Source organism: Hemicordylus capensis, chromosome 3 (genome assembly GCF_027244095.1).
Source record: "Hemicordylus capensis ecotype Gifberg chromosome 3, rHemCap1.1.pri, whole genome shotgun sequence".
Taxonomy (NCBI): Eukaryota; Metazoa; Chordata; class Lepidosauria; order Squamata; family Cordylidae; genus Hemicordylus; species Hemicordylus capensis.
The window spans coordinates 120,581,109-121,053,305 of NC_069659.1; the positions used below are offsets into that span (position 1 = coordinate 120,581,109).

General features: G+C 42.3%; 3 protein-coding genes and 1 long non-coding RNA gene across 16 annotated transcripts; 2 read left to right on the forward strand and 2 right to left on the reverse strand.

Moving 5' to 3' along the window:
- Nucleotides 1-9,848: 9,848 nt before the first annotated feature.
- Nucleotides 9,849-186,617, reverse strand: SHROOM2 (shroom family member 2). 4 transcript variants are annotated; one of them, XM_053311756.1, is made up of 12 exons: nucleotides 148,133-148,298; nucleotides 99,477-99,628; nucleotides 90,245-90,354; nucleotides 65,533-65,664; nucleotides 60,896-63,527; nucleotides 57,926-58,026; nucleotides 32,882-32,959; nucleotides 29,050-29,814; nucleotides 22,672-23,223; nucleotides 17,307-17,481; nucleotides 14,233-14,505; nucleotides 9,849-12,969 (listed from the first exon to the last, which is right to left on the reverse strand). In XM_053311756.1, exons 3-12 carry the CDS (start codon nucleotides 90,283-90,285, stop codon nucleotides 12,703-12,705), a joined length of 5,016 nt encoding a protein of 1,671 aa, XP_053167731.1. In that variant the 5' UTR covers nucleotides 90,286-90,354; nucleotides 99,477-99,628; nucleotides 148,133-148,298; the 3' UTR covers nucleotides 9,849-12,702. The 4 variants fall into 4 exon arrangements, with proteins under 4 accessions (XP_053167731.1, XP_053167728.1, XP_053167730.1 ...); XM_053311753.1 differs by lacking the exons at nucleotides 90,245-90,354; nucleotides 148,133-148,298 and adding an exon at nucleotides 185,349-186,617; XM_053311755.1 differs by lacking the exons at nucleotides 90,245-90,354; nucleotides 99,477-99,628; nucleotides 148,133-148,298 and adding exons at nucleotides 68,550-68,654; nucleotides 77,752-77,793.
- Nucleotides 149,006-159,972, forward strand: LOC128351823 (uncharacterized). The gene is made up of 3 exons (XR_008320059.1): nucleotides 149,006-149,131; nucleotides 159,532-159,663; nucleotides 159,761-159,972. It is a non-coding gene; the product is annotated as an uncharacterized LOC128351823 (long non-coding RNA).
- An 18,818-nt stretch (nucleotides 186,618-205,435) lies between the features above and the next one.
- GPR143 (G protein-coupled receptor 143) lies at nucleotides 205,436-251,768 on the forward strand. 2 transcript variants are annotated; one of them, XM_053311766.1, is made up of 9 exons: nucleotides 205,440-206,063; nucleotides 211,893-212,002; nucleotides 231,607-231,701; nucleotides 232,653-232,745; nucleotides 234,450-234,559; nucleotides 236,217-236,325; nucleotides 236,885-237,002; nucleotides 240,974-241,214; nucleotides 245,987-251,768. In XM_053311766.1, exons 1-9 carry the CDS (start codon nucleotides 205,820-205,822, stop codon nucleotides 246,061-246,063), a joined length of 1,197 nt encoding a protein of 398 aa, XP_053167741.1. In that variant the 5' UTR covers nucleotides 205,440-205,819; the 3' UTR covers nucleotides 246,064-251,768. The 2 variants fall into 2 exon arrangements, with proteins under 2 accessions (XP_053167742.1, XP_053167741.1); XM_053311767.1 differs by lacking the exon at nucleotides 232,653-232,745 and having other exon boundaries at nucleotides 205,436-206,063.
- TBL1X (transducin beta like 1 X-linked) lies at nucleotides 247,301-461,632 on the reverse strand. Of its 9 annotated transcripts, XM_053311758.1 has the most exons (19): nucleotides 460,509-460,626; nucleotides 459,888-460,016; nucleotides 395,814-395,891; nucleotides 394,381-394,444; nucleotides 328,476-328,583; nucleotides 294,181-294,288; nucleotides 271,358-271,503; nucleotides 265,749-266,007; nucleotides 264,630-264,762; nucleotides 263,863-264,004; nucleotides 259,802-259,865; nucleotides 259,607-259,704; nucleotides 258,094-258,154; nucleotides 256,500-256,621; nucleotides 255,672-255,746; nucleotides 255,299-255,426; nucleotides 254,569-254,734; nucleotides 250,402-250,503; nucleotides 247,778-249,744 (listed from the first exon to the last, which is right to left on the reverse strand). In XM_053311758.1, the coding sequence occupies exons 6-19, from the start codon at nucleotides 294,236-294,238 to the stop codon at nucleotides 249,718-249,720; spliced, it is 1,581 nt and encodes a 526-aa protein (XP_053167733.1). In that variant the 5' UTR covers nucleotides 294,239-294,288; nucleotides 328,476-328,583; nucleotides 394,381-394,444; nucleotides 395,814-395,891; nucleotides 459,888-460,016; nucleotides 460,509-460,626; the 3' UTR covers nucleotides 247,778-249,717. The 9 variants fall into 9 exon arrangements, with proteins under 9 accessions (XP_053167735.1, XP_053167733.1, XP_053167734.1 ...); XM_053311759.1 differs by lacking the exons at nucleotides 459,888-460,016; nucleotides 460,509-460,626 and adding an exon at nucleotides 461,553-461,622; XM_053311757.1 differs by lacking the exon at nucleotides 460,509-460,626 and having other exon boundaries at nucleotides 459,888-460,273.
- Between the last annotated feature and the right edge of the window lie 10,565 nt (nucleotides 461,633-472,197).

The window sequence follows — 472,197 nt, forward strand, 5'->3', positions numbered from 1 at the left end:
GATTACCAACGCAATTGAGACAAGCCCATACCTTCCAGCTAGGGATATGCATGAATTGATTTGGTGCATCCAGAAGACTAAAGGGAATGGGAATAATATTTCTGACTCTAATTTTTTGCTAATGCCATGTGATAAGCAATTTACCAAAAAAAAAAAAATAAAATAAAATAAAATAAAATAAAAAGACCCTACAAAATGACTGTTACAGAACCGCACTGTAAAGATGTGATGCTGGCAACTCTTAAAGGTTCATGGCAAACCTCATGATTTTTGTTTGGCTACGGGACTTGTGTGCATTTGTTTATAAAACAATGATTTTCTGGTTATAAAATGTAAAATGTATGACAACTGGTTTTAACAGCATATGGAGAAATTAAAAAAACATTTATGCTTTTGAAAGCTTATTTTTTGGAGCCCATCAAGACCATGGCGATGGTCTCACTTTTACAACAAACAAACAAACAGAAAACCTGCCATGTTGACAGGAGAAGTGTTATATAATATGGAACTTGATAATGCCCTAAAGCTTCAGAAATCACACAAAACAAACTCTTCCTTAATTTTTAAAAGCTTGAGTTTTTTTAATAAGTCATAATGTAGAGAATAGGGATGTGCACGGAACCACGGAGGCGTGGTCCGGCACTGGGGTGGGTCTGGCTTTAAGGCCGGAGGAGTAGTACTTACCCCTCCCGCCGCTTTCCACCCTCTAGCGCTCCACTTTGTTGCAAAGTTTTGGGGGCGGCACAGTTCCTCCCTGCCTCCCCTGCCCCCATCATTGTTGGGAAAAAGGTGAAGTTGCTTCCATGCATGTGCCCGTCGTGGTGTGTGTATGCACTGCACACATCATACATTGCGTGTGTGATGTCACACACACAACGTGTGACGTGTGCGACGGGCACGCACGTGCGCCGTGACAGATGCATGCATGGCAGCAACTTCCTCTTTTCCCCAACAATGATGAGGGCCAGGGAGGCAGGGAGGAACTCTGCCGCCCCCCAAACTTTGCAACAAAGTGGAGCACCAGAGGGGGAAAAGTGGTGGGAGGGGTAAGTACTACCCCCCCCTGCCCTTAAAGCCAGACATACACACCCCGCCGGCCCGGCCCAATTCCAAACCAGTTCGGAAGCCTCTTACATGGCCCCAGACTGGTTCCGTGCACACTCCTAGTAGAGAAAATACATGGAAGCAAGGAATGGCCAATGGAAGAAAAAGATTTATTTATTTATATATTCAATTTCTATACCACCCTTCCAAAATGGCTCAGGGCGGTTTACACAGAGAAATAATAAATAAATAAGATGGTTCTCTATCCCCAAAGGGCTCACAGTCTAAAAAGAAATGTAAGATAGACACCAGCAACAGTCACTGGAGGTACTGTGCTGGGGGTGGATAGGGCCAGTTACTCTCCCCCTGCTAAATAAAGAGAATCACCACCTTAAAAGTTGCCTCTTTGCCACGTTAGCAGAGGTAACATCCTATTTTCATGGCTTCAACAATTAACAGGACAACAACCAGGCTAAGTCAGTCATGAGTAAGTCCCATTGAAATTAATGGGTCTTAAGTTAGTCATGAATATTTTGTTTCCTTGATTTCAATTATGCTTACTCATGATTATCTAGCTTGGATGTTGCCCACTCTAAGTTGGCTGCAAATATGTTTTCTGATTTGCTGGATATTCGTGATGAAATTGGAATAGGGACATGTTTTACTTCTTCATAGAAAGGAAGTATATAGAAAAGAAAAGAAGTATATACAAAATTTAAGTGATGCTAGCCACTCATGAAACATGTAATATAGATCTGTTTTCAAGCACTAAATAGGTTTTGAGAATTAAAAAAATAATAATTTCAGAGGGTTAGGGTGGATACCTTTGACTTTGTAAGCAATAGACTGTTCAGGGATTATAATGGCAGAATGTTGAAAACACTCACCTGAACTTTGCTGGCATGATTGTGCCACTATAATCTTCAGCATTCCCCTCATGAAAATAAAGAGAGGGCCGTGATTGTATGCACAATATTTAGGGGGCATGGTTAAGGACCCGGGAGGTATGGCACACAGTTCTAACTGCAAGCATGCCACAAATGGAAAGCAGTTATCAGGTGAATGAGCTGTGAGCAACAATCCCTAGGGGGCACAAGTCCAAAGGCAGGACTGGGAAAATTAGGGGCTCGCCAGGGGTGAAACCAGGCAGGCCAGGGAAGCCAGGAGGATTAAACACTGAAGCGAGAGGTCACCAAGGATCAGAACCAAGTAATCACCAGGAGCCAGAGGGTCAGACAGGAGCCAGGAAGAAGACAAGAGCCACTTTTCCACCAGCAAATTAGATATGAAAATAGCTTCATTTCCTCTCTAACACAGAGCACATTCAAAGAGTCAGTAGATGTTCAATTGTAATAAGATAGGCAAATAAAAATGGTTGGATAAACAAATAAAGGCAAATAAAAATGGTTGGATAAGAGGTAAAGGTGGCCCTTGACTTAAGACGCTCCAAGTTAAGAAAATTGGCACTTAAGATGTGGTTAAGTTGCCACCTCATTTACACACTTGCTGAGGGAGGGGAGGCTCCCGCTAGATGACTACTGGTGCATGGGCTAGAAGAGAAGGAAGCGACCATGGCAGCTCAGGCTCTCAGATGACTACTGGTGCATCCAGACTAACAGTCCTGGTGGCAGCCACGACTCCACCTGCAGCTTTGGAGGAATTGCCTGAATCGCCCATCCATCCAGAAATGCCCTCCACCACACTGCTGCTGTTTTTGTGCCTCCTCCTTCAAGTTCAGCTGCAGCACTGTGATAATGAGAGGGAGACAGCATGGCCCATCCCTAGCTCCTACATCACTTCCTATCCCAGGAGAAGGAAGAAGAGGAGATGGAGACGAGCTAACTCTTCCTTCCATGGAAAAGTGAAAAAGAGCCAGGAAGGGAGTGGGAAGGGAACAGATGGCAAGCATAAGCAACGTCTGATTCACCGCCATCAATTCCTCTGCTGCATGGCTGCTCAGCTGTGACTGACACATCACCAGGTTTAACAACAACAGAAAAAAGAAGATATCTGGCCTTGGTTTAGTAGCCACACCCCCATTTATGACATTGTTTCCTATAGAAAAATAGGTTCTGAGTTACGACCTCTTGGCTTAAAACACATTTTTCAGGATCTAATTGTGTCATGAGGACTTCCGGTAAGCAGAAAGGATTGTACATACACTTTCAAAATTACAAGAGAAATGTAGTTTCTAATTCAACTTCAGGTTTAATACACTGCCTAGAGATACAAACAATATGATAGACAGACAAATAATTCCTTCCATTCTGTCTTCAGATTCATATCTTACCACTTTGAAATTCACTGCATGTTGCGTGTGCTTAAATAGGAATGACACCGAGTTGTCATTCCTATTTATGTCAAGCAGGAATGACACTGAGTTGACTGTATTGAAGATTGCATACGTTGTGAAGAACCTCACTAGCTGTTCCATGCACATAGAATGGGAGTCAGTGGCTTGGATGTTGACTCTGTTGAAATGCACAGTGTAGGCAATGCTAAAAAATGATGAAATTACAGCTTCTTCATACATGGGTAAATAAGTGGTAGGTTCAGGGTAGCCAAAGCATGTCCCCAGCTTGCCAAACAAGCACTGAAAAGAAGCAGAAGAGTTAATCTACTAAGTAGACTGCAAGCCTTTGAACAGTACAAAAAGGCAAAATCCCAACATTTTCAACTTCCAAATATATTTCACAAGTGACAGAAAGAATGTAGCTATCCTGTTGTTGTTGTTGCTGCTGCTGCTGCTGTTATTGCTGCTGCTGCTAAAAATATTTATATCTGGTACCTCCAGTATAATACTGCTCGGGGCAGCTCATAACAATACAACATCATCATAAAATTTAACACAATAAAACAAATCTATAACACAATGTAGAATAAAAACAATTAAAATAAACAATTAAAATTAAAAACCCTGGGCTGTAATACAACACACTAAAAAGCCTTTCTGAACAAGTGCCTTTTAAGATCTTTTTTTAAAACTGCAAGGGAAGGAGAGCATTCAAGAGCCAAGGGGTCACAGCCCAAACCCTGTCTCTTGTCCCCACCAAGTGAATCTCAGACAATGGTGGGGTCACAAGCAGGGTTCATGATGATGAGTGAAGGGCCCTGACAGATTTGTATGGATTAATGTGGTTGACAGATACCCCAGTCTCAATCCATGTAGGGCTTTAAAGGTCAAAACCATCACTTTGACTCTAGCCCGAAAATAAATGGCAGCCAGTGAAGTTGCCACAGGATGGGTGTAATACTTGAGAAGCAACTAGCACCCTCGGGCATCCTTGTAGCAGCACCTTGGAACAGCTGAAGCTGCCAAACTGTCTTCAAGGGCAGCCCCATGTAGAGCACATTGCAGTAATCCAATCTGCATGAATGCCTGAGGTCCGACTTCTTCAAGTAGGGTCGTAGCTAGCGTAGCAGCTGTAGTTGGTAAAAGGCACTCCTGCACACCACCACCAACTGAGACTCCAAGGATAGCATCAGGTCCAGAAACACCCCCAAGCTGTGAACTTGGTCTTTCATGGGGAGTGTAACCCACATCCAAGACCAGATTTATCTCACCACTCAGATAATAGGCTTTACCAACCCAGACCACTTCCATCTCAACTGCATTAAGTTTCAGACTGTTTGCTCACATCTGATCCAGGACAGCCTGCAGACACCAGTTCAAGACATCCACTGCCTCCCAGGTATTAAATGATAGGTAAAGCTGGGTATCATCAGCCTATTGATCGATGACACAGTAGCCCATACCCACAGATGACCTCTCCCAATGGTTTCATTTAGATGTTAAAGAGCATTGGGGACGGAATAGAACCCTGCAGCATCAGAGCAGGTGTCCACCATCACCACCTTCTGGGTATGGTCCTCAAGATAGGACTGGAGCCACTGTATCATGGTGCCCCCAAGTCCCAACCAAGAAAGGTGGCCCAGAAGGATACCATGGTCAGTGGTAGGGATGTGCGTATCGATACGGGTACAAATCAATTTGTACCCAAATCTAGCTGATTTGGGGGCTTTGGAAGCAGAACAATCACCCCTGTGGTCCACTGGCTAGATTCGGGTCCAAATCAAATTGTGCCTGATTTGATTTGAATAGGTTAGCAATTTGGTTTCTAACTATCATTTCCCCCAGATTTCCAGCTTTCATTTAAAAAACAAAGCTAAGCTCTAGCCCTTGTAGAAGTGGAGTTATGGAGCAAAATGTATGGTCACTATTTTTCAAGTATTTGGATCCTTTGGTGTATAATAACTTTTCCTCATAATGAATCTCTATGAGGATTCATTACATACCAAAGAGTCTAAACACCTCAAAAATTCCTAAAATATAAACTGAGTCCCTAGTGGCTTGAAGGTTGGGGGGGGGGATAGTTGGCACATGGGATGCCACTAATTCCCCACCCCCACCCACAAAACAGTGGGGTAAGAAATGAAGGTGTGTAATAAAGACACCAAAGAATCTAAACATTACAATAATTCCTAAACAATAAGCTGAGTATACCAGTGTGTGTGTGTGTGTATGTTTGACATATGGCAGTTGGCACATCCAACGACAGTCAAAATGAACAGAAGAAATGAAGGTGTATAATGAATCCTCATAGGGATTCATTATGAGGAAAAGTTATTACACACCAAAGAATCTAAACAATATTTCTACTGTAATATTCTAAACAGTATTACAACTGTCTTTCAGGTGGAGCGGGGGTGTAGTTTGCACATGGCAGTTGACAGCTGGCACTGTCCAATGATAGTCAAACTGAACAGAAGAAATGAAGATGTGCAATGAATCTTCATAGGGATTTCTTATGAGGAAAAGTTATCAGACACCAAAGAATTAACCACTTGAAAAATAGTGACTGCACATTTTGCTCCATAACGCCACTTCTACAAGGGCTAGAGCTTAGCTTAAAAAGAAAGAAAGAAAGAAAGAAAGAAAGAAAGAAAGAAAGAAAGAAAGAAAGAAAGAAAATTAAAGCTGGGGATCCATGTCAGGGTTAGGATAGAGTGACTTTGAATCCCCATTATTTCCTATGGTGGAAATATACAAAATCAGTAAAAACTAAATAAAATAATTAAAAATCAACCCAGTGCCCCACTGCCTTGAACTCTGGGTGGTAGGCGGCACCCATGGAGACCTACCTACCACCCAAATTTGGTGCCCCTAGGGCCTTTATAAGTGGCCTGAATTGATCCAAATTCAAATCCAATCAAATCCAAATTGAATCTGGGGTGATTCGGGGGGGGGAGAGATTTGGACATAAAACAAATCAGGTATAATTTGATTTGGGTACAAATCAAATCAAGAAAATTGATTCATGCACATCCCTAGTCAATGGTATTGAAAGCTGCTGAGAGGTCTAGGAGAATCAATAGTCACACTCGCCCGTCTATCTTCTGACATAGGTCATCTACCTGGGCAACCAAGGCAGTTACTGTCCCATATCCATGCCAGAAGCCAGACTGAAAATTCTAATCATAAGAGTGGCCAAAGTAATAGGGATCAACTCTCAAAAGCTTTTTGAAATGAATATTGGTATCTATGAAAATAATGGCGGCAATGACAATCTGACTATAAACTAAGCTGCCAATTAAAACAAACTGCATGACATGGTTTACTAACAGCTTTTCTCAGTAAACATTCTTACAAGATATTTATTTTGACATTTTCAAATACTTGGGAAGGTACTGGAGACTAGTGTATAGATTTACTTACAAAACTCTTGCACATCACCTGGCTTCCCACCACCCACTGCCATGGTAACAGCACTTGACAAAGAGCCACTCCAAGGTAGTCCTCCGTCACCTCTGCTTCCACTCTGTGAAAAGGCAGAGATCTGCATAGGGAGGAGGAGGAAGTGTATGGGGCCAGTAGAATGCTGGCCTAGAACACCTCTCTAGAGATTCTTTAGATCAGCACTCTACTTGGTGACCACTTCTTCCCTGGCTTTCCAAAAACCCAGGGCAGGAGCCAGAGAAGAGGGGTAGAAAAAGCCAAGGATGGCTCTGGCTTGCACATCACTAGGTAACATAAGTGGTTATGGAGGAACATAACAGAGTGGTGGGTGTGCATATATATAAGATGGGCAGGAAGTAGAAAGAGACATGATAGGTGGGTGGGTGGGTGGAAGGAGAGGTGGGGGGAGGTGGAGGGGAAACTTTGGCTCTGCTTCACATGCCATGGGACAAGGAGGAAACATATTGTTCCCCTGTTTCAGGCACCTTAGAGGCTTGGGCGGCTGTTTGTGTTTATTTGCTTTCATATTGAAATGAATGTTCAAATTATTCTGACATCAAGTTTTTTTAATGTTGGTTCTACATTTATTTATTCTATTCACACAACACAGATCAAGTCATTCATCCATATAGGATTCAACAATTTTGCTGAGACACATTTTTTAAAAAAATGTACTAATTAGACAGCATTTTAGTATTAAGTCTAGGATTTTTAATGACTAGAAACCTAGTACAGGTTGTGTATCCCTTATCCGAACTGCTTGGGACCAGAAGTGTTCCAGATTTCAGAATATTTGCATACTGTAATGAGATATCTTGGGCATGAGATCCAAGTCTAAACCCGAAAGGTTACTGTACACTGTATTTTTATTTTTATTTTGTTTTACTTAAAGTTTAAAAACAAATAAGCATTGAATTTACGATAACTACAGGTAGCTGTAGATGTAATGAAAACTAATTGTGAGAAAATTTTCAACGCAATAATGTTGCTGGTCATGTTAGACTCAAACATGGCATTTTAGGCGGAGATGAAATTCAGATTTCATGTGAAAATAATGTTTTGTCAGTGCTGCGGGAGCATGCCATGGTGGTTTCCAGATTTTGGAGCATTCTGGATTTTGGATGTCCGGATTAGGGATACTCAACCTGTACTTCAGATTTTGAACTGGGAAAGTGTTTCTGCTTTGTGGAAATGAAAGAATAGATATAATCACTGTAGTAGATGTATTAGCTACACAAAGTTTTGAAGCACAGCCAGCAGGATGAAAGTGCTGCGACTCTGGAGAAGCATTGTGCGTAGAACGGTTTCTGTTTCAACAGGCAGACTTATGCATCAGATCAGGTACCTACCACTTCCTTGTTACACTCCCACTAAGTCAACAGTGACATAGTAAGCCAGCTAATGATTAATGTGTGGCACAAAATGATATAAAGTTTAACAATATGATTCTGTATAGCTTGTACTATTTATCTGTTTATTTAAAGGATGTATATGCAGCCTTTAGGAAACCTATTAGGGTGGTGTAATAACCCACATCAAAGTGCAAACCATTATAATGTGCAAACATCAGTTTTCAATTATGCAGAATGTCAAAATCTATGGGCCTCATATTATGTGGTAAAAGTTCATCTGCTTCATGAGTTGCTAAGTGTTACATATTTTACAATTCTAATATAGTATCATTTATAATCCACTATAAAGCCAGCATACGGTGTATAATCAAGCATTTGAGACAGCGACACGTGATGTGTAATACAAGTTGTTCCAGGAGCTGTCAGTGATAGCTACAGAAGCATAAAGAGTATATACACACACACACACACAATTTTTTTTAGTAGTATTGCTTTTTTTTTTAGCACGTGCCACAGCCAATTATAGTTCCTTGCCACATGTACTAGCTTTCGTAGAATAAATTGTGGGTTATAATCCAAATCCAGATAACCAGCACACAATTCTAGACATCATGGTTCCAGACCTCACCATCACAGCTTTTTAATGAAATTTTATGAACTTTAAAAATGAAATTTCATATTCCACTGCTGGCAGAGATCATGTTCAGGATTAATTTAGGTGCCTCCGCGTAATCCCACTCATTGAGAAACTAGCAGAGGAACTATGCTAACAGGCATGACCATCCAGCTCAACATTCTGATTTTTTTCTTATATTTTGATTTTGAGGATACTAAGTATCCTGGACAGCCACCTAATGGCACAGCAGGGAAGTAACTTGCCTAGGGAGCAAGAGGTTGCTTGTTCGAATCCCTGCTGGTATGTTTCCCAGACTATGGGAAACACCTATATCAGGAAGCAGCAATATAGGAAAATGCTGAAAGACATCATCTCATACTGCGTGGGAAGAGGAAAACTTTAACATTAAAATGCTCAGGTTCAGTACTGGTACAGTTGTGCTGTTGAGTCGATGTCGATTCCTGGCAACCACAGAGCTCTGTAGTTTTTCTTTGGTAGAATACAGGCGGGGTTTACTATTGCCATCTCCCACGCAGTATGAGAAACACCAGTGGGGATTTGAACGAGCAACCCCTTGCTCCCTAGGCAAGTTACTTCCCCACTGTGCTATTAGCTGGCTTTCAACACTGGTAGCCAGCCCCAAACCTAACCATCTAGCACTAATAGCACAAGAAGACCTCAAAGGGGTGGGAAAGAAAAAAGGTATGCTTCTTTCCTTATCACCTTTTGAGAGACCTCAAAAGCACTACAAGGGCCTGTTCCAAGCTGGCTAGAGTTCTGAGCAGCAACACTCCTCTTACCGGCTTTTTGAGACATTTTGTTGCAGATCTCACTTGTAATGTGTCTTTCTCCTATTTCACTCTTTTAAAAATACATCCCTAGGTTTGGTGCAAAGATCTGGATGGCATGAGTGTGAGACTTTTGCCACTCAACTGGTCATTCCTCATTATTCTATTTGCTTGTTCTTGCATCTCCACCAAATCATTTCCAAATACAGTGTACCGATATCATGCAAAGGGAGTTTTCAGGAGCGGTTCTGAATTGATTGCTTACATTTTTTTAAAAACTATACATGCACAAACTGAACTTCCAAGCTAAATAATGCTATCATAGTCTTTTAATGCTAATTTGTATATAAAGACAGAGCACTGTGGCAACAGTACAGAGGCCAAGTCATCCTTAAAAAAAGACCAGAAAAGCTTACTCTTTGGAACCCATAGATTGGCATTGGAAACCATAGATTAGCAAGCGTAACACATAATTTGACACTCATATCGCAAGAAGAGTCTCACCCAAATGGCTTTATAGGACCTCTCTTTCTCATCTGGAAGCCAAATTTGGTAAGAAATCTAAACTCGAATGATATGAAGTGGGGAAAGTCTTAAAGAAAATCATAGTCCAACATTAGTATGTACATTCTCCTGTTTAGATTAGACTATGCATGGATGAATATTATGTAGCTACTGATGTACATAAGAGAGAAAATTAACAACAATAACAATACATTGAAACACAATATTCAGTTTATTTCCCTTGGTCAAGAAAGATGGTTTATCAGTAGGTATGTATTTAAGTGATAAGCAAGCAATCTATATGCACTTTTACTCAGGGTTGCAATTCAAAAGGACAAGTGGAAAAATCTGAAAGATGTTTTTCACTATACAAAAAAGGTTTAGAGAGTGCAATGACACATAAGGCGAAGAAGAAGGCCATCACCTACGGGTGCCAAAGGCAAGATGTTAGCACCAGATCCTCTCTCTTACAAAGCAACAAAAGAGCTATTTATAGAACTATATACAGCAACAGGGCCAATCCTTCTTCTGGTCCCTTCAGAGAGCTTGCCAACAAAACAAGTTAAGAGAGAGAGAGCACAAGAGATGGGTGTGTGGGGCGGGGTTAGGAGAGTGCAAGGTGGTAATTAAATACCACATTGTGAAGAAGATAGTACACAATTATATATGAATCTTCATGTGCTAGCTGGATAAAAAATATGATTTAAATTAAAGTACTGTGTAAAACATAATGAAATTATATTCAGAGTTCACATACACAATCAGAAATGCTACACCAGTCCAACATGTATTTGTTTAAAAGAATCACAGGTAACTGAAGTCAAAGTAATGATTTAATTTTGCATGGCCATATTTAATAATCAGGAAGAAGAAGAAAATGAGACAAAATGAATCCATTTCCCTAATATCAGTCAGATGTAGCGCCATCTGCTGATGGCGACAAAAATACCACTTTTAAAAGAATGACACAAAAGTTGTAAAGTACTTAATTCTCATATGACGTGATTATGCCAAGACCTTATGCAGCCAATAATGACATTTATCCTTATTACTGTACCTAACTGAGGCAAAGGAGAGATGGACAAGCATTTTCCCAAACTCAAATCATGTGGCAGGTACTGAGAGTGGAGTTCTGTCTTTTTCTGTAAAGTTTACATTAGTTTCATTTCCCAAAGAGGGCACTATGACACTCTAGTTCAAGATGTAAGATGCAGACTAATTTCATCTCTTTGTATAATTTCAAATAGCCTATATAGGAAAATGTACATTTCCCTTTATCCATCACAAATGCCCATTAGTACAAGGGAACAGCACTTATTTGGAGATTAGTTTACTAGCATCTGTTATCATGTCCTTTTGTTATCTAAAAGGCAGTTTAATGGGACTTTTAAGATATGATATAGTTTTATTGGACTGCAGTTTTAACATATCACTCCATGTGACCCTAAGTGAGGAAACGATGTCCAACTATTATAGAGGTATTTGTAGATGGAAATATACCCAGACAGATATGTCGGAGACTTGTGAATACTCCAAAGTAAAATAGGGGATGGTACTTATTGTGAAGGTGAGAGAAAGTTGGGCAAGGAGCAGCACTAGGAAGCAAGGCCATGAGGCATGTAAAAACAATTAGCTTTGCAAATTGTTTGCAAATGATGGGTAAAAAACTGGAGTACATAGCATTTCCTACTAACTGAAACAGTGATCCACTGTTTCCTGCCAAGTGGCACCTACTGTGGTGTAATAATTCAGCCTTGCATGACAGACCTGCATATACCAGAGTTAGGCCCTTAATTACCCCATTTATATTACAGATGAACTGAATAAAACGTTTGCTCTTGTGCTACCCTCATCCCACATTACTGAAATGACAAATGGACTGAAAAGACCAGGTTAAAAATCTCCAAGATAATTTTCAAATGAAAAATAATTTCTTAATATCCCCCACTAAGACATTTAAAATTCACTTTGCCACACAAACACACCAAGTCTCGTGTGTTTGGAGGTAGTTTTATTAGAAGCTGCTACAAGTTCTGCTTTTCCAAATGATTTTGATATAATTTTTGGAAAGGCAGATCTTAGGCAACAGTGTGTTTGTTTGTTTTTTAAAAGCATCTATTGTGCAAATATGAAAATGTCACTATGTCTCACCAACCTTAATATAATACTAGATAGAAAACATGAATAAAGGTGTTTTCTTGGTTTGTTATGGCTGCATTTAAAAAAACAAAACCATAAAAACAAAGGTCCTGAACGTTGCTTGCATTTGGGGTCCACAGTGGTCCATATGGATCTGAAGAGAACAGAAACCATCATGTATTTTAATTCTTTTTAAAAAGGTTACTGCTGTCATGCAGAACTGCAGCAGATTCCTGAAGCACAGAATCTAGCGCAGATTCCTGAAACACTGAACCTGAAGCACAGAATCTAGAGTATGCAAGGTTTCTAAAGGCTGTGGGGATAAAGAAAAGCCAAAGAGCTTTAAAAATGCTCCGAGAAATGCAAATACACTTACACAGAAAGAAACCCTCAGCATTATTGCTATCATGACTTATTGTTGTCTCTTCTGAATAGCTGCTTCTTCTCCTAGTGGTCAGAGAAGTTGCATACTGTACTTGAAAAGGCCGTTTAAGTTCTAATTTTCAAGGCCTTGGCTGAGTGTCATTTGGACCTTTCTGGTTGGAGGCTATCAGTCAGACACTTGAGTTGCTCCTCCCCAAGTTTGATTTTGTCTTCTAGCTCTCGCTGCTCGATTATGAGGGCTGACTTCATTTTGACAAAGTGCTCGTAATCAGCAAGGCTTTCATCAGTTAAGTAACTGGCCAAAATGTCAAAGACGATACGTTCCCTTCGGTCCAGGTTTTCCTTTAGCTCCTTTGCATCTTCATGCTGCTGGGTGAGCAGTTTCTGTTTCTCCACCAAGATCCGCTGGGGAGGAAGAAAACATAATCATTCATTTTTACAGAGAGGCCCATCACTTTAAGAGGCCATTTAAATGCTTGAAGTTTTAAGCCAGCAATGTCTTAGATCGGCATTGGCAAGCATCTGAATACAGACTATTAAAAAAGAAGATTTTTTAAAAAAGATTTAAAACTGAGCATTATCTCACTGCTACCCACTGTTGCCAATGTCAAAGTGCAACTACTTATTGAGAGTCAAGCCATTCATAGACGTCGAAAGAAGTGGAATTTTAGTCATGAAGATTTGCAAAATTAGGAATACAGGAAGCTGCCTTTCACTGAGTCGGACAATCAGTCCATACGTCTACACTGACTGGCAGTAATTCTCCAGAGTTTTAGGCCGGGGTCTCAACCAGCATAGCTGGGAGATGCAAGAGACAGAAACTGGGACGTTTGGCATACAATACGTGTGCTCTACCCCTCGGCTACAGTTCCTCTCTTTACAAATACATGTTCTTATGAAGATCGTATCAGACTGTTAAGTCACATTGATTTAAACTGGCAGGTGCTTAACTCTCCCGATGAAATAAAGAGGACTCAAAAATGCTTGGCTTTTTGGCTGTATCTGACTTAGTGCAAATTAAAACTCCTATACGCAGTCTAGAAAAGTATGGCAATTGCTACTGATGTCCACTCAGCTGCTCCAAAGACACAAGGTAAGCAGCTTTCTCAAGTTTCCATTGCACATACACATTTGGTTGTGCATTTATCAAGGAATCAAAGTCACAACCAGAGGAAAAGTGCAGTATTTATGAATGTTTAGAGGACAGTTAATTACATTATACTCAACTGAAGTTATTTGACTGTGGAAAATAAATGATGGGAGAAGGGCGGTGCGGGGGGACAGAATAGGGCAGGAACAGAAATAAATAGCAAAACGTTAGACAAGGAAAAGGGGTTGGAAGCAGAAGCTCTAAGTCCATCTCAGGCAAACAGACAAAATTTCAGAGTAGCATTCACAACACTGATGAGACCATTTAGAACATAGTACACTTAGTGGAAGCATGGTCCTGTTTCAAATTATGTGTGTAATTCAAAATCTAGGAATCTCGACCCCACCACAGCCATATATATAGCAATTCATCTTAGGCTAATTTTCTGATTTTCAAGGCTTTCCTTGTAATTTCTGAAAGCTAATGGTCAACATATTATGAAGAAAATCCACTTGAGAAAAGGGCAAAATCAGATAGCAGCTCCTTAAATAAAGCAGTAACACAGCATGTTGTCTTACCCGTTCTTCAGGAGCAGCACTTTCATCCAAGTTGTTCAATGCGTTTTCAACCCGGGCTAGCCGACCAGAGAGTGACAACAGGAGGTTAACCACTTTGTCGAGGTCTCCAATGAACATCCGGAACTTGTCAAACTCATTAGGTTTGCAGACCTCTTTGACAATGGCCTCGACTTCATCTCCAAGCAGGTTGTTGGCTTGAATGTCTTCCAGGAGTGTTTCTCGAGCTTCTCGCAGCACCTGCAACTTCCGACTTATGCTGTCTATAAGCTCTTGCTAAGTAGGGAGTGGGGGGGGGAGTACAGTTCAGTTTCTTGGGTACAAGTGATGGAACCACATGCTACTACTCAAGCCTCTCTAGCTCCACATTTTGTATATTCTGAAAAAATATCCCACTTAAATATGGAAAGGGACACAAGTACAAAAGCAGATCTATTTTACAAGACCCTTCATAAGGACGGACTAGGGGTATGCACGAACAGTTTGCAGCGAAGCTGTTCGCCATGAACCGGGCCGGCTCTATCACAAACCGGACAAGCCTTCGAGTAAGGGGGCTTGTCTGTGACTGAGCCAAATCAAACCTGGTTCAAAGCAAACCAGTTCAGAGGTTTGTGCGTCTGTGTAAAGGGGAATCCGGTGAGGCTCTGAGAAGTGGCACTCCCCCCAGGAGCCCGCACGGCTACGTGGTTCAAGCACTCTGGCCTCCGTGCACGAGACCAGAGTGCTGGAGCCACGCTGTTGCTCAGGCTGATGCGTGGGGAGGGCCACTGCTCAGGGAAGCGGTACCACTGTCAGTAAGTAAGGACCTTATTATTTACTTTGACAGGTGCCCTCTCGCCACCCACACTGGCAACCTGGCAAGCCCTTTGTAAAGGATAGGAAACCTTTTTACATAGATGAACTAACTGCCTAACCGGTCCGCCCTGGTTCGGTCAAGCTAACCTGGTGGGCTGGTTGGTTCGACTGAACCATGGAAAATGATCCAGAAGGATCATTTAGTTCACACCCCTAGGAAGGACCTATTTCATTAGAAACAAGCATTAAGGATACTTGCTGGCACAGAAGGCAGCAATAGCTCAAGTTTATATCTGGCTGCTTTGGCCATTAAACAATTTCCAGATTATGGCTGACACTCAGAGCAAGAAAATACCAGTACAGTGAGAGCAGCAGACTAACAGTACTGCCAGAGTAACTGCACTGGTGCACTGGGCAAGGAGCAATTTTGGACAACCTCCCCTTCCCCAGGAAGCCCCCTGTGCCATCCCAAAACATGTCCCAGACGATTGTGTACCGCTCAGGGACACTAGCACAGATAGATACACTGACATATTTTCAGGAGGCACAGAGGGCTTCCTGGGGAAGAGGTGTGTGTCAAAAAATGCCCCTGCTTATGCAGTTACTCTGAAGTGCTGTTAGCCTGCTCTTTTCAATGCACCAATGCTTCCTTGCTCTGAATGTCAGCCGCTGTTTTTAATTCTATTCTTAACCATCTTTAACCAGTGAACTAAGGTTTCTTTTGTGATTTATTGTGCTCAAGTTAATCTGGAATGGGGGCTATTTGATGTCCAAAAGATTAAGGTAGTAAGCAGTTTTACTGATTTATGAGTTACTGACTGATTAATCTGAAGGATATGATTTTTTTTTTTAAAAAAAGCTAAATGCAAATGGAATTTGATTTGGATTAACAGCATCAAAATGCAGACTTATTTCTCTAGGATCCGATGTAATGTAATGGTCTTGCTCTGTTAATATCTGACAATGTGAATATGGATAAGCTCTATACTATTGTTTATTATGTATTTGAAATGTAATGTTTGTATGTGTATATTATGCAGAACTTGAATCTTAAGCTAAAATACAAGAGGGGTATAATGCAAACATTCAGAGGTGCACTTCAGTAGAAATTGAAAATTCCAATTCGGTGACAAAGAGGAGGGTAAGGTACTGAGCCGATGTCAATTTTCAGTCAGATTGCCAAAACATGATATTCAGTAGCACTGGAAGATGTCAATGAGGCAAGTAGGAGAAGGGTGGAAAGGACACAACACAAACAGTAATGGTTTTGTAATGACTTGTATAGTTTTCTCATGTGACAGGTTTGCAGAAGTGGAGTAACCAGATGTTGCAACTCTGTTATCTCTGACTTCTATTAGTGAGAATACTACTTAGGTTCTACATCCAGAGCCTTACACACACACACACAGACACAGACACACACCGAAATAGAAACTATAGGGCAGAAACATCTGACACTGTCCTAAACCTAATACAAAACTACATAATTCTCTTGCCAGTAACGTTTGTGATCCATGTTTCAGCTATTCTAGGATAAAACTGTGTTTAGGTTTTCTGCCTTTTTAAAAAAGGTTTTAAAAAGTAGATCACATGCCTTTAAGTAATATTCAGATGTCCTACAAAGATGTAGACAGACTCAGATGCTGTGTTTCTAAGGTGGCCCTGCTGGGGATGTAACCCTTCTGAAATAGGGCTGTGACTATGTGGAAAGGCACCTCAGTTTACTTTGGAACAAAATTATGCAAAAAAACCCATTGGGGCACATTTCCAAATTCATCCCATACTGGGTGCGGTGGGGCAGATCCACAATTCTGCTGCAGCTTGGCTTTTTGACAGAAGAATCTGAATAAAGGTTAGTTTACATATATCAGTTCCTCCAGGACAACAATCCCTGAACTCATTTAAATCTCAGAGTTGCTTATATGTTCAAATGGGCAAGTTGACAGGGTATGTTTCTGCTGAGCTCATTTTACTGAGCCCGCAGTTGGCAGTCCTGCTCCTTCTCTGGTTCAGTCCTGCAGTGTGACAAGCAGAAGCATCCTGCCCCCCACCCCCGCCAATCTTGTGTGGATTGGAATATCCGCGTGTTGTGTCCACTGGTGCCATGTCACTAAGAGCCTGACCATGTCTACTTCTGGTTGGGCTGGCTGTGGCAGAGCCCCAAGAAAGCTGAAGCAGGATGACTCCTGGCAGAAAGAGGGTATTATACCCATTGGGAATTTTTTTAAATACACACAGACACCCGTGTGTGTATAAAAGTATATATATAAATCTATGCTTACCTTCTTCTCTGACAGATCATGATCCAGCTCATCCTCAGAATCCTCCTCGGCTTGCTGCTGCTGTTGCTGAATATCCTTCATCTTAATCAGCAGCTCTGCCTTGGGTGCGGATGTGCTATAGTAAGTAGAATTGGTTGTCAGAGGGATGGCCAAGGGCGGTGTCGGCTCCTCTTTCCTTAAAAGAGAAAACACCAATTTGTAATGAAGTTCCTACCATGCTGTCCATTGAAAGGAAGGCAGCAATTTGTATTTATTTATTTTTGGAAATACTGTTTGCAGCAAGTAAATTGCAGGGTTAGGAAAGAGCTCCTCAACTATGGAGATAGCAGCGCCCAACATCTTGCATCTTGGCACTCTCAGAACCTGGTTAGAGAAGCAGGCAATTAAAAGAATCTACCAGAGTGGTTGCCTGAAAGTGCTGATTTCCATTTTGCCCCTTAACTGATATTATCTGTTAGCGTTTGATGTCCATGCACTATCCTTTAATCCATATAATCCTTGATTATATGGGTGTTGGTAGGAAGGTAAGGTTTAAAACCTGTTGAGGCTTTCATTAGCCTTGACTATATAATCCCATAAGCGCACCTTCCAGTGAAAAAGACAAATGTTTGTGTTTAATTATCCACACTTTCAATGTTTAAGAGGTCCTTTGGTGGTGGAATATACTGTAACTCTCTCTTAGGTTCTGGAAAAGCCACTTGACTGAAACAAACAAACAAACAAACATTTAACAGGAAATACATGAAAGGACAAATACTAGCAATTATTTGATGCTAAGCAGAACTGCAGCAGCAGCAAATTTATATTCTGATCTTATGCCTGTTTAGTTGGAAGTAAGTCTCACTGAATTCAATGGGCCTTACCCCGCAATAAGTAAGCATAGGATTACAGTGTATGTGATTGTTCGCTATTTAGTCAAGGTTTTTGCTCTTGCCCCTCCATAAAGAAAGTGTTTAGAACAGCACTAGAAAGCATACCAAGAGTCACCACAGTCCCAGAAAAGACCAGAAGGTATTAGAGCAGAATCTACAGCTCTATGAATCAATGCCCTATACAGTCAGGGGCATATTTAGGAGTAGGGCAGGCAGGGCACGTGCCCCGGGTGCCACTTGAAGGGGGGTGCCATTTTGTAAAATTAATTTTTTTAAGAAAAAATGGCTGCCAAAAACAAAATGGCCACCGTGCATGCTCAAATGGCCTCTGTGAGGCTCTAGGTCATGCCAGGCTTTGCAGAGGCCATTTGAGCATGCGCGGTGGCCATTTTGTTTTCAGTGGCCTTAAAAAAAAGATTATTTTAAAAAACGGCCACTGCACATGCTCAAATGGTCCCTGCGAGGCCCTAGAGGCCAGTGGGGTGAGGGGGAATCTTTGCAAACCCACCCAGCCTTTAGGAAGCCCCCCAAAGGGGCTACGGGTAAAAATAATAATAATAAATATATAATATAAGACACTGTACACATATTCTGATTGGCACTATGTACAGAGAATCAGGGCTTGTGAATACTGAGCTGACACTTAAGAGCTAGGATTGTATTCATTTACTCTTACTTTGCTTCTTGTGATAAGTGAGTTAAATGTGATGTCTTGCTAATATGGCTATTAATGGTGCGTTTGTCTTTGAATCAGTGTGAAACCCTTAATATTAAGGCCCACTGGGAGTTTCTTGCTCTCTTTCTTTCATTTTAACTGTCTTTCTGAAAGACTAGAATATATTCCAAGCAGTGACACAGTTTACTCTGCATATCCTTTAATTATTTACAGAGTATCTGGGAAAAGTCAAATTCTCCATTGATTTTTAAAACTTATGTAATGGTGATGCTACAATGCATAGTAGAGAATTAGACAGGCACTTCTGTTTAGTTTTCCAAGTACATCTCCACATAGTATTTGGGTATTTCATGAGCCCCCACATACTGAAATTTGTAGTTTTCCAGCATTTTTTGGTCTGGATAAGTCCACTGCTAAATAGTTTTTGAAATATTAAAAGATTAACGAGATTGACTTGTGTTTTTGAGCTGATATTATGGTAAAGTTATCTGAAAGATGGGTGTCAGATGCTTGGACAGGGGCGCAATTTCAGTGTTTGCCCTAGGCGCTATTTTCCCTAGACACGCCTCTGTATACAGTCACAATGTTGTCTGGTCCTACCCTTTTGAACATGCTGACAGTGGAAGCATGAGATGGGCAAGGAGGAAAATTAAGACACCTTTTTAATTTTGCAATGAGGAAAAAAATTTAACATCCATTTGCCTGAAAATTAGCTCTCAGCATTACTTTCCTCTGGTTGGGATATATTAGGGACAAACACCTGTGTCACATTGTTGAAGCAGAAAATGTCCAGAGAGCACCATTTTGATGTCCCATCCTGATTAATTGTAAAAGGTTGCTTTCACTTTCAAGCAGAATTATTTTATAGCTCCTGCAAACGGAAATGGTTTCAAAGTAAATTCAATGAGACCTGTACTGTGAGAAGTTGTAGAAGTGGTCAGAATGCTCAGAAACTAATAAACAGTGACATTCTGTGAAGAATTCCACTGTTTAATTTTGGTTGATATAGTAGTGTTGGTAGATGATTACATTTCATTTCTGTTCTCTGGGAGAACTGGAACAGATAGATCGTAAATTAGTGAAGAGTTTGACTGCTTGGTTAGCTGGTTTTAGTTCTGTTTATATACAAAGAGTAGCTCTAAAAAAACTAAAGGTCTCTGCTGGCATTCTGAAAGGACCAACAGCAACGGTTCCACAAGGGAAAGCACTGGATAATCAGTTTAGAGATGCCCTAACTCTGTATATCTCCTTGTGATTGCCTCACTCTTATCCTGCACTTTTTACTATTGTAGAGGCTGTTTTATTCTGGTTTTTAAGAATTGTTTATGAAGAGTGGTGGCATAGAAATCTTTTAAATAAAGTGCACAACAGGCTGGGCTTACTGAAAAGTATGGAGGGGGGCAGGTTAAACAGCTAAAGGAGAGAGAGTCCAAGGGGTCTCTGAGGTAAAAGAAGAGCAAGGGGGAAAATGAGACAAAAACCTGCAAGTACTGAAACAAAAGGGGCTAAAGGAGGGGAGTGGAATGGCAGACACTGTGGAGCTGATTCCTGAAGAAGGCTGACGGGGAGCAAGAAGTGTGGCTCCATTCAAGAGGCCTTCAGGGAGCAGAGTGTCTGCCCAGATCCAAATTGTCTTTGGTGCCTATCTCTAACTGCTAGAGTAGTAATTCTCTGCTAGAGTAGGAGGAGGAGTCACAGTCACTTTAAGGAGAAGGGAATCGGGTCTCTAGGTTGGATAGGAAATTGAACTAAGACGTGCCACTTCTCAATCCCGTTCATGCTTGTTGCTGTTTAATTTCTTCCTCATTTCTTTATTTAATTTCTTCATCATGTCTTTTATTCCTCATTTTTTAAAATACACGACTGAAAAGTTGTGAATGTACTGAGTAAACGTTTTCATACAACTACGGCCTTATGTATCTCCAGTGTTTAAAACCATATCCATGCCTTACTACTACCTACTACAGGATGAACGATTTCACTTTTAGGATAATTACAATTCACTAGCAGCAGAGTTACTAAGCGGATAGTGTTGACAGGAGGCTTTTAGGACAAATAAACCCTCTCACATTAGGCAAGAATGGGAAATGATGCTTTCTGACAAACTTCTGCAACTTGCTTGGGTACCTCTTATGGGCAGGAAGTCTGGATTTTCACAGAAAGATGAAGAAACAGACAAGCTATATTTTTTCAGTTCACTGCATTCCAATCCATGCCAGGTTCCCACAAAAATTGTGTACAAAATGGAAAAACACACAAAAGCTTCAATAGTGGAGACATGAATACAGTTTTCTAAACATATCAGCTCTTCTGGACATCAGCTAGCAACGAGTAAAGAGCGATTGCATGGTCATTTTGTGGTACAGGAGGAATGCATGCAAACTCCAAGCCCGTTTTACATATATAATTTCCGTGTGTGTGCCTGGCTTGCTTGCTCATGTTGCTCCTTACCCATATTGCTCCTTACCTACTGGGAGACTGAAGAGTTTAGAAAATTCAGAACTGTTGAGCACTCCATCCTCGTACACAAAAGGAACATTTCAGATGTTTAATTATTTTAAATTACTAAGCATAATTATTTTAAATGGAGAAATGAGTCTAGGCGCCACCCCCTTTTCTGAACATTTGCATGCTAGGTTTGATGGTGTCGTCACTCTCAGCTCCATCCACCTACAGACTGGAGGAGCAAGTGCCACTTCAGGAGCACATCAGTCTGTGAGTTGGTGGGGAGCTGTTTTGTGACAATATGTTGCAGATTCCAATATGTTGGCAATCCAGCTGTACGAGGTACAGGGTGATGACTACCACTCGGGTTCCATGATGTCAGATGGGTTGTCAGGCCTGGCCACCAGCATCTACTGCCACTCTGAGTGCCTGATCCACTGCTATGACCTCACCAAGTCTAATAATAGATGCCCAGGTAGCCTCTAATGCCACCATCTCCAAGGTGGAGCTCAAGCTGCTGTAGCAGGGCTATTCAAGCAGACAAAGAGGTGAGAGAAGTGCAGCTGCCTTAGGACAGTAGACCACCACAGCCCATGCACTTCCATCAACTGAAGCACTGCAGAAGGAGGGGGCCAAGAACCCCGGCACACAAGTCAGAAGAGTGAGGTCAGGAATGAAGGAGGGCCCAGTCAAGGTCCTTTTCTGCAAAGTGGACCCATAGAGAAGGCAACCTATTTGAAAAGTATTTCTTGCCTGTCATTTCTGATTGGCACTTTGGCTAGTTTTAAAAAATTAAATAAACTAGGTAAATATATTTGTATTGAATAAGCTTAGATGAAAAAATGTTTAGATGAGAAAACTTGAGAGTTTCCAGTGGGATTAGAAAACTATTAATATTTAATAGAGCTTTGATAGTAAAATAATTCAAGAATTTTTAATTTGGCAATTATGCTCATTTTATGGTATTTTTCTGCTGCCTGGCCTTCCTGAGTCTTTTTCTTGAGCAAAACAAAACCTTGCTTTTTTCTTCTTATAACTGAGTGTCTTGTTTTACTATAAAGCACTTTGTATAAATGTATTTTTATAAATATTTATGAAAATTAAGCTTATCAACAGCCAGGATAGCTAAATGAACCTTCATGTTCAAAAGCAGTATAACTCAACACCAGATGAAGTGTTGAACCTCCTGCACAGTTTGAGGAATTATGAGAAGTATCTGGATGTCCACTGTTGAAAAGAAAAGGTTGGACTAGAAAGCAGATTGGTATTTACTTTTGTTGTAAGACCACCTCCCTCTTAACAGAAATAGTTGAAACTGAACAGATTTATGAATGCAATACCACTGTTTTGTAGAAAAGAGAATTCTACTCACTTGTCTTCTGCAGCTTTTGGTGAAGGGACCTTTAAGAGAAACTTTCTGCGCTGCTGAGCTTCTTCTAAGAGATGTTCATCTTTAGGGAAGATTCCCACCATCAAATCCATTGTCGTTTTTATTTTCACATTAGGGTCCAAGATATCTGCTAGTGATTTATCCTTGCCCACAATCTCTCTGGCTAACTCCTCTGACTTCCAGTCTTCCATTGTCTTTTCTTTGGCCCTCACATAGCTAACTGCATGAGTGGGAGCATCACTGTCCTTTGGGTTGGTCCCAAGTCCTTCAGCAGCTTGCAGAGAAGATAATCTGGCCTTGTTTTCAGGCTCCAGTTCCATACCTTGCCTTGTATAAGCACAGAACCGTGAGTAGGACTGTTCAGAAGTACTGAGTGTCTTAATCTGGTCTTTCTCCAAGCCACTAGGTAAAGCAAGAGGCTCTATTGTGCTCACAAGGTTCTGCCTACTTTCCTTCTCTGCATGGCTCTCAGAATGTACAATCTTGATAGGAACCATTTTTACTGTTGTGTTGTTATCCATCACTCTTTCAATCCTTGTGAAGAGAGACAAAAACATTAATTACTAAAAATGGTACACCACACTTATTATTTACAAGTTGTATACACCAAAGAAAATGTGAACAAAGACTTGTTTCAAATATAAGAACTAAGTAACATAGTTGTAGCTTTCTATCTCATGGATTAACCTCATTTTCTTATGAATCAAATATTAATATTTAAACTATAAAGGACAGAGAAAGCACTATACTTATGAGGGCTATGGCACCTGAAGAATAAAAGTTATTTCTTCAGTTTTAGAAACACAGGAAGCTGCCTTCTACCAAGTGTACAATTTATCTACCAAGATACTTTGGTCCATGTAGCTCAGTATTGTTTATAGAGACTGGTAGCGGCTTCTCCAAGGTTGTAGGCAGGAGTCTTTCTCAGCTCTATCTTGGAGATGCCAGGGAGGGAACTTTGAACCTTCTGGTCTTCCAGATGGCTCCATCCCCTAAGGAAAATATCTTACAGTGCTCACACATGTCTTCCATTCAAATGCAAACCAGGGCGGACCCTGCTTAGCAAAGGGGACAATTCATGCCTGCTGTCACAAGACCAGCTCGCCTCCCATTTTATGTTTAATGATCATGCACATAAGATAAAATCCTTAGTGAGATTTCCATCTCTGCTTACAGGCATTCAGTGCTTTGAATATACCAACCAACTAATGAGATGTGCCGCCTCAGATGGTGGACTGGTGGAGGTGGCAATGGAGGATGCTGTCTGTCTCATCAGTTGTTGAACCACTGCACCACCTTTTTGAGTGTCAGCCAATATTACCTCATTACTATCATATGTGGGTGGCTCTGCTGCCCCTGCCCCTGCTTGCTTTGTGAGACCCTTCAGCAGACAAGGTGCAGTGGCAGGCTGGTATGTACCATGCTTTACACATCATGGGTGAGATCAGAATAGAAGGGAGATTGGTATATGATGCACTGTGAAGGTGCCAGGTCATGATACCACCTCAGGAGATCTGGGGGCAGACTTGGGTTGGGCTTGTATGGACAGCTTATGCCAGTTACGAGAGCACAGATCACGACACAACTGATAAAAACATTGCAACATTTTATAATGGGACTGGCTTTCAGTTTGCAATGGAATTGCAAGCTGAAGCATTACAAGACATTCCATTTGCCATGTGCAGCATTATACCTGCATTGCTGCATACCAGTTATTCTGCCATATTATTAATGAAGTCTGTTTGGCACATTGGCCTTTGGGGTCTCACAGGCTTCTATTCTGTCTTCTATGCTATTTAACATCTACATAGAACCACTGGAAAGCTTGACTGGGAATTTGTGGTGTGTTGTCAGTAGAATGCTGTCGACACCAACTCTCTCTCTCTCTGTCTTTTCCATCATTTCCCAGTGAGGCTGTAGAAGTTCTAGACTGGTACTTGAAGCTGGACTGGGTGAGGACAAAAACTGAACTTTAATCCAGACAAGACAGATCTTGTGTCTCCAAGACAGTCCTGGTTAAGAGATCTGCTGATCTACAGGGCTCAGGAAATCCACTAGTCTACTTGTCTGTGATGAGTGAAAAATGATGCCGGACAAGCGGGGGGAAAAATCCTGGCGAGTGATGTACCAATATAGCTCAACAAGTAAAACATTTTTGTCTGGCTGGTGAACAGAGCAAACACTTATTGATTCCTACTGATCTAGCAAAAGAAATTTCATATCCAACTCTGACCTGGACTCCTTTTGAAAACTCAGGTTTACTTATGGACCCAATCTTCATCCCAAAGGCACAGTTGAGAATAGTGGAGTGCTTTCGCCCAATTGAAATTGGTGTACAAACTATGGCCATTTCTGGTGAAACCATGTCTACAGCCTGGTCATGGTAGCACATGATTTTGTTATATTTAGTTCACTACTATGTGCTCTACATGGGGTTGCTCTTGAAAAATAGCTGGAAAACTGAGCTGATCCAAAATGCTATGGCTGGGATATTGACTGGAGCAGATTATTAGGGTCATATGACTCCCTAATTACAAATTATGCTGCCTTATTATCTATTTTTGTGCCCAATTCAAAGTGCTGGTTTTCCAATTCAAAGTGCAAGTACAGGATACGTTCAGGACCACTTCTTCCCATATAAACTTTATTGAGATTCTGTATAGAAGCTCTCCTCCTGGCTATGGAACCCATATCAGGCAAAGCTTGCCTCATCCATTTGTTGTCGAGTCTTCTGCAATCAGGTAAACTTTTTAAAAAAATCTGTTTTACTATTTTTTTCAAAACATGTATCAGTGTTTCCCCAAACCATTGCTCATTTTGAAGCCACATTAGTTAGTATACCTAACACATTTATTTAAAATATTTACAATATATATATAGCCTGACATCCAGATTTACACTGATCACACTACACCACACAATTTCCACCAATCTCCCTCTCCCTCTGAAGCCCACTGTGCCTCTCAAATGGGTCCCTGAGGGTCACACAACCCTCAGGGACATATTTTCAGGAGGCACAGTGGGCTTCAGCAGAAAGTGGAGATAAGTGGAAAATGCAGTTCTGTGGTGCATGAGCAAGCTTTATTCGAGATGTCAGCCACTGTTTTGTAGGGTTTTTTTGGCTTATCCCAGTTCACAGGCTTAGGTTCCAAACTTAAGCAGACATTTAGCCTGCAGAGTTTTATCTCCCACTAGTTACATTGTAGCAGTTTTTCTGGTTGGTCTTATCTACTGCCTCTGTGTCCTGTTAATTATAGTTTTCTGTTCTGTTTCAGTGGTTGTTGGGTTTAAATGTTTGTTTGTTTGTTTGTTTGTTTGTTTATATATATACTGCCTGATATGTGCATCTCTAGGTGGTGTATACAATTTAAAACACGACAAATATAAAACAGAGAAAAAACAGTTGAAACAATTTCACAGAATAAAAAGTTAACGCAATCTCATAAGACAAAAACAATTAAACAGTTTAAAATTAATTTCAGTTAAAAGCCTGAGAAAACAGGTGTCTCTTGAGGGTCTTTATAAAAGCAAGAAAGAGATGTTGGGAGGTGTCTTGATCATTTTAATGGAAAGGGATATACATTATCTACCTCTTTAAACACATTCCTTAGTATCATAATGTTCCAGATCTGTTTTAGACATTGAAAAGTCCTGCCAGCACTGGCACAGTATGACAGTGTTCATGGGACAAATTTGTAATGTATGTAAGAGTACCCCATCAGCTTTCTCCCCATTATAGTAGATACTCAGCATGTACAGCATGTGCTGTACATAAATTTAATTTTTATATGTTCAGATTTGGAATATTTTATCTAAATAAAGCACAGCTGCTGGCTTGTTAACATATATGTTACAGTGATGCCTGGTATTTGGTGATGGTCAAGATTCACACAAGATGATAATCCCAGGCGACATTTATGAGTGTCTTAAAACTGGGAGATATACTATTGCATGTTAACAGTCTCCTAAATATGAGCTTCAGCATTTATTGATGCAGATCTGAATAAGTAGAGAAATGCATATCTAGTCTGGGGCACTGACAAAATTCATCTGTTCATGCACAATTCATGCACACATTTTGGAAATTTAACATATACATGTGGTTTGCATTATTTTTTTCCTTTTAGGCACATATAATGCCTTCTTTACTGCGGTTACACAGAATGCATAGCCAAGGATGGAACTAGTTTCTGGCGCTTCTGTGCACAACTGAATAAAACTGTTTCCATGCCCACACAGTAGTATTCCACCCTTTGACATGTTTTTACTTGTACAGAAGACATGTGCTGGTAAAAGAATTCTACAGATCTTCCTGTGTGGCTGTGTGTTCTTAAGCACACAGGTGTAATTCCACTAATTTTAATGGCATTCTGCTGATGAAAGCATGCCTCGCTGGTATTGTAGGCTTGGATCCAAGGTATGGATCCAAGTTATGGATCCAAGGTATGCAGCATGCTTTTTTGCAATCTGGGAATACTGTGCTCAGGAAGCACAGGAAGCACCAGGAAGCACCAGAAATATATGCACCAGGAAGCACCAGGAAGCACCAGGAAGCACCAGAAATATATGCCTGCGAAGGTCGTGCAGCCCTCAGGGATGTATTTCCATGTGACACAGAGGACTTCTGGAGGAAGGGGAAAGCACTGAAATACACACACACACACACACACACACACACACACACACACACACACGTACAGTGTTCGTTTGGAACTCTTCAGAAGTATTTATGCTACCCCAGTACTTCTCCCATTGCACCAGTGCTTCATTAGTCAAGATGTCACTCACTAGTAGTCATCCCTGGTAACTATAGGTAAAGAGAGTTGGTCTCTGCTGTAATGAGACCATTATTTTAAAGAAGCACTTTTAAAATGGTGGCCTTCTTATAACAGAGACCAACTATCTCTAGCACTTTTTGATACTATCCCAGCTTGATACCACTGGTATCCTTATGGCGTGCTTTGCAAGAACAAGATGGGGGCACGACTTTACAGTGGTCCACTCCTGCCTGGAAGGGTGGTTTTGGAAGGTGGCACTGGGGAATGAATGCCTTCTCAATGTCTTGATATTGGCCTATGGCATCCTGCAGTTCTATCTTGTCCCTCATGCTTTTTTCATGTCTGTGTGAAATTGCTGGAGGAAGTCCTCCAGGGGTTTGGCATTGGGTGTTGCATTGCCAGGATGCATGCTATCGCATGCTATGTATATCTGCTATGTATATCTGCGTCGGCTCTAGCTAGAGAAGTGGTTCATGCTCTTAACTTGTGTTTGGAGCCAGCAGTGGCTAACAGGCTGAAAATGCTATCCTGATCAGAAAAAACTGTGGATATGATGATGGTTTGTCATCCTGTTCCTGATGGAGTTGCACTCCCACTGAAGGATCAGGTTTGCACCTCGGGAGTGTTTCTGGACCTGGCTTTGCACATAGATGTTCGGGTGTCTGCTGTTAATCACTGGTGTGCCAGCTTCGCTCATTTCTTTCTAAGATATGGCAACAGTGATCCATGCCCTTGTGATATCTAGATTGGATTACTGTAATCCAGTGTGTACATGGGGCTGCTTTTAAAGACTCTTCTATTCCAGAATGCAGTCCCTAGAGTTTCTAGTTCCAGACTTGCAGACCACACTATACCAATCCTTTTCAAGCTGTATTTGCTACCATTTAGTGACCAGGCACAATTTAAGGTGCTGGTGTTGACCTTTAAATCCTTGACTGGCTTGGGGCTAAGGTACCTGAAGAGACACACTATCCCTTTTTAAATGGGACCAGAACCATTCACAGTATTCACATTATGGTCATTTCATTTTCAATCCATTTCCTATCCCTAGGATGGAACTAGACTTTTTCACCTCTCACAAACATTAAAGTGAAGTTTTAATTGAATTATCCAGCATGACCCTATGACTAGTAGGGATGTGCACAAGCCAGCTCAGCAGCTGCAGGCGGGGATCGGTTTCTTTAAGAAGGAGGAACGCAGGTGCTTTACCTGTTCCTCCACCATCCCGCTGCTCATCTTAGACTGGTGTGGGTGTGCAAAAGACTGTGTGTGGCTGCTTCCTTGATCCCAGCAGCCTGCATGTGGCGTCAGCTGTTGGTGAGGGCCTGTTTGTTGGTTGAGTGCCCTGGGCCTCCCCACTCCCCACCCTGCAAGGGACATTTGTTTCCCTCGCTCAAAAGTTGCGATACCCCTGAGTGTTCTTTTTTAGTAAAGAAGGCTGGAAGTACTACTCTACCAGTTCTGCTTCATCATTTGTAAAACCCAATAGAAAGCTTAATGTTATGCAGACTTGAGGGACAACTATAATTAATTTTACTTCACAAAGCTAGCAAAGTCAACAGCTTATATAATACCAAATTACCTTGTGGGATTCTCATCCTGGAGAGCAAGGGGAGGCTTGTCAGTTAACTTCTGGGGAGCAAATTGTGGTGAAGGGGACCTTGAGGTCTCCATTCCAGGTTTCAGAAGGTAGCGATACGTCAACGAAGGAGCAGGTTCAGATTTGAGATGCGATTTTTCTTCTAAGTGCTGACAAACATTTTCTATGGACTCTGATTGCTGTGGTTCTGGCAGCTCAGTGTTTGTTAATTTTCCAGAAACCTTTACAGAAGACTGAGAAGGAGACAAATGACCTACAACCACATTAGCAGAGGTAGGAGAGACAGATTGAACTGGTCTGTTGGGCAGTGTCAGTAACGACTCTGGTGGAGTAGCAAGTGATGCTGAAGAATTGTCCTGTCGTCTATATTTATTAACTCTTTTGGATGGGGAAGGCCGCTGGGGCACAAGGCCATGTTTCTTATTCAACAGTGCTGGATCTGTCTGCAGACTTTCCTCTCCTTTGCCTTGTGATGTACAGAAGTGATCTTTACTGGATATTTGTAGTTCAGAAATATCAAGAGGTGGCACATTGTAATCTTTGCTTTTCTCACTCACATTTTCCTGTGAATATCTATAATCGCTGGGCAATGTCCCAGATCTACCTCGGCTCCTCTGAAATGCAACTGTGGGCTGCTCTGTGTGTGTGGGCCTAGCAGATGATACCTTCCGTTTGTTTCCTAAACTGTAATCTGGCTGAGCTGCTGGCTCTCCAGGACAGCCTTCTGGGTACCCTGTATCAGGAGGCCTAGAAAAAGAAAAGAAAGATTGTTTGGTGTTTCAACTGAGATCGCTGCAGGGTATTAGAAGGCCAAAGAAGATGGTTTTTATTCAATTACCTATAAACAGCACCATCAACTTACACAATAATGCACAAGGAATTTGTGTCATATTTCTAATAAAATGGGATGAAGAAAACCATAGTGCCAGGGTAGATTAAGGCTAAGTACTGCCACACAATGCAACATATCCTTGAATTAACCTTCAGCATTATAAATCTAACAAAAACAGAATTATTAGCTCTTTTGCACATGAATTAAAAACAGCTTACTTGAATTGAATTTAGGAACATTAAATAAGGACAGTACATAGACTTATATACAAATAATTAAAGCATGTATAGACAATTTTTCTCTTCTTAAGCCTTATCAAGTAAGTATAGAACATCAAGTTAGTATAGGTAGAAATGTTAGGAATGCAAAACAGCTATACAGAATAGCAACTTCAAATTTGGATTTCCTGGTGCCAAGAGACATAGTAGAGGAAAAGAAAATATTTTGCAAATGATGAGGGATGGCAACATTTTGTGGTGACGCCTTTTAGCTGAATGCAACTTGTTACTGTGGCTAACAAAATACCTTACCCTGATCCAAAACTTCTGAGATTCATTCTGGTGCTCCATGGAAACGAAGGCTCTGAGTGTGCCATCCTCCATAGATCTTTGTACTTGTGTTGATAATGGTGCTGCTTGTGCTAATGACGTACTTGTCCTCATTTTGCTTTATGTCAAAAGTGCCCATGAGTACTATATAGCTTTTTCTTGAAAACTACTAGAAAGAAGAGTATACTACTTTCCTATTCAACTTCCTCTACTGCTAACTGTAAACAGGAATGTGCTATAATTTCGTTAGAGCAGGAAAAAATGAATGAATTTCTACACTCTACTGCACACATGCACACGGGCAAGTTCTATACTAAGAAATCAGAATTACTGTGATCTATATAAAATTGATGCTCAGTTTTATGCTCAGGATCATCTGACACAGATTAGAGCCCTACATGGAAAGGGAAATGTCAGATGTTCAAACTGGTTTCAGAAAAGGCCGAGGAACAAGCGACATTATTGCTGATGCATGCTGGATAATTGAGAAAGCCAAAGAATGCCAAAAAGAAGTCAATATATGCTTTGCTGACTACAGAAAAGCCTTAGATTGTGTCAGCCATGCCAAGTTGTGGAATATCCTTAGGAAAATGGGTGTCCCAGAACATCTCATTGTTCTCATGAGAAACCTATACAGAGAACAGGAAGCCACAGTCCAGACGGAACATGGTGAGAAACAGACTGGTTCCAGATCGGCAAAGGAGTAAGACAAGGCTGTATACTTTCTCCTTCTTTATTCAACTTATATGTTGAACATATACTGAAAGAAGCTGGATTGGAAGAAGATTAGTGTGGTTTTAAAGTTGGAGGCAGAAATATCAGTAACCTTTGCTACGCTGATGACACCACTCTGATAGCTGAGAATGTGGATTGACTAATAATGGAAGTCATGGAAAACAATGAAAAAATGAAACTACGACTAAGTGTAAAGAAGATTAAACTAATGACAATGGGTACAGCAACCAGCCTCAGAATTTATAATGAAGATATTGAAGTGGTGAATAGCTTCTGCCTTTTAGGGTTGACCGTCAATAGTAAAGGATCCAGCAGTCAAGAAATACGCCGAGACTAGCACTTAGTAGGCTTGTAATGAAGGCCTTGGAAAGGATATTTGGAGGCCGTGACGTGTCTATACCTACAAAGATTAGAATTGTTCAGACAATGGTTTTTCCTATGACACTCTATGGATGCAAAAGTTGGACTTTGAAGAAGCAAGATACTTCTGTTGAACTTTGGTGCTGGAGAAGACTTTTGAGGATACCATAGACAGCCAGGAAAACAAATGGATCATAGAACAAATCAAACCAGAATTTTCACTCGAGGCACAAATGACCAGGCTCAAACTATGATACTCTGGACACATTATGAGAAGCTCAAGCTCCCTTGAGAAGTCCGTAATGCTGGGAAAAGTTGAAGGAAAAAGAAGAAGATGACCAGCAGCAAGGTGGATGGACTCGATTACGACAGCAATGAATGCACCACTGAGAGACCTAAAAGGCCAAGTTGAAGACAGATGATCCTGGAGAGAATCTGTCTAGGTGGTTGCTAAGAATTGACACTGACTTGACAGCACTTAAGCAATCAAAACATAAAACTGAACAAATTTGGATAACTGTTCTGGCTCTTGCTAGTAATAAGGAGAGACAAGTTATAATACAGGTACTGAAGCTTTGCCCCCTGACTGTTGGAATTGTATTCAGTCCCTGTTCCAGCAGACATTACAAACACACTTCCAAGCAAATCTGTTCCTGTAAGGGCTAGGAACTTGAACAGAGGAGAAGAGAAAAAGCTGAGATTTTCAGGAAGCTGAGTTGTGTGACCAATATAATATTGTGTGGTCCTACAAGTGCATTATATAGACCTATCAGATCAGTCCACTAATTTAAGAATCTGCTTCCAGGAAGGCATTCAAGAACAAGATGGACTGGAATCTCTCAATCATTCTTCTATATAAGGAAATCTGCTTTAGATTAAAGAAGAATGAGATGTACAAAAGTATAAGAAAATTCAAAATTTAAAGGAACAACAATAGTATTTGAATTGGTTGATATCTCAAAATGTACTGAAAATAGTGTTTAAAAATAGAGGAGACATAACATGATAGTGAGGATGAAACAGGAATACAAGAAAAACCAAAGTACATCATATGATTAATAAAACTTAAGGAATTTAGTAAGCTAAGCTTTCAGGGAGCTTCATGAGTTTTATATATCGTAAATGCACTCAAAAAATGTTTTAATTAAAGTATGCCAGATTTCCCCGCCCCCCTAATCCTCTTTTAAAATTTAGTAGTTAGATGTTTAAATAATGTCAAAAATAAATGCAAGGATTGTTAACATTAAGGAACTGAAAGGAAATATTAGAAGAATACGCACAACAAATAATGTGGTCAATAGTGTTGTTGCTAGAGCGAAAGAATAAAAGCAAGAAGTACCTCTGAAACCCAGAAAGAAGGCAAGTTTGCTCTCTGATTAGAGGAGGCTGAAGAGACACTGTGAGCTTAGAAAAGAAGCTGAAAGAAAAAAAGTAAGAGCCTTAGGAATTCTACTTATTCCTTCATTACTGACAGGGTAAATGCAATAAGTTAGACATTTTCAAAAGTTAGTTCATTTGATAAATTCAAGCAAAAAATTAGAACTAGGATTTTTGAATCAGAACTACTATTATTCATTGCTCTAAATCAAATGCAACCAGAGATTCAATAAGGCTATGATTTTGTTTAAATTTGCCATCAATAGTTACATATAGATTTTGTAGATCTATACAGGAAAATGTCAGAATTAATGTTACTACAATGGAAGAGAGATTAGTTCATGGCACCAGAAACATGAAACAACTATAAATTAATAAGGTCAGTATAAAATATTGTGAACTCATTCAGGATGCTTCCACTATCACAATTTTCAGGCATCTCCCCCAGAATCATCTATATTTTTAAAGCATTCAGGCAAGAATTTTTTGGACACGGGACAACTCAAATGTACTAACTATGACAGTGGAAATGGTGTTATAAGGTTACGAACAAGTTGTAACAGGATAGCACAGGCAACTGCAATGATAACTAGCATAAATGCTTTTGAAAGATATGTGAACATCCTATCTTGATGTGAACATCAGAACTATCAATGGATATTGGCTAAGACAGCCCAAAGTTCAGCTACCATTTTCAGGAAAAGCACACCCCAAAATGTGAGATGCGCTTTAAACAGGCAGTGCATTTTACATTGTGCTCTTCTTGATGGTTCCTAATGTATCTGCCTGTTGTATATAATCATAAATACCAAATCATATGTAACTGATGCCAAACCAAGCCAAATTATATTAACTATATCAATATTTTAAATTTGATGGCAAATTTAAACAAAATCATAATTTTATTGAATCTCAGAAGACTGCATTTGGTTTCCTCAGAACTATGATTCTTTTTTAGCCTACCTGACCAGTAATATGTCCAACATTTTAAGTTATGTGAAACACAGTCTTTCCCAGCTATGTCCACCTGGATATTTAGTGCAGAATCAGCATTGTCTGGAAGGCCGGGGGTGGGGGGTTCTGCTGTAATTTATCAAGTTAGCTGGTGTTGGGCTCTCAGGACAGAGTGGGGATTCTGCTGGCGTACTGCCCACCCCACTGCCCAGCTATCTCCCTGCCTGAGCTCATGGAGGTGGTCATGGATTTGGTGTTGAGGACTCCCAGAATGATTGTTCCTGGTAACTTCAACATCCATGCTAAGGCTGCCTTCTCTGGGGCAGCTCAGGACTTTGTCATGGCTGTCATGACAAACATGGGGCTGCCCCGACAAACATGTGGCTGCCCCAACATGTTGTTGAACCAACACGTGAATTGGGACACACTATGAATCTGTTTGTTTGTTTTTTAACTGGACAAGCGGATGGTGATTTGGAAGCAGGGGATATGTCATCTATGCCCTTGTCATGGCCAGATCACTTCCTTCTGAGGTTTAGAGTCTTAGAGACTTGGGCAGTCGACACAATCACTCCCAAGTGCCCTCTCCCACAAGCAGAACCTGTGCAGCTCTTTGATATACACCTGTGCTGAGGGAGATGAAGCAAGCTGGGAGAAGGCTGGACTCTAAGTGGAAAACGTGGGTGAGTCTGAGTGAACACAGGTTAGAGCTCATTATTGCACTTACTCTGTGGCAGGGATGGAACAGAAGAAACTTTTTTTTTCATCCACCATTGCTTCCTCTCAATGTCGCCCAGCAGGGCTCTTTCGGGTGGTGCGGGGCCTTTTGAAATCTGGTCCTGGGCAGGATGCATTAGAACCCTTGCTAGCATGCTGTGGCATATTTGCACACTGCACTTTAAGGGTAAATTTGCTCACATGCACCATGAGTTGGACACTATGGCTGATGCAGGATCATTGGGACAAGCACCCACAGTAAAACCTGGTCTAGTTTTCTGTAGGAGTTTCAGTTATTGGTCCCGGAGGATGTAGACAAGGTGTTCAGTCAAGTTTGGTCAACCATGTGCGTGCTTGAACCTTGCCCTTCACAGCTTATTAAATCTAACAAAGAGGGAATTTTTAGCTGGGTCCAGCAGGTTCTAAACACCTCATTAAAAGAGGGAGTGGTCCCAGCTTCATTGAAGCAAGCTATTATTTGACCACTCCTAAAGAAACCCAGTCTGGACCCAGAGGATATAAGCAACTATAGACCTGTGGCCAATATTCCCTTCCTGGGCAAGGGGCTTCAGCATGTAGTGGTTGACCAGCTCTGACACTCTTGGAGAAAATAGACTATCTAGATCCATTTCAATCAGGCTTCAGGCCCGGCTTTGGAACAGAAACTGCTTTGGTTGCCCTGTGGAAATACCTATGCATAGAGAGAAAGAGTCAGGAGGAGTACAACCCTGTTAATTCTCTTGGATCTCTCAGAGGCTTTCTATACCATTGACCATGGTATCCTTTTGGATATACTGGCCAAGTTGGGGGTGGGAAGCACTGTTTGGAGGTGGTTCCACTCCTACTTTGAGGCCCGTTCCAAAAAGGTGGTGCTGGGGAACTACTGCTCAACCCCGTTGCAGTTATGCTATGGGGTTCCGCAAGGTTCCATTCTTTCCCCTATGTTGTTTAACATCTACATGAAACTGCTGGGAATGGTCACCAGGAGATTTAGCTTGAGGTATTATCAATATGCCGATGACACTCAGTTGTATCTTTCTTTTTCATCAGACGCAGGTGAAGCGGTGACTGTCCTTAATTAGTGCTTCGATGAAGTAATAGACTGGATGAGGGTGAATAAGCTCAGACTCAATCTAGACAAGACTGAAGTACTGTTGTTCAGCAGTTACTCTGCCTGGGTGAATGATGTTCAGCCTGTTCTAGATGGGTTGCACTGTCCCTGAAGGACCGGGTTTGCAGTCTGGGGGTGATCACTGATCCAGTATTGTCACTAGAGACTCAAGTGGCCTCTGCAGCTTGGAGCGCCTTTTATCAGCTTTGGCTGATACACCAACTGTGACCTTACCTGGACAGAGATAACTTAGTCAGAATTATTCATGCTCTGGTAACCTGTCGCTTAGATTACTGCAATGTGTTGAACGTGGGGCTGCCTTTGAAAATGGTCCAGAAACTGAAGCTGGTACAAAATAGGGCTGCAAGATTATTAACTGGGACTGGACGTTTTGATCACATCATGCCAGTGCTTCATCAGCTGCACTGGCCGCAAGGCCATTTCCGAGCCCAATTCAAAATGCTGGTTTTAACCTTTAAAGCCCTAAATCACTTGGGACCGGGTTACCTAAGAGAGTGCCTTTCCCCATATGTCCCTACCCAATCTTCTTAAGATCTTCTTCAGAGGCCCTCCTCAGGGTGCCTTGCCAAACGAGGTGAGGCGGATGGCTACCAAGGAGAGGGCCTTTCCGGTGGTTGCACCCTGTTTATGGAATAGTCTCCCCAGTGAGGTTCGCCTGGCTTCATCACTTTGTTCTTTTAGGCGCCAGGTAAAGACTTTTTTGTTCACCCAGGCCTTTTACATTCTGATTTTCAGATTTGATCTGATTTTTAACTAATTTTTTGTCTGTTATGATTTAATGTGTTACGTGTTTTTATTGTATGTTCTAATCTTCTATTGTGAGCTGCCCAGAGAACATTTTGTTATGGGGTGGCTAACAAATAAAGTTGTTTATTATTATTTTAATTATTTATTAATTATTATTAATAATAACAACAACTCTATGTACGATTTATAGATTTTCTACCTTTGTTTCTGCAAGGGTGGTTTTCATTGACTGTATAATAAAATTATCTATCTACATTTTAAAAAATCAGGTGAAGGAGTGTATAATATATTGTACTAAGGATAATTATAGAACATCAGACTGTTTATCCATAGTTAAGTGCCTTACTTTTGAAACAGAATTCTTTCTCCACACAGTCCTGGCTCAGAAAATACCACCAAATACCATCAACTCACATCATGCGATTAAAAGCAAGGGTACATGCATCCTGTACACACACACACACACACACACACACACACACACACACACACACACACCACTGCCCTACTGGTGTGCCATTCCGCTTCACATGCTGAGGTAAGGAAAGGTAGTTCAGATGCTACAAATATGGAACCATGCATTTAGGAACGGTTTGACATTCTGCTCCTCATCTGAGGATGTGCATGCTGTGTGGCAAGGGGATGTGTGTGGACCATATCATTTGAACCTGCCCACAGTCTCTCTCAGATGGGTGGTATTATAATTATTCTTGAGCATTCACGAGCAGGATAATCTAATTTGTTTCTCATCCAGAACTGTGTTACTTGCCTCAAAACTGCATCCTGTAATGAATTACATACATTGTAATCAGTGTTCTCACATTTCCATTATATCAGTTTTCCAGAGTGCTGCTAATGTTAAACAGAAGAAAAATCCAAGCAGGAAAAAGGCTTCCCTCATTTTGATCAATAGCTGCAGATTCTGTTTTTACACAAACACATCATTTAATTCTTGAAACACATATATTCAAATCCTATGTTTATGGGAGCCAAAGACTTATCTGCCCATTAATTTCAAGAAAGCCAGGATTTCACTGAAATCTGCCATCAAGTCTGTAGATTTACTTTATATAGAACTACTGAAATAGCTGAACTGAAACATCAGCCAGAAATTAAGTAGTTGATATGCAGTTGTGATATATAAGTAAAATATCCTTTATTGTGATAGGTTGGTAAGTGACTGAGTGAGTAATGGCTGTAGATGTATAGAGGAAGGACTTGTACATGACAAAGACAAGCCCCCTCCCCCACCGGCCAGGATGTGCACAAATCTATTTGGTGCATCCAGCAGGGACACATTGAATGGATTTGGTGGAATCGTTTCAGTGGGGCGGGGAGTGGTATCTATAAGCATGAGTAAAGCAGGTCCTTACCAGCAGCTCCTCCACTGCCCAGCTGTTTTTCCAGGCACAGTGTAGCTCAGAAGTCCGCGCACGGCTGTGAGGCTTCACCCAGCAGGCTGCATGAGGTGGGACGACATGGCCACTACGCATGCACCACAATCGTGTGTCCCCCCCACCACATGCAGGCTGCTGGGTGAAGCCCCATGGCCGTACGTGGACTTCCGAGCAGTGCCATGCCATGCCTGGAAAAGCGGTGGGGTGGCAGAGGAGCAGGTAAGGATTTGCTTGATTCATGCTTAAAGGTATCACTCCTACCCATGCCTGCAGTGAGCCTGTGTGTCCTGTGCAGTGACAAACTGGATCTCCCAGAGTAGTTTTCCCCCTTACTACAGCAGTATTCAACACCACCTTGCTTTTTTTCCTTAACAGTGAATGGCAACCAATTACTTACATGGGAGAAAAGTAAATCTGTGCACTCAGAGACAGCATTGGGGTGAGTGACAAACTGGCATCCCGTCCCTGTGACTGAAAACGTATTCATGTACTGAACAAATGTATATCCTGCTTGTCAGTGTAAAAAAAACATTACCAGTTGGCTAATCAACACCTGCGCCTATATACATAACCCTACCTTCATCTGCATAGCTCCAGCTTGGGTTCTTAGTCAGTGGTGGAATGATTAGAAAAGACTTTGTTTCACTATACCTACTGAATCTACTAAACCTATTTTGATTTAATAAGAAATAACTATATGTTAGTTCATAGGAGGGAAAACAGTGACTCATACTTCGTAGAATATAATAATCCACCTTATAAGTTATTTCAGAGGTATCACTCTGTTTAATACAGCAGCTTGCAGCAGCAAGGAATCTTGGAACTATATGCATACCATCTTGGGTTATTTTTAGGTCCATGTGCAATAAACTGTGAATTTCACCCACTTTGGCAAACTCAAGGGCATCATCATATTACATAGTATACCAAGGAGGAAGAAAGGTACCGCCAAGTTCAAGATGACAAAGTTCAAGATGACACTAGCGTGGCTAACAAGTAGAGTCAGGGAAGCTATAAAGGGGAAGAAGACTTCCTTCAGAAAATGGAAGTCCTGTCCAAAAGAAGAGAACAAAAAGGAACATACTCTGGCAAAGGCAATGCAAGGAACAATAAGGAATGCAAAAAGAGAGTTTAAGCTAGAAGTGTCAAGGGCAATAACAAAATTTTCTTTAAATATATCAGAAGCAGAAAACCTGTCAGGGCGGTAGTTGGACCCTTAGATGATAAGGGCATGAAAGGGATTATTAAGGAGGCTAAGGAGACTGCAGAAAAACTGAATGAGTTCTTTGCATCTGTCTTCATCGCAGAGGATACTGACCATAAACCCACTCCGGAACTGAGCTTCTCAAGCTTGGAGGCTGAAGAACTGGGCCAATTTGAGATGATGAGAGAGGATGCTCTAAACTATCTTAAAAAACTAAGATTTAACAGATTGCCAGGGCTAGATGGCATCCACCCAAGAGATCTGAAGGAACCTAAATGTGAAATTGCTCATCTCCAAACAAAAATATGTAACTTGTCCCTAAAATCAGGCTCTGTACTAGAGGACTGTAGAGTAGCTAATGTAACTCCAATTTTCAAGAAAGACTCTAGGGGGGGATCCAGGAAACTAAAGATTGGTTAGCTTAATTTCTGTGCTGGGGCAAGTAGCAGAGGCAAGCAGAAGTAGGAGAGCGAGCACATGCCCTCAGCTTTTGCTCTGGTGGGCTACTGTGTGAAGCAGGATACTGGACTAGATGGGCCTTGGGCCTGATCCAGCAGGGCTTTTCTTATGTTTGTATGTGTAAATTGATGGAAAACATATTTAAGAACAAAATTGTTAAACATATAGAAGAAACATTTGGAGTTCTTTAAGAGTGTCATTAGGAAGGGATTGAGAATATACAGTGAGGGAAATAAGTATTTCATCCCCTGCTGGTTTTGTCTGTTCGCCCTCTGACACAGAAATGACCAGGCTATAATTGGAATGGTAGGTTTATTGTAGCTGTGAGAGACAGAATAACAACAAACAAACCCTCAAAAGCCCAGTGCCCAAAAGTCAGCAATGGATTTGCATTGTAGTGAGGGAAATAAGTATTCGATCCCCTATCAACCAGCAAGATTTCAGGCTCCCAGGTGTCTTTTCACTATATGCAGGTAACGAGCTGAGATGAGGAACACCCTCTGTAAGGGAGTGCTCCTAATCCCAGCTTGTTACAGTACCTGTATAAAAGCCACCTGTCCATAGAAGCAAGCAATCACTCAGCTTCCAAACTCACCACCATGCCCAAGACCAAAGAGCTGTCGAAGGATGTCAGGGACAAGGTTGTAGACCTGCACAAGGCTGGACTGGGCTACAAGACTATCGCCAAGCAGCTTGGTGAGAAGGTGACTAAAGTTGGCACGATAACTCGCAAATGGAAGAAACACAAAATAACTGTCAGTCTCCCTCGGTCTGGGGCTCCATGCAAGATCTCACCTCGTGGAGTTGCAATGATCATGAGAATGGTGACAAAGCAGCCCAGAACTACACGGGGGGAACTTGTCAATGATCTCAGGGCAGCTGGAACCATAGTCACCAAGAAAACAATTGGTAACACACTACGCCGTGAAGGACTGAAATCTTGCAGTGCCCGCAAGGTCCCTCTGTTCAAGGCAGCACATGTACAGGCCCGTCTGCAGTTTGCCAATGCACATCTGAATGATCCAGAGGAGAACTGGGTGAAAGTGTTGTGGTCAGATGAGACAAAAATTGAGCTCTTTGGCATCAACTCAACTCGCCGTGTGTGGAGGAGGAGAAATGCTGCCTATAAGCCCAAGAACACCATCCCCACCGTCAAACATGGAGGTGGACACATTATGCTTTGGGGGTGTTTTTCTGCTAAGGGGACAGGACACCTTCACCACATCGAAGGGACGATGGACGGGACCATGTACCGTCAGATCTTGGGTGAGCACCTCCTTCCCTCAGCCAGGGCATTGAGAATGGGTCGTGGATGGGTATTCCAGCATGACAATGACCCAAAACACACAGCCAAGGCAACAAAGCAGTGCCTCAAGAAGAAGCACATGAAGGTCCTGGAGTGGCCCAGCCAGTCTCCAGACCTTAATCCCATAGAAAATCTGTGGAGGGAGCTGAAGGTTCGGGTTGCCAAACATCAGCCTCGAAACCTTTCTGACTTGGAGAGGATCTGCAAAGAGGAGTGGGACAACATCCCTCCTGGGTTGTGTGCAAACCTGGTGGCCAACTACAAGAAACATCTGACCTCTGTGACTGCCAACAAGGGTTTTGCCACCAAGTACTAAGACATCTTTTGTGAAGGGATCAAATACTTATTTCCCTCACTACAATGCAAATCCATCGCTGACTTTTGGGCACTGGGCTTTTGAGGGTTTGTTTGTTGTTATTCTGCCTCTCACAGCTACAATAAACCTACCATTCCAATTATAGCCTGGTCATTTCTGTGTCAGAGGGCAAACGGACAAAATCAGCAGGGGATCAAATACTTATTTCCCTCACTGTAAATGCTAATATGATAATACCTTTATACAAATCTATGGTGCTACCAGATTTGAAGTACTGCATACAGTTCTGGTCACCATATCTTAAAAAGGAAATTGTAAAACTGGAAAAGGTGCAGAAGAGGACAAGTAATTTGGATCAGGGGCCTGGAGCAGCTTCCTTATGAGGCAAGGTTACAACACCTGGGGCTTTTTAGTTTAGAAAAAAAACAACTGCGGGGAGACATTATAGAGGTGTATAAAATAATGCATGGACCACAACCATAACCACAACCTTTTGGGTTGTGGTTACATGCTCCAGGAGATTTAGTGAGTTAAGGATGTTGAGATTTGATTCACCACGAACAGAGAGAAAGATTTTCTCCCTTTCTCTTTCACACCGTGTGTAATTAATCTATGGAATTCTCTGCCATGGGATGTGGTAAAGGCTACCAGCTTGGATGGCTTTAAAAGGGGCTTAGACAAATTCATGGAGGACAGGTCTATCAGTGGCTACTAGTCTGGTGGCTGTGGGCCATCTCCAGCCTCAGAGGCATGATGCCTCTCAATACCAGCTGCAGGGGAGCAACAGCAGGAGAAAGGGAATATCCTCACCTCTTGCCTGTGGGCTTCTAGGGGCATCTTGTGGGCCACTGTGTGAAACAGTATGCTGGCCTGGATGGGCCTTGGGCCTAATCCAGCAGGGCTGTTCTTATGTACTTGTTTACACATTCACTTATCCCTACTTCCCAGCAGTCTCATATGCACCGTTTTGTCACAGTTATGTTAATATTTTAAGCAAAGCATGAATGTGTGTGGGGTGGGAGTGGAGAACAACACAAAGAGGATTTCCAAGTGGAGTTAAAATGTATTATTTCTATTGTAACTGCTTACAAAAAACAAAGCTTAAAAAGGTAATAGTGTACATTTCTTTTTGTTATTGCATTTCTTTAAATTCTCAGGAATTCTTGACACATGTTTAGATATGTGCTCATGCAAGGAAGATGAAAACAAAGAATTTAAGAGCATGCTCAATACTGAAGAGAGACATGTTTTGGAACTAAACTTGGCATGCAAATTTGTGAAGGGTCTGTAAGGAAGCCAAAAGGACAATGCAGACTACCAACATAGCATGCTTGAACAAGCATTTCAGTCTAACCATCTTCAGTACAATTTCTTTAACCATCTTTTGACTTCTTCCACAGTTATATTCATTTTGATGCTTTGATTACATTGTTATAATTCAGATTATTTTAGGGATCCTCTGCTTAGTATCAAAAGTTCAAGAGAAATCACAGCACCAAATATCTTTTGAAAAAGTGACTAAAAATATTATACTGACAAATAAGATGGTTATAAGGAAAAGGTATCCGCATTCAACATGTTTACATATAATGTGGTGATTTCTCATGCAACACATGCCAATCATATTAATCCTGAAGAGACTAGATCTTACTGTTCAGAAAGAAGAAAAGAAAGCAAGCGTCAAGCACCAGAAGAACCCAGAGGCAAAACCTGTAAAGTGTTACAGCAGTCGTAAGTACCAAGAAGTACACTCTGGAGGCCTGCAATTATAACTTTAATTACACTGCAGAACAAAGAAACCTGAGAAACAGAAGTCAGAATGAAGTTTGAGGTTACATCTACAAAGGAAACAATTTCAGCTTGAAAATTCACCTTCTACAAACATCAGACACTCAATACCACAATGGTCAAGCAAAACCGAGAGTCAGATATACATGGCATTTTCTTCTTTAATACTATGACAACTAAATTTATCATCACATTACATTTTTACGCTCATTGGACATTTTAGTGGCACTGATATTTCAGCTACATGCCTATTCCAAAAGAAAAAAATCTGGCATTCTTTATTTTCATCACCATATACCCTGAATATCACATTATTGCCACTTGCAACATTTATTCTTCCTGCAGTGAGCTTCCTTTGCTAGCTTGAATAATCTGGGATTCTTACAGGAATCCAGGGTCCCTCTTTAAATAAAGAAGGTTTCTTCTGTTCCTACAGGCAAGGCCTGAACTGCCTGTCACGACTGATGCCAAAATCAGCTTCCCCATCCCTCTCTTTTCTCCCCAGTAACAGTCATGCCAAATGTGTGCTGTGTCATTGTGAAGTTCCCTGCCCCACTTTATTGGCTACCATTTATGGGTGGTAGAAGACAGTAGTGGTGAAGGTAAAGTGTGCTGCCGAGTCGGTGTCAACTCCTGGCAATCACAGAGCCCTGTGGTTGTCTTTTTGGTAGAATACAGGAGGGGTTTATCATTGCCTCCTCCCACGCAGTATGAGATGATGCCTTTCACCATCTTCCTATATCACTGCTGCCCGATTTAGGTGTTTCCCATAGTTTGGGAAACATAGCAGCAGGGATTCAAACCAGCAACCTCTTACTCCCTAGGCAAGTTACTTCCCCGCTGATGACAACCACCATGATGATTACTTGAGAAGTCATCTGGCAACCTATGGCTTGCTAGTCAAGTCATTTCCCCACTGTGCCATTAGGTGGCTTGTCAACAGTAGTGGATCTCCCTCCAAAAACATTTTCTGCTGTTTAGCTTTGCACATCTGCTCCAAAAAAGTTGCATAGCTTTATGAACCACACCAAATTAGTTGCTTGACAATTATAGTATATTAATGTATAAGTCTGAATACGAATGCTTGGTACAAAATTCCCCAACCAGTAAAGCAGAACCATTGAAGCTGGTTACCTTTTGAGACAGTAGCAAAAAGAGAAGAAGAATCCTGGCTTCCCATAATAATGTTTCCAGTCTTTTCATCTCTAGATGACTTATTCTAGAGTTAACCCTATGTTTCATATTATTAAAAAATAATGGCGAGATGAGTTAGAAGAGGAGATGAGTGACTGTGCTTCTGGCAACGACCATGTGTTGGGCATTAATGTAGCCAAAGCAGAAAAGAGACTGAATACGGGGTAGTGAACCACAGGCTCCCAAAACGGTTACATATTATAGTGTTCTTCTTGAGTTTATTTTATGCAGCAGAAATGGGGAAGCTCCGCAAATTGTGGAGTTCAGCACAGTAAATGCTGGTGTCATTAGATTTTTCCTTTGAAGGAGTAAAACACTGCAGAGAACTTTGAAATAAAACAAAACTTAATAGCGCACAGAAGAAGAAGGGAGATTAAAAGAAAATAGAGAGATGAGTGAGAGAAAAGACTTAGGAAGAATGATTGTGTGGGAGATAAGGGAAAACATAAAGATGGGAATCATGGTTGATATGGAGGAAGAGGAGGCTAATGCAGAAGAATGCATAATAGTCGAGAAAAGCCAAAGAGGATTTTTGTACATTATTTAAAATACCAGAGGTTTTTCTGGTATCATTTCAGCCTCTTCCAATATACCACATTCCTTTTAACTGGAAACTGATGTTTACATGGAACACTATGTTCCATTATTTGTGGTGGTGTAAAAATCTAACTTCAGAGATGCTCCTAAAGAAACCAAGTGCTGTACAATTCTGTTCCATGCAGTAACAGTCAGCCTTTATACTGATGCATCTGTGTTGTGCATTGTTATGCTCCCTAACCCCTCTTCCCATTTCATTGCTGCAGGAAATCTCTTAAGAACAGACAGCTTGATATGAGCATGATCTGAAAGCACATGATGCAGTAACTTTGCAAAGCTAAGCTGGCCTAGATCTGGTCAGTGCCTGCATGGGAGACTCTGCGGGAATCCTACATATGATACACCACTTTCAAGTGCATTATGAAAGAAAAGCAAGATATAAAAATACTAACATTAAATATTAATTGTTTGGCCATGCCAGTTACACTAGACTCCTGTTTCATGTATCTGTCTTTACTCTCTCCATTGTTTGTCCAAAATGTATGAAACATACAGTATTCGTTTTTGTTATAGGCAATCCAACTCAGCCATTTCAGTTCACTCGTTTGCATAACAGCATGGGGGCGCGCAGGTAAATGTGCAAACCAACTCCTTTGAAAGGTACCATGTTTGAACGAACTCTGAGTGGTATTGGCTTAATTCACACATGCAAGCATCACCTGATGTGAACCAGCTCTTAAGTCCTAAAGAATTTTGTGTGTGTGTGTACCAATTTCCTTTCGTGCAAGAGCTTTCTTGTGCGCAATGGTGCTCCACACTCTCATATACATGATGAGAACTCTCATATACAGCATTCCTTGGTAGAACCCACGACAGCCCCCCCCCCCCCCACTTCCAAATGTAATACCCATGTACGGGCACACACACAGAGAACCAAACAAGGGAGAGATACGAGTACAGCTTGAACCAGTGCTTGACTGGCTGACGTGCTCATCTACAGCTCAGTCGTGAAGCAAGGAAGCACTGTGACTGCTCTTTTTATTTTACATCTGTTTTTATCCCAACACTCAGCACAGAACATTAAATTGACCCCGCTGCTAACTGAGCAAAGAAGCACTTTTTAAAAAGTGATAATTCTCTTTATATAGCAGAGGAAGAGCAACTGGCCCTATCCAACCCTAGCGCAGCATTCCTCCAGTGGCTGTTGCTGGTGTCTATCATATGCTTCTTTTTTAGATTGTGAGCCTTTGAGGGGGACAGGGAGCTATTTTACTGGTTGGTTTGTTGTGTTTGTTTATATCTCTGTAAACTGCTTTGGGAACTTTTGTTGAAAAGCGGTATATAAATTTTAGTTGTCATAGTAGTAGTATTAAGGAACCCAGATCTGTATTCCCAGTTCTTGCTCCAAAAGTGACTGTCCTACAGTGCAATAGAACTATCTTTCCTAGTCTTTCTAGATATAATCCCAGTTGAAACAAAGTGAACAACACTCTAATATTGACTCCAAAAGGTGCTGATGCAGTAGTGCTCACTAGCTGCAGACCCTGGATTGTCGTTCAAAGCCTCCCCCGTCCATTAGCGCTCATATTCAAATGGCTGGGCAAGAGCCCTTTGGGGAAAGGAAACCATCATTTTTGTTTCCTATGCTAACTGCACTGAGAACTATTTTGTTGAAATGTAGTATCATCATCATCATCATCATCATCATCATCATCAAGATTCCGGGCTGAATCTCCAGAAATTCCAGCTAAGGATTCCAGGTGGCCAGGCTGAGAACAACCCTTAGAGAGCTGTTGCCAATTAGAGTCAACACAATGCTAGGCTAGACAGACCAGTGGTCTGACTCACAATAAAGCAGGTGTGAGCAAATGTTTTGGTCTGGGAACAATATCAGAAAGCCAGACATGCCTTTCTTGCAGACAACAGTGGAACGGAGCAAATGAGATCCTTTTGTTCATCTCTGCAAAACAAACAAGCTTGTCCTCCTACAAAAGCCATTGAACCAGACCCTGCCCACGTCCTTTGGAAACCCCACCACAGAATCAATGGTGCTGTATTCCTGTTGCAAATGTCGGAATGTTAATAGAAAGCATTCAATGGCCTAGGTCAGAGGTTTCCCACTTCTGGTAAATTATGCAAACCTAAATTGCCTTGTGTGAACTCTGCAATAAAGGCACACCTTTACTTGCACTACACTGTAATTAGCGGCAGTCATAAGGAAGAGTAGATCGCTACAAGACAATTCAGCAAATGTTGTTACACCCAAGTAATCCTTATTAGACTGCAGAAAAAGCCTTCCTGGCACAAGACTGGGGTTGTTCTCAAACCCAGTGAACGATCTCATGGAGGGCCCTGCTGCAAACAAAACGTGTGGGGGGGGGTAGGGGGGAGGGCTACTATGTAATAATCAGTCCAGTTCATGCTCAGCTTTGAGGACAGTCCAGCATGCTGTTCATGCTCAAAGCTAAGCACTGGAAAAGGACATGGCTTAACTATACAGGATGCACTTGCTGCAGATCTCCATAGGCACGAGCCAGCCCCAAAGAGGTGTGGGTGGCAGGGTTGTTGCTTGTTTAAAAAGCATCCCCATGTTATTCATCTCCCCTTTGTATGCTAAGCAGTAAGTAATTATATGCTGAACCCTTCGAACTGGGCAAAGAGATACTTCGTCAAAGTGGTGGTCCACTCATATTTGGCGGCAGAGGGGGAGCAAATGTCCCAATTCAGCCCAGCGCTGCTCCAGTGGCTGTGGCTGGTGTCTCCCTTGTGTTCGTTTTTAGGACAGGGAACCATCTTATTTCTTTTGCTACATAAACCACTTTGTTGTTGAAATCAGCATATACATATTCCAAATAAACGTTAGCATTCCACAAACAAGGACATGAGGTGTTTAAAACCAGCAAGGGTTTTATTTGAGTTCAGCTGCCCACACAAGTATTAAGGGGTCACAAATGTTGGTGATGCTTTCAAAACCAACTGTAAAGTGAAGCAACAAACCAACAAACTAATGCAAATCCAAATGTACACTGAATGTACCTTTGAATGCTATCTTGCCATGTGGCAACAAAACACACAAGGTTTTTTTGCTTCCATTTAACCTAAAACATTACAATCAAAATAAAGCTTTCCCCATCTTCAGTGCCTAGCCTGTCTCCTTATCAATAGCCTGCACACATTCTGGGCAGAGAAGTACAAAAGATGAGTTTTTACACGATCTTGTAGAAATTGGAAGCACAGAGCTTAGCCCAGCACAGCCAAGTAATATCCAAATAGTTTCTCTCTCCCCTGCTGCAGGCAGACCCAACCCGTTGTATTGCCATCTCCTATGGGACTTTCAAGTCCAAGTCCAGTACAGATGGTGTACTGGTGGTGTACAGTTTTGATCCTTGTCCAATGAAGCAGCTCTGTTCCTTGCAGGGCTGAGATGTAGTTTGGCTGCAAAATCAAGGCACAGGGTACCTTTCAGTGAGACAGCCTGAGACGAGATCACACCTACATGATCTATCTTGGGTCAATGCTTGTGACAAGTTTGAATGAAGAATATCCTCATGTAAGTAGTTAATGTTGGCCTCTAATCCTATATGAGCGATATACATCATGATGGACAAAACAGATGTGATTCCGAAAGACAACACAAAATAAAGCAGTTATAATTCTGAGAGAGACCACAAAATTAAGATGTGCTTAAGACAACACAAAGTGGAACGTGTAACTATAAATAATGGATGGATGTTGAATAGCACAAAATGCAGTGGCTCCTGGGCAAGTGATCTTCCCACTTCCCACTGTAGCTCCCTGGTTCCTGTAAAACGTCACCCATGTGTGTCAGGGCACTCTCGGGGACAGCAGTGGATGCAACAACTGGAAGGAATCCCCCAAATGGGAAACAATCACTTTAAGTGAGCAGAGCTCTGCCTGTACTATTTCCAGGTATGCTCCTACTACAATCCCCTGTGCCACATCTCATGCTGTTCAAGGTCCCTCAATCATGAGGAGTAGTTTTTCTGGGGGGCTCATGGAGCTGCAGTACAGAGGAGGGGGAGCATAAAATTGCTTGCATTGAAGCCACTGTGCTTGCAATACACAGTATCCCACCCAATTTTAGACTAATGCACATATAGCAGCAGCAGTAGCAGCAACATACAAATGCATTCCTGAGCACTGCTGATGACAATCACCATGATGATTACTTGAGGAGACAGGCCTTACTAAATGGCATGTTCATTTCAGCAGAAGTAATAGAAATGTCCCCTTCCTTTAGCAGCAGTGCCCTGAAGTCATTGGCTGCAAACAGAACTCTATATGGACAGATTGGAACATATACTTACAAAACAAGCAAACAGAAGTATTTTAGTGCATTCTGGGATGGATAAGGACATATGTAGCAGAAGATTCCTCTGTCTTAAGGATGACTGCTATGTAAATCAGTATTTTACTGGTGCATATTAAAATCAATCTAAAATACACTTCCACAACCATAGAAAGTACTTTTTAGATGGCACACAAATGACTAAGAGGCAGACATCAGTCATGCTATAAAAAGTGGTTTACTTCTACCAAATATTTAATATGCTGAAATGTCATGCAAATTCAGCAAGGCTTTCATGAGGAAATAGCTTATCTTCACAATTAGTACCTGCATTTTTATCCTGCCTTTGCTTCCTGAAGAGGAGCATTTTTATCCTGCCTTTGCGCCCTATCCACCCCCAGCACAGTACTTCCAGTGACTGTTGCTGGTTCTAACTTCTATTTCTTTTTAGACTGTGAGCCCTTCGGGGACAGGGATCCATCTTTCTTATTCATTCATTTCTCTATGTAACCACTTGGGAAACTTTTTTGTTTAAAATAAATTGTTGTTGTTGAAGAGCTCAGGGAGGCCTTTATAGTCCTTCCCATTTTTATCCGAAAGTGACAAGGGCCCCTTAATTCTGCATGCCACGGCATGTATTCTGTTCATTCCTGGCAAATATGACTATTCCGGGCCCATTTTTAAAGGACTGGGGTGGCAGCGGCAGTGGTAGGGCTGTCCTTGAAAAGTTGCACAGAAGTTAAGAGACACTTTGAGTGCTTTGGAAGGACAACATGACTCAAGAAACCATCTTGGACAGCTCCAAAGTTGGAATAAGGCATTAGGCCTGTGGTGCTTTCAAGGTCCCTGGACTGCCTTGGAAGCATAGTGTCTGAATAATGAACAAGCCACAGTGCTTCTCTCCAGCTTGGACCAAAAATAGGGAATTGTCTACAGCGCAGTGCTGCACTTCATAGAACAATGGAAGATCAGTGCAATTGCAGGGTCATCCCAGTCCTCGCCCCCATCTCCAGCTTTGTGCTGGGGTCTGTTTCTGTGCTGCGTTCAAACATACCCTTGTTTTGGGATCTTGGATGTTCTCAAAAGCAACGTACGACTGCAAAAACAAGTCTGCACCCTTTCTCGCTCTCCAAGACCTGGGGTGGTGTGGGTTTTTCCTGATTTCGTGCTATTTCCGAGGTGCAATATGATTGGAGGCAAGATCTACTTCCTTGGCGAAGGTTTAGGGCTTGGCAAGTGTACATTTCAGGTTAGCTATTAAAGCCAGTCAAAGTCTGTGCCCTATGATGTAAATCTAACTGAAAGAATGACTTGCCCAATGAGCTTCACAGCTAAGTAGAGATTTGAACCAAAGTTTAGCCAGCTGTAGTTCAACTCTCTCCTGGCTATACCACACTGGGTCTCACAATGTATGTGTTGGCTTGCATTGTCAAAGTCACAGTCAAATCCTACGCAAAGGAAATGCACAGAAATGAATTTTGGGAAATAAGTCCCACCAACTTCAATGAGGTTGCAGTCCTTTAAACACTTACTTTGGAGCAAATCTCTGTGAATTCAGAGTAAATTTCATTCATATGGCTGTCTATCAAATTTGTTTCATTAGACTCTCCCATCAGTGCATCCCTTGCATACCAGCATGCATGGCTATCGCGTCGACAACCCCAAACACGGATTACTAAAAGGCCATTTCTTGCTAGATGGTTGTTTTTCCCCCAATGCTTTAATGAAATCTCAGCCACAATCAAGCATCTCCAAACCACAAAATCCTTTTAGGATTAGCTGTGTGTCACTCAGTGATAAAGTCAACATTTGCAATAATCCATATTTACTTTTCAATATCATGCTTGTGCTTAAGGGTAACATCACAGTACAATGTCACATTTGTGCTTAAAGTATCCCAAAGGATTCCATCGAACCGAGAAAGCCATGGCAATACATGTCATACGCTCATTGCAGATTCCAAACTGAAAAAGCAGTCCACTTTAAAAAGAGCACAAGCACTTTCTAAAAATGGCAACCACTACAGGGACAAAGGGAAGACCATTTAGCAGTGCAGGCAATGGAATGTCATTCATAGGACAAGGCTTGTGAGAAAAGTCATTTGCATTTCTCTCAACCCTGTTCATTTAAAAGATTATGTGACTGCATGTGTGTTTCTGATTAATCCCCCTCCTTTTAATCAAACCAGGTTATTCTAGCATGTTCTCATTTAAAAACAGACAGTAAGCACGAGAATAACACAGCAGAAAAGACAAAAAAATGTGTTTTTAATAGACAAGTAGTTTCCTCCTGAGACTATTAAACAAGAAACAGCAATAAATCATTTCAGTTTCTTTCCCCACCCCTGACCTATTTTCATCAACTAACAGAATGGCCGTACCTTTCAATATCAATTTTTCATTCATTTGGCTTTTTACTCACCATTTGCTTTCAGAAACCTCAGTCAATGCTTTTGTACACTAAACCTCACATCTTCCGATGCTTCCAAAAACAAACAAAAGAACACCGCTTGAACCTGCATGACAGTGACATTTCTAGCCTGAAAAGCTGTAGGCAGGAAAATCTCAGCTCATCCCTCAGCTAATGACATAAATGACAGGCTTCAAACAGAAAAAACAATGTTGTTGCAGAATGCCGATTTCTGCTTCCAGCATGCACTATGTGAACTGTGAAAACAAAAGCACCTAAAAACAGCACACCTTTCTATGCATCTGGCTGGAATGAAAGAGTTCATCTGCCACTGGACTCCTTTAAATACACACACAAACACACACACACACCAGAAACCTTTTTAAAAGTACTACATCATGCTGTGCCTCACTGACTGTAATATTTTATAGCAGCTTCTGCAATCAGGGCTGAGTACACACATCTTGCATGTAAGGACAAGGGCTGCAATTCTACCCACAGTTATATGGTGATAAGTTCCATTGATTTCAGGGATCTACTCGCACAAAATCATGGGCAGGACTGCAGCCTAGGAGAACAAAAGAAATACCGTACAAATGAGCACCGCAAAGCGAACACAAGAAATGCCAGCTTTGAATGTAATGACAATAACACCAGCTATAGCACTATTTTATACATCTCAGTGCTGCTACAAAACTAAATCAAATGTTAACTTACCAGCATTTATAAGCATTTGCCACTCTTCATCTGGATTAAGCAAGGCTGCATCCTGGCAAATGCATCACAGGGAGTCAGAGAGAATGGAATCTGCTCCAGCCTCTGTCTCATTTACTGTCACACAGATGGTTTTCAAAGCCATGCCTTACAACAGCTGGCTTGTTTTTGCCTTCTCATGTGACTGACAAGTTCATACACGCACTGTCAACTTTAACCTCAGTGACATAAGGCTGAGCTTGTATTATAATGTTACATCATCAGAAATTCTTGACCTTGGGGAGAAAAGGTTGTAGACTTCAAAGCTCTGCCTCCTTTTATAAACCCTCAAAAAAGAATTTAGTAAATGCACTGTTCTGTGCTTCAAAAGAAGCATCTTGTGTTCCAGTGTCAACAACAATTATATTCCATAGGTTTACAAAAATGCAGATAATATGACCTTATCTGTATTGCATCAAACCTTAAGACATGCAGGAAGTATCTTTGATATTCACTTTCAAGATCTAAAGCTCTGCCCTGCAAACCCCATACTTGTCCACACACTTCAAACAAGGTTCTAGCAAAAAGAACAACAAAAATGATTTTGCAAAGCCCAAGTTCTCCAATGCATTTTTACAGAAAAACCAAATACATGTGGCATGTAAAACACAATTCTACCACATTGTCTTCCCATCTCTGCGGGGTGGGGGTGGGGATGTAGACAGCCATAACAGTGTTACATGCTCCTGCTCCAGCCCAGAATTTATTAGTATCAGCATGTTTATAGGAATTGCAAGATTTGCTCATGTTTGTGGCATAGTTAAACCTAATTGTATTTGTCAGAATTTGAACTCGATGGGGAGAACTCAACTTCATGTGGGACAGCATTTGTCATGTCCTAGAACCACACAGAGAGCACTCTGGGGTTCCACTTCATTAATGTTGTATGCGAGAGGCTACAGTAGCACCTGACTATCATTCCTTTTTGGGATGTGCTTCTTCACAGCTGACTCCTCTACTCCCTGTTTGGTTAATTTCTCACAGGAATGCCTTGCATCTGGCATCCAAAGTTTTAAAATTGTTTTTAAGCATTTTTAATTTTCTTTTAAATGGTTCTGGACTGTTTTAAAATTGTTTTTATATTGTTTTAAGCAGTGTGTTTTAAATTGTGTTTGATTTTTATGTTTTTTCAACTTCCTGTGCACCGCCCAGAGCCATTGGATGGGGCGGTCTAGAAATGTGATAAACAAACAAATGAACAACTCTGGCATTTTTTCCTACAGTTCCTTTGAGGTATAGCTCTTTGGGGTACCCTCTTGAGCAGATGGGCAATCTCTTGTCGCAACTACTCTATCGGTCCCACTAGCCCTGCAACCTCCAGTGGTTGATCTCTATATAGGTAGGCTGGCACCTCTGTCCAGCTGCGGCCCCATCCCTCTCCCATTCACCCCAGTGCAGAAATGTGTTGTCAGGATGCTGGCCGCAAGTTGCTCCTGGGTCCTATATCCAGCCACGTCCTGTGCTGCTCTCAGTGCTTGGCCATGACTTCTGGGATTGTCATATACTGACACAGCACTCACATTATTATTTTTAAAAATTACTTCCATATTGCTTTCATAATGGTTTGTGGTTAGGGACTTCAGACTGCTACTAGCCATCCAATGGAGGAAAAGCAATAATTTCTGCAATGTGTGCAAGTGGTTCCGCATCTCCAGATACATACCAAATGTTGCCTTATAGAAGTTCAACATAAGTTGCCTTCTAGAAGTTGCCTTATAGAAGGGTAGAGATTATACAAACTGGTTCTTCCAGAAAGATTCTGGAGTAGCCAAGTAACAGCTTTGCTGAGGCCTGGTTTGTATATTTCACCCTTAATCATAAATGGACTACGGTATTTTTTTTTAAATTAGATAGTAAAATATGTCTCACACAAAACAAATTAACCTTTATTAAAGTGTTTACTTGTAATATGCTTAGACAACATTCTGGTATTACTGGGATATTCAGACATAACCAAGAATATGACAAAGGAAAAAATAATAATGGTCAAGAGACACACTATCAGCAGTGTTCCCTCTAACACTTAATTTCTCCCAACAGTTAACACATTAGAAATTAAGGTGAAGCACTCCCTGAAAAAATAAGGTGAAGCACCTTGCATATCTGTCACCTTAAGTGGCACAGCATGGAAATGCTTGACTAACAAGCAGAAGGATGCTGGTTCGAATCTCTGCTGGTACTATGTCAGGCAGCAGTGATATAGGAAGATGCTGAAGGCATCATCTCACATTGCGCAGGAGGAGGCAATGGAAAACTCCTCCTATATTCTACCAAAGAAAACCACAGGGCTCTGTGGGTGCCAGACACACTTTACCTTTACCTTGTATATCTATGTTGCAATTATTTAAAACAAAACAGTGGGGGGGGGAACCCTTTTACAAACTCAGCAATTGCATATTTCTCATTCTGAAGCAATAGGATTTTGATATCAGACTATGGCCTTAGGACTATCCTATTAACCAACAGAAGCTGAGCATTACAATCTCAGTTATGTTGGAAGTTAAAGGACTTTGCGCTGTCTCATCTCAGACAGTGGAGGACAGATTAGTGAGTCAGAGGGCTAGAGGGTCAAGACATTGGTCATCCCTTCTCTACTGCTCTGACACTATCCCTTTGAAATGTAGATTGCTAATCTCAGGGACTAACTTCCTTTCTCTCTCTCTTCCCTACCTGCCCTTCTACCTTGCAACATGGCAAGCCTCTCTCCCTGCACCATATGTGCAGAGAAGATGCAGAATCCACCTGCATCCAGCTAGATAGATAGATTAGAGATCCTAACTCCTCACTTTCCTATCTAGAATGGAGTTCCTTAATAAATGCCTTATATATTGATTTGAAACTATGAATTGGCTCCAAGTTACTTTACTCTCAGCATACACGCATGCCTAACTAAATTCCACTGTGTTGTGCCTCTGTGCACTCTGCTATAATGAGAAAGGGATTCTCTCACCACAGAGAATTTCCAAAAAGTTATAATGATGTTGTACATTTTATTTTTATTTAATTTATAAATGTGTTATAATAGAACGGACTGTGGGTCAATCCAGTCTAGTCTGTTCCTATTGTAAGTAGTTAGCAACAGATTATTCAGAAAAGATGGTAAAAATCCCTAAATTATTGTAAGAAAGACTGTCTCACAGTCAACAATACTGTGGAAGATTGCTGCAGTGTATCCATGGCTGGACTGGGTCACACATCTTCCATATGACCACAGGAATGCCCACAACTAACAACATGGAGTATATTTTTATAGTTCGCACCAGGCTCACGTTAAACCAAAATCAGAACTAGGCGAATATCCTTACAGTACTTGTCTCTCAGAGCAACTGTTTCCGCCCCCCTGAAGGAAATACACTTTTAAAAAAAACTTAACACACTGATATTACTTAAATTGTGAGGAACAAAAATTGAACATATTAAATCATCATTGTTTGAAGTTCCAGTTATATTGATAGAAAAAACCAGGAAAACTCTGAAGCCGTTTAAAAAAATCCAGCTGCTCCAGATTACATAGTTAAAGGAAGACCCTTTTCTGCATACATCTTTCACAAATCATAGATAACATTTCTTATATTATATGCTATGCAATTTATATTTCATGAACAGTCAATATGCATTAGTCATTTCTGACTGGAAAAGCTACTATTCCTAGAAAAATTGTTTTTTCACAGTGATTGTTTGGTGATAAGCTGGGTGCAGCCATTGCTACACCGAACTACTGCTCAGCAGTAGTTCCAAGCAACCTTTGGGAGCAGCAACAAAAGCTTTTCACAACCTAAAACAACCATTTTTCTATCTTCATGTCAAAAATAATTAGACCAAGTGAGAATTCTCCCCAAAGCAATAAAAATATTTCCTTTGGTAGCTCCACCTAAAAGCATTTTCATACACAAACATTAAATGGGCTTGCTGCATTTCCCAAGCCTATAATTAGAATGTAGAACCTACATTGGATAAAATGTACATTCTGCTCTAAGAGAACCATTTTCGTCTTTCTACCCCTTGCTAGGAAAACTCACACGAACCCAGGAACACAGCTTAAGAAGTTCGAAGATACCTCGCGCCATGTATGAAAATGCAGCAATACAAGTACGCCATGAGGTTTGACAACATCTAGCAAACAACACACATTCTTGCTTGCTGCCAGGGAGAACAGTAACTGCAGCATTAAGGAATATAAAAACACCAACAAATGCTGAATAATTACAGTGGGAGTATCTAAAGTACACAAACCAGTTCAGCTGGGAGCAGTATGGAGCAGAGGGAAGAATGCAGTCACACAGCAGTCATTTACAAACAATATCAGAGTTATTAGACACACAGTTTATTACAAAGTAAACCTGTCTCTGGACTTCAGTCTGTAGGTGGGGCATTGCAAAGAAAATCTGCACATAGAAAGCTAGCATGTCAGAGAGAAGACTGCCCAGAACACTTCACCTTGGTCTACTTCACCTTAGGGCTACTGACACACTACACTGTACAAGTCTCTATGTTTTTGTATGAATTACTGTACCTGTGTTCATTTTCAAAGTGAACCTGGGGTCTGGACCTGTAAAATGTAATGTATAGATTCTCTGTACTGCTGTCCATGTGTTGAACATAGTACATGAATAGTACAGAGTACATAGTACAGAGCCAGCGTGGTGTAGTGGTTAGAGTGCTGGACTAGGACCGGGGAGACCCGAGTTCAAATCCCCATTCAGCTATGAAACTAGCTGGGTGACTCTGGGCCAGTCACTTCTCTCTCAGCCTAACCTACTTCACAGGGTTGTTGTGAAAGAGAAACTCAAGTATGTAGTACACCGCTCTGGGGATATAAATGTAAAAATAATAATAATAATAAAATAATAATAATAATAATGAATAACTGAATGTACATACTGATGAACAATCCGTTAACACAGGTTATAAATATATACAACATAAAGTGTTTATGTGCAGATATTAATTTTTTTATATACAGGGCACTATTCAATCATGACATTTTTCATTTGTAGTCGAAGCAGTACAGCCCAGAAACAGGTCAGCATTTTGCCCCAGGAACCTCTCAGATTCTATAAATGTACTTTAATACACCCTTCACTAATACACCTCTACATGAATTTGCTGGTTCATTTAAAGCTGCTTGTACATTAGGTTAGTACTAAGTGGACAGTTCAAATGTATTGCTCAAAAAGGACAGCAGATTTCCATATTAATTTCAAGCATGAACTTAAATGCCCCACTGAAATGAAAACAAGAATGTGTTCCACCTTATTTTGATTTTATCAGAGATTTGATTTTACCAGAGATTATCGACACTAATAATAATTTAAAAAAAACTGTCCGTAAATATTACTTGCTTATTTGTATTATGCCATCTATTGCTTTTAAATGGAGTTAACAGATTTGGAAGAAATAATTGAGAATTATTTTTCTGCATTATAAAAAGTTACTTCTGTATTTCTACGTTCTAGAAACATAGGTTTCCATGGTTAATACTGAAATTTACTTCATGAATCAATGATGAAGGATATTAAAAGCAAATCTATGGTCATCTTTCATGAAAAGAATTTGTGATCGGGGAACAAAGGGCTATTTTTTAAAAAAACCTCTTTCCCCACAAAATTTATCCCAACAAGTGCTCAGCTGAACAGCTGGAGCTACTGAAACTGAAGGATTTTAAAAAGGCTTACCACCATCCCTCTATTGTAAACTGATGTAATATCTTCCCTAGTTGGACAAAATATCAGTCTGCTACTGTACATGCCAGAAAGCCCTGCACCCAGAAACAATATTGTTTACCTCAAACTGCAGTTCCTTTCATCTGGTATTGCTGTAGAGGAAAAACGCTCTTCATCTCTCCTTGGATTTTCTGTTTGCCTCCTTACTTCAGCTGATATTTCCTGCAAAAGGTTTTATAACATGGCAAAGCACCAAATCATCAAGTTTCAGTCCACAGAAAAATATATTATTACACACCCCCTCATTTGTGGGTTTGCTTAAAGTCCATAATGTATCCGGTCTTATGCTGATTTAGCTTAACACACAGTAGTATTCCACGCAGTTTCTTAGATGGCTTTGCAATTCTTCTGCTCAAGTTACTAATTAATCTGACTGGTCTAGAAGGAAACAACTGTAAGCATTTGCTATTTTGTTTTGGCAAAAACTGAAGTTACTTGTGAATATTTTAGGACACTCAAAAACTGGGTGTGTGTGCATCCAAGAACAAAGATTTCATATTTTACTTTTTTTTTAAAAAGTGAAGGCATGAATCTTATTTTATTTATTCATGCATTTATTTAAACATATTTGTATACTGCCCAAAATGCAAGTCTCTGGATGGTTTACAACAAAACAATCCAAACAACAAGTAAAAAGGTTAAAAACATTACAATAATTTAAAATGTAACACAATGTTAAAACTAATAAAAACCATAAAACTATTAAAACAGTATCTAATTAAAAGCCTGGCTGAACAAATGTGTTTACTGCCTTTTTATAGCATTTTAAAAATGCTAAACAACTATTCTCAAACTCATGGGGAATCTGAAATGTATTAACTAACATCTAGGTATAATGTACAGCTGCCCCCCCCCACAAAGAGGAATGACTCTTCAACTCATGTTGCAATCACAGCACAAACAATTAGATACAGGCATGCCCAACATGGAAAACTGAAATAAGATCCAAAAGGTGGGGTTCAGTTGTACCGTCTAATTCACAGGCAAACTTGTTTAACTGGTTATAGCTTGTTTGACTTTTGAGATAAAAACGTCAAGTACCAAAATGTCCATCCAGTTCAGCATCCTGGTTGTATCACTGCTCAGCCAAATGTTTCTGGGAAACCCCAAGGTTTCCCAAAAGACAGTGTGGTGTAGTGGTTAAGAGTGCTGGACTAGGACCGGGGAGACCCGGGTTCAAATCCCCATTCAGCCATGATACTTACTGGGTGAATCTGGGCCAGTCACTTCTCTCTCAGCCTAATCTACCTCATAAGGTTGTTGTGAGGAGCAACTTAAGTATGTAGTACACTGCTCTGGGCTCCTTGGAGGAAGAGTGGGATATAAAAAATGTTAAAAGGGGGGGGCAGGGCATGAAGGCGCAGCCCTGCCCCGCTGTTTGTGCTCCGAGTAACTGGCATTCAGAGGAATACTACCTTGGAATATCAATACTCCATTTAGTTACCATGGCTAACCTCATCATTCATAAACTTTTCCAATTCCCTTTCAAAGTCATTTAAGCCAGTGGCTTTCACCATATTTTGGGTCAGAGCATCACATAATTATGCATGGCACAAGCAGCAATTTATTTTGCGGCTTCTGTATCTAATGCTGTCAGTTTCATTAGGTGCGTCCAAGTTCTTCTTGTGTTATGAGAGAGGGACAAATTTTTCTGTATATCCACTTTCCCCCCACAATATATAACACTATGTATATCTATCATTTAGAGTTAGCCTATTTTCCAAACTGAAGGTGGCTTATAAGATCACCATGCTAGAGACAAATTGACAGCCCATGGAAGGGGGTGCTAGGGAAGAGCCACTGTGTTTAAAGAAGTATCTGATGAGGATAAAACTGTTATACGTAGTGTCGCTGAGTTTTGTGCTTCGGCAATCACAGTGCAGAAGGGAATAACTCAAATCCAAATTTAATTTAATCTTTGAACGCCGATTGTTGTTAGATGTTAGTTAACATCGTGGTTGGATCTTTAGTTGAGTAATTGGAGTAATAATTTTAGTTATTAATTTTTATAGTTTGTATTTAGAATATATAATTAAATTGTTAAATCTTTGTTGACTGGTCAGTGACAGTAATAAAGAGTCTGACTGATCTATGTCAAAAGAAGTGAAAAACAGGCTTCATTTGTTCTAATTAGTTTTACCCTACTCTCTGAAGAGAAGGCTTATGAGATCACCATCTCTGTATCATCCTCCACTAATAAAGAAGCATTAAGAATGTTAAAAGGTATGCTGAAAATTAAACTTCCTCTTTATAGGACTTAATATTTAAGCAGTTGTAAGCCATTTTTCAGCAGATCTGCACCAAATTTGGAGGGGTGGTATCTCTTGTCACCTAGCTGATGTCTGCAAATGGTCAGGCAGATTTGACATATGGTTTTGGATTTTATAACCAACAGAATGTTCAGGGCTTATAATGATAGAATGTTGGAACAACTCCTGATTTTAAATATACTGGCACTACCATGCCAATATAATAGATACCTATCATATCTCCCCTTTAGTCTTTTTAGGCTACTTTTCAAATGGCTAATTTAGTCAGGATGTCAGCCAGTTTTGTAAACATGGCCATACTGCAGATATATATAAAGCAAAAGTTACAAGGGCCATATTTCCCCTCTAAACCCTTTCCTAAAGACTTGTTCTCTGCTTCTTCTGAGAGCAGAACGAGATCTAATGGTTTTAAGTTATGGGACAGTAGATTTTGGCTAATCATTAGATTAGGACAAACTTCTTAACAGCAAGACCAGTTTGATATTGGAACCAACTACCCAAATGATGGTGGGCTTTTCCTTACTGGAGGTCTTCCAGCAGAAGCTAGACAGTCATCTGTTGAGGATGTTCTGTCCCTAGATTTTCTGCATCAAGCAGGGCGTGGCCTAGATGGGCCCTCCAACTCTATGATTCTATCATTCTGGGGGGAAAGGGGAAGCCCTCAAGAGCTTAGGCTTAAGAATCTTGTTCTAACCCAACCTATACTATTCATTTTAGATATTTTAGAAGGTTATTAGAGGAAGGAATAAAGTGGCTCTTACCTGTTTGTAGAAATCAGTAGAAGGAGATGACCTGGAGCGCTCATGTGTATACTGAGATTTCTCAAGTTGTTCATGGCCAGCATCAAGGATGTTGTCAGCTGAATGGTATCTTCCTGAACTCCGAGTCTCTAAAGGTTTCCGCTGTTCTTTCCAAGATGCTTGGTATTCTGCAAAAGTTTCTAACCTCTGAGGTTGTCCTGATTTTGCTTTGTGGCCACTGTAATGAACACTTTCTTTGGATCTTCCATAAGCACCAAGTGTACTCTCAACTCCAAAAGAAGCTGCCCTCATCCTCCTTTCATACAATGACCCTTCGGCCTCATTCTGATGAGGATTTCTATAAGGGTTAGGCTGAGCTTCTGGCCGGCCATAGGGTGTGTGTCTCTGTGAAGATTTTTGACAAGTAGGCTTGCTTGTTTCTTCAAAGAACTTCCACCTATCTGCAAAGGAACCCAAGGCTTCATCAGAAGTGGTTGGACGATGATGTGGGTGGTAGTCATTTTCTGACACTCCCACTTCATTTATCTTTTCCGGCTCAGAATAAGATTTTAATTTTTGTTCTGTTGTGAATCTCTTTCTAGCTCCAATGCGAGAAATATGGTGAGCACTGGTACCAGATGGACTCAGTTTAGAAGGCTGCATAGCTTCAAGGAAATTAGAGTCACCTTCAGAAACAAGAGCCAACAATGAAGAGTTGTAATTTGCCTTCCTATCTGGAAGACATTCTGTAGCACTGGGTTCCAAGTCTCGGCGTTGGAAAGAGGTAGCCTTCAAGACTCTGGCCTGGGCCTCTTTCAGATTATCTTTGTACACATTAGTATAAGAACTTTCTGATGAGGGAATAACCTTTTCTGCAGAGTCAGGTTTCCAGTTCTCAGTATACTCTTCCATCTCAGTTGACCTTGCTAACGCAGCCGTACTTCTGCTTTTCTGCATCTTTGCTTTCCTCATTTGGATCTCATTTCTCAGTGTAGTGGCAAAGCGATCACTCCTTCGTGCAGTTTTGCTCAGGTGAATGTCAAATGCAGGCTGCCTATCAATTCCAGTTTCTGCGGCCACACTAGCCTGACTTTTTCCTTCCTGAGCTAAGGAGTGCAACATTGGGGTTTTCTGAGGAGAAATTTTGGGGTTCTCTTCTTGACCACACTTGAAATCTCTTTGGGCAGCTTTACTCTCAGATATTAGGAGACATTCCCTTGAAGGTTCCTGCTCATTTAAACTATTGTTATTGTCCTCAAAGTTCTTGGTCTGCCCTGATTTTTCAGGATAACTTGTCTTTCTGGAATCTTCCATCACAGTAGCCCTAGCATCTTCTCCTTTATTCACTATATAATTACTGTTCTTTTCAAAGGCGTCCACAGGAGACTCAATGGGTTGCTGAGGTAGATAGTATTTTGGGCTTTGGACCATTGAGGCTATGCCAGAATCCTCATGTGGTCCAGAGGAAGCATGAACCCCTATTCCAGGATTCCAGCATTCATCTTTGAGATGTAGTGGTCTTGAGTTTCCCTGAGCAGGATGTTTTGTCACACAGTAGTAGCGACTCAGGCCAGTGTGGTCCATTTTCTCCTCAGGACTCATGTCAGAAGCAGCAGCAGCAGTAGTACTATTGAGTATCCTGGCTTGGTTTGGATGGAAACCATGTTTGTCAGCAGGTTTTTCCTGAATGCCAGTATAAGAAGAGAGATGCCGCTGTTCTTTAGGTGATGCAGAGACCTTTGCATTGTGAAAGAAAGTGCTTTCATCGCTATACTGGCGATGATGGCCATAAGTGGACTGTGCAAATCTAACATCAGTACTGGACAGAGATGAATGCAGCCTGTTGGCATTTCCCACATTATTGTTGAGGCTGTCACCTGCAGGAGACAAACCATAATCCAGACTGAGATCAGACCTGTAGGTTGGGTTGCTGCCCTGCCTCCCATCAGGAGCCCTCTCAATTGCCCTAATAGTTCGCTTTTGCAGTTCTGCAGATTCGGCGCTCCGGTCGCTCCTGGCTTGCGGTCTGTGCAGGACTTCAAAGTGCTGAGTGCTCTGAATACCCTCGGAACACAATGGGGCATGGGCTCTCTCGTGACCTTTGGTGGCAGCAAAGCTATCACTACGGAGAGGAGGGGGTGGTGGGGGAGGAGAGGGTGATTTTTTCTTCTCTGGGACATACCACACAGGTCCAAAGTTTGATTTTCCAGCCCCAGAATACTTTGTGTCTGAGTGATCTTCCAGTCGGGGACTCCTATTCTCATACTGCAGTGGAGGTGGAAAGCAGCTAGATTTCTCCTCTAATCCTCCTCCTCCATTATTATTTAGTGCAGCCTTGCCATTCCCCTGTTTTGGAGCTTCCCAGTGGGCCGCTTTGTATAGAACATTCTCTGTTGAGGCAGCATCTACACTGGAGAGAGTGTGGTCTGGTGTGCTGGAGCTGGTAGAAAAAGAGCCATAGGCAGAATCTCTTTTGCTGGGATTCCCCAGGTGGTCAACACTGTTGCTGGACTTTGCAGAGGAAATCTGTCCATACTGGTATATCTGGGGTGTGTGATCCCAGCTGTCCATGCTTCCAGCAGAGCTGAATTGATCTGAAGTACGATGTAGATTTGACTGATCCCATGAACTTGATAGGTCATGAGAAGAGGAGCTGTTACCAAAAAAAAAGAAGGGGGAGGGGTTGGACATGAGTTAATCAGCGCACCACAGGTTCAACCACCATAATAAACTGAAACCTATATAATACTATAACACTGCCAATAAGAAGAGCTGTAGCCCAAAAAAAAAAAAAAAAAAAGATGTAGGAGGAGGGAGAGTGGCTGTATGGCTTAATCAACATACTATGAGGTTCAACAACCTTACATAGAAACAGGAAGCTGCCATATACAGAGTAAGACCACTGGTCCATCTAGCTCAGTATTGTCTACACAGACTGGCAGCAGCTTTTCCAAAGTTGCAGGCAGGAGTCTCTTTCCACTCTATCTATAGATGCCAGGGAGGGAACTTGGAAACTTCTTGCTTTTCCCAGAGTGACCCCATCATCCCCTCAGGGGAACATCTTGCAGTGCTCACATGTAGTCTCTCGTTCAAATGCAAGCTAAGCGGACCTTGCTTAACAAAGAGGGCAATTTAAAACTGCCAATATTACAAATTCAAAATACGCTCAAAAATTGCTTGTACTACTTTTAGTCATTAAGAAACATGAAAGGCAAATATGTTCACTGAGAAAAAGCAACAGCTCAAAACCAGACCCACAGCTAAGCACAATGTTAAGTCCACAGCCCTCTTGTCTGTTTGCATGGTATCGACAGTCCTAGTGCCAAACAGGAAAGGCATGATGTGGGTATAGTATTTTCCAGTGCCATGTGGTCTCTCCTTTTTCAGAGAAACTCCTCTCATGCTGTCAGCATGCCACTAGAAAGCCAAACAGGAATAAATTCTCCTAAAGATCAGATTTCAGAAGGCACATGTGACAGAGTTTCATTCTGCTTCTTAATACATTTCCAAGAGACCATTCGAAGCAGCTGTATGAAATTGCAAAAAATATTCAATGATCTGTAATATAAGCAGAAAGAAAATGGTTTCTGGAAGAATATTATTGAACTCCATTTTATTGTTTGGAGCCCCATTTCTTTTTATTGTTTGTTGAACCTTTAAATAAAGCCGCTTTTATTTTGCATAGTGTATTATGAGGAAATGGGGTTCGAAACTACAAAGAAAGCAGCTTGATTTAAAAGTTCATAAATGAGTACCCAGAATGTTGGGGGCAATATGCTAAATCATTGTAAACCGCTTAGAGAGCTCCGGCTATAAAGCGGTATATAAATGTAAGTGCTATTGCTATTGCTATTTACGCTAAAGTAAATGGTAAATGGTAATACAGGCCTAAAAAGCACTGTGAATTTTTATAAGTATAGCATGAAGCAACTCAGATTATATTACCAAATAAACATCATTAAGCCAAATTAAACCAAGCAGCAAAGGGAAACTGAGAAGAGCTGTTTCTAAAGGAATACTTTGTGAGAGCTCATAACCAGAATACAGTATATCTCAATGAATTAAGACACAACTTTTACAACTGAATAAAGATACCACATTATTATTATTTTAGCCCCAAGGACTATTACACACACAAATAATAATTACCGAGAAAGTTTTAGTGACCAAAAAGGCAACTATGTGCCCCACCCGGTACTTGTTCATTGGTACAGTATAAAGCAGACAAAGCTCAAATTAGAGAAAGCAGTTGTATAATAATTCTTTAGGCATACAGTACACAAGAAAGAACAAGTACATATTTCTATTAAGAACCTGCTTTGAAACAGCAGCTCCAGTTTCCCCCATTTTTTCCTTCCTGATACTGAAGGGGGAAGTATATTTGCAAGGAACACCCACTGATTTAATGATGTTTCTGCACCCAATGCCGGACGAGAGACATAGAGAAAGGGAAAACAGCTGCCAGCACAACCTGCAGATGTGATTCCTCAGCCTATTTGCATATCTGCATAATGGAAAACATTGCACATGAATGCGTGTCGATATTTTCTATGTGTTCACAGACCAATAATGTAACATTGCTGGCAGTTTAAAATGGGCAAGGGGTTACTTTCTTATGACTGGAACTTGGCACATGTTAATGCTAAACAGGAACTCACCTTGCATGATACCGAGAGTGCCATGAAGCACAGACACTGGTGGAGGACAGCCGTGATATGGCTGTCTCAGGCTGACTCTCGGTGAATTTGGTCGCATGCCAGGAGTGGGGCCTGCAGGCTAGATCGTTTTTTCTGAAATAAAAAAAGGTAAAGCAAATGTATTTAATACTTTTAACCAAGTGACACAGAATGAATATACTCAACTTCAGATCTAATTAACAGATCAATAAGAAAAGCTGAATGACAGAACAACATTGTGATCTTTTTTAAAAGATCAGTAAGAAAAGCTGAATGACAGAACAACATTGTGTACGTTGCTCTAATGTCACCTTTGAAAATAACTGAGCTGTTTCAAAAAGGCAGTTTAAATGTAAATAATGAATATATGACACACACACAAAAATGGTCTGGGAATGCCTTTTTCTTTTTTAAAGACAGTGGCTGACATCCAGCACAGTGTTAGGAGGGTGGGGCAGGAGCTGTGTCCTCACAGAGAAGCTGCTTACAACTCAGCCAGCAAGTTGTTGAGCAACAGAGCATGTATGCAGGAGGGGGGAGCGATTTTTCTGCTTTCCCCTTCCTCCACAAGTACTTTATGATTTCCAGAAATATGTCCCTGAGGGCTGTGTAACACTCAGGGACATGATCATGGATGCCAAAGATCATGCTGGCTGAGCTCTGAGGCAGAGCTCTGAGCTCTGTGAAGACACAGCTCTTGCTCTGCTCTCCATACACTGTGCTGGAAGTCAGTCAGTTGTTGTTTTGAAGTTCCTATAATGTACTTAAAATATCTAAGGCTCTTAAAACAATTGAGACTTGTTCACATACATGGAGTAAAGAATCTTTAGGTTTGCGTAGCTGTTAGAACCTTCTCATGCTAAAATCTAAACAGTGTAGGTTTGGTTTATGGACTCTAGTAAGGAATGCACCACTGAGAGCCCTTAAAGGCCAAGCTGAAGACAGATCATCCTGGAGAGAATCTATCTGTGTGGTCGCTAAGAGTCGACACCAACTTGACAACACTTAATCAATCAATCAATCAAAGGAACTTTGACCCAGATTCAAGGTCATCAGCCACCAGCTGATTAAGAGAGAAGCTGAGATTTTTTTTTTTAAAGAGAACTTGTATTACAAGCCCAGTGTTATTTATTTATTTATTTATTTGATTTATATACCGCCCTTCCAAAATGGCTCAGGGCAGTTTACAATTAAAACAACTTATAAAACAATGAAAAGCTAAAACAAATTAAAAACAATAAAACAACAACTAACAATTTAAAAACATTTTAAAACAAAAATTAAACATTGTCCCCCGACCCTTGAGTGTTGTCCCCCGACCCTTGAGTGTCACTTGAGTGTTGTCACTCAAGTGACAGACAACTTTACTATCCAATTAAACAACTGTTCAAGAAGTCATTGTTGCTCTTCTCTGTTTATTTGTTCAACTGCTACCATCTCCTCCTATTCCACTGGCCAAAAAAATTCCTTTGCAACCAGGAAACTGAGGTGACACAGCTCCACACCTGGCTCAGGCACCTAGATGTCCTCCCAGACATAATGGGTAGCAGCAGCAGCAAGTCCAAAAGAGAGTGGACAAAAAGGCAACCCTGACAGGCTGCTATGGTAATCCGATAATTCTGTTGTGAAAGCAGACTCGAAGTACTCTTTTTATATACTATACCGTATCTGCATTTTAATTCACACTGCGGTTCCTGTCTCTTAGTCCATTTCTACAAACTAGACAATATCATAATTGGGTGTACTGAAGCAATAGTCTATTCCCACACCTCCCTTAGATAAATAGCCACCTTTAACTGTAACCCTGCAAGATGAGGCCCACTTTTAATTTTCCATGTATGACAATTGCTCTCCCTGCTTCATTTTTACCCTCTCTTTTTTCTTTTAAAAAACCAAAAAGCAAAATACAACTCTTTAACCCAAACACAAAGTGGTAGCAATTCCACTGGTATGATGAACCTTCCATTGAAATGTGACCCAACTGAGTGGTCATAGCCCATAACTGAAGATCAATTACTAAAAAGTCTATTTTTCTTCACTGATATTTCCAAATTACTAAAATGTTATCTGCAAGATTTAAGCATAAAAGCTCTTCCACATATTAACATAAGATTTGAAACCGTGTCCTACAATTAAGAGCAGAGCTTGTAAAGAGAAGAAAGTAAATTATGTCCTCCAGTTGTCCATCATTATCTCCCAGAGCAGCTGGCAGTACACAGCTGGAAAAAGAATGAACTATATCTGCTAATTCCACTTGCCATTTGAGGAATTGAACATTACAAGCAGCTGGTAGTGAAGCGACCTTTCAAAGTTTTGCACTATTCAAAGCATATGGGGACAATTATAACCAGAGCTGCTTAACTGCCCTCCTGAAGATGTTGGCTTACAACTCCCATAATCCCTGCCTATTAGCCACTGTGACTGGGGATTATGGGAGTTGTAGTCCAAAAACAGCTGGGAGGCCTAAGTTGAGCAGGCCTAGTTATAACATAGTGGACAATGGCAGAAGCTGCATGAAGTTGAAAGACTGTCATGCTCCTTCATAATAGTATTCCCATCTCCAAACCCCCAAACCTTGCACAGATCAAGCCTGATTTTGCATGCTAATTGTTACAATGGACCTCTGTACATGTAGATCTAATTTCACAGATTCAATGACTTTTTTGGAACAGTCTCCACTTCATTTATCATGTAATGTGTCTATCATTAAATGTGCATGGCACAAACAGTAATTTTGGTGTAGTTTCATCACAAATGATTTTGCCTGGAATAGCCAACCAACTTCAGTAAGCATGGATGGTAAGAGCAGAATGGACCATACATAAAGTTAGTGAAACATGAGGTTATAGAACTACTACATGAAAGACATTCATCATGAACAACTGAAGGTGGGAAGGGAGGGTATTCAGAAGGAATTCTGGGTTATTGACAAGAGAGACGGCACTTTCCATCAAGGAGAAGGAACAAGAAATGTCATCTTTGTGAGAACCACACTGTACCTCATGGAACTGCTCAAGATCTTCGTAAGATAGCTTCTGGCCTCATGAACATCATTTTCAGACGGCATTTTCTGTGTTACAATATCCATCATCACATTCATCTTCCTGAACAGCCAAGCAAGCAGAGGAACAGAGTAGACCAGGGTCCTAAGAGTTTGCCCCACCCCAAATTAGGAAAAAGACTGACAGAGGAGTTGATTGACAGCCATTACTTCCATTCTATGGCTATGGACTGGTATGGCAAAGGCTGAGAATATGGTTATGCCAGCCTATTGAAAGACACTAGGGGAATTTGCATGGAAATACTGAGAAAGAACAGCTATATTTCCCAGCCCAATTAAGCACATGATAATTCTGCTTAGAGATACTGTATGATATGGGAGATAATATCTCCATTAAGAGTATCCCCATCCTCCACAGAAAGATACTGAAAATCATAGGATTAGACATAAAGCAAAACAGATCAGAGATATTTAGCCTATTCCTTGAATCAATTCTGGGAAGGATACTTTCAAAAGCTTATCTGAAATAATAGGTAAGTACCACAATATATTGCATACATGGGTTGTTGTGTGGGAGACGATTTGCTTAGATTCATTGTATTGTATTATGCCAACAAACATAGTTGCTGGTCACTATGAACAGCCACTATGGTGTGTGCGTGTTTAAATCAATGTGTTTCCTTGGCCATTATTACCTGTTTCTCACAGTTAAGGCTACTATAAATAACCTATCCAACTCAGAAATTAATCCCAAATATCTTGGTGTAAACAGAAAAAGGTCTGAAAAGAGAAAGAGCAAGATGTTAGAAATATTTTGCAGGCAGCCAGAGTTGTTAGTATCTTGTACTACTCTGATATATTAACTGTGACAGAATGAGATCACCTGAATATATATCCCAGAAAGCATCTCTATCTTAAATAGTAATAATAACAACACATTCCCAACACAGCAGAGTTGCTGGCTCCTATTAAGCTGGTCGGAAGAGGAAAAAGAAAAGTTAAGCTTGAGAAGGAAGGGAGTGTAAGGAAATATCACTGCATACTTTTTTTACACGGTGTAGATCATACCTCATGCTGAACCATCAAAATTTCACTGAAATTTTTATCTTTACTAACTTTTCCAGAGTAAAATCCATGTTATCAATTCAAAAGAAGCTGAAATATGGCAGCACATTCTTAAGCAGAAAGCTCAGGGACATGTTTCTCGCAATGAAAATGACGTTTGCAGCAGGGGTTGGCTTTCACAGTGCTGCAAGTCAACCCGCACGTGCAGCTAGTTTACTGGCTCCTTGTGAGGACATAGGAACATAGGAAACTGCCATATATTAAGTCAGACCATTGGTCCATCTAGCTCAGTATTGTCTTCACAGACTGGCAGCGGCTTCTCCAAGGTTGCAGGTAGGAATCTCTCTCAGCCTTATCTTGGAGATGCCAGGGAGGGAACTTGGAGCCTAGATGCTCTTCCCAGAGCAGCTCTATCCTCGAAGGGGAATATCTTACAGTGCTCACACTTCTAGTCTCCCATTCATATGCAACCAGGACAGACCCTGCTTAGCTATGAGGACAAGTCATGCTTGCTACCACAAGACCAGCTCTCCTCTCCAAAGTAGAGGACAGAGCTCTTGCTCCACCTTTGTAAGGGTGCACTCTACTTCAGCTGCTATATACGTATGTGAAATCTTTTTTAAAATATACACTTTTCAGACAAATGTCCCAAAGTTATTTATATGAACGCAACAAGACCATAAGCTTCAATTAAAAAAGCAATACAGAAAAACAACAGAAGAACAATATTTTTTATGCTGTACTCTTAAACGAGATCATCTGATACTTGTATCTAGGCTGGTCCAGATGAACAGTGGCTGCTACATGTGAGTAACACAGGGTCACATCAAGAGTTTAAACAACTTTTTGGGGCACGTGTTTGGGGTGATTCTTATGAACACTCCTCTCGTGCAATTAAAAGACGTCCCACTGACATCAGGACAGGCACAGTCTCTGTGCGACCTAGTCTTCCTTAGATGAAGTGGCCACTGTTCATTTGAACTGACCCTGTCTCTTCATTTTCTCCTTCAGAGCAAAATGGCACTTAGTTAGCTTTGCAGTGACTGGTTTAAGTAAAACAACTGATGTTCATGATGCTTGGAACAACACGTTTCAGGGCAGGGGGTTAGATCCTAAGATTCCTTCCTTCAGAACAAGGAGTATTTCTTCCAGAGGAAGCTGGCTTCCACCAGTGGAAACTCCTTTCTCTGAAGAAAAGAAATCTTGGGATCTTACCCATTGTTCTGAAACTTATTTTATTTAACAGCATGAACAATCATTTTAAGTGCTTAGATTATGATTTTTTGAAGCAGATGTCACTTAACATTTTGCTGGACTATTTACAAGATTCAGTACATTTTGGTAACATTGCAGGTCAAATTTTTGACCTTTGGTAACACTGCAGGTCAACCCCTGCTAACTGGGCAAAAAGGCACCTTTTAATGTGGTGATTCTCTTTATTTAGCAGGGGGAGAGTAACTGGCCCTGTCCACCCCCAGCACAGTACTTCCAGTGACTGTTGCTGGTGTCTATCTTGTGTTTCTTTTAGTTTGTGAGCCCTTTGGGGATAGGGTTCATCTTATTTATTTGTTGTTTCTCTGTGTAAACCATCCGGAGCCATTTTTGGAAGGGTGGTATAGAAATCAAATAAATAATAATAATAATTTATTTTAATTTGATACCTTAGAGAGTGTCAGGGCCAATTCCAGATGTGAAATGGTCCTTACCAAACTGCCCTCCATCAGCCCCCTCCTAGCTGGGTGGGTTTTGAGAAAATGATTCCACTACCATCTTGTGAAGGTTATAGATACAGAGATAGTCTCAGGGATCCATAGAAAGGGTTATTCTAATGTATAGTGAGGGGGGAAAGGTAGCTGAAATCACGTTCTTGTACAGTTGAGCCTATGGAGTTTAATAAGGAGGTTTGTCTTTCTTCCCCCCCTGTTTTTTTTTAAGAAACAAAACAAAGATGAATACTGATTCTTTCCCATCTTCATAACCTTATACAAAAAACTGAGCCTTTCCTTACTCTCCCCCATTTTTGAAGGGACCTCTTTTTTTTTATCTTCCTCTCTGACTCTCTAATTTCTCTTCTCTTCCTTCCTTCCTTTGTTTCCACCCCCCCATCTCTCCTCATCTTTTACTATTAATTCTTTCTTACTTCCTTTCCCTCTTTTAGAAAATTCTGGAGCAAGGGGATGCACCTGCCGCCTGTGAAGTAGGAAACAGAGCTTAGAACAAACCTTGATGAATAGTGAACCCTTCTAAGAGCCCTGGGCCCTTTGAAGCCGTTTGAAACAATGCTTACCACCCAGGTTCTGGGGGGTATACTTTATGCAATTACCAATGAAAAATAATAAGCTAAATTTAGAAAAGATAAGTAATTGCTGACCAATGTATGGACAGAGGAATTTAATATCATTCTCATTATACTCCAGAAAAGCTTTCTCATCCTAGAAAGCCAAGAGAGGATGCTTGCTGCTAATATTTAGAGAAAAATGCCTCCCTCTAGTGTTCATTTTAAGATTATCCCCTTCTCACTGAAGCAAGAAAGAACTTTTTAAAATGTCAACTGGAAGATAAACTAAAAATCAATAGAGTGTCCTCTGAAAAGTTCAAGAAATAATTTTACCAGACATGACCAGAGTACAGCTCACATGTATTGTTATTCTAATGCGAATATGAGCCTATTCCTTTTCCATGTCAATACTATGCAGAGATATACACATGCAGCATGTGTGTTTTTGTGTGTGTGTGCACACACTATATTTTTTATTCATATACAACATGATAAATGCTTCCATTATCTTTATTATTATGTATAGATAAATTATGTTTATGCCAGATACAATTTCAAAGGAGTGAAACTTTTAATGTCAGTTTTCATTTCATTGTATTGTTCTTCTTCATGAATCCCGCCGCCTATTAAGATAACCAGGGGATGTCTGGTAGCAGTCACTACTGACTTGGTTTGCTAGCAACTAAAACCTGGCCTTGTCTAAGGTTGCCCTGGAACTTTGGAATGCGCCTCCTAATGAAATTAGAGCCTCCCCTTTTTTGGATGTTTTAAAGAAGGATCTGAAATCATACCTGTTTAGTCAGGTTTATATGCTCCAATTTTTAAGTTGGAGTTTTAATCTGTATTTTAAATTGTTTTAATTGTGTTAAATAAATAAAATGGCTCCCTATCCCCAAAGAGCTTACAATCTAAAAAAGGAAACATAAGATAGACACCAGCAACAGCCACTGGAGGGGTGCTGTGCTGGGGTTGGATAGGACCAGTTGCTCTCCCTCTGCTAAATTAAGAGAACCACTGCCTTGAATTCTGAGTTCTGAATCACCGAACAGCAGAACTGATGTTCTCCTGCATATAAATATTTGTCATATTTGTATTATAGTGGTGGCTCTTCTGTTCAGCAGGGTGTTGAACAACTGTCCCTCCTCAACCACAGCACAGCAATCCTCTAGTGGGCTGTGGCTTTTGTTCTTTTTTAAGATTGTGAACACTTTGGGGGACAGTGCTCTGAGAAATAGTTCTAGTCTGAAATGTTTTTTAAAGTCCTCAATGCAAATCTCGTGCCATTTTCATCTATGCTATGAAGCAGTTATAGCACTTCACCAATGTTACATAGCAGATGGGGCTACATTATGACATCTCTGGTAATTCTACACTGACAGATCTCTTCTTGCTTGCTATCCCACCGTATATTCTTCTCATTATAAAAAGGCACTTGCTTGTCAAAGACATATCATGTTGACATACTAACAAAAATGTTCTTTGACACGTTTTATAAGCCTCCCTGCACCAAGACAATTTGCCATCTGATATTTCCAAACCTACCAAATGCAGTACTGATTTCTCCTTAAAAAAAAAAAAAGTAAACCCTGCTTCTTTTTTGCATTGTATTGCAAAACAGCAGTTTACATCAAAACATTATATATAGGAAAATACAACTTTAGCTTCACAAAGTACAAATACATAAACCAAGTGTTGCCCATAAAATACATTCTACCTCTTTGCAGTAGATGTCCCTCGTGACGTGAAAGATGACCTAGGAGTGCCTTTATTATTGTATAACTGAGGAAAAACTGTATGTACCTTGGGGTTTTTTAATCAAAGGTGGTATATACATTTAACAATAAATAAGTTTTAAGTTGGTTGCATTGGCAAATCTGAAAACATTAACAAAAGCTCATAAGGAACACAAGCTTACTTGTACACCCTTTCAAAATATTGGAGAAGCTGAAACAAGCTAGTGTGGTAATAGGACAGCAGCCCAAGTTGCATTTTTTCCTTAATTGATACAACCTGGGAAATTCATGCATTTAATTCAGTGAAACTGAGCTGCAAGCAACTGTTAGTTTTAACTAATTTATCATCAGATACTTGATCTGGAATGGCTCAGAGTTTCTCTCCTTCTTTATTTAATTGCGTGCAAAGGCAAAATGCAGTCAAGCTCTTAGTGGTCTCCAAGGTGTGTGGGTTTTCTTTTCTTTCTTAGCAGCAATGAAGCTATAGACTTACTGCACAATGGCTCTATATGATAATTAAAAAAACACCTTGACAGATGGCTAGCCTACTGATGCCTTATGTTTGTCTTCATATGATACAGAAAGGAGATTCATAGCTGTGCTCACAGGTCAGGTTTTCCTGTTGACTGACCACCACCAATGATGAAAGATTATTCCACAGCTTCTATAGTTGGAACACATTTGCATTTATCTTCCTGTGTTTAGATCCATACCTTTCCTGAGTGCTTTCCTTGGAATATGAAGCTGTATGGATATGGATATGGATATGGATATGGATATGGATATAAGCTTCACTCTTGGCTTATACTCTGCTTCTGTCTAAACACAGAAGCTGAAGACGCCAGAAGGTTACTGCTCCAAGGAAACTAGTTGTGTGAGCCTCCCATGAAGCTTGCACCCCTTGAACGAGGAACTAATTTGTGCACCTTTAAAAAAAGCCTTTGCTATGAAGTGCTGAAACAAATCACAGAAAAGCATATTTGCAATTTGTTTAACTAAAAATAAAATGTCCTACTACCCATACATAAGTTCAAGTGTTATGTTTTAGCTGAATACTAAAGTGATATTACTTTATTACTGTGAATGAAATAATCAGATTGTCGTCTCTTCAGCAATTTGCAGCTTAAAAAGACAGAATAGTCCCTCTCTTGCTGTTAGGGTTTGGCACCCTATATATTAAGCTGGAGACAGCGGGAAATTGAAGACTGATTGCAACGTCCAAAAATGAATCAGTGATGCAACCAAGAACTAACTTCCAGAGGAGTATGAATTTCTCATTTTTGCAGTCCAGAAGAAAACGGCGGTTTTACCTCAGTTAACAAAAATAAAAGACTATTTTTTTTCATTATTAGAAATAAGATATTTAATAACCTGTTTTGCAGTTCAAAGTTAATGGGTATGCAACTCCATGGCATCTCTTGTACCAGCAAATAACTAGAACAAAAGCTGTGCCTTTTCTGGGTGCAGTGCCTTCACTGAGCTAATGATCGGCTGGACGTGGTGGAGCACCTGGTGTTTATGGTGCTGACACACAAGGGACATAGCAGCTGCTTCTCCTTGTGTACGTTTGAATGTGCACCTCCACATCTGCAGTTCAGCCACAGTATGGTTCACCCTTATGACTTCGATCATGCACCAAGAAAGAGTGGCCAACAGAAAATGTCCTTTTGCTCCAGCTGCTATCACACTGCTGAATGCTGCACTCGCTTCCTGGTTTTCTTTGGATCCCTCCTCTAAAACAGCCCTGAGCCATTTTGGAAGGGTGGTATAAAAATGAATGAATAAATAAATAAATAAATATTTTATTATTTATTTATTTGGGGTTTTTTTAATACCGCCCTTCCAAAATGGCTCAGAGCAGTTTACAATTAAAACAAAACAATTAAAATCAGTTAACAATTAAAACAAAAATTATAAAACAGTATAAAACAACAGTTAACAATTAGCACATCACAAAACAGCAATTAAAAATCACAACAATTAAAATAACCCTGAAAACCAGGCTACAACATTAAAACCAATTAAAACTATTAAAAAACCCTGGAAGGCCAGGCCAAATTTCTCTCTCATATAAGCATAGGCACCATGCATTACACTGGAAGCAACAGAGGGATGAGATCACGGATGTGTTGCAGGATTGTACATCTGGCTGTGGGCTTGGGAGCCTTCTTATACTATTTGGAGCTGCTTGTCCCAACTATCTGGTGGACAGGTTGAACTGCCATGTCCATGAGGAACTGAAACTTTTGAAAAGTTCCTCACTGCAGGGCCCCTGTCAATGTCATTTTTGTATGAGGCCATTTTGAGGCTTGTAAAAATAAATCAGATATATTGATAATCCACCCCCCACCAATACTTTTCTAGAAATGCATTGCACCCATAATATGAAAAAAACAAATTTCAAACTGAGAACTTTTCTGTAGTTCTTACTGAAAGAAAAGACCGTTTTAGCTATAAAGATTGCTGTTGACAGATGCATGAGTGCAAAATAAAACCAAGCAATAGAAAGAACGATGTTTTTATTCACTGCATTCTCAGGACCACTTCAAACATGAAATCACATAAACATATGAAATCTCATGTTATTCTGTAATGTGTATGTAAGTCACTGCATATTGTCACATTCTGAAGCCACATGCTGCTCCAACTTTCCAGATGTGTCCACTGTTGAATACAGTGAAACAGATACGTATGTTATTATATTTGATGATCTTCACATACTTTTTAATGCTCTTCCTACACTGAACTGTGCAACGTTTGAAGTGGCTGTCTTATGTTTCTACCTTGGCTAAAAACATTTCAAGATCAATAAAGTGGTAGTGACCATGATTAGAAAGGAAAATAGTCAAATATATAATTATTATTTACATTTATATCTCGCTCTTCCTCCAAGGAGCCCAGAGAAGTGTGCTACATACTTAAGTTTCTTCTCACAACAACCCTGTGAAGTAGGTTAGGCTAAGAGAGAAGTGACTGGCCCAGAGTCACCCAGCAAGTATCAAGGCTGAATGGGGATTTGAACTCAGGTCTCCCCAGTTAAATATATAACCTTTGTCTCCAAAAACAAGTAGAATCCCAATTATGTCAACATTTATGGAATAATTAGAATAATAATTTGCTGTTTGCTACTCTATACCAATGTCTCAAAGTGATTTCTTCCTCAGTTGTAGACATGTACATTTAAATTAAGCAAAACAGGACTTTTTGTCAAACAGTTTAATTCCTGGTTTAAATCACTCTGGCAATAGATCAATTAGCAGCAACCTCCTGCTAGCTCTCTGGCTTATTGTTTTGCTTTAATCCCCCTGAGTCACTGTATAACGCTTTGAATCTACGGGATTCAGAACACCAATGAACAGTTCACCATACAAACAGCTCCCTTCCCAAGAGACCTTATAGCAAGATAGCAGGGGATATGACCTGCGTCAGGGACTTTAGTATTCTATTTCATAACATAATCAGTATTCTCTTTTGTCACAGCAAGGGCTGAAAAATTACGACTAACATGCCACATTCAGAGAATAGCAGGGAGCCTCGAAAAATAGTAGGGAGCCAGGGAAGTTTCTTTTGACTTCAACAGGCTTCAAACAAGCTAACACACCCTTGCATCAGTTCATTTATCCGTTAGAGAAAAACATTTATCTAAATGCACTGGCACTGGCGGAGGGAATTGAGTGTCTAATCTGACATTTCCAATCATTAAACAAAAGCCATAAAGAGTTATAAACAGTTCTGAAAAAGACCTTTTTAAGAATATCTTTTTAAGACCTTTTTAAGAATTAAAGACCTTTTTAAGAATATCAAAAGATGCAACACACCGTTTGGAAACAGCTGTATACTTAATTTATAATATATATCACAGAAAGCAAATGTAGTTCTTTCTTTGGGACCAAGCTACATGTTCACCTAAATGTATGTTTAAGAGACCTAAAACCACAAGTGTCTTTTTCATAAAAAGCAGGTACCAGAAGCCCAATCCTGATCAGGACTGTAGTATGGAGTGTGGAGCTTAACTTTCCCTTTATGCTGTTTGCCTATCAAACTATCTCCTAAAAGCAGCTATTTGCTGCAATTTCTGTTTTCTACAACAAAACTCCATTAAATATTACAATGCAAATACATACCGTCTATCAGAACCTAGGTGTCCTAGGTGAAAATTCATGCCACTTCCCTCAGTGTGTTTCCAGATATCAAATCCTTCAAATGGTGATATAAACAGGGATCCCACAAACATCTGTGCTGTGCTGTTAATCAGTGTTGTTAGCTTTGGGACTACCTAGTCAATGGAATAGTCCAAAAGAGCTAGCTATGGAGGGGAGCAGAACAGATATTTACTAGCCTAATGCTTAAATTATGCAACAACAGGTTTAGATACTAAAAAAGACTGGAAAAATGCTAAATACAACTTACATTCTTTAATAACAATTGCCAATATTATGCAGTGGTGTGAAACCTCATTTTGCATATCAGCCAAAGAGGCTGCTCTCCAGCATAGGAAAACAAAATCCCGGCAACCTTCTGAACAGAGCTGGTTCCCCTCCTGCTTAATCTGTGTGCCGCCTGCGAGTGAGCTTAGTGGATATAATTAGAGTCACAAAGAAGTCTTATTACTGCATTAACGTAAGGGGGCAGCAAAGGTTTTGATTAGTCACACATATGATTTTGCTGGGCAATTGTTTAATAAATAATGCCTGAAGCACCCAGTCAAGGAGAAATAGTCAAGGGGTGCTTGAAAATCGATTCTAGGTTGTTCTGTAAAAATGTACTTCTTCACAAATGGATCTCTGTACTGCATAAGGCTTCTCCAACTTTATAAAATGAGCATGTGTGTTCCAAAAGACAGAGATAACTATTGTTAGAAATGGGATACTTGCCTTCCTTATTTCTTTCTCTGGACCACTGACCTAGATAAAATACTCCAGAATGCCAGAGGGGAAATCTGGATTCTCTAGGCTGATTGTTCGGTAATGGATGCAAGCTTGTTTGCTTCACAACTGCAACATGACAGCTTGGTATGATCACAACTCCGCTGTATTCTAAAAGGCACTTTGTTTCATCAGGGCAATGGACTGAAGTAAGGTTGTTCTGTTCTGCAATATATGCTTTGATGAGGTTTTGTTTTGAATATATTGTTTTTTAATGTTGCTGTATACCACCTTGGGCACCAGTGTTCCCTGTAAGAGGGATTTCCAGATGTGGTTGACTACAACTCCCAGAATCCCCAAAGGCCATTGCAGCTGGAGATTCTGAGAGTTGCAGTCAACAACATCTGGGAATCCCTCTTACAGGGAACACTGTTGGGCACATCCTGTAGAAAGACAGTTTGAGAATTTTAAAATAAAAGGCCCTATTAAGGTTAGGCAATTCAAGGCTTAAAAATCATAACCCCATGTGATCTTGGCTTCTTTAGATTGTGTATGTATGTACGTACGAATGTACACACATGTGTATAGTATTTGCTTCTGTAGATAAACTCTGTGTATCAAGAACATAGGAGGTTAAGGAATATATTGGTGCAGGGCTCGCTTATGTGCTCCTGTGGACTCTGTACCTTAGTACAAAAGTAAGGTTCCATAACAAGTGGACATGAAACACCTCACAAAGGGACTTTCAGTCAATTCTATATGAGTGTCTGATCATAACACACACACACACACACACACACACACACACCCAACCCAAGTCTTTTTCCTTACTATTACAAACTAGTTCATGAATTTTCTTTCTTCTTCTAGATTGAACACATCAGTCCTTTTTTTGTCCAAGAAATGTCTGTTGACAGAAGCTACTCACAAACAAATGATGTGAAACACATTTGTGTTCAGACAATCCCATACCCATGGCACTTGTTTTATAGCTGCTTCCTTCACAAACACAAAGTAATCTTATGTAGATTTAACTAAGAGTTTATTGAGAAACAACTCCATGTTCTCCTTCTCTTTTCCTTCCCTTTCCCTTTCTGACTCCACCACATACACTCTCTATAGGATCCCCACTGGGACTACCTTCTAAACAAAACATAAAAGATATTGATAAAATACAACACACTCCTCCCATTATAACAACCAGAATTCAACTAATTTAAAATTGACAAAGTCTTTTAGGTGGTCTCCTGTCACACCACCTATTTCTTGGGATCCCTGGCACAGGAACTGTTAGTGATGCTTTTTCCGGTACCAAGAATTGTCCATCACTTTTATCAGCCTCATCTGTGAGGTCATAACTGGAGGCAAGATCAAAGCCCTCCCCACTTCCTCTCTTGAGACCAGACTCCCTTCCCTTTTTTCTCATAATATGTATGCTGGGAAGTCACAAACTGTTCCATTTATTCCCATCACCCAATATGACAGAATCTCCACAAATTTCGATTATTTTGTTCCTGAACGAAGTTCCCCACCTGAAGTGTTTGCTGTTTTGCACCCCATTTCTGATCTACATCCTCGTACAATTTGTATTTCTGTTGCTTCTCCCTTACCTGGTCACAAATCCCTGCATCCTCAGGGTGAGATGGCATGGAAAGCCCTATCAGGTGTTGCTGTTGGGTAAGTTTGGTGGTAGCTTTGCAGGCTCTCAGCAGTTCAAAAAGGTGATTTTTCTGTAATGGAATGAGGAGTAGTTCACTAAGCAAATAGAGTTCCATGGGTTGCCTCTTTCCAGGGTTGTTGTTGCGTAGTAGCCAGTTGTAAACTTTCTTTTGCTACTCTTTTGTTAATTCTTTCCACTAAGCCATTCCCTCGAAGATGGTACAAGGAAATAGTCTTATCCCGTGGTTATACAAATATTGCTCCATTTCAAATGAAAGCCTTGTCCCATTGTCAGCCATGAATTCTTTAGGAAGATCTTCTCTTGCAAAAACTGAAACCATGAACTGGATCATCTTGTTTGTAGTAATGTTGCTAACAAATAAAACTTCTGGTCACCTGGAATAGTAATCCACCATCACTATAACAAATCTTTGTTTTGTGGGTTGGTTATCAAAAGGCAAAATTATATCCAGAGCATATTTTCCCCAGGGATCATTGAGATACCCTCCTGGAGTCAAGGGGATGGTAAAAGTCTTCTTGTCAGATACAGCACAAGCCATACAGTGCCTGATCACATCTTCAATGTGTTTGCCCATACCAAAAACTTTATCTGATTCACTTTTTAGTCAAGCTCATGATCAGGTGATCTTTGTGGGCAATTTTGATAACTTTTGCTTGTAAGGACATTGGTGTCACCAAATGATCAACCCTCAGCACCAGCTCACTGAGAAGAGACACTCACTATGTGCATGTATGGTTCAGGTAACGTGTTTTGGGATGTATGCCACTTTGGGATGTATGCCACAAGTATGGAATATTGTGTGTTCCAAGTATGTCACCAAGTGTGTGCAAACCCGACATTTCTCTGCAGAGATAAGCCCATGTTGTTGGCTTTTTATTAAGACTGTCAGTTTGGCATCATACTCCTCAATGGTTTTGTCATACACTAAAGTGTCATCCTGTAAGTAAGTGATGCCATCCGCAGTCCTAAAAATTACATGCATCATTTTTGAACGCTAATCCAAAAGACCCTCTGGGATAATGAGGCTGTGCATTTGCGAGAACTTTTGAGCAGAGGAACTTGATGATAGGCTGAAGACAAGTCCAAAGTTGTGAACACTGAGACCTCTCTTCCAGAGTAAGCAGCATTTCATTGATATTGGGTAATGGATGGAAATCCACTACTATGTTAGATTTCACCTCTCTTAAATCTAGGCAAATTTGAAATGTACCATTTTATTTCCATATAACAATGGGAGAGACCCATTCTGATGAATCAACAGGTTCTATAATGTCAGCATGCTGTAGTCTTAAGAGCTCCACTAAGTGGTTGGTGCGATGCTATGGGTATGTTCCTCACTTTGTGTTGTACAGGTTGTCTTCGTCTGAATGTTATGTTTGAAAAGTATTGCAGTTCCAAAGTGTACCAGCAAAAATGTCCAAGAAATCAGCAATCATATCAGCATATGGATCCTCCATTATCTGTAATTTGGGTTCCACACTATTTGTGTCTAATACTATCTGTAGATCTATCTGATGTTTCCAGCTCAATATTGAAACTCCCTTTTGTGACACATACACATTCACTTCTGCAGTACGTCCTTTGTACCTTTCTGCAGTGGAGTATCCATTTATGGCAATAGGGATACTCAAAATCCTCATTTGTGGATGTCTGAAGACTGCAGGTACAAATCTGATGTAGTAAGGAGTTTCTTGCAAAGCAGATGAGAAATGCTAATGTACAGAAAACCAGTATCAGCCATCATCAGCACTTCATGGCCATTAAGTTTAACTTGACAATGTGGAGAAGCAGCTCTGATTCTGTCACACTTAATACGCTGTCAGGAAGTGGTTCATCTGCCTCATCCTTATCATATAGTGAATCAGTAATGGAGTGGACAGCAGACTTGGAAACCTTAGCAAAGTGTGCCCCCACCCCTTTCTTTTCCCCCTACACCAGTTGCAAGTGACCTACTTACTGTTCAGGACAGTGAGCAAAACTGGCTTTATGGGCAGATTGTGGGCTTTGTGGCCAGATTGGAAGACTCACTGGTTCCTCCTTTATTGTGCTGCCACTTTCTAGGGCAGTGCCGTACAAGAAGATTGAGTTTCGAAGGATTTAGACTGAACAGCCTGGATTTCAGGAAATGGGTTTAGGAGTACCAAATAAAGCAATTTGGCACAGTGAAGAGCAGTTTCCACCCTCCTAGCCATCTCTATAACTTTACCCAAGGTAAGTTTCCTATCCAATAACAGTTTTTTCATGCAGTTAAGAGCAGTTTGTTTTCATAACAATTTGATCCCTGATCATTTCATCAGTAAAGCTGGCAAACTCACAGGTCACACTTAAGGCACACAATGCTGTGACATACTGATTGATAGATTCACCAGGCAGTTGGGATCTAGAATAGAGCTTGTAAGGTTCAGCAATCGTATTCAAAGTAGGGTTGAAATGATCACCTAAGACTTGAAGAGCAGCTTCATAAGAATTGGCATCCCCTTCCAAGTTGGCAAGAAAGGGCAAATAATTATATATTTGTTGGCCTTCAGGGTCCATGCAGTGAAGCAATATAGCCTTCTGCTTTGCTGGAGTAAAATTAGGAGTCTGCATAGTGAAGAGGTAATTGCAGAAACAGGATCTCCATTGTTTCCAGGGAAGAACAGATCCTCCTGGAGTGGACAAGAAAAAAGGTGGCGGTGGGATCAGAGACATGTGGCAGTGGGCATCCAGTGAAAAACAGAGTCCAGGACTGATAAGGAAAAAAGTACCTTCAGGGTTGTGCAGGTCAGGAAGCTGGAGAAACCATCAGCAGCTAAGAGTTTATTGAGAAAAAACATTTTCTTCTTCTCCTTTCCAACTCAACCCCCACCCCGTCTATTTTCAGAATCTCCATTGGGACAAACTTCTAAACAACGAAACATAAAAGATTACTGGATAGAATACAACAGCGTGCTCTGGCTCTCTTTCCCCCTCCACCAAGATATTTTCGAATCCCCGCTGGTATGTTTCCCAGACTATGGGAAACACCTATATTGGGCAACAGCGATATGGGAAGATGCTGAAAGGCATCATCTCACACTGCACGGGAGGAGGCAATGGTAAACCCCTCCTGTATTCTACCAAAGACAACCACAGGGCTCTGTGGTCGCCAGGAGTCAACACCGACTCGATGTCGCAATTTTACTTACATTACTATAGTAATGTTTTCGCTTGCTGTAGTTAATCAGTTGGGTCAGAAAAACAATATCTACCAGAGGGTGCTTACAGCAAAGGGCAGAGCTTAGAGAGGGTGGGCTTGAAAGCCTTGTGAATATAACATATTACATACTTTTAATCTGTAGCATCACTTGCCAAATCTGTTAATATGGTATACAGAGCGGAACAGTTTAACAACAAATTATAAAACGAGGAACATGGAAAGGAAACCAAAATAAATAATCATAGTTTAAAAAACCTTAAACACCATTTGTGAAAATGACCAAACTGCTCAGACTTTTTACTTGTATACAAGTCACAAGGCTAATTATCTTAAGTCTTTTGCACTTTATAATCCTAATGTATATAATTTTATAATGTGTGAAATTACTTGAAAAACAGCACAGGTGAACAACAATTGTAATATAAAAACAAAACTTGCAGCACAGTCTATGCCTGTATAGTAAGAAGTAAGCCCCACTAGTTTCTGTGAAGCCATCAGGGGCTGGCATCACTGATCAGTTATGCAGGTCCAAAGGCCTTAGAAGTCCCACCACTAATCCCTTAGAAGCAACCACTGTGAGCAAAACCTTTTTGTCATGGTAGTGGAGTGACTATCACAGAACCATCCAGGTAGGAGGGCAATTTATCAAGCAGAGTTCATGAATTCTCTCTTATCTGAGAGGTTCAGAGATAGCACCTCCATTACTATTACACAAAGGTTATGGTCACAGAGGTTACATCTGGGATCAGTACGGCGCTGCAGGATTGACCTGGAGTGTCTTGGAAAGCAATTCTGAGATTTTAATGATATTTTGAAAAGTACTGAAGGGGAAAAAACCTCCAGGAAAAACTCCACTAAGAGCTGGAATCCCTTCTGTCAAGGTCACCTGAAACCACTTCTGATTAGTTCAATGGACTTACTCCCAGGTAGGTCTATAAGGGACTGCAGCCTTAGACAGCAGATTTCTTAGAAAAAACTGATGATTTGGGAATCTTCAGTTCTGGTTGCCAAATATTATGCACTTTTTTCCAAAAAGAATCTTTATAATGTATTAATCTCCATCTCCCAGCCTTCCAATCAATTTTTTTACCATAAATTATGAGTCAAAATTTAACATTTTTGCCCTGTATTAAAATATATTTTTTAAAAAACCAATTAGCACAAGTGCTGCTAAATTCCAGGGAGGTTGGGACTTGTTAAAGGGATTGGCTGAGATTCTCCCAGTTCTTGTCTAGCAAAAGATTTGGGATTGAGAAATCCAATGTTTTCTCTTTCTATCTCCTTCCCTGTAAAACAGCTTTCCAACAATCTGTCCATGGCTTGTTAACTGTTAGCTTTGAATGTCTATTAAAACGTTTTTGGAGTTGTTAAACAAGTTCAAATTCTATGAATGGGAGGTGGCCATCTACTCCTGGGTTACAAGGCCTGCCACATCTCATCATCACAGATTTGATTCCATTTCAATCAGCTAACACACAATCAGTTTAGTCAAGGCAAAATGCTGATATGCTCAGGGCTGGCCCTACGGTTTTTGGTGCCCTAGGCCATGTTTGACTTTGGTGTCCCGCCTGCCCCCCCAGACAAGAAGTGTGGATCCTTGACTTTAAATTTAACCATGTATTGTAGACTGCTCATTCATTGTTGAATGATCAGCCTACGCAGATGAACAGTGAATGACTAGCCTATACGCTGGCTTGGGGATACAATGGGAGAGGGCAAAGCTGAGGAGATGAGAGATCACCCGAAACCTACCCTTCTTCTATTGCTGTCACCTCTCTCCCCTCGGCAGAGCAGGCTTTGCAATCCTCAGGACCAACCAAAATCTTGGTCTCCCTGAAAGGTAGCTTTTAACGGTGCTGTGAGGAGTTTCCAGGCTCAACTACAACCAAGCCAACTGTCACACATATCACTTATTTCCTGTTTGGGGTACAGGCAGGATGGAAATCAGGATGGAGGCTCCCTCCTGAGCAGCCACACCAGTAACAAAGGGGACTGAGGCAGGGAGAGGGTGGGGACAGAGGGCACTGAGGATAGAGGAGGAAGAAAGCAAGCCAGAATCAGTTAGCAGGTGAGCCCTGCCCACTTAACTTCTGCCCATGGAGCTGGGTGCATCCACCAAGAATTGGTGTCCTAGGTGACTTCCTAGGTCTGCCTAGCAGATGTGCCAGCCCTGGATAAGCCCAGGGTTTGGATCAGATCAAGGTAATATCAGCAAGGTGACATGAATATGCTATGGCCTCCTCATACCTTACCTATTGGCTTAATTTACCCACTGAACAAGAGCAGGGGAGAAAACAGAAACCCTCAGGACTCCATGGAAAGGGTTTCAGGAAAATTCATGCACAGTTATCCATAGGCATGATCTTCGTCGCCCTGTTAGAGTCTTGAGAAATCCTCCCCAGTGTCAGACCTGTAAGTATACACCAGATCCATGTCACCAACCCCGCACAAGCAATAGTACTGAAAAGTGCAGATAATCTATTTATCTCTAGGGAGGAACTTGACCAGAATCTCCAGCCCAGTCGACCACTGCTGCTGCTTGGGGCTACCAAGGCCATTGGCAAAGGGAGGCAGGCAGGCAAGGGAGGGGCCTGGGCCTGTCAGCGGCCTGAGAGGAATGAGTGGCTATGGCAGCAGTGGCAATGAAAAAGGGCCCAGTCAACCACTGCTGCTGCTGCTCCTGTGGGGAGGAGCAGGGTGAGGGTGCGGAGGTCTCTGGGGATAGGGGTCTGCAGCTTGACCAATAGGTGCCAGCAATGCTGCAGCCACGACCAAGAGGAGTGAGGGGGATGGAGTAAAGGGATGGACAAGAAACCAAAAGGGGTGAGGGGGATAGAAGCAACTGGATAGAGGAGGAGGAGGAGGAACAGGAGTGTGGCTCAGATGATGGTGGAAAGATATCTGAGGTGAGAAGGGCTGTGGCACAGGGTGAGGGGAGCAAGCAAGTACTAGCGCACAGATGCTCTGTGAGGGTTAAGCTAGTTCCTGAATATTGTATAATTATTAGTTTGCAGCAAATCGTACACAGCTTTCAGAAGTGGGGTGTGTGACCCAATCACACCACTTTTACAGTTCCTTAATCTTGCATCATCCTGACTGCAGTTATGATATATGATTTACAGATGCAATAATGGGGCATAAACAAAAAATGTGCCCCCATTTCACAGTTGGAACATTGTGCTTCAAAATGGGCCATTCTGAGTGTTCCGAGTTCAGAACAGAATGCCCTTCAAATGAAGGGCCTGTTCTGAGCGTGGAACATAATGACCCCAACTGGAACGTTCTGATTGTTTGGAGTGCGATTTTGATATCCAAATTTAAATTGGGGTTGAATTAATTAATTAATTAATCCCTTTAATGAATTAAAATGGGGTTGGTAGGCAGACTCCAAACAGTAGGATTTTCTGCACTCCTGTCATGTCATGACACATATTCACAATCTCAAAATCTGTAGAGTTGAAGAGGAAATAAGGAGAACTAGAATTAAGATGATCTCATGTTTACTAAACCTGACCCTCTCATTCACTTCCTTTGGATAAACTAGTCAAACATGCCTTAACCATACTTAATATAAGGTTAAAATGTGCTTTTCAATATGATGCGCTTTCCAATGTAATAAAATGACAGTTACTCATGTTACAATTCAGAACAGTATGTGACAATTCACACGATTCATCACTTGGTCTTTGAATCATGTGTGCCTTTTCCTCTCTCCAAGCGGGAGCAGTCCCAGTGTTTCTTAAAGCACACAGATTATTCTGAACTGCAACGATCAGCCCTCACCCTGTCTATCATACCATGATTGGATCATCCAAAGTTGCAAAGCTTCAATAGAAGGCAACTTCACAGCATCAACCCTGGGAACAACATGTTTGAATTTGGAAATGAAAAAGGTTTATAAAATTTGAACCAATTATTTTCTAAGAAAATGAGGAAGTAGAAAATAGTTTTTATACACAAGTTTTGTTAGAGAAGTAATATCTTTTGATTGTTAAAAATATAATCCTTACTAATATCTTTTGAAACTGACAACGCCACTTTAATAAAAGAGGGGAAAAGGAAACAAGCTATAAAAGCTACTGAAAAACTTGAAACGGATTTTGATATTGATAGGCATGATTTGACTTTTTAAAATGAAAAGAAAACAGCTACTAAATTTGAGTAGGAAAACTGTTATTTACTCTCCAAATTAATGCAACTAAACTGCTATTTACTCTCCAAATTAATGCAACTAAACAGATTAATGCCACATGCTTATGAAATATCACCAATTATTCAAATGTCAATCACTGACAACATTTTAAGTATAAAAACCTATAACAGAACTGATAAGTTCAAGCTATAGGGCTCAACAAGAGATTCCTATCTAGGAAATTTGGCTTTCAGAACTGAACACCTTACAGTTTTCGCTGGCCACTGTCTATACACAGACATAGGTTTTGGGCAGTATAAAATTATGTTAATAAATAAGTAAATCTGTAAGTGTATCTGTACTTAATTCTCTTAGCCGGCATGCGTGGGGATGTTGGGATGCGTGGCAAGCCACTGCAGCCACAACCAATGAAAAGGCAGGAGTGGAGCTGCTGCTCAGTGATGGGGCAGGCAATGGCTGAAAAAGAAAATGGCGGCAGGCGGGGGCAAGCAGGGTCACAAAACAAAGGCTGGCCGGGGCCAAAAGCCGTGGCGAGAAGGGAGAGAGGAATTAGTTTGGGTGAAGCACAGGAAAAGCGAATGGGTGAGTGAAAGAGGTGCTGGGGGAAAGTGCCGAGGAGACGCTGGAGGAGGAGCTGGCAGGCCTGCTGGAGGCAGGGAAAAAGCAAGGGTGAGAAAAAGAGGCACCGGGGGAAAGCACCGAGGAGACGCTGGAGGAGGTGCTGGCAGGCCAGCCAGAGACAGGAGAAAAGTGAGGGCGAGAGAAAGAGGCACTGGGAGAAAGCACTGAGGAAATACTGTAGAAGGTGGTGGCAGGCCAAGGAGAAAAGAAAGCAGTGATGGGGGGAGAGAAAGCAGTAATCAGGCTAAGAATGGGGGGAAGTCCAAATCAAAGGTGCATATGGGGATGGGAAAGAACTAGGGCAGGGGGGAGAATGAAATGGGGCCGAAGGGAGGGAAGAGTCAGGAGAGGGTGAGTGAGCGAGCCGCGCCGGGGGGGAAGAGGGTGAGTGAGCGAGCCGCGCCGGGGGGGAAGAGGGCGAGCGAGCGAGCCGCGCCGGGGGGGGGGAGAGGGCGAGCGGGTGAGCGAGCGAGCCGCGCCGGGGGGGAAGGGCGAGCGAGCGAGCCGCGCCGGGGGGGAAGGGCGAGCGAGCGAGCCGCGCCGGGGGGGAAGGGCGAGCGAGCGAGCCGCGCCGGGGGGGAGAGGGCGAGCGAGCGAGCCGCGCCGGGGGGGAGAGGGCGAGCGAGCGAGCCGCGCCGGGGGGGAGAGGGCGAGCGAGCGAGCCGCGCCGGGGGGGAGAGGGCGAGCGAGCGAGCCGCGCCGGGGGGGAGAGGGCGAGCGAGCGAGCCGCGCCGGGGGGGAGAGGGCGAGCGAGCGAGCCGCGCCGGGGGGGAGAGGGCGAGCGAGCGAGCCGCGCCGGGGGGGGAGAGGGCGAGCGAGCGAGCCGCGCCGGGGGGGGAGAGGGCGAGCGAGCGAGTCGTGGGGGGGGGGAAGAGCGCGACAAACTAGTGGCGCAGGTGTTATGCACCGTGTCTGCTAGTATACACTAAAGCCTACTACCTGCCACAATCACAGTTCATTTCCCCTGTACTGTATTTTATTTGATGTGCTTTGCATGTATATGCATAAAAATAGATGTTGGTAGGGGGGAGCCAGTGGTCAGATGCAGTGGTATGGAAGGAATTACAAGGGCAACTTCCTTCCATATCACTGAAAAGAATTATCAGATGGAATGAGTATGATACCACTCCTGAACCTCCAAGGAAAACATTGTGTGTGCGTGTGCGCCCCTCTGCCGTACACACGTGCATGACGGGCGCATGCGCACTCGCAACTTCTGGCCACTCCCGGCCGATGGCAGAAACAGGGCAGCAGGGAGGACTGCTGCCGCCCCGAGGGGCTTAAAACTGACAGCGCGCCGGCAGGGGAAATGCAGCGGGAGGAGTGAGTACACTCTCCCCCTCCCCTAAAGCGCTACCCCCGCCGGCGCCGAAACGGCCCCAAACCTGAAACGTTTCGGAGGCCTTTACAATGGCCTCCGAAACATTTCGGGCACATGCCTAGAAAACATACATGTGCAACCATATTCTTGGTTACAATAATCCTAGTAAGGACCAAGATGACCCCCCATCTATCAAAGTTGGAATATCACCTCTCAGGGCTGCTTTTTGCTGAATTCAGAATATTTGTATATTCAATCTGTAGATTCCTATGCGATACAAATAATTTGACAATTTAAAAAAAAAACAATCCCACAATTCAGAAGGTTACTTACCGAGTTCAAGCAGCACTGAATCAGTATCCAAGATACCCCAACATACATATTACATTAAAATACTGGCTTGACTTTGATCTTCCTTTATCATAACTACAAATACAAAAGATACCCGGAGCACTTGCTCTAATACTACTGAAAAACTCAACACCAAAAGGAAAAAAGACATCTTAAATTAATAGTCATCCCTACAAACTTATCCAGAAAGCAAACAACATGTTTACTCTTCCATACAGAGATCAGTCTCCATATACTTTATTTACTACACTTTATTTATGTACAAACATTGGCACGAATAATGGAGTAAATACAATCCTCTATTTACAATGTATATATGTTTCTCAAATGCACTGTTATTCTATCAGCAACCAAATATAAGAGGAAGTTCAGCACCACATTAAACTTGCATTTTAAAAGATATACGCACATATTTAACCCAGAGTCATCATGCCCACCAACACATACCTGAATTTAAGCATATCAGTAGACTCGGGGAAAAGACACATCTGGGTAGACAGATAGAATTTCAGCCTGCAGGCAGGAAACCTTAAATTCTAAGCTTCAGATATCCATCTCTGTGTGTTTTAAAAAATTTATAACACTGAAATATAGCACAAGTATTGCTTATGCTGCAAAGTACCAAATTACTAACAATAGGCAGCAGAACCGTGGAACATAGGAAAGCATTCTCGTAACCAGAGGTGCTTACATGGAGTAGCTCAGGCTCGGACTGGCCCACAGGGCAACAGGGCATCTTCCCGGTGCACCCCACGCACAGGGCACCCCTGTGCCCTTTCACACCCTTAAGTACCCATTTGGCTGAAAACCCGATGCCCTCCCCACATACATTCCACCGCCCTCTCAGTGCCCCCAGTCCGGCCCTGGAGTAGCTTGATGCAGCATCATCATATTTACACCCAATCACCACACGTATTATGAGGTGACTAGTAATAATGCCTGCAAGAGAGAATATACACAACCTGTGCATATAGTTCGCTCTCAAACTGAATGAAGAGCTAGTGTACTGTAGGAATGCCAGGGCAAAAGCATCTTCAGATCTTAGCTCATCAAGGAAATACGAATTGCTAGCTGACCAGCTGTTGACCCACACAGCGTACTGGTTTCTAATTTGGGGGTGGCTTGCCACACCAAGTTCTGTTTTGTTTTGGTTTTTTGTTGAATGGCTACGACAGCAGACTTTTGGCTGCTCCTCCACACGTTCAATTAAAGCAGGCAGGAATGGGATGCTGGCAAGTTCCACTCCACTATATGTGTACTAGTCGACAAACACTTAGGAACCTCTCTATACAAACAGGATCCTGCAGAGTTCCTGACTGTACAGGGGTGTTTGTGCGCATGCTTAGGCATTTTGCTGATGCACCAACAGATGTGCATGTGGCAGAGCCTACTGCCCTACAAATATTTACTAAATGTGCAGAGGAGTAGCCAAATGCATTTTTTTAAAAAAAAATCCAGCTTGTATGTCTTTGCTCGAGTTCCCCCTCATTCAATTAGAAGGAAGCTCCTGCAAATGCAATCCTAAATGCCACCACATGATCAAAATTTAAGTGACCTGAGAGAAGAGGAGGACTCCGAGACTTTCTATAGTAGAATGGGCAGGAGAAGAAACTACTGGTCACTTAGAGTGTGTGCTTGATTCATCCAGGCCTGGTCCAAGCCCATCACACCTGAGGCAGTATGGTAAGGCACCCACCTCAGCAATGAATGCAGAGTACTACTCTGCCTCGCACCAACGGAGAAGGGACTCTTTCCTCCCCATCTCTGCTGGTGCAGCTCCTCCCTTCCACCTCCCCCGACTGGTAGAGAAGGAGCTCTTTCCACCCTCCTTGCTGATGGAGAGCTCCTTCTTCCTGGCTTCCCTTCTTTGACTGCTGCTGCCATCAAAACTCTGCCTCCTCTTTACCTCTTCCTTCTGCTCTATGGATTTTTTTTAAAAAGCAGAGAATGGAGAATAGGAAGCAAGTTGAGCCTTCATCGTGCTCTCTTTTCCTTACCTTTGCATTTTCAAAAGTCAGGGAACAGAAAGAAGAGGTGGCCAAGGTGGCAGAGCTGTGACTGCACTGCTGCCACTACCAGGTAAAGGAACTGCAATGGGGCCTGTCAGTCAATTACCAGAGGAAGCTACCTCACCACCCTTCACGAACGACCCACCCCTGCTTCACTACACCCATTCTTCTCTCGCTGCACTGAGAACACCCCACCTGTCTGGCACTTTAATAGGTCACCTCTTGCTGCTGTCCTTTTCATTGTAAGGGAAAGGGCTCGCTAATGGAGAGGGCATTTTATTTTATTTTTTGCCTAAAACCCAGGCTTGTCATGGTTATATACTGCATGTTACTTGATGTGCAGGCAGAGGTCAGCCTGCTTCAGTTATGCATCTTCAATTCGTGGGTTGTGCTTGTGTGACTCAAGAGGAGTCTGGATTATGTTAGGAAGATCTGTGTAGAAATAAATGATTGAGCACAGTCCTAGATCTGCTTTCCATTACTAGTTTTGAGGAGAGGGAGAGAGACTCTTTGCAATGCATGATTTTTAAAGTAAGACCAAAAAACCAAAAACAAAAAAATTGCACAACAGGGCTGACAATGTTCCTGGCCCAGAATAGAAGAGAAGCAAAGAGAAGAGAAGAGAACTGCACTGCAAACATATCAATCTGCAGGAAATACAGACAATATGATCAACAATTGGTTCACAGTGCTGTAGCTAAGACAGCAGCTGTGGGAGCTTGTTTCCTCCAGCAATATTGCCAGCCCCTTACATATATTCTGCCCCAACCCCAAAAGTGGACATCTAAGTGCCCAGTCCTTCCAGTTTTCAAGATAAAGAGAAATGTCCTAGAAGTATTCTAGCCAATTAGTTAAAAATTAATGTAATTCAGATTATATTGTTTTGATCATTTAGAGCAAAGGCACCAGCATTACTGGACAAGTACTTCAATAGCTGGTACATAGTTTTGATTTTGGTACATAGTTTGATTTTTTGTTTATATTATATGTTATTAAATAAAGTGAGGACAGGAAAAAGGAAAGTGAGGGCACCACCAAAGCAAGTAGAGGGTCCCTTAGATGCCACATAGATTTTGTTATTGAACCTACTGCGTTTCAGAGATTTTTTTAAAAAAAACTTACAAGAAGGCGGCTGAAACCAAACACATCAAACTTCTGCTGCTGCTGCTTTAAATAAAGAAACAGCAAACTACTTGAACTTACTGTAGGTTTGGCACTTGTATGCAGTTGCCTCTCTCCAGTGTTAAGCTCTATGAAATGTCTGCGGGGTGGCTCCTGCATGATGCCAGGTGAGGCAACATCCTCAGGTGGTAGATGTTGGCAGTAGTCCCTCTAATGTTTTCCATCTCTGTGAGGAATGAGTTTTGTTCTGGGCGGCAGAATCAAGGCAGTGTGTGCGCATGTACATTCAGAATGGGGCCTTCCTGATTCAACCTGAGCAGGATCTAAAATGAACTCAGTGGACATCCAAAAACTTTTAAAATGATGATTAATTTATGACTTTGTAAATATTAAATTATTATTTTTTCTTCATTAAATGTATTCTCAGCACTGGACTATCTGCCTAAATATGTACCTTTTTTGTGTTGTCCAAAATATTGTGAATGAAAGAGGATGTAAATCCTAGTTATTGAAAAGCTACCAATCAAGAAATGTTGAGATTCGAGAAGTTGTGTGAAAATGATGAAAGATTAGTCTCTAAGATGTATAAGTTGTTGCTTTTGGAGGAGACAAGAGATGAAGTGGTTAAAACAACTATGATAAAATGGGCTCAAGATGTGGGTCATAATATAGATATGGCTGCTTGGGGGGAAATATGGAAAACTGATTTAAAGTTTACTGCATGTTATACTTTAAAAGAAAATTATTATAAGGTGATGTATAGGTGGTATCTGACACCGAAAAAATTCGCATTAATGTATAAAAATGTTTCAAACAAACGTTGGAAATGTGGACAATGTGAAGGAACTTTTTTTCATATGTGGTGGTCATGTGGGAAGGCAAAGGCTTTTTGGGATATGATATATAAATGACCTGAAGAAATTTTTTAAAATGACATTTCCTAAGAGGCCAGAATCCTTCCTGCTGGGAATAACTCAAGGAGAGCTCTCCAGAAGAAATTTAACATTTTTTATGTATGCAACCACAGCGGCTAGAATAGTATATGCGCAGAAATGGAAAGACAATAAAATTCCCCTCAAAGAAGACTAGTTGATAAAAATTTTGGAACATGCTGAGATGGCAAAACCTACAGCACTTATAAGGGATGAAAATTTGGAATGTTTCAAAGAAGATTGGGAACCACTTTTACTTTACTCAGAACTATTTTTCTAAAATGGACTTTTCAGCAGGATTTGAAATATAGTAATAACAGCAGGTTGGGTTGGGTAAAATTGAGTAGTAATGTGGAGTATGTATATTTTGAATTATTATAGCAATGGTTTATATGTATAGTTAACGTGAACCGCGCAGACAGGTAAGCGGGAAGTCAATATTTACTTAATTGTAAAGCTATTGTAAAAGCCAATAAAATTTTAAAATGCAAAAAAAAGAAAAGAAGAAAAGCTACCAATCAACAGAATAAAATGATTATCTGTAATAGAACTATAGAGCTGATTAATGTTTTCCTTGTAAAAAGGCTGTCACATTCTTAAAACCACAGACACTACAGGAAAACCTTGGTATTCGCGGGGATTCAATTCCTGGCTAATGCTGTGGATACTAAAACCACAAATAGCATTGGGGCTATGGAACAGCGGGGGTTAGGTTCTTCGGGGAGGGGTGTGGGCCAAAAATTGAGGGGTTTTTCTTGGTTGTTTTTAAAGAAATTGCCCCCCCCAAAAGGCCAAAGAACAGGTGAAAATCTAAAAATCACCACTGATGGGAGCAAATTTGTGGCAGAGTTGGTTCACTTCACCTTTGAAAATTGCTGCAGAAGCAGCAACAACAGCAAGGTTCAGATAGATCCATTGGGCACAATGTGTCCTTTCAAACAGCCACAGAGCCAGCTGAGCAGCAGGGATCCTGCCGGGATGACAGAGGCAGCAACAGGGACTCCTTATCCCTCCAAGCCTACCTTCGATCTGACTGCGGGTGCCTGTCTGGAGTCTATTTCAAGCCTCTTTGAGTATGCACACGCTCTGATCACGAGGCTTGAAATGGGCTCCAGACCCATGGTCAGTTTGGCGGGCGGCTTGGAGGAGGAATGAGTCCCCGTTGATGCCTCCTTCATCCCGGTGGGATCCCTGCTGCTCAGACACCTCCATGATGATTTTAAAAAGACAAAATGAGCTTCATGGATCTATCCAATCCCTGCTGTTGCCACCGCTCTTTGGTGATTTTCAAAGGTAAAATCCACCACAATCCAACTGCCTCCGCTGCCGTCTGCGGCTATTTTTTAAATGTAAAATGCTGCCTCCTTTCACCTCGCCCCCACCCTCCAACCCAAACCCTTTACTTGTAAAGATGAATTCAGCAAGGATTCCCCTTTCCAAGTATATTGGTTGCCAACCCCCAACCCATGGATACGCGAATGTGTCCTTTTTTCCCTTTGTCTATGCCAAAGTTGGCTGTCTATTACCCAACCGCAGATACATGAAACCGTGGATTACAAGTTCGCAATTAGTCAAGTTCTCCTGTACCTAAATTTTCTCGTGCAAGATAGAGCCTAAAGTTTATTCTAATTGCTACATGCATCTTTTGATTCATGTTATCTCTGCTTTTTGATTTATAGAAAGAAAATGAGCCAATATTTGTGGGCATTATTACAATAAGAGAAATAATGAACATTAAGTATTTTGTCAAGAAAAAAGCATTCCATATATTTATATCCACACTGAAAGCACACGGTGCACTTTAAAGTTAGTTAAACTCTAACTAACCTTAGTTAAAGAGGCTCTAGCTCTTGTCAAAGCTCAGAATGTCTAGGCACAGTTCCGCCCCTTGCCACCAGGGAACACTTTCTGACACTAGTTTCTGCGGATTGAGGTTCCTCTTCAATCTGGCTAAACTTAGTCCCATTACAAATATAACATTTCGGATTCCTAACCATAATTAAAAGATTGCGACAATGTCACAGGATTTTGTGTTTGCTCTTAGTCCTTTCCCCCTTATGCATAGTTCCTTCTTCCTTTCATGTTTTGCTTTAAACATGATGCAGTTCCATGTTAATGTTAACCAGAAGGTAGTCCTGGGGTAGGCTAAGGAAGAGAAGAAGGATGAGAGTGCATGTCTGAAAATGTTCTGTTTTGACTGCAATAGGCTCCAACAGCATTTTGTACCAACCAGTTCCTCATGCAGTATAACTGTATTGCCACAGGTGGGTATTTGTGGCCACAGCACCAGAGTCATTCAATGCTGGGCCAAAATAGCCAAATATAGGCTTGTCCAGTTCTATTTTAAAAAGTGTCAATGGCTCTGTATGCAATGATGACAAGCAGTTAGTTTAAGGAATTCTTAATGTGAAGTATTTCCTGTTCTCTTTTTTTGCGAGAAGAAGAAAAAGAGCTAAAGTGCAAAGGAAAAATGGGTATGCAGCTATTTTTTAAAAAGATAACAAGCCCTATCTCCTGAATAGTTTCTTTATTAGATCATTAATTTCTCTTAATCTCTACTTTCCTCTTTGGATGCTTCTGCCCATCATATAGGGAATTTTTTAAATCTAGGAAATATAATACAACATAGGAGACTTCTAGGATAATCACCAAATCACCTTTCTTGTGCCTAATTCATAGTGTTAGGTGAAGTGGGGAACATACTTCTCCATACAAAGAGGGCATGATACAAAAGCAATCCACTTACAGCCTGAGTAACACCTGTAGAAGAGAATACCAAATACGATTTCCTTTTGGTTCAAGTGAATAGAGCCTACTTGGAAAATCAGAAAATATCTATGGTAATACATTCCTTCCCCGTCCCAGACAGCACCATGTCAGAGTGAAGGTGGAAAATCACATATGAAAACCTTCCTATGTCAAACACGCCATGCATATAAATGACTAGCACATAAGGCAGGAAAAATGTCTAGTCGTTTTCCCCATGCAGGGATTTTTTTTTTTTAAACCTAGGAAAGCATTTCTCAAGCTGCTTTTTCTGCATATTTTCTGCATATTTCATTCAGACTCAAGTTTTAGTTTTTCTTCCATCTCTTCCCCGCTTATCCACATAGTAGCCAAAAAGGAAGCAGCGAAAGGAAGGACAGATCGGTGTCAAGTGAACTTTCATATACGAAATGTCACTTAACAAAGGGGAAAATTAATGTTAAACTCAAAGTGGGAGTTGGAAGAAAGACAGAACTTCCAATTTAAATTCTGACTTCCTTCTCAGAATATTCAAATAAACTTTTCAGTTAAATTCAAAGTTGTGGACTACGGTTACTGAACGCAGAGTGAGTTGAGAGAAGAAGAAAAAATCCAGCTGTGATTTGGCACCTGGGTAAGAATGTAAGAAGAGCCCTGTGGGATCAGGCCAAAAGCCTATTTAGTCCAGCATCCTGTTTCCCACAGTGGCCAACCAGATGCCTTTAAGAAGCCCACAGGTAAGAGGTGAGAGCATGCCCTCTGTCTTGCTGTTGCTTCCTTGCAACTGGTATTTAGAGGCATCTTCTTGCCTCAGAAGCTGGAGGTGGCCTACAGCCACCAGACTAGTAGCCATTGACCTGTCCTGCGTGAAATTGTCCAAGCCTCTTTTAAAGCCATCCAAACTGGTAGACATCACCACATCCCAGGACAGAGAATTCCCTAGATTAATTACGCGCTATGTGAAAAAGTACTTCCTTTTGTTGCTCCTAAAATTCTCAGCCTCCAGTTTCAGGGGATGACCCCTGGGTCCAGTGTTGTGAGAGAGGGAGAAAATTTTCTCCTCCCTCTATTCCATGCATAATTTATGCAAAAACCCAGCTCCCTTGAGAAGTCCATAATGCTGTGAAAAACTGTAGGAAAGAGAAGCAAGGTGGATGGACTCGATTACGACAGCAATGAATGTACCACTGAGAGACCTTAAAAGTCAAGCTGAAGACAGATCATCCTGGAGAAAATCTATCTATGTGGTTGTTAAGAGTAGGAATATGCACAGAGCTGGCAGGGGCCGGTTCAACGGAAGGATGGTGGTGGCTTAAACAGCCGGGGAGGATGCACTTACCCCTACTCCGCTGCGTTTCCCCTGCCGGCGCACATCCCGCTAGAAGCCCATCAGGGCGGGAGCATACCTCCCTGCCACCCCAATGTTATCCATAAGTACCCAGCCGTAGCAGCTGAGACTGCGTGCATGCACGCACATCGCGTATGTCACATGCATGCAGCCAATGTGCAAGTGAGCAATGTGTGCAGTCGCAGCTGCTACTTCCAGATAATGTCAGAATGGGGGCAGCAGGGAGGTACACGGCTGCCCCAACAAGCTTCTAGCAAGACGTGCGTCAGTGGGGGAAACGTGGCAGGGGAGGTAAGTGCATCCTCCCCTGCCCTTCAAGCCACCACCTCCCACAGTCAAACCCTTGAGCCAGGCAACGTTTGAATTGGTTTGGAGGCCCGTAAAAGGCCTCCGAGTCCTTTCAACTATGGACTTTCTCCCTGAGCCACTGAAGAAGGGAAAGCAACAGAGGAAGGGGTTGGGCCGGGAAAAGGCCAGCATTCATCCTGGGGATACAAGGATGGTTGGTGCTGCCAGTTAAGTACACCTTCTCTGCCCCCAGCACAAGCACTCCCGAGAAGGTATTCCAACCAGAAAAGGAATCCACCTCCAAACACACACACACACACACACACACACACACACACACACACACACACACCATTGCATGCATGCAAAGACACATTTCAGTAAGGATCCACATGAATTCACTTAATCCCAGGCTTCTGGATAGACGCCATTTAGTCCCAGTATCTACCTGTTTAATAATATTAGCCTGCAGGCTCACACCCTTTCACCTGCTCGTCGTCATCATCATCATGATGAGCCTGAATCGCTCCCCTGCCTGCTAGTGCCTGCACCATGAGAGAGAAAGGCAATGCGCAAAGGAGCAGCAGAGAAGGTGGGAAGGCACGGAGGCGCTTGCGGGAATGTTTATTTTACTTCGTGGGGAGCCCACTGGGGCCCAAACCAGCTCTCGGTGGCCCTGCATATCACCATGTGGTAAAGTGGTTATAGGAAGCTGCAAAAGCTTCAGGTATGGATGGCTTTTTAATACCACTGCTTGAAAACCATATTGGGGAGATAGGGGAGGGCTATGCCCAGATCTCAATGTTGTGCATGTTGATTGTTAATCATGATTTCTTATGAAATGCTGTGACGGCAAGTGAGTACAGGCAAGCTTTTCACTCCATAGACTTCCTGAACTGAGAAATGCTACCAGAACTTGAAAACCCTTCATCCTTCTAAATTTCTGGAAAAGGTAGCTCATAGCTAGATTTATGGGAATTAACTACTTGGTGACATACAGAAATATAGCATATAATGTCATTTTTGAAAGTTGTAATATGCACCAAATGAACTTAAGTGAAGTACTTTGGAAATATTTGTCAAGAACGCAAAAACAAAAATGGATGGCACCACAAATCAAACATGCAAAATAAGGAAAAATAGATGTGTGCCTAATGATCATAATGTTCAGTAACTTGGTTTTAGTTAAACTGAACTGACTATTTTTTTCTTGTCACTGTGAATCAAAACCTTACCTTTTCACCACAAGCTTTAGCATCTTGTGTGAGCCTTTCACCAGGCAAATAGCCTCCTGCCTGAATCCAGAGAGGTTCACGTCATTGATGCTGACAATTTCATCCCCAGCCAACAACCTGTCGACAGCTGCAGCTTTGCTGCCTTCTTCAGTCTGAAAAACAAATAAAAGCAGTTCAACAAACCTATTCTATCTTTTATTTTATTTAAAATATATCTATGCCTTCCATCTGCACAGATGGCAAGTTAACATCAGCAAAAAATAGCAATTAAAATAGAACAAAACATTTGTATAAAGTGATAAGAAATTAGCAATATAAATCCAGAAGAGCATAGTGCAGAAGCAGACAAAGCAGCAATTAATAATTCAGTTTGACTTAAAAGCTCTCTTAAAGGTTTTTAAAATTCTGTCTGAATTTCTATAACAAGGGAACCAAGAGAATTTCCCTAGTGCCACATTGAAAATGACTCATCCTATGTAGACACCCATTGCATATCTGATACACAGTGCAGGGTGTTGGACAATGACCTTAGTGAGTAGATAAAGTACTACCTTTCTTGTATAAACTTAAGAGAGCCTCAATCTAGGCTTGGGATGAAGCAAGCACATTGAATGGGGCCCAGAAACCATATAGGAGCCAGGGACGTTCCTATTATAAAATGCAGTATTTTGTACAATACAAAACTGGAGCTATAAATTTTGCATGGCATGCTCCAGATAGCAACCAAGAAGCTGCATTCTGAACCAACTGTGATTTCTGAACACTCATAAAAAGCAGCCCTATATAGAGAACATTCAAGTAGGCCAAACTGGATGTGACCAAGGCATGTGTAATGGTGGCTAGATCCTTCTTATCCAGACAATTGCCCAGGTTGTGCATCTGTCTAAAAACCAGAACTGGCCAATGCTTCTACCTGGAAATTCCAGATCATCTCCAAACGTAAGTCTTAAGATAGGGAATACAAACCTACTTGGAAAAGGTAATACTTCTAAGAAGATGTAGCGGCTATTAATTCTTGTCTGAGAGATTTAAAAAACCTAGGTAGGTGTCGTGATTATATCTAAACAAGAGCTGAGTCTAAGTAATTCAAACTAGAAAGGGGACCAATCACTTGAAGAAGCCTAAATCTTGGACATCCCAACACACACACAAAATACTTAAATGCTTTTTAGATGATCTCTATAGCGTCCTGAAACAAAAACCCTGTAATGTGGAATAAAATGCATAAAAAATTAATGAAACACAGCCTTGAACCAAAATATTATTTAAAAATGTGGTTAGGAATATCTTCTAGAGGTAAGAAAAACTGAGAAGTATATTCCTGATAAGAAATACCTATTCCTTACAAGGTCTTAGAGAGAATCATAGTCTTGACATTCAACACACACACACACACACACACACACACACACACACACACACACACACCCATAAGGTCTCAACTGAAGAGAAGGTGAAGTACAAATGTAACTGAACCAAACTCTCTTGATTTCAAATTCTTCAGAAATGTTGCTTTAAATTAGGGCTGCACAACTTCAGCCCTCCTGCAGATGTTGGAGTACAGCTTCCAACATACCTAACGGTCAAAATGGCTGGGGTTACACACAGCTGGAGGGCCAAAGTTGTTCAGCCCTGCTTTAAAGAGAATCTATCTCCTAGGTCTGCAAGGAATGTTCATTGTTCCCTGTGCAGCTGTTTCTTTGTGTTTTTGTACTGTCCACAGAGCAGAGAGCATTCAGTTACCCCCTCTGTGTGGTATCTGGTGTGTGTGTTGAGAGTACATATTCCACATACTGCATGCTTCCCAGAGAGATGGAATGAATGCATCCAACACAGTACCTTGATAAAGAAGTTTCGAAGGGCTAAAGAGTTTTGTTTTGTTGTCTTGTTTTTGGTTTTTAAGGAATGTGGGCAAGTGGTTCTAAAAGAATATTGGAAGAGGATTTCCATAGGCATTGGTTGCTTAAACTATGCTTGTGTAATGAAAGGGAAGAGTCTTCCAATATTCTTTTAGAACCACCAGCACACATTCCTGGGAAAGATATTGGAAATTCCAATTGTAACTATACTCACTGAAGAAAAATGCAAGCCCCTTTCATTACACAAGCATAGTTTAAGCAACAAATGCCTATGGAAATCCTCACTGCAGAAAAGAAGTGAAGATATTCCCTCCAATCCTTGAGATTTTGAAGAACAACAGTGCCCGAGGAACAGCATCTGGAATCTGCCCGAGAGGTAAGAGTGGAACCACTGCAAAGCAGTGCCTCCCACCCCCAATCCCCTCAGACATTCCAGAAAGATACTATGGTTAATAGTATCAAAAGCTGCTGAGAGGCCCCAAAGGACCAACAGAGTCACACTTCCTCTGTCAATTCCCAATTGGAGATCATTCATCAGGCCGACCAAGGCAGTCTCCATCCCCATAACGCACCCGAAACCCAGTCTGAAACGCATCTAGATAATCAGTTATATCCAAGACTGCCTGGAGTTGGGAGGCAACCACCCTCTCAATTACCTTGCCTAACGACAGAAGGTTGGAGATAGGCCAACCTGTCTTGCTTAACTCTAAGGGATCCTCTTCTTCAAAAGAGGTGTAATAATGCCTCCTTAAGTCAAGGAGGGAGGCATCCTGCCCTACCTCATTTAGGGTCTCTACTAGGCCTTCTATAACAACGTCTCTGCCAGATAATATTAGCCATGTCAGGCAATAGTCAAGAGAATAGGTGGTAGGCCGCACCGCTCCAAGCGGCTCCTCCACATCCTCACAACTCACAAACTGGAACTGATCCAGCCTGACCACATAAGAGGAGTCACTGGACACCTCCGATTCAGATACTGAAGTAATTGCGGGGTCGAAATCCAAGACGATCTGAATACAAGAGATTTTATCCACAAAAAACTCATTAAACACATCACAGCAGGTAATAGATGGTTCCAAGTTCTGATTCAAGGGAGGAGGGGCACTTACTAGCCCTCTCACAACCCTAAACAACTCCACTAGATGTGAACTTGCAGACACAATATGGGCTGAAAAGAACAGCTTCTTTGCCGCCCGTATTGCCAGAGCATAGGTTTTCAAACGTACTCTATGTTGTAATCTGTCGGATTCAAGTCAAAACAGTTACAATATAAAATCAGACTAATAAAATTAACCAAATTAAATAAGTTAAAAATCCAAGCTAAAACCACTAGCATAATTAGCTTTTAAAATTCCAAATTAAATTCTTAAAGCGAAAAACTAAGAATTATAAAAACTAAAAACTAAAGAACCTACCAGATATATGCAACAGGTTAAACATTTAAAAGCTTCTTTAAAAAGATGTCTTTTCAGTTGTTGTTTTTAAAACACAGAGAGGGAACATGGCAAAGATCTTCAGGGAGGGTGTTCCAAAGCCAAGGGGCCGCAACTGAAAAGGCCCTGTCTCTAGTCCCTGCCAATTGGATCTCTGTTAGTGGCAGGGCGATGAGCAGGGCCTGAAATGACGACCAGAGAGCCCTGGCAGGTTCATATGGGCAAATGCAGTCTGACAGATACCCCGGCCCCAAGCCGTGTAGGGCTTTAAAGGTCAACACCAGCACCTTGAATCTAGCCCAGTAGCAGACTAGTAGCCAATGAAGCTGACGCAGGATGGGTGTAATACTCATGAAGCGACTTGCACCCAGGAGCATCCTTGTGGCAGCATTCTGAATCAGCTGAAGCTTCCGAACAGTCTTCAAGGGCAGCCCCACATAGAGTGCAATGCAGTAGTCTAATCTGGACTTTACCAAAGCATGAGTGACTGAAATCAGGTCCAACTTCTCAAGGAGAGTTGCAGCTGGCACATCAGCCATAGCTGGTAATAGGCACTTCTGCACACCGCTGCCACCTGTGCCTCCAAGGACAGTGTTGGGTCCAGAAGCACCCTCAAGCTGCAGACTTTGTCTTTCAGAGGGAGTATGACCCCATCCAAAACCAGGTTTACCTCACTACTTGGATAATCAGTTTTACCAACTCAGAGCACTTCCGTCTTATCTGGATTAAGTTTCAGCTTGTTTGCCCTCATCCAGTTGAGAACAGCCTCCACACCATGGTTCAGAGCATCCACTGCCTCCCTGGTGTCTGCTGACTTAAAAGATAGGTAGAGCGGGGTGTCATCAGCATACTGATGGCACCGCAGCCCACAGCTACAGATGCCCTCTCCCAGAGGTTTCATGTAGATGTTAAACAGCATGGGGGACAGAATAGATCCCTGTGGCACCCCATAGGCCAAAGGCCAGGGGGTGGAAGAGGCATCCCCCAGCACCACCTTCTGACTACGACCCTCAAGGTAGGAATGGAGCCCCTGGATAACTGTGCCTCCAAGTCCCAACTCAGAGATACCATGGTCGATAGTATCCAAAGCGACTGAGAGATCCAGGAGAATCAAGAGTCACACTCCCTCTGTCTATCTCCCCACGTAAGTCATCCACCAGGGCAACCAAGGCAGTTTCTATCCCATATCCAGGTTGGAAGGCAGACTGGAAAAGATCTAAGTAATCAGATTCATCCAGGGCAGCCTGGAGATGAGATATGACCATGCTCTCCAACACCTTGACCAAGAAGGAGAGGTTAGAAACTGGTTGGAATTTATTTAGGTCATCTGGATCTAATGAGGGCTTTTTTTAAGGAGGGGCCTGATGACTGCATCCTTCAGCTGATAGGGCACCACCCCCTGCCTTAGAGAGGCATTCACCACCCCCACCAACCATGGACCCAGTCTCTTCCTAGAAGCCTTCACCAACCATGAAGGGCAAAGCACACACATTGTAGGCCTCAGTCTTCCAAGCAGCCTGTCCACCTCCTCAGGCAACACAGTCTGAAAACCATCCAATATAACAGAACCAGATGGTATATTGGCAACATCCAGTTCTGGCACCGCAAAAATCTTAGCATCCAAGTCAGAACAGATGTGAGCAATTTTAGCCACAAATGTAATGCAAATTGGTCACAAGAGGCTGCCAAAAAATCTGTTTGATGGTCTTTGGAGTCCTCACCTAGGAGGCCCCAAACCACTCAAAAAAGCTCTGCTGGATGACATTAAGCAGATGCAATGGTGGCGGAAAAGTAGGATTCCTTCCCAATAGAGTAGGCCCTAAAATGGGCTCTAGCTTGTGTTCAGCCACATTCATTGTGAGTTTTCCACCAATGACGCTCAAGCCATCAACCAGCCTGCTTCATTGTCTGCAACTCACCTATATACCAGGGAGTCGCTTGGGCTCGGCGGGTCAGGAGAGGATGCCTAGGCACAACTATGTCAATTGCCCAACCAAACTCCTCATACCAGAGAGAGACCAGGCCATCAACAGCATCGTCCACTCTCTCAGCAGGAAACTCCCCCAGAGCCATCAGGAATCCATTAGGATCCATAAGCCTCCAAGGGCGGACCATCCTAACTGGTCCCCCACCCTGCAGAGGTGTTTTGGGTCCACCCTCAGTCCAATCTTCAACAGATAGTGATCCATTCATGATAATGGTATTGAAGCCTCCTGGACTATCCATGGAGCACCACTGTACATCATTGACCCAAAGAATAAGTCAAGTGCATGGTTTGCCACATATGTGGAACCAGAAATTAGTTCAGACAGGCCCATAGTCATCATGGAAGACATGAAGTCCTGAGCTGCACCAGAAGAACAGAGTCTTCCTGCACTTGTGCTCCAGTTATCTACCTTGCTGCTTTAGCTCCCGTAGTTTTTCCATATACCAAGGGGCCAATTTTGAAGTGGGTCGGAGAGGACACTTGGGAGTGATCATGACTACTGCCCTGGTGAGTTTGCTGTTCCAGTTCTTCACCAGGGCATCAACAGGATCACCTGAAGAATCAACACTAAATTCCTCCAAGACTTCTTGAAACCCTACTGGATCCAGTAACCTGATTGGGTGGACCATTCTAATGGGGAACTCACCCCTGTGAAGGTGGGGTGTGACTGTGAATCCAACCTTAACCAGATGGTGGTCCGTCCATGACAATGGGGAAATCATAGGAGTCCCCACCCACAGAACACCACCCTGATCAGAGTGAAAGACAGATTAAGTGTGTGACCAGCAACGTGTGTCGGTCCAGAGAACCCCTGGGATAGGCCCATAGTTGTCCTGGCCCGCTATGAACTCCTGAGCTGCCCCATACAAATTCATCCCAAAATGGACATTGAAGTCCCCTAGCACCACAACGCCAAACCCAAAACCAAGTCCGTCAGCTCAGTTAGGGACTCAGGCAGCGGGGTGACCAGTACACCAACCGAAGTTCCAGTCTATCCCTGGTCCCCAAACTTAGGAAAAGCAGTAAAGTGTGCCGTCGAGTTGATGTCAGCTCCTGGCGACCACAGAACCCTGTGGTTGTCTTTGGTAGAATACAGGAGGGGTTTGCCATTGCCATCTCCCAGCAATGAAGAAAGGTTAGGGTTAGCAGTTCCGTGACTGCTCCTGTTTTTTGTCTTGATTGCCATCTCCCAAGCAGTATGAGATGATGCCTTTCAGCATCTTCCTATATCACTGCTGCCCAATATAGGTACCAGAGGGGATTCGAACTGGCAACCTCTGGCTTGCTAATCAAATCTCCCCACTGTGCATTCAATATGGTCAGAAACTTCAAAAGGGATCCTGGTCAGGGAGAGGTTATTCTTATAGACCACAGCCCCTCCACCTCCCCGCCCACATCCCCAAAACTGCTCTTCAACAGAGTACCCTGGAGAAAGAAGCTGGGACCAGACTGGGTCACCAGCCTTCCCCAACTAAGTCTCTATAATACATACCAGGTCTGCCCCTTCATCCAGAATCAAATCATGGATGGTTTCAGACTTATTGGCATTACAGAGGAGCAAGATGAGGGTCTGTGGGTTAGGGTTTCTGACTTCCCTTCTCCTGTAATGACTTGCTGACCTGCCAACTTTACTCCTCCTATTCCCACCACCACCGGAATAGCCACCCCACAGTCAGTGGACACGCCCCCTGTCTCCTCATCCCTAGACAAACCAAGACACATCTAAAACACCCAGGACCTAAAAACAACAGAAGCCAAAAAACCAGCACCTGACCCTCACCCTCGTTTCCCCCCAAAGTGGTTCCCCCAAAGGGGTGACCCACTTTGGTGCCACCCCTTCAGTGGTGGGCCCACCGCCATAGGGCAGCAGCCGTTTTATAAGCCCAGAAAGATGGCTAGTCTGGGCAGATAGTCCTCAGGAACTGCTGGCTCACTCTCCCTGGCCCCAATCCTGCACAGACTCACCCAAAGGAGAGCAGCCACAGCCCCACATGTTAGGGGGCACACAGGCTGAAAACAGCAGACAACAGCTATACAGGCTCTCATCACTGGGCAGCAACCATCTTTGAGAGGCAGATGTTAAGGTGTCTTCCTCCCGGCAAGCCTTTGCCATATCAGGTTACTGTTTATAAGTATACTTTGCCAGAAAAGAGGGGAAAATATTTCTGTTGCCAAACACCTTCATGAAAGCTATTTCACAATTGCTTTCTGGGCATTAAAAAGGAAGAAAATATTTTCCTACATCTTGATATTTACCAAACACCCACTGAGAACATCTGCAGGCCTCCCCAACCTGGCACCCCCCCTCCCGCAAAGAACAGAACAGAAAACAAAAAGGGGGTAAAAGAAGCAGAATAGAGATGCCTTTTAAAAAAATTTACACAGAACGTGGAATTTATCTGTATTTTAAATTCACTGTCAACCCAAGTCCATCATACAAAAAATAATTCCCTTTTATTCATACCTGCCAACATGTCCCTATTTTCCCAGAATAGGAAAATAGAGACATGTTGGCAGGTATGTTTTATTTGTTTTAGAAATACTTTCAGAATTTTCTCTGAAATCCATCAGATTGCGGCCCAGTTCCTACATTATGAAAGTGCTCCAGTTTGTGTGACTGTGAACAATTCAGACAAACTATTTACATTTGCATGAGCAGCATAATATAAAATAAGAGATCTGAAGGGGATCAGAAAATGTTTGCACATAATACAGCCCCCATCTCCTTGCTGAAGGCAAGCTTGCAGCCTCCCACCCGTGCACTCATCAGTGTACAGCAAGGAAACAGCCATAGGGACCAGCTAAAATTCTCAGTGCAGGTGAGAGACTGCCACAGAAACTAGGTAAGCCCATCTAAGCTTCCCAAAGGAACACAGATGTAAATATAGGATATGAATTGCCCATCATATACAAAGCACGACAATCTCTATGAGCAGGGCATGTTGAAATAGGAAAACCACAATGGCTTCTGCTATCAGAAAAAGACATTAGTGAAGTATTCTGGTCTCACTCAATCTCCCCTCTCACATCCATGGTCCTGCACCTGGGTCGATGTTATGCCGGTCTGGGTGGGTGTATGGTTCAGCCTGTCATATTTGAGGACTAGGGTAAAACCTGCAGGAGTGGATGTTCATCCCCTACCGCGCACCCAGAAATGTCGTGGAGAGGCACTTTAATCACCGGCACAACAGCATCTGCATGGTGGTGGAGCGGGTGTTCAGAAGGCTGAAGGTCTGCGAGCGTGCACTCTATGTGGATGTCGAGGAGGATCTGGTGCCCAACGCACTTGTGACCTGCTGCATCCCCTACAATATCTGTGAGATGAAGGGAGACATCCTGCTGGAGGAGCCTTTGGACCCAGCCGCACATCCAGAGGGAGTCTGCCAGCCCAGTGACGCAGCCCCTGAGGATCGCTGGTGGTATGAGGGCATCGTGGGCTGTGAAAGCGGCCTTCGCAAGACACGCCTAGGAGCACTCCCACCACCCCGTATCATATCTGAGACATGCAGCTGTGTGGAGCCAGAAGGGTTCGCCACCCTTTAAACCATTGAAGAGCACACTGGGCTATTGCCCACACCTGTGGCAGCAGTCAGGATAGGAGACTGCAAGCACCTGACTCCTGCCCAGCTCCTGAAAGGGCTGCCAGTTTGCCATTTTAAAATAAAGTCACACCTTTCTTTCTGAAACCTCTGTGTTCCTTTACTGTTAAAGTGTGAATGCTCCCCACGCACAACTGGCCAGTGGCGTGGAGGGTGGCGAGCACCTTCGGGGTGTTGGATGGGGAAGGAAAGGATATGGGATTCCCCTTGCATGTGGCGTCAAGAGTCTGGAAAGATCGAGAAAGGGAACACACCAAAGTGTACCCTTTAGTATTTGAGGGAGGGCAGCGGCCGTCAGGAGTGCTATATCTTGGATGGAAGGAGCATGGGATCCCCTAGCATGTGGCATGCGGGACAATGAGTGCTGGGGATGTGTGTGTGTGTTTGTGTAGCAAAGAATGCTGCAATTTTTTGCTTGGAGGGATTAGGGAGCGCAGCTTCCAAGTCGGATGGGACCCCCACCCCAAACCACGACATGACCTGGATGGTGCTTTCCATGCTGGGGCTTTGAAGGTGTGTGGTGAGCTTGCTTCTTCAAAGTGTGGATGTGTGTAGACCCGTGGTGTGGACACATCCCATATGCTCTGTGTGGTGGCTGCGAAGGGAGGGGAGAGATTATTTTTCAGGGCAGATGTCCAGGGGAGGAAGGCAAGCGTCACCACTTTGGGTTACCAAGCCTGATGGTGCTCCCATGCCATAACATGCAGTGCAGCAGAGGGAGCTTTAAATGCAATGGCACCCGTGACCAGAAACTCCCACCCACCCATGAGGATATGTCCCTCCATTGCCAAGTATTAGCCCCTAATCAACTTCTCCGCTGCAATTTTGTTAAGACAACATAGATGGGAGTTGAGTGAGGAAGGGGTTGAGTTGTCATCAGCATGAGGAGGCTGCGTAGCAAAGCCGGAGCTAGCTGAGCACGGAGGACATGTCCTCTTCAAGATTGCAGCCAATCATGTTCAAGAGGTAGACATGGTGACACTTTGCTCACAGCTGGGCTGTAAAGCTTTCTGGGAGCTGACTCAGCGGCCGAGCAAAATGGAGGGATTTTCTTCACCAGCAACTGGAGTTTGGCGGGCCACAGCTTGGCGAATGTCTGTGGCGTGATCTGGATTTACAAACTGAAACCTCAGCCATGTTTAACTCCATTTTGGCATTATATGTGAATGTGGCCATAGTCTGCTGTGAGGATAAATGGATGTCATCTTTCTTGCACAAAATGGTTGCAAGAGCGATCTAGCAGGCACCTCAATCAAGTCACTGCTGTGTTTTACCAGAGGTAGTCTTATGCAATGTTATACTGCTCACATGATTAGCATTCCCTCTAAGGCGTGCGGATGTGCACACATGAACAAGGTTTTTTTATGTCTGCCTCTACTCAGTTAATTTCAGATCCCACTCAGGTTAAATCAGGAAGGCCCCCACATTGAATACATGTGCACACACACAGCCTTGATACTGCTGACCAGAACGAAACTCATTCCACACACAGATGGTGGGGTGGAAAAATAGAGGGAACACTGCACACCACCAAGATGATGGATACTGCATCTGAACAAGCTCTGAAACATCAGTTTCCGAACTCATACAAGATTGTAAAAACTTCTATTTCTCCTGTTAAGAGACTTTAGTTCTAAACATTTTTGGCTTATTTTTCAACTTGTGCTGAACACACTTCATTAATATTGTGGCTATGGTACATAGATATTAAACACAGAAATAAGGTTCAAAATTGCCTAATTAAAATTAATTGCACTAAGGTAAAACTTTGTAATTATTGCAATATTCTTATATTTTTAAATAAACCAGTTATAAGCAACACTTGGTACATTTTTAAATTAAATTTGCATCCAAGGATTGGATGCAGTGTATTTGGAAAACTTCCCTTATAGGAATAATTTTTAAAAAAGCATTGGAAAACAGCTACACAGTGTTGATTGTTTTGGTGGGGTGGGGTCAAGGGAAAAAATGCTTCCCCTAAAATGGAGAAGAGTTTCATACAAAAGCAGTAGCACAGCACATTCCAAGAATAGTTACAAACCTATTTCCAGAACTGGTAACACACAAGGAAGAGGGGGGAGGGGATCATGATTGCAGATTTAAACAGATGAAGGCTGATAGAGATGCAGAAGTCTCAAAAAAGAAAAAAGATCCATTAGCTTATCAGCTTTCATTGGCTAAGCTAAAATGTCCACATTCCTTTATAGACACCTGTATAAACAAGCAGCAGGCGGGTGTGGAAAAGCAGTGTCACACACTATCTGGTTTCATGGGGAATGACGATTTTGTATCAGGTTCCTGTCCTTGGAGATTTTCCTTTTTTGTTGTTTCTTTTTAATAATCTCTAAACACGGGAAATATAGTTTCAGTTATCAGCAGTTCTTTTTTAATCAGCCATGACCTCATAAAAACAAAATAGAATATCTCAGCAGCCAAAAATAGATTTAGGACATCTGGCCTGCACTTTGTTTGTTTGTTTCCATTTTTTAAAAAGATGATCACAACTTAGGACTGTATTATCATTCAGGCTACCTTCATGGGTAGCTTACTCTGCTTTAACGTGTATTTAACTTTCATTTAACGCACATCTTAATCAAGGCATACAACCGTCTTCTTATCATTATAAAAAACTGATGCCAACACCACGTAAGGGAACCAAGTGGCAGGAAGCAGGCTGGGGAAAGGCAGAGCTTAAGATGAAGGGAAGGAATCAGTAAGCGTGGGAGAATCAGCAGGGCATGGTAGTATGGAAAGCATAGGTGGGGAAAGAATCACATGTACAAAGCAGCAGGAAAGGGAAGGTCGGTCAACAGTGGCTCACCATGTCAATTCAAGCAATGGGGGGGGGGTGGATTGAGTTGGTTCTGGCCAAATAATACATTAAATTTAAGTTTTGACAACTAGTCAAAAAGATTGCCTTTAAGGAAAAACAGTACAACTGAACAGACCTTTATTAATTCTCAAGAAAATGCAAAGAACTTGTATCCAAATTAGTCATAAAACTCAGCTAATCATCAGGAGCATTCTAGGCACCTTATTGAGAGGTTACTAAATATTTCTACTAAAAGGAAGACATCCAATTTCATTGAACAAACTATGTAGCCTATACCCTATCTCCTGCTTCTATGCATATCAACTGGCCTTGCCCTCAAGTTAGCTAAAATACATTCCAATACTTTATAGGGCTAACCACCATAATGACAGATACTTCAAGGAGTAGCACCTTGAGAATGACAACTATGAACAACTATGCTTATAACCTTCCTAGGGCTGAAACTTAGAAACCTGATCCATTCAAACCAGAACGATAAAATTATAATGTGGTTACAATGATGTCCACTGGCAAGATGAGGAGTTTGTCAAATCAAAATGAAAAAAAAGTTTGATAGATAGATAGATATTTTCAAAGGGCAACCCAGGCAAGGAAACACAAATCTGATCAATTCCTAAACTTGACAACAAGCATGTAAGCCTTAACTCCACCATCCCATAACAGGCAGAGTAGGAGCAATTTTCACTCCTCCTGCTCCCTCCAAAGCCCTTTTTGCTGCTAGAAATAGGTCCCTGATGGCCACGCAGCCCTTATCCCTTCAATGCTTCTGCTTCTCTGTGAGAGTGAATCACTTTTTCCACACTCACTGTGCTGCAAAAGATGTCAGCCAGTGTTAATTACTAGAGATGAGTCCGAACCGGTTCGGAGGCCATTGTAAAGGCCTCCGAACTGTCCAGACTGGTCCGGACCTGGCCGGTTCGGTTCGGGTTGGGAGTCTCCCTTTAAGGGCGGGGAGGGTTTACTTACCCCTCCCACCGCTTTGCCCCCTCCAGCGCCCATATTCTTTGTAGAAATTGGGGCGGCAGGATACCTCCCCGCCGCCCCTTCTGCCTCCAATGCCGCTTCCAGGACGGGGTGGGCGCGTGCGCGGCTTCGCTTTACAAAGATCCTGTTGCTTGTGCTGAGGGACTCACGGTTTAGTAATTACTGCTGCCAATGGTATTGAAAAAACCCGAACAGAAGCCGGCACAGCACCGAGCCGGCCTTCGCTCCGGCGCCGCTGCCCAGCAGCCACTGAGAACGGCTCCGCCAGGGAGGATGCGCCGTTGCTGACGCGCCGCGGCGCCCAGGCAACCCTCACTTCCGGCTTCCATGCGACTTCCCCCCCCACATACAGAGTGGCAGAATGGCTGCCATGTGGGGGGGAAGTCGCATGGAAGCCGGAAGTGAGGGTTGCCTGGGCGGCGCGTCGGCGATGGTGCGTCCTCCCTGGCGGAGCCGTTCTCAATGGCTGCTGGGCGGCGGCGGCGGAGCGAAGGCCGGCTCGGTGCTGTGCCGGCTTCTGTTCGGGTTTTTTCAATACCATTGGCAGCAGTAATTACTAAACCGTGAGTCCCTCAGCACCAGCAACAGGATCTTTGTAAAGCGAAGCCGCGCGCGCGCCCACCCCGTCCTGGAAGCGGCATTGGAGGCAGAAGGGGCGGCGGGGAGGTATCCTGCCGCCCCAATTTCTACAAAGAATACAGGCGCTGGAGGGGGCAAAGCGGTGGGGGGGTAAGTAAACCCTCCCCACCCTTAAAGGGAGACCCCCCTTCGGTGCCGGTCCGGACCGCTCCAGACCATGCACATCCCTATTAATTACAGAAGAGTGTCAAAACATAGAGAATTTCAAACACACAGAACACAAACATTCTGTCAGATCTTACTTAGTAGCAACAAGTACCACTGAACAATATTCTAGATGAACAGAGCTTCGAAACTTAAGAATAACTGCTATTTCTTCCATGCCTATAACTTCCATTTCTTCCATGTCAGCCAGAGACATCCTCTTTTTGTCCTTGGCTCTCCATGAGCAGTGTGGAGAACTGAGGTGGGTTAAGCAGGGAGAGTGGGTTTAGCCTGCACACGAGCAAGCAGGAAGCCCTGGGTGGCCAGATCAACCCTTGCGCGGGGCATCCTGGAGAGACCCCCCAGGACCAGGAGGATTGTTTGAGCCTCCCAGCAGGGGTCTCCTCGTCTGTCACCATGATAGCGGCACAGGACCAGAAAACCCGGATTAGCAGAGCACTTGTTCCGCTTACCTGGTTTAAGGTGAGGGCTTCTTTGGCAGGCTAGCGCCAGAGAACCACCAGGCTTGTCTGCAAGCCCAGTGCTTAGGCCAGTTTTTATCCATCGTGAGAACAGCCTCATTTAATCTCAACTGGATTATAGATATTTATAATATAGTTAAATATATTTATCTATCATATGTTTATACCGTCTGATATGTACATCTCTAGGTGGTGTACAAAATTTAAAATATTTAAAAGTATAAAAGAGATTAAAATACATGGCACAATAAAAACAGCATAAAACAGTTATTAAAACAAATAGTTAAAATTATTAAACAATAATTCTAATTAAAAGCCTGCGAAAACAGGAGAGTCTTGAGGGTCTTCCTGAAAACAAACAGAGAAGGAGATGCTCTTATTTCATCAGGGAGCATACTCCAAAGTCCTGGGGCAGCCACAGAAAGCCTGGTCCTGGGTCACCACCAAATGGGCTGATGGCTACTATAACCGGACCTCTCCAGAAGATCGTTAACAGGTGGAAGGGTTCATGACAAAGAGGCGCTCTCTTAAATAGCCTAGACGCAGGCCATTAAGGGCTTTATAGGTAATAACCAGCACTTTGTATTTCACCTGGAAACATATCGGCAGCCAGTGCAGTTCTTTTAACACCAAAGATATGTGTTCCCTTTGTGTTGTCCAAGAGACCAATCTGGCTGCTGCATAATAATATATATTTATAGGATATGGTAATCTAATTTCTGTTACATTCTTGTATCAACCAAAAATAAAATGTCCTGCAAAAGGGAGCAGAGCAAATTCTAACTTTCAGTTTACTCTAAATCATGAATGAGATTTCCTTTTTTAATCTGGCCACAGATGCCATTACTATATCAGCAAGATTTCCACATCTGGAATATTAGTTAGGCAACCTTTACCATAGGAGAAATTAAGTGTTTCCTCTGAGACATTTTGGAACATGTAAGAAATTACCCTTGCCTTTTCTGAACTGCCCTATTTTTCTATTCCTCACAGGTTTTAAAGAATGCTCATGAACCTTTCTCTAACAAACATTAAGATATTTATGGTTAAAGCTCATTTGCCACCCAAGTTGTAAAGACCCATAACTTCTGAAAACCCACTCATGATGTCCAACACAATTTAGTTTCCCAGTTTTTTTATTTCCAGCCACTGAGCTGGGGGAGGTGGGGGCGATACGTGGTTTTCTATTGTGGTTCACGCCCGTGATTTGTATGAGCAGGCATTTTAACCACATTCTCACTTGCTGTAGGTTCATATATCATGGAGATTTGTGTTCTTCCCAAGGCACCTCAGGAAACACACAGTTACCTTAGAATAGTTAAATGAAGTTGGCAGATGTTATTGATTAAAATGTACTAGAAATTACGTGAAGTGGTTTGGCTTCCATTGTTCAGCTGGATATATAAGTAAATGTCAGGAACATGTTTTAAGAAAAGAAAAGAAAAATCAAATAATGTTAGAGTATAATGGATGCCAAACCAATCCTCTGTAGCCACAAGGCCTTGAGAGGACTCCAGTCTCAGTAACGAAGATCCACTATCCTACCATACACTAGCATATCTGATCCACAATGAAACAAAAACCAAATGCTATGGGGTTACATTGCTTATTGTGCAGAAAAATTTCAGTAGTTACATCTGAAGTACAGAGAGGTTATCCTACATTTTGATATCATGAATTTATATTATGCCATTCCCAATCCCAGCAATTAAACTGGAAAAATAAATATTTGCTCACAAAGAGCTCAAACTTATTATAATACAAAAGGACCACAAAATAAAAAGAGGGAGAAAAAACAGATTAATGTTTAAAAAAATTATAGAAATGTTTTCTATTGTACAGTAGATCTTCTACACCAAGCATGTCACAACAGCTGCCCCATTAACTAAACTGATTCAGTAAAAAGACTTAAGTTCTGAAGCGTGCATACTTCTAAGCATAAGCTTAATCTCAACATGTATTAGCCATATTATTTTGTATTATGCATAACAACTTAAGTGTACTGGATGTTGTGCAACCACATTCCACACAGAAACCACAAAAGCAATAAATGTGCTATCTGGAGAAAGTACATTTCTGAAGGTACAAAATTCTGTGCTTTTAGTACTTGGAAAAAAGTAATAGCCCCAGAACAAACGCTCCACTTTGAGGGAAGTTGTGTGGGTTTGAAAGCAACAAATAAGAAATAAATGTGTATTCATGATGCAGAAAGATTCTAATACCTCAATCCTAAACTTGCGATCTTAGAAGTAAGTTTCATTGAAATGAATCAAGTTGTAGACCAGTCTCCCCCTCCCTCTAAAGAGTTAACAGGAAGCGACCCCTTGTCTTGCTGACAGGCTGGTGAACTCCAATCAGTACACCAGGTGGGTGGGACCTAGAGAGCTGTTGCTGGGAATTCTGGGAACAAGAATGGAAGTCAGAGCAGAGAGTGCTGACTAGCAGGAAGTCTGTGCTGGAGGAGCATGAAGGAGAACATGCGGCAATGGAGTTTTGCTGCAGCACGGTGGCTGTAGATCCTTGAAAGACAGGATTGCAAGAGGCTTGAGTCTGATGACTCTGAGGACAGGAAGCCTGAGTTTTGGCTTTGGGGATTTAGTCTAAGGAATAGTTTGTTTAGTCAGACTTCACATCAGGAATTTATATTTGTGTGTGTGCTTGGCATTTTCCTAATTATCTGTTCTTTGCAACTAAGTAACCAAGATTTTTAAAGTGTGCTACTCCAGCGTCATTAGAGGTGCTTTTGAAGTATTCTTGTAACCATACTAAGTATTTTGAAATGAATCTAAAAGCCTCAGACAGAACTAGTCTGTAGTAACTGAATAAAAGTTTTTTCTTTAGCTTTTACAAGCCTCCAAGGGTGGTTATTAACCCACCAGGAGAACGGGGGAGGGAGAAGGGGGATTTCTCTGGTGCAAATTGTGTCTCAAAGAGAACTTGGCCAAATTAACAATTAACTCCACATGCAGGCAGATGCATGGGAGAGGGAGGCTTCATTCTTGCCTACTGGGAAAGGAAAGGAAAGGAAAGCACTAGTCACCTCAAGCCCTGTTGGGAAAGACTTTCTATAGAAGTGGCTGGTGGCAGCAAGACTTACCCTACCAGAACATATTTTTTTCGTTCTGGGTTTTGGAAAATTAAAGATTTTTAAGCAAGCCAGTCTGTTTCTCAAGTAGAGGAAAGGGATGACTCAGTGCTAGAGCCTTCCCTCATGCTGCGGAACTGTAACGTGGCCTGAGTCAGGAAAGGGAATTTTCCACTACCCACAATCCACTATACAAGTTTACTTCTAAGAAAATTAAGGTAAACAGACAACACATATCCTATTTTCATTTGGAGAATTCAACAATCAAGGAACCAGGTATTTAGGTTTCAAGGAAGACTGAGTTTAGGAAGTGTTTATAGGATATGTCTCATAGCTAAACTTGTAGGTTACAACACATTTTAAAAACAAACGGGTTGGTGAAACACTGATCTCTTTTGCAAACCCACATTGTTCCTAGTCTCTAATGATGCCACTTAGCTCTTCCTCGATAAATCACCAACCTAGACTACTTCCCTGGGCCAGAATGGAAACCTGTTCTGCACCTTGCAGACTGAAATGATGAAGGAAATAGCAGCCTTGGATACATCTCAGTGTGGCTGGACTGGAACACTGTGTATTTGCTTTCATAATAAAAGAGAGAAGGGGAAAATGCTGCCTCTTCCAGGGGCATGCAAATGGCCTTTATCTTCTTTAAACAAGATCTGTGGGACAGGGATCCTTAGCTAGTATCCAGACAGAAATCCAAAAATCAGTTGCTTGGGGAAGGGTATGAGTGAAATACACAGGACATGTTTTAAGAGCAAGGGGAAAAGGAAATGCAGGTGGATTGTGAGATTTCCTGCAGCAGCAGCACAAATGAGAAATCAATGTGATTGGGGCTCAGGGGAAAGAACCATGTGGGCTCGATGAGAATGGACATGGACATAATGCAGTTCTTAGTAGCAGAAGCAGTCAAGCAATGAGTCAAGCAGTAGGGGAGTGCATGAAACTTTTCTGGGTGGCTTGGTTCCAATTTGAACTGAACCACCGGTATACAAACCAGTTCATTAGAACCAGCCAGCAGTTCAGTTTGTGTGGTCAAACTGGTTTGACACGGGTGGCTATGATAGTAAAAAAAGGGGGGGGAGGGGGGATCTGGCAAGGATTCCCCTTTACAAGCAAAGGGGAATCCTAACTCTAAAAAGCGCTTGAAAGGGCAGACTGGGGGCGGCGTGGTGGCAAGAGAGCACCTTACTGCCCAGCAGAGCCTAGAGGAGCCACCAGCACTGAGGAACTGCCACTGCGCTGCCACCAGTAAGATGCTTACCCCCTCTCGCTCTTTCAATCCCGTTTTTAGAGCTAGGGATCCCCTCTGCTTGTAGGCGAAAATCCTTACTGGATCCCCCCTTACAGGGATAGCAGTCCAAACCAGACTGAACTGGGCTAAACTGGTTTAATCCAAACCAGGCCCGGTTCCAACTCAGACCAAACCCCCTTTTAGGGGGCCGGCTTGGTTCAAGCTTGAACTGGGTTTGATTTGAACTAGTTTGCCACACTCCTATCGAGAAGGACCTGGATTCTCCCACCCGAATCACTTCTTAACAGGAAGTGCTGCTACTAGGGTTGCTCTGAAGCACGCTAGTTACCACCCCATGATTATGCTTTGGCTTAATGTGAGGAATTGAACTCAATTTAGTGCAAACCTGCATACAGCCAAATTGTATACTGAGGTACCAGAAAAGCTGACCATGGATAGGATACACCCATGTTAGAGTTCTCAGTAGGGCACAATAAAGTACTGTTCCTTGAAAGAAAGGCTAGGTTTTATTAAAAGAGCAAACATTTAGAGTAAAGGAAATAGTTAGTGCCTCAGCAGATTTGCTGGCAGTGCTTTCCCTTGAGTTAATGTTCCAAAAATGGCATAGAGTTACCCTTAATGCACATTCACAGGTAAGCACTAAGGATACAGTAGCGGGAACTAAGAAATGGGGGGGGGGCACTACCTGCCTATCTACTTTGCCTTGGGCTGGAGTGATGAGATGGGAGATTCAACTGGGGAACAATCTGCAATGGCTTTTGCTTGGATTATGGCAGTTGTAGTAAACAATATCTAAGAATCCTTGTTAGAAGAAACACTGAGGGGTGGGAGGGAGGCCTGGTATGCACATCTATCCGCCCTCCCCCCCCCAATTCAAGTGCTGGTGCATCGTATACTGGGAGAACTTAATCTGAATCCACCCCCACATTAGTGGACACAAGAACTATAGACCTATGCCTGCTGCTTTCCTGCTCAATTAAGTCAATGCAATAAATTAGTTGTTGAGGCAACCAAAATTATACAAATAATGCATCACAGGTATTTGGTAAATTAATTGTGATTTTATTTTCAGAACTGACAGAGGCAGCTGCAAGCATCTTTTTATGGTTTTGATGGGAACGGTCTTTGACTTATTCTGAAGGTAAAACAGAACAATTTAAAGAACAAAACAAAAGAGAAAGAAAGAAAAATGGGGCATCAGCAGCCTTTAAGGAAGTGCCTTTTAAAAACTGTAATCCACTTGAAATCACCTAGAGCAGGCCCTGGAGATTAATAAAAGCAAACTGATTTGTTAAGGCTTCTACAACAAACACTACCCTGAATAATTTAAAGCAAAGGTTTCTAGGTGGATAAAAGTTTCTGCAACTGTAATCCAGGCTTATCTGGGAAGGTGCAACGCTTTACATTAAATATCAGTCTATTATCAAATCTTAATCTCATAACTCAGCTATTTCCAAACCAGGTGCAATGAGAAATAAAAGCTCCTGTATGCTCAAAGCACCTATTCAAGTAGCAGGCTGTCCATTACATCTTAATGTGCGTCACCCTTTCCAGATTTCTCCTAATCAGGAGGCACTCAAGACTTCTACAGAAATACAGAGAGCAGAACCTTCTGAGCAATTTTTCATCTTTCACACTCTAAAAGTAAAGTATTTTGTCTGTGAGAGAGAAGTGTGCCTCGGGTGTCAAAAGCTTGGCACACAGTGCTTTAACTAACAGTTTAGAGTAAAAATCATGACAGGAGGGTAAATATAACAACATGTTTCTGAATTATACCTTCGGCAATACAAATGACACAATGAAGAATTCATGCTAGCTATCTAAAAAAACCCCAGCAACTGGATTTTTTAAACAATACATTTTGACGTTTGTTCCTAAATGTCAGGCTTAAATCCAGTCTTACTGTGTAATCCAAGTGTGGCAATAATGTTTCCAAAGAGGGTGTATTTCATAAACATTTAATTGTTTAATTAAACACAAAAATATTTAGTGATTTAACTTCCATTAGGGGCCTCAGACTTTAAAGGTGCTCATTTCTGACAATCAATACAGATTTTCTATAATTGATACAGGTTTTTGATAAAGTAATGGATCATCAATGCTGAGTAATAATAAAGTGCTATATGCTGCTTATCAACAAAAAGGTTCTCAACGCAGTTTACACTGGAAAAAAATAATAATATGGTTGCCTGTCCTCAAAGAGCTGACCACCTAAAAACAAACAAGGTAGACACCACCCTTAGGCAGAACATTTTCGATGCTGAGCACCAAAATGCTTAGTCCTCCAGTTATATTTCAGGGAAGCTACCTCAGCAAATTATGCTGGCTGACTATCTTATCACACTTACTGTACCTAAACAGAGGAGGGCATTTACAATGGCATGTTTCAACACCCTCCCATCTGCAGTGCTAGAGGGTAGATTTCGGAAAATCCTTCTCTAAGAATGTAGCTGTCCCTTTTGACCTGGGTAGTGGAGACAGTGGGGCATGTCTTATTGGACTGTGTGTTTCATTGTGAGTTCTGCTGTATTTTTATTGTCCCCTTTTATTGAACTTACCAGGTCAGACACATAAATTTTATGTTTGTTCTCTTCTTTCTGATCAGAACCCTGCTATAACAGCTATAATTTTTTGCTGCGGCATGCAGAATTAGATCTGAGTTAACCCAAAGCCGTGCTTAACTTCAGGCAAATATAATAACAAGCAACTTTTTTAAAAAAATAAATAAATAGTAATTTAGTCTTTGAATTGTGTTTTGTATTCCAGTCTGTGCATGTGTTGTGCTGTTTTATATCTTTTTGCTGGTCAATGACAGAAAAAATGTTTCTGTTCTATTCCAGACAACAGCAACCACCACTGGAGGGATGATGTGCTGGGACTGAATACAGACAGTTGCTTTCTCCCTACTAAATATAAGAGAGTCACCACTTTGAATGGTGTCTCCTTGCCCAGGGGTTAATTAAACATAAGCTTAATTTGAAAACTAAGATCTCAAGTACTTGATATTGCCCTATTTAATTCAGATTTTAAAGAATGGGCAAAGGATGTTATCCGAAAATTGGCTGCACAGCATTATACTGTCCACACAGGCCCCTCAACAGCCAAGCCAAGCAAAAGCCTCATGACTGGACTGGTGGAAGAAGCCGCAAGAGCTCACACCCAGGTGCCGCAAGCCTGTCTTGCCCTGTTACAGGCTCAGAACAGGCGATGACAGCCTATGGAACTTATGGTATTTCACAGCTGATATGTACTCGGGGCTTGCTGGAGCCTGTCTGGTGGAGGGGAACAGTGGTATTAAGTCACACCCTAGGTTATGACATGCTGTTGTCAGAGTGCGAAAAACCTTCACCATTCTGTAACTATCAAGACTCTTGACACTAGCTCCAAACATTTCTGGGTTTCTCTTCTTGTAAGTCAGCCAAATTGGCTGACCAAACCTCGACCTCCCATATAGGAAGAAAGGGCTGAAGAATGCTATATTTAGCAGCAACTAGCAATGTGACAGTTCAGTAGAGGTGGGCCAAGTCAGACAGAATTCACATCCATTGATTATACATGAGATGAATGGCTCGACTATACACAGATTAGTCTATTTAAGTTGCAAAGAAAGGTTCCACGTACATTATATCAGCAAAATAACTAAGCCTCTTCCAGCAAATAAGTTAACCTACAAAGTCATTCCAAGGATTTTATCTTATAGCCAGGATACATGTTGTGGGGTCAGAGTTTTGTCTGGAAATCAAAGCAGGGGACATGTGTCACAAGTCGCTTTGCACATGGGATCTCCAAGTAATGAATGCACTCATAATATATCAGTTATGCACACATGAATCTATTGGTCTGAAACCTTAAACAGTACATGTCAGTGAGAAAGGACTGGGTCCCATATCTACAGTAAAGATTCCTTATCAACATGTGTGGTTAACCAAGGCAGTGTGCATGTTTTGCAATCTACTTTTACAATATTTATTTTATTTTATTTTATTTTATTTTATTTTATTTCTATACCACCCTTTCAAAAATAGCTCAGGGCAGTTCACACAGAGAAATAACAAATAAATAAGATAAAACAAAATTTATGTATTTACTTACATTTATAACCCGCTTTTCCTCTGAGCTCAGAGCAGTGTACATGGTTATTTTTATCCTCACAACAACCCTGTGAGGTAATTTAGGCTGAGAATTTAGGCCATGACTGGCCCAGAGTCACCCAGTGAGTTTTATGGTTGAATGGGGATTCAAACTCAGGTCTTCCCGGTCCTAGTCCAACACTCTAACCACTAAACTATACTGGCTGACACAATCCAGTCCAGCTTGCGGGCAGCACTTCTAGGGATTTCCATAGTCATAATTCTGAACCTTAGTTTTTATTCCCTCCCTGTGTCACACACACACCAGCATACATTCAGTTGTTATACCAGGCAATAGGAACGAACATAGGAAACTGCCATATACTGAGTCAGACTATTGGTCTATCTAGCTCAGTATTGTCTTCACAGACTGGCAGCAGCTTCTCCAAGGTTGCAGGCAGGAATCTCTCTCAGCCCTATCTTGGATAAGCCAGGGAGGGAACTTGAAACCTTCTGCTCTTCCCAGAGCGGCTTCATCCCCTGAGGAGAATATCTTGCAGTGCTCACACATCAAGTCTTCCATTCATATGCAACTGAAGGCCAGTGGGCACTGAAATAATTATAATGAAATGGAAGGCCAGTTATCACTGGTACGTCTGGTGGCGATTTATAGCTGGGCCTTCTCTGTAGCTACTCCTGGGCTGTGGATCGCACTCCCAGCAGAAATTCACAGTTTGGAATAATTGTTGGGCTTCAAGAGAGCCCTTAAAGTCTATTTGTTTGGTTTGGTCTTCCAGAGTTTTAAAACTGCTTTAAAATGTTATTGTTTTAAAGATTTTAAACTGGTTTTAAATTTATTTTTGTATTGGTTGTTTTAAGTGATTGTGGGGGTTTTGTTTTGTCTGTTGTGCACCGACCAGAGCCTTTGGATGGGGTTGTATAAAAATGTAATAAATAAATAATATTCTTTGTCTTTAAAATCTGGCCTAGGAATGCTTGCATTCTCCATAACTGTTGGTCACTGAATCTGCACATGTAATCATATGCACACTGCTTATGACAGTGGGACAGTGAAAAATAACTCTATGAAAAACAACATGGGGATCTCTCTGCTTTCAGATTCTGGCTCCACCATGCCCTGGATCCAGCCTAATGTAGAAGAGCCTCTTAATGAAAATCTGACAAGCTAAGGGTAATCAACTGAAGTGTACAAATTAGCAGAACGGAAGAATAAAGTTATGGAGCTTAAAATATCTATTTCAACATTTTAAAAGTAAAAACAGAATTGCATGGAACTGTATTCCCAGCACAGTATCCCTCCAGTGACTGTCTTATGTTTTTTTTAAGATTATGAGTCCCTTGATGACAAGGATCCATCTTATTTATTTATTATTTCTCTGTGTAAACCACCCTGGCCATCTTTATTTTATTTATTATTTGTCTATGTAAACTGCCTTAGAAACTTTGTTGAAAAGCAGTATATAAATATTATTTCTTGTTGTTGTTAAGATATATTATTTATGCATAGAAATAGATACACAGTACATATAACTTTATTTAGAAAAGAAACTGTTTCAAAGGCCAAGAAATGTGTTTGATCTTCTAGATACGTCTAACATTTTCAACTGTGATATTCCTTCTGTATTGGCAGAGATACATGCATTGGCTAGAGAAATGCCCGAAACAGGTTTTGCTTTTTATTTTGATCTCAAAACAAACTGCAGACAGCCTACATGTTTCATTGAAACAGCAGATGACAATTGTTTCAACGGAACAAAACTCAAAACATTTTGAGTGTTTCAGCCATAAGGAACAATGGGGTAACTCGAAACACCCCATTGTTCCTTATAGGTGGCTCCTAGGGACACCAAAGTGGGTTTGGTAGTAGGGACACCAAAGTGGCATCGATTTCTCATGGTGTTTTCCTCTTTCATGGTGCTTGTCTCTGTTTTCAGGGAAGCATTTTTTTCAAGGTTTATTTTCGTCCATTTGCCAATTCCCTGTTTCATGGTGCTTGTTTCTTCATAGTGCTTCTGTTTCTTATGATGCTTGTCCATTGGCAAAGACAATAGCTATGAGAGGCTGGGGGGGGAGGGATATCCTGTTTCTCATAGTGCTTTATTTCTACACCATCAGCATATTACCGATAGCTTATGGAAGTGCTCCTCATTGAAGAGTCTGGGAGCCAATGGCAGCTCCCATCAACCCAAAGTGCAGCTCACAATCTTAAATGATAAACATCGTAAATAAATTTGGGACAATTCAAAATGAATAGGCACAGCATTAAAGACCCATAGCAATAGTCTTAACAAGGCCCATACAAAAAAATAAAAATGGCACCAGAAACAATAGCTGGTGCCTGGCAAATCACCCTGTGGAGAAGCATATGATTTGTAACATGACCTGTAATCTGCGACTTGATTCACTTTCTTGAGTTATCTGCTGTGCAGGGACATTAATTCCAGCTTTGTACAACTGGAATACACAGTTGTGGTCTAGACTGTATTATGATCTAGGATGGGGGCACCAGAAAGCACACGTAGATGGCATTTCCTGATGGCAGAATTCTTACTAGTACAGTAACATTTGAAGCCTTAGATAAACACAGAGCATTTTTAATCTCCTGACTTGCCAGTCTCCACTTCTGGGTCAACGCCGGAATTTTAACAGTTAAACGTTCTACAGCTCTGGAGCAGTTTGCTAGGCAGTGCCCTTTTATTGTCTTTGAAAGCAGAGGATTCTGAAGATCTGCTGCACCACGGCAGCCCCATCTTAGTCCTGGTCAAGCAGAACTGAAGGCTTACATCTGTTGAAAGAGAAAAATCTTGAAAAGGTAGCTTCAAACTTAAAACATGCATCTAAAGAAAAGTTGCAATTTGAAATCTTATTTGGAAAACTTGTTTTACCCATCTCCGATAATTTTTAAGAAGGCAGTCGAGACATATTTCTTCACTCAGGGTTTTAAATAGACATACATTAAGAACATAAGAACAGCCCTGCTGGATCAGGCCCAAGGCCCATCTAGTCCAGCATCCTGTTTTGCACAGTGGCCCACCAGATGCCGCTGGAAGCCACAGACAGGAGTTGAGGGCGTGCCCTCTCCCCTGCAACTGGTACTCAGAGGCACCCTGCCCTTGAGGCAGGAGGTGGCCTATAGCCCTCCAACTAGTAGCCATTGATAGACCTCTCCTCCATGAAGTCATCCAAACCCCTCTTAAAGCCATCCAGGTTGTTGGCTGTCACCACATCCTGTGGCAGAGAGTTCCACAAGTGGATCACACGTTGTGTGAAAAAGTACTTCCGTTTGTTTGTCCTAGACCTCCTGGCAATCAATTTCATGGAGTGACCCCTGGTTCTAGTGTTGTGTGAGAAGGAAAAGAATTTCTCTCTCTCCACTTTCTCCACACCATGCATGATTTTATAGACCTCTATCATGTCTCCCCGCAGTCGTCTTTTTTCTAAACTAAAAAGTCCCAGGTGTTGTATTCTTGCCTCATAAGAAAGGTGCTCTAGGCCCCTGATCATCTTGGTTGCCCTCTTCTGTACCTTCTCCAGTTCAACAATGTCCTTTTTAAGATGTGGTGACCAGAATTGTATGCAGTACTCCAAGTGTGGTCGCACCATAGTTTTGTATAAGGGTATTATAATATTAGCAGTTTTATTTTCAATCCCCTTTCTAATGATCCCTAGCATTGAATTTGCCTTTTTCACAGCTGCCACACATTGAGTCGACACTTTCAACGAGCTGTCCACCACAACCCCAAGATCCCTCTTCTGGTCCGTCACCGACAGCTCAGATCCCATCAGTATATACTTGAAGTTGGAGTTTTTCGTCCCAATGTGCATCACTTTACACTTGCTAACATTGTACTGCATTTGCCATTTTGTCACCCACTCCCCCAGTTTGGAGAGATCCTTTTGGAGCTGCTCACAATCCGTTTTGGATTTCACTACCCGGAAGAGTTTGGTATCATCTGCAAATTTGGCCACATCGCTGCTTACCCCTGCTTCTAGATCATGTATGAATAAATTAAAAAGCACCAGTCCCAGTACAGATCCCTGGGGGACCCCACTTCTTACTTCCCTCCATTGTGAAAACTCTCCATTTATACCTACCCTCTGTTTCCTGTCTTTCAACCAGTTAGCAGTCCACACATGTACTTGTCCCCTTATCCCATGACCACTAAATTTCCTTAGGAGTCTTTGATGAGGAACTTTGTCAAAAGCTTTTTGGAAGTCCAGGTAGACTATGTCAACTGGATCTCCTTGATCCACACACTTGTTGACACTCTCAAAGAAGTCCAAACGGTTGGTGAGGCAAGATTTACCTTTGCGGAAGCCATGCTGGGTCACTCCCAGCAGGGCCTGTTCTTCCAGGTGCTTTACAATTTTATCCTTGAGGATGCTTTCCATCAATTTGCCTGGAACGGACGTTAGGCTAACCGGCCTGTAATTTCCGGATTGCCCCTGGATCCCTTCTTGAAAATCGGTGTTACATTTGCTACTCTCCAGTCCTCTGGTACAGAGCCCGATTTCTGGGATAAGTTAAATATTTTAGCAAGGAGGTTGGCAATTTCACATTTGAGTTCTTTGAGGACTCTTGGATGGATGCCATCCGGCCCTGGTGATTTGTTAGCTTTCAGTTTTTCCAGACAGTTTAGAACATCATCCCTTGTCACTTCTATCTGACTAAGCTCTCTAGCCTCCATCCCTAAAAAGCCTGGTTCAGGAACAGGTATATGCTCAGTATCCTCTGCCGTGAAGACAGATGCAAAGAACTCATTCAGCTTCTCTGCAACCTCCATATCCTCCTTAATAATCCCTTTCACTCCCTCATTGTCTAATGGTCCAACTGCCTCCCTGGCAGGTTTCCTGCTTCTGATGTACTTAAAGAAGTTTTTGTTATTCCCCTTGATACTTTTGGCTAAATGTTCCTCAAACTCTCTTTTTGCCTCCCTTTTAAATTAAATTAAATTAAATTAAATTAAATTATTTTAATGTTTTAGCATTTTAATTTTGTTTTAATTTGTGCTGTTTTATTGTAAACAGTCCAGAGACCTAGGTTTTGAGTGTCATATATAGTAAATATGTAAATAAATACATGTATAACAAGCGTATGACCCAGACTTTCAGTTACATCCTCTTGTATGAATACAAACCTCTTTCTGTTGCTGGGTTATTGAGTGGTAACACTAATCCATTGGGCTGGCGTAGTGTTAAACTTGAGCCTTTTATTTTCTCGGTCAGGAAATAGGACACTTTCTTTTTCTCCTTCTCCAGGATAATTAGCTAGATTAGAAACTAATGGATGGGGCTCTTCAATTATATATCAAGTTAAGACCACATTAAATTTGTTTTGTTGGTAGATTTATCCAACACTGAGTCAAAAGACCAAGGACATTTTGCCTTGAATGAGTATAAGAAAACAGTTCTACCTTGTTTGCTGAAAAAAATAGCAAGATTTCATCTACACAAATGTGCAACACACACCCTTTCAAAAATATGCAACTATGAAGTGTACATGGAGTCTTGAGTTTACAATACTATTCTTTTTCCTGAAAAGGAATGGAGTTTTTTAACCTAAATTTCAAACTGCACTCACCAGTTCTGTGGTTATGCACCGTATTTTATCATCAAAACAAACTTTTATATGGTACTATAACTTACCCTATATTATCAGCTATATTATTATAGTATTTGTCAAGCCCTGACCTATAGTGATGCACACATTAAATGTACTGATGCACATTTATTTGTGAGAAAGCCCCAGCAGTTCAGGGTAGTACTTACTCCTACTGTGGTAGGTTTGCCCTGTAAAGTAAGCAATCCATGAAAAACCAAGCTATGGTAAAGAGACCATATGTATCAAGAGCAGCAAATTTTAACATAGTATGTGTGCTTAGCAATGGGGCATCCAGACCAGGAGATGACACAGACAAAAAAAATCTCATCATGTACTTGCACTGTTTGTTGAAAGAGTCCCAGCAGCCAACACATAAACGGTGCCTTTGATTTACAAATATAAATCCTGTCCAGTTTAGAATACTTTAGAGCATTATCCTTCAAGCTGCCTAACTTGAAGAAAAATGTGTATCACATTAATACAGAAAAACGCTTGGAGCAGGAAAATGTTATTACTCAGGTCTCCACAAAACAAGTGGACTAATGAACTAACACAAAAGGGCTACAGTGGGGGATTTTATTCCAAAGGCTAATGTAATGCAAATATTTGATCTGGCACAGGCATTATAAAGCATTACTTTATTTAACACACTAAAACATTTTTGTCTACCTTGGCTTCAAAACAAGTAATTTTCACAAAACCTAAAAACAAGAGATTTTTTTTCATCAAGCACATCTGAAAGTTAATTACACTTAAGGCATCTATCCTTATACAAACAACTTGTCAGAATCAAGGGGAGCGAGCGGCTAGTGCTAAACTAGCTCATTGGACAGAAATGGCCTTCATACATAACAGCAGGACTGAAGATGGCTGAAGGATGTCAATGCTCACAAGAGACAGTTGCCAGATTGAGAGTCACCATCAAGCATAACTGCAATGGAAAGTTCTCAAATTGTGATGAACAATGTCAGTGCAATTAGGTTCTTGTTGTGATTATTAATATTTAAAAAATTGGTTGGCACTGGCTAAAAAACTAAAGAGGTTTTCATATGTAACCTCTTTCAATGTTCTCATTGCTTTCTTTCTTACATTCTTATGATACAAAATACTTTGATGAACATGCGGATATAAACTCCACATTTTCATCATGACTTAAAACAGGAAAAAATTATTTATTAAATTTGTTCTCCACCCTTCTCCAAAGGGAGAGAAGCTTTTAACTTCTCTCAGCTACTTCCATATATGTAGCTGAGGGAATGCTTTGCTCACCAGCTTGTCTACTAAGGAATCCCAAAGATAAACATTGTGAAGGCTTCTGGCAATGGAGGAGTGTTCCATGGTGCAAGTTCATTTCTCTTGAACTGCTGCTGGCCAGGACTTTTCTCACAGTCACCTATATGAAATGAGAATGTCTCCTAGAACACATCTAATAGTGTCCAGAGCTGTAGAATTGTAGAAGCAGCTGTACTGCAGAAGATTCCAGAAGAAGGCAGTCTTCTAGGCATGTCTGCCAACCATTACTTCTAATTGAAAAACCCCTGATTGAAAAATGAGTGTCCAAGGAATGCATAGTTTCCCAGAAAACAGTTGCAAAGTCACTAGCCAAACTAACAGATAATCAGGGCTTCCCACAACAAATCCAAACACCATAGATGCATCATCAACACACTGGATCTGATGAGGTTCAAGTCCACTAAGGAGAATCCCACTAGATGGCAGAAAGGGGGCATCTAGTCCAGCATTCAGTTTTCAACATGGGCAGTCAAATGTTTCTGGGAAACCCATATGTAGGGCATTAAGGCAATAACTGTCTGTCCCCGTTTGTCTCTCCAGCAACTAGTAAAGACCAGTAAACAGCCTCTGTACATTCCATTTAGTGGTAACTTCTAACTATTATTGTTATATTGATAGTTATATCCTCCATTAATTGGTTTAATGACTTTTTCAAATCATCAAGCCAGAAGGTCATCGCCACATCTTCTAGAAGCAAATTTAACAAGTTAATTACATGTTGCATTGAAGAGACAGTCAAGAGGACACTTCAGATACAACATCATCTGGGCCATACAGGATCAGCGTCAACACAAATGACCTTTAGAGGTCAATATTCAATACAGTCAGTAAGGTATTTGCCATGGCGGACACATACCAGAAGCTAGAAACTGAAGCTGGAAAATTGCTTATGACCCAGCTTCAATTTCTAGCTTGTGGAATTTGGCAAATAGTTTTCAAATATCCTGGAAGCAAAGGCAACACAGATACTATGTAACGAGTAAAGAGTCCATGAAATGCAGACTGAAAATAACCTAGCCACTGTCTACCATCTTCATGTAAAAGGGAAGCTCTGGCCGTTAAGATGGACTGGTTTCATACAACTAAACTACCACATGATAGTGAATTTTAAAAATACATTTGTCTGATAAACACAGCTCATACATATAGGCCCATGAGTCACATCTGTAACTTCAGCTTGAACGGTCATGAGTCACTAATGTCAGTTTCCAGAGAAGACCATAAACCCTCTTTCTGAAAATCAAGCAAAACAACAACAGAACGTACACTATTTCAGGCTTTGTTTGTTTGTTTTTTAAGTCACAAAATAGAACTATTTTATTGAGTCCTGAGTATCACAGCAAATACAAAAATATATTACACAGATTGTGAAACGTGGTCTTTCTCATATTACTTGCCTGGTTCTGCTGAAATAGATGCCCAAATGTGTGCACCAAGGCACTCACCTGGAATTTATCTACTTCACCTTAAACTCAAGGTTACTGTGTATAATAAGCCCCAAGCAGAGTTATTTGAACACATGCCAATCCTGAGCAATAAGTTACTGAATTTCATGCTCTGTGAGGGGGTAATTTTTACATAATTCATGGCCTTCATTTCAGATCAAAAGCACACAAAAAAAAGGTGTAAAGAATCCGATTCCAGACATTACAGACTGAATAAGAGAGAGCAAAGTCATAGTCACCTTAAAAGCACTGCTATGCAGGAATATTTATACAAACAAACCACACACCATCATATATAAACAAAAATTATATTGCATAACAAAGATGGATAAGCTTCAGATTTTGAAAAAGTGTTTTCAGTCATCCGAGTCAACTAATAACATAACAGAGCTGCATCTACCTTTCCTATCTTAATTTAATCTAGGACAAAATTTTCTGTTGTTGACCAAAAGATGGATAAGATGAAAGAAATTTACACAACAGCCCACTAAACATCTGATTTCCTAGCCAAAAAAAATCCATTATTCCATTAGAAAAACATTCAGGCACTCGTGGTTGCCAAGTTTGCACACATAATGGCAATCCACCTGGGTCCTAATATGTACCATATGTGTTGTTTTTGTATGTGTTTGCGCACACACAAACTTCAATCAGTTAATTTATGAAGAAGCAATCATCTATACCAATGTTTGAAGCAGTTCACCCCATTCATTCATTGCAACTTGAAAACAAGAAGACAAAGAATACTGTGACACATGAGACATGGGTCAGTTTCCCAGACACACAGGCAACTGCAGCTTCTTCTTGGCTACGTACATGTCCATGATATCATAGGGATATATTTTTCATGAGCGAAATAGTAGCTATTCCTGCATTCATGGCAGGCATGTTCATACAACCCCAACTGTGGAAATAGCTGCCAGATATCTTCATAATCAGCCCAGTCCATATAAACATTTGATCCTGCTGTTGGTGGGCTGGAAATATCTGACTGTGTGAACCGGTCATGGGATGCTTCCAGACGGTAGTAAACTCTACACGTTCAAAGCGTCTTTTTACTGACCATACTCACATTTCCCTAGGCTTCTGTGCTCCTGCCTATCAGGAACTTACTCTCTGGCCACATGCTGATCATAGATCTCACACAATTTTTTGCAGCACCACCTGCCAGCCAGTGCTTGTATTCTGAGAAGAACCCATTCCCTTCCCAATACTACTTCTGTGGCAATTGGTGGTTCTGCTCAGAATGCAAGTGCTGGCCAGCAAGTGGCACTGCAAAAATCATACAAGATCTCTGAACGGCGTGTGGCCAGAGAGCAAGATCCTGAAATAAAGGAGCACAGAAGCCAACAGAAGCCTATGTGCACATATGTGCATTATGCACATATGAAGTATGAAGGCCTTCTTTATTGCGTAATTAAATAAATGACCAGATTACTCCTGGCCATGAGTCTCTCCAGAACAACACTGTGCATCCCTGTCCAGTGGGCAGAACCACCAGACCTACATCCAGACACCGGCAGTCCAGGCAGGAGCCGACTGAGCAGGCAATGGCCTGACATAGATGGGGGCAGTGCGGTCTCCTGACCCGAAGAGTGCTTGGGTGGTTGCCAAGGGCCTGAGCAGCCCAGTAGCCCTTGAGTGGGCCTGGCTGGGGCCAGCCAGGAAATAGGAGGAGCCGCCTGATGACGTCAGCAGCACCCCTCCTGGAGAGGGGAGGGGGCTGGAAGAAGAAGCAAATGCTGGACAGATGGGGGAATACCCAGCTGAGCTCTATGACGATATAATGGGCTTAATAAAGAAGGGTGGGGGATCAAGGGAGGATGGCTTGAGCGGCAGGTACTGCACGGGCCTATTTAAACAGGGACTGGCTGCTGATGAGGAGGAGGTGGAACAAAGAGTGTCCCAAGCCTCCAGAGAGGGGCTAGGACTAAGACTGCGAAGAGATCCAGAAAAACAGCCAGGGTGACTAACAACCCCCTCCCCTGGGCACCCTGAGGCCTCTAAACCCCCAAGGACCTACCCTGCAGCTCAAGGGTGGGCAACCCGTTCAGACAATCCTTAGCTTTGCTTTAAAGGATGGATATACAACAAAAAGGTTTGCTTTACTTTTATCCATCTGTTGAATCAGATACACTCATACCAAATGTGCAAGCAACAACAATATGCTACTGCAAACCAGGATAAACTGAACAAAACAAACTCTAAGATCAAATCACACTGTATTTTACAGGCTCACGTACAAAATTGTAAATGCAACAACAAACATTCGAAAATGGACAGCTGAAAGACAGTCAGAATTGGTGGCAGCTCCCTATTGAATGTGCATGTGTGGGCAAAGCTGGCTTTATGGCTCTGCAATGCATGAAACTGCTTGATATAAATCAACCGATTTGAGAACACTGCCTGTGAACCAAAATATTACCTATGTTTATGTCTGACAGTAAAGGTAAGCTAACTTTTTGAAAAGTGCTTCCACAATTTAGCTTTATATAAACCATCTTATAGCTTTTTCTAGCTATATCCCGCATATTAATTACTCCAAGGGGACAAGGATGAGAGGAAGTTCTGCTGAAAGGTATCATCCATTCCATTAAGAGCTGGTGGATAACTCCCATACAAAGCTACTTTATATCATGTAAGGCCATTTGTCTACCCAGCACAGTATCATCCATTCTTACTGGCTCTGCAAGATCTCTGACTGCAAGTCCTGACATCCGTTTAACCTGGAGACCTTTGCATGCTACACATTCACTCTGCCTTTGAGCTATGCCTCTCACCAAATAAATAAAATAAATAAAGCAAGCAAGCAATACCTTGGAAAAACAGACATTCAGGTCAGTTTGTACAGCCTAGCCAGCCAGGCTAGCTCTCTCTCTCTCTCTCTCTCTCTCTCTCTCTCTGTCTGCGCGCACGTCTGTGTGTGTGTGTGTGTGTGTGTGTGTGTGTAGGGGTACCACAACCTCTAAGTTAAGTCCACATCCTCGAATCACAACGTACTCAATACAGATTGTTGGCACAGGACTGGGAAGAGTGAATTCTAGCAGGTTTATACCCCCCACCTGTTACTGAGCTTATTCTGCCCGGCTCCCAGAAGCCTCCCTGTTTACAGCTACATCTCCAGGCTTGGAGATTGCACTTCCGCTATGCTCAGGAGCTGCACCACAACATGAACTCCCAGTTTATGTTATACATGGGGACAAGTTGCTTAGTTGGCAGTTGACTAGTTGCCCCTAGATTTGGGCTGCAAGTAACACAAATTGCAAAGGGGATTCGCTTCACATCCCCTCTCCCTATGTGGGGGCCTGGCTAAGCAGAAGTTATCAGGCATTTGATGAACCCCTCATCCTCTCGCAAGAGAGATAACACCTGTTGCAAATGAAGCAATTAGGCCAGGAAGGGAAAGCAGATAAAGACAAGTGCTGCAGCAGACACCCTCACAATAGGGATGAGTCAGTGAGGTAACTTTGAAAAGGTGCACATTGAAACCTTTGATAGAATTACTGGGAAAGTCAGTCCCAGCACAGGATACTCTTGACGCACCTGCATACTCTAGTTTTCATAACAATCAGCCTCGCATATGATAAGTGATTCACACACCTTCCTACTCAGGAAAGGCAATCAGACACAATGCATTCCGAAAAAGCCTGTCTGGACTCCCCTACTCAGCATGACTCCCCTATTTAGCAGAGCATGGCAACAGCAAAGTGCACCCAAGGCACGTTTTGGGATATAAGTATCCATAACTCCATGACTCACTGTGCTTCTTCAAGGAAGGTGAGGCTGGGATCTGACCCACCCTTGGACCTTTTGGACATTTCTCTCACTGAACTCTTAACTGGATTCTACCCAAACCCATAGGAACCTACATACAGTGGTATTTTCTCCCTGCTATTGCAATCGCGCCTTCTGTTGTACGCGTCCGTGTTTTATCGGGAGATTTTATTCACTGCTGCATTGCTTTTGTAAATCATATGCTAAACATTGTGTAATAAAAGTCAATACACTTGGGACTCCCATCAGACTGCAACAAGCAAGCTTTGTGTTCCCCTATCACACTGGGGACTCTACTGCAACAAGAACTCCAGCAGACCACCTTGGTGTTCCTCTCTCCATTGGGGCCACCCGAGCAGGGGCGTAACAAGGCTGGAGTGGGCCCAGAGACAAAATTTTAAAATGGGCCCCTTGCTGATACACACACTTCACAATACATAGTCATGTGACTTGCCTCTGAGGGGCCCCTCGAGGCGTGGGGGCCCACAGGCAGCCGCCTCCCTTGCCTAATAGTAGTTACACCCCTGCACCCGAGCTGAAATCACTTCCTGGACTGGTCTGCGTGCCCTTCCAGCCAGCCTCCCTGCAGGTGTAGGGAGCTGGGTCCACCGAGACACTTATCTCATGGGCATCCATCTTTTCACCAACTTCTGCAATCTTCCTGCCTTTCACCTCGCTGCCTCTGAAGGACATGAGTCTCCTGCTGCTCGAAACCCCGTTGCCTAGAGACAGGTACTGTATAGCAATTGTCCAGCTCTCAGGACCCCAATCGATCACTTTGATTCAAACTTCTCTTGCCCACTTGGGAATTTACACACTGGCACTAAATGTGCCTTCTAATAGTCTATTTTTAAACATATTTGTATTGCTTTTATATTAGGACCACCTAGTAACTTAGTTTATTGCTTTTATTATTTTTATTTCAATAAACTCCTTTTTGTTAATTAAAACCTCTCTCTCAAACCCATTTTCTTGAGTTCATACTTGCACAAATTAAAAACTGCTTGGAACTGCCTACCCTTTTGAATTAAATTCCCCATATTTGCCCAAACTGGGGATGTTGACCAATCATCCCCCAGGCAGTTCCATCAACACTTCCCCCCTTATATATATATATGCCAAAAGTTTAACATTATTGTAGCAAAGAGGCTTATAAACAGAACTACTGAAATCATTCTGCATATAGAGATGGAGGACAGGACTTTATCTAAACAAACAAACCCACCTTGTGTAATTCAAGAAGCAGCTACATAACAATTAACAGGTCTTAAGCAGTGGGAGCAGCTTTCCAATCAATACCCACATTCCACTTTTTCACAAGCAAATAACTGAACTGGAGCTGAATGCTAAAAACCAGCAATATGCATTTTAATTAAGTCCAAAACAAAGCCATATGGCAGAGGCGGCTTGCCTAACAGAATGAATTGTGTCACAAGATCCTCTATTTCAAGATGTTCCAGCAATTTCTGGCACTGCTGCTGATAAAATCCCAGAGTTGTACCCCTTTTCCCACCACCAAGACATTTTTTAAAGTCAAAGAAAACACATTCCTGAGTCCCTGTGATAAAAATGGCTCAGCATGTGGAATGCAGGAGGAACATTCCTTTACTCAAAGATCTGATTTACTTTGGTGTAGTAACCTATAGCTTCAGGGATGGTGGGGGGGGGGGGATATCTTGAAAGTGGATTTTGCTTTGGATCTCTGCATGCCCCACTCCTTGTCTATTATTGACTCAGAAAATAGCAGCTTTGTGCAGTGTCTTAAAGACAGAATTTATCTTGGTGCCAAAACTGAGAAGTAACCAACTGCTGAAAATATACCTTGTTTGTTTGAGGAAAGTCAACATTTTCATTCTGGAAAGCAAGTACTTAAGTTTTTCTAAACAAACAGAAACATTTGTTTACAAGTTGTTAAATTATCTCAATATCATTGCCAAAAGTGGCTATTTTCCAACTTTTAAAATCCATGAAATTGAAGTTTTTATTATTTTAAAAGCAAATATCTCTTCTCAGAGAGTAGTTCAGATGATTTTACAGGCTATGTGTAGCAATGGAGTCACACACACCAGGAGTACCTATCCAGGCTGCTAGCCATCCATACATGTACATCACATCTGCATAGGGCCCACGTGCAAAAAATAATTGGTATGATTCATATGTTCAGTTATTTTCTTAAAATTAATTTAGGTTAAATGACAACGGGTACAGCAACCAGCCTCAGAATTGACAATGAAGACACTGAAGTGGTGGATAGCTTCTGCCTTTTAGGATCAACCATCAACAGTAAAGGATCCAACAGTCAAGAAATACGCCACAGAATAGCACTTGGTAGGGTTGCAATGAAGGCCTTGGAAAGGATATTTAGATGCCGTGACCTGTCTATATCTACAAAGATTAGAATCATTCAGACAATGGTTTTCCTGTAACACTCTATGGATGCGAAAGCTGGACTTTGAAGAAGCAAGAAAGAAAAAGCATTGACGCTTTTGAACTTTGGGATTAGAGAAGACTTTTTTTAATCTATCTATCTATCTATCTATCATTTCATTTCTAAACCGCCCCATCCAGAGGCTCTGGCCGGTGTACAATAACTTTTTTGAGGATACCATGGACAGCCAGGAAAACAAACAAATGGATCGTAGAACTAATAAATCCAGAATTTTCACTCGAGGCACAAATGACCAGGCTCATACTATCATACTTTGGACACATTATGCAAAGACCCAGCTCCCTTGAGAAGTCTATAATGCTGGGGTAAGTTGAAAGAAAGAGAAGAAGAGGATGAGCAGCGGCCAAGTGGATGGACTCGATTACGACAGCAATGGAAGCACCACTGAGAGACCTTAAAGGCCAAGTTGAAGTCAGATCATCTTTGAGAGAATCTATCTGTGTGGTCACTAAGAGTCGAAACAGACTTGATGGCACTTAATGAATGAATGAATCAATCAATCAAATGACCATAGGGTTCGAACCTACAACATAAAGGATTCTGGCTGATGCTTGCACATGATTTCTCTCTAACCCTTTCTCTCTAACCCTAAACTTCTCTTAAGGTTGTTCAAAAGGTTGTTAAGGTTGTTCAAAAGGATCACATGAGATAAAAGAGACTTTAAAACCACCTTCTTTGTCATGAACCCTGACACCTACTAAGATCATCTGGGGAGGTCCAGTTACAGTTGCCTATGGGGGTGACAGGGCCAGGCCTTCTCTGTGGCTGCCCCAGGGCTTTGGAATGCACTCCCTGTCAAAATGAGTTTCTCCATTTCTGGTTGCTTTTAAAAAGACCCTTAGGACACACCTGTTTTCTCAGGCTTTTAATTATTTGTTATTTCTCTTTGTAAACCACCCTGAGCCATTTTTGGAAGGGCGGTATAGAAATTGAATTATTATTATTATTATTATTATTATTATTATTAAAAATTGATTTTAAACTGTTTAATCATTTCTATCCTGTGCAATTATTTTAATTGTTTCACTCTGTAAATTGTTTTACATTATTTTTATTCTGTGAGAGTGTTTTGTTTGTTTTTGTTTTTATGTTGTAATTTGTATTGTGTACACTGCCTAGAGATGAATATATCAGGTGATATATAAATATGATAAACAAAAACAAGAACTTGCACTATAACTTTAGAAACCGCAAGTAATTTTGCCTTACTGGAGGCTATCCAGACTACGTTTATTAGATGCATTTTGCAGGTACCGTGTTGTGCTCCAAATGCTGTCATCAAAAGAGAAGTTGGGCTTATTAGGCTGGAATCCTTATACTGGTGCTGTATTTTTCGGTTTTGGTTAAAATTGAGTTTTGGACAAGCAGGTTTAGCGTCTTTGGCTATGAATGATGGTTTTAATTGGAGCTGGAAATGAGCTGTGTTGAGTACATTTTCTCTCTCTCTCTTTTTTTTTGGCCTCTCCATAGAGGATTTGCATACTGTAGGAATTGAGCAATAGGGGTGGGCCCAGACCGGTCCGGAGGCCATTGAAAAGGCCTCCGGACGGGTCCGGACCTGGGTGGTTCGGATTGGGGGTGGGGGGTTGCTTTAAGAGCAGTGGGAGGGTTTACTTACCCCTCCCGCCGCTTTCCTGCTTGGCGCCGTAAGTAGTAGAGTAATTGGGGCGGCAGGATCCCTCCCTGCCGCCCCTTCCCTGTTGCGGCTCTGCAAAGCTCCCAGTAATACTTTGCGCGCAAAGTATCATCAAAGTGGAATCGATCAAGCAGGGTTTATACTTAGGGAGTCATCTTAAACCAGCTAAGTACTTTGATGTGGTGCTTGTCCCTAAAATTAGATGGACCTTCACTTTAGCACGTTTAAATGTTCTTCCTACAACAGTATTGGATGGCAGGTTTAAGGGAGTTCAGCTATTTTTACGACTTTGCCCATGTAGCAAAGGGGTTATAGAATCCACCTCGCATGTTATTATTTATTGTGATTTTTATAGTGAACCCTGTTTAAGACTTCTATCTCCTATGTTAGGTAATTTGCCTGGCCGGTCTGATGAATTTTATTTAAATTATCTTTTAACTAATGTGGACACTGATATTATCTCTGTTATGGTCAGGTTATTTGTAAAATACGTACTGGTTTATTGTAAATGTTTGCTGGTCAATGACCGAATAAATTTCTCTCTCTCTCTCTCACTTTAGAAACCGCTCCCCCTTCTTTACATCTCAGTGTTCTAGATTTAAAGTAAAGTGTGCCACCAAGTTGATTTCTACTCCTGGTGCCCACAGAGCCCTGTGGTTTTCTTTTGGTAGAATACAGGAGGGGTTTACCATTGCCTCCTCCTGTGCAGAATGAGATGGTGCCTTTCAGTATCTTCCTATATTGCTGCTGCCCAATATAGGTGTGAAACATACCAGCGTGGAATCGAACCGGCAACCTTCTGCTTGTTAGTCAAGCATTTTCCTGCTGCACCACTTAAGCTGTGCATTCTAGATTTAGGACCCCTGAAATAGTATTTGAATAATCCTATTGTTACCCCACACCCACTATACAGCAATAGAGTGCTCAGACTTGGAACTGGCAGCCACATTAAAATATGAACCCTTTAGAGCTATATAGCACAGCAAAAGAAGGTTTTGGGAGGGTAGGAGGATCTTCAGCCTCCCTCCTAAAACTGTCTTGCCCTTAGAGCCACTTTCCCTCACAAGCTTTTGGATGTCCACTCAGTTCAATTTAGATCCCACTCAGGCTGAAACAGTATTGCCTCATTCTGAATGCAGATGCACACACACTGCCTTGATACTGCTGCCCAGAACAAAACTCATTCCACACAGAAATGAAAATAAGTTAGAGGGACCACTGCTTAGAGCCCTAAATAACATTCTTTGTCTAGGTTGGCTAGAGCCCAGAACAGAAAATTCCTGTTAGGGGCTTGTGATATGCCACAATATTCTGTTTTGGGTCCCCACCAGTCTTCCCTTTAAGGTGCGTGCAGATGTGCGCGCACATGTTTTTTATGTCCACTCAGTTAATTTTAGATCAAATCGCGAAGCCTCATTCTGAATGCACATGCACATACACTGGCTTCATACTGCCATCCAGAACAAAACTCATTCTGAGCACAGATAGGGGGTGGAATTAGAGGGAACACTGGTCCCTACTTCTTTGTGCCATCTTCTACCTTCTAGAAATACTCCGATTAGGCCCTCTGCTTATTCAACCTTGTTGACATTTAACTACAAAATTTCTGAAAGAGATTAAAGGAAGGCAGATAATGTTTAAGGCAAGACCATAATGTCTAACATCATACTAGGAGGTGTAGCACAGTCAGAGTGGACCCCAGGATAAAAAGTAAAGATGGGCCCCAACTCTCCCACCTTCTTCTTGGGAGTGGTAAGAGGGGAAGACTGAAGAGCAAGCTGTTGCCCAGCTGGTGGGATCCCTTTCCTTTTTCAGGATACGAGGGACATTGTTCAATTATAGCTATGCCTTTGCAACATACATTAATTATGCTATTTTGGAAAACTGTTGTAGTTTTTCCTTACTCTGATTCACCATTAGGTGAATCTATACTACCCCAATCATTCATGAATATCGTTCATGAATGACTGGGAAGAGAGCTGGTCTTGTGGTAGCAAGCATGACTTGTCCCCTTAAGCTAAGCAGGATCCACCCTGGTTGCATACAAAAGGGAGACTAGAAGTGTGAGCGCTATAAGATATTCCCCTTAGGGGATGGAGCCGCTCTGGGAAGAGCATCTAGGCTCCAAGTTCCTTCCCTGGCATCTCCAAGATAGGGCTGATTGAGATTCCTGCCTGCAACCTTGGAGAAGCCGCTGCCAGTCTGTGTGGACAATAATGAGCGAGATAGACCTATAGTCTGACTCAACATATGGCAGCTTCCTATGTTCATTCTAACCTAATCACAAAGGTGGACCACCATGCTTAATACAAAGCAATTCACTGCCAGGCACTATAGTCTCGGTAGCAGATAATTTGTGCCATTTCTAGGAAGAATAAGTGAAACTCAAGAACAAAACAAAAACCTCTTCTCTACTTTCCACTGACTGGCATAAGTACTTCTCATGAGTGAGTTAGAAAAATTACAGATGAGTCCACAGCCTGCTAGTAACAAAACTGTCACATTGAACTGCAGATAGCACCTTATGTCAAATTAGAGTCTGCAGGCACTAAGCCACACGACATAAAGCATGAAATAAATACATCATGCCTCGTGGCTGGGGATTGACAAAAGTGTTCATGGGTTTGTGGCGCTGCAGCAGTTTAAGAAATTGCAAGTTCACCTCAGACCAGGAAACAAGCTTAATGTACAAACCAGATCTATTGAGTTTTCAATCCCTGCAACATACATTTACAAGACATTTACAAATTGAATTAATAAATAATAAATAAATAATAAATAATAAGACAGTGAGCACAGTGCAGTAGTTAGAGTACTGAATGAGGTCAGGGGAGTCCTGAGTGGTCACTGGGTGATCGTGGGCCAGTCACTTCTCTCTCAGACTAACCTACCTCACAAGGTTGTTGTGAGGATAACCATAAATATTATGGGTTCCTTAGAGGAAGTGTGGGATATAAATGTAAGACTAATTCATATACATTATACTGAAAAGATATGGGGAGGAGAGCTGGTCTTGTGGTAGCAAGCATAAATTGTTCCCTTTGCTAAGCAGGGCCCTCCTTGGGTTGCACTTAGATGGGGGACTGCATGTGAGCACTGTAGGATGTTCCCATTAGGGGATGGGGCTATGGCTCAATGGATGAGCTTACATGCAGAAGGTTGCAGGTGCAATTCCTGGCATCGCCAGGTAGGCCTGGGAGAGATTCCTGCCTAAAATCCTGGAAAACTGCTGCCACTCAAAGTAGACAATAATGAGCTAGACCAGTGATCTGACTCGGTATAACGCAGCTTCCTATGTTTCTATGGAGCATACATGAATTCAGCGTCGAGAACTGGACAGGCAGAGATGCTATGGATTTTCACTCAAACTATTTATTCCTTTGCTATCCAGGCTGAAGGCATTCTTTCAATATATTTGTGATGCACTAAACCTAATTCTTTGAGTTCTATTAAGTGAGTCTCCACTTGTGCTTTTGCACACACTCAAACACGTATACTCTGCTTAACAGAAAGAGCCCCTTTTTATCAAGAGAACATATAACATTTAATTATAAGCTGTTTTCAAATCTTTAAGTCTAAATATATTTAGGTTATCATTTTAACCAAATTGTTTGTAAAGTCAGTATGGATGCTGGCATTGTTTGCATCCATTATTCGCTGTATAGGCTGAACTATAGATTTCTTTTGTCTTCAAAATGAAGATCAAACTCATCTGCTATAAGGTGTAAACATTTGTGTGCGTGCACATTTTACAACCTCAGCAACATTAGCTTGGTTACTTTAAGCTCCATTAATCTTAATGTAGTCCTGCAAAACAAAACAGTTTCCCTTAACAGCCGGATTCTTGACCTTCTGCTGTTCCTGTGTCAGACTGGGGGGTTGGGGTAGGATACCGGCCAATCACAATCAAGAACCACAGTACTAAAAACACATAACGCCACAAAATAGCCAGGAGAAAAGAAAAATCCTTCCCCCTGCACCACCACCATGGCAACGGGACCAGTTTGCACTCCTCCTGTTTCATGGGTCTCAGAACATTAGTAATTCAAATTCACAGAAAGTGTTCTCTTTTTTAGTGTTTGGCTGTGACAGAGACTGTCAGGAATAGATGCACTAATTTTGCCAGCACAGGTTATGCTTTAATCCATCCCAAAATACCAAGAAAATGCAGAAGGTTTTAGAAGCTTCTAAAAAGACAATCTGCACATGCACTCTTTTTTTAAACTCCCTGTGTAAGGCCACACTTGCTTTCAAAAACTTTGTTTCTTACTGAATTCCTTACCTATGCACGCCTAGCAGTTAGTTCTGTTGGATAACTAATGGGGAACAAGCATACATTTTTACAGGTGCTAAGGTACATGGTTTTGATGATTATATTGAAGTAGCAATTGCAATTCAGAAGACATCACAATTTCTTAAGAGAATACAAATACCCTAAGACTAAATCAGTGACATCAGTTCCTTTCCCTAATATACCTCTACAAATTAGAGTTTGCCTCCTTCTTAGAGCCCGAAGTCAGCACACACATGGTCTCTGCTCACATGTGCTGACCATTTGCGTAATGGCCAGTGCAAATGATTGGCGTGCACACGCAGAGACCATGTACATGCTGGCATCAGGGCAGCTGGGAGACACCCTGCCGGCACGCAGTTAATCCCAGGGGGAAGTATGGAGGTAGCGGTGATTGGAGCAGGTCCTGCTCTCCTCCGCTTTAAAGGGGCTGGGGAAGTTCTTGTTTTTAAAGGGAGGTGCCCTGCAATTCAGCTTCAGAATTTGATTTTAGCATATCCTTAGTGGGCAGAAATTGCAGAGAAAGCTTTTCAGCTGTGGTGCCTATTCGATGGAGCATTCTTCCCAGAGAGATTTGCCTAGTGCTTACTCTGGTGTCATCCTAGCATGAAGTGAGGAGGACCTTTTTATTTCCTTAAGACATTTAACCACCATTGGTTCCTTGACCCCTGAAGATAGTCAATATATAATCAAAAAAAGAGAATGATGGCTGATATCCAGACTATGACATCCAGATCATGACGACATCAGATCATCATGAGTAGCACCACTAAAGCTAATGGAACATGTTCGTCATGAGCCCCAGTTTCAATTGGACTATTTAGTCTGGATGTCAGCCAATGATTGCTTACCTCCTGAATGTTGTTATATCCACTGAAATGTTTGTAATTAAATTGAGTTACAGTCATCCCTCACCAACCGTAAGGGTTCCATTCTGGCAAAACCTTGCTATTGGCAAATTCACAATTAGTGAACAATTGAAATCAATGGGAATCAGGGAGTTAGGGGAACTGTAGTCACAAAAAGACTGAAAAAATAAAATACAAAAAATTGCCGAAAATCAGCTGGAATCCCTTAAAATTACTAAGAATAAGCAAGAGGAGTGAGCAAATTGAACATCTGGAAAATTTTGAACTGCCTCAAAATCACTCGAAGGCACTTTTGAACCCCCCCAACTCACTGAAAATCACTTCCAAACTGTGAAGAGTTGGCAGGGTTAACAAGAGGAATGAGTGGATTGAATCTCTGAACCTCTGAAACCCCCCCCCCAAAAAAAAATTGCAGTGCGGGGGGAGGGGGACCCAGATCACTAAGGAATCTCACCAAACTGTGGATAGGAACATAGGAAGCTGCCATATACTGAGTCGGACCATAGGTCCATCTAGCTCAGTATTGTCTACACAGACTGGCAGCGGCTTCTCCAAGGTTGCAAGCAGGAATCTCAATCAGCCCTATCTTGGAAATGCCAGGGAGGGAACTTGAAACCTTCTGCTCTTCCCATTGCGGCTCCATCCCCTGAGGAGAATATCTTACAGCGCTCACACTTCTAGTCTCCCTTTCATATGCAACCAGGGCAGACCCTGCTTAGCTAAGGGGACAAGTCATGCTTGTTACCACAAAACCAGCTCTCCTCTCTGCAACCCGGATACTCGGGTTGCGGTTGATGAGACCGGTCACAATTTCCCAGTTGTGGATTCACCCTAATTCTCTATTTAGTGTACGTGCTATATATTTTGTTTAATAAATCTGATTATTCATTTAAGCCTGTCTTGCCTCCCTTCTCTGTATCAGATCCCCTTCCTTAGAGGTTAGTCTTTGGGAGTGCCAGTTCCAGGTTGACACACAGGTTTAGTCCATGTATCATAACAGAACATTTTGATGAAAAAGAATCTATAAATCAGGTTGCCATGTTACTTTAAATTGATTTAAAGGGTGCAGGGTTCTAAATGGAAAATTCTAAAAGCTGTTTTCAATACCTCTGTTATACAAAACAATAGGATGTCACTAATTCTCTTGGGCAACATTAGAACAATCCACAATTACACTGTCCCTTCAATATTTTCCTAATTTGATTAATTTCCAAACTCTCTATCATCTTTATACAGTACTATTTGTACTTAAACAACTGTTTTAAAACATCTTTGTTGAAAAGACTTTTTGTTACCTAAAATCTCATTTTTGAGGTAGTATAAACTGTAGAAGCCACTGTAAATTGACTATGAAGTTTTAAGTTGATGTAAAGAAAGATTTGTAGATCCCCAGACTGGAAATGCTGGTTTTCATTAAGCTGAATTTCATGCTATATAATTTGGATAGTCAAGATTCCATACTCCTAAGACACTCTTTCAAATATCATGTTAGGGATAGCTACCTGCCTGCCTATCAAGCCACGTTCCACTCATTCCTCCTCCCAGTGTTCTGCGGCTGGCAAGAAACTTATTGCAACTTTCCAGCTAGTCTGGAAAGTGCCCCTATAAAGGTAAAGTGTGCCGTCAAGTCGATTTCAACGCCTGGCGCCCACAGAGCCCTGTGATTTTCTTTTGGTAGAATACAGGAGGGGTTTACCATTGCCTCCTCCCACGCAGTATGAGATGACGCATTTCAGCATCTTCCTATATTGCTGCTGCCCAATAGAGGTGTTTCCCATAGTCTGGGAAACATACCAGCGGGGATTCGAACTGGCCACCTTCTGCTTCTTAGTCAAGCATTTCCCCATTCTCCCTGTAGCAGCAAAAATAAAAGGTTTCCTGGCTGAGGCAGGCCTTGTGTCTCAGTATCAAGGTTCTCTTATTCATGCTGGAATGCTCAGTGTAATCCTTGGCTTCTTCCTGGCTCCTGTCTGACCCTCTGGCTCCTGGTGACTCCTTGGTGTTTTCCTGACTTAGGAACATAGGAAACTGCCATATACTGAGTCAGACCATTGGTCTATCCAGCTCAGTATTGTCTTCACAGACTGATTGTGGCTTCTCCAAGGTTGCAGGCAGGAATCTCAATCAGCCCTATCATTGAGAAGCCAGAGAGGGAACTTGCTCTTTTGCTCTTCCCAAAGTGGTTCCATTCCCTGAGGGGAATACAATACAGTGCTCACACTTCTAGTCTCCCTTTCATATGCAACCAGGGTGGACCCTGCTTAGCTAAGGGGACAAGTTATGCTTGCTACCACAAGACCAGTTCTTCTCACCTGGTGGCTACTATTCTGGAGCAGCCACCAGATGAACTGGTAGCAACTACAGATGGACCTCTCTGGGCTCAATAGGATTTCCGATGGATGGTTGTGTCATCCTACTTAGGACGTCAGGTAAATTTGTATAGTAAAAGGGGATAAGGAAAAAACCTGGTACAAATTTTATGCGAATGAGAAAATTTTCATGGGAACAATTTTCCAGAAATTTTTCTTATTCAAAATTTTGTGGAAAACCTACACTTGTCTATTTATGGATTTTAGTAGTTTGTGACGCAGCCCAAAATCTTGCAGGACAAGAAAGTTTAACAGCACCCCAATTATCACATGTAGCAGATAATGTGTTAATCCTAGCCTTTGATGGACATTCCAAAAAATAGGCTCAAAACACACAGCGCCAAAAGTGGGTCTAAGGTCCAATCCAGGCTGCTGATCATGGAAGCACCCACCATAACGAGTACGGCATTTGCCTCTTGAGATGAATGCTGCCAAAACTGTGAGCAACATGAAAGGGGTAACTGACCCACTGGGGTGGGACTTCTAACTCACTTTAAGCACTGTAAGTGTGTCCAGCGTCTGTCTTTTGGAATGTAAAATAGGGCTACTTGTCTTCATTATAATACTTCAGTTTGCAGGTCGACACACACATTAGGAATCCCTATGCACAGAAAGCTACAATTTTAGAAAGGACTAGGCTGGAACCCTCATGCCTGGCATATAAGCTTTCTACATACAAGGTTGTTTTTTTTAATTTGGAGAACCATTCAACCATATGTTTTCCCTGTGAAGTGGTACAAGTCCAGGCACAGATTTAACACATCATCTGCTGTTTGTGAAATCAGATAACAGATAAAGGCTGTAACTCATTTTAGTAGGTCTTGTGCCAAAAAAGGCCAGAAAGTTTCCACTTGCTTTTAATCTGATCTTTTTGTCTTAGGATATTGAATGGCATAACAGATGTATATATGTTGTGTGTTGGTCTGTTTAGTGTTTACAATTTTGTTCTACTTGTATACTTTTGCTCTAAGTTTTCTTTGTATTTCTGTATACTTTTTTCTTATGATGCCTTTTTATATCATAAAGAAACAAATCAGTCTTTAAGCTTGGCCAAAAATGTCCTGCAGTTTTTGTTGTTTTCTAATTTGTTAGGTGTAGAATTAAAGTAATTTTAGAAAGGCATCCAGAGGTTAAAACATCTAGGTCATTGACCTTCTGAAGGAATATGAGTTTTGAGAGCTACATTAACTACAGATAGCAGTCCAACCTTCCTCTTCAGAAGGAGAAATTTCTATTTCAAGCAATTTTATCAGTTTCAAAGGAGGATGTGTGCACAAAGAAACCACACAGATGTCAATGTTTATCCAAAGATCTCAAAGTCGATATAGCTATAGCACAACTCAACAGTGTAAACAGGTGAGATTCTCAGACAGCAAAAGAATCATCACAAACCCAGAGGACTGGTTTGTGTGTTCCAGGTTATGACGTATCCTTGACTTGAATCCTTCTATTCCAAAGGGCATAAGGCTTATGACTTGCATAAAGGATCATTAAACTCCCTGGTTTCAACACAGACATTTCAGCTCATATATTTCCCAAGGCAGAAAGAGAGAGAGAGAGAGAGAGAGAGAGAGAGAGAGAGAGAGAGAGAGAGAGACTGACTGCAATGGTTTGATATTATGCTGAAACAAAAAATTGCAAAGCACAATTGTTTCAAACATATGTTCAAGTAAAAAACAGCATGCAAATCATTACATGTGTTTATTCCACAGGTGTATTTTTGGGCCATTCTTGTACAGAAGTGCCTATGTATTATGGGTGGAGGTTTTAAACAGCATTCTGTCATGTTACTTCACCGACCTCTCCGCCCAATCTTCTGCAGTTTCTCAAAGCTGCTTTCTTCTTTTTCTTTTTGGCACCATCCACACTAGAACAGCCATTTTTAGCCTACTTTCTAGTAGGCTTGTGAGATCACCCGGCAGAGAGAGAGAGAGAGAGAGAGAGAGAGAGAGAGAGAGAGAGAGAGATATCTTATCAACTACACAACACATGGACCAATATGAACCAAATAGGATACAGCTATAAGGACAACTCAACAGCATAGTTTGTGATGTCATCCACCCCGATCTAAGATGGCAAACGTGTAAACCTTTGAGGCGCAAGTGGGCTAATGTGAACCGCCTAACCGATTTGAACCAAATTTGCTCCAGCTGTAGGGACACATAGGGATGCCCCAATGGTGTCGCTTGTTATGTCATCCACCCCAGTCCAAGATGGTAGACATGTGAACATTTGAGGTGCAAAAGATCTAATTTGTGGACCTTGATTTGAACCAAATTTATTCAAGTTGTAGAGACGGTGAAAAGAAAGTAGGTTGACTTGTTCTTACTAGAACAATATGTTTACACTTGGAATAGCCTGTTGAACAAGTGTATCTATCTTTTTATTGAATACATGGAGAAATGGCTGAGGGGCAGAAGTTGAAAAGCAGAAAAGAAATCTCAAATCCACAGTTGGCTCTTTCCCTCACCTCCCCCAACTTTATAATGGGATTTTCTTCATCCAAATAGGGAAGCACAAACTGACTCACTTACTTCAGGAAAGTTCTCTTTAGATGGTCTGTCTTCAATGCGAAGCTCTTTGATTACCTATGTCTCTGAGGTAAAAAGTAGAACAGGCTCGATCACATAGGCCTCACTTCTTAGCTCTGTCTGCTTCTGCTTTACTTCATTTTACCTCAGAACTGGTAGACCTCAGTGCAGCTTTTACCACCTTACAGCCATGTTCCTCATAAGGGGGGGGAAGGCTGCTGAGTTTTAACACTTGCATTAGAGGCAGACGTTCAACACATGCAACTTTGGCTTCCATATGAGAGTGTAAGCAGCACCTGTTGATATGCTGTCTGTACTTCAGCTGCTTGACAGCCTGAAATGAAGCAAGTAATGCTTCAGCTATTAAAAATATATATACTATTTTCCCACCACAAGAATAGCCCTGCTGGATCAAGCTGAAGGTCCATCTAGTCCAGTTTCACACAGTGGCCCACCAAGTGCCGCTAGGAAGCACTCAGGCAAAAGCCAAGGTCATGCCCTCTCTCCTGTTGTTCCTTCCCTGAAACTGGTATTTAGAGGCATCCTGCCTCTGAGGCTGGAGGTGGCCTATAGCACTCAGACTTATACCGTTGATAGATCTCTCCTCCATGAAGTTATCCAAACCTCTTTTAAAGCTATCCAGGTTGTTGGCTGTCACCACATCTTGTGGCATAGAATTCCACAAGTTCATTATGTGTTGTGTGAAAAGAAACATTGGTCGTAACTGTGAAGGGTTCTTTTTCACTGTAATCTAAGCCCATCCGAGGGTATTCCCAGCATGCCTCCGGAATAGACAGGAAGCTATCTCAGCAAACATTTCCTGTTTCACGTAGGCAGAGCCGGACTGTCAGGCCAAAGGATGCCATGAAGAGAGAGATCTGGAGGGAGAGAGAGGGGCGGGGGGAGAGAGCGCTTGCCATGGGGTTAGGAGTAGTGTTTTGAGTATAGAAGGACGATCCTTCCCCAACACTGTGCTGTGCTTTACAGCCTAGCATCACATAGGTAAATTAATAGTGTTTAGAAAACAGAGTCAGAGTTTCATGATTTACCAAATAACATCCCTAAGTAAGGTAATAGAGTTTTGCAAAGTAAAAGAAAGTCAGACTTCCTTGGGAGGGCCGGATGGGCTCCGATTATGGTGAAAAAGAACCCTTCACAGTAAGACCTATGTTTCTTTTTTCATCGTAATCGGAGCCCATCCTAGAGTATAGGGACATACCCAAGCTAGCCCCAGATTAGTCCGGGTGGAGAGCGGAATCATTTTAGACGACCTGCTGGAGCACCATGTGGCCTAGCTCTGCCTGCGCTGTATGGAAAGAGGAGATTTTGTAGTATTTGATTAACTGAGTGATCAACGCCTGTCAGGTCGACACCTGACAGATCATTTGTAGCGATGGTCTGGCCTCAAACGCTGCTGCTGTGGATGCACTTCGTGTTGAATGGGTGGTGATGCCCCGTAGTACTTGATTCTCCGATGCCTTGTAGGCCAGGACAATATGTCTGATCCATCTTGACAGTGTGTTTGAAACCTTGTTTCCCGATGTAGAAGGGTGGAATGATATGAAAAGAAACTCCGACTTCCGGAAGGCTTTTGTCCTCCATATGTATGTATGTATGTATGTATGTATGGCCCATCTCACGTCCAGGGTGTGCCATGCTTTCTCCCTGGGGTGAGTCGGTGTTGGGCAAAATGATGGTAATACCACCGGTTGCGAGCGGTGAAAGTCCCGAGTTCACTTTTGGGATGACGATTGGATCCAAGTACAGGATCACAGCCTCCTTTTGGAATATGATAGTTCCTTCTGCTCCAACAAGGCTCCCAGCTCTGATATCCTGTGTGCAGAGATAATTGCTATCAGGAAGAGTACCTTACAGGATAACACCTTGAGAGGAGATTCCCTCATTGGCTTGAAGGGAAGTTGGGTGAGTGCGTTGAGGACCTTGTTCAGATTCCATGATGGGAATCTGAGAATAGCGGGAGGAGCCGGGTTGCTGGCTCCCTTCAGGATACGTCTGATGTGAGGGTGGAGGAGTAGTGAGCCCCAAGTGTTGAGTTCAGGGATGGAAGCCAGGGCCGAGGTTTGTCTGCGTAGGGTGCTTGGTCATAGGCCCTGATCGAGGCTGGACTGTAGAAACTTTAGCATCTCTGGGACCCCTGCTGATGTTGTTCCTAGTCCTTTTCTTCTGGCCCAATGTGAGAATACCATCCATGTGGTCTGGTAGATTCTGTTGGTAGATGGCCTCCTAGAGGCCAGAACTGATGTCTGTACTTTGTGGTCGTAGCTCTGTTTAGCCAATGTCTCCCGTTTAACATCCAAGCGTTGAGCTGGAATCAGTCCAGATCTGGGTAGAGGACTGGCCTCTGTGCTAACAGGTCTGGTCGTCTGGAGAGTGGTCAAGGTGGCCGAATGGACAGGGTGAGTAGATCAGCAAACCATGGTCACCAAGGCTATCTGGGTGCTAACAGCAAAAGGGTGGCCCCCTCCTGGTGGATCTTCCATTTTACGCTGGTGGGAGGAAGGGGTATAGGAGACCCCTCGGCCACTGGGCTGAAAGTGCATCTATTTCCCCCGCCTGAGGATGGTAGAAGTGTGACATGAACCTTGGCAGTTGCCTGTTTTTGTGCGTGGCGAAGAGGTCCATGTCCAGGTATCCCAGTGTTTCGGTCATCAGTTTGAATACCTCTGGATTGAGGGACCATTCTGCTGGATCGACCATTTGCCAGCTGAGCCAATCTGCTCTGTGGTTTGAGCTGCCACTCAGGTGCAGTCAAGCACAGGAGATTCCTCTCTGCCCACATGAAGAGTCTTGCCAATTCTGTCATGAGGGCCATTGACCTTGTTCCACCTTGATTGTTTACATGAGACTTTGCCATTGTGCTGTCGGTCTGGACAAAGACATGGCTATGTCTGATGTGAGATAGGAAGTGTATCAGTGCCAGGCAGATTGCTCTGAGTTACAGCAGACTGATAGATTTGTTCTGCTCCCTTGGATGCCATTTCCCCTGCACGTAGTGGTGGAGGAAGTGGGCTCCCCAGCCTCCCAGACTTGCATCTGTTGTTATTGTGGCTCTGACCGGGGGACTGAACAGTAGTCCCCTCGATAGAGCTGTGGACCTCCACCAAAGTAAGGAAAACCTTACTTTGAGTGGGATTTTAAGTAGCATCTGGGTATGTGTCATGATCTGGTCTTGGTAAGGAAGGATAAACCACTGGAGGATGCGTGACTGCCATCTGGACCAGGGGGTTCACTTTATGCATGCTATCATGGAGCCCAGGAGAGTAGAGTAGCCAGGGCCATGAGTTGGGCTGAGCTGCCTCTCGGGGCCGCTGAAGTGAGGGAGACAATAGTCTCCCTCCACTCCAGGGACAGACATATCGGTCCCCTGGATGTGTCGAAGATGGCCCCTAGATGCAGAAGGCTGAGTGGGTATCATATGGCTCTTTTGCAGGTTTACCACAAACCTGTGAGACTGGAGGAGTTCTAGGGTATGCTGCACGTCCCTCTGGGCTCTGAGCAAGGACAGTGAACAGATCAGAAAATTGTCCAGAAAGGGATGGATGCAAAGTGCCCATGATCTTTGTGAACACCCTTGAGGCTGAGGATAGACCAAATGGCATTGCCCTGTATTGGTAGTGTCACTTGTTGAATGAGAACCTGAGGAAACAGCGGTGGTCTGGGTGGATTGGGATGTACAGCTATGCCTCTGACAGATCCACTGAGGCTAGGAACTCTCTGTCTCTCACCACCTCCTTGATGGTTCATAGAGACTCCATCCTGAATGGGCGCTTCTAGCTGTAATGGTTCAGGGCCTTTAAGTTCAGGACTGCTTGCCATGATGTCCTTTTTTGAAACAAAAAAATAGAACAGAATATACGCCCTGCCATGCGCCTGTCAAAGGCACTAACTCTATTGCTCTGATCTGAAGTAGGTGCTGTATGGCTTGCAGCATGAGTTGTTGTTTTTCTGGTTTCTTGGGGACGGGGATTGGGACAAATCTGTTTGGTGGAGGAGAGAAGAATTCCAGGGATAGACCCTCCGCGAGCGTCCTGAGTACCCAGCAGTCAGAGGTGGCTCCTGACCAGGCTTCCTTGAATAGCAGAAGCCAGCCCCCGACCGGTGGGGTGTCATTGTTTTCAGTGTTGGAAGGAGGATTGCCTGTTGAATTGCTGCTGGCCCGTGCCCCTGGATCTCTGTTGGCACTGGGTGCATCCAGCTGATCTAGGATTGTAGTTCCTGTAGTCCCGAAAGGAGCTGCCGGAGGAGTAGCTTGACTGTCTGAATGTGGGGATGAAAATTACAAAATGAAGACCCTCCCCTGAACTGTTTAAGGGGTTCCATTCTGGCCGTAGGCATGGCCTTCTCTTTATCTCGTGTTTCCATGAGGACAGTGTCCAGGGAATCCCCGAACAGCTTGGCCCATTTAAATGGTGAGGAAGCTAGATTCAAGTTGGATTTAGAGTCCACCTTTCAGTGTTTAAGCCAGAGGCACCACCTGACCACTACTGCTGAGACCATGGCTCTGGACGCTTGTTGGATGCTGTCCAGGCTTGAATCTGCCATAAAGGCCACCACCTTGGCCATCTTATTAATGCCTTGGCGAAGCTTGGTGTTTTGGGGCAGTACCAGCTGGCACAGTTACTTAGCCCAGAGGACAGCCACTCCAGGAAAAACAGAGTTTGCTGACGCGGCCTTTATCACTGTGGCAGAAGCCTCGTGGACTTTCCTGAGAATAGACTCACACTTCTTGTCCTCAGGCACCTTTAATTATTCCTCCCGTTCCTTACTGACTATTGCACCAGAAACCAGTTGTGTGATTGGTGCATCTACCACTGGAGAAAGAAAGCAATCTCTTGTGGTAGCAAATATAACTTGTTGGGAAAAGGGGGAACCGATTTGTAGCCAAAGGGTGTGCTCCATTCTGCCAGCATAGTTGAATGGAAGAGCTAAGGGAAAGGCACTAATGAGGTGGTGGGAAAAGTGGATGGGAAAACTTCCTGACCCAACCTGTGGCTTGTGGTGGGGGTTTCCAGTGAATCTTCCACATTAATGGTGCGCCTTGCTTTGGCCAATAGGACCTCAAAGTCTGGGATCTGGAATAAGCGGATAGACCCAGATGCTTGGTTTGGCATCTCCTCCTTTGATATCTCCCCTCCTTCTGGGTCAGAGGATGCTTGATCTGACCGGTCTGGATGAATGGATGGGGCTGCATAAAATGTGTGTCCCCTGGAGTAGGCCTCTTAAGAGGCATGCCCTCAGAGAAGGAGTGGGGGGAGAAAGAGAAGGAGAAATGGTAGCACCTCTTCCTGTGGTCCCTAGCTAACCGTGGAACAAAACGGATCCTCTTTCCTTCCGGGATGGCCTTTTGTGCTGCGCTGGAGTCTGGTGACGAGGAAGACTCCCTCCTGAAGGGGACCCTAGGCATAGGCAGGAGAGCATTTGGTTTGGCAGGCAGAGAGGGCAGCAAAGACCTAAATTCACGGGCTATAAATTCCCTCAGCCATGAGGCTGTGTCCTCCGAAAAAGGAAGATCCTCTCCCCCCAGATCGTCCGCAGCATTACTCACGTTCTATCGCATGTTCAGCTCTAGGTGTCTCCGTTCCCCCTCCAACTGTTCCTCTGATGCTGGCTAGGTTGTAGGAGGAACCAAGGCTCCCAATTCCTCCACCCCCCAAATGGCAGTAGCATTTGAAATTGTGGGCGGCAAAATGGCACCCGTCGTAACCACCCTCCGTTTTGTTCGCTGGTGGACAAGCAGGCATGGGGAGGGGATGAGCCACAGCTGCTGCTGCTGGCAAACCACTTGTAATAAAATATGCTCGCTCAGGCAAGTGATGAGCGGTTTTCCTTTCTTTTTGTGGCTCTTGGCAGTGGGAGGGTGCTCCGAGCTGGGTGTGGCATGCCTTGTCTTCTTCCTTGCCTTTCCTCCCCTTGCCTGGTTATGTGCCAGTTCCAAGTGCATCCATGGTGCTAGAGCAGCTTCAGGAGTGTGTCTATCTACTTTCTCCACACAATGCACAATTTTATAGACTTCTATCATGTCTATCATGTCATCTTTTTTCTAAACTAAAAAGCCCCAGGTGCCACAGCCTTGCCTCTAGGCTCCTAACCATCTTGGTTGCCCTCTTCTGCACTTTTTCCAGTTCTACAATGTCCTTTAGATGTGGTGTCCAGAATTGTACACAGTATTCCAAGTGTGGCTGCATCATAGTTTTGTATAAGGGCATGATAATATTAGCGTTTTGTTTTCGATCTCCTTCCTAATGATCCCTAGCATGGAATTGGCATTTTTCACAGCTGCCACACATTGAGTCAATACTTTCAACTAATTGTCCATCATGACCCAGAGATCCCTCTCCTGTCAATCACCGACAGCTAAGATCCCATCAGTGTATACTTGAAGTTGGGGTTTTTCATCCCAATGTACATCACTTTACACTTGCCAACATTGAACCACATTTGCCATTTTGACACTCACTCAGTTTGGAGATATCCTTTTGGAGCTCCTCACAATCTGGAGTATGTGTCTGGAGTTTGTTTAATCTGAATATTAAACAATGTAATATTCTTTTAAAAGAAAGATTTTTTTAAGTTAAAAAAAAAACTTGGGGGGTCACAGAGACAGCTATGGATGTGACAGCTCCAAATGAGCTCCAAAAAATGAGGACATCTGATGGCCAATGAAGTTTTTGCCATGCGGGCATGAGATGTCCAGTCCAAGATATTATAAAGTAAAGGTAAAGTGTGCCATCGAGTCGGTTCTGACTCCTGGCAACCACAGATCCCTGTGGTTGTCTTTGGTAGAATACAGGAGGGGTTTACCTTCGCCATCTCCTGAGCAGTATGTGATGATGCCTTTCAGCCTCTTCCTATATCGCTGCTGCCCGATATAGGTGTTTCCCATAGTATGGGAAACATACCAGCAAGGACTTGAACCAGCAACCTTTGGCTTGCTAATCAAGACATTTCCCTGCTGCACCATCAGGTGGCTTCCAAGATATTATACTGGTCGACAAAACAATAGCCATAAAAACAAAATTTGGCTAGGTCCTCCATGCTCTAATTCTTTGCTGTATCAACAGATAAAAGCTGAGAATTAGTGTTAGAGCAAATGTTTAAGAAGAATTTAGTAACATGTACAAGTAATGGTTCAACTATAAGAATTTACCATGCTTCTACAAGAGTGTGTGAGTGTGTGTGTGTGTGTGTGTGTGTGTGTGTGTGTTCGCGCGCACGTGCCTCTGTTGGATGTGGAGTGAGTTGAATTATCTTTAGGCCCTTGAGGGTTGCTGTAGGAGAGAGACTGAGAGAGAGGAACTCTGAAGGAGAAAATCTAAGATCCTGAGGAGAATTTGGATTTCTAGAGAAAAAAGGAGGACTGGAAATAGACGAAGGTGGCAGCTTTCTGCTATCAATCAGGTGTAAAACTAATACATGGAGATCGAGGTCTGAAACTGCAGACAAGTCTAGAATCTGCTTAGTTATCCATCTTGTGGAATACTAACCTTTATGAGGCTCCTTCCTTAAAACTGGTTTGTTTTCACGAACAACCACCTTCTGAGGGAACTAAAGTACAGTGTGCGGAGGGAGTGTATTGATAAGTGTGTATCATTTGTTTAATTTGATTTATAAGTATTATTGTTAACAGTATACAATTTATTTTCATTATATCTGAATTCATTTCTGTGTTGGTCTCTGGAATGTGGACTCTTACTAATTGTGCTGATTGTAGTTGTTGCTGAGCTAACAGCACTGACCATATGCTTAGAGGCACGCGTTACCAAATTCTTCTTAAGCATTGCAGTAACACTAATCCCCAGCTTTTACTGCTGCTGTCTGCCTATGTAGGTAGTACACTGTAGGAGGACCCAGCCAAATTGTGTTTCCGTGGTTAGACGTTTGGTAGACCAGTACAATATCTCAGATTGGACATCAGATCTCATGGCTTCTTGGCGTTAACATCATGGGCCATTGAATTTTCTCGTTTTTTGGAGCTGCCACACCCATAACCATTCTCATAAAAGGTTTTTCTTCCATTAATATTTATTTTATGCATGTGTTCAATAGCTTCACATAGATCTATATCTTGTCATGTTCAAACTAGCCCTCAGTAACTATGTTGAGATGTATCCTAGCTACAATTTAGACATTTTAAAACAGCCCTGTGTATTTTTATGATGATTTGCCATGTTTTTTTTGTAAGTTAATTTTAAAATGGCTTATTTGGTTAAAAGGACAGGACTTTCTCTAATCTCTTTCTATAGCGAATTATTTCGTCTGCTAAACTAGGAATTTATTTTGCCTTCTATTATTCAGCAATGACGGCCTCCATTTGATGGATCAAAGTCCAAGCAGCAACATCAGATCTTTTAGGCTTAGTCACCTTCATGACTAGATTTCAGACTGAGAATTTATTTACTGATTTTTACAATGTATCAGAAATGTGTATGTTAGTGTGTGAAGAATAAAAATGGTAATCCAAAAGATTACTTTAAAGCCCCTCAGTGACTAGTATATGCTCAATGGAATTTTTTTTAAAGTTTTATTTGAGCAAGTCAGTACCTGCTATATCACACACTCTGAAATGTTCCACAGATTCAAAAGTAGTTCACCACATGGAATGGAGGACTACTGTTCAGAGAGAAAAACCTCTTGAGATCATAGAACTAGTTACATTTGTCTGTAGAAGAATTTGTTTCCTTTTTGACAAGAAGCCAAAGTAGTCGACCCCATCCACCAAATCCATTCTATGCACTGTTCAAAATATGTATGTGTATACATATATTTAAAAACCCAAGTCCTTAATAATACTGTTTAAATATATGTGTATTGCCTTAACCATTAGGTACGGAAGTCCAGTCATCCTTATCTGGAAGGCAGCTGTGAGCAAGAAGTATATGCTCTGCCAACTACCTACGCATATGCATATTAGTGTCAGGCTGAAATGGTACAGCTAGTATTTAGAACCACAGCAATGCAAAACATTGAGCCCCTGTATTCATAATAAACTTGTTTTACTTGCTGATGCAATATACAAAGAAAGAGAGAGAGAGAGAGAGAGAGAGAGAGAGAGAGAGAAGTCACTGGAATTTATCTTCAAGATTCAGATGCTTGCAACATATCTGTCTGAAGGTCAAAGCATTACCTCATTTTAGTATTTCACATACTGTCTCCTATGTTCTCATCTTTAAAGAAAAAGAAAAAATAGGATGACAGAGCATGTGTGTAGGTTCAATAAGTACTTTATGCCCTGTGGGTTGAGGTTTTTTTATTGCACATTAGCTAACCTGTAATATAGCATAACAAAGAAAAAAGCAGATCATGTCAATGGCTTTTTTTTTTAAAGTACACTATGAACACAAGCAATGTACACATTATAGAAGGGTAAGAACTGACAAACACTATTATATTTGTATTTATTTATTTAATTTTTATAATGCCCTTCCAAACAATGGCTCAGGGTGGTTTACTTTAAAATACAAACAATTAAAATCAAAAACTATAAAAACAATATAAAACCAATTAACAATTAAAACCAGGCTGAACATTTACAGTTTAAAAACCCTGGTAGGCCAGCTCAAACAGATAGGTCTTAAGGGCTCTTCTGAAGGCAAATAATGCATTCAGATTACAGATTTCTGCCAGGAATGCATTCCACAGCCCAAGAGCACCTACAGAGAAGACCCACCCTTGAGTCACCACCAGACGTACCGGTGGTAACTGGAGATGGACCTCCTCAAATGACTTCAATGTGCAGTGGGGATCATGTAGAAGAAGGCACTCTCTAAGGTAACCCGGATCTAAGCCATTCAGGGCTTTAAAAGTAATAACCAGCGCTTTGTATTTTGCCCAGAAACATGTTGGCAGCCAGTGCAACTGTTTTAAAACAGGCATAATACGGTCTCTCTGGGTTACCCCAGAGACCAATCTGGCTGCCGCATTTTGAACTAACTGAAGTTTCTGAACTACGTACAAAGGCAGCCCCACGTAGAGCTCATTGCAATAGTCAAGCCTGGAGGTTACCAGCTGATGCACCACTGTTTTGAGATCATCATCTTCAAGGAACGGATACAGCTGTTGAATAAGCAATTCATTTATGGCCAGAAAGCACTCCTGGCCATAGCCTCCACCTGAGATACCAGAGTGAGGCCTGGGTCCAGGAGTATTCCCATGCTGCGTACCTGCTCCTTCCTAACTAGTAGTTGCTTTACTTTTCCTACTTCATTGACTGTGAAGAAAGGGATTTCCTTTTTTCATGAACCTCCATGCTATGAATCTGAATCATTCAGTTGATTTATACACTGTGAGTTATACAGATCAAGTATGGGAATCTGAACAATGAGGGCGAGAAGAACTATTAGGGAGAATACAGTCCCAAAGCTCTCTTTACAGCTCTCTTAAAAGCCTCCAAGGATAATGGACCTCTTATTGCCACAGGGAGTGTGTTCCACAACCAAGGGTGGCTACTGAAAAGGCCCAATTGCAAATTGCCACCAGACGAGCTGGCAGCACCCAGAGACAGATCTAGTGATGTTTGCAATAGATTTTGTGCTGTTTAATATTTTAATGTGTAATATTTTCATTTAAATGTTGTAGTTTCCTTATGGTTTTCTCATTTTTGTACAATACCTTGTGGAAGCTGCATTTTAAAAAGCAGTATAAAAATATACTGAATAAAGAAGCATGAGTCCCCACCAGCATCTAAACAGTCCAGATAACATGTTTACCACTTCATCTGTTACTTGTGAAAAGGACTATTTGTGGAAACCAAGACTATGTGCAGCTCCCTAACCGGCAAAATCAAATGGGGGAGAGGGTGGGGCTCCTTATTGGTCTCAACATTCAAAGGCAGTTACAATTATGGCCATAACTAACAGGTAGGTGTCATGCCAGGAAATCCTATGCATATTTGGTTGGAAGTAAGCTTCCTTGGGTCATATTCCAAAAAAAGCATGCATAAGATTGCAGAGTTCGAAGCTGTGCTCCATGTGTGTGATATTTTGTTGTTTTTTAATCTGTTTTTGTATTTGTGAACTGCCTAGAGCCATCTGGTTGAGGCAGTACAGAAATCTAATAAATAAATATAAATATGTGGTTTCCAAGGGTTGTAACAAAACATCTCAGAAACATCTCACTTCTGACAGGCAGCTTCTATACCTACTCTCTCCCCATGACAAAAAGTGAAAACTCCTAGTTCGGTGTAGCATCAAACATCTCAGTTAACATGACTGAGAAAAGACTTTTAAATTTTAAAGAAACCTGTGTGTTGGGACTGAGATGTTTGAAAACAAGAGATGCCTGTGAAGTTGAGTGTCTTATCTCAATATAGCTGAACAGTCACCCACATACCTATCCATACAACTGCCCCTGTCTCAACTACTTCCTACTTTCTTTCCTGACAGTGTTCAATCACCACAGATTTTGTTTACCTTGGTAACAAGTCATTGAAGTGTGAGTAACTGAAATGCACACGCCCTCCTCACCCAAGAGCAGATTGAGTAACACAGGAAAGAGAGCTCCAGTGTATATGACAAGTGAGTTCTCTAGTTATCTCCACTCCTTTTCCTATTTATAAATTGCATCTTTCTGTGATTCATCAGATAAATTAATACTACCTTTTGTTGATAACAGGAGTAGATGATATCTTATTACTGTTTGATGACGAGCATGTTGAGCCAAACTCACATGGCTGGCTGTAGGCAGAGAGAACCAATGTGCAAGATTGTGGCTCTGCTTGGTCTGATGCCTTTCCAGAAAAATTAATCTTTGGCTTTTCATCTACTGCCTTGAAAGTGTTCTCCTTATTGTTAACTGAAAATAAAACCTTACATGATTAAGCATTATCCATAATGAAGTGGCCAGTTCCTTATTGATTCCTTCCTTCTCTCTTCTGAATGTGATGTTCTACTGCCAAAGCCCATCTGCCATCAGTTCTCTTCCAAATAAAGAGATCTGTGTGCTTGCATGGCAGGGTTTTGAACTGGACATGTGTTCAAGGTCCAGCTTCTTGTATTGAGATTATGGGCAGGTTCACATGATCCACCAGAAAAAAACAAAAACAAAAAACGAAGAAGCATCCAAAACAATGGCAGTAAGAAAGACCCAGTCTTTCAGAAATAAAGACAAGCTTCTTTATTAACATACACAGATGTGTCCAATGTGCTTCAGCTGTAAGCTTTCTTCAGGGGCATTTATCCAATAAGAGATCTACACGATCTGCCAAAAGTCCAGTTGACAAGAAATAGAGGTTCCCTCAATCACACACTTCAGGCATAAGCAGCAGAACCTGCCAATGTCCGGTTCCCGAGCTGGGCTTTCCTCTGCTGAATGGCCAAGGAAGTCTAGCTCAGGAACCAGACATTGGCAAGTTCACATGTTACAAGATGGACCAAACTTGCAGCTTGCACTGAAAGCATGCCCTCACAGAAGCATGACCCAAAGCCATTCTGCTGATCTGCAGAACTCCTGCTACACTTTGCCTGATTAACAAAACATTTATCTATCTTTTCAGCCTATACTATCACCTGCCTAGCACAACATATTCAGGTATGCCTGTCGACTTGATCACTCTGCATATCCTATCATTCATTTGTTTCTCATATACAACTTTTGTTCAGTACAGGAATGTTTATCAAAGAAATAAGTTTTACCATAAATTAAATAAGAATTCCAAATATCTTGTAAGTTGTATATCATTTATCACTTGGAGAATAAGGAATGCCACACATCTCATTGTCACTGCCCAAGAATATTTTAAGCCTTTCAGAATTCAGTAAACACTATTGAAGTTGTGCTGTTGAGTTGGTGTCAATCACAGAGCCCTGTGGTTGTCTTTGGTAGAATACAGGAGGAGTTTACCATTGCTATCTCCTGTGCAGTATGAAATGAGGCCTTTCAGCATCTTCCTATATGGCTGCTGCCCAATATAGGTGTTTCCCATAGTCTGGGAAAACATACCAGCAGTGATTCAAACTGGCAACCTCTTGCTTGCTAGGCAAGCTACTTCCTCACTGCACCATTAAATATCTGTTACTTAACAGTCTTGTGTCCAATAAATCTGTGAAATTATTGTCTAAGTAGGCACAAAAATTCCATCAATATCAGCAACTCTTTCAGTCAACAGGACATCCACTGCAGAGTAATGTATTAGCTTTTTAATTATATTATAGCTTGTTTCCCTACACATCTGTGCAGGCTCTTTCAAACATATTATGCAAAAAATAATGCACTGTAGAAATCAATTTTATGGGGGAGGGGGGAAGAAGATGTGCTAATTGCTTCTTTCCTGTAGACTAAAACTGGTCTGAACAAGGTCAATACAGACAACCCCCCGCCTCATATATATCATTTTGAACTCTTTGGTGAAACGATTAGTGTAATAAAGTGTATAGATTTATGCATCGCTATATTTTGCACCCCAACATTTTTGCCCCATCTATGTTGCATGCAAATTTGAAAGGGCAGAGAAGCAAACTCAAGTTGCAATTTATTTACACCTAGGCTGTAATTTAACTAAGCAAATAATATTAAACTATGTAGACGTGTGTAATAAGTCAGCACTATATGGTTCTGCCTTCAAGGTTTATTTATATGCTGGCAACCCTTATACTTCTCAGGAAATACACCCAACAACTTGACCTGTGAAAAAAGGAACATGATCTATACTATAGTATAGGTCAGGGCTGCTCAACTTCGGTCCTCCTGAAGATGTTGGCCTACAGCTTCCATAATCCCTTGCTATTGGCCACTGTGGCAGGGGATTATGGGAGTTGTAGTCTAAAAAACAGCTGGAGGGCCTAACTTGAGCAGGCCTGGTATAGCCCTCTTCAAAAGTGGGGACACACACTGTACTTGAGAAAAGCATTTCAACAGCGCACCCACAAACTCTACCCCAGCACTGACACACAAAGGTCTCATCCCTGAACAGACAACACTTACACTATTTGTTTGAAGAATGATCAGAAGGCTGGAGCACCCAGACAAATGATGTAAGTGTGGACAGCAAAGAGTGAGACTTCTGATCATGTCAGCATTGTGTAGGGCTTGTGGTTCACTCTCAGGATTTCATACTAGTGTAGTGTCCCCATTTTTTAACATCTGAAGAGGGCTTATGAGAATAGAATAGATAAGAATTAAATGATACTAAGTCTTCAAATTGTATTTAAACTCTTCAAGTAGTCTTTTAATTATTTGGAAATCAAGATCAGCTCAGCTGCCTTGAGATTTTCTTAATGAAAGGCGGGGTATAAATTTAACAATAAATAAAATAAAAATAAAAATAAGTCCATTCAGGATCCTTCTGTATGCATGTACTGGGAGGCGGGGGGTGAAGGAAGACATAAGCAATTCAAAAATAGGTTATATAGTATATCAAGAAGCTTATTTTTCTGCTAGTAAAAAACTGTTTCACTCCCCCAAACCAACAAAACATCCTGTGTGAATGTCTGAATGTTGCACATACCTAAGGATTACAAAATTATATGCCAGTCAGTTCAAGGACATTGCTATATCATCCTAAAAACAGGGAAGGAAGAGTTCATCCTTTTCTTTGTTCCTAAGCAACATTTATTTTCTTTCTCTTAGTACAGGGCCTGAGCTATATAGCATATGTCTTTATGCTTTTCCCATAGACTATAACCACATTTTTGACAGATTGTTACTACCAGATGCCAGAGCATGTGCACAATCTTGTACAAATGGGGTTTTTAGGTTATAACATGAAGAATACTGGGATACCTTTGAATTGTACAATGCAGCTGGAGACAAGGCTACAAAAGGTCCCACCCTATCTTTCCTCTTGATCACACGGTTCTTGCAGAACCAGCTTGCTGTAGATAAAAATAGCTGAAAGCAGGTATGCAAATTAGAAAGAAATATCTATTAGCTATTTAAAAAAACCTTTAGCATTATGCTGGGAGACTCTTACAGATACACTGTTGTTTCTGTAGAAATAGTGGAGCCTTAAGAACAGGAGAAACCTTACGGTCTGGAACAGAGCTCAAAATCCCCCCAAAGTGTCCATTACTGGACCGCAGCGAAGAATTCTAAAATATGCTCAGGCTCCATCATTTATTTATTTGTTTAACAAATTTATATACTGCCCAAAACTTATATTTCTTGCAGATTTCATGCCTCCATACTCTGGGAATACGATTGTACCATCTGAGTGCTTGCGTATGGGGCTCACAGTCTGCAGTAGACAGATACTGGATCTTGATGTTCTTCCCATTCAGGAGTTAAGATCAGTCATGATAAAGCACCATTGATTATAGCCATTTCCATACAAGTAGTTATTTCTGCTGAACAAACATGCTTAATATTGCAAGTCCTGGTTCACACTGACAGAGGAGCTGGAGTGAGGAAGGAACAGATTTAAATACATTACTACCTCACTCTGCATAGTTACCTAATGGCGCAGTGGGGAAATGCTTGACTAACAAGCAGAAGGTTGCCGGTTCAAATCCCCACTGGTACTATATCGGACAGAAACTATATAGGAAGATGCTGAAAGGCATTATCTCATACTGCATGGAAGGAGGCAATGGCAAACCCCTCTTGTATTTTACCAAAAGAAAACGACAGGGCTCTGTGAGCACTAGGAGTCGAAATCGACTTGATGGCACACTTTACCTTTACCTTATCTCACTCTGCAGAGTGTATATTGCTTGGGGATTTTACAAAGACTGGCCACTAAATTCTATAATAAAACAAAAGTGATGTCTGCAGGTTAATTAGGGTTCTCTGTAGTACGAGTACAGCATCTTGTTCCCTTGAGCCCTGCCCCTCCTGGTTGATTTGTTCGGCCGGTGGTGAGATCCTGGTCCAGGAGCTAGTGAATTCATCACTCAGCAAGGGAGAGGTTCCTCTAGCTTTGAACGAAGCAGCGGTTCGCCCTCTCCTGAAGTCTCCTTCCCTGGACCCAGAGATATTAGATAATTTTAGACCTATCTCCAACCTTTCCTTTTTAGAGAAAGTTGTTGCTGTTCAACTACAGAGAATCCTAGATGAAGTGGATTTCCTTGACCCTTTTCAGTCCTGGTTTAGGCCATGGCACAGCACGGAAACGGCATTGGTCACTCTGGTGGATGACCTCTATTGGAGCCTCGATGAGGGGAGAGTGCCTCTCTTGGTTCTATTAGACCACTCAGCGGCTTTTGATACCTTCAACCATGGTATCCTTCTGGAGTGTCTGCGGGGTTGGGAATCGGAGGCACAGTGTTGTGCTGGTTCCGTTCCTTCCTTAGTGGACAGCTTCAGACAGTTTGCATTGGAGGTGAGTGCTCTAGTCCATGGCCTCTCTCTGGGGAGTGCTGCAGGGCTCAGTCCTCACTCCCATGTTTTTAATATCTATATGAAGCCGCTGGGTGAGGTCATCCATTGGTTTGGGGTGAGGTATCATCAGTATGCTGATGATACCCAATTGTACATCACCACCCCGGGTCGATCCGGGGATGCAGTGAATGTGTTAACCCAGTGTCTGGAGGCTGCATGGGTTTGGATGGGCCAGAACAAGCTCAGGCTTAATCCCTCCAAGACAGAGTTGCTCTTGTTCAGTTTTCTATCTGGCCAGGTTCCAGTTTCAAGTGTTTCCCTTGATGGGGTTGTGTTTCCCTAGAATGAGAAGGCTCATGATTTAGGGGCTATCCTGGACTCATGGCTCCTGCTGGTGGAAGCTGTAGCCAGGGGAGCCTTTGCCCAGCTTTGTCTGGTGCGCCAACTGTGGCCTTATGTCGACCGACAGGCCCTGGAAACTGTAACTCATGTCACTGTCAAGATAAGGGACCACACAGGGCAAGAAGCCACAAACAATAACAAAAAACCCTGTGTCAGACAAAATAGTATGCATCTGAAGAATACTAACAGAATCTGTGCATATATAGGGTACAAAGTTGTGCACATGTACCCAGTATTGGGAAATTGGTTGCCCCTGGAAATACCATACGCCATATAGTATGAAGAAGGACATTTACTGCATAAACCAAAACCAAAATAGAAAATGGTTACAACACTGTAAAGGATAACGGTAATGTATATAGATTCCAAATGAAAATCCTAATAACCAATAAGAAAAAATGAAACAATGAATGAATAAATGAATGAACAAAAACCATATGTACACATATATCAGAATAAATATGTTTTTGAATTCTGACGAAATTCTGGCTCTGGCAACTGTAACTCGTGCCCTTGTCACCTCTTGGTTGGACTACTGCAATGCGCTTTACCTGGGGTTGCCTTTGAGGACAACTCGTAAGCTTCAGCTGGCCCAAAAATGCCATGGCCCAGCTGCTTATGGGCAGCAGAACATATTATCATGTTTCACCTTTGTCGAGGTTGTTGCATTGGCTGCCAGTTTGCTTCCAGGTCCAATTCAAGTTGCTGGTTATCACCTATAAAACCCTTCAGGGTTTTGCGCCTGTGTACCTTCAGGACAGTCTCTCCCATCCAAACTTCAACCCGCCCTGTGAGGTCATCTTAGGTTCTGGGACCAGGAAAGGTACGTGGGGCCCGGGCTCATGGGAGGGCCTTCTCTGGTGCAGCATCCTCCTTGTGGAACACTCTGCCTCCTGAGATTAATATTGCCCCCTCTCTTCTGTCCTTTAAGATGCTCTTGAAAACCTATCTATTTTGCCAGGCTTTGAGTTTTTAACCTGTGTGTGGGGTGTGTGTTCTTTTTCTTTTTTTCTTTTCTCCCCCCCCCCTTCTTCTCTTGTCTTTGTTGTTGTTTTAATTTATATAAACCACCTCGAGTCTAAGGAAGTCAGGCAGTCGAAAAATTTGCTAAATAAAATAATATTTTTTTTACCCTGCCTTTAAACACAAAATTCATAAAGCAGCTGACAATAAGAGAACACACACACACACATAAAATAAATGTTAAAAAGAAGCACTAGTCAAAATTTTACTCAGCAAGTTTTTAAAAAAGCCTTCTGGAACAGAGAAACTTCAAGTTCAGAGGTCAGAGAGGAGGAGATCAAGCTAATCAATCTGGTGACCACATTCCACTGACATAGTACCACCACCAGGCAAACTCTGTTTCTAGTATAGATCAAACAAGACCTTAGAGAAGGATCTCGATAACTGATTTCAGACTTGAGCAGGTTCATATGGGCAATGATCCTTTAAGTAATATGGCCCGAGATTGTCAAGGGCATTAAAGATCAATATCACCTGTTTACTACTACTACAAATATTTATATATTGCTCTTCAAGAAAAGTTCCCAAAGCGGTTTACATAGAGAAATAAAAATAAATAAAGATGGCTCCCTTTCCCCAAATGGCTCACAATCTAAAAAGAAACATGCCACCAGCAAGAGCCACTGGAGGGATGCTGTGCTGGGTTGGATAGGGCCAGTTGCTCTCCCCGTGCTCAATAAAGAGAATCACCACTTCAAAAGGTGCCTCTTTATTCAATTAGCAGGGAAGCCTGGAAGTGAATTGACAACTATCAGCAATACAATTGAAGCAATGTTTGTTTGTTTATTAAAATGTTATTATATGCCACATCCTCCAAAAACTCTAGGCAGTGAACAACAACAATACCAATAACAATTTTAAAAAAACAAATAAAGGGCAAACACCAGGTGAAACAGGTAAGTCTTAAGAAGCGCCTTAAAAGCAACTAAGAAGGGGGCTGAATGAATCTGGGGGGAAAGAGTGTTCCAAAGAAGAAGGATGGCCACAAAGAAGGCCCTCCTATGGGCCCAGGCACCACGCACTACACCAGGGCCCAAGACAGTAAGGAGGGTGAGCTGAGAAGACCTCACAAGATGGGATACAACAAGCCGAAAGAGGTGATCCTGGAGATACACAGGTGCTAATCCCATAAGGGTTTTATAGGTGAGAACCAGCACTTTGAATTGGACCTGGAAGCGAACTAGCAACCAGTGACCATAAAAGTGCAGTGACCATAAAAGAGATGTGACACTATCAAATCTATGAGGAGGTGGGCATTCTGGATTAGCTGACGCTTCCGAATCATTTTCAAAGGCAACCCTAGGTAGAACACATTACAGTAATCCAAATGAGAGATAAAGGCATGAGTTACTGTTGCTGGGACCTTGCATTCGAGAAAAAGCCGTAACTGGAGATCCAGCTGAAGCTGGGCAAAGGCACCCCTGGCCACGGCCTCCACCTGCTGTTCAAGCAGGAGCTGCAAGTCCTTAGAGCAGAGTTTCTCAACCTGTGGGTCCCCAGATGTGATTGGACTTCAACTCCCATAATCCCCAGCCCCAGTGGCCTTTGGTTGGGAATTATGGGAGTTGAAGTCCAGTTACATCTGGGGACCCACACGTTGAGAATCCCTGCCTTAGAGACTCCCAGATCATGAACTGTCTCCCTCAAGGGAATAAATAAAAATAAATAAATAATGGGAAGGCAATATCTGTGTAATATGCTTCAATGCTCCCACTAACTATTTTTGTATCAGTTGAGGCTTACAGACCGTCTTTAAAGGCAGTCCCATATCCACATACAACACTGGAACATTTCCATCTAACTTCACTGGGGATAATGATAACTGATAAAGAATAACTGAGACAACGTATTTGAAGGGCTTTGACTACTTAGGAGAAAGGCTATATAAATAGCAAGCATTGGTCGTGCAAGCAAAGCAACTACAACACAAGCAGCTGTAGGGAAGAGAAGACACAGTCCGGAAGCCAGGAGAAGCTCCACTAGCAGTTTCTATCTGGCTCTCTCTCTTCACCCTGCAGACACCCACACTGCTGTCTAAGGCATTGCCGAGGGTCCCTTGACCCTCAGTGATGGCTTTTTGGGGACTGCTCAAGGAAGTAGCAACAGCTGTATGGTAGTTATGTTCCACTGAGCATTGCTGTCTATGTGTGCCATTAAAACTTAGACATACCACTAGTCAGAGTTTATGAGGGGGCAGCAGAGATAAATGAAGACGTTCAATGTATACAACTATGGAGAAAGGGAAGATGTGATCACATATGTTCAGTGGCCTTCTCTGCATTGTTCCTCTTAAATCCACTCTCTGCTTCATTCCGGACCCTCTAGTGCAGTAAAGGAGAGCAATATGGCAAGAACCAGACAGTCGTTAAATAACTCCTGAGTACTGTCTGTTTGAACCACACGCAGAGCTGGAAAACACTCTAAACAACCAATCATCAGAACACTTAAATACAGCATTTGTGTTTAGGAATGTCAAAAGGGTTCTCCCACCCCTACCCGTTCTTGAAGCCAAAGACAATACATCAAGGTTACTGAAATTTAATGTCACTACCACATCAAGCATCTGAGGACAACAACATAAGCACTGATTCATCAGGATTGTCCTACTGAATCAGCAAGCCCACTCCCTGCAAGACAGATTTCACTTGGAAGTTCCTCACCCAAGTATCCATCAGAATCAATTTGACTCATTTGCAGCTTATTGCTGCAGGCAGTTTCACTAGGAGGTTCTGCTGAAGAACATCTACTTAATGTATCAGAATGGTCTGCATATATACTGCAAGATCTTTACATTGCACTAGCAGATCAGTTATCTTGATCAGGTCAACGCCAGGGTTACTTGCCTTTAATTTGAATACGTTTCATGCAGTTGGTTGGTTAGCAAATCTGGATTTTATTTATACATTCTTCTTTCATGCTCAAACAAATCTGGGAGTGAATAGTTAAGTTATCTCCTTGAGATTCACGTGAAACTAAACAGAATCATTTTGTAAAATGCTGAAGCAAGGAATCAATTTTTTAAAGAACATTATCACCTATTAATATACCAGCATTACAACTTCATCAGCAACTTCTTCCAATTAAAATGACTTGCTGTGATTTCACTTAGAAGGGAGAGAGAAAGGTGCAAATTCACGAGTATTCAGTCTCAAAGAGGGGCAGAGATCAAATACGTGACACTAGGCAATTTTCTCAGGAAGTGCACAAAACTGATTTTGCTTTTTTTAAAAAAGCCTCTTATCAAAACACAAATGGCCAAAACGTTTTGTCAAAACAGAGGTCAAACTGGCTTTTTCAACAGAACAAAAACTCAAAACATTTTGAGTATTCTAGCCATAGGAAACAATGGGGAAACTCGAAAGACTCCATTGTTCCCCATGGATGGTTCCTGGGGACACCAAAGTGGGTTGGATGGTAGGGCATGATGGGTGCTACCTACCACCCAACCCACCAAAAAATGGGCAAGTGGGCAATTTTAAACAAACCTAGGACCTTTGGGTCCTATGGGGGTTTGGGGGCAAGATTAAAAATCTGTTAAAAACTACCCACTTGCTTTTGTGGATTGGGTGGTAGGTAGCACCCAATATGCCCTACCATTCTCAGGACCTACCCATGGGGGACAATAGGGTGTTTCCTTTTTCCCCATTGTTCCCTATGGCCAGAACAAGCTGCCTTCAGAGTGCACACGTTTTGCATTGCAATTTGCAATACATTTTGCAACCCTGCCTTGAAAATCACTGCATAAGCACACAATAAAAGGGAATCTGTTCCTCCCGACACAGAACACACATCTCAAACACAGTTTTAAAAAAACACCAAAAAGCCCTGTCCAAGAATCCACTGCCAGCCACAGTGCCTGCACTGCAGTAACACCATTATCACAAACTGCTCTCTCACACAATTATGACTTCCTAGCACTGGAACAGCTGCAACAGCACCCTTGGCAGCAAGCATTGCCATAAGCTCAATCAGAGTCACATTCTGACTGAGTACACCTTGCAATGCAGATTGCAGAGCAGACCAGAGCAGTGAGCGAAGCACAAGTTAGTCTCAAGGTCAGACATGGAGCTCATCACAGCAATCACCAAGAAATATTGCACCCACGCAGAAAGCTGCCACTATCCATTTCTCACCACAACACTATCTCACAAACAAAACAAACCACAACTCAAAGAAGGCAGGTACCCAAGTTCTGCCTTTGTCTATCTGAGATTTAGCAAAACCAGATAGTTATAGCAGTAATAGCGCAGCATATTATACTCAGTGCCCCCAGTTCCTTTGATTTTGAAACTCCCTCCTTTTGTGTTCCCCTTCCCCCAGTCAAAGGGGGCACAGTTGCCAATGACAACCAGTGTTCTCTCTAATTTTTTAAAATCTGTGTGTGGAATGAGTTTTGTTCTGAGCGGCAGTAGCAAGGCAGTGTGTGAGCACATGCATTCAGAATGGGGCCTTCCTGATTCAATCTGAGTGGGATCTAAAATTAACCGAGTGGACATAAAAAAAAATTGTGAGTGCACTCACATAAACACGCCTTAGAGGGAACACTGATGGACATTTGATTTGTATAACAAGTCAACAAATAAACAAGGAAATCATAAGCTAGTGCCAGAACACCAATCAGCAAGTAGGGAACAGACCTCCAAAACAGCACTTAAAACATTCCGATTGAAACAGGATTCTTTTGTTCCAAGCATGAAAAAGGCCCTTTATTTAAAGTGTGGTCTATTTTGAGCTCGAAACAGCCCATTTCGACAGTCAAACATTTTACTCATCTCTACAATTTGCTATTATTTATTTATTTATTTATTCATTCATTCATTCATTCAATTTATATACCACCCTTCCAAAATGGCTCAGGCAAGGCGGTTTACAACAGAATAAAACCAATTAAACATTCAAACAGCTAAAAAAAACCCTGGAAAACCAGGGGGGAAATTTAGAACAATTTAAAACAGTTTACAGCAGTTTAAAAACCTTGGAAGGCCAGGTCAAACATAGGTTTTAGGGGCTCTCCTGAAAGACAGTAATGAACTCAAATTACAGATTTCTGCCAGGAGTGCATTCCATAGCTCAGGAACAGCTACAGAGAAGTCCTGCCTCTGAGTCACCACCAGACGAACCTGTGGTAACCAGAGACGGACCTCCTCAGAAGACCTTAACGTGAATTGGGGATCATGCAGAAAAAGGCGCTCTCCAAGATAACTCAGACTAAAGCCATTCAGGGCTTTAAAAGGTAATACCGAGCACTTTGGTGTGTTTTTTTGGTTTGGTTTTTTTGGCCTGGAAACATATTGGCTGTCTTTCAAGACAGGCATAACATGGTCTCTCCAGGTTGCCCCAGAGACCCATCTGGCTGCTGTATTTTGAACTAACTGAATTTTCCAAACCACGTACAAAGGCAGCCATACATAGAGCACATTGGACCACTCACCTCCCTCAACCAGGTCTCAGTTATACATGCCAGGTCAGCTCTCTCATCCACGATCAAATCGTGGACAATTTCGATCTTATTTTGAACTGACCTGGCATTGCAGAAGAGCAAGGCCAGACTCTGTGGGTTGTTGGAGCTGCTCCGCGAAGCCTGAGAGTTGACAAAGCAGTTGGAAGTGGAAACAGTTACTAAATTACTGATTTCTCTTTTTCTGTAACGGCCAGGGTCATTGGTCTTACTGTGCAGGGTTGTTTTTCTTAGGTGGCCCAAGGTCAGCTTTATAAGGGTTTATCAGTCATCACATGGCTCGAGACAGGATAGGGTTACATTTTTATGCAGGCTAGCTTTCTGTTAGGCAGTAGGTGGTGCCAGAAACCCAGTTCTGGGCCTGTAGCATAAAAAGGTATAAGATAGAAGAGGCAAAGCAGTTATCCATACAAGATGAGAAAGAAAATACTATGAAGACAGAATAGTGGATGGACAACTAAATTGTCCCCGAGGGTCACTACCCTACACCCAAAACTGGCACCCCAACCATCAAGTGTATACCCACGGGTGGGTCTGATAACCTTCATCCACCTAAGGAAAATAACACAACCCTTCACGGTAAGACCAACGTTTCTTTTTCCTTAAGGTGGATGGAGGTCATCAGCTTAGTATGGAACATACCCAAGCCAGCTAGGTGAAGAAGGGAGGGAGCAGATAGTCTAGATCAGGGATTCTCAACATTGGGTCCCTAGATATTATTGGACTTCAACTCCCATAATCCCCAACCAAAGGCCACTGGGGCTGGGGATTATGGGAGTTGAGTCCAATAACACCTGGGGACCCAACGTTGAAAATCCCTGGTCTAGATCACGTTTTGTAGTACCATGCAGCCTAACACTGCCTGGGCTGCATGGAATGAAAATCTCTTATAGTGTTTAATGAATGGAGAAACAGAAGTCCAGGTGGCTGCTCTACAAATCTCCATGAGAGGGACATTCTTGGAAAAGGTGGCTAAAGTAGAAGCACTATGAGTGGAATGAGCTGTAATGTCTGTTAAGTGGGCAAGCTCCAAAGATTTGTACGCTAACATGACAGTTGCCCGTATCCATTGGGATATGTTAACTTGGAATACCCTGTTACCCAGAGATGAAGGAAGAAATGACATGAAAAGAGTGTTTATTTGGCATAACATGGCAGTACGTCTTACGTAAATTCTGAGTGCCCTGCACTCTAGAGATGCCATAATTTTTCTTTGGGGTGCATCAGAGAAGCTCAGCAGGGCAATCTCCTGCATCCAGGGGAGGATAGAATTAACCTTTGGGAGGAAAATAGGGTCTAATCTTAGCACCACTGCATCCTGGTGTAGTATGCACAGCTCCTTACGACTAGAGAATGCACCCAATTCAGATCCTCTTCGTGCCGAAGTAATTGCAACCAGGAAGAGCACCTGGAATGAGAGGAGCTTTAAAAGGTACCGAGCAGAGCGGTTTGAAGCAAGCTCTAGTGAGTGCATTAAACACCCTATTGAGGTGCCAGCGGGATGTTGACTGCCCCCCTAAGGAACCTCGTAAGGTGAGGATGGAGTGAAGTAGCAGCATCTGGGCAGACCATTTGAGCACTAAGCCGAGGGCTGAAGTTTGACATCTCAGTGTACTAGGTCATAGTTTAAGTTCCAAACCGGACTGTAAGAAGGCTAGTACTTCAGGGGCCGCTGCAGTCAATAGAGATGCCTGCTTCCAGAGCACCCACCACAAGAAAGCTGACCAAGTAGACTAGTAAATAGAAGCTAGAATAGTATTCTGTACTTCTAGTGAGTATCCCACTTGAGCTAGGGCCAAGCACTCAACCTCCATGTAGAGAGTTCGAGCCATTGAGGGTCTGGGTGGAGAATGGGGCCCTGTGACAGAAGGTCTTGTCATGGAATAAGATGCCAAGGGGGCCGAATTGAGAGATTCAGTAGGTTGGAAAACCATGGGCTCCGGGGCCAATAAGGTGCGATGATGATCAGCTCTGGCCTTTCTAACAGTGTTTTTCAAATGACTCTCTGAATAATGGCCATCAAGGAAATCATCATCAACAGCAACAAATACTTAATATACCGCTTTTCAACAAAAATTTCCAAAGCGGTTTACATAGAAGGCCATGGAGGTGGGTAGCATGATGCCATTAATGCATCCATGGCTTCTGCCCGGGGGAACTAGAACCTTGTGAAGAAATGTGTAAGTCAATGGTTGCTTGCTGATGCAAATAGGTCCACTTCAGGAAGGCCTAGTACCTTGGTCATCTGATGGAACACATCTGGGTGAAGTGACCATTCTGTGGGATCTATCATCTGACAACTTAGCCAATCTGTGTGTACTTAGCCATCCCACTGAGGTATTCCACCGAGATGGACAGGAGGTGATTTTCTGCCCCAGCAAAGAAGAGATCAGATTCCTCCATGATTGCTCTTGACCTTGTTCTCCCTTGGTGATTGACCTGGGAATTTGTGGTGAAGTTGTCCATCTGGACGAGCACATGGGTGCTCGTGATCTGTGGTAGGAGGTGGATGAGTGTTAGGCAGATTGAATGGCGCTCCAGCCAATGTTGTGATGAAGCTTCCTGATATTGTGATGAAGTGCAGGGAGAGACTATTTGCCCTGTGCATAATGGCTCTGGCAATGTGCTCCCCAGCTGGAGAGGCTTGTATCTGTGGTGATGGTTGTCTGTGAGGAGACTGGGAGTGAAAGGTCCTTGTTGAGTGCCAGAGACAGCCAGCATTCAAGTGATCTGAGAAATTTGTTCATCAGGGGGAGCTTCACCTGCCTGTGTTCCATGATGGCCTCCCGATGTGGTAGGATGTGCCACAGGAGTGTTCTTGAATGCCATCTTGTCCATGCAAGAGATAACTGAGCCTCGGATCTGCGCCAGGAGCCTCAGGTCTCCTGACTGTTGACACAGGAAAGGATGAATTAGTGACCTCAACTTTGTCGTTTGGAAGGTAGAGACAATGTCGCATTTTGAGTGTTGATAAGGGCTCCCAAGTACTGCAGGGACTGGAAGGGTGACATATTACTTTTCTGATCACTGATGATGAATCCATGGTTCAAGAGCGTTTATGTGGTCTGTTGAATGTCCTTGTAGGCCTGTTGAAGGGTCTGAGATCTGATGAGCATATCAACCATATAAGGATGGATATGAATGGCTTGCAGGTATAAGTGTACCATGAGGGCCATCAGCTTCTTCTTCTTCTTCTAATTCGCCAATTAGAGGCCGAAGGGCTTTGCCCTGTATTGATGCCAACTAGGTTAGTTGGTTGTAGGTCACTGATCTCTGAAGGAGGATCCTATATTTCTAGGAAATGATCTGTTGAGATAAAATGAGCTATTATTGAAATGAAGGGGGTTCCATGAATCTTGATGCCCTAGGAGAATAGCTTTTTTCTTATCCCTAGTCTCGACTACAATGGGCTCTAAAGATTCGCCAAATAGCTTGGTCCCTGTGAAGGGGAGGGCTGCTAGGCTGAGTTTGGATTTAGCATCTGCATTCCCATGTTTTAGCCAGAGGCTCCTATGCACTGCCATCCCAAAGCCATAGTCCTAGATGCATGTTGGATAGAATCCCGGCTGGAGTCAGCCATGAGTGCGGCAGCCTTGGCTAGTTTATTAATGTCCTAGCACAACTTCTTATTTTATGTAGGAATGTATTGTAGTAATTCTTTTGCCCATGGAATGGAGACACGTGTGAAGATTAAAGTGGTAGTGGATGCTCTAATTATTGTAGCTGACGCCTCATGAGCCTTTCTTAGGAGAGAATCACACTTTTGTCCTCTGGAGATATTTAAACTGTTCCTCCCCTTCTTTGTGCATGATTTCCCCTGAGACTAAATGGGCCACTGGTGCATCAACTTGGGGACCGAGAGCAGGTCCATTATTTATTTATTTGATTTCACTGAAACAGGGGGAAGGAAAGACTTGTAGATCTAGGCCAGGAGGAGGTCAAGGAGCATCTGGAGCAGAGACATCATTGATGACTCAGCTGCACCAGTAAAACTTCAAGGCAGCTGGTGCGAAGAGGCATGAGGAGCTCAGTACTTGTGGTATGGAGTCCTTCTCAGACAGTTTCTCATATTCTGATGAGGAAGAGAGGAGGTTCCAAATAGACTTTTCTTTTGCTCCATGGTGCTGTGGCCCGAAGCTTGAAGCACCCTCTTTCTGTGGGGTGAATGCCCCCCCTACCCTGACTGGAATCTGGAGAGGAGGAGTAGGCACCCAGGTTCTGTCACCCTGTGGGTCTAACCTTAGGGTCTGGAACTGGTTGGGGTAAAGTGGGCTGAAGTGGTATGGAAAAACCAGAGTCTTGCATTCAGTTGAAATAATTTGCTTTAGCCATTGAGACACATCTTCTGGGAAAGGATAATTTATTTATTTATTTTTACTGCCCTACTGGCAAAGTCTTATTCATCAGAGTGGAGCTCTGTGAAGTTGGTATAGGAGCAAAGGCAGTTTGCAGGGGCTGTGTTATCTGGGATTGTGCAATGTCAGGGGGCTAGCAAACTAGAGCCCTGATCTAGCACAGAAGGAAGCCTGTCATTTTGCAATATGGGAAGCAAAAACAGCACAGCTGCAGCTCCCTTCCCCATTTCTACAGGTGCAGCAGAAATATATTTGGTTAAAATGGCACCCTTGTACTGTGCACCTTTGCCTGTGTTGCCTTGGGACGAAATGGGAGGTAAGCATCTGGACTGCTTCTGCTGAAAGAGCACTTGTAGCAGGATATGCTCACTGAGGCACACAGCAGAGGAGAGAGAGGCTGTTTTTTGCAGGGTTTTCTTGTTTAAAACAGGGCGTTCCCTGCTTAAGTGTTTGCTTTTCTTTTCAGCCCCTTATATGTTGCTTAGGGCTCAGCAGGGGTTCAATCAGCTTGGGGAGAGAGAGACATCATTTATTTATTTATTGAATTTCTATACTGCCTAATATAGGAATCTCTAGGTACAATCTCCAGGTAATCTAGAAATCTAGTACAGATTAAAATATAAAATATAACAAATTTAAATTCATAAAGATCACAATAGATAAAAATACATTAAGATTTAAAATTTAGTTCCTGAAAGGGCTTTAAACACACACACACACACAAACGTTTTCCTCCTTTGGGTTTGAGTGGAAACCTTCCAAGAGGGAGCCCATGAACATCTCTCCCAACTGACCCGCCTCCATAGGCAAGAAACAGGGGGAAGGGAGTGCAAAAAAGCTAACCAAGGGGGGGAAAGGCATTTTAAAAAGCTAACCAAGTCAAAACAGAAAGTAACTGAATAGTTTTAACAAACAGACCAAATCAGAACATCAAGCAATGATTTTTAGAACAAAATTAAGTTACTCCCTTCCCACTCCGACATATGAGAAGAAATAAAGAAATAAAGCAGAACTAGCCTGATTTTTTTTAGAAGTTGAGTATTAGCGCTTCAAAATCACTGTCTTTAGAGCCAGTCAGGACAGGAACTGGGTTTCTGGCACCACCTACATTATGCAGGGAAGCTACACTGCATAAAAAGTTTAACCCTATCCTGTCTTGAGTCACGTGGTGACTGATAAACCCATACTAAGCTGATGAACTAATTAATACACTTCAAAACAAGTGGAACCAACCAACATGATATCCAGGAGTAAGTCAGCAGGAGAAGGGCTGCAGGAATGCCAAGAACCTTCAGTACTTCCTGCACTGAAGGCTTCTTGAGAACTGAGTCAGTAGAGAGGGGGAGAAGAGCAATTTCCCCAAATGTCCCCTCTCTGCAAAAGACATTTCTACTTGCATAAATATGTGCCTGAGGACTGTGCAACCTTCGGGCACATCTTTATGCAAGTGGTTTGTAACAAGATGAAAAATTGCTCCTTCCTCCCCCTCTGCACTCACTCGGCTGTGCAAGCATTCTGCACTGCTCAGTTGACAAGATTTTAGGTGGCTGTTCCTGTGGCAACCATGCAGAATGCTGCATTTCTTGGCTCTTGCTCAACAGACATCTTCTTTACCCTCACACTGTCAACAGAACGGACACTGAACTGAGGGTAAACAGAACTGAGCTATCAAAAGCTGCTCTGAACCAATTCCCTGGTGGCATTCACAGCCACAATTAACAACCCTACTCTGCACCTGAGGAACTGCCATCTTATATCCAAGCCATCCTTCTGCACCGTCATGCAGAAACAAAAACTTGCAGAGGCCAGTAAGTCTTTATTACAGTCTTTGACCAATAACACATCTAACACAATATAAAAATTTAAATAGCCATATTAACTGTATCCAACATAACTGTACATTGGATCTAACCATTAGCGACAGAGTGTGATGGACTCGTATTGCAAAACAGAATTTTGCAACGAATTAGATGAATTCACATCTATAAGTCAATATTTATGTAGGATTCGTCCAATCGACCTGGCAGATTATGTAAAAAAGGGTCAATTAACCTTTGCCTAAGGTCTGTATAAGAGACACACCGCAGGAGCACATGTGCAACTGACTCAATCTCATCATAGTTACAGGGGCAATATCTCTGCTCAACTGGAATTCTACTATATCCACCAGCTAAAAATTCCAAAGGGAGGGCATTCATACGGGCCCTTGAAAAGGCCTATCTATGTTTGGGGAAAGTAAAGAGAAATCCCACCATTGAGTGGGTAGAATGACCTAGATGTCCTCAACAGATCTTTCTGAATATCCCAGATCCTTCGATTAATAAGTTATATGGCTCTGTCCAAATGCACAGAGAGGATTGCCTCAGGTGAAAGACCATAGGGACGGAGTTTGACACAGTTCTCCCACCAGCTCGAGCAGTGCATATCCAATAGTAACAAGGGAAGGAAACCAGAGGGCAATAAGTTGATTCTTGCCCAGTTTATTAGTATTAGATACCAGGCTCTGGCTTCTATTGAGATAACCGATTCCAATCTCAGAGTGGCATTGTTGTCCCAAAAATGGGGTTCATGCCTGGCATGCAATAGTCAATGAGCACACCAAGCGTGGAAATCACATTTGGGGGTCAGATATAATGTTCTTAAGAACCTGGCTTGGACCCGCTCCAGGAACTCGCAGAAGCCAAGGAAGTTCTTGCATGACCTGGTAGCCATTTCAGAAAGAAGTACCACCTTTTTTCTTAAAAGCACCAGCTTAATTAATTGTGCAAAGCAGCACTATCGGCATGATAGGCAAAATATATTAACCCTAATTTACATTATACTAAATATAGGAAACCTAATATACCCAGAGAAAGAGAGAAAAGGCTATGTTCCACAATCACAATGATCCTGGATAAAGAGTTAAACAGGATAGCTGAGCCCTGCAGAGCCAATTGTGAGAACCCAGAATGTCTGGGCAATCCTGGTCTAAACATATTTAACCAGGATAGATAACCAGGATCAGGAACAAAATCAGAGTCAGATTATCCACAAAACGAACCAGAATTCCACATTTCCCAGAAGCTTGGCTTGATTAATAGTCATAAATTCTGATCACTGTGCAGGAGGAAAGTTCATTGACCAATGAAAATATAGCACATGCTTCAGTATTTAAATAACTTAAGTTGTTTGCTCGGTTTCTTGAGTCAGGTGTTTTTGGCTGGATTACAAGGTAAATTATTAATTAAATTAGAGGTTGTTAACTTGCAGACACTGGCTGCCTCTAGCTTCCTGGAGGATACAAACTAGCTTTCTACTTGCTAACCCAGAAACAAGTGACAGGAGAAGGTGGAGACAAGATGAAGAGACACTGTTGTCACAACTCTTCTTCATCTGTCCTCCCTTCCTCCCATGTGTGAAACTGAGAAGGCACCAAAAAGAATTGACAAATGAGAGGACAGTTGTAAAATGAGGAGGAAACCTTGTTGTCGCCTTATTTATCTCAGGGATGGGGAGGAAATGGGACTACAGTGATGCTAGGCCACTGTTACTAAATGAATCCACTTTGGCAAGCAGAGAACTTTGGCACAATATGTAGGCCTTTTTCCCCTAAAACTGTAACAGTAATAAAACTGTTTGTACACCTACAATTTGTTTAAATAGACTAGGCTAAAATTCAAATTACTGTAGATCTTGGCAAAGAAACTATTTACTACAGGCAGACAGACTAATCCTGCACTAGAGTAGATTTTGTGAACTAACACAAGATGCAGTGCAAGGTCAATTGAAAAAGAAAGGAACCTTTGTTTCAGACTAGTTATTGCATTAGTGGAAGATGTTGTGCTAGCACAATATGGTCACAAGTTAGTTCTGAAACACACAGCACTCTTGCATACAAGTTCATCTCTCTCCCTGAGATAGTTCCGCTAGCAGTTGTAAAACATTGTGAAGCACTGCAACCAAAAAAAGTCCTCTCACAAGCATCACTGTGGATTCAACTCTCTATATATTTAAGAGGCTAGTTCTAACTGTATGCATCAGAATTCTACAGAATACCATCTACAGCAGGCCTACTCAACTCAGGTCCCCCAGCTGTTTCTGGACTACCATAATCCCCAGTCACAGCGGCCAATAGCCAGGGGTTGTGGGGAGTTGTAGGCCAAAATCTGCGAGAGGGCCGAAGCTGAGCAGCCCTAATATACAGGTTAAAAATAATGTCGCTGTTGTGCATAACTGTGCAATTAAGAATTTCATCTATGTGGCATTTTTATCCACAGTTTCAAGATTATGTGTAATCTTTTTTTAGAAAAGTAAATAGTACTTCCTATTAGGATACCACGTAACAGTGGCTGTTATCCAGAGCAGTGTAACACAGCACTTCTAAGTAGCGGTGTCCTTAGAGGGGCCCTGACAGGATCCCGGGCCTGGGACAAATCAGCCCATTCAGGAGCCCCTTCCATTTAGTGTTAGTGGGGGTTAAAAGAGCGGGGCTCAGGGTGGTCACCCTGTTTGCCCTGCCCAGCACTGCTCCATGCTCTCCCCAGGACCAGGCGGTCTTGCAAATACTTTCTGGAGCTCACCTGCACTCTGGCAGTGCTCTATTTGAGTGGAAACCCATCAATTGATCATCAGTGATGCGTTTCCTCTCCAAAAGAGCACTTCTGGAGTGCAGGTGAGTCTGGAAAGTCCAGCCCACGTGCCTCAGGGAAAGCACAGGGAAAAGCACCAGGGCTGGTTCTGGATGTCGGACAGGTGACTTTCTAAAACTTGGCACAACCTTTAACAGGAGTTTTACAGAACCCGTCCCCCCGCCCCCAGCATAGCATTTTCCCCAACAACTCAATAATTCTACTGTCTAAAATTGTAAATTGCAATACTAACTTTAGGGATAAACCTCTGAATTTTCATGGTAATCACTGAAGAAGATAAGAAAAATGAAACTAGAATGAGCTATTTTGAAATCACATGTATGCCCGGTTTCTAAATGTAACTATTTACACATAACAATAGTTATTTTCCATAACTATTCACACAGCAACATGAGTACTCTTAAATACAGATAGTACAGTCATGGAATCAGGAAGATCTGAGAGGAAGGGAGTCTCAAAACAAAATGAATGATGTATCAGTTTATTCTGAATCCATTGCAGGTAAGGAAGACAACTTGGTCAGAACAGCTCTTCAGGACCGGATGTCCAAATTCCAGATCTCATAACAGCTTATTCAGACAATTAGTGAATCCTAAGTTCTACAAGTTCTCATTCAAAAGCAATAGTGAAATTATAGCCTGCCCAGAAGAAGAGGTGGGAAAGTGATTTATTGCTGTTAATTCCTTAAAAGAGAGAGAGAGTGTGTACGCATGCGTGTGCGCATGCACACACACACACAGGCAGCCTTTAAAAACACACACACCTAAATAATAGCTTTCAAAAGAAATGCAAAAGCTTCACAAAACCTCAAAGTAGTATGCTGGCTGGCAGACATTGAAAATGTAGCTTTATTAGTGCCCTTTAACTTTTTTTAAAAAAAAGCAACTTTACTGTAATGTGAAAACCCTCAAACCCTCTTCAGACATTATAAGCATGAATGGCACTCACAACTGTAAAAGCAGGGTAGAAGTCCTGCCGCTCCGCTGTCACCCACTTTCTCCCTCCAGGCACACCTGCTTACGACATCATTTGTCTGAAGAGGGATGAGCCATAAGCATGTTCACTGGCAATTCCATGATTAATCCAGGTTGCTGCTCAAAGAATTGCTGGTGAACACAATTACAGAGTGCCCCCTTCAGACAAACGATGTATGTGTGCGCCTGGTGGGAGGAAGTGAGTGACAGCAGTGGGGCGGGACTTCCACCCTGCTTTTACAGTTGTGTCACTCACGCTTATAACATCTGAAGAAGGCTTCAGTCACTATAGCATCTAGTCACAACATGGGGCAATTTCAAGGATATTTGTAACATCTCAGAAGCAATATCCACTCAGTGCCATTGACAGTCATGTGGCCACATTCTACACACTACAATCACATTGTCAATGTTATGTGATTGGGAAATAATACTGACTTCAAGGGGGAATAAAAATATATAGTGTATTTATCCAGTGCTTGGAAAACATGATACACCCTTGACAGAAGTACGAGCTTAAGTTAACATCAAGGCTGCATATACCAAATAAGCAATAGGTGTACATTTTCTGAACTGAAAATCCAAATGCCTGAAAAGGTCCTCAGTGTGTACATGAACAACAGAAATGAGCCAGCTTTGCAAGTCAGTTGTGGGTTATGCTATCCTATTATTATTGGGTTTTAACAGTGTGACTCTGGTTTGACCTTTCACCAAAGGACTATAATGTGTTCTGCACCCAGCATTCCAATGTCAAAACACATGTTTTTCTTCCTTATAAGATTTAACCAGCTTCAGACTTCTGTTCTGGGTGGCTGTCAAATGTCTGCTAAAATCTCAACTACTTGCAAGTCTATCTAACAACATATTATTCTTTGCTATCTTTTCATGTGCAAGATGAACACTCAGGAAACTGGTAATAAACAGTGTTATCAAGTACACATTACCTCCCCCCTGCCTTATCAATTTTAATTTACACCATTAGGAACTACATTCCAGACACAACTATGGATTTTTGTTTCAGCTTACAACACTGCGTAATAGCTAATGAGACAACACCACTCAGAGAAATAAGAGAGTAAGAACTTCGGGCTGCAAAATTCTTCCCACATAACAGTCAAGTTTCGCCCATAGTCTTTGGGTTTTCAGATTCAGGAGAGTTTGTTGTGCTTCAGGCCCTGATCAATTATGAAAATAATATGATTTGCCAGTATTCTGTACCTGTACTTTCCTACGTACTTTTATTACTAAGTCTAATGCTGACTGTGCAAGCAATAATTATGCATGTGCATCTTTGTAAGGGCATTGCAGCAGCAAAGGGGCTAACCATAATCAGAGCACCATTTTAAAATTTTCTCTAGTATTAGTTGCATGGAGATGCATTTTAAACAAGTTAACAGCTGCTTTCAAAGACATGCCATACCCATACTTAGAGGGAAATATTGGAGAGGATTGGGTGTAAAATCTTCCATAATGCAGATTAAATACATGAGAGTCACAACAAAAACACACATTTGTAGGATAAATGGCAATGAAGTGTTATGTTCCTAAGCACTGCAGGCATATAATAAAATTGAAACATTCCTAACCACATAATAGTGAGATGTTGATTACACAAAGCCATTGTTGTTATACATATCTACCAAAGAGCTTTGTAGACCCTCAAGCAGCAAACATTTGGCCACTTTCCACAATAACTTCCTTTGAAGAAGAAAATCAAATACAGATGTTTTGCTCATTGCCTGCATTCTGAACACCACAACATTGTCAAAAGCCTCAGACAAGGAAAAGGCAGTCACAACACCTGTATTCTACCTTTGAGTTCTCGGGTCTGATAACCTACAGTTCCAACATTTCCTAGTGTTAAAGGCAGAGAGAGATGTTCATTTACTCAACATAACCTTCTCAGAAGCAGAGTGATAAGACACAGTGTGAACACAGACAGCCACTTACCAACAGTGTGCACTTGGTAAGTTAGTCCTGCCAAATAACGAGAAGAATTTTAATTCCACAACTAATTAGCTCTTCTTGTCACTTGGCAGCATCATGGCCAACTTATGAAGTAGTTATATGAAGAATTATAACATTAGATAAAGATTTAATTGTATTCACCCACAAAAGTCTCTCATACTATATTGTGCCAGATACTAGGCTATGTTGCAAACAATAATTTCTAAGGCCTAAATGTCTCTGGCAGCACACACCTGGGTTATACCACTTCAGAGCATGTGGAGAGAGAGTCACATTAATGCTCCTCCAATATCAATGCTCCTTCATACTACAATCAATACTCTTAACACTAATCAATGCTCCTCCATACTACAAAAGTTCTCTACATATAGATGCCAGAAAGAAGAGTTATAGTCTAGCCTTTTTCCTGACTTGCTAGTTCTCTATGTGCAGGCAACTGTTTTTAGAAACAACAGGCTTAATTTCTCATTTGGTTCATACATAAATCTTTACACTGCCAGCAAGAAGTTCCCAGAACTTCTCAAGGTCTTAAAGAGGAGAGCCAACCAATTGTTTTCTAAAATGTGAAGAAAACATGCAAATTGATGTTGTCACACAGAAACGAAACTAGGACTACTACATGCTGTAGATCAGGCTGGATCCAGGAAAAGGTTTAGTGAGCAGGTGGAAAACACAGACTTTGAAATTCCACATTTTAACAGTGACTTGAATATGGCAAAAGACTCACAGTGGTGGGAGACACTGGAGACAGAGAAAGAAAAGCAAAATAATCCTTTTTCGGAAGTTTTAAAATTTTCTTCTGTACAGGTAACTGTGGACCACTGGCATTCAAGTGAAAACAACTTGCTATTGTACCTAGTCGAGGGTAGAGGATCTCTCTGTCCAAACACAGCTACTGAATATAATTCAGTGCTTAACTTCAATAATGAAATAAGCCACACAAAACAATCAAGGAAGAGACATTAAAAGCTCATATTTTCCTGTCTCTTGTTCCCTAATTAGGGCACAGTCCACAACAACCCAAAACTTAAGAAACAGTTGTGAAATGTGCAGTTTAGAGCACTGTCTACAATCCAATCAGCAATAAACATACATCCAGCACAGGTGCAAGACAAAGGCACCAAGAAAATGACAGCAGAGATATATCTTATACACAAGAAACTAGCCATTTTTAAATGGAGCACTCTTGTGCTCCATTCAGGAAACCTGAAAGCCGAATAAAATCACTTGCTGTGGTCTTGCACAACAACAATCCCATAATCACAGGACCCCAAAGGAGTGATAAAGGATGGACTTCTTCCCAGTCTGTTGAATGATTGGGTATACTAGTTAAGTAAGTAAATTAACCAGGGTGTTATTCCAGATTTTAAAAAGAGGTGTGTTTTCTAGCATTCAGTCAACTTTTGAAATTATTATTTATTTTAAAAGTGTCCAATGTACTCTAGATGCTTTACAAAACCAAAAAGAACATCTTTGAAAATTACCTTTAACGCCAATGGAACTTACTTCCAAGGAAATGTGTAAAATTAGGATGCAAGACTTAAAAGGTTACCAGTCATAGATAGTAATCCTCATGCCTCTTAACAGAGTTTATAACTACTGTAGTGTATAACACACTTTAAGAAACAAATCCAACAGGTTCAAAAAGAAATCCTATGCATGTTTACTCGGAAGTAAGATCAGTGTCCAATATAACTTACTCCTGAGAAGCCCCTTATTTTTTTGTTTGTTTACGGCATCCACTTTCCTGCTGAAACGAGAAACAGCCGACCTAGAAATCTCTCCAACAATACTGGAGGACTTGTCAGCAACCTTCCTGAACAGTCCTGGCTCACACACTCCATCCAATGCGATTAGTCCAAAGTAAAAATTGAGCCACTGCCACGAACTTCACAAGACTTCATGTTAAAGTAGATCAAAGCAGCCACCCCCACCCCCCCGCCAAGTGCTCCCAAGGAATTGTTTAAATAGTGTAAATGTGGCACAAACTCTGAAATCCGTATAAACGACTGAAAATTGAACCAAGTCGCATCATATAAACAAGAGAATCTCAGTCATCCAGCACAGAGCTACCCCCTGATACTTTTACTTCACTACATTTATACATACACACACAGTATATACACAGAGTGCCCTTACCTTAGTGATGATGAGAGGCTCTCCATGTTCCCTTCCTCCTTTTAACGTAAATCCCCAGGGAGCTCCGCCAGTCAAATGCACTTCCACCAATTTGTACGGATCAACTCCTCTCTGCTCCCCCATCCCCAACAGCTGCTGGTGCTGGGGATGCCCCGGACCCAAGAATACAGGATTCAGGGTCGGATCTTTGTCCGGAAATCTCTCCTGGCCGCCTCTGAACTCCACATTCTCCATGGTCGCCCGAAACTGCCCCCAGCTTCTTCCTAGTTTGATCCAGCGTGCCGCTGACCTAGGAACCACATACCTAACAACAGTTTCCAGCCTGCTCCCATATGGGAGGGGAGAGGAGGAGGGGGCTGTAAACCCCTTACACACCCTGGCTCCTCCTCTTCTGATCCCGTTTCGTTCTTTCAGACAAAAGCCAAAATCAAGAGGGGAAGGGGAACGGCCCGCAGGAAGACAGGCTAGAGAACTGCTTGCGTGAACTAGGTGCAACCGAAAGGATCAGCTCTTGGAAATGCGTCCCCGTTTTCCTTTGCAAAAGCTGCTCATACGGTGGTGGTTCCCCAAATAAAAGGAAAAACTACAGAACTGCAAATGAGAGGAGGAAAAGCAAACCAAAATAATCGCCCGCACATTTGCAACTTTCCCAGAAGGTGATCAGGGTTTAGTTTCGTAGAGGTAGGTGGGAAGAGTGACTCTCCAAAAGAGGAAAGGGGCTGGGTTAACACATGCATGCGGTGAAGTGGCAATGACGCTTCAAACAAAGAGAGGCGCAGAGCGAGGGAGGCCGGCCCAGAGCTTTCCCCCTCTCCCAGCTGGGTGCAAGGGACTGCCGTGGGCGTGGCAAGCGCTTTTCTCCCCCGACGGTCGCAGACAGGAGAAAGTCTCTCCAGAATTATTCTAATCCTCCCCCAAAAGCTGAAAGGGGGCACTCGTTTCCGCGTGCGGGGAGTCACAGCTGTGGAGAAAGCGGCGTCAGCCCAAGCCTGCCCTTGTTTCCTGGGGGAGTCGGTCCTACCCAATTCGGCTTGTCCCCCTCCCCAAAGAAGCGTGCCGTGCACGGAATTGGAGCCTTTATTGTTCTCAGGACGAGTCTGTGCGGGGGAAACCTGCGCCCAGTGACCCGGGGCAAGAGGGAGTTCGCTCTCTCCCCTTCTACGGTTTCACAAGCGAGAGAGACGAGCAGCGCTACCAGCGGCGCCTCCGCTCACCTATTTCCGCCGGGAGCGGGTGGAGGTGGAGCTTATTTGGATCCCCTCGCGGGTTTTGCAATGGCTTCTTCCCCCCACCCGCCCCCGTCCTTGTCGTGTCGAAAGGGAGTCTTGCTTGCCCGCCAGTTACGCACAGCAGACACCTTCGACTGACGCACGAGGACTGCTGGGGGTCGGGGACGGGTTACTGGCCTTGTTAGCCGCCCGGGGAAGGTTGCGCCCCGGGATAGGGATGTCAGCTGCAGTTTAAAGGAAAGCGGGGTCGCCCAGCCAGGCGAGCTCTCTAAGCCTGGAGAGCTGCGCTTGTCGCAGAGGGACTCGTCTGGAAGGCCTTGGCTGCAGTACAAAGGCGAGTGTCTGGGGCGGCGCTTAGGTGGCCTTCCATCTACCTGCACAGCAGCTGATCCTCAGAGACCCTCTAGTGGCACGGGCGAGCGAGACAAGTGACAGCTGCCTTGGTTTCATAGCTAACACGGCTTTGCATCTAGTTTTTGCGCGTTACCTGCAGTGTTCAGTCGCCAACAGGCCACAGACTGGGGGCTCTGCAGATCCTGTGTATGATGTCCATGAATCTGGTGTGCCGTGCTGCACTTTATTTTTTAACCACTGTTGTAATGACCCTTTCTCCAGGACGAGTTTGTGTCTCCCCCTTTCTCTAAAGCAGTTATTCCAAAACTGGAATAAACGACATGGCGGCAGGTAGCCAGTAAAACTAGGTCTTCTGTGTCAAGAGTTATAACAATAATCTTTTTTTTATTACTCTAATAAACTTTTATAAATTTCTTTTAAAAGGGCAGGGGGGGCCTCTGAACGGGTCCGTGCATATCCCGAGCAGAAGTTGAACAGGCACAACCTGTCCCTATAGAATTGTAGAACCAGAGAGGACTTTGTAGGCCACCTTGTCCAAGCCCAGGTTGATGCAGGAAATTCAGAGCTAACGCATCCCCTACAAATGCCTGTTCAGTGCCTCCTTGAAGACCACAACTGAGGAAGAGCCCTTCCCTTTCCTGGATAGTTGGGTTTCATTCTTGAATTTCTCATACTGTTAAGAGGTTTCTCCTAAAGATTTCTCTGAAAACTACTTCCCTGAACATCAATTAGTTCTAGTCCCCCTGCCCTCTCTGGCAACATAAAACAATTGCCCTCTTCTATGCAATAGCTGTTCAGATATTGCAGAGATACTCCCCATCCTCTTTTTTATTATTATGACTACTTCTCTTAGGACAACATTTCCAACATATCCATTATTCCCACCTCAATTTCCCTACCAATCACATAGCGAGAGGTTTTTTGTTTGTGTGTGTGTGTGTTTTAGAGGAGATAGCTCAATCTACATACAGGCCAATTCCATGCTTGGAATAATTAAGAATGGAACTGAAAATAAAACTGCTAATATTATAATGTCCTTATGAAAAACTATGGTGCAGCCACATTTGGAGTACTGTGTACAGTTCTGCACACCATACCTCAAAAAGGACCTTATAGAACTGGGGAAAGTGCAGAAGAGGGCAACCAAGATGATCAGGAGCCTAGAGCAAGGCTACAACAACTGAGTTAGGGGTGTGTTGAGCCAGTTCAAATTGAACCTGGTTCGATCTGAACTGGCTCAGTGCCCCCCCCCAAAAAGAGGGGGCTGCTGGCCTGCAGTGCCGGGAGGTGAGCGCAGGTGGGGCCAAGAGGGGCTACTGCCCAGGAGCTGCTGCCGGACCTGCCATAATGAGAGCCGGTAAGATGCCCTCTTTTCCACCCCCCGAACCCCCTTTTTAGTCAGGCAATCCTCCTTTGCATGTAAAGGGAAATCCTTACCTGATTCCCCTTTAGAAGCAAGGCAATCAAAATGGTTTGAACTGGTACAACACCTTGAACCCAACCACCGCCGGTTCTAATGAGCAGGCTCACAGAAAGGGTGGTTCAGTTTGAGTTCGGTTTGGACTCGAACCAGACCATCTGTGCTGGGTCTGTGCACACCCCTAGCCTGGAGCTTTTTAGAGGACTATAAAATCACGCATGGTGTGGAGCAGGGGCATAGCAAGGTTGGAGTGGGCCCAGAGACAAGATTTTAAAATGCCACCGCCCCTGAAGCTCAGCTCATGAAGTAAAGAAATCTTAAATGAGGCTGAATAGTGGTAACAAAAAGTATTGTAAAATTTATATACATATAACCTATGTGTCACAATAGAACATCATCCTAAATTATTTTTTTAAAGGTATTCTAAAATGTGGGTGATGCAAGTCCTTTAATGGTACTAGAGAAAGACATGCTGTTCTGGTAGCTCCAGGTCTTAACACTCACATCAATTTCGGAGGATGAATACAACTGAAGGAAGTCTGGGCGGGTGCGTGACTGGGGGAGTCAGTCATGTGACTTGCCTCTGGGGGGCCCCCCAAGGCAGAGGGACCCCAGACAACTGTCTCCCCTTGTCCTATTATAGTTACGACCCTGGTGTGGAGAAAGTTTATAGGGATAAATTTTTCTCCCTCTCGCATAACACTAGAACCCATGAAACTGATTGCCAAGAAATTTAGGACCTACAAATGGAAGTACTTTTTCACACAACACATAATCTATGTAATTATCTGCCACAAAATGCCACAAAATTATCTGCCACAAAATGACTTCCAACAGCCTGGATGGCTTTAAGAAGGGTTTAGATAAATATATGGAGGACAGGTCTTTCAATGGCTACTAGTCTGAGGGCTAAAGAGAACCTCCAGTCCAAGAGGCAAGATGCCTATAAATACCAGGTGCAGGGGATCAACAGCAGGAGAGAGGGCATGCCCTCAGCTCTTGCCTGTGGGCTTCTCAGAGGCATCTGGTGGGCCATTTTGTGAAACAGAAGGCTGGACTAGATAGGCCTTGTGACTGTGAAGGGCTGTTCTTGTGTTATGAAGTTGTGCCAAACTTTTGACCATGTTTCTGAAGTATCTAAAGTCATATTTTTCATGTGCAGCTAAATCAAATAAACTTTGTACCCAGTTTTCTATCTTAGGGGTATTATTCACTTTCCAATGCTGCAATCTTAGCCATTTCTCCACTAATAGGCCTCTCCATAACCATTGCTCTGATCCCATATTTAAGCCCCATGTATTCAAGAGTTAACCCAGAAGGGTGTGTTTGTCTTCTACACGTGTGGACAAATGTGTTGGTAGCCCTCCATGAAAAAAGAACACACAATTGTATCTGAAATAACAGACTCAAGGCACCCCTTGCCAGACGCAGCAAAGCAGCCCTAAAACATAACTGAGCCTCCTCCAAAAAGCCAAAAAGCTCCAGTTTTGTCATTAAAAAGCCAGACTGGGATTTGCTAAAATGCCTATTGACAAGCCACAATGTTTCTAGGAGAATGTCCTTTGGACAGATGAGACAAAACTGGAGCTTTTTCGCAACTCACATCAGCTCTATGTCCACAGACAAAAAAATGAAGCTTTCCAAGAAAAGAACACCATACCTACTGTGAAACATGGAGGAGGCTTGGGGCTGCTTTGCTGCGCCTGGCATGGGGTGCCTTGAGTTTGTGCAGGGAACAGTGAAATCTCAAGACTATCAAGACATTCTGGAGTGAAACGTACTGCCCAGAGTCAGAAAGCTCTGTCTCAGTCGCAGGTCATGGATCCTCCAACAGGATAATGACCCCAAACACACAGCTAAAAGCACCCAAGAATGGCTAAGAACAAAGCACTGGACTATTCTGAAGTGGCCTTCTATGAGCCCTGATTTGAATCCTATCGAACATCTATGGAAAGAACTGAAACATGCAGTCTGGAGAAGGCACCCTTCGAACCTGACACAGCTGGAGCAGTTTGCTCAGGAAGAGTGGGCCAAACTACCTGTTGACAGGTGCAGAAGTCTCATTGAGAGCTACAGGAATCGCTTGTCTGCAGTGATTGCCTCTAAAGGTTGTGCAACAAAATATTAGGTTAAGGGTCCCATCATTTTTGTCCATGCCATTTTCATTTGTGTTATGATTTGAAATATTCTGTTGCATCAAAACTCTAAAGCAAAGTCTGATTTTTCTTAAATGCAGAATAAACAATGATGGGTGCCAATTATGTTTGTCAGTTTCAAGTTATTTCAGAGACAACTGTGGGTTCTTTTTTCATGGAGGGGTACCCACACATTTGTCCACGTGTGTATATGTAGGAATGTTTAATACCATGTTAATTCTGCAAATGACTTATTTCCAGAAGTGTTTTACTATGAGGCTGGGCAATCCCAGATTAAGTAAACCAAATCTACATGTGGGCTGGACCATTTCTGACAGTCATTGTTTGTGGTACGTTATCCCAGCTAAACATATCCAGTTCCTTCAGCTTCTCCTCATAGTTACTTTCCAGACCCAAAATAATCCTTGTTGTCTTCCTCTGAACCCGTTCAAATTTGTTCTTCTTAAAGTGCAATGCCTTGAACTGGACAAAGTGCTCCACATGATGTCTGACTAGTGTGGAATAAAGTGGAACTTGTACTACCTGTGTCTTGGAAACTATGGTTCTACAAATGTAGCCTGTGACAGTTCTGCTAGGCCTAATGTGACCATTAGTCTTTTAATTTTATTTTATTTTGCAGTTGCACATTTTCACATTTACTACAACCAAGTCAGCTAACCCCCATTCTATAGACTCTTTTATTGTATTTGCCTAAGTGAAGAACTTTCCATTTGCCTCTGCTGAATTCCATGTTGTTAAGTTTCAGCCCATGTATTCCATTCCATCAAGGTTGTATTTCTGTCTTCCATGTATTCCATTCCATGAATTGTATTTCTGTCTTCTAAAGTAACACCTCTTCCTTCCAGTTCTGAGTCATTAGAAGATTGATGAGGATTCCCTCCACCCCTTTATCTAGCAATGTCCAGGAAGCAGGTCAGCTATATTAGTCTGTAGCAGCAAAAACTACCAAGAGTCTTGTGGCATATTTTATGTACCATAACTTGTTACAATAAATTTTGGTCTTTATGGTGCCACAGGAGAGCTTCTTTTCTCTTAATTTAAGTCATTGATAAAAATGTTGACGAGCGCACTAGACCAAGCACAGAACCCTGTGGCACCCCACTATAAACCTCTCTCCTGTTTGTCAAGGCACTTTCGAGGAGTACTTTTGTGTACAGTTTTGAGACCGATTTTGACAGCACCAGACAGCCTTATCAGTCAGTTTGCTAACCAAAATGTCATGGAGAACTTTGTCAAATACTGTGGGGAAAATGCTGCAATGGGAAAGATGCACTTGTTGAATTCCTGTCGGTTAAAGGCAGAGACACCCTGCCACGAGAAATAGTAGCAAACCTGTATCTATATTAGTGAAAAAGGCTAATGCTTGTGCTGTCTAATTCTTGTAAGCAAAGAGCATCCAGTGTAGAAGAAGTGCACAATAAGAAAAGCACGAAGTGGAGGCTTTTTGTACACTAAACATACCAGTGTTTTTCTGAAGTTAGTGGGTAGAGCTGTGCATGCCCTCCATTATACCCTGAGAGAGAGGGAGAAATAAGTAGTTCAAGCGGACAATGTAAGATTTATTTACTGTATTTATACCTCACTTTTCTATGAGTTATATCCAAAGCAGCTTACAAAACAATACTACAACAATTGCAACACATTAAAAACAAACCAAAAACATCACAGTAATATGCAACAAGCCAAAAAGCCACAGCAGCAAGACAGCACGTCTGTGATTATTAATGGATGAAGGAGTCTGCAAATGGACTTCACAGTCTAGGTACAGACGTTGGAAATACTTCCTCGCTTTTGTACCCATCCACCAAACCTCTGATGAGTTTTGCACTTAAGGCCAGTTAGGACTTTAAAGCTTAATACTAGCACCAGTTCAGAAACACAGTGTAGGATTTTGTCTTATTAATTATACTAATACTGCATTTTGAAGATGCTATAGAATTTGGACTAGGTGCTCTGATTTCCAGTTGTCTGATCCTCACAATGGCATTTTGGAGCAACTGAAGTTTCTGGACTGTCTTTAAGGGTGCCCCCATGTACGAACATTATACTAATATAAACTAGATGTATTTAGGGCAAACCGCCCCCCACAAGTCCTGCTATGCTGCCTCATCGTGGCGGTGGGGTATTCCTGGGAGGGATGAGCAAAGTACGCCAGGAGGTATACTCCCAGTAAGGTCACCCAAAGTGCGAAGGTCATTCCCAGCTGCCCAGCGAAAGCAAGCAGGCACCTATCTTGGGCAGCAGCGATATAGGAAGGTGCTGGAGGTGGACAATCACTTCAGTGACAATGAAAAAAGGCATCATTTCATACTGCACAGGAGAAGGCAATGGTAAACTGCTCCTGTATTTTACCACGAAAACCACATGGATAGACAAAATGGAATGATTGTCAGTGTAGTGCTGGATGATCGGCCCCTCAGGTCAGATGGTACTCAACATGCTACTGAGGAAGAGCTGAGGATCTCTCCAGAGTACCGATGGTGTTTATGATGAGGTTAGACTAAAGCCTTTTGGACGTCCAGCAGCTGATGTTGCCATGTGGGAAAAGAAAATCCGAAGCTGCTGCAAATACAGAATTACAATGGGAACGTGGAATGTAAGAAGCATGAATATGGGAAAGCTCGACACAGTGAAAGATGAAATGAATCGACTACAGATTGACTTCTTGGGCATCAGTGAATTAAAATAGACTGGAATGGGACACTTTCAGTCAGAAAATCATACCATTTACTACTCAGGACACGAAAACCAAAGAAGGAATGGTATTGCTTTCATAGTCAGGGAGGATATAGCAATGACAGTACTTGGGTACAATGCAGTCAATGACCAACTAATATCAATTAGATTTCATGGACAACCCTTTAACATGGCAGTTCTTGAAGTCTATGCCCCAACAACGAATGCAGAAGACAAGGAATCTAATCAGTTTTATACTAAAGTCCATTCTGAAATTGACAGAACATGCGAGCAAAATGTGATGCTGGTGGTTGGAGAGTAGAATGCCAAAGCTGGAAAAGGTAAGGAGGAAAACACAGTCGGCCTATATGGCCTAGGAAACAGAAACGAAGCAGGAGAACTGCTTATTAGTTTCTGCCAAGCCAATGATTTCTTCATTGCTAACACATTCTTCAAACAACCAAAGTGGCACCTATACACATGGAAATCACCAGATGGAATACAAAGAAATCAAATTGATTACATTATTGGTGCAAGGAGGTGGAAGAGCTCATTTATAACAGCAAAGACATGGCCGGGGGCCGATTGCGAAACTGATCACGAACTGCTCATGTGCAAGTTGCAAGTCAAGCTAAAGCAGAAAGACAAAGCTATCCAGTTTCCACGGTATGATCTTGAGAATGTACCCACCATTTTCAAGGAGAACATCAGGAACTGCTTTGAAGTTCTGAACCTCATTGATAGGGAACCAGAGGAACTGTGGAATAAAATCAAAGAAGTTGTTAAGGACAAATGTGAAAAGAGACTGCCAAAGACCAAGAAACAGAAGAAAGCAAAATGGATGTCTGAACAGAGGGTGGAAATTGCACAGAAGAGTGAAGCCAAAGTCAAGAAAGATAAAGACCTCAGGAAGAAACTTAATAGGGAATTTCAGAAAGCTGTTAGAAGAGACAAGGAGCAATAATAGAACGACATCTGTAAAGATGCTGAAGATGGAAATAGACATGGAAGAACAAGGCAAGTTTTCCAAAAGATCTCTGAACTCAGAGGGAGGTTCCAACCTCAAATTGGTATGCTAAGGGATGCCAGAGTACAGATAGTAACTGATTCAGAGAAGATCAAGCAGAGATGGAAGGAGTATACTAAAAATCTGTACAGCAGGGATATCAACATCCAAGATATTCCAGAAGATATTCTCTACTTGCAAGAACCTCTAGTACCGGAAGATCAGCACTCTGGTCATTACCAAGTCAGTAGGCTACAGGAATTGATGGAATAGCTACAGAAATATGGCAGAAGAAGAATCAGGTTGTGGAATATCCTTGAAGCCACAGTCCAGATGGAACATGGTGAAACAGTCTGGTTCCAGGAGTAAGAAATGGCTGTATACTTTCTCCTTCTTTATTCAACTTATATGTTGAACATATACTGAAAGAAGCTGGATTGGAAGAAGATTAGCGTGATTTTAAAGTTTCTCCTTCTTTATTCTTTCTTTCTCCTTCTTTATTCAATTTATATGCTGAACATATACTGAGACAAGCTGGATAGGAAGAAGGTAAACGTGGTTTTAAAGTTGGAGGAAGAAACATCAATAACCTGTGCTATGCTGATGACACCACTCTGGTAGCTGAGAATGAGGATGCAAGCTCTAGTAAGTGAAAGCTCTAGTAGTGAAAGTCAAGGAGCACCGTGAAAAAATGGGACTACAATTAAATGTAAAGAAGACTAAACTAATGACAACAGGTTGAGCAACCAGCCAGAATTGACAATGAAGACAATGAAGTGGTGGGTAGCTTCTGGCTTTTAGGATCGACCGTCAACAGTAAAGTATCCAGCAGTCCAGAAATATGCCACAGACTAGCACTTGGTAGAGTTGCAATGAAGACCTTGGAAAGGATATTTAGATGCTGTTACATGTCTATACCTACAAAGATTATGGGTTTTCTCTGTGACACTCTATGGATGCGAAAGCTGGACTTTGAAGAAGCAAGATAGAAAAATCATTGACGCTTTTGAACTTTGGTGCTGGAGAATACTTTTGAGGATACCATGGACAGCTAGGGGGAAAAACAATGAATCATAGAACAAATCAATCCAGAATTTTCACTTGAGGCACAAATAACCAGGCTCAAACTTTGGACACATTATGCGAATACCCAGCTCCCTTGAGAAGTCCATAATGCTGGGGAAAGTTGAAGGAAAGAGAAGAGGATGACCAGCAGCAAGGTGGATTGACTTGATTACAACAGCAATGAAAGCACCACTGAGATACCTTAAAGGCCAAGCTGAAGACAGATCATCCTGGAGAGAATCTATGTATGTGGTTGCTAAGAGTCGACACCGACTTGACGGCACTTAATCAATCCATCCATCCATCAATCAATCAATCAATTTAGGGCAAGAATTATCATGGCCATGTCCAAATTCTCTAAAAAAGGATGCAGGTGGTAAGAACCAATCTTGGCTACTGCCATGAACTGAACTTCCAAGATTACTTCCAAGCTGTCAGTGTGAAAATATGGAATGCATAGGGGAGGTCAAAAACCTGTGCCGAAATATTTGGAGACCTTAACAAACAGTACTTCTGGCTTTTCCCAGTATTTAGTTTGTTCACTATCCATTGATGTATAGACAGCACAGCAGTCTGGGATGTCTGCTGTCTTCCTAGGATTAGATAATGGGAATGAGGTGGTGGGGAGGGAGCTGAATATAATTACATACAGAAAAAACCTGGACAAGATATTTTAAAATGCCATTGCCTTGCTTATTTTGAAGGGCCATTGCATTTCTGAAATGTGAAAGTTTGTGCCTTAGACACCATCAGTAAGAAATTGGAGAAATGACTCTTTACTGTAATAATTAGCTCATGTTATTTAGAAGACCTTTGAGCTATGCAACATCAAAGCTGCTATGAGTAAAAACAAATCAAGGAAACAAAAGTGTACTTTCAGCTCTCTGCCTGCCCACCCACCTCGTTCCCATCTACAACACTTTTATTGTTGCAAGGAGAGCACTTTTGGTCCTTAAAAACTTAATTAGAATAGTTACAGCTGGGCATTGCATCATAAGCCATACTGTCCTTACTCCTCCTCTGTCAAGCATTTCAAAATATCCTCTTTCTGTTCATTTGGGACTAGGATAATCAACTTTTCAGCAAAATAATGAAAGGAAGCGGTACAAATTTGTTTTCCTTTCATGAAAAATCAGCCCAAATAAAATACGTAGCTCTGGGAGCATAATAGATGGGGAATTTTCAGCTACAATGCTTTTAGAAACAATTATTGTTAATTTTGTTTTTACAGTCCACCATGTTAGAATCTATTTTGATTGCTCTTACACCATTCTAACATTTATTTACTGAGTAAAGAAAGAATCCTGTCAACATCAAAAATCATTAACAAGCTCTCCTAACTCATGAGACCAGATAAAGGCTGCAATTGTATGCATATTTATTAAGGAGGAAGCCCATTGACCTGGGAAGTAGTTGTTTTGAAATACCGTATATACTCGAGTATAAGCCGATATCTGAATATAAGCCGAGGTACCTAATTTTACCTAAGAAACAAAAAAAACTGATTGACTCGAGTATAAGCCTAGGGTGGGAAATGCAGCAGCTACTGGTGAGTTTCAATAATCAAAATAAATGCCAATAAAATTACATTAATTGAGACATCAGTGGGGTATATTGTGACCAGTATGTATGGTACTTTATTACAGGGGGACATTTTAGCACGGGCAGATAGATGACTCGAGTATAAGCCGAGGCTGATTTTTTCAGCACATTTTGGGTGCTGAAAAATTCGGCTTATACTCGAGTATATACGGTACATATCAAAACATATTTTAGGCTACAAGATTAATGACACAGTCTAGTAAATGTGCCCTTGAAAGCAATGAAACTGAGTGTTCAGGCCAGTCTTGGTGAATTGGGTTGCAGATTTAATAATTACTAACTTAAGTCTCAAAAAGATCAATCTGACTTCAATGTTCCTTTTCTAGATTGTACCCAGTGACTTCCATTGCCACAATATGACTTAATTTGTGTGTAGGTTCCAGTCAAATATAGTGTATGCAGAGAGTAAAGGGAGGCATGCCCCTAGCTCCTCCTAAAAGATGAAATCCTACTAATCAGTTATTTGGGAAGGTTCAAAAACCAAAAAGCAATGAACAGAGCTCCAAGATTCTGAGCAGTTATTTAATGGAATTTCATTTGGGGCCCTGGCTTTTGGATTAGATGGGAATTGCAAGTGCAACAGCCATTTTCACACACACTTTTTTATCCAGCTGGGAATTTGTGCCCAGAAGATGGTTTCCATGTGCACGCATAGCCCTAACTGGATTAACTGTGTTTCACCTGACATTAAGAATACATTCAAAACACTGTGCTTATCTACCCCGCTTGGTTCATTTACAATGGCAGGTGCCTTAGAGACTAAGTGGTTTACAGGCCCAGTTTCAGTACATAGCACCCTAGGGAATATGCTGGGACCCAGCAGCTTGGCAGGAGCCACGGTTGATGCCTGGCCTAACCCCGCCCCCTTTGTTTCAGCACTGGAGGACTTATTTTAAACTAAGGGCTGGTTTGGACAATACCTCCAGGAGTGTAGTGAGGTTGAAGGTGGCCTCCTGCCACCTGCATTCAAAGCCCTGCCACTGCAGCCTACTCACGTGTTGGGGCCGAATGCTGCATTCAGCCCCAACTCCACACCATCTGATGATGTTACTGCATTGCCTTTTGCCACCAGGAGAACAGGCCTGCTTTAAAAAGTCCACCTGGGACTTCGCTGGGATGGGCAGTGAGTTGACACTCGGCCTTTTCAAATGGCCAGCAAGGAATGGCAAGCACCCAGTGGAAGGGAGAGGCAAATGGCCTGTGCAGCTAGGGAATTTTGGAACCTGGACCTATTGAGCTTACGAGGGCCCCTGCAAAATAAGCATCATATCCTATATATGCATTTCACCACAAACCGCCAGGTCTGTGCCAGAGTGAATTTCAAGAAAAAAGAAGAAAAGACTACACAGCCACCAAAGGACTCCATACATTTTCTTGGCCATTCACCACAAACCCACAGATCTGGGCTATAATGCATTTGCCAAAAACAAACATAAAAGACTACTCAAGCCCCAACGGATTCACACATCTACTTGACCATTCACAAACTAACTGGGACAAAAGACGTGTCCCTTGGAACTTGGACATATAGTGCATTCATGGAGGGGGGATCAAAACCACAGTACATACCCCTTGTTTCACAGTTCTCATGCAGACCTTTTGGGTCACAAACCAACTTAAGCATAGTGCATTTGTTTGGGCAGGAGCAGTTGTTTATTCAGATGTAACAGTTCCATTTTCACGAGGTATGAAATACTCTATGAACAGAGATAACTTTTTCTGGCAGCTTTGCTGCAGTAGGGAAAAAATATTTAAAATCACAAGTTTGACCAAATTCCTTGAAATGAAAATAGACAGAGTCCTGCCATTTTATACTATATGTGTGCCCAATTTCAGAACTCTAAGCCTAGCCGTTCTGGAAATGCAAGGGCAGATTTCTTCAAATGGGGGTTGAATGATGGCTGGTGGGGGGGGGGGGCAAGCTTCAGTTCCAGACAGGGGCATATCTAGCATAGGGCAGGCAGGGCATGTGCCCTGGGCGCCACTTGAAGGGGGGGCGCAAATTCTTAAAATTAATTTTTTTAAAAAAAATGGCCACCAAAAACAAAATGGCCACTGAACATGCTCAAATGGCCTCTGTGAGGCCCTAGGATGTGCCAGGCCTCAGAGGCCATTTGAGCATGCGTGGTGGCCATTTTGTTTTCAGTGGCCACTAAAAAAACCCAATTATTTTTAAAAATGGCCACTGCACATGCTCAAATGGTCTCTGCGAGGCCCTAGAGGCCAACAGTGGGAGGGGTAACCTTTGCAGACCCCCCCCCCAGCCTATAGGAAGCGCCCCAAAGGGGCTACAGGTTAAAAAAAATTAATATGTCACTGTACACATATTCAGTTTGGCACTATGTACAGAGAACCAGGACTTATGAATACTGAGCTGAAGCTTTTGAGCTAGGATTGTATTCATTTGCTCTTACTTTGCTTCTTGTGATAAGTGAGTTAAATGTGGTGTCTTAAAAATATGGTTATTAATGGTGAGTTTGTCTTTGAATCAGTGTGAAATTCTTAGTATTAAGGCCCACTGGGAGTTTCTTGCTCTCTTTCTCTCAATTTAACTGTCTTTCTGAAATACTGGAATAAATTCCAAGCAGTGACACAGTTTACTCTGCATTTCCTTTAATTATTTTCAGAGTATCTGGGAAAAGTCAAATTCTCCATTTGTTTTTAAAACTTATATAATAGTGATACTACAATGCATAGTAGAGAATTAGACGGGCACTTCTGTTTAGTTTTCCAAGTACACCTCCACATAGTATTTGGGTATTTCATGAGCTCCAGCATACTGAAATTTGTAGTTTTCCAGCACCTTTTGGTCTGGCTACGTCCACTGCTAAATAGTTTTTGAAATTTTAAAAGATTAATGAGCTTGACTTGTATTTGTCAGCTGATATTATAGTAAAGTTATCTGAAAGATGGGTGCCATATGTTTGGACAGGGGGAGCAATTTCAGTGCTTGCCCTAGGCACTATTTCCCCTAGATACGCCTCTGGTTCCAGAAGTTTTCATGATTTTCTGCCATGAAACTATGCATATAGGCCTTTTTTGAAGTTTTTTTTTTTATTCCAAAAATCATTAAAAATCAGTATTGATCTGCTTCAAAATTAATACACAGAGTCTTTCTAAATTGTCCTACATCTGTGCCAGATTTCAGAACTCTAGGACAAGCCATTCCAGAAATATAAAGCGGGCCCTCCTTTCCCTTTGGGAAAATCATGGGGCCCTCTAGAAGAGTGGGCAAATGGTTCTGGGCCTCCAGCTTTGGGCCTAATGGTGCCCCTGGGGAGAGGACAGGAGACCTATAGTTGCACCACCACTAAAAAACTCCCCACCCAGCCCACAAAATTACAGGTTGTCCTGGTAAGAACTCATCTGCCTACTTCCTTTCACTAAAATCTTAATTGATAATTACCATCTTCACAAGTTAGCCCACTTCAGCCTTAAACATTCACACATCTGCCATCTTGAATTGGGGTGGATGACATAATCACAAATGACATCATTGAGGTGTTTCTACATGCGCTTGCAATGGTTCCAAATTTGGTTCAAAGCAGTTTGATGGTTCACAAGTTAGCCCGCTTGTGCCTCAAACGCAGAGGCATATCTAGGGAAAATAGTGCCTAGGGCAAGTACTGAAATTGTGCCCCCTGTCCAAACATCTGACACCCATCTTTCTGATAACTTTACCATAATATCAGCTCAAAAATACAAGACAAGCTCGTTAATCTTTTAATATTTCAAAAACTATTTAGCAGTGGATATAGCCAGACCAAAAAATGCTGGGAAACTACAAATTTCAATATGCTGGGGCTCATGAAATACTCAAATACTATGTGGAGGTTTACTTGGAAAACTAAACAGAAGTGCCTGTCTAATTCTCTGCTAGGCATTGTAGCATCACTATTACATAAGTTTTAAAAATAAATGGAGAATTTGACTTTTCCCAGATACTCTGAAAATAATTAAAGGATATGCAGAGCAAACTGTGTCACTGCTTGGAATATATAATAGTATTTCAGAAAGACAGTTAAAATGAGAGAAAGAGAGCAAGAAACTCCCAGTGGGCCTTAATACTAAGGATTTCACACTGATTCAAAGACAAACTCACCATTAATAGCCATATTATTAAGACATCACATTTAACTCACTTATCACAAGAAGCAAAGTAAGCGCAAATGAATACAATCCTAGCTCATAAGCTTCAGCTCAGTATTCAGAAGTCCTGATTCTCTGTACATAGTGCCAAACTAAATATGTGTACAGTGACTTATATTATATTATATTTAATTTTTTTAACCTTAGTCCCTTTTGGGGGCTTCCTAAAGGCCAGGGGGGACTGCAAAGGTTTTCTTGAAGGTACTTTTCTTGAAGGAAAGTAGGCTAAAAAGGGGGACACACTGAGTGTTCGTGTGTCGGAGGAGTTGTTGATTTGACAGCCATTCTACATGAGATGCACTCCAAACAGTAGTTTAAATCAGTGCCTGGAGCATTTATAAAGCTGTCATTCAAATGATACCACACCATTAAATAAAGGGATGTGCTGGGAGGATGTTTGACATTGCAAAAGACTTCACAACACATACTTGACATGCCCCCCCTTTCTTAATCAAGTGGGCTAGGGAACTGTACTGAACTGTACTGTACAAACTTTTGAACTGTACAAACTTTTATGCACCTACAGCAACAGTAGAAACAGAGTTAGAAAACACCTTACATCAAGGAAAGTCCCCACTCCATTGACTGGGGGGTCCCCATGTAAGAGGGCACTCTGCTGAAGGTTCCCTTCAACCTGGACCTTGCATTGTTTATTGTGGCACAAATTCTAGTACATAATTGTCAGCTTCATGAGAGGAAGACCGTAAAGGTAAAATGTGCCTTGAAGTCGATTTTGACTCCTGGCACCCGCAGTGCCCTGTGGTTGTCTTTGGTAGAATACAGGAGGGGTTTACCATTGCCACCTCCCACGCAATATGAGATGATGCCTTTCAGCATCTTCCTATATTGCTGCTGCCTGATATAGTACCAGTGGGGATTTGAACCGGCAACCTTCTGCTTCTTAGTCACGCATTTCCTCTCTACAGTAGGCAGTAAAAATATACAGTACTTGTTTTAACTAACACTATTTTGTCTATGCTTGCTTGTGTTTCTCATTACACATAGACGGGGCCAGCCCAAGGTACAGGGGCGCCCCAGGCAAAGCCCACCCAGGTGAACCCACTGCCCCTGGGGCCCACCCAGGCATCATTCTGGCCACAGTGGGCAGGAAGGCAACAAGGAGTGTGCACCTGCCATCCTTGCTGCCGTAGCTATCCACTGCTTTGCAGTGACAGCGAGGAGGGTGGATGAGCAGGCCGGTGTTCCGCATCACCCACCCGCCCTCCTTGAACTGCTTCAAAGCAGCACTGGTGAGGAGGGCAGGCACACACTCTCCGTCGCCTGCCCACTCTACTGCCCTGTGACCAGGAGGATGCCTGGCAGGTAACGGGAGTAGTGAGGGATATCTGGCTGGGCTTTGCCTGGGGTGCCACTGAAACTTGGGCCGGCCCTGATAGCTACCTTTTCCACTAAAGTGAAGTATTTTTAAACTGCACAGAACACATGACTCAGGCCATGCAGAGGCCCATTGCGCATGCGTGGCGGCCTCCCAAATGGCCACTGTGACGGGGAAAGGACTGAAGAACACCCAAACTGGGAGATTTTTGGCACAAGGAAGGCCAGTGGGGGGGGGGCCTCCATAGACACCCCCTCCATGGCTTTGGATAAGCCCCCCGGAGGAAGTAAGATAATATTTTTTTAAATGACTCTTGAACCCTGTGAATGGAACCCAACCCAACCCAGAGAGGTTCAATGGAAACAAAAACGAACTGGCCCAGTCCTGTTCAGGTCAGGTTCAGATGCAAACCGAACCGGGCCAGCCAGTTTTGTGCACCCGTCCCTGTCATCTATGCGGGCACCTGGCCACAGCGGGCAAGAGGGTGGGCAGACGGGCAAGAGGGAGCACGTGCCTGCTCTACTTGCTGCCTCTACCTGCTGCTCTACAGCAGTGAGGGGAGGCTGTGTCCAGAAGGGCACCTGGATGGCCGATCTTGCTGGTTCCCGCGCTTGCTGGCTTTACACTCCAATTGGGTGCTTAGCCAGATTTAATGAGTGGGTAAGGACCTGGGAACTATAAAACTAATATCAGATTATGAATCATAGATAAATGGCATATAAATTATATCCTTAAAAAACCACACCAAAATGAAGTGCATCTTTTTAGCATGAAGCTTCAAATGTAAGTAAGGATTACTACTTTTATCAGTCTGGAGATATGCAAATATCACTAAAAAAAGGTCTGAAATGCAGGTGGAAAGAAATTCTCCACTATGAAAATCTGCTTGGGTGGGGTAAACAAGAAATCCGGGTGTGTGGGGTGCTGGGGAGGAAATATTTGGTCAGGTTTGCTTAGCTTTTAATATTATAGACAAAGGACAAAATTACATGATACAGAGAAAAGTCACAAACTTAACAAGGGAGACCTGTGAGTCTTTTACATACATAGTTGATTCAGATCACATTTGAATGTACATCATCATCACATTATGATGCTCATTCAGGCACCATGGAACAGATTAGTTGCACTTTGATGCAAATGGGGATGAGCATCCCCATCCAGAACAACCAGGCACTGCAATGAGTTAGCTGAACATTCTCATTACTAGACCTAGATTGTGCCATTGACTCCTGGCGCCCAGAGAGCCCTGTGGTTTTCTTTGGTAGAATACAGGAGGGGTTTACCATTGCCATTTTGCATGGAGTATGAGATGATGCCCTTTAGCATCTTCCTATATCGCTGCTGCCTGATAGTGTTTCCCATAGTCTGGGAAACAATATCAGTTCCCATAGTCTGGGAAACATACCAGCAGGGATTTGAACCAGCAACCTCTTGCTCCCTAAGCAAGTTACTTCCCTGCTGCGCCATTGGCACCAGGCTATTAATGGGAGGGGGAGGAGGGACACGAGGAAAGCTGGTCTTGTGCTGGCAAGCATGAATTATCTCCTTTGCTAAGCAGAGTCTGCTCTGGTTTGCATTTGAATGGGAGACTACATGTGAGCACTGGAGACATTTCCCTTAGGGGATGGGGGCATCTGCATGCTTTCATTTTCATACACGGCTTTTAGTTCGTATCTTCTCCAGAATGGAGGTGTGCGTTCATATATCGGCCAAGTTTACCCACCAAGTCCCTGCACGCAATCAGGGAGCACTTGTCCCTGTGAGCTATCGGGGAGCACTTCACACACAATTTGAGTTTTTCAGTGCAGTTTTGGGGGGCAACTTCGAATTCGCTGTAAAGCCTTGCAGTAAACCCACAGTGAATCATGCTGTCTGAGAAAGCTCATGCAGAAGGCTCTAAGTGCCCTCCCTGACATCTCCAAGATAGGGCTGAGAGAGACTCCTGCCTGTAACCTTGGAGAAGCTGCTGCTGATGGGTAGGCAATACTGAGCTAGGTGGAACTCAGTATAAGGCAGCTTTCTATGTCCCTATTTATTTTTTGCAGATGGTTATTAATCTCAAACACTGTAAGCAAAGCATGGGACTGACTGGTCAAGCTCCAAGAGTTTTTAATTAATACATTTGGAAATAAAAAAGTTTACAATACAAAGAAACTAACCAGTGATAAGTTTATATCCACCTATGCTAATAATTTAGTAAGGAATGGAGAATGAGAAGTAAAACAGTGTAAAATCAAAGTATTTATTACTTATGGAAATATTTATATAAGCTGATGTTAATTCACACCTATGTGTCTTTACTGATATGTTTAGCACTTCCTAATTTTATAATTTTACAATCTTGAGAATAAATAGTTCCTAGAAGGACTGTATTTTAAATTAATGTCTAGCCTTTAGTGTGAATATTTCCTATTCTTAAGTTAAATGGTACTGATAATTGGTTTTATCATCAATGGTAAAAGGTAAAGTGTGCCGTAGAGTCGATGTCAACTCCCGGCGACCGCAGAGCCTTGTGGTTGTCTTTGGTAGAATACAGAAGGGGTTTACCATTGCCATCTCCTGCGCAGTATGAGATGATGCCTTTCAGCATCTTCCTATATCGCTGCTAAACCGCCGCTGAACCGGCAAAAATCACGAGACATCATTGCTGTCGCTCAACTAAGTGACCAATTGCAATGATGGCACCTTCAAAACATAACCGATTTGGTGGTTAAAAGGTGATTCCTTCCCCTCCCCTGGTTTGGTAATTTCAATGCTAACATGTGCTGGCTGTTTTTACAGAACAAGCAGGTAGCAGTTATTCCAGAGAAATTCATCTACACGAAAGGATTATCTTGGGTGTGTTGCCTGCCCTCATCCCAACAGCCTTTGTTGATTGAAGGCAACCACTCTGAAGTGACAGCCTCTGGAACGCCATTAGATACACATGGACGTGTGTCAGCCAAACAATCTGTCAGCGTTGGGCTAATCACAACTTAATCTGCCATCATTACAACGCGATTTGTAGAACGGGGCTTAAACTGGGGCCGAAAACAAGTCAACGACCTCCTCGTCGTCATGAAGCTCCCTCCTGTCAGCTTGCACTTCATAGACAGCAGAGCAAAGGAGGATCTCCTGGCTCTTACTGGCTCGCTCGCAAGTTGTGCAAGCCCAAACACTGCTGCTGCAGCACTGCTGCCCACGCCTGGGAGCGGCCAAGGCAGAGAAGGGCCTGGATTCGCAACCCGCCCCGCCACGCGTTGCTGCTCTGCTCTGCGCCTGCGAATGGCAGCTGGTTGCTAGAGGGGATTTACTAGCTAGCACTGGCAGGCCCCGCCGCCGCCGCCGCCACATGATTCGGCCGTCCCGTGACTCTCATCACTGCGAGGAGCTAATGGGAACGGTGAAGGACCAGCTGCGACTCCTTTGTAGAGGCGGGAAGAGCTGCTGCTTCGTGCTGCTGCTGCTGCCGCCACCCTCATGAGAAGGCGTCTCCATGGCGTCTCCCAGGCTCGAGACCTTCTGTTGCCCCAACCGGGACGCGGCCACGCTGCTGGTGCTGACTTTCCAGCCGGAGGTCTTCTGTGGGGTGTGCATTGGCAGCGCCTCCGCCAGCCTGCTGCTCACTGTCCTGCAGCTCCTGCCCAAAAAGGGAGCCGGTCCCCGGAAGATGCCCAAAGCCTCCTCCTCCTCCACCATCCTCCTCCTCATCTCTGCCTGTGACATCCTCGGCTCTCTAGGTAAGGCGGCGGGTCCCTCCTGCACGGCTAGCCTGGCTACCAGCCAGGCAGTGGGACCAAGAGGCGCTGAGGCGGCAACCGCACCTGGCAGTCGGAGGCGGGACGGACTCCGGTGTGTTGCTTGCAAGTGGGCGAGAAAGAGTGCAATGGGGGATACTCCCGCCACCAGGATAGGACTCATTTACACCGGAGTTGCTCAGAAGTGGCCCTACTTAAAGCCATAGGCTTCAGCAGCTCCATAGAGCCAGGGTACTGTAATGGTTGGTGTGCTGGACTAGGACCAGAGAGGCCAGACTCCCAGTACCCACTCAAAAAAGAGGGCCAGCCAGGGACATCCCCTCCTGCACCCGAGGAGACCTGGCAAGCTGGGGGGGTGGTGGGGGTGGTGGCGGCATTTGAGAGGGTGTCTTCCCTCGTTGTACTGAACTCCCCACCAAAACTTATTTCTCTTCACCCAAAGCTGTGTCTTTTCTCTCCCCCTGCAAAAAGCAAAACAAAAACACACACAACAGAGGAGTTACTCCTCATTCTTTTCTCTGCCTCCCCCTGCATGCACCTGTGGAGAACGATGCATGCCGGCCTCCTTGCATGCCCTCCTCCCTGATTTCTTACCCATAGCCACAATATGCTCAGATGTCTTCAGTCTTCCAGTTGCTCCCCACTGGTCTCTCACCCACACAGCTACAGCATGTGCTTGGCTCTCTCTGCCTCCCTACACACAGTCATGACGCTCTGCTCGCTGCCTGTCCGTTTCTCCCTACCTAATCTCCTAACACCTACTATGCACAAAATGCACTATGTACTTGTCTGCCCTCTCTCCACACCTCACCTGGGGGCAGATGGCCTCTCACCATGGGCTAGATGACCTAGCACTCCCTCTGCTTTTCCAAAAGTCAGGGATCAGAGAGAGCAAGAGGGGGACTGATGGTGGCAGGCAGCACAGGGCACCTAGCAGTGCTGCCGCCTTAGGCTGGCTCTGCATTCGCTTATGGGCCTCGCACTCATCTTGACCAGTTGTTATCTTTCAACTGAACCTTCCTTGCAGCATTGTTGTAAGGGTAAAGGGGAATGTACGCTTCTGGAACTCCTTGAAGGAAGAATGAAACAGAAATAATAATATAATCATACTCTCAGCTATTTACTCAGTAAATAGGTCACATAGTTACTGAGCAGTAAGTATATTTGCTAGACATATTTACTGAGGAGTAAGCTATTGAACTCTTTGGGGTTTCCTTCTGAATAAATATGCTTAGGTTTGCACTTGTAAGCTTTAAGATGCAACTTTAAAAAAATAAGCATCTGATGGTTTTTTCATAAGGGGGTCCCATCTTCCCCCTAAGTTCAAAGTTCTAATCCCTCTTTGAATCTAAAATTGGTCTCTTAAAAAGACTGCACTTGCCCCATTTTAAAATTGCTTCCCCTTTCACTTAATCTTCTTATTCTGTACTTTTATTTCTGTTTCCCCCAAAGGATATAATTCAACTTGTCTGGTATGAGTGGAACTTCTAAGTCCTTCAGTTGCTGCTTATTCTAAAAAGACAGTATTGATTTTAGTATTATGCAGGCATATACTGTGTGGGTGTGGAGAGAGAGCGAGACAAAGTTGTGTTTTAATTCTAAACGTAAATGCTATTGAGATCTTTAATGTGTAAATTTGATTTGTGCACTTAGTTATAATGATTCTTTGTTTTAATTGTATTTGTATATCTGTGTCTGGAAAATAAATGTTTTTAAAATGTTATTGAGATAGTTATGTATTTAAATAACAAAACAACAACACATAACCAAGTCTGCCAATATGTATGTACTCATTCATTTTTCTCGCTTTTCAGCTATTTGGCTCCCAAAGCAGCTAACCACTAAAATAACTATGATTGCAATGCAATGAAAGTACAGGTAAAACGTTCAGGGATTCCTTGAATGCTTTATCTGTACTTTCAGCTGTGACCAGCTATGATTCTGAATCTACACTGAAGGGCAAATTGGAGTTTTTCCTCTGCATGTTGTGTGAAATAACATTATAGTAAACCATCCAATCAGTCCCATGAATGAGGGCCAAACTAGATGTAATGAGGGAATTCTGTAACTGAAACTTCCAATGTTTGTTTTTAAAATGTTTCAAAAGCAGTCAAAGGGATTGACTGCTGGTTTGGATTGAGGTTATGAAGTGCTGGGATGGAGATTTAACCATTTCCCCTGACCCTCAAAAGTATTATTAGACATGGAGAATAGGGATGTGCACAGAGCTGGGTGGGGGAAGTTCTGAGGCGGGGTGTGTGTGTCTGACTTTAAGGGCTTGGGAGGGTGAACATCACTCCCTCCACTTTCCCCCACCGTTGCTCCCTTAGCAAAGGTTCCACTGGGGTGGCAGCATACCTTCCAGCCGCCCCGTTTCCTCTTTGGCCATAAATACCAGGAACTACCTGGTGCGCATGTGCATGCTGGGCATGCATACGAGTGAGTGCAATGTGTGTGCGCATGCACCTGGCACACGCATGTGTGCCGAGTACTTCCAGCCAAAGAGGAAATGGGCCGGCAGGGAGGTATGCTGCCACCCCGACAGAGCCTTTGCTAATGGAGCCGGCAGGGGAAAAGCGGAAGGAGGGATAAGTGAATCTTCCCTCACCCTTAAAGTCAGACCCCCTGCCTTGTAACCAGCTGAACAGCCAGTTGTTTGAACTGGTTCGGAGGTGCCTCCGAACAGGTTCGTGCACATCCCTAGTGGAGGGGAAACTTTTGTACCCACAAGTTTCCTTCCGCAACTAACTTCAGATGGGTGATTTGGATAAGGACCATAAATTGGGGGGAAAGGATTAATCCCTCTCCCACTGCACTGTAGCCTTGTTTGAAATACTGTCCCCTTTTTGAAAAAGGTGCTAGGGATTCTAGTCTTGTATATCCAACATCACAATTATGCAAGAAAGTACCTGGCCAGTTTATAAGTATTGTTCAAACTGCGTGGCTATAGCTATAAAGGTAAAGTGTGCCGTCGAGTCGATTTTGACTCCTGGTGCCCACAGAGCCCTGTGGTTTTCTTTGGTAGAATGCAGGAGGGATTTACCATTGCCTCCACCCATGCAGTATGAGATGATGCTTTTCAGCATCTTCCTATATCGCTGCTGCCCAGTATAGTACCAGCAGGGATTTGAACCAGCAACCTTCTGCTTGTTAGTCAAGCATTTCCCCGCTGTGCCACTTAAGGTGGTGGCTATAGCTAGCATCATATAATGCAAAACATTATTTAGCAGGTTAAGTGAATCTGGGGTTCATATGCTCCCTTCTTCCTAACTTGTGCACTCAGATTGTTCATGTACAGGAATCCTATATAATAAAAGGCTAAGTGAGTGGCCGTGGCTTTGGAACGTTGGGGATCTGCGTCCCTGCCTCCCTGGGTTGTTCTGGGCCTGCGCAAAGCGCAGGCCCAGAAGAGCCCAAGGGACACAGGACCTCAGACACCAGTGTCCCACAGCCACGGGCGGCCATTAGCCGGTGTGTGGCGGCGGGGGAAAGTGGCCAAGGCGGCGGCGGAGCCACCGCCTCGGCCATGAGCTGAGGCACGGCAAGAGGAGGCCGAGGCAACCAGAAGCGGCCGCCCTGAAAAAGGCGAGGGCAATGGCGACGGGGGAAGACCAAGACGGGGGACAGGGAAGCTGGGCGAGGTGGCGGCAAAGCCGCCAACGAGGCCCCCGCCCGCTCACAGCCGTCGCCCCCGCCTGCTCACCCGCCCTCCCAGCTGCCCAAAATGAAGCTTGGCGAGGTGGCGGCAAAGCCGCCAACGAGGCCCCCGCCCGCTCACAGCCGCTGCCGCCTGCTCACCCGCCCTCCCAGCTGCCCAAAATCACCTTCCCCGCTCCCCCCCCAAAAAAGATTAAGGGCCAAAATGGCCCATGAGAAGGTTGCCGCCCCCGCCTATCGTCCTCCCAGCTGTCGAAGACCACCTTACCCGCTCCAGCCCGAGGGAAAAGAGCAGAGCTCCTCTCTGTGCTAAGTCACTGCTCAAACTGCCGCTATGGACGCAAAGACGCCTATTGAGTCCATTGCGACAGTGTGGGCAGCAGCTTAACACAGAGAGTAGCTCTGTTCCCGAGTTCCTCTCTTCTCCTTCGGCCTGGAGCGGGTAAGGTGGGCTCCGGCAGCTGGGTGCGCGGGAGGGCGATAGGCGGGGGCGGCCACCTTCTCATGGGCCATTTTGGCCGTTATTCATCCACCCCCCCAAAAAAATTAAAAGCAAAATAAGGAAGAACAAAAACAGAGACAACAACAAAACAAAAAACAAAAAGAGAGAGGGGACAAGGGGGGAAAAAGAGACAGAAAGAGAGAGAGAGAGACAGAAAAGACGGGATAGAAAGCTAGCGCCTGTTATCATAACGGGCTTAAAAATACTAGTATAGCTATAATTGAACAAGAAGGGAAAAGTGTCCCTGCGCCCCTGAGGGAGGAGGGCCCACTGGCTGGATAGCAGCTAATTCATTGATCTCCCCCTTGTGCCTCTCTGAAGAAGGTGTGGGCCCTCCAAGATGGCAGGGGCCCATCTTCGCTTTTTGTCCCATGGCCTACTCCAACGTTGCTGTTCATGTACATTGCAAAATGTAGCTTGTCATTGCATCTTAATTGACAAACTATGATTTGCTCTCCAAACTAGAATTAGAAAACCATTTCAGACTTGAAAGTTGGTTTGGTGCAAAAGTGGCCAAGCATAGTTTGCCAATTTGCTTTGGTGAGCCAAACCACTATGTTTACAGGTTGGCAGCAAAGTGCAACCAAAACTAAGACGTTACCCTGTTTATACTCTGTCTGGATATCATTTTTGTTCTCTCTCCCTCTCAATCCCGAATATAATCAATCATATTTGGAGCAGAATATACAAAACTGTTTCCCATATATTCTAAATATGTTACAAAAATGCAGATGAAGATATCATGTTTATACAGGTGGTGTCCCATTTTAAACCCAGTGAGATTGTCAGTTGTCCCATAATTTAAAACTTAATGTAAATCTGTGATAAGACGTTTAGGCTCTGCCTGGAATGACACTTGTATCTGTTGCTTTTATTTCCACTAAGGTAGGGCTTCCTTACCTGCTGTACTCTAGATGTTACTGAATTACAACTCCCACAATCCCCAGCCACAATTGTAGCTGGGGATTGTGGAAGTTGTAATTCAGCAACATCTAGAGTACTACCAGGTTGGAAACCCCTGTTCTAAGGGTATTTTCACCCATGATACTTAGATTGGCTTTTGCATTTCTTATATCTGTAATGCAGCACGCATTTGATGTGAAAATGTCTCTTTTGTGCCTTCTGATTTCTTACAACACACATGTGCACACAGGAAGAATGAGAGAGCCCAAAGGCAAGTGACAAAGCAGAATGGAATCCAGGCAAGAGCAGGTGATGGGAAATGTTCAACCATAGCAGCCTCAACCTTCAATGCCATATCCATACCGCAGGATTTGGCTGAGCTCTTAATCCTTGAATTCTCAGTTCATGAATGGAACTCAGTTTCATCTCTAGTCTCTCTCACATGATTATGACCACAATTTGGGCCTTCAAGCAAGCATGTGACCCCGTAGCTCTGAGAACTTCATGGCTTACCTTTGACTCCTTTCTAGAGGCATAGCATGAAAGCAGCTTATCACAGAGACGCTATTCTTTCTTTTCGTGAGAACAGTCCTCCCACTTACCCAGAACATTACCATATTTAAAACCAGCATATAAAACTAATGGACATTTTCATTGCTTTTTCATATAATATCTTCAAGAGCATGAAACATGAAAACAGAACGGCCCAAGGTCACCGTATACTAACACAAATTATTTTTCCCTCATAGGTATAATCTTCAGATCAACTGTCTGGCTAGGGTTCCCAGGCTTTGTAACAAACATATCTATGGTGAATGGGACTGATGTGTGGCCTGCTGCCTTCTGTGTAGGAAGTGCGGTAGGTATAAAGTGTAGCCATGTTCCAAATAAAAGCACAGCTTCTGTGTTTGACTGACTTATCACATTGGTATCCTGCCTTTCATCCAAGAATCTCAGGAGGAGTTTGGACCTATTCTACTTTATACTTGCCACAATGGCCTGCAGTTGTTAGGCTGAGAGCAGCGGTGTGGGCTTTAAGGCCAACAGATGCAATTTATTTTGTCCAGGTCTGCAACACTGAATAATCTATTTCATCACCACAAAAGTACTGTTACATCCAGTGAGGGAGGGCTATTTACCAGTTCTGCTAAAGTCACTTTAACTAGTGCAGTTTGTCAATGATGGGAAATCTGACGTTACATAATTTGGTCCAATTGAACGCCAAAGCTGAAAGAGTTAGAATGACGATCTGTCAGTCTTCCAGCTTAGCTGCAAAAACTTCTCATCTGATGTTCTCAAGCACCTCTCCAAATAAAGTCTCAGTTCGCTTCAAAATGGCTGTGTAGTATTCACTTGCTGCAAATCTATTTTTGTTTCCCCCCCATACAGCTTAATGGTGTTGGGGATAAAGCTTAGCAGGATGATGGTCAGAGCTATGGTTGTAAACCACAGTTAATTGTGCTAAAAAATTTGATAGTAGGACATGAATGAAAAACAAATAGAACTAAGCTCACAAAGAAATGTGGAAGAAACTGACAGTTTGGACTGTAGCAAGGAGCTTCATATAGACAAGCAGCAAAGAGCCACAATCAGGAGCTTTTGACTGATGTTTTATATCTTCTATATAGTGTTATATTTTTCTATTTTTGTTGATCCGTTAAAAATATTTTCTGGCTCTAGGCCTGCTGTGTTGCTCTAACTGCTTTCTGAGTTGCCAGTTGTTCATTACACTCTTGTACATAATGTTAATGCTGATCAGCATGTTTAAAACTAAGAAAACTAGTCTCCAATGCAGCACAGTAAATATAACTTTTTATAATCAGAATATATATTCAAGCAATAAATTTACCATGCAAAACTGACATACAAAACACATTTGATTTTAGTATGTCAGAACATAATGAGGCTGTACACACGAGCAGTGTTTAGAGCCTGGGAGAGTTATGTGGGGAGAGTGGGATTAGCTTGCTCTCCCCACAGACAAGCAGTCGTGCAGCCCTGGGAGGCCAGATTGGCCACCCACATGACTACCAGCTCTGACACGGAGCCGGTGGGGGCTGTGGGGTTCGGGGGCTGCATGGCCCCTGAAAGTCCCAGGATGCCCCATGCAAGCACATGGGGCATTCTGGGGGGACCCCCAATACTGGGAGGCTGCTTGTAGCCTCCCGGTCATGTGTCGCCGTGCGCCACGATGGCATACGAGCAGGAAAACAAGGTTAACGGAGTGCCCCTCATTTAAGGGGAGGGTGTATTAGGCAGGCTAGCCACCTTGGGAGCACCGGGCTCACCTGCAAGCCTGGTGGTTCCAACGATCACTGGAAAGCAGGCTAAGCTCCCTTAGCCCACTTTCCAGTGATCGTGGGAATAGCCTCATTGTATGAATTGAGCTTAGTGGCCCAATCCTGTCCAATGCCAGGGCACACCTGGGGCAGATTTGTCTGTGCAGACAGATACCACTCAACAACATGGAGCAACTAAGTATGGTTAGACCCATTTTTTTCATAATGATTCCTAGGCGGCAAGTTGGAGCTGATCAAAATGCTTGTATGTGTCAATATATGTTACAGGGGAAGGGAAATCAGAAATCTTATAGCTGTTTCCACTTCCAGCTGTCCTCTCAGCTCTTTGGCCTTGAGGAACAGTGCCAACTACCCATAGAGTCTCACTTTTCTTCTTTGTAATGCCAGGTCGGTCCAGAATAAATCAGGACTCCTCCATGATGGGCTTGGCCACAGGCTTGGCATTGTCCCCCAGACTTATGGTGGTGGGAGACTTCAGTGTTTGCTTTGGGACCAAATCGCCCAGGGCAGCTCAGGAGTTCATAGTGGCCATGACAACTATGGGCCTATCTCAAGTGGACTTGGGACTGATGCATGTTGCTGGTCACACATTTAAGCTGGTCTTCCACTCTGATCAGGGAAATGTTCCATTTGTGGGGAGTCCTGTAATTTTCCCATTGTCATGGATGGACCACCATCTGGTTAAGGTTGGCCTTATAATCACTTTCCATCTCTGCAGGGTTGAGAGGCCTTTTAGGATGGCCTATCCAAGAAGATTTAAAATCCAATAGTATTCCAAGAAGCCTTGGAAGGATTTGGTGTTAGCTCTGCTGCTGATTCTGTTGATGCCCTGGTGGAGAACTGGAATAGAGGAGAGCTGGTCTTGTGAGCAGGCTTGAATTGTTCTCTTTGCTAAGCAGGGTCCACCCTGGTTTGTATTTGAATGGGAGACTATAAGCATGAGTACTGTAAGAGATTCCCCTCAGTAGAAAGAGCTGTTCTAGGAGGAGCAGAAGGTTTCAAGTTCCCTCCCTGGCATCTTTAAGATAGGGCTGAGAAAGATTCCTGCCTGCAACCTTGGAGATCTCAATCAGAATACCGTGTTAACGGAACGCACAAATGCAGTGGAAAAATAAATACTAAATAAGTGGTATAATCAATCCATATATTCATATATTGCTGTCAAACATAATGTGCACAAAGGAGGAGCCAAGCTCCTATATGGACCCAGAGAGTATAGTTTCTAATGTTTCTTTAATGTATCCTTAATGTCTTTGATAATAAACCTCATGGGTCACTGAAGAAATGAAGAGTTATGGGTGCACACATTCCAGATCCAGGAAGCAGAGCAGCTGACTAAGATAGATGAATTCCAAGTTCGAAGCCTTGGGCAGCTGACTGAGGTGGATATGTTCAGATTTCCAGAGTTCCAAAATGCATAAGAGTAGTCCTTGAAAACTGCCTAGGTACCAGTTTTTTTCACCATAGCTTCCTCACAAAGGACTATGAAAATAAAAGCACAACACTGTCTGCTACAATGTGGATAAATCTCATGCTGCAGTATCTTTAGAATGCACGATAACATGGTGCCTAATTAACAATAAATTTCATACTCCCATGGTATAAAGCTAGCTCTTACCTGAAGGTAATGCTTCAAAACTTTCCTCAAGGTTGAAACCTTATTTTTACTGAGTGCTACTGCATAAACTTCTTATATACAGCTACCCATAAGGGTTTAACCCGCTACCTCTTAATATACACCAGGTGGGAGTATAACATACTGAGTGGAGGAGCAATAAAGCTCTCAACACTGAATCCATGCAAGGAAATGTTTAAAGAGAAATTGTTGAATATTATATTCTCAAAAGTGTCATGGGCAATTCAGCCATAATTCTACTCAGGGGACATCATAAGTGATCACAACCATTATCAATTTCAGACAAACCAAAAGCCAAAATGGCAAAGATTTAAGGCCATATGGTCAGAAATTTTAAACAAATGTTCCATAGATTTGATGCTGCTTATCATTCAGAGATCAATGACTGAGTTAAAGACTAATCAAGAAGAAGCTCTATTATTTGAAAATATACTCAAAGATACTTCTACTCAGGAAGACTTAAATGATAAAATGAAATTTGGAAGCTCAAGTTAACAAATTTAGAGATAACTTTAAAGACTTTAAAAATAAAAAATATAAGAGGGATGTGAGGGATTATGCTAACGGACAAGTTTATAATTGGCCGGTGAAATTGACTACATTTAGACCTAGAAAGGCAGTAACCTGGCGAGAACCTTTATCTGACCTTGAATGGTCAGGTTCTGAACCAGGCAATTCATCAGAGGATGAGTATCCCCCTAGAAGGAGACCCATTCTCGACTGCAAGACGATAACAGGGAAGGAGCCATCGGCTTTTCAGGGAAGAGGAAGACCCCGGGGCAGATACAAGAATCCTCCGTTATAAACTTAAGTTCTAAACATTTTTCCTCACAGGAATTGAATTTATTGTCCTTAGGTTTAAACTTTATCCCCAGACCCTCCTATAAATCTTTTCAGACTTGGATAGACCTATACAAACTTATTAGATTATTGATGTTAAGAGCTTTTTTCAGACCAGGGGAGGAATATCAGGTTGAACCATTTAAAATCTCTTCTTCATTCGTCCCTAGTATGGATGACCCTGCTATTGCGACATTCCAAAAGGTTGTAGAAAGGGATATAGAAACGTTAGAAAGTCAAGGTAAATACAGATCCAAAGGCGCTCCCAATTTCACATATAATGATAGAATTCTGCTACAGAATTTAGCAGATGACCCAAATATAGTTATTAAAAGGGCAGATAAGGGGGGAGCCTTAGTAATCATGAATGCATGCGATTATATCCAAGAAATAGAAAATCAGCTAGCTGATAGAGAAAGTTATGTACCCATTCCTAAAGATCCCACTGATGACATTATGCGGATTATTAGAATAGTTATTGACGAAGCTATGGCTCTTGGTATATCTAATCGAGAAGCTTCTTTTCTGCTTAATATATATCCTCAGATCCCTGTCATATATGTTCTACCTAAAATTCATAAAGGTATTCCACCCCCAGGAAGACCCATTATTAGTGGATCAGCTTCTGCTTTAGCCCCCCTGGCTACATTTGTTGATTACCACCTTAAACCATTTGTGGTTAAAACACCCACTTACATTAAGGATACAGGGGACTTAATATCTAAGGTGGAAGGTATTTCCATCCCTCCTAACTCCATTCTAATGACTTTGGATGTTAAATCACTCTATACGTGTATTACTCTGGATGAAGCCAGGGCTGTTATTGAGGATATTTTGGAATCTCGTACCACTAAACACCCACCCACATTTTTTCTTTTAGAATTGGTAGATTTAATTTTTGAAAAAAATTATTTTAGATTCTGGCAGCAATTTTATTTACAGGTTAAAGGGGTGGCCATGGGCTCTCCAGTAGCCCCTGACATTGCTATTTTGTTTATGAATTATTTGGAAGTGAAATATTATTTAAATCCTTTATTTAATCCACTTTTCCCATTTATTTTTAAGTTTTGGAGATTTATTGATGACATTTTTTAAATATACACTAATCCTGATAATGTTCAAGATTTTCTGCAATGGATGAACACTGTTCATCCTCACATCCAATTTTCAGGACAATGGCATCAACAAGAAATACCTTTTTTGGATACAAAAGTTCTAGTTAATTCTGCAGGGGTTCTTTCTCTGGGTGTATATAAAAAACCAACTGACAGGAGAAGTTACCTTCACTATTCCTCCTGGCATCCCAGACAAATGAAGGACAGCATCCCATACAGCCAATTGCTTAGGATCAAACGTATTGTTACAGATCCTATGGAATTCGAAAAGGAAGCTAATATTATGATGACTCAATTTGAACACAGAGGATATCCACATAGAACATTTTAAACAAATGTTTAAAATGTTTAAAAAATGTTTAAACAAATAGATCCAAACTATTTACCCACTTTGAAAAATCTGAAAGATGACGTCTTACCTGGTCCCTGGAGTTCTCTACTCTGGGATATCAAATTAAGAACATTATACACCGTCATTGGCACTTGGTTGCAGATATCCCAGGTTGTGATTCACCACCTTGTATAGTTTTTCATAATGCTAAAAACCTAAGTAATATTCTAATAAGAGCTGATGTAGATAGGATAAAATTTTGCAGAGATGATCCTTATGGATCTTATCCCTGTGGTCATTGCAGGATATGTAACCTTATGATTGGTGACAAGCAGGTGCTTATTCCTACCATAGACAGAATCATCTCATTGGGATGTTTTGGCAATTGTAGCACTAGGAAAATTGTATACCTAATTCTATGTCCTTGTCCTGCCATTTACATTGGCATGAGTACCAGACCCTTGTGTACCAGAATACTGGAGCATTTATCTAGACTGAAAAACTGCATTCTAGAAGCTCCCTTGACTTCTCACTTCATGAATAAGGGCCATTTCCCAGAAGACCCTAAAGTCTGCATCCTATTTAAATACAGATCTGAACCATCTAAAAGGGATGTTGTACGGAGAATTACAAAAAGAAGCAGAATTTATACACAAGTTTAAGTCTATGGGAATGGGAGGTTTAAACACTCAACTGGACTTGTCTTGCTTTCTATAAGATACTTTGTAGGTATCTATGTCAGCTATTGTATTCTGTATTCAATGTTATGACTGTACTTTGGAAATGGATGGTGGTATATGTGATGCTCTTAATTTTCAAAAAATTTCAAAAAATCTTTGCCATTTTGGCTTTTGGTTTGTCTGAAATTGATAATGGTTGTGATCACTTATGATGTCCCCTGGGTAGAATTATGGCTGAATTGCCCATGACACTTTTGAGAATATAATATTCAACAATTTCTCTTTAAACATTTCCTTGCATGGATTCAGTGTTGAGAGCTTTATTGCTCCTCCACTCAGTATGTTATACTCCCACCTGGTGTATATTAAGAGGTAGCGGGTTAAACCCTTATGGGTAGCTGTATATAAGAAGTTTATGCAGTAGCACTCAGTAAAAATAAGGTTTCAACCTTGAGGAAAGTTTTGAAGCATTACCTTCAGGTAAGAGCTAGCTTTATACCATGGGAGTATGAAATTTATTGTTAATTAGGCACCATGTTATCGTGCATTCTAAAGATACTGCAGCATGAGATTTATCCACATTGTAGCAGACAGTGTTGTGCTTTTATTTTCATAGTCTTTTGTGAGGAAGCTATGGTGAAAAAAACTGGTACCTAGGCAGTTTTCAAGGACTACTCTTATGCATTTTGGAACTCTGGAAATCTGAACATATCCATCTCAGTCAGCTGCCCAAGGCTTCGAACTTGGAATTCATCTATCTTAGTCAGCTGCTCTGCTTCCTGGATCTGGAATGTGTGCACCCATAACTCTTCATTTCTTCAGTGACCCATGAGGTTTATTATCAAAGACATTAAGGATACATTAAAGAAACATTAGAAACTATACTCTCTGGGTCCATATAGGAGCTTGGCTCCTCCTTTGTGCACATTATGTTTAACAGCAATATATGAATATATGGATTGATTATACCACTTATTTAGTATTTATTTTTCCACTGCATTTATGTGTTCCATTAACACAGTATTCTGATTCAGATTTCTTGATTTCACGTGTTCTCCCTTTTGTATTGTGAATTTTTGCAACCTTGGAGAGGCTGCTGCCAGTCTTTGTAGACTATTCTGAGCTAGGTGGACTATTGGTCTGATTTGGTATAAGGAAGCTTGCTATGTAACAGGGCAGTAGACACAATCACCCCTAAGCGTCCTCTCCGACCTGCTTTAAAATAGACTCTGTGGTAATCAGAAGAACTACAAGAGCTGAAACTGCAAGATAGATGACTGGAGCACAAGTGGAAAAAATCTGACAGATTACAACATAGAGCGTTTTAAAAGGCCTATGATCAAGCAATATGTGTAGCAAAGAAGCAATTATTTTCTGCCTGCATTGCACCCACAAGCTCACGTCCAGCAGAGTTCTCTAGGTTTGTGAAAGGGCTAGTATATGCCCCTCCTCCCTTGAATCAGAATTTGGAACCATCAGTTACTAGTTTTGACATTTTTAATGATTTTTGTGTGGATAAAACCTCTCATATTCAGACTCAGACTCCACAATAACCGAAGAGTGCAACATGGAGGTGTCAAGCAAGTCCTGTAATGCGGTCAGACTGGTTCAGTTTCAGTTTGTAACTTCCAATGATGTGGACAAGCTGCCTGGAATGGTGTGGTCTACCACCTGTCCTCTTGACCCTTGTCCAACATGGCTTATATTATGTAGCAGAGGGATTGTTGTTGAAAGCCTGGTAGATATTATAAATGCTTCTCTGAGGGAGGGCAAGATGCTTACTTGGCAATCATTAGACCTCTTCTGAAGATCCCTCAGAGTTAAGCAACTATAGGCCTGTCTCCAACCTTCCATGGCTGGGCAAGGTAATTGAGAGGGTGGTGGCCTCCCAGCTCCGAATAGTCTTGGAGGAAACTGATTCTTAGTGTCACGCCCTCGCTCTCAGATAGCGAGGAGGAAGGGGATGCTGACAGCCCTTCAGCCGATGCAGGGGTGCCTGAGGGGCAGAGCCCGGCTGTTGGTTCCCAAGAGACAGCTGAGGCAGGTCTGGCTGATGTCAGAGCAGGCACAGCAGTCTGAGGCAGCAGAGACAACGACTGATGAACCGGAGGATGAGCTGTGCAGGCAACCCCCACTGACTCCACAGCAGAGGCGGGTCACAAGGCGGCAGGCACAGCTGGAAACCATCAGAAGAAGTAAGTGCCTCTTGCAGAGAGCTGATAAGCCTTGAATCTTTGCCAGCTGAGTGTTATTAGCTTGGACTATAAAGCACGTCTACAGCTTGCAGTTAGCCACTGGAAGACAACATATGTCATCCCTAGTGTTGACAGCCTTCAGCCTGAGCTAGAAAGAGAGACATTTTTCGAGCCGTGTTTCGCTTCTGCAACCCAGACTGGTCTTTTGTTAACTATCATCCTAGACTTCTTTACCGGTGGCCAGATTGCTGACAACTAGACCAGGGCTGCTCAATCGGCGTTCCTGCAGATTTTTGGCTTACAACTCCCATAATCTTTTGCTGGGATTATGGGAATTATGGCTGGGGATTATGAGAACTGTAGTCCAAAAACAGATGCATGGCTAAGTTGAGTAGGCCTGATCTAGACCCATTATAAAACGGTTTTAGGGCAGGGTATAGGATAGACACTGCCTTGGTTGGCCTTATAGATGATCTCCAATTGGGAATTGACAGAGGGAGCATGACTCTGTAGGTCCCTTTGGTTCTCTTGGTGGCTTTCGATACTATCGATGATAGTATCCTGTAGTGTCTGAGGGGGTTGGGAGCAGGAAGTAGTGATTCCACTCCTACTTTTCAGGCAGATTCCAGATGGTGTCACTTGGAGACTGTTTTTCAAAAAGTGAACTTTCATATGATATCCCCCAGGACTACATACTGTCTCCAATGCTCTTTAACATCTACATAAAGAGAGATGTTTATGTAGAGATCATCAGGAGAGATCGTCAGGAGATTCGGTGCATGGTGTTAGCAGTATGCTGATGACAATATATATTGGAAAAGACATATATTTCCTAAATGGTTGCCTGGAGGCAGTGATGGGCTGGATGAGAAATAACAAACAGACTGAATCCAAATAAGACGGAGGTGCTTATTTTGCGGGGTTGGAATCCAGGAGACAATTTTTATCTGCCCATTCTGGATGGGTTTACATTCCCCCAGAAGGAACAGGTATGCAGTCTGGGAGTGCTTCTGAATCCAAACCTCTCCCTGGTGTCTCAGGTTGAGGCAGTGACCAGAGGTTTTTTCTATCAGCTTCAGCTGATATGTCAGCTATGTTCATTTCTTGAGATAAACAGTAATACATATGCTGGTAACCTCCAGACTTGAGTACTTCTGTGTGCTCTATGTGGGGCTGCCTTTGAATCCAGATACTGCAATTGGTGAAAAATGTGATAGCCACGTTGGTTTCTGGGTTATTTTGAATAGACCATATTACTCCTATATTTGTGTGTGTGTTTTATGTCTTTTTAAACTTGTGCATCACCTAGCCTTTGGATGGGGCGGTCTACAAAGGTAATAAATAAATATTAAGAGAACTACACTTCCTGCCAATATGTTTCCGGGCAAAATACAAGGTGCTGGTTATAAATCCCTGAATAGTTTAGGCCCAGGATATTTTAGAGGACATTTTCTTCGCTATGAGCCCATTGAGATCACCCATGTCTGCAATTGCCACCAGTTCATCTGGTGGGTACTCATGGATAGGGGTGTGCACAGAACTGACTGGTCTGGTTTGGTTCTAATCCGGACCAGACCCAGACCAGGCGTTTGGTCCGGCACCTCCTTGAACCCTCCCCCAGTTCAGTTCGGTCCAGGGGGGCTCGCGAACATTTTTTAATTTTTTTTAACTTACCCCCTCACATAGGCCAGTTGAGCAGATGTGGCAGCCTCCAAAATGGCCGCTGCACTGGAGGGGGAAGGCCTGAATGGGCCAAAGAGCCGGCCGAACGGCTGGTAGCGGCATAAAGGGAGGCCAGCAGAGGGAGGGGGAACCTCTGTGGACCCCCACCCATCACCTCCAACAACTCCCCCAAAGGGGGTAAGTTTTTGTGTGTTTTTTTTAAAATAAAAAAAAATTAAAAACCATGAACCCCCCGAACAGTCAGGGTGTTTGGTCTGGGGTCAGACCAAACAGGGGATGGTTCGGTTTGACCCCAAACGGTTGAACCAAACACGTTTGATGTTGAACATGTTTGACGTCGAACCTGTTTGCACATCCCTACTCAGGGATGGGCCTTCTCTGTTGCTGCTCCAAGGTTTTGGAATGTGCTCCCTGCTGAAACAAGAGCCTCCCCATCTCTGACTGCATTTAAAAAGTGTTAAAAGACATATTTATTCACCCAAACATTGAACTGGAATTGTAGTTTTAAATTGTTTTAATGTTTTAATTTGTTTGATGTAAACTGCTCAGAGACATAAGAACCAGCCCTGCTGGATCAAGCCCAAGGCCCATGTAGTCCAGCATCCTGTTTCACACAGTGGCCCACTAGATGCAGTGGGCCTCATCCTACAGACAAGAGATGAGGGCATGCCCTCTTTCCTGCTGTTGCTCACCTACAATTGATATTGAGAGGCCTCTGAGGCTGGAGGTAGCCCACAGCCAGAAGACTAGTAGCCAATCATATCCCTGTCGTCCATGAATTTGTCTAAGCCCCTTTTAAAGCCATCTAAGCTGGTGGTCATCACCACATCCCATGGCAATGAATTCCAAAGATTAATTATGTGCTGTGTGAAAAGATATTTCATCTTGTAGGTCCTAAATTTCCCAACCTTCTGTTTTATGGGATGATGCCTGGTTCTAGTGTTGTGAAAGAGGATGAAAAAATTATCTGTCCACTCTCTCCACTCCATTCATAATTTTATACACCTTGATCATGTCTCCCCTTAGTCACCACTTTTCTAAAGAGCCCCAAATGCTTATCAGCCTTGCCTCATAAGTAAGGTGCTCCTGGCCCCTGATGATCTTGTTTGCCCTCTTCTGCACCTTTTCCAGTTCTACAATATCCTCCTTAAGATACAGTGACCAAAACTGTATGAAGTATTCCAGATGTGGCCACACCATAAATTTGTACAAGGGCATTATAATATTAGCATGTTTATTTTATAAATAATTTATTTTATAAATAATGTATTTTTATTTTATTTTATTAATGATCTCTAGCATGGAATTGACTGATTTCACAGCTGCCTCACATTGAGTCGACAATTTCAATGAGCTGTCCACCATAACCGCAAGATCTCTCTCCTGGTCAGTCACTGACAGCTGAGAGCCCATCAGCATGTATGTGATGTTGGGGTTTTTTGCCCCAATATGCATCACTTTACACTTGCTTGCATTGAACTGCATTTGCCATTTTGTTGCCCACTCCCCAGTTTTGAGAGATCTTTTTGCAGCTCCTCACAATCTTTTGTGGATTTCACTACCCTAAATAGTTTAGTGTCATCAAATTTGGCTACTTCATTGCTTACCCCCAACTTCTAGATCATTTATGTACTAGTTAAAGAGCACTGGTCCCAGTACTGATCCGGGGGGGGGGGGCACTTCCTACTTCCTCCATTGTGAAAACTGCCCACTTATTCCTACCCTCGTTTCCTGTCCTTCAACTAGTTACCGATCCACACATGAACCTGTCCCTTATTCCCTGACTGCTAAGTTTACTCAAGAGCCTTTGGTGGGGAACTTTATCAAAAGCTTTTTAGAAGTCCAGGTATACTATGTCAACTGCATCACCTTTATCCACATGTCTGTTGACACCCTCAAAGAATTCCAAAAGTTTAATAAGGCAAGATTTGCACTTTCAGAAGTCATGCTGGTTCTCCTTCAGCAAGACCTTTTCTATATGTTTAACAATTTTGTCCTTATGCTTTCCATCAATTTACCTGGCACAGAAGTTAAGCTGACCTGTAATTTCCCGGATCCCTTTTTCAAAATCGGAGTCACATTGGTTGCTTTTCAGTCCTCTGGTACACACACAGCGTGATTGTAGGGACAAGTTACATCTTTTTTGCTAGAAGATCAGCCATTTCACATTTGAATTCCTTCAGAACTCTTGGGTGGATACCATCTGGTCCTGGCAATTTGTTAATTTTTAGTTTTTCAAGACAGTTTAGAACATCTTCCCTTCTCACCTCAAATTGGTCCAATACTTCAGCCTCTAAACCCGAGAAACTCAATTTGGGAGACAGTATATGGTCAGTATCCTCCACCAGGAAGACAGATGCAAAGAACTCATTCAGCTTCTCTGCAGTCTCCTTATTCTCCTTAATAATCCCTTTCATGCCCTCATCATCTAAGAGACCAATCACTTCCTTGCAGGTTTCCTACTTCTGATATATTTAAATAAGTTTTTGTTATTCCCCTTGACACTTCTAGCAATATGCTCCTTAAACTCTCTTTTTGCATCCCTTATTGTCTCCTTGCATTTCTTTTGCCCGAGTTTATATTTTTCCTGTTCTCTTCATTTGGGCAGGACTCCCATTTTGTGAAGGTAGTCTTCTTCCCTTTTATAGCTTTGCTGGCATTGTCCTGAACTTGGTGGTACATTTCCTCTTTCTTGGTATACATTCTAACTCTGAGCTTCTAGTATTGTGGTTTTAAATAAGTTCCATGATTTCTGGAGTGATGTGACCCTCCTGACTTTCTCTTTCATCTTCCTTTTTACCAGTTCCCTCACTTTTGAGATGTTTCTTCTTCTGAAGTCCAACACATCTGACAATTCTCTACTCATATGTATGCTGAATTGGATCACACTATGGTCACTGCTCCCCAATGGTTCTGCAACTCTAACATTCCGCACCAGGTCTTAGGCACCACTCAGGGTTAAGTCCAAGGTTGCCATCTCCCTGGTTGGTTCCACAACTAACTGTTCTAAGGCACAGTTGTTTAGCATGTCCTAGAAATCTGGTCTCTCTTTCATCACCTGCATGTGAATTTACCCAGTCTATGTGTGGGTAGTTGATGTCACCCATTATTACTGCCCTGTCTCTCTTTGATGCCACTCTCATTTGCTTCTCCAACTTCAGGTCACTCTCAACATTTTGATCTGGAGGTCAATAGTATGTCCATAGTATGTCCTTTCAGTCCTCATATTGTCACCTATAATGATTTTGTGGAGGACTCTGGTTTTCTAGCTTGTTGGAATCTATCCTTTCTTTAATATGCAGTGCTACTCCTCCCCCAATCCTCCCCTCCCTGTCCGTTCTGTAGGTTTTTGAAATCCACGAATAACAGTGTCCCACTGGTTCTCACTGTTCCACCAGGGGCTGTGAATTAACACATTTGATCTTAATTTTTAAAATTATTTTTGGTTCCAGTGTGTTATAGTAATGAGACATGTAAAAGGGAATTATTAAATGTGTTTCCTTTTAACATTTGTAAACATAGAAAAGCATTAATAAATTGGTTAAAAGGCAGTGATTGATCAATTAAAATTATTTAATTGATTAGTCAGACTTTCTTTGCATTCAGTAACTAAATTAATGCTTTTGAAGATTGAGAATGAAATGGTTCCTTTCAAAATAGGGCCAACAAGATCTGTTAATTTCAGATTTTAGGGTAAGCATGGAATTATGGCTTGCCTACAGGTAAATTGGTCAGTAGCCATGGTGCATAATGAGGAATAAAGAGATGACAAAGTAATACAAAGGAAAGTAGAGCTAAGAGAACTCCAGGAGCTGAAGACAAAGTTCAGTGGAAAAAAAGGTTGCAGGCTAGTTTTAAAGGGAAAAGTATGCAACTAAAATCCAGCTCCTGTGGGGAAAAATGTTGGAACTTGTAAACACAGACATGAAAGATCAGTTATCCAAGGTTGAGTTGTTGGGGGAAATGTGAATTATCCACAGATAAATGCCATGGAATTTGGTTTGATGGAAACCTGGGCATTCCACTGTCCCATCAGCCTTTCATGAGGAAAGTACACAGAGTTTACCACGTAGATAATCCTTTTGTCTGTCTGCTTTAAAAATTAAGAAATGAGCATTTTCTTAGAGATGTAATTTTTCTTCTGCTTAGATGCCTCAAGCCACCTGGATGAGTACCATGTATGCTAATAGGTGTAGCACACACAGTTCTTTCCCCAATCCAGGTTTTGTAGGAAAACTGGTGATGAGGTCTTTAGGAACAGTAACTGTGCTTAGGCTTCCCTTCCCATCAAACAGTTGATCAGCACAACTGCAGCTGATCAACAAAGCTACACTTGGAGTACTTGCTGCTGGTCAGGGCTGGTCTCAAAAGTCGGCATTGTGGGCAGCTCCCAAGGGCCTACTGCTGATCCTCCTGAGATCTCCTCTGCACCCATAGCCTTTGTATGGCAGCAGGGGAGTGAAGCTCTCTGGTTTATCCAGGTAGGATGAGCCTGACACCTGGAGCCAGATGATGTATGCAAGTGATGTACGCATGCATATTTGGATTTGGATCACTTTGTCTATAAGCTAAAGGCTGCTTCCATTAATTAGATTACACTGTCAGATTCACACCATCATGTGTATACTGGCTAGAAATATACATATCAGGCGGCATATAAATATGATTGATAGATGTGAGCAGCCCTGGCACTACAATGTAGGATGCCACTAGTGTGAATCAGACTGACAGCAGACTCTTCTGTAGTTACAGCTGCATTTTTTCCCATCTGCCACTATCACAGCTACTTGGTTGTTTTACTGAATAAATTTCTACAGCAGTTCTTCCACCATTCAAGATGAGTTTTACAAACAATCTGAAAAATAAATCAGTACCAGTTCCCTCTAAAGCACGTGCATGTATGTGCACACACAAGTTTTTTGATGTCTGCTCAATTAATTATAGATCCCACTCAGATTGAATCTGGAAGGTCCCACTCTGAATATACATGCGCACATACTGCCTTGATACTGCTACTCAGAACAAAACTCATTCTGCACGCAGATGTAAAAAATGAGAGACTACTGATTATCATTTAAAACAGCTAAGCAACAGCAAAATCCTAGTCAACAGCATATATAAATGAAGCTTCCTTGCAAAAGTGGGCCTTATACTTGCTTTCTGAACACTAGCAAGGAGGTCCTTTGGCACTAGAACTAGAGGGTTACTGCTGGGATGATCCTACTTCTCATGGTCATCCAGATCTGCCTAGATGAGTAAGAAGAATCACTAGCCCATGGTTTTCTCCGAAATTGTTTACTTGTCTCACCAAAATCTTCATCATTCAAACTAGCACTTGGCAGCTGGCTGTATATTTTTTATTTACTTACTTACTTTATTTTATTTTATTTATTTGATTTATATACCATCCTTCCAAAAATTGCTCAGGGCACTTTACATCAAAATAAAAACAAACAATTAAAATCAAAACAAAATCAATTAAACAATTAAAACCATTTAGTGCTAAAACTACCCCTTGGTTGGCTGGGAGTAAAGGAATCATGCCCTTAGACTGGTGAATTGTAGCTGTCAGTGTGGGAAATTGCAATGTCCCCTCCCCCTAAAGATTCCCCATTCCTCCTCTTCACCTCAGTAGCTGCATCCCTTCTTCTATCAGCATTGCCTCTATTTCTCCCCTTCTGTGCAGTGTCAGCCTTCTCCTTCTCACCCCGTGCAGCACCCCAGCAGGACTAGACTAAGATCATCAGCTGAAGTTGGGGAGGGGGTTGCAGTCTTAGGCGCCTATTTGCAGTTAGCACCTGCATACACACACGTTTCACACCACTTGAAAATAATACCACAATGTATTTGGCCACAATGAGCCCACTAGTTTCCTTTCTTCTCACAAATACGTAAATTTGTATGTATTTGTGAGAATACATACATATATATCCTAATTTTTTTACAGCACATACATACATCCTTAAAAAAAATTACAGCAAGCCTTATTTCTCCATTTTTCACAATATAAACATTTCTGAGTCATGTCCTCAGGCTGCAATTCTATGCACACAGCAGTTAGTTTGGAGTAATCCCCAATGAGTTCATTAAGGGTTTACTTGGAATAAACTGTATAGAATTGACTAGAGTTCTAGGCAATAAGGGGATCCTTTATCAGATTTAAAAATTAAGCCATATAAATCGGCACTTATACTGAGCACCTCTTCTTTCAGTACTATTACCACACACACACACACAACACACAAAACCTGGCATGAGGAATATTATTATTATTATTTATATTTATTATTAATAATTCAATTTCTATACCACCCTTCCAAAAATGGCACAGGACGGTTTACACAGAGAAATAATAAATAAATAAGAAGGATCCCTGTCCCGAAAGGGCTCACAATCTAAAAGAAACATAAGATAGACACCAGCAACAGTCACTGGAGATACTGTGATGGGGGTGGATAGGGCCGGTTACTCTCCCCCTGCTAAATAAAGAATATAGAGTGGTGGAGCTACTTGACTGTTTTGGACTGGTCTGGTTTCCAAGCTATGCCTGTTAGATTGCCAATAAACAGAAGGCAATAATCTCAGAATTCTTAAAAAACAAACATTTCTGCATTAAAGACACACATTTCAGACAGGTTATGTTTGAAGTTGTCCAATTAGTAATTTCAGTTTAAATGCCTTGTTTTATTTGGAAGCCATAACTCACTGCCTCTCTTTCACCCCCAAAAGAGGAAAGAGAAGGGAGTTAACAGGCTTTGCTTAAAGTCCTAGAAGAAGCGGGGGGTGGGGAGGCTGTTTGTTTGCTTGTTAGTAAAATACCTATCCAGAGAACATAACAACAGCCCTGCTGGATCAGGCCACAGGCCCATCTAGTCCAGCATCCTGTTTAACACAGTGGCCCACCAGATGCCACTGGAAACTTACAGGCAGGAGTTAAGGGCATGCCCTCTCTCCTGCTGTTACTCCCCTGCGACTGGTACACAGAGGCATCCTGCCTTTGAGGATGGAGCTGGCCTAAAGCCTTCCGACTAGTAGCCATTAATAGACCTCTCCTCCATGAAGTTATCCAACCCCATGAAGTTATCTTAAAGTCATCCAGCTTGTTGGCTGTCACCACATCTTGTGTCAGAGAATTCCACAAGTTGATTATGCATTGTGTGAAAAAGTACCTCCATTTGTTGGTCCTAAATTTTTCCACCAACTCGTTTGGTAGTCACACAGAGACTCGTCTGGTGGTCACATGGAGACAGACCTTCTCGATTGCTGCCCCGAGATTGTGGAATGCGCTCCCTGCTGAGTTATGATCCTCCCCATCTCTGGCATTTTTTTTTTAAAATATGAAAACCCATTTTTTTAACCCAAGTTTTCTCAGGTTTTAAAAGAATAAATACTGTTTGTTTAATTTTACGGATTTTAAATTATTGTATTGTTTTAACTTTAAAATGTGGTGTTATATGTTGAACTGTTTTAACTTTTATATGTGTTTTAATTGTTGTTAGCTGCCCAGAAATGTAAGTTTGGGCAGGGTATAAATTTGGAAGCCATAAATAAATATCCTGGCAATCAATTTCATGGGGATGACCCCTGGTTCTAGTGCTATGTGAGAGGGAGAAAAATTTCTCTCTATCTACTTTCTCCACACATGCATTATTTTATAGACCTCTATCATGTCTCCCTGCAGTTATCTTTTTTCTAAACTAAATAGCCATAGATGTCGTAGCCTTGGCTTATAAGGAAGGTGCTCTATGCCCCTGATTATCTTGGTTGCCCTCTTCTGCACCTTTTCCAGTTCTACAATGTCCTTTTTTAGATGTGGTGACCAGAATTGTACGCAGTACGCCAGGTGCGGCCCTGTTTTGAATAAGGGCATTATAATATTAGCATTTATATTGTCAATCCCCTTCCTAATGATCTCTAGCATGGAATTGGCCTTTTTCACAGCTGCCTCACACAGAGGACACTCGCTTTCAATGAGCTGAACACCACAACCCCAAGATTCCTCTCCTGGTCAATCATCGACAGCACAGATCCCACCAGCGTATACTCGAAGATGGGTTTTTTCTTCCCAATGTGCATCACTTTACACTTGCCAACACTGAACCACATTTGCCATTTTGTTGCCCACTCACCCAATTTGGAGAGATCCTTTTGGAGCTCCTCACAATCCGTTTTGGATTTCACTACCCGAAAGAGTTTGGTATCATCTGCAAATCTGGCCACCTTGATGCTTACCCTACTTCTAGATCATTTATGAATAAGTTTATAAAGCACCGGTCCCAGTACAGATTCATTCATTCATTCGATTTCTATACCGCCCTTTCAGAAATGGCTCAGGGTGGTTTACACAAAGAAATAAACAAATAAGATGGAACCCTGTCCCCGAAGGGCTCACAATCTAAAAAGAAACATACGATCCCTGGGGGACCCCACTTCTTACTTCCCTCCATTGTTAAAACTCTCCATTTATACCTATCCTGTTTCCTGACCTTCAACCAAGGAAGTAGCAGTCCACCATACCCTGCCCCCTTCTCTAGATCTCTTAATGTTGCCAAGATTTGCTAGTAGAATTTTAGAAAGGAAAGGAAAGGCGCTCTCAGCAAATGCTGGATAAATCCAATACCCTCTGAGGGTTGGGTTGGGGTGCTGAGTGAGAAGAAAAGAGCTGGCTTCTCTGTGGAGAAGAGGCGGCTGTAGAAAGGTAATAAGGGCCCCCTACCTGTTCAGAACTCTATTTGCTTACAGACTGACTACTCCCATCTTACACAAAGATCTCCAAAGTGTCTGATCAGCTTACCTAGAAAGGTCTTGGGAAATCAAATAACTGGGCTGGCCTTGTTTACTTGCTATTGGTCAAAATAGGTGCCTGTAAGCTATTCTGACTTCTGATTGGTTGGGGGTGGGGGTGGGAAGGAAAAATCCTTTGCTAGGGGGAGGAAAAGAAAGGCACATTCTGGTTGGTGCTGAGGCACTAAATATGCAATTTGGAAAGTGACTAAGTATGGTAATTACTTCATATGTGGGCAAGGGATCCCACTGAACATGCTGAGAGGGAAATGGTTTCTACCCAGAGATGAAAGTTTGGGGTGGTGTACAAATTTGATAAATAAATAAATTTGATAAATAAAATAAATAAAGGAATTTAGGGGGCAAAGGACCAAGAGCCAGCACCATCTACTGTCAAACAGTGGAAATTCAAGAGCAACATTCAAGCAAGAGAAACAGAAACAAAGAGAGAAAGACAGAGAGGAAGAGATGGTATGTTTGGTGAAAGAATGGGGAAAAGAATATGGAGCTGGCAAAAAGGAGGGCAACTCCCCTCTGCCACAAATGAGGAGCCACCTCTGGCAGGGTGTATAGCTGGTGCGCACTTGTGAATGCGCACAGACCAATAGAAGGGGGTCTGCCAGTAGGAGCCTGTCCACAGGCACCAGTGAGCTACCTATACCCTTGGCTGTGTGTGACATTTTCAGAACTAACAATAAATAGATTACATTATGCTCCTGGAACTTGGCCGATTATGGCTAATATATAGGGGGGGGGACATTGGGGAAGTCATGACTCAAATGAAATATGTTAAGTTGTACATTACAGACATCTGGGTTAGATATTTTGGGTTAAAATATTTTAATTGTCTTTCTACTCTCAGCTGCTCTGACATAAAGGATTTCCCCCCCTCTTTACAGATGTGGATTCAACTCTTGTATAGTGCTGGCTTTTGGTGGCTGTTTTGCTATGCTGTAGATTCCTACTTAGTGGTTAGAAGATCAGCAGGACTAAGGTACAGAAAGGAAATAAAATCACATTTTTTTAAAGAAGTGTTTTCAAATGTTAGACACCATAACCTTTGTTCATACACGTATGGACATGTAAATCTGACTTGCTATTTTCATATTATCTTTCATTGGCTTTTGTTTTTCTCAGTTTTATTGCAAAGTGTTTTTTCCTTGAAGTTTTTCTATATAAACAAGGAAAGCTTTGGAAGAAAAAAGCTGTAAGATTAAATTGAAGTTTCTTACAAAGATCTAATGTTCTTGCAATGGTAAAATCTTTTAAGATCAGATGCACTCAAATTTGCAGAAGGAATTAATTTTGTGATGATGTTAACATCAGCAAAGATGAATGTCTTTTCTCAATTTTATTCATTCTAATGAATTTATAATTAATTCTGAATCTAAAATTCATTCTAATGAATTCTAAGTCCACCTACCTGTAGGAGCACCAGGGGAGAAAAATAAGGGGGGGGGTTACGGAAGGGGGAAAGTGCATTTCTGGGTGTGCAAGCTGTGTCCCACATATTAGATTTCCAAAACAGAATTGTGGAGGCAGGTGAAGGGACAAGTTACTTGTTAAGGGGCACTTGCCCCTCTAAAGCCACCCTTGCCACTTATACTAGTCCAGAGCATTTAAAGATATTTATATATGAATATGAAAATATGGCTATTTTGTGTGCTCTTTATTAATAGTGCTGAATTTCATTTGTGTATATATATGTCTATACGTGTGTGTGTGTGTGTGTATATATATATATATATATTTCAAAATATTTCTATACCACCCAAAACCTGTGTCTGTGCTTGTTTTGTGATACATTTTTTATATTACTACTTTGTTCTCAAATGAAAAATAAATAGTTTAAGAGATACTATACATCATTGTTAAATAGAAGGTTAATATAATATGTAATTTTGAGATAACATTTAAATAATATTAATGTTATCTAATATTACAGTACAATTGTGTTGTATCACATGATGACCTGGGGCCTGGCAATCCTTTTGTGTGTGGAGGGAATTGCTATGCTATACTACCCTTCAGTTTCTAGGTAGGTATAAGTTTGTCTAGCTTTTAAATTCATTTCTATGACTTGCTTAATATTTTTATGAATTTTAAACATGGCAGGTGCCAGAGGTTTTCAGGGTCAGGCAGTTGGTTGGGCAGAATTATTTAAGGGCTTACCAATTAAGAGGTGATCTGTTACCTCAATTAAGAGGTGATCTGTTAGCCTCAAAGGCAGGATGCCTCTGAGTACCAGTTGCAGGGGAGTAACAGCAGGAGAGAGGGCATGCCTTCAACTCCTGCCTGTGGCTTCCAGCGGCATCTGGTGGGCCACTGTGCGAAACAGGATGCTGGACTAGATGGGCCTTGGGCCTGATCCAGCAGGGCTGTTCTTATGTTCTTACCTTGGTTCTCACTTGGTGTTGGGTCTGCACGGATCTGGGAATGATGAGACACATTTTGGTAAAATGGGATTGTCTGCTGGCTTATGTTGTGGCAAGTGGAGTTAAACAGGTCTGGCTCTAGCCAGTGTCTGGATGGTAGATCATCTGGCAGCTAAGTATGCCATTCAGAATTCTAAGCAAGAAGGGTTGGATATAAATGTAGCAAATAATATAATTTAAAAAACAACCCATGACTTTTAAAAATATCCACGTGAGCAGGCTAGGGCCAAACTAGAAACAATAAGATAAACCTCTGGGATACTAACCCCTGTTAGAGTTTCATGCTAATTGAGGAACTGTGAAGATCCATTTTTAGGGGAGAATGTCTGTATATATAGGGTGCTTAACCCTATAAGTTATCCATTGTAAATGCACTCCCAGGCAATTTTTATTCTCCCCCCCGCCGCCATCCCACTCAGACAGGTTCCAGAAATAGAACTGAAGTTAGTTGGTAAGGAAAAACAGCTTTGAGATGATTGGTGGGCATGGGACAGGCAAACATTCCCTCCATCCACTAATCTTTCTCTGTAAGTGTTCCTCCTGCTCTCAAATTCTTCATGAACTTGTCAAACGTGGAGTTGGGAACACACATTTGCTAAGTAAACATCTAGTTTAACTGGGGGGGGGGCATCTAATACAGTATAAACATTTATATTTCTGAAGCTCTTATCATTCATTATGTTGTGTGTGTTGGTAGTTTTCAGCCGCATCCACAAATCTGTAAATTCTTAACTTTCCAAAACACAAACAATGTGAATAGAAAATGATACATATTTATAATTTTGTTCATAGATAAAATGGGTTGGAGTTAATCTTACTACTTTACTTGTGGAAGCTCTTTCCATGCACAGAAGAAGAGTTGCTATTGTGGAAGAAGTCGTTCTGTGAATGGATGGTGTTTCCACGAGTGCAATGGATTGTTGGATGCCAGCTTTGGCTTTTTATTGGATTGGTATTATTTAGTGCAGGGGTCCCCAAGTTCATTGGATTACAGTTCCCATCAGTCCCAGCCACAGTGTAGTTCAACAACACCTGGGAACCCAAGGTTGGGAACATGGCACACTGGTTTAGTGTTTGTTACATCTAATACTATGCAGTCTTTATGCCAACAGTAAGGTCTGAACTCTATAGTCTGGTTCATACACTGGGTGAATTCCACATGATCATGGTCATGCAAGCAGTCACAATCTCAGCCAAGCTGTAAATTCTGCAGGAATCCTTTGTTCTTCATTGTGGACTGGTACATGTATAAACAGGTCTGTGTCTGAAGAGAATGAATCCTGTTAATTGTTCGTCTCTTTTTTCAGCTGTGAAAGTGGTCTGGAGCATGCTATTCCTCATTATGTCACTACCTACGTTCCCCTGGTGCTGGTTTTAGTGGCCAACCCAGTCCTTTTCAGTAGAACAGTGACAGCTGGTAAGATTCCAAGACACAACTGAGTGTGTGTGTGTGTGTGTGTTTGGTTTTAATTTATATTCTAATGGATCACAAGTACTTTAGCCACAAATGTACAAGAGAGAGAGAGAAACTGGTGGGATGGAAGACAGACAGACAGACAGACACAAACAAACTAGAAACTAGAATTCCAGTTATGTGAACCATGACTGGACTGCTATAAGATGTGGTTAGATGGTCACCACAGGCAGCAGATTGACAGATTAGCAGATTAGTCTCTCCTGCTGCTTTGCAACCCCTGCCGCCCTGATCACCTAATTAGCAATTGGGGACTCAGCTGTTCCTACTCAGTAATGGCCTATGTCACAACTCCCGCCCCCACCACTGTTCTTCTTCCTGCCACTGCCCCTGACCCTACTCTCCCTGAAGGGCAGGGGGTGGAAATGGAGCAAAAGGAAGTGTGTAGCTCTTTCTTGTAGAAGCTCTATTGACATGAATAGAAGATGAGCATTTCAGCAGAATATCTCAGTGGAGTGTTCAATTTGTCTCCATTGCTATACTTACAATCTTTATACTAATCCCATAGCCAAACATAACGTTCAGAGGCATATCTAGGGAAAATAGCACCTAGGGCAAACACTGAAATTGCGCCCCCTGTCCAAACATCCGGCACCCATCTTTCAGATAACTTTACTATAATATCAGCTCAAAAATACAAGTCAAGCTCATTAATCTTTTAATATTTCAAAAATAATTTAGCTGTGGATGTAGCCAGACCAAAAGGTGGTGGGAAACTACAAATTTCAGTATGCTGGGGCTCATGAAATACCCAAATACTATGTGGAGGTGTACTTGGAAAACTAATGACTAATTCTCTACTATGCATTGTAGCATCACTATTACATAAGTTTTAAAAACAAATGGAGAATTTGACTTTTCCCAGATACTCTGAAAATAATTAAAGGAAATGCAGAGTAAACTGTGTCACTGCTTGGAATATATTCTAGTATTTCAGAAAGACAGTTAAAATGAGAGAAAGAGAGAATGAAACTCCTAGTGGGTCTTAATCCTAAGGATTTCACACTGATTCAAAGACAAACTCACCATTAATAACCATATTATTAAGACATTACATTTAACTCACTTATCACAAGAAGCAAAGTAAGAGCAAATGAATACAATCCTAGCTCATAAGCTTCAGCTCAGTATTCACAAGCCCTGATTCTCTGTACATAGTGCCAAACTGAATATATGTACAGTGACTAATATTATATTAAATTTTAAAAAATACCTGTAGCCCCTTCGGGGCTTCCTAAAGGCTGTGGGGTGGGTCTGCAAAGGTTCCCCCTCCCCTCGCTGGCCTCTAGGGCTTTGCAGGGACCATTTGAGCATGTGTGGTGGCCATTTTTTTTAAAAAATATATTTTTAAGTGGCCACTGAAAGCAAAATGGCTGCCATGCATGCTCAAATGGCCTCTGCGAGGCCTGGCATGGCCTAGGGCCTCACAGAGGCCATTTGAACATGCACAGTGGCCATTTTGTTTTCCGTGGCCATTAAAAATTTTTTTTTTAAAAAATGGCACCCCCCCTTTAAGTGGCGCCCGGGGCACGTGCCCTGCCTGCCCTACCCTAGATACACCCCTGATAACATTTCTCTCTCCCCCCCCCCCACTTTCCAGTGGCCTCTCTGCTGAAGGGACGGCAAGGAATCTACACAGAGAATGAAAGACGCCTGGGGACAGAGATAAAAGTCCGGTTTTTTAAAATTATGCTGGTATTCATTATTTGGTAAGACCTATTTTTCTACCTTAATAGAATACCCTTAGGATTGCACTGGAAAATCCAGAAGTTTGTTTTGCTTCATGAAAGAGCTAATTTTACTAACATCTAAATGTTGCAATGAAAGTATGACCCATTCTTGTGTGTGTGTGTGTGTGTGTGTGTTCCCATTTTTTCTTGATGTTATTGCTACTTAAACCTTTCCCCCCACTATATGTAGCCTATAGGAATGAATTGTTCCTCTTCATACACCACAGCACTGTATGATACTAATACAAATACAAATGGACATAGTTAAATTCAACAACTGACTATGCTATGGAAGAGTGGAATATTAACATTTCATTTTAGATGGTTTTCTTTGGTTTTCTTTGCCTCAGGCTGTGAAAAGGGATTGTAAGTGAAGGATATTCTGTATGTGTAAAGACTAATATTCTTTTAGATTGCTAGCTACAAAATATAACATTAAAGGGGACAAACAAGCTTCCTGCAAAGGAGTATGACTGGGCTTTGAAAGCATAGAATGCATATAAAGTAATCTACCTTTTCTTTCTTATCTGTATAACAGCTGGTCATCAAACATTATCAATGAGAGCCTTCTGTTCTATCTAGAAATGCAGCCAGATATCAATGGGAGCAATTTGAAAAGTGTCCGAAATTCTGCACTGATCACATGGATTATAATGGTAAGTATGCCCTGAATTTTTGTGGGTTTGAAAATACTGCACAGTCCACTCTCTTTATCAAGCTTTCCGACTAGGGATGTGCATGAACTAGTTTGGCAGTCCTTTTACGGTTTGGACAAATTGGTTTCTGGCAGTTTGGCAGTGTGTGTGTGTTTACCTTTAAGGAGTGGGGAGAGTGCTCATCCCTCCTTGCCATGTTTCCCCCACCAGCGATACCATGAAAACCGCTGGCATGGAGTGGCAGCGTACCTCCTTCCTGCTCCGGCCAGCATCGGACCAGAAGTGGCCTCTGTGCTTGTGTGATGTCGCACACGCACTGGCCACTTCCAGATGGGAGCACATTCCAGAGGATCATTCAGCAGAGAGCACTTGGGGCAACATCAGAGAAGGTCCATCCCTGTCTATCCTCCAGACGAGCTGGTGGCAACTACAGACAATTCTCTCCAGATGATCTCAATGGGCAGTGGGGCTCATCGTGAAGACAACCTTCTCTTAAATACCCAGGGCCTAAGCTGTTTAGAGCTTTATAGATTATAACCAGCACCTTGTATTTTGCCTGGAAACTTATTGGTAGCCAGTGTGATTCTTTTAATATAGGAGTAATATGGTCTCTCCGAAGTGACCCATAGACCAACCAGGCTGCCGCATTCTGTTATTAGCTGCAGTTTCCAGACTATGTACAAAGGCAGGCCCACATAGAGCACATTGCAGTAGTCAAGTCTGGAGGTTACCAGCATATGTACCACTATTCTGAAATTGTTTATCTTAAGAAACAAACACAGCTGGTGTATCAGCTGAAGCTTATAGAAAGCACCGCTGACCACTTCCTCAAGCTGAAACACCAGGAAGAAGTTTGGAGCCAAAAGTACTCCAAAATGTGTTCCTGTTCTTTCTGGGGAAGTGTGACCTCATCCAGAACCGGCAGATAAAAATGGTCTCCCGAGTTCTGAAACCCTCCAATGAGCACCTCCATCTTACTTGGATTTAGTCTCAGTTTGTTATTCCTTATCCAGCCTATCACTGCCTCCAGACATTTAGGGAGGTTCTCCTGATGATGTTGTCATGGAGAAATAGATTTGGATCTCATCAGCATGCTGACACCCTGTGCCAAGTCTCCTGATGTTCTCTTCCAGCAGTTTCATGTAGACATTAAAGAGCATTGGAGACAGTATGGAATCCTGAGGGACGCCATTTAAAAATTCACGTTTTGAAGAACAACAGTTTCTAAGCAACACCATCTGGAATTTTCCCAAGAGGTAGGAGTGGAATCACTACAGAGCAGTGCTTCCTACTCCCAACTAACTCCAGATGGATCTAAAGTCCCCAAAGTGTCACACTCCCTCTGTCAGTTCCCCATTGGAGATCATCCATCAGGCTGACCAAGGCAGTCTCCCTCCTATAGCCTGCCCGAAAACCATTTTGAAATGGGTCTAGATAATGTTTCCTCCAAGATTGTCTGGAGCTGGGAGGCCACTATCTTGCCCAACCACAGAAGGTTGGAGACAGGCCCATAGTTGCTTAACTGAGGGATCCAAGGCTTCTTCAGAAGAGGTCTAATGATTGCCTCCTTAAGACAGAAGCTATCCTGCCCTCCCTCAGAGAAGCATTTATAATATCTAGCAGGCCTTCTACAACAACCCCCCTGTCAGATAGTTTAAGTAGTATTTTAGCAACTGTCATCCTTATCTTGTCTACCATTGCTTTAATATATCATTTGCTTCCTATTCCTTCTTCCAGTATCTGTCTTTTCTTCTCTCCTACAGCACAGCAGAGCTTCCATTACTTATTTTGCTTCATATGTTATCTGCTCTTAGGGCCCTTTTATGCCACTCGTTTCCTTCTGTTGTGGATTATCTCTGCTCCGCATGCACCCACCGTCTTGCCTTTTTTGTCCCTGGTTCATAGTTTTATTTGTGCCCTTTTCTTCCTCCACAATACAGCGGTATGCTTCCTGGAAATCTCCTGACCTCTCTGAGTTGTTTTAAGTCTTTAGTTCTGTTACCAGGCTGGCTAGCAACTAGTTTCTCATGCTGAAGAACCTCACAAATTTATACAATACTAGAAACTGTTAGCGCAAACAAATCACTGGCTGCTTCTTCAAACATCAATGATAAGAACTTACGCTCTTGTTTGAGCGTAATCATCAGTGATAAGAACTTACACTCTTGTTTGTACTTAATGCATTATTATTAGGATAACTGCACCTTTGTTATGCTTACGTCTGTCTGTCCGACTTTGTCATGTCACACATGCACAGAGACTTGAATCTGCTGTCCTCTGCTGATCTTTCCACTTGGATCAAAGGTTCCTCTCTTTGTAGAAGTCTCTAGGAGAACCTTTCTTGCTTTATCCGCAGTTGGCAGAGGAAGGAGGCAAAGCAGCCCTCCAACTAATAGTACTCAGCCACCTGTCCCCCATTGTTAGATCCATTGCAGAATCATAAACAACTAGAACCTTAAACTAAGGTTGAAGTCCTCAGCATGCTTGCTTGACAGTTAGCTCCATCAAAACTAACAGGATTTACTCCAAAAATAATATACTCCAAATATCTTGTCATTTTTCTTTCATAAATCGAACATGCCCTGCTAACTTGGCATATCTCCTGCTAACTTGGCAAAGAGGCACCTTTTAATGTGCTGATTCTCTTTATTTAGCAGGGGGAGAGTAACTGGTCCTATCCATCCCCGGCACAGTACCTCCAGTGACTGTTGCTGGTGTCTATTTTATTTTTCGTTTTTAGATTGTGAGCCCTTTGGGGACAGGGATCCATCTTATTTATTTATTATTTCTCTATGTAAACCAATCAGCCATTTTTGGAAGGGCGGTATGGAAATTAAATAAGTAAATAAATAAATAAATGAGAGATAAAACTTGCCATCCTGAAATGAATACAGACTTCCTGCATCCCTTCCAATATGTTTTGGTGGTGCCGTCGTTTTCACCTGAGCTTTTATGCCTTCCACGACACTGGCTCTTCCTCCTATTTCTAAGGCCAATTAAACTGTGCTGATGTTCATCTTAGATTCTTTGGCAGTTTTTCTTGGCCAAGAGATTAGTACTCGTGTGCTTCTTACATCTGTGGGCTACTTCTTAGACTTGCTGGACCTCTTGCGTATTTAAGGGGCCCTTAGAACTGTAGGAAGCCTGTTAAGTATTCAGGTCCCACTTCGAGGGACAAGTTGGGAATGTTTTGCCTCTGCCCAGAGGCGTTGTGCAGATTATTCAGTTTCAACTATTCAGAGTGGAATATCTGCATGGGGCTCTTTAGCACTATTATAAGAATGCAACATCCTTGTCTGGCAGACTTACATCATTTTTTCCTGATTCTGTCCTTGATTATTGAATAGTTCCAGTTTATAATTTTCATGTGAGTATAAATGGGAACGGTTTCTTTCTATAAGAAAATGTGGGTTTTCACTGTCAAAATAAATTCAGTGCTATATTATCATGTTGACTTTCAACACCCTACAAATAATGAAGTTGTGCACACAACCTCTCTGAGGAGGGAGTTTGCCTGCCTTCCCCAGCAGATGAGCAGCCGCTGTCTTCCCCTCCACCACGCCATGTGCCCACACGAGTGACAATGCGGCAAAGGGAGACACTGGAAGCAGGAGGACACCCCCTCCAGGATGCCCCAGGGCATGCTTCTTTTGGTTAAAGCAGCCTTGGTGCAGCCACTCATACTCCCGGCTCGCTGCTGGAAATGGTGGCAGGCTGGGGGTGGGTGGGCGGCAAAGCCGTTTAACCCAGTGATCGCCCAGATGATTGTCAGCCGAGGTTCAGCAAACCACAGGTTCACGTAACCTCGGTTAAGTGCCAGGTTTAAGTGGGGGCTTGGCATAGGTGCAGCTCCGGAAGCGACCTTGCTCCCGGCACTTCACATGCACAGCCTAACCCAGGCTGGGCTGTCCTAGCCTGGGTTAGGCTGCATGTGTGAATAACCTTATTATCTCCTCTCTTCTGGTTTCCAGGGAGTAATGAACCCAATGCAAGGCTTCCTTTTCACGTTGGCTTTTTATGGATGGACTGGGTGGAAACTGAACCTGCAGTGGCGAAAGAGTGAAATACCATGGGAATCTGTGTCCACATCAACTGCTACTGAAAATGCCTATGCCTTGCCAGGTGGAAACTCAGTGAATTTCCATGACTCAAAGAAAACAACAGTAGTACCTAACCATCAGACGGAAGAGACTTTAAGCATGCTGTCTGAAGGTAACCTTGCCACCGATGACAGGCTAACTAGGAACTCTCCTGTCTACCAGGGCTGGTAATTTGCACGTATACAATAAGCAAGTATAGCAAGATTACTAAATGCACATTAATGTGTGATTGAGGCCACAAAGGAAAGATAATTCTTCCTCATTTCCTTACCACTTACCAATGGCTAAATATTGTTTTGATCTTTATTTTTGGTAAATGTTCTTGCTGAAAAAAGAAACAAAATTCAAATAATGACTACTGTGGGAACAGAGATTAGAGCGTATGAGAACTTTGACAAATAGCAGAATTCTTATGCATTAGATTTCTGTGAAGCATAGAATTTGTTACCATCAGTAGTTTCATTTGTATTAATTTCTCCTGTAACTTGTCTGTCTAGTAGAACCTAACTTTTTTTATTAAACATATTGATATGGAATATTTGATTGATAGTGGCTTTTCCTGATTATCTGGCAGTAATTTGCCGTATAATATTTAGAAATAATTTAACTGTATCAGCATGAGTTTAGTTGCATAAGAAAGAACTGGCTTGAACCATCTTTACCCTACAGGACCATGTTTTATAACATGCTTTCTGCATGTTACATGCTACAAGTTCTTATAATCTGAAATGTTTTCCATAGAGAAACATGTACCATGCACATGAACAAGCAGTGCATCATTGACACAAGATGTGGTGATAGTCCTTGGCTTAGATGGCGTTTATAAGGGAGTGGAGAAACTGATAGATGCATCAACTGCTATTAGCCAAAGCAGCAAGACAACTTCCAGAAGCAGAATGTTCAGGTGTCCAGCTGCTGGGTGCAAACAACAGCTGATGGACCATACCATCACATCCCACTTGTAGGCATCCCAAAGTTCCTATCTCTTCCATCATGATTGGAGACAGAGTAGTCCTTTGGTGTGATAACAATATGTAATTCTTACATTCCATTGAAATTGGTGGTTTTATATAGACTTTACCAGAAAGATCTGTGACTAGAACTCACTGTCCCTTGCCAGCAGCTGGGTTTACCAGAAGAGTGTGCTGTCTTGAGGAGAGAGAACCCATAGATACCAGACCTTTAGGGGCCGAAATAGTTCCCTTATCTTGTTGCATAGACACTGGAATCCCCTGAACCAAGTATGGAGAAGAGTCAAACAACAAAGTTTCTTTCTTGACTTCCTAAGGAAGTTGACTCTGCAGAGACTAGAGCCCTGCCTTCTCACTCGATGAGAGGTATATCCTGAAGGATATCTATCCTCCCTCCTAAGGAGAATACATAAACAGCCCTGCAGGAACTGTCCTTTTAATTAGTATGTTATGAACTTGATTAATTAAAAAAAAGATCACATATGTATCTTCCACTTTATCTTCTGCACCTCTCTCACCATTTAAGTTAGTGTATAAAACTAGATTTTGACCTGTATTTTAAAACCCTGTATTCAGACATTAACGCCAAGTATTAGTGGCACTTTGACTGGAGAATCTTTTAATACACAAGCTTTACAGCCAAATTTTTTGGCATCAATGTCTGTATACACATTCTGTACCATCTGAAGAATCAGTTCCTTTAGCTGCTTTGCGGTCAGACCATTTACATGGAAATCAGAAGCACAAATGCTTTGATGGGGCTCTGGCTGGGATCAAGACTGCTTTCTACTGAATGCAAGCCTTGTAGTCCCTATTTTACCCCCAGGGACTGATTCAAATATTCACTTAACATCCAACAGAAGGTGTGGCACTTCTCAGCTGCTTGTTGTTTGATGAGATTCATTTGATGTTTATAGCCTAAGAAAAATGGGAAATTGCACATTTTGCACTGCATGTTATGTCATATATAATGGGAAGTACTATTTCTACCCTATTTGTGATGTACTCCAGATAAGAATCGTAGTTCAGTAGTACAGCACATGAAAAAGGGCTAGGTTTCATTCTTGGCATCTCCCATTTTCTTGCCTGCTACTGTGGAGAGCTATTACCAATGAACACAAACAATGGTCTGCTCTAGTCAGGTTTATATACCGGTATTCATGTATAAATGCATCAAAAGCCAGTTAACCAGTTTGGATGATCCTTTGGTGGGTCCCCCACATGTGATCATAATGTGTATGCACCGAGAGCCTGCAGGCTCTTTGCCACACTACCACCATGCTAGGGCGCCCTTCCCTAATCACTGAGCTAGGGACAGCATTTGTTCAAATGGCATTTGTACATATGGCTCGTACATAGTATTTATATCCTTTGAACTTGCCATCTGTTAAGCAGCCTTTTGGTGCTGCTGTAGGAAATTGGTTATGACAGTATTTAACATTTAAAGACAAACTATTGTGTACATTCAAACACTTCCGATGCATTTGGGTCATTTTTCTGTGCTTACCAAAGGAAAACCTAGTTATTAAAAGGACAGTGATATTCTTTTCCCCTTACTATTTGGGGCATGCAACTAACTGTCAGCACAAATCAGACACATGTTTGTTTACTGAGGCAAAGGTCTGGCCTTTGGATCAATATTTCAAAAGAATCTTCCAGCAGGAACTGTGAGGCACAGGAGCTATCCCACAACCAACTGTGCAATGCAAGTTTTAACATTCAAATAAGCAAACAGACAAAATGGGTCCTACTGTGAAACTAGCCAAAAGGTGGCTCTTTGTAATCTCAGCCAATTGCCTCAGTTTCCATCCTTGGCAAGAACACAAGTTTTATTTATTTCCAAACGGCAAAAGAAGAGAGTGGGAAGGTGTTATGCCTCCCAATTATTTTCCTAACCTTGTTTTTACAGTAGTAACTGCTAACCTGGGTTTGCTCAGGCTATTTTAAGGTGGCTTGAAGGAACCTGTAAGGTAATGGTTTGGAAATCCTCTATTAAGAGCACATTAAAACAACTGTTTATTTCCCAAGCATAAGTAGTGTCAGTGTGCAACTGGATGCCAACGATGGCAGGACCCAACCTAGGTCTTCCCCTTTGACCATAAAGCATTAGAGTGGGTGGTGACAGAAACTGTGGTGTAGATGGGCCAGAAGAGAAGCTGGAAGGGAAGAAGCCATTTACATATGTTTTTTTTCCAGCGGAAACCACTTTAAAGCGACTTTTCTTCCAGTTAGGCAGAAAACAGTTACTTCTGCCCACAGAGCCCGACTGGAAGGAAAATGACTCAACACAAATGATAGGATGAAAGGCAAAGCACAAGCAGGGAAAGATCTAGCTCCCTCTCCTAAGCTGCCTGTCATGTTACATACTCTCCCCACTGGCCACTTTGTTGGGAGATCTGATTCTGGATATGGGTTTGCCACAGTCATGACAAGTTTGAGGCCAAGTTTGAGAGCTGTGTGTGACTCACATCCAAATGGAGTTAAGAAGCAAAGTGCCTGAGCTCAGTTGCCAGAGGCAAGAAGCTGGAGCCTGGCACACAGCAGGCAGGCGGTATTTGTGCAGGTAGGGATAGAAGCTGCTCATATGTCTGGCCAATCCAGAGGCTTCATGTTAAATTTCACTCACAAATGCCCATCTGTGTCTGAAGAGGACTTTGAGGCCTGGCACACACAGTCCATGGGACCTCAGACCTAATGCTCCCAAATCAAGCCTGAAGAGTTCCTGACACTGGGAGAAAGTTAGGACAAACCTAACCAACAGTAAGGAAACAAGTGCTCTGTTAAGAACAGATATAATTTCTGAAAATTACTGTAGAGTTGGAAACATTTATGTGATGCTAGAAATGACAGGAAGGTGGTACAAGCTAAGCTTCTTGGAGTCTGGGTGCATCAGCTGAATGCATCTGCTGCCTCCATTCATTCTTTACCTGGTAATAAACTATTTACTTTCGCTTTGATAATAGCCTGTCTGGAACTGTCAGAGGCAAACAATACTGTTAACCATCTTAAAAGGAAGCAGGTACCTGGGCTGTCTCCTTCTTAGTTCAAATTATTGGGTGAGGGTAGGCTTTTAATAAAATCTACTGTCTGTCTCAACCCCTTGTCTTAGCCAAATCATGTACCCATCATTTCTAAAATGAATAGTTATGGCAGGGCTTTACATTGGCAATTCTTGCATGGCTGCTTCTTCTAAAGCACTTTAACAACCATTCAGTTGACAGGCTTCTAATAAAGAAGACCTCCCCAAAAAGAGAGAATACCCTCCCAAAATACTGCTTGCATATGTCTCACTGTCATTCTGTATCACATAATATAGTTTTAAAAGACATTTAATAGGGCCAATATTCAAAACTGAGGTTACTGAGCAGGAGAACATTATTAGATGTGAACTATCAGTATCAGCTGTGACAAAGGAATAAGTGAGACAAAGAAAATACCAAATACCAGCTAGCTGCAACATGTATCCTACAACTGCTGTGGCTTTTAAAATTATGTATAAAGATAGAGCCCTTCAGGCTCAAGAACTTAGCTAAATAAATTTCTGTGGAAATGCCAGTCGTTTTTTGTTTTGACATATCTTTGCTCAAGTTTCCTTACCCAAACTTCCTAACTTTTCTACTGACCAAAGCACCCTGGATAACTTAACATGTTCTTGTACAGGGCAATCCAACCATCTCAGAATGTAGTTACTAGAATAAGTTTTACTACAGTATATTGTAATATTCACTGAACTCAAACACACCAAATCACAAGTCATATGGCTTAAACTTGTGTAGCAAAATTCTTACCCTACTGAAATACAAACATTGCATTATATTGTGTCCTAATTTTTTTACATCAGTGACATAGTTTAGTTGTCCCACCCATTCTGTCACTGAATGTAATGAGAGATCTCTCTTCTTTGTCTTGCTAGGTTCTGATGCTAGCACAATTGAAATCCACATGTCACATGGAAACCGTGAACTAGATGGTAATGCTGCTGATGTTTAATGACTTGAAAGTTACACTGAGGAGCTGGAGACCCAAACTTTATTTCATGGAGTAGCTTACTACTTGCTACTCTTCTCTCTTTGAAGTCCAGACTTCCCACCAGTGGTTCCTGCACCATTCCACTCACAAGCCTGAATACACTGCTTGTTGTTTTTGGACAACTCCCTAGCCTTTAGTTTGCAAAAGCACATTATGGATAGACTTAGATATAGTTGTTCAAATTCAGAAACAACAGTGTTCTCATCAAACAAGTGTCAGCTTTGCCGATGAATTAAGTGTGTATCTTGTCTTCCATTTGCTATTCCTGATTATATTTAATATACACCCACACACATACAGAACAAATATTATGATTCCTTATACACTTCTGGATTTGAAAATTTTACTGTTATTTTTCTACTTCCTTGTGACACAATATAAGATATGATATCCCTTTAATGGGTCTGCCACTGTCATTTGAAAGGCTTGTGATTCTTTAAGGCTCTGAAGAACAATGTTAGCTAGAGGATAAGACCATGATAGTGCGAGCCAAAAGGGACAGGTCAAAAGTAAGTTTTATTCATGTTTCTTGATATTAATTTTTCTTAAATAATGATTTTTTTAAAAAATTAAGTAATTAAAGCACATTAGTATATACAAACTTTAAGAATGCAAACTCAAATGATGACTTGCATGGGCGAAATAGCCATTGCTGAGCAAACACATAGCAACAGCTTTCATTTCAACTTATATGATCACAAACACTTCTCTTCAATGGAGAAATGTTTACAACTTCAGCAGTGCATTGTTAAGGATATGATTCATATTTGAATCAGCCTTGCAACCAATCTTCTCAGAATGATGGAATCGGAACCAGTGATTCCTGTTTGGAAATTATAAGCTATTGTCTGGACTGTGAATATGTCATCACTCCATGAATGTAGTCTAGAAAACAATGAATTTGGAAGAGGCAAAATTTGACATATAGGCAATCTCTCTCTTTAAAAAAAAAAAAGATTTTATAGCCCTGTAAGCCACAAAAATAGACAATTCCTGCAGAAAGTGAGTGTGTGTGTAGTGGCTTTAGTGTACTACATAGCTCTTTGCCTTCTGATTAGCAGAATTACATATGTTTTCTTACAGAGTGCATGTAGCCTTGGAGAATATGCAAAACAAAAGAACATAAAATGATACTACGTAATTTCAGCACCCAAAAGGAATGTTAACATAGAAAGAATAAGAAACAACTCACACAGAGTTTTCTAATATCAAAATATAGCAATTTATTCAAGACACTGAATATGATCTGCTGATTCTCTCCTTGAAACAAATGAACTACAACACACAAGGTGATTTGCTGAGAGAGAAAAAGAATGTGTGCACGAGAGGGGATGGGGTGTGTGGACAAAACAGGAGGTGGGGGAAGATGTCGTTTCAACAGAACCTGGGAAATGCTGAATGAGACCCAAGTCTGGCTTCAAGTCTGACACAGACAATAAAACTTGGGAAGCCAGAATTCAGAATATCAGTGAGTGGCTGAAGGAACAATTCTGCAATGGACAAAGAACCACATTTTTAAAAGGCAAAAAAAAAAAAAAAAAAAGGACAACAGTAACCCTCCTGCCAAAAAAACCAAAGACGACCCTTACATTTGACAAAGTGCACTTCACTTGGCTCAAAAATTAGCTAGTTTATTTTTTTAAAGAAAAAAAATGCAATTTCTAATATGTATTAGGGGCTTTTTTTTTTTTGTTATACCCTAGAAGTACTGGGGCTTATGAAGCCCCACACAGGGACCCAGTGTTTACCATGCTAAAGATGTAGCACCTTCCTCTCAGAGGGCACTTGCTGATCTATTCAGAGTGCTGAGTGTCTCAGGTAAAGGTAAAATCCAATAGAAATTGCTGTATTACACCAGAATTGCTTACAAAGAAAAGGGGGACAACAATTAGCAATTTCAAAATCCCAGCAGCTGTTTTGTTGGCTTAAACCTGTATTTAGAATTCCCATCTTATTTCCTCTACCATTTCTTGGGCAGTGGAGCAGCAGTCCAGTTCACTGAAAAAGTGAGAACACTGCAAAGCAGGACTATAGAGGCACTAATGTAGTTCTATTTGGAAACAGAGATGGCCATTCTAAAATAAAATATTCCATACCCCATAAAACTGAATATGTTGCTTGCAGTCCTATTATTTAAAATAGACATTTGTTTTTTAAAAAACAAACACCTCATTTTTGAATAAAATGGTATAGTCAGACCATTAAACAATATTTCTGGAAATATTTTTGCAAGACAAATGTTGACATAAAAAACCTGTAACTATTTGGATACATAAATCAGAAAAGAATATCTATTTTTAAAACTCTAAACTTCTCAAGTACAGCAGTGATACTTTCCATCACTAAGTCCTGGCAATGAAATTAAACCATGCAAACAGTGTTTTTTCCTGCAGAAAACTATTCAAAAAGAATCAGCACCCTGAAATGTGTTTTAGCAAATTGCCTTTTATGAGGAGGAGATAAAATGGAAACTGCATCTTTAAATTGTATCAGATTCTATCAGAATTGTTCTTCTGAATGACTAATACAACCCAGTCTACATCTGGTGGACATTTTATGCTTCTAAAATGTTTAACATAAAAAATACTTTCTTCTTCTTCCAAAAATACACTTGGTTCTTTCTTTTTCAAAAAGTCATCCTTTCTCCTGTAAAAAGCTTTCCCGGCACTGCATTCTTACATAAAGCACTTATTACACAATTTGCTGAAGGTGCCCTTGAGACTAAGTTCTGAAGCATGGAAGTACTTTTAAAAAAAGGCATAAGAATAAGAATCTGGGATTGGGTAGGAAGAGAGAGGAAAGATGGGGGCGAGAAAGAGGAAACAACAAGCAGTCTCTTACAACTTTTCATTTGACCCACCTGGCTGCATTTACTGTGGGCATAAAGGGGGGGGGGGACACAGACACAAACCAAAGAGAAAAAAGGGCAGAAAGAAAGAGAGGAAGAATTCAGTTCAAACATAAGCCTGTGATCCTCAAGGCTATAATATTCCAGCTGATAGAAAAAACAACCCACTGAACAAATAAAAGTAGTCTAGAAAATAGAAAGTGTTGTGATTACAAAGTTGTGTGTGTTATCAGTACAAACTGGTCTTCAAACGTCCTTTGGGAGAGCAACTGTAGTGTCCAGATTGGAAGGAAAAAAATACAACACCACATGGAGGAGGATTCTTTTTCCCATTTTGGTTTATCAAAGCATTTTGCTTTATAGGTTATTATTATTTTTATTTTATTATTATTTTTTGGCACAGCTTTTTGTCTTTTCTTCTGCAGCCCTCAAAGCGAGTTCTCAGAGACCCAAACCAAACAGTGCAGGGTTTTGAGCTCGTGCTGGCCTCCTGCTTCCACAGGCTGTAGGTTCCAGGTGTAAACCACCCCCATCCCCTCGCACTAAGTGATTGTGTTTTAACTCCTTGGTAAAAGTTATGGACAAAACATTGCAGGCTTCTGTCACCTGGGAGAGAGGCTTTTGTTTTACACCCTAGCTTCTTCTTTTTTCCTTTTCTGTTTCTGTCCCCCAGTTCTTGCAGTTCCTAGAGATGTTAAGAATAGTTCTGAAGATTGCTTCTACCCACACATTCAATGCTGGTCCATTTGCAATTTCTTCTAAAACATTTACTTTCGCAGGTCTAGAACACAAACCTAGAAAGCACAGAGAAGACAACAGATTTAAGCTGACAATAAAAACTTTGTTGAGAGCTGTCAAGATTGTTCTCTCAGGCTCTGGGTTGTAATTCTAACTGATAATGATCAGGGCAAACAGCAAAGAATATAGTTAGTTGGTGAAGGACTTAGTTCCTCTTTGCATCACAGAGGAGCAAGCACGAGGGAATGTGTGATCTCTGTACTCCACACACAGGCCCTGATACTTGTAGGCCAAACCAAAACAGTGCCTCAAAACAAAAGCCAAAGCAACAACAACAAGAAGGAAGGGAGAAGGTTGTTCAGAGCTGTGTGAAGATATGCTACATGTATTTTTTCTGCCACATGAAGAGGCTCCTCACTCACTATGGGATCTGGCCTTTGTTTCATGGATATGCTAGAAGTTCCCAGATACACAAAGATCGGTTAAATGATTCACAACACTGAATTCAACAGGGGTGACAAACATCGAACTAAATTATTGAAAATATTCAGCTGAATTCAGATGCACTGAGGGACACTTAATTCCTCTAGAGATGTTGCCCACTCACACCCAGATCTCTGACTTGCAAGGGAGAATCATCTCACAACAGGGACATTATCATGTGCTGGATGAATTTAACAGTGACAATCAAAAGCATGTTTAAAAAGGCTTACTGATCCATCCGATGCACTGGCTCCCACTTTGTCTCCTCTAGCATTCCAACAGACTTCAAATATTCCTCCAGTGCCTCTGTAACTATGTACTAGAGTTCCACTCTTTAAAACAAACAAACAAACAAACAAACAAACAAACAAAAATTAAATCACCATCATAATATATACGTGAAATGTTTATTGCTCTATTTTGTTTCAATATGGGCATTTTGAAGAAACAGAAATAATAATCACAGTTTCAGCCTAGGGTCACAGATCACCCTTGAAAAAGTGGCTAGGTGATTTGCGTCTGTGGTCCACAATGTATAGGCTAGAATCTTGCTCCTCTCAGGAAGAAAGGCTACATCAGGTTCTGTCAAGATTCTCAATGCCCCTTTTGGCAGCCACCAACTGCCACATCCCCTTAACCATTCTTGTGCAGAGTTACAGCTATAGCTTATTTCCTAACTTCCTGGGGTGTTTTTTTTGGCAGATGTAGGGGGAAGCCAGAGCTCAGTAGCAGTGCACATGACAGTCCCATTTGTATGGGTCTAACTCAGTATAAGGCAGTTTCATATGTTCTTCATAAGTCCTACTAAACACGTTATATTCAATACTTGTTCTATGACTGTACAGTATACACAAGTGTGTTAATCACATGTTTTGTTGATTGTAGACATGTACCTACGTACAAATGTCTGTATGCTCATACATCATAATGTCTGAATAGGACTATATATTCAAAGGTATTTGGTGACAGAGCAATGGCAGATTTTTTTGGATAAAACTTGTTTCTTTGCGCCAGCTTGACTTCCAGCCTGATTATGTAGAGAGAAATAGTGTTTGACATATTTATCTGATTAACAACGGGTGAAATTCCTTCCCATTACTAGTAAAGTTTTCAGAAGCTTTCAACACTATGAATTAGAATCTTGTATTATTGGGAAATCTATCTGGCACAAAGAATTCGATAAATCCTGGAAACAGTTAGCACACTGCAGAAAGTAATTGTTTTTCTAAGGTGTTTATGTACACTATTCATCTTGTTTTAGCTCCCAGCTGAGAGTGGATGACACCCGCTCTGATGTGATCTTTCACTCAAGTGAATTTCATTTATGCCTTGTCCACTAATGTGACACACTTATTCCTCTCATTGCTGGACTTTCTGTCTTCATTTTGTAATAACATCCATTCCCCCTCTCCCTGCTCCCAAATTGAACTGAACACTTCTTGCATTTGAAAAAGTGGGCCCATGAAATATATTGTTTGTCTTTAGTGCTTTATATAAATATATTGTTTATATAAATATATATATTAGTCTTTAGCACTTACTTTATGACAACTCTGTTTATTTCATTTATTTATTTAATAAATGTGTATACCACCCACTACCGATGTTTCTAGGCAGTTTATAGAACAAAACAGGAATAAAACAAACCAAGAATTTAACAGTTAAAACATATAAAAAACAGATTAAAATACCCATAAACACACCAAATAACTAAAAGGCTCCACTCAAGAGATGTATCTTTAGTTGTTTCATAAAAGCCAACAGGGATGGAGCAGCTCTAATCTCTAATCCACAGACCTGGGGCAACTAAAAAGAAGGCACGCCTTTAAGTCACCTCCAGACGAGCTAGTGGCACCCTCAGACGAACCTCCCCTGAATATCTTAATAGGCGGCAGGGTTCATAATGAAGAAGGCGTTCTCTTAAATGCTGTGGGCCCAAACGGTTAAGGGCTTTATAGGTAATAACCAGCACTTTGTATTTTGCCTGGAAATATTGGTATTGGTAGCCAGTGTAGAGCTTTTAGAATTGGAGTAATATTGGAGTAATATGGTTTCTCTGGGACATCCCAAAAACCAATGTGGCGGCAGCATTCTGAACCAAATGCAGCTTCTGGACTACATACAAAGGCAGCCCCAGGTAGAGTGCATTGAAGTAGTCAAGCCTGGAGGTTACCAGCATGTGCACCACTGTCTTAAGGCCACTCACTTCCAGGAAAGGGCGCAGTTGGCAACAGTCAAAGCTGATAAAAAGCACTCCTGGCCACCGCCTCCACATGAGGTATCAGAGAGAGGGTTTGGTCCAGAAGTAGTCCCAAACTGCAAACCTGGGGGATTGTAACCCCATCCAGAACAGGCAGATCTATCCTATTTGCCTAACTGCAGCTTCCTAGAGTGAGCACTTCCGTCTTGTTTGGAATCAGTGTCAGTTTGTTATCCCTCATCCAGTCCATTACTGCCTTAAGACTGGCATTTAGGGAAGTTATACCATTACCTGATGAAGCTGATATGGAGAAAAAAATTTGGGTGTCATCAGCATACTGATAACATCCTACACCAAATCCCCTGATGAGCTCTCCCAGAAGTTTCATGTAGATGTTAAAAAGCACTGAAGACAAAATGAGGTCCTGAGGGACACCATACAAAAGCTCTTGCTTTGTAGAGCAGCAGTGCCCAAGTGACACCTTCTGGTATGAGCAGAACCACTGCAAAGCAGTGCTCCCTACACCCAGTCCCTGCAGGTGATGCAGAAGGATACCATGGTCAATGGTATCGAAAGCAGCCAAGAAATCCAAAAGGACCAACAGAGTCACACTCCCTCAGTCCATTTTAGTTATTTAACATATTTTTATACTTCCCAAAACTTATGTCTCTGGGCGGTTTACAACAAAGCCCCCTTTGGAGATCATCCATCAGCAGTCTCTACTCCATAACCTGCCCGAAAGCCAGTTTGAAATGGGTCTAGATAATCTGTTTCATCCAAGACTGCCTGCAGTTGAGAAGCCACCACCCTCTCAATCACCCTGGCCAACCACGGGAGATTAGAGACAGGCTTATAATTGCCTAACTCTAAGGGATCCAGTGTGGCTTCTTTAAAAGAGGTCTAAAATATTCTCCTTTAAACAAGGAGGCATCCTACCTTCCTTCAGAGAAGCATTTATGATCTCAAGCAGGCAGGCTCTCTCCAACAATCACCCTGCTTGATAATATAAGCCATGTTGGACAAAGGTCCAACGTCCTCAGGAGCACTAAGAATGGAATCCAGGTTGGCTCAAATACAAGAGATTTTGTCCATAAAAATGCATTAAAAGTTTCACAGCAGCTGATGGTTCCAAAGCTGGAGTGGAAGGGGCCTATATAAGTTCCCTCACCACCCTCAACAATTCTGCTGGACATGAACCTGTGGACACTACGCACAGCAAAGAATCGCTTCTTTGCCACACGTATTGCCAGGGCATAGGGATTCAGTTGTCCTCTGTGCTATAATCTGTTGGATTTGAGCTGGGTCCTTCACCACTTGTGCTCTAGTTGTCTACCTAGCCGCTTCAGATCCTGTAGCGCTTCTGTATACAATGGAGCTAATTTAGAAGTGGTTTGGAGAGGACGCTTAGGAGCAATCAAGTCTATCACCCTAGTGAGCTCAGTATTCCAATTTTCCACCAGGGTATCAACAAGATCACCGGCAGAGCCAACATTAAAGCCCTCTAAGGTTTTTTTGAATCCTATTGGATCCAATAGCCTCCTCAGGTGTACCATCCTAATAGGTCCTTCACCCCTGCAGAAGTGACTAGTGGTTGTAAACTGAACCTTCACCAGGCGGTGGACAATGGGGAAATCATTGCCCCCTCCCCCACCTACGGAACATCTCCCTGATCAGAGCAAAATACCAAATCAAGTGTGTCGGACCTGAGACCACTTGGGAAAGCCCCATCGTTGTCATGGTGGCTATGAACCTCTGAGCTGCTCCTGACAGTTCAGTCCCAAAATGAACATTGAAGTCTCCCACTTCCATCAACCTGGGTATCTCCAATGCCAACTCTGCAACCAAATCTGACAGCTTGGTTAGGGATTCTGCTGGGCAGTGGGGTGATTGGTACACCAACAGAAGTCCCAATCTATCCCTGGTCCCAAGACTCATGTACACATACTCAATATAGGCAGGTGCTCTGACAGGGATTCTGGTAAGGGATATACTGTAATTATAAACCACAGCCACTCCACTTCCCTGCCCAAGTCCACTCACCTGCTCCACAAAAGAGTGCTGAGGAACTACACCCCACCTCTCCATCCCCTAATAAGCTAAGACACATCCTTTAGCCAAACAACAGAGAAGCAGTCCCAAAACCAGACACAGTCAAATTAAAGCTTTATACCAAACTTTCTTAGATAAATTTCCATACCTGAGTATTCCATATATGAACACATTTGTCAAAGGACCCACTGGCTAAGTATTTTCCGTCAGGACTAAAAGCTACACTATAGACTGGTTCTTGATGTTTGGTTAACGTGTGAGTGCAGACTCCTCTTTCAACATCCCATAATCGAACAGTAGAGTCAAATGAAGCACTGCAGGAAACATTGAAAACCAAAACATTTAGCACAAGGTACAAGTCATGCGTATGGCTAGAAAAATTCAATCAAACTTAAAAGCATTTCCAATTAATGCAAGAACCCATGAACATTCCACATGGACAGGGCTATTTTTTAGTTTCCCATGCAAACATATTTCAAACATATGGTTGGAGACACAGCTTCCCTCTTTGTAATGGAAGAGACCTCTTGTAACCAACCTATACTTTGGCACACGTGTTTTGCCTCAATATTATTTGGTCTATGGCAGATAAAGCAGTGAGCTTGGACTGGAGAGATCAAAATTCAAATCCCAATTTAGCAATGGAGTTCACGGTCTCTTTGCCTAATCTCAGCATTGCTGTGAAGCTAAAATAGGGGGAGAAGGAATTCATAAGGAAGGTGGTATATGACTGAGATAAATAAATATGCACATAATTAACAAAAAAAAAAACACCCACTACTATTTATCTGAGCATGCAGGAGTCCTAGGAGTTGGGAACTGACATGTGATTTCCAGAGTTCTTTGAAAGTTTTGGTGTAGTATTGTTTTGTTTTTACCTTGCTAACATAATATTGGAATTTGGGTTGCTGGTGCCTGGTCCCGTTGGACTCCATTTGATAGTATAAATCTCTTTGTTATGAGCCTGAAGGTCATGTACACATGTATCTTGCTTCATACTCCAAATCTATATAAAGAGAGTCAGGAGGGTGGGGGGAAGAGATCTGTAATTTGTAATTTTTGTAAACTACAGGGCAGATTATTAAGAATAATTTTCATTGCTGTATAGAAACATGGATATTCCTGTTTTCATGTCAACGTTACAGCAGAATCATACTCTTACCACTGAATGGAAATTTTACTAACATCATTTTGATCATCATTTCAACAAGAAATTTTTAAAACAATAGTGCAAAGACTTCACTGAATTACCTTTAACGTCATATCATCTGAGCAGGATGCTAGAAGCATACCAGAAGGATCCCATTTGATTGCATTGACCTCATTCTGAAACAAAGATTTATTCTATTAGCTATTATTACATATAGACTGCACTGCATCTTTTACCCAGAAGAGGGCCCTCTAGACTTAATTTATTATAGCAACAAGTAAAACTATTGTACATTATGTTACTGATTTCATTATTTCATTGATAAAAGAGACAGAACTTCTCTCCTGTAGTCCATTATCTAAACGGAATTTTAGGAAATGCTTTCTATTATATGGTTAGCTAACTTCTTTCACCGTATCATTCACATCAGAAATAGTTATCACATAGGACTATTGAAACAGAAAAAATCACCAAGGCTTCATTCAGATGTAGTAACGGTAAAGTGTGCCATCAAGTCAGTGTGGACTCCTGGCGACCACAAAGTCCTGTGGTTGTCTTAGTTAGAATACAGGAAGGGCTTACCATTGGCATCTCCCATGCAGTATGAGATGATGCCTTTCAGCATCTTCCTGTATCGCTGCTGCCCAATATAGGTGTTTCCCATAGTCTGGAAAACATACCAGCGGGGATTCGAACTGGCAACCTCTGGCTTGCTAATCAAGTCATTTCCCTGCTGTGCCATCAGGTGGCTCTCAGATGTAATAGCTTTATCTAATTTTTTAAAAAAGCTTTTCCCCTTTAGTTTGAAGTCTGTCGTTTCTTAGAAAAACGAGTATTCATTTAATACACTGTGAGAAAAATGTTGTTGTCCAGCATATAACAACTAGATCTTCTTAACTTAATTGTGTTAAGAAGACATTTACACTTACCGTATGGCCTTGAAAGGTTTTGACTGGACGGTCACAGCCAAGTCTGCACACATGTATGCACATATCAGTGCTGCATGATGCAAAAGTAGTGTTGTTCTGCCAGTCTACATCTAAAGCGGGGGCTGTAAAAGGGAGATCAAAGGCCATTAGGACATCTGGCCAAGAAACAAAGGTTCAGCTCGGCTTCCTCACTACCATCAAATGACTGGTACAGGTGGACCTGATATTTGTGGGGGTTCCGTTCAGGGCTGCAGCCATGGATATGGAAACCACAAATATCAAGTTATTAAGTTCAAAGTGATCGCAGGGGTTAGGTTCCCAGTCAGCCAAAAATTGGCTGAATTTCACGTGGCGGGGGAGCTTCCTACCTTGCTCTGCTTCTCCCCAGGTTGTGCTGTGGCCCCAAATTGACCGAAAATTGGCCCAAAATCAGTGTTTTTCTTTTCTGTATTTTAATGAGGACTGACACCATTTTGTGGCCCGTCGCGAATATGCGAGGTCAGTATGTCCCCCCCTTCCCCACATATGCCAAAGTTTGGTGTCTTTCCCCTCGACTGCGGATATGCGAATCCGTGGATATCGAGGTCCACCTGTAATCTGATTTTCAACATATGCGCTGAGAGATCGCCTTGCAGTGCTGCAGCTCTCCCTGTCACATTGTATGAAGCTGCCTTATACAGAATCAGGCCATTGGTATGTCTAGGTCAGTACAGACTTCATAACCTGCCCTGGGACCTGCTTCCAGGTTCAATGCCAGGGACTTTCTGATGCAAAGCACGCACAGTACGACTAAGCGATGACCTCTCCCCAAATGCCATGGTTTGGAACGCTGTCTTGGTTCAGTGGCAAGCATGTCCAAAGGCTTTGAAGAACCAAAATGGAAGGTTCCCCAGCCTGTTGTCCTCAATAAGATTCAGATTCTAGTAATGTTCAAGAGTGCAGCAGCAGACTAAATGCAAGGAAATCCACCCAGACATCTGTTAAGACTGAAGGGGGGGGCGGAATTCCTGCTTAAGAGAGAGAGATAAGCTTTTTCATGTAATCCACCTTACAACAATTTTTCACATCTTTCTTTTGTGGTACAGACCAGAGAATTGCCATCCCAAGATGGACAGACGGACACATACAGTGTTGCAACAGTACAACAGATTTTGCTATAAAAACTGTCAGAACTGAACATGTGACAGCAGACCAATATGGTAAAAAGGGCGGGATGTTGAGGGCCATAACAGAACACTGTTGAAAGTGTCTACCATGCTATGTTCAGTTGCTGACAAGCACGTATCAAAAAGCTCCCTCGATATATTCTACAGTCCTTGCCAAATTGTAATTCCAAGAATACATGCTGCCTCCAATTCAGTCTATCTGGTAGGTACTTAAAGGGAATCCAACCAAATCCGGTCTGTCTGTTTCAGAAAATGCTATACATAAACAAAGTATAGTAGGTCTGTTCTGATTTAATTAACGAGGAACTGGTTTATTGTGATTTTTTAATCAAGCTTTTTTGTTTTATAATAGACGTGTAAGCCTCTAAGTGTTTTGTTGAGAATAGCAGAATAATAATATGTTTACATAAATAAAAAAGGCCAATTACCTGAGTGGAAAGGAAACTGCTGTTTAGCTTCCCCTGTGTGAGCATCCCAAATTATTGTCGTCTGTGTTGGTGAGAACAGATGAAGAATGAAAAAAACCACACACACACACACTTCAGTAAGCATTCTATTCTGGAGAAAAGGAGATTGTGCTAGAAAACACATTGGTGACTACTGATAATCTTACTTGTTCCAAAAATGCATGAATAGGCAACTGTTTTTAATCCACCAATCAAAATAAAACTATGGATAATGAGCCATCAGTCACCATTCCAAATGAAGCAGAGTGGGAAAAGGCTGCATATGGAACAAGAACCAATTGCCATTCTCCATTTCCCAACTTTCACATGCCTCTTCAACAGATCCATAGCCCAAACATCTATGCTATGGTGGCCACCTGTAAACTGTGTGATGTGGTGACTACAGCTTTCTGGAAAAACCTGGTCACTACAGCATCCAGCCACAACTTAGTGAGTTTTATAATGCTATATTTAGAGCTAATAGTGAAGGCATGGTAACACTTGCCTCACAACATGGTCAACTGCTTCAGACACCAGAGTGCCCATGGTCATGTGAATTTCCTTTGAACAAGACTCTTAGTTTCCCACTGTATGACCAAAACAGAGTTTGTGTTGCAAGAAGCCAACTTACTGCGATGCAATAAAAGAAAATAGTGTTTTTGAAGATATTTTGTACCCAAGCTTGTGGCCATTTATTACTCACAAAAGGATAAACATTTTAGAAGTGTTCCTTGTGGTGCCAATACGATCCCCACCAAGACCAACTCAATTGCCTTTAATGACATAGCTGAATTATAAAAACAGTGCCCTGGAATAATCAGTGGACAACACTACTTCACAACTTAATTACATTTCCTGATATGATACATTTCCAATATGATAAAGAGGGGCTGAAGGGGGAACAACTGGGCCCACATGCAACTCTCCGCAGTCCCACTATGCACATGCTGTTGCAATGCGTTTCTTCTCTTCCAGAGCACTTTCGTTGCTCAAACAGAGTGGGGATGTTTTGCCCACTTGTGCAACACTCCGCACCCAAAGGGACTGGGGGAATTTCTCAGGGGTTCCACTAGTGAATGTCAACCTTCAACCAGAATTTTCAGAAGTTACTTCTGGGAATGACAACATTATAATTAGTGAGAGGTATTGTTTAGGAATAGATTCCTTCCCTGAGACATGCTGAGCCCTGAAAAATGGATATCTGCACATATACAAATGTGCATACAAAAACACTGGCAAAAGGTTTTTAAAAAGCAAAAACTGAAGGAAAACTATGTGCAGTACAGAAAACAAAGGAATGTTCAAAAGATACATTTACCATTCCTTAAGAGAGCATTCACTCAGTCTGATGCAATCAAGACCTTAAAAAACAGACCTTCCTCAAATGAACAGAAAGGAAATTGTGCTGAATTCCCAAGAACTCAAGCAGTCTCTTGAAAAAGCAATCAGAACATTACCTAATTTATACTTGAATGTTATGCATTTCAACACTCACTTTATCAACGCCAGCACTTAAAATGTAATTCCCCTTTTTGTTCCACTTCAGAGCAAAGATGGGCCCTTTATGTTGACCTAAGGTGCTTGCAAGATTTCCTGCAATGTATGAAAAAATATATATATTAACATTGCAAATAGTTTGACTGTTGAAATAATTCAGCACTATCAGCTTTCCAGCATGGTTAACTCTTACCATCTTCCGTCCATATTCTTGCAAAGCCATCATATGATCCTGTAGCCAATAGTGTTCCATCACTCTGTAGGAAGTGTAAAAAAGGGAATCAAATTATGTTTCATATTCCACATTCTCTGTTCAGCTGTGACCTACTACTTAATCCATGAAGTTCAAGTTTTCAGAAGAGAAATGAGATGCTCAATTGAACAAGAACAATGATCATTACTAGGTTACACCCCAAATTAAGGATTAGCATTCTTGGCACCCAGATGGGTGGGTGGGTGGGGGTACTACTAGAGCATTATTGCACTGTCAGAATAACTTTGCCAACAAAAACGAAAACAGACATAATTATTTTTATGAGGTCTTTAGCTGAGGCTGACATTCTTCTCTCCAAACATTTCACCAACACATTTCTATACTACCCCTTTTCTAATTCTGGTCCTAATTAGAATTTGATTCATTTAAATGAATCACTCACTCACTCGGTAGAATATCTCAACATATTTATGGATATGACAAATTCCACAAGTTTTTGACCACTACAATCAATTACGTTATCCTTTCCCCTTTTAAGTACTGAAAGATTGACTTCATGTAATCACCTACCACCCCCCTGAGAGTCTTAATTGCTTTTTGGCTATGTAATAAGAAATTCCCAGCGTGCTCAGTACTTCATTCACAGAACCCGGCATCTTTTCAGCCTGCCAAAGTTTAACTGCCTTTTAATATCACTAAAGCCAATGTGGAAAAAATATAATAGTCTAAGATGTACCCAAAAGAGGTTTGAGATATATGGTGGCATTAGATTTGTTAAAGTCAAACCTTTTAAACTGAAAATAGTGAGAGCAGAACCAGTTTGAATTCCAGATGGCCAAGGCCTGATTCCCTGCTAACTGGGCAAAAGGGCAAAGAGGCACCTTTTTATCGTGGTGATTCTCTGTATTTAGCAAGGGGAGAGTAACTGGTCCTATCTATCCCCAGTCACAGTACCTCCAGTGACTGTTGCTGGTGTCTATCTTATGTTTCTTTTTAGACTGTGAGCCCTTCTGGGACAGGGATCCATCTTATTCATTCATTCATTCATTCATTCATTCTCTGTGTAAACTGCTTTGGGAATTTTTGTTGAAGAGCGGCATATAAATAGTTGTTGTTTTTGTTGATGCATATGTGTTTGTATATTACAATATCTCATCACATGCTGGTTCCCAGATGAATTTATAAACTGCCTCCATTTCAGGGTATTTAAAATGATGAACAGTCAGTCATATGTAATCTCTGTTTTGGCATCTGTTTTGTGGTGGCACAAGCAAGCCATCACCTGAAGCTGCAGTCATCACATGATGAACATGAATGCATAAACATTAAGTTAGCCCTACAGTTGTTGTTTCCTTCGCTGCCTAATGGAGGAATTATTCTAGGAAGACATTTGGAAACTCCTGGGGGCAGTGACAGGCTAGGTTGTTCTCTGATCTTTGTCTTCAGAACCTCATTAACTTAACCAAATTTTGAAGCAAGTAGCTTTAAACATGTAGTATATAAGTGTATTTATACATTAGTTGACTACAGCAGGGTTTCTTAACCTTGGGCCCCCAGATGTTTTTGTACTACAACTCCCATCATCCTCAGCCACAGAGGCCATGTCTGGGGATGATGGGAGTTGTAGTCCAACATCATCTGGGGGCCCAAGGTTAAGAAACCCTGGACTACAGTATTAGATTAAAGACTCTCTTCTCCCCTGTGTGCCATTGGCATGACAGAGAAGACTTCTGCTGCAGCCAGAAGTCTTTGATCTGAGCGACAAACTTATTGGGTGTCCTGTGGCTTTGCCTGGTATTGGAAGCAGCAGAGAGCATACACAAAAGTGACATGGAATAGAGAAAATAGTCACATGTTCTACATGCATCAGGAATTCCCATGCTGTGCCAGATAGCAGAGGTACAAAATCTGCCTTTTTATGTTGCACCATAAGCTCAGCAAACAGAAGCACAGGTGACTTGTGGAACTGCTTTTTGAGGCATCTTGCAATGTGTACAGTGGTTCTTGGTCAAGCTGCTATCTCCCAGCATCACTCTTCATCTAGAATACAGGTCTACCTTACAGGGTTGTTGTAGGGATTGCTGAGATCATATAACTGGAGTTCTTTGTGTCCTTAGGGGAAATACTATATAAATACAATATGTGGATATGATTATCACTGCACTTCCTAATGCTGACAAGAAAACACACTCTTAAGAAAGCCTACTATGTCAGCACAACTGGCAGTCATGCAACTAATCCTTTACATACTCACCAGTGAGGATTAACAATAGCCCCCCAGGTGAGGATATAATGATCTCCTCATATTTAATGGTTCCGCTACAACTACCAGCCCTTTTGTTTGTATGCATGTCACTGCCCCTACTGCCGCCTCCTCTGAGGTTCTGAAGATCAAGATCAGAGAAGAGCCTAGCCTGCCACAGTTGATGGGAGCTGCAGAATGTCTTTGCACAAAAATTCCTCCTTCAAGCCGTGAAGGAAACAGCAGCTGTGGCCTAGCTAATGTACAGGAAACAGGAGCACCAGTATTATTTATTTAATGGATACCCATAAGATACAAGCTAGACTTTCACCATACTGCAAAGACATCTGTGTTTTTGTGAGGGAGATTCTGGATTCATCTTCAGATGATTAAAGAGAGCATGAATCGTTTGCTCTAGACTGGGCACTGAACAACGTGGCCCCTTACATTATTTGCCTTTGTGTACTGAAAGAAATCTTGCTTCCTACTTTAACAAACAAAAAAGGCCCAGTTACTAAGCTAACACAAACACACACACGCTTCTCATTCTCGCTCTGAGTTCACTTTGTAAATACATTTTGCAAACTGTTGACTGCTTGCCAGGGGCATAGCAGTACTTTTGGGGGCCAGGGGACAAAATCTGTGGAGGGAACCTCCCACATTGCATCATAAGCAACGTCCCTTGTGTCTGACATCAGAGGCAAGGGGTGGGACAACCAACCTATCCCCACTGCTGCTCCTGCTCCCTCCTTGGTGCCCCTGACACCACTGCTGCCCCTGCCCTGCCGCCGCATCTTGGGGTGTCCCTCCGGGATGGGGTGTGTGTGATCCAGGCCACACCCCCCGTGGCAGCAGTGGTGGGCCTCTCCAGCTGGCCTGCACACCTGCACAGTTCCATAAGGATGTTGCATGCCTATGACATCATGGAGGGGCAGGGCAGTGGGGTAGGGTGGTGGTGGGGTGGCCTACTTGGGGGCCCCTTGACCCTCTGGACCCAGAGACATTTGTCCCTCCTTGTCTAATGGACGCTTCCTCCATGCAGCTTGCTGTGCAAAATGCAAGAGCAATGATGGAAGGCCAATTACTTAGCAAAGGACAGGAATGTATTTCTGAATCTGCTACTACAAAAATTTATATACCTCTCTTCAACCAAAGTTCTCCATGTAGTTTATATAGAAAAATGAATAAGATATAAATAAGATGGTCCCTTGACCCCAAAGGGATCATAACCTAAAAAGAAACATAAGGCAGATATGGGATCTGACACTGGAGGGATGCTGTGCTGAGGCTGGATAAGGCCAGTTGCTCTCCCCTTACTAAATGCAAGAGAATCACCATTTAAAAAGGTATCTCTCTGCTTAGGGGAAAGGGCCCCAAGAGGGGGGGGGCACTGCATGGCACTGATACAATTTTGTGGACTGGTAAAATTCTGTACCTATTCACAAGGCTGAACTAGACTTTGAATAGAAATATTCTCATTGGTTTCCTAACAAACTACTTTTACTTTTTCCAATATAAGTTAGTGATTGGCATTTACTATTTGTGGAAAAGGAAAATGCTGCTAGAGATATTATTGTGAAATTGGCAGGCATCTGCCAGGAAAGTGTCAGCCCACACTGACAGGAATCAAAAGATGGTGTGTCTGCAAGGTACCACTATACACAATGAGCCCCAGGGTATTTTGCTAGTATAAAATAAAATCAAGTCAGAGTGGTAGTAGTATCCCAGAACTCTAAAAATTATAGTAACTCAAGGATAACATTGAAAACCGCTTCAGGAATTTTAGCGGTCGACTTACATTCCAGTCCAACGACGTTACATCTTTATTGCTGGGGACATCATGCCCTCCTTCTCTTATACAGTGCCTCAAAACTAGTTGAGTAGAACTACCATTGCTGTTTTCATTAAGATTCCATATTCTGGCAGTAGAGTCACCAGATCTAACAAGGATAAATATATGTTAAGCACAGAGAAACCTTTGTTTATTTCTGGTAACGACAGACTGCTTCTCCTACCCCTGCAACACTGCCAAAAAAGCTCAGTGATGTACAACAAAAGTATGAATAGAAAATATAACCACAAACCAACTGAACAATTAAAAAAACACAAGTTAAAACAAAATAAATCTCCATATCAGCATAAAGCTGCAGCAGTGATTCAGAAGCCTGACAGAAAAAAACATTAACAATTACTCCACCTGCCAGGCTCCACTTTCTGCAGATGGTGGCCTATATTGGATGATATTTAACAGATACTAAATCACATTCTGGACTTCTGCTTTCTTGCAGTCACAAGGATACACAATGTTTGTACACATCTATTAACCATCAGTGGAGGATAAATGTCAGATGTGTTTAACAGTTTAGAGGGGACAAATCGGAGACACGTTATGCATGCTTCAAATCAATATCTGATCTGAGCTAGAGTAACATCTGGTTGTCCAACATGAACAGGAGGATGCTGGACTACCTGTATCCATGATCTAATCCAGCCTGGATCTTATATTCAGTGCTGATACAGCAGGCAACATATATAGAGTGAAAACTGTTCTAACCCATAACTTACCCCGATGCTAGCAGATCACTGACAGGATTCCAGGCACAGATGAACACCTCTGATTCATGGCCCCGGAGAACTGTTGCTTTGTTAGGAGGAATTTCAACATCCCCATCAATTTCCATTGGCTTTGAATGATTATCTGTTTTGTTTTTTTAAAAAAGCAGAACTTAGGTACATTTCATGTTTTATTTCCATAGTTTTGTACTGTTACGTGCCCATTTTAAATTAGTGTCCCAGTTTTAAAAAATCAACCAACCATCAACTGAACACTGGGTTGGATCCTAACCATTCATTCACAGGAAGACTTCTATTTATGGAGCTCCAGGTTAGCATCAAACCTATTACTATTTTGTATGGTATAAAATTTCCTTTACAGCGAATGTTGAACAAAACTCTTTGATTTCAATAAAATATATTGATTTGTGCTGCCTAGAAATACACTTTCCTTCTCCAGATTATGACAAATGTAGCCTATGCTACATTTAAGAACAAACTTAAAATAAGTCATATCATTACACTCTATTTTTGATGAACTGCTGATAGGACAGCATTAATTATAAGGATAAACAGCTCATACACAATGCTTAATTTACTATTCCTCTATGTGCACCACAATCTCTGTAATTAATGATAAATAAGCCTATTGGAGGAAAGCATAACATAGACAAATATTATAATTTAGCCAAATATTTATTTATTTATCCAATGTATATACTGCCCTTCCCGAAAGTGTTCAGGGCGGTTTACATTAAAATAAAAAACAGAGAATAAAACAATTAAAATCAAGAAACATTTAAAGCAGATTAAATCTCATTAATATCAAGGTTAAAATTAGATGATATTAAAAGCCAGGCTAGAGAGACTGAGAATAAACACATGGATATTCTCAGTTTGGATATTCCAAATTAACCAGGCACAAGAATCTTGACCCTGGGAATAAAACTGCCAAGCAAGGAGAAGGATAGCTAATCTGTAAGCAGTAAGGATGAGCAGCTGAGAAAAAATTTACATGACTCAACTGGCATATTTTTATTCTATCTTTTATTTGGATCCTTTCTTCCAATGAGCTCAAAGTAGCAGACATGGAAATGACATTTTTCAAGGCATGCCCATTGGAAACCTTACTTATTGCATGTGCCCCATTCTCCTCTCCGTTCACAGTGGCTTCTCCATTCTTTGGTGTATTCTGCTGTGGAACAGCAGTTGTCGCTGCTGTCGATGCTGCTGTTGCAGCAGATGCTGTTGCTGTGGCCGCTGCTGTACTGGCTTGTTGTTGAGCTAATTTCTCCCTGAAAGCCTGCTGCCGGGACTGCACGACATCAGGCATAACTGCGTCTATCAGCGACAACGACTCTATAGGCCTGCCATCAAATACTGTACCATCCTGAGGGGGGAAAGGAAATAACACATTAAAAGGCTGGGGTCTTCCTGACAGGCAAACTTGTACCCAAATGAATGTGAATACACATTCACTCATACAGAAGTGAATGTTAAGTGTAACACAACTATGCCGCAATCTGCAACAACATTTTATAGGAGAAGAAAGCTTTACCTTGAAAATGACTTAATACCCAGTGCCCAAGGCCTGAGGACAATAGTACTTAATAAAAACACAATATGTAAGAGAACAGTAAGGCCAAGGATCTAGACTCCCAGAAAATACTTTGTTAGCCCTGTAACAAGTATCACGACAAGCTCTCATACAACAGTGCTGATAGAGGAAGGCATTCTACAAAGTGTTCAGCCTTTGGTTTCACAACAGTATTTTGGGGAAATTGTCACAGTTCAATTTCATCTTTATGCCAGCAAAGGTTGTTTGGAGCAGAGGGTGCCAAATTATAGTGTGTGTGTGTGTGTGTGTGTGTGTGTGTGTGTGTGTGTGTGTGTAATTACCAGGGGGCAATTTGAACTTCTTCAAGATTAGAATTTGGAAAACACAGGTATACCTCCGATATCTGTCAATAAGACAGAATTTTCCTCAATGATATAAGCTACCTTTTAGCTGCTGAATGCAGCACTTCAGTAGACTAGCGACTCTATGTATAGACTAGTGACTGTTCTGTATAGATGTGCCACTGAAGAAATTACCATAACCTTGGTCCCTGTGGGAGGAAGGAATTACAACAGGAAACCTTAATACTCCCCTATGGCAGATTATCCCATTTCCTCACTTAACCTCCAACTTGCCAGTACTCAACAAGAAATTCCACTAAACGGAAGGGCAGATGTTTTTTTCCCCCCCAGCACAGGGAGAATTCTACAACCAATTTGGTACTTCTACCAAGGAAGGATGAAAACCTATGAAAACCAAATGAAAACCTATGAAAACCATCTTCCAGTAGTATAAAGATGTTGATAAGTTGCCCAGTCCCTGTTTTAGGGATGAATGTTCTCTGAAAAATGAATGACAGGATACAACATTACCATTCATTTGGAACATTGTAACAGCTTTCTTACTTGCTAAAAGCAACACACTGACGCTCATTTTCAATTTGAATTTTTTCAATAATCCAAGGGTATGGTTCCATTTGATCTTATCCCAATGCATGAACTGTCTTCACTAAACAATAACATATGAGTCGACATATAATATTACATTTGGTATTAAATCTGAGGTTAATGATCTGCGATGGCTCATTCACACATGCCACACACAAGGCATTTATTTGATGCTTTGGTCAACAGATGTTGAACTTGCAGCCAACAAGATACAGTGACTGCAAAAAATATTGTGAAATGCGGAAAAAGAAATGAAGACAATAGAATCTATCCTGCATTATGGACTCTATTCTATTTCTGAAAGAGTGTGTGTGTGTGTGTGTGTGTGTGTGTGAGAGAGAGAGAGAGAGAGAGAGAGAGAGAGAGAGAGAGAGAAGCTATTTTATATTTATCATAACATTTACATAATTAAGCTCTTGCATCAATACTGCTGCTTGGATTAAAATTCTCAGTTCACATCTCTCTGAATTAATTTAGGTTTGAATCAAGCAGGAATATTTGCATTTGCTTAATATTTTGAAGATCAGGGCTAGAGGGCTGAGTTTTATAGGATAAAAAGGAGATGGCCTGCTGTATTTAAAAGTACAGCTTTTCTCACTCTGCAGTTACTTGGGGCTTTCTGCATGACCTCTGCACTAGGTAGCATAAAGCAATGCACAGAAATACACAGAATAGGTAACAGACACAGGGTTGGTTTGGACAAGTGCCACCTGGCACATGTGATTATGGTCAGGGACACACTGAGAGCGCCTGCCCTGATATTACAGGAGGACCTCTTGACATGCTCTTAGGGTACTCCTTAATAGTGTGAAGGGAGAACAGGTTTATCTGAATTGCCCCCTGCACACTCTCCAAAACCCTGTTCGGAGTGTGTATAAAGAAGTGATTCAGATGAACTCCCCTCTTATGTGATTAAAATATGCCTCAAGAGTGTGTTGGGACATCGTCCTGTGATATCAGGCACGCTCTTGGTGCATCCCTGGCTGTATTGTATGTGTTCAAATTGGTCCACAAATAATTTTGTAGAGATAGGAATCCATATTACTAGGTAAGATTAACAAGAAACATGCGTAATTTGTCTGTGGTGAGAACTAATGGTCCTGAACATCACCTAAGCAAATAAATACACCCTGACACTGTGGGGACTGTAAGATAAGTAACAATGACATTCAGCAAGAGGACATCTGCAAAGAAGATGAGCTGCTGGAAATCTCACAATCGGACAAATGGATGATGGCCAGAAAGGCCTTTCAATGCTGGATGATGGTGCTAAGCGGGGGACGGGGGCGGGAAGCAAGCACAAAGGAGGTGATAATTGAAGAGGTTAAAGCGGTACAAAATGAAAGGGCTAGTTTGGCTATTATCAACCAGAAGTTTCAGGTTGTTCATCCTAGATTACAATAATATTAACATTTAATTCAGTCTTGTCTCTAACCAGTCATCCAATTGCCACTGGCAACCTAAAATATTGGGCTGAGTGGATCCTCTTTAAATGAATGAATGAATGAATGAAAGTTTGTCTGTCTGTTCCCTACACATTCCCATATCCTTTGAGCTATCGGGACCAAACTTGCCACAGTGACTGTTTAGGTCCCTACGAGTAACATAGGGTACCCAGGAACCCCGACAGACAGATATACAACAGGTATATCCACAAAATGGAAATGGATGCAATAACCAAGAGAACTTCACACCATAAACCCAAGCAACGCTGGGTACTCAGAGCTAGTATGTGTGTGTAGTGGCTTGAAAACCTAGAAGTGTCAAGTACAACTGAGGCAGACAGCTCCTGGTTGACTTCTTTTAAAAAGTCTGTAATGAGGCAGGAAATATGCAGAGTTACTTCTTCCCTCATTATGAACAAACAAACAAAAAGACTGACACCACCACTACCATGCAGGCAAGCACATTTTGGGAATGGCAACTTTATTAACAACGCTGGTTTAGTTATTTCTTCTAAAAGTCCAGAACAACATAAATGTAAATAAATGTAATCCTTGTTCTAACCTATATCTGCCCTACAAAGATTGTCTCTTATGTCATAGTTCATTTATTATCATGAAACAAAACAGAGTATGCAATATTTTCATATGCAGATTTTGAGGCATTTTAACGTGCATCCAATTAATTGTAAATGCTTCAGTTAGCAGTGGAAAGATTTCATTACCATCTACATTATATTTTTCTATTTACCACTCAATTATATGTAAAGGAGCTCAATCCATTTACCATTAAAATACCACCACACAAAAAAGCAGATGGGAACTCTCTTCAGGATTTAGAAGCAGCATTTCATTAAATACATGCAACTTGAGCTCAATGTTCCCAAATAAATAAAGCCTTGCTGCTTGGCAAGAAATACTTGTTAGTAATGCTTGCATTTAGTACAACTGGATTCCCAACTAAAACCAGTGTTTAACATGGTTTCCCCACATTTCCCCCAGTCCAAATCCTGTTCTACATTCGGCTTGCTACAAGCAGTTGCTTACCAACTAGATGGGAAAGCAATAAAAGCAAACTCCTCAAAGCATCAGGTTCTACCCATGCAGTTCTAAAGACTAAAAGTCAAAAGACCTAAAATCTTTATGTTAAATGTGTTAAATGGCACAAAATTTAGGGCAAAGCATCTAAATTTATTAGGGATGCACAGGTCCTCTCTATGCTCCTTGCCTCAGTCCCACCCAGTCAGTACAACATGAAGCACATTCTAATAGAATGTACTGATTTTAGCAAGTCAAAAAGGAAATCCAAGATTTCTCATGGGCCTTCTCATTTCTTTGGTATTCATGCTTTAGGGATGAATCCATCCTTTTTAATATCATAGCACAGCTTTTCCTCTGATCCGGTTCCAAATTGTATGAGAAAAACGTATTTTTAAAAATGCATGCCCCCAACATTTTACAGATGGAAATCGGGATATGGTTGTAACACTCCTGCTTTCATACCAGGATCACTTCATAAGAGAGTCTGTCAGTCTGTCACACCCACACCTGCTTTCACCCTCAGCTGTACATTGTATTCATATAATCTGCCATCAGGTAAGTGTCCTATAACATATTCTAATCAGATACAATGTGTGAAAGAGCATTGCATGGTGCCTTAGTGCACATTTAGATTTACAAGCACTAAAGACAACATCCAGTCACCTTAAGTGGCACAGCGGGGAAATGTGTGACTAACAAGCAGAAGGTTCCCGGTTCAAGTCCCCGCTGGTGCTATATTGGGCAGCAGCAATATAGGAAGATGCTGAAAGGCATAATCTCATACTGCACGGGAGGAGGTAATGGTAAACCCCCTCCTGTATTCTACCAAAAGAAAACCACAGGGCTCTGTGGGCGCCACGAGTCGAAATTGACTTGATGGCACACTTTACTTGAAAGACAACATCCAGTCCCACCCCCGTTCAGAGAATCAACATCAGCAGACTGGAGAAAAGTCTTGGAAGACAGACAACTCTTATCAAAAGATCTGGATCTACTTTTGGCTGTTGCTGCTTTAAAGTGGTGTTGTGCATGTATGGAAATCGTTGCTCTCCTATGGGATAGTCACCATACAGGCAGTAATCCATAGACACCCAAAGTCATGTGAATCAGCCCTGAGTCATTGTCAATCTTCATCTAGCAGAAGCAGGTGTAGCTAGTAAATGTATAGTTGCCCTGAGGCCCTCTTTTGCCTAAATATAGGGTTATAAATCTGAAAATAGACCTAAATATAAGTTTATATTTAGTGATATAGCACTTGCTTTGGAAACAGACGGAAAGCATCTCCAGTTAGAAGGCTCTCATGCATCTCTGCCTAAAATAATCGAAAGCTGTTCCCAGCCACAGTGGTCAATACTGAGATAGATGAACAAGAGCCTGATTCCGGATAAACAGGTATATATGTTCAAAAGACATATGCAGAATTGGTAAAATTATATACAGTATACAGAGTTATTCACTATTGCCAAGAGTGAATCCTGTCTTCTGTCTTTTCCAGGTATATCAGAAATTGAACCAATTCCATTTGTCATGCACAAACTAAAAAAAATGCAAATATGGTAGAAAATTATATTTTGAAAAGAAAGAGCTGGTAGATCTTAGAACCTTTCAAGTATATACATGAAGGAAAAAGAGGTCAGCTAAAATGATCACATTTTAACTGGGCCTTGTCAAAACAAATAACCCTCATATGCGGGGTTACCACACCTCAAGTGGGATGTGATTTTTTTTGTAGCTGGTAAGAATCATGCTTACCTCATTAATGCTGATCTCTGCTTCCACATACTGCAGGCCTTTCTGAAGTATGGAGATGAGGGCAGCAGGTGGCACTAGTGTTCCATTGATGTTAGACTGGCTAATATGACTTTCTATTCCAAATGTAAAGGCTGAATGGGAGAAACCTGAAAGTGAGAACGGAAACCATGATGTGAAATCTAAATACTCCTCAATGCGACACATGTCCCAAATATAACACTGCTTAAAACTGTAAAATGCCAATCCATCAATTTACCGACTAGGTCAGGTGGTTACAAAGAACTACAAAATGTTGCCTTTTCTTGACTCTCCTCTTCACCTAACATTTCATTTGTAAACATACCTTGCAGAGAATGTGCACTTGGGATAATCATTAGTGCTAAGAAGAAAAAAAAGACTCTTTTTACAATAGTCTGATGCACAAAATCTGTTTCAGTACACTGGTTGTATTTATCTGCCAAAGGCAAAGTTGCAATTCAGTGCTCACACAGGGGAACTATTCTCTCATGCAGAAAAACAAAGTCATCATATCAACCTTCTGCCCACGGATCTCATTACCAGCTTAATCTGACAAGCACAATATAACTACTGGAACAGGAAATGAGAATCAACAAACAAAGGTGGCGGGGGGGGGGTGCTTTGCAGGCAACAGCAAATTGAACTGCACCACTGGTCCAGTGGAAATATAATGCTGCCAATCCCGTAATCATGGTTAAAAGATTAGGAATGAGCAGAAAACTCTTGCATTCACCTCACTTGCATTTTTAAAATCTCCCCTTCCCTTGGTTGCGTGTATTATGTCTCCAGGAAAAGTGGCAGCCTGAATATATAAAACAATGGGAGGGCAGCTGGGGGTGGAGGGTGGAAATGTTCTTGCTACTGCTGTTGATAAGTGCCAAGATGATCGAGAAAGTACAGACATAAGATAAGAAGAAGGTGAAGTTGAGACTTTTCCCTTCCAGGAAGAAATAGTTTAGTTCATGCTCCTGATCATCAACACTGTTCTAGTCTAGCAAAGAAGATTATCTTCAGTTCATTTGAGCTTGACGGACTCAAACAATCTTGGATTCTAGGACTTGAAGATCAACCTTATTCGTAAAGAAGCATGATCTTATTCTGACTACTGTGATACTAGCTCAGTGAGAACAAAAGCAAGAAGAAAGCCAAGTTGACAGCCTCTGCAACCGGAGTGGAGCTATAATAGGGCGAACAGGTACAAAGAACCCATCACGTCCCATGTCTGGAAGCTGCTGAGTGTCCCCCCTCCTCATGGCAAGGCTCCCACCTGCACCCACCATGTCCTTTGGCCAATCGCCCAGCTTCCAGGCCTATCCTCCTTCCATTGGACAGGCTCCCAGCTGATGGAAGGAGGACATGCACGTGCTCCCGATGGGCTGATAGAAGGAGAGTGGGCCTGGAAGCTGGGCAGCAGGAGGCAGTTGGTGGCATTGGTGACAGCACATTAGCCAACTGGAGGAGGAAGGTGAACACGAGGAAGAGAGTGGGGTGTCTCTGCACACATGCCGCTATGGGGGGTGTGGGGGTGTGATGCCGCAAGTGCACTGGGAAGGCCACCTGTGTTCACTATGTGAACATGGGTCCACTCTTCCCTTGCTATGCTCCTACTCTACAAGATTATGAAAGGAGTGCTTGAAAGTAAAGGTTGTAGTCTTTACGATTGTTGGTTTTCCTGACCTGCAGTCTAACCAGTATATGCAATGAGATGTAAGAGGATCATGCTAAGATGTAGAGGATAAGGTGCAGAGGATCATGGTCACAAGTTTTCAGGAACAACTGTCCTTCCTCATGGTTCAGCTCTGTCCTTTGAATATCATGATGTTCGGGGTCATGGTCAGTCGCGCATGTTGACAGCAGGGCCAGGAGACATGACTAGCCAATATGACCTTCTAGCCCCCTCATGCATTTCTACAGGCAGGGGGAGAATAACTTTTGAAAAGGCTATCTACTGTACATCTATTCTGCCTAGTGCAGTTTTACATTTACAGCTTTTCTCTGGAGTTATCTGAAATAAAAGTGTTCAGATTGGAAAAGAAAAATCCCACAGATTTACAACTGAATCAATGCCTATTATGGCCAGTTTTTAAGAAGAGCTCTAAACCAGGGTTGGAAGCTCATTGCAAACACTGGTTAATGCGTGGTTAGCATTGGTGCAATACAACTGCACATGGAAGGAAGCAGCCCATTCCCAATCTCTTAACCATGATTTAGAGAATGAAATCTGCACTGAGTCATTAAGGTTGGCATGCCAACTAACCAATTACTCTCCATTTCATCATAAATATTTTCTTCCCTATTTGTTGTCAACAAAAGTGCACTTTACAGGGCTTTTTTTGACGCGAATTACTCTCCATGCAACCACAGACACACATACACTTGCATGTGCATAGTTTAAATTCTGAGGTAGCCAGTACATAGGAACACTTTATTGCGATTTTTAAGAGCTGCCAAACAGAAAACACTACAAAATATATTCAACAACAATTTCAATTCTAAGGCACCCTCTTGAACTGAAATAAACCATTGTTTATTTTGTCTAACTATGGTTAGTTTGTATCTACCAAGCAATATATTCACACATTCACACATAATGCCAAACTGGAGTTAAACATGGACAAGCTTGGAATTCCAGTACACCCGAAAATGTGAAAATGCAGTTACGGACCGTAAGTAACCTCCGGTTTGCCTCACCAAACTCCAAATGGAACCTTCATTTATCTCTAAGGTTCGCCACCAAGACCTGGAGTTTGGCCACCGAGGCATTACATTAAACTCCTGGCACAGCCATAACCGTGGTTTTGTGCCAATTTCTAAGCCACAATCATAGAGGAGGTGGTGCAGACCTGCCTGAGGATGTGGCTGCTCTAAGCCTTTGGCACTTCTTGCTGGCAGCCTCTTGGAGAACCAGCCCCACCCTCCTGTCAGCTGTGCAGTTGTCAGGCTACAGAGACACCATCACGCCTCATCCAGGACTTGTCAAGCTGCACAGTTGCTCGGGGGATCTCCTCTTCCCACTTGGCAAGCCGTAGGGAAAGGGCACAGGATGACAGGACAGGCAGTAAGTATTTTGCTACCCGAGAAGGGAAAAATAGTGATACATGTTCAGAAGCACAAACGTGTGAGTCTTGTGATAGCAAGCATGACTTGTCCTCTTAGCTAAGCAGGATCTGCCCTGGTTGCATATGAATGGGAGACTAGAAGTGTGAGCACTGCAAGATATCCCCTCAGGGGATGGAGCCGCTCTGGGAAGAGCAGAAGGTTTCAAGTGGCTTCTCCAAGATAGGGCTGAGAGAGATTCCTGCCTGCAACCTTGGAGAAGTTGCTGCCAGTCTGTGAAGAGAGTACTGAGCTAGATAGACCAATGGTCTGACTCAGTATATGGCAGCTTCATATGTTCCTATTCCAAGTGGCAACATAAGCAGGGCACCCCAACACAGTGCCGGGAGGGGAACAAATGCCTGTGGGAGACGGGGAACCAGGGTCCGGTATAAAAGGCAGTCCCAAGCAGGGGACCTGGAGCAGAAAAATTCTATTTTTTCCACATATCAGTTGGGGAAGGGAGGACCCAGTTCCTTCCCCTTGAGGGTTATTGGTCCCTGGGCTTACTCATGAGAAGAACCACCAGTGAGGACTAATATAAAATGTATTAGGTGATACTCTAGTTGTACTAGATGGTACTCCCATCGCATGCTGCATTATTCCACGGACCACTCTCTCATGAGAGTGGCAGTCTATGGGGACATGATACCGAGCCAGGATGCCAGCAAAGCAGCGGGGACAGGGACTTGGGTGAGTGCTGTCCCGTTCTCAGCAACTGCCGCCAAGCTGCTGTCAAACCTGATGCCCTATCAGCCTGCCCGCCCATGTGGAGATGTACACGCTTGCCCACGGCCCCCAAAGGTGAGCCCACTGTCCCGGGGCTGCAAGAAACCGGGGCTCTCCTCTCCCTCGAATCTCCGCACCTGCAGATCTGCATATGGATGTAAGCCACCTAGAGAACAAGTTCAAAGGGGCGGCTAACAAATAAAAGTTTATTATGATTATTATATAGTGCTATGCCAGACCAAGCCTGGGAACTTTGAAAGGGTTTAAATATCCGTGCCCGACCCTTGTGTCTACACCATCCATGCAAGTGGGTATGCCTTGCATACCAGGGGGAGAAATGGCCCCTCATGACAGGAATAACCAGGGTGTCCCCTCTCCAAGTGAGGAGCAAATATTTTTTTTGGGGGGGAGGGGGAACTCCTATCCTGTTTTAAAAGGCTCACACAAGCAGGGATTCTGGAGCTGCCAAGTTCTATTTTTTTCACAGAAAGTTTGGGAAATCCAGACCCACCCCCAGGGGTGATGTTTGCAGGGCTGGGCAGCTGGAGCAGCATTGCTCGAGTGAATGAAGAGATTCTTCCTTTGTGATGATGATAGGTACAGACCCAGGGCAGAAAGAGCCCACTCAAGAGAGTGCCAGGCCATGGGGGCTCTATATTGAGCCAGGTTGATGCGTAGAAGGAAGCCATAGGGAGAAGTACCCCAGAGACTGCTTTCCTCATTTCGGGGACTGTCACCAAGTAGCTGTCAGAGCATGCCCCCTGCCAGCCCATTTACCCATGTTACATGTGCGTCCTTGCCAGCACCCCAGAACAGCCACCGCACTATCCTGGGGTGGCCAGAGAACAGGGTCGTCCCCCCCACAACGCCCTGCACTGGCAGATGTGCAAGAAGCACAATGCCAAGCCAGGTCCTTGGAATGGGTGTCCATCCTAGTGTCACGCCTGCCCCTCTCTGCTCGCGTCCGGGCCACAGCACAAGGAGCATTTAGATGTCCTTTGGGTTCAGGCAATTTTAAGAGGGTTGGGGTGGGAGTTGCAGATAATCTTTTCTGTTTTTTTACCATTGAGAGTTGGGGGCTCATACAAACAGCAGCCCCTTTAGAACAGAACAGAACTTTATTACGGTCATAGACCAATATGACAGCGTAGCATCCATCAGCATCCTTTGTCCCCCCTCATCTGCATATCCCCTCCTAGAAGTCTCCATGCTCCCTTAATTAAAGAGGAATAACAACCCCTACGGACTCCAAGCCCCGCCCCAAGAATTTGTGTGGGACTATCAGGGTGTGGGACTACTTGGGGTGGGCAGTGCCATTGCTGGCATAGGTGCTGCCATGGGATGGCATGGCATGGCAGGACATTTAAATGGTTTAAATGCCCTTTCCATGGTGGAGGTGGGCAGACCGCTCTGAAAGTGCACGATCACACTCAGCACCCCCACTTCAAGATCATGGCCAATCGCGGCCATCCCACTGATGTGGTGATGCTTTGCCCACAGTCTGGCCATGTAGCTTGCTGTGATCTGTGTTGGAGTCCAAGCAGGAGGGAGGGGCTCCCCCTCCTGCAACTGGAGTTTGGCCGGCCACGGTTTGGCAAACTCTCCATGGTTGCAAGGCAAGTAATTGCTGTCAAAGATAACTGTAAAGTGGACTTTTATTGACAACAAATGGGACAGAAAATATTTGTGATGAAATAGAGAGTAATTGGTTAGTTGGAATGCCAATGACTCAGTACAGATTGTCATTCTCTAAATCATGATTAAGAGATTGGGAATAGATTGGGAATGGGCTGCTTCCTTCCACGTGCTGTTGTATCTGCATCACTGCTAACAATGATTTAACTGGCGTTTGCAATATGAATATAAATATGACTATGAATCTTTATATACCGCTTTTCAACAAAAGCTCCCAAAGCGGGGTATATATATATAATTTAGGCACTGGTTTAGAGCTCTGCTTAAAAATTGGCCATAATTAGCATTGGTTTAGCTGTAAGCCTGTGGGATTTTTCTTTTCTTTTTCAATCTGAACACTTTTATATCAGATACCTGCAGAGAAAAGCTGTAAATGTAAAACTGCACTAGGCAGAATAGATGTACAATAGATAGCCTATTCAGAGATTATTCTCTCCCCCTGCCCGTAGAAATGCCCGAGGGGGCTAGGGGGTCATATTGGCTAGCCATGTCTCCTGACCCTGCTGTCAACATGCCCAACTGGCCATGACCCCAAACTTCACAATATTCAGCATTTGTCTGCAAAGGACAGAGCTGAACTATGAGTAAGGACAGTTGTTCCTGAAAATTTGTCTGCAGCACAATTTGGAATGACAATTTGAGGCCTTGGCCATGTTTACCTCTGATTTGCCACTATGTGTGAATGGTTGATTTTGGGTAGTCAAGCAATGATCTGAGTCCAAGGTTTGTTTGTTTTTCATCCTAGCCACCTTCTTGTGAAATGCCTGAATCCATATTTGTGGCTTAATGTTGGTTTGCTTCAGGAGTTCCACCCTCACAGGGAGCTTGTAAAGAGAGGCAAGCCTAGGTTGTGGGATGAACAAACCATAATATTGCACAACACACCAAAAATGGGTCATAATCTGTAGTGCTAATCCAAGTTTGCTAAACAAGCCTTACAAATGGCGGTTGTGTGTATAGATAGATAGATAGATAGATAGATAGATAGCTTTATTTTGGTCATTGACCGGCATTTGTAGATATAAAACAATAACAGCAGCCACTAATAATCAAGTAGTAAGTTTTTTTAATGGGTTTTACAAGCTACATAGCAGAACTTGGCCACATTCCCAGACACATTATCCTTAAAGTTTGACAGCAGGTAATCTAAATAAAACTCCTCGGTGTGGCCTGGAAACTGCATTAAAAGTGAAGAGATAAAATTGATTTGAATATCCTTATAAAATGTGCAGTAAAGAATTACGTGAGCAGTTGTTTCTATTTCTCCTGAGCCACAAGGGCAAAGGCAGGCTGAGTGTGGTAGTTTCTTAAACTTCCCCTCTAAATCTGTGGTGGGGAGTGCATTTAGCCGAGCAAGGGTCATGGCTCTCCTAAATTTTGCTGTTTTTAAACTAGTTAGGTATTCAGCAGGTCTTACATTTAATGACTGGTTACCTATATAGATCCCTCTCGGCAGTTTTGCTAGCTCTTCTTGCACTTCTGTTATCAAAGGCACACTGTTTGATAACCTTTGCTGCTTGGTCATATCCTAGCCTAACGAGCTCTTTCTGGGACAGACCATAAGATGCAACTTCTTTCTTAGTGCCACTTTCCATTTTGAGGCAAAATTGTCTACGAGGGTTAGGGGAGCCAAGCCCCCTTGGAAAAATGTCAGCTTCAGCCATCTTCACCTCCAGACTTGACTACTGCAATGCACTCAATGTGGGGCTGCCTTTGTTTGTAGTCCAGAAACTGCAGTTGGTCCAGAATGCGGCAGCCATGTTGGTCTCTGGGTCATTTCGGAGAGACCATATCACTCCTATCTTAAAAGATCTACACTGGCTGCTGATAAGTTTCTGGGCAAAGTACAAGGTTTTGGTTATAACCTATAAAGCCCTAAACAGCTTGGTCCCTGGGTATTTAAGAGAATGTTTTCTTTGCTATGAACCACACCGCCCATTGAGATCATCTGGAGAGGTTTGTCTGCAGTTGTCATCAGCTCATCTGGTGGCTACTTGGGGATGGGCCTTCTCCACTGCTGGCCCGAGACTATGGAACACACTTCCTTCTTAAATAAGAGCCTCCCCATCTCTTACAACTTTTAAACAGGCTGTCAAGACACATTTGTTCACCCAGGCTTTTAATTAAATATTGTTTTAATTGTGTTTTAATAGTTTGAACTTTTTAAATTTTAATTGTTGAAATGTTTTAATCTTTTTATTGGTTGTTTTTATTGTCTTCTTGTAAACCGCCCAGAAAACCTGTTTTGGGCAGTATAAAAATGTGTTAAATAAATAAATAAAATAAATAAAATCTAAAAATGCTTAGCCAAGATCTTGTTTCTAATCTAAAAAATCCTGCCTCACGTCTAAGGAGTTGCATGTACAGTATGTCTGAACCTGCCCGCTGTTTACGTAGCAGGAAGAAAGAGTTAGAAAAGGACTTGGCTATGACTACTGGACACAATTATCCTAATTTTTACTCCAGATAATCAATCTAATGGTACAAATGTGTAGGAAAAACTACCAGAGCACATATGTTAAGCAAGACATTACTGGGTCTGCCCTGACTGAAGAGACAGGAAAGAACTCTTAGGTGAAAATGTTTCAATCTGACAAGAGCTTCATTATTTTACAAATTGTGACTGTTAATGGTTTCCTTCAGTAATGCCACTCTGTCACACTAAGTAAACTTTGAAGATGCTTTAAAAATAATCATCATCATCATCACGTTTTATGATACAATACTTGTATACCAATTTTCAGGCCAGGCCTCTCAAAGTGGTTTATATGACATTTTAAAGACAGCCATCAATTATTAAAAGATCAACAAAAACTAGATAACAGAGCAGCAAGAAAACTAAAAGCCATCTAAAAATTGAACAAAAAATGACAATAAAGAAATGGACAAGAGGAAATCTGCAGCCTAGTGGTATCAGGTGGTATTTGTAGCCTAGTGGTATCAGGTGAAGCTAATAGTTTTGGAGAGGTAGGGCATGGCAACATGAATAGTTATTTGTATTGCCACGCAATTATTGAGTTTGGCAAGTGAATAAAGATATGCTCTTAGATTCTGATTTCAATTGCTCCCTTCAGTTCCCTTCTCTGTCTTCCTTACAGAATGATCATCATCTGTATGTAACTAATTCAACTAAATTAACATACTTTTGAAAAATAATTTATTTTTCTTTTAGCTATAAATAATGCTGGCCTATTACATTTGCTGTCCAAAGCAGAATATGTAATGGTGCCCCTCCCGTCTCTTTTCTTTCTATTACAATCAGATCCCCAATACACCTTTCCAAACCTTTCTTTTTTTCAAATCTCTCTTCCTTTTCTGTTGTGAAGGGAAGAGAAAAAGCAGAGTGGTGACATTTTGCCTTCCTCCTCTGCAGTCTATGCATTATTGATTATTGATTAATTATTAATTATTTATTATTATGATTATTATTTTCAACAAAAAATATCTCAAAGCAGTTTACATAGAAAAATAATAATAAGATGGTTCTCTATTCACAAAGGGCTCACAATCTAGAAAATAAACACAAAAGACACATCAACAAGAGTCACGGCAGGCTGCTGTGTGGGGGTTGAACAGGGACAGTTGCGCTCCTACAGCTAAATAGAAGAGAATCGCCCTTCAAAAGGTACCTCTTTGTCTAGATAGCGGAAAGGCAGGGGGCTAAGAATTACTGCACAACCTGTTGCGTAAAGTAGCCTGCTTCACCCTGCTTCCTGGTGAGCCCACCTCAGCTTCTAGCCCAGTTTTGGCGTATAGAAGGTGGTTTGTTTGTTTGTTTAAAAATCCACATGAAAAAAGCCCCTCATTTATCTGAAATAGTAGCATTCGCAAAGCCCTATAACAGTTATTTAATGTTAAAATCACTATATACTAGAGACTTGAAATCAAAGATTTCTTTGCTAGTCCATGTTAACTTGCCCCCTCCCAGCTATCCCACCAACCTCCTGGTTCTAGCAATGGAAGAGATGGAACAGGCTCAGAAAGCAATTGACTTTGAAGTATTAATGTACATGTTAGGAACTGCAAACATAGCAGAAACTTTATTCAGGTTGTTTTGGTGGGGAGGGGGGCAGTAGCAGCCACTTCCAAAGGCACAAGTAATTGTTGATATGCCTAACTACACTAATATTTTATCGAGTGTGAAGGCTACACTTATGTCAAATTAACCACATGACATGTTTAAAAAACAACAACTTGGAAATTGTGACCTGATCCATTTTGACAGTTCTAAAAAGCTACACACCTAAATGTGTGCTCCCTTCAGAACGTGATGGTTATACATAGGTTTTGCATTCAGATATGCAAAAAAACTCAAGTGAGAATAAAAATGTCCAATAATCTGTTACAGAACACTTGCTGAATATTATACCTAAAGCAAGGGTTCTCAAACATTGTCACAGCAAGTCTCCCCAGGTAGAAAGAAAGAAAGAAAGAAAGAAAGAAAGAAAGAAAGAAAGATGTTCTGGAAGCTTCCAGAAACATCTAGCTTCCACTACATGGTTTGTCTTTGTACTACTCTCTGGAAGTGGCTTCAAGTGTCCTCTGCATAGCATCTATACCATGCAGTGAGCTTTTTTATACTGGCTTGTCTGTCCACATGGGATGGTCTGTCACCACCTGTCATGTTTGGCAGAGACAAACTATGTAGTGGGAGGTAATCCACATGGCAACTCATCAGTATACATGTGATGGCTCACTATATGAAGCATCCACACCCAGAAGGTGGCTGCCATATTACTAAGACTGGCAACTTCCAGAACAGGTTAAATCAGGGTTTCTCAACGTGTAGGTCCCCAGATATTATTGGACTTCAACTCCCATAATCCCCAGCCCCAGTGGCCTTTGGCTGGGAATTATGGGAGTTGAAGTCCAATTACATCTGGGGACCCACACGTTGAAAATCCCTGGGTTAAATGAAGAGAAAGAGAGAAAAGGCCGAGAATGATAAAATGAGTTGTTCCGATGTCATCCATAAAGTTATGCAACTTCGCATGCAAGGAAATAAACTATTACCCACATTACACTGCCTGACATGATGTCACAAACTCACAATGGTAATTGTGAGTTTGTGACATCATGTCAGGCAGTGTAATGTGGGTAATAGTCCTTGTTTAGATGGCTTCAGAAATGAAACTCAGTGGCATAGTCCTTTTAATCCAAACAAATGGTCCCACTTGTGTGTTTTGAGGTTGAAAAGCAGCTTGATTCACAACTGGCATGAACAGACGCATTATGGAGCACTATGAGTTACCGAGTAAAAAGGGCAACAATCCACTCCAAACAGGTAAGTATTATAATATGTAGCAAAAACCATTTGGTGCAATATTTAGCATGACAGATTTAAAGTTCAAGTTGTTAGTTTAGTGAACCTAGCCCTAATTTATGTGTTGTAACTTTCTGCTCCCTTTGTCCACAAAACAGATTTTATTTTTCAGCACAATGTATGTGGCAAGTAGAAACATACCAAAGTGAGCAGAAGGTTATAAAAACAAAAACTAAGATCATGTGAGTCTGACACAAGACCAAGACTTTACAGTTCCTGGTAACATGGTGATTTGGAAAGCATTCTTTATTTATTTATTAAGTGACAAACCATGAATAATATGGTTATGGAAAAGTTATGTACAGTTGGAAAAAACAAAAACCTGTGGAATGCACAGTAAAAGCTATATGACTGCAGATTCAGGCACTGGAGACCTATGGAATTCAACATTATTCCATAAGCAGATCGTCTATAAGGACTGAAATTCATTTGATTCCCAGAATTACAAGTGAGTCAAAAGATGTGGCATTGAGGGAGACAATCTTATCAGCATCCTAGCCATACATCTGGCCCTGAGCAGCCTTGACTGCTTGTGCTATTTTGGCAAGCAATCAGATACGTCTACTGGGAAACATCTTCCACAGTACAACATCTGGGTCTTTAGCCTGCCCTCTAAGCCAAAGTTGCGCAGAGGGGAAGGGGATGGCATAAAGAGATCCTTGGAAATAAATATTATTCCCAACTTTACTACTACATTTTTTAATGGCAGTGACAGACCCATTAGTAGATGCCTAACAAGATTTGGACAAAAGCTATCTTTCTGCAGCAAATGCAAAAAATAAAAACAAGTATTTTGAAGATGAACGTTTATTTTTTGCATTTGCAGCAGAAAGATTTTGTCCCCCAGAAGCATATTTTTCTAGCTTCAAAAGCTGTCTAGAAAATGTGTCAGTCTTAAGAATGTTGTCTAGTTGTTTGGTAGGCTCAAGTCTCCTGCAAATGCATACATGGCATTCAAACATGCCCACATAATTGCAAACTCAGGTTTGAGTCTAGGTGCATTTGTGCCCACATTCAAGATTTATTTGCCCCTGAGTGCTTAAGGAGATAGTGTGGCAAAATGAGGTGCATTTCCTAAAACTGAGAGATACAGTTAAATATAAGAACATAAGACATTCTTGGAGGAAACAGACCATCTAGATCCATTTCAATAAGGCTTCAGGCCTGGCTTTGAAACAGAAACGGCTTTGGTCGCCCTGTGGGATGACCTATTGAGAGAGAGAGAGAGAGAGAGAGAGAGAGAGAGAGAGAGAGAGAGAGAGAGAGAGAGAACACCCTGTTAATTCTCTTGGATCTCTCAGCAACGTTCGATACCATTTCAATACCATTGACCATGGTATCCTTTTGGATAGGCTTGCCATGTTGGGTGTGGGAGGAAACTTGGAGGAAACTGAGGTTTCTTGGAGGAAACTGATTATCTAGACCCATTTCAAACTGACTTTAGAGCTGGCTATAGGATTGAGACAGCCTTGGTCAGCCTGATGGATGACCTTTAGCAGGGAATCAACAGAGGAAGTGTGACTCTGCTGGTTCTTCTGGATCTCTCAACAGTGTTCTATACCATCAACCATGGTATCCTTCTGGATCACCTGGGGGAGTTGAGAATAGGGGGCACTACCTTGCAGTGGTTCCGCGCCATCTCTCGGGTAGATGCCAGATGGTGGAGCTTGGTGACAGTTGTTCCTCAAAACAGGAGCTGTTATATGGAGTCCCCCAGGGCTCCATTCTGTCACCAATGCTTTTCAATATCTACATGAAACCACTGGGTGAGGTCATCAGGAGTTTTGGTGCTGGATGTTAGCAGTATGCTGATGACACCCAAATCTATTTCTCCTTTTCATCATCATGAAATGGCATTCACTGAATAAATGGGCTGGATGAGGGAGAAAAAACTGAAGCTGTATCCAAGCAAGATGGAGGTGCTCATTTTGGGGGTTCAGAATCTGAGGGGTGCGTTAGATCTTCCTGTGCTGTATGGGATTACACTCCCCCAGAAGGAGCAGGTGCGCAGCTTGGGAGTACTGCTGGACCCAGGCCTCACCCTGGTATCTCAGGTGGAGGCCATGGCCAGGAGTGCTTTCTATCAGCTCCGGCTGATTCGACAGCTGCACCCATTCCTTGAAGAGGATGACCTCAAAACAGTGGTGCATCAGCTGGTAACCTCCCGGCTTGACTACTGCAATGCACTCTATGTGGGGCTGCCTTTGTACGTAGTCCAGAAACTTCAGTTAGTTCAGAATGCGGCAGCCAGATTGATTTCTGGGGCAACCCGGAGAGACCATATTGCCTGTTTTGAAATAGTTACACTGGCTGACAACATTTATTTATTTTATTATTGAATTTGTTTCCAGGCAAAATGTTATTGGGCAATATGTTTCCAGGCGAAATACAAAGTGCTGGTTATTACCTTTAAAGCCCTGAATGCCTTCGGTCCAAGTTATCTTAGCGCCTTCTTCTACATGATCCCCACCGCATGTTAAGGTCATCTGAAGAGGTCCGTCTCCAGTTACCACAGGTTTGTTTGGTCAGAGGCGGGCCTTCTCTGTAGCTGCTCCTGGGCTGTGGAATGCATTCCCGGCAGAAATCCGCAATCTGGATTCTTTATTGCCCTCAGGAGAGCCCTTACCTGTTTGGTCTAGCCTTCCAGGGTTTTTAATTAGTTTTAATGCTATAACCTGGTTTTCAGGGTTTTTTCATTGTTCTGGTTAATTGTCTTTTACAATGTTTTAATTAATGGATGTTTTATATTGTTTATATTTATATAAGAATAAATATATTGTTTATATTTATATTATTGTTTATATAAGAGCCCCTGGTGGCGCAGTGGTAAAACTGCCGCCCTGTAACCAGAAGGTTACAAGTTCAATCCTGACCAGGGGCTCAAGGTTGACTCAGCCTTCCATCCTTCCGAGGTCGGTAAAATGAGTACCCAGAATGTTGGGGGCAATATGCTAAAATCATTGTAAACCGCTTAGAGAGCTCCAGCTATAGAGCGGTATATAAATGTAAGTGCTATTGCTGCTATTGCTATATTTCTGTTTTAACTGTTATTGGTTTTAATGATTTTGTTTTCATTGTAAACTGCCCTGAGCCACTTTGGAAGGGCGGAATAAAAATCGAATCAATAAATAAAATGAGTGGCCTCTGCCTCGGAGCACCTTCTATCAGCTTTGGCTGATACGCCAACTGCGACCTTACCTGGACAGAGATAGCTTGGCCTGGCTTATTCACACTCTAGTAATCTCTTGCTTAGATTACGGCAATACATTGTACATAGGGCTTGCTTTGAAAATGGTCCAGAAACTGCAACTGCTACAAAATAAAGCTGCAAGATAATTAACTGGGACTGGATGTTTTGATCAAATTACGCTCATTCTTTATCAGCTTCATTGGTGCCCCGTTAATTTCTGGGCCCAATTCAAAGTCCTGGTTTTAACCTTTAAAGCCCTAGATGGCTTGGAACTGGGTTACCTGAGAGCGCGCCTTTCTCTACATGTCCCTTACCTGCACTTTAAGATCTTCTTCAGAGGCCCTCCTCTAGGTCACCCTGCCAAACGAGGTGAGGCTGGTGGCTACCAGGGAGAGGGCCTTTTCAATGTTTGCACCCCATTTATGGAATAGGCTTCCCAGTGACGTGCGCCTGGCTTCCTCACTTTGTTATTTTAAACACCAGGTAAAAACCTTTTTGTTCAAACCTTTTTGTTCAAACCTTTTGCCTTTCATATTCTGCTTTTCAGATTTGATCTGATTTTTAACTAATTTTAAAATAGGTTTTTAAGCTGTTTTTTAAAAATGTATTTGGTATTTTCTTTTTACCTTCTTTTTTGTCTGTTATGATTTAATGTATTATGTGTTTTTATTGTATCTTTTAATCTTCTGTTGTGAGCTGCCCAGAGAATAATTTGTTATTGGGTGGCAAACAAATAAAGTTTATTATTATTATTTCTTGTTTACACAGTCAGACAGGTGTTATTGACTGGTTTGTTTTATCCAGACATTGAATCCTTCCCAAGGACCTGGGATGCCAGAATTTTATTATCAATATAGTTATTACTATAGATATCATTGCAAAATATAGGCTGTTCCCCGTAAAGTTGCTTTTTGTAATTGGCTGGTCGTGATTTCTGTGGCCCCGATGGTGTAGAGGTGCTCTTCAAGGTGTTTTGGAATTGTACCTAGGGTGCCAATTATTACTGGATTTGGGTCTTCTTCTGCCACAGCCTTTCAATTTCAGTTTGTAGATCTTTGTATTTTGTTATTTTTTTCTATTTCTTTTTCTTCTATTCTGCTATCACTTGATATTGCTATGACAATTATTTTAATTTTTCTTATTTCTTTCTTCTCGACTACAGTTGTTAACATAAGAATAGTCCTGCTGGATCAGGCTCAAGGCCTATTAAATCCAGCATTCTGTTTCACACAGTGGCCCACTAGATACCCCTGAGAAGCCCACAAGCAAGAGGTGAGGGAATGCTTTCTCTGCTGCTGTTGCTTCCCTGCAACTGGTATTTGGAGGGATCTTGCCTCTGAGGCTGGAGGTAGCCTATAGCCACCAGACTAGTAGACTTGTCCTCCATGAATTTGTCTAAGCCCTTTTTAAAGCCATCCAAACTAGTGGCCATCACTACATCTCATGGCAGAGAATTCCACATATTACGCGCTGTGTGAAAAAGTACTTCCTTTGTTGGTCATAAATTTCATGGCCTCCAGTTCATAGGATGACCCTGGTTCTAGTGTTGCGAGAGAGGGAGAAAAAATTCTTTCCATCCACTTTCTCCACTCCATGAAAAGTTTTATACACCTCGGTCATGTCTCCCCTTAGTTGCCTCTTTTCCAAACTAAAAAGCCCCATATGCTGTAGCCTTGACTCATCAGAAAGCTGCTCCAGGCTCTGATCACTTGGTAGCCCTCTTCTGCACCTTTTCCATTCCTACAAGGTTGTTCTTAAGATATGGTGATCAGAACTGCATGAAGTACTCCAAATGCGCCAAACCACAGATATGTATAAGGAAATTATAATATTAGCACTTTTATTTTCAACCCCTTTCTTAAATGATTCCTAGCATGGAATTTGCCTATTTCACAGCTGCCATGAACCGAGTCAACACTTTCAATGAGCCGTCCACCACAACCCACAAATCTCTCTCCTGGTGAATCACTGACATCTCAGTGTATGTGTAAAGTTGGGGTATTTTGCCCTAATATGCATTACTTTACACTTGCTTACATGGAACCACATTTGCCATTTTGTCACCCACTCACCCAGTTTGGAGAGATCCTCACAATCTGTTTTCTATTTCCCTACCCTAAATAGTTTAGTGTCATCTGCAGTTCTGGCCACTTCATTGCTTACCCCAACCTCTAGATCATTTATGAACAATTAGAGCACTGGTCACAGTTAGGGATGTGCACAGAACCAGTGACTGCTAGTTTGAAGGTGTGGGGGATAGTTTTAAGGACCAGGAAGGGTACTCTTACACCCCAGCTCTGCTCCATGGCATTGGAGTCACCCATACCTATGGTAGTAGGTTACTTCAGTGTTCACTTTGGGACCAATTTGTCAGTTTTGGCCATGTGGCCATGACAACTATGAGCCTAACCCAAGCTGTTTCTGGACTGATGTATGATGCTTGTCACACACTCTGAAAACCACTGATCAGAGATATTCCTAGGGTGGGGACCCCTGTGATTTCCCCATCATTAAGGAGGGACCACCGTCTGGTTAAGGTTCAATTTATACCTGGCGTAAAGGATGTATTAAGATGGTCCACCCAAGGAGCTTATTGGATCTAATAGGATTCTTGGCCTTGGAAGGTTTTAGACTTCTCTTTGCTAGTGATTCTATCAATGCGCCCTGGTAAAGAAATGGAAGAGGGAATTCACCAGTGCAGTAGACATGATTGCTCCTAAGCAGAGGTGTAACTAGGGAAAATAGCGCCTAGGGCAAGCACTGAAATTGCGCCCCTGTCCAAACAAGAATGATGGGACTTGTAGTCAACAATATTTGGAAATCCTTGTTAAAAGGAACACTGTACCATCTAGACATGGTTGTTGATCAAAACCTGAAAACATGAGCCATCTCTGTAAAAGACCTAGAACAACAGTCAGGAGTTATGCGAGGATTCCAAGTGTCATTTTCTCTGTCTCATCTCATTCTTTTTTTACTTTGTCCTAGAGGATCACCTTTTTGACTTTGTCCTAGAGGATCACCTGCCCAAATAGCCACTAGCAAAATAGGGGAAGAAGAAGGTGGTGGTGGTGGGGTGGTGGTGGTAAATGATTCCTGCCAGCCTTTGTCTTATGATGACTGTTGGCTCATGATGGGGTATATGTGCATTCACCACACCAGTGCTTACTTTGACATCAAGAGGTAGGAGGATACATTAGTTTGCCACACTAGACAGAGGCAGTTGAAACAGGAGCAAGACAACCAAGTTCTGCCAGGGCCAAAACCAGCCCCTGCCAGACTAAGAAATCATTGTAATTTGCCCCTTCCTGTCACAAGCAGTGTGCTGTTCTTTTATTATTGACTCTAACTCTCAAATATCCCAGTCATGGATGGAAAAATTCAGGGTCAATTGACAAGAGACACATTTTCTACATGGAAGTTTCTTCTGTGCAGGTGTTGTGCAGAAACCCATGTGTAGTGACCGCCAGGGGCATAGCAAGGTTGGAATGGGCCAAGATGAGATTTTAAAATGGGGCCCCAGCCCCTCAAAGTCCAGGGCCTCCACACATCCCAGGCGCCCAAGGATTTAAGTCTGATATTTCAAAATAAGTATGCTGCCTGGAAATACATTTCACTGAATACACACATGCACACTTCACAGTATATAGTGATATACATTGAGTACTATAGATTTGTGCTACTTTTAATGCCTAGAACACACTAACAACGCTAATTATTAAAATGGCCCCCTCGCTGCAGATTAGCAAAGGAGACTTTCAACCATCCAGGGTGAGCCTATGTTTGTTTTCTCAGAATTCTGAACAAATTCAGTAAAGTTTGATTCCTGGAGGTTTTTCACACGAGGCTTTTAAAGCCCTTTAACACACATCTCCTCTGGAATGGAGGTGCTGCATTCACATGTTGGCCAGATTTACCCTGAAGTCCCTGCAAGTTACTGGAGAACAGTTCACACACAAGAAAAATAAAATAAAATAAAAGCACAACACATGCTTCACAGTTCTCACTCAGACCTTCTGGGTTGCAAAACAACTTGAACATAAGTGCATTTATAAATGAATGAAAGAATGAATGAATAAATAAATATTTGTTCCAGACGTTTTTGTAATTTTCTGACATGAAACAAGCCACTTATATGCCTTAGATAGTTTTTGTTTTTAAAGCCAGCACATTTTTCAGTCTGTTTTAAATTAAATATTCAGAGACTTCTCAGTCTCGCCCCACCCCCCATATCAGAGCCCTATGGCAAGCAGATCCCTATATACGGGGGTAACCACAAAAAGGAATGCACAGCCTACCTTGCAAAAGCTGTGCTGGAGGGTCTGGTCTGCTGCAGGGAGCTCTGCCAGCCTCCTTCCTGCCTTTCTTGGGGCCTGCCGAGTTCTGGCTTCAGGGAGGCCTACTCGGAGGCCTCTCTGGAAGCCCCGCCCACCCGCCGCTGATAGGTGGGGAGAGATAGGTGATAGGTGGGGAGAGAAGAGCTCTGCAGTTTGCAGGCTGATAGCTGATAGGTGGGGAGAGAAGAGCTCTGCAGTTTGCAGGCTGCTCCGATCCTAGGCCGGAGCTGGAGGCAAGTGGCTGAGGGGCCCTGGGGCTGGGCAGGTGGGCAATGGGGTGGGGGTGGCAGGAACTGGCATGGTGCCCCCCCCTCAGTGGCGCCTAGGGCACGTGCCCTGCCTGCCCCCCCCCAGTTCCGCCTATGCTCCTAAGTGTTCTCTGTGATCCGCTTCAAAGTTAGCCTCATGGTATACTGAAGAAGTGGAAAAGTAGATGACTGGAGTACAAGTGGTGAAGGACAACTCAAATCCAACAGGAAGGTCTATGCAGTGGCAATATGAGCAGCAAAGAAACTATTCATTTTTGCACATATTGCTTCCACAAACTAGCATCCACTAGAGTTATCCACAATTGTGAAAAAGCTAACATAGGCTTCGCTTTTCCTGAATTTGAATGAAGCCATCATTATTATAAATGCTTCTCTGAGGGAGGGCAGGAGGTCTTCCTGTCTTAAATAGGAAATGATTAGACTACTCCCTAAAAATCTGCACTGGACCCTTCAAACCTAAGCAATTATAGCCCTGTCTCTAACCTCTCATGATTAGATAAGGTGGCCAAAAGGATGGTGGCCTCCCAGCTGTAGGCAATCTTGAAGGAAACAGATTATCTAGATGCATTTCAAGCCAGCTTTCTTGCAGGCTATGGGGTTGAGACTGTGTTGGTTGGCCTGGTGGATGATCTTCAGTTGGGAATCAACAGAAGGATGACTCTGTTGGTCACTCAGTGACTTTTGAAATAATCATATGTGGGATCTGGGAGTGAGAGGCACTGATTTACAATGGTGCCATCCCATTCCCTTTCAGGTAGATTCCAGATGGTATTTGCTTGGAGTCTGTTGCTCTTCAAAATGAGAGCTTTTATATGGAGTCCTGCAAGAGTCAATACTGTTGCCGATATTTTTTTAACATCTACATGAAACCATTATGAGATATCATCAGGAAATTTAGTGCAGGATGCTACCAGGATGCTAATGCCACCAAAATCTCTCTCTCCAAGTCAACTTCATCAGGAAGTGGCATAACATCCCTAAATGCCTGCCTGGAGGTGGTAATGGACTTAAAAGGATCATAAACTGAGGCAAATCCAACTAAGACAGAGGTGTTCATTGTAAGGAGACATAATTCAGGAGAGGGAGTGGCCTATTCTAAATGGATTTTCAATCCCTGTTGAACTTCAACATCTCTGACAGCCTTAGAAAAAATGCTTAAAATGCTCGTTTAACCAGTCTTTTGGTTAACTTTCAAATAGTTGTATTGTTTCTAGTTTTCTTTTTTCTTTTTTTAAAGTGTATGGTCTTTGAATTTTAATTTTTGTAAATCACCTTGCAGTATGTTTAGGTGGCATAAAAATATGTCAAACAAATAAAACAAAACAAACTTAACCACTTCCTTTCCTTGCCCTCCAGAATCTTTTAAATGAATGGAAAGGTCAATATTCTTAAATTCTTCTGATCCAATCGCCCAATCATGAACATACAATTTATTCTAAAATAAAAATAAACAAAATGGTAAAGAGCTGATCTACAAGACTATACCTGGTTAATGACTTGGCTTTAATTAATGCAACAATTTCTAAACTGGGAATCAAGTTCACAAGGTAATTAACAGAAAATAACCATCACCACATACTAGGACCCCTCTTGTCTGTCTGGTCAACATCTGCTAAACTTGTTATTCTTTTCATTAATAATATGAAGTTGATTTAAAGAGTAATCAACGAACAGTTTAAACATACAATACAGAGTCAACAAAATGCCATTTGTTTTAAGAGCTGGGTAGTATTACTAACATGCAAACTTATAGGTGACTTGAGAACCTCCCCCCACCCCAATCTATTGCATCCCTTTACAGATATAAATGTATTGTATTATTTTAAATATGAGAGTTGCTATTATTACAATGATTTCTAGAGACCCAGAAACTGCTTTCTCAGTTACAAGGCATCCCACAGTTTCTGGGAACTGAATAGAAGGAATCCTCCTGCTGTACTTTATATAGCTGCCAAAATTATAGTATACATGGTTGGCTATTAAATTTCATGGAAGTGTGTGTGTGTGTGTGTGTGTGTGTGTGTGTGTGTGTGTGTGTGTGTGAGAGAGAGAGAGAGAGAGAGAGAGAGAGAGAGAGAGAGAGAGAGAATGTGGAGGGGGCAGAGAGGGCGGAGGAAACTAGTCTCTTTCTTGGATAGCTGATACTATCAGTATCTGACAAGAATTTAGAGCAGTTTAGTTAAAATTTAATAATCTTTCAAAGGAGCATGGAAAAAGACCTTTAGTAGGAATGAAAGGTTTAATGAGCTTAGAAAGAAATTTCTGATAATATCATTTAGCACTTCCATTACTCCCCTTGTTTGTTGCAGGCTTTTTGTTTTAAGAAGAAAAAGATTATAAAGAAACCCCTCTTTCCCACTTTGTATATTGGGGTGTTAGGTAATAAAAGTATCACAGGTTCTGCCATTCGGCACAACTAGACATGTAAAATCTGTTCTCTTTTCAATATGGCCAGTGGAACATTATTTTTCTACATTTGTGGGGTGGCAGGGGGAGGTTAAAGGAGGTAATGGAGACAGTATCCAGGTTCATTTTATAGCAAGGAAAATTATACTAAGCAAATTTTGCCCTGCTCTGCAGTCAGTCATAACAACCACTGGTAAGCAGCAACAGTGAATAAGCCATCACTGTTGACACACTGTAATAATGAGCTAGCAAGGTTTTCAAAGACTGTTTTCTACAGATTGGCACTGAAGTTTTGTTTCTTTTTTGGGTACCAAGACGTAAAGCCTGAAATCTTTTTGAAACTCATCCTACTCGGGCACAATGCAAACCACCCTATTCATATATTAAGACTTACTTTAAAAACCTACATCAATAACTTCCAAAATAACTGACTACTGGAAACGTGTCGCTTAAAAATACCAGCGGACTCTTATGCACATCATATGCCAAGCATTCAGATTCCAAAGTACTCACTTTCTCTTTTGCTGAAAAACGTGTTCTAAACAGCAACACTAAAAAGACTAATTCTATCTAAAACCAATTTATAGAAAGCAGCAAATAAAGCCCAATTATATCAAAATCATTTGAAACTTCAATCCTTTTCACTTCTTTTAAGTAAAAAGCCATTCTTTCAAGCAATCCTATTACAGACTATACCTGTCTATAAAGACAGGTAGCAATTTTAAAAGCTGCGTTTCTACAGGCTAGGTCAGAGTGGGCAGTCTTTCGATTTCCAGGGAACTCCCAGGGACTCTAGATCCTTGGGAGCAAGCAGCATGAAATGGTGGCTTGGAAAGGTGAAGCCAGTAGCAAAATGGCGGATTGTTTAAAATTTTAAGCAGTGTCAACAGAATAAGGGATTTTAAGACCAGAACTCTTGAACTCCAGGAACATTCTGCTACAAGAGAGGAAGGGAGCAAGACAGGCTGCTTCGTGGGAGAATGAGCTGGAGATAAATTAATGGGAGACTAAGCCTCCACTGAGTCACTTGGGTTTCCACTGTGCAAGGGGAGAGGTACAGCTTTCCCTGAGGGTTGGTAAGTCCTCAGAGAGACAGTTTCGGGAGCCGCAGGTGGCTGCAGAGGAAAGGGGAGATCGCCAAAGGAATAGCTGGTGAAGAGTTAATCTAGACATCAGCCACTACCAAATTAAAGTATACCAAGGTCACATGTTCTATGCTTCATTTATTTACATGCTTCATTTATTTATATGCAACATTTCAAAAACATCACATTTTGCAGGCTCAGAACTTTTAATGTTATCTAATGAAATGTGAAAGAAGTCATAATAAAGAAAAAGTCTACAGGCCAAACTAGGTGAGATGTAGGAAACAAGGAAAACATACTTCCCTAGCGGGACGGGGGAGGGGGGGAATACAAAAAAGACTCCATGTCTTTCCCCCCTGTATAAAGCACCAACAGCATCATTAGCATGAAACCTTCTCCGCCTGTGCTAAGAGAAGTGACAAATTGGTAAGTGCCAAGGAAGCACCAAGGAATCCACATACCACTTGGCTTGATGCCCAGTATCTAAGCCACTATTTGCAACAGTCAACTTTAAATATTATTTGTAAAATTTATAATGTACAAATATGAACGAAGCCTGCATTGTGTAGGTAAAAGGTTTCTCATTCTCTGATTCTCTGCGTAATTTTGCAAACAGGAAAGGCAAAATTGTTTTTCACTGTCAAAGATGTATAATTATTGTCATGGAAAACAAGTTACCTGACTCCTGGAGATAGCGATACACCAAGAAATTCACTTCGTCACTGGTTATGCTCATCTTAGCCCCACCTCAATATGATGAGGTTTGCAAGAAGTGCGATCCACGCTCTGTTCAAAGAGGAGGAATGATAAACTTTTTATTACTGTCATTTGAATTTATATTTGCTCGTTTTAAGGGGAAAAGGTATATATACCCACATTCTAGCGTTTTCATTTATATCTGACATTTTTCATAATGAGCCGTCCAAAGAATATAAACACATCTATAATCTTTCTATCATGTATCAGACCATGAACACTCACTGAGGTTTCTAGAGAGTACATTTAAAAGTTTTGAAAGAGCTTTCTCATATTTTCATATACAGTTTTACTGCTCAGCAGTTAAAGAGAAAGAAGACAGAGATGAAAAGCTCTGGAATTAAACTACCTGACATACAACCACATGTTAAAACACCTACTTTCCCCCAGTCTTCAGGCATATAACTCAAGCCCGTGTCAGGAGTTGGCGAGGTCAAGCATGGGCCCATCTACGGGATTACTCAGCGGACTCCTGAAGGATAACAGTCACTGCTGTCTTCCAATGGGCTCTTCCTGCTCGCATGCTTACCAGGCTGCAGTGAACAAAAGCAGCAGCACTGTCATGCACGTGGGGCCATTTTGATTTCCAAGATGCTCCAGTACCATGACTGAACACCAGAATGCTGAAGAAAAAGTATATCTCCCAATTGTAAAGTTATCCTGGAACTAGGCACCATATGGTGGTCTGGAAGACTAGGAAGGGTAATGGACATGCCCACTGGTTTCCAAAACAGTTCTCAGTAGGGCACAGATTTAAGGGGCCCAGCACAAAGATTTGCCCAAGGGCCCACCACTACCTGGCACTGATCCTGATGTGGCTGTTTGTAGCCCGTGATCCTAACCACCACAAATCTAGTCACAGTTAACGAGACAGGTGCAGTGTGTCCTAGCATCCTTTTATAAAACTCATTAAAAAAAAAAGATCACATGAAAACATCTAATAGTTAATAGAAGAGTTCTATTTAGAATTATTACTGAAGCATAATGCACTTTTGCTTATTCAGCAACATGATTCACACAGGCACATTGTTCCAAACTAACACTAAAGCATCAAGATAACCAATTACATCTTCCTTCGTTGTGTGTGAATCACATCACTGGTCCAGCAGTGTGGATCTCTGACAGGCAAAAGGGAGAAAACCAACTACTGCACAGTATTGTACAGATGGAGCACTGATGCATCAGAAGAGAAAGCAGTCTCTATTCAGAGAACATAACCTATTAAAATAGAACCATTTATACACAACCAGACAGAGGCTGATGCTTTGTCATAGCATGGCATTTTTAAATTCTATGTTAAAGATAAATCGTCTTATTAATTTTACAAATATGCAGTAAACAATGAATCGAGAAGTCATGTTTATTTTCCTTTGGAACGATAAGATCAGTTTTTCAGCATTTGATCTGATACTACAACTGCATCAAAGTGTGGAACAAAGAGTAAATTTGTATAGGTTCTTTGCTTAAAATTTGCATGACTGACATTCTCTCTCTCTGGCAACTAGATAGCCTTTGTTCATTGAAACTCTAATCAGCAATTGCTGTTGCTTGGAGTAGCATCTGCTGCTTTAAGTCATCTATGCTCATCTACAGGTTTCCCCAAAGCTGAAGGTCATGCATGACTCTAGCAGATGTCTCTGCATTATTTATGTGAGCAGTACTTTGGAGCTGTGTGGTGCTTTTATTTCACCACCCTAATATAATTCATCAACAATTCAGATTGATTTCCCCCCACATAGTTTTACAGTCATGGTAAATTAGGACCTTTCTTCCGTAGTATCAATTTTATTTATTGCAGTAATTTGTAATACATACATTGCAGATAATAACTAATACAACCACCACCTTCATTTATTTTTCCTTGACGAAAGGCCTGGTATCTTATTGTCAATTAAAGGCTCTAACTTCTTTGGAGGAAACAGTGATGATTTTCTAGTCAAGACTATGGTTAAAAAGAAAAAGTCTAAAAAATATAGAGCCTGTGAGGAATAATGAACATTATTGACAGGCACAAATATAGTAGTTGTATTATATACTTGAGGGGAGGTTCCAGAAGGACTTTTGCTCAACTCCTTGGCCTCTGGGGCCCCACAAGGCTCAGTATTGTCCCTATGCTGTTTAACATCTACATGAAACTGGTGGGAGAGGTCATCAAGAGGCTTGGACTGAAGCCTCATCAATATGTAGATGACATTCAGTTCTACCTTTCCCCGACATCAGATCCTAGGGAAGCAGTGGATATACTTAACTAGGGCTGGAGGCAGTGATGCATCAGATGTGAGCTAGCAAACTGAGGCTAAATCCAGACAAGACGGAGGTGCTGTTGATCAGTAGAAAAGCCAATTGGCCAGGGTGATTTAACCAGCTCTGGATGGGGTTGTACTCTCCTTGAAAAAGCAAGTGTGCAGCTCGGGGGTGTTGCTGGACGCAGCTCTGCATATAGACGCTCAGGTGGAGGTGGTGGTCAGGGGTGACTTTGCACAGCTTTGGCTAGTGCACCAGCTGCGTCCCTTTCTCAAGAAGGCAGATCTGGCCACGGTTACCCATGCCTTAGTCATGTCACACCTGGATTACTACAATGTGTGGGCCTGCCCTTGAAGAATATTCTGAACTTTAGTTGGTGCAGAATGCAGCTGTCAGGGTTCCCTCTGGAACTGCTCACTCAGATCATCCGGAAACAACCAATTTGTTTCTGGATCCAATTCATGTTACTGGTTATTACCTTTAAAGCCCTTAATGCTTTGGGCCCAGGATACCTGAAGGACCACCTGCTCCCAAGGGTTTCTGCCCACAAGGTTGTCAGAGGGTCCTTTGCTCTGTGTACTAACAATGAGAAAGGCTAAACTGTCGTGCATGTGAGACGGTGCCTTCTTGGTTTTTGTTCCCAGGCTCTGGAATGCTGTCCCAGTGAATGTCCATACTTTGACATCTGTGGCTGCTTTTAAAAACACACAACTAAATTACCTTTTATTTGTTCAGGCTTTTACCTCTCAGAGGTCGCCCGGTTTCTCAGCTTTCCTGCTTCTGCTTCTCTTTTTTTAAATGGTTGTTCTTTTTTGGTGTTTACCGTTTTTACTGTTTAACTGATTTTAAGGTTTTAAATGTTATTTTATATGAAATTGGGTTGTATTTTAACTTTTGTAAAGCACCTTGGGATGCCTTATGAAAGGTGGTATAAAAACTGAACTAAGTAAATAAATAAATAAATAAATAAATAAAGTACAGAATAATTAAAAGCGCTATACTTATTGTCCAGGGGAGGCAGTTGCCCCTCTCCCAGATTGAGAAATTCAGCTGAATTCAATGGGACTTACTCCCAGGTAAATGGCTATAAGATTGCCACTTTTGACCTGAAAAAAAGACCTAAGGATGCCCATGCACAGTGGCATAATATCATGACTTGATGAATTGTGGTGAGCCCGTGTGTACAACACTTAATCAGAAACAGCTACCATGTATGTCAATAATTAACCACACTGTTATTAATTACCTAAACTGTTAATTAAATACAAACTGTTACACCACATATAAATGTTCATACAGGCTGTGGGAGGAGTGGAAGCATTTTGGCCAAAATGGAGCAATTTATGGCAGTAACCTATTATGCAAATTATTAAATGTGATATGAAGCATAAACATGATGGTCTGGGTCTGTTTGCCTTACACAGGAAAATAAACACTCCCACAGTTTCGTATATATTTAGAATTGGTATGTTAATGACTTTATTCCTAAACTGCCCCAAGTCAACTTAGCAAAACCTGCAATTATTAGGTGCATCATGGATCCAACCAAACAAAAAAGAGTGCCTTTTGGTAATAATATGCTTTCAGAAACAACCACATTATAATTCAATATTTGTATGGTCCCAAGATTTGATACACTAGACTGGAGCATCACAATTTTAAACCATAATTAAGCTTCCAAGATTTTCATGAGGTAGAATATTACAATGCTCAGCATCTTCAAGCACCTAGCTGAAAGCTTTAAAACCAATTCCATTGCAATATCCTATGTATAGGTAATGCCCATTCAATGAAAACTAACATGTGGACAAATTACATTGTCTATATGAGATAAATGGCACAAGATGAATGGCACCCTGATATAGCACTCCTCCAGCTATCTGTCATTGCCAGGTGTGTGGGGCCGGGGGTGGATGGGAGGGTGTGTGTGTGTGTGTGTGTGTGTGTGTGTGTGTGTGTGTGTGTGAGAGAGAGAGAGAGAGAGAGAGAGAGAGAATGAATGAATGAATGAATGAATGAATGGTGGTGTTTATTTTAAAAGTGACCTGCAGGAACAGTACAGACCCCATTCAATGCAGGGTACAGACAGGAAGTTTACTTCTTCTTCTTCTTCTTCTTCTTTTTTAACTTTTATAACTTTTAACTTCTGTACACGCATTGAACATAATGTGTGCATAATTGTATGTGTGCACAGATCTGTACATGTGCACACTGTACATAGATATGTACAGTTGGATATGTGTGAATAGACCTTGTGTGTGGTGACCTTTCATTTTTACAGAAAAAGAAAAAAATTGTAAATTCTAAACTTGTCATTTTTAGGGCCCCGAGTTCCAATGTAATTGGTATGATTTACAGGGATCCATATAATGTACTGGTCAATCCATGCATTTATGTTCCATTGATGTCCAAAAGGATGCTTCAGAGCACTACTAGATACTGAAAAATGCACAGAATGAAATGCAGACAGTGAGGCAGTACTAATAGTAGGGAATTTTAGGAAATGGGTGGGGGTGATTTTGCATAAGCAGGTGGCTGTCTGCTCACAGAAGACACCACTGAATCAAAGTCATTATGTCTGTAAAACTGTTCAATATCTCTCTCTTACACACACACACCCTCTTCAAAGCAGCTACATTTCCTTCTTTTGCATTAGCATTCTAATCACCTGCATCTGCAGATGTATAAATTCATTTTGTCTTAAAGTCGGTAAACAGGAAATTGTTTCACATAAGTAAATCAGATCATACACATATCTTCATACACATTGTTATAATACCATCAATAATTCGATAATTTTTGTTCAACCCACACTTCTGTGAGTGCCACAGGAGTAACCGAATATAGGCAATATAGGTATTTTATCCCCTATCTTCCCCCCCACTCTTAATGCCTCTCCTTCCTACCCCGCTGTCCATCACCCTCTCCTTCATTCTTACCCACACTCACATTGCCAGCCAGACAAACCCTTGGCATTCCCCCACCACCATCGCCAAGTGGGGATGTGGAGAGGGTGGACAGGTGGCAGAGGGGCCGGCATCCCTCCAATGCACTCATCCTTCAAACTCACCCTCCACCCAATGCACTTCTGTATATGTCCAGTTTCCAGCAGCTCCCTAATGTCCAGCTCCATCAGCCTCCACTTTTCCCTCTCTTTCCAGCTCCTCCTCCTTTCCACAAAGGGCTATATTGATCCCAGGTGCCCTCTCTCTTGCCCTCTTCTCTCAAAGGCTGCTGTTCCTCCTTGAGGCTCCCCTGAAAACTAGCAGTGGGACTCTACCAAGTTGGTAGTTGCAGGCTTAGCCACCTGCCCTCAGGCTAGGCTCTTATTTAGCATTAGTAACATCTTTACAAGTGAGTCACTCAATACAACTGTACCAAATTTTGTTCAAATCGGTTAGACAGTCCTCAAGTTAGTGCATTGTGCCTCAAAAATTCACACATGCACCATCTTGGATCAGGGTGGATGACATCATCACAAATTACACCATTGGGGCATCCCTATGTGTCCATACAGCTGTAGCAAATTTGGTTCAAATCGGTTAAGCAATTCACAAGTTAGCCCACTTGCGCATCCAAAGTTTACGCATCCACCATCTTGAATCGTGTGGATGACATAATCACAAACTATGCCATTGAGGGGTCCCTGTGAGTCACTCACTGCAACTATACCCAATTTGGTTCAAATGATTTAGACAGTCCACAAATTAGCCCGCTTGCACCTCAGATGTTCATGCAGCTGCCATTTTCAATTGGAGTGGATTACATCATCACATACCATGCCATTAAGGCATCCCTATGTGTCCCTACAGCTGTAGCAAATTTGTTTCAAATGGGTTAGGCGGTTCACAAGTTAGCCCACTTGTGCCTCAAAGGTTTACGGACTCACCATCTTGGATTAGGGTGGATGACAATGTGGCACTTGGTTAGTTGGCAACATTCTTTCCTCTAAATACTGTTACTCATCCCTAATCATAGTCCCACAATCTTGGGAACAAGAAACAATTATACAGGTGAAACTCGGAAAATTAGAATATCGTGCAAAAGTCCATTAATTTCAGTAATGCAAATTAAAAGGTGAAACTGATATATGAGACAGACGCATTACATGCAAAGCGAGATAAGTCAAGCCTTAATTTGTTATAATTGTGATGATCATGGCGTACAGCTCATGAAAACCCCAAATCCACAATCTCAGAAAATTAGAATATTACATGGAACCAATAAGACAAGGATTGAAGAATAGAACAATATCGGACCTCTGAAAAGTATACAGTGTACTGTGCTTGATTGGCCAGCAAACTCGCCTGACCTGACCCCATAGAGAATCTATGGGGCATTGCCAAGAGAAGGATGAGAGACATGAGACCAAACAATGCAGAATTGCTGAAGGCTGCTAATGAAGCATCCTGGTCTTCCATAATACCTCATCAGTGCCACAGGCTGATAGCATCCATGCCACGCCGCATTGAGGCAGTAATTGCTGCAAAAGGGGCCCAAACCAAGTACTGAATACATATGCATGCTTATACTTTTCAGAGGTCCGATACTGTTCTATTCTTCAATCCTTGTCTTCTTGGTTCCATGAAATATTCTAATTTTCTGAAATTGTGGATTTGAGGTTTTCATGAACTGTACGCCATGATCATCACAATTATAACAAATTAAGGCTTGACTTATCTCGCTTTGCATGTAATGCGTCTGTCTCATATATCAGTTTCACCTTTTAATTTGCATTACTGAAATTAATGGACTTTTGCACGATATTCTAATTTTCCGAGTTTCACCTGTATTTTATGCAGAAGCTGTTTTAAAGTCATTGGCATATAAAGTTCGTGATGTACAACGAGAGAGAGAGAAAACTTCACTGAGCGTCACATTTTGTGTGTTAGAACATTGCTACTATAGGCCTGTACTGTTATTTTAAAGTGCTTCATGTATTTAAACCGTAAAAGCTTGGGACAATAGACTGCAAAGGGGCAATTTGTGTACTATGCCTCATTCTTTTAGGGAAAGAAAAAAGTTGTCTCTTTGGGAGGCAACTTTCCAGCTGCAGTACCTCTGAGAATAGCCTTCTGTGGCATTCCATTATTTAGCATCACAGAAAAAAGAATCACACTTATGTCCAATACCAGTAGAAACAAACATCTATTTATAAAGAAAAAAGAGCAGAAACTGGTGGACCTCTCTCTCTCTCCACACACATAACCCTCTTTCCCTTTTCCATTGCTCTTTAGAACTGATAAAATATTTCACCAACCACATGAAGGTCTCCAGAAGGGTTCCTGCATGGCAATACTCCATAAGGGTACCATCTGGAGTAGCCCTAGACATTTTGTGGCCAGATGCAAAGGAAAACATCACACTCCCCATCAGCAGAGTGGCTGCTCAATATCCTTAGGCTATGTTGCTGAGGCAGCGCTGGTGACATAAGAGCATTTTCATACTACATCACCAAGCCAGGCAGTGGTAACAGGGGCATTCCTAGCTCAAGTTGAGTGTGTGTGAGAGAAATAAGTGTGCACAAGCAAGGCAAGGAAGGGAAACTGTGTGCCCCAGTGAGATGAGGAAGGGTGATGGTAGTAGATGGTGTGGCAGCATCTGTGGTGGCTGCACCGCTTCCTGCTCCTGAAGGAACTGCTTCACCCTTCCTCACAGGAGGGCCAATCCTGGGTGCCATAACATTAAAAATCTGCTTACTGTGTGCTCTTAAGTGCCAGCCTAATTTCCCATCTGTAAAATGGGAAGTGACAGAATGAATAATCATTTTAGTATTATCATTGAGTAGTCAGTTTCAAGTAATCATTAACAGAGATCATTTCACATTCAGTTCCATATTGAAGGTGGTCTCGTGAATCCATCAGGTACCTTAGACCATGTGTGATGTGTGCACATATTATGTATGTATATACATGATAACATGACATGTGCCTCAAATTTACTTCAGAAAATAGTGTGGCATAGCTATCAGAAGTTTGGAAAACACTGCCAGAAAGGTTAATGTCTCTTTCAGATATTGTGTACGTTCTTCTCCCCCTTTCCTCCTACACTTAAAACCTATTAGTCTGCTTGGTTTATTTTTCATTCCTCAGCTGGTTTTCTTAATGACATCAGCCTCCAGCATTTAAGATCTGAAAGCACAAGTGGATCTTTTCCAATTCCCTCTGCTCCACAGTGAAAAGGATTTTTGCTGTATTGATCTTTTCTTCTTGGCACTTTGCTAAGGAAAAAAAGCCTTCTTAATTAATGTGATTGTGTTGTATTCTACTTCATGACCTACTTCTGAGAGACAAGAACTTCATTTACTCACTTTATTTAAAAAAAACAACCCACTAAGCTTTAAAGTTTTTATGTATGTATTATACTAAAGAATCAAGAATGGGGGAATGAAATCGCTTTAGGAGATATAAGAGCAGCCCTGATGGATCAGGCTCAAGGTCTATCTAGTCCAGCATCCTATTTCACACAATGGTCCACGAGATGCCTCTGGGAAGCCCACAGAAAAGAGCTGAGGGCATGCCCTCTCTCCTGCTGTTGCTCCCTTGCAACTGTTATTTAGAGGCATCTTGCCACTGAGGCTGGAGGTAGCCTATAGCCCTCAGACTAGTATCCATTGATAGACTTGTCCTCCATGTATCTAAGCCCTTCTTAAAGCCATCAAGGCTGGTGGCTGTCACCACATCTTCCAGAGAATTCCATAGGTTAAGCCTCTCAGTCTTTTTTCTAAACTAAAAAGCCTTACCTTGTAAGGAAGATGTTCTAGGCCCTTGATCTTCTTGGTTGCCCTCTCTGCATTTTCTCCAGTTCTATAATGTCCTTTTTTCATTTATGGTGTGCAGAACTGTATACAATACTCCAAATGTGGCCACACCATAAATTTTGTATAAAGACATTATAATATTAGCAGTTTTATTTTCAATCTCCTTCCTAATGATTCCAAGAATGGATTTAACCTTTTACACAGCTGCCACACATTGAGTTGACACTTTCAAAGAGCTGTCAAACATGACCCCAAGATCTCTCTCCTGGTCAGTCATTGACAGCTTAGACTCCCTCAGTGTATATGTGAAGTTGGGATTCTCCCCTCCCCCACAATAACAATCACTTTACACTTGCTAACACTGAATCACATCTGCATTTTGTTGCCCATTCCCACAGAGATATTTTTTGAGTTCCATGCAAACTCTCTAGGATTTCACTACCCTAAATAATTTGGTGTCAATTGCAGATTTGGCCACCTTGCTGCTCTCCCCACGTTCTAAATCATTTAGAAGTGGGGGACTCCATTTCTTGCTTCCCTCCATTTAGAGAACTGTCCATTTATACCTACTCTCTGTTTTCTGCCCTTCAACCATTTACCAGCCCATACATGAACCTGTACCCTTAGCCCCAACTATTAGGTTTTCTCAAGTCTTTGATGAGGAACTTTGTTGAAAGCTTTTTGGAAGTCAGATAAATTATGTCAATTGGATCACTTTTATCCACTTGCCCACTGACACTCTCAAAGAACTCCAAAAGGTTGGTGTGGCAAGATTTACCTTTGTAGAAGCCATGCTGGTTCTCCTTCAGCAGGGCCTGTTATTCTATATGCTTAACAATTTTATCTTTGAGAATGTTTCCATCAATTTATCCAAAACAGGCCTGTAATTTCCTGGATCCCTTTTTGAAAATCGGTATTACATTGCCTACTTTCCAGTCTTTTGGTACTGATGTAGCCTGATGTAGGGATAAGTTGCACATTTTTGCAAAAAGGTCAGCAATTTCACATTTGAGTTCTTTAAGGACTCTCAGGTGGGTGTCATCTGGTCCTAGCAACTCGTTAATTTTTAGTTTTTCCAGACAGTTTAGAACATTATCTTTTGTCACCTCTACCTGACTCAGTTCTTTAGCCTCTGTCCCAGAGAAGCTCGATTCAGGTACAGGTATACGCTCAGTTTCCTCTGCCATGAAGAAAAATGCAAAGAACTCATTTAGCTCCTCTGCAATCTCCATATCCTCAACAATCCTTTTCATTCCCTTATCTAACAGACCAACAGTTTCCCTGGCAGGTTTCCTGTTTTAGTTTTTATTCCCTTGATGCTTTTAGCTAAATATTCCTCAAACTCTCTTTTTGCCTCCCTTATTGTCTCCTTTTGCCAGAGTTTGTGTTCCTTTCTGTTCTCTTCATTTGGATGGGCCTTCAAGTTTCTGAAGGAAACTGAACTTAAGATAAACAAGAAAGATTAGTGGCATAACGGACACAATTATTGTATACCTAAATTTAGACAGTGTACCTACAGTGTACAAGCAATGGAAATTACAATTCTTTCAAAGAATGAATTATTTTTGTTTATATCCATTTATTAACTGACCCTGAATAGTTTCGTTATCTGATGTATATTGCAGCTAACACTGCTGATTTAAAAAACAATGGCTTCTTCAGTGGGAACAGGGTAGTACTTATTAGTTCAAAGGCAGAGTTGGTGGTAAGATCTAGCCTGTGAAATCTTCAAAGTGATATAAGGGGCTTACAGACTTAATACAAACTTTTTATTTCTAAAAAGCAGAGCAACCCTAATCGAAGCATTGCTAAATATCCACTTCACAACTTGGTGAGATGAAGATCAAGCAGCAAGTATAAATTCTAAACCACAGTACTATATGTTATCTCAGCAAATGTGTATTCAAAAACCTCAGTTTACTAAAATGAACAGGAATGATTCAGATTGAAAGATCAGATGGTTGGAGGGATGGGTGCTTATCTCTTGCTGCATACCTGTTCACTGTTGCAGATATCCCCAGGCTGTTTTGACTTTAGCTGAACATAAGGTGGTTATCCCTCCAAGTCTGACCTGGAGTTTCCAGGATCAACATTAATCTCAAGCAAACAATCCTGGGGACTTTAATGGCTAATCTAAGAATCCCCCCCCCCGAAAATTATATATGAAAAATAACTGAGCAACACATCTTGTAGCAAAACTGAAATGAATGTTTCCCTTGTGAGATGATATACTCTGTTTCTTAAGGATATTTTAAAGCTCAAAATCTGCAAGTGTGTTTACATCGGACAAACACAGGGAGCCTGGATAGATGCGTACTGAAAACAGCAGGTCACATAATACTCTGAAGTAGGTCTGTAGGAAGCAATGACATGCATTTAGCATATTTAGTAGATGTATATTTATTGTGTTTAAGGCCACTATCTCCATTTATAATTGATTTATTCTTCTAATCACTGCAAAAGAAACCAGACAACAAAACATTCTAAGTCTCTCTTGTCACCTTAAATACTGTAGTTTTACCAGTTCTGATAAAAATGCAAATTCCATTTAACAATGAAAACACTCCTTCTCGTGTAACAACCCTTGAGATTATCAAAACACAATATTTTAAGGAAACCATTATCATGATTTATTCATATAGCATCAACATAGCACTTTCAAATCTTTAGAAAAGAAAGGCTTTACAGTGCATACCATCAGCATTTTTAAAATGGATTTTTAACATATAAAGAAGCATCCTTCTGTGCAGAAAAGTTAGAAACATCTTGTAGAAGAGAATTTTACTTATCCTATCAAATTATAAATAGCTATTTATTGTCTTACATTGCACATTTTAATTATTAATGAAGCATTAGGCAAGAGTGGACAAAGCATTTAATAAGATGAAATTAAAATAATATTCTTGACATTAAAAATCTTATACTCTTTACATAATTTTTGCATATATTGGCGACAAAATACAGGGACCTAATCACCACACCTAAAGAAGGGCATTGTAGAACCGGAAAAGGTGCAGAAAAGGGCAACCAAGATGATCAGGGGCCTAGAGCATCTTCCTTGTGAGGCTAGGTTATAACACCTGGGGCTTGTTAGTTTAGAAAAAGACGACTGAGCAGAGACATGATAGAGGTCTATTAAATCATGCATGCTGTGGAGAAAGTTGATAGAGAGAAATTTTTCTCCCTAACACATAACACTAGAACTATGGGTCATTCCATACAATTGATTGCCAAGAAATTTAGGACCAACAAAAGGAAGTACTTTTTTACACAGCGCATAATCAACTTGTGGAAATCTCTGCCACAAAATGTGATGACAGCCAACAACCTGTATGGCTTTAAGAGGGATTTAGATAACTTTATGGAGGAGAGGTATATCAACAGCTACTAGTCAGAAAGATATAGGCCACCACCAGCCTCAGAGAAGTAAGCAGGAGAGAGGGCATGCCCTCAACTCCTGCCTGTGGGCAACTGGTGGGCCACTGTGTGAAACAGGATCCTGGACTAGCTGGGATTTCAGCCTGATCCAGCAGGGCCATTATTATGGAGAGGAGAGCTGGTCTTGTGGTAGCAAGCATGACTTGTCCCCTTAGCTAAGCAGGGTCTACCCCAGTTACATATGAATGGGAGACTAGATGTGTGAGCACTGTAAGATATTCCTCCTAAGGGATTGGGGCCGCTCTGGGAAGAGCAGAAGATTCCAAGTTCCCTCCCTGGCATCTCCAAATAGGGCTGAGAGAGATTCCTGCCTGCAACCTTGGAGAAGCTGCTACCAGTTTGCGTAGTAGAGGTGTATCTACAGAAAATAGTGCCTAGGGCAAGAACTGAAATTGTGCCCCTGTCTAAACATCTGACACCCATCTTTCAGATAACTTTATCATAATATCAGCTCAAAAATACAAGTCAAGCTTGTTAATCTTTTAACAAAATATTGCACTACATGAAAATTATAACTGCACGTTCCTTGCTTTCACTGATACAAACTGGTCTATGATGTGATCAAAGTCAGTTTTTTCAGTTTCTTCTCTTTCTACACTCAGCAGAGCAAGATCACAGAGTCTGCCTTGAACCATGGAGGCTCTCAAATACAAAAGTATTAGTTTTAACTTGCTGAATGATCTCTCACAGCTGGCGATGGAACCTGCGATGGTTAGCATTATCTGAATAGCAATTCAAAGATTGTGGAAGATGCTCTCATCTCCATACTGAACAATAAATTCAAGAAACTCTTCTGGTCTTGATATTTTCTTGTTGGTCCTCCTTGATAGCAACATTCTGCAATCCAAAATTTCTTCATATAGCTGCTGTCCATCATCAACATCAGAGCTGTACAATTCGCCCAAATTTTCTCACTTCTTCTTTAGGTCGTTTCTGTCGGCACCATAACACAGTCCCTCGGTATTGAGAAGGAACCCAAATTTGGTGTCAGTGTCGTGCAAACGAGTGAACCTTTCATCCAATACTCTGTGAAGACGGCCGAGTGTTCCCTTCATGACTCTTTCCATTTCCTCCTTAGCTGTTAACCCAGTGTCTCTTGAGTTCCCATCAGCCATTCGTTTCTTTCACTCCCCCAGTTTGTAGAGATCCTTTTAGAGCTCCTCACAATCTGTTTTGGATTTTCCTTCCCTAAATAGTTTAGTGTCATCTGCAAATTTGGCCACTTCACTGTTTACCCCAACTTCAAGGTCATTTCTGAATAAGTTAAAGAGCTTAACTTAACACTCGTCTTAATACAGATTCCTGGCCTGGGGGACCCCACTTCTAACTTTCCTCAATTGTGAAAACTGTCCATTTATTCTTACCCTCTGTTTCTTGTCCTTCACCCAGTTACCAATCCACAATAGAACCAGTCCTCTTATTCCACGACTGCTATTGACAACCACTATAAACTCCAACCAAATGAAGGGATCATAACAGGGGGTTGCAACAGCTTGGTTGCAACCCCCACCTACCTCCAGTCTATAGAAAAATCAACTGCAGGGATTTTCCTGCAAAAGCCACAGTATCTCAACACTACCCCACCACTGCCATCTACAATAAGAGGGCAGAATATCACGGAACGACACTACAGGATTGTCAATGGAGACTTTCAGCCTCAGCCCAGCAATCCACATTGAGGGAACAGTCTTCTCCACATCATCAGCCCCCTCTCACATCAGCACCAGGAAGACAATAATACTGGGCAGTAAAACAGGAAACATTTGCAAGGCAATATTTTAAACTGAAAAAAGACACAAGTTTTTCACCCATTTAAACTACTCAACACTCCTCTCTTGGTTTCTCCTGCTTTTTGTCTAAGGAAGTGGGGCAGAATGATGTAGACCTGCCCAATCAATTCAAGACCTAGTCACGGATTTTTCAAGTCCTCCTCTGGCTGTCTCCTACAGCAACTGTTGTCACTTTTCACTGTAGGGTGTGTGTGTGCGTGAGTGCACGCGCTTACTACTCAGTGTGGGGTAGGGTGGGATGTGGATTTGATCCTGCAGCAGGGATGGAGAGCTACAAGCCCCCCAATAAAGCAATTGGTTTTATGAAAAGGGATGCATTCCTTGGCTGCATTTAGGAAACACAAGCTCCCCACCCAGCCTGGTAAACCGACATCAAATTTCAAGGAGCTCTTACTTCTTGCTTCTTCCCCAGCCCAGAGTCAATTACAAAACAATGGTTCACTCCCACCTCCCCTGTGTTTACTTTATCTGCGAGAGAGAATGTGGGAATGGAAACGCAAAAAAAAGTATGCTGCTTGTTGGAAAGCCTGTTTGCTTAATGTTCTGCCACCACAGACTGATGGGTCTCGCAGTCAGTGCCTGCTGCTGGGAAACTTGTTGAGGATAGAGGGACTAGCGGCGCAGCAGCCGGGGGGGCGAAGAGCACGCGGGAGAAAAACTAGGGGAAAGGACCCTAGGGGTGGGGGGAGGCTTCAGGAAGCACGCGCCACAGAGCTAAGTCAGCTGAGGTACAAAATAGCTCTTAAGGGAGAGCCTTGTCACTCTCTGGCACCCCCCTCCCGCTCTTCCTTCTAGGTGTCAAAGATCAATGTTGGGGGAGGGGGGCTAGTGTCTTCTCTTGCCCCCCCCCCCACCATTGGCTGGGGCAGTCACATCTGTCTTGCACTTTAGGAATAGATTCCTGTGAAGAAGCAAGGACAGGCAGAACAGTCTGTGCCGTCTCGTGGTGAGGAAGAGCCTCAATAGCTGAAAAAGGCAACGCAACATTCCAGCCTGCCCTAAGCAGGTGGCTGCTGCTCTGCTCAGCCAGCACTTCTTCAAATAAAGAGAAATGCGACTACCCTTAGGCGGTTGGGGAGCAGCCATGTTGGCGAGGGGGATAAAATGATTGTTCCACGTGGGGAAGGGAAACAGACGGAACAGAACTGGAAGCAGCTCTGGGAGCGGTGGCAGAGATGGTGGTCGGGGGGCTTGGCAGTGCATGAGAAAGCAGTGGCACCCCCCTTCATGTGGCACCCAGGGCACGTGCCATGCCTGCCCTACCCTAGATACGCCTCTGCTGGGCAGACAATACTGAGCTAGATGGACCTATGGTCTGACTCAGTATATGGAAGCTTCCTATGTTCTTATGACCTATTCAGTTGACAACAAACTAAATCTGTAGTCCTGATGAGCTCAAGAGTGGATCTTGAGCTTACAGGCCCCCTCCTCTTGCTCCTTTCATCTCACATAGAATGTAGTACATGAACTGGGCAATACTGTGTTGTTACACACAAGTTGAGCATTAGTTGGAAATAAGCAACTTGTACACTCCAAGTCAGCAACAGCTTACATCATAGTCTCTTCATAGTCTCTTCTGCACTATAAGGTGCCTTCCATCGATGTTTCACACAGTCTCAATTTCAAATTGTATCACTGCTTTTTATTTAGAGACTGCTTTATATTCAGAGACACCCACTATCTATCAACTGGTAATCTTCCAAATAAAGAGATGGTAATCTTCCAAATAAAGAGATGGCCAGCTAGGCTTCATAATCATAACCCAAAACTCTTCACAGTATTCATTTGAACAGGAAATGTCTCTGTACTATCACCTGAGTAATATCATCCATCCATCCAAGACAATATATCAGCGATGGAATTCTTATTGCACTGTTTCAAAGACAAACTTCAAATGACCTCTTTAATGAATAAAATATATTAAAGTAACTTACAAATTTTTCCACAAAACATGTAAGCTAAAACAAAACAGAGCAAAAGTTTTGGTGTGATAAACCATCCTCAGTCCTCTATTTAGCATGCCAGCTGAAGGCACTTAAATACAGAAGCTGAGAAGGAAAGCAGCAAACAGATAATAATTAACAGATGATTAAGGAAAGAGCAGACCTTTTAAAGAAAAGATATTAACTCTTTCAGTGACCAATGCATCTCATGGTTTCCTTGATCTCATCCTTGACATTAATATTAGGTTACAGTTGTTCTATGAACATTATTTCCTTGATCTTACGTCTTATTAAATTCCCTTGAACAGCCAATGTTGATTCTCTTGTTTTGGTCATTTCCCCATTGTGGTGTTCTTTCATATTTATTGCACACGATTTTGTTCAACTTTTATTATAGCCACATATCAACCAAATGTTCTTTATATCTTTTCATTAGTAGTCTTCCTGTTTCTCCAATATAGAACGTTGCACATTCCACACATTCAATTTTATACACTAACTACCCCCTTCACCTTAAACCAATCTTCATTCTTCTCACAGACAGAACAATCCCTCCATTCACATCTATTATCACACAACCAGGATTTAACTAGATGTTATTTTACAGTTTTGGTCCTGTACAAACAACATTAACCTTAACTCCATGCCTACTCAAAGTTTACTGTATCTGCCATACAAATCTATCTGTTACAAAAGGTATTTTTAAAGCCGTCCATCTTTTCACAAACTTGACACCCCTACCCCTACTTTTAGTTAAATACTGGTTGTATGATAATAGGAAAGAGGAGTTGTTCTATCTGTGAGGAGGATGAGGGTTGGTATAAGGTGAAGGGGGTATTGTATAAAATATTGGAGAAACAGGAAGACCACTAATGAAATTATATCAAGAACACCTGGTTAAGGATGAGATGAAAGAAGCCATGAAATACATTGTTCACTGAAAGAGTTCATTTCTTCTCAGCAAAAAGGTGTGCTTTAACCACCCTCATGTGTTATCTGTTATTTGTTGGCTGATTTTGGTTTTCAGTTTCTGTATTTAATTGCCTTCCATGGGCATATGAAATGGACAACTGAGCAGAGTGTATTACACTGAAACATTTGCTTGGTTTTGCTTAGCTTAGATGTTTTCTGGAAATTTTTAATGCATTAAAGAGGTCGTTTGAAGTGGATGGTGATCCAATAGTGATACAAGAATGGTGAATTACTATGGCACTGTTGCAAAACTTTTCAACATGGTTATAGTAACCCATATTTTGACTGCTACTTTTCTGAGTTATTTTTCCATATTATAGATGCAGCTGTGAATATTTGAATGAGGATAGTACTTGTATGTGAGAACTGGGTTCAGACAGAGCTATTTCACCCACTCCTTCAGCTCCAACATGCTGGACTTCCCAGACATACTAGATTTTGTGATAATTTTAGAACAAAAAAACTGCCCTGCTATTTAGAGGCCCTATTTAGTTCAGCATCCTGTTTCACACAGTGGCCCACCAGATGCCCACCAGATGCCTCTGGGAAGCCCACTGACAAGAGGTGAGAGCATGCCCACTCTCCTGCTGTTGCTCCCCTGCAACTGGTATTGAGAGTCAGCATGCCTCTGAGGCTGTAGGTAGCCCACAATCACCAGCCTAGTAGCCATTGATATACCTGTCCACCATTTGTCTAAGCCCCTTTTAAAGGCACCCAAGCTGGTGGCCATCATCACATCCCATGGCAAAGAATTCCATAGATTAATTATGTGCTGTATGAATAAGTACTTCTTGTTGTTGGTCCTAAATTTCTCAACCTTCAGTTTCATGAGATGACCCTTGGTTCTAGTGTTGTGAAAGAGGAAGAAAATTTTCTGTCTGTTCACTCTCTTCATTCCATGAATAATTTTATACACTTTGATCATGTCTCCCCTTAGTTGCCTCTTCTCCAAACTAAAAAGCCCCAGATTCTGTAGCCTAGCCTCATAAGGAAGGTGCTCCAGACCCCTGATCATTTGGTTGCCCTCTTCTGTACCTTTTCCAGTTCTACAATATCCTTCTTAAGATATGGTGACTAAAACTATATGCAGTACTACTCCAGATGTGGCTGCACCATAGATGTCTATAAGTTGCATTATAATATTAGCATTTTTATTTTCAATCCCCTTCCTAATGATCCCTAACATGGAATTAGCCTTTTTCACAGCTGCCGCACAGTAAGTCGACAGCACTTTCAATGAGCTGTCCACCACGACCCCAAGATCTCTCTCTGGATCAGTCACCAGAAGTTCAGATCCCATCAGTATATATGTGAAGTTGGATTCACATCACTTTACACTTGCTTGAATTGAACCACATTTGTTGCCCATTTTGTTGCCCATTTCCCCATTTTAGAGAAATCTTTTTGGTTCTCCTCACAATCTGGTGTGGATTTCACTACCCTAAATTCCTGGCGCTGGGCCGGGGCAGGGCCAAATGTGGCTTGGGGTATTCGTCTCCACCAGTTTGTGTGCAACAGTGACACCTCTAGCACCACTCAAGCAGTACACAATGGCTATCCTAATCTGATTTGGACCCACCCCCTACTTGTAGTTAACATCTACCTTCCTCCACCGACAAGCCCAAGTAAGATCACTATGGGCTGAGCTAGAGCAATACATCGCTGGACTTCTCCTCACAATGTCTCCTTAAGGAACTTTGTTTATTATGTAAAAAAGAAAAGCAGATAAAAAACAAATGTTTCAACATCAAATATGTCAGCTTCAATGTTTTTCCAACTCTTTCTGTGGATCACAATTTTATATTTTTCTAGCTTCCACTCTAATTACACACAACCAGGTAGCAATTTCTTAATCAACAAATACGGCAGAGGAAAAGATGAAAGGAACCGGGTGGAGGGGGGAGGAGAGGAAAGTAAAATGAGATCCAAGGACATGCAGCTGTGTTATCTTCATTCCATTACACACCCTTTAATAACTAATGTACTTAACTGTTTCTCTTAACTCTTCCTTAGGAACATAGTTTAGTGTCATCTGCAAATTTGGCCTCTTCGCAGTTTACCCAAACTTCTAGATCATTTATGAACAAGTTAAAAGAGCACCAGTCCAAGTACTGATCCCTTTGGGACCCCATTTCCTACTTTTCTCCATTGTGAAAATTGTCCATTTATTCTTACCCTCTGTTTCCAGTCCTTCAACCAGTTACCAATCCACACATGATCATGTCCCCTTATCCCATGACTGCTAAGTTTACACAAGAGCCTTTGGTGGAGAACCTTGTCAAAAGCTTTTTGGAAGTCCAAGTATACAATGTCAACTGGATCATCTTTATCCACATGCCTGTGGCCACTCTCAAAGAACTCCAGAAGGTTAGTGAGGCAAGACTTGCCCTTGCAGAAGCCATGCTGGTTCTTCTTCAGCAAGGCCTTTTCTGCTATATATTTAACAATTTTGTCCTTAAGTATGCTTTCCAACAATTAGCCCAGCACCCAAGTTAAGCTAACCAGCCTTTAATTTCCTGGATCCCCCTTGGATCCCTTTTTGAAAATCTGAGTCACATTGGCTACTTTCCAGTCCTCTGCCCAGAGCCTGATTGTAGAGACAAGTTACATCTTTTTGCTAGGAGATCAGTAATTTCACATTTGTGTTCCTTCAGAACTCTTGGATGCCATCTGGCCCATGCAATTTGTTAATTTTTAGTTCTTCAAGACTGCTTTGAACATCTTCCTTTGTCGCATCAAATTGGCCCAGTTCTTCAGCCTCTAAACTACTCACAAGGTGCTTTCCAGAGTCTGCTCCCCAGCCCCCTCAGGTCACCTACACTCTTCAGCCTTGGTATTCATAGATCCCTGACTGTTCAAATTACACCAGCATTTAACAACTTTCATGAGAAGCCTGTCAATCGTACATCTCTGCTCAATCAGTCAACCATTAGCTTGGTACCTGCTTTCCTTTCTCAGAATGGTTCCACCACAACTATACACAGCATCAGAAATAGCTATCCCAGACTCACTGAAGATCTCATATATCTTTCCCTTACTCCAGGAGCCCTCCACAATAATTGATTTTATTTTCATAGAACTGATAGCCTGTCAGTTTTGTATTAGACTTCAATGCACTTGTTAATAGATCCAGTCAAAAATTAAAGTATCATGTCTCCTTCAAAACAAGAAAACACAAAGTGGCTGTAACTCAGATATAAAGCAAATGTTGAACAGAAAGAAAGTCCTTAGCTCTGTTATCCCTTCATTATTAGCAATAAGTGCAATATTATTCTAAATCACACTCAATAATAGGGCTGTGAAAATTCCACATAGGATGTGAATACAATCTGATCCAGAACCATAGATATTGGTTATGGGTCTTTGGACCCTTAAGAATTGTGATCTCTGCTTTGTTATTGGATTTCCAGAAGAAAATCTGATAAATTTTGGTGGAAATCCCCATAGAAATCTATGAGGGAAGTAAAAAAATAAAAATAAAAAAAAGCTCCTCCCTCCAATAAAAGTTAAACAGGAGCTCTGAAGACTGGCACACAAGGATGGCAGAACTCTTTGTATTTAATGACAAGCGAGTCCAACCATATGCTATTTTTTAATTAATTATTTTAAGTAACTCAGAAATTGTACTCACATCAGAGTACAGAGTACTCATATCAGATAGATGGCAAGATAGCTCTCCTCCAGTTGTAATCTGGTAGCAGACTTTATTTCCACTGCCATTTACAGTTCCAGAATGCTGATAACTGTCAACAATGCTCTGGAAATCCTCAAAACTGTACTGGATACTTAAGAACTGAAATAGGCTTTCCTATTTTGGATAGTAATCAATTATAACCTCCGAAAATCAATATCAGATCATTTCTGGAATTCTGGGGCAGATATTGCACAGTCCTACTAAACAGCAAAGTCTGCTTCAACTTTCACAGCCTTATCTTATACCAAGGTGGCATAGCATACAACAACATAATTAATCAATAATATTATGATATAAACACAAAAGTTAAAATTGTGGTCCAGCCATATGGCTAAAGTATTTGAAGCAATTAGAAACATTAACCCATACATATTTGAACAGTTCACATTCATTTCCCTTCATATTCTCAATCTGCCATACAGCCTTGAAAGCTCTGGCATGTCCTTTATGACAGCTGCAGAATGAGGAAGGGCACAGATATAGCAGTCATCTTTGCCTTTAAACCTATTGGTGTCACCTGTTAATTAGCACTCTGTGTGGCTGACATGCTCTGGGCAAAGGGATCAAGAACTAGATAATCGGATGCATTGATCTCTGAACTGAGCCTACCATTACTGAATGTGAAATATGGAGAATTGTGGGTGGGCTGTGGAGGGAAAGGAAAAGATTTAGTCATCCAAATAAGAAACAAAATAACTGCATAAATCCCAATCATTTAAAAATAGTCTAGTACTAAGCAATTATTATTAAACCACATAGATTATTTAGAGCAATACATTATACTCTAATTCAGCCATTCTGCTTAAACCAACCATTTACGTTAATTCAAACCCTTTTTAAAATCTCATCAGCTTTAACGATAATGGGGAATTGTAGTATTTCTTTTTTTTTTTTTAGCAGCCACCTGCTTAAAGAAGCAATTATTGTGCTTCCTGTTAAGTAATTAATTTTTAATACTGAGAAATGCAAACAAATTCCATACATACTGTCAGGTTACCGCAGGTGACCTATCTTATCTTTGGGTAATTTAGTTGTTTGCATCAGGTGAGAAGCATTTACTATAAACAAGGGTAGATATGTGATAGAATATGGGCTGAACATAGTGAGTGGCATCCAGAACTTTAATAGAGTGATGCTCTTTTGACATCATCAGTGGCATTCTTTTACAAAGTCTATTCTTCATAGAAGATATGTATCAGAATGGGAGTTAACATTAAATATAAACAGAGTTTATAATTCACTGATAAGTATGGTTTCACTCTACAAAATTTATATTGTTCTTACAAATAATGCAATGTATAAAACTAAAAGATGAGGTAAGTATAGCAAACATACAGAACAGAAAAGGGCAAACATTCAAAGATAAATTAAGGCTCCTTCACATATTACTTTACAGAGATTAATATGACTGATAACATAAATACATTATCTGTCATATACATAGATTGGACAACTATGTATGAACTGGTCTATTAATCCAGGTTACCATTGTAGGAAAAACTGGCATACATGATTCATATGTTACACTATCACTTTTTCTAATGCATAATATTAACACATCCCATAAACCCAATCTGATCCCCACAATGCACTTGGTGAATTAGATAGTTTTTCCCATTTCCAAATTTACAGTTACTCAGAAAAGTCAGTCATTGGCCTGGCACAGCACAAATCTAGAGAATAAGTTTCTTAGGAAACAAGTAGGCTCAAATCACATCACCATACCTTTGTCATGCCTTCCTAAACCATACCCCTCTTTCCAAATGGAATATAGGATTAAGTTCCATGCACAGGGACAGCGAGACTGGCGGAGCTGAGGGTCTCAATGCATGGATTAGATGGTGGTGCTGGGAGGAGGGGTTTAGATTTGTTAGGCACTGGGATACATTTTGGGGGAAGTGAAGCCTGTACAAAAGGGACATGTTCCACTTGAACCAAGATGGAACCAGACTGCTGGTGCTTAAAATCAAGAAGGTCGCAGAGCAGCTTTTAAAACTGGTTGAAGGACAGGAAACAAAGAGTAGGAATAAATGGACAGTTTTCAAAATGGAGGTAGATAGGAAGTCGGGTCCCCCAGGAATCGGTACTGGGACCAGTGCTCTTTTAGCTTGTTCATAAACATTCTAGAAGTTGGGAGTGGCCAGCGAAGTGGCCAGATTTGTACATGACACTAAACTATTTAGGACAGTGAAATCCACAACGGATTGTGAGGAGCACCAAAAAGATCTCTTTAAACTGGTGGAGTGGGCGACAAAATGGCAAATGCGGTACAAATTTTTCTTCCTCTCTCACAACACTAGAACCAGGGGTCACCCCAAGAAACTGAAGGTCAGGAAATTTAGGACCAATAACAGGAAGTACTTTTTCACACATTACGTAATTAATCTATGGAATTCTTTGCCATGGGATGTGGTAATGGCCACCAGCTTGGATGGCTTATAAGGGGTTTAGACAGATTCATGGTGGACAGGTTTATCAATGGCTACTTGTCTGGTGGCTGTGGGCCATCTCCAGCCTCACAGGCACGAGGCCTCTCAATACCAGTTGCAGGGGAGAAAGCAAAAGAGAGAGGGCATGCACATAACTCTTGCCTCTGGGCTCCCCAGAGGTGGGCCACTGTGTGAAACAGGATGCTGGACTAGAGGAGCCTTGTGCCTGATCCAGCAGGGCTGTTTTTATGTTCTTATGATATGTAACAGGAACTGTTGGAGCTAGGACCATGGACTGAGATTAAAGAGTGTGAAATCCTTATCAGAGTTTGCTCACTCCTGAAAAATTCATAACTAACTTCACACGTCCACCATTTCTCCAGGCTATTTACACTTCCTTGCTGCTTCATTGAGAAATTTAAAACAGTCTCATCATAGCTTGTTGTCTCAAAGGCATTTCAAGGTGAGCTTAGAATAAACCCCTTTTGAAATGGTCTACTAAAAAGCAACAACAGCAGGAAGAAGAAAATGGATTGCTAGGCTTTGCAAGTAAAGTTGTTCAAACCACATTTGGAAGAACAGAGATAAACAAAAGCTGCTGCAGCACAGCAAAATTGCAGCAAGGGGCAGCAATAAGCAGAGTCTCCACGTGAATTCTGACACTAGGGTTGCACTTGTAACCCAATTAAAAAAACCTTCAGGCAATTAATTGACAAGAAGCGTCTGCCTCTACTGTTTCAGTAATATTACAGACTTCTCGTAAGAACAAATAATGCCTAATTAATTGCGAGAATATTTTAAATAGATTAGTTGTCCAAATTGATGTTTAAATTTACAAGTTGGCCAGGTTTAAATATAAATACGAATGTATATTACGTGAAATATACTAATCAACATAATGACCCAATACAAACACTCAGCAAGTGATAATTTTCTTATCATAATGTTTATTATTTATTTATTTATTACATTTATAAACCGCCCCATCCAGAGGCTCTGGGCGGTGTACAACTTTTTAAAAAGACATAAAACCCACAATTCAGACCCAATGCTAAAAACAATATAAAAACCATTCAAAAACAATTAAAACTATTTAAAACCAATTAAAATACTTTAAAAAAACAACAACACTTTACAAGACTTGGAAGGCCAGACCAAACAATAGGTTTTTAGGGCTCTCTTAAAGGCTGACAGTGAGCCTAAACTGCAGATATCTGCCAGGAGTGCATTCCATAGACTGGGAGCAGCTACAGAAAAGGCCCAGTTCCGAGTCACCACCAGACGTACCAGTGGTAACTGGAGACAGACCTCTTCAGATGACCTCAATGAGCAATGGGGATCATACCGAAGAAGGCGCTCTCTAAGGTAACCCAAGCCGTTCAGAGCTTTAAAGGTAATAACCAGCACTTTGTATTTTGCCCGGAAACATATTGGCAGCCAGTGCAGCTGTTTTAAGACAGGCATAATATTGTTTCTTCAGGTTACCCCAGAGACCAATCTTGCTGTCGCATTTTGAACTAACTGAAGTTTCTGAACTACGTACAAAGGCAGCCCCACGTAGAGCGCATTGCAGTAGTCGAGCCTGGAGGTTACCAGCTGATGCGCCACTGTTTTGAGATCATTCTCTTCAAGAAATGGACGAAGCTGTCGAATCAGCTGAAGCTGATAGAAAGCGTTCCTGGCCATAGCATGTTGCTTAGTCATCTGCATTACTACACATATGCTGTAGTAGAAAACCACAAGTTTCCTGCGTAACGAATCTGTGGTTGTTTGCCAATTGGAAATGCTATCCTGCAATTTCTGGGCGGTGCTACAGTCACCTGAACTAACAAACCATGGTTAATAAAGTCAAGTGTAATGAGATTCATGCAAATTACATAGCCTTCCAGCTATATAGCCACAGGGGCTTTCCTCATGGATGGATGGTTTTCCCCACCTTCTTTAGTGATTTTTCAGCTTTTTATCATTGCAAATTTATTAATAGTTAAAGAAATTTCAATAGCTGCAGATATTGGGAGATATGTTTAAAGTGATTTTTTAAAATTGTGAGTGTGCATACGTACGTATGTGCTTAAGACACCAAAAGCTGTCTAAATACTTCGAAAGATTTTTCTGTGGTGTCTAAGTTTGAAGTTTGAGGGCCGTAGTGTGTATATGTCATAACTGTTTTTAATGCATTGTAATTTTACTGCTTTGTAATTGTAATTAACTCCACTTAAAAAGTAGAGTTGATAGTGTACATGAAAAATCAAATCATTTAATATTCTAAAGAATAGATGCTGCAATAAGGTTGTAAGGAAAGGTCGGTCTGTGTTTCATTCATTTCACTACTGCTGTTTTTCTTCTTTAGCTCACAATTCAGTTTTCATTGCCTTTTCTTGCTTATGCCCTTGAATAATAGAATTCAGTATTGTGTGAAGAATAAGTACTGCACTTAAACACTATGATCTAGATCTAGCATGCCAGAATGTGGATGGGTATACATCCAAATAATAATAATTCAGCTGTAAGACATGTAATGGATAGGCAAAATGCACTATAGAATGTTCACTCTAATGTGGACTGCATTTTCATACAAGATCAGGTGTATGAGTGCCATCAGAAAAATTTCAAAGATATACTTTCTAAAAACTACATGATATACTCTGTGTATATCTGAGAAGTGGGGGAAGGTGGATTTTAATGCAAGTTACTTATGATTACTGACTGAGTAAAACCACCACAGCTTTTAAAAAGTATACAACTTTTTCACTAATATTTGAAGCAGACAAATATACAACGTTAAAAATACAATTTCATTTTAAAAAAACAAAAACAAAATCTAGAACCCAGACTTAAACACAATAAACCAAAAAGAGTAAACACTAAAAGGCAACAGAAAAAAATTACAAATGTTACTGATTTGGGAAACAATATTTATGAACATTATGCCACCAATTTATTTCAATTAAAAAAAGAAAAAGAAAAAGGCTGCACCCTCTGGTCTCTTAGAAGGAGGTGGCTTTGCCCCACCTAGCCTTGAAGTTTTCATGAGTGAATGGGTGAGGGTTAGGACAGGTTTGGAGGGGAGTCATTAGCTTTAAAGTTGTCATTTGCACACTTCATTTGCTGCAATTAGGAGAGCTAATGAGTGTTGCTCTGCATCCAGACCTTTTATGGCATGAACAGCACAAGAAGCAGTGGAGATGGGAGAGGATTAGCTGGTTTGGCAGGTGGGAAGGATATAGGGTGGCATGGTTGGGCACAATCAGAGGAATGGCTGAATGGGGAGGGTGCTTTTGGGAGTGTCTCTCTCCCAAACCACAGGCTTCTGGGATGCATGGGGGGGGGGGTGTTTGTGAGCTTTGCCCCACATACAGCCTCTGGTCCCCTCCAGTCAGGGCCAGCCTGATAACCCCCCCCCATACACACACGAGGCTAAAATAGAATAATAGCTTAAAGCGGCAAGGTGCCTTTGGAACTTAAAGAGGAAGGTGGTATTAGGTGGGCAGCATGTTCTATCATGACATAAAAAAAAAGCATGTGGATGTTGATATGTTGCCACTTTATTGTCTTTTGGGCACACAAGAGATCTTCAGCTTCGAGCAGCTCAGCAGCCTTGGTAGTCCTCACAGTGGTCTGCTGGTTTCGGAGTTTGTTGTGGGACCAACTCCTTCCGCACTTGGAGTCCCCCCCCCCACACACACACCAATTTTGCATCTATGGTACCATGATTTGGTTGATAGATCAGGATTATCTTTAACCTGCAAGCCATGCGGGACTTTGCTACAATACAAGCTTGGATACCCAGGGTGTATGGATATGATACAGTGCAGGGTGTGGAGCGGGGAACAAGGAGAGGGGTTGAGAGAACTCTGCAGAAAGTGATAAGGGATCAGGGGATTAGGGATAAGTGTGGCAATGGGTGGAGCATTTTTGCCCCACCAAGAAGAGACTCACTCACAGCCAGAGTTTGACAACTCTGAGTTCCATTTTATATCTGAGGGATCTGCAGTCGAGTCTATATGTTGTTTAATGATTGCTAAGATAGGCTAAACTCTCCTTTGTGGGAGGTTGAGCACAGGATATCAGCAGGCCCGAATTATTTGTAAGCACCTGTAGGAATGGCCAATCAGCTCTTGGAGGCTTGGGCAGCAAGAGGGCCAGGATTAAAAATCCTCCTTACTTGGACAGCACCACACACACCAAAGGTTCTACATTTGGGGTGGGATTTGAGACTGCTAAAATAACCCAGACCCCTTAGGGGGTTGGTGAGGAGGATCTGGAGTCTGATTGCTCTGATCTGAATCAGGGTGTGAGGGAAGGATGTTAGTGTCTGACCTTCCACCTGGATTTTAGTCCCCATGCTGCCTGTGGAGTGGACAGAGACCTACTGCAGTTAATGTTATTAAATAAAGTTGTGCCCCTTTTGCCCACATTTATTTGTCCCAAGAAACTGTATCAAAACAGTGAAACATCACATGGAGGAAGAAAATAAATATCTGCACATAGCAACATCACTGTATTGCTAGAGGTGGAACAACCAATAGACATAATAATAAGAGTTTGTCTATTACAGAATCTTAGAAAACATTTTAAAAGTATATGGAGCTGCCTTATACTGAATCACAAAATTGATCCATGTAGCTGCACATTTATCAGACAGTTAATTCTGTTTGGTCTAATGACCATAAATAAAATTACAATTACAATCAGACAGTTAATGAATTTACTAGATATCTGTGTGATTTCTGATGTAAGTCTTGAAATAGCATTTCTTAGGAACCAGTTACACAGCTCACTGTTAACACAATTCAGTAAAATCTGTGTGCAGTTTCATCAAGTTTGATCAATACTGATGTAGGTGTTTTGAACAGAGATCATGATGATTTCCCTATATATACACATGTATATTTTTTAATAATGCCATAGTTAAAACTAGAGAAGCTCTTTGTAATCAGAATTTTAAATGCTGGGACCTTTTAAATGAATTTCACTGTAAGCCCTGTGGTTCCAGGTACCTGGCTGAATCTTTGTACAGCTCTGGCTGAGCATTAAATAATTCGATGCAGTGACTTCTGTCAAGCAGTGCCAACTTGCCAGTTAGCTTCTCCTCAGAGAACATTCTTTATGGCTCCAGTCAATTCAGCTTCTACTGAATTCAGAAGTAGCTTTAGGGCTAACTTCAGAGAAAGTATATTTACGCCAGTTCTGAATCTCCCGGAAGTCTCACCCTTAAACATTTTATTATAAAAATGTATATCATAAATGAGAACCACCCAAGGTAATTACACTACAGGCGGACCTCATTATCCACAAGGGTTAGGTTTTCAGCCCACCACCATGGATGTTGGGACATTAAGTCAATGAAAATCTGGGGATTCGATTCCAAAGTGCCGAAAGGGGGGCAAGAGAAGAAAAGGAGCACTGGCCTTCCCCCATCCCACAGACACGACATCCAGCACTGGCCTCTCTCCCTGCAGTGGGAGTTTCTCCTCAGTGATAGCCTCTCACTCTGCCAGGGCATGTGAACATGACACCCCTGCAGAGCAGGGGCCTCCGGAGGACTGATCACTGGCCACTGCCACTGCTCACACGCTCTTCAAGCTCTGACCATGAGCTCCTTAAGTGCTGGCCTCTCTTCCATGGGTCGGTAAGAAAGCAATATCCCCACAGACCAGAGACAGGGCAGGGCCGGCATTAGTGAGGTCTTCCTCGGATAACTGGCCCTCATAACTGACTGGCCAGGGTTTCCTTATAAACCCCCCCCCCCGGCAGGCTTCACAAGTCTCATGAGTCCTGGTTCTGAAGCCCATGCCAGTCAGCAATGAGGGCCAGTTCTCCAAGCAAGATCTTCCTCATGCTGGCCCTGCCTGGCCTCCAGTGGCCCCCAGTCTGCAGGGATATTGCGTTCTTGCTGACCCCAGCTACAGGGAGAGAGGCCAGCACTTCAGGAGTGAGTGGGCGGTGCTGGGACAGAGGCCAGTACTCAAGGAGCACACAACTGGTGGTGGTGGCCGGCCCCACTCTACAGGGGATGTCACATTTGCACACTCTGGCAGGGAGAGGAGGCCAGTGGTGGATGTTGTGTTCATGGGCAGGAAAGGCCAGCACTCCTTTTCTTCTTTCTCCCCTCTCCCTCTCCATCAAAAACTGTCGATACGCGAACCCCTTAACCATGGTTAACGAGGCTTGTCCTCTATTTCTAAACAGCAGACATGCAAAACCATGAGTGGATTTTAATAATTTTCATAATTTGTTTTAATAGCTATTTTATGCTATTGTTTTTATTGTGTCATGTATTTTAATCTGTGTTGACTTTTAAATTTTTTAAATTGTGTACACTGCCTAGAGATGTACATATCAGGCAGAATAAAAATATGATTGAGAAATAAATAAATAAATAAATAAATAAGCAAGCAAGCAAGCAAGCAAGCAAGCTGTGGATAAGGAGATCCTCCTGTATAGTCTCCTTCCAATTAAAAAATGACAACTTTAAAGCTAATTTTGCTGAAGTAAATGCCAAACACATACCTTGTACACAATACAAGACCAATGTGTCAGATGTTTACTTTGCACTTTGAAGTGTGATAATCAAACATCAGATAATATGGAATTTAAGATATAGTGGCTGACATCCTGGCTAGACTTCTCAGTAGTACTCAGTGGCTGCACCAGGAAAAAAAAAATTGGGGGTACAGAAGGGAAAAAGTGAATTTATGGGTGGGCAAGCTGTGTCCCATATTAGATTTCTGAAACAGAAATGTGGGGCAGTGGGGGGCAAGCCACATCTCAGGGGGCAGCATTCCCCCCATGCCCCACTGTTGGTAGTATGACTCAGGGAGTAGTTTAAAGGAGTACTTAATTGCAGTAGGTTTACTGAAATCTAAATGCAGTAAATTTAGCCAGGATGTAAGCCAGTGACTCCAGGATGCCAGCCACTTATTCCTACCAGTGTTGGAACTTACAGTGAGTGAATGTAATGCAGATAAATGTTATGCTGATGTACCAACACCTAGCATCCAGCCTAAATGAGTCATAATTAGGACCTTTAAAATTAATGGAACTAAGTTAGCAATGGCTAACTTCATTAACTTGTGGTTAATGGTTAACTTAATTAACATTAACTTCAGTGGTGCTTAGTAATGTGATTTAATTTTTGTGTTGTTTTATTATGATTTAATGTGTGTGTTATGACCTGTGGTTACAACTTACTTACTTACTTAGCAATGACTAACAAGTCTAGATGCTACCCATCTTTTATATATTACAGGTACCTATTCAAATGCAACTGTGCTAGGCAATTAAGTGTTTTAAGTAAAACAAACAGCATATGGAAGATGCATGCAACAATACCCCTCATATCAACACAAATTACTATTTGAAGCTTTAAAAACAAAAAATTATAATTCCAATATGTTCCTTTTTCTTAGTAAAGTGCATGCATTAGTTGTTATTCTGTTTGAAGATTCATTTCAGTGGGGCAAACACATATGAAGGTTCAAAGATGACAAGCTATTTTTAAGACGTAATAATATTTTAATTTCTTTTATATTGATTTCTTTTTATCTTTGTATTGTAATGTGATATTAGACCTGCAAACAAGCCCTTCTTTAGGATCCCTGCCTTTATGGATGAGACAGTCTTTTTAGTGGTGACATCGCATTTATGGAATACTATCTCAAGACAAATGTGAGAGAAAAATTACATTACTATCATGCAGGTGTCAAGTTAAAACAATCTTGTTCACCAGGGCTTCCTGTGATTAGGTAAAAACCTCCTGCTTTACACATTTGGTTATTTTATTGCTGCTAATTTAAGGTTTTTAACATTGACTATTTTATTGGGAGGGGGTTGTCTGCTCCTTTTCTGTGTTTCAATTATTTTATAATTAATCTTGGGAGTGGTGGTTTATTATTAATATTTTCACTAATTTGTGAGCAATTTTGTGGGCCAAAAAGTCAAAAGAGAGATCTAGAAGTATTTAAATACAAGTTGTTCTGGTAAGAACTATTCTGTCTACTTTCCTGTCACTATACTCATAATTGATAATTAACATACTCACAAGTTAGCCTACTTCAACCTTAAATGTTCACGTGACTGCCATCTTGAATCAGGGTGGATGACATCATTAAAAACGATGCCACTGAGCCATCCCTATGTATTCCTTACTGTAAAAGGTTTTGTCCAAATCGGTTTCCACTTGTGCCTCAAATGTCCGTGCATCTGCTATCTTGAATTGGGGTGTATGACAGAATCACGAACTGAGCTGTTGAGGTGTCTCTATGTGTCCCTATAACTGTACCCAATTTGGTTCAAATCAGTTAAGTGATTCACGTTAGCCCACTTGTATCTCAAACATTCAAGCACCCGCCATCTTGAATTGGGGTGAATGACATTATCACAAACTACACCACTGAGGTGCCCCTATGTATCCCTACAACTGTAGAAAATTTTGTCCAAATCGATTCCGCCTTGTGCCTCAAACATTCATGCATCTGCCATCTTGAATTGGGGTGTTTCAGAGCATCATAAACTATGCCGTTGAGGTGTCCTTATCTGTCCCTACAACTGTACTCAATTTGGTTCATATTGGTCCAGGCATTGCAAAGTTGACACACATGGACACACATACAGAATGCCGGGTGATTTCATAAGCTTACTTTCCTTAAGGAAAGTAGGCTAATAAAAAGAGTCTTCAGGACTGGACAAATGTGAAATATAAATGAACACAAACAAATACACTTTATGAAAAGCCACTTTATCAGGGGCTTAAATACTAATTTACAACCTTATGTAATCCGTGAAGGATAGAGCAGGCATATATTCACAAAGAATAGAAAATATCACAGCATTTCCTGTTCAGAGCGGCTTATGGTTTTTGACTTACCTATGTTTTCTTGTTACTGGACAGAAATTCCTTTACTATAGATACAATCACATTTATGCTGTACCTTTACTCAATTGGCTTTTTACAAGCTCTTCCTTTTATAGCTTCTTTCAGCACTTGTCAACTATTAATTGGGTGTTGTCACAAGGGAAACAGATGCCTTTGCCAATAGTGACTGCTTCTCTGTAAAAAGCAATTCTCCCACTCCAACTAGGCTGCTTCTCTTCCTGATGCGTAGGTAAAGCACATTGCCTGGGATGCCAGTTACAGATTGCATGTGACTGATTCTGTTTGGCAATCTCTTAACATGGGTTGGAACCATGAAATTTTTAGGAACAATGTACATTTTGGGAACCCATCTTTGCTAGGCAGATAGGTAATCGTTTGCCTAAGGAATCATATTTTTCTAATGAAAAACAATTTTTCACGAGTTTTTAGAACTATTTTATGTTTTAATGTGATGTAAAACTGATTCCGTTTAAACCAACAGAGGAATCCAGTTCCTGTTTACTTACAAGTAAGTCCCTCAGTGTTCACTGGAGCTTAGTCCTAGATCAGTATGCAAAATCTTGGAATCTAGTTCTCTCTTTTTACACTAAATGCAATAAGGTCTTAGTTTCAACCAAGTACTACTCATGTCCTACGTAACGTTGCTGTACTAAATAGTTTCTATAAATAGAGATGTGTTTATTCTTTCATATAAAGAGATATGATTTTTCTAATTTGAGACATCCCTGATTCAGGCATCCCTAAAGTCACAGTGGTGAGAAGCAAGGTTTTTTTTTTGAAGTTTTTGTAAGATTTTGGATCTTTTGGGGAAATCGGGTGAGATGCAAGGTGGGGGGGGGGGATGGGAAAGAAAAACCTACTTGGCTCAAAGTTTCCAGAACAGAGATATTATTGCAGGGGTATAGGGAGCTCACAAGTGGCTGTCGGACAAGTTCAACTGGCAGCCTCCTGCCTTTGTGCTATGCAAGAGGGCATGGGCACCAGCAGCATGACCGATGAGATGCCCATCTCCTTGCTGCACTTGGTGCCTCATTTGTGCACTATTGCGGATGGAATTCCAATAGCACATAAACAAAGCCTAGTGCAATGTGCCCAGTACAGGGACAGGTGAGTGAGCCTAGCGGTCCCACCGAAGTTGTGGGGGAAAGTGCAGTTAAGCTTCTGGTGGCCACTGGAACCTCTCAGGGAGACGGCAACCGGGGGATGCTTATCCTCTCCCGCTCAATGGTGGCCATGTGCCTGGATTATTGAAAGTGTGGGGTATTGATGATTGTTCTAGAAAAAGGCTTACATGAATACTCACCCTTTATCAAACAAACTACCTATTCTCCCCACATTTATGCACACACACTTGAAAAGTACACATTTGCTTTGATCTATTTTTTATTTAACACATATAATACGTTAAGATGATGATGATGATGATCATTAACAAAATTTAAGGCCAATGGTGATCTGAGAAGCCTCCCAAATCTGTTTATCGGGGGGGTGTCTACAGTGTTTGCAGGGCAATATTATGATACGAGAAGAAGTCTTTTGGGCTCCTTAGAGAAAACATTATGTTTTTTGCATGCCATTGTATAAGAGTCTTGCATAAGACTCTGAAAGAAGTTAATATAAACAGCTCAGAAATGTATGGTGAGATAATATTCCTATCAGTGTGTGAGGCCACATCTATCTCATCCATCCACCTATCCACAAAGTACTAGCCTCCAAATGATGATAGAAGGATGACACTGCAATCCTGACAGCACTATATCACAAAATCCACATGAAAACAAATGGCATTTACAATACTCATGTAAAATTGTAAATAGTAAGAATCAACCTCAAACAAATCCAAGGAAGTTTTAAGAATAGGGGAACTACAGGATATCGCTGTGTCCCAATATAGAGGAGAATTTATATTTATTATATTTCTGTGCTATTCCTCCTCCTGGGACCTTAGGTGTTGTACACAAAAATAAAAAGTGACAATATTCATAAAAAGAATACATTGGTGATATTCAATAAAAACTAAAATGCAGACTAGTCAACAACTTATCCTATTTCGAAATTCCAATGCTTACCTGGTCGTGAGACCTCTGAGCTGTTGAAGACTGCTTCTTGCAGGCTGCTGAGAAGAGGCTGGGGATTTGAGTTACCATGGAGATCTCTACATTCGACAGTGGAGAAATCTAGAACGAAAGGATTCCATCCATTAGCAAATCAAACGTGTACTCGTAACTCTAGTTTACTAGCCATTATTCATCTGGTTGCCTAACTAAGTAGAATCAAAGGAAGTTTACACATTATGTCATTCTAAAAAGAGGTAGAGGCCATTTGTAATGGTAGCTGTGGCCATTTGTGAGAACACTTCAACACAGTCAAGTTCAGAGCTTCTTGTCCCCTTCTTATGTTACACTGATGGCATAGAGGCATTCCATATCATTGGGCTAATGTGGAGACGTCCAGGAGGGCTTCTTCCTGTACCGGCATCCTCCTCCTTAGAAAAGAGACAATACTGGCATGAAAGGCAATTGCAGTATGGGCTTCTCTCAGAAGATTGAGTCCTTTTGCTATAACCTGAAAATTCAGGAAGGAGCTGTCAGTAACAGCACACCTAAAGAAAGCCCAAGCTATGTAGCTGAACACATGCTTGCATACAAAATGTTCAACACTCAGATTCTAGTTTAAAGGATCTCAAGTAGCAGGGCAAGGAAAAACTTCTGTCTGAATCTTTAGAGAGCTGCTGACATTCAGAGCTAAACAGAGCAATGGTCTAACTCCATATAAGCTTCCCATGTGACTATGATCATAAGTGTAATGCAAGAAGGAGGCAATTGATTATTGCCAGCGTGGTGTAGTGGTTAGAGTGCTGGACTAGGACTGGGGAGACCCGAGTTCAAATCCCCATTCAGCCATGATACTAGCTGGGTGACTCTGGGCCAGTTGCTTCTCTCTCAGCCTAGCCTACTTCACAGGGTTGTTGTGAAAGAGAAACTTAAGTATGTAGTACACCGCTCTGGGCTCCTTGGAGGAAGAGCGGGATATAAATGTAATAATAATAATAATAGTAATAATAATTATTATTATTGATTGAAAAGTGGAATAAACCAGAAGATAAGTTCTGAGAGGACAACACTGTCACTCTTCCCCACCTAAATGCATCGTTGCAACCTTTGTGGATTATCTTTGATTGCCATCAGACTTTTTTTTAAAACAGTCCTCATATTAATTATGAAGAATGAGATAAAATGAGCAACCTGTAGTAGTTTTAATGAACATATGATAATGTTTGTGTTTTCTGGTGAACGCTTTTTAAAAGATGGTTGTCTTTGTAATATCCTCCATGGGTTGTATGACCTGCCAAATGCCATTCCGAACATTATTTCACATCTCATAACCCTCAGGTTTATGTTTCGTAAAGTCTCTAATAAAAAATAAAATATCAAGTTTTTTTTAAAATCATCTTATGGACACACTGTGTGTTTATGACAGAGTTCTATAATATGTTCCAGAACTCAGCAGTAATGTTGGAGGGTGTTTTTTTTTTTTTAAAGTAGCATGAACAGTAGTTGTTATAATTCTCTCATCTGTTTTATACCCTACCCATAAACTTTAAATTGGAACAAAAGAATTAAAAAAGCTAACCAATGTGACTCAAACCGTATTTTCATTCAAATTTCTCCTGTATTTTCTGTCATTCTTAACTGATCTCTGATGAACTCTTCCAGTGTGACTATTATTATATTTTTGTACTTTTTAAAAATCCTGTGTTAACCAGCTATGCAGCAGAATCCTATGCATGGTTAATCAGAACAAGTCCCACTGAATTCACAGAACCTATTTTTAAATGTGCACTGGATTGCAGCCCTTAATTAAGATTCCAATCTCCACTGTACTACATAAGGCAACATCTCCCTCAATAAAAATTGATTTCATTGCCCTTTTATTTTCCCTCCACTGCCAACTAAAAAACAACTGCTAAACTGGAAACAATTCAGCTGTATTGCATACTGTAACGCATCACCACCAAAGGCTTTGACTGGACTAATCCTGTGACTGATTAACTATATGTAGGAGTAGCAATCAAGGAACATGGTGGAGACTGACAGGTGATCTCATCAACAATCTAATCAAAACTGTCAGCTCATTCTTTGCTTTATATATCAACAAAACATATTCCAGGAGTCTCTAGCATGTACTGTATGGCCTGAAAACTGCCAGAAAGAATTCTACTCTGGTTTTACTACTACAGAATCAGGAACTGCACCTTCTCCAGAAATTCTAAGCCAATGTTAAATGTCACTCAGGTCTCACCAGGCAATCTACCATAATGAAAACCATTTCTGAGGAATGCACTTGGTACAGAAGTGTTCTACCATCTATCAGGACAACAGGTTACTCACCTGTAACTTTGGTTCTTCTAGTGGTCATCTGTACTTCTACACAAATAAGTTATGCGCCTACGCAGAGACCTCATCAGAACCTAAGCTCAATTCTCCTGCTTTGGGCAGGAACCTTGCCCCCAGCCACTATATAGCGGCTACGCCACTCCTCAACCCCTCAGTCACAAAGTCCAGCTTCAGTGAACCCTGAGGGGAGGACGGAAGGGCGTGTAGAAGTACAGAGGACCACTAGAAGAACCAAAGTTACAGGTGAGTAACCTGTTGTTCTTCGACGTGGTCTCTGTCTTCTACACAAATGGGCGTATAACAAGCTAGCATCCAAGGAGGAGGGAAGAACAGAATAAAATATAATCTGCCAGAAATGTTTATTTCAGAAACAAGTACATCAACTGAAAATGGATTTCAGGACACTCCTGCCAAACACAGCATCATTCCGTGCCCTGGGATCAATTGCATGACGACGAATAAATGAATGGGGCGAAGCCCAAGTAGCTGCCTAACATATAGCGTCCAACGGAACCGCCCGATCAAAGGCCACAGAGGCCATCACAGACCTAACAGAGTGTGCCTTAACCATAGCAGGCAACTGCTTATGGGCCAATTGATAACAAAGTTCAATACTGGAAACTATCCATCTAGACATGGACTGGGCCGAAACTTGTAGACCTTTACGCGGTCCATGATATAGAACAAACAAGGAAGGAGATTTCCTCCAGTCAGCAGACCTCTGAACGTAGAAGGATAACGTCCTTCAAATGTCCAAACGGTGTGACCGTCTTTCCGCATCCGATGAAGGATTTGGAAAAAACACGGGCAAAGTGAACAAACGGTTAAACATGGACACCACTTTGGGCAGGAACTGGACATACGACCTGAGCATGACCTTGTCCTTATGGAACTGAAGGTATGGTTAACCCTCTGGGCCCTCAACTCACTGACCATTCTGGCGGAGGTCACGGCCACCAAAAAGGCAACCTTCCAGGTCAAAAGATGAGGATCAATTGAAGCCACGGGCTCAAACGGCGGCTGTAGCAGTTTACCATTGACAGGTCCCAGGTCGGTGACATGACAGGATTGACTGGGAACATATGAGTCAAACCTTTCAGAAAACTTTTTACCACCGGATCTTTAAACCATGAAGCCCGGTCAGTGGGGGAACATGCCACAATGGCAGCCAAATACACCTTAAGAGATGAAAGCTTTAAAACAGATTCCTTAAGAGACAACAGATAATTACAGATATCTTGAATGGATGGATTAAGCGCATCAAAGTTATGCAGTACCGTGAAGGAACATAAACGGGTCCACATGTGGTCATAGGATTTCTGGGTGGACTGCTTTATGGCAGGAACCAGAACTTCCCTAAGTCTCAATGGGAAGTCAGCAGAAACTTCCATGCTATCAGATGGAAGGAATGAACATCTGGGTGAAGAACCCATCCTTTCTCCTGCAACAGCAGGTCCAGCACGGCAGTCAGGCATTTCCAATCCACTGCCAAGCACCTCAGGACCAGAAACTAAGGCTTCCTGGGCTACCACGGGGCTATCAGGATTGCCCTGGCCCGATCCACCCTCAGTTTGTGCAGGACCCTCGGAATGAGGGGAAACGGGGGAAACACATACAGAAGGGGGCCCATCCAGGATAGGACGAAGGAATCAATAGAGTGCACATTGCGCATTGCCTTGGGAAGCAAATAGGCCCAGTGATGGAACTCCCCAGTTCATAAATAAATAAATAAATAAATAATTTGTGTGTGTGTATGTGTATATATATATATATATATATATAAAACACATTTATAAACCACTCCATCCAGAGGCTCTGGGTGGTGTACAACAACTTCTTTGAACAACAAAAGAATTAACACCCACAATTCAAACACAATGCTAAAAACAATATAAAAACCATTCAAAAATGATTAAAAATATTTAAAACCAATTAAAATACTTTAAAAGAACAACAACACTTTACAAGCCTTGGAAGGCCAGACCAAATAAATAGGTTTTTAGGGCTCTCTTAAAGGCCGTCAGCGAGCCTAAACTGCAGATATCTGCCAGGAGTACATCCCATAAACCAGGAGCAGCTACAGAAAAGGCCCGGTTTCGAGTTGCCACCAGACGTACCAGTGGTAACTGGAGACGGACCTCTCCAGATGACCTCAACAAGCAATGGGGAACATATTGAAGAAGGCGCTCTCTAAGGTAATCCAGACCCAAGCTGTTCAGAGCTTTAAAGGTAATAACCAGCACTTTGTATTTTGCCCGGAAACATATCGGCAGCTAGTACAGCTGTTTTAAGACAGCCATAATATGGTTTCTCTGGGTTACCCCAGAGACCAGTCTGGCTGCCGCATTTTGAACTAACTGAAGTTTCTGAACTACGTACAAAGGCAGCCCCATGTAGAGCACATTGCAGTAGTCGAGCCTGGAGGTTACCAGCTGATGCGCCACTGTTTTGAGATCGTTCTCTTCAAGAAATGGACGAAGCTGTCGAATCAGCTGAAGCTGATAGAAAGCATTCCTGGCCATAGCCTCCACCTGAGATACTAGGGTGAGGTCTGGATCCAAGAGCACTCCCAAGCTGCGTACTTGTTCTTTCTTGGGAAGTGTAACCCAATCCAGCACTGGAAGATCTAATTCATCCCTTAAATTCCGATCCCGCACAATGAGCACCTCCGTCTTGCTTGGATTCAGCTTCAATTTGTTATCCCTCATCCAGCCCATTACTGCCTGTAGGCAGGCATTTAGGAAGTGAATGCCATTTCCTGATGATGAAGATGAAGATGATAAGGAGAAATGATGATAAGGAGAGATTTGGGTGTCATCAGCATACTGATAACACCCTGCACCAAATCTCCTGATGACCTCACCCAGCGGTTTCATGTAAATATTAAAAAGCATTGGTGACAGAATGGAGCCCTGAGGGACTCCATATAACAGCTCCCATTTTAAAGAGGAACTATCACCAAGCTCCACCATCTGGAATATGCCTGAGAGATAGGAGCGGAACCACTGCAAAGCAGTGCCTCCTATCCCCAATTCCCCCAGGTCTTCCGGAAGGATACCATGGTTGATGGTATCGAACGCCACCAAGAGATCCAAAAGAACCAACAGAGTCACACTCCCTCTGTCAATTCCCCGGTAAAGGTCATCCATCAGGCCGACCAAGGCAGACTCAACCCCATAGCCCAATCTAAAGCCAGTTTGAAATGGGTCTAGAAAATCGGTTTCCTCCAAAACCGCCTGGAGCTGGTTAGCCACCACTCTCTCAGTCACCTTACCCAACCATGGGAGATTGGAGACCAGCCTATAACTGTCCATCACTGAGGGATCTAGGGAAGGCTTCCTAAGAAGTGATCTAATAATTACCTCCTTCAAACAAGGAGGCATCCTACCCTCCCTCAGCGATGAGTTAATGATATTAACTAAGCCATCCCCAACAATCTCCCTGCCAGATAAAAGCAGCCAAGTTGGGCAAGGATCCAGAGAAAAAGTAGTAGGCCGCACTGCCCCAAGCAGCTTGTCCACGTCATCAGGCATCACAGATTGAAACTGATCCAATCTAATACTGCAAGAGGGATTGCTGGACACCACCTTAATAAACTCTGCAGAAACAGTGGAGTCCAAGTTGGCCTGAATACAGGAGATTTTGTTCGCAAAGAAACCATTAAAAGCATCACAGCAGAATAAAGTCCCCAGGGATTGGTTTGAATTGGATGGAGCCTGAATCAAACTCCTCACAACCCGGGACAGGTCTGCCAGACGCGAATCTGCAGAAGCAATGCGCGCAGACCAGAATTGGTTTTTCCCCGCATGCATGGCCTCTGCATAAACCTTCAATTGGGCTCTATGCTGTGTTCTGTCACATTCAAACCAAGTTCTCCTCCACTTGCACTCTAGTCACCTACCTTGCTGCTTCAGACCCCGTAACTTCTCTGTATACCAAGGGGCCACTTTTAAGGCAGATCGGAAGGGACGCTTAGGAGCGATCGGGGATAATCAGGGAAATGTGTCTCTGAGAACACCTTGGTGTAAAGCCTTCTCATGGGAGACCACCGTCAATCTGCTCAGAGTGTCCACTTAGACATTTAACACACTTTGTATATGAACTGCCTGAGGCAATACCAGATTTGTGCCACGCATCAATGCCAAAGATCCAGAGCCAGAAACAGAAGGCTCTTCGAGGACATGCCACTCTGTCGATTGACATAGGCTTTTGCCATTGTATTGTCTGTTTGTATTATCACTGAATGATCCCCAATCAGGAGCAGGAAGCCTTTGCGAGAATTGAAGATGGCCAACAGCTCCAGATAATTGTTGTGTCAAGTCCTCTCTTTAGGGGACCAATGTCCACTCAGAGAAGCCCTTCCAGGTGTGCCCCCCAACCGAGCTCCAATGCATCTGTTGTGACCACCCATCGGGCTTGAGGGGCCTGAAAGGGAGTACTGACACTCAAGTGCCAAAACTGCATCCACCACTCTGCCGTCACCCATACCCATCGAAGGGATGTGCGTTCCAGATAGCCCAGATCCCGAATAGGATTGAACATGTCTTTAAAAACCACCTCTGAATGACGTGCATTTGAAGAGGTGCTTGAGGTAGCACCTACCTCGCTGCCATGTGATCCAGCAGGTGCTGTATGGAGAGCATAGTCAGTGGGCCTCCGGCTAGGAAAGCGACTGCCAGTCTCTGGAGAGTAACTATTTGGCCCATCTGAAGGAAAACCTTTTCCCAGGTTGTGTCGAATATCAGTCCAATGAACTGAATTCAACAGGTGGGTTCCAACTGAGATTTTCTGAAGTTTATTTGGAAACCCAGCTCCTACACAGTATGTAGCATGATCTCAAGGGCATCCAGGACCATACACGTGGTGCTCGCCAAGATGAGCCGATCATCTAGATATGACAGCACCTGCAAACCTTGCTCCTGCAGAAACGCTACCACCAGGGCCAGGCATTTCGTAAAGACCAGTAGTGCAGTTGTGAGGCCAAATGGCAAAGCCTTGAATTGATAGGGGATCCCCCCCGCCCGATCTGAAACCGCAGGAACCGTTGATGCTGAAGGCATATTTAAACATGATAGTACACATCTTTTGGATCCAGGGAAATCATCCACATGTTCTTTCCCAGGATGGTCATAATGGTCGGTATCGACAGCATTTGGAACCTTTTGTAGACCAAATGTTTGTTCAGGGCCCTGAAGTCTAGTATAGGGCGCTGACTGCTGTCTGGCTTTGGCACATGAAAGTACCAGGAATAGAACCCGGGGCTGTCAGGGTTGGAGACTGGCTCAATCACATCCTTTTCCAGGAGAGCAGCAACCTCTTGATCCAACTCGAGGGTGCAAGGAGTCACCACAATCCCGGACAACGGCTGTGTCCCGCAAAACTCCAGGGCATAGCCCAAACATATAATTGTGAGGACCCGCTGGTCCATAGTCACTTTGTCCCAGTTCACCGAGAATGGGGCCAGGCAAGTCCTGAAGCGTCCCAAATCATTGCTTCTTCTGGGAGATATTCGGACACTGTTTCTGAAAAGCCAACTTAATGGGCTGGTCACCCAACTTGTATCTTGGTTGGAATTTGTTACCATGAAAGGACCGTTCCAAAGGCGACTGTTGCTGGGAATAGGCCCTCTATGTCTGGTAAGGTGACCACCTGACAGTTTTCTGCAGTTTGGTAGTCAGTGAAGCATACAACACAGAACGTGCTGTGCTCCTCAACTTCTGAACTTTCTGGAGCGTGTCATCAGTCTGTTCTGAAAAGGGACTAGAGACTTCAAACGGCAGGTCCTCAGTCCTAGCATAGGCCTCATACAAGTGCAACCAAGCATGTGGTCTGAGCTCCACAGATGTGGCCATCACCTTGGCTGCACATTCCACCGAATGTCGGGCCGAATAAAGTTCCCATTTTGCCAGCTGAATGGCCTCACAGAAAAACGCTTTTGCCAGATCCCTCTTGTCCTGTGGGAGGAGATCCAGGAAAGGGCCCACCTTCTCCCACAAAAAGTGGCTATATCAGGCATTATAAGCCTGATAATTGGCCACCCTCAAGTGGAGGACCAAGGCCGAATACAGCCTCCTCCCAAAGGAATCCAATTTTCTGCCTCAGTGCAGACTGGCTGTGACCCCTGGTCCTTTGCAAGAAAGCCTCCACAATATTCGAGTTTGAGGTGGAATGATTTTTTTTAAAAGGATGTATCATCCTGCAGCTGCACCCTGTAGAATTCTCTAAACGCCTGTTAGCCAAGAAAGCATTTTTGGCCTCTTCCAATGAGTTCGCATGACCTTCAGCAATGCCAAATTCAGGGGCAGAGTGGCCCGTACCTTGGCCTCTGAGTCGGTAAGGCTAAACAAAGGGTCTAGTTCTCCCCTTTGCTGGTTACTGAGGCTCACTCCCAAGGCCAATGCCATTCGGACCACATAAGCAGAGTACAGTTTGAGGTCCTCTGACGGGGAGACAGGCTTGGAGTCAGACTGTATGTTGAACGGGGACGAGCCCAGGGAAATGACTTCAGAGTCCTGGGAGCTAGCATCACTTTCATGCTTGGGCTCTGGGGGAGCCAGAGGGTCTTGTGTCAGGGGTGTAGAACCCGAAGGTGAGCCTGGTTTGCTATCTAGGTTGTCCGGTAACAAACCAGAATGTTCTGCCTGCAAACTTTGGACAGGCACGGTAGCCTGATGCAGCACTGGAACCGAAGGGGACGGTTCACGACGCTTGTTACGATCCCTCGGGGAGCGTTGCGGTGAGTGCGAACGCCTCCCTTCCAAGGGGGGGGGGGTTTCCACACCAACCCCTCATCATTACTGGTTTCCCATACATGGGACCTTCTGAGTAACTGGCTCCATAACGGGGTCGAGCATAGTCCGAGTAGTCAGAATGATAGTCCACCTGGTATCGATTGCTCGATCCCGAGTCCCACGCCACGCGCCATAAGGTGGCTCAGCGTCCACCAAGGATGAGCGATATTCCGGCGTCTGGCATCGGTCTTGATACGATTTATCATGATGGTCCCAAGACTGATCCTGTCTGTAAGTCGAGGAACGTTCTTCTGAGTCCCAACGGGTACCACGGTCCCTAAGAGGGATACCCTCTTGTTGCCTTTGAGGGGATGACTGGCATCTAGGCAGCCACAATGTGTCTTCTGATGGCTTGGTTGGAGAATAAGCTTCCTCCTTCAATGAAGCACACCCCGGTTCATCTGTCGCCACCGAACGTTCTCTACTCTATCTAGCCCGATCGTGGGCTAAGTCAACCGAGTCCACAGTCACGGGTGAGCTACATCTTGTGGACACCGACAACTTCTGCGCTGGATGATCCAAGGCCACTTTTGTCTTTTTGGCCACAGGGGCCTCTGATGTAGGAACTTCCTCCGATTTCTTCTTCTTGGGTATATGAGGGAGGTGTTGACCCACTGGCAAATGACAATGCAGGTTCTTCTTTTTATCTTCGGTACCGACCCTGAGGTATTCAGGGAGGACTTCAGTACCAAAGGCGGCTGATGCTGAGGGAGAACCTCTGGGTGCACCAGCTCACTTGAAGCCATCGAAGGCCGAGCAGTAGAAGATGCCAAGATCGGTACTGGGGTTGGGTTTTCAGCCTCTACAGCAGCGGATACCATACGCTCCGATTGTACCGATGAAGCCATTTTTATGGACCGCTTCAACGACAGGGCTTCCAAGGAACAGAGAACCAGATCCCACAGGGCTGCACTCAGGCAAGAAGCCCTATTTTTGCAAGCCTGCTTTGTGAACTTCTGGCAGTGAAGACAGGTCTCGACAATGTGGGATTCCCCCAAGCACAAGAGACACTTGGTATGAGTATCGGGGGAAAGGATCTTAGATCCGCAGCAGATACATTTTTAAAAGTTCATTGAGCCCGGCATAAACGCCAAAAGCTGGCCACCACACTCCGTACCAGCCGGGATCGGAGCTCCAAGGAAGGGGAAAACCCGCAAGAAACAAAATGCCAAAGCAACAACGCTACTACGTGAAAGAATTAAAGAAACAAACAAGGAAAAACGGAGAAACTAAAGAAGCAGAGAGAAAAAAACAACAAGGGGACACCTTGATCCTACTCATTGCTGAGCTGTAGATTTACAATGTTCACTAAAGCGCAGACGAAGAAAGACTGAGATGATGAGGAGTGGTGCAGCCGCATATAGCGGCTGGGGGCGGGGCTGGGAGCGGGGTTCCCGCCCAAAGCAGGAGAATTGAGCTTGCTAGGTTTCGATGAGATCTCTGCACAGAAACATAGCCCATTTGTATAGAAGACATAGATCATGTCAAAGAAACATCTATCAGTGGTTCTCCTTTCACGGAACAAGAGATGCTCGCAGAATAATAACCTTTCACTGTCTCTATAACCTACCAAACTGTATCCAAAAGAGGAAGGCCAGAAGTTGGCTTTTATATACAATAGTAATATTATTTGTTTTCAACCTGTAATCCATAGGAAACATAAAAATATACAAAGAACCCTGCTGGATCAGACCAAAGGTTGTCCAGCAACTAGCCAGATGTTTCCAAGAAAATGACAAGTGGGACTTAAAGGAAATACTGTTGCCCCTCAGCAAGTAGAATTCAGGGGTATTTTGCTTCTGAGCAGGCATGTTCCATGTAAACAACATGATTAATAGCTATTGATGGATTATGACGAAGAGCTATTAATTTCACGGATTAATTATGCATTGTGTGAAAACAGGAGCCTTGGTCAGACAGAGGGGCGGGAGGTGGGAGAGACAGAATGCTGTACTTGTGTACAGCATTCCTGAACACGCTTTGAAGTACCACCCCCAAACATGCTAACATGCCGGGTAACCTCATCCTCGCCACACTGCTCAGTTACGACATTTGTTTGAGGAGGCAAATGCCATAAGAGACTTTGTCAAAACCTTATTGGAAGTCCAAGTATATAATGTCTACTGGACAGGGGCATAACGATAGGGGGGAGGGGGGGCATGTGCCCTGGGCGCCACTTGGCAGGGGGCGCCAAAAAGTGCCCCCGCCGATCCCCTTCCTTTCCCGAAAATTTTTTTTTTGCAAAAAAAAAAATTTCTTTGTAAAAAATTTTGAGTCCGGGTCGTCGTCGGCGCCCCTCCCCCCCCTCGGCGCAGGTGCGACTTGCCAGTCACAAGATCTCTTCCGGGCCAGAGAGGCTGCAGTGAGGGTTGGTAGGAGATGCCAAGCACGTGCATTCAGGGTCGCTTCCTTCCTGGCACCGGGGATTTACTCTTCGGGGAAGACCTGCAAAGCCGCAGCAGCGAAGTAACAGTGCTTGGCCGGCGGGTGAGTCAGGAAAAACAATTGGGGGATTGGTTTCCATTCATTTGCCTGGAGAGGCTGGCGACCAAGCGGGGAATGGTAGTGTGGAGATGGATGGCGGCGGCAGCAGCCTTTGCAGGGTAAACTTCCCTCCATGTGCTTTAACTCTAGATGTGAAAAATAATGAGGCAATTCTCGGTTTGAGGGTGGCTCAGCTATTATTATGTATGTGCATGCAAAATAGAGTATGCTGTGTGTGTGTGTGTGTGTGTGTGGTCAGTCGTTTTTGCAGCAGCGATCCTGTCTGTTATAACCAGCGGAACGTGTGCCTTAAAAAACAAAAAAAGACCAAAAAGAAAGAAGAAGGAGGGGGGGAAGCGGGGGGGGGGGATGAAGCCCAGACTTTAGCCTTTCCCGCTTGAAGCTGAGAAGATCATGCTTGAAGAGAAGAAAATCAGAGCACAAAAGTTTGCAGATTGTACATATATGGCTAAGTAGCTGAGTTGCATAGTATTGTGCAAACCAGGGTCCTACTCAACTGGCTGCAGGGACTCGCTCGACTACTGTGTTGCTGTTAGAGCGGTGTCCCTCCCATCTGTCTGTGACGAGCGGGCAGATAAATCTGCCACTTGTTTTATTGCTCTGCTGCCTGCTGTCTTTCCAACGTGGAAAATGAATGCGGGAGTGAATGCATTGTTCGTTCCCCAGACCCTGAACACTCGAGTTGCTGGAAGGAGCTGTTAGTTTTTCCCACATGCACACCTTGTTGTGATTGAAGCTTTTTTTGAATACCAGTAACTTCTCTTTCTCCTTCTCCTTCTGTGTGGAGAAAGAACTCTTGCCTTATTTTGTGTTGTCCCAGCATAAATTACAGTGTATCTCAGGGGTGGGACTGCAAGGAGCTTTGCCTTCACATAAGCCACCAGAAAGCCCTTCCAAACTGCTTTTGTTGTTCTTGCATTTTTGTGGGAAGTGCTGTGATGACATGAGTAGGAGAAAACCCGTAGGTCAGATGTTATTCCACAAACTTTGCTTGCATGAAGTTATCCAGTCTCATACACTGCATTGTTAATATTTGGATTTATTTCTTCCACAGTGTCTTATTTTCTTTCTTATCAGTTCTGAAATAGGAAGAAGCCCTTGTTCCTAACAAGTGGAGTGTTCCTAACAGTATAATAAACAATAAACATATTTTAGGAAAAATGTGGGCTTATATACTAGTTTTTAAGAAAGTAATGCAGCAGATGAAGTAAATTAAGCAATTGCAGAACAAAAGGGAGAATTTACTCTGCAATCTTCCACTTTTTTTTGCACTCTGATCCTGTTCATGCTTACTCTAAAGTAAGTTATGCTGAATTCAATGGGGTTTATACCCAAGTAAGTATGCAAAAGATGGTAGCCTTGGATTCAGTGTTGTGTTTTAGCTCTTCTCCTCCGCTTCGCATAGCAGGCTTCACCCCCACCCCTAAACTGGCGCTCTCCTGGCTTGCATTGCGTGAGTTTCCTTTTGCAATCCCACCTTGGAGCCACTCGAGGTGAGGTGGGATTGCAAAAGAAAACTCACACAATGCAAGTGGAGCCACAAGTGGCACTCTCCGGCTTGCATTGCGTGAGTTTCCTTTTGCAATCCCACCGGGATTGCAAAAGGAAACTCATGCAATGCAAGCCAGGAGAGCGCCACAATTGACTAACTGAGGGAAAGTCTTTGCAGCAGCTTAGAATTCTTGCTTCTACTGTACAGAATACTGACTCTATTTGGACTTGTGTTGCTAGCACAATGCATTCCACAAGTGTCCTTTTTAGCAGCCTGCGCCCCCATTTGGTTTGTTGCAAAAGCAAGTTCCAAATTTATTTTTAATTAAATAAAATTAAAGTTTTCAATTTTTAAAGGGGGGGGGCGCAATTTCAGTGCTTGCCCCAGGCGCCGTTTTCCCTAGTTATGCCTCTGTTACTGGATCACACTTATCCATGTGCTTAATGTGCTTAACAAAAACACAGAATAAAGGCAGAAAACTGTAACGTACATAAATCCCAACATGTTGGCAGCATTCCAGCTCCTACTGCTACTTCTCTTAAGCTTCCAAATCCAAGGTGGTGGCATTGGCAGTAACTCATCCCTGTGGTTCCTAGTAGTCACTGGGACCGGTTCCTAGCTATCACTTCCAGTGGATCAAGGAGCTTCCTGGCTCTAAGGGCCTGCTGATTCCCACTCTGAAGCATAAAAGTACACTCATATGGAGGCTGACTATCTCAGGAAGGGGCTATCACATAAACCACCACTCAATCATTAGCTGATTTAAGTGAGACACTGTTAGTTCTGCAGAAAAATACCAAAGAGTGGCCATGCCTTTTGCAGTTTCCAAAAACCAAAGAGATGCACACTAATACACAAGATAAATGTTTTGTATTCTTTTGAAATGATGAACAGCTTTAATATTATGAAACATTCCCTGAGACATAGTCTATAATTTTTGCATGAATATCACAATGCATGGCAAACTGCAGCATATCATGAATATATATACCATGAAGCTGAAAGATTAAGCTATGGTGTTTCCCCACAAAATATGCTTTAAGACAAGCTGACACACAAAGATGTGAACAGAACCACTAGACAGCTGCATTGTTTTTCCATCCAAGACTATCCTGCACATTGTTGCATAATTTCAGCTTCACAGATCTAGGACAATCGTTTAGGATAACACTGCAGCAGAAGAAGCTGCTCAGCATCCATGAAAACAGGTGAAAATATCATTTACAACTCAGCTGTTTACTGCAGCCTAGTCAAAGATTGTATGGTTGACACAAGTCCAATTTAGAGGCAAGGACCTGCGTGTTCCTCATTTAAGCCGGGCCTTCAGTTGCTATGTGTAAAACTATATTTGTACCATAAGACAACTCAGAGCGGCAAACCAGGATCTACTAGAGCCATCTACACATGTAGACTTCACAGTGTCCATACACAACCAGGACCACATTTATTTATTAAACGTACAGCTTGAATTCTGATTTCCCCCAATACATAAAGCAGCTGGCAATAAAAAATACATTCATATCCACACATAAAATGTGACATGCATTAAAGTTGGTCTCAAATCAAATCACTGGGGGCTTTCTGTAATAAGAAGCTCCTCTTTCAATAAAAAACAACAACAACCTATACAACCAAGACACGGCTGCTGATGGTGGGAAAACTGCACAACATGACTTTGGTTTAATCTTATTAATGAGACAGAAAGGTGCCAGGAGGAGCCACAAAGTGAAGACAAGAAAGGCAGGGAGATCATAAGATATGGAATAACAAGAGTGTAAAGATCAGCAATGCGGACAAGAAAAGCACAAAGGGAAGGACATTCAGAAAATACAAGAGAAATATTCTCCAAGAATATTCCCTCCTAGTGTCAACACACTAGTCATAATGCCATTGGTCTGTCTCTGTGAAGGGGCAGAAAAAGCAAGTTTCCACAGCCCAGTGTCAAGCTAAAAGACCTACACAGGGGTACACAGAGCATTTTTAATTTGTAAAGCCAGCATAATATACAAAACTGTATAAAGTATCTGCTGTTTATGTGGCATGGAAATTAAGGTCATCATCTTAACTTGCAATTTCCATGCTTTCTGGACCATGAGCAAAAATTGTAAACATCTTAACTCAAATCTTAAACGAAAGGGTTTTTGATATTTAATATTTAATATACAGTAATAGTGCAATGTGTCAATATTAATTCATTCATTAATTCATTCATTCATTCATTACATTTATAAACCGCCCCATCCAGAGGCTCTGGGTGGTGCACAACAACTTTTAAAGACATAAAAACACACAATTGAAAACATAGTGCTAAAAACAATATAAAAACAATTCAAAAACAAAACTATTCAAAACCAATTAAAATACCTTTAAAAAACAACAATACTTATTGTTCCAGCAGAGCAGCCCTTAGGCTGGACTTTGGGGGGCAGCTCCGTGGCCCTGGCAGCCTTTCTTCCCTGGAGGGCTCCAGCACACCTGACTCCCCAGCCCACAGCCAGCACAGGCTCTGCAATGCCTCTTCTGCAACCAGCATGCACTGGCAGCATTGGGCTGGCCATCATCAGGAGGCTCGCCTGTCCATTGGGAAGCTCGCCCGGTCACTGGGAGGCACGCTGCAGGTCCCCCACCCGACTATCAGCTGTTTGGTGGGTGGGCAGGGCTTCTGGAGGCCTCTCTGCCAGCCTTCCTGAACCTCCCCAGCACAGGCTGGCAGGCTGCCTGCAGGCAGCAGTGTAGATAGAGGCAAAGTGCCCAGCGCTGACTGCCACCAGAGTGCTGTGCAGTGCACACTCTCTGCCTTGCCCTGCCCAGCCGCTACCTACTGGTGTGCTGCCTGTGCCTGCCTCCTCCTCAGAGTTAGTAATGGAAGCTATGTGATTTCCTTTTTGTGGTTATTCCTCCCCTTGTATATTTATGGAATAGCTTGCCATAGGGTTTTGAAATCGGGCACAGATGTAGGGCAGGGTGTACACTCACTCACTCACTCACTCACTCTATGCTCAAGTTGGTTGTAGTCCACAAGATCAGAGTGACAACTGTGAAGCAAGGGGCAGGTGTTCTGGTTTTAACTTTTCCCCTTGCAAATATGTCCAAGCTGGTTCGTGATATATGTGTGTGTTTGAACTGTGAAGCAAGAGACACAGTTTCTGCCTGCCCATACCAATGGGAAGCTCTGTGAAACCATGGGGCTAGTGTGGGAGTGGGATGGGGGTGGAGGAAAGGATGCTTCTTTTGTAAGCCCCCGCCCCCCGCAGTAGCCCACTAGATCCAGGCTCCAAAATTACCAAGCTGCACCTCTGAATTCCAGACAGTTGCATCCTGAACCAGCTGTAACTTCTCAGTAGTATTAAAAGGATAGCTCTGTTAGAAGCACACTAAAATTAGTCAAACTCTGAAGTCATAAAGCACAGAAATGATATTAAGGTTAGAAGCTTAAGAGAACAATGTAATCAAGTTATCATACTCGGATAACTTGCTCCTGATGCCAGCTGGGATCCTGGGAATGGCTAGAGTAATAGCACTCTCTATTCTAAGTTTTGATTTAGAAAGATCAAACCATATTCTTGCTTGAAGAGGTGTGTTGTTGTTTTTTAAAGTGTTAAGCATAATTATGCATTCAAAGCATAATTGTGCCATAATATGTATGGCATGAAATCACACAGAACAATAGTTGCTTAACCAAGGAAACAGATTGAAAGCTGAATTAAAATGTATTTTGGGCTATTTATTGCTATTCTCTATTTCAAGTCAGCCTCCTAGAATCCACCCAACACAAGCCTGAAAGGATAATGAGTTTTTGAACACAAACTCTAATAGGACCCATTGCATCAAAGCTTTCAGCAATTGCCTGGATACTGCTTCCCAGCAGTACTAAACAACTTAAATATAATTAGCTGGAAGCCCTATGGGCTCCATTTCCCCACTGGAATACCTCTTACACTAATCCATTTATCAGGCTGACAGATGACTGAATCATTGGTAATAGGAGCTCTACTCCATTAATACTGCTGTAGTCAAAATGCCAGCTTGCCGTTAATGCCTTTTTACAATTGCATAATTTAGAGCAGGTAAACACAAACAAAAAACATAACATACCATGGCATTTTCCCTTGATAGCCTATCTGGCCTGATAAAGAGCCATTCTAGAAACAGAAAATTGCTTGCCTTAATGCACACATTTGAAGAAAATAAGTACACGTGGAAATATTTTTGTGAACTGATAACTAATTGTAGTGGGGTTTTTTAGTCTTTTGATGGATAACTATGCATTGATTTCATTCATGTTCCCTTTCTAACAAAATATTAAATGTCTTTGCAAATATCATCTTGGAAACAGAGTGAGGAAACACTTTCTGGTACAGATTTCCATTTAAGGTACAAATTCTAATGAAAAGTACACAAATTTTCATGAAATTGGCTTCATGAAAAGCCTTTTTTGAGGGTGGGGCCAGAATTTACAAAAGAAAAGTCCATCTATAAAATAAACCTGCCTGTACCAGGATAGAAATCTCTATCCAGGAAGGAGGAGTTAATATCCACAGAACTATTCATGCTATTTACTCTAGGTTCCCTATGAGATTAAGGTCTCAATTTTAGGAGTTGTTTTACTGTTTTAAAGTAATCTATTCTGGATGCTTGTATACTGTTTTATTGTGTGTAATTATTAGTCACTATTTGTGTATATTAGTTATATTTGTTATTCTGATTTTTATCTCTTGGTTGGCCAACGGCTGTAATAAAAACTGATTGATTGATCTCTAGGTTCCTAGACACACTGGCCGACATCCAAGGCAGCATAATGTGGGCAGTGTCAATCCACCCTCACTGTTGGGCACTTGTAGCAATGCAGCAGTAGTCTTGTGCTTTTGCACAGGAGTGCAAGTGCTTAAAGAAGCAGGTTTGCACTCTGGGAGTGGTCAGATGACATGTTTCCAGAGGCTGCCACCAGCCATACTTTCTGGTAGTCACGTGAGCCTGTCCTTTTTCTAGCCTTTAGCCTAGCTCTCTAGTACAGACATTTTGTTTCATGAAACTAGAAAGGAATTAGGAATCGGCCACAGCAATGTGCATTTACTGCAATAAATTAAGGTCTTTTGAAAATGTTATCTATTTAAAGTGTGGACAATAAGATAACCATGCTGGATGGAGAAATATGAAATTCATTAAAACAACAACAACTAAGCTTCTGACTCTGAGCAAATGTAGCCAGTATTTTTCTTTTGCCACAACTATTACATTTAAGTCAGTAAGTCATCTTGCACTCAGCATCATGTGCTTCTAGCTTGCGTAACAGAAATATTTTGATTTATTGTTGCACTTAGATACGTCTGCCAGGGGCATGGCAAATTCTACAATACAATTACATTAGAAGGATTAAAAATTACATAACTTCCACATCAGACAAAGTAGGTTTGCATTTGGCCGTGAGTTGTGGGAAGGGAGAGAAGAATGCATTTTGCACTTGAAATCTTATCACTAATTTTTCTCTCAGTCAAAAATCCATAAAAAGCATTATGGCTCAAAACATTTTATAGGTTTGAAAGTATAGATGTAAACAGTGGCTCTTCTGAATGTACATAAATCAAAGGCTTACTGGACTTTAAGGTCTTTGGGTGATTCTAATTTCCATATGTTAACTATCGAGATATAGGCCTGGTTGTTCACATATACATTTTCCAAGCAACTGTTCTAGTGCTTATTGCACATTTATTTATATATGTGATCATATGGGCAGCAGGAGGAGTAAACTGAAAATACATGGATTGACTCAAAGCAATTTCGGTGTCTGCAATGGATCCCAGAGGTGGTGACACGAAAACAGGAAAGGCTGCTAACTATATCTGTATACAAAATTCACACAATACTTCTCCCTGAATGAGGTCACCAGGGAACTGTTTGGAAGGATCACATGATGATGATTATTATTACATTTATATCCTGCTCTTCCTCCAAGGAGCCCAGAGCGGTGTACTACATACTTAAGTTTCTCTTTCACAACAACCCTGTGGAGTAGGCTAGGCTGAGAGAGAAGTGACTGGCCCAGAGTCACCCAGCTAATATTATGGCTGATTGGGAATTTGAACTCGGGTCTCCCCGGTCCTAGTCCAGCACTCTAACCACTACACCACCCTGGCTCTATGTTGATAGGCCCTAAGTGTACTTTAAAAAGCAGATAAACTTGAAATTAATTTGAAACCGATTTCAAGACAATAACCAGAACCTGAACTATAATAATTTATTACTTCTGAACTCTAAACTGGAACCAAACCAAAATAAAGACATATTTGGGATTTCTAAGTTTATTAATAGAAGTTGAGTTGGCAGAAATATTTTTATTATTGTGAGTCAACTTTGGGTTCAGTTCATGTCTGGATAGCATAGGGCTTAATTATGGTTCACATTTTTTAAAAAAATGATTCAGATGGGCTCTCTAGATCTGGCTCAATTCCTTTTTCAAAAGCTTGGAAAGACATTTTATATAACTCAATGTCACATGCTGGCTGGATGCCTTAGTCTTTGAAGGTATGAATAGTAAATCTAAAAATATGGGGAAAGAACATTTTACTCCAAACAAGAAAGTGCAATAGGGCACGATATTTTGGAGAGATGTATTCATCTGGAACAAGTTCGCCTAGAATCTATGTACCTAGAATCGCTGTTTGCTTAACACAGAAAAATTAATCCACATCCACCTTCACAGAACAAATATCCTCATAGGCAGTCCAGCTTCTTTTTGGAATGTTAAACATTTACATTGACCATTCTGTCTTTGCTTGAAAAATTGCATGAACTCAATAACTGGTTACAGCCTATTAAGATTCCACCAGCAAGTTTATTCAAGTTAAAACAACAAACTGCCCTACTGCTGTCCCCAATCTCTTGGTTTCAGGAAAGCCAGCACCAACAGCAATAACCAATTGGAATCTGGGCATTCATACTGGCTAGCCTTGTTACAAGATTAACCTTATGATCCATCAATGACTACAAAGAAACATGAAAGTGGTAACAGAATTACTGCTGCCATATCACCATGTGGCCAGGCATGTTCTGGCCCCAGGAAACACATGGGATGGACAGATGATATTGCTGGCTCAGTGGTGACATGGGAAAGAAATCTGTCCTTTGCCTGACTCATTCAATTCCTTCTCTGAAGATATTAGCAGTGCAACACGAGACTGAACACTGGAAAAACACGACAAACCTTCAAAACTGATCTGATCGGCTCCACACTGCACTGTATCATCACCCACTCAGCAAGATGGCATTGACTGTAAAAATAATTTAAAGATACAAGCAGATTCTAAATATTTAGCAAGATGAAATCCTTTTTGTTAGAGCTTTAAGAGGCAGCAGGTTAACCCTGAGTTGATCCCCCAATTCAGCACGCAGAGATAAGAAGAAAAGTAACTACCAAGTCCATAATCAAATTTCTAAATTGGGGGTTGGGGGGAGGGAGGCTGCAGCAAACAGAGTTGAATTTACCCCTTTTTTCTTTTTTGAAAAACAGTTTTAACAGCTGCTGAGTTTACATAGTGAAGTTGATACAGGGCATTAAGCTGTAAACAGCTGGAGCCTTGACATTTTCATATAGGAACCTAGCAGCTGACATACCAGAATTGATTCACAAGAGGTTCAGACTTTCCAGCAGAACTACACAGAAGATTAAGTACACATTTGAGGTGTTTTGTTTTTTTTAAAGCACAAATTTATTCCCAGAATGCCCCCCCACACACACAACCTACCTACCTACACAGGAGCAGTTTACAACAGTTCATTGGGACACTATACACTATATACTCTCTATGCACCAAGAGTTCTAGAAACTCTTATGTCACATAATTTGTTTTTACACAACCAATGAAAAAACACAGGATAAAGGAGTTGCCAACTCTGAAGCTATTCTTGGAGATTGTAGTCCCAATATTGTTCACAATATCAAGCCATTCAAATATTCAGGACTGTTTTCAGTAGTCACCTGAAGTTTGATGCTAGTTCAGAGATAGACAGGCAGCAGTGAACAATTTGTGTCCATTCCATGTGCATACATAGCAATAGCAATAGCAATAGCACTTACATTTATATACCGCTCTATAGCCGGAGCTCTCTAAGCGGTTTACAATGATTTAGCATATTGCCCCCAACATTCTGGGTACCCTGGAGATGAACATGAACATTAGAGTCAAGATACATCTATCCAACCTCTGCCCTTCAGAAATTTAATTTCTACAAAGTAGGCAGGCCTCTAGTCCACATACACCAGTGACGGGAACTAAAAGATAGGATTTGTCCCTGGTAAATTGGGGCAGTTGGAATATATGGTGTAATAGATATTATGATGATGGACTTGGCACTTAAAAAGTAAGGTCACAAACAGCTTAGAAGGCTCCCAATTCTAACAATATGTAAAACAAAGTACTAATAGCAAGATAAAAAAGTAGAATTCCTTGTTTGCTTGCTGAAAAAGAGTCTGAGGGTGGTCATTTGCTGGAAGAATTACCGGGCTGGGAACCCTCTGTTTCCGTTGTCATATGTCTGTAACTCTGCCCTTGATGCATTTGGCCAGTGTGTTAGCATACTGAAGTCACTGCGTTGTAGTTGGTCTAGTTTGTTTATGAATCAGCCTCAGCCCTTATTAACACCCAGGTGAGCTGTAGTTTACTGACAACAATAAACTTTATGTACTGGGATTACTGTGTTTACATTATCTCCCAAGCACCCCAGGTCAGTTAATGATTTCTATCAGCTGGATCCTATCATACACAGCTTTCACTGGCAGTCAAATGTTGGCAACCCTATTTGTCTCTAATTACATATAGTTATTGTGTGTGTGTGTGTGTGTGTGTGTGTGTGTGTGTGTAGGTAGATAGATATAGATATAAGTATGTAATTCCAACTATAGGAGATATCATCTCTGTTGGGCAAAGGTGGGCATGACAGTTATGTTTACAAAATGAGTCTCAAAAATATTTGGACATTTATGTATATCTGGGCTACAGACAATCATTGCTACACTTTGAGGGGAAATCCTTGAAGTTTCCCATTTGTGAACAATTATATTTCTAACTATTTTACACTATATTGCAAAGAAGGCCTAGATAAACATCATCCCTCTCCAAATTGACATGACATTTTCAGAGATATCTTGGGATATATAGCTGATGACTTCATTGTCTAATTGAGGAGCATCTTCCTCTTTTTCTCCAGAAATAATTCTACAAGAAGATTTACGAGAGACATCTCCCTCCGCTTCCACACACACACACCCCGCAGGCGCTCGCTGGAAAACTGGTCCGGCGGGGCAGCAGCGTACTTCCCTGCTTCCCCATCCGCTCTTTGAACCGGAAGTAGGCAGAAGTAGCACACCTGATGTGTGCAAGTGTGAGCTACTTCCGCCTACTTCTGGTCCAAAGAATGGACGGGGCAGCAGGGAGGTACACTGCTGCCCCACCGGACCAGTTTTCCAGCAAGTGCTGGCAGGGGAAAAATGGAAGGAGGGCAAGTGCACCCTCTCCCGCCCTTAAAGAGAGAACTCACATTTTGGGCGGTATAAAAATGTGATGAATGAATGAATGAATAAAGTTACCCCACCCCCATCGTTGAACTCTTCTAACCAGCCAGTGTTCAAACCTATTCTGAGGCCCATAAAAGGGCCTCCAAATAGGTTGGTGCACATCCCTAACCACAGGTGATAAAGATATGCACGCACTGAATGCACACATTCATCCGCATGTGCGCAGAGTGGCTTTCCCTACTAATCAGAAACACGCCCCCCCATGACTAGGGAAAGGCACCCTGGCATGCTGAGTGGAGAGAATACGCACACTCATGGACTGTACATCATTATTGCATGCGGTGGTGACCCAGGCAGACGTATGAACCAACTTCAAGTTATGCTTGCCTCAGTGGCTGACATGAAAAAAGTTGCTCAAAGCAGTCCCACTGAAATTAAAAAGGACACATTTCAATAGGACTGCCTTAAGTAATGTTCCTCACGTCAGCCACTGCCTTCAAATTATCCCACTATCTATCTTTCTATCTATCCATCCATCCATCCATCCATCCATCCATCCAGGCAGCATGCAGGTATTCTACATGCACAGTTATTCACATATTATGTTCAACATGCATACAGCATTATGCACAACCTACAACCTACTTTTGGGGGGTCCAGTTCTCAGATTCACTTTTAAAATGTAAAATAATTCACACAGTTTGTGTAGCCCTATCACAGTAAACAAATCTGCAGTAAATAAATCACTAGAACATTCACATAATCCACTACACATTTACAGAAAGCGGTGGCGGGGCGGGCGGGAGAAGGACTACACACTTTTGTGCCATCAGCTTTCCTGAGAATAAGGACCCTACTTGTACTCCAAACAAGGAGATAGTGGTCAATAGCCACATTAGCATGGTCCTCCCCACCCCGCCAGGTTCAATAAACATGTGGGGTATTTCATGAGAAGACTATATTAAGGTTTGGTTAATATAACGATGGATTAAACAAATTAAGCCATTATCCTATTTGCTAGACACCGATCCCATTTTTTTAGCCTGCTTTCCAAAGGGAAGAACAATTATAAGCTCTGCATGTGCCCCTCCCTGCTCTCTAAGAACTTTTGTGTTTACAATCAGTTACAAACTAAATTCACAGCACATGGAATGGGCTCAGGCTACCCCAAAGGATGGTGTTTGGGGGTTTGTTTGTTTGTTACAATCTGTAATACAGATTCAAGATGGTGGAAGCGATGACCAAATCATTAGCAGCAACAGGAAAACAACAAACTGTGAGTTATCAGAAATACAAAAGTGAAAATACTAGAGTAAAACAAGGAGAGAAAAATATGGAGGGCCTGAAGCCACTAGGGATATTAAAGTTGCAAGCCCAGAACTTAGTACAGGCATGGAAGACCTGGGAAGAAGAGTTCAATTTGTATGTGGATATTGCTATGGCAGATAAAGTGGAGGCTGTAAAAATGAAATTGTTCCTATACTTGATTGGAATGTGTGGAGGGATAAGTGAGACATTGTGTGTAAACATTCTCCAAGCGGAGCAGGCCCTGGTTTTCATAATGGGCTGTTTTCATGTCCACTGTTGATGAAACAGTAGAAAATTACAGCTTTTTCACCAGAGATCAAGCAATAGGGTAAAGCATTGAGGAGTACTCTACCAGTCTAAAGATCCTAGCAGATAGTTGCGATTTTGGATTGATGAAAGACTAATTCATTAGGGACAGGATTGTGTTTGGAATCCAAGACACCTGGGTGAAAGAGAGATTGCTGAGAGAACTGGACTTGACTTTAGAGAAATGTCTGGAATTATTCAGGGAGTCAGAGTTATTCAAGGACAGAATTAGAGCCCTGAAAAGATAGACAGTAAAACCCGTTCATACTGTCGTCAGGAAAGAGGAGGAAACAAAATATAAAAGCGACAGAGAGCAATGCAAGTATTGTGGGGAAAACATGCAAGGGGGAAAAAAGTGCTCAGCTTATGGGGGGCATGGGGGAATGCCACAACTGTAACAAGTTAAACCACTTTCCATCCCAGTTTGTCTCCCCACACACAAAAGCCCAAACCTAGAGTGCACACTGTAAGTAAGGGAAGTGACAGTGAATGTAAAGACATTCTGTGGGTATGAGATGAAGTAGTAAACAGTAAAAACATTTATCTGCAGGCATGCTTCTAGGGGATAAAATTGTTCAATTCAATTAGATTGCCACATGCAACATTATTCCCATACACCAGGTGAACCCCAGCATTTCACTGGAGTAGACTATGAAATCAGTTGGGAAATGTAAACTCAAAATTCAGGATCCAAAAACAAAGAAGAAATACAGGCTCGATTTTTTGGCTGTAGAAGATAAGACTGCAGTACCCTTGATAAGTAGTAGGGGAGCTCCAACAATTAATCTGATACAAGTGCAAAACCAGAACATACTGAAAACAGGCAATGGAGTGACTAAAGAGCTAAGAGAGGATGGGAATTGGAGTTGGGAAAGGATTCAAAAGGAATTTAGAGATGTAATTGAGGGGAATGGACTACTAGATGTAGTTTATAAACTAGAGATTGATGCCAGTATACTGTCCTATTACGTGGCACAGCAGGGAAATGCTTCACTAACAAGCAGAAAGTTGCTGGTTCAAATCCCTGCTGCTACGATATCTGGCAGCAGCGATATAGGAAGATGCTGAAAGGCATCATCTCATACTGCGCGGGAGGAGGCAATGGTAAAACCCTCCTGTAATCTGCCAAAGAAAAACCACAGGGCTCTGTGGGTGCCAGGAGTCAAAAGAGACTTGACGGCACACTTTACTTTACTGCCAGTTAAGATACCAAAGAGGAAAATACCCATGGCTTTAGTATAGTCTCTGAAAGAAGAGCTGCAAAGCTTCTCAAGACAGGGCATCATACAATAAGTCGAGAAAAGCACAGAAAAGATAAGCAGTATGGTGGAGATCAGAAAACCACCAGGGAAAATGAGGATCTGCATGGACCCCAAACCTTTGAATAAAGCACTGAAAACAAGCCATTTCCCACTCCCAGTCTATTATATTAATTCTCCTGGGTGTGCCTTGGAATGTGAGTCCTGGCGCCCAGGTGACTGGCTAGGCGGTAGAGGCACCTGATTGGCTGAGGCGCACCCAGGAGGCCAGAGGTGGTGGCGGGCCCGTCCGCGGAGGCAGCACTCGGCCCGGCAGCCTGGGCCCAGCTGCAAAGATGGCCGGAGACTGGGGAGGAGAGGTAACTGCCGGCCCCAAAGAGCGCACAGATGCTGTGTGCAGGGTCGGCTAGTTATTGTATATATTGCCAGACCTATCAAAAGGAGAGCTGGTCTTTTTGTGGTAGCAAGCATGAATTGTCCCTTTTGCTAAGCAGGGTCCTCCCTGGTTTGCATTTGAATGGGGGACTACATGTGTTAGCACAGTAAAATATTCCCCTTAAAATATGGGGCTGCTCTGGGAAGAGCACCTGCATGCTTTCATGGAGAAAGTTCCAAGTTTCAATGTTGAACTCAGCATTTCCAAGACAAGGCTGAGAGAGACTCCTGCCTGCAACCTTGGAGAAGCCGCTGCCAGTCTGTGTAGACAATACTGAGCTAGATGGACCAATGGTCTGACTCTGTATAAGGCAGCTTCCTATGTTCTTATGTGATGTAAAAGCAAGGCTATTTCTGTCTGTGATGTAAAAAATGGATTCTGGCATATTAAGCTGGATGAGGAATTCTGTTATTTTATGACATTTGCCATACCCTTTGGCAGATACCACTGGCTGAGGATGCTGATGGATATCAGCATCTTCAGTCCCTGAAGTGTTTCAAACCAGGATGACCCAAGCTTTGGAGGCACTGTCAGGAATCTGGACAATAGCTGATGATGTGCTAATCGCAGGAGAGAGTGATAGTCTACAGCAAACAGAGAAAGATCATGATCAGAAACTAATAGCATTCCTGAAGAGATGCAGAGAAAAGAATATAAAATTGATCAGGGACAAACTCAGGCAGAGGGTCACTGAAGTACCACATTGTGACAATCAATCAGTAACAGACTTTCCTCTACTAGCCCTCTGCCCGGCTGTTTTCTCCTCAACTCTTTTGCTCCGCAGTCTCGTGAACGTACCACCAGCAGATTACCATCTTTTTTTAAAAAACAAGCCTCTGTGTGTTTGAGCTTTTTACACTTTATTTAGCCCCAGAACAGTTTCAATTGCTGTATTGACTGCTCTTCAAGGAGGGGAAAGTTCCATTTTAATGAAATATTTACCCAGGGAGGGAGGGTGGGATGAAGCACGGCGGCTGCAGGGGCACAAAGAGGGGAAAGTTGCCCCTGTTACCGGGATGGGAGACAGTGAGCTCCTTCTAGCTCCCCTCCCTCCTCCTGAGTGACCGCACAGGCCTCTCACCTCTCTGCTAAGCAGCCCATGTGGAGGAAGCAGAGAGGCAAGAGGCCCATGCAGTCACTTGGGAAGAGGGAGGGGAGCTGGAAGGATCTTGCCACCTCCCATCCTGGTAACAGGGGGAACTCTCTCCTCCTCACCCCCTGCAGGTGCCTCACCCCATCCCACACTCCCTCCCTGGGTAAATTTTTTTTATAGGGAAACTCTCTCCTGCTTCTGCGCTGGCAAAAGCCCACATGGCTGCCGCTGTGGCAGGAAACAGGAGTGAAGCCAATTCCCTCAATCTTGCCGAGCGGTGGGGGAAAGGCAACGGCAGAGGGGGAGGGTAAAGCAGAGCAGCAAGTGAAAGCAGGGGAGCAGCAGCTGTGGAGGAAACAGCACTGTCTTGAAGTCCAGGGGATTTGGAAGCAGCAACCAGCACTAGCAAGAGGGAGAGTGAGCGGCTCAATGAGCGGCTCTTTGGGATCATTGTGTGGGGGTGAGGGTGAAGCCTACAGCCGCGCAGCTTAGAGGGAACAGTGCCTGTGATACTTCAGTATGATGCATCAGAAGCAGGTTTGGGGACTTCCATGCTACAAGTGGGACAGCCAGTTGCATGTGCAAGCAGAATCCTATCTGAAACAGAAAAGGGCTATGTCCAAATTGAACAAGAGCTACTTGCAATCCTTTCTGAAATGCAAAAAAATCATCAGTATACATATGGGTGCGCAGTGGATCTCCAGAATGATAATAAAGCTCTGGAAATATATATGGAAAAAGCCTTTACTCAGTGCACCAAAGCATCTACAGCAAATGATGATGCATCTCCAGAACCACTTCCCAGTCAGAGACCTAGTGTTAGCTGATATGCTGAGCTAGGTTTACTTACCAGAAGCAGCAGAGTGCTCTGTAGATTCTGAAATAGAAACCATCAATATGGTACACCACCTCCTGATCTCCAATGAAAGACAGAAGAGATTCAGAGACAGACTGAGCAAGACAACATGCTCCAGATACTGAAACTCATGATACTACAAGGCTGACCAGTTGAGAAAGACCAAATCCCAAAAGAGATAACACAGTTTTTCCAGATATGAGATGAACATTACATACAGAATGGCATCAACTTTCAGAGAGAAAGAGCAGCAATATTAGGAGTGCTTCGGAATGAAATCATGCACAAAATGCATTCTTCACATCTGAGAACAGAAGGATGTCTCAGGCAGGCCAGAAAGGCAGTCTACTGGCCTGTAATGAACAAGCAATTCAAGACATTCATGCAGAAATGTGTAGTGTGCAGGTCCTGAGAAGATCGCCAACCCAGAGAAACCCTAGTACTGCATGATATACCAGAGAGACTGTGGGCTAATGTAGGCATAGATTGTTCAGCTGGCAAGACAAGGACTCTGTTATTGTAGACAATTATTCTCCAGTTTTCGGGAAATAGATCATTTACCAGATGCCTTTGCCAGAACAGTCATACACAAGATAAAAGCACATTTAGCATGCTCTGGGAAACCAGACACAGTCTTCTCAGACAATGGGCCCCAGTTTGTTGCAGGGAACTTTTGAAAAAAACCAGCAAAGATTGGGATTTTGATTGCATTACTTTATCACCAGGATATTCTCAAAGTAATGGCAAGGTAGAATCAGCTGTAAAAAAAAAAGTGGCAGGAGCAGAACCATATCTAGCACTACTAGACAGCCAGAACACCCATCTCAAGGCTTAAATTCAAGTCCTGCACAATGACGAAAGAGTAAGGGAACTAAAACACTTCTACCAACAAGCAGGAGACTGCTAGAGCCAGGATTCACAGAGGCATCCCTGCATAAACTGAGGAGACAGCAGCAGCAGAGACAGTTCCTGTACTACAATCAATCAGCCAGGAATCTTCCAGAACACCATGAGATGGGATACTATGAGAGTACAACCTATAACAAAACAGGACAAAGCATGCTGCAAGGCAACAGTAAGGTTTTCAGCATGAGAACCAATGATCCTATATAGTGCAGATGGACAACGGACGGATTTTCACATATAGCCGTTAACAGCTCCAGAAAACAGCAAAACAATCTGGTGCACCCATGGACTGAGATATGAAGCACACAAATAACCAACGGAGGGTTCAGCACAAGGCAGCAAAGATAGAATCCACATCAAATGCTGGCAAAGAGGGTGACATGCCTGAGAACAGTACAGAAGAGAGGAATGCTGAACAGGAGACTGTACCAATGACACATACTGAGACCGTAGTGGAACTATGTGGAGGAGGTCTCCTGTCAGATGGCATAACTGAACCGAAAAACAAAGTGGGCAAGTTATTAATAGGCCTGTCCATCTCAAATACTATGTGAAATACTTTTGTTTTCCTTTAAAAGTGAAGGGATATAGCAATATTAAAAGAGACACTGAATGGAGGCAGACTACTTAAAGTGTAAGGTATGGGAGGAACCAGGAAGAAGTTCAGGGCGACGCCCACTTCCTGCCTGTAGAGGAAGCTGTAGAGCAGAGTGAGCACAAACAGAAAGCTCTGTGAATCTGTTTACCTTAAATAAAAGGATAAAGTTTGTTTGAAATACAAAGAGTCTGTTTTTGAAACAAGCCAAACAACCCGAAACAATCATCTCCATGAGTTTTCAAACAGTCTGCCTCAATTCATTTTTTAAAAAAGAACTGGAACATGCATAAGATATTACTACAATTTATTTGCAAAAGCTGAATGTCTGAGGCCAGTACAAACAGATACTCATCATTCTTCTCCAATAATTTTGAAATGCTCTGTGGCTTTGGATGATCATTCTTGTAAAAATTACTACAGACTTGCTGCTGTTCGATGCATGCATAGAACATACATACTATACATACATACATACATACATACATAGCACAGTACAGCACTGTTCCTGTTCAGGACAGAAATCAAAAGTCTACTTTGGTGTATCAGGATCTCATAAGAGGCAGACACCACTTCAATGATCAAGGAAACTCCAAAATATACCTCCCTATCAGGCATTGTTAACTGCACCATGTGATTAGTCTTCAAAGAGTTGAACTAAACCTAAACTCAGAATGAATCTAAAAACAAGTACTAGTAACGAGTTTAGAATAAGTGGTCTAGCTTTTAGTTGTTTTGTTTCCCTGTTTATTTGATTTTTAAGCAGTTTTATAAAGAAAAAGTAGCAATAATGCAGCAAGATATTAACATTAAAGGAAATATCTATCAGAATCAAGACAAACAGAAAAAGAAAAAAAGGATTAAAAGGGAGTATTCTTATTTCAGATAGAAAGAACATCCTTCCAAGACAGAAGATGTCTTCTAGAACCATGAAAGATATTTGGATGTTTCTGTATGATAGAAGAGGACACCAACAGCTAATGACACTGAGGTTGAAGACCTCAGAAATTCAAAGTTGTTGAGTTAATTTGTCCATCAGTGTAATATTCCACAGATGAATACTATTGCTCTATAGAGGACAGAGATATGTAGTTTCCACTGCCAAGCTACAGGCCAAGAAGCATTTATTAATTGCTTTGTCTTCTGACAGTATCCTCAGTAAAACTACTTGGTATATTCCAGTATTGTAATTTTTGCAAAGATTGTCTCCCAAAAATTTTGAGCCTACCTGTAAGTCCACCACTTGTTGGAGAATTTCCCCACATTGCCACATTTTCTCCAACATCTGGGAGAAGAATTAAGATATATTCTACTGAGCCTCAAAAGGTGTAAAATGCCAACAATTAGCTACTTTTATTGTGCTCTCCCTCATTGTGGCAGAGAGCGATTTATATGGTAATTTTTTCCACAGTTTGGACCTGAGACTATTAGGGATATTTTTTCTTAGTCTGATTCCCATACAGCATTCTGCCCAATTAAATAAATACATCTTAAGAGATCATTTTCGTGGTATTATGTGTGCTTCATGAAATCAAGTGATCAAATTCAGTCAGAGGCTTGTGACTGATTGAACATACGTTAGCAGATCTAAAAGAACTGAAACCAATTCAGTTTATCACCATCTAATTTTTATTTCAGCTGTGAATAATTCCACTCTTGTCCTCCATTATATAGATCTCTCATTCTAAACCCCCCTTGTTCTTTTCATCCTTTAAATTGACTCATTTTAGGTGGCATCATGAAACACTGGGTGATCCAAGAGAAATGTCAGGGGCGATAAAGGTGGTGCTGCGGTTTTTTAGCCATCTTATCCTAAAGTACTGTTGCTTTAAGGTGAGGATTAAGGTGAGGATTAGCCAGAGGAATGCACATGTACAAGTGTGGATGTGAAGGTTCCTGCATGCTTGGGAAGTGTGTAATATTCTTTGCATAGGAGTAACAAAAAGGAAGTGCAAGAAGGTTTTGTTTTTCACAATGTCCTTACAGTTCTTCTGCTGCAAAAACACTGGGTGGGGGGAGGAAAATGTGGGAGGCAGAGCCCAGGGCCCATCTTTACTTTCTATCCTAGAGGCATTCCAACCTTACTATGCCCTAGCAGGGACCCACACCAGAGCTACTGTCACTGGACTGCTGGCTCCTCATTGTGCTGTTGCCACTACCTGTGATTGCCCAGAAAACCTGCCAAGTGGGAATTGTGATTTATAAGAAAACAGTAACAACGAGGTGATAAGTTTCTCTCCTCTTCACAGCTGGAGGTGTGGGCAGTTTGAATTGGTTTCAGTTTCTCTTCCATTTCTGAGAGGCAGGAAAGGGAAGAGGGAAACCAATTCAAAAGGTGTACCTGCCTCCAGCTTTTCAGCAGGGATGATAAGAGGAGCACTGCTAGCAATGCCACTCTACCTATCTACCTATCTATCAAATTTGTATGCCGCCCCAAACCTCTGTCTCTGAGTAGCTCACAACAAGATAAATGTTAAAACACAGAATAAAAACCTTAAAACAGTTCAAAATCAGAATTAAATAAAAAAGCTTGGGCGAAAAGGTAGATCTTTAAAGATTTTTTAAAAGTTGTCAGAGATGGGAAGTCCTCATCTCGACAGGGAGTGCATTCCAGAGTTTCGGGGCAGCAACAGAGAAGACCCATGCCTGCATAGCCACCAGTCAAACTAGGGGTGTGCACAAAACTGGTTTGCCTGGTTTGGTTCGACTCCGAACCGGACTTGAACGAGACTAGGCATGGTTTGTCTTGTGACCCTGAATGAGGGGCCTGGTTCGGATTTAATCTGAGCCAGTTTGGGGGTTCTAGAGTTGGAAAACAAACTGCAAATGGCCAGGGAGCATGCACGGCGGCCTCCAAAATGGCCAACGCCACCTCACAAAGGGTTGAAATGGCCTGAAAATGGGCTGAAACAGTCCGCCAGAGACCAGGGCAAAGGGGAACCACCGGATAGCTTTCCACAGCTACAGCAACACCTCCCGAGGGGTGTGTACAATTTGTGTACCTGGAGATACAAGGTGTGCACCTCCCACTCTAGCATTAAAATGGTGTGTACACAGCAGTGGTCTGCCAACACTGCTGACCAGCAAGCTAGGGCCATACCCCAATACAGAAGCCAACATCCCAAGGACACTTTGCTCAGGGCCCCTTTAAGCTTCGAACCATCTTTACCAAACTGGAATGGAATACAAAATTAACAGTCTTTAGACCATAGTGTTTTTAGTTCAAATATATAGTTTGGGGGTATACATCCACCCCAGAAGTTAACTTCTTACATACTTTTCTAAACACATGAAACGATATAATATAGAGCAGCACAACTTCAACCCTTCTGCAGGTGTTGGATATTGGCCCCTGTGGCTGGGAGCTGTAGTTCAAACACAGCTGTAGGACCAAAGTTGTGCAGCCCTCATGTAAAACCTAGTGTTATCATCCCTTTGATCATGTTTGTCAGAGCTGCACAAACAGAAATGATCTTTCTGCCCACACATTCCCATCATTATTGAGGAACATGCTCTGGCTGGAGTCCAAGCCTGAACTTGACTTGGCCTTTAAGGCATACCATCTTCCCAGTCAACCGATACATTACAGTCTTAGAACATTAACACCACCAGGTTGGAGTCATTTCTAGGTCTGAGGGCACTGTGGGCAAAATTCCCTAAAAGAGCTATTCTTACATTAAGTAGCCTGTGGATGAACTTAAGGGACACCAGGAGGATGACAACTCAGGAAGTGGCAGCAAGACGATGAAGAGTTCACTTGTATGCACAGTTTTAATTCTTCCAATACATGCTGCTGAAGTGCTTTGGAATGTTGCTGCTTCAGAATGGGCACTAGGAAAATTAAGATGGCATGCATAAGGGAGAGTTCTAGCCTCCCTCAGCTGCAAGCACTTCTCCTCCCACGGCTACCACAGCAGAGAAAATACTCATCTAGATGGGTGGCGGAACCAGGCTGGTGTGTGTGTGTGTGTGTGTGTGTGTGTGTGCGCGTGTATGTACACCACTGGTGTAGTGGAGCCAGGGCAGGGCCAGAAGTGGGGGTGGGGTTGAAGAGCCAGCACTTCTCCCACTACTGGGGTGCCCCTGGGTCCCCCCCTCCACCTGCACTATAATTTTTCTCAATGGTGCCGGTGGCCGGCTTCCCTGTTGTTTGCTGCCCTTGCTGCTGCCACCTGGTATGGCGCAGAATGCCTCACTCAGCCCGGCCCTTGGCAAGGCAGTGTTATCTGCCAGCTGCCCCGCTGTCATGGCTCAAATGGCCTCTGCACGTGCACCTGAGGCAGGCACACAGGAACTTCGGGCACTTGGCTGAGTGGCTCCAGCGGGCTGCCTTCATGGCAGGGATGCTGACTGGCCCTTGGTCACTCTTGCCGTCTTTCATTTCCCACCAACTTCAGTGGGGCAGAGAGGAAAGCAAAGTGCTGCTCTGGGTTCCGCCCCGCCCTTTTTCCTCCCCTCACTCCTTTGCCAAGGATTCCTTCTTGCCACTTGCCCAGGCTTTTCCCCTCTTGAGGAAAAAAAAAACACCAAAACAGCCAGACTCATAGGCCAGCGGCAGCAATGTTGGCTGCCGAGCCAGGCTGCTGCATGCTTGAGAAGGGCAGGCACCTGAGCTCCTCTTTCTTTCTCCCCCTACGCCAATGCTGACATGGCACAGCTGCTGGAGTAGTGGGAGGTAGAGGGGGAAAGGGCTTCCCTCACCTGCTCCGTACAGCCTGCTCCAAACCCCTCAACTCCCTTCGTCCCTTCCTGTCCTTTTCCTCCCCTGGAGGCCCATCTCAGTGACCTCCAGTCAGGGGGAAAACTGGAGTCTGAGTCAGGAGAGAAATAGGGAGCATGTGTAGAGAAATAATGTGTAGAGAAATAATGAGCATGTGTAGAGTGTGTTTCCCTTCACCAGTGAAAAGTTGTTATAAGTGTGTTTGTAGCCAACTTCTCAAAAAAATATATCTGCTGCTAACTCAGTAATGAGGGGCCTTTCAAAGTGGTGATTTTCTTATATTTAGCAAGGGAAGAGCAATTGGCCCTATCTAGCCTCAGCCCAGCAGCCCTCCAGTGACTGTTGCTAGTGGCTATCTTATGTTTAATTTTTGATTGAGAGTCTTTCGGGGACAAAACCATCTTACTTATTTACTTTATTTTTCTATGTGACAAGTGACAAGCTTTGAGAATTTCTGATGAAAAGCAGTGTATAAGAAGTAGTAGTAGAAGTTTAAGAGATGAGCAGCTGCTGGGGTGGGTGCAGCTATGTGGGTTGGCATGGTGAGCGCCTGCTCTTCTGAATTTACAACCATGCCACTGGTACACACATGCACCTACCTACTTTAACTTTTACCAGGAGTTCGTGGTGGCCACAGCCACCTACCTGTGCTAATGCATGCATGCATCAGTGCACACTGGCCACGCCCTCTGCATATGTCATCATATGCAAGGGGGCGTGGCCACCAGCAACAAGACAGGTGAGATGCCCATCTGCTTGCTGCATTCAGTGTCTCATTCGCATGCCGCTTCGGTCTGAATTCCAATGACATGCGAACAAAGCGCAGTGCGGCGTGCCCGCGCGCAGAGATGGACAAGCAACTCTGAAGTCTCCCTGAAGGTATGGATGAAAGCAGGGGCAAGCCTCTAGTGGCCTCTGGAAGTGCTCAGGGCCGTGGCAGCCAGGGGGTGCCTGCTCAGTGGTGGCCATGTGCCTGACTTTCACCTTTCTCCACCTCTGCATCTTCTCTCTCCCAAGGCAGGTGGCTCAAGAAGCAGTGCAGGCTAGAAGCTGAACAGCCATGGCAGCAGCAAGAACTGGTGGCACTCTCAGTGAGTAGCAGAGCAGGGAGAAGAAGAGTGCTGGCAGTGGAGGAAAACTCAACCTCTCTCTCGGCATCTTAATTCAAAGCCTGCACCCAACACAACATCATTTTGTAGTGTCAGGACATTGGGGAATCAACTTGGTTTATGTAAGAGAGCTCCACTCTGCCACTACTTGGTGCTTAATTTCAGAAGGTAACTGAAAAGGGGTTAGCAGCCTCAGGCATCAGCAGTGGGCCCTTTCAGGACAAGAGCCCTTAGCATTTGCTTGTGTGTATCACTTGTGGAATTTAAGCCAGACAGCTTAAATGGTGGAATTTAAGCCAGACTCCCGGCCACCACAGAAGACACCAAAAGAACGGGTCAAGATGAACCGCTTAACAGGTCATAGGGTACACTCTTGAGGGGAGCTTTATCCCACAATGATCACCTACTGAAAATTAGGGTTGTAGACGCCTTTTAAGATTTTTACAGGTAACCTTAAAAATGTTCTTAAATTCACCTGTTATATATACTAGAATAACTTCAACCATATTATGATAATCAGTTGTTTCCATTTAAGAAAACCTCCAAACAGCTTTCTCTCCTCTACCGTTTTTACTTAATATGGTAGGATCTGCCTTTGCCTACAACCACTCTTCCTCTTCAGCAGTCTGGCTGGACCCAATTACAACAAAACTGACCGAATGCAAGCACATGCAATAGCATTGATAAACAGAGCATTTCAATGATTTCACAATGGGCACACTGGCTCCACCTTGACCAAGTCCCACTCCTTAACTCCTGCCCCATACCAGAACTTTTTCTTCCATAAGTTGTTGCCTGACCATGAGTATCCATAAGGATTTTTTCAGAGGCAGGGGGAAGCCAGAGGCCACTCTCACCACCAGAGCTACAGCTGCCCCGCCCCCGATGCCCTACAGTGCCCACTAACAACAAACACTACCACCACCTTCTCCTGCTCCTGTACCCCATCTGTAGCAGCCTCCAGCTCTCACAGCATTGATAGCAGAGTAACTAAACAGTGTGTATGGTGTGCGAAAAGCCAGCTGGAAATGGCACATGCACACCTAATGGCTGGCGACATGGGTCACTGGAGGCAATGGAGTAGCCCACTGAATTCAATGGGGTCTGGCTAAATCCATGTGGGGAGACTGCCCCCTCTTGCCCCTACACCAGATACCCATGAACCTTGGAGGTACCTCATAGGAACATAGGAAGCTGCCATATACTGAGTCAGACCATTGGTCGCAAGACCAGCTCTCCTCTCCTCACATCAGGTTAGCTGGAAAAGTTATCAGTTATTGCCCTCCAATGCAAATTACTCAGCAAGCTTTGCAATTCCTGCACTGTTTTATCTTTTTAGATTTCTGGTCCTACTACAGTTACACATAGCTTGCTTTTCTTATTTTACTGCTTCTGGGTAATTTAGAAGTCATACGTAAAGAAGAGCTAAAGGAGGAATCAGAGCTGTCCTTAGAAAGCCCTAGCAGGGTGTGGGGCCCAGGGCAAATCAGCCAGTGTGGGGGGGCCCATTCCAGTTAATTCTAATGGGGGTTAAAAGAGTGAGGCCTGGGGCAGTCACCCTGCTTGCCATGCCCTAAGGACAGCCCTGGGAGGAATCACAAGTATGGACTCTTCTTTCCTGAACTGTTTACATTTATTCACATGAACACAGACCGAATTGTTTCTTTTTCCTTCTCTCTCTCTCTCTGCCCTCCAGGAAACAGCAGTTAATGGCCATGAACCAAATAACCCATAGCAAAATCTGCCTCCATTAGTAAAGCTAGCATAATAGCTAAGAGGACTGGACCATGTGAGAACCCAAATGTGTAGATCACTTCTGGCTTTGCTGTCTTGCTGATTTTCTGAAAGCACATGCATTTTCCCACTTTCAGGCTCGATTTAAGGAGTTAAATATTAAGTAACATTCTCCAGCTGAATTAGTACTTCACATTTTATTACTGGTTTCCCAACATCGAGTTCCTTGAAATTTTCCAAAGCCTCAGCATGAAGTACTTAGATCACTCAACTTCCAAGCTTCATACACAAAGTAGACTAGCACAAACCTTTATTTTGTACTTCAAAGAACAGAATACAGAGGAAAAACTAAACACAAATTAACAATAATTTCAAGTCCTTTAGAATGAACACAAAGAGAGGATCCAAAAAAGAACAACCAGGAAGTTAACTGACCATTTACCACTTCCAAATTAGCCACAGACGTTCTGTTTCCTCATTTAAATTGATTTACAGGACTAAATCCTGGCAAATGAAATACTGTAATGGGAGTACACATGCTGGAGATGGGCTGATATTTTCTTCTCTGCCCCTTGTCACTTGTGCTCTTTTAGGTCCTTGCACTCCAAGTTTAATTAGGCTTCAGCTTTTGCTAATTCTGATATGGATACATGTTGCTTGGGGTTAAGTAGTCCATAAGATTCTAAGGCCTAATCACTTTGGAGACTGAGGGGAGGGTGAAGCACTACATGCTCTCAGTTAAAATGCACAGCTTTAAGATAAAATAATAGCATAACGGCAAACAGGATGTATTACACAATCTATACATTAAGCCAATGCCAATGAAGTTAAGTCTCCACAAACAGGAGGCAGTTACTCAGGACTGCTTGGGCTGCAATTATGTCAACAGCTTTTCTGCAGACTAATGCACACAATATGGGTAGGCTTTGTTGATCAGTGGTGTGTTTTCAACATAGGCAACTTTTGGCAGCAATCCCTGTCCATATTGTATGACAGAATGGTGTAAACGCATAATGGATACAAAGTATAGTGGGATCATTGCTGGTCCCATGGTCCGGGGGTGGGTGGGAAAGGATCACCTCTTCTTTTCCATCCTCCATTTAAAACTCAACATTGCTATTTCTGAGCCTTGAAGTATACTGAAGCCTTTTAATTCAGAAGGCCTGTGACACAATACTGCTAGAAGCATTGATGTGAGACATTTATTTATGTATTCATCATATTCATAACATACATCTCAAGCCAGTGTACAGCAATTTAAAACAATATAATAAAACACAATAAAAACAGATGTGTCTTAAACAATTTTTTTAAGGCAGCCAGAGGTGGAGAAGCCCTCATATTGACAGGGAGTACATTCTAAAATCCCAGGGAAGCCACAGAAAAGTCCCATGTCACCACCAAAAGAGCTGGTGAAAGCAATAACCAAACTTCCCCACGTGGTCTCTGTAAACGGCGGGTTTCATGACAGAGAAGGCACTCACTTAAATACCCCAGGCTCTTAACTGTGTCACTTAGTCTTATTCAGACATTATGTTGTACATGTGTTGTACATGTATTGTACATGTGTATGCGTGTGTGTGTGTGTGTGTGTGTGTGTTCTTGTGTAAATGACTATACAAGTATTCATGTTAAATGCGAACCTGGCTGCAGAACCTCTCAAATGTAGTTACAAATTGGAAGTTTTATGTTGTATGTGCATTCAACATAACATGAGAAGCAGCAGATCTCATAACATGAGAAGCAGCAGATCTATATGGCTATGAACATGATGAACATAATGTGTGCATACGGTTCTATATGAACATAATGTGTGCATAGGGTTCATGTAGTATTCGGAGACAGTTAAAAATCCTCCCAGATTTCTAGTGTTCTATGAATTTGATTATTAGAAGGAAATGCACAAACATGGTGATCTCATAAGCTGTCTTACTTTCAAAAAATGAGCTAGAAACCTTTAATGCATTTCAAAATTGCTGTTACTGGTGGTAACAGGGCAGAGATTGTAGGTTGTCACAAGCTACTATCTCAAAAGTGCCTGCAAAGGTTGTACGTGTGTTGAAATCTGTCACATGCCTTTAAAAAGCCCTCAAGAAAATTTTAAACACATCAGGAACTAAAATGGAATTATAGCAATAAATGTTCCACATATTAAAAATTGAAACACCAGTATTATTATAATAAAAACCAAAGCACACAACAAATGTGTGCAATAGTAGCACAGAAACATGTGCACCTGTTATTACTGTAGCACCTGTTATTACTGTAACAGAGGTGTGCATGTTTCTGTGCTACTATTACTGTGACACAGTAGTGTTGATTATATTTCATAGGGGAAGGGAATAGGCCCTGCCTATTATATCTGGTTATGTCCACAGTTAGCTGCCCTGCCTTCCTTTCCACCAGCCGCCATGGGTACCAACATCAATGACCCTTCTGTAACCCATGTGCTAACAGTCGGATGCAAAACAAATTCACGACACACATAGGAGGGAATCATAGGAGTAGACTACCATACTAAAAGAAGCAGAAAGTAGTTTCCATACATTCTACTTAGAACAACTTAGACTGGATCAGGCCCAAGGCCCATCTAGTCCGGTATCCTGTTTCACACAGTGGCCAACCAGACGCCAATCAGATGGCACTGGAAGCTTACAGGCAGGAGTTGAGGGCATGCCCTCTCTCCTGCTGTTACTCCCCTGCAACTGGTACTCAGAGGAATCCTGCCTTTGAGGCTGGAGGTGGCCTATAGCCCTCTGAGTAGTAGCCATTGATAGATTTCTCCTCCATGAAGTAATCCAAACCCCTCTTAAAGCCATACAGGTGGTTGGCTCTCACCACATCTAGTGGCAGACAATTCTACAAGCTGATTATGCATTGTGTGAAAATGTACCTCCATTTGTTGGTCCTGGTCTCTGGGTCATCTCAGAGAGACCACATTACTCCGCTGTTGATGGAGCTACACTGGCTGCCAATAGGTTTCCAGGCAAAATACAAAGTGCTAGTTATAACGTATAAAGCCCTATACGGCTTAGGCCCTGAGTATTTAAGAGAGTGCCTTGTATGCTATGAGCCCCACCACCCATTGAGGTCACTTGAGGAGGTCCATCTCCAGTTGCCACCAACTCCTTTGGTGGCTACACAGAAATGGGCCTTCTCGGTTGCTGCCCCAAGATTGTGGAATGAGGTCCCTACTAAGATACGAGCCTCCCCATCTCTGGAAATTTAAAAAAAAACTTCTAAAAACACATCTCTTCAACCAAGCTTTCTCAGCTTTTTAAATTTTGTTTTTAAATTGTTCTGGCTATTAATTGTTGTTTTATGCTGTTTTATAATTTCTGTTTTAATTTTTAATTGATTTTAATGGTGTTTTAATGTAAACCGCCCTGAGCCTTTTGGAAGGGTGGTATAAATTCTTTAATAAAAATAAATAAATAAATAAATAAATAATTTCCTGGCAATCAATTTCATGGGATGACCCCTGGTTCTAGTGTTCTGTGAGAGGGAGAAGAATTTTATCTCTATCCACTTTCTCCACACCATGCATGATTTTATAGACTTCTATAATGTCTCTCTGCAGTCATCTTTTTTCTAAACTGAACAGCCCCAGGTGTTGTAGCCTTACCTCATAAGAAAGGTGCTCTAGGCCCCTGATCATCTTAGTTGCCCTCTTTTGCACCTTTTCCAGTTCTACAAAGTCATTTTTTTAGATGTGGTGACCAAAATTGTATGCAGTACCCCAGCTGTGGCTGCACTACAGTTTTGTATAAGGGCATTATAATATTAGCAGTTTTATTTTCAGTCCCCTTCCTAATGATCCCGAGCATGGAATTGGCCTTTTTAACAGCTGCCACACATTGAGTCAACACTTTCAACAAGCTGCCCACCACGACCCCAAGATCCCAATTTTCCTGGAACGGACATTAAGCTAACCGGCCTGTAATTTCCTGGATCGGTGTGACATTTGCTACTTTCCAGTCTTCCGGTACAGAGCCTGATTGCAGCGATTAGTTATATTTTAGCAAGGATTTGAGGACTCAAGGATTTGAGTTCTTTGAGGACTCTTGGATGGATGCTGTCTGGCCCTGGCGATTTGCTATTTTTCAGTTTTTCCAAACAGTTTAGAACATCATCTCTTGTCACTTCTATCTGACAAGGAAGGAACTCTCTTTTCATTCCTTTTACTATGTAATCTGCTTTGAGAACCTTTTAAATTGAGAAGTACGAATATTTAAAGTAATAACACAGATTGCAATGGCTTTGTAATATTTTATGGTTGCTTTGTTTTACCCCTAGTTACTGATCTGAACACATTCATGTTGCCTATCCCTCCATCGTTGCAGTGTTTTGTCAAGATTTTCTGGTTCTTTATTTGTGGAATCAGATGGTTTACTCTGTTCTTGTCTTAAATGCTTACATGTACTGATAAAAAAGCATGTACACTCCTCTGAGCTTCTCAGAGGAAGTGCAGGATATAAATGTAATAAATAAATAAATAAACAAATAAATAAATAAACAAACTGTACTTGTATCAAATATCATATACAGTGTTCTTTTAAAAAGATAATAAGCAAAAGTAGATTGCACTTTTCTTCTATTCCACGTCTGTCATACACATGTGCATGCTAAAACTAAAATGAATGAATAATTGAGAGGACTAAATCCAGAAAATGCTCAATCTGCACATTATAATTAAGATTAGTTATAAATACATGCACTCCACCCAATTCCCCAACACACAAACTACTGTGACTTCAGAGATATCACAATGTGGTTTCATGGTAAATTTAAAACAAACTTACACACACCAAAACATTTATGTCAGTTAAAACAACAAATACATAATGAAAATTACACATACTTAAGGTTTTGCAAAGTTAAGCACTTGATATAATGAAATCTGAAATGCAAGAAAAGATGAACCATTCCTTAAAAGACTGCTTGAACCATGAAACTCTGCAGCTTGGGGAAATCCCATCACCAGTCAAGTTTCACTAAGAATTGTTGTCTTTTGTTTGCCAGTCATTTAGCAACCTATTTTTTTAACCAAGTATGGGAAGTCTTACACCACCAACTTTACAATGGGTGGCAGCAGAAAAATCACACCATGTTTGCATTATTCCTAGAATTATAAAAAGTAATAAGAATATTTATACTTATACTACACTCTGATATATTCCTATCACTTTTATTGTTTTAAATTTGGTTTTTAAAAGCTTCTTTTGCTTTGCTATCATTCTTAAAACCTTAAAATTTTGACAAAAAACTGCAACAATGGAGGGAAAAGCAAGACGAATGTGTTCAAATTTTTATTTATTTATTTATTTATTTTTACATTTTTATACCACCTTTCGTTAAAAGAAAACCCCAAGGCGGTTTACAAAAATTAAAAACATACAGCAAAAAGCAGTAAAAACATCAAGCTAAAAACAAGCATAAAAACAAGACAACAGATAAAAACATACAAGAACAGCAGTAAAAGACGATTATGTAAAAGCCTGGGTAAAAAGCCAAGTCTTTAAAAGCTTTCTAAAAACTGTGATGGAGTCCGAGGAACGAATGGCCACCGGGAGAGCATTCTAGAGTCTAGGGGCAGCAACAGAGAAGGCCCTGTCCCGAGTGCACGACAGCCGGGCCTCCCTCATTGTCGGCACCCGGAGCAGGGCCCCCTCAGATGTCCTAGTCAAGCGGGCAGCAACCCTTGGGAGCAGGCGGTCCCTCAAATGCCCCGGGCCAAACCGTTTAGGGCTTTAAAGGTCAAAACCAGCACCTTGAATTGGACCCGGAAACAAACCGGCAGCCAGTGCAGCTCTTTCAAAATGGGGGTGATATGTTCCCAATGGGCAGCTCCGGATAGAACCCTCTCTGCCACATTTTGCACTAGCTGTAGTTTCCGGATATTCTTCAAGGGCAGCCCCATGTAGAGCGCATTACAGTAATCCAGCCGCGACGTGACTAAGGCGTGGGTAACCATGGCCAGATCTGCCTTCTCGAGAAAGGGACGCAACTGGCGCACCAGCCGAAGCCGTGCAAAGGCACCCCTGGCCACCGCCTCCACCTGAGTCTCCAAAAGCAGAGCTGGGTCCAGTAGTACCCCCAAGCTGCGTACTTGCTCCTTCAAGGGGAGTGCAACCCCATCCAGAACCGGTAAAATCTCCTCATCCCGATTGGCTCTCCTACTGACCAACAGTACCTCCGTCTTATCCGGATTCAATTTCAGTTTATTAGCCCACATCCAACCCATCACGGCCTCCAGCCCCCGATTCAGGACATCCACCGCCTCCCTAGGATCAGATGACAAGGAGCGATAGAGCTGAGTGTCATCCGCATATTGCTGACAACTCAGTCCAAATCCCCGGATGACCTCTCCCAGTGGCTTCATGTAGATGTTAAACAGCATGGGGGACAAGACCGAACCCTGTGGGACCCCACAGGCCAACGGCCACGGGGCCGAGCAGTAGTCCCCCAGCACCACCTTCTGGACCCTCCCCTCAAGAAAGGACCGGAACCACTGCAATGCAGTGCCTCCGATTCCCATACTCGAGAGGCGGCCCAGAAGGATACCATGGTCGATGGTATCAAACGCCGCCGAGAGGTCCAGTATCAATGGCTACTAGTCTGAGGGCTATAGGCCACCTCCAACCTCAGAGGCAGGATGTCTCTGAGTACCAGTTGCAGGGGAGTAACAGCAGGAGAGAGGGCATGCTTGTGGGCTTCTAGCGGCATCTGGTGGGCCACTGTGTGAAACAGGATGCTGGACTAGATGGGCTTTGCATTTGATCCAGCAAGGTTGTTCTTATGTTCTTTCATTTCATAATACAATAAAGACACTTACAACTTGTTTGGATTTACACCTTCTGAATTAGACTATGTCTAAATCAGATTGTTAAAAGACAGTGTGCAGATGTTGTGATTCTTCAATGACACCTCTGGTTTGTGCTCGCTCAGTCTTCATGAAGCATTGCATAGGGTATCCTTAAAATATGTCACCAAGGGTCACACTCCTTGGGATACACAGATTCCATGACTTTGGCAACTCTTTTCAGGGATACGTGAAACAAAACATCTGTTAAACGAATGTTCTTCATTTGAGATATTCTTGCAAATGTAGAACGTTAACCTTGGCCTTGGAATTTCTTCCCTTGCTGATAGTGGTTACATATGGTAAACACAAAATAGCTGGGTATAAAGTCAGCAGGGGTCAGCCATTGTATGAAAAATGGGAGGGAACAACAGTATCAGTTTCCGATGATGCATCTGAGAAAACAGAAACATAACCACATATGCTTTGCCCCACTGAAAATAAAATCAGAAGCACAGACTGATGCAGTATTGTGCCTGTAGGCATATTGTACCTTTTTGTTTGTCAAACATCATTAAATCTTCCAGGTTCTTTCTTTCTTTCTTTTTGGTATAGGTAGTAGGTGTGGATAACTGTGTGGGAAGACTACTGAGACTTGGGGACATAAGTTTTATGCTTCAAGTGCAAGTTGTCTGTTTCGGACAACTAATCTCAGAAAGATACCAAATGACTAGCAAGCCATCGATTTCTACAATCTGATTTTTTTTTTTTTTAAAGTTGAAAGTAAAGTTTGCATTAGGCATCTTAGAAGCCTAGAGTATGGAGAACACTATTCTGCATCTCAAGGTAGCCAGCTAAACACTTAAATTTCAGAAGATTATTTGAGATTGGTTGTGCTGCTTTTGATCTGCTACTTGGACCAATGCAGTAGAGGTGTGCATGGAACCACGGAGGCGCGGTCTGGCACTGTGGGGAGTGTGGCTTTAAGGGCGGCGGGGTAGTACTTACCCCTCCCACCGCTTTTCCCTCTCCGGCGCTCGACTTATTAGCAAAGTTTTTGGGGCGGCAGAGTTCCTCCCTGCCGCCCCTGCCCCCATCGTTGTCTTGAAGAAGGAGAAGTTGGTGCCACGCATGCACTTGTCGCGGCGCATGTGCGCCCATCGCCACTGCGTGCACTGCATACCTCACACATTATGTGTGATGTATGTAGCATGTGCACGGCGGCAGCAGGTGCATGCGTGGCGCCAACTTCTTCTTCAAGACAACGATGGGGGCAGGGGCGGCAGGGAGGAACTCTGCCGCCCCAAAAACTTTGCTAATAAGTCGAGTGCCAGAGGGGGAAAAGTGGCGAGAGGGGGAAGAACGACGGGAGGGGTAAGTACTACCCCCGCCCTTAAAGCCACACTCCCGCCTTAGCCGGACCGGCCGAGTTCCGTGCACACTCCTACAATCCAGCCTGCCACCTGTTCTCCTGATGCTTTCTCAACATGGATCACACTAATTAGCAGAAAGATTATTGGAGAGGATCTATTTATTATTAAAGCTTCTCTGGAGACAAGGTAGGATCTCCTTGTCTCAAGGAGGCAATTATTAGCCCTCTGTGAAAGAAGTCAACATTAGATCCCTCAGAGTTAGGCAATGATAGGCCTATCCTCCAACCTCTCATGGCTGGCCAGGGTGACTGAGAATGTAAAGGCCTCTTGGCTCCAGACAGTCTTAGATGAAACCGATTATCTAGACCAGTGGTATACAACTCAAATATTCCAGTGGGCCAGAACCAACCATGACTTGGTGTGGGGTAAATGTTCAGCACATTAGTAATTACATCAAAATTAATTATTAAATATAAAAGAAAGCAATTATTAGTTACCCATAGCATATGGAGAGAAGAGGAGCCTTATGTTTTGCAGGCCTGATCAAAACCCATTTCAAACTGGCTTTGGGCAGGTTATGGGGTGCAGCGGCCAGCCTGATGGATGATCTCCAGTTAGGGATTGACAGAGGGAGTGTGCTTCCGTTAGTCACTTTAGATCTCTAAGCAGCGTTCAATACCATCGACCATAGTATCCTTCTGAACCAGTGGTTGGATGCAGAAGCCATGCTTTACAGTGGTTCTGCTCACACCTCATAGGTAGATTTCAGATGGTGTCACTTGGAGGGCATTGCTCATCATAGTGAGACCTTTTATATGGTGTCTTTCACCATTTTGTCTCTATTGTTTTTTAATATACAATGAATATGACAAATATACATATATCAGTTCTCAAAGTGGTTTACATAGATGTGTATAAATAAATAAATAAAATAGCTCCATGCCCCCGAAGGGCTCACTCTAAAAAAGAAACATAAGATAGACACCAGCAACAGCTACTAAAGAGATGTTGTGCTGGGGATGGATAGGGCCAGTTGCTTTCTCTCTGCTAAATAAAGAGAATCACCACTTTTAAAAGGTGTCTCTTTGCTCAGTTAGCAACAGTAACATACAGTATCTACATAAAATTGCTGGGGGAGATAATCAGTGCACTTTATTTTATTTATTTATCTATCATATTTCTATACCGCTTCGTATAGGCAATGTACAAAATTAAAATATTTAGAAGTTACAAATTAAAATACATGACAATAAAAACAATAGAATAAAACCGATATTAAAACAAATATCTGTGACATTAACCACAGAAAAAGCCACATGGATCACCACCAAACCACATGGGTCACCACCAAACAAGCCGATGGCATCCGTAACCGGACCTCTCCAGAAGATCATAACAGGTGGCAGGGTTTATGACAAAGGAGGCGCTCTCTTAAATAGCCTGGACCTAAGCCGTTAAGGGCTTTATAGGTAAGAACCAGCACCTTGTGCTATAGGGGCTCTATAGGGAAGAACCAGCACCCGAAAACATATTGGCAGCCAGTGCTGTTCTTTCAAAACCGGTGTTATGTGCTCCCTTCGTATTGTCCCAGAGACCAATCTGGCTGCCGCATTCTGTACCAATTGTAGTTTCTAGACTACGTACAAAGGCAGCCCCACGTAGAGCGCATTACAGTAGAAAAGCCTGGAGATTACCAGCATATGCACTACTGTTTTGAAGTCATTCGCCTCTAGAAATGGATGTAGCTGACATATCAGCCAAAACTAATAAAAAGCTATCCTGGCCACTATCTCAACCTGAGAAACCAGGGAAAGCATTGGGTCCAGGAGCACTCTCAAGAGACGTACCTGATCTTTCATGGGGAGTGTAACTCCATCAAGAACAGGCAGATCTAAATTATCTCTCGGGTCCTTCCCCCACCCCCACCCCCAGTCAGTACCTCTGTCTTATTTGGATTCAACTTCAGTTTGTTATCCCTTATCCAGTTCATTACTGCCTCCAGGCAGGTATTTAGGGACGATATGCCATTTCTCGATGAGGTTGGCATGGAGAAGTAGATCTGAGAGTCATCAGCATATTGATAACACCTAGCACTAAACCTCCTGATGATCTCTCTCAGCGGTTTCATGTAGATGTTCAAGATCATTGGAAACAGTATGGAGCCTTGTGGAACTCCACACTTCAGTTCCAAGCAACACCATCTGGAATCTGCCAGAGAGGTAGGAGTGGAACTACTGTAAAACAGTGCCACCCAATCCCACCTTCCCCAGACGGTCCAGAAGGATACCATGACTGATGGTATCAAAAGCCACAGAGAGATCCAAAAGGGTCAGCAACATCATACTCCCTCTGTTGATAGCAGTTGGAGATCATCCATCAGGTCGACCAAGGCAGTATCAACCCCATAGCCCACATGAAAGCCAGTTTGAAATGGGCCTAGATAATCTGCATCATCCAAAACTGCCTGGTGCTGAGAGGCCACCACCCACTCAACCACCTTGCCCAACCATAGAAGATTAGAAACAGGTCTGTAATTGGCTAACTCTGAGGGATCCAGGGTAGTTTTCTTCAAAAAGTGGTCTAATAATAGTCTCCTTAAGATAAGAAGGCATCCTGCCCTCCCTCAGAGAAGCATTTATAATATTTACCAGACCCTCTCCACTAATATGATTATCAGACGAGAAAAGTCAAGTTGGGCCAGAGTCAAGAAAACAAGTTGTGGGACGTACAGTCTGAAGCAGTTTGTCCACTTCCTCAGGAGTCACAAACTGAAAATGATCCAATCTAACCCCATGAGAGGAGTTGCTGGACATCTCCACAATAGACTCTGCAGTAACTGTGGAATACAGCTCAGCATGAATCTGAGAGATTTTATCCGCAAAAAAAGTCATTAAATATGTCACAGCGAGTGACCAATGCTTCCACATTTAAATTCAAGGGGTGAGGGTACATACTAGCTCCCTCATAATCCTAGACAACTCAGCTGGATGTGAATTTGCAGAAGAAATGCAAGCAGAAAAGAACTGCTTCTTTGCTGCCTGCACTGCCAGAGCATACGTCTTCAAATGTACTCTGTATTGTGCCCTGTCAAACTCATTCCGAGTCTTCCTCCACTTGCGCTCTAATCGTCTATCTCGCCGCTTCAGCTCCCTTTCAGCAGGTCTTTGTAATTCATCAAAGTTATCAGCTTCGGCTGATATGCCAAATGCACTCTTTCCTGGAAAAGAACGACCAGCATGGTACACATGCTGGTAATCTCTAGATTTGACTACTGCAATGTGCTATACATGGGGCTGCCTTTGTACATAGTCTGGAAACGGCAATTGGTGCAGAATGCTTCTACCAGGTTGGTCTCCGGGACATCCCGAAGAGAGCATATTACTCCTGTTCTGAAAGAACTACACTGACTGCCAATAGGTTTCTGGGCAAAATACAAAGCTAATAGTCAGAGAGGAGGGCTGATGTTTATGTTATAGCCCCCAGCTGTCCCTTTTCGGCAGGAATAGTTCCTATTTTCTGGAATCTGTTCCCGGTAAATCACTGTTCCTATTGTGTCTTTATACCTCCTGGGGATGACTTATTCATTTTCTTTCATGTGAGTTTCTAAAGTTCTCATTCTTGAGGATTCAGCTCCTTCCAGAGTCTCAAGAAATTAAATCTCTGTGGGTGGATGTACCTGCATATAAATAGGTGCAAGGCACTAAGCATGATCCAGTACACACCTGATAGGCAGAATCCAGAAAATATGCCACAATCCTTATTGTGTAATCTATTGTAATCGTGGCTGGGCAACAATCCTTGGGGTGAAAATTAGTTGTGGCAAGTGTATTCCTCTTTTCATCTGTGAAGTGTTGGAGGGTATAGACTTGGCTCTTCTGCTTTGATAATGTGCCCTTCATTCACTTGATTACCTGTTTTCCATTTGTGGCATGCTTATAGTTGTAATTGAATGCCGCACTTCTTAAGTTACTTGCCCTGGTACATATACATTGTACTCCATGTTTCCCAGGGCAGCTGACCATGTCCCTTACACATTCATAGGCAGGTCTTTGTTTTCATCAGTGAAATGTTGCTGCATATAAACCAGCCACTATCCTGCAACTACAAGCAGAGGAAGTGGCAGGCTGAGTAGCAGCGATATAGGCTGGGGATAAACAGTCATGTAGCTCTTGCCAGTGAAGGAGTGTTGCTCCACCAGGCATCCCAGTAGGAAATTGCAATTACTCTCAAAATTGCCTCCATTATTTATTCTAAGGAGCCTTTGTGAGGACCTCTCTTCTGTCTGGCCTGGAGACAATATCTATTGCCCAAAGGAATAGCAAAAGGTGTGTAAAATTCTTTTGTTGAACTGGACTAAAAGCTTGGCAAGCAGAGAGGAAGATTGAGATCGCCTTTTTACTTGTTAAAAATATCCTTAACAATTGCTCATAACAATGCCCACCACTAAAAGGAATTACACATTTTCAGAGAAGTGTACACTATTAATGAACAGGAAAAGAAAAGAAAATGATATTGAAATGTCAGACCTTGTTGCAGGGAAGGAGTAGCTTTGCATTATTATATTCTTCTCTAACATCCATGTAGCAGTACTCTGTTTTTACCAAACTCAACCAAAAAAAGTGTTTCTGTGTAATATGTAAACAAATTTACAAGCAGGGAGAAAATCACCAAGGAAGTCTAACACAGACACTTTGAATTTCAGAAGAGGAAACTTCTCCAAAATGAGTAGTATGGTAAAGAGAAAGCTGAATGGGAAAATCAGGAGAATTACTTCACTCTGGAATGCATGGAGTTTACTCAAAACCACAGTATTAGAAGCCCAGTTAGAATGCATACCCAAAAGGAGGAAAGGTACCACTAAGTCGAGGAGGATGTCAGCATGGCTAACAGGTAAACTCAATAAAGCCATAAAAGGGAAGAAGACTTCCTTCCAAAATTGGAAGGCCTGTCCAAATGAAGAGAACGAAAAGGAACACAAACTACGGCAAAAGAAATGCAAGGTGACAATAAGGGAGGAGAAAAGCGAGCTTGAGGAATATTTAGCTAAAAGCATCAAGGGGAATAACAAAAACTTCTTTAAATACATCAGATGCAGGAAACCTGCTGGAGAGGCAGTTGAACCATTAGACAATGAGGGATTGAAAGGAATTATTAAGGAGGACATGGAGGTTGCAGAGAAGCTAAATGAGTTCTTTGCTTCCGTCTTCATGAGAGACGATACTGAGCATATACCTGTTCCTGAACCAGGCTTTTCGGGGATAGAGGCTAAAGAACTGAGTCAGATAGAAGTGACAAGAGATGATCTAAACTGCCTGGAAAAACTGAAAACTAGCAAATCACCAGGGCCAGATGGCATCCATCCAAGAGTCCTCAAGGAACTCAAATGTGAAATTGCTGTCATCCTTGCTAAAATATATCCCTGAAATCAGGCTCTGTAATGGAGGATTGGAAAGTAGCAAATGTAACACCCATTTTCAAAAAGGTATCCAGGGACGATCTGGTAATTACAGGCCGGTTAGCTTAATGTCTATTCCAGGCAAATTGATGTAAAAGATCCTCAAGCATAAAATTGAAAAGCACATAGAACAACAAGCCCTGCTGGGAGATAACCAGTATGGCTTCGGTAAAGGTAAATCTTGCCTCACAAACCTTTTGGAGTTCTTTAGGAGTGTCAACAAGTATGTGGATCAAGGTGATCCAGTTGACAATAGTGTACCTGGACTTCCAAGAAGCTTTTGACAAAGTTCCTCGAAACTTAGCAGTCATGGGATAAGTGGACAAGTACATGTGTGTACTGCTAACTGGTTGAAAGACAGGAAACAGAGGGTGGGTATAAATGGAGAGTTTTCACAGTGGAGGGAAATAAGAAGTGGGATCCCCCAGGGTTTGGTACTGGGACTGGTGCCTTTTAATTTATTCATAAATGATTTAGAAGTAGGGGTAAGCAGCGAGGTGGCCACATTTGCAGATGTAACCAAACTCTTTAGGGTAGTGAAATACAAGAAGGATTGTGAGGAGCTCCAAAAGGATCTTTCCAAACTGGGTGAGTGGGTGACAAAATGGCAAATGCGGTTCAGTGTTGGCAAGTGTACAGTGATGAATGTTGGGACGATATATATCACATTTCCATTCCGCCTAGAAATCTCCAGGCGATGTACAAGTTAACATATAATACAAAACAGTTAAAATTCATAAAACAGATTAAAATCTCAAGGAATAAAAACACTTTAAAATTTAGAATTTGGCCATATTCAGATGATATGTCCAGCTAACTCCACCTACCCATGATTAGGGACATGAATGAGTACATTGTTCTTGACCTCTCAATGTGCTATTCTGGTTTAGATAGATGTGTGGGAGGTGGTTGATCCAAACTGCTCCCCACAGTTATTAAAAACAAAACCGTGTTATCTGCTCATTCACATCCCTAATAGAGTATGGGCAGAGCAAGCTCGGAGCTTATATTGTTCAAAACAGCCCTATGTGACACTGTCACAGAGCAGAGCTGAACTGCATGCACCATGCAGAAATTAAAAAAAAAAACACCCTCAATTTAATTCAAGAGATTGCTATTTCTCTACTGAATGCAACAAATTAATCCTCCTCTGAGCCTAAAATATCCATTATTTTTTTAAATGGCTGTTACCTGGGTGATGTTTGGTATTATTTCAACTGACTACCCCTTGTACGTAAACTTCATGTCACATATGCTTATAGTGCTAAATCAACATGAGACTGAATTCAGAGCCTGTTTCTGGCAATGTTATTAAATGCTATGCGATAGCATTTCTTTTATAACATGATAAAAATAAAGCTAGGCATTTCTTCTGCAACAGTTATTTTGATCAATGTTTATCTGGGAATAAACTGGCGGGGGAGACAATTTCATCAGATAATCAATTTTGCTTTTAATATTTTCATTACTGCAGTATGCTGATTTTCACTTCTTTATCAGGCGAATGTCCTGATTTTCCAACATGTGAGGTGGGCCTCCATAATAAATCCTAGGATTCAATCCCACTTATGGGAGCCTTGCATGCAACTCACAAGGCTTCACTTAACCCTTCCTTCCCCTGATATGCTATCCCAAGTAAAAATCTTCAACCCACACTGGCATCGATTTTTAAAAAAGGTATCTATATTCCACCAACAGTCTGCAGTGACCTGTTTCCCTTCCAAGCAAGCCCTTCTTAACTATGTAGGGTGCATAAATCCAGCATAAGCAGCCATTTAGCCAAGCAGGGCATGGGCTTATTGCTTGAGACAAGAAGCTCTTCTTACTGGTGCTCAAGGATAAAACTACTTCCCATTGTAGATTATGAACCTCTTTATGGAAACAACAGACATTTAAAAAATGAGATTAAAGCAACAGTGATTGATTTGCAGCCAAAGATATTCTGCACCTACACTATCCGGCAGTGCGTTCTTGTCCACCACAGATTCTCGATGCAGCTCCTATGCATATAAAGCAGATTTATACCAAGTCAGACCACTAGTCCATCTAGCTCAGTACTAACAAGCAGGGACTCCAAGACTTTAGAGAGAGTTCCCCCTTCCCAGTCCAACCTGGAGATGCCACAGACTTAAGCATGACCTTCTGTAGACAAAACAGACGCTCCCGGCTTATCTGCAGTAGCTTTTTAGGCATTTGGTCTTCCTTCTCCCTCATTTTCTTTCCATGCACTACTGTAAATCTGATTGGCTGACTGAGTGTGGACATGGCCGTTCCATTTTTAATTCTCCCCACCACCACCAACTGGCCAGCTTTTACTTCCTGCCCAATTAATATTTTTCAACTTTCTTCCCTCACAAAGCAGGTTTTCTAGCTCCCCTCCTTTCCTGCAGCAAACCTCTCCTGGAATTTAGGGCTTTTCATGTCAAAGCCACTTATTCTATCATTGTAAATTTTTGTATAAACTGCCATTTTTCAGCAACACACAGTGCCTCCCGTAACCACCATAGCAGCTGGCTCTAGCTGCTGTTTTATGGTGGTGACTCCCAAGGCTCCAGGGTGTGTGTGTGGGGGAGCAGCACTCATAAAACTTACATTCAAATATACACTGATGGGGTCTGAGCTGTCTGTGACTGACCAGGAGAGGGATCTTGGGGTAGTAATGGACAGCTCATTGAAAGTGTCAACGCAATGTGCAGCAGGTGTGAAAAAGACCAATTCCATGCTTGGAATCATTAGGAAGAGGCTTGACAATAAAACTGCTAATATTATAATGCCCTTATACAAAACTATGATATGGCCACATTTGGAATACTGCATGCAGTTCTGGTCACCATATCTAGAGAACATTGTAGAATTGGAGAAGGTGCAGAAGGAGGCAACCACGGTGAGCCTAGAGCATCTTCCTTACGAGGCAAAGCTACAACACCTGGGGATTTTTAGTTTAGAAAAAAGACGACTGAGGGGAGACATGATAGTGGTCTATAAAATCATGCATAGTGTGGAGAGAAATTTTTCTCCCTCTTTCATAACACTAGAACCAGGGGTCATCCCATGAAACTGATTGTCAAGAAATTTAGGACCAACAAAAGGAAGTACTTTTTCTCACAACGTATAATCAACCTACGGAATTCTCTCCCACAAGATGTGGTGACAGCCAACAGCCTGGATGGCTTTAAGAGGGCTTTAGATAAATTCACAGAGGAAATGTCTATCAATGGCTACTAGCCTGCGGGTTATAGGTCATCTCCTATGATGCCTCTAAATACCAGTTCAGGGGAGTAGCAGTAGGAAAAAGGGCGTGTCCTCAGCTCTTGACTGTGGGCTTCCCAGACGCATCTGGTGGGCCACTGTGTGAAACAGGATGCTGGAATAGATAGGCCTTGAGTTTGATCTAGCAGGGTTGTTCTTATGCCCACTCCTGCTCTACACCTCTCTCTCCAACCCACAAGCAGAGTTATTGCCTGAAATTGTGATGAATATCCAACTCACACTGATAATGAGACTGAGAATATTAACATGAGCGAGAGAGGAAACAGAAACCAACATGTGGTGATATGAAAAGGTTATTAACAGACTAACTTATCAAATGAAATCTTACTTTCAGCTGCCTATTTAGAGATGTTTCCTATTACACAGGAAACACCTAGCCTCATTTTTATCATGGTGTAAAATAAAACCATTGCATAGTACTTAAGCAGCCTTTTTGAGCCCCAAATATATGCACTTGATATTCAGTTGCAAAGGCAAAGAACTCAGACAACCATTCTATCTACTTCAAGCATTGTAGCAGTAACCAGAAGGAGCAATATCCCTTTCTCAGTCTATACAAGTTTCAACAACTGAAAAGCTGACCTTGTTTTTTTCATAAGAATGTCATAGAACTTAGTATGTGAAAATGAATATATGTAATGCATTTTCTCAAATATATTTTTCAGCAGTAATTTTAAGTACACTATTTCAGAAAATTTTGTAACCCAGACATTTTAAACTGTTCATATTACACAGTCATAGTGTTTTGTGCAAAGTCTTTGGCACACAATTCAACATATTATTTTAAAGTTTACAGAACACACATTTTAGAAAGAGCACCTAAGAGCTGCATTATTTTTTTCAAAGACATGTAAAGTTTAACACAAACAACTCAATATTACCATTCATCTTATAAAGGAACATCTTAAAAATAATATGTTTGACATGTTTAGTATCACTTCCTTCCTATTCTGGTTCAAAACAAGACATCCTTTTTCACTAGGTTGGCTGGAATCACTGTTTTGATTTGTAAATCTTAGAAAACTAAGTCATGCAGCAACCTGGAAAGAAAAGGCATCCTTCATGAAGTATTCACAAAGGCTAAATGAGCCAGGAAATAACTTCTCATCCACAGTTCCTCATTTTCTCTATGACTGTCAGCTCAAGGAGAGTGGGGGGGGGGAGGCAACCATTTTTTCCTCTTTACACTGTTAAGCTCAGCAAACCAGATTGAAGTGCTTGATAAGCTGCTGTTCTGTTCCATGCCTGCAGCAATCAATGAAGAAAAACAACCAAGAAACCACAAACAGGTAGCAACCACATCTATTTTCATACTTGCCTGGTGTGACTCACAGTTCAGTAACAGATGGGACTAGGAAAGGGGGAAATGCGAGGCCAAGTATCGATAAAAATCAATAAGCAGATGATGTTTTAATATATGCAGAGTTAGTTGATTTTAGAGTATCAGCTTTTAAAATTTAATTTCCCAACAAGGGGCAGTGTACACGTCACAACCACTGTGTGGAAGCCACCTTTGGATTCCACATGGTGGCTCTTATCATGCTGCCAAGAGTCAAAGGGGACCCACAAAAATAATCTTTATGTCTACAGATGCTTAGGCCAAAACCTGTTCTTTCCATTTCTTGTGAGAGTGGAACACATAGAATTATACAATATTTTGTCAACTTTCAGGAACATAATATACCACTACAGTTCTATGGGTCAATATATCCACAGGTTTTTGAAAACCCTTTACAAAATTTAATCTGATCCGATTTGTTTCAGTTAGACCTTCCTTGTGACCGAGCAAAACCAATTTTTTCATTATAGCTATTTGCTGAGCTAGTGTTGAGTAATGCTTACAAATTATGCTTTTGGGCCATTTTGACCCCAATTACATCTGCAGATGTTTGCAAACAACCTGCAATCTCAGACCTCAGCAGACTTAATGACACCTCTCAGTCAAGAATCTTTCTATGACTCTTTTTCTCTGTTCACAGAAATCTCGTCATGAAATGTGTTGAGGGTTGTCTTGTTGCTCCTGAATTGCAGACACAGTCTAGAAAGCTGGTCATATTCTTTCTGGTTCGGAGGGAAGAAAATGCCAACCAACATTCCAGGGAAGGAAACTAAAGCATGTGTTACGGTTGCAAGCTCTGTTAACTTTGTTGTGTTTATTCCAGGTAATTTACAACAATTGATAACACACAAGTATAACAGTGTAATCATCATGGAATTATTATAATGAATATTCATGACACAATGAGGTGATTCGCACAACCAAAAACTGTGTCCTACCCAGGTTTGGAAGCTGTGTGTGCTTCCAATTTTCAGTTATGTGGTGCAAACAATTAGGTAGGAGGGAAAAGAAGTGATTGTGTGGAGGATCGCTTTCCCTCCTACCTTGATTCCATATAATCACGTCTCTCTCTCCTCCTGCCTAGTAGTAGTAGTAGTAGTAGTAGTAGTATTTTATTACAGCCAACAGCCACTCAATATAACAAAACCACACACAAAATTGCCTAGTTGTTTTCACCCACACAACAGAAAACTGGGAGCTCCCAAAGCTCCCAAACCTGGGTTGGGCACAGTTCTTGGTTGTCTCAATGATCTCATTGTGTTTATGTTTAAAAACCTTTGGGGGGTCAGCTGGACCCAACACACTATTGTTGTAGGTGTTGTGCAGTTTACACTGTGAGGTATTAATGATGACCTTTGCAACTATACTGCTTAACTGAAAGCTCTCAGTAAAGGTTTAAATGTTTTTACTTGCAAATGGTGCAATGCTTAATACCATCTCACAGGTATTTTATTTTGGTGTCTTTCTTGGAGCATATTTGGATTGATACAGTAAATCTTGTTATTAACCAAGAGTTTAAACAGTCTCCATATGAAGTTAGGATGGGGCAGTAGGATCAGGGGCAGAGCATCTGCCTTGCATGCACAAGGTCCTGGGTTCAGTCCTGGCACCTCCAGGTAGGGCTGGGAAAGACTAGTGCCTGAAGCATTGGAGAGCCCACTGCCAGTCAGTGTAGACAATTCTGAGCTAGGTGGGCCAATGATCTGACTCGGTATGAGGCAGCTTCCTATGCTGAATGTGTAAACTGGCCTTTGTTGCGTACGTGTACACTATATGATTTTCCACACAAATATACCTTCAAAGCGTTCGATTACTATAACATACATCAAAAGTCTTATTAGGAACCATGCCTCTGATCACAAAAATATTTCCTGAAAAGAGAGCAGGATAGTAGAGAAGGGCCATTTTGGAACTGCCTGTAATAGCACTAGCTGTCACTGGAAACCATCCGGGCACTAAGCTGACTGCGAAAAACAAACAGCTGATATCGTTAGGCTGCTCATTGCCTATTCTCTGCTATTTATTATTGCCTGGCTGGGGACATGTCTAGGGGAATCCTGCCACAAGCAGGCAATTGTGTCAGCTCTAGCCAGTCTCTCATATAAAGTAAAACTTTGAGTTCTGCTTTTGCTTTCCAACTATTATACTATGAATTATGTTATAACGTCTGGGGACCTAACGTTGAGAATCCCTGACCTAGTCCACCATCCCATTTCTCACAGTGAAAATCCGATAGAGAAGGTCACAGAAAATGAGGAGGCAAAAATCCTTTGGGATTTTAGAATACAAACTGATAGGCCTTTAGCACACAATATATCGGATTTGACTGTCATCGAGAAGAATCGGGTTCTGATAATTGTTATTGCAATCTCAGGGGATAGACGAGTCAGCGAAAAACAACTGGAGAAAATAACTAGATACAAGGACCTTCAGATTGAAATTGAGCGGGTCTGGAAAAAGAAAACAGTAGTGGTGCCAATAGTTGTTGGTGCCCTTGGTGCAGTATCAAAAGAACTTGACCACCATCTTGACACCTTGAGCATCGATAAAATTACAACACATTAGCTACAGAAGGCCACACTACTTGGGACAGCACAAATACTATGACACTATCTTTAATTTTTCTTTGGTTATCCTAGACCCTTGGAAAGGGCCTGATAATTAAAGTACCAAATCCAGTCAATAACATCTGGTAGACTGTGTGTAAATAGCATAATAATAATGACAATGAAAGATACTGTAGACCAAAATGTATAACTAATAGCTTCACACTTCATTAATCTTCCTCAGGTAATTGAGAACTCCCCATATGCTCAGAGGCACGTTACCAAATGCTTCTTAAAAATTGCTGTAACACAAATCCCCATCTTATGCAGCTAGTGGATTGCGGTATAGAGGACTTAGCTAAATTGCATTTCCATGGTTATGATTTTGTAGGCCAGTACAATATCTCAGACTGGAAAACAGGTCTCATGCCCTTGGTATGACATCATGGACCACCACATTTCCTCACTTTCTCAGTTGGAGCTGCCACACACATAACTATCTCTGTTAACCAAAGTCCCTCCCCTCTTTAATTGAATAAAAGAACTGCCTGGCTAGGTTCAGGGGACAAAAGACATCTGAGCAGGACGATATAACCCCACACTTACACAATCAAATCAAACCTTTCCCAATAGATTGGCTCATAAAGGGCCCTTGTCTACAGTAATTTCCTGCCAGCTAAGATTCCATATTTTATTGTGGAAGTATTCACTGCCTACTTTTGTAAGTCCTTGTTTATAATTATAAAATGTTTATTTTGACAGTGCACTAGCCAGACTGAAGGTAATCAATTTGCTGATGGTAGCAAAAGTAGCTAGTTTGAAAGCTGGAAGAAGACCCAACTATCACAAATTGGTTTAACACACTATGGGATTTTGTAGTTTCAACTTAAGTGGCTTTACTTTAAGGGGATATTTCAGAAATAAGACACATTTGCTGATGTGCCATTATTTATAATATTTTGGAACAACAAGTTCCCATCTCTTTTTATGTGCTAGATCTACTCTAGATCTATATATTTTTTATATAATAAAAATTGGTTATTAAACAAAAATAAAATTTGGAAATGCAATTTTCAGGGCAGATTATATGTGTAGGGGAAGGTTAGGCTCAGCTGCTCTCTCCAATACAGGGTTTAAATTGACATGCCTCCATAGGATAGGGATTCAGCAGAATTCCACACATGGGTCTGCGGTGGCTATCAGGGATTCTTTGGGTTCACAAAGTACATAGCAATTAGGGCATAGATGGAAATATTGCACTAAGAGATTGATTTTATTCCTACAGAATGGATTTTGAGTTAGATCTGAGGATTAGATGACAGGTTTTAGTTTGTGTCCAAGTACTCAGCAGTAAGAACTTTTAACTTTTTAAAAAAGCATCTTAAACTGCCAGAAATGAAACAGGACAGAACATCGTGTAACTACTCTTGTGTATCATCTATAACTTCATTCAGTAGTCTTAATTTGAACTTTCCTTTGATAAACTAATTGTTGGCCATTTTTAAGCAAATTGAATTGCTTAACAGCCAGGTACAAAGGCTGCAGGGAAATGAGCCCATCCTGGATAGCTAGTGAGATGTAATGGGGTAGAGTATGTGTTGCTTCCTCTAAGGGAGCCTTCATTTCTGACTAGGTGGCTGGCATGCCTGCCAGGACTCTGATTGATTAAGTGCCATCAAGTCGGTGTCAACTCTTGGCAACCACATAGCTAGATTCTCTCCAGGATGATCTGACTTCAACTTGGCCTTTAAGGTCTCTCAGGGATGCATTCATTACAGTCGTAATCGAGTCCATCCACCTGGTTGTCGTCTCCTTCTCTTATATAGACTATAAGAGTCTATAAGGACTCTCATAGTATTATAAAAATAACTTATCAGGCCAGCCAAAAAGAGGAGGGGCAATCTCTTACTTTGTCACAATTTATAGTAAGAATGTTATGACAAATTCTAACAAAAGATGTAGGCTAAGTCATCCTCCCTAAAACTTGGAATGAGTTGATTATCTTGGAAAATTCTGCTTTTGTTCATCACCATTATATTTTGGACTGAGAGCTTAGACCTATAAACTGTTGCAGTGGTGCACAAATACTCGCTTAATTGATAGAGGCAGCTATGGCCCTATGTTCCATATGGTGGAACAGATCTAGATATACTTCTTGGCATACTTCCATATGAAAATTGCATACATTACACATTGATTCAGATCCTCTCTAAAAAATAATGCAGCTTTTTAATAGCCAGCAAGCCTTCCCACTCAGCTCCTAAGACAGAAAGCATGAAGTCAACACTTCATTTCCATTATGTTCATCATTTGTGTTTCTTTTGATCCTTGAATCAGACAAGGAAGTGAAAAAAATAAAACATGCAGTTTCTCATTGTTCTAGCAACATCCTAGTGTTAATCATTTTTTAAACAATTTCAACTTCCTTCCCTTCTCAAAATATATTTGAGATAGTGCACAAATTTAAATAAAGGTTCCAGAACAACAGAACTTTACAAAAAATGTGTGCCCATCTCTTAATACAAAGGAATGTCACGTTTTAAAATTAGTCTTACTGATCTCAGTTAGTATTTGTTAAAATATTGTCTTCAGTATTCACTGGGCAAATTTAAAGGTGTGTTTGCTGGGGTAAACAATCAATCAACTCTTTATACGAATGAGTTGCACATTCCTTTGTATACTGATGATAGCACACTCGCCTTTACATAAGATGGGATATCTTTCTGAACATAAAATTCAGATTAAGCCCAAGCTTACATCTTTCTGCCAGTTATAATCTTCATACTTCTATTAAAAAAGATTCTCACCACTACCATATAAGAACTGACAAGCTGTAAAGGACAAAACCATACATCCTGCCATTTCCATAGTATTTCTTTTATTTTAAAAAAAATTCTGTCACTTTTCATAAACCGTAATGTAAACTGCCCTGAGCTTTTTGGAAGGGCGGTATAAAATTTTTAACAACAACAACAACAACTTCTTATTGGTGTACAATGATAAAAAATTAAAATACATTAGACCAAATAAAAATAATCAGTACTCAATAAGCCCCCAATAACAACATTGACCAATCAATTATTTTCCTAAGAAGCCTTTAACTGACCAAAGCTTCTTCAGAAAAATGTTATTGAGCCACCTTCAAGAAGTCAGCAACAAGGAAGCTATACGAATTCAAAGGAGGTGACTATAGGAGGTCACTATGCCTAAAATTATTGGCCTTCAGGAGTGCCCTTAAGACCTATCTGTTTGGCCTGGCCTTCCAGGGTTTTTAAATTGTTTTTAAACCGTAAAAGTTTGGCCTGGTTTTCCAGGGTTTAAAAAACTGTTTTAATAATGGTTTTATGTTGTTTTTTCAGTTTTTGATTTTAATAGTTAATTGATTTTAGTTTTGTTTTAATGTAAACCGCCCTGAGCCATTTTTGGAAGGGTGGTATAGAAATAAAAATAAATAAATAAATAATTTTTTAAAAAAGAAAAAGAAAAGGGATGATTCTGCTTTTTCTGGAGACCTGTATGGCTTCCTTTTAAAAAAAGACAAAAATTTTTTTTAATAAAAAATAAAAAAATTCAAAAGACTCTGAGGCCACCTTTGGGTGTAATGTAGAACCGCAGGTCCAATGAACCTGCAATTCAAGGCTCTCCCCCCACCGTCTGCATTCGAATGTGCTGCAGAGCGTCCACTCTGCAGTTCAGCAAAACTGAAGCAAGGTGGGGGAGTTGGCTGCATGGGTTTCCTTCTTTCAATAGCAGCCAAAGCAAGGGAAAAGCTTCCTCTCATTTGGGAAAAGGCTAACAGGGGTGCCAGCATTCAGACATAATGCTGGCACTGCTAAACCAGAGGTAGAGGTGGTAAAACCAAGAGGTAACAGAAGATACAAAATAGAATTCAGGGAGAAAAACCGTGGGCCCATTTTTTACTGTAACTGTGGTTGCCCACATTCAGACACACAATTTGCAAAACTGGAAGTGAAGGGACCTCTGGTTTCATGTTACGTGCCAATGAGGCTTGAGTTACACTCAAAATATGTTAACTGTTCAGAGGATACATATGGTGTAGAAAAATGTATTTGTAGATATGCAATCAGTAATAATACAGAACACATAATATCTCACTAAATGACTACCGTATTTTTGTGTGTAAACACTGCATACGGGTATAACCCATGCAAAATTCACATTTAACAGAACACGAAGCACAGTCCACACCTGTGTATTCCCTAAACTCGACTGGAGGAATTACCCTCAAGTAGGATGCACAATTTCCCTACCCATTCAAGAGAAGCAGATTCCTTACCTTGATGCATGCCAAGGCCAACAGAGGCTACTCAGCTGTTTCCATCAACCAAATACCCAGCAGCCTGCCTGGCCTATCCCTAGGTAGGTAGGTCTGTCTGTCTGTCTGTCCCTGTCCCTGTCCCTCTCCCCCTAGCAAGAGGAAGAACGCATGCATTCTGTCATAGCTTCCTCTCTTTCCTTGTCTGCATACCATGGAGTGAGCGAGGGGTGCCAGGTGTGCAAATGTTAGGCAGGAAGACAGCACATTGGGTTGCATGGGAGGAGGCAGCAAGTGTATGTAAACTTAATTTTATATAAAGCACACCCAATTAGATTCCTGCATGTCACATCTCAGAAAACTAAAAAAGGTATAGCCTGTGGTATATACACAAAAATATAGTAGAGGCAGGACTTAAGAGCTGTTCCTGACAAGTGAAAGTCAATATGTTTATCCATTCACATGCCCTACAAGCAAGAACAAGGCTCCTGAAAGAGAAATCCACAAGTCATTTGGCTGTTTCAGACATGACACCAGACTAAAATTTGGTGCTACAAGAACAAATGTAAGACTCCCACTCACATATTCCAATTTAGCAGCAAATCATAGTATGCCATTATATACAAACCAGGCAAATGGCATATTAGGGATTTCTATTGGAAATTGCAATGTAGTGAGATTATTCCCAGTCAGAAAGAGTTATTCTTTCCTTTAGAGGTGAAGAGATATAGGGGAATACATATGTAAAGGAACTCTCTGTATACCTGCTTTGTGTCATGTAGGTACACAGACGCATAGACACAGAACTTCTCTCTTCATCCAAAACAGACATGTAACCCAGCTAGGTTTTTCTTAACATTTTTATTGTTATGAACGATGATTCTGAGTGGTTTCTTCAAAACCTGACTCTGCTAACAATTTCCATTAAATCAGATGGAAGAAACTGGAATAAGCAAGAGGAAGAGTAGATTCTTCCTATCTCTGAAAGGAGACTCTCACATGAGATTTAGGATACAGATACAGAACTTGAACCATTTGCCGCTAAAGCAGGAAAGAAGAGCTAGAGAAGAACAGCAAAACACACCAACAGCCGAAAGCTGTGTCTGTGAGGTGCTCCCAGTGTGGAGATGTTGCATATGCAGTCGACAGATACCAGAGAAGACTTTTTATAGCATCAGAAAGCCCTTCCCCTTCCTGGATCTTAGTTGGGTTTTGATCCAGGACATGCATTTGAACTCACTAATTCTTTCTTCTCAGAAAGTGGGTAGGGAGGCCTACGCTGGCCAAATGGCTATTTTGTCTGATTCTAGGGATCAGCCCTCTGCTGGGAAGATTGACCACCACTAATGCTTCAGGGGTTCTGAAGGCTCTCCCACTTTTGTTGGAATAAAACTCCTATCATTCTCAGCTGCAATGCATTGTGCCGTCTAGATCTTCTAGTTCAGCCCATTACAGCCACCCTGACAGATGGCCATCCAACTTGTTTATCGTTATGGGAATTGTGATACAACATCTGGAGACACACAAATTAGCCACCCCTTCAATATATATTTTTAGTATGTTTGGTTTATATTTATATTTTTAGAACACTGCTTCCCAGCTTAACAAGCAAAAGCTCACAAAACAGGTATATCAAATATCACAGCTTTAACAAACGACCTTAAAATGTATCAATTACACAAATGCTTCTACTATATACCATAAAAGGAAACAAGAACTTCCCTAACACGACACAGCTTCACTCTAATTTCTATCCCAGCCAATAACCATCATCGCCATAAATGAAAAAGAGCATGGTATGTTTTGGAATACAAAGGCATTTCCCCTTCCCTTAATCAACTTGGCTCATTTGTGAGGATCTGTTTAGCCAATCTAATTATTTTGATTCCAATTGCCAGCCTTATCAGCAGCGCAGTGGTGCAAGAAATCAAAATGCCTGTCTTCTCCATATGTGGTGATCTAAAACGCTAACTGCTTCTCATTTGCTGAGCCATCACTGCATGGCCCAGGGGCCCTGTCAGGATACAATTTACGCTCAGTCTTCTGGAGCTAGCTTCAGAGGGTTTCCCCCATGTACTGAGGCTCAGCATTTCACATACCATTTCAGATATGCCTGCTGCTTGTTGCATCATCCGTCACACTACAGCAAATTCAGACAAGGAGCAGTATGCCAGTTAAAAAGAGATCTTCCTCTATTTTTTAAAAAGGGAAAACATCCAACTCCTTTTATTAACATCAAAAATAAGTATACAGATTTTAGAAATAAACACATTAATACTTTATAAAGTATTATACAAAATCCAATCTACATTGGAACCAATTTTATGACATTCAGAAGTAAAAAAAAAAGCCAAAAAATAGTAAGTAGGTAAGGTTAATTTCACTAAGGAAAACCCCAGTGTGAATTCAGCCAACCAGCTGTTATTTAGCTCCATAACCACTGGTCTTGTACTTCAGATAATATAACAACCTTTTGCATTGTGCACCATCTCATTTTCATGATACATGAATATATTCATTATGCCAAGAGGCTTATTATTTCTATTACAACCAAGAAGCAGTGTCCGCAGCAAAATATGTCAAATACTCTAATTTGAGATGATTCAATTTGGCTGATACTTAAAATAATTTTGGTTATTATAGTCTCTCTTCCTCAAAATGGAGCCTTTCTCAAAATCAGCCATGCAAGATAGCATGTTAAATACTACTACTGTACTACTACCTGCTATAATAATTAAATGCTGCAATTCCTACAAATGTAATAGAGCTACCTGCTTTTTAGCTCAAGAACTGTGTTTTTAAATTTTATTATAAATATCATATGCTTGGCAAGCTGTCCAGTCTCCCTTACAATGATGAATGCTGCAACAAACAATTCGTTGTATCTTTAGAGAAATGGTCAGTTCAATTACATTACGCCAGAAGCTCTCCTATCCCTCTTTGCCAAATGTCTTTGCTGTATCCTGCAACAGACAGCCTATTTGTATTCCAGCACAGTAGCACACTTGTTTTATTGATGCATACAGCTCTACTTAGGTACTATCAACAAAACACTATTTCAGTTCTACAGCTCCATGTTCCATTCTACTTGCCTGCATTCAACTCTCTCCCCACTTTGGCTATTAGGATTTTTCAGTTTTACTCACTATAATGTGTATTCATTACTAATTACATGCCTGAAACCCAGCAGCTATCAGCTATGACAACAAAATACATTGAGTCCAATTATGGAAGATTTTTTTGGCAGTCATGGTTTCCATTTTAGAGTATTTAACCTCAGATTCTGCCTCTAAAATACACCACTAATTGGTTTGGTTTTGCCAGTTATTGCAAGAGCTGGTTTTGCTCAAAAGGATCAATAGAGATGCTTTCTAAATATCAAAAAGCAAACACACATACACACACACACACGTTCTTGCAGAAATAAGTGCGTTTTGCAGTCACCTGAAGAGGATGCACTCCTCCTTATACTGCATGTCTCTTCTCTGTTTCCCCCATCATTCAGTCAAGGAATATCTGTTTAACAGCTCATTAACCACAGTCACTTTTTAATTTACTTGGTAAGTGAGAAAACTGCACCTGCTCTCTACTACCATGATTCTGCATGTGTGTGAGAAGGAAAATATATTATTATATGCTAGCAACATGTGACAAGAAACAAGCAAGTTTCCAAAAAGTACAAAAATACTCAAATTATCACTGCCACAGCATTATCATAAAAAGAATATTCTCATTCCCAGGAATCACCCCAAACACCCAACCTCTAAACAAGCTTGTAAAACAGCATATTGCTCTTTGAAACACAGCATCTACTTTCAAATGCTCCACTAGTGGTCAATGATCAATTATCACATTTACAACCTTGTAAAACAGCAGTGTCTATATATTTAAATACCAAAGTCAAGCATGGAACTCGATTTTCTTCTGCCTCCCCAGATTCAGCAGATACACAGGTCATTCTAAAAAGAAAAAGAGTTTTAACCATGCCCGTAAGCTGTCATTGGTTGAAACTGGTATATTAAACAGCTAGAGCTTAAGCTAATTAATTGGTAAGGGCCAATTTTACTTAGGTACAGGGGTTCACTTGCTGGTTATTGTTGTTGGAAGAATGCTTCCCTCAAAAGGACTACAGAATACTTTAAATTGGTAAAACAAACGCTGGACAAAAAAATTAACACACACACTAAAAGCCTATGCACCTTACATAGGAATACACTCATGATCTCAGTGAGACTCATTTCCAGCATTAGAAAATGCTTAATAAATGTCACATGTTAATTTAAGTGTTTAGGAACATAGCCAGCCATGGGAATCTTAGGGATAATAGACACCAGAGCATCTGCTTTGCATGCAGAAGGTCCCAAGTTCAATCCCTGGCATCTCCAGATAGGGCTGGGAGAAACTTCTGCATGAAACCCTGAAGAGCCACTGCCAGTCAGTATAGACAATACTGAGATAGATGGACCAAGGGTCTGACTCATTACAAGGCAGCTTCCTATGTTCCGTTATACACTACACAGAAGAACATTCTTAGAAGAATCATTGCGTTATGTTTTGCCTAGTCTAGGATTGTCTCTGGAGCAGGGACTACATAGTTAACACCACTACAGGGAATGAAGTCATTCTTGAATGGTACGTCACTGCCTATATTAAAAAGAATCCTGCGTTCCATCACAAGGTTTTTATTTTGGTTTTCTCAGGCCTAAGTGCAGCTAAACAACATTCTCATAATGGTGCAGATAAATAATACTCTCATAAGTACACCTTGACTGTAGTTAATACAATCTAGTAGAGTGACTAAGACTGTTTAATTATTCCAGAAACCTGCTCTATGGTTGCCAATGGGTAAAGGCCAACTTTACACTACTATCCCACCCTCAGTCCAAAGAGTTCATGGTAGCATTCATTGTTCTCTCCCATTTTATCCTCACAACAAGCCTGTGAGGAAGGTTAGGCTGAGATTGTAACTTACTCAAGGTCAGAGTGAGCTGCATGACTCATCAGGGATTTGAAGGCCTCCTAGTCCTAGTCTAACTATTCCAGCAAACTGGGTCGTTACTATAGGGATGTGCAGAACCAGTTTGCGATCAAACCAGACTGCCGCGAACTGGGCTGGTTTGTTCAACACGGTTCGACAAACCGAACTGGCCCTCATAGCCGCAATTCGGTCTGAATTCAGACTGGACCACACCAACTGGTTCGTGCACACCCCTACTTCACCACATTAAACTACAAAACCACTGGGCATTATTTCAAGCTTCATTTATTTCAACCACTCATGTTCACTGCAGTTACACAACAGGAACATAATTTCAATGAGTTACTTACTCTGGGGTAGGGGGAATGCTGCCAAATCCCCAGTTTCCCCCAATTTCACTTCAGGCCAGTTTTCTAGCTTTAGATAACCTGCCCATAAAATAAAACATACAGAGTTTTAAAATAATCACACAGATCACTTTAAAGAATAAGTTGAACATTGTACGATCCACAAATGCCTTTTTAAAATTTATAAATAAATATAGAAATGCTATAGAGAATAGCATTTAGTCGTTCCTTTGGTTTTTCAAAAAGAGCTACACATTTATTGATTAAATCCTACCTGAGTGCAACTTTAAGATATGAAAGATAATTTAAGTGATGAAAAAGAAACATTGGACTTACCAAGAAGGGTTCTTTCTCCTCTTTAGTAGGAAATCACGGCTCACAAAGTTAACACAAAGGGTTAACTTCCACTCCTTCGCTTCCAATAGACAGGAAATCTCAGGTATTTTCAGGTAGCTGAAGTCCATCCCCTTCTCCCAGCATGCTCAGGTGCTATTCCCCAGTTCTGACTGTCGCGTTACATGATTTGGCTGTAGAACTCCACAGCTTTGTGGGAACCAGATAGATTAACATGCAAGGGGTGAAAGGCAGAGAAACAGAGGGTCTTGAGGTACTAGTCAGGGTTGCCCCGAAGGTTAGAGTAATTACTGCTGGAGTAATTGGTCAGAGAGGCATGGACTGACCATAAGCTAGTCCCTGATCCACGTGTGGGCTGTGTGAACTCCTACTTCAGAGGATAAAGAACCCTTCATGGTACGTCCAATGTTTCTTTCTCCCTCAAAGTAGGTGGTCATGACTCACAAAGAGACCTACCAGAGCAGTTATGGATTTTCGGGGGGGGAGGGAGTGGATCAGTTCTGTACCACCTGCTGGAGCACCGCGCGCCCCAATACCGCCTGCTCTGTGACAAGTGAATCAATTTTGTAATGCTTGAGAAATGGGGAAATGGAAGACCACGTGGCAAATTTCCCCCAGTGGTGCCTGTGCTGTGAAGGCTGCTGAGGTGGCTACACTGCAGGTAGAATATGCTGTGATGCCTTGGGGAACTTGCAGTGATAGGCCTGGTAAGCTGTTGCGATACATGCCCCAAGCCAATGCACTAGGGAGACCTTTGAGGCCTTGGCACCCAGGGAGCTGGCATGGAAGGACACAAAGAGGGCCTCAGACCCTCTTTGTCCTTCGAATGTATGTGCGCAGGGCTCTGCGTACATCTAGGGAATGCCAACTGTGTTCTTGTGGATGTTTGGGGCTCCGGGCAAAAGGAGGATAAAACTATTACCTGCGACTGGTGAAAAATTGAGTTTATTTCTGGAACAAATGTAGGATTGTTTTTTTAGAATTACTGCGTCGGGCTGAAACATGCAGACCTCTTTTCGTACTGAAAGAGCCCCCAATTCCGACACCTTGAGAACCAAAGAGATTGTCACTAGAAACAGGACCTTGTAGGATAGGTACTTCAGCGGAATAGAAGAGAGCGGTTCAAAAGGGGTCCACATGAGGGCATTCAGAACTTTATTAAGGTTCCACAAAGGAAAGTGATGAACTGGCAGTGGGGCTATGTTGGTCGCCCCTTGCAAGAAGCGGGAGAGGTGGGGTGGAGTGTGGTGCTCCTGGCCTTCCTTAACTTTAGGACTGAAGCTAGGGCTGAGGCCTGTCGTCTCAGAGTATTGGGCCTCAGGCCTTGGTCCAGGCCCACCTGTAGGAAAGCTAGTACCTGGAGGACTTTGGCCAAATATGGATCCACTTTTTTGCACCTTGCCCATCCGAGGAAGGCAACCCAGGTCATTTGGTAAATCCTGTTAGTGCTATATGCCTGTCTATACCTAGCAGCCAGGATCATGTCATGCACCATCCTGGAATAGCCTTTTTTAGCTAATTGCATGTGCTCAAACTCCAAGCGTGTAGTTGAAGCCACACTGGGTCTAGATGAAGCAACGACCCTTGAGTCAGAAGGTCCAGCCATTGTGGCAGTGGCATCAGGGTTGCGATAGAGAGGAGTACCTAGTGGCCAGAACTGGGCCTCTAGAATGAACTGCACTCCTCTCTCTCGGAGTCTTGCCAACACCCTTGGGATGAGGCCTAAAGGGGGGAAGGCATAGAGGAGACCCTATGGGTATGGAGAGTTGAATGCATCCGTTCCCTTTGCGAGGTGGTGACAGAACCATGCAAAGAAGCGGGGAAGTTTGTTGTTTGTAGTGGGTGCAAACAGATTCACCTGAGGAAACCCCAGGTAGTGCTGTATCTGATTGGACACCTCGGGATAAAGAGCCCACTCTGACTGGTCCACTGTCTGGTGACTGAGCCAGTCTGCTTGGACATTGGATGCTCCACTCAGGTCCCCTGATAGAGGCCAGATGCCCCTCTGCCCATTGGAAGAGAGCATTGGTCTCCTCTATTTATTTATTGTTAAATTTATATACCGCATTTCATTAAAACAATCCCAAGGCAGTTTACAGCAAAATTTAAAAACAAGATCCTCTATCAGGGAGCTGGATTTAGTCCCCCCTTGCTGATTCACATGGGGCTTGGCTGTCATGTTGTTGGTTCTCACCAACACATGCTTCCCCTGCAGGTGGGAGGAGAAGCGGGCTAGTGCCAGCCTGATGGTTCTTAATTCTAGCCAATTGATGCTGTGTATGGAGTCTTCTGGGGACCAGAGGTTATTGCGGAAGTGGCTACGTGCTTCCCTGCATCCCGAAAGCATGGCCTTCTTCTTGTCTCGTGTCTCCACCAGTACCTTGTCCAGGTACCACAGGTTGCTGTTGCCTAGTGGTAGAGAAAACATCCTGTGAGAGTTGCCTGAGATCTCTTGTGTTTCAGACGGAAGGGCCACTGCATTAATGACTCTCATGGCCTTAGCAAGGATAACCTCATAGATATCCTGGGAGAAGAGCCTCAGAACAGGGCTCGGGTTCTGGGGGGCTTCCTCTTGGAGGCTTTTGAAGAGTTCCCCATCTTCCTTATAGGATGAATCGTCACCACTGTACTCCCCAAGGTTAGATCCAGATTCTAGAACAACCCCTACAGTGGGGCTGCCTGTAGGTCTTTCATTGACTGCTGTGGAAACCCCCACTTCCCTCCTACCACTGGTATGGGAGTGGCTGTCCCCCAGTGTGTCAGTGCCTGCGTCGGCTGATGAGTGGTGATGCCTCACCCTGGTGCGGGGCCTGTGCCCTTTCAGGGCTGCTATCAGAGGAAGAGAAAGGAGATCTGCCTGAGGTGATGTGCCCTGATTGGCCCCAGTAAACTTCCTCATCTCCTGGGCCACCATCTCTTTTATAGAACGTGAAGTCCTCTGGCGTTCGCTCTCAACTCTCTGGCCATCATGTCCTGCACCCATTGGGACATATCCTGCTGAAATCTCCGTGCATGCCACTCACCTTGTGACGATCTGGGATTATTGCCTCATGCTGTTGTCCCTGTCTGGTAGCCTCTGTGACTCGCATGACACTTGGGTTCTCATCCGTGGCCTCTAGGGTTTCCTGTTGTTGGTGCAGTCTGGCCACCCGCTCATTGGCTGCCGAGCACAGTAGCACATCAAGACGCTCATTGACCAGGCACCATGATAACACTTCCCTTTGTCTTATCTCCTCGGGGGATCTGCTATGCGCCTGGGCACCGGTGGCGTGGGTGAGGGGCCCAAAGGCTTTGCCCAATCCGCTATGCACCAGGGTAGCAGTTGCTGAGGGGCCCAGAGGCTTCACCCAATCTGCTATGCACCAGGGTAATGGTGGTGTGGGCGAGGGGCCCAGAGGCTTCACCCAACCACCTGTTCCCTCTGTAAGGGGAGGGGGTTGCCAGCTCCAATTAGTGGGCACTTGGGTCCTCCCACCTTGGTGTGCCCAATACCTGCCCTGTTGGCAGGGATTGGTGGACCGTCTGCAGGTCGAGCCCTGCTGCGGTATGAAAAGGCAGCAGAAGCGCGCTGCCTGACTGAGGTGGCAGAGGGGCAAGGTCCGCGGCTATCTGAGGGAGAGTAGTCAGTGCCAAGAACCCGCTGAGTGGCAGGGCAGGTGGATCCTGTCCTTGCCTGGCAGGAGCCGCACCGCCGAACAGCTGAGCGGCGGGGCGGTTTTAAGGGCATCCCTGCTGTTTGCTGCAGTGACAAGAGTGTCCACGGCGATGAGAGCTTCCCTGCTAGGCACCACAGGGGGGTGGCGCGGAGAGATGAGGTGTTGCAGCAGCATTGGGATGCAACGGAGCTTGTGCTCCAGTCACTGTCGGAGCTGGGAGAAACAGGGAGGTGAGACCAGTGGAGCTATTGCTGGCACTTCTGCTGGCCAGGGACCCATGTGGAAGTGGAAGATCGGGGGAGGAATCAGCAATAACCCCCCCCCCCCTTCCTCATGGCCTGGTGTGGTCGCTGTGTTGGGTGGAATCGGGGGGGCAAGGGGGAGTGGAGCCCCACTCCCCACTGCCAACCCGCTGGCCACGTGCGTCCCCAATCTCCCAGGCTGCTGCAGTGAGTCACTGCAGGCAGCCTGTATTAGAATTCTTTCGCTTTGCTGCAGAGCAGGGGTTAAGGCACCTTGTTTCTCCTTTCCACCCTTTTCTTTGGGGGACTTCTTTTTCTTCCCTGGGCCATGTGGGTCAGGGGAATGATGGCGGCACCATTTAGCGGCCTTCTTTCTAACCGTCCTACTTTTCTCTACCCTGCCCCTATGCTCTTCAACAAGGAACCTGCTAGGGTATCCACAGCTTGGGAAAGATCTATGCTAAATTGTTAAAAGTGTGTGTGTGGGAGAGAAGTTCACCAGTAAGAATGCAAAAGGATTAGAATTGGGCAGGAGCCCAGGTGTATGTCTGATCAGGAACAAAGACAGGACAGAACTGGGGAATAGCACCTGAGCATGCTGGGAGAAGGGGACGGACATCAGCTACCTGAAAATACCTGAAATTTCCTGTCTATTGGGAGCAAAGGAGTGGAAGTTAACCCTTTGTGAGCCATAACTTCCTACTTTGAGGGAGAATGCAAAATTGAACAATTATTACTTAATAATATTAAATCTGTTCTGCAAGAGGAATTGGCATAACATACAAATTATCTTTAAATAAAATTACCAAATTTACATTCTCCTTAAGCTTGATTTAAAACAATATGCAAAGTTTTTTTCAGTTTCAAAATTCAAATAACTTTTTTTAAAAAGAGAGGAATCCATCATGTTTCATGCAGCTTGTCTTTTACTTTTCTTAAAAGAGCAATATGCAGAAATTTAAGGAATCTATGCTAGTATCAAAACACTCAGTTCCACCATAAGTGTTCATGACCTACAAATATAGGATCTGGGCATGTTTTATTTGTACTATTGTTCAACATTTTTCAGTCCGTAACCACCTTAAGTGTGCAGCAGAGAAATGCTTGACTAACAAGCAGAAGGTTGCCAATTCCATTCTCTGCCAGTGTTCTCTCTAAGAGGGATTCCCAGATGTTGTGGACTACAACTCCCATAATCCCCAGCCAAAGGCCACTGCAGCTGGGGATACTGGGAGTTGTAGACAACTACATCTGGGAATCCTTCTTAGAGGATGCTGCCCGCTGCTACTATATCGGGCAGCAGCAAGATAGGAAGATGCTGAAAGGAGAAGGCAATGGTAAACCCCTCCTCTATACTACCAAAGAAAACCACAGGGCTCTGTGGGCACCAAGAATCGAAACCGACTTGACGGCACAGTTTACCTTTAAACTAGCTGTAAACATTTAATAGGAAATTTAAGAGTTGGAAGAAAATTCTCATTCTCATTCTCAGGACAGACTTAGGAACATCCATGCTATATGCAAGTGGTTCTACTTAGATACATTTTTTGGATCATAAAGAAGCTCTGTAGAGCAAGTGTGGTTTTGCACAGGCTCAATCACGTAGCTGCACCAATTCAATTTTAATTTGGAGAGGATGATGATTCAGTTTACTATACATATTATCTATAAACAGCTGCTCTCTCTTGACAAAAGTGGTAATCAATTGCTTCTGATGACAATGAGTAGTTACTACTGTACTGGGGGGAGGGGAAATGTCCTTTCTGATTACACATACAGTGACTTAGTGCTAAGCTGAAGTAACCATTCTGTTTCACAGCTTCATTCAAGGTCTGAGAACCTATGGTCACCTTGTTGCTCTGGAAGGGAGCTTCCAAGATAGGCAAAGTTCACTTACTATGCTGGTGGCACTCAGGCAGAAGGAAGAGAGCATTTCCTTCTAGGAAAGGAAAGCTGGTCTTGTGGTAGCAAGCATGACTTGTCGCCTAAGCTAAGTGGGTCCACCATGGTTGCATACAAATATGTGTAATTAAGGACATTGATCCTAGCCACAAAAGAAGCCACCAGTGCCACTGGTACGATTTGCAGGCCCACAAGTGAATAAGTTACACATCTATACTTGATGTGTGAGCACTGTAAGATATTCCCCTGAGGGGACGGAGCCACTCTGGTAAGAGCAGAAGGTTCCAAGTTCCCTCCCTGGCTTCTCCAAGAGAGGGCTGAGAGAGATGCCTGTCTGCAATCTTGGAGGAGCCGCTGCCAGTCTGTGTAGACAATACTGAGCTAGATGGACCAATGGTCTGACTCAGTGTGTGGCAGCTTCCTATGTCCTCCGCATTGCCTAAGCTGGGGGCAGCAACCCTTCAGAAGTGGTGGGCCAAGTCTCCAAGGGCAGCTCAAGGATTGTAAGGGAAACTGGAATCCTGCCTTGCTAGCTCTGCCACACACCCTGCGTCAGCCAAGTCATGATGCTGCTCCATTCCCTGTGTCACTGGTTATGCCCACAGCCACCAGGCTGGAAACCTGCACTAATCATTGCCTCTTTTTTTCATGGGCTTCATTGAGCACTGAACAGCATAAAGTAGGCCTATGCACACTGTCAAATATCAGAATGGTTTCAACTATCTGATCCCAAAGATGCTGGTTCTGGGTCCTTTGGACCCTTCAGAATGTCGGAATCAGGGTCAAAATCGGGGCTAGAACTGTTTTTTTTCTGGTGAAAATCCCCATAGAATTCTATGACAAATGTTTTCTTAAAACACCAAAAAGCAGACTCTGAAAGTTGTCCCACAAGTACATATGGATAGCAGATTAATTATTCTGTGTAATTAATTAATTATGACTGAATCCAACCGTCCATTATTTTTAAATTAATTTTTAAAAGTAACTTGGAAATTGTACTCATTGAGAATAATGGAAGAAAAGTAATGAAACATCCAAGAATCTCAGGGAAAGTGATGTAACATCAGAGAATCTCAAGGGGGAAACCCAGAAATCAAGCACTTTATTTTCAAAATTGTAAGTTAAAGGACAGGCTATATATCCACACACACACCCCACACACAAGAGATAGAAATAAATGCATAGGCGTGCAGGCAGGCAAAGGATAGAATATGCCCCCCCCCAGCAGTAATCACCGGCCCGGTGGGGGCGGAAAGGGAAAAGACTTCCACCAACATTTGGAGCATCAAAATGCTCCAATTTTCCTTGAACAAGGCCAGAAAAGTTCAAAACAAAATCAGCTTACAAACAAAACATTTTCACAAAATAAAGAACCATTAAAAACAATTCACAGAGTGAAAAAATTAAGATAATTCCACAGGATAAAAACAATTAAACATCTTAAAATTAATTTTAATTAAAAATCTGAAAAACAGGTGTGTCTTAAGGGTCTTTTAAAAAGCAATCAGAGATGGAGAACCTCCTATTTTGACAGGGAGTCCATTCCAATGCCCTGGGGCAGCTACAGAGTAGGCCTGGCCCTGGGTCATCACCCAACAAGTCAGAGGCAACCATAACCGGTCCTCCCCAGATTATCTTAATAGGTGGCAGGATTTATGACAAAGAACGTGATCTCTTAAGTAGCCTAGACCCAAGCCATTCAGATTTATAGGTAATGACTACCACTTTGTATTTCACTTGGAAACATATCCGCAGCCAGTTGATGGAGGGAGGGAGAATATGCGTGAGGAAAACCGGCCACTAAGATGCCCACTACCTAACTCCTGTAGAAGGCAGTGGACATTCAGGAACAGTAGCAGATGTCTCTCTGGCTGTGCCAACCGGCTACCTCGTTCTCGCACAGGCACATTCAAGAGAGAGCGCCAGCCAGCTCTAACAGCCAGAAAGTTCTTCACTGCTGATCCTGGATGTCCACTGCCTGCTACAGCAGAACTTAAAATCTCTTGAAGTTGTTCAGTCAAGGTTCTTATGGGAAATCTCCCAACTTCCCAGCTGCATCCCAAACGCAGCTTTGCACTTGGAAGCAGGCGCTATTAGTTTAACTGCCCAGGCCCGGCTGCAAGCGGTTTTATATTGGCTTAAACTTAACAGCTGCCCCCAAGGGTTAGGCTCGCTAACTTTGGTGGATGATTTCTGTTCCACTTGGGGGAGGAATATACATGACATCCTGGGTAATTGTGGCCTCTCGGAGCAATATATATGATCATTAAATTATGATCAGGCAAAAAAAAAAAAATCATTACACAGAGGGTAGGAGACATAGAAAAGCAGAGTGACCTTAGCCTGATTTCTTCTAGATAAGATTATCTTGGCTTCCCAAATTATCCAAAGCCAGCTGCATACCTTACACACTTGCCTACACCCAGGCTGAGGAGGGACTTTTTCTCAAGCCCGTTTTAATGTCCTCCCTTCAGCAGTTTTGGAGGGCAGATTTTGACGGACCCCCTTGGAGGAACATTTGTGCCCATGTGGAGCTCCTGAGGTGGAAACATTAACATATATTTTGTTCAACTGCCCTTTTTATGATATCGCCCGTTCTATTCAGATCGATCCCTTTCAAAAGAAACACTTGGATTGGTCTAAGGAACATTTTATTGTATATTTTTTTAGAAGATGAGCATGAAGAAGTCACCCATAGGGTTGCTTGTTTTTGTTTGGAGGCATGTAAAATAAGGTGTCTGCAAACTGGTTTTTAAATTTTTACTTATGTTATTGTATTGTTTTTTGCTGTAGTGCTTATTTGGTTGCTGACCAAATAAAGGAATCTGAGCAAAGAAATACACACCAACCAGAGGCAGGCATTGGGCATCATAGTGATCAGTTCCTAGCAGTGCGAGTGCCATTCTGAATAAATTCACATGCCACTTTGCTGACCTTGGCCTAGACAAAAATGAAAAACATCCCCCTCTTACACAGACCACCACAGCACCAAACACCACAGTAAGAGGACAACATCATTTGGTTTTGGTTGCCTAGGCAATTTGGTGACAGGCACTGTCTCTCTTTCAGTGCTCTACTGCAACTCACATTTTCTACAGATCCAAAGTTTGTGAATAGCTGCAGCAGTGTTACCAGTTTGCCTTAGCAACCAAGAAACTCTCCACATTTTCCTATGCTTGTCATGGTTCATAAAAAAGTGTGGTACACTTTTTAACAGTGTAAGGAAAAAGCAAATGAATAGGATGGGTGGGATGGGGTGTGGAAATGTATTGTCTGCTCTACAACTTCCTGTTTTTACTCTATGCTTTTAAGTATAGACTTTGCAGTACTTCAGTTCACCACTATGACGAGCACAAAATCTTACTTATAAATGGAAAATCAAAGTAGATGGACCAATCTACTAATAAATGGAAAATCAAAGTAGCCAATGTGACGAAAATACAGCTATGAATGATTTGTTTCCTCAGAATCCAAAAGAACCTTTAATACAAAAGCAAATTTATTTAGAAAACAAATCATCTCTTATTTCCTTCAGCATTGCAAAACTTGCTCATAATTACGTTGTCATATGCAAATCTGTTTAATAACTTAATTAGTTATAGATTATAAATATTAAATTAAAATGTCTTAGAATAGTTAAAAGACAGATGATTAATTGGCAGTGATTAATCAGATGATTAATCAGCAGATTAATTAATGATTAATTGGTTAAAAGACAATTTAGCAAAACTAACTTTTGCTATTGTTTTTACTACGTCTGTGCATCGTAACATCAGACTAATCATAATCTGAAGCAACCCACAGTGCCTCGGGGGATGGGCACTCCCACAGAGGCCCGCCCCGTGTAGTACCTGCTATAACCAGTGTGCCTTTGCGTTGATACCAGAAGCTGCAGGCTGGCCGGGAAGATGCTTGTGGAGGTTGGGAGGAAGTGAAGGGAATACTGGGTAAGAAGTGAAGGGGATGTTGGGGAAATGTAGTGCCCCTGAGCACTTTCCTGATGGTTTAAGTAATATTTCAATATGGCAGTCAAAGGTTTCATTGCAGGCAAACAAAAAGACTAAAGAGTGACATAAAAATTATTTGAACGTTAACAAAAAATCCTTATCATATGGACTTAAATCCTATTAATTATTATTATTATTATTATTATTTTACAATAATAATATCTTAAACACACTTTTGCATTTTTTTTTTTGCTTTCACAAATGCTTACTGCAGAAGCATTTATCTGACAAGACTTGCATCTGGATAGGAATTCTGGAGGCTTAAGAGCCCCTTTCAGAGTCTAATAAATCTAGTTTCCCTCTAATTCCACACAAAAAATTCAGAAGAGCCAGCCAGAATCCTAACACACTTCAGGTTAAGGTCTTTCTATGCCGGAAGTTAGCTACTCATTGCATTCCAGCCTCAAAGCTGTAGTTTCCCAGGCATAGTCTTGCTAATTTGATACCAACGTTTATTTGAAGAGCACTACTAGCTCAAAACTGAGGACAGGAATCAAATGTTAAAACTGTGCTTATGCATCTCCATATTTTATATATGTGCATATATATAATGCACATTTATGTATGTGCATATTATGCATATAATATGAATGTATACATGTATAAATATAATCCTAACACACTTATGAACATGTTTAATTTTATTTATTTATTTATTTATTAAATTTATACCCCGCCCAAACTTACGTCTCTGGGCGGCTAACAACAATTAAAACACATATAAAAGTTAAAACAATACAGTAATTTAAAAACCATAAAATTAACAGTACTTTTTAAATTAAAAACCTGAGAAGGCTTGGGTAAAAAAATGGGTTTTCAAATGTTTTTTTTAAATAGCCAGAGATGGGGAGGCTCTTAACTCAGCAGGGAGCACATTCCACAATCTCAGGTGAGCAGCCGAGAAGGCCCGTCTTCGTGTGACCACCAAACGAGTTGGCGGTAACTGGAGACGGACCTCCTCATATGACCTCAATGGGCAGTGGAGTTCGTAGTGAAGAAGACGCTCTCTTAAATACCCAGGACCTAAGCCGTTTAGGACTACTGTTAGATAGATAGATAGATAGATAGATAGATAGATAGATAGATAGATAGATAGGGCTTTTTTACAGCCATATGTTACTTGCAGGTCTAATCAGAGCCTATTTGAGCAACACTGTCTCCATCCTAGTGTTAGATTCTGCCAAAGCTGACACTCCATATACTGCTCTTGCTTGTGGCACTTCAAAAGCTGTGGAGTCTGTAGAGTCCTAGTCCAGCCCTGCCACTTGAGACCTTTGGCTCACTTCCTAAAAAGGAAGAGTACAAGAACTTCCTGCTGGAAACATGGTCTCCTTGTTTCTGGTGTCTTTGTTTTTGCTTGCTGACTGTCTGCTAGCTTGACCTCTGGTGTGTTCGTGACCTTGGGTAACAGTTTGTCCCCTGCTTCCAGACTGCTCAGCTTGACTTTCTGGCTTGTTCCTTGACCTCTGGCATGTTGGCTGTAGGTTTGCCCCCCTGACTAACTATCTGTCTTGACCTTTGGTTCGTCAACCTTGCTCTCCTGGTCCTGGATCCTTCATCCTCCAAGCTAGGTGCCCGCAACTCAGCTGTGACACCTAGTAACCATTATGTCATTATTCGGTTGTTCAGTTCAGACTACCTGGTGATGCCAGTGAAAGCAAAGGAACTTGGCCCTTGCTCTGTACTAGCTTTGTATAGTTACAAAGTAAAGTCACTGCACAGCAAGATCTGATTGGCTTAATGAGAAGAGGTGGGGAGAGTGAACAGAATCACAGTGCCAAATCTGTGGCCAATTGATACTTCCAAATGTTAACAAAGCAGTGCTGCTACAGGCAGAATAGGTGATATGCTGCTGTGTCAGACTATTGTTTTTTTTTTTAATTTGCAGTGTTCTCTTCAAAACAATTGCTGAAAAAGCTTTCTTCCCAAAAGAAAGAGAAAGGGAAGGCAATGTCACTCACATTATTTGCAGATACAAGGAACAAACTGTATGTGCTAAATCATATGCCTAAATATTCTATTGTATCATGTTATCACTGTCCAGCATTATTATGCATTTTCCTGAAAAATCCAGAAAATCCAATTAACTAGGGTTATTCAATCATCTCCAAATTAAAAGAATAATGTACAGTGTAACAAAGCTGAGTTTCTTGATCAAAGGCCCCAAAATAAATTGTCTATTAAAACTTTGCACCTTACAAAGCCCAGAAAGTTTTATGCCACAGATTGCTTTCTTTGTGGCACTGTTCAACCTGTTGCACACAAGCATTAAAAATGTACTTTAGTACCACCAGCATATCAGGTCATGGCTAATAGGCAATGAATCAGACAAGAAAATGTGCTGTGGCTGCTTATTTTATACTTGGTCTTCACAGTCCAGTTGTTTATGTTATATTATAATTGTTTTAATCATTTTGGCCTGTTTTTATATTGTATTTTAACTTATGTACACCACCTAGGGATGCTCATGTCAGGTGGCATGATAGATAAATAGATATAGTTAACCAAAACAAAACAGAAGCTTTAACATTTGCCCACAGAGCGAAAGTGCAGAAACATACGCAAAACTTTGAAAAATGCCATGTAGAAACAACTTCCTTCTAAGAGAGTTTTCCATTAGATCTCACTGCTTTTGTGTACCAAATTAACTCCATTAAAAAGAAAAGCCATGATTACTACAAGACATACTAGGCCATATCCAAAGAGCCATGTGCATCCAATAGAATGAGAGACTGTTTCTTGAAGAGCAGGTTTCTCCATGCCACAAGGGAAACTGCTTTTGAAATTGACAGGAGTTTCAAACTTTCTTTGTATTGTGGCACACTGGAGCTTTAAATTTTAGCTTAATAATAGGAGTCCCTTTTTCAGTGACTCCCACTCTGCTAGGGTAATGTTTAGATTATTAAACGGCAGATGAATCTTTGACTAACGGCCTGAGTTTCCCCCACAGAATCTGTAGCCTGCACAGGTGTCTGTTATTTAAAGAAAGGTTAAGCATCAATCACACTGGGCATGCACAAACCATTGAGCATACCTAGAGTATCTCTTGGAACACTGGCTATGATAAACAAGATTGTTGTACATACATTTTAGCATGTTTTCAATAGTTTGTGAATCATCATTCATATTGCAGCTGAAAACCCAAACTGTTTTCCGACCATCTATTGCCACAGTTCTTGCTGTGAAACCAGTATGTACACTATGAAAATACAGGAACTTTCATATCAAGCAGCAGCACCGTGCTTAGGAACCTGCATGCATATGTTGGCAAGTTGGAATATGCATATGTTGGCAATTCTTACTGTCAGGATGCCTCCCCTGCCATGCAGGCTATGTTACCTGGAGAAGCCAGCAACAAAGAGCCCAGAGATGAGCCACATTTAGAGCTGCCTGAGAAAGCTCCAGCCCTGGTGCATTCCAAGGGCAGAGACAAGGGAAGGGCGGGGCCAATAGGAACTGTATGGGCAAGCACATTGTGGAAGGGAGAAAGGGATCCTTATGGCAGACACGAGGGAGAGGAAGAAGAGGAAGTGGCAATAAAGAAGGACAGGTCTCTAAGAGGCTGTGTGGGCTGCCCAAGCCTATTAAAACAACCAGGTCAGTGTTGAGGAGGACAGCTGGAAGAAAGATCTGCAGCCTCCAGAGAGCAGGCAGGTTTTGAAGAAGCAGGTCCTGAGAGGAGGACTAGAGTGCCTGAACTCCCTCCCTCACAGCTCTGAGGCTAAAGGAGGCTTGCAGGAGAAGAGACACAAAGGAGAAGAGAAGAGACACACCCTTCCCCTCTAAAGCAGTCAGGGTGGCATACTTACATTAGATTATACATTAAACATCTTACATTAAGAGAGCTTTAACTATTGTCCACATGGTAAACAAAATACTCTAGAGAAATGTTCCTGTCAATCTTATCTTGTCTCCAGGAAAGTTTTGATACAAGACATTTATGTAACATTATAAAGTAAGGTCACTGTTGATGATGATACTGATGCCTTCCAAAGATTAACTAGATGCTTTCCAACTAGTAATCTCCCAGTCAAATCCAGTACCGGAAAAGTGCTGGCTATTCCAGAGGCTCCTTACTATATCTGACTTTTGCAAGGTAATGATACACTATCAATTGATTTCAGGCGATATATTGTGGACAGACTTCCAAGGCACTCATTTCCACCCTCATGACACAGTGTGAAGGATAAGAGGAATTTGAGGGCCATGCTCATAAACATATGTATATGGCATGTGTGCACACACACAGACACTCACTATCTTCTGGCAAAACTAGGTACCGACGAGAGAACTATTCTCTATTGAAGGTGTGTTGGCATGGTATTGAAATAGGATTCAGGGATAGGCAAATGAAACAGAGCTCTGCAGCTGGTACAAGATTTGCGATAGTTCCAGATTACCTGACCTAGGAATTAGGGGTTTGACAATCAACTATATCATATTTTGTCAATATGAGCAATCATTCAGTTGGGAAGGATACCCTCAATGATGATACTGTAACTGTCCATTGCAGGTCTAAGAAAAGATGGAAAAACTATGGTTTCCTTGACCTCCTGAGATAATTGCAAAATGCAATTTCTGCCTGCTGGTTCTGATTCTAGCTTTGTGAATTCATAGCTGACATAGATATTTCCATGAAGTATAACAAATAGACACTCTTCAGCAAGTGAAGCTGGTTCAGCAGGGTCTCAACTGTACCCTATTTTGTATTTCTCATTGTCTGATGTAGAACTTTATGCCAGGTGGTACATTTATGCAGCATTAGTATTTGCTTCCATTATGTAATGCAAACTGCTGAGATGTTTAAGGATTAAAGAATGAAAAGAGAGGCCAATTAATGCCAACTCCACATGCAGTTAGCCTAGTTTGGAACACACATCCCCACTGTAGTGCAAGGGTTCAAATGAAAAGAAAAAAGAAAGCCTGAGTATCAATTGACAAGTTTACCCTTGCAGTTGCAACACTGGTTTGGCATGCTATAGCAGCAATGGTTTTTTCTTGCTTAACCATACTCTGGCCTTATAAGCATCTACACTTCTGCAGAACAAATTTTGCTTTTCCAAAAAGTATTTTTGGTGTTTAGAGCAATCCAGGAAAAGGTTCTTCAGTCTTGGAAGCTTATGTATTAGTCACATTCTTATTATATGAACAAAAGTCAGCAGGTGAAAAATCTAACAGAAGCAGATTTAACTTGTTCTCTAGACCAGGTATTCTCAACGTTGGGTCCCTAGATATTATTGGACTTCAACTTCCATGATCCCAAGCCCCAGTGGCCTTTGATTGGAGATTAAAGTAAAGTTGTGCCATTGAGTTGGTGTCGACTCCTGGCAACCACTGAGCCATGTGGGGTGTGTTTTTTAGAATACAAGAGGGGTGCACCATTGCATTCTCCCGCACAGTGTGAGATGATGCCTTTCAGCATCTTCCTATATCACTGCTGCCCAAAGTGATATATGATGATTTAAACGAGCAACCTCTTGCTCCCTAGGCAAGTTACTTCCCCGCTGCGCCATTAGGTGGCTTGGATTAGGTGGATCAGGGGAGTTGAAGTCCAACAACATCTGGGGCAAATGTTGAGAATCCCTGCTCTAGACCTGTGACCCAAGCAGACATACTAAAGCAGAGTTGTTTCCAGTGTCTGCTATCTATGCCTGCAGGCCTGATATGGAACATTCTGGGGAGGTTTTTCTATTCAAGGAAGTACTGTCACTCTTGCTTCATTAAAGGACCACAGTAAGAGATAGATCCCGGAGTACTATCTATGCAAAACTATCTGTGATATCCTGATGCAAGAATCTACCCATCCCACAGTGGCATTCACATACATACAGTACTAAATATAAATTAAATGAATAAAGAATCCATGGTAATCCCAAGTCATTCTTGACTTGGAACATAAAATTAAAAAGCTTCTCTAGGATACAGGAAAAGATGGGAAACGAGGGCAGAGCTGTAATTCTTACTGCATGCTCATACTGTAGCATGGAAGACCAGAGTCTAAATCTGACACAATAGATTTTGCTCATAAACTGTGGTAGACTATGACATCTTCAGCTGTTTAACAACTTGTGTGCTGCTGCTGAAACATGGACATCTTCAGCTTCTCTCAAAAGATAATAATGGGTACTTAAAATGAAGCATGAGTAGTTTGCAGCCTTTATAGCAAAAGCACAGCTGTCTTCTGTACATTTGGCTTTCTTTCCATGTAAACAGAGGATACATGCCTCCCAAAGTCTGTTTAGAATTCCAGGGAATTTGTGGTCGTCTACACTATATAAAGATATTCCACCATGGCTGGATTACATGACGACAGCTTTCCCCATACTATTACCATCACCTTCTAACAGTCCTTGCAACATTTGTTTTTGTTTTTAACATTTTATATCTCGCTCATCCTCCAAGGAGCCCAGAGCGGTGTACTACATACTTGGGTTTCTCCTCACAACAACCCTGTGAAGTAGGTTAGGCTGAGAGAAATGTGACTGGCCCAGAGTCACCCCACTAGTATAATGGCTGAATGGGGATTTGAACTCAGGTCTCCCAGTCCCAGTCTAGCACTCTAACCACTACACCATGCTGGCTCTTTGAGAATCTTTGAGTTTGAGAATTTATTGTGCTTTCATAATTCTTTATTACAGTTCATGAAAAGATTCCTCTCTGAAATAAATGATCACTGAATCACCAGCCGTATCTCCTCAACATAGCTCAGAAGGCTCATCTTCATAACTGTTCTCCAATATCAATCTCTGTTAGCCCCAGCGGTGGTCAGTTGTGTTATCTAGACCAGAGATTCTTGCAGTTGATTGTGGAGTGACCCAATATGCAAAGCATTCTGCAAAAGTATGTTATCTTTATTTCTGGAGCATTTTACTGTCACTGTTGAGAAATGTTGTCAAGTTGACAACATGTTGTGTGGCTGCCTTGTTTGAAGATGCTACTGATCCCACTGATTGAAAATACAACTCCAGGAGATATACTATGTGAAGTGTTATTGTTGTCATTAATTTAGATGGTCTCTATGACAACATGACGTAACGCTCATGGGGACTGTCATGGTAGACAAAGTGTTGCACCTATATCAAACATTTTGTTGTCATGCCAACAAGAGCGTTAGCACTTTGTGAATCAATGGCTTTGCTGCTACTTCTGCTTCTTTGTGCCCACAGCAGAAATAAACTCCTACAACCTATGTTTGAAAAGTATTTCAATTCCAATGGGGTTTAGAAGATAACATCTCTGAATGTAAGAAGTTGTAGGCGTGTGTTCTCAGTCCATAACTCTTCGGTTGAAACCAAAAATGTTACTTGCTCTTCTGACAGCTTTAAAAGAGTTCAAGTGGTTAAAGCAACCCATTATCTTTTATTCCCTTCCCACCCCGCTCCTGCTGGCCGACTGAAGCAGGTCAAGATCCTGCCCAAAACTTCTAAGCTGATCAATAGGTTTGTTCTCACACTTGCTCTAAACATGCTTTACCAGAAGACCAAAGATGTGGCCAAAGACAATACCCAAGCAGCTCAGACAGAATGTGTGATTCGGTCAGGCAATTTCAGTCCCATCTCAATGCTAGAAATAAATTCCAGCCCAGTTTGGGTGATGCTTCCCATACTCTCAGGGAGTGAGATAATGCCTTGCCTTCCCACCCACCAGCCATGTCCATCTTGCTTACAAGGCCACTGGCTGTGCATGGATGCATAGGTGTAATGTTTGAAAAGGCCTAAATGCCACAACGAAAGTGCCTTTAAACAGGAGAGGAGAGCTGGTCTAGTGGTAGCAAGCATGACTTGCCCCTTTAGCTAAGCATGGTCTGCCCTGGTTACATATGATGTGAGACTTGATGTGTGAGCACTTTAAGATGTTTCCTTTAGGGGATGGAGCCGCTCTGGGAAGATCAGAAGATTCCAAGCATCTCCAAGATAGGGCTGAGAGAGACTCCTGCCTGCAACCTTGGAGAAGCTGCTGCCAGTCTGTGTAGACAATACTGAGCGAGAGGGACCTATGGTCTGACTCAGTATTACGGCAGCTTCCTACTTTCCTAAGTTGCCTTATACAGAGTCAGACTGTACTGTCTACATTGATTGGCCGTAGCTACCAGTGGTTTCAAACAAAGATGTTTTCTGTCCCTTCCTGGAGATGCCAGGAATTTAATCTTGGATTTTATTTTTTTAAAAAATGCTATGTGGCTCCATCATAGGCAATGATGGAACCATGTGGCTCCATCATAGGCAAATTTCTGAAGCTATGTGTTCTAAAATAAAGAGTATGACATGGCAGTTTGAAAAAGGGAGGTGAGAGACGAGGAAACCACCTATTGTTGGGAGTTCCAACTTAAAATCAGAGTTGCTAGTTCCCACAGTATCATTTTGGTGTGTGGGTGTGTGAGAGAGAGGGTGTGTGTGTGTGTGTGTGTGTGTGTGTGTGTGTGTGTGTGTACACAATCAGGCAAAGTTAATATTCGATGCACTGTTCCTGTATTCCAGTATCTACACCAGAGGTGTAGCTATAATTGGGCTAAACCTGATCCCCCCAACTCCTGAGGACCTCCTCAGCTCCACTCCTCCCTATTTTCTTCATTATCTCCCTCACACCACAGGGCCTATGGGGAAAGGGGTGAACACAGTCCACCTCTCTCCTAGCTACGCCTACAATTCTAAACCCAAGTTTTAAAAAGTATGCAGGACCCAGCCATTAGTGGTTCATTCTGGAACAATTAAAGTAACCTAGCAGCCACTTCGGTGCACAGCTTGTCAATTTGCCTGTATTTTGATTTCTAACCAACAGAGCCACAAGCATCTTAGTAGAAGTCTCGTTACGCAGTATTTCAAGCCACAAGGCTAAGGAAATATTAAAAGGTCCATTTAGTAAAGAAAGGTGACATGCAGTCCAACCTATCAGTGGTGGCTAGTGAGGGCAGCCCAAGGGGGGCACGAGAGGTACCTTTAAAGGTCTTCACAAGCAATTCCACCAGCACTTGGACGCTGTAGGGAGCAGCAGCGCTCTGCCCAGCATTCTGCACAGTGGCTGCCCTGCCTACAGCATTCACCTGGCCAGTGCACATGCCCAGTGGCCAGGTGAGTGCTGTAGGTGGGGCAACAGCCATGTGGAATGCCGGGAGGGGCGCTGCTGCTCCCCACAGTGTCCACGTGCCAGCTGGTGAAGACTTTTTAAAAAGGTACCTCTTGCCACCACCTTTAAATCCTATGTACTGTACTAGCAAGTAAGTCCCAGTCATCTCAATAGGACTTAGTCTTATGTGTGTGTAGGATTGCAGACCAACTGTTCGATTACATTTGCATACGAACAGTTTCAAGAACTCTAAGAGCAACTGTGTCCCCATATTCTTTCCCCCAATACAGGAAACACATCAGGAAATAAAAATAAGACAGGAATGCTTCTGTGCAAACTGATGTTCTTAGCTGCTTTCAGTGTCTGTTTTCCTTGTGCTAGCAAAAACAGGGTAGAGAAGGCTTTAATATTTCAATGACTGCCTTAAACACTGAAAATTCCTTGATTGTGTAAATAAGCAGGAAATCAGCCTTCATTCATACACGTCAAGACCAGTTTCATTTATATCCTTGTTGTTACCATTCACTATTTCTACAGCAGAATTTTGGTACTTGTATTATAATTGCAAAACATGCTATAGTGTTCATTTAAATCAAAAGAAATTACAATGACTTCAACATCCAATCCTCCTGACACCTTCAAACTGTTCTACTAAATTCTGGAATCTTAAAGAGCTTAATGCTCCAAGTAGAATGAACTGTTAAAAGGCACTCTTTATTAAGCAATGATATAATAATTGTATGCTTCAGATGAACTTTTAACGTCTTGCCAGAAGAACATGTGGCCACATAACACAGATCACAGTATTCTTAACTTCAAATTAAACCCATGTTTTCACTTATTAGGAACTTGGCTTTCAATCCCATACATTTCATTTTATGGGGAAAGTTGGGTGATGGGTAGAGGTTGAATGTTATGCTCTGCTAATCTCAGACAAGAAACAAGCTCGCATTTTCAAGACTCAGGGTTAGCCTAATGGAAGCTTTACAAAGCACATTTTCCTTTTCAAAGAAAATATCGACACAGATGAGACAACTATCTCAACAGCAAGAAAGAGGAACTAGTCCCCTCCTCCTCTTCCCCCCCTTTCTTGTCAGCTAGGTTAGAATTTTGCCAGGATTCTAGGAAGCAGACTGTCCAGAATTAGGGGTGTGCATGAAATGGATTTAGTGGTTCTCTTCCGAGCTAAATCCCCAGAACATTCCATCAGAGCAACTGGCCAAATTGGTTGTTCCAATGGAACAACCCCCTTTTGACTCAGAACATTCCGAGTGCCTTTCTGGAATGCAAAATGGTGCTCTTCTGACCTCTGTGAATGCGTGGCAGCCATTTGCATGTTGGTGCTGACCATGCAAATGGGTGCCGTGTATATGCAGAGGCCAGAAGAGAACCATTTTGGATTCCGTCTGAAGTTCCGAATTGAAACAGGCCGTTCATTTGAAGGGTGTTCTGTTCTGAGCTTGGAACACTCAAAACAGCCCATTCCAAGCGTCCAACACTCTGAACATCCCTACCCAGGATTCTAGGAAACAGACATCTTACATTAACACTTCTTTCTACACTGATAAGAGATATCTATATAATTAATTCTCTTAGCCGGCATGCGTGTCCAGGATTTGGCAGCAGAACTCTCACGACATGCTGCGAGAGTTCTGGCGAGAGGCCGGCGGAGTGGAGGAGGGGGGAAGAAAGTGCCGGTGCTGGCCAGCCAGCGGGCAGGCGGAGGAGGGGGGAGAGAAAAGCAGTGGCGGCAGGCGGGCGAGAAAAGCGGCAGTGATGGCAGTGGGCAGGCGGGAGAGAAAGGCAGCAGCAGGCGGGCGAGAAAAGTGGCAGCAACAGGCAAGCGAGAGAAAAGCTGGAGCAGGAAGAGTGTGGGGGGAGAAAAGCAGCGGAGGCGGGATGGCGGGGGGGGGGAGAAAAAAACCACGGCTACAGGGCCCTTTTTGGCCGCCCGAACAGTGGGGCTCTGTGTGAGGAGAGAACAGGAGGGGAGGAGGGCTAGAGAGCACAGGGCTGGAAAAAAGGGGAAGAGAGGAGAGACCGCGGCAGGAGGAAGAGGGAGGGGGAAACTGCCGGCCCCAAAGCGCCACACAGATGCTCTGTGCAGGGTCGGCTAGTAAGCTTTTATTTTCAAATTAAAACAGAAAATACAGGTCAGACATTGCAATGGACAGGCACTACATGCAACTGAAGACATATATTGTACCACAGAGAAACACTGTGGTGTAGTAAGTAGAATGTTGGACTAGCATTGGGGAGTTCAAATCCCCAGTCAGCCATGGAACTCACTGGGTGACTCTGCCTTATTGCTCACTGGGTGACTCTGCCTTATTGCTAACCTACCTCACAGGGTTGTTGTGATGATAAACAATCAAATACACATCTCTGGGCTCCTCGGAGGAAGAGCATGTAAATGTAAAAATAAATAAATAATCCAATCCAGGAACCTGACAATTAATGCCAAAGTATGGTTGTGAGTTTTTTGTTTTTCTATTGTTCCATCAGAGACTTTCAAGTGACTGGACGTGTCCTAATCAAAGTGGCTAAATATCTTTCTTCAAAAGACCAGAAACTCATGGGTATTAGCCAACAGTGTTTAGCTAGCTGGACAAACTCTGTAATTTTCATAGTCGTTTTGTTACTTGAGTTCCTTCTTTTACAGAAGTCAAGGGAGCACAAGCAGTCTACAATCCAATTCTTTTCTATTATCTCCCTCTGTCAGAGAAGTGTTCATTAGCCCAGACACCTGGCTTAAGTTGAGATTGCAGAACTATGGCTTCCATAGTACTGTGACTTTTAATGTTACATTGTAGAAATTCACACAGCACTTGGGATTGATAAAAGATTCAAAATGTATATGCAATTGTCCTTTCATTACATAAACATCCAGAAATGCTGATTTTTGAAGACTCAATGATGTAGCAAAACTGGACTCATTCACCAGAGAAAATTTAACATACAATTCTAACAAAAGACAATAGCAAAAAATCAGTAGGAAAGGTAGTAGGATTAATCAAGCCTTCGGCTTTTAAAAAAAGGCTGTGGGAAATGGAGATAGAAATTCAGTTATGTTGCTTTAATGGCTGGTGGTACATAATGCTTATAAGGAAAGTTCAAGTGTTGTTGCTAACACAGTAGACTATCCCATTCCCTTTAACATGTTAGTTCTTAAAGATAATAAACTTTGAGGGGGGTGGACAAGACTTAATATGGGATTCCCAGATGTTGTTGACTACCACTCTCATAATCCCCTAGCAAAAGTCACTGCAGCAGGGAAATCTGGGAGTTGCAGTCAACAATATCTGGAAATCCCAGTTAGAGGCAACACTGGATGAGGCCGCTCTGTAATACTTGAAGAGCATCTGCATACTTGTATGCAGAAGGTTCCAATTTCCCTCCCTGTTATCTCCAGACAGGGCTGAGAGAGACTCCTACCTGCAACGTTGTAGAAGTGAATGTCAGTTTGTGTAGACAATAGCTAGACCGACCAATGGTCTGACCTGGTATATTTTTATTTATTTAATTAATTAATTTATTTAACATATTTTTATACAGCCCAAAGCTTATGTCTCTGGGCAGTTTACAACAAATGGCAGCTTCCTATGTTCCTAAACCAGAGTTGGCCAAATACCATTTTGTGACTGATTAGAAAATCTAAGTGGTACCCACATAAATATAAGGCAACAATACAGAAACTGATAGCAGTTTATATAATAAATGACAATTTACTTTCATTTAATACTCCTTAAAATGTGCTGCTTGAGTTCTGGCCCTAAATGAAACAGAAGAGCTAGCCTACCGGTTGTCATGGTGGCTTGAAGCTCTCTCTGCCAGTTGTGTGCCAGTCCTATCTAAACTAGCAGCAATCAGCACAGGTACTGGGACAGTTCACAGCTGGATTGCAGGCATTCAACATATAAACCAGGCCTGCACAACATAAGGCCCGGGGGCCGGATTCGGCCCGCAGGGACTATTTTACTGGCCCCCAGGTATCCTGCAGCAACATAGGAGCTGGAAACTACCTTATTGTTACAGTCATTTGACCAGCAAAGAAACTACCTTATAGCGCCATCCTGTGTATGCTTTCTCAGAAATATGCTCCACGGTGTGCCCAGTGAGGCTTACTCCCATGTAAGAATGACAAGCATTGCAGCAAGAAAGCAACAACAATTTAGGGAGAGGAGAGGACTTGGCATTTGTTTGGGGCTGGCATGTACTCCAGGGGCCCCACTGATTGAGCAGGGACAGGACCTATTCTCTGGCCACTGTCCTTGGTTGAAACCATGGGTCCATTGACAAGGGGAAGAGATCCACAAGTAACTAATAATATTTAATTTTAATGTCATAATGTGCTAAAAATTTTACCTCGGCCCCTGCACATCAAGTTGTGGATGGTTCCGGCCCACTAGGGCATTTGAGTTGTGCAGCCCTGATATAAACTATCCAAACTTTAGTTTGACTGCTCCGTCTGCCCTCTGCAGGGGTGGTGGGCCGATTAAGATGGTCCGCCCCCGGAGGCTTATGGATCCGCTTGGATTCCAGACGGCCCTCGGGGAGTTTCCAGTGTCCAGAGCTGGTGACCCTGTCGACGCCTTGGTTGATCTCTGGAATGGAGAGGTGGCCCGGGCTGTTGACACGGTTGCCCCCAAGCGCCCTCTCCGGCTTAGTGGAGCCCGTTCCGCTCCTTGGTTTTCCTCGGAGCTTAGGGCGATGAAGCAACTCGGACGACGGCTGGAGCGACGCTGGAGGAAGAGTCGTCACGAATCCGATCGAACACGGGCTAGAACCCATTTTAGGGACTACGCCGTGGCGGTGGGGGCGGCGAAGAAACGTTTTTTCTCCGCCTCCATTGCGTCTGCTCAGTGCAGGCAAACAGAGCTGTTTCGTGTGGTGAAAACATTGCTCCACACATCCCCCCGGACAATGGGGGAGGAGCCATCTACAGCTCTTTGTGATCGGTTTGCCTGTCATTTTGCAGATAAAGTCGCTTGCATCCGTGCTGACCTGGACTCCAGAGTTTTGGCAGTTCCGGCAGACGTGCCTTTGGTACCATCTGGTCCCGTTGTGTTGGATTCTTTTCGGTTGGTGCGGCCTGAGGATGTGGACAAGATCCTGGGCAGTGTGCGGGCGACTTCGTGCGCTCTTGACCCTTGCCCTTCATGGCTAATAAAAGCTGCCAGGGAGGGGACAGGTAGATGGCTGGAGGTGATGGTTAATGCTTCATTAAGGGAGGGCAGGATGCCATCGTGCCTTAAGGAGGCGGTGGTAAGACCTTTATTAAAAAAGCCCTCCCTTGATCCCTCCAGCCTGGACAACTATAGACCTGTGTCTAACCTGCCCTTTTTGGGCAAGGTGATGGAGCGTGTGGTGGCGTCCCAGCTGCAGAGGGTCTTGGATGATACGGATTATCTGGACCCTTTTCAATCTGGCTTCCGCCCCGGGTATGGGACTGAGACTGCCTTGGTCGCTCTAGTGGATGACCTACGCCGGGAACTAGACAGGGGGAGTGCGTCCCTGTTGGTTCTGCTGGACCTCTCGGCGGCGTTCGATACCATCGACCATGGTATCCTTCTGGGCCGCCTCTCGAGTATGGGAATCGGAGGCACTGCGCTGCAGTGGTTCCGGTCCTTTCTTGAGGGGAGGGTCCAGAAGGTGGTGCTGGGGGACTACTGCTCGGCCCCGTGGCCGTTGGCCTGTGGGGTCCCGCAGGGTTCGGTCATGTCCCCCATGCTGTTTAACATCTACATGAAGCCGCTGGGAGAGGTCATCCGGGGATTTGGACTGAGTTGTCAGCAATATGCGGATGACACTCAGCTCTATCTCTCCTTGTCATCTGATCCTAGGGAGGCGGTGGATGTCCTGAACCGGGGACTGGAGGCCGTGATGGGTTGGATGTGGGCTAACAAACTGAAATTGAATCCGGATAAGACGGAGGTGCTGTTGGTCAGTAGGAGAGCCAATCGGGATGTGGAGATTTTACCAGTTCTGGATGGGGTTGCACTCCCCTTGAAGGAACAAGTACGCAGCTTGGGGGTACTACTAGACCCGGCTCTGCTTTTGGAAGCTCAGGTGGAGGCGGTGGCCAGGGGTGCCTTTGCACGGCTTCGGCTGGTGCGCCAGCTGCGTCCCTTTCTCGAGAAGGCAGATCTGGCCACAGTTACCCACGCCTTAGTCACGTCACGGCTGGATTACTGTAACGCGCTGTACGTGGGGCTGCCCTTGAAGAATATCCGGAAACTGCAGCTAGTGCAAAACGCGGCAGCGAGGGTGTTATCCAGAGCTGCCCGTTGGGAACATATCACCCCCATTTTGAAAGAACTGCACTGGCTACCGGTTCGTTTCCGGGTCCAATTCAAGGTGCTGGTTTTGACCTTTAAAGCCCTAAACGGTTTGGGCCCAGGGTATTTGAGGGACCGCCTGCTCCCAAGGGTTGCTGCCCGCTTGACGAGGACATCTGAGGGGGCCCTGCTCCGGGTGCCGACAATGAGAGAGGCCCGGCTGTCGTGCACTCGGGACAGGGCCTTCTCTGTTGCTGCCCCCAGACTCTGGAATGCTCTCCCAGTGGTCATTCGCTCCTCGGACTCCATCATGGCTTTTAGAAAGCTTGTAAAGACTTGGCTTTTTACCCAGGCTTTTACATAATCGTTTTTACTGCTGCTTCTGGGTGTTTTTATTTCTTGTATTGTTTTATGCCTGTTTTTATATGTTTTTATACTCTTAGCATGTTGTTTTTATTGTATGTTTTTAACTTTTGTAAACCGCCTTGGGGCTATATTTTAACGAAAGGCGGTATAAAAATGCAAAAATAAATAAATAAATAAATAAATAAATAAACTTTCACAAAAGCATAATGGATACTGCAGAAACGCTCATAAACAATGTCTCATGGATCCACCTTAGGTTTACTATTTTATCTAAAGCTACTTCAGGATAGACATGAATTCTACCACAGACACACAGAACTCAGGTTTAAGAAATGGCACACAAGACTATGTTATTTGTGGAGGAGTTCGTATTTATGAAACAATGCTTAGTAACACAACTATTTTTTGCATTGTCTTACCAATGTTTAATATATTGCCATCTAGCACTATAAAAGCTTTGTAAAATTAATTTTAAAATTTAGGATGGCAATGGAGAGCCAGCGTGGTGTAGTGGTTAGAGTGCTGGACTAGGACCAGGGAGACCTGAGTTCAAATCCCCATTCAGCCATGATATTAGCTGGGTGACTATGGGCCAGTCATGTCTCTCTCAGCCTAACCTACTTCACAGGGTTGATGTGAGGAGAAAAAGCAAGTATGTAGTACACCGCTCTGGGCTCCTTGGAGGAAAAGCAGGATATAAATGTAATAACAATAATGTCATTTAGCTTTTCTACTGTTCTGCAGTTATGTTCCAAGCTTCCTAATGGACCAGATAACCAGAAATTTTATAAATCATAGTTGGAATATACTTTAAGTTACTAGGACTTTGAAATAAATGCCAAAAATGCCAACTCTTCTGAGCAGGAGTTGAAGTTCTGCTATGAGGATCCTTATATCCATTTATAAGAACTTGAGAACGGTTCAGGAGATTAGCTGAAAAAAGTTGATTGTGCTACCAGATGTCGATGGTAAAAACTGGAACCTTTGAAATGGTTACTAGTCACATCACTGATGAGGTCCTTCAGGTTCAAAGCTAAGTAAAAAGGATCTAGCTTTATCTTAAATCCACATTTCTGGTGCAAAAACCAAAACAGCTGAAAAAATAACACCTAAAAGATTTTAGACAATATGTAGTAATACTTGGACTATTACCCATCTCGGTATAAGCTCTGTCTCAAGACAAGATGTATTGCACTATTTGCTACTCATACTGCAGTCTGTGTCATTCACCTTAGTCTGGGAATTGTCTTGCACAAGAACCTGTGTCATGTAATTAATAGCTTCCATTCATTTCATCTGAATGGAAACCTAACTAGCAAATGTGAACACTCTGGATTCCCCCCCTCCTCCATGGCACTTGCCTCTGCCTGATGACTAACACATACAGAGTTCAGAACACAGATTCAGGAAGATTTATGTTGAAAAAACGATTTCATACTGGAGTATACCAGGATTAAACCTTACTCTCCCAGTGTCACTACTCCCACCAAAACTGAAAACCTCTACATGACATCTGTTTCACACATTAAAAGCCCTTTAATATCCAAACGCTTCTACTGTCACTGCTGTAGGAACTCTACTACAATATATAAAGTACACCGCCCAGAGCCTTTGGATGGGATGGTTTATAAATGTAATAAATAATACATAATAAAAAATAATAATAAAGTGTGCCGTTGAATCGGTGTCAACTCCTGGTGACCAGAGAGCCCTGCAGTTGTCTTGGGTAAAATACAGGAGGGGTTTACCATTGCCATCTCCTGCGCAGTGTGAGATGATGCCTTTCAGCATTATCTTACATCGCTGCTGCCCGATATAGGCGTTTCCCATAGTCTGGGAAACATACCAGCAGGGATTCGAACTGGCAACTTCTGGCTTGCTAGTCAAGTAATTTGTCCACTGCACCAATATATACAGGTTCCTTATTAATGGCTGCTCAGAAGCGGAAGATTCGTGATAGGAACAAATAGTATTATGAAATTTTCAGGAAGAAAAGGAAAAACCACAATTCATTAGGTTTTGGAATTCAGTCAAAGTGCAGGAATTAATTATGTATTTATTTTGCATGTAGGGTGGGAACTTCTGAATTACAAGTCTAGGCAACAGTTTCAAAGAATCCTGGAAAGTCTGTTCTTGATGCTTTTGCCAGAAATAAGTGACATACTCTCAGAATTGCTACTAAAGGTAAAGTGTGCCGTCAAGTAGGTATAGACTCCTGGCAACCAGAGCCCTGTGGTTGTCTTTGGTAACTTCAGTAGTAATTCTGACAGAACTGGTGCAATCAACATTGTAAAATTAAGAGTTGCCGTTTTGAAACTTTTTGTGCCTTAACTTGTTGTAGTGTTACAATTGTTGTTAAGGAACATAAAACAGCCCTTATGGATCAGGCCTGTCCTATCTAGTCCAGCATCCTGTTTCACACAGTGGCCTATCAGATGCCCACAGGCAAGAGATGAGGGCATGCCCTCTCTCTTTCTCCCCTGCAATAGGTATTTAGAGGCATCTTGCCTATGAGCGTTCATTTCCCATTTAACACCACTGACATCTGTGGACTGATATTACTTATGGTCCAAACAATATGAAATTTTATTCCCACGGTAAATCTTCCTGAATGTGTGTTTTGAACTCTGTATGCAAAAGGTCATTCTCATGATGGATTATAAATACTTCAAGAAACTACCTCCAATTTGCAGATTCCTCAAAACCACTAGCCTAATAAAATTCAGACAGCCATGGCTGCTTTAATTAATTAATTAATTAAGTACATTTCTATACTATCTCATACAAAAATGTTCCCTGGGGGTTCACATTCTAAAAATCATTCAAACATTAACTCAGTTAAAACAATTTAAAAATACATATAAACACTCTAAAACCCGAAGCTTTGAAATTATACACTAGAAGCCTGGCTAATAAGGTATGTATTCAGGTCCTTCTTAAAAGCATTCAGAGAAGAGGAAACTCTAATTTCATGAGGAAGCACATTCCAAGGTCCCGGGGCAATTCTAGAAAAGGCCCAGTTTTGAGTCTCCAACAACTGAGCCGGTGGCAACCGCAACTGGACCTCCCCAGATGACCTTAATAGGTGGCAGGGCTAATGAAGAAGGTGGTATTCTCTTAAATACCTCGGACCCAAACCATTTAGGGCTTTATAGGTTAAAAGTGAATTTTAGCCCGTTGAAAAACGGGCGCTAGTAATGCTTTCAGCCCCCGCCGCCGAACCTCCCAGCTGCCCGATCCCACCATTTGTACAGGAAAGAGGAGCTCGCCAGCAGAGCTCCTCTTTCTGCAAAGGCTCTTCTCAAACTGGCGCTTTGAGCGGAAAGGACGCCCTTTCCGCTCAAAGCGCCAGTTTGAGAAGAGCCTTTGCAGAAAGAGGAGCTCTGCTAGCGAGCTCCTCTTTCCTGTACAAATGGTGGGATCGGGCAGCTGGGAGGGTGGTTCGGCGGCGGCATTTTTCAGGGCCAATTTGGCCCTTAGTAATTTGGCGGGGGGACGGGAATGGTGGGATCGGGCCCCAAGGTTTCCCCCCCCGCCCGGCTTTACTGGCGGCGCCAGGCCTCGGCAGAGCCGCCGCCGCCACCTCGGCCAGCTTCCCCGCCGCCTCTTCCCCCGGCGCCTCTCTCCTTTATTTGCGGCGGCCGCTTCTGGCCCCGCCGCCGCCTCACCCGCACTCCCGCCGCCAGTTGCCCCGTCGCGGCCACCGCCACCTCTGGCCGTGGCCACAGCTGCGCCGCCGCCTCTCCCACACTCTCCTCCTGGCGTAGGCGGCGGCCACTTCTCCTTCTCCCGGCCCCAACATGGCCGCCGGGTCCTGCCGTTCGTGCCTCCCTTGCCCTGTTCTGGGCATGCCCAGAACAGGCCAGGCACGAACGCACGCTTGGTGTCCGTCCACGGACGGACACCAAGCGTTTTATTAGAGAGGATGACCAGAAATTCTTATTTCGCCCGGAATACAATATTGGCAGCCAGTGTAGTTCTTTTAAAAATGGGTGAAATATGATCTCTTCAGGCAACCCTGGAGACCAATCTCTTCATTCTGCTGCATACCATATTGACTGCTGCATTCTGTACTAACTGCAGTTTCCGAACTACATACAAAGGTAGCCCAATGTAGAACGCATTGCAGTAGTCAACTCTGGATGTTACCAGCTTATGCACCACTGTTTCGAGGTCGTTTACCTCCAGAAATGGATGTAGCTGTCAAATCAGTTAGAAAGCATTCCTGGCCACTGCCTCAACCTGAGAAATCAACAAGAGATTTGGGTCCAGAAGTACTCCCAGAATATGTGCCTTCTCTTTAGGGGAAGTACAACCCCATCCAGAAAAGGCAGATCTAACCCGCATCATAAGTCTCGACTTCCCACTATGAATACTTCTGTCTGTCTTGGATTCAGCCTCAGTTTGTTCTTCTTCATCTAGCCCATTACCACCTCCAGGCAGGCATTTAAGGAAGTTAGGCCATTTCCTGATGAGGTTGACATGGAAAAATCGATTTGAATAATATTATGCTATTAATATTAGCATATTATTAGCACCCTGCACCAAATCCCCTGATGATCTCTCCCAGCAGTTTCATGGAGATGTTAAAAAACACTGGAGACAGTATGGAGCCTTTTTGGACTCCATACCGGAGCTCTTGTTTTGAAGAGCAACAGTCTCCAAGTGACACCATCTCAGGGTGGATTTGATTTAAATCAAATCAATTTAAATCATGGTTTAAATCACTAGTCAGTAAGACTAGATTTAAATCATGGTTTTTTCCATAAAGACTCATTCTTGCTGGTATAATGTTAATATTTACAACCAGATGAAAGTTTCATTTTTGGTCCTCTTCTAGGAAAAAAAATTGTCCAAAATAATCTTACAGAAACCTCTGGAAGAGCATGACATCGTGAATGGATTAATGGAATTCATTACCAAAAAATTTAAACATTGCATATATATGGCCTCAGGCTACATAATTAAAAACTAATCTTTATTTCATGATGAATAAACTTTGGACTATAATGTATCTTAAATAGAAAACTATCTTTAGATAGATTTCCCCCCCTCAAAAAGCATTTTATTTTTTTTAAAAAACTGATTTAAATATAAAAAATCGATTTAAATTTTAAAAATCCGATTTTTATTTATTTATTTTAAATCATTGATTTTTATCCACCCTGAAACATCTGGAACCTAACCAAGAGATAGGAGCAGAACCACTGCAAAGCCGTGCCTCCCAACTCCTTCAGGCGCCCCAGAAATATACCATGGTTGATGGTATCGAAAGCCGCCAAAAGATCCAAAGGGATCAACAGAGTCTCATACCCCCTGTTGATTTCTAATTGGAGATCATCCAACAGGCCGACCAAGAACGTCTCAACCCTATAGCCTGCCTGAAAACCTGTCTGAAATGCGTCCAGATAATCCACTTCCTCCAAAACAGCCTGGAGTTGAGATGCCATATCCCTCTCAATCACTTTGCCCAACCACGGTAAGTTAGAGACAGGCCAATAATTGCCTAATTCTGAGGGATCCAATGCAGGTTTCTTCAAAAGTAGTCTAATTATTGCCTCTTCTGAGGGAGGGCAGAAGATATTAATGACCTTAACAAGACCCTCTCCAATAACCTCCCCGTTGGGCAAGGGTCAAGCCATGTTGGGCAAGGGTCAAGAAGACAGGTGGTATGCCAAAGTGTCCCAAGTATCTTGTCCACATCTTCGTGAGTCACAAATTGAAATTGATCCAGTTTAATCACACAAGAGGAGCTGCTGAACACCCTCACAGTAGACTCTGCAGTACCTTTAGAGTCTAGTTCATCTTGAATATAAGAGATTTTATCTGCAGAAAACTCATTAAGAACATCACAATGGGTAACTGAAGGATCCAAATACTCATTCAGTTACCCATTGTAATGTCATTCAGGGAAGGAGGGGCATTTCCTAGCCATCTCACAACCCTAGACAACTCCACTGGACATGAGCTTGTGGAAGCAATGTGGGCAGAAAAGAACTGCTTCTTTGCTGCATGCATTGCCAGAGCATAGATCTTCAAATGTGCTCTGTGTTGTAATCTGTCGGATTTGAGGCAAGTCTTTCTCCACTTGTGCCCAAGCCATCTACCTTGCCGCTTCAGCCCTCATAGTTCTTTAAACATAGTTGTGCTTTAAAGTGAAGGATCCAAAATTCTGATCACAGATCTTTCATGTGTTATTTACAAATCCAGAAGTCAGTCACATTAGAAGTTTCCTAAAATATTCTACAGGCATAATACCTGGGTTTTCCTATTGCCTGCACCGCTTAACAGAGTGAAGCTGGTGAGGTCTAATCTGTCAGGAATGGGGTTAGCATGCCTGCACAAGTACTAACAATACTGTGCAGCCATCATGAATGCATGGTGGCTACCCTACCTACTTAGGTTATTCCGTTAACTCAACAAGAGTGCTATGCAGAGGCGACCAAGACCATGGGACCAGATGTTGCCATTACCCCACTGAAGTGTAAATTGGAAGTAGCTTTATTTGTAATCCATGATGGCAAGAATGACTTTGGCAGTAACATGCAGCCTTGAACTGATCAGTAAGATCTTGGGGACTATTTTGCCTATTAAGAGGTTAATTCCCTGGGTTGGCTTAAATGGGAATGGTGTCTATGAGACCATGGTGGCCTCTACTTGCCATGCTCATGGGGCAAAAGTGAAGGTAAATAGGCATCCAGTTAAGTTTATTGTAAGGCAGGGAGCACGGGAACTTAGAATTGCTTCACCAATGCTCACTTTTGTGAAGCATTGAGGCAGGTCTCACGATTGGTGAGACCCGCCTCCAGAGGGTTTGCAGGGAGAGCTGGCTAAGCCTACTCTCTTCGCAGGTGATCATTGAGCCCTCCCAGGCGGCCAGCTTGGCCACCCACACGACTGCCTGCTCAGTCACGGAGCCAGTTGGGGCTGCGGGGATCGGGGGCCGTGTGGCCCCCGGAAGTTCCAGCATGCTCTGCGTGAGTGTGCATAGCATGCTGGAGAGACCCCCGCGCCGGGAAGCTGCTTTTTAGCATCCCGGTTGAGGGTTTCCTCATGAGTTGCTACGGCGTGGAGCTGCACCACGGCAACATATGATCGTCAAGCCCAGGTTAGTGGAGCACCCGCTCCACTAAACTGGGCTAAGGGGAGGGCTCCATTAGCAGGTAAGCCACTTGAGGGCAACCGGGCTCGCTTGCGAGCTCGGTGGATCTCACGTTCGCCAGAAAGGGGGCTAGGCTCCTTTAACCCACTTTTTGGCGATCGTGAGAATCAGTTCATTGTCTATTTAAGGATAATGTTATGCACCTTTAAAAAAAATGGGGTGCAATTTAACAAATGTAGTAATTAGATTCAAGAGCTATGCAAGGCTCTGGTGAGACAAGCTAGGCTATCCCCAACTTATGTGAAACAAGCCAGGGAGTTTGAGAAGATGTCCAGGAAGGCCATATCAACTGAGATGGGGCATAGCAGAACACTCACAATGCTAAACAGGCAACAAATGGGAATGCTGTCTATTGCAGAGGTTATGGTACAACCAAAAGGGTTGCAGATGGCTCCAGTGAGGAATGTACCTCACATCTACCTTTCCCTGCATGACCATGGATTACAAGACATACAGATTTTTCCAGCGGGTACAAGTCCAGTTTCAGCATTTGCATAACTGACCCTTAAGCAGTCAGACCATGCCAGTCTCTCTGCGAGCAACCACCTTTACACTGGTCTCGAGATCTAGAACATAATTGCTAGGTTCTTTTACTGAAGTCATGGGCTAAATATGTCTTCCTTACCCCTGCAAGCAAGACAACATCTTGCACATTTCACATACATTTTTATTTGTCCTACATGGGTTTTCTTAAAAGGCAAAGTACCACTGCTAATTCTGAATGCATCTTTTCCATAACCATAGCACTCTAAGAATGTAAAGTGATCTAGCTAGTCCAGCATGGCCAGCCAGACGACCTTGGCAAACCCTAAACCAGGGCATGAATGCAGAAGCAATGAAGTACAGGTCTATGTAATCATTTTCCAAAGCCAAAGCAAAGGGACACTGATTATAAAGTGTAACTATCCATATGAGAACTTGTGCTGTCTCTCCCCATCTACATACTCACCTCTAAGAATATAGTACCACCCTTTTCCTAAATAAACCACCTCCGCAGAGAGCAAGCAAAAATCTAGCTGGTTTAGAAAATACGAGATTCTGTTTCTCTCATTGCATAAAATCAATACATATTGTCCAGTACAAATAAAATAAAGGTAGCTCTACTCTTATGCCCTTGTTCTCTCAGAACCAAGCCCCCCACCCCACTGTTTTGTCTAGTGGCAGGCACTGCCTGCTACTGCCTAGAGATTCACCCAGGGACCACCTGCGTTTATACTCAGGACCACCTGCACCCCCAAGCAGAGGCACTCTTATCCCTGGACTTTGGGGCCAGGGATAAGTCCAGGGCCTCCACACCCCCTGGGGGCCCCAAATCGCCTTTAGTCTGTCCTGGGTGGTTTAGTTTGTGCCCTCAAGAACCTACGTGTTAAAAAATTGTGCTTAACTTACAGTGGCGGGGGGGGGGCAGCAAGCTCCAAAGGCTTAACTTGGTCCAGGCTCCAAAATTACCTAGGGCTCTGACCCCAAGATGAATCACTTGACTATTGAGTCCCTAAGTTGGAACACCAAACTACAGGGGTGCAGAACTGCCGAGCTGAAATAATTAAGTCTTGAGCATTTTTTGTGCGGGAATGTTGTGGACTGCCCTGGATGCTCTTGGAACCCATAGACTTGGGTCACTTTCTTCATGGCCCTGACATGGATTAATCTCTGTGCTTGATTGCCCAAGAGTCCCCGACTGCCTGAGAGCCCTTGGAAGTCCCAAGCGAAATCCTTGAACCACTGAGGCTGGGCCACTATTCCCTACACAGTCTTACTGCAGAATAACCCACAGTTACGTTCAAAAAGTTAGATACACATGTGCAGCAAATGCATGTGAGCAAGCATGGTAACACGGGAGATGCAATAAGCTCTGAACACCAGCGTATCTATTCTACATTGATATGACCGAGTTTTTTTAAACCCTGTTAAGTGAGCGGATATTTTTCACACACTATTTTTTAAAAGGTATATCAGCAAGGCAGGAAGAAAATTAAATGAGACAGTAAGCAATGTCATATACTGTTCATTCAATGTAAGAAAAACAATTTGTTGAAATAAATTTTTTTTTCATCTTTCCTATCAACTGTGTGTACACACCCAAAGTTTAAACTCATTTAACATCTTACTAATAACGTTTTTGTTATTCTGGAGGCCTCCTGGGGATTTTAGAGGGCTAAACTGCAATAAACCCAAGGTACATAAATGAAACCTATTAAGGCCTTCTCAGTCAATAAAAACTAATTGGATCAAACAATAGCAATGAACCAGGGATAACCTTTACTTGCGAACAGCAGAGGTCACAATGGGATATTTTAACCATTGTATTAGCAATACTATTTTGTTTACAGTGCCAATTTTGTCCTGTCCTCAAAAAGCTACAAGGAGGCAAACACAGGCCAGGATACTTCCATATGGCTAAGGAAAGAAACTTAGCCTTGCTACCACTTGTAACTGGAAGCATTTCTTCCATTTACTTCTCAAACTTTCCCACAGGATACATTTTGGAGTAAGAGGACAAGATATTTATAATATTGGTTGACATAACACACAGCCTCCTGCATGTGTTTAGCACACTGCAGGTGCGGCTGTATCTTTCTAACAGCAAGTGAACACATGCACAAATGCTGAAATTGTGCAGGAGAATTCCACAATTGCACAACCATTGGAAATGGCTTGTGCAAATGCTACTAGGAAGACACAGAAGTGTCCAAGATACTCATCCACTATGTCTAATACTAACATTGTCCTTTCAAGTTAACAGTACTTGTCTAAACATGTGGGGTTGGGGAAAAGAGAGGAATCTTTTAGTTATGTAAATCTGCTGGCAATCGTCTTCCTTCAACATGACCTCACTACCATTTCCCCCCACATCACAATGGCTAGGTCTTCTGCACCCCATCCATATCTGAGCAACTTGCCAACTGCAATTATTGTTTAGATTTTTTATTAACGACAGTTTTTACGCAGATTTCACTTCCCACTCTCACATACCCACACACAGTTATCAATTCCAAAGCAACCATTTGTCCTAAGAATACCCTAAGTAACAACTCTTTATACCTTTCATTAGGCTCTTAAGAGGACTCATTCTTTTTACATACATAATACATGTGCAAAGCTGTTGGTCAAATAAGTAGTCACACTGAAGCAAACGCAGTGGCTTACATCCAGAGCAAGGTACTGCAGATGTGCCAGGATGACAGTTCTGTGCTGCGTGAAGCTTTCCCACGCGTGCAGTGGAGCGGAGTAAATTTCAACAATTTGCACTATCTCTAGAAGTCCCCGTGTCAAACTTACTAACAAACATACAGCAACAACAAGATCTCCCTGCTACCATCAGAACAACAAGATCTCCCTGCTCTTCAAAACCGATCTGACCTTTGAAGGAGTGCCTTTCACATTCCTTGCAAGACTTGCAAAAAGCACAAGGAAAGTCAAAGACTATTGGCTACCTTCCCTCCATTGCCCACCCCATGCCACTTTTAAAGCTTACTGTAAGATCTTGTGAGGTATGCACACAGAATCACTACAGGCAGTCACAGAGCTCTTAACAAAAGCATTTTCATTAAGCAAACACACTAAGTAAAGATGGCAGAGGCAACAACTTGGCAGATTCAACATCTCAAAGACAGTGAAATCTAACTGCACTGCAGATTCTCTAAACAATGCAAACATACTGTACCTAACAATTATCCCTCTCCTCAAGACTGCCAATACCAGATAAAGTTAGTGATGAATCACCAGGAGGATGCCTACACCTAACACCTAGAAGTGTCAGTATTGAAAGGGGGCTGACCCCCAGCAGGACACAATGCAAGGCAGCATTTGGCACCTTGCTTCAAGAGCTGCAACACCTTGGAATACCCCTGCCACATTCAGTTCAGACCTACTTCTTCTTCAGTATTGAGCATTAGTACAAGCAAACAGGTGGCCGCAGACAACTGTGGATTATTAATTGCATGAGCCACTCATTAACATTTACCTTCTCCACCCAGCCCTGGAACAGTTTTGTAAAGGGTTCACAGACTTAGGGAAGCAATAGTGACTCTTCTGGATTGGCAATATGTGGAACTGCCCCATTCTTCAGTGTTCCTGCCTCACACATGTCCACCTTCAGTTAGGAGACAGAAGTGTCACACTGTTGCTACAAGCTTCATTGAGTCTGATTCTTGAACTAATGTTCTATTTGCTGGTATGTCTGCCTGTAATGTAACACATGGCACAGCCATCTTACTGAACCTAAGCAGATCTAGATGTGATCAGTGCCTGTATAGATGACTGCCTGGGAACCCCATGTATACCACCTTGAGTTCTGTGATAGGCGAGATATAAATGTAGTTAATCAATAAAATGATGAAGCTGCAATAAGATAGGTGGGTGAGTAGAGGAAGAAGCAATAGTGACTTCTGTTATAATATTACATCCACCTTCACATGGAGAGTGAATCTAGAACTTACCCAAGATTCCTTTTCAATGTGCTGGTGTTCTGTAGCAGAAAAATCAATGTGTAAAGTCCTCCCTGAAGATATACACTTTGAAAACCATTGTCTTTGAACACATGGACAACCAAGTTGACATATATAATTATATACAAACAAATATAATCTATCTTATAAAATATGTTTCAGGTCATTAGCACAACCTGTTACAGAACTGTGACTGTGTACATCCTTTTACTTAAAATAACTTTACACTACCATACTGGTTATCAGGATTCTCCAAATTCAGAAATAACAGTCTTCACTGCAGGAATTACCATCTGTTGACAGCATGTTGTGACCCGATACCCATGGAGTAACAGAACAAAACCTAATTTATGAACTCACTGGACTGGCAAACAGCCATAACTTCAAAGTGGTGTTTTGCAAAGCCAAAACAGCTCTGTTCTCAGTTGGATGGCCTCATAAGACAAGATATTAAGCGATTAAAGGATGAGTCAGTCATAAAGATTTTAAATGATATTGTCAGATAACCGCATTTTGATAAAGATCTGGTTTTTTGTACAGTCTGGATAAAATTTAATCACAGAAATCTATCTGTAAAGTATACATGTTTAAACAATTAACTTAGAGGGAAAATATTAAAGAACATTTGTTTGATATCACTTCCTGTTTACCTTTATCTGTTTCCCTTAGTTTGCAAGTGATCTCCTCCATTCCTATTCTATTCCCAGCAAAACAAAAACCAATAATCCTATAATGTATTATCCGGCCTGCATATTTGGACTGGAGCGAGAGAAAGATTTACTCATGTGCACCGATTTTTTGAACACACAACTCCACCAGGCCATATCACAACCGGCTTATGAAACTCTTCTCTGTTTCAAAGGAGATTTGGTATGCAATATTTGTGGTCGGAGGCTGCTGCTATCCAAGAAACTCGAGCCCAAATCTTCCTAGCAACACCGAACTAATCACAGGGCTCCTTGAATCAAGCTTATATCCTTCGTTTAGAAAGCAGAAGGGTTGGGGTTTTTTTTTTTACATTTTAAAAAGGAATATATTCTGATTAATGTCATGACAAGCAGAGAGGAAGAATAAGGATAGTCATAAACATCTGTTCTCATGTCTGTCTTTTTTTAAATTTTAACAGCATAATTTTGAAGTCTGGAACTGATAAAAATCTAAAAATAAATACACTCCCTCTCCCCCATCGCCAGTGTTTAAAATCTCCCTCTTAACTAGCTAGCTTTTTATCACCTTCATCACTTTTTTTTTTTTAAACAAACCTATTATTCCGCTTTGGAAGATAAGGCAATATAAACTGAAACCACTTGAGATGGCCAGGATGACAAAACGTGACAAAAGGCTAACATGGGAAATAGAATCCAGGTGACTACCCTGATGGCACAAACCTTTGTTAACAAGCTGCACATCTAAACACTAACAGACTTTTAACAAAAGCTGTATATAGATTAAGGTTATGTCTAGCAGCTGAATGAATGAGCTTGCATAAACAGATCTCAAAAATGGATTTGAAGGAGGGGAAAAAGATGACTTGACAGAGAGAACACTACAGAGACTGTAGTCCAGGGATAAGTAGCATGCAGTAGCATGACAAAACAGCAAAGAAGCAGGTGCAGGACCAAAAGGGTGGGGGGGGGGCAGATAGATGAACATGCATGGAGTAGCAAGACTGAAAGCTGGATAGAAATAAGGATGGCTATACCCTTTTATTGGACTGAAAAACTGGAAGGCTTGGTTACAATTCCAACAGAAACAGTCTAATCTGAGGTACCTCTACTTGCTTCAGCCTTCTAATTAGGACAGGGAAACTCATACAATGAACAGCAACAACGAAACTGGTTTTCCTATCTCTATATATAATTCTCCTGGGTCTGCCTTGGAATGTGCGTCCCAGTGCCAGGTTGATTGGCTGAGGTGCACCCAGGAGGATTGGTTACCGCGGCGGCAGGCCTGACCAGAGGCCAGAGGTGGCGGTGGGCCCGGCCGGCCCAGACACGGAGGCAAGGCCCAGGATGGGGGAAAGAAAGGGGGGGGCAGAAGTGGCAGTGGGGAGGAGAGGCGGCTGGGCCCAGCAGCGGAAACTGGGGCAGAAGGTTGGGGGGGGGGGAAGGTAACTGCTGGCCCCAAAGAGAGCACAGATGCTCTGTACGGGATTGGTTAGTAATATATATTTTACAAAATACCTTCATTTCCCAAAAAAACAGGGCCATTACAGGATTAGAGTGACCAGATGCCATAATTTAACCCTGCATCTATGATGAAGATAAATTTGTTCAGCATAAACCAATGTTGTACTTAACATGAACAATGTTTTTGTACTTGAAACAGTACAACAAAAAATCAGGTGATTCAGCTCCTTAATTTGAAATCATAAACCATGAAAATAGTTAAAGAAGTTGTTGATCTCTGGGTTTTAAATAAAACACAAGAGCCCTATTCAGACATTTGTATGAGTTTACACATGTCTGTATACTCATACGTTTTGTGTGAATGACTGTATCTGTGTTCATTTTAGAAGTGAATCTGAGTATAAACCCTCTAAAATGCAAGATATAGATAGGAATTGTACTGCTGAATCTGCATTCAACATTAACATGTGAATAACTGTACCTGTGTACACATATGTACTTGTGTACACTGTACACAAGTGTTAACCATGACTGTTAACCATGATGTATGAATAGACCTTTGTGTCTAAGAGTTGCAGAACTCTTACAAAGTTTCAGTGTGAAATGAATTACATTACAGGTTTTGTGGTTAACTAGACAAAATCTTAGTAAAGCAATCTGTTCTCATAATGGGAATATATACAAAATGACAGAAAGAATTGTTCATTATCTACCAATGCAAAACAGATTCAAGGAAAGACCACTATTATATCCAAACAAAGTTGCATAAATATTCTTATACTGGAAGTACCAAAAAGAAAAGAAAAAAGGTAACTTTAACATACATGGTGGATTTATGGTAAAAATTTAAAACAAGATTCATGAACTCAACAAGTCAATTATTAGTTTAAGTTAAGATCTCTTACCTTTTTTTGTAAAACAAGTATTGCATATATTTTAACCACTACTGGAAGATCTTTTGGGAAATATAGCACTGATATTGTCTACAGCAGTGTTTCTCAACCACCAGTCCATGGACTGGTGCCGGTCCGTGAGGAGCTGAGTGCCGGTCCATGAGGAATTAATCCCCCCACCAAACAATTTTGAGCCAGTTGGGGCCACTGCTGCCGGGAGCTCTCCGGAGCGCATTTCTAAGCAGACAGCCCTCGCTACTGGGATAACGTTCATTTCAAGGAAGCTAAATCAATGTTATCCCAGCAGTGAGGGCTGCCTGCCTAGAAATGAGGTCTGGAGAGCTCCCAGCAGTGGTACCTCCCCTTGGCTTGAAATTGTTTGGGGGGGTGCCTGGGGGGTGGGGATGAGGCGGGGCGACCCCTTTACTAACTGCTGGTCCGGGAAACTGCGCACAAAGGATGTACCGGTCCATGACTCCAAAAACGTTGAAAAATACTGGTCTACAGTAACTGAAAGTATGACTACAAGTTCATCTATTGCACTATTGTGTTAAAATTATATCAGACATGGGGGGAAAATGGCTTTGTCCATAAGTTGACTCCCTTTATTAGTTACTGACCAAGAAAAGCTCACACTTCTACAAACATGACATATGTATTCAGTTAATTATATGCAACAAAGTACAACAGTAGTGATGTGCAGAATAGTCTGGAGGCCATTCTACAGGCCTCTGGACCGGTTAGGACATGGGCGGTTCGGGTGAATTGGGGTGGGGGGTTCCTTTAAGGGCGGGGAGAGTTTACTTACCCCTCCTGCCGCTTTCCCAACTCCGGAGCACGTATTTCCTTTAGTAATCGGGGTAGCAGGATACCTCCCTGCCACCCCTCCCCCTGCTCGGCTGCAAAAGGCTTTAAGAAGCCTTTTGCATGTGCGCTTCACGTCTCCGCAACGTGAAAGCCTTTTTAAGCCTTTTGCAGCCAAGCAGGGGAAGGGGTGGCAGGGAGGTATCCTGCCGCCCCGATTACTAAAGGAAACGTGCGCACAGGCAAAAGGCTTCTTAAAGCCTTTTGCAGCCAAGCGGGGGAAGGGGCGGCAGGGAGGGATAAGTGAACCCTCCCCCGCCCTTAAAGGAACTCCCCACACCAGTGCTGGACCGCAGCTCCGCGGTTCCGTGCACACCCCTACACAACAGTAGTAAATTCATTTACTTAGCTAATGCTAAGGTTTTTATGTACTGCTTTTCAACAAAGCCACCTAATGGTGCAGCAAAGAAATGATTTGATTATCATGCCAGAGATCGCCGGTTCAAATCCACGCTGGTACCTATACTGGGGAGCAGCGATATAGGAAGATGCTGAAAGGCATCATCTCATACTGCGTAGGAGATGGCAATGGTAAACCCCTCCTGTATTCTACCAATGACAATCACAGGGCTCTGTGGTTACCAGGAGTGGACACCAACTCAATGGCACACTTTACTTTCAACAAACATTACTAAAAACCAGGCTAAAAAAAGTGTGTTTTAAGGGATCCTGTAAAGGCTGGTAAAAATGTTAAACCACGGATGTCTATAGGGAGGGCATTCCACAGCCCAGGAGCGACTACAGAGAAGATCCGCTCCTGAATCACTGCCAGATGAGCTGGCAGCATCTAGAAACAGAACTCTCTTGATGACCTTAATGTGTGGTGGGGATCATGTGAAGAAGGTGCTCTCTCAGGTAATTCTGTTTGAGTTATTCCATTGAAGCAACCGGCTTGACCACTGTTTTTATGGAACGTTTCAGCCATTTTATTTCATTTCCAGCTCAAAACAGAATGCAAAATCCATTTTGTGCACATCCCTACAAACTATCATTTGTTCTTGACTCACTAGGAATGCGCACTGTAGATTTTTCCTACCTAGATGACTCAAACAGTAGTTTTAATCCTGGTTTTCAGGTCAAGCACCAACCATATTTTGCAGTTTGATTGAAACTGGGAAAATATAGTTTGCCTAAAAACAAGGAAATAGAGAAGGAATTCTGAAGTGTGAGTGGAGAAGAAAAATGGGAAAGAAGGAAAGAAGTGCATGAACTTTAGAGGCTAATTCTCATAGTTTCAGTGTGTGTTGAACAAGCCCATTATGTGAAAGGAACATTGGACTTACTGTGAAGGGTTTCCCCCCCATTACTGGAGCTCATCAGTAGGGGTTGTGCACTGAGCATGCTCGAGAGACAGGAACAAATCACATGAGGCTAGTTTCCCGTTGCCAGAGGGTGCCACAGCCCCAGATCTGGGACTGTACCATAGTGTGGCACCAGTGTTCACTCTAACAGGGATTCCCAGATGTCATTGACTACAACTCCCATAATCCTCTTTTGCAAAAGTAAAAGCCATTGCAGCTGGGAATTCTAGGAGTTGTAGTCAACAACATGTGGGAATTCCTGTTAGAGGGAACAATGTGTGACACATGTAGAAAGAGAGAAATGGCCTAGAAAGGCAACAGATTAAATACAAAGGAGAATAAAACAGGAGTCATAGAGGACACATACTAGTGCTGTCATGTTCTCAAAGATGGTTCCACCCAAGATATGAAGAACCAACCCCAATAACTATATACATCCAGAGCTCCAGTCACAGGGAAAAAGAATCCTTCACAATAAGTCCAGTGTTCCTTTCTCCCCTGTGCTGGAACTTATCAAGTATGGAACATGCCCAAGTGGTATGCAAAAACAACTGGGAGGGAAGGATGTATTCAAGTTACTTGTAGGAGGGCAGTTCGCCTGAAGGTCGCCTGAGGTGTCTACAAGGAGGATATTTGTAGTTACGAATGAGAGAAACAGAGCAGCAGGATGGCTGCTATGCCGATATCCAAGGAGTGTGTGCTGAGAAGACCGCTGTAGAATCTGCTTGTGATTGACCACCAAGATGAGTGCTTACAATGGATCAGGAGTCATTGAACAGGTGCAAGTGACACCTCATTTGGAGAGTGCTCTCCATACACATTATCATTGATCTTCTAGACCTTGGAGAGAAACCTGGGGTCTGTGGGGCGACAACATAAAAGAGGCTGGATGATCACAGAGATTTTGTCCCTCCTTTCCTGGGGAGTGACACGGAGGACTGAGTGGTGTTGAAAGCGCTGCCCAGTGTAGAAGAGACTGAGACGAGCGAAGATGGCCCTTTTTCTGGTTGATGATGAATCCGTGAAAGTTCATGCCCAGTGGTGTTGGACTCACATCTCTCTGTGCTTTCTGGAAGGTGGAGGACTGATCAAGGATTGTGGGGATCAGGGTATATGTTTCTGCTCTACAGGTGGTGGTGTGTTGAGTGTCACCATTACCTGCGAAAGTATGGGGGCGGGGCAGATAACAGTCCAAACTGAAACGCTGTGTACTGATAATGCAGATGGTCGTATGAGAATCTTAGGAATCTCATGTGATCTGAATCAACTGAGATGTGGGAATAAGCCTCTGAGATGTCCATTGATGCCATGAATACATTTGTGCAGATAGCCCATATATGGCATAAGGTGACTCCATCCAGAACCTTTCCCCTTTCTGATAAACTTATTCATTTTCTAGAGGTCCTGCACTTTCCAGAGGTCCAGATTTTCTAGAGGACTCCATGATCAGAGGAACTGCCTCCCAAGAGCTGTCCTTTTCGAGGTGATGAATTAGAATAAATGCTTTCTGTCAAAGGTACCAATTCGATTAACCAAGTCTGTAGGAGATGGTAGAAGGGTAGAAACATCTGAAGATGTTAGTTTGGTCTCTAGGAGCGTGGGGACACCATGTAGTGGTCTGGGGAAGTGGTGATAAGGTATAGGGAATAGGCCTGGGAATGGTGTCAATGACTCAGAGGCCTTGGGAGGTGGACATCTATGTGGAAGCAAAGTTGAGGACTCTGCTTACTACTTGGTCAGAGACATAGTTTTCCATTGTGCTGCACATTGGGATGAATGTAAGACACTCATGTATCCCAGGAGTCTTCTGCAGCTTGTTTCCGCAGGGAACAACCCAATTCCTTGAATCTGGTGTCTCAGTAGAAGTAATGGCCTTCCTCATGGGATAGGCTTTTATTTTATTTATTTTAAATCCTTGTCTCTACCATGATCGGATCCAGAGATGGTCTGAAGGGGCTGGCACCTGCAGAGGGAGAGGACGTAAGCTCAAGTTTGGACTTTGTGTCAACCTTCTAGAATGTTTGCCGGATAGATCTGTACCAGCACTCTGGGTGCTAAAGGTTTGGAGGAGTGTTATATACAGTTTTAGGCTGGAGTCCGCCATCAGTGCTGCTGCTTTTGCCAAATATTGATCCCTTAGCAAAGTTCAGAGTGTTTAGGTAGAACAAAAGGAGTGAGTTCCTATGCACCAGAATTGAGGCTCTCAGAAAAAAGGAGTTAGTGGTGGACAAAATTAGTGGATGCCTCATGGGCATTCCAAGGAGTAAGTTGCACTTACTGTCCCCTGGAAGCTCAGGCTGATATTGGAACTAAAGATTGAGCCTGAGACCACTTATGCCTCAAAGGCATCAACACGGGAAATAGCGAGCCAAGCCATAACATCTGGGAAAGGTGCGTAATGCCTCCCAGGGTAATTCCCAACCAACCTAGTGGAGCCAGGTTGTTGCCATGTTGCCAACAAAACCTTGCAAAAGAGGGGTAAAGAAGGGGACTGTGGCAGTGGTGATGGAGGAAAGAAACATTTGATCTAGCCTGTTGAGATAAACACAAAATGCAGCAGACTTATGCTTAGCAAGAGGAGCAATTCATGCTTGCTACCACAAGACCAACTCTCCTAGTTAAGCATTTTTAACAGAGAGGCGTTCTAATCAACTACTTAGCTTGACAGGTAAGATCTCAAATGAGAGAGGTAGGAGGGGAGAGGAAAAGGTATTGCTGAACTACCTCCTCTTCAGATAACACTCCTTCCTCTTATCGGATCCCACAGGATTGTTTAAGTTCAAGGAGCAGACCGCAAGGCTTCAGGATCAGATGCTGGTAGCCACTTAGGCAGTGCTCACATGTGAACTCCCATCCATATATACACCAGGGGGGACCCTGCTTAGCAAAGGACAAAATTCATACTAGCTACCACAAGACCAGCTCTCCTCCTGGGCAGGCTTTGAGGCGATATAGGAGGAAGTATGGATAACGCAGGGACAGGCAGGGAAAACAAAGGAGCAGGTGGGAACAAGTGAGGAGCTATGTTGTAGTCTCCCATTCCACGCAGCCAAGGTTGATCCTGCTAGCAAGGTGCAAACCATGCCCTCCACGAGGGATTAGCCCACCCTTCTTGCTCCATAAGGAGTAAAGGAAAACAAAAGCAAAACTAGAAATTGCCAATGGTCTCATTAGGAATGAAAAAATGTTCTTCCCACTCTCACACACTCTAAGAAGGGGAGGGGGGAAGGAGGCAAAGAAATAAAAGTATAAGTAAGGAAAATGAGAAACTAGCCTCATTAGCGAGGCTGCCTCCCTTAAATGCCTCTGTACAGGTATTGCAACCCTTAAGCTCCTGCTCTTCTTCCTGACCTGCTCTCTTTCCTTCCTGGATGGTCACCCAATCATCTCTGGTGGCCCAGGTGCTAAACGGTATGCCCACTCTGCTTCCAGCTCCCTGGTGGTCAGTGGTGCTGGCCTTGATCCATCCCCATTTTTTTGCCAGGCAGGACAGCTGCCTATAGGCTGTACCAGCCTGCCCGCACCTGCACTGCCCTGCCTACCTCATCTCCTTGCCCACAGCCAATGGCTAGAAGGTCTTGTCCCCAAGCGTTGGGCCATGTGCCAGCTGATTATGTTGAAGGGAGTGCTCTTTCTTCTAGAGCCTGTGTTGCTGCATTCAGGTGCTGCAGCAGCTTTTACAGGTGCAGAAAGTGAGGTCCAGACACTCAGCATATGTATAGGCTCACATTGGTGTCAGAGAAGTAAATTGCAAACTTATGGCCCACAGCTATGCTGCTGCTGCTGCTAATCATGTCTAGTGTGCAGCTCCAATCATTAGGCTCAGATCTAAATATAACACTCCTCATTTCTCTGGAATACTTGTCCATACGCAAGTAAGACTACATGTTACAATGCTCACTCAGACTGCAGTCCCTAACTGAGGAAAGCTAGCAAGTCAGGGAGCAGAATTCTAGCTTTACCTTCTTTCCATTATTTTTGAGGGGTTTCACTACTAGCAACATAGTAATATTTCTTTTTTTAATGGGAGAGCATTCCCACAACGCTCTCCCATCCATCATGCTTTCCTCACCTGAATTTTCATCATAATGTCCAAGTGTTGTTTGTTTATATAATTTTGCTCTTCTTAAAATGAGATTCTATAAGAGTTAGGCCAATCTGCAAAGCCTGGCATCAATGGCAAAATTAATTGTGCTAATTAAACTGAAGTAGGAGTAAGGGCTTGGATATTTGTTTACATGCACAGTTTTGCATTCATATTTTTCCACTTACTAAACAGCAACACTAATCAACACTTATCTTTAAAAGGCTTCCAAAACATTAATTAATGCTCTTAGTGTTCCTGTAAGAAAGGTGGATAGCAAAGTAATTTAAATGCCTCTATAATTACCAAGTTGTGAAAGCTAGCACCCTACTAATTGTCTTGCAAAGATTACATGGTACTTTCCACCCACTTTTATATAAAGCTATTGAAATACGTGAAGATAAAGAAGTATATTTAAACTTGTAACAGTATGAAATTATTAGTAAACCTGACAATGCAATGTCTTTGTTATCCATATAGAACTATATCTATTATCTGTCTACAACAATGCATGGTAGAACATTATTTGCATGCAGAAAGTACTGTACCACATTCAGCCTCTTGCATCTTCATTTAAAAGCCCTGTCATATAACAGGGCTGGGGACAACCTTTGCCCAAAATTTTGGAGCTGCTGCCGAGTTGACAATATTGTTTAGAGGAGTTAATAGTCGGACACAGTTTGGCAACTTTCTATGTAAGCTACTGTTGCAGATCAAACATATCTCCAAGCAGAAGCCCACCTTTCCCCCCCTATCTGCACATATAAGCTCATATCTCTTAAGTTCAATAAACATGCTGATGTACAGCACATCCCAGCTTAGAGCTGGTTCAGACAATAGGCCACCAGCACACCAGATAGGTTTGGGAACAGGCCAAGAGTGCTCCTGCCCTGAAGTTGTCAGAGTACCCTCTGCACTCCCAATGCACTCTTGGGGATTCCTTTATCACATTTAAACAGGGATTTGGAGCATGTGTAGAGGGGTGATTCAGTAAACACCTCCCTCAAACAGAGATGTCAGGATGTCGTCCGATGACATTAGCACTCTCCATCCACACTCTTACCCATCCTTGACCTTACTGTATGTGCCGGTGGACTATCGTCCAAACCAGCCCCTAGAGAACTTTGATTTTAAGGGATGAGTCCAAGACCTATGGACAAACTGGGTTGCGGATTGTCTTCAGAATTTTAATCTACACAGGTTAATTCCTTTTATACAATATTATTAGACTATGAACACTCTAGGTTGTACCTAAGACAAGTTTTCCACAAGACATGTGGGTTTCTTTGGTAGAATACAGGAGGGGTTTACCATTACTTCCTCCCGTGCAGTCTGAGATGATGCCTTTCAGCACCTTCCTATATCACTGCTGCCCAATATAGGTGTTTCCCATAATCTGGGAAACATACCAGTGGGGATTCGAACTGACAGCCTCTTGCTCCCTAGGCAAGATGCTTTGCTATGAGGTGGTTTGTTCCCACATGTCCAAAGCATACCAGAGGACAACCAAGAAGCAAGTCAGGGGTTCTTATTCTACACATAAATTCACAACACTACTATAACAAAACCCAGATCTCCATCTTAGCTCAGGAATGGTTGATACTTCCACTCCATCCTAAGTGCTCTGAATGGGAGACATTCCTCCCTTTTGTTACTGAATGAAGACAATCCTTGCTTTTGTCATGGAAGGGACAGAGCAATCAAGCTATAGTCCTAAACCCCTTTTCACAAAAGATGACCAGCTCAACCCAGACCTGAATTTAGACATGTAAATTCAATCCCATTAAGGAGGAGGAGCCTCCAGTTTGGAGGGAAAAACCTCAACCCTGGATTGGTCTAGGCCTGTGGAAGAAAGCTGGTCTTGTGGTAGCAAGCATGACGTCCCCTTAGCTAAGCAGGGTCCACTCTGGTTGCATATGAAAGGGAGTCTAGCACTGTAAGATATTCCCCTTAGGGGATGGAGCCACTCTGGGAAGAGCATCTAGGTTCCAAGTTCCTTCCCTGGCTTCTCCAAGATAGGGCTGAGGGAGATTCCTGCCTACAACCTTGGAGAAGCCGCTGCCAGTCTGTGTAGACAATACTGAGCGAGATGGACCAAAGGTCTGACTCAGTATATGGTAGCTTCCTATCCTATGTTTGTGTGTTACATCAGGCTGTAGGTGTGGGCTGTTCCCATTAGGTCCCAGAGATGTCTATCTCTGGAAAAGTGGGAAAGCCTTCCCTCTCTTAAATCACTATAAAACAGGGGCCAAGTCACTCACTATTTTGTTACCGGTAGAGTCATGAGTTGCCAGCAACAAGGCACCATGTTGTAGGGATGTGCTTGAAATATTTCTGCACATCTATCATTTCAGCAGGGGCAAGCTGGTCACTTTAACTGGAGGAAGTCAGGTCTTACCTGCTCCTCCATTGCTCCTCTGCTGCCTCCCACCACCCCAGTGCAGCATTGTTTGTATTTAGCAGCCGGGCTATCTGCTGGAAAAAGCCACACTGCTCTGGCTGCATCAGTTCCCTGTTCCTATCAGCCTTTGGGCAGCATCAGGAAGAAAATGGTGTCTGAGCATGTGCAGATGCCATCTTGAATGGTCTGCAACACCATGCTTCATGCAAATCCCTACCATGTCACCAGCTGCTACTAGTGTCCAGAAAGCGAGAAGCTGTAGAGATTAATGCTCTCTCAGCCAAAGACCTGCCTACTGCTAGACTAAAGTAAAACTCAGTGCTAGTTAATGTCTTGTATTTTCTTTTGAATTCCTGTGTGCCCTTCTTTACTCCCAATTTCCCCCATTTCCTCCAGTTCCTGATTCTGTGTGCAACCTTATTTCTTAATAAATTCCATATACATAGAAGTGGCTTCAGTCTCGTTTAAAAGGTTCTGGAGGGTTACTTGCAAAACTCTTCCCAATGTGTCTTGTAAGATCATGAGCTACTGTATGAGTTGTTTTTAGATTAATATGCTGTTTGTCTAGAGCTAGATTGCATGGACTCCGGCTGTGCAGTGCCTGTAAGTCCCAAGCCAGACAATTCTAGGTTGTTGAAGCCATGTCTAAGCTGGATCAATGGCTTTAGATCAACTGGTGGCAGTCTTATCTCGAAGAAGCAGAGCAGCATGCTCCTAAAATTGGGATCAGAGCAATCTCTCTACTGAGGGTAGATCCCTAGGAAAGCATAAAGGGTAACCCCCATCCTGTCACAGCCACATATAATGGTGTTACTACAATTTCAATCTAGCAATCAGCTTTCACCACAAAGGTATTTGAGACTCCATAGCCGAGAAAAAAGATATCTGTGGTCAAAGGGAGGCAAATTTAGGCATTTCATGGTACCCCAAAACCAACAGCATCTCCACTTCCCCAACAGTGTCATTCTATAAGGATTAGTCAGGCCTATCTGCAAAGCCTGGCATCAATGGCAAAGTTAATAGTGCTAATTAAACTGAAGTGGGCAGAGAGGTGGCCAAATGTGCAGATGAAACCAAACTATTTAAGTTACTGAAATCCAAAACAGATTGTGAGGAATTCCAAAAGGATCTCTCCAAACTGGGGGAGTGGGCAGATAGTTAGGAACATAGAAAGCTGCCATATACTGAGTCAGACCATTGGTCTATCTAGCTCAGTATTGTCTTCACAGACTGGCAGTGGCTTCTTCAAGGTTGCAGGCAGGAATCTCTCTCAGCCCTATCTTGGAGATGCCAGGGAGGGAACTTGGAACCTTCTGCTCTTCCCAGAGCAGCTCCATTCCCTAAGGGGGATATCTTACAGTGCTCACACATCAAGTCTCCCATTTATATGCAACCAGGGTGGACCCTGCTTAGCTAAGGGGACAAGTCATGCTTGCTACCACAAGACCAGCTCTCCTTAATGTGTAAAGTGATGCCAAAAACACACACACACAAAACAATCCACAACTTCACATATATGCTGATGGAGTCTGAGCTATCCGTGACTGACCAGGAGAAGGATCTTGGGGTTGTGGTGGACAGCTCATTATAAGTGTCGACTCAATGTGCAGCAGCTCTGAAAAAGGCCAACTCCATTCTTGGAATCATTAGGAAGGGAACTGAAAATAAAACGGCTAATATTATAATGCCCAAATCTATGGTGTGGCCACATTTGGAGTACTGTGTACAGTTCTGATCACCATACCTCAAAAAGGACATTATAGAACTGGAACAGGTGCAGAAAAGGGCAACCAAGATGATCAGGGCCTAGAGTACCTTTCTTATGAGGCAAGGATACAATACCTGGGGCTTTTCATTTAGAAAAAAGATGACCAAGGGGAGACAAGCATGCAAGGTGTAAAGAAGCTGATATAGAGAAAATGTTCTCCCTCTCGCATAACACTAGAGCCAGGGGTTATCCCATGAACTGACTGCCAATAAAATTAGTACAACAAAAAGAAATACTTTTTTATACAATGCATAATTAACCTATGAAATTCTCTGCCACAAGATGTGGTGACAGACACCAGCCTGGATGGCTTTAAGAAGGTCCTAGATATTCAAGGAGGACAAGTCTATCAGTGGCTACTAGTGTGAGGGCTATAGGCCACCTTTAGCCTCAGAGACAAGATGCCTTTAAATACCAGTTGCAGGGAAGGTACAACAAGAGAGAGGACAAGCTCTTGCCTGTGGGCTTCCCAGGTGGGCCACTGTGTGAAACAGGATGCTGGACAAGATAGGCCTTGGACCTGATCGAGCACAGCTGTTCTTATATTCTTAAAGGCTTGGATATTCATGCAAAGTAAGTTTTGCTTTGCATGAATTAGCAGGTCAGGTGACTAAAGCAGGTCAGGTGAAGCATTATTCAATCCAGGGTCTGGATGCCCCTATGTATTCCAGATTAAGAGGTCCCATTGATGGTGCCCTGCTCAAAGAAGGCTGATTGATTTCCCCATTCAGACCAATGAGCAATGCTTACATTCTCATAGGGAAAAGTATAACGCAAGATAGTGACTCAACATTTGACCTTTCTAATCAGAATATCAACCACAACATTAGTTAGATGGAGTCTGCATACATAAATTAATTATTGAGCTTATGGTGTGTGGGCTCCTTTTTTTTTGTCGGTTGCTCAGTCTGCCAAGAATCTTCTCATTGAAACTAGGTTAGGGATACTTCAGAGGCTAGGTAGGTGAATTACTGCTTGCCATTCAGTTGCTGGTATTGGACAAGTCAGGACTACATGGAAAGAAGTCATATATGTATCTCAACCTTAAACAAAGTCAAGCCAAAGCTAAGTGGAAAACAGGAGAAAAGCCAACAAATTACTAAGGTACAAAGCAGCTGCCAAAACTGGCAATAAAATTAGTATATCTTTATAACAAACAATTGAGGCCCATGTATTCACTTTCAAAAACAAAATCCACTGTGTACATTTCACTGTACACTATGAAACTTATTGCTTTTGGCAGGACTTTGTGAATCAATGTGCTGTAGGCTACTGGAATGTGTTAAAATCAGCATAAACTCATCACAGCAGTTTTCCGAGCACAAATCTTATGTAAGAGTTGTACATGCACTAATCAAGACAGCACAATAGCTTCCTTTCATCAGTGCCATCAAAGCACAAAATTATTCATTTCCCAAATGCTGAGCTGTAAATGCTTGGGTTTTATGTTGAACTACAGTGCAATACTCTACAGAAGGCTCCTCTGTGGGATAGGATTAATGAAATGCTGATAAGGCCACAGTGCAAAAAGTGAGTAGAGGCAATAAGTAAAAAGTTATTGTACTTGTCTTTTTTTATTACTAAACAACAAAAAACATTAATTTTGCCTGCAGCAAGACAAAAATCTTGTGCTATGTTGCTTCCTGTGATATAGGTTGTTCACAGAACTTCCTCCCACATACCCATGCATATTATTGGAAGCTTTAGATTGCCAATATACAGGGTTGTAGAATAGATCTTACAAGAAAAGTATTTGCTTTAAAAAAGGAATACTTTTGAAAGTACAGTACCCCTTTCAGTGGAATAAATGCCAAATTTAATTAAAATGTTCATTACATGACTAGATTAAAATATACTTGGCTATTTGTCAACATCAGTTGCCTGATCTCACGGATCCATTTTTTAAAACAGATTTGGCTCCCAGCATGTTATAATCTATGCCGTGTCTTACATAGGAAAATGAGTAATTCTTAGTTTACATATATTAATGTAATTTTCTCCAGATTTTAAGTATCCATTGCTTAGCACTAACTCCAAGCCAAATACAAACAACCCAGATAGGTAGCAATTAAATTTCTGTTTGCAATGTGTAATGACCTCTGTGTATTTATAAAAGATGTACTGTAGCAGCACAATCCATTCCTTCCTGTGCACACAGCTTTATGTCACCACAGAATTGTTTGCCTAAGAGGAAATTCCCATAAATTATTACAAAACCATTACTTCCACCTGGTTCAACAAGCCCATAATTTCTGGAATGGGAAGGCTTCCCATGCTTCCCATAGAAAGATCCAGTCTCTTCCCTTCCTTCCCAGTTCCTCAGCACACAGACTTTTTCTCATGCAGAGCCTGAAGGTCTGAGATGAGGGAACCCCTCATCTCAGCCTGGGACACAGCCTTGTGACCTATCATGAGCTCGGAAATGCAGAAGAGCACTCAGTTCCAGGTAATGACCAGGTACATTGTTGTATGTCTGGCACAAGGTGTGCCTTGCCAAAGGCCAGTGGGATAAAGCGAGAGGGATTATATAAAACAGTCTATTATAAATTAAGCCTTAGAGTTTAACACCTAGGAATCACCAACAGCTGTTCCGTAACACATCTATAACAAGATTATAGATGTTTTATAGTTTTTTTGTATTAAAAATAAATTAATCAGACCACAATACCCATTTTATTGTCTCTGTATCCAGAGAGCAAGTAGGGCCACAAAACAGACATTGAAGCTAGCCTGTTGGTTTGTTCAAAAGAGACAAAGCAGTTACATGGGACTGTATATCACAGGCCTTCAGAAAAATAGGGAGAAGGTACCAAGGAAGACAAAAGGTGTAATACAATAATCAGCTGGAGTGAGGCTATTCAATTTTTTTCTGCTCCCAGCTAAACATACTCCTCCCTTCATGCTGCTTACCTCGTAGGCAGTGTTCCCTCTAACAGGGATTCCCAGATGTTGTTGACTTCAACTCCCAGAATCCCCAGCTGCAGTGTCTTTTGCTTGGGGATTCTGGGAGTTGTAGTCAACAACATCTGGGAATCTCTGTTAGAGGGAACACTGCTCGTAGGGCTTGTTTTTCAAGCCCCTGCTCATTTTCATTGTTCTCTTCTGAACCCATGCCAATTTGTCTACAACCTTCTTAAAAGTGCAGTGCCCAGAACTGGACAAAGTACTCACAATTGCATGGGAATATTTCTTTATAAACTTATGAGTTGCCTTTCTATAAAACACTCAATGACATATAATCTAACAATTTAAATATAAATTAAATTAAAATATTTAAAATATATTCTTGGCAGCAGGGGTAGTTGAGACACATGGTCATTAACCACAATTAATTTAATGGGCTACAAAAAACTTCTATCCTATCGGTACAGTTGAAGAATTTCTAGTAGATACCTTGGCCAAGTTAACAACATTTTCCCCTGTCCTCCGCAGTTTTGGGGTAATTCATAGTAGTCACTTACATTTAAGTTACATCACTCCTGAAAAAATATATTACAAGTGGAGACATACAAATATTGGCAGATTTTTCTTTCTTGTTGGTGGTAGGGTGTGTGTGTGTGTGTGTGTGTGTGTGTGTGTGTGTGTGTGAGTTAATTAATGAATGAATGCTTTATTATGGTCTTTGACCCAACACAGAAACAGCACAGAATATAAGTAGTACAGATAGTACAAATACCTAATATACGAGACCGCATAGTACTACTAAATATAACTCAAACCAGCTCAGACCTAACCTTATATGCAGCTGCACAGAATTTGGCTACACAGTGTTATGGGTACATAGCAATCAGCTAAAAGAAAAGAGGTGTATTCCTCATCTGTCCTATACGGCATGTTTAGTAAAAGAGGGAAATAAGATAGGTACAAGTGCCTCTATAAAATGAACAATATAAAAGAACATGAGTCACAGACTCAAAGGCCTGCCCACAGGGGCATATCTGGATGTTAAAGGGAATTCTTTTATACCTGTCCTCCAACACCGCAGATGGAAACACACTGAATCGTGCAAGGGGAAAGGCCCTTCTCTTTGACAGAATAGTTATTCTCTTTAAATAATATGCTGATCTAGGATAATTTAGAAAATTACCAAGAAAATTTCCTGCAGAGATCAGTCCCAAATCACTCTGCTTTTCAATATCCACAAGGCATTGTTTTATAAGTTTTTTAGCAGGATCGAGTCCCAATGGCATTAAAAGTTAGAATGAAAACCCATGCTTACCCAACATATTAGAAAGGCATTTATGCCAACTGAATTGGAAACCATCTTCCAAAACAAGATGAGCTAGGCTTTCGGGCAAAAAACAATTTAAAGCCAAAAGTTAAAGACAACCAAACCTTGGCCTCCACTCTTGTTAGGCTGACCTCCAACTGTAAAATGACATTGAGCACACATCTAGGGCCTGAGAATATGGCACGCAGAAATTTGGATTGGACTGTTTCCATTGGTTTAAAATTATGAACACCACAGATAGTAGCACCATACTTCAGCTGAGAAAGACCTTTGTTGTGGCCAGTATACATTGTCCACCTCTGTGGTGGGGCGGGGGGGGGGAGACTTTAATACAGCAGAGGCACTCTTCCAGGCATTAGTTGCAACATGCTCACAATCAGGCCCCTCAGGAACTGTATTCCCCGAAAACCACTCCCAGGTATTTATAAGTCCTTACTTGATCAGTTACCTTCCGATTAATTTGCCTGATCAATAGTCAACTGGCCGGTCCTGAACCCTGCCTGTCCCTCCCTAAGTATGTTCTCTTGCTCCAAGCAATCTATAAGTTTACCATAAGTGTCTATAGTATAATTTTCTGATAGTGTTCAGCGAACTAGTTGGCCAGTAGTTAGAAGGGTCAGAATATTGGCCTCTCTTATAAATTGGAACAATCTTGACTGTACCCCCATTCCTCTGGGATACAAGTGGATTGATCAATGTGAGTAAAAGGGATCCTGGGGGTGGGGGTGGGGAAAGTTAAACATTTGTTTAAAATCACCCGTTTGCCCATTTCTTTTGTGGATTGGGTGGTAGGTAGCACACATCGTGCCCTACTACTCAACCCACTTGGGTGTACCTAGGAGCTATTCATGGAGAACAATGGGGTGTTTTGAGTTTCCCATTGTTTCCTATGGCCGGAACAAGCTGCACTCACAGTGTTACTGCATTTTGCAACCCTGGCAGTAACATTATTGGCACAAGTTGTTCTCTCTCACACAATTATGACTCCTTACATTCCTAGCATCGGAACAGCTAACCTAGCAGCACCCTTAGCAGCAAGCAACTTCAGCAACATTTTGACTGAGTACACCTTGCAGAGCAGAGCAGTGAGTGAAGGAAGGAGATCACAAACCAATCAGAAGCGAGTGGCAGAAAACCAATCAGCAAGGGGAAAACAGACCTCCAAAATGGATCTCAAAACATCAAAACGTTTCCGATTGAAATGGGGTTGTTCTGCTCTGAGCTTGAAACAGCCCTTTTAAAAAGTGGGGTGTTCTGTTTTGCACTCAAAACAGCCCATTTCGAGTCGAAACATTTCACGATCAAAACGTTCTCTACATCCCTGGTGTGGAACTGGCTAGGCTATTCAATGTATGTACTATGAAGATGACCAATTATCTCACTGCTTCTTCCCCAGCCCATACTACTCCATGTAAAGGATTAACCTTCCCTTCCATACATAAAAACAATGCAAGGACTAGAGGTGCATTGCAATGTGCAGGTCACAGCCTGGACTGCACTCTTAGGAATAATCACATTTTATTTAGGTAATTCTATTTCAATTTTGAAGTCTTCTAAATATAAAGATAGTTTGAACCACCAGATAACATAAGATTAGCACAGCTTTATTCATAAGTATACCTAGATGTAAGCCCAACTCCTTGTGGGATTTACTTCTGAGTAAACATGGACTGCAAGGATTACTATTAATTTAAGTTATGATACTCCTAATGTAGGATGCCCCTAAAATACAGGCTAGCCTTTTGAGGGGCATCTCTTTCAATATGTAATAGCATTTTCTAGGCAGCCTAATCCAGTAGGTGACCTATGGAGTATTTTCATTGACCCTTAAATAAGCACTCCAGGAGGCCTCTTTATTATTGTGTTCAGGATTTTCTACAAGTTATGTAGTTACAATTGTTTAACAAGCTCTTAGTTTTCCAACACACTTTAAAATCAGGGAATCAGCTTTTCAAGAGAGAAACACACAAAAAACATCCTACAGCAAAATTGAACCTTTCAAATATTCCTCTGAGAAAGTTAGACTGTATGTTGTAATATTTGCAGAGCAATTATTACTACAGAGATCTCGAGTTCCACAGTTGTTGTTGTTCTAGTTCAACTAAGTTGTCCAAGTAGGCCATTTGATAGAAACCTATAAATTGCACCCCTGAGACTTGGATTCTTGCAGTAAGGAGGTCAGTTATTTCCTTCAACTAAAAATAGCCAAGGGAGGGAAAGATGCTTAATTTACCAGCTGAAAAATAGTTTACAAAATTACTTCCATCTTGTCTCAAGATAAAAAATATGGAAAAAATGAGACTACTCACAAGAGTTAAGGAGATTTCTGCTCCCCCGCACTTCAAATAAGGCTGGAACATATCCAGAACTTACATTAAAATAGTAATGAAAACTCAGAACAGCCAGAGAGTACAAGGGAAAATGCCAGAAAAATGTATCCCTTTCCCAGCAAGAGTTGTCTTGGCAAAAACAAATTCCAATGTGGATTTTACCACCACTCCCACAGAGATAGTAAGGCAATACTTATTTATTTAAAATAAAAAATTATATCCCACCCTTCAGCCAAATACTCATAGTGGCTAGCAAACAGATGAATTCAAAAAATCTAAAGTAAAACCTATTAGAAAATTGGGATTTGGGATAAGTGGGCAAAGCATATGGACTCTTCCCTGTATTACTTCATTGGGTTGCAGTTGTTGAACCAAGCTAATAAAGATAAAATATACAATTAACGTTAAAAGTATACTGATCCACTTAGATTGCTACAGAAGTATGTAAGCTTTTGAAAATGATGGTAGCAGATAGAGATGTGCACAAACCTGTTCGGAGACCTTTTACGGGCCTCCGAACAGGTTCGAACACCGGAAGGTTCAAAGGGTTTGAAGAAGGGGGTGGGACAACTTTAAGGGTGGGGGAGGGTGCACTTACCCCTCCCTCTGCTTCCCCCCCCCACTGGCACTTGCTTGAAAACTGGTCCGGCGGGGCGGCAGTGTACCTCCCTGCTGCTCCATCCACTCTTCGGACCAGAAGTAGGCGGAAGTACATTGAGCATGTGAGCACGTCATCACTTGCACACGTCACATGCATGTGTGATGTGCACACGCGTGAGCGATGTGCGCAAGCTACTTCCGGTCCAAAGAGCGGACAAGGCAGTAGGGAGATACTCTGCCGCCCCGGTGGACCGGTTTTCAAGTGAGTACTGGCAGTGAGAAAGCGGAGGGAGGGGTAAGTGTTCCCTCCCCCACCCTTAAAGTTGTACCACCCCCACCTTCGAACTGGCCCCCACCAGTTCCATGCACATCCCTAGTAGTAGAATCTCATGTATGTATGTATGTGGGTGATACATACCAAAAAATTTTGGAACCATCACTGTAAAGATTGTGAACTGATGATAATGTGGACAATATTGAAATTTAGACATGGAACAATATGAAGAAGGAAGCCCAACAAAACAATGTTATTTCTATATGGTCTGATATCCCAGGAGGAACAAAAACAACAATCACAAGGGAAAGCAGTGGGCAGGGAAAGGGTTATGTACCACTTTCTCTGCTTTTATACTACAATGTATAAAATGCTGCCTTGTAGCAGTAGCTGCTGGATGTCAAGGAAGTAGAGTCCCACCTCCTTGCCTGATATGGTTACATGCTATTACTCACAGACGTTATTTTATTTTTTCCCTCCCATTCAATGAGAAACCACCAAATAACTTCCTTTAAAAACAAAGGCCTTTCTAAAAACATTTTAAAACATTTGCAAAAGCTTGAAAACTCACGCTCATGCGCACAAGCTACTGCATAATGCTAAGGATATAAAATAAAAGTCCCTCCATATCCTCTACACCATCTTGAACTGAAAGCACTTAAAAGTGCTTCCCAATCAGATTTTAAAGGGTGGAAGCAGTAGATATAGTTTATCTAGGCTGAAAGGGGCTTGTAACTTAAAACCAGGACCTTGAATTCTCCAGTAGCTAATTGCAAGCCAGCAAAATGCCATACAATAGGTCAAGTAAAAATTCTTCTCTCACCACCTTACATCACGTCTTGCACACGCCTGCCGGGTAATGGCCGCAGGTGCTCTCATGTTTACATTTCCCAGCAGGCTCATAGAGCACCAAGCAAGGGGGTGGGATGCTTCTGCTGTTGCTTGTGTGAGAGAAGAAGTATCCCATCCCCTCTTTTACCACCGCAGGATCTAGCCAGGTAATGGTGGTGGTAGCAGAAGAGAAGGAGAAAGGAGGTAAAGGAGAAAGCGGCAACAGGAAGCAGGAGACAAGAGACAGTGGCAAGGCAGGGCGCAGTATGGAATGGCTAGTGCCCACATGGCAATGGAGAGGAGGGAGGTGACAGGAGAGGGGCCCTCAGCAGCTCCTCACGAGTAGGTGACTCGTGTTCTTTGGATACATCCACACAATTACAGCTATGTCCCTGATTGATAAGGTTCTGTCTGAGAACCAGGTTATGAGAAAGAAATCACAAAATTGCTCAATTTATGTAATTTATATAATTAATCCCAGTTATAGAATCAGCATCATTATTATTCAAGTGCCCAGTTTTCTTCATTAAAACATTTATTTATTTATTTATTTATTTTGTATTTATATACCGCCCTTCCAAAAATGGCTTAGGGCGGAAACTAGAACCACCACTGAATACAAAGCACTTTGGGTACAAAACTCACTTCGTTCTGGCAATGTTGACCCATTTAGGCCACCAAGAAATAAGCCCTTCAGAGTTTCCTTATAGCAGGAAAACCAGAGATTTCCAAACCTTTAAGTCTTTAACATTGACAATATGTTGAAAGGAGTTGAAAGCCAGTTGAAAGGAGCCATAAAAACCGATGAGAGACCCGGAACTCCCAACAGTATCTTTCGGGGGCAGAGATGAACCCATCTGAGATCTTGCTTATAACTACAGCAACTAGAATACTACAAACACATTTACCGGTAATGGTCCACATGGTATGAGAATTGAAAGCAACCTGGTCGCCTGAGGTTGCTGTTCACAGAAACGCCTGACATCACCATTACAGCACTTCTCCCATCAGACAAACAGCATCATAACCATGTGTGCCCGGCAGGAGGAGCTGAGTGACAGTTCCGGGCCGGACTTCCTCACTGCATCTGCTCCTGTATCCGTGAGCACTAGGACACTTGCTAACATTTAAATATGGCTCATCCCTATTTGCCATCTTAAACATGGCATATGGACATTTCCTTAGAAATTATATATTAGGGCTACATAAGATGTTTCAGGCATGTCTTGTTTTAAGATCACCAGTCCTTAGCAAAGGCAGTGCTGTTGAGTGAGTGTCAACTCCTGACGACCACAGAGCCATGTTTTTTCTTGGTGGAATACAGGAGTGGCTTATCATTGCTTTTCTCCCACACAGTATGAGATGATGCCTTTGCCAGTCACTGAAGTGAGCATCCGCCCCATGCACCTTCCTATATCGCTGCTGCCCGATATAGGTGACTACAAATATATATGTACTAGGCACAGTCTGGGAAGCATACCGGCAGGGATTCCAACTAAGAGCGCCTTGTTCCCTGGGCAAGCTGCTTCCCCACTGCACCACCGCAGCTGTTAGCATTCTGAATTCTGATATTAAATTCAACAGATTTTTGCTCTGCTTGCCACTGCCATCCATGCTTATTACATAGAGAAGATACAGAAATTGCATACACCATGTGCAGTTTTGCATCACTAGAGCATAATGGTTTGTTATTCTAGCCCTTTTATATCTAGAGCGTTTGAGACTTCCATGCAGTTGTCAGTGCATGAATGCAGCCTGAATTTTCAAATCCTTCTAAAAAATGGGGAGCTTTTTCTATAACTCTTGAAAAGATAGTAAATAGATTAAAACTTTAATTGTGCAATGGCAACAATACTCCGATTTCATTATAATTCACTCTCTGAAGGTCATGAGATATATTGTGCAGTCACTCTATCTAAAGCTCTGCCATTTTTCCTCTGCATTGTACATAGCCAAATAAAGATGCAATACATTTTCAATATTTAGTTAGACCCTACCTTTGAACCTTCTTTTGTTGAAGGAGCTAGCCAACTGTTTCCAGAAGTACTCTTTACATTATTTAAAGACGAATACACACACAGTGCCATCACCTTAAGTGACACAGAGAAGAAATGCTTGACTAACAGGCAGAAGGTTACCATTTTGAATCCCTGCTGGTATGTTTCCCAGACTATGGGAAACACCTATATCGGGCAGCAATATAGGAAGATGCTGGAAGGCATCATCTCATACTGTGAGGGAGGAGGCAATGGTAAAATCCACCTGTATTCTAAAAAAACAAAACACCACAGGGCTCTGTGGGCACCAGGAGTTGAAATCAACTTGATGACACACTTTACCTATACACACACAGCACAGAACAGAACACATTGTCATAGGCCAAGTTACACCGTTGATTATCATGAGGCAACAGCCCCTTAACCCATTTTGACAACGGATTTGTTTACATGATTAAGGAAAACCTGGAGAAAGAAAGTTAAAGTAAAATAGATATAAAGTACTATTTAATTTTTAAAAATACTTATTTAGAAAGAGTACTGTTTACAAACCACAGTGGCAACTTCTAATTGGGTACAAACTCTCTCAGCTCAGACTAATTAAGGGTGAAAATAAATTAAAAGATTTCCATCTGAAGATTGGAGACTATGTTGGAAGTATCATGGTAGTAGCTTTGTGAGGGTGGAATCTGATGTGTGGAATCTGTTCAAGCAATTCACACCAAGGAGTACCAGTGACCCAAAATAGTTTGCAAGGAGCTGTGGCTAGAAGACCACTGAGAGCCACCAACCATGTAAACAAACCTGCAAGGCATTTGTAGTTTGGAAAAACCACCAAATTAGCAATTCTTATTTTTATTTGTTAAATTTCTATAGATCCTTTTATTAAAACAATCTCAAGGCGGTTCACACATAAGTTAACAAAACCGATATTCTTGGACTGCAGAAGTGATCTCTCCATTTTGGAACTCACATTCTTTCATATCACAGAATGATGGACAGTAGCTTCATTTTTAAAAATTTGATAGCCCATAATCTCCTATCTACTCTTCTAGGTGTAGGCCAAGGAACAATGTCACCTCACCATGTACAGTCATGTGGCCAGGAAGTTTAATGCATTGATGTTGCTTTTGCTGCTGTATGAAAACACTTAGTTTGGTAAAGCAATAAATGGGTCAAGGCAAGATGTGGCACAGAAACAGCTCTGCATATATAACAGCTCTGTATGCATCACCACATTCCTATTTTCTTCTGTCACATAATATAGGCACCAGGAAGAAAATTATTAATCTAAAACTGTGATACAGAAATCCTATTTCACACTCAGTATTTATTCCCTTAAGCATCTGGCACTTGAACATCCTTTAGTTTTGTTGTTCCTGCTCCCTGGAGATCTTTTATTTCATGAAAGCACAAGAGATCTTGTGAATTTCATATAAAAATCAAGGTATGAATATGTGTGTGTGTGTGTGTGTGTGTGTGTGTGTGTGTGTGTGTATGTGTGTGTGTGTGTGTGTATATATATATATATATATATATATATATATATATATGGCAATTTATATTGCATTAGCAGTTTAAAAACACGCTTGCAGATATATTTGCATTCTTTAAGAGGCCATGTAGGCTACCAGCTGCAACTTTAAAGCTCCAAGTAAACTTTCAGAAGATGGGGGAGGGGTACTGGCCATTTATGCCACTTTGAGAATCCAGTGCATGATGAAATAGTCCAAGCTAAACACCATACAGGAACAACAATTTATCCTCCCAGTAAATTAAAATCAAAATATTAGGCCAGACATGGATACAAGAAAAGTAGTGTACTGTAGGGGATGGGGAAAGACCAGATAAAAAGGAGGCAAAGCAGCTGTGCTGGTAACTAGTTGGAAAGTGATGGCCTAGAAGTAGTGCAGTAAAAGAGGGAGCACTCCATATTTTCAAGCTTGCATTCAACAGGTTGCAGTACTGCCCTATGCTTGCAAAAAAAAAGGGGGGGGGGGTCTTAACTGATGGTGCAGTCTGACTCTGTTTCCTCAATACCGAAGTGTCCACATTTATTAATGCTACAGATCAGGGAAGGAAAGACAGGATTCCTTCTTAGAACCAAACTTAACAGCGTGGAGCGTCAGAGTTTGCTGACTGAAGCCCTGCAGAAGATGAATGGGATTCCCCTCCCCCACGCTGAGGATTATGCAAACTATACACCATTTTACAGTGTGAATAGCTCGTCCCCTCCCCCCTCCCCGCTCCCGACCTTTCTACTTAAAATCTACACTCAACACCCAAGTTCGTTCAGCAGATCAGCAACACCCTTCCTCACGAGGGCCTCTCCCCCTCTCGACCACATGATAAAAGGCAAGCGATGAGAAAGCAAGGCAGTTCTCCTCGCTTCCCCTCCCCCACTCGGAGCCAACACTTCTAACCCATATTTTGTTTTTCTCCCAAAATAAATAAATAAATCCTGCCCCCCCCCGCCCCCAGTGATAGCTGAGGCTCGCACCGTGGAAGCTGGTACACATTACATATCTCCTTTTCGAGGAAAGGAGAAGATTTTAGAAACAGGACTTTCCAGGCGATTTCGGCGACTTTTATGGTTTAAAAGCAAACAAAAATACACCAAGTCACATTTAGGCAAGAAACATACAGGAGAGGGGAGATGGTTCCGAGAAAAAGCCTCTGTAAAATATGAGAGTGTGTGTGTGTATATATATACACACACACACACAATAGCAACACGCACAACTGCAGTGGAAGGGAAACACGAGGAAGTTGGGAGTCCCACTGAAAAATATTGCAAACCAAAGCCGTTTTACACTCAAAAAAACTGCATTTGTCAATTTCACAGACAGACACAAAAAAAGTCCCAGAGCGGAATAAAGACTCTTTCCAAACTCACCTCCCTCAGTGTGTGTTAAAGGCACAGCTTACACTTCTGGAAGCAACAGAGAAAAGCCTCAACTTCGGCTAACACACACATAAGACAGACTTCCTTTCACTTGCAGTCCATGGTGGAACTCTTCTTTTCCTAGGTCCCAAAAGCGTGAAGGCAGATTGTAAATCTCCGGCAGCCCTCACACACTCTTCCTCCCCCTCCTCTTTCACATACACATACACAAGCGGTGGAGGCGATCAAAAGGAAGTCCCGAGAGTGGGAAGAGGGAAATGGAAAGTTTTTGGGTGCGGAATGGCGGTCAGGAGGTGCAGCTGCTGCTGCTCACGACTTCATTAGCAGTTAGAGTGTTTGGTGTGTGTGTGTGTGTGTGTGTGTAAAGGGAGTCTTCCTCCAGAGACAGCAACAGCAGCTCGGAGAGAGGGAGAAGCAGACAAACACATAAGGATAGATCCATAGAGACAATCAGTGATCTGGGGTGGAGGGGGAGAGGGGGATCAGCCACATTGATCTTAAATACAAGAAGAAACTAGGTTATTTATAGATAGTACAGAGAGATCCACTCACACATTTCCTCTCTGTATTAAGGGTTTATAACTTTCCATCTGCTAAAACATAAACACCTACCTTTACATCAAATCAACCCCCACTCCCTAATTGTTGTGTCCTGAAGTAACTCCTGAGTCACTTTTAGGGATTATTGAAACGTTGTTTTGCTCCACTAAAACAAAACAGAACATCTGCCCCTCCCCCTCTCCTGCATTCAAATAAAATGTTAACCCTGTGGAGTCAGCAAAAATGGATCAAAGGTAGAAAAACCTACATTCACTCCATTCACACATAATAATGCCTGGTTTTGTATATCGATCTTATTTTCACTGAGCTGTTTTTCATAAGGAAAGGGATTGCCTGAGAGTAGAGATAATAATATTAATAAACATAAACATTAAATAGATTATGTTTTTGCTAGGTGAGTAAAAATACATTTACTCTGCTTTTCCGCTTAATATAGCGGAACATACAATATGCACACACACACACACACATACGCGCGCGCACATACATATGCACACACACACACACACAGAGCATAGATATTGTACAAGTCTTCTCTTTAGGCACTTACACAAATTTGTCAGAGCCATCTTTTATTTTTATGTTGTCCCAGTTTTACAAAAAGTTATTTCCTCTTGGCTGAACCAGAAAATCCTAAATCCATTTTGTGTAATTTGCAGCATAACCTAATAATGGTCATCAAGAGACAAGGAGTGTCTACGTAAATTAAATATTATATCATTGGGAGTTCACCTATTAAAAGCAGGACACAACCCATAATATTTATATACGCGATATACTTCATGAGTGATTTAAAACCAATGCTTCTATGCAATAATTATAGCACATTAAAATATGGACTTACACCGTCTCCATAACTGTGATTCAGCAAAATAGATTTTATTACATATGAGCTGCCATTCAACCCTGAAAACAGATGTTGATGTTCTTTTGTCTTGGATGAATCTTCCTTTTCTTATTTTTCTTTAGACTTGCACAGCTTCATACTGAGCTACAACACTGAATCGAGAAAAAAGGAGCAGTACAAAAAGCAATGCAAGTAAATGATGCAATATTGCCCTGGTTACATGTGCCTCCCATCCCCCAATCTCTTACTGGTGAGAGTGCTGTGTTTTTTCCGCCTGCAGGGTCACATTGTGGCTGATTGATTCTCCTTTCGCCTTGCTCAGTCATTCAGATTTGGAAAGTAAATAACAAGTTGACATCATTACAGCTCTCTGCATTACTGTGACACATTCCTCTGCTACCATACACTCTCTATTAGCTGCGCAGAACAAAATGTGTGCTTGTTTTAAACAAGGAAGTCTACTAGATTGTGTTGATTACTGTGAGAGGGGATGGGTATTTTAAAAACAGTACTAGGATCAATATGTAAAATGAATGTATGGTTGCCATATGGACGTTTTTTAATATGAGATCTATCAGCTTTAAACATCTTTACTTGAAAGTAAGACCCATTGATTTCAGTGGCATTGTCTTCCAAATTAGTATGCATAGCTTTACAAGCATTGTGTCTGTTACATAGCACTGGGAAATATCAGCATAGTATAGCACATTGACATTAGTGTGTATAAAGATTCATGTTAATGTTGATGTACTTTGGTCTGATTCATATACACTAAAATCCCCCATGCAGAGTAGTTCCACAGCTAAAATAGCATGAAGGAAGTAATGCACAAATTGATGATACCATGCAGTTTCTAGTAGTTTTCAGAAGCCTGGAAGTTTAAACACATGGTTTCATAAATCATTAGAGGGATGTGTAGCCCTTTGACTCGTGTTACCTCCTTTATATATTTGTGACAACTGGACATGATGGGCTATGTGGATGGGTTATAGCACATATTAACTGGGCCTTTTAAACAAAGTGTATAATATCCTTTTATAATCCTAGTTACATTTTCTAATAACTAGCGTTGTGCATACATCATTATTCATAAAGATCCTTTCATAGGCATTGTTCAGGAGGCCTTCCTTCTATATTGATTATACATATTTTAAAAACAGGAGTGCCTAAATGAAGAAAACATCTAGTGGACATCTAGAGGAGTGGTCCAGAGTTCTTTTTGGTTCTGCTTCTTAATGTGCACATTTCCATGCTCTTCTTGGTGCTCAGTGGCACTGTGGGGAGGAGAAGAGCAGCCTATTCCTGTAGCATCCATATGAGAATCAGGAATTCATCTTAATGACTCCTTAAAGAGAGGAATCAATATATTTGTTCTATCTTTCCTTATTCCCGCCCCCCCCCGCTAGTCCTGATCTACATGTACCAATATCAAAAATGGACCTGAGCCAAGTTATAGTCACACATTTAGGGGAAACCTGCTCTACAGGGATTTAGCACCAGAAGTAGGTCAGAAGTCCCATCCCGGCACATCACTCACCCACTCTACCTCGCCACTCACAGCTAAGGTGGCATTAGTCTGCAGAGGGAAATGACTTAAATGTGATTGCAGGTGCTTCTGTGATCTGTGGTGTGGATGAACCCAGTAATGGTGTGCCCGAACCGGTCCGGCAGCCATTCCAAAGAATGGCCGAACTGCCGGACCGGTCCGGCCCTGCCTGGTCCAGGTCCGGGTGGGGGGTATGTCTTTAAGGGCGGGGAGGGCTTGCTTAGCCCTCCCGCCTCCTTGCCCCCGCCAGCGCCCGTATTGAACACTATAGGGGCGCTGGAAACCAGCCGCCCCCCCCGCCGCCGCCGCCGCGGCGAAATAACCCCTAAAACCAGCCAGCCCTCCCTCCCTCCCAGCTAGCTGCCCGCCCGCCCCCCACCCACTCACCCACCCACCCGGTCGCTCACCCGGTCGCTGGATAAAAAGCGAGAGGAGCTCCGGCACAGAGCTCCTCTCGCTTGGAAGGCCTCCACCAGAATGGTGGCTTGCGCGCGCGCGCATGCGCGCGCCGCAAACCACGCCGTTCTCCGGAGGCCGGGTCTACCCGCCAGGAAAGGGCCGGGTAGACCGGGCCTCCGATCGCTGGGTAGACCGGGCCTCCGATCGCCGGAGGCCCGGTCTACCCAGCGATCGGAGGCCCGGTCTACCCGGCCCTTTCCCGGCGGGTAGACCGGGCCTCCGGAGAATGGCGTGGTTTGCGGCGTGCGCATGCGCGCGCGCGCAAGCCACCATTCTGGTGGAGGCCTTCCAAGTGAGAGGAGCTCTGTGCCGGAGCTCCTCTCGCTTTTTATCCAGCTACCGGGTGAGCGACCGGGTGGGTGGGTGAGTGGGTGGGTGAGTGGGTGGGGGGCGGGCGGGCAGCTAGCTGGGAGGGAGGGAGGGCTGGCTGGTTTTAGGGGTTATTTCGCCGCGGCGGCGGCGGCGGGGGGGGGCGGCTGGTTTCCAGCGCCCCTATAGTGTTCAATACGGGCGCTGGCGGGGGCAAGGAGGCGGGAGGGCTAAGCAAGCCCTCCCCGCCCTAAAAACAAGGCCCCCCTTCGGTGCCGGTCCGGACTTCTCCGGACCGTGCACATCCCTAGAACCCAGTGCTTCCATGATTGGCAGCATGGATTGACCCAGAGCTTCCGTGATCAGCTCTGCCTTCCCTCATCTCCTGCTGCTGTCGCTTCTGGGCATGCAGGGATGGAGAACGCAGTGCCGCATTAACCTAGTAGCAAAAGTAGCAAATGCTACAGGCCCCGCATTTTCGAGGGCCTCACACGACTTCTGACTCTAATGCCTCTTCTGCTCTCTCACTTGAACCACCCCCCGTGCCACTTCTTGTCATTGTCCATTCTCTGCTGAGTTGGCTGCTGCCACCCGATTCCGATTGGCTGCCTTCGCCCATGTGCTTCTCGTGGCTGCTGCCAGGCTGACCAGGCCATAGCTTGTGGTGAACAAGACAGAGAAACGCCACATAAAGTAGTGGGAAGGGAGAGGGGGCAGGGCTGTGGGGGAATGGGCTGGCTCTGGCTGGAAATTGGGTGAGGCCTTCCCTGCTGGCTGGCTGAGTGGGCATTAGGAACCCCTAGTGCTTTGGAAGCTGAAGAGCTGGGCAGCAGGTAAGCATGGGGAAGAGCGTGCTGGAGCAGGGCAAGGTATGTATGAGGAAGAGGTTTGCACCAGGTATGTGCGCCATGTGGAAGAGCATGCTGGGGATGCACAAAACATCCCGCCCCCCTGCACCTCGGCCTAGCATGAACAGGGCCTGCCTGCGTGTAAACATGCAGCAGTTGTAGTCTGGAGCTGCCACGGGCATGCGGGGCTCGGGTTTCCCTGGGACGCTGTGAGGTTTGCTTGCCAGACCCATGGGCGGTAAGACGGAGGAGAGATTCTGGTGATGGGGTGTCCTTCTAAGGCTGGTGGGGGGCTGCTCAGTTCACACCGGTGCAGCTTTTGGCTTCCGTATATTGGCACCTGGCTTAAAGAGAACTTGGTCTGTTCATTCAGGCTGCATCAATTTGGATCATGCGAGGGGGAAAGTGTTCCTCAAGGAGAAAAGCACACTGCCTTTGCGTGTTGCGCCCCAAGTGTCACCTTAGAAAACTTCCCGTGCTGTCTCGCAGGGGAGAGAAAGTATTTATAGCAGCACTTCTTAACATTGCCTTAGCTGTCCTATGATTGGTTTTAAGCCATTTTGGGGTGGTGTGTGCTTTACTTAAAGCCAGAACATAAGTACTGTACTGGAAACATAGGACATACAAAAATAATATAACCTCTTACTTACTATGCAAGTAAATAATTTACAGCATGTTTTAATATTTATGTGCATTTTTAAAATGTAGGGCCCCTTTATAACATATGTTACAGGCCCCACACTAGCTTAATCTGGCCCTGTGGGGTTCTAAAACTCCATCTATTCCCATGTGCTCAGAAGCTAAAGTGGTGGGAGAAGGGGGAAAGCAATGCCGCACATGGCACATTTTTGCAAAGCTGCCTCTTCTGAGCATAGGTGGATGGATGGGGTTTTAGCTCAGAAGCTACAGGGGCAGGAGAACAAGAGAGTGGCATGCAAGGGAAGTGAGATGGAAGAGCTGGCTTACCCTTGTCAAAGAGCCGGCTGACCAGCCCCTTGGCAATGCCATACACTGCAAATACACCAGAGCCTTTTGATAGGGAGGTATAGAAATGTAATAAAGTAAACTAGCTGAACCCACACAAAATATCTGTGCACTAGGACTTTGTTGCTCTCTTTGCTCTCTGTCACAGCCCCTGCTTTATTGCTCAGTGCCAGCCACCCACTCTCAGCCAGCTCCTCCCCGCTGCTTATTCTCTCACTCGACTGCTCCCTGCTGCGCGCTTGCTCACTCCCTGCTCACTCACCCCTCCCTGCCACTCGCTTAATCACTTGCCCCCTCCCCACTGCTCACTCGCCTGCTCCCTGCTGCTCGCTCACTCACTAACCCGCTCCCCGCCACTCACTCACTTGCTCACCACTGCTCACTGGTTCACTCTCTGCTTGCTCTCTCACTCACCCCCTCCCCGCTGCTCACTCACTCACTCACCTCCTCCATGCTGCTTGTTCACTCACTCACTCACCCCCTCCCTGCCACTCGCTCGCTCACTCACCCCCTGCCTGCTCCTCTTCCCTATCTGCATATGGAATTACTTCTAAATAAACATGCATAGGCTTATACTGGTTGGCTATTTATTGGCTGGCTAGGCGGATTTTTTTATCAATCTAAATTCTGAGGCTGGTGAAGTTCTCATCTGAGACTTTTATCGCAGACTTATAGTGCAACTGAGCATTTCAAACAATATTCAAGTGAACTGAGTGATGGCATGCTAAGGATCCAGTTCTATGCACATCATTTAAATGTCAGTTCTATTGCATAAAGTGGTACTTAATTTTAAATAAACATGCAGTCATCGAGTAAATATCTCAAATAGTCTAAAAAGTGTTGACCAGCCTGCTCCGTAGCTGTTTGAAGATTCTGGCAGTTCTCTGGTAGCTGATACTTCAAACGGCTACAGAACATACTCCTCTAACACTGATGCTAGGGAAGGAATGTAAGCTCAGTGGTAAAGCACATGTTTTGCACACAGAAGCATCCCCGGATAGGCCTAGGAAAGCTCTGTCTGAAATCTTGGAGAGTCCCTCACTGCCAGTCAAGACAAGACTGAGCTACATGGAACAGTGAGTTGGATAAGGCTATGTTCAAATATGATAAAAGGAAATAGTTGAAAGGCAAAAGTTCCTGGTTCAAAACTCACCTCAGCAATAAATGAATGATAGGTGAGTTCCCATATTAGTATCGCACTGTCCTGGAGGCCTGTGGCACTGATGGGGAAACTTTCCACACGATCAACCATTCCCATGTTGATTGGGACATCAGTGGGACTGGCCTCCAGAGAATACAACATTTATTTGGGAATGTTTGTTTCCTATGTTCCTCCTGTTCCGTGTGACTCAAGCGTTAAAGAGCAGTATGAGGCTCAACCATGGGAAAGCTGAAAACATGCTGCACTGCTAATGAATGAATCAAGTCAGAGTTTGTTCTGGGCTTCTAGAATGACTGGATAATAAGAATGCTTCTGGTGATGGCAGTGATACCTGATCACAGCCTTCAGGCTGAAAAGTGAAGGCTTTTGACATATGGTTGGCAGCAATGCAAATCCATGACATACTGTGTCAGCAGTGGAATCTGTGACACCACTTTATTTAAAATCAGATCCTTCAAAATCTTAAAATGTCTCTTTGTGTGCTTAAGTAGCAAGATGATCATAGATCCATGAGCATGATATTTGTACAGGCTTAAAACAAAAATAATTAACTTTTCACTGAAGCTGTACTATATCGGTTATAGGTTATAAGCAGAGAAGAAGGGATCACATGATTCAGCTTTACAAACTGCATTTACAAAAGAGGACAGAGGAATGCAAAGAAACAGCAGCTTGTGAACTAACTGCCAATAACAAATTGTCATGACATAATGCAGAGGCAGCCAATAATGTCTGAGCCAAAGCTGTCAGGGCTTATTATTTCTGAAAATCTCAGTACCTATATGGTTAAATTAGTAGACACATTAGGGAAACCTTCACAAAGATGGTTGTGTAGGAGACATGGGGTAATATCCTAATCTTCTATTCTCTTCCCTCACCTTATGTTTTTAATGTATACAATAAATTAAATACTGCACCAGTTTCCTTTTGCCAGACTAACAATCAACCAAGCACTGGAGATTTATTTCAAATGAACCTTCTCTCATAGGGAAGAGTATATAAAATGTATAAAAACAAAGAAGTAACGTAGGCTGCAATCACATTTGAATCTTCTTTTTAAGGGTCATGCCTTGTTACATAACGGTAACAGATATTTTTAAAAAACTCAAGAAGCCCTTGATTTAAAAAAACAAAAAACAATCCTAAGAACCCTAAGTTGAGAATTATGAAATCATTTTCATTCTAGTGGTGACTTGAAGTGTTTTATTCATAGGTATGTAGAAGCAGACAAGTTTGTAAATAAAAAGGGGGTGGTGGTTTTTAAATCCCTACAAAAGAGTCCTGTGCGTTTTAAAGACCTGTGAGTTCCCAGGACAATGTTGGGAGCAGGAATATAAGCAAGTACTATCACTTATCTCACTGCCCGGAGAAGGGAAACTCTTGTCTTTGCTGGTAACCTTTGTTTGGGAAGGTGACAGGCTGCTGCTGCCAGTCATAGCTACATCTAAAATCCAGGGGATGGGTAAGGGATTAAAAGGAATCAGAAGACAAACCAATTGTGCAAATCCATGTATAAACTTATGGTTGAGAGCAGTTGAGACCCAGTGTTTAAGATGGTGGTTAAAGGGGTGGGGGAAAGTAAAACATAGAGCAGGAGGGAGAGAGAAAATTGGATTGCTAAAACCCTAACAGCTAACAGCTCATAGTACATATACTGGAAGGACTATTAGGATTACGGGGTGTGGGGGTACTGTGAGCTTAAAAAGCTCCCCTCCTGGGGGTAGTGCATACATGATTCTGGGATGCTTCAGGAGGAAACGGCGGGGGGACGGGTTTGACACATTTTCCTTTTCCAAGTCTCTATAACCATCAGCAAAACCCCACCCTATGTATGGCAATAACATCCTCTAGCACGACATAACACAACAGGAAACCCTCTATTTAGCAACCCTCTAGTGCTATATAGCACAGGGAAGGTGTTTCCTTCTGAAACTTATCCCTCTCACAGAAATCTGAACAGCACTATAGGCACCTGATCTAGGCATCTATGGAAGCTGTTCTCATGAGCAGCCAAGACCAGGCTAGGGGAGCTAAGCCAGGGTTTGGCTGCCCATGAGAACTGCTGGTAGGTATGAGGCTTCCGGAGGCACCTTGATGGCAAACCTGCTTAGGGAGCCTTCCAGCTAGCCAAGGTTAAGTGTGCGAGTGTGCCCTTATCCTGGGCTAACTGCTTGTGTGTTAGCACAAGCTGCTCCCAGCTGCCACTGGCACAGGAGCAGGTTCCTGGCCGTTGCCTGGGGGATCCTCACAATGTAGTGCACACTTTCGCGGTGCATTGTGGGATTTCCAGGGGGGCATGATGAAACGTCCCGACTCCCACACCTCTGCACTGGCCATGGCAGCGATGGACCATCTGAGTGTGCAATTAGCATGCCCAGCAACTCCAGAGGATCATCTGTAGGGAGGGCAAGCTTCTGCTGCCTTCCCAACTGCCTGCCCTCAAGCCCTCTCACTGATCGTGAGGAAGGACTCATATATTTTGAAGAATTTGTTGGTTAGTTGGTTTGTATGAAATAAAGAGGCTCTCCACACAACCAGTGTGGAGAGCCTTACTGGGCTCTCCCTACAGACGAGCAGTTGCTCGTTGCCGGGCGGCAGGATCGGCTGCCCACACAATTACTGGCTCTGTTAGGGAGCCGTGAGGAGCTGCAGGGATCGAGGGCTGCCTGGCCCCTTGAAATCCCAGGATGCCCCGCGCAAATGTGTAGGGCATTCTGGGGAGACCCCCGAGACTAGGAGGCTTGTTTTAGCCTCCTGGCAGGAGTTTCCTCACAAGTCACCATGGCACAGAGCCGTGGTGACTCACAATCGGGGAAACGGAGTTAGCAGAGCACTCGCTCCACTAACCCAGCTAGCTACTTTGCCGGGCTAGCTGCCAGAGAACCACCAGGCTCGTCCGCAAGCCCGGTGGTTCTAACGATGGAGGAGAACCAGGCTGGGCTCCTCTAGCTCGGTTTCTTCCCATCATGAGAATAGCCTCAAAATCATACTTCCTAATTATCTACAGATACCAAGTTTTGCATACAGAATTCCTGTTCCTGAAAGTAGCTGAATGCATCACTTTTTATACTGGAATATGCTCGGAGGAAACTTGCTTAATTTTTTTTTTTTAGCAGAAATGCTGAAGATAATGGCCATATTTTAACTGCAATTTATTTATGTATCTATTATAATTATATACCACCTGATATATACATCTCTAGGCAGTGTACTCAGTCCAAATTACAATATAAAATAAAAACAATTAAAACAGTTTCACAGATTAAAGACAACTCACAGAGAAAAACAATTAAGGAGTTTTAAGTTAATTTTAATTAAAAACAGGTGTGTCTTAAGAGTCTTCTAAAAAGATATCAGAAATGGAAAAGCTCTTATTTTGACAGGAAGTACATTCCAAAGCCCTGGGGTAGTCAAAGAGAAGGCCTGGCCCTGGGTCACAACCTGATGAGCCAGTGGCAATCATAACCGGACCTCCCCAGGTTATCTTAATAAGCGGCAGGGTTCATAACAAATAAGGCAGTCTTTCAAATACCCTAGACCTAAGCTGTTTAGGACTTTATAGTTAATTACCAGCACTTTGTATTTCCCTCAGAAACATATCAGAAGCCAGTGCGATTCTTTCAGAATTGATGTTATATGGTCCCTTCAGGTTATCCCAGGGACGAACCTGGCTGCTGCATTCTGTACCCGTTGCAGTTTCCAGACTACGTTCAAAGGCAGCCCTGCATAGAGTGCATTACAGTAGTTAAGCCTGGACATTACCAGCATATTAACCCCTGCTAACTGGGCAAAGAGGCACCTTTTACCATGGTGATTCTCTTTATTTAGCAGGGGGGGAGTATCTGGCCCCATCCACCCCCAGCACAGTACTTCTAGTGACTGTTGCTGGAGTGTGTCTTATGTTTCTTTTTAGAATGTAAGCCCTTTGGGGACAGGAAGCCATCTTATTGTTTGTTATTTCTCTATGTAAACTGCCCTGAGCCATTTTTGGAAGGGCGGTGTAGAAATCGAATTAATAATAAAAAAAATAAAAATATGCACTACTGTTTTAAGGTCATTTACTTCCAGAAACAGAAGTAAATGCAAGTATATTTCAGAAATGAAATATCAGCCGAAGTGGATAAAAAGCCCTCCTGGCCACTCCCTCAACCTGAGACATCAGAAAGAGTTTTGGAACCAAGAGCACTCCCAAGCTAAAGCTTATTGTTCTCAACAGATTTTTAACACTCAATAAACAGATCAATAATTCAGAAATGGCATATGCCCAAGAGAAGCAGAAGATATTTATCAGATTAAAATTTAGTAACCATTAACCATAACCATTCAATAAAATGAATAATGTTTGAAGTTGAAATCCTACAAATTTCAAAATGCTGTTTTACTTCCCTTTTGCCAGCACACTAATAAAATGGTCTATTACATATATTTAATTTCCCTGTCAATGTAATCTACACAAAATAACTTTCCCCAATTAACAACAGGTCTCACCTACTAGTAGTGGATATTTTTGGTTTATGTATTAATGGGCAAAACATCTGGGGTGGGCCACAAAGTAGGAAGCACTCCAGTGCCAAGTCAGAGACCGCGGAGAAATCAACAGTGCCATTTAAGGGTTAGAGGTGACTATAGTGGGTTATAAGGTTAGAGGATCTTCTGTACTAAGGGAAACTATAGTGAACTCAAGTGAACTGCCTCTGTAGATTGCTATGCCACTGAGCTAATAGTGCTTATGCACTTGCAAAATCATATGCCACACATTGATGCACTTGGGAAATCATATTTCCACACACTGAAATCATATGCCACACAAGAGGGTCAGTTCAAGCACAGTTTGCTTTCAGTGCCGATGTGTTCTGAAAAGAACTGCATTTACTTAACATGCTGTTAGATGATTGTTAAATCATGGGAAGTAACTATTGGGAGGAATTTGATATCCTTGGTGAAGTGTTATGTGTAGGACCTCTGAAATAGTGCTTTGGGGCCAAGGAATGAATTGCTTTTGCTTAGTTTATTTACCATTCTTGCTTTGAGCAGTCTTCTCTAAGGAACCAGGAGAATTCTTGGTCTGTTTGCGATATAGCAATTGTTCTTATTTTGAGTGTTGCTTGAAATATTATATATCTTTGTATTCCACCCTTCCTCGAAGCAGTTCAGAGTGCCTATGTGGAATTTACAACAACCCTGTGCGGCAGGGGGCGTAACTATAATAGGTCAAGGGGAGACAATTGTCTGGGGGCCCACTGCCTTGGGGAGCCCCCCAGAGGCAAGTCACATGACTGACTCCCCCAGCCATGCACCCACCCGGGCTTCCTTCAATTGTATTCATCCTCCAAAATTGATGTGAGTGTTAAGACCTGGAGCTACCAGAACAGCATGTCTTTCTCTAAAACCTTTTAAAAATAATTTAGGGTGATGTTCTATTGTGGCACATAGGTTAATATATATACAATAAATTTTACTATACTTTTTGTTACCATTATTCAGCCTCATTTAAGATTTCTTTACTTCATGAGCTGAGCTTCAGTGAGGGGGGCCCATTTTAAAATCTTGTCTCTGGGCCCACTCCAACCTTACTACGCCCCTGG

Excerpts from the sequence above, each read along its gene's own strand:
- TBL1X (XM_053311760.1), bottom strand. Across the intron at positions 256,622-258,093 it reads GCAGTTTCCTTTCCACTCAG|CCCCCGCTTTAGATGTAGAC; the intron begins GTAATTGGCCTT and ends TCCCTTTTACAG. Across the intron at positions 254,735-255,298 it reads TCCAATATTATGTTAGCAAG|TGCTTCATTTGACTCTACTG; the intron begins GTAAAAACAAAA and ends TGTTTCCTGCAG.
- SHROOM2 (XM_053311753.1), bottom strand. The coding sequence starts at position 185,582 with ATGGAGAATGTGGAGTTCAGAGGCGGCCAGGAGAGATTTCCGGACAAA. Across the intron at positions 23,224-29,049 it reads CAGGATGAGAATCCCACAAG|GATTGAAAGAGTGATGGATA; the intron begins GTAATTTGGTAT and ends TCTCTTCACAAG. Across the intron at positions 17,482-22,671 it reads CCAAAAGCTGCAGAAGACAA|GAAAGAGGAGCCGACACCGC; the intron begins GTGAGTAGAATT and ends TTCTCTTTTAAG.
- GPR143 (XM_053311766.1), top strand. The coding sequence starts at position 205,820 with ATGGCGTCTCCCAGGCTCGAGACCTTCTGTTGCCCCAACCGGGACGCG. Across the intron at positions 212,003-231,606 it reads CCTTCTGTGTAGGAAGTGCG|ATGTGGATTCAACTCTTGTA; the intron begins GTAGGTATAAAG and ends CCCTCTTTACAG. Across the intron at positions 241,215-245,986 it reads TTTAAGCATGCTGTCTGAAG|GTTCTGATGCTAGCACAATT; the intron begins GTAACCTTGCCA and ends TTGTCTTGCTAG.